At 45.4% G+C, this 525,987-nt stretch overlaps 6 protein-coding genes and 1 long non-coding RNA gene across 63 annotated transcripts; 4 read left to right on the top strand and 3 right to left on the bottom strand.

Annotated features, from left to right (window-relative positions):
* The first annotated feature begins 33,731 nt into the window (after nucleotides 1-33,731).
* Nucleotides 33,732-77,747, top strand: Oprd1 (opioid receptor delta 1). The gene is made up of 3 exons (XM_046468367.2): nucleotides 33,732-34,143; nucleotides 67,002-67,351; nucleotides 70,151-77,747. The coding sequence occupies exons 1-3, from the start codon at nucleotides 33,917-33,919 to the stop codon at nucleotides 70,690-70,692; spliced, it is 1,119 nt and encodes a 372-aa protein (XP_046324323.2). The 5' UTR covers nucleotides 33,732-33,916; the 3' UTR covers nucleotides 70,693-77,747.
* Nucleotides 77,748-92,958: 15,211 nt separating this feature from the next.
* On the top strand, nucleotides 92,959-264,760 carry Epb41 (erythrocyte membrane protein band 4.1). 39 transcript variants are annotated; one of them, XM_058570976.1, is made up of 24 exons: nucleotides 92,959-93,133; nucleotides 165,993-166,470; nucleotides 169,931-170,140; nucleotides 173,250-173,354; nucleotides 181,571-181,613; nucleotides 191,870-191,945; nucleotides 194,269-194,487; nucleotides 199,577-199,664; nucleotides 202,395-202,547; nucleotides 204,665-204,691; nucleotides 204,846-204,943; nucleotides 205,615-205,787; nucleotides 214,116-214,309; nucleotides 218,436-218,492; nucleotides 218,659-218,700; nucleotides 220,012-220,074; nucleotides 225,006-225,182; nucleotides 227,311-227,361; nucleotides 246,947-247,396; nucleotides 248,625-248,753; nucleotides 256,959-257,060; nucleotides 258,274-258,354; nucleotides 261,385-261,489; nucleotides 262,493-264,760. In XM_058570976.1, exons 2-23 carry the CDS (start codon nucleotides 166,000-166,002, stop codon nucleotides 261,481-261,483), a joined length of 3,108 nt encoding a protein of 1,035 aa, XP_058426959.1. In that variant the 5' UTR covers nucleotides 92,959-93,133; nucleotides 165,993-165,999; the 3' UTR covers nucleotides 261,484-261,489; nucleotides 262,493-264,760. The 39 variants fall into 39 exon arrangements, with proteins under 39 accessions (XP_058426959.1, XP_058426975.1, XP_058426976.1 ...); XM_058570977.1 differs by lacking the exon at nucleotides 92,959-93,133 and adding an exon at nucleotides 108,553-108,719 and having other exon boundaries at nucleotides 214,119-214,309; XM_058570979.1 differs by lacking the exon at nucleotides 92,959-93,133 and adding an exon at nucleotides 108,554-108,719 and having other exon boundaries at nucleotides 246,947-247,357.
* A 114-nt stretch (nucleotides 264,761-264,874) lies between these two features.
* On the bottom strand, nucleotides 264,875-269,979 carry Tmem200b (transmembrane protein 200B). Of its 2 annotated transcripts, none has more exons than XM_046418752.2 (2): nucleotides 269,652-269,979; nucleotides 264,875-267,267 (listed from the first exon to the last, which is right to left on the bottom strand). In XM_046418752.2, exon 2 carries the CDS (start codon nucleotides 267,245-267,247, stop codon nucleotides 266,327-266,329), a length of 921 nt encoding a protein of 306 aa, XP_046274708.1. In that variant the 5' UTR covers nucleotides 267,248-267,267; nucleotides 269,652-269,979; the 3' UTR covers nucleotides 264,875-266,326. The 2 variants fall into 2 exon arrangements, with proteins under 2 accessions (XP_046274708.1, XP_058426988.1); XM_058571005.1 differs by lacking the exon at nucleotides 269,652-269,979 and adding an exon at nucleotides 267,778-269,290.
* A 5,113-nt stretch (nucleotides 269,980-275,092) lies between these two features.
* Nucleotides 275,093-287,959, top strand: LOC124109694 (uncharacterized). Its single transcript, XR_009224338.1, has 3 exons — nucleotides 275,093-275,172; nucleotides 281,773-281,836; nucleotides 287,437-287,959. It is a non-coding gene; the product is annotated as an uncharacterized LOC124109694 (long non-coding RNA).
* Nucleotides 287,846-315,307, bottom strand: Srsf4 (serine and arginine rich splicing factor 4). The gene is made up of 6 exons (XM_046418749.2): nucleotides 315,059-315,307; nucleotides 297,341-297,483; nucleotides 296,341-296,453; nucleotides 293,499-293,713; nucleotides 289,596-289,685; nucleotides 287,846-289,351 (listed from the first exon to the last, which is right to left on the bottom strand). The coding sequence occupies exons 1-6, from the start codon at nucleotides 315,163-315,165 to the stop codon at nucleotides 288,517-288,519; spliced, it is 1,503 nt and encodes a 500-aa protein (XP_046274705.1). The 5' UTR covers nucleotides 315,166-315,307; the 3' UTR covers nucleotides 287,846-288,516.
* A 6,663-nt stretch (nucleotides 315,308-321,970) lies between these two features.
* On the bottom strand, nucleotides 321,971-355,395 carry Mecr (mitochondrial trans-2-enoyl-CoA reductase). Of its 7 annotated transcripts, none has more exons than XM_046469497.1 (11): nucleotides 355,186-355,395; nucleotides 342,707-342,804; nucleotides 342,160-342,291; nucleotides 332,542-332,685; nucleotides 329,218-329,320; nucleotides 328,188-328,290; nucleotides 327,220-327,369; nucleotides 327,009-327,082; nucleotides 324,686-324,746; nucleotides 324,450-324,522; nucleotides 321,971-322,856 (listed from the first exon to the last, which is right to left on the bottom strand). In XM_046469497.1, the coding sequence occupies exons 1-11, from the start codon at nucleotides 355,356-355,358 to the stop codon at nucleotides 322,699-322,701; spliced, it is 1,269 nt and encodes a 422-aa protein (XP_046325453.1). In that variant the 5' UTR covers nucleotides 355,359-355,395; the 3' UTR covers nucleotides 321,971-322,698. The 7 variants fall into 7 exon arrangements, with proteins under 7 accessions (XP_046325453.1, XP_046325458.1, XP_046325456.1 ...); XM_046469500.2 differs by lacking the exon at nucleotides 321,971-322,856 and adding an exon at nucleotides 322,857-322,976; XM_046469496.1 differs by lacking the exon at nucleotides 321,971-322,856 and adding an exon at nucleotides 322,983-323,706.
* A 4,927-nt stretch (nucleotides 355,396-360,322) lies between these two features.
* On the top strand, nucleotides 360,323-431,840 carry Ptpru (protein tyrosine phosphatase receptor type U). Of its 12 annotated transcripts, none has more exons than XM_058570969.1 (32): nucleotides 360,326-360,491; nucleotides 374,277-374,408; nucleotides 377,101-377,372; nucleotides 377,866-377,947; nucleotides 378,041-378,156; nucleotides 378,450-378,624; nucleotides 379,205-379,498; nucleotides 389,490-389,798; nucleotides 393,593-393,702; nucleotides 393,916-394,117; nucleotides 394,477-394,579; nucleotides 396,914-397,187; nucleotides 397,872-397,908; nucleotides 398,650-398,788; nucleotides 401,733-401,762; nucleotides 403,550-403,707; nucleotides 411,201-411,391; nucleotides 412,050-412,125; nucleotides 412,575-412,651; nucleotides 414,364-414,381; nucleotides 418,624-418,660; nucleotides 419,280-419,368; nucleotides 419,462-419,578; nucleotides 420,286-420,440; nucleotides 422,291-422,426; nucleotides 422,887-423,036; nucleotides 424,490-424,663; nucleotides 425,989-426,129; nucleotides 428,597-428,722; nucleotides 428,863-429,020; nucleotides 430,313-430,448; nucleotides 430,685-431,840. In XM_058570969.1, the coding sequence occupies exons 1-32, from the start codon at nucleotides 360,419-360,421 to the stop codon at nucleotides 430,745-430,747; spliced, it is 4,350 nt and encodes a 1,449-aa protein (XP_058426952.1). In that variant the 5' UTR covers nucleotides 360,326-360,418; the 3' UTR covers nucleotides 430,748-431,840. The 12 variants fall into 12 exon arrangements, 10 of the variants coding, with proteins under 10 accessions (XP_058426952.1, XP_058426950.1, XP_058426951.1 ...); XM_058570968.1 differs by having other exon boundaries at nucleotides 360,327-360,491; nucleotides 419,280-419,377; XM_058570971.1 differs by lacking the exon at nucleotides 414,364-414,381 and having other exon boundaries at nucleotides 360,327-360,491.
* Nucleotides 431,841-525,987: the final 94,147 nt, after the last annotated feature.

Below are 525,987 nucleotides of genomic sequence, written 5' to 3'. Positions count from 1 at the left end.
TTTGCCCTTAAGTGACTCACTTACCCTCTTCTACATAGCCCAGGCTGCTAAGTCAAGGGTGCAAATGAAGTAAGTCAATGCTGATTTTTAATTAACATTGTAGTTAACACTTAGCAGGCAACAACTTTTTATATCAGGGATACAGTGTAATATTCTGGATATTCCTGTCAAGCTTTTTGAAGAAACATTTCTGCCCGCCCCAAAATTACGGAAATCCTTGTGGTTTTTCATTAGTTTGAATTTGCCAGATTTCCCAGTAAGAAATGGGCTGGGTGTGTGCTGCATGCTTATAATCCCAGTGACTGGGGAGGAGACTGAGGCAGGGGGATCACAGATTTGATATCAGTGTCAGCAACTCAGCAAGGCACTATCTTGAAATAAAGGGCTGAGGGTGTAGCTTAGTGGTAAGCCCCTGACCAAGTCCCTGGGTGTGTTGAATCCTCAGAATGGGGCGGCAGAGGGGAGAGCAACACTCACTATTTCCACTTTTAGCCTTAACTTGTGGAACTTCTACAGGGTTCCCTTGGGCTTGTTTAGTATTTTGCTTTCAAGCAGGAAAATAATCCAGAGAAAAGCAAATTTAAAAGCAATTTTACTTATATTTTCCTATGTTGAATTCAAGTTGGATATATATATATTCAAGACTTTTTTCTTTTTTTGTAATTTGATATGTTAAAAAGTTCAGTAGTTGCTTCCCAGTCTTTATTTTCATATTACATATAGAAAATACTCATATGGCTTTGGGAATAGACGAAAAGGAACTATACCTCCTAACAAAATCACTCATTTCACCCTCCTGAGTGTGAGGGGTTCAGGATCGTGGACTTCTGTATTAAAAAGAACCCAAAAGCCACATTGGCTTTTTCTTTTCTATTTTTGTAGTGTAAGAAAATTAGACTGTTGACTCTTGGGAGGTTGATTTCAAAGTTGGTTTAGTGAAGGCTCCGAAATGCAGTTGAACCTAGTTGTTTACTGAAGACTTGCCACTGGGAATTTTTAACTTTCTCAAGGCTTTGTTCAGAATTTGCTGCTGTTTGTGAATTTTGTAACGTTGAAGATAGCTGTTAAAGATGAGGGGAAATTGAATCTTATACCATCAGTGTCAAAAATTCAAAGATTTTAAGACTTCTAATATGAACAAAATACATAAATTTTATATGTACTCAATTTTAACTATATTTGATTGGCTCTGTCTTCTTGCAATATGTTCCATTTAAAAAAAAAAAAAAACAAACTTACTTGGAAATAGATTTTTTGGGAAAAACATGGGAAGTTCTCATGGGAAAAATAATATGGGAAGTTCTTCACTAAGCTTCCCAAGTGTCAACATCCTTATAACCATAGTAAAATCATCAAAACCAGTACTACTAAATGATCTACAGATCTTACTTGAATTGTGCCAGTTGTCACACTAACCTCCACCCCCCTTTCCTGGTTCTGCATCCAGTCCAATCTAGGATTCCACATTGCATTTAGTTGTCTTTAGTATCCTATAATCCATGACAATTCTTTAGTCTTCATCTTTCATGACTAGATACTTGGAGAATACTAGCCAGTTAGTTATCTTATAAAATGCCCTCCAAACTATATTTACCTTATGATTTCTTGTTATTAGATTGAGGTGGTTATTTTACAAAAGTACTGTGCCCTTTTCAGTGAATTATATCAGATTACATGTTGATATGAACTATTACTGATAACTGCAATCACTTCATTAAAGTGATGTCTGCCAGATTTCTCTGCTGTAAAGTTATTAATTTTCCCTTTGTAATTAATAAGTTACTTGGGATATACTTTGAAACTCAATTCTTTGACCAACTAATTCTGGCATCTATGAATTGCTACTGCCTGCAACAAATATTACTGTAGTGTTTGCCTAATTCAATAGTTCTATTCCTTTTGCATTTATCAATTAGAATTCTGTAAGGAGGATGTCACTCATCAATTTTTTCCGTGATATCACTATGGATTTATGTCAGTGCTATCATTTGTTGCTCAGATTATCCCAGCTTTAACCATGAGAGCATTTTCAGTTGACCCATGGCTTCGCTTCTTCCTTGCTAGGGATCCAAACACAGGGCTTTGGGCATTACATTTTTTGGAACTCTTTCTTTGTAGTACTACAGGATGTTTCAGGCTAGTTTTGCATTTCCCCTGCCTAACCCCATTTTCCCAAGCAACTCTGGTTCCTTTTATTGGAGAATATTTAAAATCCATCCATTGCTTTTTTTTTTTTTTTTTTTTTTTTAATCTTCAAATTGCAGTGTCTTGTTAAGGTGGAGTTTTGGGTGGTGGTTTGCAGTGCTGGGAGCTGAACCCAGGGCCCGTGCATGTTAAGCAAGTACTCTTCCACCGAATGTGATCATCCCCTGCCCTGATTTCTTTTGAGACAGGGTCTCACCAAGTACCCCAGAATGCCTTAAAATTTTATGATCCTTTTGCCTCATTTTCCCCAGTAGCTGGGATTACTAGAATTATAGGCTTGTGCCACTGTGACCTATAAGTTTTTAAAGTGTGTAAATGGAGGATTGGCTTAATAAAAATACTTAATCACTTCATTTTATCCCTTAAATAGCACTATATATGAAAATATCTGGAGTTAAGTCTTTTACTTGGCCTAATACTTAACCTACAACCGGGCTCAGTGCACATGGGTTGCATCCTGCTCTGACTTCCACCTTTATCCTGAGGTCCCAAACGTTGGAAGTCCTCTCATTAGAGGTGCAGGGCTTTTCCTGTCAGAAAGCAGTCTTTCTGCATTGGGAAGCAATGCCACTATTGCTTGTCACTAGTGGTTTCTGAGCAGCTAGTAAAACTTACCCTTTTATTTGGAAATGTAATCTGCATTACAAAACTGCTGGGTTTGCAGGTGGGAAGCCTGTGGCTGCAGAATTAAGCATCCTCAGCGAGGCTAAGTGACTTGGAGAAGGTCCCACGCTCTTGAGGCCAGTGGGTCCTGGTGTCCGGGATCCTCTCTGGAGCTCCGCCTGAGGCCTTGCTTGGCAGCTGGATGGCGTGTGCACGACACCGCTGTTAGAAGAGGACAAACCTCTCCCTGCTTTCTCCTGGTTCGGTCCATATTCCCCTGACGTCGCTGCATTTTCTCTCTCTCTGCTTTCTCTCTGGCTCTTTTGCCATTGCTTTTGTGCCTGCGCAAAAGCCTCCTCCCTGCCCCCTCACCTCTCACCACCTCAGGTGAGCTGTGAGTTGCGCAAAAAAAACTGGCTGTTGGGATTTTGCACCACTCTGCCAGCAGGTTACTCGGGTTCATGGCTTTCTTCAGCCCTTTCAATAATGCTCACATATGAGACTTGGCTAAAAATTGGAAAGCTGTTAGCACCACCTGCTGGCCATAGAGGTTGTTTATGTCCAGCACGAGGAAAGAATAATTGAGTTCCCCTTTAAGGGGCAGCATCCTGAGGAAGCTATTTTATTGCACTGTCCAGTTTAACATGTCTCTTTTTCCATCTCTTTGGCCATTCAGTCTGAATTTTCTAAGCTCCTGTGCTAATGATGGCCACTGGGGGAAAGAAAGAAAAAGATTGTAGAGTCCAGTTTGAACACACAGTTTGAAGTTGTGGGAGTTATGTATAGTACTGTAAGACCAAGAGGGGCATCCACCCAGACTATCCTTTTTTTAATTGGCTTTTTCTTCATGGCTCCTCTCCACCCCTACCCTCCTTCACAGCTTCAGTTTCCACTCACAGGCACTGTTTCATCCTTAAGGAACTGTGTACGGTGCTGTGCAAATCTATGCATATATATCTTCATTGGAAAAAGGAAATGACTTCTTAAACCACTTGTGTTTTTTACAGGGGTTTAAATTAACTAGCAATGCTTTTTAAATAGAAGTTCAGGTTTTTGTAAAAAGCACATACTTTGGTGTAAGTTTCATTATCCTTTTAAACGTTAAAAACCTTTTGCTTTATTACACATAAGATCAGTGTGCACAGCACGTGTATACGTTTTTAATTTATACATACAATTTTATTTTACAAAAATGGAATAACGCCAAGCTATATGCAGGACAACCCTTATCCCCTGCAACACTTTTTAGTTATGATTCCATGAGTTTTCAGTTCTGGCCCACCATTGAAGGACCTAGAGCTTTCCTGACAATGTAATATAGGTAGCCTTTTGGGATCCTGGGATAAATGGAGCCCCTAGGGCCTGGGGCTCCCTCAGTCATCAAAAGCAATTTGGCAGATGCATATCTTTTAAAATCTTGCTTCCAAACTTGCTCTGGAGCATTAGAATCCAAACTTTTCAGGATTTTTGCTTCCCTGAAGCCTCTCAGTCTAAAGAGTTAGGCACTTAGGTATTAGAGGAGTGTTATTTGAGATTTGAGACATTTTGATGCAGAAGTATGGGGCATGTCAGGGGGTGTGTGGTTGAGGAGTAAGCTGACCAGGATTGGATAGGGTTGGGGGCTAGTCCATGCCAGGCACAGTTCTATGCATAGACTATGGCAATGGGACTTGCCTTCAGTGGGACTTCAATTCTGGTGAACAGATAAAATATTTATCATGAGAATGAATACTATATTGAAAAGTAACACAAAGTATGAGGAAGGGAAAGCCATGTTACCAGAAGCCCAGAGAGGTGAAGACAAGTTGGGTAAGGTCTTGAAAGCACCCATTTTTGGAAAAAGCATATTTCATTTTCCTTCACTGGTATCTATATCCTTACCTAGCTGAAGTTTCACGTTCCATCATAATTCCACTTTAGCCTCAACTCCTTGACCCTTTTAAAATTTTCCTATATTTATTTATATATTTTTAATATGCTGAGCATTGAACCCAGTGCCTCACTCATGCAAAGCAAGTGCTCAATCACTTGGCTTGACCATTTTATCTCCCCTCAGTGCTGAGGATCGAACCCAGGACCTTGCACATGCTAGGCAAGCACCCTGCTACTGAGCCATAATCCTAATTACATTTCATTCTCCACCCACCTACACATATGCAGTTCAGAGTGGCTGAAGAAAATCATTTAACCAGTGTCTAATTATTTTTGGGTGGCACTAGGGATTGAACCCAGGGCCTTGAGCATGCTTAGCACTCAGAGCTACACTCCTAGCTTCCAGTGTCTCATTGTTAACTGATAATCATCAACCTCAGGAGGAAAGTCATTTCTCCTGTCAACTGAATCCTAATGTCAAGAAAAGCATTTCATACCCTTTCCCTTTCCTTAAGTTTCCAATACCTCCTCTCCCACCCCTGCATTCAGTTAATGACTTCCCACACACCCAGCTTACCTCTCTATTCCTCTTTGCAACAAAATCCCAAATAGAAGCTATTATTCATTGATGCCATTTCTCTCCTTCCCATTCTTTTGGACCCATTCCTATCAGGTTTTCATCTCCTTTCAGTGGGATCACTTTTTTCAAGGTCACTAGTTACTCCACATTGCCAATTCTCTGTCCTCATCTTGTTTGACCTATAAGCAGCATATGATGTTTATGCTTCTGTCCTTCACTTTGATTCTAGCACAGCATTCCTCTTGATTTTCCTATTTCACTGATTGTTCCTACTCAAGTTTCCTTGATTGGCAGTTCTGCTCTTTGCCCTATTGGTGGCATAGATTTCATCTAATCCTGGGACTTTACAAACAGCATCTTAGTACCAACAGCTCACATGTAGACAGATCAGAGCTCCTGAACTTATGTATTCAACTGTAAGCCTCTCCACTGGATGTCTCACCTCCAATCCAGTGTTTCCAAACTCAAAACCCTTCCATGTGTGCTCTCATCAGTAATAAACTCAGCCATTTTCTCAGATCATCTTATTAGTTGGCCATGTGTCACCCTGGCCAAGTCACACACTCACCTAGATGATTGCAGTAGCCCCTTGGCTGGTCTCTACTTCCACATATGCCTCCTGGACTCTCCTCCCTCCATATTGCAACAGAGTGAACCTATGCAGATGTACATCAGATCAAGCATTTCTCAGTTCACACCTCCTGGCTCATATCTCAGAAGAGGCCAAAGCCTTTAATGATCCACAGACCTTAAGCCATCTGACCCCATTCCTGCTCTTGTCACACTTTCACTGTTCCCTTCTCTGCTCATCGTGTTCTCCCTATTACTCTTCAGATACACCAGATCACCTGGAGGATCTGTCTTACAGCTGCATCTTCTCCCTAGAATGCTCTTATAGATCTGCAGTGCCCACTCATTCCTTAGCCTCCTTTAGGTTTTTCAGCAGAGATTGTCACCTTGTCAGGGAGGTCTTCCCTGTCTATATTCTCCACCCCTATCTCCCACACTGCCTGTCCCCCTTGCTGCAGACTGACAATAAGTAGTGATGGACCTAATTCTGTTCACTCTAGCCAAGTCTGTTTCTTTTACTCAGAGATCTGGTGTCAAGAAAGCCAACAAAAAGCTGTCATTAAAAAAAAAAATGTATATATCAGTAATTACTAGTTCACAGAATTTCAAAAATAGTTTCTATTCTCAAATCTCAGCTCCTTCTACTTTACTAGGGTGAAAGAACCCTGACATGGGAATCAGGAACTAGGCTTGGATCTACCACTGTGGAGCTCTGTAACCTGTGACAAACAAGTCATTGAGTTTGGTCTGCTTGGTAAGTGAGGGGCCTGGACAAAATAATCATTCAGGTGAACCTACCTCCAGTCCATCAGCATGTCCTGTCAGCTCCACTTCCAGGATAAATCCCAACGCTGTCAATGTTTCTCCATCCCTGCTACCACCAACCACCCTTCCCATGTTGTTGTCATCTCCTGCCTGGGGGACTGCATCATCTTCCTTACTGATATTTTTCCTTTCATTTGCCTTCCACATAACTGCCTGAATTTTTATTTATTTTTTTTTACAATATAAATCAGCACCTATCCCTTTCCTTCTTGAACCCTCCAGGGGCTTCCTGTTTTATTTAGAATACCCCTTGTGTTCCTTAGCCTGATCTAGGGCACCCCTTGCCACCTGGGTTTGAGTTTTGGTCTGCTTGGGAAGTGAGGGGCTCTCAGCCCTTCCAGGACACTCATTCTTGCATTGGCCATCCACTGTTTCCTTTTAGGACTCAACTTCAGCCCATTTCTTAATTGACCTTCTTTTCCTGACCACCTTACCTAAAATCGAATCTTAAAAAAAAAAAAGTGGTCCACTTGTTATTTTAAAATTCAGCTCCCTGGCTGGGAATGTGATTCATTTGTAGAGCACTTGCCTAGTATGTGTGAGGCCCTGGGTTTGATCCTAACCACAAAATTAATAATACATTTTTAGAAGTAAAAATCAGCTTCTTATTTTCTGTTTGCATCATAACATTCATCACAATGTATTTTTGGGAGGGGGTTGGTTACTGAGGATTGAGCCCAGGAGTACTCTACCACTGACCTACATTCCCAGTCCTTTAAAAAAAAATGTTTAATTTTGAGATAGATTTTCACTAAATTGCTAAGGCTGGCCTCAAATTTGAGATTCTCTTGCTTTGTCCTCCTGAGTTGCTAGGATTATAGGCATGCACCACCTTGCCCAGCAATGTAACATTATTTTATACTGTGCAATACTCATGTAATGGAATACTCTGCATCTGTAAAAGATAGGAATCTATGTACTGATATAGAACAATTTCTACAATATGTTGTGAAATAAACCCAAGGTACAATACAGAGTGTATAGAATACCACCATTTGAATAATGGGGGGTATATTTGCTTGTATATGAATGTTATCTCTGGATGGGTACAGAGAAAACTGGTAACATTGTTTGCCTCTATAGGGGGAACTAGGTGGCTAGGAGAAGGAATGGGGAGCTTTTCACTGTACATCCTTTTGCGTTTTGAATCATAATGTATCACCTATTAAAAATAAATATTTAAAAGTTGCATACTTGCTTTGTTTCCTATTTCCTTAAAGACAATGATTAAGTTCGTAAGAGCATACACCATGTCCTTTCTTGTTCACTATTATTCCTTAGCATTTAACACAATATCTGGCACCTAACTAGTGCTCAATAAGTACTTAAAGAATGAATGAAGATCTCTTCCAGCTCTAACATTGTGGTTCCAATTTTAGGGCTTTGAGAATATAAGAAATAAAGAGCTGGGCACAGTGGAACATGCCTGTAATCCCAAGGACTTGGGAGGCGAGACAGAGGGATTGCAAATTTGAAGCCAGCCTCAGCAGTTTACTGAGACCCTGTCTCAAAAAATAAAAAGGGAGGCTGGGGTTGTGGCTCAGTGGTAGAGCACTCGCCTGGCATGTGTGAGGCACTGGGTTTGATCCTCAACACCATATAAAATAAATAAAATAAAGGTATTGTGTCAATGTGCAACTAAAAAACAAACAAAAAAAGGACTGGGAATGTAGCTCAGTTGTAAAGCATCCCTGGGTTCAATCCCCAGTGTGAAAAAGGAAGAAAGAAAGCCAGGCATAGTGGCACATGTCTGTAATCCAGCCTATTTCGGAGGCTGAGGAAAGAGTATCATTTGAGCCCAGGAGTTCAAGGCCAGCCTGGGTAACATAGTGAGATTCTGATGGGTAGATGTAGAGGACAGGCCTGATCACAGATGTCCTGTTGCTAGAACATAGTCTCCTACCCCGAGTGAGAGCATGTGTAGCCAAAAGAGGACAATAATCGTTTTAGACCATACCTTTTAGGGCTTTGGGGTAAGATAGTTCAGAAGCAGGCAAAGAAGCTCTCTTCCCTGTGGCTTCAAGACTTTCAGAATTATAACAGTGTGTTTTCAAGACTGACTGCGCCAGATTCTAAACTCCCTGAGGTCAGGAACAGGGTTTGTGAATAGGAACTAGTATACTCAGAGCTTGGCATGGAATGAACAAAAGAATGGATGGGTGAAGGAATGAACAAACACAGGAGTTGAGAGGACTTCAGAACAGAGAAACTCTAGAACCAAGAGATGTCATACTCCATATGGCCAGGAGGTGACACTAGAGCATTTCTGATACAGTATTTCAGCCCAAGCCTTTGAGTCTGAGGTGGAGAATCTTATCTTGACTAGGCAACAGACAGGGTGGAGTTGGAGTGATTTTTAACAAATGTATTAAGGAATTTTCAGAAGAGACACAGCTGGGCCAGGAAGGCTACAGCCCCACACAGAATTAAAAGCTATGGAGGTAGACAAGTGCTATTGTTCCCTTAGGAACCCTGGGAACGGAGGACTAAGTTTGAGGCATTTAGGGAAAATTTACAGAAGAAATGACATTCGAACTGAGCCTAAAAATGAGGAGCATTTATGTGGTTTAAGGTAGAGAGAACGGACTCATGGGAGATTAGAGGAATATAATAAATTTCCAAGGATGGCTGGATTATCCTGGGATTAATGGGAGATATAAGGGTAGAGAAAAAGTTCTGCTCCCTGAGAGTTTACTTTCTTTCTTTCTTTTTTTTTACTTTTTTAAGGTGTTGGGAAATTGAAGTCAGGGCCTCGTGCATGCCAAGCATGTGCTGTATCACTGAGATACACCACCACTCTGAGAGTTACTTTTTTATTTATTTATTTATTTATTTGCAGTGTTAAGGATTTAATTCAGAGCCTGGAACACACCAGACAAATATTCTTCCACTGAGCTACATTCTCAGTCTGAGAATTTACGTTTTTGATAAAATAATAAAAATCTTATGGTTCAATTAATGCAGTGCATACAGAAGGGACCCCAAAAATAGTCAGTAGATTGAGATGTATGTGTCAGGCAGACAGTAGAGGCGAATAAACTTGTTGAATGAATGAATCATGAAACTGGATAGTTTATTTGCTAAATCCTATATCCTGGCCCTGGCTGATGTTTTAAGAGTTTGTTTTCCAGGATTATTACCCCTATGTGAGACCTTTTTTCAGACAACATTTCTTTTTACAAAAGTTGAGAAATCTTGATCCCAAAGGGAAAAGAATTGCAATGACCTGTAAGGTCCCTGGCATCCAGAGCCTTATTACAAGTCCTGTTGCTAGAACACAGTCTCCTACCTCAAGGCTGCTGAGACAATAGTAATCATATATACATGTGTATCCATATATATATATACACATAAACCATATGTATGTATATACATATATAAACATATATGTATATACATATATATGTATATTTGTTGTTTTTAATTTAATTTTTTAAGCAGAGATGGAACCCCGGGGTATTTTACCAATGAGCTAATGTCCCTAGAATTTTTTTTTTTTTTTTTTTTTTTGCCAAGTTGATTAAGGCCTTGCTAAATTTCTGAGGCTGATCTTGAATTTATGATCCTCCTGCTTCAGTGTCCTGAGTCACTGGGCATGTGCCACCACATCCAGTGTCATATATATGTGTGTGTCATATATATTTTTATTTATATATTTATTTTATTTTACTGAGGATTGAACCCAGTGCTTCATGCATACTAGGCAAGCTCTCTGCCACAGAGTTACAACCCCAGTCTCCACTTGTATTTTTATAAGAACTGATGTCACTCATCATTTCTATGTTGACAAATTCACTGTAAACTTTGACATTCTCATTCTTACTTAATTCAGAGGGCTGCTTCTGTCCTGAAATATTCCCCTTTCTCCGTATGTGACCTCGTATTCTCCAATCTGCCCCACATCTCTTCTTTTCTTGTTTTCCTTTGTTAGCTTCTCTTCCTCCTCTCTGTAACCCTTCAAGTTGAGTTCCAGCCTCTGGCGTCCGCTCACTCTTTCCTTGTCTCTGGGTCATCTCATTCTGCCCCATGGTTTCAGTTACTATTTGGATGTCAACAGTCCTTGGAGTTCAGAGCTCTCCCCATAACCCTCTTTCTGAGCTCCAACCCACATACATACCCAACAGCCTACCAGACTTTTTCATTTGGATGTTTTTCAAGGCATGTTAATTTCAATACATGCAAATACTCTTCATCTTCCCTACAGAACCTGTTCACCCCCAGGGTTCCAATTGTGGAGAATGGCGGCATCATCCAGTTGGTTGCTTAAGCCAGAAGCCTGTATGAGTCATTCTTGATTCAAGTCCTGATCAGCCCACCCCCTCAAATTCTCCTGAAACTGTACTGCTCCCATCTCCACTTCTGTGATCTCTAGCTACTTCCTCTGCAGGCCATTCTCGCCTCAGTAGCCAAAGTGACTTAAAATGCAAATAGGAACATGTAATGTTTCAATACCCTCTCATTGCACTTATGTAAAACCCAAGCTGTTAGCCATGACCTTCAAGACTGCATGATCTAGGTGATGCCCACCTCTCAAGGTTCCATCTCAAGCTCTTTTATTCCCCCTCTGCTTCAGCCAACTTGAAGTTTATTAAAGCATTCATTCACTCATTCATTCGCTCATGCAGGCATCAAGGTATTTAGTAGTGCCTCACATGAGCCAGGTGCGGTAAGAGGTGCTAGGGTGTGAATAAAGCGAATGTCTCTGTCCTCCAGGAGCCCCCAGTGGTCTCTCTTCCTGGCTCAGGGTCTTCTTGCTGCTCCCTCTGCCTGAACTCCCTTCTCTAACACATACACACTATGCCCCTCATCTACTAACTCCTCCTGCTCCTCATGCAAGTCAAAATTGAATGTCTCTGAAATGTCCCCCAGACCTCTCAAGCTCAGTTAGGATGTTCTGTCATGAATTCCCATGCTCCTCAACCTCCCTTCATGAATCAGGTCTAAATCCCTTTCTGAACCAGAGTTTTCCATAAGACCAAAAACCAGGTCTACTCTGGTCATTGGTGCCTGGAACGTTGCTCAGCTCATATCGTGAACTTAATACATACTGTGGAATGAGGAATGAAAGCATGTACCTTTTCACTTGGATCTGCTTTTCTAGAACATTTGAAGATTTCATTCATATATATATATATATATATATATATATATATATATATATATATATATAATTTTTTTCCCTTCTCCTTCTTCTTCTTGGTACTGGGGATTGAGCCCAGGGGTGCTTAACCACTGAATCACACCCCCAACCCTTTTTATATTTTATTTTGAGACAGAGTCTTGGTAAGTTGCTTATGGCCTTGCTGAGTTGCTGAGATTGGCCTCAAACTTGTAAACCTCCTGCCTTAACCTCCCCAGTCACTGAGATTACAGGTGTGTACCACTGCACCCCTCTGGGGATGACATCTTAAATGCTAGCACACATATAGCCACCCTAGTCAAAATCTTGCACAATCTACTGCCATGCTTTAAAGGAGACCGATGACCCATGACATCTTCCTGATTTAAGACAGCCTGCATGAAGATCTGCTGATAAAGCCCTTTCAGAACTCTGTTCTTCCTACAGAAAGGAAGCCCAAGTATGTCACTCTAAGACTATGGGCTTGAAGCTGAAAGAGAGTCTTGTTTCCAGTCTTCTACTTCCTAATTGTGGGCCCAGGTCATTCAATGTTTCTGACCCTCACCCTTTCTACCTGTGAAGTCAGGCATGATAATACATGCATTGCTGGGCCACTGAGGAGTTCGTAAGCTGTCTCTGTTACAAAGAACCCTTGGGCCATTCATATTAGTTTCTTTTCTAACTGCAAGGCAGTATGGGTCAGTGGTTAGGAGTTTGGGTTCTGAGAGAAATGGTCTGATTCTGTCACTTCTTAGTAAACTGACTGGGGAAATAATATCTCTCAGTCTCTGATTCTTCAGGTAGAAAACAGGACAAAACTGGGTTCATGTGGTGCTTGCTTATAGTCCCAGCAATATGGGAGCCTGAGGCAGGAGAATCTCAAGTTTGAGGACAGCCTCAGGAACTTAGCAAGATGCTGTCTCAAAAAGTTAAAAATATTTTTAAAAGGGCTGGGTATGTAGTTCAAGTGGTAGAATGCTTGCTTAGCATGCATGAGTCTTGGGTTTGATTCCCAGTAGTACAAAAAGAAAACAGAGCGGGGGAGGGAGGGAGGGAGGGAGAGGGGGAAGGAAGAGAGAGAGAGAGAGAGAGAATAAGGACAGAACCATATGTGCATCATGGGACTGTTGTAAGCAGTATGTGGAATTTATGTGTATAAAAAAAAAAAGCTCAGGGCTGGGATTGTGGCTCAGTGGTAGAGTGCTCGCCTAGCATGCATGAGGCACTGGGTTCGATCCTCAGCACCACATAAATGTAAAATAAAGATATTGTGTCCACCTAAAACTTAAGAATAAATATTAAAAAAAAAAGAAAGAAAAAGCTCATCCCTGAGTGCCTGGTTCTTTAATAAGTGCTCAATAGATGTGTTCAGTATGTGACAAGGATGATGAGGGGGATAGAGAGAGAAGTTCAATCAGTAGTTTAAACCCTCATTGGTAAATTTTTTTTTGGTGCTGGGGATTGAACCCGGGGCCTTGTGCATTCGAGGCAAGCACTCTACCAACTGAGCTATATCTCTAGCCCCAAGATGAATTCATTTTTTTTTAAGAGAGAGAGAGAGAGAATTTTTTTGAAATATCTATTTTATAGTTTCCAGAGGACACAACATCTTTATTTATATGTGGTGCTGAGGATCGAACCCAGCGCCGCGCATGCCAGGCAAGCGCACTACTGCTTGAGCCACATCCCCAGCCCCAAGGTGCATTCATTTTTATGGAACTATTTATTGAGCTTCTAATTTATGAAGGGTCCAACGTGAACCAGGTTGCCAAGTCCAGTAGAGAAGACTTGTATACAAGTAAAGAAGATTTCACATGCAAAGTGATAAAGGGCTTAAGAAAACTTTCATAAAAAAAAAAAAAAAAAAAAAAAAAGCACTGGATGCAGCTGTGCAGGTCTGTAATCCCAGTGCCTCCGGAGGCTGAGACAGGAAGATCTCGAGTTCAAAGCCAGCCTCAGCAAAAACTGAGGCGCTAAGCAACTCAGTGAGACCCTGTCTCTAAATAAAATACAAAATAGGGTTGGGGAATGTGGGTCGAGTGCCCCTGAGTTCAATTCCTGATACCTTCCGCCCCCGACTGCCCCCGCAAAAAAAAAAAAAAAAAATGCCAAAGGACTCAAAAACTTGTTGAATTAAAGAAGCCCAAAGCAAAAAAGAGTAAACACTGCATGATGCCTTTTATCGAATTCTAGAACTGGCAAAACAAGAATGATTCCTGCTGGGTTTGTTGGAAACCTTCTCTGCCTTGATCTGATAGTGGACACCTGGGTATGTGCAAAATATTTCAAAAATTCATCCAACACACTGGGCATGGTGCTGCACAGTGGTGCACACGTGTAATCCCAGCAATTGGGGAGGCTGAGGCTGGAGGATCACAAGTTTGAGACCAGCCTCAGCAATTTATTAAGGCACTAAGCAACTTAATGAGATCTTGTTTCAAAATAAAAAATAAAAAAATAAAAAGGGTGGGGATGTGGCTCAGCACCCTTGGGTTCAATCCCCAGGACCCCCCACCCCAATATTCATCTAATAGTATACTTAAACTTTTTATACCTTATGTAAATTGTGTTAGGAAAAAACAAACGCCAGAGGAGTTTCCAGAAGGGAGCAGTTTCTCCCTTCAGAGAACTGAGCAGGCCTCTTCTTCAGAGAACTGAGCAGGCCTCGTGGTGGGAGAAGGAACTGCAGGGGGGAAATGGGCTCTCACTTGGTGGCTCAGTGACAGAGGATCTAAACAAAGCATTTAAAGTTCCCTTAATGGAGTCAGGAATCATTAGTAAGTGGTTTTGGAGATTATTTGCTGTTTACAATGCAAAACAGGAAAAAAAAAGAAAAAGGAAAAAGATGTTTGGGATTATATAATTGCAAAAGTCATGGTCAGGGAGGTAATTATCAAGTGTAACATGAGTGTTCTATTTTGGGCCTTATTGCTAGCTCTTCTGGCCCTTCATTCTCTTTGGCTAATGTGATTGGGAGTTGTTTTGCTAGCTCTCTTCTGTTGGAGGCAGCTGGATGATGGGAGGCAGTGGGTGAGGGGGATGCAGTGGGGAATGATAAATCACATTTCTGCTGGTCTTTCCTGTTCACAAGACACTTGTGTACCCCCAGGAGGGAGGCAGGGGTATTAGGCACGGTGCTGATTGCAAGCAACAGAAACTGATTCTGGGTAACTTAAAAAGAGAAGGAATATGCCAGGAGGTTGTCAGATAGCTCACAGATTCAGAAGGAGAACTGGAGACCTAGGGCAGGAAAAAGGCAGGAATCAAGGAAGACTTATATAAAGCCCTATATTGTAGGGTCTGTGTTTCTTTTCTTTTCTTTCTTTTTTTTTTTTTTCATATCTGGGATTGAACCCAGGAGTGCTAAGCCACTGAGCCACATCCCCAGACCTTTTTATATTTTGAGACAGGGTCTCACTGAGTTGCTAAGTGTGCATTTGCTGAGGCTGGCTTTGAACTCAGGATCCTCCTGCCTCAGCTTCCCTTGCTGCTGGGATTACAGGTGTGCATCACTGCACCTGGCTGGGTCTTTGTTTCTGGAGCATAACTATTTTACAGCTTGGGAATGACCAAGACCTATTTGTTTGTTGTTTGCTTTTTGTTTTTGATACCAGGTATTGAACCCAGGGGCGATTAACCACTGAGCTACATCTCCAGCCTTCTCTCTCTCTCTCTCTATATATATATATCCATAGTTGTAGATGGACACAATACCTTTATTTTGTTTATTTAGTGTTTTTTTTTTTTTATGTGGTGCTGGGGATCGAACCTAGGGCCTCACACGTGCTATACAAGCACTCTGCCACTGAGCCACAACCCCAGCCCCCTTCCCAGCCCTTTTTATTTTTTATTTTGAGACAGGCTCTTGATGAGTTGCTTAAGGCCTTGCTAAGTGGCTGAGACTGGCCTTAAACTCACGATCCTCCTGTACAGCCTCCAAGATGCTGGGATTACAGGTGTGTACCACTGCGCCCATTTTAGGACCAATTAGCAAGGAAGAGCGAACCTGGACCTGGAAGACAGAAGTAGATTGACCAGCAGAGGAAAGAGGTTTCCGGAGGGAATGGCTGCATGAGCAAAGTCAGGGAAGTAGCCAGGGGAGGCGAGGGTGTGGAGGGGTATGCCGCCTGTGTCAGGGAGCCGCAGGGAAGCGCTGGGAAGGAGGGTGGAGGCTCCACTGTGGGGCTCTGCCTGCTTCTGTGACAGCTTTGCTTTCGAGCCCGGAGGCAGCAAGGATCTGCGGAGGCTTCTACAAGGGAATGAGGGTTTCTATTTGCACTTTTAGACAAATAATCTGGTACCCATGAGACGTTGGGTGATGCAACAAGAATTTGGACCTGGGCCATCTGACAACGTGAGCAGCAGTGTCAGCTGCTCCTGAAAGACAGACTGAGGGAGAGGAGGACCAAGGTGGGGCTTTAGTGCCTGAGTCATTGGAGGCCAGAGAGGGAGCAGTTTTGGGGTGCTCTAGGGCTGAGGCCAGTTTGCAAAGTGCTAGAGACTGAGTGGGCAACGAGGGTGGAGCTCCAGGCAGATGAGACGAGGGTGACAAGTGCCAGCTCTCTGCCACCTTTTCCTGCCTGTACTGCCCTCAGCTCCTTCTGGGCTTCCCAGCCCCAGTCACAGCCCCCTCCTCACAGCTGAGTTTTGCTTCTGGAACCCTCTCCTCCAGCCTGTCCTATAGCCTGACAAAGAATCTTAACTGGAGAGACCTTAGATGTGAAAGCAGAGGCTTGGTGCAGGGAAGGGACTTGCCAAAGTCACACAGCCAGGAGGAGACAGTGCTGATCTCAAAGCCTCATCTCCTCTGTCTTATCCAGGGCTCTTCCTGGGGTCGATAGATCTCTCCTGAAAAACTGGCCCTGACTGAGCCCTTCATGGGATCATTTCACAACCTTGTATTGTGTGTATACTCGGTTGCATTACGTATTCAATGGCTGGTTCTACTTATTTGTTCAATTTTTTGCAGTGCTGAGGATTAAACCTAGGGCTCCGCCCACATGCTAGGCAAGCCCTCTATGCTTATAATCCCTATGCCTTTAATCTCAGTTACTCGGGAGGCTCAGGAAGGAGGATCACAAGTTTGTGGCCAACCTCAGCAACTTAGTGAGACCCTGCCTCAAAATAAAATATAAAAAAAGGGTTGGGGATGTGGTTCAGTGGTTAAGTGCCCCTGGGTTCAATCCCCAGTAACAAAAAAAACAAAAAACAAAACAAAACAAAAAACACCAAACAACAACAACAAAAGTCCCTCCTGAAATGGTAACTTGTATGTTAAGCAAATTTTATTTTATTTATTTATTTTTATTATTTTTTTTTTAGAGAACTTCTTTTAATATTTATTTTTTTAGTTTTCGGTGGACACAACATCTTTGTTTGTATGTGGTGCTGAGGATCGAACCCTGGCTGCACGCATGCCAGGCGAGGATGCTACCGCTTGAGCCACATCCCCAGCCCAGCAAATTTAATTTTAAATATTAAATATTGTCAGCGTTTTCCATGCTAAGCTGACTCGTGGTAGGGACATGGCTTCTTTTGGACCACATACCTGTGTGACCTTCTGCTTTTGCACAGCAAGCCCAGAGCGAATATGGTGGGTGACAGGGAGTCAAAGACTAATTTTCTGGGGAGAGAATCTGTGAGGTTAATGGCTTTTGTTGGCTTTTGGTTGTAGACATTGTTCTTGTTTTCTTTCTCTGGAAGGTCCAGGAAATGGGTGTGGGTCAGTTTGTTCACAGGAAAGATGGGCCAGCACAGGAGAGGCGGTCCGAGCAGACCTGGAGGGGAGGCCCCTGCACGTCCACATTTGAGTTTTCCTGTAGGGCGTCGCATTGGAGTTTTTCTTGCCTGGGCTGCATTGTCCCTGTGATTTACCCAAGTTGTGAGCAAGGCTGGTTAGTGGGCAGACCTGGAATTAGCCTGTGGTTAGTGCTGACTGAGGAGTGAAAGGAAGAACAGAGGGATTGTATCTGAGCAAAGGTGATTTGGAACCTCGTGGTGCCCGAAAGATGGGATGACAAGGGAGAAAGCAGAGCAGCTGTTCAGCGCATGGAGACTGGGTGCTCAGCTATCTTATTGGTTAAGCTGGGAGGTTTTCTTCTTTCTTTTCTCTGTTGGTGCTGGGGATCTAATCCAGGGCCTTGCACATGCTGGGCAAGTGCTCTACCATTGAGCCCCCCACCCCTCACCCCGCCACCAAGTCTCAACGTGTGAGTTTTGGAATCAGATAGTTTTTTGGTTTTGGTACCAGGGATTGAACCCAGGGGTGCTTAACCACTGAGCCACATTCCTAGACACCCCCTCCCTCATTTTTATGTTTTATTTTGAGATAGGGTCTAAGTCTTTAGGCCTCGCTAAGTTGCTGAGGCTGACTTTGAACTTGTGGTCCTCCTGTGCCTCAGCTTCCCAAGTCATCGGGATCATTGGTGTGTGCCACCATGCATGTCTCAGATGGTTTTGTTTTGATCCCTAGGTCTACCTTATAAGCTGTGTAATCTTTGGCAAGTTAATTGACCTCTTGGAGCCAATTTCACTATTAAATGAGCCTATCTCCTAAAGCTTCCACGAGTGTTAAATGAGATACTATAAATGTATTGGTATATAGTGTCTGTCACATAGAATTCAGTTCACTCCCATGATGGGAAATTGAACTCTTTGAAAGGGAAGAGGAAGCCAAAGAGTACACAGCAGGAGATATGTTGTTATCCTGTTGATAATCATTTCTCTCACTTGGGATGTAGACCTTCATTTAACTCTTCAGGTTTTTGTTACCTTCATTTCCCTTGTGACCCAATGCCCTTCATAACCAGATTTTACCTAGGAGAGAGGCCTCAGGAAACCTGAGCTTTGGGAGGAAGCTTGGCAAGGCAGAGGGCGGCCCAGCTTTCTCCTGAGCCCTCCAGTCCTCTCTGACCTCCAGACCCACAGGTGGCAAAGGCTGGGGGACTTCAGGAGGGCGCTGGAGGCTGCAAAGAGAGGAGGCCTTCTCTAGAACCCAGGCCTGGGACACAACTAGGAGGGAAAGACATGGAAATGGACCCTGCCTTGTTAACTTGCCTGCCCCTGAGGGTAAGAGGAAGGCAGCCCTGGCTCTGGCAGGCAAGTGGCCAGGACTAAGCTCTCCTGAGGGAAAGGCAGGGCGATTCCGGCTTCTCACACTTGCTGTGGAAAGAGAAGGGAGACATGGGCCATGTGAGAGTCTCCTCAGGAGATTTCTTTTCATTTTTGTAGAAGCTTTAAGAACAAAACAAATCACATTTCCACATGCAATGAAGGAGGCCCAGCCTCTCTCCTCAACCCTCTTTCCCATCCTTTCCTAGTGAGGAGGGGGACCTGCCATCCTGGCCCCTTCTGTAGGATTAATGGCAGATGGAGATTTATTTATTAATTTTTATTTTACGGTACTGTGGATTGAACTTAGGGATGCTTAACTACTGAGCCACATCCCTATCCCTTCTTTTATTTTATTTTGTTTATTTTTTGTAAAGAGGAGAGAGAGAGAGAGAGAGAGAGAGAGAGAGAGAGAGAGAGAGAGAGAGAGAATTTTTTAATATTTATTTTTCAGTTTTCGGTGGACACAACATCTTTATTTTTATGTGGTATTGAGGATCGAACCCAGCGCCCTCAGCATGCCAGGCAAGCACGTTACCTCTTGAGCCACATCCCCAGCCCTTATTATTCTATTTTGAGACAGGTTCTTGCTAAGTTACTTTAGGGCCTCACTAAGTGCTGAGGCTAGCCTTGAACTTAGGATCCTCCTGTCTCAGCCTCCCATGTCAGTGGGATTATAGGCTTGTACCTCCTTGCCAGGCTCTGTTTATTTATTTTAAAAATGAAAATAGTTTTGTTGGATTTGTTTCTTGCTTACTGTAAAATATTTAGAGATTTGCACAAAGCTATATATATGTTTCTTTTGTATGAAGATATGAAATAAAATCACATAATTCCATTATCCAGAAATAGCCCCTGCTAGCAGTTTTGTGTCAAGTTTTCTACACCTTGGTTTCTTCTGCATTCATATCCAGGCACCCAGAAGTCAGTTGGAGTTTCAAGATTGTGACAAGAAGAGCTTGAATCCTTCATTCTGTGCCAAATGAAAATTCCCTCTTTAGAACTTACATATGTTTCCAGGGGGCTCAGTGGGCCCAGTTGCCTCTGGCTCCTACCAGAGTCTCTTTTCTATAGTTCTGGTGTGTAACCCTTGGGCCACACAGCCTGGGGTTAACTGAGACCTGGGATTTTGTTACTTTCCTACATTTCCAGAAAAGTCTCCATGCAGGAGAAAGCGTGTGTGTATTATAAACACACATGGAGGGTTGAAGGGTGAGGCTATATTTCGGGAATACTAACGATTTGAAATTGGTCCTTGCCGAGGGGGAAGGTTCTCGGGCCCCTGTTCAGGTGGGTGCTCCATCGCCCTCCTCCTTTCCTTACTTTCTGGTGGCCCCCAACACATTCATGTCATTGCCATCGCGCCATCTCCTTGGCTTGCTGTCTGAGAGCTGATGCCCTTGGGTTCACACTTTCCTCCCTGAAGAGTCTGCTGCCATCTGTTAAGATTACAGTCCTTTCTTCCTGCTAGACACATCCATTTTTTCAAAAAAAGCAAAACTGGGCTCAGTCAATACATTCTCTATGACAACGGCAATGATACTTTCTTCTCCACTTTAGGAAAGAAGAAACTAAAACGAAAGTCTTGGCTTTTGCCTAAAGGCTGCTTTGTCCAGCTCTTTGCGGTCAGGCCTTCCTATCAGTTGGAGCAATGCCCTTTAACATACTCATGAACGTATCTAACTAATGAGTTTAATGTGGTATTTCTATTAACTGTTTCTTCCCCTGACTAGAGCGTGAACTCAGGGAGGCCACAGACCGTGTCTGCTGTGCTCATTGCTCTGTTTTCAGTATTAAATGCATAGTAGGTTCTACCAGGCAGAAAAACCAAACCAGGGCTGGGCTCGTGGCTCAGTGGTAGAGCACTCATCTAGAACGTTCAAGGCCCTGGGTCGCATCCTCAGCACCCCATAAAAATAAATAAATAAAATAAAGGTATTGTGTCCAACTCCAACCAAAAATAAATATTAAAAAAAAGAAAAAAGAAAGAAAGAAAAACCAAACCAATGGTGTGTTTGTATAGAGACATTCATTTTAAGGAATCGGATCATGTGATTATGGAGAGGCAAGTCCAAAATCTCTAGGGTAGAGCTGGAGACCCAGGAAGAGCTGATGTGGCAGCTCAAGTCCAAAGGCTGTTGGCTACATAATTCACTGCTCAGGGAAAGTCAGGCTTTTGCTCTAGTCAGGCCTTCACTCATTGGACAAGGTCCACCAACATTGTGGAGGGCCATCTGCTTTATCCACAGTCCACTGATTCCAATGCTAATCTCATTCAAAAACACACTCACAGAAACACCCAGAATAAAGCCTGACCAGATATCTGGGTATTGTGGCCCAGGCAAGTTGATACATAAAATCAGCTAATGTAGCAACATGATAATTTTTGTCGGCTAAGTAGATGAATGAATGGACTTCAGAAAGGGAATCTTGCACCTGGATCCTGCACTTGGCAAAGAAACCCCAGTTGGAATGTAGCTCAGTGGTAGAGCACTTGCCTAGCATGCACGAGGCCCTGAGTTGGATCTTTAGCACCACAAAAAACAAAAATGAAAAAAACAGGCTTTCTGCCACTATAAGCTTTCTCAGAGAGGTGACCAGAGCCGGCCTGGGGCTATTGGCAGAGCAGGGAAGACATTCTCCTACAAGTACTTTACATTTTACCTACACTCACATCTGGCATCATCACAAAATGCTCATGTCTGGCATTGTTACAAAGTAGCTCTTTTGATAGAAACACTTATTACCAGTGTGATCTGAAGCAACTGAGAATCTATTCTCTTAAGGACAGCCACATCTAAAACCTTCTCCTGTAGGTTCAAAGAACCTGAGAGCAAGGCTTGGACTCTGCTAGGGCTCTCTGATGCCTAACTAAGCCCCTCCTCAAATCATCGCCCTCTTTATTTTTTTCTTTGTACCGGGGCACTCTACCACTGAGCCACATCCACAGCCCTTTTTATTTTTTTATTCTGAGACAGGGTCTCAATAAATTGCTTAGAACCTTACTAAGTGATTGAGACCAGCCTCAAACTTGCCATCTTCCTGCCTCAGCCTCCCGAACAGCTGGGATTACAGGTGTGCACCACCACACCCAGCTCATTGCCCACTTCTTTGTGCTTTCTACCCTCCAGCCACACCATGCTACTTCCTATTCCCAGTACAGATCCCGCAGGGAATTTCCTCCTCTGCATTTCACCTTGTTCTTGGAATGCACCTATCCCTCTTCTACATTTCATTTGTTTATTCTTCACTCAATGTTTTTTCCCCCCAGTGCTTGGAGTGGAACTCAGGGCCTCAGGTGTGCCAGACAAGCACTCTACTACTGAGCTACACCTCCGGTCCTACAAATATTTCTTAGGTACCTGTAAGAGGGCAAGTATTCTCTTTGCATTGGGGACACAATGATGAACAAGAGAGACGAGGTCCCTGTCCCCTGGAGCTCACATTCTGGTATTGGGTAAACAGACAGAACTCAAGCCAGTAATTGAACAAGATAATTTCAGGTGGTAACAAGCGCTGGGAAGAAAGTAATGACAGGTTACAAGCAGGTTGATGAGAAAAATAATATAGGCTGGGGGCGGAATGTAATTTAGATGAGAGCTCAGGGCCCTGAGTGGGGGCTCAAACACTACCCTGGCTTGTGGCTGGCACTGAAGTACTTACTTATTCAATCAACACATCTCGAGCACCTTCTGTTGAGTGGCCAAGTATTCCAGATTTCCAGGGTCTGAGAGGTTTCCATGTCAAAACCAGGAGGGTCCCAGGCAAACCAAGATTATTGGTCATCCTGTCTCCTGTGTGAATGTGAGAAGGCAGGGCCCATGGGGGTCAGAGCCATCACAGTGGCTGCAGCAGCAGAGAAGGCTGCTCCGTGGACAGAGCAGAATGGAGGGAGAGGAGAGGCAGAGAGCAAGTCCCCCGGATGCTATTCTTGGTCCCAGAGCCTTCCTACAGCAGGGGTTTCCATTACTTGCAACCAGAGTCCTAATTGACAGAGATAATACTCAGATAATAACCGGAACCAAGGGAGTATGTGTCTTCCCAGAGGGGTCTGCAGTCTGGGGTACAGCTGTGGTACAGTGCGGAAGGGCCCCGCCTATCTGGCTACCTCCCCAGGAAAATCTTCCCCATCCATTTGACTCAATTGATGGTTTCTGTCTCTCAAACTCTCAACAGTTTTAATGACGTCTCTCATGACACTGCCGCCTCCTTTATGTCTTAGACATCTTGCAGACTGTACAGGTTCATGTATGATTCACTGTTCATAGTGTCTAGCATATTCTTTTTATAGAAAGTGCTCAGTCCAATTATTACATGTACATAAGGAGCTCTACACATCTGAGAGGAGTGAATATTCTTATCAAGTAAAAAGAATCTTTCACAGGCAGGGCTGGGGTGTAGCCCAGTGGTAGAGTACCTGCCTAGCATGGAGGAGGCCCCGGGTTCAAGCCTTAGTTACCCTCAAAAATAAAAGATAAAAATAAAAACCCCAAACCATGCAAAAGAATGAGGCACAGTAGTATAGGCCTATAGTCTCAGCTACTCAGGAAGCTGAGGCAGGAGGGTTCCAAGTTTAAGGCCAGCCTGGGCAATTTAGCAATACTTCATCTCAAAATAAAGAGGACTGCGGATGAAGCTTGGCGATAGAGATTTTGCCTAATATGTGTGAGGCAAAGAGGTTTTGTACCTTGGATAGGAGGGTGTCTGGATTCCGTCCCTAGTGCTGCAAAATCAATCAATATAAATAAAAGTACTTGTAGTACATAATGCCCGTTAGATGGGCCTCCAACTCTTCAGAATTTGAATATTAGTAATCACACTAACAGGGGTTGGGGTTGTGGCTCAGTGGCAGCGCACTTGCCTGGCATGCATGAGGCACTGGGTTCGATTCTCGACACCACATGCTAATAAATAAAATAAAGGTCTATCAACAACTTTAAAAGAAAAAGTAATCATACTAACAGCTCTTTATTTGGTGCACATTTTATGTGCTAGGTGAGGAGAGAAAACCCTGTGGCTCAGAGAAAGTGATTTGCCCAAGATTTTTATATGTCACGGAGCTGACCATAGAGCCTCATGTTCAAGCTGCAAACCAATGTTCTCTTGGCCCCTTCAGAATTGTGGGGCAGAGTTTTGGTTGCTCAACCCCTCTCCCAGGTCTCCTGTGGTCTGATTGGTGTCTTCTGGGCCAGCCCTGGGTCTGTCCTCACCCTCTTAAAGAGGACAGGCCTCTGGTCACTGGGTTTGCCGGTCTGGCCAAGTTGGGAGAATTCGGCTCCCTGGAGCTGCTGCGGTTGCCATGGTACCTTCCTGGGCTCCTCTAGTGTAAACCTGGGGGCGAGCTGTTTTGAAGCAAATGGGGAAAACAGAAGAATTTTTCTACTAATGTGGGCAACTAGCAAACAGCCAGCCTCTCCTTGAAATTTCCTCCACTGTCTTGTAGGTGGGTCTCAGGGCCATGGAAATCAATGCCTTCACTTCACAAGTGAGGAAATTGAGGTCCAGAATGCTTAGTGTTTTCCAAAGAGGTTTTGTGCCTTGGATAGGAGGGTGTCTGGAACCAGAGAGACCTTGGTTCCAATCCAGCCCGTGCATGTATTAAGTGACTTGAGATGTGCCCTGAACCCAGGATTCCTCACTGTAAATGAGGACCATAACTCCCTTCCCTGAAAGAGTCCTCTGAAGGATTAAAGGAAATACCTATACACCCAGCACTTCACAAAATGTCTGACATGTGAGGAGATGCCCATGTCTGAGGTCACCCTGCCCAGCATGGGCAAAAGTGTTATGGGACCCGGGGAATGTATGTTCTGGTCTTGACTCTGCTACTAACTTGCTGTGTGAATCATCCCTTCATCTCTCTGGACTTCAGCATCTTTTTTCAGTAAACTGAAGGAGGCTGCTGAAGCAATCTTTGCAATTCTACAATTTTGTGCTTCTTGTGACAGGATGCTGATCCTACCGGACTGGCCCTGGGGTCCAACCAGGAGGTCAGCACCCTGAGGCTGAGGGCCCCTTTGCAGGGAGAGGAAGAGATGCCTCTGAACACAGGACTCCCCCTGTGACTGGGTGTCAGCACCCAATCTGGCTCCTGGGAGCCTACTTCTGGCACAGGGCCCTGCCCATGTTCTCTGGGGAAGAGAGAGAGAAGAAAGGGGACAAAAGACAACTTGGGAAGAGACTCAGACTTGTCATTGGGAAGACCCATTAGACAGAGTCAACTGAAAGCAATTTTTGATGCCCTTAGCGTTAGCGTGGTACATAGGATGGGCAAATTTGATGTTGTGGACAGTCATTGCTACAGATGAGGGAGGACGGGGGGAGTGGGTTATAAGGTTATTATTATTATTAATGTAAGATGTGATTATGCCAGTGGAGGGGCTGGGAGGAGGGCTTGTTGTGGGGTAGGAGGCTGAAGGGATTAGCAGAGAAGAATACGCAGAGAAAGAGAAAAGGACCAGTTTTTGCCTAGGGAAATGACAGCTTGAAAGAAAAATCTGGAGCCAGGTGGAGGCTATCAAAGCATGTCCACTTCTACCATCAGGCTGTTCGCTCATTGCCCCAGGAGGCTGGCAGGGGAACATTGTGCACTGTTCCCAGAGGAGAAGTCTGGAGAAGGCCCTGCTCCCTACTGGGCCACACCTGATGGCCTGGGCAGCTGGGCCCATGGCGCAGGGTTCCCTCACTTTCTGCCAGTAATACTTCGGCCTGGGTTCATGGAGCTCCTGTTGGATCTCCACTACGGAACTCTGAGGTGGTCTCCCAGGCTCTGTCCCTTCCCTGCTGCTGTTCCCTCATCCTCCAAGTTCCTTCTGATCCCCCCTCATCACCCTCCACTTCAAAGGAGTAAACAAATCCTATAATTTGATGTGTGAGAATTAATTCAGGCAGTACTCAGACTGCCATGCAGAACCTGTACCCAACCCTGGCTAAATCCCAGGGACAGACTGATCTAAAACTGAGTTTGCCTGGACCCACAAGATGAAGAAAGGACGGATAATAAGCATGGTTATTATTGTTATTATTTTAATAGCTTTATTTTATTCATTTCTTTTATGTGGTGCTTAGGTTTAAACCCAGGGCCTCACACGTGCTAGGCAAGTGCTCTACCACTGAGCCCCAACCCAGCCCTGGTTATTATTATTATTAATGTTAGATGTGATTATTTATAATAATGGTAGTAACAGAGAATGCTGCAAAATGTTTGTTTCAGGCTCTGGAACAAGCTCTGTATTTGCACTGCCTCATTTATCACCTTCATAATTCTATTAAGTAAGTATTGTAACCAGGTATGGTGTCTCATTCCTGTAATCACAGTTTCTCAGGTGACTGAGGCAGGAGGATCACAAGTTCAAGGCCAACCTGGGCAACTCAGAGAGATGCTGTCTTAAAAATAAAAATAAAAAAAAATAAAGCCGGGCATGGTGGCACACACCTGTAATCCCAGTAGCTTGGCAGACTGAGGCAGGAGGATCATGAATTCAAAGCCAGCCTCAGCAAAAGTGAGGCACGGAGCAACTCAGTGAGACCCTGTCTCTAATAAATACAAAATAGGGCTGGGGACGTGGCTCAGTGGCTGAGCGTCCCTGAGTTCAATCCCTGGTACCAAAAAAAATAAAATGAAATAAAAATTAAAATAAAAAGGCCTAGGGATATAGCTCAGTGGTAGAGCGCCTCTGGGCTTAATCCCCAGTACCCCCCTCCAAAAAAATAGTATTGTCATCATTGCCTCTTAACAGATGAGGAAATTGAGGCTTGGAAAAGTTCGGATGCTTATCCAGGGTCACATAACTTGAATGCAGCCAACCTAGCATTGGAACGAGTCTATGCTCTTAATCACAGAATTCTACCTCCCAGTCGCCAAGCAGATGTATTCTTGCCAGTAAGCCTGCCTTGGGTATTTTGTTGTAGTAATTCAAAATGGATAAATATATGGGAGGAACTACTATTGAGCAGTCAGCTAAGACTGCTCACAGTCCCAGGCACAAGGAGGTAAAAGGAGATTTTGCAGTTTCAATTCCTCTAAGCTAGCATGCTTCTGAGAAGGCTGATCTTACCTGTCTTTTGTTGATACCTATTCTAGACCTCATGGTAGTTTCTCTAGGTATATATGTGTTTACTCCATGACACTCAAACGAAAACCAAATTAAATCAAATGAACTCTGCCTCTGCCCCATCCATCAGAGTTGTGGGAAAATCCAGCCTCAGGCCTCAGCCCTGTGGGAGTAGGGTGAAGGGTGTGGTCCAGTCCTTCTGTTCATTTGAGGTTTACATGATCCTGGAAACTGGGACAAAGACTTTTGGCAGTTGATCCATCAAAGTCATTTCTGAAATGCCTTTGTTCAAGCCTCAGGGTCCATTCAGAAGCAGGAAACTGTCTCTGCTCTGTTGACCTTGAACTTGTTACGGAACTTTTCCTGGGTCTTACCATCCATCAAAGTCTCAAGGAACTTCCTACCTTCTTGGTCTTCCCTTTCTCAGGGATCCAACGTTCTGACTTGCCTTGGACCACATTTCCTCTTCTGGTCCATTCCCTCCTCCTCTGGACAGACGCAGGCCTCCCCAGCAATGCCTGGGTGGGAGGGTCTTCCAGGAACCCCAATCCTGACTATGCTTTTGGGAGAGATTTGCCCCAAGGCAACATATGATGTATGATGTATGACACATACAATGATGATGTATGTATGATAATCTGGGGGCATCAGAGAAGGAAGTGGCATCTCAGCTGAGACAGGATGGAGGTGTCAGAGTGGGTAGGTGACAAGGGGCCAGAGAGGGGCATTAGAGTGTTCCATGCAGAGGAGCCATTGTCCCAGGGACAGCAGACGCCTATATGCCTGGTACTATAAAGTAGGTACATCTGTCCTTCCCATTTTATGAATGAAAGTTCGTGTGTGAAACTTACAGAACTTAGTAACTTGCTCAAGGTCACGTGGCTAGCAACTGATGAACTGAGATTTCAAATCCAACCAATCTGATGCCAAAGCCCTCCCCTTAACCACTGGGATAAACCTGGAGGAGAGAGGAAGTTATTTGGAGAAACATCAGGAGTTTATTTTGGCTGAAACAGTGTGGGAAAGAGAAGATAGTATATGAGGTAGAAAGAGATTCAAGTGCAGAGTCCCTGCAGCCATGTGACTGCTTGAAGGGAATGTGGGGAGCATGTCAGTACTGTTTCAGGAGTTTCAGCAAGAAATGGCTGTGTGTCAGACTAGAAGGACAAAGAGCCAGTTGTGGTGGAGTATCCCTGCATTCCCAGACCTCGGCAGTCTGAGGCAGGAGGATCAGAAATTTGAGGCCAGCCTGCGTATCTTAGGGAGACCCTGTCTCAAAATAAAAAAAAAAATAAAAAGGGCTGAGGATGTGGTAAAGCACCCCTGGGTTCAATCTCCAGCACCCAAAAAAAAAAGTTAATTAATTCTTTAAAAAGGGGCAGAACACCCCTGGGTTTCATTAGAGTTAGGGGTGGGGCTGGGGATGCACTTCAGTGGTAGAGCACTTTTCTAGTGTGCTAGAGGCCCTGGTTTGATCTGTAGTACTGGGGAAAAAAAGAATAAAGAGTAAAGAACAATGACAGAATTCATGGGTTATAAAGGAAAAATGGACAATGGGCAGGACTTGGTGATTGCTTAGAGGTGGTGAAAGAGAGAGAGAAAAAGAGTGAGACCCACGTGAAAACTGATGTGTAACTCAAACAGCCAGATGGATCGTACCCATCCTGTTTCTTTCACCTTCTGTGTCCATGGGGACCTCACCCAGGCGCTCTCTGTCTTCCCAGCTATCAAATGAGGATAATGAAACCTGACCTCCCCATGTATCCGGATGGTGTCAAGATAAGATGAAGTCATCAATCTGGAAGTGCTTTGGAAAGTCAAAAGTACTTTGCAAATGTAAGTGGTTATTATTTTATGGTTATCTTTATGGTCCTCCTCCCTCCTGGGACTTGCAGATGGATCCAGACTGAAAGGCAGCCCAGGGGGAGCTGCGAGGCGAGGAGAGGCAGCCTCAGTATTTTCCATCAGGCAGATCTGTCTCTTTGGCAGGTGGGAGCCACATTCCCACGTACTAAATTGTTAATAGCTTCCCCAGGGAGTTCCTTTCTGCTCTGACTCCTTCAGTGATTTCTGTTTCTCTGTGGCTGACGCCTTCTGATGCCCTGGGTTGGCTCAGGATTTCCCACCCAGATTTTTTTCTTCTATTTTATTTTGGCTTGGTTTCCCCCTGAAGTCAGGGATGGGACTCATCCCATCAAGCAGAGCCCAGATTCTGATAAACCAGGGATGGAGATTTGGATCTACTCTTTGTTCACCAAGAGTAGGGACAGACTCAAGAATCTCTTGAGTTCCAAAGGACTCATAGCTCTTCCCAGTGGGGGACAGCTGCTGAACAGAGGCAGACAGAGTTCTTGGTGACTGCTACACCACGGGAGTACATGGTATAGCAGTTGGGAGACTGGGCATTGAACCTCCATACTATACGGGCCTGGCATCTCAGCTCTGGCTTCGGCAGGCCTCCCAATCTCTGCCAAATACAATAATAATCGCAGTAGCTCATGCCTGTAGGGCTGCTTGAGGATGAAATGAGATAATTCACGACACACTTGGCACAGGGAAAATGCTTCATAAACGGGAGCCAACAAGAATATATATGGGGTTATGATGACAAATTTGAGAATCCCTTTTAAAGATAGATTAGGGGCTGGGGTTGTAGCTCAATGGCAGAGCCTAGCACATGTAAGGCACTGGGTTCAATTCTCAGCCCTGCATATAAATAAATAAAATAAAGGTCCATTGACAACTAAAAAAATATTTAAAAGAAGTTTTAAAAAAGATAGTCTAAATAATAGCTGATATTCATGGAAGACTGGATTATTTCAAAGTAGAGTCATCTTTGGTTATCCTTAGGGGATTCACTCCAGGATCCCCTTGGATACCCAAACCCAGAGATACTCAAGTCCCTCTTATAAAGTGGTATAATATTTGCATATAATCTCTTGTATACTTTAAATTATCTCTAGAATACTTATAATTCCTAATACACTGTAAGTTGCTACACAAATAGTTGTTATACAGTATTATTTAGGAAATAATGATGAACAAAATTCTGTACATATTCAGTACAGATGTATTTCTCTGTCTCTGTCTTTCTCTGTCTCTTCCTTTCTTTCTTGTTGTGCTGAGGATTGCACCCAGAGGCACTTTACCAGTGAGCTATAACCCCAGCCCTTTTTCTTAATTTTTTATTTTGAGACAGGATCTTGCTAAGTTGCTGAGGCTGGCCTGGAACTTGCCATCCTTCTGCCTCAGCCTCCCAAATTACTGGGATTACAGGTGTGTGCCATTGAGAACAGCACAGATATATATATATATATATCTGTGCCATTGCGAACAGCAATATATATATATATTGTGGGGGGCAGGGACAGTACTGGGGATTGAACTCAAGGGCGCTTAACCACTGATCCACATTCCCAGCCTTATTTTGTATTTTATTTAGAGACAGGGTCTCACTGTGTTGCTAGGCTGGCTTTGAACATGCGGTCCTCCTGTCTCAGCCTCCCATGTTGCTGGGATTAAAGGCATGTGCCACTGCGCCAGGCTCAGATGTATTCTTTTTAAAAATATTTTTGATCTGCAGTTGTTGAATCCCAGGATTCAGAACCCATAGATATGGAGTCTCAACTGACTTCACTTTGGTGTTGTTTTGCTTTTGTTTTTGTTCTGTGCTGGGCATCTAACCCAGGGCCTTACACATTCTAGGCAAGTACTCCCCCTCTGAGCTACACTCCCAGCCCTGACTGTCATCACTTTGGAAGGCCATTGTGGAACCCCCTTTCAAGGCCTTTTGAGTTTCCATATGCTTTTCCAATGGCCAATATAGGAGACATTCACATGCACTTGACATGTATGACAAAGATTATTTCTTCTTCCTCTTCTTTGGGCCTCATTAAGTTGCTGAAGCTGGCTTTGAACTTGAGATCCTCCTGCCTCAGCCTCCCAAGCCACTGGGATTATAGGCGTGACCCACCACACCTGGCTCATAGTTTCTTGATTGCAAGCTCTCAAGGGAGGGACATTTTGGCTCATCTCCTGAGCTATTAATAGCTCATGTCTAATATGGTTTTTCTCAGTTAGCAAAGCATCCATGGTTTTACCAGCTCTCCCTGCTTCCTGCATCTCTCTACCTTATAAATAAAAAAAAATTCAGGCCCAGAAAGGTTAAGTTTTGTGCTTCCACCAGAGGGATTAAAAAAACATGGTGGAAGGCAATTTTTCAAATATATATATATATATATATATATATATATATATATATGGAGAGAGAGAGAGAGAGAGAGAGAGAGAGAGGGAGAACACCTTTGTTTTTTTAGTTTAGTTTTTTTTTTTTTTTTTAATGTGGTGCTAGGGATCAAACCCAGTGCCTCATGCATCCTAGGAAAGCGTTCTACCACCTAGACACCACCTCAGCCCCCAGAATGCAATTTTTAAAAACTCTTTTCAGAAGTGTGGGATTGGGGTGGAGAGAGGGGATGGAGGCAGAAGAAGGTAGCAGCAAACACAGGATTGTAGGTTTACTTCTCCCAGACAGGGGAGGGCCCCGAGGCCATGCTCAGAAAGATGGGCAGACTCACTAGCTGATCGGCAAAAGCCAAGGTGACAGGTGGCAGAACTGGAAATTAGCATTTTAGTTCCAAATAAGATGTGATTAGAGCCCATTCTGTGAAGGGTTTTAGTTGCTTAGAAGAATTCTTAGGTCTGTATTAAGCTATATCTTCCCTGTCTCCCTCTTTAAAAAGGGCCCACCAAGTTGGAACTGAGCTTTTTTATGCAATCACTCATCAAGTGAGCACCTGGGTGTCAGGGACTATACCACGATGAGGTACAGAAATGCACAAGAGCAATGAACAAACAGTGCTGACTCAAAGAAACATGGGAAATTATGCAAAGAAGACAAACACGGTGCTGTGAGAGCAGATAGCAAGGCAGTCTGGTCTCATTGGGATCTGGTCAGTGAAGGTTTCATGAAGGAATTGAGAATGAAGCTGAAACTTGCAGGATGAATATTAATAGCATGTAACTTGGGGAAGTGGCCTGGCCTTCCAAGTGGAAGGAATAGAATGTGCGCATGTCCTGAAGTAGGAAAAAACATGGTTTGTCAAAGGGATGGAGGAGGCCAGAACTCCAGTAAAATAGTCATTCTCTTCACTATTCCAATCTCTCTCTCCTGGTGCTAGAAAAGTCTCTGAGTGTGCCAGATCCTTTGAAACAAAGAAGAGAATTTGGCAGCACATGATCACTGCATGTCTGATGAGTTTTTAGATGGCTGAATGGGAAAGCCTTGGGGTGAGGGGTTTGCTGTAGCTGGTAGAGGGACTTGGACAGCCACTGAGGAGACGGAGAGAAGAGAGCAGAGAGGAGAATGACCTTAGAAATCCTCCCTGGCTTCCTTCAGTCCCCTGACCACAGGGCCTTTGCAGATGTGCTTTCTTTGTTTGGAACCGTCTTCCCACATTTCTTCCCTAAGTTATGCTTCCCCACTCGCCACCCAAACTTTCACATCACACTGGTTTTGTAAAGACCCTTCCCCTTTCCTTAATTTCAACTATCATCTTCAATTATATGGTTTTAGGATTAATGTCTCTTTCTTGCTCACTGTTCTATAAGTGCAGGGAAGCCGGGGCTGCACCTGGTTTTGTGTCCCACTGGATCCCAATAGTACTTGGCTCTTACATTAAATACTCTCAAAATATTTGTGGTGCATAGCTGACCATGTGGCAGATGCCATTAATCTCCGTGACTCAGAAGGCTGAGGCAGGAGATCTGCAAGTCAGAGGCCAACCTCAGCAATTTAGCAAAGACCTCTCTGCAACTTAGCAAGACCCTATATCAAAATTTAAAAAGTGCTGGGGATGCAGGTCATGGTAGGGCGCCCCTGGGCTCAATCTCCACTACCCAAAATCGTGCAGCCGATGAATGGGGTGCAAGAAAAGCATGGCTAATAAAAGTTCTTTATGGAGCACTTTCTATGTGCCCCAATGAGCTGTTTTTCCCCTCTAAGGTTTCACATGTTTATTACAGAACCAATCTACTAGTGCAGAGCATAAAAACAAAAAGAAAATCAGATTCTCAATGAAACATGTCCAGCTGTCCAGACAGTGGTGACCTTTCAGCTCTATACGGTAAGATAGTGACCTTGATAAAGCGCAAATGTGTATGCCATCTCACGTGCAATTCCTTAGACCACTTGGTTCTTTCCCACATCTCCTCTGAATTTATTACCGGTTTTCATCCGAGTCCCTTAGGGGAGTGGGACGATTTTGCTTCTGTTTCTTGTCCAGGAATCGCTTGATCCTGGAAGTCTTATGAGAAGACATGGCAAAGAACGGAGTCCAGCACACACTGCGACAGCGGAGAAAAGGAGACCACTGAGTTCTGTGGTCGCATTATCTTAATCTCCCCGACAACTCTCTGAGGGAGGTAGAGAGGTTTTCCTCATTTTACAGATAAAAAGAATGAACTTGAGATGGTTAAGTGACTTGCTCAAGGTTACTCTGCTGGTGGGAGGTGGGATTCACATCCAGGTTCTTCTGACTCCAAAGTGGCAAGGGGGCGGGAGGTGAGTCCAGGCTGGAGTGGGGGCGCACTCGAGCACTCTGGTTAGCCAGAGAGGGGGCTGGAGACTCCTCGGCCCAGCTCCGAGCCCGAGCCGGTGGTGTAGCGCCCGCCCCCGGTTGCGGGCGCAGGCTGGCGGACGCCTCTGGGCCACGTGGTGCGCGCGGCGGGCGCGTCCGAGGAGCCCGTAGCAGCTCCTGGCTCACAGCGCTCCGGGCTAGGCGAGCGGGAGGACGCCGTGTGCTGGATCGGTGCGGGCGGCAGGGCAGGCGGAGGAGGCGCAGAGAAAGCCGGTCGGCCAGGACGCTGCAGCAGGCGGCGTCGGGGCCGCAGCTTCGGCCCTTGGCGCGCCCCTAGCGCCAGGTTCCTGCGCCCTGGGCGCACGGTGGAGAGGGACCCGGAGTCGATCGCGGGGCCGCCATGGAGCCTGTCCCCTCTGCGGATGCCGAGCTACAGCCCCTGATTCTCACCAACGCCTCGGACGCCTTCCCCAGCGCCTTCCCCAGCGCGGGCGCCAATGCGTCGGGGCAGCCGGGCGCTCGGAGTGCCTCATCTCTCGCCCTGGCTATCGCTATCACCGCGCTCTACTCGGCTGTGTGCGCAGTGGGGCTGCTGGGCAACGTTCTTGTCATGTTTGGCATCGTCCGGTGAGTCCACTGCGGGCTGGCGCCGCGGGACTTGGCCCCGGGGTGAGGATTGTGACCACGGATTTGAGACCTGGGCCTCGACTCCTCCAACCTTCGCACGAGGTCCAGAGGGGAGGGTACTTCTTTTGAGAGTGGGACACAGAAATGAATGTCTTGTGTGAGTGTGTGTGTGTGTGTGTATGTGTGTGCGTGTGTGCGCGCGCGCTTGCTTCTTGAGCTTGCCTAACATTTAATCGTTCGTTTGCATCCCCTTGCTTCTGCACCAGGGTTGTGGGACAGTTTGGCAACAGTTCGTGTCTGACAGTTTGCGAGTGGGTGATTGTGACAGTAAGAGTATATGTTTAGTCCTCTGAAACTTCAGGGGTGGGTGGAGATGCTCTACAGTGCTTTGGGCCTTCCAGGTAGACTGATGAGTATGGACACTATGTAGGTGGTGGGGACAGTGTCATATTTGCACCATGCTGGGGGGGGGTGCACTTACCAAGTCAGATTTGGTAACTATGTTGGGGTCCCCGTGTTGGTGTGTGCTTGTCCCAAACCATCAATTTGTAGTTCTCTCTGAGAATGAGATGTTGACTGTGATGTTTCTTGTCAAACCTCTGAAACCCCAAGGAGAGGGGTCATCCAAAGTGGTTTTGGGCACCGATCTTTGTGCAGCTACATATGCTTGCCAATGGAGAGCCCATGGATACAATGGTCAATGGCTGTGGGCTGTCTAATAGACTCTCTTCTCCCTTCCCCAGTGGCCATCTGGTCAGGAACTCTGGATATGACTCAGAAAAGGCTCTGATCTCCTCATAAATGTCCCTCTCATTTTCTCTCTTTTTTTTTTCCCCAAGACAGCAGTGGTTAGTTTGGGTAGCAGTGGAATTTGTGCTTTTGACCCCCTCAAAGTGAGGTTCTCTTCTTGATATTTGCAGAATGTTCTGAGACCTTGTCAGTCTAAAACATCATCAGTGTTTCCCAGAAGTGGCCCTCCTGATGTCACCCTGCCAGCTCATATCTGGGCAAAAAAGATTGAGAGGAGACTCCCATCCTTAAACAAGATGCCTTGGGATTTGCTGCTGTTTGAAATGGGTCTCCCATGCTGGTTGATCCAGGACCTAATCCTGAACTTTTCTGGGCAATGGTGTTACCAGGTTGGGAAGAGGACAGATCATGGGCTCAGTGGTTAGAGATGTGAACCATGGTCCCAGCCCAGCCTTGAGACCTATGCCTTATTGCTCCTGCCTCAGCCGCCATCTGCCTCAGTTTCCCTATGGAAGAACAGAGACCCAATCTCCTTGGTTGAACAGTATGAATTCCAGAGTGTGGGGGCTCTGCAGGGAAGCATGTTGGAGCATCTAATGGAGTATGTGGGTCTCAGGGGTCTTTGGCATTGATGACCTCTTTGCTCCTCAGGAAGAGTGGAAGGTACAAGGGTTTCCTGAGCCTTTAGTGACTCATCACCAGCTACAGTGGGAAAATTTCCCCAAGCACAGGGAGGGCTGATCTTTGCTTTGTGTTTTTGTCAGTGAATTTCCCCACTCTGTAGGCTTAGAGTTGGGCTGATGTGGGTTTAATCCCTGTTCTGCCACAAACTGGCTTTGTGACATGGGCACATCTCTTACTTCTTTGAGCCTCTGTTTCATCCATAGATGGGGAGATAATAGAACCTCCTTCAGCAGGGTGGTTGTGAGGTGTCAGTGAAGGGGTGTATCTAATGCAGCTGGCTTGGTGCCTGGACCCAATAAATGGAAGCTGTCTGTACAATGAGGAGGAGGAATTTTCCAGATCCTACAGGATCCAGGGTTGATTCAAGAAGGGAACATGAGGGAGGCACTCATCTTAAGGTGGGCCTGAGAGTGGATACAACTCGGAGAGCTACATGCTCTCTAGGGGAGCTCCAGAAACTCAAGTCTGGGAAAAGCTGAGAGTCAGATTGTTCCCATCTCCAGCCTTTTCCCCAGGGCCTCTGGCTGCTGGGCTGATGAGCACAGCTTTCCTAAGACCATTGAGCAAGGGAGGGCCTCCTGCTTCTCAGGGACTGCTCTGGGGAGGCTCTGGGCTCAGCCTGCTGGGTGCATTTCCAGCCAGCCTTTTGGAAATCAATTGTCAAATGTATGCAAATGGCATAGCTGGCTCCATAGGTCCCCATGTTGCTACATTTCCCTGGCCGTCTGTCTATAACAGTCTCTGGGTCTGAATGAGTTAATGCTCACCTATAACCGTGAGCAGTAGGCATTAGGATCACCATCATCCTTGCCCTCATTTTACAGATCAGATGAGGAATCTGCTGCTCATGGAGCAGCCAGGTGACTTGTTCTTTGTTACTGCATCTGGCACCAGACTCAGAGCTAGAGCCCTAATGTTATGACTCCAGATTCAGAACTTTTTCTGAACTACCTGGGGTAGGGGAGAGTCAAAGCATTGCATAGAAGAAGGGTGGGAGAGTCCTGTCCCTCCTCAGAACATGGATCCTCAGAACATGCTGGAGACCCTGAGAACTGGGACCCTATATGTTATTGAGCCCATACATTACAGTCTGCTGTCCTTAGAGGTGGGAGGATGATGGGGGCTAAGAGGCAGGCTCAGCACAGGGCAGTTATCTAAGGGTCGACTTCTTCCAGAAAACTCCCAAGAGCAGTGGAGAGAGGGCAGCTGAGGATGGAGGGAAAAAATCCCCTGGTTCCCTGAAGGACTCCTGGAGCTCTGAGCCACCTTTGATTCCCTGGCCACCCATGCCGGGCCTGGCACAGCCAATAAACAGCCCATGGATTGGTTACATAAAGAAGTGATTGAATGAATTGTGCCAATCAGGCCTGAGCTTTGGCAGCTGAAGGCCGGGGAAGGATCTCAAGGGAAGATCCAGAGGACCCCTGGGGCAGGAAAGCAGGGTAGTGCAGTGGGCAGAGCTGGGGTTCTGGAGTCAGACACGTGAATTCAAATCGGCTGACTGCTTGCTGCGTATGTGGGCTAGCCACTTCTCTATGGAAGCTCACCCCCCACCCAGAAAGTGGGAATAGCAACAAGCCCTCCAAGGGCTGGGATGAGGCTTAAAGGAGATGAAGTATGAAATCTGAGCCTTTGAGACCCTGAGCCCTTTGACAGACACAATATCTTTATTTTATTTTATTTGTTTTTATGTGGTGCTGAGGTTCGAACCCAGTGCCTCACACATACAAGGCAAACACTCTACCAACTGAGCTACAACCCCAGCCCCCCCTGAGCCCTTTGAGAACAGGGAGGGGCTCTGTGTGAAGGAGTGAAAAGAATTAACTCGTTCAAGGAAGTTCCAAGGATGCTGTGCTGGATGCTGAGATCCAACCGTGAGGAAAAAGGAAAAAACCCCAAATTTGCAGCTGTGCCAAGGGCTTGTGGGGTGAGAGAGGGTCTCGCCTAGTCAGAGATCAGAGGTGCACTCTTCAGAGCTGCAGGATGAGGAGACAGAGGTGGAAATGGGAAGAATGACAGGGAGGAGGGCCTGAGAAAAAGAACCAGGAATCTCAGAATGCCAGAGCCCACCGCACGGCTGCACTAACCCCCTCCTCACTCCACGACCCGCCCGAGGAGCCCACTCATCCTTCTGGGTGCATGAGAATCACCCTCTTAGCAGACAGCCTGTGTGGTTCCCAGGAATAAGGTTTCTATGAGGTGCAAGCAGGATTTCTCAGGACAGCGGGTCCCCAGAGTGGAGCATCACCACCTGCTCTGCAGTGAGTCCAGCCTACCAGGGGACTCCAGCGTGGGGGTGCCCCCCGTCCTCAGTGCGGACCTGGACAACCGCTCCTTCTGGGCAGAGCCAGTGCCCTCAGCCGTGCTGACATCTCAGAGAGTTTCCATCAGTGGTCCTTTGGGTATGGTGGAATTAGAGGGTTCAGAAGACCCTTATCTTTGGCAGGTGACCCCCTGTCCCCTCCACTTCCTGCCCCAAACTTTCTGGTTCGCCCATCCTGGACTCTAGGCAGAAGAATGGAGTCAGTCTTTTCCCACCTGGTCTGTTCTAAAGGCTTCCTGCCTCGCTGCCTCTACCTCTCCCGATCCTGGGTTGGGCAGGTTTGCACCTACCGTCTCTACCCTCTCCCAGTGTCCTCTGTCCCTTTCCAGCCCCAGTTTTCCTCTGTGTGACTGTTTCACGTTGAATACTTCTCTGCCCCTTGATCTCTCCTCATCCTGGGTCTCTTCTGGCTTTTCTCCTTGTATCAAATGCCAATTGAGGTCTTTGGCAAGCTGGCTGGACTCCCTGAACCTCAGTGTCTTCATCTGTCAGATGCACCACCTCTTAGGTGCTTGGGTCCTAAAGATTGGATAAGTGATGTTGGTGAAGCAACTTGTTTTCCCTGCCATCCCAGGTGACTGCCACACACAGCAGGGAGGATGGGCCTGGCCAGATGGCCTGGGCTGTGGCAGGGTCACAGTGAATAAGGGGTTCTGGTTGTCCCTTCTGTCTTTTGAAGTGTAAGGAGCTGCCGGGAAAGGGTCTCAAGTATTAACTGCAGAATTGGGAACACTAAGTCCCTGTCTCATTTTGGAGGCCCAGCCTGTGCTGTTTGTCTATTTCTCTCTCCCCTCTTTCTCAGGTTAGGGAAGGGGCTGTTATGGCTTGGATGTGAGGTGTTCCCCAAAAGCTCACATGTGAGACAGTGCAAGAAAGTTCAGAGGAGACAGGATTGGGTTGTAAGAGTCTTAACCCAGTCAGTGAATGACTCCCCTGATAGGGATTAACTGGGTGGAAACCGAAGCGGTGGGGTGTGTCTGGAGGAGGTGGAAATTGGGGTGTGGCTTTGGGTATATGTTTGTATCTGGCCAGTGGGCTCTCTCTCTGCTTCCTGATCACTGTGTGAGCTGCTTCCAGAGGGACTTTGCCGCCATGATGTTCAGTCTCATCTTGATCCCTGAGGAATGGAGCCAGCCTTCTGTGGACTAAGACCTCTGAAACTGTGAGCCCGCAGATAAACTTTCCTCCTCTATAATTATTCTGGTCAGATCTTTTAGTTACAGCAGCAAAAAAGCTGAATAAAACAGGGGCCAAGGGTCTCCAGGCCAGGAGAGATTCTGGTGAGAAAACAGTGTCATGATGAAGGTCACAGTCAGGGGTGAGCTAGTACTGGGTGGGTCTCAATCCCAGCTCTCCCACGTCCTGTTGGTGTGGCTTTGGACAAACAAAATTAACTTCCCTAAGCCTCATTTGCTCATTTGAAAAATTGGGAGGTCATGATTGGTGATTGGGGAGATTAAGTGGGGTTATGCATATAAAGGTCTCAACACAGCACCTGGCACACAGTAGGCCCTTAATGCCACATCCAGTGTGGCCAAACTTGCGGTTCCAGGGAGGGGTGAAGGGGGATAAGAAAAAGCCTCATGCACGCAGATGATTTTGAAGATAAAGCTGGAGTCCTTTGGAGGGCTGCTCTCTGATGGAGAAGCAGATCTAAACAGTGACGCCAGCAATCTTTCTTTATATATGTCTCATTATCAGGTTAATGACTATATGAGCATTATTCTTTGTATTCAGGAAAATTACAGAACTAGAAACACCAATGCAGCTTTTCCACATTTGCAATCCACAGTTGCAATGTGCACTGTTGGGAGCTTTGTGTAGCTCTCGGGGAGGCCCATTGCTTAAAGTTTCTGTTAAGCAGGCGCAGGAACTGCAGAGCTGGTGAAGCATTGTGGTTGTCTAGCAGGAGAATTCCTCTATCCCTGGGAGCTATGTGCTTGAGTTCAAGGTTGAAGCTAACAGGAGTCTTGCACAGAGCCTCCTCATGCAGAGCATTACCAAAGGAGCTAGGCATTCAATGCCTTTGCACAGAACATTCCCAGGCACTAAGCATGCCACAGCCATGAGGTCATCAGAGACCCCCAATCTCAGTCACTGTTCTCCTATTCTCTGTCTCTGCTCTCCACACTTCTATATGTGTCAGTCCCAATTAACCAGTACACCTGCAGCTGCCGCAGGTGGGCAGAGTGGGTGGCTGTTGAGGTCTGATTGTCTTCATTTCCTACCTTGTGCCCTGTCCTTTGTCTTACATGGGCTGCACATTTAGACAGTCAACAAACATTTGCTGATATTGACCCCTGTGCAGGCTCCTAACACAGCCCTGCCTGAGAGCCCCTGGTTAGGTACAGCTTCAGGGACAGGTGCAGGGCTGTGCGGTCCAGTGCAGGCACCTGAACTAGACAGTGGTGGCAATGCCTGGGACCCAGTCATGGAAGGGGAGCTGAAGTTGGTTATATGGAAAGGTAGAGGCTGAACATTCTAGAAAGAAGAAACAGCTTGGACAATGAAAGGACCAGTGGATGATGAGTGATAGAAAGGGCAGGGAGGTTCACTGTGGCCAAGTGGACAGCACTGGACAGGGTGGCTGTGCGGATGGAGAGGCTTCAGGGACAAAAACAGGAAAGGCCTCATGAGCAGATGTCCTCCTCACTGTGGTTGTCAAAAGCAACTGCTGTGCCGAGTGGGATCTGGGTGCCAGTGATGAGCCCGCCACCTTAATTCCTGCCTTCTGAAATTCCTGAGGAGGTACAAATGTTGGAGGAACTTCATGAGCCAGCTCCAGGTAATCGGAAGGGGTCATCTGGGGGTAGGGGACAGAGAAGGACTGGAGACAGGCCTGGTGTGGCTGTGCTGAGGCTCCAGCTGCCAGCCCGGATGTGGGTGCTGAGACTGGGCAGGCCCTTTGGTCCCTCGGTAAGGTCGATCATGCTGGGAAATGAGAGCACTTTGGGTCACAGGCCAGCAGATGAGAATTCGGGAACAATCTGTGCAGAATGATGTTCGAGAGGATGAATTTGCTGTGGGGGTGGACTGGATGGGGAGAGACTCCATGTGGGGGAACCAAAGAGGCTGGTGCAGGGCCGTGGAGAGAGCTCATGACCTTGGACAGGTCATGGAGACTCTGGCTCAGCATCCTCTTTCCGGAATGCAGTGCTGCTTCCTAGCAGGAAGGCGGAGGCTTGGCCCCGGTGACCTCAGGTGAGGCTGAGCAGGGAGAGCAAGCAGCAGCCTGGTCCTGTTCCCTCTGCATCTCTTGGCCTTGCCTGAAGCCTGCCACTTCCTGGGTCTCGGGTTCATTCCCTGGGGAGTGTGTGTGACTCATAGACTCACCAGGAGGAGTCACTGAGTGGCCTCTTCCTGAGCCTCTGCAGCATGCCAGAGGCTTCTCCAAGCTGCACCACAGATCTTCAGCGGGAGCCTTCTGTTCCCGTTCACAGATGAGGACACGGGGCTCCGAGGGAGCAAGTGCTCCTCTCAGCAAGAAGGGCAGAGTCAAGACTTGAGCCCAGGCTGTTCTGACTCCCAAACCACTCATCATCCACTCTGCCTCTGCCAGCCACGAGACCCCTGGGGAATGGAGGCCAGAGCTGGGGATGTCTGGTCAGAGAAGCAGGAAACAAGGGTGGGGAACAGGTCAGAGTTGTCTGCTGACCTCTGAGGCCTGTATGTGGGGCGTGGAGGGCTTCATCACAGAGCCAGGCATTTAGTATTCCATCCATGTTTTCTGAAATTCTGCCTTTCTAGGAGAGGAGTGAGGCTTGCTTCTCATTCATTTGGTGGAGAACTAGAATTATTGGATGGATGCTACAGGGAAACTTTGTCAGCTCCACATTAGAAATTTTCTTTTAGAATAAAGATAACAAGGTAGTTATTTCAGAAAACATGGAGAAGTCTAAGTTGAGACAAATGTTACCCATCACCCTGCCATAGAGAAAGGCTTGGTCATTTTGATTTCCTCTCTTTTTCTGCCCCCGCCCCAATTTTAATGAAATCAGAATCACATAGTGAAATTGGGATCACAGCATATGTGCTTTGTATAGGTCTTTTCACTTATATCACGAGCATGTTCTCATTCTTTGAAAATGTGATTTCTGCAGGGTGCACATTTGTGATTCTAGCTACTTGGGAGGCTGGGGTGGGAGGATCACAAGTTAGAGGCCAGCCTGAGCCAAATAGCAATATCCTGCCTCAAAATAAAATAAAGAGATCTGGGGATGAAGCTCATTGGTCGAGTGCCCTGGGTTTAATTCCCAGTACTGGAAAAACAAACAAATAACAACATGATGTTTTGATTTTTGATGGTTACGTTGTATGAATGTGCTCTATGGCAGTGGGGTGGGTCGTGTTATTTCCAATGTTATGCCAATCTGGTGCTGTTGTGAATATTTTCGAACACATTTTGTGCATATCTTGTATTATTTCCAGAAGAAATGATCCCACAGGCAAAGCTTTCCAACCAGGTATGGGCTGCCGTGTAATGTAGGGAGCTTCCAGTTGTTGAAGATATGTAAGCAGATGTTGGAAAAACCATGAGAAGGAGAGTTGGCGCTGGAGATTCAGTGGAGAAAAGACAAGCGTAACCTAAGGCCCTTCTCACCACAGCTGAGATTCAAAGAAAAATGATTTTCAGATGCTGTGACCTCAGGATGCCCCCACCCCCAGCAGATGTCTGGACTTGAGAGGCAGGGGGCTGGGCAAGGGTAAGGAATGATTTCATTAACCACAGAATCCTGGGACCTGGAAATCAAATTGGCCACCCAGAATATCACAACAGGCACACACAGGAAGAGGGATAATCGCAGGGTAGAACACAAAGCTGGGCTTAAATTAGCAATTTGCCATCAGGCAGTCTGTAGCGGTCCTGTTACCAGTTAGGGGTGTGGGGTGGGCTGGGGTTTCTGGGTTGTGTGCTACTGATTTATAGCTGCTAGTGCAGCTGCAGAAATCAGCGGCTTTGTCTCTGGCCAAGAAGGATGTGTGTGGAAAGAATCTTGTCCTGTACAGCTTTTCCTACTGTTTCTTGAAAAGTGGAAAGAACTTGAACTTCAGAGTCCCATGAGATTAAAAAAAAAAAAAAAAGCCTTATTAAACACACACACACACACACACACACATGGAACTCCTTTTCCCACATAGGTAAACTTGTCACCAAGGCCTAGAATGGTGGAAGACAATTTATCTAAAAACACTTTATTGAGTACTTATTTTGGGCCAAGCACTCTGCTTAGAGATGTATCTATATTATATCTTATCCTGTTTGATCCTCACAGAACCCATAGAAGGGGAGTGTCATCCCCACTTTATAGATGAGAAAACCTGAGGCTCAGAGAAATGATGCAACATGCCCAAAGTCTCAGGGTCAGATGGAAATCAGAAGAGTGTCGTTCTGAGCCCAGAGCCCACACTCGAGACTGTTGCCCTGTCCTCTGCCACCCTTTATGTCAATTCCAGCCCCTCTAACTTACAAATAAGGAAACCAAGCCCTGAAATGGTTTTGTCTTTTGAGTTAGTGGCCACAGGAGGACTGGAACTCACTTTTTCTAATGTCACCCCCTCTCTCCTGGCATCACTTGGCACACTGGGCATCATCTGAGCTCAGGGTGGCCGGGCATGGTAGTGTTTGGGAGCATGAGAAGTGGGTTCTTGCACGAGGAAGCTGGGTCTGGGGGCCGCTGACAACACCTGTCAGACCTGCAGAACCCCAAGTTTCCTGGAGTGGGGCCAGCAGCTGGAGACACAGCCCCCTCCCTCAGAGGCAGACATGCTGGGCTTCAAGTCCAGGTCTCTTGGGCTCAGTGAGCAAGCCTCTTTTCTCCTCTGTGAAATGGAGATGACAGAAAAACACCTCATCTCAAGGTTGTGGCAACGTCTACCTGACAGCTCCTCCTAAGTTCCAGGGACAGTTCCAGGTGCTGGGGACGCAGCCACGATGGAGATTGTCACTGCCCCGGGGGAGCTGACATTCTAGTGGGAAAAGATAGATAATAAGCAAGTAGACATAAGGCCAGGGCCACAAGCAGTGAGGGAAACTCAAGTGGGCCTAGGAGAGACCGTGGTGGGGGTGCAGTTGTGTACGGGAGGGTGGGAGGAGAAAAGTGCTCAGAGGAAGTGTTTATAGGCAGAGGCAGCAGCAAACCCCAAGGTGAAGGGGGATGATGCCTGGTGTTGGCACAGGCCTGGCCCCAGCAGGAAGCCGTAGGTGCTAATGATGTCTTTGGGCTGGTTGCCCAGCACTTGGGGACCAGAGTCAGGGATTAGCCAAGGGAGAATCTGCTTTTCCTGGTCAGACCAGATGCCCCTGCAGGACAGATGGAAGTCATCTGTTTCCCTTGATTATAAAAGCTCATGTGCCCAGAGTCCTGGGAAGTGCCCCACATCTGGTGATTTTCCATTCCTCCCTTGGGGAGCAATGGAGCCATTCTGCTAAACAGGGCAGGTAGCTCTGAGACACTTCCTTCCCCTGCCCAGGCCTGGTCATGCCAGGGAGGAGAGTGCTCCCCAGCAAAACTGGCATATCGACTTGGCATAGGTTACCACCAGAAACAGAATGGCTGCGCTTTCCCTGGCACTGACCAGGTGGCAGCACCTCACATGTATGAGCTCATCTAATTCTCTTAGCTCTTTGAGGTTTTTCTTCATTTAACAGATGAGGAAACTGAGGCTCAGAGATAATTCACTTGCCCAGAGCTACAGATGGGAAGTGGTGGAGTCAGACCACCACTTGAGGCCCCTTGATTCCCAGAGCCCAGGCACGCAAAATGCCCATGAAGCAATGTCCATAAAGAAGGCTGAATTCATACCTCCCAATTCCTGCTGTGAAGAAAAGAACTCTTCGGTACAGCTAGGGATCTGGAGAGGCTATGGAGCAGAGCAGACTTATGTGTTAAAATAATAAACTGTTAATGAATAAAGCAAAAATGACACTGTTGAGTGCCAGGCAGAGAGATGGGACATAAGAAGTACCATACAGCCGGGCACCGTGTGCACGCCTGTAATCCCAGCAGCTCAGGAGGCTGAGGCAGGAGGATTGCAAATTCGAAGCCAGCCTCAGCAACTTAGCAAGGCTCTAAGCAAGTTGGCGAGACCCTGTCTCTAAATAAAACATAAAAAGGGCTGGGGATGTGGCTCAGTGGTTAAATGCCCCTGGGTTCAATCCCTGGTACCAAAAAAAAAAAAAGAAAGAAAAAGAAAAAAAGAACTACAACACAACATGGCCAAAGGCCTGAGTCTACTTGAGCTTTGGGGAACTGATTTTGATCTAATTCTGTCCACTCTGCACACCTGGATGAACCCCTCACTTCTGTGGGCCACAATTTCCTTCTGTGATCAAAACGGGAATATGCTGAGGCCCACCTCCCGGGCAGGGAGGGTACAATTTGAACAACAGTATGTGTATGAAGTGCTCTGCTCGGGACTTTCCTGGCCATTTGTCCTCAAAAAGAGTCCCTTGTGGGGGACGGGTTGGGCAAACTGTGTCACATCCACATATTGATCACAAAGACTAATAAACTTATGGGCATTCTTTTTATATGGAATTGTGGGATCGGATCATCAACTTGGCAAAGAGGAAACCCTCAAAGTCATTAAAAACTTGGAAATGAGCCAAGTGCAGTGGCACTTGCCTGAAATCCCACCAACACAGGAGGGTGAGGTAGGAGGATCCTGAGTTCGAGGCCAGCCTCAGCAACTTAGCAAGACCCTGTCTCAAAATGAAAAATAAAAAAAGGGCTGGGTCTGTGGCTCAACGGTAGAGTACTTGTCTAGCAGGTGAGAGGCCCTGGGTTCGATCCTCGACATCACATAAAAATAAATAAATAATAAAAGTATTGTGTCCAACTAAAAAATAAATATTTTTAAAAAATAAATAAATAATAAAAAGGACTGGGGCTGTAGCTCAGTGGTAAAGTGCCCCTGGGTTCAATCCCCTGTACTAGAGAGGGGATAAAAGGCATCTGTCTGTACAGGAAGCGTTAAGTGCAAATCTCAAATCTTCAGGACACTTCTATGAGGTATTAACAATTTAGTGTGCCCAATTTATAGGTGAAAAAACTGAGACTCACAGAGGAAAGATGTTTGACTGCAGCCAGCCCTCTTGTCATCCTGTCACCTTGCCTCTCATCACATTGACCCCTCCATCAACCCAGCCTGGTGGTGATTGTCATTGCTTTTTTACTGGATGAGGGGACTGTGTGGCTCCCTGGCACCAGCCTTAGCCTGGAGCAAGGGCTTTGGGTCTATATCAGTCACGGTCCTATCAGAGTAAAAGGACCACTGGGACATATTTCTTTTTCTTTTTTTTTTTTTAAGTATATATTTATTTTAGTTGTAAATGGACCTTTATTTTATTTATATGTGATGCTGAGAATCGAACCCAGGGCCTCACACATGCTAGGCAAGTGCTCTACTACTGAGCCACAACCCCAGCCTCAAAATGGGACATATTTTTAGGCGTTAGCTTCTGCAGTTGTAGGGTCTGAAAGGCAAGCTGGTATCTGCAGGGCAGGCAGTGGGGCTGGACAGCCTCAGGCCAGAGAGAGTGCTGTGGACCTGTCCCTGGGTGGGATGTCTGCTCCCTCTGGAGACCTCAGTGTTGTTCTTAACACCTTCAGCTGATTGGAGGAGGCACCCCAGATGGCCAAAGAGAATCTCCTTTACTTAAAGTCAACTGGTCGGCAGTGTGAGCCCCATCTACTAAGAGCTATCACAGCCACGCTGGGGGAATGTTTGATTGACTAGCTGGGGACTGGAACCTCGCCACCCTGACACGAGTCAGACAGACTTGGGCTTGGTCCTGGTACTACAGCCTGTGGGTGGTGTGACATTGGGAACATTTCTTGGCCTTCTGACAAATGTCTTGGTTGTGCTCTCTGTGGTCAGTTGTTAAATTCATGGATGTGAATCAAGTGTCTCTCCAGTGCTTGTCACTTAGGAAAAGGGGGAACTATATTAGCATATTTTCTGTTAATAATAACACAATTACCACAGACTGGGTAAGTTATAAAGAAAAAAGGTTCATTTTGGCTCATGGTCCAAGACTGTGAGACCACATCTGGTTGATGGCCTTTTTGCTGGCGGAGTCTTCGAGTGGTGCAGGGCATCACCAGATCACATGGCAAGAGAAAGGGAACATGGGTGTGTATTTGTGTCTGTTCTTATCTTTCTCCCTCCTCTATTTTTAAAAAATATTTTGTTTAGTTGTAGTTGGACACAATACCTTTATTTTATTTTTATGTGGTGCTGAGGATCGAACCCAGCGCCCAGCATGTGCTAGGCGAGCACGCTACTGCTGAGCCACAACCCCAGCTCCTCCCTCTTCTTTTTTTTTCTTTTACTTTTTTTTTTTGTGGGGGGAGAGGGGGTCCTGCTTTGTTGCCCAGGCTGGCCTCAAACTTCTGGACTCAGTTGAGCCTCTTGCCTTAGCCTCCTGAAAAACTGCAACCCCAGGCGAGTGCTATCTGCTTTTTCTCCCTCTTATAAAACCACCAGGATTCAATCATGGGGGCTCCCTTGATTACCTTTTCTTAATTAGCCCCCAGAGGGCCCCCCCAACACCATATTTGGCCTATTTCCATCCTCCTAATGCCTCACAATGGGCATCAATTTTCAACCCATGAAGCCTTGGGGGACACACTTAGTCCATATCCAAACCACAACAGAGACACATACAGAAACAGATGGTCATGAAGCAATGTTCTATAATTGTGGTGCCGGGACTTATTTCTGAGTTGCTTTTCCCTTTACCGGTTGCTGCCTGAGGGCAGGAGCCGTGTTCATTTATCTATCTTGTTTCCTGGTTCAGGTCCTGACCCTAAGGGAGGCATCTACTAAATATTTCTTTTTTGATAATGAGGATTGAACCCAGGGTTACTTAACCACCGAGCCGTGTCCCCAGCCCCTTTGTAAATTTTATTTTCTTTTTCTTTAATTATATGTTTTGTTTTGTTTTTTAATATTTATTTTATTTTTTTTTAGGTGTAGATGGACACAACACGAGGCCTTTATTTTTATGTGGTGCTGAGGATTGAACCCTGGTTCCACCCGTGCTAGGCGAGCGTTCTACCGCTGAGCCACAATCCCAGCCCTTATTTTTCTTTATTAGATTATTTATTTATTCTAATTTGTTACATGATGGCAGAATGCAATTCATTTCATATTACATATACAGAGCACAATTTTTCAAGTCATTGGTTGAACACAAAGTAGTTTCACACTATTCATGTCTTCATACATTGAACTTAGGGTAATAATGTCTAACTCATTCCACTGTCATTTCTACCTAGTGGCCTCCTCCCTTCCCCTCTCTCCCCTTTGTCCTATCTAAAGTTCCTCCATTCCTCCCATGCTCCCGCCCACACACCTCATTGCCATTATGAGTCAGCATCTTCATATCAAAGGAAACTTTGGCCTTTGGTTTTTTGGGATTGGCTAACTTCACTTAGCATTATATTCTCCAACTCCATCTATTTACCTGCAAATGCCATGATGTTATTCTTTTTTAATACTGAGTAATATTCCATCGTGTATATATACCAAAGTTTCCCTATCCATTCATCTACTGAAGGGCATCTGGGTTGGTTCCACAATTTAGCTATTGTGAATTGCGCTGCTATAAACATTGATATGGCTGTGTCCCTGTAGTATGATGTTTTTAAGTCCTTTGGGTATAAACCGAGGAGTAGGATAGCTGTGTCAAATGGTAGTTCCATTCCAACTTTTCCAAGGAATCTCCATACTGCTTTCCAGATTGGCTGCACCAATTTTCAGTCCCACCAGCAGTGTATGAATGTGCGTTTTCCCCCCACATCCTCGCCAACACTTATTGTTGTTTGTATTCTTTTTTTTTTTTTTTAACTCAATGCCTTTATTTTTATGTGGTGCTGAGGATGGAACCCGGGTCCCGCCCATGCTAGGCGAGTACTGTACCGATAAGCCACAACCCCAGCCCCTGTTGTTTGTATTCTTGATAGCTGCCATTCTGACTGCAGTGAGATGAAATCTTAGAGTAGTTTTGATTTGCATTTCTCTAATTGCTAGAGACGTTGAACATTTTCTCACCATGCACAAAACTCAACTCAAAGTGGATCAAGGACCTAGGAATTAAACCAGAGACCTTGCACCTAATGGAAGAAAAAGTAGGCCCATCATATTGGATTAGGCCCCAACTTCCTTAATAAGACTCCTATAGTGCAAGAATTAAAACCAAGAATCAATAAATGGGATGGATTCAAACTGAAAAGCCTCTCAGCAAAAGAAACAGTGAGGTGAATAGAGAGCTTACAGAATGGGAGCAAATCTTTACCACAAACACATCAGATAGAACACTAATCTCTAAGATATATAAAGCACTCAAAAACCTTAACACCGTAAAACCAAATAACCCAATCAATAAATGGGTCAAGGAACTGAACAGATACTTCTCAGAAGAAGATATACAATCAATCAACAAATATATGGAAAAAATGTAAATTTTATTTTGAGACAGGTCTGGCTAAATCCTTAGGGCCTCACTAAGTTGCTGAGGTTGGTCTCAAACTTGCAATCTTCCTGCCTCAGCCTCCCGAATTGCAAATATTTTTTTTCTTTCCTTCCTCCCTCCCTCCCTTCCTTCCCCAAGGATTAAACCCAGGGGTACTTAACCACAGAGCTACATCCCCAGCCCCCAACCACCTTTTAAATTTTTATTTAGAGACAGGCTTTTGCTAAGTCAATAGGGGCTTACTAAGTTGCTGAGGCTGACTGTGAACTTGCAATCCTCCTGCTTCAGCCTCCTGGGCCACTGGCAGAGTCTCAGTATTTCTTAAATATCAAATTGGCACTTTGTTATTGAGATCCCCTCTGTGCAGTTGCTGGGGTATGCAATAAAAATCTTCCAGTTAGAGACGAGGGGGAAATATGTGTAGGAATCTCAGAGGTGCCCCTGGTTTTTCAGCTTAGTAATTCTTTCCTCCAGGAAGCCACTGATGGCTGTAGCCAACTCAACCCTCCTCTGGGTTTCCATGGTGTCCCCCAACGAACAGGGACCATGCACTATTTCAAACACTTGATTATTCATCTGTCTCTCTCTCTCTCTCTCTCTCTCTGCCCCCATGAGTGGGTGTGGAGTCAGGAAACTATCTTTTATTTAGAGTTGGAGCCCCAGCAGAGGCTGTGACACTCAGGTGGCATGCCAGTAGGTGTTTATAGGAAGGTCACATCCTGTTGCCAGAATCGCAGGCAGTGATATGTCACACTTGTGGATCCTGCTCCCTGGGGGCCTCCGTGTGTCTGGCTGCCCACTTTGTGGTCCAGCCATCCATAAACCAGAGCAGGGCCAGGGCGGTGGAGACCTGCTTGAGCCTGCCGTGGTTCTTGAACTGAACGAAGAGAGACATCTGTGCTGTTTATTGCTGAGTGGGACCCGCCTGGCCTCCCCACTCATGCTTAACTCAGGGACTCTTTATCTCCAGGTCCCAGCCCTTTATCTTCCACTGTGACATGCTCACTGAGCTTTGTTATAATTAACCACTTTCCTTCCTGAGGCTTTGCCAAAACTGAGACAGCTAATTAATTTCTGGCCTCTTGCCACCCCTGTTAAATGGTGGGCAGGGACACAGCTTGCAGCCCTGGCTGCCCAGCCGGGCTTGTTTTGCCCATCAGGAGAGCAATCACCCTTTGTCTGCAAATAGAGGGAGCCCCAGCTGGACCCCAACTGCTGGCAGTTGCTTTGTTTAAGCTATTTGTTCCCTGAAGTGGCAGAGACTTCCCGATCGCTGCTGTAAGTGTGTCTTTATAAAACAAAAGAATTGAATTTTTTTTTCTTTTTAATATAGGAAGAAGAGAGGGTAGTGGTCAGGCATGTGGGCTCTGGAGTTTGAGAGACCTGAGGCACAACCGAGAGCCTGGGCTAGCTGTGTGCCTTTTGGCAAATCACTTCACCTCTCTGAGCTTCAACATTCCACACCTGTAAGGTGGGACTGATAATACCTCCGTGGTGTTTGTGCAGATTCATTGGAATAGTGAATTCAAGCAGGGAAGGTGACACAGTACACACTTGAGATATTTTCACCCACCACTTTTACTTTTAGTGCCAATATACCATATTCTTTTTTTTTGTTGTTGTTATTTCTTTTTTTTTTATTGGTTGTTCAAAGCATTACAAAGCTCTTGACATATCATATTTCATACATTAGATTCAAGTGGGTTATGAACTCCCATTTTTACCCCAAATACAGATTGCAGAATCACATCGGTTACACATCCACATTTTTACATAATTCCATATTAGTGACTGTTGTATTCTGCTACCTTTCCTATCCTCAACTATCCCCCCTCCCCTCCCCTCCCATCTTCTCTCTCTACCATATTCTTTTTTCCATATTTTAATTGGTATCTTATAATTGTTCGTAATGGTGAGATTTGTTGCTATATGGTTATACAGCACACAGTGTAACAATGTAATTTAACTGATATAATTCCCCAGTTTTTCCCCTTTTTCTCTCCTCCTCCCCCCTGCTCCCTTTCCTCTACTCTGCTGATCTTCCTTTGATTTGATTTTCATGCGACCCCCCGCCCCGCCTCCCCGTGACCTTTCTTTTCTTTTAGCTTCCAAATATGAGAGAAAACATGTGACCCTGGACTTTCTGAGTTTGGCTTATTTTACTTAACATAATGCTCTCAAGTTCCATCTGTTTTCCCGCAAATGACATAATTTCATTCTGGGTTTTTTTTTTTTTTTTTTTTAGGTAGCAGGGATTGAACTCAGGGGCATTCAACCACTGAGCCACATCCCCAGCCCTATTTTTTGTATTTTATTTAGAGACAGGATCTCACTGAGTTGCTTAGCGCCTCTCTTTTGCTGAGGCTGGCTTTGAACTTGCAATCCTCTCGAAACTCTGGGATTATAGGCGTGTGCCACCGCACCTGGCTCATTCTTCATTATGGCTGGATGAAGTTGTGTATATATACTGCATTTTCTGTTTCCATTCATCTATTGACAGATACCGAGGCTAGTTCATACTTCGGCTCTTGTGACTAAACATGGGCATGCGAGTATTGCTACAGTATGCTGACTTTAATTCTTTAGGATAAAGGCAACATGCTGTATTTTTGATGAGGAGAGACCTTTTTTTTGGGAAGATAGGAAGGGAAACAACTTTTTTTTTTTTTTTGCACTGAGGATTGAATGCAGGGCCTCACACATGCTAGGCAAGGCTCTTCTACTGAGCTACCTCCCCAGCCTGGCGGGCCATTTTAATAGTCATTACTTCTGTATTTTAGGCCATACCAGTAAAATGGACAACCCCTCTCTAATAGTCTCCTAGGGCTGCTGTAACATATTGCTGTAAACTTGGTGACTTGAAACAACAGAAATTGTTAGAAGGCTAGAAGTCTGAAATCAAGGGGTCAGCAGGGCCTCATTCCCTAGAGAAAGACTTCTTTGCCTGGTTTCTGGTTGCTGGTGATCCTTAGTGTCCATTGTGTGTAGCTGCTACTATTTTTTTTTTTTTTGTACTGAGGATGGAACTCAGAGGCACTCGACCACTGAGCCACATCCCCAGCCCTATTTTGTATTTTGCTTAGAGACAGGGTCTCACTGAGTTGCTTAGCGCCTCATCTTTGCTGAGGCTGGCTTTGAACTTATGATCCTCCTGCCTCAGCCTCCTGAACTGCTGGGGATTATAGGTGTGCAACGTCCAGCTGTCCTCTCCTTTTCTTCTTCTTCTTTCTTTTTTTTTTTTTTTTTGGTCCTGGGGATTGAACCCAGGGTGCTTTTCCACTGAGCCACATCCCCAGCCTTTTTTTTATTTTGTGTTTTGAGACAGGGTCTCACTAAATTGCTAAGGCTGACTTTGAACTTGCAATCCTCCTGCCTGGGCCTTCTGAGTCACTGGGATTACAGGTTACAGATGTGCACCACTGCCCCCAACTCTCTCCTCTTCTTATAAGGATACTGGTCTTATTATCCCACCCTGATCTAGTATGACTTCATTGTGACTAATTGCGCCTGCGATTAGTTACAATTTTCTTTTTCTGCCCTCACCATGAAGCTTCCTTCCAGTTCTGAGGTTCTGGGAATTTTTTCCCAAGGAGACTATCTATGTACCCAGAGAAGTTTATCATAGCATTATTTATAATAGCAACAAAAAAGTGGAAACAGCCTACATATCCTTCAGTAGGGGATTTTCTTTTATTTATTTATTTATTTTGCAGTGCTGGGGATGGAACCCAAGGCCTCCTGCATGCTAGGTGGGTGCTCTACCACTGACCTACATCCCAAGTCCCAAAAGGGGATTTATGAGGGAACTTTACTCAGGAGCCATCTAGGAGACTAGATCTAGACCATAGTTTTTTTTTGTTTGTTTGTTTGTTTTACGGTCCTTGAGTTAATTTTTTTTTAACACTTTTGCAGGCTTTTTTTTTTTTTTTTAAAGGAGAAGAATATGTAACAGAGACCTTATGTGGTCTACAAATTCTAATTGTTTCTTGGCCCTTTGCAGAATAAGTTTATTGACCCCTGGGTCAGAATAACAACCAGTCATCAAGATTAATTTGTATCAATAGATATGGAAAGATGGTCATAGTATATTTCTTTCTTTCTTTCTTTTTAAATTTTCTTCATTGTAGATGGACACAGTATATTTATTTACTTTTATGCAGTGCTGAGGATTGAACCCAGTGCCTTATTCGTGTGAGGCAGGCGCTCTACCACTGAGCCCCAGCCCCAGCCTGGTCACAGTGTGTGTGTGTGTGTGTGTGGGTGTATTTATTTATTTTAATCTTTATTTATGTCTCAGTATATTTCTTAAAATTTTTTTTTTAGGGCTGGGATTGTGGCTCAGTGGTACACATGTGAGGCACCAGGTTCAAGTCTCAGTATCACATACAAATATATAAAACTAAAAAAAAGATCATCAACAACTAACAGAAATATTAAAAAAAATTAGTTATAGATGGACACATGCCTGTATTTTATTTTTTTATTTTTATGGGATGCTGAGGATTGAATCCAGTACCTCACATGTGCTAAGCAAGTGCTCTACCGCTGAGCCACAACCCCAGCCTAAGGTCACAGTGTATTTTTGAGAGGAACAGCTGTCTAACAGTGTTACAGCAAGCTCTTCTTTCTATAAAATGGTCTTCATGGTATCTGTAATGATGGCTTATAATGTTAACAGTGGTTTTAAAGCTTTCTTTATGAAATGTTTTTTTTTGTTGTTGTTGTTTGAACATTTTATATTGAGCAGCTGCTATTTTTGAGAGCTGAAGAAGCATTTAGGAATAAAATTAATTCTGAATACTCCAGCGACCTGCCCTGGATTTGGTCAGGGACCCTCTGGGTTTCAATCTGGGCTGAAGCTGTTCTGTGTTTGGATCCTGAGGGGCCACAAGTTGGATTTGACTAAGTGTTGAAGCTATTGTTTTGTTTGTTTATTTGTTTTGGTTTAGGTCTCTTGCCTTCACTTTGACCCCATGGGCTGTTGTGCATAAGTGGGGGGAAAAAAACCCTCAGTTTTGTTAGAAACATATTAGCTCGCTTGGATAAATGATCTGAGTGAATGCTTCTACAGAGCTGAGTCACTTCAGACTCAGGGCAAACAGGGTCAGGCCCAGGCGTCCTGCAGGGCAGTGGGGTTGGTCCAGGTTGAGGTGGAGGAGGGAGGAAGGACAGAGAGAGGGGGTGGGGGAGAAGCAATGTCCTGATTGATGTCTTTGGTCTGTGACTCTTCCAAGGATCAGGGCACCTTGACACCCGGCACCCAGGGCTCCTCCCGTGAACACTATGTGTACCACGCCTGAGCTGACTGCTGGGACACAGTGTGAGTGGGACATAGCTCTTGCCTGGAGGCTGTCCTGTCCAGTGGGGGGGTAGAGTGTGTTCATCCCACAGGTATGATGGGAGCTCCTGCTCTGGGCCAGGCACTGCTGTAGCGTCTAGACTCAGGCGTGAGTAAAACGAGTACCAAGGAGACTACTGTCCCCGAACCCCCAAAAGAGAAGCTGAAACAGAAGCCCCAGAATTTCGGGGACGAACACTGGTCTGTCTCCCCTCCCCCACTTTCTGACTGCAGCCTCGCACAATGGCAATCTGCTGTCTGTAAACTGGGGATAATAAATACTGCCTACCTCATGGGGTGCCGAGAGGATTAAGTGCTATAAAACGCCCTTCCCAGTGCCAGGCGCACAGTAAGTACCCAGCAGATGTTTATTATCTATTAAGAAGCAAAATAAAGCACAGGTGTACATAAATCTTGCCAGAGAAAGCCCTGGCACAGAGTTATTGTCCATAAATACTGGACAGAGGTGTACATTTGGTTCTGAGCTGATTTCTCCTGGCCCCAGGCAACCCCCCCCCCCCCCCCCCCCCGCCCATTGTACCTGTGGCATTGTTCTGAGATTTCTTTCAAATCCTGGGGCCACAGGAGCATCAGGGAATGTGTGAAGAATAGCTGGACTTTGTGGAGCAAACCCACCCTGGATCAGCTTTCTTTACTCAGTCCTGGCCTCCGGACTGAGCCCCTTGCGGGGGCCACTGTTTAAAAAGCTGAAACAGGTGGCAAGGAAGCCGGGGAACGTGAACTTCAAAGCACTGATGTGCGTGTTTAAGAGCCTGTGCTCTGGAAACCAGATAGATCTGAGTTGGGATCTTGTTGTTGTCCCTTCCTACCTGCGTCCCTTTCAGTAAGCCATCTCTTCAGCTCACCTGTGGCAGGTGTTTGTTTGCACTAACCCTCAAGGGTTAATAGGATGAAATGAGATCAGGCACTTGCTGTGCTTGGCATTGCGCACCTGGCACCTGAAGGAAAAGACACTCTGAGAATATTGTTCAAGAAGCTGTCAGACCAGCACATCTGTGCCTGGTACCCAGGAGGGAGCATATCGACCTTCTGGGCTTCAGAAATTAAGATGTCAGCCTCTCTGACCAACAGCTCTGGGTTCCCTGGGGAGAAAGTTCTTACAAGGACCTTATTTGTCATTCTGCATGAGGCTATTCAGCTGGCTCTCCAGAGGCCCGAGACCTGGGGACGAGTGTAGATTGAATGTAGCCCTGATGGTGCAGGCCTGTGGGCAGAGGGACTCACTCACCCAGCACACCCGAGCTGTGTCAAGTTGAAAGAAAATTAATAGAAGTGGTGATGATCTTCTGCCATGGGGCTGGTTTGATGGAACGTGGAGTGGATTTAGGGCTCGGAAATGAACCTGTTCCACCACTTGGTGTTTTAAGTGAAGGAAGAGGGCTGAGAGAGATGGTTGGGAGCAAATGCCCCAGCAGCTGCATAATTCAACAGGAGCTAATGGGGATTTGGACTTTGCAAAGGGTTTCTAAAAGCATCTCAGAGTCACGAGAAGTTCAGCCACAGCTTTCTCATCCTCACCCCCTGCGTCGGGTCCAATGGGTAAGTTTTAATTTTTTTCCTGCAGTGTCAGGGATCAGACCCAAGACCATGTGCATGCTGGGCAAGTGCTCTGCCCCCGAGCCATACTCCCAGCCCCCAGAGGAAAGTGATGGAACCCTAAGAGAAAAAAGCAGAACAAATATCAAGGGGAGAACCAAAGGGCTGCTGATTTCCATCTTCAGGATGGCCCGTAAGTGCGACATTTTCCCATGTATTGGCCTCTAAACAGCATCTGACACCAAAATTTCTAATGAAGAAATACTCAGAAAGGTGAAGTGAAGTTCAAGATCACTTAGCTTTGTATATTAAGGAACTAGTACCTGTTTTGCTCTGTTTGTTTTGAGAAGGGGCTTTTGCTACGTTGCTCAGGCTGATCTTACACTTCTGGACTCAAGTGATCCACCTGCTTTGGCCTCCCAAGTAGATGGGACTACAGGCACATGCCACCATGCCTGGCTCAGGGGCCAAGATCGGAATGGCTCTAAGGACTTCCTTACTCCATTTTCAAGCTTATGAAAGAAATACTGTGAGAGCTCTTGATTATCTTTTGTGTTCCTCCACCTCAAATTTGTATGTTGAAGCCCTAACTCACCTCCGCTATGATGACATTGGGACTCCTCTGGTTGCTTTTTTGTACTGGGGATTGAACCCAGGGATCCTTTACCACCGAGCAACATTTCCAGCCTTTTTGTTTTGTAATTTGAAGACAGGGTCTTGCTAAGCTGCCTAGGGCCTCACTAAGTTGCCAAAGCTAGCCTCAAACTCACAATCCTCCCTGCCTCAGCTCCAGAATTGCTGGATTACAGCCATGCACCACTATGCCTGGTGCCAGTCCCCCCCCCCCACCATAACTGTTTCTTGCTTTGATCTGTAATTTATATATGATAGCCCCAGACCCAAACATTTGGTTTTTCTCTTCTGACTTTGTTATTCCTTCAGTATTTATGTCAAGAGAGATTTGTTCTCCCAATAAAATATGTAGTTTGACTTTCGTCCAGTACACCTAGGCAAATATGCACAATGTAAACAACAACCACCAGACATGGTAGTGCATGCATGTAGTCCCAGCTACTTGGGAGGAAGAGGCTGGTGGATTACTGGAGCCTAGGAGTTCAAGGCCACTCAGGGCAACATAGCAAGACCCTATCTAAAACCAAAACCATGTTAAGTATTTTTAAATGTGTGGTATATTATGTTATGTTGTGCAACTCTTACCACCATCCACCTCCAGAACTTGTTTATCTTCTCAAACTGAAACTCCATACTCATTAGACAATGAATCCCTAAACTCTTCTTCCCCAGCCCCCGGAAACTGCCATTCTTTCTGACTCTAATGAATCTGAATCCTTTAAGTACCTCATGTAAATGAAATCATACCCTATTCACTAGTACTGGAAATTAAACTCAGGGACATTCAACCACTGAGCCACATCCACAGCCCTATTTTGTATTTTGCTTAGAGACAGGGTCTCACTGAGTTGCTTAGTGCCTCGTTAAGTTGCTGAGGCTGGCTTTGAACTCGAGATCTTCCTGCCTCAGCCTCCTGAGCTGCTGGGATTACAGGTGTGCGCCATCACACCCAGTTTAGTCACTGTTTTTGACTGGCTTATGGCCTCAAGGTTCATCCATGAGGCTTGTGTCAGAATTTCCTTCTGGGGCCTTGGGTGTAGCAGTGGATAGAGCACTTACAAAGCATGTATGAGGTCCTGGATTCAATCCCCAGAATCCCCAGGAAAATAGCCTCTTTCCTCTCTAAGAAATAATAATGTCCCATTATATATAGTTGTGCATCCCTAATCTAAAACCTCGAAATCTGATATGCTCCAAGATCCTAAACTTTTTGAGTATCAATGATACCACCCAAATGGAAGATTCCATACCTGATCTGTGATGGGTCACAGTCAAGAAGCAGATGCACTAAAAATACTGTTTAAAATCATCTTCAGGGTGCTGGGGTTCTGGCTCAGTGGTAGAGTGCTCGCCTCGAATGTGCAAGACCCTGGGTTCGATCCTCAACACCACATAAAAATAAATAAGTGAAATAAAGGTGTTGTGTCCAACTACAACTAACAAATAAATATTAAATAAATAAATAACACAAAATAATCTTCAGGCTATGTGTATATGAAACATAAATTAATTTTGTGTTTAGACTTAGATCCCATCCCCAAGGCATCTCCTTATAAATAGGCAAATATTCCCAAATCTGAAATCTTTTTGTGTTTGGTACCATGGCTTGACTATTTTACTTAGAGGCAAAGTCTCACACAATTGCTTAGAGCCTTGCTAAGTTTCTAAGCCTGGCTTTGAACTCACGATCCTCTGCCTTAGCCTCCCAAGCTGCTGGGATTACAGGAATGCACTACTGCGCCCAGTTTCAAATCTGAAATCTGAAACACTTCTGGTCCCAAGCATTTTCAATAAGGGTTATTCAACCTATACCACATTTTATTTATCCAGTCATCTCTCAAAGGGACACTTCCCTTTTTGCCCCTCTGAACAATGCTGCTATGAATATGCATGTACTGACATCTCTTCTAGACTGTTTTTGACAGGCGTGGTGGCTCATGCCTATAATCCCAGAAACTCGGGAGGCTGAGGCAGAAGAATTGCAAGTTCAAGGTCAGCCTTAGCAATTTAGCAAGATGCTGAGTAACTTAGTGAGACTCTGTCTCAAAATTAAAAAAAAAAAAAAAAGGACTGGGGATGTGGCTCAGTGGTTAAGTGCCCCTGGGTTCAATCCCTGGCACTTCATCCCTCCCACCAGAGTCTGCTTTCCATTATTTTGTGTGTCTCCCCAGAAGATTAATTACTAAATCATATGACATTTCTATTTTCAATTTTTTGAGGAATTGCTAGGCTGTTTTTCATAGCAACTGCACCATTTTCCATTCCCACCATAGCACTCAAGGGTTCCACATCTTTGCCAATACTTGTTTTCTATTGTTTTTTTTTTTTTATATCTAATAGTCATTCTAGTAGGTGTGAAGTGGCATCTCATTGTGCTTTTGATTTGTATTTCCCTAATGATTCGTGGTATTGAGCATCTTTTCATGTGCTTGTTCGTCTTTTGCTGATTTTTTAACCAAGTTGTGTTTTTACTGTTGAGTTGTAGGAGTTCTTATGCATTGTGGCAGAGTGGCAATAGCAAACAGCTATATATTAGTTGGTGCCACAGTTTGTTCAATATCTGCCCCTCTCCCAGGCCATACATTCCAAGAGGCCAGACTGTCATCGTTATGTGTAGGTTAAGCATCCCTAATCCAAACAGGACTGACAGTGCCTGGTACAGATCAGGTGATCAGATAAGTAGGCAGACCTCAGCTTATCATAAATCCACATTCCTTGACTTTTCATGTTGAGAGGCGGGTGAAGAAGGAACGATAACCTAGTCCTGAGGAACAGTAGAGCAAAGTGGTTACTAGGTTCTGACCCTAAACTGCTTGGATTAGATACCAGCTCTGCGTCTTACTAGTCAAATGATCTTGGGACGGTCACTTCACCTCTCCTGCCTCAGTCTACCTTCCCCAAGAGATGTCAGCACTTATCTTGGAAGATAAGTGATTGGAAGAAGGTAACAAGCTGAGCGGGGTGAAGCAAGGGATTTAAAACAGGCAAGAGATTGATGCCAACAGAGGGGACAATGGGACCGTTAGGCCTCCTTTACCACCCCTGAACCTTACACAGCCAGATGACCACCCCTCCACTCAGCAAGACAGCAAAATTCTGTCCCCAGAGAAGTTTACTGGGAGGAACTCTGGACTCGGGGCCAGCAGACACAGAGAGTCAGAGTGAAATGCCAAATGGAAAGTGGGGGTGGGGGGACCCCAAGCCCGTTCCTTAACTCTGCAGCCTGAATCCTGACCGCCAGAAGTGGGCAGCATAGAAAGGAGAGGAGAGGCCTTCGAGTGACTGATGTGCACATGTCCTTGGTGTGAAGCCAAATTGTCAGTCACCTCCCAGCAAAGCCCACCAGTCCCCCCCCACCCCACAGCTGCCAATCAGTTATTCAATGCATCACTCAAAGCTTAACCTGCAGTCATGTCTCACCAGATATTTCAAGGGATTCTCCAGAATCAAAGAGGGAGGGCAAAGCAGACAAAGAAGCCAAGATATTTGAAGTAAGTCGTTAATGCAGAGAGCAGAAGAAAGTACAGAAGTTATTAGTGTCCTCAGTGAGTTAAGAGATTGTGTCCCTGAAATAAGATGCTCTACATGCTATATAAAAAGAGAATAACAAGAGGAGAAGAAAGGGCACAGGGAGAATGAACTAATTTTTAGAAAGTCAATATAAGGGTTGATAGATAATGAAAAGGAAATCTCCCAAAGGCTTCAACCAAAAGACAGTGTGAGGAAACGAGAGTATTAGTCCAGGAAGGCTCACATCTGATTGATGGATTTTCCATGGATTCCAGGAAAAGCATCGAAGAGGAAACTATCAAAGAAATGATATAAGGACTGGAGGTATAGCTCAGTTGGTAGAGTGCTTGTCTAGCATGCATAAGGCCCTGGGTTCAATCCCCAGCACCACACACACACACACAAACACACACACAAAAAAAAAAGAAAGAAAAGGAAAAAAATGATATAAGAAGTTCATCTTCAAGAGCATGAGTCTTGGGCTGGGGATGTGGCTCAAGCAGTAGCGTGCTTGCCTGGCATGCGTGCGGCCTGGGTTCAATCCTCAGCACCACATACAAACAAAGATTGGGTCCACCAGAAAAACTAAAAAATAAATATTAAAATTCTCTCTCTCTCTCAAAAAAAAAAAAAAAAAAAAAGAGCATGAGTCTTCAGGCTGACAGGGTTCAATACAAATAAAAAAGAGTCATCCTAAAGCAGCACATCATTACCAAATGTCAGACTGCCAAGGATAAAGAGAAGATCTCTAAAGGTTTGGCAGGATAGATTACATATGAATTATCAGGAACCACAATGGTTTCAGATGCTTCAGTGGCCACGCTGGGAGCTAGAAGATGAGGAAGTCATGCCTTCCAAGTTCTGATGGGAGGCCAGGTGGTGCGTGCCTGTAATCCTAGCTACCCTGGAGCCTGGGGAAGGAGGATGGAGAGTTCAAGTCCAGCCTCTGCAACTTGGTGAGATCTTGTCTCAAGATGAAAAAAAAAAAAATTAAAGGGCTGGGATTGTGGCTCAGCAGTAGAGCACTCGCCTAGCACAGGCGGGACCCAGGATCGATCCTCAGCACCACATAAAAATAAAGGCATTGTGTTGTGTCCATCTACACCTGAAAAAAAAATTTTTTTTAATTTAAAAAGAGGGCTGGGGATATAAGTTCAGTGGTAGAGCACCTGCCTAGCATGTGTGAGGCCCTGGGATCCATCTCACAATCTAGTGAGATCCTATATCAAAATAAAGAATAAAAAAGGGTTGGAGATGTGGTTCAGTGGGAAAGCACTCCTGGGTTCAATTCCCTAATACCCCAAAAACATCCTGATGGAAAATTATTTCCAACTACTATTCTAGATACAGTTAAAAAAAATAAAAACATAAATGAGGATAAAAAAAAGACATTTTCAGACAAGCAAGAGGATAAAAAACCTGCCCCGATATGCCCTTTCTTAGGAAATGACTGGAGGGTGTTCTCCACCAAAATGAGGGTATAAACCAAGAGAGATGGACACTTTCAAACTAGGAAACAGGTGCTCGAACAGAGGGAAAGAGGTGTACAGCTGTGTAGATAGCAACCAGACCCGGGAGGAAAGGGGAGGAATAAAGAAAGGCCCAGCAGACAGATCACTAGGAAAACAAAAGGTATGGATCGTGTCCCTGCACAGAGAAGGCATTTTATGGATCTGTTGGTGTGTTGGAAGAGAGTTGGAAATATGTGCCCAGAACTAAGCAAATGAAAAATGAGATAATTATTAACTCCAGGAAAATAAAAGTCTACATTATAAAACAAATGTAATTATAGTATACTCTTTGGCTCAGAAAAGGAAGGATAATATCTATGGAATCTTAAGAATGTAAAACCTAAAAATATGGAGAAAAAAGTCGGACATGATGGTGCACGCTTCCAGACACTCAGGAGGCTGAGGCGGGAGTATTGTTAGAATATTGTTAGAGTCCATGAATTCAAGACCATCCTGGGCAATATAGTGAAACTCTGTCTCAGTAAGAAGTAAGTAAGTAAATAAATAAATAAATAACAAAGAAGAGATAATAAAGAAAAAAGAGGAGGGCTGAGATTGTAGCTCTGTGGTAGAGTGCTTATCTAGCATGTGTGAGGCACTGGCTTCAATTCTCAGCACCACATATAAATAAATAAAGGTCCATCAACAACTAAAAAAAAAGAAGAAGAAGAGGAAAAGAATGTAAACCCTGAATTATTATTTTTTTGAGATAGGGTACTTTGTTGCCTAGGCTGGCCTCAACTCCTGGACCTCCTGTCTCAGCCTCCTGAGTAGCTGAGATTATAATCATGTGCCACCTTACCAGGCTAACTAATCCTGAATATTGATTTAGCTAAAATTTGTGATAAAACTATATTGGAGAATGGAAAGAGGAAGAGTTGGGTCTACCATAATATGGAACTGTGCTGGACATTCCTGTGTTCACAGATACTTGGTTCTCCTTGCACATAGAAAACTTTATGTCTCCGCCTCGAGCAGGTGGGCACGGCTATAGGACTACTTCTGTCTGGTGGGCCCAAGGTGGAAGTACCTTGCTGCTGTTAGAGGAATACTTAGATGCCTCTCTGCTCCCTCTGGGATGATCAAGGAGACTGTGGGTCAAGATGGCAGAGTCACAAAAGTGAAGCAACCTGGAATTGCCTCTTGGAATATGAGGTCCTGACAATGTTGAGTGGATTCTGCAATGTAGGAAATAAACCTTCAATCTGTGAAGCCACTGAGATTTGGGGACTGTTTGTTACTGCTGCATAACCTTACTTAACCAAATACAAACTTCAGTAAATACTCTAAATACTCTCTAAAATTCATACATCAAGAAATAGCTTATACTTTAGAATTATAGAAATAATCACCCAAATAAATAGTTAAAAACATTAACAGTGGTCACCTCTGGGGAGTAGGACAGAGGAGAGAGGAGGGGTGAACAGAGGGGGGAACCGTTTTCATTAAAGTACTCTGTGCCTTTTTGCAGTCTCTAGTTGTATTACATAGGCAGAAATAGAATTTTAACAAAAAACTACTTTTATATACATAGTTTGGGAAATCTCTAACAAATCATTTCAGTGACTGTCTCTTGGGAGGGAAAGCCTGCTAGACAGGATGTTTGAAAAGCTACAGATGTGGCTGGACACAGGCAGGCATCATGGGTGAGGAGGCTGAGGTGAAAATGGGGAGGTATGGATCCGTGTCCTGAGCAGATCTGCTTTTCAGAGTGAGCACCCTTCCCTGTGTGGGTGATGAACTTGGGGGAGAGAGACTGCTGGTGGTGAGCAGTTGGGAGGCTGCTGCGCTGGTCTTGGTGACAGCTGATGAACCACGGAGGAAGCCATCTCCTGTGAGCCAGGCACAGTGGTGCATGCTTGTAATCCCAGCCACTCGGGAGGCTGAGGCAGGAGGATTGAAATTTGAGGCCAAATTTGGCAGCATTTAGTGAGACACTGTCTCAAAATAAAAAGGGCTGGGGATGTAGCTCAATGGTGAAGCACTCCTGGATTCAACCCCCAGTACCAAAAAAAAAAAAAAAAAAAAAAAAGACATCTTTGTCACAAATGGAGCCTGCCGTTTGCACTGTTGATAGCAAGAAACAAAATGGACCAAATCCCCTTCCTTCAGGGAGCTTATATGGGCAAGAGATCCCCAGGGACAGAAGAGAAGATACGTATGTCAGTGATAACTTGAGGCAGTGGTTCATGGTCTAGAGAAAAGCAGAGAGCTGGGAGGTAGTACTTAAGGGGATACTTAAGATAGGGTGATCAGGAAGGGTGTCTCTAAGGAGGTGACATTTGAAGGGTCCTCAATTATGTGAAAGAGTAAGTCCATCTAAATTCGGGAAAAAGCAAGTCCAGAGGTTCTGGGATGGGAGCCGGGCTTGGCGTGTATGAGGAACAGCAAAGAGGCCGGGGTGTGGCAGAGGACCCCAGGAGAGAGACAGGTGCTCGGAGCCAGGGTCCCAGAGGTTGTGGAACACAGAGGGAAATTTGGGGGTCACGGCGAGGGGGGGTAATGGTTGAGAACAAGGGCATGGAGTAATTTGTCTTGGGGCTGGAAAGAAAATCGGCTAAAGAGGCCATCAGAGCAGGGCTGGGCTATGGGGGCCAGAGAGGGAAGCAGGGAAAGAGGGGTCTGGGGTCCCCCTGGCAGCCGCACTGGGCCACTCAGCCCCCCTGGACCAGTTAGAGCAACTCCAGCTCCTGCTTCCCAGCATCGCAGCCCCCTCAGGGAAGGGAAGGATCCTTCACATCAAAATAGCAGGCAAAGAACAGCCTCGAATTGTTCTGCGTAAAAGCGAGAAATTAGAGGAGTCAGCTGTGGGCCCGCCGCCGCCCACGCAGCTGCCACCCGCACCCTGCTGGAGACCCACTTCCCGACGCTGCGATTCTGCTGTCTCCCAGCAAAACTTTTTACTTCTCCAGCCCTGAGCAAATAGCAGCTATTTTGAGAGGGAATGGGACAGATGCTGGCCCTGGAGGACAAGGAGCACGTCCATTTTTCTTTTTTAAACTCAAAAAATAAATTAAAAAAACCCAACCATCACTTGAAGGAACAGCTTTGGCAGATGGGAGTTTGTGCGGCAGTGAGTGTCCTCATCCTGGGCGGTATGAGGGACTCTCAAGGAGAGAGAGGGCACAGAGACACACACTGTGGCATTACCCTTGCAGTAGAGTGGGGAAAGAGCATGGGGAGGTCAGCCAAATTTTCAGGTTTGCTCTGCTGCTGTGTGACCTTAGGTGAGTTGCGCCACCTCTTTGGCCTTCAGTTTCCCTGTCACTAGTATGGGCTTATGGATGCACAATAATTCTCAAATGTTAGAGTTCTTAAGAATCCCTTGGGGTTGGGGTGTGCTTGTTAAAGATGGAGAATCTCAGGCCGCAGTTCCATAGATTAGGATGTAGCAGCCAGGCATGGTGGCATTCGCCTGTAATCTCAGCAACTCAAGAGGCTGAGGCAGGAGGATTGTAAGTTTGAGGCCGGCCTGGGCAACTTATTAAGACCTAGCAGATCTGAGGTGGGTTTGATAAATCTGCATTTCTCAGGCTTTTCTGGTAATTGTGAAGGGAGCCCTTGGACTCCACCTTAATGAAATTGCTTCCCCTCAATCTCTCGGGCTCTGATATATGAGAGCCTGGTGATCTCCCAGCTCTGGTATACTCATGAGCGTTGCTCTCACAGTGAAACCTTCTTTGGGTTCCTCTGAGTTCCAGGGTCATGAAAGGAGTCCTTTCCCCCTGCCTCAGTGCCTCTGTGTTCCTGTGATGTATGCTGCTTTGGGACAGTCTCCTTCAGGCTACCCAATGTCCAGCCGAGGCCCTGGTGCAGAAGGGACCATGGCTATAAATGTTGGCCAAACAAGGAACCAGCTGCAGACACAGAGCACGGAGGATGTTGGGAGTGCTGGGTGCAGAGTTTGGTTGCACACCTCTGGTTTGACATCTGGGTTTGTGTCCTGGGCAGGGTGTGTGACACTGTCAGCAACTCACCTTCCCCACACCCCTGGGGAAGTAAGGAGGGACACTGAGGTTACTATACAGGGATGAGACCAGATGCATGGCCAAGGCAGGGCCAGGAGCCTTGGTCTACCATGGAGGACAGCCCAGAGGTTTAGGGCCCCAGACTGTCTGCCAGGCAGAGTCCCTTCCTTAGAGTTGGTCAATCATATTCCCCAAAACAGGCCAGCGGTGGGAGCTAGAGAGTCAGGTCATTCTGGTCAAGCCCAGCTTCATTCTACATAGAGAAAGAGTAATAACAATTATCCTCTCTGAGTGATTTCTTTCATTTTTTGGTCAGGGGGAGTCTGGAGATTGAACTCAGGGACATTCGACCACTGAGCCACATCCCCACCCCTATTTTGAATTTTATTTAGAGACAGGGTCTCACTGAGTTGCTTAGCACCTTGCCATTGCTGAGGCTGGCTTTGAACTCACAGTCTTCCTGCCTCAGCCTCCGGAGCCACTGGAATTACAGGCGTGCACCACCGTGTTGGGGCAGAGTTGTTTCTTATTTTTCTTCCTTTTTTATGATGCTGGGGCTTGAACCCAGGGCCTTGTACACCCCCAGCCTTGTCCTACCTGTTTAGCAATCATAGGACTCAGAGCTAAGTTCTGTATTATCCCATTAAATTTTTACAACAACCCTAATACTGCCCAGCAAATAAAACAAACAAAAAAATATAACCATCCCAAGAGGCTGGTATAAGTATTACCCTCTTTTTAAATTAAGGACACTGAGGCTCAGACTGTTCAAGCTGCTGGCCCAGAGTTACTCAGTGGAGGCAGGATTAGAACCCCGATATGTTTTCCTCTGGAGCCAGTGTTTCCTGTAACCATATTGCTTAGTACCTCTCAGAAGATAAGAATTTTCCTAAAATACCTTCTGTCAAAGTCACCCAAAACAAAGAAGTCCTTTTTTGCATTTGTTGTAGTGTGAAGGAGTGATACCAAACCAGATGATTCAGGGTTCCAGTCCCACCCCTGCCCTGACCGTTTGTGTGACCTTGAGCAAGTCACTTACCTCCCTGAGTTTAATAAAAACTGAAATCTGTGACATGGGATGATTATCCATGCGCTTCCTCCTAAGGTACACTAAGTTGAAGACGGCCACCAATATCTACATCTTCAACCTGGCCTTGGCTGATGCGCTGGCCACCAGCACACTGCCCTTCCAGAGTGCCAAGTACCTGATGGAGACGTGGCCCTTCGGGGAGCTGCTCTGCAAGGCTGTGCTCTCTATTGACTACTACAACATGTTCACCAGCATCTTCACTCTCACCATGATGAGCGTCGACCGCTACATCGCCGTCTGCCACCCCGTCAAGGCCCTGGACTTCCGCACACCTGCCAAGGCCAAGCTGATCAACATCTGCATCTGGGTCCTGGCCTCAGGTGTTGGTGTCCCCATCATGGTCATGGCTGTGACCCGACCCCGGGGTGAGTGAGGGAGGGAGCTGTGGCACAGGCCTCTGACTGCAGGAGGCAGCATGTGGGCCCCCATGGGTCCCCAGGGCAGCTACCAGGAAGAGTGGAGGTGGCTCACCAGTGGAGGAGTGGTTGGTGGAGCAAAGGAGGTGTGATGGCTGGCCAGTGGGAGGGTGGAAGGTCCACCAGTGGGAGTGGAATTGTTGACCAAGGAGCAATGTGGATGTTGAATATTATGAAGATGAATGACTGCTCAGGGCTCAAATAGATTGCTGGCCAAATTGGATTTTTTGGGGGGACAGGGATACTGGGCATTGAACCCAAGGGTGCTTAACCACTGAGCCACATCCCCAGCCCTTTTTTTTAAAAAAATATTTTATTTTGAGACAGGGACTCCCTGAATTGCTAGGGCCTCGTTAATTTGCTGAGGCTGGCTTCCAACTCGCAATCCTCTTCCCTCAGCCTCCCAAGCTGCTGGGGTTACAGGCATGACACCATGCCCAGTGCCAAATGGAATTTGGGATTGTGGATGGCTGGTCTACGTTCACGTAGGTGGCTGGCCAGGACTGTGTGGATGATTGACCTCTATGGAAATGGATGATGGCCAGTGGGGTGAGGTGTCATTGACCAATGAGCAGTGGAGGCTACAAGATTTGCAGTCCCATCCCAAACTCTCTTCTATCCCACTTTGAAAACTATTGGCCAGATGACCAAAGTTAGGCCTAGAAAATCGCCCTAAGAGAATGATAGATGCTTTTCCTTAGAATAAAATGGGAATCACTTTAGTTACTAACTGTACTAGTTACTCTAGCTGCTATAACAAACAGTCTGCAAAGCTTGGGGGCTTAACACTTCAGAAATTTATTTCTCATTCACATCACAATATACCATGAGTAAGAGGAGCACAGTTACTCAGAGATCCAGTCTCCCACCGATGGTTCCTGAATCTTCTTCTGCTGGCCTCAGGCTGGCAGATGAACATGGAGAAGGAGCAGGGAGAAAGCACAACCACTTTTCAGTGCTATGGCCTATGTCTTCCTGGTGATAGCTAGATGGTCACATGACCTCACCTTGATATAAGGAAGTGGGAAATGTAGTATTGAAGGGTGCCAAAGACATTAGTAACTAATTAACCTCTCTGAGCCATATTTATCATGGAGTGTGGAAAGGTTAAATGAGGTAATATGAAAAAAAAAAAACCACTTAAGCGAAGGACTGGCTTATTGCCAAGGCCCAGTAAATAGCAGGTGTTAAATGATGAATGAAGCCTTTAGACAAGGCAGGGACTCCTACCTCCATTCAACCGGAAGACAACTTGGAGAGGTCAGATGGTTTACGTAGGGCTCATTGGGTGGAACTTGGGCCACAACCCAAAGTTCCTGCACTCAGATCGGTTGCTCCTCTTGGCACTTTGGGTAGAGGTTTGCAAAGGCTTGGTGCTGTGGGTGAAAGGGGAGCAGGCTTTATGGGAATCTTGACAGACATAAGACAGACACTCTGGTGCACATATAGCCTCTTAGTGATTGGTTTTAGCCGCAGGGCCCCATTCCTCACTGTTAGCCTTTAGTTCATAAGCCATTAACTACTGCCCTGCTGGGGGCTTACTGCACACACGCGCGCGCGCGCACACACACACACACACACACACACACTGTGTGTGCCATTAGCACTTGTGGGTTCTACGTGCTACTTCCTGTTTGGTTTTAAAGAAGTGCTATTCCCTTCTGAGTTTGGTTCTGCTATCTGAACAATGAAGGTTGGACTCAGTCATCTAGGAGTCCAGGCAGCCTGATGTCCTGCAAACCACTTTGTGGGTCCCCAGTCCCTTTCTTATAACTCCCAGTCTTCAAGTCTATTGTGTGGCTCCAAGAGATCTTGGGAGTCTCCTGGACCAGCCTCAAGCCTGCATCAGAATCCAAAATGCTAATGAAGCCCAGGCCCACACTCCAGGAACAGGGAGCTCCTTCCCTTCTTGGTCCATTTCCTATCTTTGGGCAGGTATGGCTGTCAGAAAATCTTTTTGTGGTACTGGGGACGGAACCCAGGGTTCCACATGGTAGGCGAGCACTCTACCGCTGAACTACATCCCCAGCTTAGGAAGTTCTTCTTGACATTAGCTGGGATCTGTCTCCCTCCAGGGAAGCTGGTTCTAGCCTCAGTCTGTGGGCTCCTGTATGTATTTACCCCTGGTCTCTGTGCTCTGTTTAAGCACTTGAACTCCACTGTGCTAAATGTCTTAAATCCCTTAGCCTATTTAATCCTTATGATAATCCTGCAAGTTACACTCTGCAGAAGCATGAAGAGGGTAAGTAATTTGTCCAGGGTCACAGTGTACACAGTCAGGGCCTGATTCCTACGCTTTTTTTTTTTTAGGGGGAGGTACCAGGGATTGAACTTAGGGGCACTCTACCACTGAGCCACATCCCCAGCCCTATTTTGTATTTTGCTTAGACACAGGGTCTCACTGAGTTGATTTGGGCCTCGCTAAATTGCTGAGACTGGTTTTGAACTCACGGATCCTCCTGTCTCAGCCTCCCAAGTTACTGGGATCACAGGCACATCTCACGTGGCAGGGTTTGAGTCCTGCTCCTAACTCATGCTTTGTTAGTCAATCTTAGCATTGCAGAACCACTGGAGCAAGTTTGGGAATGTGTGGGCTTTGTCACAGTGACTGGCAGAAGAGTCACCTTAAGCAACCAGGAGGAGGTGGTGGCGCTTGACCAAGCCCAGAAGGTGTGACCAGCAGGCAGAGCCCCTGAGGTGCACAGACCCCTCACTGCCTCTTTGTCTCCCCTTGTTTTCCCATCGCAGATGGGGCGGTGGTATGCATGCTCCAGTTTCCCAGCCCCAGCTGGTACTGGGACACGGTGACCAAGATCTGCGTGTTCCTCTTCGCCTTCGTGGTGCCCATCCTCATCATCACAGTGTGCTATGGCCTCATGCTGCTGCGCTTGCGCAGCGTGCGCCTCCTGTCAGGCTCCAAGGAGAAGGACCGCAGCCTGCGGCGCATCACGCGTATGGTGCTGGTGGTGGTGGGCGCCTTCGTGGTGTGCTGGGCGCCCATCCATATCTTCGTCATCGTCTGGACGCTGGTGGACATCGACCGGCGCGACCCACTAGTGGTAGCCGCTCTGCACCTGTGCATCGCGCTGGGCTACGCCAACAGCAGCCTCAACCCCGTGCTCTACGCCTTCCTCGACGAGAACTTCAAGCGCTGCTTCCGCCAACTCTGCCGCACGCCCTGCTGCCGCCCGGAGCCAGCCAGCTTCAGCCGCGCCCGGGAAGCCACCGCCCGCGAGCGTGTCACCGCTTGCACCCAATCGGTCGGCCCGGGTGGTGGCGCTGCCGCCTGACCAGTCCTGGCTGGCCCCCGCGCGCTCCTCCGAAATGACCTGGCGGTCACACTGAGCCCCCTGGGAAGCGGGGACCACTATTCGAAATGGGGCAGTAGAAGGTCGGATTCTGTTTTGGAGAAGAGCATGGGACTTGAGGCCACCAGCGGCCGCGAGGTGGAGCCTGTGCAGTCGGGTGGGCCTCGGCGCTGGGTGCAAGGTGGAAGGCTCCAGATTGGGAGTGGAGGGCGGGGCCTGCAGCTCTAGAACCGAGCCCCTTAATAAGGCCTCTCCAGCGGGGTGGAGAGTTGGGGACAACCTCGAATTCTATCTCACCCCGAGTGGAACATCTATTGGGTTCCGCCCTGAGACCTTAGGATTCTGGGCCCAGGATCCAGTGGTGGGGACAGTGGCTTGAGCTGCAAGATTGGGCATGTGCATTGTGTAGAGGATCCTCTCCCAGGAGGAAATGGGGGTACCGCAGAGTGAGGCAGGATGCTGCTGGAGAATCAGTTACGACGAGATAGGAGGGCCTGTATGCACTATCTGGAACCTCAAATTTTGGGTGGAGTCCCACCCCTGTTCTAGCAAGGGACAGGACTCCTTGAGATCTTCCTTCAACTTCTTTATAGATAAAGAAAATACAAGACAAACAGAAGGAAAGAGAGAAATAATGTACTTTCTCTCTTGGACATTAATTTCCATGGAGTGGTTCAGAGATCCAGCTCCACAATTGAAGTAGTGGCCACAATACCAACTTCCAGTGGGGTTTTGGGACAGGATGGTGGAGCCGGGATAGCTGTTCCATCAAAGACGGCTGAAACGGGGCCTTGGTTGGGACAGGGTCCCCAGAGCCCTAAGGCTCAGGAAAAAGCAAGAAGGGCTGGGTGCTGCACCCAGCTTCAGTGGACCTCTGTGCCAAGGGGCAGCGGTGGGTGGGCTGAGACAGAGAGGTAAGGCTTCTGCTGTGAAATTAGGCCCTCAGGGTTGAAGTTGGATGTTTTACAGGGACCCTAGGGTCCTGGCATTTGTGGTCCAGTACTGGAAAACAGAGGGCCATCTAATGATAGCTCCATGCATGGTGAGTGCCACTGGAACTGGGCTGGGGGTTGCCAGAAGAACAAGTGCAGATGCTTGGAATTCTGATAAGCACCCCAATATTCTTTCCCCTCCTCCCAGCATCTGGCTGTGACCCAGGTATCTGGTGCCAGTGACTAGTGAACTGGAACTGCCCACATGGGGCCTGACTTGGAAGGAACTGGGGGAAAGTGACTTTCGTAACTGCAATGCTAGTGTTGGCCATGATCCTCTCTCCTTTTGCCCCAAGGATCCAAGGTCCCTGACCTAATTCAATTCATCCAGCTCCCCCTTCAAGCTACTGAGGGCAGGGTTCACCTAAAGATGGTCATAGAAATCTTTTCAGATATCCCAGATCTTTGCTTCCCTTCTCCCCAGGCAGGGTCTGTCTTTGCTACCCATCCTCTGGGCCTCCTCTTCCCCCGCCCCCCTAGACACTGTCTGACTGCCTCAGCAATGCACCCCTGACTCCCTATTGAAGCAGCCTGGTGACATCCTTGTAAAAACAAATTTAATTTTCTTCCTTTTTTGGGACAGATGGAAAGAAATTGACGTCTTTGTCTCAAACAAAAAAAGAAAAGAGAAAGAAACAATATACCTCTTTCCCCTTTGACAGCCATTTCTTTGGAACAAAGGCTGGAGGCTGTCACTCCAACAGGCACTGAAGTAGCATTCGGGGGAGAGGGTTGGGCACCAAGAAGGGCTTCGTGCACTTTGTGCACAGGGGTAAGAGTCCCTTCGGTAGGCAAAGCGCAGCCCTTCTTAGGGTGAAGAAGCCTTGGACCTGGGGGTATTCTTCCTCTAGGAAATGGATCCCCTGGGACCTAGGATGCAAGGCAGTGGTCACCGCTCAGATCAGCCTGCTAAGCCACCATGACCTGGGGTCTCAAGCCTCCTAGCTCACCTCACCAACTGAATGGACCCTGTGACCATAGAGACTTCCATTTGAATGTGTAGGGGATGTGTGAATGGGGGGTGATCAGCAAGGCAGGGGCACCTGGATACTCCTAATTATTTGGGAATCTCCTACTTTGGGGAAATGGCAGAGAAAGGGGACAATTCAGGAATTAGGGAAGACTCCTGAAATAGATGACAGAGAAGTCAGGGCTGTTTATTCATCTTGCAAGGACTGTGTCTTCTCTGCCCCCACTCAGAAGAGGCCTGTCTCAAAGCTGCTTCAAGCCCACTCACTGCCACCCCCTGTGGGTATAACAGATCTGGTTGCTTTTTATCTCTTTGATATAAAATTGTTCTAGGTCAGCAGGGGCTGACCCAGACTGTGTGCATTTAAGGAAATGTACACTTGTGTTGAAATCTACTTCCTGCTAGGCTGTGCGCTCTGGGCACTGGGACAGGGAAATGTCGGGCTTGACCCTGCCCTCAGAAATCTCAGAGCCAATGCTGGGAGACAAAGCATAAACAGGTAGTTGCATGTCACTGATAAGTACAGCGACAGGGATCACCAGGGATGGCATTGCAGGAAGTGTCTTTTTTAGCTTTTTACTAAAAACACTTGTTTGAAACAATTCTATAAGAGCTGGGAAGGTGTCAAGGGGCCCTAAAGGATGAGTAGGAGCTGGTCACCAAGAAGAGGGAACAGTGAGTGCAAAAGCACGGGGCCAGGCATGGTGGCGCACACCTGTAATCCCAGCAGCTCAGGAGGCTGAGGCAGGAGGATCACGAGTTCAAAGCCAGCCTCAGCAAAAGTGAGGCACTAAGCAACTCAGTGAGACCCTGTCTCTAAATAAAATACAAAATAGGGCTGGGATGTGACTCAATGGTTGAGTGCCCCTGAGTTCAATCCCTGGTACCAAAGGGGGAGGGGGGGAAAGCACAGGGATGTTCAAGTGCTTGGCAAACCCAAGAAGTTTGGTGCAGCAGGAGCACAGGACTTGACTGAGCACGTCCACATTCCAGGCTCACTGCCAAATGCTTTATGCACTTTATCCCAGCTGGTCCTTGTGACTGCCCATTCGGGGAAGTAGTATTATTCCTCTTTTAGATAAGAAAGCCAAGGCTCAGAGAGATCAAGCCACTTGCTCCTGAGTCACGGAGCCTGTTAACAGCTGCAGAACTCAGGTCAGTGGAATTCCAAGAAAAGTTCCGGGGTCCAAGTTTGCAGTTAATTCCAGGCATCATTAAAGTAGAAAGACATCAGGATCTGGAACCCTGGGATGAGGTTTTTGAAGACTTGAAACAAAATGGGAAAGTCTGAAGGAAAAGGGCAAATTTTCATGAACTTTTGTTCCTCCCGAAGCTCTCTAAATCTTCACATTTCAAAATGTACTGTGTGTGATACATTCTAAAGCTCCAAATTGACAGTGTAATTCTAGATCATCACAGGGTTCTGAAAACTGCAGAGTAGGTCTCTACCCCCCTAATTTTTCATTGCTCATTCTCTAAGAGATGGAAGGGAAGCTTTTGCTCCTGGTTTAAAAATGTCCTATAGTTGGCTGGACGTGGAGGCACATGCCTGTAATCCCAGTGACTTGGGAGGCTGAGGGAGGCGGATTTGCAATTTTGATACCAGCCTCTGCAACTCAGCAGGACCTCATCTCAAAATTAAAATAAAAAAGGGGGGCCTGGGGGTATACCTCAGTGTTAAAGCACCCCTGGGTTCAACCCCCAGTACCAATAAATAAAAATGTCCTACAGTTTCACGTATCTTCTTTTTTTTTTCCTAAAAGAGAGAGTGACAGAGGGAGAGAGAGAGACAGAGAATTTTAATATTTATTTTTTAGTTATTGGCGGACACAACATCTTTGTTTTGTATGTGGTGCTGAGGATCGAACCCGGGCCGCACGCATGCCAGGCGACTGCGCTACCGCTTGAGCCACATCCCAGCCCCTCACGTATCTTCTTGATGTAATAAAAGTAGTGGATAAGGCTGGAATCAGGTCTTGGCTTTCCCTTTATGAGCCTTAGTTTCCTCATCTGTAGAGTGGGCTTCCTTCCAGTGGTGGTTGTGAGGATTTAATGAGATAATGCATGTACAGGTGTAACCATAGGGTCCATCACATAAGGATGCTCTTAGCACAATAAGTAACTGGAGCTGAACTGCAAAGTCAGAGCTAAAGACTCCTCAGGGAAAGTGGACGGGATTTCAGGGGTAGCAATGAAAAGAGAGAAGAGACTGGTGTCCTGGCATGGGGATCCCCACTCTTCCTAGGCTCAGGAGCTACCGTGGAGAGTGAAAAGCTGCTGGAGAAGCAGGAGGAGGATGGGGAAATACGCTGCCATGGAAACTGGAGGAGGAAGGCGTTCCCAGGGGGAGGGAGTGATGGATAATGTCAAGTGTCATTCGAGAGGCTGGGGGTGGGGAGGGCAGAGGATAATAGGAGTAAACCAGAGCCCTCGAGTTCACTCTCCTACATGGCCAGGAAGCCTTGGAACCTGGCTTCAAGTCTCAGCCCTGAAGCTAAATGTCTGTGTGAGCTAGGCAGAGGATTTGCCCTCTCTGTGCTTCTGTTTCCTCCTGGATCTAAGACAAGGGATGGGTCAGTGTGTAATAGATGGTCCATCTCTAATAAGATTCCTGGTTTTGCTGAATGGTTGGCCACTCGCTGGCAGTGTGATCTTACGCAAGTCACTACACCTCTCCAAGTCCCCTCTGAAAGCTGAGATATTGCAAGCCAAGTGTGTACCAAAGTACCTGGCGCATGATAGGTCCCCAGTGCAGGGATGTTCTCTAATAATTATGTGGATGCCAGAGGCAATTGTTACAAGGTTTATTTGGTTTGGAATTTGAAATGCCTGAAGGCGGAGAGGGCTTATTAGCCTCTGGAGAGTTCTTGAAGCAGCAAAGCAAGAGTCCAGGCTGGGCACCTGCTGGGTATCTACTCAGTCTCAGTCCAAAGACCAGCCCTTGTTCTCTGTATCAGTGTCAGGTCTCAAGCCTAGAGCCTACCAACTGCTGCAGATTTGGACTAGGAACCAGCCTCAGAGACTCCAAAGCCCCTAGGAAGTGATACACCCTATTCCTGGCTCCATATACCTGCTCAAATATAAGACATATACACACAGCTTTCTTTCATTGTTTATTTGTTTGTTATTCACTTCCAGGCATCAAGCAGGTAGTGCTAGGAGCTGGAAGGGGTGATAGAAGAGAGTGAGGACCTAGTTCCCTACTCTGAACTTGCGGATGGGAGTCAGGAGACCAGGACAGCTGGGTGGAGCTCTGGCTGCAGGCAGCTTGGGGACTCAAAACCAGAGTTTACAGAGGGGCTGGTAAAACCATTCAAAATGCACATACGGATGCTATAGAGTGCAGAGCTGGGAGGTGGCCCAGGGTCTAGCTCCAGTACCATCACCAGGGTTGAGCCCCACCTGATGCATAGTCTTTTCCAGAGTGCAAATCACCTTTACACACGCCACCTCAGTGAAGGGCTGTTGGGATGCTACAGTAGATGACAGACACAATTAACTGTGCCCAGATACATAGAGCAACTCATTAATGATCCCAGCCTGATTCGAGGTAGACGTTATTATTGTTATTACCTCCACTTCACAGATGAGGAAACTGAAGCTCAGGGGAGGAAATGGCTTGCCAAGGCCACATGGCTTGTCAGTGATTGGCCCGGCTAGGGTCCATCTTAGATGTATCAAGTCTACTTCCCCTGCTCTCCTCCTTCAGCCTCCCAAGAGGAATCACTCAGTGATGACACAGAAGCTCCCTGCAAATCTCACATCTGGTCATGGACAGAGCATTCCCCGTGCCGGGTTCTATGGCTCAGTACCTTTGGCAGCACATACTGCCCCATCACCTCCTCTGCCCACGCCAGCTGCCCCCAGAACAGCCCCATCCATCCCTTCCTGCTTTGGAAGCCTGATGTGTTCCGTCATTATATATTTTTTTTTCAACTGCCTGCTATGTCTTTGTTGTGAGATGTCTTGAGCAAGACATTTCACTCTGAGCCCATTTCCTCCATCATGAAAGCTAACACGTACCTGGAAAGAAATTGGCAAGATTTAGATAGAGGCTGAGAGTGAAGGGCCTGTCTGCTTTGGTCATAAAAGTTTCCAGCAAATGCAAACAGGTCCATCATAAGTGACTCTACCGAGTGGATGAATGGTGAGCCTGGTGCGTGGTGAAGGCTCAACGGATGGAACTTTTTAAAAAAGTCTAGTGTTTTAAGTTTTACCTGCTCCAATCCGTATTTCTTAATGCCATAGGTGGGAGCAAAAGACCTCTTGTAACCATCTCCTTGAGTTTCAGAAGGAGGGACAGCCTACACGGAAGAAGGGATTTTCAAGAGTGTGTTTACTTACCGGTTCCTTGTATGTGACGGTCCTATTTAGTCCCTTCCAGGGACCCAACAATGAGAGAAATCCTGGAAGGGAAGAAGAGTTTCTGGCCCTGGCCTGGGATTTTGGGCCTGAATATTTGAGTCATGGAGATGGAGTCCCTTGGTGGGTGTCAGTGAAAGTGACACTGGGAGTCATCTTCTAGAATCTCCTCTTGGAATGAATCACAAGATAAGAGGACAAGTGGTTTTGACTCTTTGTCCTCCATTCTTTGCTCTGTGATGTTGGGTAGGCCTCTGTCTTCTCTGGGCCTCTGCACACTTGAAAGGCAGAGGTGGGAGTGGATAGATTCTGAGGACTCTGCCCTTCTGAAAGAGAACTGAGGTATCTCCCTCATGTTCCTTGATCTCAGAAAGACATCTCTTGGTAAATCCACTGGACATTTGTCCAGAGACAGAACACGCCCGGCACGCTGATGTTTGTGATTGTCTCTTGGGGGCTGAAGGAGGCAGGCATGTTGTCAATGAAGCTTGCTTCCCACCTGACCTTTGGCCCACTCCACATCCCATCTTGGTATCAGGACCCAAACTTTTGATTTCCCAAATAAAGCAAGCACTGTTCTCAGTGTCCACATTTCTGCGTGCTTCTTTCGTTTACCTTCTGTGGCCCCATCGGGAGGGGGCCCCAGGCTGGCGAGGTGACAGACCTGCCTGCTCACAGTGGAGGAAGCCCGAGCTCAGGACCTGCCTCAGGAAGATGCGGCATGGTTCTGAAGACCTGCTCTAGCCTCGCGGTGGTGCACACTGTAATCCCAGTGGCTTGGGAGGCTGAGGCAGGAGGATCACAGGTTCAAAGCCAGAATCAGCAATGGTGAGGCACTAAGCAACTCAGTGAGACCCTGATGGCAACTAAAATATGAAACAGGGCTGGGGGTGTGGCTCTGTGGTCAAGTGCCCCTGAGTTCAATCTCCAGTACAAAAAAAAAAAAAAAAAAAAAAAAAAAGACCTGGTCTAAAGGGACAGACAGCTGCCATGATGCCCGAGAGCCTATGGCAGGCTACCCAGGCCTTGCTACTCCCCAGCCCGCCTCTACCTTCCACATGCCTCCTCCTCTTCCCTGCTCCCCCATCTGGTCCCTTTCCCTCCACCCCCAGCCGACATGTCTCTGAGGCTCCCTCTAGCTCCCTCTTCCCTCTCCAGCCTCCACCTCCCTTCTCTCCCCCCTGCTCCTCAGTGACCCTGCCTTTGGCCATAGAGTCGCCTGTGCATTGAGGGAATTAGAGATCTTCTCCACTCTCTTGGCATCCTTGAATGCTGTTGCTGATGGTTAGGAGGTAACTCTCCGGGGAGGAATCACTGCCTGACCCGGGTATGCCTCCCTAGCAGCCCCCCAGGGCTGGAGCCCCTCCTGCCATCTGGGGCAGCTTCCCCTCAGAGACCCAGCCTTAGGGAAGGCCTGCCAGGGCTGCCCATCCAGGGCCTGCCTGCCTCAAGGTGATGGGCACCACGCTTCAGTGCAGACTGTGGCAGGGGCACTGCAGGGCCACCAGGCTGCCCAGTGTGGGCTGGGTGTTGACTGTTTGGTCTCACCCCAATTAGAAAGGAGCTCAGATCAAGAGGATGTCCTGGAGGCCTGGCAGCTCTTCCCAGAGCAGCTCCCACTAAGGCTGGGAAGGATGGTCCTGAAGATGAGTGTGAGAGTGTGTGTGTGTGTGTGTGTGCATAGCATATGTGAGAATATCCACTGTTCCTGCAAGTGTGTGTGTAGAATGCTTTTTAAAAAATTTATTCACCTTTGTGTGTTTCCTGAGGAAAACACACTCTGGGCCTCACTGTGCCCTTCTGTAAAATGGGATAAATAATTATTATAACCAGGACTCTTCTGAGACAACTGCTGTGCATGGTAACTAGGGTGCAGTATTATTAATAGGGAAAACACATTCTGCCTTTAATTTTCAATAGCTCCCTGGAAAATCCAGATGACCTCTCAGGCCCCTTCCCAGTGGGAGATTCCAGGAATCTAATTTCAGACTTGCCTGCTTGAAACCTCAATCTCCCTGAAGGGATGAGGGGACCCACTATAGGAAGAGCACTGTCAAAGCCCAGCTCAAGAGGGCACTTCTCAGAAAAGTGGAGTGGGAAGGGTAGATTCCTGTCCTGTGCCAACATGATTACCCTTTGAGGTCAGCTGCCTCCAGGAAGACTTCTCTGATTGCTCCAGCTGCACCATTGGATATCTACTTGGATCTTCTACAATTGCTATCAGGAATCCCACCCTCACCCCCTGACCAAGACCTGCTCTTTCTCAGTAGGCTACTGAGAACATCACCATCACCAGGCATGTGGAACCCTGCTGCTGCCGAGGGGGAAGGGAAAGATCAGTGGAAAGGAACATTGGGTTGTTTTTCTTCAATAACATTTTTTGGGGTTTCTTGGTCCCGTATTAAATTAATATGTACTATTATAGAAACTTAGAATTCTGGCAAATATGGATAAAAGAAAAAAATTCATGCACATTTCCTCTTCTATTAACATTTGGGGAATTTCTTTGTCCCAGAGTCCCATAGATGATTCTAGAGCCCTCTGCAATAGGGCATGAACTGTGCATCTTACTGCAGGATCATGAAACTTCATTTGATGCTCCAGAGGTCCAGGACCCAAAAATTCAAGCGACTCTGCACTAGAGGGTTCCACATGAACCATGTAGTCACATGTAAACAGACCCACACACCTGACTGTATTGACTGTATGCACAAACATTCCCACACACTCCACAGCTTGGGTGTATTCTGCTCTTGTGCATAGACTGGCTGTTGACCCCTAAATGCATATATCTCACATACACATACACATGTGCTCTTTATACACTCTACTCCCACAGTGCACACATTCAATTATACTCCTGTTGTTGGTACACGTGAACATGGTCAAAGAGTTTGGCCTAAAGAAATTTAGGATAGGCTTACAGAGGACAGCTAATTTCTCAGACGCTGCTGCCACCTATTGGCCACATTTTGCACTAGCGTCCTTATTCCATTCCTAGTCCTTCTGTCCATCCTTTATACTTCATCTGCCTATCACACTATCATACTCCCTCCTCACTGAAGCAGGGCTCTGGAACTGGCTCCTGAAGGAGGGACATAAATGAGGGAGGCAAGGTGTCAAGGAAGACTCTCACTGATAACCACCCATTATCTGTCAAAATTTCTAGTAAACATTTTAACTGAATGAATTAAAAACACTTCAAAGTGAGTCTTTTGTACTTAAGAGGCTGGATCTCACTATGTTGCTCAGGCTGGCCCAGAATTCCTAGGCTCAAGAGATCCTCCTGCATCTGCCTCTGGAGTAGCTGGGACTACCAGTGTACCTGATATCCAAATTGAGATCTTTTTGACTTTTTGTTGTGTTAATGATTGAACCCATTTTGCCTCGGAGGTACATCCTCTGCCTTTTTAAAAAATTTGAGACAGTGCCAGGCGCTGTGGCCCATGCTTGTAATCCCAGTGGCTCAGAGGCTGAGGCAAGATTGTGAGTTCAAGGCCAGCCTCAGCAATTTAGTGAGGCCCTAAGCAACTCAATGAGACCCTGTCTCTAAATAAAATTTAAAAAGAGCTGGGGATGGAGCTCAGTGTCTGAGTGCCCCCTAGGTTCAATTCCCAGCACCAAAAAAAAAAAAAAAAAAAAAAATTGAGACAGGTTCTCATCAAGTTGCCCAGGCTGGCCTTGAACTTGTGATTCTCCTGCCTCAGCTTCCAGAGTTGTTTGAATTTCAGATGTGCACACCATGCCAGCTTATAGTACATATTTTTTTAACAAATAAGGAAATAGAGCCTCAGAGATGGGATGTGATGTCCAATGTCGCACAACAGCTTCTTCCAATAGGACTGTGCTCTGAACAGAAAGGGAAGAAGAAGCAGCCAAGCTAAGATTTTTTTATTTAATATTTTTTCCCAGTACAGGGTATTGAACCTAAGTGCGCTTTACCACTGAGCTACATCCCCAGTCCTTTGTATTTTTTAATTTTGAGACAGGGTCTAACTAAGTTGCTTGGGACCTCACTAAGTTGCTGGGGCTGGCCTCGAACTTGGCCATCTTTCTGTCTTAGCCTCTTGAGTTGCTGGGATTACAGGCTGGCACCTGCATATTCGGCTTCAAACTAAGAATTATTACAGAGACCAGAAGGAAGGCCAGCCTGATTTCCACTCCAGGGAATCTGGAGGCACACCCAGAGGTAGGTGAGGTCCACCTGGAAGGATGACCTCCTGACAAGGTCCCCCTACCCTGAGTTGCTGCCTCCCCTTCATTAATTTGACCACACTTATTGTTACAGCATGCCAATGTGTGTGCTGAGACTGAAGATAAACAGTGAACAAAAAAAGATAAAAGTCCAACTCCTGTCCTCATTTCAGTGAGGGGGCTCCAGACAAGTCCCTTCGTTTTTGTCCCACTCCCAAAGGCTTTGGGAACCCCTTTGAGCTTCTCTTTGCCACTCAGCTCTGCAAGCAGGGAAGGTGGGAAGGGATGTTTCAGCCCTCATCATCCGGCATGAAGGCTGAGCTTGACCTGGAGTTAAGCAGACCTGCATCTGAATCCTGCCTTAGTTCTGTGACCTTGGCCAAGTCTTTTATCCTTGCCGGGCCTGAGTTTTCTCAGCTATTGAAGCAATGAGCTGGAGAGAGAGCAGTGGTTCCAACTTATAGTTCCTTAGAAGCCTTGGGAGAAATCAAGCAGGGAGCAGGAAGTGGGGAGGCCAAGCACAGATCTGCTCCCTCCACCCCCGTGCCTGCTGCCTCTCTCAGAACAACACTGCTTTCCTGTTTCCCACATGGGGCTTCTGTGGTTGAGTTCGATGGCCACTTGGACCAGATGAAATCTAAGTTCTTTTTAGCCCTAAAACTGTTGAGTTTCAGTTCATGTCTTAACTGACCACCAGATTGTGAGTTAGCAAAGGGCTGGACCTGGGGCTAGGTCTAGCACAGGCCTGGCTGCCAAGGGAGGGCTGAGGATGTGTCCATCTGCCCTCACTGCACTGCGGGGCTCAGCAACAACTCTACACTGACCGAAGGGTGGCATGCACACCCGGCATTGCCTAGGGAGGCAAGGGCAGGCAGCGATGTCTTTGAGGGGCTTAAGAAGTTGGCTCTTCAAACCTGGAAAGCAAAGGAGGCTTTCACAAGTTGGAAGTGAGGATCCCTGAACAGCCTAGTGGAGCAACCTGGCTCGTAGGACGTGGCCACAGGGAAGAACAAGGAGTCTGGATTCAGTTTCAGCTTGGAAACTGGGAGAAAGGCCTTCCTTGGCAGGTGGTTGGACACATGACCTCCGAACCTGCTCTTGCTTCAGAGCCCCCACATCTCCTGTGGAGGTTTCACACTTGGCTCCAATGTGCCCAGCAGGGGCCTCACATAGCACACACCCTAGAAAGGACCCTGGCCTTGTGTTCACAAGATTATGTGTTTCTGCACAGTTTGGAAAAGTGAAATACGTTTGTACCCAATTTCTTTCCCACTCTGGTGTTCCCTCCTTCTCTCCTATTTTGTGTTCTCCAGCTTTGAGTGGCTACAGGCATTTTGTATTCTTAACTTTGAATTCCTTTTTTTTTTTTCTTTTTGTGGAGATTAAACCCAGGGCCTGTGCATTTGAGGGAAGCGCTCTACCAAGTGAGCTATATCCCCAGCCCAAATTACTTTTCTTTCTTTTTTTTTTTTAAAGAGAGAGTGAGAGAGTGAGAGAGAGAGAGAGAGAGAGAGAGAAAGAGAGAGAATTTTTTTTTTAACATTTATTTTTTAGTTTTCGGGGGATACAACATCTTTGTATGTGGTGCTGAGGATCGAACCCAGGCCTTTCACGCATGCCAGGCAAGTGCACTACCGCTTGAGCAACATCCCCAGCCCTCTTTCTTTTTTTTACATGTATTTTTTAGTTACAGTTGGACACAATATCTTTAATTATTTATTTATTTTTATGTGGTGCTGAGGATCGAATCCAGGGCTTTGCTCGTGCTAGGGGAGTGCTCTATGGCTGAGCCACAATCTCAGCTCCCAAATTCCTTTTCTTAAAGAAAGTAAGCTGCTGACCTCACAGTCTTGGGTCTGCCCATTAGGTCCTGAGTTTTCCCAGCTGTGCAGGTTTTCATAGCGAAAGGATGATCTATCTGTCTATATAAAAGATATGTCTAAGGCAGGTGCAGTGGCTCAGTGTAATCCCAGCAGCTCAGGAGGCCGAGGCAGGAGGATGTTGGTTTTAAAACCTGACTTAGTGAGGCCCTAAGCAACTTAATGAGACCCTGTCTCTAAATAAAATACAAAAAGAGCTGGGGATATGGCTCAGTGGTTAAGCACCCCAGGTTCAACATTATATCTATCTATAGATTGAAATATAGTTGTATATCAATCATCATATCTATCTATAGATATATAATCTTTTATTTGTATATAAATATTTATATGTATCTAATTTTATATATATATATATATATATATATATATATATATATATATATATATAGTTGTAGTTGCACATAATACCTTTACTTTATTTATTTACTTTTATGTAGTGCTGAGGTTTGAACCCGTGTGCTAGGCAAGCATTCTACCGCTGAGCCACAACCCCAGCCTCCTCCTATATTTTATATATGTTTCCCACCCTGCAGTGCTGCAGATCAAACCCAGGGTCTCACATGTGCTAGGCAAACACTCGGCCACTGAGCTACAAACCACTTAGGCACTGAGACAATGATACAGGCTTGCTGGAGGCCTCATAACATGTAGTATGGGCTAGGTTTCCGATCTAAGATGGTTCCATTTGAAAGCCCACCTTTCACTACAGCCCCTGGCTGGAAGCCAACACCTGTGTGCTGGAAGTGTCCCTTTTCCCGGGCCGAGAGCTTGCGTGCACCCTTCAGCTGCTCTATAACCACGAGGTGGCAGTAGACACCATTTTTCTCTTTCCCTTGAGTTGGTCCCAAGTACTCACATCCATTCCCTCCTGCCCTCCTAGCAATTGAATAGCTCCTCCTTCAAGTCCTAGCTTTGCTGTTTATAGGCTGTGACAGTGAGCAGGTCACTTTGCCACACATATTTAAATTTCCTCAGTCTCGTTTTACTCATCCATAAAATACATTAAGAGAAGAGTGAGGCACCTATGTAAACTCATGAGCATTCGAAACCATTGCTGTTTCAACAGGGGTATCTGGAGATGGCACCTCCCCTGGGAAGGGGTTTTCCTGGAAGGATTGGCCTCAGCCCTACACTGAGCAGAGCCCTTACATATTCCATGGTGGGTACCCTCTGTGTCTATGCATGGGACCCCCATGGACTGGGGTCTTGGACTCATCTTTTTCTCCCTCTTTGTCAACTCCCACCTCTCCCTTGGAGGGACTCTGCAGCTTCCTGCCCATATTAATGCCATCTTGGGGATCAGGCTTCAAATGGACCCTCCTGGGAAGGAGTCCTAGACCCTGATCCATTGCCTGCCACCAATTCTTCTTCTCCCCTCGACCTTAGCCATGACTGTCATACCCCAGCCAGAGTATGTCTGGCTCCACCTTAAGGATTTCCTGATCATCCCCAAATCTGTCTCTCTGTGTCTTAAATTGGCATTCGAGGCCTTCTAAAATTTGATCTCCTGATTTACTCTGTGCTTTAAATATACCAGGCCATTTTCTGTTCCCAGGGCACATCTTCACTATCCTACCTCCAAGCCTTGTGAGAGCTGTTCTTCCTGGAATGCCCCTCCCATTTCCATGTAGTAAATTCATCCTTCAAAATCTGGCTGGAAGGTCACCTCCTCTAGTCAAGGCATCACATTGCTCTTTTTGGGCTTTGGGTGCCCACCATGCGTCACAGAAGGAATGTCCATTATCTATGGAGAGCAACTCAGTTTACAAATGGCTTCACCTTCTAGTAACCTGGGGTTGGGAAAGGCAGGCAGGACTACAGCCATTACCTCACTTGGCTGATGAGGTGACAGGCTGGGAGGAGGTCATACACCCTGAAAATGGCAGAGGCAAGATTCAAACCCGCAGCTGTTTCTAGCCACATCCCCTGCCTGAGTTTTCCCTGCCTCTCCATCATGCTTTGTGGCCTGGTTGATACCCTCTTCCCACCTTGGATTAAGTAGAGTATTGGCCAATCTTTATGCTTATGAATTATTTGAGGCAGGATCTATCCTCCTGCCTCAGCCTGGGACAACAGGTATTTGTTTTGTCAAAGTTTAATAATGTGTTCAATAACATTCTGTTGAAGAAATAGAGGCTCCCATATGCACACATACTACACTCCCTGCCCATGCTGTCTGTCCCTTGGCCTCCTTATCACCCAACTCAAGCCTACTTGACTGTGATGGCAGTGCCTAGGCTCTGGCAGGATAAGACTCAGCTGGAGGCCCAGATTCTCTCAGGAGTGGGAGAAACAAACAGCTTCCTTCCCCCACCCCCAAGCTTATCACTCCCCTGCAGGCCCCATCAGATGGGGTGCTCAGCCTCTGAAGGCAAGCTGCCCCTGCCTGTCACCTTCACACTCTCTATTACTTAAAACTGTGTGACTTTGTGCTCTCACTTCAGCTCTCTGAGCCTCAGACCCTATTCAGAAGATTTTTTGGCTGGAAGAATTCAATGAGACAAAATGAGAAGATGCACTTAAAATAATAGCAATGACTCAATGTGAGCTGCCTGTTCAGGAGGTCACCTCTCGCAGGGAGCATTTGGGGACCAAATTGCTCTCCCGGGACTGGCAGGGAGGTGGAGGCTAAGAGTTCCCTGGCAGGGGCAGGGGGTGCAGGGGCCTCAAGTTCAGGCTTCTCTCCCTTCACAAAGTGACTGGCAAGTCTCTGTTGGTCCACAGGACTGCACAAGTCACCTCGACAGGAAATACAGATGCCTGGACAGAGAGGCCCCAGGGGCTGGGCAGAGGCAGGTAACCTGCTCACACAGACTCACAAACATGGGCTTACCCTTACACACACAAATACAGAGACAGGAGACACTCACACGATCACATATTCCTTGATGTCCTTAGGATGCACAAACTCAGAAACATCCCAAACATACACACACACACACACACACATACACACAGAGAGAGAAGCACACACACTTATCAGGCTAGGGCAGGCACTGGCACTGCTGAGTCACCCCGCAGGCAGCTCAGCCCAACGGAGCTGGAGCCACGTGCCTGCTCCCAACAGGCAAGGGGTGGGGCCTGCAGCCTTGCTTTAGAATAACCCTGTCTATACTATTGCTCGGTTTTCCCTGCTCCTGGGCCCTTTGATTGAGTCAGGGATGGTGGTTGTAGGGGAGTCCCTGTTTGCAGAGGCCAAGCCAAAGAGTTCCCAGCCTGCTCTCTCCTGGGTGCATGAATGCATGTGAGAGCAATTAAAAAATAACACTGGATCCATTATTGAATATTTGCATATATGTTTTTACATACTTATTTAATCATTACAACAGTTTCATAGAAAGTTGGTACCATTATTAATCCCATTTTATGCTGAAAGGGAAATGGCTTTCCCAAATTTACAAAGCTGGTGCAGAGCCTGAGCTCCACTCCCTCTAAATCCCTAGCTCTTAAGCTCAGGGCAGTGCTGTCCTACTGAGCAGCTGTGTACAAAGGCATGTGAAAGGTGTGTCAGTGTGATTTGGAACACTGATGAGTATGCACTAGGGTTTTTGTGACCAGGGACTGAAAGGATTTCAAGGAGCTCGATTTCTGGTCAAAGGATACAAAGTTTCACTGATACATTAGAGTGGCCCTCCTCTTCCAGAATGCCCCAGATCTAGGGACTCAATCTTGCCTTTCTCTGCTAGTCTGTGGGCTCCTGGAAAAGCAGGGACCAGGGCCCTGAAATATAAAACAGGACCTGACTCGGAGAAGGACTCAGCAAAGGGGAGAATAAATGAATTTATGATTTTAAATTCATTTTAGTAGTGATATAACAATAACACCATCAATCAATGCTAACACTTTACTGGAGACTTACCCTAGCACTGTTCTCAGCACTTTACACGGATTCATTCATTTAATTCTGGCAAAAACCTTGAGGAAAATGCTTTTATTAACACAATTATACAGAGGAGCAACTGGGTTTGAAGAGTTAGTAGCTTGCCCAAAGTAATGCAGCTAGTTAAGTGTCAGTGTCGGGATTGGGAGGCAAGAAACCACTTGTCCTCAGTGGGCTCAGTTTCCCCCATTTACCCAAGAAGGGATTAACTCTCCATGGCTCTCTAGTATGGAGTAGCCTATGATTTTGTGATTCTGTGATTCTTCCACAAGGAACAGGGATTATGTTTGTTCTTTGTGGGCCCAAATCCTCAAGGGCAGATTTGGCCTTAATCTGATGAAGAGCTTTTGAAGTCTCAGAATGGTTTTAAAATGAAAGTCCACCCTGTGAGGTGGTGAGCTTCCTGCGTTATGGGAGCAAACATAGATCTGAAATGAGGTGGAGGACAGGGATCTGGACCGGCAACCATATAAGACCATTATAGCACGGATGGGATGGACCATCAGGAGGGTGAAAGTCACCAAGGATATTGGGTAAAATGGGCACAAGAGAAACCAGAATTCTCATTTATTGAACAACTCCCTGTGTGCCAAATCTGTGCTTGGCATATATCACTAATTCTCAGGAAAACACTTTAATTAAGAGTTATGGCTGAGGAAACTCAGATTCAGAGAAGTAACTTGCTCAAGGTCGAATAGGACAAAGTAGGATAGGTGGGCCAGGTGAGCCTCGTCAAGGTCACTTCCCTAGATCTTCTATGACCAACCCCGGGTTCCAACCTAGTACCCTTAGGGGCAGCACCACGTGGCAAATAGCCTCATACTTTTGCCACATGACGTCAGAGACCACACCAGCCAATCCAGGAACTCCTTATCCTCCCCACCCCTGACCCCAGGTTTCTCAGAAGCTGCCCTAGAAGGGGCGGGGTTAGGCACTCTGGCCTACCCGCACCTGCAGCCCCCGCCCCTTCCCGGTGGCGACGCTCGCCCTCCTCTGCCGGGTCCTACCCGCCGCCCCACAGATTGGCACTTGCCTGCACCAATTAGAGGACCTCCCGGGGCAGGGGCGGGGCCTCACGTCAGAGTTGCCCTGTCAGTGCAGGTGGAGGCCCGCGGCGGGGCAAAGTGGCAGAAACCTCTTAAAGGGCGAGGGCAGCGGAGAGTGAGAACGCGGCCCTGCCCGGCCAGGCCAGGTCCCCGCCCGGTCCAGCCCAGGTGAGCGTGGGCCACCTGGGGGGGCAACCCCGGGACTCTGGGAGGGACAGGGAGAGGGACAGACGAACCCACCCCCAAGGGCCGGAGCTCTCCCGGGAGGGGCCAGACCAGGATCCAAGGGTCCGGGGAGGAGCTAGAGGTCCGGAGTTCCAGGGTCCGAACTCGGGGTCCAAGGGGCGCATAGGGGAGTTCGGGGTGCACAAGGGGCTCGGGCGTCCGAAGAGGGGGTCCAGGAGCTCGGGTCCGGAACTACACTCATGCTGCCGGCGGTCCGGGTCCCAGGTTCGGTCTCCGCAGGCGGGTCCCTGCGGAGCCGCGCAGCCCATGGCCGCCCCGCCCGCCCCGCAAGCTCCTGCCGGGCCGCCGCAGCATTGGCCGGCGGCGGGCGGCGCAGCGGGAGGGGGCGCCGGGCCGGGAGCCCCGCGCCCCGCCGGCCCTTACGTAACTGACTGAGTTTCCGGACCCAGGGACCCGCGAGCTGGGCGCCGGCTCTGCCGCCAGGCTGGCCCTGCGGTCGTCGCCTCGCCCCACGCACTCCCTGCCAGGCTAGCTCTAGAGCACTTCCCTCTGCCTCGCGTCTCCCGGGCTCTCGGTCGGCCCGGGTTCCTGCTCCTCTCCTCCCGCGGTTCCCCGTCTCATCGCTCATCTCTCTGGCCCAGGCTCTCCCTCTGCCCTCGGTCTTTCCCCAAGAGCTGTCTCGCCCTCACCTCCACTTTCCCGAAGGCCCCACCCTCTTGGTGTAGGAAGGGACCCCTTCAGTCCAGCAAGTTGGAGGCGGGGACTTGTCCAGACAGACCCCACGCCGAACTTGTCCGCAAGCGGGAGGGGGACTGTCGCGTAGGGTTGGGTAAGATTATTCCAGGGCCCCTATCTTTCCCTGGGAGGGAGTGGCTGCATGTGACCCCCTTCAAGTTCCTGCACTAGGACGGAAGGCAGTCTCTGGGGTCCTTTTCTTCTGGAGGAGGCTTGGAGAGAGTCTAGCTGGGATTTAGGGCATTTGGGAGTCCCTTCAGCTACTGAAGGTGAGAAGGAAAGACTAGGGAAGAGCCACAGAGCGCTGGCACGGAGCCCCCGCCCCCTGCCTTCAGTGAGCTCCCACCTCCACCCCAGTTACAGACCTGGAGGACTGTGCTGGCAGGAGCCTGGGGTTGGGAGGGGACTGATGGGAGGAGGCCAAAGAGACTTTTGCATGGGGGTGGGGGTGGGGTGAGGGAGTTGGAGATAGAAGTGGTAGACCATCAGGTCTAAGGAACTGGTTGGGAGGGAGGTCACTTCCTGCCATCAAAGACCTCCTGAGAGTCAGAGACAGACACTTCAGAAATAACTTCTGTACCCTGCAGTCTGTGGTACTTGCTGCTGTCAGATGCATGTAAATAAGGTGTTATAGCAGTTGTGAGGTGGGAATTATTAACTCTGACTAGGAATGGGGGAGGGGGAATGCAGAAGGAGGTGGAAGGTCTGGGAAGAAGGGGAACTAGAAACTATAGAGAGCCAAGAGGGAGGGAGGAAGACATCAGTGTCCTGTAGGCTTTGCATGCAGCAGAACTGGGTTTGAATCCTGGCCCTGCTATATCCTTGCTGTGTGACCTTGCATGAGTCACTTCACCTTTCTGAGCCCCAGGATCCTCTTTGTCAATAATCTGGACCTTTTGGGCATTAGCAGAATCAACTGAAGAAACAAATATGCACTTGGTCTGAGAGCAGGCCAGTGAGGCTACTTTAAGAAGATAATGGAGTGGGGAAGCCCTGAGATTTCCCTGAGTATTCAGGAGAATCAGGCCAGGCCTGCCAGGGCCCAGCAACATGGAGTGCCCGGCTGTGTGGGTAGCACTCAGTGAGGCAAGGAGATTCCACACCCTGTTTTCTCCCGATTGACCCATCCCTTCACCACCTAGACCAGGCTGGCCTCCCTCTGTGGGCCCCAGGTGCCAATAGAAGCTCTTAGGGCTCCCAGGCTGCCCCACCCCCTAGGCTAGTGGGGGTGGAGCCCTGGCAGCAGAGGGCTAGCACCCTCTCTGCAGAGTGGATCCTGGCCAGGAGTCAGGCTGGCTGTGCGGGGCAGGAACATCCCAGCCTGGCTGGGAAGACGCTGACACTGTGCAGGCCTGTGGAGGCCCAGAACTTTATCACCTGGAGCCACGCCCAGTAGACTGGACCTGGGCTACAGGGTGAGGCAGAAGCTGGGATGGGGATGAGGAGGGGAGATCCAAGGAGAACATCCTGGAAGGATGTTAGCCTACAGGGTGGGGCAGCCTGGGAGCCCTGAGAGCTTCTGTTGGCACTTGGGGCCCACAGAGGGAGGCCAGCCTGGTCTAGGTGGTGAAGGGATGGGTCAATCGGGAGAAAACAGGGTGTGGAATCTCCTTGCCTCACTGAGTGCTACCCACACAGCTGGGCATCCATGTTGCTGGGCCCTGGCAGGCCCGGCCTGATTCTCCTGTATACACAGGGAAATCTCAGGGCTTCCCCACTCCATTCTTGAACACAGGTATGAAACTAGAGAACTTCATTTTGGTTATTTCTTAAGCCTCTCTAAAGTGCCTAGTGTGTGCCATATTCAGGGTTGCCAGCCACAGAGCTAACGAGGATACTCACAGAAGCTCACCATGGAGGTCATGGTAGCCTGATATGTGTTGGGGATTTGAAGATGAGGTCTGTATGACAGTTCCCTCCCTGGGTTGGGAGGGGAGGTTGTTCAGAATCTTCCCAGGGCCTAAGATTCTGATGTTTATTAAAGGGAGCAGAATTCTATCCCTTTATACTCTACAGGTCAGGCGCTTTTCTTCCTGGGTCTCAGTTTCCCTTCTTGTGAAATGGGGAGAGAGGAGCCTGGAGTTTCTATGAGTCTTCTGGCACAGATTCCTATAGCCTCAGGACCTGGTTTGGATCTTAGTCTACCACATGCCCTTATCCCATGAGGGGGTAGGATGGAGCAAGATCGGGTTGAGTGTGATGAACCACAGAGCTTATTCTTGACTTATGCTCTCTGATCATAATCAGGACTGCTGCCTCTTAAGCAGCCTCTAAGCACTTACTGTACACAGTGTTCTGTTCTAAGACTTTCCTACACAGCATCAACTCATTTAATCCTTACAACTTCATGAGAGGAGAACTATCATCCCTGTTTCATAGGAGTTCATGGAGGCGAGTTGACTTGACCTGTCAAACACTGGGATTTGAACTTAGGTCCAACCCCAAAGCCCAGACTTGACTAGGACGGGAGCCTCTACCTCACAGATACCAAGGTGTTCACATTGCTTAGCCCTTACCTGTGGAACTGCCTGACCCCTGCTGGAGTGAGCTCTGAGCTCTGGGGTGTTCAGGCTGGGGAGCGGGGAACAAGCTGTGCCACTTGTACTGGGTGCCCCCTGGACCCAGCACAGGAGAAGAGGGGTAGAGGGCACAACCTGCAGGTCAGGGTCCACTGGAATTTTCCCCAGAGTGCCAACCCCACCCAACTACTGTTCAGGTACAAGAGCTGAGCTATGAAAGGCATCTTTGGTATGTGGTTGACTTTGGGCCTCAGTTTCCCCATCTGTAAAACTTGGATTTAAGTGAGTACAGATATTCTTTGATCCACAGGTTAGTGGCTGAGGTAAAGAGGTGGAGGAAGGGTCAGGGTGGCGATGACTGAGTCTGTGGAGGAAGAGTTTGGGTCAGGAACAGCATGGATCCTTCTGAGCTGGCTGCTTGACAGCTATTTCAGATGAAGGGACTGAAGTTAGAGGGATTCTAACCTCTGTGGGGCTAGTTATGCAAATACCCAAGGGAAACATCAAGGGAGAATACGAAGAACAATTCCAGGCAGATGTGAGCTGGGATCCTGGCTTGACCACTTATGTGGGCTTGGAAATGATACCCCCAAGGGCCCACAGAGAGAAGTCCCTTGGCCTCACTGTCCTCACCTGTAAAATGGGAATAGCAATAACTGCACCTTTGTCGCACCTTGGGTTACTATGAAGGTCAAAAATGGGGCATTTGTAGAATCAGGGGAAGAGTGTGGTTTCTAGTTATTTTTTAGTACAAAATGGTAATTTTGGGTGTATGTGTGTAGCAGGGGACATCTCCAAAGCCCCTCTGCTGAGATGCTTTCCTGAGGGGGTATGCTAGAGAACGTCCCATCGTCTTCACTGAGCAGTGACCTTGTGCTCAGGTTTCACCTCTCATTGTCTCATTTGGTCCTTGGAGCAACCTTGTGATGCAGGTGGTGGCCTCGCCCATGCCTACAGCCCCCTGCAGTGATGACACTTAGGAACAGCTTCCTGTGTGCCAAGCATTGTTCACAAGGTTTTTTAATATGTGAATTCATGCAATTGTCACACCAGCGCTGTGAGGCAAATAATAATCCATCTCCATTTTACAGATGAGTAAATGAGATGTGGAGAAGTTAACAAATAAGCCCAAGGTCACAAATGGTAGAGCCATAAATGATAAAGCCAGGATTTGATCCCAGGTTCTTAAGTCTCCTTGAGGCGCTCACCATAGTTGTAATTTGGTAACTATTTATGGGATTGCCCGGTCCCTGCATTGTAGGCCTTAAGGGCAGGGATGGTGTCTGTCTTCTCCAAAATGAGTCCTTCTGTTGGCATACAGCAGGTGCTCAGTGAATGTGTGTCCACAGGGATTCTGCAGCCTCTGGTGGGTGGGCTGGGCTCTGGGAGGTCTGGTGAGCTCAGGGTGGATTATCAGATTATTGCTGACTGGAGGTTGTCTAGCCCAGCAGAGCCCCAGCAGCAGAGGGCGGGCAGGGTTCTCTCCCCATTCAGGCCCCAGTTGACGAGGGGCCCCAGAGAGCTCATCTGTTGCTTGTGCTGTGTTTCTCACTGCTGTCTTTTACCTCCATGTGCCGTGGCGGTGATGGCTCCTCGTCCTCTCTCCGACTGGCTGCTCTGACTGGCTGCGTGACTCCAATGGCTGCTTCTGTCTGGGTGAGTACTGGTTCCATTCTAATGCATGTCTGGTGGCTCCGAGACCACCTGAGAGGTGTAAGAAGCTCAGGGCGTTGGGCGGAGTGTTCAGAGAAGGCACTCTGTGAAGTTAGAATCCTACCACAAACAGGGCTGAGATTTTTCCTGTTGTCTGACTTCCTGGATAGTGACTTTGGGATCATATGATACATTTAAAGGTCTTTGGGGTTTGACTGGCCTGCAATAGAATCTTTATACTGCCACTTACCAATGGTAGCTCTTTGCTTCTCAATTTTATGTCTAAAAAATGAGCATATTAATACCTACCAGCTCCATGAGGAATGCTTTTGAATGAACAAAGATATTTGTTGAGCATCTACTATGCATTGGTCAATGTGCTTTGTGTTGCATTAGATGGTTAATTTTATGCCACACATCATAGGGGCTCAGTGAACGTCTGGACTGAGTGTGGGACCAAGTACCATATAGGCATCCGCCAGTAGAGAGAGGGACCTAGGTAACTGGAGCTCCTGGGGAAGGAATGGCAGATTCTTTAGCTCTCATGAGAAGAGTTGGGCAGCTGGGAGAGCCTGGGGGAAGGTGGGAGTGGGGAGGAGGGATTTTTGCCTTCCTGGTACTGACCCTTTCCTAACTGAGTGACCTTGGGGGAGCCTGTGAACTTCTCTGTGCCTTAGAGACCACATCTGTGACATTCATACACAGCACTTTTACCGCATGGGTATAGGAAGGGGCCGATGAGAAGTGCCCAGCACAGGGGCCCACTCCTCCCCAGGCTGGGGATGGAACCCAGGGTCTTGTGTATGCAGGGCAAGTGCCCTACTACTGAGCCACATCCCCAGCCCTCCCACTTGATAACTGATGGTTTCCTCTAGCCTTAGGCTTATTTGGGGAGGGGATTAAACTAAGTGAAGTGTCCATTTTTTTTTCTCCTTTCTCCCATTTTAAGTTCCCACCTGGAATCCAGGTGTCAGATTTTGAACGTCTTGCGGGCTGACCAGGCCCTGTGACATAGGCTGTGCTGTGCCTGGTGTGACTGTGGCTGAGTGGAGGTTCCAGCTCAGCCACTTTTGTGCTGTGTGACTTGGTTCAGTCATCTACCTGATCTGCCTAGGTGGCCTCACCTGTCCAATAGGGTTAGTGAAGGCCACTTCCCCTAGAGATTGTTTACTTAGAACAGAGGCAGTTGGCATTATTACCCATATTAGTATTTGGCTCTGGCTGAGGAGGATGCAGGGATGACCCTGGAGAGTTATGTCTGCCTAGGCCTCGGGGTCCTGAGAGGCTCCTGTCATCACACACAGGCCATCTGTTGATGTTTCCTATATGCTGGGCTAGTTGTCACATGCTACTTTAGATGCACTACCTCACATCTTCTTCCTGGTGGCCTTCTGAGCTAGGCATTTTCATCCTCACTTTATGAGTGAAGAAACTGGCACTAGGTAAGTCATGTGAGTTACTCAGAGTCACGGTTATTGGTGGTGGTGAGGGACTCAAACACAAGCCTGTTGACCTCAAGGCCCAAATTCTTAGTGTGAACCTCTGTTATCTCCCCCAAGGAGACAGGAGTACCTCTAAGTCCTCTCTGTCCATCTCCATTGTCCAGTGCAAGGCCCTGGGAGCTGTTGCAATGTTTGTTGGGTGAAGAAATTCACACATGTGCACTCACACCACACTGATCCCCTCCCCAGCCCTGGTGCTTTAAGAGTTTTGAAGAAGGGAGATAATAGAAAAGCAGGAGAATGCTGGACAGGAGAGTGGCTGAAAGTCATATAAATTGGTCTTACTTTCTTTTTGTTCACAGTTCTAGTGATCAAACCCAAGACCTAGTGCATGCTAGGAAAGTGCTTAGCCACTGAGCTATAGCCCCGGCCCCAAGACCTGGCTTTGAATCCTCATTGTGGGACCTAAGATAGATATGTAGACTCTAAGGGCCTCAGTTTTCTTACCTATAAATCAAGGATAATAAAAGAACCTTCCTCCATCCCAGGGTTCTTGTTAGGATTAAATAATGAGGCCCATGGTGAGTACCTAATCAATGGTACTAATGAGCATTATTCTGGGATTATAAAGATGTTCTTCTTAGTGCCAGGCACAGTGGTGCATGCCTGTAAAACCAGCAGCTTGGGAGTCTGAAATAGGAGGATCTCAAGTTCAAAGCCAGCCTCAGCAATGGCAGGCGCTGAGCAACTCAGTCAGACCCTGTCTCTAAATAAAATTCAAAATAGGGCTGGGGATGTGGCTCAGTGGTTGAGTGCCCTTAGTTCAATCCCTGATACCAAACAACAACAACATGATATTCCTCTTGGAGCTGGGTACTATGGGGCATGCCTATAATCCCAGAGGTTCTGGAGGCTGAGATAGGAGCATTACAAGTTCAAGGCCAGCCTTAGCAATTTAGTAAGGCTGTAAGCAACTTAGTGATATCTTTAATCAAAACAAACAAAACAAAAAGGGCTGGGGTTGTGGCTCAGTGGTAAAGGGTCCCCAAGTTCAATCCCCATAGCAATCTGGTCTGACACCTGACAGGTTCACAGGTTCTGAAAGGTATTTTTTTTTTTTTTTAAATAGGGATTGAACCCGGGAGTGTTCTACTATTGAGTCACATTCCCAGCTCTTTTATACTTTTTATTTTGAGGCAGCGTCTTGCTAAGTTGCTTAGGCTGGCATCTAATTTGTGATCTTTCTGCCTTAGACTCCTGAGGAAATTCATCTGCTTTTACTCATGCCTACTTTGTGCCAAGTCTTGTGTGGGCATAGGGTCTGGAGATGATTCTGTGTATCCTTTTCCTTCCTTCCCCCTGGGGAGCTGAGAGTCTAGTTGGAAAGAAGGACAGGAACCGACTCTACCTTTGATTAATGCACTAAAGTGAGAATAGGTTTTCTTAGGCTGAGACCAGGAGAAAAGACATTCGTAGTGGAAGGAATTGTGTATGCTAAGGTCCAGAGCCGGAGCCTGCACTTGGGGGAACGCAGCTGGAGAGAGCGGCTCAGGAGAGTTAAGGGAACTTGACCCGTGGGCCATGGTGGGTCGGCATTAGATATTAAGCAGGGCAGGGCAGAGACAGGGCTGCTGTCCAGGTGAGGAATCCCTGTGGCTATGCTGTGGAGCAATGGAGTTGTGGGAAGGTGCGAGGCCTGTTTGGGAGCCGAGCCAGGGTGATGTGAGAGTGGACAACAGCCAGCAGGCAGGAGAGCATCAAGGTGAGGATGGGATCCTAGGGGTAAATGACCCCTGGAATCTTGGGTGAGGGAAGCATCTGGAGGAGGAGCCAGAGCTGGGTTGAGGGGAAAGAGCCACTCATTTTCTCCTTGTCACCTTCAATGGCCCCAGGAGCAGCTATGTCTGAGCTGGACACTGGATCCAGGGCTCCCACTCCTATCTTGGGGGCTCCCTGTGGTGACCCTGGTGGGTCTGGCAGGGATGAGAACACTTTGGGTTGGGGGCCCTCAGTGTCTGTGAGAAGCCCTGGGTTCGGGGCCTATCAGCTGTGTCAGTGAATGTCTGCGTCCCCTCAGAAGTCCCTCCCTCCCTCTCCCCCTCCTTTTCCTTGTCTTGTGAGTGAGGATAAGAAAACCTGTTTTGCCTGACTCAAAGATTCAGTGATAATGCACAACAAGACAGTAAACATTGGTGCGCACTGGCTGGGGCTAGGTTCCGGGACACAAAGGTGACTCAGACAGGATTCCTGCTCCTCAGGTGTGCAGTGAGCCCAGGGGAGCCGGTGGTTGACTCTGTAGTCATGGGGGGCTGGGGAAGAGCGCTAAGCTGGCACTTGAAGGATGCACATAGCTCTCTAGGCGAGAATGGTATGGAGCAGCATGCTCAGGTGGAGAAGCCGTGGCTGGTAGATAGGAAGAGGCAGGCAGTGGTGGGGGGCGAGGCTGACCAAGGAAGCGGGCTGCTCCATCTAGGGCTTTGGCCATTGGCTCCCCTCTCCTTCCTGAATCTCCACAGCTGCCTGCTCTGCTGCTGGAGACCCCCAGGGCCCTTCCTGCCCTGCTCCTTCCCCATCTCCCCACTCTTCTCCTTCTCACCCCTACTGCAGTCAGACCCAGTGGCTCCCACTCCCAGGAGTCAGCAACCTGGGTTCCCTGCCAGCCCTGCCACTGGCAAGTCCTGCGATCTTTAGTCACTCGCTCACCCTCTCTTCACCTCAGTTTCCCCCTCAGTAAAATGGGGACAGCAGGCCTTCCTCATGTGGAAGGGCAGAGGCTTCTCTCAGGTAATCCTTGTAAATCTCCTGGCCCAGTGTGTACGTATACTGTGCTCCCATAAATAGGAGTCTAATGAAATCATCAGTGTTGGGATTCCTCCATCTCCTCGGCCCCTCCCACTGCTTCCCCTGCCTCTCCTGGCAGCCTGATTTGGTCAACAAAGGAAGGAAAAGATTAAGAAACAAGCCCAAGTCTCCAGAGGGGTCCTGGCCCACAGCCAAGCTGGCTCCCCTCCTGCCCCTTGGCCTCCTTGGCCTCAATCCTGAGGCCAGGGAAGCCTCCCAATCGCCTAACCTAGAGGACCCTCCCCAACTGGAGGCCAAAGCCAACAACAGCCCCAAAACAGGGACAAATATTTGTAAAATATGTAACTTTATTTTTTTCTTCCCCTGGAAGTTGATAACGAGGCTCTTTTTCCTGGTGCTTGGGAGAAGAGTAAGTGTGGATATCCCAGATGTTTGGAGGTCCCGTGGTCAGGGCAGAACAGGGTCCCTGAACTTCCTGGAGCCTATGACAGATACTGGCTACCAAGTCTCTTTCCCACAGATGCAGGAAACTCAAATCAGAATGGGTGACTGATGGTGGAGGTCATTCGGTTAGAATCTAGTTCTTTGGACCCTTTTTGCTCTGTCCCATGGATGGGGTGGTATGGAGATGTTGGCTGTCACTTAACCTGAGTTGGTTTCCTTGGCTGGGGAACTGGGCTGACTTTGCTGTGAGGGTCAGCAGTCCCATAGGAAGAGCGGCTGGTGAGTCCTCACTGTCATTGCTACTCTAACTGCTGCTGCTTAAGAAACTTCTGCCCTATTCTTTTCCAGTCTAGGACCTCAAAGTGTTTGATATGGTTTTTTATTCAACAAATGACACCTGATGAACCAGTTTGAAAGACAGAGGCTCAGCATTTTTCCCTTTTATCAGTTGGCTGGGACACTGTCCTCACCCAAGACAGCTTCCCTTCTGAAAGGCCTCCTCTGATTGATGCAACCGTAAGCATTTGGAGAGGAGAGGAGGAAGGTTCCTGCACCACCCAGGCCTGGGCTGAGGGGCAGAGGTGGACAGGGAGCTCCTTGGAACTGCCCGCCAGGACTAGGACAACACGAAGATTTCTGCAGAGGCCAGGAAATAGGCCTAAAAGAGAAACCCTGGCTCAGAGCCCAAAATGCAGGAGAGTGGAAGGGCACACTGACCCTGCCAGCGCCTCCTCTGGGAGACCTTAGACAAGTCCCTGCCTCCCAGAGCTCTGTTTTCTGGTTTATAAAAGGAGGGGGAGGATGGATGTCAGAGGTTTCTACTGATACTTTAGGATTAAAAATAGGGACCTGGGCTGGGCACGGTGGTACACACCTGTAATCCTGGTGGCTCAGGAGGCTGAGGCAGAGGATCTTGAGTTCAAAGCCAGCCTCAGCAAAAGTGAGGCACTGAGCAACCCAGTGAGACCCTGTCTCTAAAAAAAATATAAAACAGGGCTGGGGATGTGGCTCAGTGGGTGAGTGCCCCTGAGTTCAATCCCCAGTGCCAAAAAGAAAAGGGACTTGGGAACCGTCAGGTCTCAGATTTCCCAGCTTCTCCAGCTATAGGACCTCCAGCAGGGGTCTACTTTAGCAAGCTTCCATTTCCTCACTTATAAAATGGGAAAAGTATTAGCACCTTCTCATGGGATTATTTAAGGGCTAAATTAGATGTTAAGTGCTCAGCCCATAGCTGACACATTGGAACTGCAGGAGACAGTTCACTGAGGCCACATCCACTTGATTGCATTTGTTCACTCATTCACCCGATTAATATTTAGAATTTCCATAGACAGGGCAGAGACAAAAGGAGCAGGGAGGTGGCCGAAAGCTGGAGTCAGACAGACCTGCCCATTCTAGTTGTGTGATGTGGTCATTTACTTCTCTGTGTCTCACTCGCTCATGTGAAAATGTGAGAACAGTGAGCAAAACAAAACCTTCAGAATTGTCCTATCCTTAAGGGAGTCTCAGTACACAGTGGGCGATTAATCTGTGGCTGATTCTCTACCTCCCCTCCCCCAGCTCTTTTAATAACTAGAGGTATGATCTCAGGCAAGACATTTAAATACATAGCAAACTTACCCCCCGGGGCCTTTGCACTTGCTGGGGCTTTGGCCTAGAACACTCTAATTTCTACAAGAACTTTCTTGGCTTGTCTCATCCCCTTAATTTTGTTGTTCAAATGTTACCTTCTTAGTGAGGCCCTTTTGGACCATCCTATTGAAAATTGTAACACCCTTTCTTCTCCAAACCCTGGCACTCCCTAACTGCTCTTCTGGCTTATTTTCCTCCATAGCACTTATTACTCTTTGATATACTATATTCTATCAACTATTTGTTTACCATCCTCCCTCCCTCCCATTAGAATGTAAGATCAGTGATGGTGGTGGTGGTGATTTTCATCTGTCTTATTCAGGGTTATGCCCATTGTACCTAGAATAGTGTGTATGGCAAATAGTAGGTGTTTAATAAATTTGTAAGTGAATTAGTGAATAAACGAAGGCTCTTTCCCTCTCTGGGTTTAGTGTCGTGCTGAGTGCCTAGTAGATTCTCAGTAAATGATTGTATGAGAGTGTATGAATTGTAAGGAGAAAGTGAGTGGTCATCATCTCTTCCAGTGGCCAGATAATACAGTGCTGGGTCAACTCTGAGGCCCTTTTGCTTCTGCTGTTTTCTGCCAGGGCATCAGTTTCAGTTGGAGTGCCCAAATCTTTTGTTCCTGAGCCTGAGCTATGCAGAATTTCTAGTTGGGGCTGTTTGGCTGTTGGGCCCACAATGGTGATTATGTCATTATTGTTAATTAGCAGTTAGGCCCAGATTATTGAGTTTTTTGTTTTTCAGCAGAAATCACAGCAGAGAGCTGCGCTAGCAGGTGGGGGTGGGCAGGCCTAGAGCGGCTTCCTCTGGCACTCCCCACTTCCCAGCTCTGAGCGCTTAAGACCAAGACTGTGATGCTCAGAGCTCGGGGCCCTGCTGTCCCTACCTGCTGTCTTCCCAGGACAATGTCCTGCCAAATTTCTTCCTATACTTTCTGCCCTCTTTGCCTGGCCTGGTCTAGTGGGGTATAGCCTACTCTCAGGGGAGCTAGGCTTAGGGTTTCTAAATGTCCATCTGACAGGGATGTTTTCTGATGCTTAGGGTTTAGATATTATAAGTGGAGGAAAAAACACTGGGTTTAAGACTGGGAACCTGGTTTAGTCCCTGCTTTGGTGCTTTGATGACTTATGTGCATCAGTCCCTCTTGCTGGGCCTCAGCCCTATCATCTGTCAAATAGAGATAAGGACGCCTGCTTGGCCCATGGGGAGAGACAGGAAAACAGCGTGGGCAAGGGATTGAGTTCTGGAGTTAGACATACCTGGCTTCCCAGCTGTACTCCTTCCTAGCAGTGTGACCTTGGGTAGATGACTTTACTTCTCTGATTCCAGTTCTCAAAGCTAGAAAATGGGCTTAAAATATCAATACCTACTCTGTAGTGTCATTGTGAGATTTCATTAGAGAATGTGGGTGAAGTACCTAGGCACACAGCCAGTGCCTTGCACATCTTTGCTGGTATTATTATAGTGATCATCATGGAAATGAAGGCAATCTGTAAGCTGTAAAAAGACCAGTAGCAATAGGGCTAGGCAGATGTGGATTTGAATCCTAAATTGAACACTTATTAGCTGGGTGATCTTGGGCACATTTCATTCTTCTGAGATTCTACTTCCTCATCTGTAAAATGGGAATGATAGCCAGATCTTCCTCTGGGGGATGGTGGGGAGACTTATGACATATTGCATATACCACACTTGGGACAGGGGCTTTATAATCTGCAGAACCTTTTTAGACATCTGACATACTTTGATCCTTCTGGTCAACCTGTGGGATGGCCTGGGTAGGCACAACCATCTCCGTTTGATGTGAGGAAATGGGAAGTCAGAGTGGGTATTATGGACTGAATATTTGTGCCACCCCCCCACCCCACCCTCCCCCACCAAATTCATATGTTGAAGCCAACCCCTGATGTGATGGCATTTGGAGATGGAGCCTTTGGGTGGTAATCAGGGCTAGAAGAGAATTTGATGGTGGGGCCCTTGTGATGAATTAGTGCCCTTAGAAGAAGAGACACCTGAGAGCTCATTTTCTTTTTGCCATGTGAGGACACAGCAGTAAGAACATGGCTTTCTCCAAGCTCTGAAGTGAGTCCTCACCAGAACCTGAACATGCTGGCATCTTGGACTTCCAGTCCCTGAACCGTGAGAAAATAAATCCTGTTGTTTAAGGCACACAGATTATGATTTTTGCTGTTGTTGTTGTTGTTGCTAGGGATCAAACCCAAGCCCTTAGCATGCTAGGCAAGAGTTCTACCATCAGCTACGCCCTCAGCTGTGTATTATGGCAGCCTGAGTTGAAGGAGGATAAGTGACTTGCCCAGAGTCACCAATAAATTTATGGTCCAGAGTGAAGGTTGCAACTTATTTGTAGTATTTCTTTTCATTTCTTTCTTCCTCACTAAAATGTACTTGGAAATTGAGGTCAGCTGAATATTAGCTGGGAGGCTCAGGAACTGTCTTGCCATAGCTGTTTGGGAGGATCTTGGGGCAAATTAAACCTGGCCATGTCTGTATACCTAACCCACTCCCTACTTCCCTATGTCTCCTCCTCTGACCTGACTCTTATCAGGTGAGGGTTGGGCCAGGCTGCCTTTACCTGTTTTAGAAGGGCCTCACTTAGCAGGTGGCACCAGGCCTCTCTCTTGTTTCTTGGGAAAACTTATAGGACTTGAGTCCTAGGGAGAGAGAGTTAGTGGGTTAAGCTTGAGTGAGCAGGAGGCTTTACTGGGCTTTCTCCAGCTGGTGAGAGAAGGGGTTTGGGATGGGTCCTTGGGTCCCTCCTTGGATACCCCAGGGTTACCATCAGAAGCAGCCACAACAGCCTTTCCCTGGGGTTGTTGGATAGATGTTGGTATTTCCCATTCATATCATTTCTAAACTGTGTTCCTTAGTGTGATATGAAAGCAGTATGGACTAGAGGATGGTGGCATCAGACAGTGATATTGGGGAACTCACCCCACATTTTAAGTTGTATAACTTCTTCAAGAGTAATTGAGGTTAAGCCAGGTATGTGGCACACACCTGTAATCCCAGAGGCTCAGGAGGCTGAGGCTGGAGGATCACAAGTTCAAGGCCAGCCTCAACAACTTGGTGAGCCCTGAGCAACTTAGTGAGACCCTGTCTCAAAATAAAAAATGCTGGAGAGGGCTGGGGACATAGCTCAGTTGGTAGAGTGCTTGCCTTGCATGCACAAGGCCCTGGGTTCAATCCCCAGCACCATCAAAAAAAAAAGTGCTGGAGATATGGTTCAGTGGTTAAGCATCCCTGGGTTCAATCCCTGGTACTAAAAAAAAAAAAAAAAGGAGGTTGCTATGAGGCTAAATGCAAAAATGTAAATAAAAACTTAATATGTGCCTAGTGCATAGGAAATATCTCATAAATGTAGTGTTAACTATTTTTAGATTTTCCTTTTTATTTTGTAGTCCTGGGGGATCAAGCCCAGGACCTTGTGCATGCTAGGAAAGTGCTCTCTACCACTGAGCTACATCCCAGCCACTGAGCTGCTTCTCAGTCCCAGTTGTTACTATTTTTATTAATAAATTATCTCTAAGGTCTCTTCCAGCTCAGATAGTTCTAGGTTTTAAGATTGTAGAATTTAGCTTGGCTTCCAGCTTTAAAAAGTAAATGTAGTTGTACTTGGAAAGAAGTTATGAACACTAGACTGTGCTGTGCGTCCCTGGGCAAGTGTCTTTCAGTTTCTGGATCTAATTTCCAAGCAGCTTGGGCTTGATGATCTCTAAGGGACTCACCAATTTTAACATTAGGTGAATCTCAGGGCCTAAAGAATTATTGGCAACTGTCCACCAGGTCCTCTTTTACAAAGTCAACTTCCTTTCCCCTCTGCCTCTTATTTCTTGGTATGTTTCCTTAGCAACCCCAATGTACAGATTTTAATCCTATTTAGATTTTTTTTTCTTTTATTGTACACAGAAAACTCTTTAAGAGAATATTTGTAAGAAAAGTGCATTCTGGCTTCTTGCTCTTGAGATAGCCTGCATTCTCCCTTGACTATGTATCTACTTTCTTAATAAACCTTTGTCTATCCCTTCAAAAAAAAGGAGAGCATTCTATCAAATAAGTCAAAACATGCTGTGTGTTTTCAAATATGTAAGAAAAGGTATTATACAAAATGTATTGCATTCGATAGTTTCTTCTGCTTTTATCTCAAAACTGACCAAAACAGGCATCATTGTGCACTTTAATTAAAAAAAAAAAATAGCCTTGTATGGTGGTGCATGGTGTAATCCCAGGAGCTCTGGAGGCTGAGGCAGGAGGATCAAGAGTTCAAAGTTGGGCTGGGATTGTGGCTCAGCGGTAGAACGCTTGTCTAGGGCGGGACCCGGAATCTTCAGCACCACATAAAAATAAAGGCATTGTGTTGTGTCCATCTACACCTAAAAAAAAAAAAAAAAGTGTTCAAAGTTGGCTTTGGCAATTTATCAAGGCCCTAAGCAACTCAGCGAGACCTTGTCTCTAAATCTCAAGGCTTAATGGATTGTTAGCAACTAAAAAAATATAAAAATTAATAAAATATAAAATATATATTTTATCTATATTTGTGTCTAAATAAAATATAAAAAAGGACTGGGGATGTAGCTCAGAAGTTGAATGCCTCTGGGTTCAATCTCTGGTACCAAATAAGTAAGTAAGTAAGTAAGTAAATAAATAAAACAAAACATGGCACATTCAATGCATTATAAAAAAAATCATGGGTATGATTCAGGTAAAAGATGTTTGTTGAGTATCATTTATAAGAGATAAAAATGGGAAACAACCTAACTGTCCAACAATAAGGATCAACTAAATTATGGAACACCCACTCGATAGCATTCTTAAAAATGATGATATAAATGTTCACAATATATCAAGAGAAAGAAGTCAGTTCCAAACAATGTGGTCTGAATTAAAAAAAAATAAAACATTAGGTTAGATATGAAATTGCTGATATTGGACTATTATTAACTAGAAAATCAGCAATTTCATTTCATTTGATTTAGAAAAGAAAGTCTGTCATCAAAATACTGATTATAGTTACTTCTAATTGGTGGCTTTATGATGATTTGCATTTTTCTTTAAATATATTCTTTTTTTTGTGGGGGGGGAGGGGGATTACAGGGACACTTCACCACTGAGCTACATAATTATATTCCCGGACCTTTTTATTTTTTTATTTTGAGACAGGTCTCACTAAATTGCTTAAGGCCTCGATAGATTGCTGAGGCTGGCCTTGAACTTGTGATCCTCCTGCTTCAGCCTCCCAAGTTGCTGGGATTACAGGCATGTGCCACTGCACCTAGCTCTCCTTAACTGTATTCTTACTTAACTATATTTTCTAAAATTTCTATAACTCAGGTACTCCTAATAAAACTATCCCCAGAAAGGCATTCCACTCTATGAACAGTAATTTCCATCCTGTTAGAGCTTTTTTGATTTATCATTTGTGTTTACAAGGTCTAAATGACTGCAACTCTATGACCACAGGGAGGATGGAAAGCTACTCTTCATGTACTTTCGATACCAGGACTGCTTTTTATTCAGAAGTGACTGTTCAGAACACTTTGCTGATGGACCCAGTTTTTCAAAGCCCTCTTCATCTCTCACTGCCCTCCACAACAGACAAACATTTTCCATGGGCCCCATCACTGGGGCTTCGGGCCAGCTGTGTCCCTAATCCGCCCATGTCCCAGATTTGGGTATGGTTCAGGCTCCAACTGTTCCCCCACCCTTTGCCCTCTTCCAATCTCATCTTGTCCAGGCCATCAGAGGCCTCATCTACCCTTCCTGTCCCTCCCCACTTAATTTCACCAGCTAATTTCACCCTTTTCCCTGCAGCTGGTGTTTGCTGTTGCTGGAGCTCAGTTTGCAGTGGGGAAGGATTAAGACCCTTTCATGCTGTCTTGGTTTTTTTTTTCTTAGTGCCCTTGACCACTCCAGGGGCTAACAGGCAGCTATCAGGGCCTGTATTCCCTAGGAAGGAACAGGAGGAGTGGTGGGGGAGGGAGTGGTGGGCTCAGCTGGCAGGCGGAATAGAGCTGGCCCCTAGAGATCTCATCCTGGGCCCTGGAGCATGGCACAGTCGTCACCCAGATGTGAGCAGGGAGCCAAGCTGTTTCTTCCTAGAAAATTAGCCTCAGAGATGGTGCTTGGGACCTTTACCTTTGATACCCAATGGCAGTCTCTGCAGGGTGAGTGAGCTGGGACTGAATGTGTGGCTTGGCAGATGGGCACAGGAGTAATTGTGGTTTCTCTGCTTTTAGATTGGGTGGTACTTATATCCCCACTTCCTACTATGGGATGGGTCCAGCTATACCTGGAGACTTTTTTTTTTTTTTTTGGTGCTAGGGATATAACCCAGGGCCTCATGCATGCTAGGTAAGTGCTCTACCATTGAGCTACATGTGCATTTAATAACAAAAGTCCTTCATTTGTGGACAGTACTTTACAGTTAACAAAGCCATTTCACCTCCACGTTAAGAATTAAGAGTCAGCACACAAACGAGGACTTTTGAGATTCTAAAACTTGGGCCAACTTGGTGTTGGGGCACTCTGAATCTAAGAGTGATTTATACCTGCCTTGTTTCTAGTCTTTTTCTGTTAGCCTGAGACCTCGGCTTATTTTCAGAGTGATGATTATTAAATGCTACAAATTCCATGAATCCAAACAAGTATTTTTAAATATGATATGCCATTGGCTAGCACTTCAAAGCACAGAGAATACTTTCATAGCTCTGAATTTGCTTGATAATGTGGTGGTGGAATTGTGAGCTGTCTGGTGACTGATCTTCAATATTCATCCTTCATGGAACCAGATTTCCCTGTCTGATAGGTAAAGGAAGCCTCTGCAACCTGGAAGTGGTAGGACTAGAGTTCCCAAATCCAAAGCATAGTTGAACCTGAAGACTTGAAGCAGGGAATCAGAATGTTTAAGAACAGGTGCTTCACCCAAAGTACACAGAATGATCCTAGCCAAAGTCACCTAAACTTACTAAGCCTCCATTTTCTTACTTATAAGATGAGGACAATTCATTCACTCATTCAACAAATATTTATTATGTGTGCACTGTTCTGGGAGATGAACAAGAAGAACAAAGTCCCTATCCTCGTCTCTTGTATTCTCATGGGTGTAGACTGCAACAATTTATATGAGAGGGACAATAAAGAGTAGAAAATCAGGTAGGGGTAAGTGCTATGATTAAAACAGGGAAAGGGGAAAAGAGTATGTGAATGGAGGCTTTTTTAGGTACAGTGGCCAGGTGATCCTTAGGGAGTTTTTTTTTTTTTTTTTGGTACCAGGTATTGAACTCAGGGGTACTTAACCACTGAGACACATCCACAGACCTTTTTTTGTATTTTATTTAGAGACAGGGTCTCACTAAGTTGCTTAGTGCTTCACCATTGCTGAGGCTGGCTTTGAACTTGTGATCCTTCTGCCTCAACCTCCCTGCTGAGATTACAGGTGTGCAGCATGGCACCTGGCCTCAGGGAATTTTATGATGTTTCAAATAGATATTATCTAATATGCTCAGCTCAGAGCTGACAATTGTGCTTAACAAATATACTGTCCCCCCCCCCCCTCCAGTACTAGAGATTGAAACCTGGGGCTTTCTACCACTTAGCTACATCTCCAGCCCCTTTTATTTTGAGACAAGTTCTTACTAAGTTGCCCAGGCTGCCCTTGAATTTGTGATCCACTTTCTTCAGCCTCCTGAGTTGCTGGGACTACAGGTGTGTGCCTGGCACAAATATACTATTATATCATCCAGTTTCACACAGTCCATATTTTAGATGCCAAATAATAAACAACACTTATTAAGATCTTACTATATGCTATGTTATAAACCATTTACATATTTTTAATGAGTTCTTTCAATAACTATGAGGCAGGAACTATTACTGTCTCCCTTTTATGGGGGTCAGAAACTGAAGCACAGAAAAGGCCAAACAATTAGGGAGGGCTGGAGACCTAGCATTGCACAGAGGCAGTCTGATTCCAGAGAGAGCAGAGATTGTGAAGGGGTTGTGATTAGACACCAAGAGACAGTGTAGCTGGCAGATGTAGCTCTGATGTCAGTTTGCCTGGTTTCTTATCCTGGGAGGTCTAAGCCTCTCTGATTGAATTTCCTCATTTCTAAAATGAAATACCAGAACCTATTTACCTCCTGGGTATCATGCCTAAAACAGAGCCTTCTTTCTGCTGTGGAGCTGCAGCCTGTTCAGAGACCTGCCTGGCAAGGAGTATGAAGGGTCAAGGGGCCTCTAAAACTTCTGGAGGGAAATAAATGCACACCAGGCAATTGTCAGAGAAACCCTAAACTCATTTGGAAACCAGACCTTGGAAGCTAGCTTTTTTGTTGTTGTTGTTTGTTTTTTTCCTTAATGACTCTGAGGGTGCCAGGGTGAAATTAGGTGAATCTTGAATGCACCAGAAGTGGAATCTTGGCGCGGTCTCAACATTTAGCTTCCATTTCAGCTTAGCTGCCAAGAGAGGTAGAGTGTTGTCGAATGTCTGGGTTGGAGAGGCGCCTGGAGAGGTCAAGCTAGTAGATGGGGAAACTGAGGCCCCGAGAAGCTGAGTGTCTCACCTAGGGTTACTAGGTACATTAGGGGGCAGTTCCTTGAGGTGGCCTGGCAGCGTCTCTAAGTGAGTTCTGCTTTAACTGGGACCTCCGAATCTCGACCTTTAACACGGCCCTCCTCTAGGGGGAAAAGGCCTCACCTTGGTACAGGATACTAACTGCCTCATTTCCCACGTGGGTGCTGCTGGAAGCCCGGAACACCAGACCGGGTTCGACTCGCGCGTGCGCACAGCAGCTAGCCCCCTCGCCTTTTCCCCCCTTTTTTCTTTCCCCTCCCCTCTCCTTACCGGCTTAGGGGCGGGGGGAGGCCAGAGGAGGCCGAACTCGGCTTCAGCCAATGGGCTGGCGGGCCGCGGGCCCGGCCCCCTCCTTCCCTCCCTCGTGGTCCAATAGAAGTTTACTACAATGTTGTGGCGAACCGAGGGGGAGGGGCGGGCGGGCGGCGGGACAGGCCGGCCTCGCCTCGCGGAGGAAAGGCGGGAGGGCGCGCGCCGGGGCTGCTAGCTCGCTCGCTCGCTCGCTCGCTCCCTCCCTCCCTCCGCCAGCGGGTTTAGTCAGCCAGCCAGCCAGCTAGCTACCGGCGGGCCCGCGAGCCGCAGAGGACCCGAGCCTCGGACGCCGGCGCCGCCTCCTGCCATTGTTCATCCGGCTGTAGCAGCTGCAGGCGCGGGATCCCGGGCCCGGGAGCTACCGGTGAGGCGAGGCGAGACGGCGGCGGCGGCGCGCGAGTCCGGGGGCGCGGCGCTGTCCCCGAGGGGACGGTCCTGGCGGCCGCGGCGGCACCGCAGCCTCTTTGTCTCCAGCCCCCAGCAGGCCCCGGGCTGGGGGCGCGGGCTCTACCGCCGGGGGGCCTCGTCCGCACGCCCCAGCGCAGAGGGCTGGAGCCAGGACGCGGCCCGAGGAGCGCGGGGCGGGCGGGGAGCTGCTGAGGAAGGGGCAGGGGTGTGCCGGGGCGGCGTTTCAAAGTTAGGCTTGGGCTGCGTTTCTGCCCCGGGGAACTCGGTCCCCTCGGGCCTGTCAGTCATTGCACGGTGGGTAGGAGCCGTGGAAGGAAACCAGGTGCGGAGAATCGCGTGTTTCCGACGGCGAAGGTGTTGGGTGCAGCTGCGGAGCGATGGGCTGTCTCGAGAAGTCAGGCAGAATCTGAGCCTTCCCGCCACAGACACCTGCATCATTAAAAAAAAAAAAAAATCTCCAAACCCTCGGGATCCAATGCTTTCCCCCTCGTCTTCAGGTTCCCAGTGAGCAAAGGGTTAAATCTATTCTCTGAGCATCGTGACCTCCTTTTTCAGTTCGCGCATCTGTCGGCTTGGAAATATTTCCTCATGCTTGCTGGGCCGCTGTACCTGTGGAGAGACTGGATCTAGGCTCCCCCTCTGAGATTCATCACCAGGCCATTATTCCTGGGGAGGTTTTGCCAAAACAGGGTCGTTTTCCCCAGGAACAGGGATTCTCTTGAGAGAGAAAGTGATCTCACGTGAAACAAATTGCTGACGGATTGGTTTCTGACCACATGATAGCGACTGTCATCCTGTTGTTTCTCTAACTGTACCCCACCATAAATGACTAGTCTATGGAGATGTCTTTTGGCATGTGTTGCTGATTAGGAGATTTTTTTCTTCCTTTTTTTTTTTTTTGAGATGCTGAGCTTTTTTTAGTACTCTGGGTGATTTCACAGCTGCTATTTTGTTCCTTCTGTTTTTAGGGAAAATTGCAAGAAATGGTTATGTCTTGTGTCTTAGATATTATTATAGTAGATTTATACTCTCTTGAGGATATACTGTACTCAGTACGGTTGCTCATTACTGTTTGTTGTATTCTCAGTCCTGGAAAATTTTTTTAGTTGGTTTGATCCTGTTAATCAAGCAGGATATGCATAACCTTTATGTAATTCTCATCCAATTTTGTTAATGTAGAATTAACCCTTTTTAAGGGGAAACAAGTATTCTTTGTTTTCTTTTTCTGTAAATTGACAGCTGTAAAATTTTTGGTTTTATAAGCTAGTTTCTTATTAATACCATCCATATATTGGACATGACAGAATATCTGGACACAGTAAGCACTCAATAAATGGCAGATAAAAAAATGGATATAATAGCTGAACATCAGATAGCCTTGGAATCTAAGTGCTAATTCAGAATGCTTTCTACCAGAAACTTACAATTAAAGTAAAGATAGGCATAATTCATATCCCCAGGAAAATAAGTACATTATATCTTTGCCACTATTAAAAATAAATTCATTGTTGGATCTAAGTTCAGCACACTAGTCTTCTGATTCTAATAAAACTTTATTCAAAACTTTATTCCCCCACCTGTATAATTGTATTCGGGTTTATAAATAAATGTTTTTAATCTTCAGAACTCTCCAAAAATTCATTCAACATTATGCTAGTGTTTTGTACCAGGTGTCTTATAGGTTATTTCTTGCACAATATGGCCCAATCTACCTTTCCACCTTTTCTCTTTTTTGTACCATGAATTGAACCCAGGGGTGCTTCATCACTGAGCAACATACCCAATCCATTTTTACTTTTTATTTTGAGACAGTGTCTCACTGAGTTGCTTAGGGCTTTGCTAAGTTGCTGAGGCTGGCCTTGAACTTGGGATCCTCCTATCTCTGGGATTATACGCATCTACCACCATGCCCAGCTCTTTTTCAAAAACCTTTCCACTTGTATTCTTCTTTTATTCTCTAACCAAATTACTTTCTGTATCTTTGGTTATACAGTTCCATCTACACTTGTCATATATATTCCTCTTGAATATTTTCAGTTCCCTTACCTTAAAAATATTCCAAATACCAGTTATTTGAAATGGTAAAGTGCTTTATGTAGGGGCTGGGGCTGTGGCTCATCGGTAGAGCACGCTTCTCGAGTGTGTGAGGCCCTGGGTTCAAACCTCAGCGCCACATACATAAAATAAAGGTATTGTGTCCACCTCCAACTTAAAAAAAAAAGTGCTCTATATAGAAGGAACTCGATGGATTTTTTGTTTTGCTTCATATTTTCTTTTCTTTCTTTTTTATATTTGACAAAGTTTAATTTTTTTTAAAGTTGTAGATGGGCACAATACCTTCATTTTGTTTATTTTTTTAATGCTGTGCTGAGGATCGAACCCAGTGCCTCACACCTGCTAGATGAGTGCTCTACCACTGAACCACAACCCCAGCCCCCCAATTTTATTTTAATTGATTGCTTTGTATTTTCTTTGAGCTTCATTACTATGGCCAACCAGTTGAGTTTTCTTTAACAGATGTTTGTCAAAAGAATTTAAATTCTAAATGCCTCATCAATGTATTAATAGCTGATGATAGAATAAGAAAACCCTTTAGGCTTCTATGCTACACAGAGCTAAAAACTCCAGTGACTGACAAGTTTTTTTTTTTTTTTTTTTTTTTTAATGTTTATTTTTTGGTGTAGATGGACACAACACAATGTGGTGCTGAGGATCGAACCCGGGTCCCGCCCGTGCTAGGCCGGCGCTCTACCGCTGAGCCACAATCCCAGCCTAGATTGACAGGTTTAATACTTGGAAACTCTAGCTGTCTGCAAATAGACCAAGCTAATGAAAAGTTTTATTTTTTAGGTCGATTGTTGCTTGCTTTCTGTATCTGTTCTTTTTCTGCCTGTTTTAAGGGCCAATATCTTTTTAAAGTTTGTTGTGTACCCAAGTTGTATTTATAGTGTTCAAGAAGTAGATATTAGGAACAAACATGTTTTTATTATTATCTTTTTTTTTTTTTTCCCCTGTGGTGCTTGGCATTGAACCCAGGGACTCATGGATGCTGGGCAAGTATTTGACCATTGAGCTGCAACCCCAGTCCTCAAATATAAGTTTTGAGATATGGTTATCCTTGGTGGGACACTGGTGTGTGAGGATGATCCCAGCTACTTGGGAGCCTGAGGAAGGAGGATCACTTAAGTCCAGGAGTTTGAGGGCAGCCTGGGCAATATATCTAGATTCTGTATCAAAGGGAGAAAGAAAGACAAAAAAGAAAGAGAGAGAGAGAGAGAGAAGAAATGTGATACAGTGTTTTATCTAAGAATAACAAAAAATGTTCAGATCTTTTCATATTTATGAAATGAAGAAGGTACTTTCATCTTTTCTCCTTAAGAAATAGTTCTTAGCAGGGGCTGGGGTTGTGGCTCAGAGGAGGAGCACTTGCCTACCATGCGTAAGACCTTGGGTTCGATCCTCAGCACTGCATGAAAATAAAAATAAAGATATTATGTACACCTATAACTAAAAATAAATATTAAAAAAAGAAATAGTTCTAAGCAATATCTAACAAATTATTTGAAATTATTACTATTTCCTCTGAAAGAAGTGGTTTTGGCATTTTGTTGAACTATGACCTATATATTTTTCTTGTTATTTTTGTCAGGTTTGTGCCCCACATTTGAAGTTCACCAGTGTGATATTTTTTTGTAGATAGCTTGAGTTTAACATTTTTGAAAATTACATAGCTAGCCTTCAGAGTTAAGCTCATCACAAGCATTGCCTAAAAGCCACAGGATTCTTGAATTCTCTGCAGGTACTTTGATATGCTTACCATCAGATTGTGATCTAAAATATGTGGTCCGTAATTTTTTGATATGATTGATAGGGTTTGCTCATTATTTTTGAATATTCAAATATAATTTAATATTGGTGATCTGATTTCATAACTAAAATATCAATGGCTATCAGGGTCTGAGTTTGTTTTTGAAATCATGGGTAGCATACGTTTAAATCACAGTCTGTTTCCTTGTTATCTGAGAAGCAGGCCAGCGGTGACAGTGCTGCCAGGGTAATTTTCCAAGAGTCTCATCAAGTTCGTGATTGGTCAAATGCATATTCAGATGTGCATTCATCGATACCCATAAAGGACTTGTTTTTTTCCCTGATTGCTTGAGCAGAGAATCACTTTATTTTGCTTGCGAGCTAAACAACAATAATTCTAATCTTTTTTTCTTTTGAACAACTTTGCTTTTTTCTCTGAATAAAGCCCTCAAAGGTGGAAATTTTAAAGTAAGCCTCTGTATTGATCAGTTATAGGTCTTACTTACACAGGATCCTGAATTTTGGGAAGGTATAGCTTCATTGCACTTAGCTTTTAGCTAGAGGAGAGGCAGATACCAAATATATTTGTTCCTTTCTATTGCTCATTTATATTTCTTGGTTTGTTACTAGTGGCTTACTATGTGTCTTTTTTTTATGTGAGGAGATTCATGGTGTGTTCAGTAAAATGCAGTGTAACAAATACTCTGCTGTACACACTGGGTTAGATTAGTATTTTGGTTTCCTCTGCTGCTATTTAATGAATGCACAGCGAGAAGGATAAAGGGAAAACTATAGCAATGAACAGTATTCAGAAATTGGAGGCATTAGAAAGGAGAACTTGGGTATTTTATATTATGTACTGATCTCATTTAGAACTGTCACACTGTACTTCAAATGTTGGTTTTGGGAAAGTTTAGTAGGAAAATCTGATTGTGATGAAAGTCTGTTATACTTATTTTTGCTATTTTTATTTAAATGAATTGTTCCCACCTTGAAGTATATGATACTCTTTGACCTTTGGAGAAAAGCAGCATGCCATGTGTGGCCAAAATAATTTTAGGAATGGCTTGAAGGGACTTTACTATCTCCTACCCCCAATCTTTATCAGCCTCCCCCAGTTGCCTAAAGTAAACGTGCAATCTGAGTAGGGAAACTGACAGCTTGATGTGCAGATATTTTCTTTCTTTACAATTAGATTATAATCCCTTAAAGTCCATTCTACATAGACTTTCTAGCATTATGTTCATTTATTATTTTATTATTGCATTTATAAAGACAAGTTCTCTTTTTTCAATTATCTCTTGGTTATCTCCAATATAAATCCATATGGATTAAACTGTGATTACTTATTAAATTATTACTCTTCCCCTTCCATGGCTGAGGACTCTTGGGTCACTTCTATCCAATTAATCTAAGCCCTCTCCTATTATTTTTGATTCCTGGCATGAGCTCTATTTGTAGAGATTAAGGTAGTTTCTGAGCTATGTGAAGTGGAGCTCAGGAAGGGTTTAAGTAATCTTGGCAGAGGGGGTAGGAAGGGGCAAGATTGATGGACTGGATAGGAAATATGACTATGAATTTATATTGATAAATAAGGTGGGAAGAAGCAGTAGATGCTTTTAATATTATTATCTAATTCTATATTCAATATGTATCCATAATTCTGTTATCTAATAATATCTATTAATAGGGACAGGAACATTTTTTGGAAAGTAGGTGAAAATAAAATAGGATAAATATGCTTTAATAATTAATTGTGATTTTTATTTTTTATTTTTTGTGGTGCTGGGGATTAAACTCAGGGCCTTATGTATACTAGGCAAGTGCTCTGCCACTGAGCTTCATCCCCAGCCCTAATTATGATTTATAAATGCAACCCTACTTCCTCCTCATATCTTCCATCCTCCACAAAAATCCAAATGCAAATCCTCAATATGCCTGAGTAATTTACAACATAAGACTGAGATTTACTTATATTAATTATATTAAAAGCTTGTATTTATGCATTATATTTTGAAAGTGTCTTAATTATGCCATACAAAATATGATATAAAAGCTTCAAGTGAGAAACTCTTTTAAGTGATATAACTACCTTAAAGCATAGGGTTATTGTTTTATTTATTTATTTATTTATTTTTGGTAGTGCTGGGATCCATAGGGTTATTTTGAATTGGTTAAATTTAAAGTAGAACCCACAAGTGGAATAGAAATGTATATTTAAGAACATTCAGGGGGCTGGGGTTGTGGCTCAGTGGTAGAGTGCTTGCTAAGCCCACATGAGGCACTGGGTTCAAACCTCAGCACCACATTAAAAAAAAAATGAAATAAAGATATTATGTCCACCTACAACTAAAAAATAAATATTAAAAAAAAAGAACATTCAGTACAATGTCAAGGATCAGTTATTGATGTACAGTTACTAGTGCTTACACAACTTCTTGAGTAATCCTCTTAGAATCATTTTAATACAATGAGATCTTAATGATTTATCTTTCAGTGTATCATTTTGTAAAGAAATGGTATTTTAATTTATGTGCCAAATGTGTATTATAATTTGCCGGTTTAAAGTTCCTCATATATTCAAGTGAAGAGTGTTTCACCTTGATAATACTTGGTACAGATTGTTGAAATTCACCCCTCTCCAACCCTCCATTTTTTTGGCCATATGGACACAGGCAGAAACTGTCGAGAGCTCCAATGATTTAAGCCCTCAAATTTTACCTGCCAACCATTTCAGCATGCAAGAGGGACACATGGAAGATCGCTTAAAGTGAAGGCTTTTTTTTTTTTTTTCACTACCACCCACTTGCTGTCTCTTGCCCTTTTCTCTCTTTTTTTAATGTTTCAGAGAATTGACAGAATAACTGGCTTACTCCCTGCAGCGTTCTGCCAATCTTGATAGTATTATGTAATTATATAAACCTTTTGCATGATGTCATATGATATTGTATATATGTCCTCCTACACATGTGTCTTTAGAGTAATTTCTTTCCATCTGCCATTGGACTGAGCGCTTTGTTAGGTTATTTTTAAATCTTCAGGCTTTCTGGCATCCTTAACACTTGAAATAACAATTGCTTTGGGAAGCAAGAAAATCCGCATAGTATATTAGTGGCTTTTCCAGTGGAAATGTAAATAGTGTTTTATTTTAAAAAATTATATCCTGTGTTCCAAGTAGGCAAAACATGCGTTTTATGTTTAGGTTGTCTCCAGATAATTTTGTTAGGTAGAAAATTGTCAGTTGTTGCCAAGTGGAAAAGTAAACCAGAGGTACTTGAGAGAAAGGAGGCCAAGAATAAGAAGCCTGCTTGAGAAGAGATTTCAAAGATGTCTTATTCTCTGAAGGTTTATTGGTGTCTTCTTGTGAACTCTCTCTCTCTTTTTTTTTTTGTTTTTCTTTTCTTTTTTGGTACTAGGGATTAAACCCAGGGCACTTAACCACTGAGCCACAGTTGCTTAGGGCAATTAAATTGTTGAGGCTGACTTTGAATTTATGATCCTTTTGCCTCAGCCTCCTGAGATGCTGGGATTACAGGTATGAGCCACTGTGCCTGGCTTCTTAATAACTCTTGTAATACTCATTTTTAAAAAATTGTTTTGATTAGTTATACAAGACAGTACATTGCATTTATGTAATTTGATATATCATACATAGATGGAATATAATTTCTCATTTTTCTGATTGTGCATGTTGTAGAATCACATTGGTAATGAAGTCAAATATTTACAAAAGGTAATAATGTCTGTCTCATTCTATTATCCTTCCTATCCCATGTCTCATGTCTCCTCTCCTCCCCTCTCTTCACTCTCCTCTACCTAATCTAAGGTAACTCTGTTCTTCCCAGTGCTGCACCCTGCCCTTATTGTGAATTAGCATCTGCATATCAGAGAAAACATCCTGCCTTTGGTTTTTGGGGTTGGCTTATTTCGCTTAGCATGATATTCTCCAACTCCATCCATTTACTGTCAAAAGCCATAATTTCATTCTTCTTTAAAGTTGAGTAATATTCCATTGAATATATATACATATATACCCCATTTTCTTTTTTATTTACTTATTTATTTTTGTACTAGGGATTGAATTTAGGGGCACTCGACCACACAGCCACATCCCCAGCCCTATTTTGTATTTTAGAGAATATCACATTTTCGTTATATCTATTGAAGGACATCTAGGTTGGTTCCATAGTTTAGCTATTGTGAATTGAGCTGCTATAAACATTGACGTATCTGTGACTATCACTGTAGTATTCTGATTTTAATTTCTTTGGGTATAAACCAAGGAGTGGGATAGCTGGGTCAAATGGTGGTTCCATTCCAAGTTTATCTCCATACTGCTTTCCAGAGCAGTTGCACCAATTTGCAGTCCCACCAGCAATGACAATACTCATTTTTTATATAGCAGATTTGTCATATAAAACTGGTACTCCCCAATGAGATTGTATTAACTTCTAGAAGGCAGAGGATAAATATCATGTCTTTAATTACCCTTCATATTTCCCCAAACGCAGACATTGTTTAGTACATTTGCTACATCCATAACTTAAGGCACACTATAGTGTTAGTGAGAATGTGAACTCCAGGATAGTTAAGATTTAACACCTGGGTTCTGATACTGACTCTGCTTCAGATAATCTCTTTCTCTCTCTCTCTCTCTGTTTGTGTGATATTTTCTTAGAAAATAAGTTAAAGGTCTCATACACCTTGGTATGCATCTCCTAAGAATAGAGCTATTATACTGTATAACCACAACACTATTATCATACCTAAGAAAATTAACATATCTATAATATCAACCAATATTCAACTAATATACAACTCATATGTATATTTCCTAGTTAGTTTTGTTTAAATATTTGTACTTTTTTTTTTTTTGCACTGGAGTTGAATGCAGGGGCACTCTACCACTGTGCTAATCCCCAAATCCTTTTCATTTATGGAGACAGGGTCTCATTAAATTGTTCAGGCTGGTCTTGAACTTTTGATTCTCCTGCCTCAGCTGGGATTACAGGAATGCCCACTGAGACAGGCTGATTATATCACTTTCGTTTCCTTTAGTCTAGAACAGTACTTGTGATCTCTAATTGTCATTAGTTTTGATGAGTCCTGGTGCCAGTTGACTTGTAGGGCGGTCTGTTTTGGATTTGTCTGTTTGTTCCCTTAGGTTTTAATCTGTTCCCCTATCTGCTTTGTTTCCTGAAAACTGGAAGTAATCTCTGTGGGTTTGATTAGACTTAAGTTAAGCATTTTTGGTCCGAGTTCTTCATAGATGATGCTATGATTTTCATTCTGCATCACATCAGGAAGTTCATGTCAGGCTTTCCTACAATTAGTGATGCTAATTTTGGTCACCTAATTAAAGTGATAACCACCAAATTTCTTTGTGGTAAAGGTAGATTTTAAATATTTGTGGTGATACTTGGACATAGTAAATATCCTGTTCCCCAATTAGTAAATATCCTGTTCACCATTTCCTATTGGTTTTAGCATTCATTGATCCTTGGGGGTTACAAAAAAAGTCAGCTCTTAAAAATTAACCTGGAAGATTTAAATTAGGGAAGAAAAGGAAGATAATAGGTACCTTTTGCTCATATTTCATAGGCTTTCCTCAGTTCTTGGTAAGTCTGATGTCTTGTATTATTTTTTGTTCCTAAAATTAGATTTACAGAGTTGCAATTTACTTGGCAGTGGAACATAATCACAATAAGGATTATGTTGGGATTTGGTTTGTGCTTGGTTAAAGTAATTTGGTTTTATTTTTTGGTGATATGCTTTTTTATTCTCATCATTAGGTATGTATAAATAGCCTTATTTCTTAACTATAGTGCTTAATATTTCCTCTAACTTACTAAAAAATTTTTGAATTTTTATTAATTTCTTTAACAATAAAAGCTGATGTTTTATTAAGTGCCATCTCATCCCCTAAAGACAATGCCTATATAATTAAATGAAAAGGTTTGTGTCAATCTACTGGGCTCGCTGTGGGTATATGTGATCATAGAAGATTTACCCAATAATGCTTTTTTCTTTAAGGTACTTTTTTGATTTACCCTTGCTAATTGTTGGATCTCTAAAATGACTAATAAACACTGGTTAAAGAGAAATGTTTAATAGTTCACATAATCCTGCTGGTATTTTGTAAGATTGAAAAGACTAGCATGGAGATGAACGATTGTATAACTAAAGAATATGTCAGGTAGACAAAGGGCAGGGTTTAAAAAAATTTTTTTGGGGGGTGTCTACTGTGGTGGGTAGCCTTTAAGATGGCATGAACGATCCCTGCTTCCTGGTATTTATGCCCTTGTATGATCCCCTTCCCTTGAGTTGGGTGAGACCTAGTGACTCCTCGTGAATGGAATACAGAAAAAGTGGTGGGATGTCACTTCCAAGATTAGGTTATCATAGGCTCTTACTGCTGTGGCACTCTCTGGCTCTCTCGCTCATTGTTGGGTCACTAGCTGCCATATCCTGAGAACATTTAGGCAGTGTATGGAGAGGCCCCCACAGTGAGAAAACCAAGGTCTGTCAGTGAGCTTGAAAGTGGATCTCCTGAGGCCTGATATCGGCCATGTGAGCGAGCTTGGAAGCAACCTCTGTGGGCAGAGATGAGTCTTAAAATGAATGTGAACCTGATTGACAACTCAACTGCAGTTTCACAGGAAACCCTGAGCCAGAGCCATTTAGCTAAGTCATTCCTGGGTAAGTAACCCAAGGAAACTGTGAGATAATAAATGCTTGTTGTTTTAACCCATCAAGTTTTGGGGTAATTCATTGTACAGCAATAGATGACTGCTACATCTATCATTTATTCATTTAATAAATATTGGTTGTCTACTATAATCATGTGCTGTTCTAAGTAACTTGGGACATAACACTGTTATCCTAGAGTTTATATTTTAGTGGGAGAGGACAAATAATAAATACACAAGTCAAGGATAAACATAAGGCATCTTATGATTTTAGTGAGGGTCAGGGAAGCAGAATAAGAAAGGTGGAATGGATATAGAAAATAGTGGTCAGAGATGATTTTTATTGACCAGGTGAAATTTGAGCAGAGTCCTGAATGGAATAAGACACTGAGCCATGCAGGTATCTGGGGACAAGATTTAGGCAGAAGGTACCACAAGTGCAAAGGTTACCATGTTTAGTGTGTTTGAGAAGCATTAAATAAGCCAGCATCATGGGTCAAAATGATCTAGAGAAGGGGCTGGGCCTGTGGCTCAGTGTAGAGCGCTCGACTAGCACGTGCAGGGAGCTGATCCTCAGCACCACATAAAAATAAAATAAAGGTATTGTGTCCAACTACAACTCAAACAAAATATTAAAGGAAAAAAAAAAAAGAAGATCTAGAGGCACCAGACACTATGGCATGCGTCTGTAATCTCAGCTACGAGGAGGCCAAGGCAAAAGGATCACAAGTTTGAGGCCAGCCTCAGCAGTTTAGCAAGAGCCTGTATGAAAATTAAAAAAAATATAAAAGGCTGGTAATGTAGCTTAGTGGTAAAGCACTCCTGAGTTCAATGCCAAGTACTGAAGAAAAAAGAAAAAAAAATGATAGAGGGGAAATGGTAGGAGTTGAGTTCAGAAATGCTATACGTAGAAGGAGCATGTCATGTAGTGCCTTGTTGGTTACATTAATGACTGTGCATTTTATTCTGATACAGGAATTCTTGGGAGCAGAGGAATGACATGATCATTCATTTAGTGCATATTGATTATGCACAATGAGGAGGACGCTGTGGGTATATGTGATCACTAATCCCTGTCCTAAGGGAGTTTCATGATCTAGTATTAGAAATGATTTGAGTTGGGGATGGTGTTGTAAGCCTGTAATCTGAGCTATTCAGGAGGCTGAGACAAGTGGATTGCAAATTTGAAGCCAGCCTGGATAAATCAGCAGGAGTTATCTGCCTCAAAATAAAATTTAAAAGAAAAAAAAAAAGAAAAGGGCTCCCAATGGTGGAGCCCTTGCTGTAGCATTCAAAGGCCCTATGTTTGTTTAATCCTCAGTCTTGGAGGAAAAAAAAATTTTTTTAAATGGCTTGGGCTGTATGTAGCTCAGTGTTAGAGCACTTATCCAAGGCCCTGGGTTCTAGCCATAGTACTGGGGAAAAAAAAGATTGGTCATGTACTCAAAAACTTAGGAATAGAGGCTCTGTGTCTTGGAAAAATATGCAGTTATGTAACAAGCACAGAATAAAACCTGGGTTGGGATTCTGGCTCTTCTACTTGGTTCCACACATTTCAGCCATTCTTGGGTGCTTATTATGTGCCAGGTAAACTGATGATGCTAGTGTTTATTGATGATTTATTATGAGCCAGGCTCTATGTTGTGTGCTTTTAGATATGATATAGGTGCTAAAGAGTTTGTGCTCTGAGGCTTGAGTGCCTAGTTTTAAATTCTGGTTCTATCACTCTTTAATAACTTTGGGCTAATCAGTTTACTTATTCTATAGTATAGGGATATTTCTATATCTTTTAACATTTTATGATGATTAAAAAGTTAAATATATGAGCTGGACACGGTGGTGCAGGCTACTACATAGCTACTACAGAGAATGAGGCAGGAGGATTCAGAGTTTGAGGCCAGCCTGGGCAACTTAGACCCTGTGTAAAAATAAAAAGTCTGAGGTTGTAGTTAGAGGTAGAGGAGAGCTTGCCTAAGGCCCCAGATTCAGTCCCCTAGCCTCAGCAACTTAGCAAGGCCTTAAGAAACTCCCTGAGACCCTATCTCTAAATAAAATACAAAAATGGGCTGGGGATGTGGCTCAGTACCTGGCAGCAGATAAATATTAGTCATTTAACCTTACCACAGCTCTTTAATCTAGGTATTCTTAATGCCATTTCCTATTTTAGGTAACAGGTTAAAAATTAAGTAATTTTTTAAGTTATGCAACTAGTTTTCAAAGCTGACATTCATTACCTTTGCTTACTCAATATGTCCATGAGCAAGTGGGGAATGAGTGATTTGGATCTAGGCCTTCTATCAGGACCAGTGATTTCTTAATAATTGTGATCTTGTGAAAATACTTTTTTTCCCTATGTTTCTGTTTCCTTTTCTGTAATGAGGATAATGCCCATATTACAGACATACATAGTAATAACAAAACCAAACCTTGCAATGTGCCTGTCACATAGAGATCCTTATGTTAGTTCTTTTTTTTTCCTCCTTTGATAAAAATCTTTTCTTAGAGATGGGGGAGGGGGTAAATAATCTTTAATTAAGAAGAATGATTTTTTTTTTTTATATCTTAAACCATAACTTTTTCTACTAAAATTAGGTATCTGTGTGTCTATATGATTATTATATGTAAATACATGATATAGTTATATAGAAAGCAAATGGTTTGGATTTGATTCGGACTTAATACTAATGATTTTAAGACTTTTTGTGAGTATTCTAAAGACCCATTTCATAGTCAGCATGCCTTCATAGCTTCATTTCCCGTTTGGTAGGACCGAGTCATGTGGTTGATGTCCCCATTGTTGCTTTTCTCATTTGCAGCAGATGTGAAAGCATACATACACAGTTGAAAACAGGAAGGGGTTTGAGTTGGTAGAGTGTTTTTGCAAGGAACTTCTTGTGCACAAGCCACCTGAGATCTGAAGTGCCTTTAATCTTCATGACTTTTAGCAGTTACAAAAAGATGTTATACCTTGTTGTAAATGAAAAAGCAAATTACTTTGTAGTTTAAAAAATTCATGAGTGTACATGTAGTTTTATTTTTATGCATTTTGGAGAAGTGACTATTTTGTTCCTGTTTTTTATAAAATGCATAACTGATAATAATGTTGTTTTTCCTTGTGGTGCTGGGGTTCAAACCCAGGGCCTTGCACATGCTTAGGCAAGTTCTCTACCATTGAGTTACACCCCCCAGTAGTTATAGCCTCACTCTAATTGTGAGTTATTTTTAGCTAGAGTAATTTTTCAACAAGGAAATGTAGAGTGTTTTTTGTTATAGGATATCTATTCTAATATCATTGTACTTTTTCAAAAGTTAAAATTTAAGACAGCATTTTTTTTGGGGGGGTACTGGGGATTGAACTCAGGGGCACTCAACAAATGAGCCACATCTCCAGCCCATTTTTGTATTTTATTTAGAGATAGGGTCTCAGGGAGTTTCTTAGGGCCTCGCTAAGTTGCTGAGGCTAGCTTTGAACTTGCGTCCTCCTGCCTCAGCCTCTTGAGCCACTGGGATTAGAGAGGTGTACACCACTGTGCCTGGTAAGACTGCAATTTTCTACTTGGCTCTAACATATATCAAATGCTAGCTATGTATCAGGCACTGCTTTTCAAATATGCTAACAAATTTAAATATTTCCATCTTTGACACTCCATCCACAAAGAACATTTATTACTTTGGTGAAATCCCCTCCCTGCCCCCTCTTCTTTTTTCCTCTTTCTCCTCTTTGATGACTCTCTCCCATGCTTTTGCCTATTAGTAGTATTTTGTGGTAAAGCAGCCAGTAAGGATATGGGTTTTAGGAGTCAGACCTGGGTTTATAATAAGGTTATATACGTATATATATTTTTGGGGTACTGGGGATTGAACTCAGGGGCACTCGACCACTGAACCATATCCCCACCCCTATTTTGTATTTTATTTAGGGACAGGGTTTCACTGAGTTGCATAGCACCTCTTTTTTTTTGCTGAGGCTGGCTTTGAACTCGGATTCTATCGTCTCAGCCTCCAGAGCTGCTGGGATTACAGGTGTGTGCCACCTCGCCCAGCAAGGTTATGTTTTTGATAGGGAAAAAATGTTTTCTATCTCAATAAAATAAATGCCAGGGTCCTCCAAAGTTGGCTTTAGAGGAGATTCTGTACATGGGGTGGAGTAATTGGAGCTCACAGCAAAGACACTTGTTCCTAGAACTTCCCCTTCCCCTGGAGAATCCCTTGCTGAACCTCAGGGAGTGCTGTTTTCTCTTTAATTTTCTGTCCCAGAGAAGAGTCTTCTCTTGATACTCCTGTAGTACACAGCTGAGGCCAGCCTGGAGCATTTCTTACTTTACTGAAGAAATAGGTACTGAGTACTAGTACGCTCATATATAACATGGCTCCTCAAATCAAATTCACTCCTCTTCAGTTTTCTATTTGGGTATCTCCTTTCCTTGACTTGCCATACACGTCTCTGACTTCCAGTGGCAGAAGCCACCTTTAACTCTTCTACCTGAGAGTAAATCTGGCATATCTAAACACAAAAAAAAGGGGATTCTCATTCCTGCCAGCTTATGGTTGTATCTGAGAGAGGACCCGTTTCTTGCATGTGATGAATACCAGGTCTCAACAACACTTCAAGGAGAATGCTAGTTGCCCGCAGAGTATCTAACTGTCATTTGTAGAAGAGAAACACAAAACTTAGTGTGGAATGGAATGGACTAAAGGAGGCTTTCCTTTTTGCTATTTATCCCAGATATAATTTTGATGTGTAGCTCAGAGATTTGACAAAAATAGTTCTTAATACTCTACACTGGTCAGTGGTAGAGTATTTGCCTAGCATGTGTGAGGCACTGGGTTTGATCCTCAGCACCACATAAAAATAAGTAAAATAAGTGTATTGTGTCCATCTACAATTGAAAGTGAAAAAAAAAGGTTCTTAATAAATATCCTCTTTGATTCTTTGACTCTTAACATGATTTGATACCTAATGGACTATAGTTAGTTTGTTACAGCTTTCTCTCTGAAGACTTTTGTTTGAAAGAGATCCTGGTACTTAATCAGTACCAAAGTTAAGCAGGGGCTGTTGGTGATAAACACGACCTGTTGTGATCAGATGAAACGTTTGGTTCCCTGAGCCCTATTTTGTATTTTATTTATAGACTAGCGCCTCACTGTTGCTGAGGCTGGCTTTTAACTTGCAATCCTCCTCCCTCAGCCTCCTAAGCTGCTGCACATTACAGGCCTGTGCCACTGTGCCCGGCCTAAGATTTATTTTGATTTCTCAAAACTTAAGGACTATACACCTATATTAAATGATCTCAGATTATCTTTTTTTAATCTATTTTTTTGGTTGAACTGTTTTAATAGGGGTGTTCTACTACTGAGCTATAACTCTAGCCCTTATTTCTTATTTTGAGAAAGGATCTCACCTAGTTGTTGAGGCTGGCCTCAAACTTATGATTCATGTTCCTCAGCTTCCTAAGTCACTGGGATTATAGGCATGTGCCACCATGTCTGGCTCAGATTGTCTTCCAGGATGATAAAAAACATAAATTGAGTGTAAAATATTTGATAGCGGCAGCAAAACCAAAATATTTCCTATAAAACTGGCAGCAAGGGCTGGGATTGTGGCTCAGTGGTGGAGCACTTGCCTGGCATGTGTGAGGCACTGGGTTCGATCCTCAGCACCACATAAAAATAAATAAATAAAGGTATTGTGCCCATCTGCAACTAAAAATATTAAATCAAACAAACATGGGGCTGGGGATGTGGCTCAGTGGTAGCACGCTCGCTTAGCATGCATGAGGTATGGGGTTCGATCCTCAGCACCATGTAAAAACAAAATAATGTGTCCGCCTAAAACTAAAGATACATAAATAAATAAATGTTAAAAACAAACAAACAAAAAACTGGCAGGAAGGGACCAGAATGTCTAGTATGATCAATTTATTTCTGTAGATATGACTTATTTTGAGACTCACAGTTTTATTAATTTCTTTTAAAAATGTAATAGATTAGTATTTTTCCTGTATGAATAAACTTCTGTTGTTAGGAATGTCAATTTGGGATATATTATATATGACATTTTGACCTATTGACATTTGGGCTGTTCGGTTTTCTTAGACTCTGTTGGTTGAGGAAGTTACTTTCTGTCTCTAGCTTCTTGAGTATTTTTATCATGAAAAAACGTTGAATTTTTTCCAAATGCTTTTTTTGATGTCTATTGAAATAATCATGTGGATTTTGTCTTTTTACTCTATTGATGTGGTGTATTGATTGATTTTCATATATTAACAATTTATATGTTGAACCAACTTTGCATTCCTAGGATAAATTCTACTTGATCATGGTGTATAATCCTTATATGCTTATGGATTTGGTTTGCAGCCTTTTATTGAGGATTTCTGCATCTAAATTTATAAGGAATGCCATTTTGTATTCCTTTTTTGGGGAATGGGCTGGTGCTAAAGATTGAACACAGGGCCTTGCATCTGTACCACTGAGTTACATTGCAGCTTTTTCCTTTTCTTTCTTTCTTTCTTTCTTTTTCTTTTTAAGTGTCTGTGGTTTTGGTATCTGACTAATATATAGAATAATAAGGAATTGTTGTCTCCTTTTCCTCTTCCTTTTCTTTTTCTTCTGAGTTTGTAAATGGTATAAATTCTTCCTTATACATTTTGTAGTTTTTTATTTAAAGTGTATTTTGTTTGATATTTAGTTAATTTTTGCATGTCTTTTTTCTGTGTGTGTGTGTGTGTGTGCACGTGCGCGCGTGCTTTTGGTACTGGGGATTGAATTTAGGGGCCCTCAACCACTGAGCCACATCCCCAGCCCTTTTTTGTATTTTTATTTAGAGACAGGGTCTCAGTGAGTTGCTTAGCACCTCACTTTTGCTGAGGCTGGCTTTGAACTCGTGATCTTCCTGCATCAGCCTCCTGAGCCTATGGGATTACAGGCGTGCGCCACTGTGCCAGACTCTGTCTTTTTTATTTTAAATCTATTTTAGTAGATTCTTTGAATCTAAAGTGAATTTCTTATAAACAGCAGATAGTTGGGTTTTATTTTTAATTCATTTTGGCAATATCTGCTCTTTATTTTAGGACTTTAATCTGTTTGCACTTGTTTTTCTTTTGCAGTTGTAGGAATGGAACCCAGGGCCTTATGCATGCTAGGCAGGTGTTCTACCACTGAGCTATATTCCCAGCCCAATGTTATCTACATTTAATTTACATCTGCCATTTTGCTATGTTTTCTTTGTCTTATGTCTTTCTTCTTCCTCAGTTCCTCTATTACTGCCTTCTTTTGTGTGCGAGTGCTTTTTAAAAACCTTGAGATTTCTTGAATAATATGGGGAGGGAGAGATTTCTTGTATAATTTTGAATCAAAAGGTCCCACTCTCAGTTATCTATTGCTACACAATTAACCACCCCAAAACTTAGTGATTTAAAATAATAACTATTTTATTCTTCATGATTCTGTGGGTCAGGATTTAGGAAAGGGCTCTGTGGAAATGGCTCATTTCTACTCCATGTGGTGTGGGCTCTGGCAGTGTGTTTGTTTTGTGTGGTGTCAAGTTACAGTGAGGAACAATCCAAGATGGCCTGGCTTTCCTGTCTAGTGGCTCAGCTGAGATGCTTCAATCATCTGGGGGCTGTCTGGGAGGGCTGGCCTCATCTTGAGATAAATACTGGATAGGAAGAGTAGTTGGTGGTTATCTTTAAGCCAAACTACCACAGCTCTAAAAGAAATCTTACATTGGGTGAACAGTTTAAATCTTGAAATTAAACTATTTTTTCCTGTTTTGAACATTATTTTCAGAATAATTATTGGTAGGGCCGTGATGAAACTAAGGCAACTAACATTAAAGTACAACATGTGAAATCAGATAATAAAGTATTTTTTGAAAATGGGGCTGTGGCTGTGGCTCACTGGTAGTGTACTTGCCTGGCATGTGTGAGACACTGGGTTTGATTCTCAGCACCACATATAAATAAAATAAAGGTCTCTCAACAACTAAAAAAAAAAAAAAAGAAAGAAAATGGTTGAAGTAACTTGTTTTGAGAGCTGGGCATGGTGGCCCTTGCTTGTGATCCCAGCAATTTGGGAGGTTGAGGCAGGAGGATCACAAATTTGAGGCTAGCCTCCGCAACCTAGCAAGACCTTATCTCAAAATAAAAAAATAAAAGAAGGGCTTGGGATGTAGCTCAGTGATAGTGTACCCCTGGGTTCAATCACCAGCACCAAAAACAAACAGAAATTCAAAATTTACTACTTCTTGGAAATCAAGTCTGGAGAAACTATTATAGTCTGGTTTCAATTATGTTCAATTTTGAGGTGAGTTATTCTAAAGTAGAGAAACGAAAATATTCAGAGATTGGCTGTATGTTGTATAACCAAAATAAAATGTTTGCAACTGTATGACATATGATGTACCAGGAAATAAGTGTTAGTATAGTCCATGTGTTGCTTGATAAGAAGATGAAAGCATGACATTTACTTTTCTGACTTGGGACTTTTCATGTCTGGAGGTCTTAATCATCTGTTACCCTGAGGTAATGGAAAGCACACAGAAAAATCACAAGATAATGATTTTGGCTTTCAAAATATACTTCAGAGTGTATGACAGAATAATAAATTAACATTTAGTGTGGAGTCAATAATGAGGAAGAACAAGGTTTAAGTCCAGTGAGGTATAATGGTCATAGGAGGATTTTATTTGATGAGTGTCTGTTGGAAGAACTGTTTATAGTGAATTCGTGCTGAATTATAGGAATTACCTGTCAAAAATTACCTAAGCTGTAGTGCTAATAATTAGCAGAAATAGTTTTCCTGTAAGAAAACCCATAGAAACAAATGACTTAAAATGCCATTTCCTCTGGTTTTACAAGTAATATGAAATTTTAGAAAATTTGTGGAGTTTTAGAAAAATTTCAGGCAATAAAGACAAAACTAAAAACTACCTACAATTCTATCAAAAATGATAATAGTAAAAGCATTTTTGTTATTCCTTTCTGATCTTTTATAAATTTCTCACTTGATGAAGTACAGGAATAGCAAAACAAAACAAAAAAGTGTTTTTCCTATGCTTACATAGTCAGCACAGCTCTTCTGACACCAGATGTGGGGACCATTAAATCTGCTCCCCCCCCGCCCCCCACGCCAACCTAAGTAATTCTCTAGGAGATACCAGCTGGGTGTCCTATGATTTAATTCTGACACTGTCTACCTGGAGGTAGCAGGCAGACCCCACAGGTTCTGGCCCTTATTTCATGATTGCCCCTTACTTCAGGTGCCAGTCCCAGTCTCCAGGTTGTGACTTATCCTTCTGACCAATTGGCCATGACTTGGAATTCCTACAGACTCCCTCTTCAGGTTCCATTAATTTGCTAGTATGGCTCACAGAACTCAGTGAAACACTTTATTAGGATTACCCAGTTATTACAAAGCGTATGACAAAGAATACGGATGAACAGTTGGACGAAGAGATGCGCAGGGCAAGTTGTTGGGCGAAGAACATGAAGCTTCCTTGTGCTCTCTGGGCGTAGCACCCTCCAGTCCAGGAACCTCTGCACTCAGTGGTCTGGAAGCTTTCCGAATGCTCTTCCTTTTGTGTTTTACGGAGACTTCTTTACATGGGCATGATTGATCACATCATTGGCTATTGGTGATCAACTTGGCCTTCAGCCCTTCTCCCCTCCTGGGGTGGGCCTGAAAGTTCCAACCCTCTAATCACACATTTGGTTCCCCTGACAAGGAGAGTTTTCCAGGAGCCCTAGCCATCAGTTATCTCATTAGTACACAAAAATGCATTTATCACTTTGGAGATTCCAAGGGCTTTAGGAGCTGGGGCAGAGACCAAATATATATTTCTTTTTATATCTCAGTATCACACGAGGTGCAGTGGAACTTTATGAATTTTATTCCCCCAACCCCTCTCACTTCAATTCTATTGGGAAATCTTATCTGTTCTTTCAGTTTTAATAGGAATATCAGCTTAGTTTACTAGAAGTATAGGTTTCAACTCCTTTCAGTGGAATAAACAAACATAAAGTATGTTAATATGGTAAGAGCTTTTGATAATAGCAGTTCCTTTTATTCTAAGGAGGAAAATCAGTATTTTAAAACTAATTTTAGAAACCAGGGTGGGGTATGTAGCTTAGTGGTAGAGCACTTGCCTAGCATGTGCAAGGGCCTGGGTTCAGTCCCCAATATTGCCAAAACCAAAACAAACAAAAAGCAAAGTTAAAACACAGAATATAATTTATTTTATAAATCTATCTTTCTGTTTAATACTTTGTCATCTAAAATAGTTCTTACTAGTCATGTTATGAACTGGATTGGCTCTATTTGTGCTTATGACCATGAAATTCTTCTTGGTAAGTGGTCAGTGGTGAAAGTCACATGCAGACACTTCTTCACCAGATATAGATGGACAATTTTTAATATATGTTCCTGAGGAAAATTGCATCTGGCACATAATTATTCGTGTGTGTGTGTGTGGTGAGGGTCGTATTTATAAAAATGGTATATGTATTCCTTTAAGGACGTCTTTGTCACAAGTTAATTTATGATAATCTATTTGGTATTTTCAGTTTAGAATTTTTCAGTTGGTGACTTTTAGGAGCTGTGTCATCAACCAGAATATTGTAAATGGGAGTGGGTGTAAGATGCTATCTTTAACACTGAACATAATGTAGCATCACTCTAAAGAAGAAAAGGAGTTTCTTAACTTGAAAAGAAGAAAGGTATCACAGTCCAATCGAATGAATACATTAGTATAGATATTTAATACTCTGCTTTTCCCTTTTCTTAACTTTTGGTATTGGGGATTGAACCCAGGAGCACTTTACCACTAAGCTACATTCCCAGCTCTTTTTATTTTTTATTTTGAGACGGGGTCTAAGTTGCCCAGGCTGGCCTTGAACTTGAGGTGGTCCTCCTCAGCCTCCCAAGTAGCTAAAATTACAGGTGTGTACCACCATGCCTGCTTTTATTCTAAGTTAGAAAACAGGCTGGTTATTGTATTGATATATATTATGAGGCTAATACCAGGATATATTCTGTGTTAACAGCTGAATTTATTCCAGTTAAATTATTGTCGGTTTGGCTGAGGTTCCTTTAGTAGATTTGGCAACAAAACTAGAAAATAAATTGCTTTTCAATGATACAAAATCCTGTTGGGCTTGCTGAATTACATTGACATTTAAAATTAGTCAAAATCGAGCCTCTCTCTTACTCAGTCCATTCTGCTCTACCTTATGGAGTGCTACTTCCACCTTCACCTTCAGTAAATCTGTACTTTGCCTGTGAAAAGAAAAAAAAGATTTGCCAGCATCAGTGTAGTAGTGCTGATTGATGTAGCCACAGCCTGCTGTTATATTTGTGAATCAGTCAGAATGTCCCAACTGTGACAGAGAATGGACATTGTATGATGTATAGAAAATTCATCTTTGAAGAAGATGAATTTATGCTTTTTGGGTAGATATTGTGAATGAATGTAAGAATAAAAATGGGCCCAACAGATTTGAGTTTTTATTAATTTGTAAAATTTTTTCCTTTATTGTTTGTTGCTTTTTACTAATAGTTATACTTTTATAATGGATTTCTCATTCAAAACAGGAATCTTTTGCTATAATATTTATTCATAGCCAGTTGTATTAGGACTGGCCAAAATGTGAAAATAAACAATTTAGGGTAACTAGGCATGATGTGAAAATTGTGGTTGTTTGATATTTTAGATCCCACTTTTTTTTTTTTTTTAAGTTATAGGTGGACACAATATCTTTATTTTATTTTTAGGTGGTGCTGAGGATCAAACCCAGTGCCTCATGCATGCGAGGCAAGCACTCAACCACTAAGCCACGATCCCAGCCCCTAGACCCCATTTTTTATTTTGGACTATTGATTTCCACTGATGACAGTTTGCAATTTCTGTAATACATAAATAATTGCAACTTGGTTACTTGAAGGAGCAATTCTGCTTTTCCTTTTGGTGGCAACTGCATTTTGTTTCATGCTTATACTTCTCCCACCCCCAATACTGAGCCTGAAATTCTGACCAATCAAAATAAAATTGTGAAAATAGCCAACTGGCTTACATCTCAAAGGATGACTTGGGGTAAACTGTCCTAGTTCATGCAACATGTTTGCTATATTAAAGACACTTATGAGGGCAAATATGATATTAGCAATACTTCAGGTATTTTATATTTTTAATGTGGAATGAATCAGATGAGGTGCAGAAGTCTACAAGAGTGGCTAAAAGAAAAGCCTGTGTATACAGAGGATATGCAGAGTATAGTGGACAACAAAAAGGGACAAGGGAGAGTGCATAATCAGGAATCGGAAGGGCGCAGCTGCAGACATGCAAAAAGGAAGCCAAATTAATTGGTCAGTGTAACTTTAAATACTTTGCTTAATTATTGAATCTTAAATAGGCCTCCTTAATCCCTTAAGGATGAATGGCTTTCTTTTTGTTAGATGCAACTAGGGAATTCTTCCAGTGTTTGAATGCCATTAAAAATACACTTACTGTAGATGTACCATAAAATAGACTGGTCACCTTAAGGTTTAATTTTAGGACATTTCATATTCTTGTTAATGAGATAAATTGTTTCAGTTATATTAACCCACAGAGTAGAATGTATTTTGGTTTGCTACATATTGAAGCATTTTGGTCCGCTCCAAATGGAAATGTGTTTTTCCTGTTCTCTTTAAACATTCCAGATGCCTTACAAATATACTTGTGTGAATTTTCATAAGTACTATTCATACTGTAGAAATTATATTTAATATGTCTCAAATCATGTGGGAATTTTGTTCCTTCAATAAAAAAGTTTAACACATACTCAGAAAACAAATCAATAGTTCTTAGAAAGCTGCTGAGGATTGTACTGTATTTACTTGTACTCAGGGTTGAGAATGAGTTATGGAAGCACTAAAGCCACAACTACATGAAATTCCCAGCAAGATTGGAATTTCTTGCGTGTGTGTGTGTGTGTCTTGGGGATTAAATCCAGAATCCAGGCACTTTACCACTGATCTACAACTCTAGCACCCCCCCCCCCTTTTTTTTTTTCATTTTTAGACAGGGTCTGAGTTGCTGAGGCTGGCCTCAAACTTCTGATCCTCCTGTCTCAATCTCCCTAGTCTCAGGGATTATAAACTTGTGCCACTGCACCAGGCTTGGAATATTCTTTTTTAGGGATGTTAATCACTAGTATCCTATCACTAGGGTACTAGCACTTTGTATCTTTTCCACTACTTTTATATCATTATGTAACATTTGATACATAAAAAATAATATATGGAAAATGAAATGTAATTTAGGAAGCATAATAATAAAAGAGGGCTGGGGTTATAGCTTAGTGGTAGAGTGCTTGCCTAGCATGGGTAAGGCACTGGGTTTGATCCTCAGTACCACATAAAAACAAATAAAATAAAGGTTAAATTCTTAAAAAAAAAAAAAAAAGAAGAGTCCAAAAGAAGAACAATAAAACACTAGAAACATTACCAGTGCTTTTGAAGCTACCAGTGTTCCCTCCTAACTATTCTAGCGACTCCTATTAGAGATCATTGCTGCAAAGCATTTTGTATTTTACATTTATTTAAAGATTTTTTTTTTTTAGAAAGAGAGAGAGACAGAGAGAGAGAGAGAATTTTAATATTTATTTTTTTAGTTTTCGGCGGACACAACATCTTTGTTTGTATGTGGTGCTGAGGATCGAACCCGGGCTGCACACACGCCAGGCAAGCGCGCTACCTCTTGAGCAACATCCCCAGCCCCTATTTTACATTTATTTAAAAAATAATTTTTGAGCTAGAAGGATCACTAGAGCCCAGGAGTTCAAGGCTAGCCAAAGTAAGACCCTATCTTAAAAACAAAACCCAAAAAAAACTGGGCACAGTGGCCTCTGTAGTCCCAGCAATGCTGAGGCAGGAGGATCACAAGTTCAAGGCCAGCCTCAGCAATTTAGACCCTGTCTCAAAAATCAAAAGGACTAAGGATGTAGCTCAGTAGTAAAATACCCTGGGTTCAATCCCCAGTACCCATAACAAATTACTATCTCACTGTCTATGTGCATATGTACATAATGTAACATATGTACATTTAAAAGTATATATACTCTAATAGATTCTATAAATATATTAGCTCATTTGGATTGTTTGTTTAAAATATTTTTTTAGTTGTAGATGGACACAATACCTTTATTTGCTTATTTTTAAGTGGTGCCAGGTGTCGAACCCAGTGCCTCACACATGCTAGGCAAGCACTCTACCACTGAGCCACAACCCTGGCCCCTGGATTGTTTCTGAGCTTTATAGCAAAGGTATACTTAAAATTCTTTGTTCTTTTCATCCTACATTTTTTCCTAAGAAATTCACTTATGTATGTAGCAATAGTGATCCACTTACTGTGGATTGATATTCCATTGTGTGACTGTTGTGTTATTAATCCATTTTCCTGGTGATAGACACTACAATGGTGTAATAAATATTCCTGCACATGTCTTCTTGCATGTGTGTGCCTATTGGATGTGTAGGTGTAGTGTGTAAGCATCTCAAAGTTTCTTTAAGGTTGCTACTTAGAAGTAGTATTGCTGAGTCATAGAGTACATGTTCAGCCTTACAAGTTAATATCAGCTAGGGTACTAAACATTAGTATTTAACTTAATAATCAGAACAACCCATAAATATGAACAGTTTACTAAAGAAAATATAGCTTTAGAGATGTTATGTATCTAAGAAGCCCTATAGGTAGCAAGTGGCTGAACAAGTTCAGACCTATGTTTGCTTAACTTGAGGACCAGACTCTTGATTAGTAAGTTGTTTTGCCTTTCTTTATGGGTCCATAACTAGGCATTAGATATAGTGTAATTGGAATGCTTTTTTAGTGTGAATGTTTAAATCACAGATCTATTTAAGAGAATAAAAGCTATGTGTATATTAATAAACAAAACACTTTCTTGGTTCCATGAAGTTAGGGTTCAGTCTCCTAAATTTATGCTCTGTGAACCTTAACATATGGCTTCTATTGTGAAGGTCACAAGATGGCTGCTCACACCCAGCCAGCCATCTGTGTCCTGGGCAAGAAGACAGCAGGGGGAAGGGCAGAGGCCAAAGGGCAATGAGTTCCATTTACATCCTACTGGCTGCCTCTGTCAGAAAGGAGAACTTTTTAGTTGGGAACATTCCACCCTTAATTTTGTTAAGAGGAAAAAAGGAGGCATCTTGGATAGGCATCTCACAGTTTCTGCACAATTATATCAAGGCCAGGTGAAGAAATATAAACTTCTTCAATTTTCCAAGGATAGAATCATAATTGTTGGTTTTTAATTATTGAGAAACCGTATTTATAAACACCTATTTCTAATGCAGGGTTTTGAGTTCTATCCCCAGCACTTCAAAACAAGACAAAAATACCTACTTCTTCATGTAATTAATAATCAGGTTGAACCTGATATCAGTATATCAGGTTATTAGGTTTGAACCATATGAAATTTTAATTTATTTTTACATTATCCCGATTTCTGGGTGTTTAGAGGCAGGGATTGAGCAAAAAAAGATACCTCCAAATAAAGTGATTTGAGGTGTATTGGAGGGAGTGTGGCAGGAGATGAAATACAGTACAGCAATAGCTTAGACGCTGATCGGAAAAGACTTGAAATGACAGGAAGGCTACCAAAAGAATTTGATCTGGGCAGACTGAGGTTGTCAGGAAAGACACCAAATATTTCTCGAAATCAGGAGATTAGGAGGTCCTTTGCTTAAAACACCAGGAAGCGACTTGAGGTTTAGTGTTGCCTATTCCTTGAAGAAACAAACAGGTGACCATGTGTCCTTACTCCAAGGGGGAGCTGAGAAAAAGATGTCTAGTCCATATTGGAGATGCCACCCAGGATAGGGTGGGAAAAAAATAAAATTGAAGTCTGAGTTAAACTGTGTCAAATTGAATTATGTAACGAGTCCTTAGGCTTATAGCTTACTACTTAATGGGGTAAAATAAATGTTTTTCCCTCACTTTTTTTTTCTTCTGTTATCAAAGTGATTCATGCTCATTGTTGTTAAGTCTGGAAAATATAGAAAAGGAGAAAAAGGAAACCATCATTACACAGGACGATAACTGCTGTTAAATCATGGCATTTTTTTTTTTTAGCAGTATATTTTTTGGGGGGAGGTTGGGTGCTAGGGATTGGACCCAGGGCATTTTATATCCTAAGCATGCACTGTACTACACTGTGCTACACTATCCTAAGTGTGCACTACACTACACAGCACCCACTAAGTTGTATATCTTAAAACATATGATCATAATGATGGTGTTAGGTTATCAATTTGTGTATTGTGTACATTTTGGAAGACATGTATTTCCAGACAAGGTTGCTAATCTAGTTTTTACCTTATTCCCATTTCTTCGTTTTTGTAAATTTCTTATGTAAATTGAGATGGAGATAAAAATATAATATATTTTCCTAGAAACAGTGTGAGAAATTTCACCCAGGACCCCAGCTGTGGTTTCTCCATTACCTCATTTAGGAAGAAGTTGATAGAGTGGCTCAAGGGAAGAGTGAACATATGTATACACTCCAGAACTGTTTAATGGCACCTGGGGCAGCTGAGGTCATTGATATAATTATCTATGTGGGCCTAAACACAATGGCAAAATACTGATTATACATTAGTTTTCTCAGAGAATTAAAAACTGTACAGCACACATAAGAATGTACTTTACGTAGCTCTTAAATTTCAAAGTGCAGCGATTTATTTATTTATTTAGTGGTACTGAGGATTGGACCCAGAGGCACTCTTACTGAACTATACTCCCAGTCTCTTTTTGTTTTTAATTTTGAGTCAGAGTCTCATTAAGTTGCTGAGGCAGGCCTCAAACTTGGGATCCTCTTGCCTCAGTCTCCCAAGTAGCTGGGATGTTACAGGCATGTAACACTGTGCCTGGCATGAAGTACCTTATTTAGATGTGTTTTTAAGCCCAAAGTCTTAAATAGACTAATTTTGAATACTTTCCTGACTCAGTTTTTCAGATAATACATGTTATTGTCATGATTTTGCCAGTCTTTTAACTTCACACAGTTTAAAACCTGTAAATAAATTTGTGATACTTTTAAACATATAAATAGTTGACTGTATGCTATAACGAACCCCATGTATCTGTCATCCAGCTTAGACAATTATCAACTCATGTTGATCTTGTTTTGTTTTTACATCTTCCTGCTTTTCTTCCTCCTGGGTTGTTATTTTTTTTGAAAACCTGACCCTTTTCTTTTTAAACTTTAAATTTTATTTGTTTATCTTTTTACATAGTGCTAAGGATCAAACCCAGTGCCTCACACATGCTAGGAAGCACTCTACCACTGAGCTGCAATCCCAGCTACCTCCTGAGTTATTTTGAAGCAAATCCCAGACATCATATTGTTTTAGCTGTTATTGATTTTGCTATTTCTCTAAAGATAATTACTTTTTAAAAAAAAAATAACCATAATATCAGGCTGGGGATGTAGCTGAGTGGCACAGTGCTTTCCTGGAACACATGAGGCTCTGAATTCAATCCCCAGTAAAACACACACACACACACACACACACACAGAGAGAGAAAGCAAACAATAAAAATGTTACTACATCTAAAAAAAATTAAATAATTATTTAGTAATTTAGTATCAAATATCTATTTGATGTTCAAATTTCCCCTTATCTCAACTGTGATTTGTGTGTGTGTGTTGCAGCTTAAAAACACGTGTTTAAGTAAGGTACTTTGTGCCAGGCACAGTGTCACACACCTATAATCCCAGCTACTTGGGAGGCTGAGGCAAGAGAATCACAAGTTTGAGGCCAGCCTCAGCAATTTAATGAGATCTGTCTCAAAATTAAAATTGCTACATCCCAGGCCTTTTGATATTTTATTTTGAGACAGGTTCTCATTAAGTTGCCCAGAGCAGGCCTTGAACTTGCAATCTTCCTGCCTCAGCTCCCTGAGTAGCTGTTATTTCAGTTCCATGATAGAGTTGAACAGGTTTCTTGGTTCTTTGTATTTCCTTTAAGTTGATAACTGAATTGAGACACTATGGACTCTTAAAACCAAAGAAAATCACATGGTGTTTTTTGCCATCTAAAGGGTTGCAGTTAATCAGCTGACTTCAGAAATCCCTGCTGCCTAGGGATGAAGAATAGACAAAATAGCCTAATTTGGGATCTCTTGCCTAGATAAATTTTGTTTCAAAAGGAAGCCTGATCCAGGAATTTACTGAATTAAATATTTCCCAATGAAGATTACATTAATGTTAATTTGATGATTAAAGGCAAAATTAAAAAATATTTTTCAACATGAAAAACATGACTTAAGTTCATTTGCATAAGTTGAATCTCATTTTCATCTTGTAGAATTCGTGAAGAATGGGTAGACATTATAGTCTAAAGCCAAGGTTCTTAAAACTTATCTTGCATTGAAGTCACTTGGGGGACTTGTGAAAAATAATTGGGGGACTTTGTGATTCAGTGTCTGTAGGTATAGTCTGAAATTTGCATTTCAGTTGATGTTGATGCTACTGCTCAGGGGACTTTGAGAGTGATGAGGCTCAAGTTTAAGATTGGCATTAGAATCATGTTTGGAGCTTTAAAAAAAATTCTTGAAGATGCCAGGCTGGGGCCTTAGCATCTGTATTTTTAACATTTCCACAGTGATTATGATATGTTTCACCAGGTTACCAACTGCTGCTGCTGTTTATAGTTTGTTCCTCCAGTTTCCAAGAAATGCACATTCATTTTTCATTTTAAAAACACAGATTTTTGATAGTTATAAATGAGGCAGAAGATTAGGGAGGATTTGTTGTTTTTTTATACTGTGTGATTTTTCATTGTTGTAGGAGGAAAAGTTAAAAAAAGTGCTAAATAACAATGGGCTATTGGCACCTGTTCTGGACAATCAATATTCATGTTCTTGTTTGCTCCAAAGCATAATTGCTATTTTAAGATTATTATTTTTTCCCAAAGGGAAATTGAAAATAGTTTGGTTCAAGATTGTTCCTCAAAGCAGGAAACCCCTTTGTTTAACATTAAATCCTGAACTTTCCTTTGGCCAAGGGGTGTGTGAGCCAATGTTGAGTGATGACATTTCAATCATATTTAGAGTAGAATTTTACAGATTAGATATGCCAATTAGTATGCTAAGAAATTTTAAGTTCTTGAGTTACAGATTCTAAGGAAAGGCTTGAACTTCATATATTAGTACTTCTATTTACACTTCACGTCTCCCAGTTTTAGAGCTTAAAAAACTTTATCAATGTGAAAAATGTGCACAAGCGTAATTCAGCATCTTCGTGTTTAAGGCTGTGTTCAGTTTAGTTCATAGTCAAAATGCTGGAGCACTAAAAATATTGTATAAAATTACCTTCAGGCTATGTGTATAAAGTATGTATGAAAAATACTGTTTATACTTGGGTTCTAGCCCCAAGATATATCATTATGTGTACTTAAAGATTCTAAAATCTTTAAGATCCTAAAATCTGGGGAAAAAATCTGCAATCTGAAGCACTTCTGTTCCAAGCATTTTAGATAAAGAATACTCAACCTGTGTATATTGGGGCTGTTACTCAGTCAGTAGGTGGTATTGATGAATATGACTTTTTGAGTCATTCGTTATAAATTCTCGAAGGGTTCATAGTCTATTTGCAATGAAGTAGGTTGGTTATTGTTACTAGTGCTTCTCTTGCTAATGCAAACACACAGTTCAGTCATAATGGGTATTTGTACAAGACTGAAGGCATTTTCAAAGAGCCCTAGTGAGAAAGGGCAAGTCTTATCTTCCTATTTGTATTGGACTTGTAATTTTGTAAGTTGTTGATTTTTTGCTTTACAATCTAATGATTTAATTTCTATTTGTCTTCCATTTAACTCAATGGATGTAGGCGGGAACTTAAGGTTAATGACAAGTTGTGGAGAAGATGGACTAAGAAATGATGCTACATGGGAATTAGGAGACTGGACAGCGAAGGGAATGGAGGACCTGATGGGTGTGTGTGTGTGTGTGTGTGTGTTTCCCAGGGTTATTTATTTATTTTTGTGGTGCTGGAGGTGGAACCCAGGGCCTCGCACATGCTAGGCAAGAATTCTACCACTAAACTGTTCCCAGCCTTGTTTGTTTTAATTACCTTCAGAAGCACTATGAATCTGACTAAAAACTATGGCTTTACAGAAAAAGCATAGCAAATTGTTTTGTAGCAAACATCATAATTTTTTGGAATAACTTGAGAAAAAATTTTCTTGACAAATGTGAGTTACTAAAGGTTTGCTTTAGGACCATATTCCTAATTTGACTTAGTCTCAAATGAGTTGTTTCCTGTCTTGCAATTAGATATTTATGCAGAATGAGAAAGGGATGAATCAATCTGCAGTCAGTGTTGTGAGCCAGTTGCAGCTGCCACAGTAAAGTGCTCCCATTTAGCTATTAAAATCTTTGGAAGGCTTGCATGTGTAAAATATTCCTAATTTGTTAGGAACACACATGGCTGTGTGTGTATACATGTCATTGTGCAGTAGACCGTTCTTTATTAGCAAAGTATAGATCCCTGTGGGGTACTAATTACAGCTTTGGCTAGCAAACTGCAGAAAGACAAATAACAAAGGCAAGGGAAAATAGATGGAGGAGAGAGGGAGAGATCTGGGCTTTGCTGTTTTACACCTCTAGCATAAATGAGACATGCTGTGAGTAAACACAGCTGTATGGAAAAATTAGTTTTGAAGAATTGAAAATAAATAACTACCAACTCATTCAGCAGATCTACACTACACATCTCCATGAAAAAGAACTTTTTTTTGAAACTAGATGACTGTCACAAATTGACTTGTCCCTTGGAAATTTGCTTGACATATACTTTCATTTTTGTGTTGTGTATTTCTAATATGCTTGTATTTAACACAAAATCACAAATGGACTTCAGGAATTTCACTATTAGAGAATTATATGTAAAATTTTGGGTTTTTTTTTTTTTTTTTTTGGTGGTAGTGGAATTGAACTCGGGCACTTACCACTTACCTATATCCCCAGCCTTATTTATTTTTTATTTTGAGACAGGGTCTTGTTAAGTTACCCAGACTGACCTCAAACTTGTAATTCTCTTGCCTCAACCTCCCGAGTAGATGGTATTAAAGGTGTGTGCCATTGTGCTCATGTAAAGTTTTAATGTTTACATTAGTGCAAGATAATTCACAGTAGAAATCTTCTAAAATATTATTTATTGAGCACCTACTATGCAATTCCTCTGATTAGATACTATGGAAGATACAAACATTTACATATATATAATCCCTGCCTTCAGGAATCTTGCAGTTTAGTAACACACATGAAATAATAGAGGACAAGGTAGTATTTAGTGAAATGCTAGATAATATTGTATAAAGGTGCTCTTTAAATTACAAGGAAAGAAGTCACTGAGTGTTTAGGGAAGACTGAGTTTAGGGAAGACTTCTTGGGTGAACTGCAATTTGAGTTTAGCTTTCCAATAGCAATAAGAATTCTATAGCAATTAAGACACGATGAAAGTGTTCCCTAAGAAGGACTAGACTCAGGGACTGGGATTATAGCTCAGTGATTGAGCGCTTGCCTTGCACTTGTGAGGTACTGGGTTTGATCCTCAGCACCACATAAAAAATAAGTAAATAAAATAAATAAAGATATTGTGTCCATCTTTAAAAATATATGTATATTTAAAAAAAGGAAAAAAGAAGGACTAGACTCAGAAGTTTTAGCTTTTGATATATTCAACAACTGCTGTTTTGATTTTCATTACAGTTGTAGTGGCACATTCTGGAAAGGCAGTAAGCACTAATATATATCGTGTGAGCTTTATGGGATGAGGGTAGGGGATATAAATATTTTGCTTTTTATTATAACATTCCACATACCATCCTTTATTTTGGTCAGGATGGGAGAACTTGATTGGAATAAATGTCAGATGATTCCTCTTATATTAAAAAAAAAGTGGGGGGGACTAGATTAGTGTGAAGAATGGGTAGTAGGAATGTGGTTGTGTATAGCATAGGTCTTGTTTGGGGATTTTTGCCTTAAAGCTTATACTGGTATGGACAGTGTATCACAGATAAAAGCTAACATCTTTCAAATCTGATTTTGGCAGGATAGTTCCACACTATGTAATAAAAGCCTTTCCCTTTAATAATACTATGCAGGGGAAGTTCGCGAATGTTGGAAATAGTTGGGTTTTTTTGGGGGGTGGGGGTGCTGTGGATTTAACCCAGGGGCGCTTAACCATTGAGCTGCATCCCCAGACCTTTTTATTTTGAGACAGGGTTTTAGTTAAGTTGCCTAAGGCCTCACTTTTTTTGCTGAGGCTGTCCTTGAACTTGGGATCTGCCTGCCTCAGTGTCTGAGTTGGATTATAGGTGTGTGCTGCTATACCCAGCAAGAAATAGTTTTTAAATGTCTTCATGGGGATGCTCATTGATTTTTTTTTTTTCCAATGATAGATTGCTTCTAGAGAATCATTTTCCCTCCCCTATATGTAGAGACTGTCAAAATAGGGGGGAAAAAGACTGCTTAATCTGCCTGAGAAAAACACAGATAGCATATATTTTTTTTTTTTTTTATATTGGGCCATTGTTTTTAAGAACTGGTATTTAAAAGGGGCCCATCTTGCTATTAGGAAAAAAAAAGTAATTTCAATGAATATTTAGTTTTGTGAACTTGGGCTCCCCACCCTCAGTTCTTCATATCCTTTTCATACTCCTCTATTTTGACCCTTTACCATTTTCTTCATTGAAGTTACTTTTCTTTTTAAAATTTTTTTTAGTTGTAGATGAACACCAGACCTTTATTTTATTTATTTATTTTTATGTGGTGCTGAAAATCAAACCCAGTGCCTCAAACATGCTAGGCGAGCGCTCTACTGCTGAGCCACAACCCCAGCCCCTGAAGTTACTTTTCTAATTTTAGCAAATACCTTTCTGCACTGTTTGGATTATGTAATCATGGACATGTATTACTTTTACTTTACACAAACGTCAATGGGTATTATCTGGTCAGTGGGATTGATTATAGGATTATTTTTATATTCTCTATATTGAAAAAAATTGATGCTCTTAAAAAATTGTGTGTGGCCTTCAAGTAAAATCTGTGGCATTTAGATAGTGGAATATGGCACAACCATTGAAAAATGAGCTGGATGTTTATGAAACGAAGTTCAACAAATCTTAAGTAAATAAAGACACTTAGGTGGGAGGATTAATTCTGACTGGAAGGGTTAAGGAAGGTTTCATGGAAGACATGGTATTTTGGCTAGGCCTTGAAGGAGAGTCGATGCCGTCACATAGTGTGCCAAGCACAGGAACAGGAAGGTGCACGCTCTTGTAGGAAGTAGCATGTAGTTCCGGGTAGAGCTGGTGGAGAAGAGACTGGACCGGTAAAGTGAAGACAAATAGCAGCCACACAGGTGCAGTGTGGAAGGAGTTGGGATTTCATGCTGTATCTACTAGAGAGCCTTTAAAATTTGTCTTTTAATAAATTTTTTTGAATAAAAAAGTGACATAATTAAACATTTTTTCAGGTTAGATTTTTTTTTTCCATGTTGGAGATCAAACCCAGGGACTTGTACAGTGAAGCAACCACTACCACTGAACCACGTCCAAACCTAAAACCTTTCTAATTGAGTTAATAATTATATAATAATTGTACACACTTATGGGACACAGTGTGATAATTCAATACCTGCATGCAATGAGTAATGATGAAATCAAAATAATTAACATTTCTGTCTCTTTAAATATTTATCATTCATTTTTGTTGGGAACTTTCAAACTCCTTTCTTCTAATTCTTTTTTTAAATAACTTTATTTAATTTATTTTTTAATATTTTTATTTTTTTAATGTAGTGCTGAGGATCAAACCCAGTGCCTCACATGTGCTCAGCAAATGATTTACCATTAAGCCACAACCCCAGTCCCTCTTCTAGTTCTTTATAAAATATATACATTTTTGTGAGCTGTCCTCAACTATGGTTAAATCTTTGTTTTAGGAAGACAGCTTTTGTAGCGGGAGAGAGTAGAAACATTGGCAGGTTGTTTGTAGTTGACTTCAATGGATTAGAACAGAAAAACTAAAAATGAAAATAAGTAGTTAGATGCAGAGGTAAAATCAATAGGATTTGGCAACAGATTTTAATTGGGACAAAAAGAAAAATAGAAGAATTTAAGGTTTTGAGTTTGGGAAATGGAAGCTATACTCTTCTTGGCCTTCTTGAATGAAGTATATGGAATTGAGTCATACTTTTATTGGGCATAGTGGATTTATTATGAACCATAATAAAGACTTTGAGCTGTGTAGGTTTTATTACTTCTATAATAAATGGTCAAGATTGCTGTAACTTTGGGTTTCTGTGTCTTTTTCTTCCTTATGTGTTATTTCTTTACTGCGTATGTGTGTCTTATAGAATAATAACCTCTTCTACTTTAAATTTATCTTAGACAAAAAAGCTGGCTAGAATAAGACATAAGATAAAGGTAAATGGATTGACTGAGGGCCAAAGAGGGCTTTCCTATATAAAGTGTTTATAGTGCTGTTTATTTGAATTCCTATGACATTTGAGGTTTTAAGATAGATGACCTTAAATGAATTAGGTGTTAAGTGTGCTTGAAGTATTCTCCATATTTAGAGAGTATCCTGGTTTGTAAGCTATACTTACTAAGAATTAATAAAATTATAATTTGTAGATTGGCTGTTTTTCCATAAACAACATATTTATAAAGTGGCTGAGTGACAGACATATTGAATAAAGGAGAAAACGACACACTAAAGCTAGAGAACACTGATTTAATGCAAGTAACCTGGCTGGGAATAAAACCACTTGGTTTATAGTCCCAGTCTTGCCAAGGTAGGACCTGACTAGCTTGTTACTTCTGCAATTGTATCCTTACTGACAGAACAGATAGCAGTTATTCTATCTCCCTCAAGAGTGAGGTAGCACTGTTGAGGAAATCATGTCTTTACATGAGTGTGGTAATATGTAATTCATTTCTCCAGGAATGCAAATTAGCACCTGTAACTCATGCTTTTTCTCTCTCTCTCTCTCTCTCTCTCTCTCACACACACACACACACACACACACACACACACGAGAGAGAGAGAGAGAGAGAGAGAGAGAGAGAAGAAGAAGAAGAAGAAGAAGAAGAAGAAGAAGAAGAAGAAGAAGAGAAGAGAAAAAAAATTCAACTTGTACCAGAGCAAATTACTATCATCACTCAAGTTTGATTCTGCTATTCTAGATCCAGGAATGCAATATATCTTTAGGGTGCATTTTAAAGCTTTGGAGGAAACTTCCATCAATTTTTATTTTTTCTGTGATGAGAGCTGACTGGTTCTTCCTCTGTATTAAAAAAACCCTTCATGGGTTTATAACTTTTTGGTAAGAATGACTTCAGTATACATGCTGTTAATTTTTAAGTTGATTTTTGCTCTTATTTGTAAGTAGATTTCTCTAGTTCATATTTAGTTTTTTAAATTAAGGTATAATTATATATAGTAAATTACATACTGATTGTACACTAAAGTGTCTAATCTGGGATTTTTAATATACTCAAAAGTTGTACAACTATCACTACTATCTAATTCTAGCACATTTTTATCACCTCAAGAAGAAGCCCTGTACCCATTAGCAGTCACTTCCCATTCACCTTTTCCCTAGCCCCTGGAAATCACTTATCTTCTGTTTCTAAGGATTTGCACAATTCCAAATGGAATTGTACAATATGTGGCCTTTTGTGTCTGGCTTCTTTCATATAGCATAATGTTTTCAAGATTCATTGATGTAGCGTATATCAGTACTTTTTTTCTTTATATTACTGAAAAGCATTCCCTTGTATAAGTATGCCACATTTTATTTATCCATTTGTCAGTTGATGGGCATTTGGATTACGTCTGCATTTTGTCTATCATGAATAATGCTGCTATGAACATTTATGTACATTTTTTTTGTATGTGAACATACACATTTGGAATTGCTGGATGATATAGTTAAGTTTTGAGAATGGCCATACACTGTTTTCTGTGGTGGCTGTACCTTTATTTTTCCACCAGCAGTGTATGGGGGTTCTAATCACATCCTCTTCAGCACTTATTTTTTTTGTTCATTTAAATTATAATCAGACTTTTGTGTGTGTGTGTGTGTGGGGGGGGTACCGGGGATTGAACTCAGGGGCACCTGACAACTGAACCACATCCCCAGCCCTATTTTGTATTTTATTTAGAGACAGTGTCTCACTGAGTTGCTTAGCGCCTCACCATTGCTGAGGCTGGTTTTGAACTCTTGATCCTCCTGCCTCAGCCTCCCGAGCTGCTTTGATTACAGGTGTGTGCTACCACACCTAGCTCCATTGTGGTTTTGAGTTGCATTTTTCTAAGAACTAATGATATTAAGCTTTTTTTTTTTTTCTCCCTTTTCGGTGGACCAAATCCAGGACCTTGTACATGCTAGGTCAGTACTCTACGTGTTATTATACTCCCAGCCCTAGCATCTTTTTGTATATTTATTGGCCATTTTGTATCTTCCTTGGAAAACCATCTGCCAAATTCTTTACCCATTTTAAAACAGGGTTATTTGTCTTTTTTATTGTTGAGTTTTAAGAATTCTTTATATATTCTATAGATGAGACCTTTATCAAATTAAGGTTTTGAAATATTTTCTCCCATTTTGTGGATAGTCTTTTCACTGTCTTGAATATTCTTACCATCAAGTAACACAAAAGTAAAATTTCCAGGAAGTCTAATTTGTCTGTTTTACTCAGTTACTTGTGTTTTAGCTGTCAGAGCTAAAATATTATTGACTAGTCCAAAATCATGACGATTTACACCTATATTTCTTCTCAGAGATTGTAGTTTTAGCTTCTGTATTTAGAATTCGTTGTATTTGAATTAATTTTCATGTGTGATGTGAAGTAGGGGCTCAAATTCATTTCTTTTGCATGTAGATGCCCTACTATTGTTTTTGTGGCAGCAGTTCTATCACTGCACATGTAGGACTCACATTGTTTTTAAATTCTAAGATGCTACCAGAAACGTGTTTGAGAGAAATGGCTATACATTTTAGCATGCTATTAACTTCTCTTCATCTTTTCTCTTTATTAATGCCAAGACTTTTAAAAATACAGGTTTTTTTTAACATAAACAATCAAAGGCAGATGATTAATCTTTATTTTATATTCTCATTAAAAGGGAAGACACCACAGATTCTAATTTTTTTAATAAGGCACAATTAAATGAATTAGCACAAATAAAAGTATTTTTTTCCCCTTTGCTTAAAGTTTGAGGCATTTATTTTTAATGGAAGACCTTGGGGTTTTTTAGATGTCTTTGCATTCTTAGTGTTGTGTAGTTGATAGATGCCAGTAGTATCAGTTGAACTAAATTGGAATAACTTTCTTTACACTTAAAACCAATTTCCATTAGAAAGAAAAGCAGCTTGGGAGGCTGAGGCAGGAGGATCGTGAATTCAAAGCCAGCCTCAGCAAAGGCGAGGCCCTAAGCAATTCAGTGAGACCTTACTTTAGAGAAGTAAAATACAAAAAAAGGTCTGGGGGTGTGGCTCAGCGTTCAAGTTCAGAGTTCAATCCCCAGTACCGTACCACCCCCCCCCCCACCCCCCCAAGCCGCAGTCTGGCTGGGCACAATTCAGGAGCCATTTATCAAGCACGAACGAACTTTATTTTTAGAACACACACCACACCACAGGAGCTCAGAGCCCAACTGCCACCACTGGCTTCCCACAAGCCTCTCAATCCCCCCACTCCTCCTGCTCTTGAGGCCGATTGGCTGGATCCTGCGGGCGGAGCCAAAAAAAGTCCCCCAATGAGCAGCTCCGTGGTCTGAAAGGGCGGGGAAACAGCCCAATGAGCATCACCACAGAGGAGCCAATCAGCTGGCAGCTAGAAGTTTGCTGGGGCCACTGTGAGTCAATCATCAGCTGGCAGCTGGAAGTTTGCTGGCAGCTTGGAGTTTGCTGGGGCCCCTTCCGCTGTGGCTCTCAACACCCCCCCAAAAAATGTCCCTAGAGAACTAAGCTCGCATTCTTCCATGAATGTGCTGTTGTTAAAATTCAAATACAAATATTGTACTATGTTTGTAAATAAAATTGAGAATACCTTCTGATATTTTCTTTCTTTTTATCTGGTAATCTGGTATTACACATTTTTATATTACTTTGATTATTTAATCTAGCCATCCTATGTTATAGAGCTCCTAAATTTTGAAGCAGAATATTTTTAAGAGAAAGTATACTTTTGTTGATACTATAAAACTTGCTAAAAATAGAGGATAAATATAGACACAAATTCCACTTTAATGAAGCAGAGTAAATTTACTAGCTAACATGGTGCAATTGTCATTTACAAATGTAATCTGTAAAAGAATCTAATTTTCCTGTCAGAATGATAACTGACACATGCATTTTCAGTTCTAACAACCATCCTCCAAAGTACATTACTGTTTTCAAATGAAAAGAGGTTTAGAAAAGTTAAGTAATTTACCCAAATTCCCAGTTGAGAAGATGTAGTGAGTGCTAAGATTAGAACTCAGAGTTGTCAGAATGCAAAGCCCATTGTCCCTCAGTTGAAGTCCTGATAACTTTGTTTCTGCATCTGCTGGAGCATCTATTGCTCATGGCCTGTGCTGAATTATCAGTGATTTGCTATGCGTTTCTCTTTCACCTCCAGTTGTTGTTGTTCCTCCTCCTCCTCCTCCTCCTCCTCCTCCTCCTCCTCCTCCTCCTCCTCTTCCTCCTCCTCTTCTTCCTCCTCCTCTCCTCCTCCCTCCTCCCTCCTCCCCCTCCTCCTCCTCCTCCTCCTTTTTAAATAAGGCATGATTAAATGAGTTAGCACAAATAAAGGTGTCTTTATTTTTCCTTTGCTTAAAGTTTGAGGCATTTATTTTTAATGGAGGACCTTGGGGTTTTTTAGATGTCTTTGCATTCTTAGTGTTGTGTGGTTGGTAGATGCCAGTAGTATTAGTATCAGTTGAACTAAATTGGAATAGCTTTCTTTACACTTAAAACCAATTGCCATTAGAAAGAAAAGTTTTTAGAGGTAAACCAACTTTTAAAAATTTTTTTTTAATTGTAGATGGACACACTACCTCTATTTTATTTATTTATTTTTAAGGTTTGAACCCAATACCGCATACATGCGAGACAAGCACTCTGCCACTGAGCTACAAACCCAGCCCAACTTTTTATTTAAAAAAGAAAATAACAAAAAAGAAAAAGAACTCATAACCAATACTTCGACTTATTTTTTTAATATATATTTTTTTGTTGAAGTTGAATATAATACCTTTATTTAATTAATTAATTTATTTTTATGTGGTGCTGAGGATCGACCCCAGGGCCTGGCAGGTGCTAGGCAAGCAGCCTATCTCTGAGCCACACCCCACCCCAACTTCTCCGTATTTTGAGTGCCGATTCTGTTGACATCAATGGGGAGCAATTGACTTTTTGAGAAATGCTATGGGGTCTAGAAAACCTGATGATAGCCACAAGATGCAATCAATAAAATCTGAATTGTGTGTGTGTGTGTGTATGATGTTGTAATCTATTTATTTATTTAGTTAGTTAGTTGTACTGAGGTACTCTACCACTGAGCTGCATCTCCAGCCCTTTTTATTTTTTGAGACAGGGTCTTGCTAAGTTGTTCAGGTTGGCTCAGACTTAAAATACTCTTGCCTCAGCCTCCTGAGTAGCTGGGGTGATAGGTGTGTGCTATTGTATCATCTTTGTGAAACTGTAGCCTTGCATGATTAACTAAATAAAACATACAAGAATCCCTTTAAGTTACTGGTAATAATGGAGGAAAGAACAAAGAATTCATAGCTATGAGGCCTGGGTTTTGGCTCTGCCACTAATTAGCAATAACACAACCTAATTGTATCTCAGTGCCTTTGAGAGGAATAGATGAGGGTGTTCTTAATAGATTGTTACAACATTTTATCTATTTTATTTTTTGTGGTGCTAGGGATCAACCCAGGGCCCCCCACATGCAAGGCAAGTACTTTATCACTGAGCTTGTACCCGCTAGCCCTCAAAATTTTATTTTTGAACATTTCTGATGAGAGTCTATAGCTTTAGTCAGATTGTTAGATGGTTCATGACAATAAAAAGAACCACTTGACTAGATAATTTATGAATCTGATTGAACTTTAACATTCTATGGTACTTCATTATAACCTTGGTTAGATCATTTCATATATCCAAGGTTATGTTTTATGTTTAACATTGTTTTTGAAGACAGACTGAGGTTTAGCACATACGAGTGCTTTTGAATATTCTCTAGACTCCTTAACAAAAAATCAGTACAATTATTCTCCACTTTAAACCTGTTTTGGGGCTGAAGGCGTATAGCTCAGTGATAGAGTGCCTGCTTAGCGTGGACAGGGTCCTGGGTTCAATCCCAGCACCATCAAATGCATGCCTATCTTTTATCCACTTACCATTTTAGTAAGAACATGCCAGTCAATCCTGATTTCCTTTCTCTAAGGACTTACATCCAATCACTAAAGCCTGTTACCTTATCTTATGAATAGTGATTGTTAATATAAAGTATTTACCAAGTGTACCAATTAATATACTAAATGATTTACATTTTCTCATTTAATTCTTGCAAAAATACCATGAAGTAGGGATGATTTTACATATAGAGAAACTGAGGTTTAAAAAAAGTTAAAGAATCCACTGGAAATCCTAAATATTTGCTAGTAAGTGTTTTTTCCTAACTCTGAAGCTGGTACTATATAATATACTCTGGTACTATGATCCATATTGTCTTTCTTAAGTAGTTTTAAAAATCCTTTTTTTAAGCAACTTTGGTTCAAGCTGTAATGATATTTCATCAAACCTGTTATGAGGTTTCTATTAATTGTTTCTATTTCTTCTCATCTTCTACACCTACTCATTCAAACAATTCTCACCAAAAAAATGCTCTTAATGCAGGTTTTACTATGATATTACCAGGTTTAAAATCTTTTAATGGCTCCATATTTTACAAAGGTTGAGGTATAAATTCTTGAACATTGCAAAAGGCAGCTTTCTGTAATCCACCCCAACCTGTTTTTTTTTTTTTTTTGTACTGAACCCAGGGCCTGTGCACGCTAGGTACCCCAACCTATTCTTAAACCTGTCATACCCTCCATTATTTTATGTCATACTGTATTTCATCACTGCAGCTATAGCTAACTGCTTTCCTCTCCTTCTCAGGTGCTCATGCTCTTCCTAGGTACTTGTCTGGGTCATCTCTGTTTCCTGCCCTCTACCTTCCTGCCTCATTCCCTCCTATGCATCCTTGAAGTGCAGGTTGTCTCTCACAGGCCTTTACTGACAGCTGGTTCAAATGCCTTTTCTTTTGTGCTATGCTTACTTTCTGAATATATTACTACACAATTGCTTACTCCTGCCTGTCTTTTTTAATAGACTGTGTACTTTTTGAGGGCAGAAGCCACATCTTGTTTTTTTTACAATCTTGACCCTCAGCATGATGCCTAGAATGTTAGAATATGTTCAGTAACTGTTTATTCAATTAGTGAATGCAATTTAAAATATTGTTTACAATTATGGCAAGACTTTAATTTTCTTTTTCCCTCAAGGAGGAAAGAGGAAAATATTTAGTTGCTTAGTTAGGGGAAAAACCTTTATTGATATTGTAATTGTCACTGGGCTCTAGAGAGAATATTTTTACTGTTTTAACATTTTCACAGAACCTGAGTAACCTAGGAAAACATTTTATAATTTTTAGGAAGTTTTCAAAGCTTATTTTCTGCTGGGATTTAGTTCAGGTTGAGAATAAAGTGTTGGTCTGGAGTATATCAAAGAGAAAGAGGGGAATAAATTAGATGTAGAAATTAGATGTAGAATGAGGTAACAAGGTTTCTGGGTATCCAGTTTGTATTTCAATGCTTCCAAGAAGATTGTGAACCAATCTAATTTTTTCAGAGCACATATAAATGAAGAATGACCTAAAGGTTAGGTGGGAATGGCTGGCCCGCCTCTTTCTGGACTGAGATTCGGAACAGGATTGACTGGCATGTTCTTACCCTTAGGGAATTTAGAGTATTGCCATTTGAGGTGAGGCTCATTACTCTGATCCCTTTCCAGTGCTGCCCTTGGCTATCTAGATTACATAAGAAAGTACTTCTTCATGGGACAGCATATTAATTTCCTTTTGCTGATACACAATGATTTTCAAATTTTTTTTCATAATTAAATTGAAAAGCATTCTCCTATGAGCTTACGTTTTTCTTTAAAATAATGAATATAAGAAAAAATCTTTAGATGAGGGATACAAAAATTTTGTTATTGATTATTGGCCACTGTCAGTTTATTCTAAAAGAAGAAATTAGCATATCTTGATATGAAGTTTCTCAATATCTTGCATCTGTAAACAGGCATTTGTATTCTTCTTGTGTATATCTGGATTCTGTCTTTACCCTTTATCATGTGATCCCTATGCACATTTTAATTTTTTCTTTTTAGTCGTAAATGGATACAATACGTTTATTTTATTTGTTTTTATTTTTATGTGGTGCCGGGGATTGAACCCAGTGCCTCACGCATGCTAGGCAAGTGTTCCAACACCCTATGCCATCTTTTATCATGAGGAAAGTAGTTTTGGGCCATTGGGCATATTAAAATCAGTTTCTTTCATTTGTTCATTTATTTGTTCAGTTGATATTTGGGGGACAGCATTGTAGGCACCAGGGATAAGCAAGACAGGCACACTCCTTTGCTCCAATGGAATCTATGTTCTAGTGGGGTAGATGAACAATAAAATTAACTTTTAAAAACTATATACTATGTCATTAAAATGTAATAAATGCTGCAGAGAAAAATATAGCAAGAAAATGAAAAGTGCAATGGAGATTCCAGTCTTATGGGTAACTATGGAAAACCTCATTGAAAAGTGACTTTTGAGGAAAAACCTAAAGGGAGGGAGTCCTGTGGCTGTCAGAGGAAGAGAGAACAGCAAATACGAAGGCCCTGGTGGAGACATGCCTGATGGAACAGAGACAAGGCACACAGTATGGCTGCAGCAGACTTTGGCTTTTGTTCTGAATGACATGAAATGTCTTTGGAGGTGTTTGGAGGCGTTCAGTTTTCAGTTCAGAATTAGGTTATAAGGATGAATTTCTGCCAGGAATTTTCTTTCTTTTTTTTAATATTTATTTTTTAGTTGTAGTTGGACACAGTACCTTTATTTGATTTATATATTGTTTTATGTGATGCTGAGGATCTAACCCAGGGTCTTGAACATGCTTGGGAACACTCTACTACTGAGCCACTACCCCAGCCCCTGCCAGAAATTTTCTGATTTCATGTTTTAGGAAAATAAATGTTTGGCTCTGAGTACCTCATTTGAAAGAAAGATACTGGGATGGTAGGGAACTAAGTGGTAAGCCATTTCATAAAAACAGTTGAAGGATCTGGAGATATTTAACCTTAGAGAAAACCAAGTGTGAGGGCTGAGCTGGTGTGGGTCATTTGTTAGGTAAAAATAGTTAAATATTGTTAGTATTAATTTGAACCACACAAAAGTATTAAAGCTTTGGCAGACTATTTATATGGAAGCAGAAGTAGAGTTATTTTGGAAGTTTTAGTGGCTCAAATTAGGACCAGTGTGTGTAAGTATATAGAGAGGCAGATTTGGCCTCCATGTGATGGGAAGATCTTTTTCCATGAGTTACAAAGGACAGGAATGGGCTATAGTACGTGTCCCTGCCATCAGTAGTGTCTAAACAAGGGCTGTGCAGCCTTGTGGTCAGCAAGGTATCTGAACCAATTCTGGCACGGAGTAGGAAGTTAGACTAGATGGCTTATTAAAGTCTTTTCCATCTTAAGGGTCTAGAATCTTCATTTAGTATAAAAACAAAGCTGATAAGCATGAAAGGATTGAGGTATTTTCAACTCAAAGATTTTGTTTTGTTTCCCTCACAAAAGGAATCATGTTTTTGGAGAGTTGTTTTACTCCTTCCTACCCTGTAAGCTGTCCTGGAATTGCTGTAAATTGAAGATGTAATGGATATTTGGTATTTGGTTAGTCTTACTTAATTCTCTCATATATATATATATATATATATATATATATTTTTTTTTTTTTTTTTTTTTTAATTTATTTAATTTTTAGTTGTAGTTGGACACAATACCTTTATTTATTTTTATGTGGTGCTGAGGATCGAACTCAGGGCCTTGCACGTTCAAGGCAAGCTCTCTACCACTGAGCCATAACCCAGCCCCTCTTATTTAATTCTTTTTTTTTTTTTTTAATATTTATTTTTTAGTTTTAGGTGGACACAATATCTTTATTTTGTTTTTATGTGGTGCTGAGAATCGAACCCAGTGCCTCACCCATGCTAGGCGAGCGCACTACCACTTGAGCCACATTTCCAGCCCCCCCTCTTATTTAATTCTTAAAGAGCCATTCCAGTTATTGTAGGAAAATTGTTTCCGGCTTTTTTTTTTTTTCCCCCAGTGCTGGGGATGGAACCCAGCTCATGGCAGGTGCTAGGCAAGCACTCTACCATTGAGCTACATCCCCAGTCCAAATTGTTGTTTTAAAGACAACTAGTTTAGTTTCTATTTATAAATCATTTAAAATTTTGAACTGAGTTTCATAGTATGTGACCTTCATCTACACAATAACTTTTTTTTTTCCCCCAGGTGGTTGAGTTTTGGTCTGTTGTTTTCAAGTATTTCTCATGCCACATTATTCATTGTTTCCTAGAGCTGTTATTACTATACTTGTAAATTATGTTTTCTAATATTTTTTAAATAATTAGCATTTTAACTTATATCTCTTTCTAATGATAGCTGCTGGGTCATTGTGTTGGGCTGGGATTTCATGATGCTGTGCTAGAAAACAGAATCTGTAGGAAGAATGATATCTAAAGGCGGTAGAGAAAGCATCATCCCAAACTGAAACTATATCCATCAAACAATAACTCCCATTACCCTCTCCCCTCGGTTCCTGGTAGCCACTATTCTACATTCTATCTCCACAAATTTGGCTATTCTTGATAACTCATGTAAGAGGAATCATACAGTGTAAGTAATTTTGTGTCTGGCTTATTTTATTTCTGTCTTCAGGGTTCATCCAATTTGTAGCATGTGTCAGAATTTCATTCTTTAAGGCTAAAGAGCTTTAAGTGAAGATTCTTTTTTGAAATGACAAAATCATAGAATTTGCAGGGAAATGGATGGCATTAGAGCAGATTATGCTAAGTGAAGCTAGCCAATCCCTAAAAAACAAATGCCAAATGTCTTCTTTGATATAAGGAGAGTAACTAAGAACAGAGTAGGGATGAAGAGCATGAGAAGAAGATTAACATTAAACTGGGATGAGAGGTGGGAGGGAAAGGGAGAGAGAAGGGAAATTGCATGGAAATGGAAGGAGACCCTCAGGGTTATACAAAATTTCATACAAGAGGAAGTGAGGGGAAAGGGAAAAATAATACAAGGGGGAGAAATGAATGACAGTAGAGGGGGTAGAGAGAGAAGAGGGGAGGGGAGGGGGGATAGTAGAGGATAGGAAAGGCAGCAGAATACAACAGACACTAGTATGGCAATATGTAAATCAATGGATGTGTAACTGATGTGATTCTGCAATTTGTATACGGGGTAAAAATGGGAGTTCATAACCCACTTGAATCAAAGTGTGAAATATGATATATCAAGAACTATGTAATGTTTTGAACAACCAACAATAAAAAAATTTTTTAAAAAAGTATATTATTATAAAACTTGTCAAAGTGAAAAAAAAAAAAAAAGATTCTTTTTTGAGATGGGTCTCTCTGTGTTGCCCAGACTTGTCCCCAAACTCCTGGGTTCAAGAGATCCTCTTTCTTCAGTCTCTCAAGTGACTAGGATTATGGGTGTGCATCTCTGGACCTAGCTAAAGCTCTTTTATTTTAAAATTATTTTTGGTACCAGAGGTATTTAATCACTGAGCCACATCCCCAGTCCTTTTCTTTCTTTCTTTCCTCCTCCTCCTCCTCCTCCTCCTCCTCCTCCTCCTCCTCCTCCTCCTCCTCCTCCTCCTCCTCTTTCTTCACTGGGGTATTAAACACAGGGGCACTTAACCACTGTGACACATCCCGGCCATTTTTAATTTTATTTAGAGGTAGGGTCTTGCCAAGTTGCTTAGGACTGCACTAAGTTGCTGAGGCTGGCTTTGATTTCACGATCCTCCTGTCTCAGCCTCCCAAGTTGCTGGAGCTTATATGGATGTCACCACATCTGACCTAAAAGCTCTTTTTAAAGGCTGTATGTATATACAGCATTTTGCTTATCTATTCATCTTAAATGTCGTTTCATATAGTTTCTTCCTTCAGTTTCATTATCCTTCTGAAAAAGAAGTCCTTACTTTTTTGATGGATGATCTGAAGTCATGGTCTCTAAATACCTCATCATTCTTGTTATTGGATATATTGTTTTGCTCATGTCCTGCTTAAGATGCAGTGCTCTGCTGGGTATGGTGGCACACACCTGTGATCCCAGTGATTCAGGAGGCTGAGGCAGGAAAGTGACAAGTTGTATGCCAGATTTAATGAGAACATGTCTCAAAAAAAGGGCTGAGGATGCAGCTCAGTGATAAAGTGCCCTGGGTTTGGTCCTTGGTACCCACCCCTAAAAAAAAAAAAAAAAAAAAAAAAAGAAGGCAGTGCTCAGAATGTAACAATGTCTCCGTTATTTCCCACAATGTGGATACCACACTTCTATCAAGAAGATGTTAGGGCTGGGGTTGTAGCTAAGTGGTAGAGCAGTCATCTAGCATGTGTGAGGCCCTGGGTTTGATCCTCAGCACCACATAAAAATGAATAAGTAAAATAAAGATATTGTGTCCAACTACAACTAACAAATAAATATTAAAAGAAATGAAGATGTTAATGATTTTAGAAAGCCTATTGTATTTTTGGCATATATGAACTTTTCTGGAAATAATGTTACCAAGTTAGGTCTTTCCCACATGTAATTTAAAAAGCTGCTAATAGCTTTTTAAATTCTTTTTAATACAAAGTATTTTAAAATACAAAGTATTTAAAAAATAGAAAAAGATAAACATTACCCAATTTATAAAGCATTACTGATATGGTTGAGAGGCCTTGTCATGTCCTCCCCCAATCTCATTTCTTACTATTGCTAGAGAACACAACTGTTTTGAAATTTGTGATTATTCATTTATTCACACTTTTACTACATATGTATCTCTAAGCAATATATATGTACATATATGGAGAATTGAAAGACATACAATATATAATAGATACATTATAATTGATACATAATATAATAGATACATTATATCATCCATTGTATATTGTATATCTTTCAATTCTATGTAAATAGCATTACATGGGCTACATTCTTTGACGTGCTTTTTTCATCAAACATGAGAGTCATCTATGTTGTGTATATGTACCTGTGTACGTGTAGTTCTTACTCATTTTTGCTGCTATGGGTTTTATCCTGTGAATTTATTGTTAATTTATTCATCCATTCTTTGGTGGATATTCACTGCTACTTTTTTCCTTCATAATTGTTTTTCAATCTCAGTGTGAAAACCTACATTTCCTTTAAATTCTAGCTTGTTGATTTTGGTCCATTTTTCCAGCTTCAAATGATTTTGAACTAGGATTCAATCACAATTAGCTGCAAATTTGATAAAAGTCCATGTATAGTAGTGAATCTGAAATCCAGTTTACTAGTTACTTCTGAACTTTGTAATATAATTTTTCTGGGACTGAAAATATATTTTAACTCTCAAGCTTACTTCTACTGGTTTGAACTATCTTTGGTTGTTAGAGTCCTCTTTATATTACTGGTTTGAAAGAACACGGGTTTTTCTCTCAAGGTGTAGTCTGAATTTAACCTTCCTTTCCCCCTCTCTCCTCCCTCCCTCCCTCTTCCTTCCTTTTTCCTCCTTTGCTTTCCTCCTCTACTCTGCCATTTTTATCAGTTTTTTTTTTTTTTAAGCTCCATTGTTTTACTTAGCCTTAATCTTTTGGTCGTTACTTTTGTAGGTATTTCTTTGCAATGCTACTTTTAACACTTCAATTTTATATTTATTTCTTTATAATCTCCCTGTTCTTCATTACTATCTTTAATAATTTTCTCATGCTTTTCTTTTTCTGGAGGACTGTGGATTTAACCCAGGGGTACTGTATCACTGAGTTACATCCCTAGCCATTTTTAATTTTGAGACAGGGTCTTGCTAAGTTGCCCAGGCTGGCCTCAAACTTGTGATCCTCCTGCTTCAGCATTCTGAGTCACTGAGATTACAGATGTGGGCCATTGTGCCCAGCTTCCCTCATGCTTTTCTAAAATTTTCTGATTGTATTGAGAAAATTTCACTGCCAGATTCTCAAGTCTTAGCAAAGAACCGGCCACCTGATATGTATATTGTACAGCGAAGTGAAATGTAGAACTTCTCTTTCTAGAATTGCCTTTACTTAGCCTTAATCTTTTGGTCATTACTTTTGTAATGACCAAACAAGTTCTATATTGTTGTAGAATCCTTGGTCATCCAATTATATCTTACTTTGCTTTAAATGTTTTTAAAATTTATCAATAATAAGCTTATGTGTTTGTCGGTTATCTCTTTTCTCTGCATAAAAACTTTGTGAAATTGTTGTTTTCTGACATGGTTCCTGATATGTTCATATCACCAACGCATTGTTCTTTATCACTCAGAATTAAATCCACAATAAGGAGAATCCTTCCCTTTTGAGAGAAAATTGTCATCAAGGCTAGTCAATAATTTTATTAGATGCTTTTAGCAAATTAAGATTTGAAATACTCCATTACTCAGTTTTGCCTCTGCCAATATTACATTTTCTGATAGTCCACAGTATATTTTTCATATTTAACTATGGCAGGAGACAACCACCACATCTGTTCCACTCACCAGAATATCCACTAAAACAAGCCACAGTCCAAAGGAAGTTTCTGATTCATATATGAACTCTAATTAGATGATATCTGATACATTAATTTCCTGTAGCTTTCTATTTAAAGTAAAATTTTGTCAGTATAATAAATCTTAAGAATTTCTTGAGTTTAAAAATCATTTATTTATTGTGAAGTCTGGGAATTGAGCCCAGGGACTTGAACACATTCAGTGAGTGCTCTACCACTGTGCTACATCCCAACCTGAGTTGAGAAATTTTAAAATATGTTTAGACTGATTGGCTCAAAGGTAATAAAAATAAGAAAGTAAGAAAAATTTCGTAGTCCTAGCTAAAACTTCTTTGGAGCTAGAAATCTTCAGGCTTTGTTGATGCTTACCTTGAGATTTTGAATGCTATTAAACATTATCTATATGGTTCTCTTCCCTTTCTGTTCCTTTTTAAGGCTAAATTATTACTGTGCTTTGTATTATGTTTTACAGAGAGTTTATATTATGAATGCAATACTTTACATAAATAATATTTAAAATTTTTGGTCTCTATTTGGAAAGAAAGAGGATGGTCATTATAGTGATGTGATTTATCTGAGGGTGATTTATCTAATAAGCTTGGCTAGTTAAAATGGGAACCTCAAAAGTAATCTTATGTGGCATTTGAAGAACTAAAACACAGTTCATAAAATCCATGTATTGGAGTTATTCCAGTGTTGTGAAGCAATAGTTTTAGTATTTGGTTTTATTTTTGACACACATGGTCATTTGGTTTCCTACTTATTGATAGATTAGCTAATAGAATATTAGGAGATGTAGAATGCTATTTGTTGGCAAGCCACCCTGACAGGTGGCAGGCAAGAAATGTGAGTTAACTTTGCAACTGGACAAACAGGAAAACTATTAAAGTCAGATTAAAAACAAAAAGAAGAAGAAGAAAGAAAAGCCTAGTACTCAGGTATCCTGGCAGAGCTAACCATCCCAAGGGACTTCAGTGGCCCTTGAGGACATTAGCACTATACAGTAATTGAAGTTCAGAATGATGACTAAATCAATAAAGGTTTAATTAGGTTCTATAGATTTTGAAAATGTAACAAGCATATAATCTATTTCATAAGGTTTTGCCTCCAGAATGGCTAAAATAACACACTTTGACATTTAAAAAGAGTAAAAATAAAGGTATGGAAAGTGAGTTTATCTCACTTCTTCCATAGTTATGCCAGTAATCATCAGGTAGTATGTTCTTCTGGGAGAGACAGAATATATCTATCTAGATGTTTTCTAACTGTAAGCTTGAAATTCTACAGAAAGTTAAAAAAAATTGATCTTTGAAAAAGAAGATGAGTAAGTTTGTTTATTTAAAAATATCTTTGAATGAGTTGATTCAACGATATTAGTCACCATAGAAATGACTTAAATTAAAACCAAGTAGTTGAAAACAGCATGTTCATGCTGGTGACATTCCTGATTTACTAAATATGGCAAACAAGTTTTCATGAAGAGTAGTTTAAAGTCCAAATAATTTCAGAAGAGTAGAGGGAAAATTACCATTTTTATTCTGAAAACCACATTGGTGGTATCCTATTTTTTCTAGAAGTGCAAATTAATGCATGTAAATTATGTCATAAAGGAAAGACACTTTCCTGGAGTTTGGGAGGATTAGTGTTATTGGGAAACAAACTATTTTCTGGCATGATCTTCAATTCTTAAACACCTTTTCTTCTTCTCTGAAAGAATGTCATTCGATTCTGTCTGATTAGAAATGTAAAAGGGCTTTTTATCCTTCATTTTTTCACTTCCTTATTCTTCTAATTCACATAGCAACTCTGAATTTATAACATAAGAAAATAACCCATTTGACCAGATATAGTAGAGTAGTATACGGCTATAATTCCAGGTACTCAGGAGTCAGAGACAGGAGGAATATAAGTTTGAAGCCAGCCTGGGCAACTGAGTGAGATAAAAAAAAAAAAAAAAAAAACTCAAAAAAGTACTGTGGAAGTAAAAAGGGGTATAGATATTGCTCAGTGGTAGAGCATTTGCTTAGCATGTACAAGACCCTGGATTATATCCAACTGTCTTTAATCATAACATTTTAATCATAATGCACACACAAACACACACAAAGTAATAAAAAAGTAATTTAGAAAATAACCTGTTTGCATTTCTATTCTAATGTCCCTTTATTTATTTATTTTTCTTCCTTCTTATTTGTAAATCTTAGCATTGGATAGGATTTTAGAGTTCAGTTAATGTAAAGACCCACTTAATAGAAGATATCTTTCTCTGGCATCCATGATAGATGGGCATTCAGCCTGAGTGAATACTTTTGGTGATATAATAGTATGTATTCTATGTGTTGGTTTCATATATGTGGATTCCACCAACTGCACATAGGAAATACTAGAGAAATATGCATCTGACTGAACAAGCACAAACTTTTTTCTCTTGTCATTATTCCCTAAACAATACAGCATAACAGCTTTTTACGACACTTATATTGAGTTTAGTATTATAAGTAAACTAGAGGAGATTTAAACTATATAGGAGGACACATGTAGGTTTTATGCAAATACCATGCCATTTTGTACAAGGGATCTGAATATCTGTGGATTTTAATATGGGGAGTCCTAGATCTAGTCCCCCATCGCTCCCTAGGGATCAACTCAATTCCCAAGTACACCATTTATTTAATCATTGGTTATCTCTAATTATTAGGATTTTTTTCTTTTTACTTTATTCAGATGAAAACTCTGTAATTTTTTGCCCTTAGGAAACACATGCAGCTCTTGAAATTTGTGAGCGTACCAATCACATTCCTTCTTTGGATTCTTTTTTTACTAGGCTAAGCATCACCATATCTTTACCCTATGATACAGTCTTAAATTCCATCATTATCTTCTATCTCTTCTTTTATGGAGTCTGTTCTCTTTAGGGTAAACTGCCTAGAACTGAATGTAAGATTTACAATACAATATAAATACTGTGAACAGAGGGATTATTACATTCCACTGTATTCTAGATGGAAAGTGAAGTCCAGGACGTCAGAGACTTCTTTTGTCTTTCTTACTAGTATAGCCTCCTGCATACTATAGCACCTAGAACATTGTAACATTCTCAAAATTTATGTTGAAGTGTCAAATGTGGTCATTATAATTCTAGAAATGCAGCTAAAATTGTTAGCTGATTTAGAATTTTATTTCTGTTGGGGCATGTTCAATCAAGACCTTAAAATGTTTTTCTTGTAAACTGTTTTCACATTGTGTAGACTAAAATGATGGAGGTAAGTGAGGCTGGTGAGGTAGGAAGAAGTCGCGTCATTTAATTAAGGACCTGTAAGTCAAGTGAGAAGTGGAGACTGGCACAAACCTGATAGTGGCAGAGAAGGTGGAACATAAATCGGCTCTAAATATGTTGGAGGTAGACTCTATAGGACTAACGGATTTGGTTGGGAAGGGAAATGGAGAAGGCAAAGACAGTGTTGAGGTCTGGATGGTATGATTGAGCCATTTACTAGGATAAGAAAAACAGAAAATTAAGAGTATTTCTGAAAATGTCTTGAGAGAGTTGTGAGATGCCCATCTCTCTTCTATTTTGGTTCCATTGCTGTATGTCTTTCATTAAGCCATTTATTGAAGTGGGCCCAAAGAGGTGTATTATGAAAATGCCTTTAAGGTCAGACCTGAAACTGCTAGGGTTAATGAGAAGCATTCTAATGAGAACAAGCTAGAGAAACCAAGGGCTGCAGTAATTCGGAAGCCTTGGTTGCAAGGCTTTTCAAGCTTCTCTGTCCAGTCAGGATTTGTTTCAGCTTCCCAGGGATTCCCATTGTGAGTGTTTATCGATAACCTGAATTTATCCAACTTGTATCCTACTCTCTGCTTCCACTTTATTTATTCACTTCCCTATTTAAAAACGCCAGTGGTGGGGCCGGGGCTGTAGCTCAGTGTTGGAGCGCTTGCTTCGCATGTGTTAGGCACTGGTTTCGATGCTCAGCAAAATAAAGATATTGTGTGTCCATGTACAACTTTAAAAAAAACCAAAAACCTCCAGTGGCTCTCCACCACCTTCAGGATGAAGACCAAATTATTTAAAATAATATTCACGTCCTTTCCTAAGCTGTCATTTTTGCCTGTGTCTGTTTCCCCATTCCATCTTCACATGTACTCTCTGGAAAGAAAAATCTGCACATGGTTGTGGGCCTTGAAATTGATGAGAACACAGTGATCTTGGCTGAATTGAAGAGGCTGTCCATAATTTCTCAACAATAGGGGTTTATTTAACACAGAAGCATCTCTGGGGCAGAAGCCTCTGAGACAGATACAACCTGAGAATTTACAAAGGAATTGCCACTTTATAATATATTAATAGTTTTATTAAAGTATTGCTTAGCTGTGTGAACTGAGGCAAATGTTTTAACTTCTCAGAGCCTGTTTATTTATTGGGGGAAATGAGAATGTCTACTTACAGAATGGTTGTAAGATAACATAGTAAAACATTTAGAATAATGTGTGGCATTTAGTAGGTTCTCCATAAATGGTAGCTCCCATTTCTCCTCTTCTCTCACCTTCTCCCCCCACCTTTTTTTTTTTTTTTTTTTGGTACTGGGGATTTAACCCAAGGGCACTTAACCACTGAGCCACATCCCCAACCCTATTTTGTATTTTATTTAGAGACAGGGTCTCACTGAGTTGCTTAGTGCCTCACTTTTGCTGAGGCTGGCTTTGAACTTGTGATCCTCCTGCCTCAGCTTCCCAAGCTGCTGGGATTATAGGCATGCTTCTGATTGCAATTAGTTTAGTTAGTGATAACTATTCTAACCTTACTTCCCACTACTTCCTAATTGTAACCTTATTCCAACCATTCTGAAATTCTTGCTAATTCCTGAGGAGCTAGAGTGGTGTCATTAATGCCAGTTGCCCTGCATGGAATTCCTTTTGCCCACTGCCCTTTAAGTCTCTTTCTGTTGACATCTATACTCATCTTTCAAAGCTTAATTTAAAAGCCACCATTTCAGCATGGCTAATCACTCTAGTTTAAAGTTCTTAATTTATAGTTTTGTGTTACTTCATTGATTTCTCTCATAATTTTTTATCTGATTAACGTACTGCCTTGTGTTTCAGTATTTATTTCTCATCTCCTTAAGAATTGTGTATTCTTTTTTGGTCTTTCTCAGACAGCCAAGGTAAATCCTTTTTTACCTGATTAGCACCCAGTAATTGTTAATAGATCCTCTGTGAACTAATTTAAAGAGTATTATTACCAATATCGAGTCATTAAATTTCATCCCTAAATGTTGATGGCAAGGTAAGTTTTCTTAATGTTGCCAAACTAGTGTTTTTATGAAGTTTTCCACTGAAGAAGTTTTAATGGAGCATTGACTGTACTAATGTTAGACATTAAAAAAAAAAAAAAGAAAGAAAGAAAGTAAGTTCTCATTTGACCTTTTCAATCTCCTGGGTGTTGGGGTTCTAACATTTCTGATTTGCTTGAATATGCAGATGCATATTATTAAAACAAGTGTATCGTTGATACCAGATGGGGTTTGGAGGATTAGGATTGAGATGAAATGGGACTCATCACTTGTCTTCAGTGCTGTACTAATCTATCTATCTTTCTTTCTCTTTCTCTCTCTCTCTTTCTTTCTTATCAGGAGGCTTCTTTCTGACATCAAGTAAATAGATATCTTCTTTTGGATTCTGTATCCAGAATGAAAAGAGTATCATTTATACAGGAAGGGCCTGTTTGTAGAACCTTTATCCTGTTTTTGCTGCTTGACTTCTTTGTGTCTTCCTGTGGTTACCTCTCCTATCATTTGCAGTATGAAGAATTTGATAGTATGTGTAACTGATTTGTCAGGAGCTTTTAGCTAATGGTCCATAGAATTTTTTTTTTGCAATATATTTTTATTTATTGTCGTACTGGGAGTTGAACCCGGGGTTGCACTGCCACTGAACAACACCCCTAGCCCTTTTTAAATTTGAGACAGGTTCTCACAGAGGCTGGCTTTGAACTTGAGATCCTCTTGCCTCAGTTTACAAAGTAGCTGGGATTATAGGTGTTGTCACCCCACCCAACTTTTTGTTGAATTTAGAGCTAAACTAAGATAGTTTCATTTATATGATTTATCAGTTGAATTTATATTTTTATGTTTATTCTCTCCCCCTTCTCATTCTTACTAATAGCATTGCTACCCAAGTGTAGAAAGAACACACATACAAACTGTCCTTCAGCATTCATTTTTATTTTTTCTTTTGTAAACTGAGTTGTAGCATTTCTGTTGATTATTGAATTGTTTGAATTCCTGGTCATTGTTTTCTATCATTTCATATATTATATTACCTGAAATTGTTTCAGTATGTTCCAAAAGAATACTTTTGTGAGAATACAATGGGGGCAGTGAGAGTCATCACTTTAGCTACGGTGTGTGGAGACACATCACAAAAAGGGTATCATCTGAGCCGGGGCAGTAAGGATGAGAAGGGGACCAACCTTCAAAGAGCCAGGAGAAGAGCATCATAGTACAGACAACAGCAAATGTGAAGGACTTGAGGAGGGAATGAGTTAAATACAGTTCATTAATTCAGATTATCAATATCTAAGTAAAATTACTTGGTATAAATCATATGGAAATGTTTCATTGGCAGTATAACAACATGCTGTTGATGGGCAGGGAGTACTCTTAGATGTAACAGTGACTCACATAAGATCAATGATAGTCAAGTCCATAGCCTAGTGTTTTAAAAGTCTCCCTGTGTGTTGGTTATTATTATTAAACTAGGTGTGATAGTGCTCTTTGGCTCTTATCATAAAGCTTGATTAATAACATAGGGATTTTGAGTTCAAAAGCCTAGAAATCAAGTTTGAAAGTTCTACAGCCTGCCTCTTCTCTTTCCCTACAAGTGAATCAATATTTGCTTTCTAAAATTTTCTTCTCTATCTTGTTTCTCTGTTTTAATAGTTTCATTTCCTACTCTCAAAAATGCTGAACTTTCAAAATCATATTAGAAATAAAAATGGCTTGCAAGAGCTTAAAATAGGATACTCCTGAAAGAGGAAATCTCTTGTGATTCACTGTGTATCTCTCATCACTATTGTCTGCTCTAATAATAATCAGAATTCTGTTTGCTGGTTTGTTTTTTGTTGGTTGGTTTGTTTGTAATGGGGAGTGAACCCATGCGTGCTTTACCATTGAGCTACATCCCCAGGGGCTCACTAAGTTGCTGAGGCTGGCTTCAAATTTACAATCCTCTTGCCCTCAGCCTCCCAGGTCAATGGGATTATAGGTCTACCACCACATTTGGCACGTTTGCTGTCCTCAATGGAGATGTGTATTCATTCTAAGAATATAAGAAAGAAGAATAAAGACTTGGGGAACTTTTAAACTTAATCATCTCTTGGGGTATGGAGAATTTTTCAGAGGTTAATTTCTGCAAATTCTGTACCTTCATATTGATACCCTCAAGGGACAATATGCAACAAGATCCCTTTTTTAGGAGGGATAAAATGGTATTTGCTATGTGCAGTTCTGAGCATTTAACTTAATGTCTGTTGTTCACTACATGGATGCAATAGGTATTATTTTAAGCTAATTTCTTTATGTGCATATCTTTAGTGACTCAAGGCATTAACAATTTATTCAGGATGTATAGGTAAAATGTTTTTGTACTTCAATGGAAAGTTTCATGTTTAATGGATTGGAGTTCTGTTTGTTGGTGATTAAATACCTAAACATATGAATTCTTTAGGGCTTAAGTATTTGCCTACACTTACATGTTTTGTTTATAAAGAGCTCTTCTTTTCCATCTTCTTTTTCATAGCAACATCATGACAACAGAGAAGAGTTTAGTGGTCGAGGCTGAAAATTCTCAGCACCAACAACAAAAGGAAGAGGGCGAGAGAGCCACAAACTCAGGACAGCAGGAAGCTCAACTGGAAGAGGCTTCTCAAGCAGCAGCTGAAGGGGACAATCAGTGTGAGCAGAAGCTGAAGACATCCAATGGAGACACTCCAACTCACGAAGACCTGAACAAGAACAAGGATCGGACGTCAGAAAGCAGAGGCCTCTCGCGACTGCTCTCCTCATTTCTCAAAAGGCCCAAATCTCAGGTCTCTGAGGAAGAAGTCAAAGAGGGAGAGTCAGATAAAGAAAGAGGTGAAGGAGGTCAGAAAGAGACAGAATTTGGAACCAGTCTCGATGAAGAAATTATTTTAAAGGCCCCAATTGCTGCACCTGAACCTGAGCTCAAAACAGATCCTTCCTTGGACCTTCATTCATTAAGCAGTGCAGAAACACAGGTAAGGAGGTGTCAACCTGGGGAGAGGGCGTGTAGTGGAGACAGGTTATACACTTCATTTCACTGAAAAACATTTGGTTTAATTTCTTATGAGCCAGTTAACTTTGGTGTTGTTAAGGATTAACAAGATAAAACTTTGGAGTTAGCACTCTAAAGAAATTAATGTAGTCACTGGAAACTTGATTTTTAAAAAGATACAGTCTGTAAATCAAAGAAAAGGAAATGAAAGAAAAGTATCAAGTGAGTTTGTTCAGCCCATATATCATCTTGCTGTCATATGGAAAAGTTCAGGATTTTAATGAGAAAGTGAAAAAGAAGTTAGGTTGTTTTGAGTTCATTTTGGTGAAATTCTTAGAAATGGAATAGTTGTCACCCAATGTTGTCCTTTTATGGAACTTTTTAGAAAAACTGTATGATCGATTCAAGCCATCCAAGGGTATGAGATAGATTAGAACCATGTCTGCCTTATTCTTCAACTAGATTCTATTACTGCAGAATGTAAGACGTAGATGAGGAACTCTAGCTCTTTCTATCACTGTGTAGCATTTATTAGTATAGGGCCTGAGTCTAAAGTTTGGACTATATATATATATATATATAGTTTTATTAGAATTTTCTTAAAAGATTATATATATTTCTAGAAATAGTACTTGTATATTCAGAATGCTAAAGGGAAAATTAGGATAAGATGGTAATTGTGCATTTGCTATTAGTGAAACAAAGTTGAAAACAGGATTTACTGTATAGTGTAATCACTTTGAATATACACAATAGAATCAGACCAGGGAGTTCAAATCATAGAGAAGTGACACTTTTCATTTTATCACTTTCCTCCTTCCCACAGTGGGGACAGTGATATCCACCTCATTGGACTTTTGTGAGGTTTAAAAGAAATGAACCTGTAAAACATGAAATATAATAAGCACTCAATAAATGTTAGCTATTATAACTCAGTTTTTAAACATGGACAGTAATGGCAAAGAAACCCTATATGTATTCTCAGGTATTGCCATATAAGCATTATAAAATAAATACCTTAAAATTTAAGACAGAAAACAAAGAAACCCCACATATTATGATGTCACTACTTTAATTTTTGGAATATCAAAAGAGTTAAATTACATTGCTTTTCAGGAAGTCTGGTACTTTCAAAGGAATTTTAATTGCTCCCTCTTCCTTTTATGAACGGAAAAATCTTGTTTTAGTTAGCATTTGAATCAGAACTTGTCTATTTTGTCGAAAGATCATGGATTTGTATTTATTTTTTTTCACATTTCTATTGGTGCATTAAAATTGTATATAATGATGCAATTTGTTATTACATATTCATACATGTGCACACTTTAACAATATAATTTGACCACTATCACTCCCCAGCCCTAGATTTGTATTTAAATCTATGAAACAGGTGATAGACAAAGTTAATTTTAGATTTAACTAAAATCTCATCAAGACTTAATTCAGAAGTAAGATAAATTATATGCAGGTATTTATGTATGTTTGGAGAAAAATTAACAAAATAAGTTAGTAGTGTTAATAAAATCTCAAGTGGTTATTATTTAAAGGAATAAACTATTTTAGGCCTTTGGGAACTAGTATTTGCAATCAAAACCTAGTGGATCAGAACGTGTGAATAAGGGTTTGAGTTTGCATTATAGGATTGTATCAGTTTTCATTCAGGATAGCTTGGATTTGGGGGAAACCAAAATATTTTTTAATGTTTATTTATTTATTCATTCCATAAATACCTATTGAAATCCTACCATGTGTGTCAGCCTTAGGGTGGATGTACCTTGATAAATTAAAAACTGCACTATAGTGAAGAGGTTTAAGATCATGGATTCTGGAGCCAACTGGTGTGTGACTTGTATTATCCTAGTCAAGTTACTTTGACTTCTGTGACCTCAGTTTCTCATCTGTCAAGTGGAGATAATAATAGTACCTGCCCCACAGGGTTATTATGAGGATTAAATGAATTCCTGTAAGTAATGATCTTAGGACAGTAACTGGCTCACTGTAAATATTGGTCATTATTTTCATTATAAAACAGATGGTTCCTACTCTTGTGGGTTTTGTACGCTAATGGAGGAAACAAGTTTTAAGTATAAAATTAGAGTTTATTTATGATAACTGTTATGAAGGCAACAAATGGTGCTGAAGTGACAAGTACTAGAGCAGGGATAGGGCGACATGATGGCTAAAGAAGGCCTCCCTGAGGCTGCATGAGATATTGTGAAGGTTGGGTATGGGCCTCATAGGCCACCTTCAGTATCTAATGCAGGAGCCAAGTCATTAAGTCCTTTTTTCCTAGATGTCAACCATGTATTATTTTGAAAGAAAAGAATTAGTGAGGTTTAGTTAAAATCTTTCAGCAGTTGTATTATGTTGAAATTAAAAATATGGCTGCCAAAATATTATCCGATTCTCCTGTGTTATGACTTAATGATTATCCTAGGTGACCCAGATTTCAATATGTATTTTCCATCTTTGAATTTTGTTTACATTTAGCATGATTGTTCCTGGTAGGAAGGAGTTAACAGGTAGTCTTTAACCTATTATGTATATTTGTTCAATGTGCTAAAATAGGTCCCATTGATAAAATTGAGAATATGTGGCAAGTCATATTTTATATAATTTTTTTTTTGTTTTAATTTTTAAATTTTTTTTAGTTATACATGGGCACAATATCTTTATTTTGTTTATTTATTTTTATGTGGTGCCGAGGATCGAACCCAGGGTCTCTCACGTGCGAGGTGAGCACTCTACCATTGAGCCACAACCCCAGCCCCTGTTTTAATTTTTTAAATTGATTTTTAAAAAATGACAGCAGAATGTATTACAATTCTTATTACACATATACAGCATAATTTTTCATATTTTGTTAAAATTTAGGAGCATGGGACAGAAAGGATAAAGTTTTTTGTCTTTGTACTGAGGACTGAACTCAGGTGTGCTTTGCCACTAAGCCACATCCCTAGCCCTTTGTAGTTTTTTACTTTGAGACAGGGTCTTGATAAGTTGCTGAGGGTCTCACTAAGTTGCTGAGGCTGACCTTGAACTTGTGATTCCCCCTGCCTTAACCTCCTAATTACAGGCATGTGCCTAGCAAGATGATGAAGTTTTGACAGATTTTAACAATATCATATAATGTCATAGTCAGAAAGAATATATAACACTGAGAGCAAGGGATTGATGTCTTACAATTTACCTGAAACCATCATTTATTAATTTGATGGAATTCTATCTGAGAAATTTTGAGAATAGTGAAGTCTGTAGATCTTTTGGGGGATCATAATATATTTTATAAAAATAATCATTTAATGTCCACATATTTGCTTTAATAATTTTTATTTTTCACTTAGTATTTTTATTGGTAGGATTATTGCAGGTAAAAGTATATTCATTCAACACACTTTGTAAAATGTCTTTATTACTTACCTCATGATGCCATGGACATGCAGCCAGCTCAGGAAGAACACACAGAAGATCTAGATTTTGAAACTAAGGAAGGAGAAGGAATTGAAGAGTGCTCCAAAACAAAAGTAAAAGAAGATCCTGAGTCAAAAACAGAAAGAGAATTAAAAGCTTCCCAGAAATCAGTCAGACGACACAGAAACATGCACTGCAAGGTTTCTTTGTTGGATGACACAGTTTATGAATGTGTCTTGGAGGTGAGTGCCTTTTAATTTAAGTCCAGTAGCCAGAACTCTTACAAATTGTTTCATGTCATTGGAATAAATGGTGCCTTTGCCTGAGACAAGGACCACTCTAAGGACTATTTCTTTCCTTGTTTATAAAATTTGTTCTTTTTAGTTATACATGAAGGTAGAATACATTTTGACATATTATTCATACATGGAGTATAATGTCCCATTCATGTGGTTGTGTATGATGTGGAATTACCCTGGTTGTGTATTCACATATGAACACAGGAAAGTTATGTCTGATTCATTCCACTGTCTTTCTTATTCCTATCTCCCCTCCCTTCCCTTCATTCCTCTTTATCTAATCTGATGAACTTCTATTCTTTGCCCCACTCCCCATTGAGTGTTAGCATCCGCATATCAGAGACAACCTTTGGTTTTTTGGGATTGGCTTATTTCACTTAGCATGATAGTCTCCAGTTCCATCCATTTACCAGCAAATACCATAATATTCTTCTTTATGGCTGAGTAATATTCCATTGTGTTTATATACTATGTTTTCTTTATCCATTCATCTGTTGAAGGGTTGGTTCCACAGCTTAGCTACTGTGAATTGACCTGCTTATAAACATCGATGTGGCTGGGTCTGATGACTATTTCTGTGAATTGAAATGTTAATAGTGATTATCTGGAGATGAGGGTGTGAGAAGATTATGAGTGAATCTTATTTCTCCAATTTCTTTCTCTATCTTGTTACTTAAGCATGTGTTACTTTTGCAATAAAATGTGCTCTATTTTTTGGTTTTAAAACAGATGTATTTGTTATTATAGAGTTCTTTTTGATGACTAGATTTCCCAAGATAGCCTCAATTTCTGATATTAGATCCAGGTCTCCCTATGTTTGTCAAAAAAATTCTGTTTGTAACATTTCTGTTCCCAGACCTAAATCTTAATCTTTATCTAATGTATGTCTTTAGTGCCATAAGATAGCATATAAAAATGTAGATCAAATAAACCATTTCTTAAAATTCCTAATATTTTATGAAAGAATAATTAATTGAATCATTATTGAATTAAAATGTCAGAGTTATTCAGTTTCTCTTTTGCTCCTTCAGGACAAGTTAAAATACAGCATCTATTAACTAACTTTTAAAACTAGAGCAGTAATTGCCAATTATGATATGCTTGAACTATGAGCAATTATTGTGATTGTTACTAATAGCTTTTATGAATAAAACATGCTGTTCACATTTTCTTATATCTTATGTATACAACAGATTATTTCTAAATTGAATTTTGTGCAAAAGCAAATATATCCAAATACAAACTCTAATATGTTATATTTAGTAATAGGTATTCTCTCTCCAAGTTTTGAAAAGGAAATCAAGAAAAATGTACTTTTGCCTTTGAAGATAGCTACTGCACCGGGAAACCTAGGAGAGACCCAGAGTTTACTTTTTCTGCTTCTTGCCACTAGCTAGCGTAGAGATAGGAAAACTATTCCACATTAATTCATTCTTATTCAGTCCAAGATCTGGATATAGGTCCTTGTACTTATAACCCTTGGGAACAGATGTGTTTCAGAATTCAGAATAGATTGAAATTTAGAAAGGTGATAAGTATGTATTCTGCATATTTCACAAATTTTGCAATAACCCAATAGGGTCTGTAGCTGTGTCTGCAGGGCTTAAATATATTTCTATAGTGAAATGTATGAAGATTCATCCTAAGATGGATAAATGAAGACCATAAGTAGCTTCTTTATAGCTTCAGTCAGAATTTCCTCCAAATGAACTTTAGTGCCCCCTTCGCTCCCAAAAACACTTTTAATTTTTAGAACTGGATTTTAAAATTAAGAATAAGGGAATTAGGGACCTATATATGAAGAATATTCAACTCATCTTCTGTCATTTGTAGTGAAAGCAGGAGGAAAAAGAAAAGAATGATGAGATAGAAATGGGTTAAGAATGAGGTGAATGAACATTTGTATGAATTACTAATAGTCATTTGAAATAACTCATTAAGTGGAGAATGTGTCATCTATGTGGCCTAAAAAGATTCCTAGGGCTGGCAGTGTAGCTCAGTGATAGAGCAGTTGCCCAACAACATTCACAAAGCCCTGGATTCCATCCCCAACACTGATTTTAATTTTTAGAAATATTTTTATATATTTCTCAGAAGGCATTAGCATGTCCAATTTTTTTCAACAATTTCTGTGAATAGGTAGGACAGGTATGAATATTCTTATAATTTTATAGATAAGAAGGCTAGTATTAGTTGCAATGGCTCAGGTTAGTTGAAGCTGCTTAGTTTTTAAGCTAGTGAATAAAGGAATTAGGACATTTTACCTCTAAATCACAGCCTCTAAGTTAGGGCCTTTCCTTCCTATAAATGGGAGCATAAGTACCAAGTACTTGGGAGTTGTTTGACGTTGTAGGTAAATAAATATTAAAATGATTTGTAGCACTACCGAAAGAGCTGTTCCAACAGGTAGTGTCTGTAGGCTATCTAGAATTTTATGTTATATTTCTCTTGGGACATTTGTTCTGAAAATGATGGTCTAAGGATTTCCACAGCCTGACAGTTGATTCAGCTGGTTGCAGGGACTGGCACTGGCCCACGGTATGTTTCAGGAATTATTGCTCCCCAAATAAAGAATGTATGTTTATGATGGAGATGGGGGGTGGAAGGTAGAGGAAAGGTAGCTTTGCATTGAAACTGTGTCCAAAGTACTATTCTTATGTTGCCTATGTAAGCTGATGAATTGAAAGACAGTAATTTAAATCATACTGTTCTATGAGACTGTGTGGCCACCTGAAATTTAATAACCAAAGGTAAAATAGGAAAGTAAAAAGTAACAGTTTATTTCATTTGGTGTTAAGTACAAGGTTAAGAGGAAACCTCAGCCGGGCAAGCCTCCCAGCTGCTCCGGAGGCTAAGACAGGAGGATTGTGAATCCAAAGCCAGCCTCAGCAAAAGTGAGGCACTAAGCAGTGAGACCCTGTCCCTAAATAAAATACAAAATAGGGCTGGGGATGTGGCTCAGTGGTCGAGTGCCCCTGAGTTCAATTCCTGGTAGCCCCCCTGCAAAAAAAAAGAAAAAGAAACCTCAACTAAAATATGTTGTTTATTGCAGAAACATGCTAAGGGACAAGATTTGCTTAAAAGAGTATGTGAACACCTCAATCTTTTGGAGGAAGACTACTTTGGTCTAGCCATTTGGGATAGCGTAAGCTCTAAGGTAAGGAGACTGCAAGCAGTGTAAGAAGCTGACAAATTATTTGAATTCTTTGTTGTTAAGAATGTAGTTACACCTGTCTCTCTAAGTGCACTTAGTCTGTTCTGGTTTCTCAGATTTTCCTTCTATAATTACCTTCAAAGCAAATACTATTGCTAGTGTGTTCTTTAATCATTGAGAGAAAGTATCTATCATATATTTTTAAATAGTAGGGAAAGTAAAGAGGTATATGCCCTAATTTGCAAGCAAACAGATGCCAGTAACTTCATATATTATGCAATTAGTATTGTATCTGATTCATAGGAAGTTTATAATAAATATGTGTTGAATGGATGTAATTATGATACATAATTTACAAGCAATGTTATTGAAGAGAATAAACTCTTAATATTATTAAAAGAATCATGTAACGAGTCTGACATTTTCCCCAATCTTAAAGGAAACCAGTTGTTAACTTGTGTCGAAAGGAGAAGAATGGGTAACAACACCCATTCACGGAGGAGGGAAGAAAGGTTAAAAGGCAGGCATTTACCTCAGAACGCTTGAATTTCCTGCGCCAATTAATTGAAGTTGCAAATCTTTTGCTTAAAATCTACTGATGAAAACTTAAGTCCAGTTTTTAACAAGTGGTTGCATGTGCTGTACTTGATACTGTAAATAGAGCTGTGAATAAGGAAGACATAGTCCCTGCCCTCTGGAGCTTCCAGTTCAGAGTGAAGATGACATTGATTCCTGGTGTGATGACTGTTATACTAAAGGAAGTACAGGACGTCATGGAGTTATGGCCAGGGAAGTTTTCTCTGGGGAGGGGATACTCAAGCCAAAATCTAAAGGATAAAATGGGCAAGTGAAATGACAGAATGGCTGCGTAAAGACCTACGATCGAGAGTAACGTTTGAGGAACTGAGAGCCAGCTAGGCTGGCTGAACACTGGAGGTGAGGAATAGAGTATAGAAGAATCTAGAGAGCTGCTCAGGGTTTGGAGGAGTCCTGGAGAGCAGCTTTTATAAAATGTTGGTTCTTTTTCCAAGATGATTTCAAATTATTAAGAAAAATTGAAGCTAGGCATGGTGCTGCACTCCTGTAATTCCATTGGCTCAGAAGGCTGAGTCAGGAGGATTACAGGTTCGAAGCCAGCCTCAGCAATTTAGCTGAGACCTTGTCTAAAAACAAAAGGCTGGAGGTGTCGCTCAGTGGTTAAGTGTCCTTGGGTTCAATCCCTGGTACCAAAAAAAAAAAAAAAAAATAGTTGAGGGGCAGCAGCGTTGAACAACTGTAAATCCTATTGATTAGGTTATTTAGGTTAGTGCAAACTAGAAGTAGAATGACAATTTGCCTAAGTAAAAGTATTTAGTCCTAGTAGCTCCCTCTAAATTTGCAAAAGTTTGTTCCTCCTATGAACAACTGTTGATTGTAGCAGAAGAATTGTGTCTACCAGCAAGTACTAGGTTAATATTGTTCCTTAAGAACTTAACCTTTACTTTGTCTCCTTAAAGGATCAAACATGCTTTTATTAAAACTATTTCTCACTAGCAAAGGAACATTGAAATTAATTTTAAAAATAAAACAATATCCCAAAACTACAGTGAAAAACTTTCTACAGCTGTAAGCTAAAAAATTCTACCAAGAATCTGGGGAAATACTCTGAAAAATATTTATCTTACATTCGCTTAATGAGAATTTTGATGTCTAGAAATTGAGTATTGTTATATTGTAGGGGGAAAAAAAGGTTCATTTGAGAATAATTAAGAATTCCATAACTTGCCCAGTAAATAAAGTCACTGCTGGAAATAAATTTTCTGTGAATCACGTTTCTAGAAGCTAGCTCATTTAAGGGTTTCAGCAGAAGAAATTCTGCTATTGAGTTTCTGGGGTCCATATTGGGATAAAATTTTTCAGTTTCATTGAAAACTTTTTACCATTATTGGTGTTGTCCATACTCTGTCCTGTGGAAAGTTTTCTTTATAGCAGTTTCTACTATCCTAGTTTTTAATAAGCAAATATTAAATTATTTTATTTATATGTTTATGTGTAAAGTGTTTTTTAAAATATCGAATATAAAAGCTGAAGAGCAAAGTGCAAACCTGCCTATGTAAGGAAATATCCCTCATAAAGTATTTCTGGAAAAAGAAAGGTGATATCTCTGAATCACAATCTTGTGGGAAGCCATTCTCGCACGTGATTGGGCACCTCCCTGATTGGGTGTGAGGCGTTCTGGCTAAACTGTGTGGGAACTAATCCCCACCCTCTCTAGGTGCCAGAGCTCATCCGTGTGGGGATGTGACTGACCATTGACCCTGAGACCAGTCACTGACCCTGACCTTGGAATGCTGTCCCCCTCGACCTTCATTGGATGGAATTTTTCCCTGAATTTCTTGTTCCCCAATAAAAGGCCACTCCCTGGCATGCTCTCTCTCTCTCCTGCTAGTCCTGAGTAAGCCTCGCTGCCCCACCGGGTGGCTTGAGGCAGGAGCCAGAGGAAGGGCCATCTCAGACCTGGTCAAAGAAAAAGGTAAATTGAGTTTGTGTGTTTATTTTGATCTCACTAGTTAACTAATATGCTTCCAACCTCTAGTATGAAGCTAGCGTGCTGTTCGCGCGGCGGACAATCTACCCTAAATTTCCCTGATAGCTATAAGACCTTTCCAGGGAGATCTGTGGGCAAGTGATCCTAGGAACGAAGGGCTTATTATAGTCAGCACATTGTCAGTCTGTGGTGTAAATCAGGTCCTTAAAGGATATCCAGCAGGACCATGGTCAGAACCTTTCTGTTTCTTGATCCTTCTGCATAACTTTTGGCCCTTTTCCCCCCAAGCCCTTATAGAACCAAGCTACTAGGATCTCCTGCTCCAGAGTTATGAGATTTCACATTTCTGCATTTTAGTGTGGGTCGGTTTTCATCCATTGTTTCGGCTGTTGTTTATATTCTTCACTAGGTTGTGATTATCTCAAGAAAATAGGTGCCCAGCACATTGCCTGCCCTGAATATGGCAGACATTCAATAAATTAATTGAAAAATTGAAACATATTGTTACACTTTATTTTTTTTAATGTTTATTTTTTAGGTGTAGATGGACACAACACAATGCCTTTATTTTTATGTGGTGCTGAGGATTGAACCCGGGTCTGGTTATGCTAGGCGAGTGCTCTACTGCTGAGCCACAGTCCCAGTCCCATATTGTTAACTTTAGACTACAGCTTTGTCCTTACTAGTTGGGAGTCAGGTAAATTATTCATACCTCTCATTGATAAAATAGGAATGATGATGAGATAATCTTTATGAAAGCATGCAGAATGGCCTTGCATGTAGTAAGTGCTCAATAAAAAAAAAAGGAGTTTCTCCACTTCTGCTGACAGGTGGGGTCTGTGTGCTGACAAAGGTATTGCAGCTTTTAATGGTGGGCTATGCCCTCCAGTGTTGCAGCAGACCCTAGTAGCTCACTGCCAATTTATTCTTTCTGGGTTCTTGTCTGGAATTTGAAGAGTGAAATCCATAGACCAAGAAAAGTGAGAATAAGAGTAGGATTTATTGAAGTATGAATAGAAACAAAACCCTTTTGGGTGAGAGGGGACCCAATTAGGGTTGCTGCCTGAGTGTGCTATTCTAGGGGTTTATATAGGGTAAATGCTATTGGTCCAAAATTTATGTTAATTAGGGTTTGGAAAGGTACTAACACTATTGACTAGCACTAGTACTAACACTAGATTACCAGGCTGGCTGTGAGGCTTCCAGGCAATCGGGGAGCCATGTCATTCCCATTGATATTATGATAGTAGTATTATTTTACAATTAAATTACAAACGGGCTGGGGATGTGGCTCAAGCGGTAGCGTGCTCGCCTGGCATACGTGCGGCCCGGGTTTGATTCTCAGCACCACATACAAACAAAGATGTTGTGTCTGCTGAGAACTAAAAAATAAATATTAAAAAAATTCTCTCTCTCTCTCTCTCCCACTCTCTCTTAAAAAAAAAAAATTACAAACAAACCAAGGCCTCCACTTAATAATTTGTTGATCCTAATCTGGAAATGCATTCTGGAGCACCCTTCAGGTTGAATAAACTACCTAATCTTTTCTTAGGAAGGGTGTGTACTGAAGAATATTATGCTTCTTACTTAAAATTGATGGTATCTAGCCAGATTATGGGACTTCGTCTTAGCTATTGGAAAAAGATAAAATTATGACTAATTTAGAGATTTAATTGACTTTAATTGGTTAATTTAAAGATAGAATTGACTTTGATGAATAGTTCATGAATAGGGCAGCCCCATCCTGCAGAATAGAATGAGGGCTCCCACTGGGCAGGGAAGTGGGTTTTGTAGGCTGGGATAAGGAAACAGAACAGTGTGGGGGCGGGGGAGGGGGGAAACAGTGGGCATCAGGTTACTTTTGTAAGGGTGAAAACCAAGGGGACTTTTTTTTAAAAGTGAACTCAGACTAGAATCTTGATTTCAAGAAAAACTGATCTGTTTGAGGATATAACTTCTTCCTTCAGATTTCAGTTTGATTACCTGACATTTAGCAGGAGTGACTCCATTTTGGTCTGATGTTTGGGGGCCTATGGTACCGGAACTCATTCCAAAAAATGCCCTACATGATTTTTGTCTAACACTGTCATTCCCTATATCTATTGTCAATAAGCCAAGTTTCTAGAAAATACCCTCTCTAGAAGAATATACATATTAATGAAGTGACTAAATCTGTAAAGTATGTAGTCTTGTAAGACTATATCTAAATTTTTGGTCATTAGAAATACAGAAGGTATTAGAGCCATAAAGCCTTTTGGTCTCATCCCCCTAGTTTTGTTTTCACTGTAGGGAACTCAGGGGCACTTTACCACTGAGCTATACCCCCAGCACCACCACCACCCCCTTTTTTTTTTTTTAGATGATCTTGCCAAGTTCTCTAGGCTGGACTTAAACTCACAATCCTCTGACTTTGTCTTGGAGTAGCTTGGATTACAGACGTGCACCACCATGCCTAACCATCCCACTAATTTTACAAATGAGAAAAATGAAGCATATAAAATCAGAATGGCTTTCGTCTTGCACAGTTTACTCCTTCAGCTCTTTGCCTGCTCCCCCATCCTAAGTGATTTTCTTTTTATTCTTTGTTCCTTGATTTTAAATTACTTTATTGTTTCTTTGTTCTTTCTTCCTTTCTTGGTTTCTACCTACAGAATTAGTTCAAGTGTTGGAAAAAAATGCGAACTATTATAATGAGAAGAATTACTGGTATCCTCTTTTCATTTCTAATCTCTGGTGTCTTCTTTTTGTATATGAAAAGGTTTATCCTTGGATATGTAGCTTCTCTCCTTTAAAAGCTTCTGAATCTGTGTTTTGTTTTCAATCTAGTACCTTGAGCTGGGCGGAAAGTTTATTGAAGTGGCTTTTTCCTCACAGGGAGTGGTTTGAACTTGCTGCTTTCCTACGTACTGCATGATAATAGGCCAGTTGCCCTACTGAGTCTGAGCAGAGAAAAGGAAAAGCGATCAGGAAGCAAACTCTGCTCTGAGAGATTTTTGTGACTATGAATCAAGTTATATGAGTTAAATAGATACTTCCATTATTTTATTTCTGCCTAAAATTATTTATGAATGAATTGAGGATTTTTCTCTTGGGGGGAAAATCACTCACATTATTTACCCTTCCTCCTAATCCTGTCTGTAAGCAAAAAACAAAAGCTCTTTGAGCCAAAGGATTGAGGTTGTAACTCAGTAGTAAAATGTCCCATAGTTAATCCCCAGTAACAATAACAAACAAAAAACTTAGGTTCTTCTTATAAATAATGAAAATTTTAAATTAAAACTACATTCAATTTAATAGCATTTGTTCTTCTTTTGCCTCCCATTTTCTGTGTGGATGAATATTTAAATAGAAACCAGATTGTCCAGAATTGTTATTTTAAGGGACATCTTAAGATACCTGGTAAAATATAATTCTATAACTGTCTTCTCAATATTTCATCATTTTATAAATTAAGTTCTGTCTCTTTCCTCTAACATTCTCTTCTATTTTTCTTTTCTTTCTTCTTCTTCTTTTTTGATGAACTCAGGGACTCTGTTCTCTGTCCCATAGACTTGATCTCATCGCACCATTTTGCTAAGCTGTATCAGTGCCATTTATAGAGTATTGATTATGTCATATATATGTATATATATATTTGATATGTGTGTATAATAGTTTATTCCACAATAACTCCATGAGGAGGGTAGTTTGTACCAAGTACACATATGAAAAAATTGAGGCTCAGAAAGATTATCTTAGGTAAGTTTATATAGCTAATAAATGGTGGAGAGGTTAAGGCAAGGTTATAATTCAAGACTGATTTCAAAGCATGTTCCCTGAACCATTATACTCTGCTGGACCACAATTATCATCCTGCACAACAGCCTCTTATTTGGTCTCCCTGTCTCTAGGCATGCTTCCTCTAATTCATGCTACTCCTTTATTTTAAATCCTCTAATGGCTCCTGCTTGCCCAGAACTTGATGGAGTCCATATTCCTAGCACGGAGTAAGGTGCCTTCCCTGATCTGGCCTTTACTTTCCTTTTCAGTTTTGCGTCTCTTTACCTCTGAGCTCAAGCTGTGGGGAGCTACATATGGCAGTTCAGAAATAATCATGTTCTTTTTTATACTTCAGTGGCTTTCTCATTACCTTTTTTTCTTTTTTGCCTGGATACCTCCTGTTTGTCAAGACTCAGTTTAGATCCCCTAGACACTCTATTGGAGAAACATTTCCTGACTGCCTTCCAGTCCATGCTGGTGCGCGTTCTCTGTGATCTCAGTGTACTCTCAGCTCTGTCATGGCACTGTCATAGTAATGGCCACACCTGGAACAAATCGATTGCTCATTGTTCATGTCTCACATTAAAATGACAGCTCCTAAAGAACAAGCACTCTTTTTATAATCTTTTTTTTTTTTTTGAAACCACACTGCCAACTACATTGAATCATTCCTCCAATATTTGTTTGCTAAATAAAATACTGGGAGTTAAATAATTTTAGTAAAAAAGTAACTGTTCTTGTTCACGTCAATTCTTGTTATCTCCAGAAGGTTTTATTTTGCTTTTTTCTGGTGCTGGGGGTTGAACTCGGGGTCTTCACTCATGCTAGGCAAGTACCCTATTACTAAACTACTCCCCAAGCCCTGTTTTTGTTTGTTTGTTTGTTTTGTTTTTTAATTGTAGATGGACAGCATGCCTTTATTTTATTTTATGTGATGCTAAAGATCGAACCCAGTGCCTCACACGTAACAGGCAGTCACTCTGACACTGTATAGTCCCAGCCTTCCCCAGCCCTTTTTAATTTTATTTTGATACAGGATCTAAGTTGCTCAGGCTGGCCTCAAACTTGCCATCCTCCTTCCTCAAGTTGCTGAGTAGTTGAGATTACAGGTATACCATGACACCCAGCTGAACTATACCCTCAGCCAACATACTCTTCCATTTGTATCTTCATTCTGTAAAAATGTTTTAAATAATTCTAGAAATTTAGTGATTTTTGACTTTAAACATTTCTCAAAGGTTCCTATGAAAGATGTTAATGGAAAGGCTCTTTTCAAGTGCCATTATTTTACATGGTCTACCATGGGCTATGGAGCCTGTCCTGGTGATGTGTGGACCCTTGACAGGGAGAACAGTGAGGGAAAGATTAGTGTGGGCAAGAGTAGTCAGGCAGAACCTAATGGCCCTATTATCCTGTGAACATTAACTGGGTATGAACCATGTAACAGATGTTGTGCTGATGTAGAAAACTTGAACGAGACAAAGGTCAGGGTTGGAAGGGAAAATAAGATTTGGATAATGTGAATTGATTCTGGTTGTAGAATCTTTTCTAGACTTGACCGAATAATATAAATAGCAAGTGTTTATTTCATACTTAATGTTTACTAAGAGATTTCCATATATTAGCTCACTTAATCTTCCTAACTTTGTGAGGTGGGTGCTACTCTAATATCTCATTTTACAAATGAGGGGATGAGGCCTGGAGATGGTAAAGTTACTCAGTTAGAATGTAGTGGAGCTTGGATTTAAGCCCAGCTTCTGAGTCTTACTTTGCTGAACATCATTATGTTTTGTAAAATCAATGCAAAGCCCGTCAGGGGAGATGCAGGCTGATGTGGAGGCACTCTTCCAAGATGGTCAGTGATCCTGCTTCCGAGGACTCTGTTGTTTATGTGTGTTGTGGCTCTGTGTGAATGCCTTTTCTCTTTTTACAGACATGGCTGGATTCTGCCAAAGAAATCAAAAAGCAAGTTCGAGGTAAGTAGATATAGCCCTTTTTATAGTTTTCCCTTTCTTTTAGTAGGTCAAAGGATTTCCAGCCACTTCTGGCTATGAGTCAGTCACTTTAGAATACTAACCATTGCAGATTGCTTTGAAATGACATAAAGCCTTCCCCTGGAAGGAGGAGATTCCATAATAGAAAAATGAAGCAGAGGAGGACACTGTTGAGATGTAGGTTAGATCTTGACCTTTTTTTTTTTTTTTTTTTTTTTTTAACAACTAGGCAAAGCTAGGGAAGATAGGAACAGGTAAGAGTAACAAGTGGAAAAGAACGAAGATGAGCCAAGAAAAAATATGGGAGTCAGTTCCCAGAATGGTAGTGATTAAAACTGCAGTAGCCCACTAGTGGGAGTTTGCTGCTAGATCCTGCTCCTCTTAAGTTGTTCTGGACTATTGTATTACAACTTTCTTTATTTCTTTCCTTTCCGGTTTTTTTTTTTTTTTTTTTTTTTTTTTTGATGCCAGGGATTGAACTCAAGGCCTCACACACTCTACCTCTGAGCCTCGCCCCTAGCCCTGTGTTCTAACTTTCTCCATGTTTTCTTCCCTATACAGTTGTCCCTCTTTATCTGTGGTATCACTTTCTACAGTTTCAGTTACCCACAACAAACTGTGATCTGTAAATTTTGAACAAAAGATTCCAGAAATAGATAATGTATACATTTTGAATTGCATGCCATTTGCAGTCCTGCTCCAGTCTTGCCTGGGACATGAATCATCCTTTTGTCCAGTGTAACCATGCTGTGTCGCTATCCACCCGTTAGTTGCTTGGTTGCCATTAGGGCTATCAGGTAATCCCAGTATCACAGTGCTTGTGTCCAAGTAAGCTTTATTTTATTTGATAATGGCCATAGAGCGTAAGAGTAGTGATGCTGGCAATTTGAATAGACCAAAGAGAAGCTGTAAATGCTATCCTTTATTTGAAAAGGTGAATTTTCAACTTTACGAGATATATATGTATATATATATGAAAACCATACACATAGAGATTGGTACTACTTAAGATATCAGGCGTCCACTGGGGGTTTTGAGGTGGAACATATTCTCTAGGATAAGGGACCGCTGTAGTTCTTTTCATCCCTTCCAGCAGTCTTTTCCAACTTGAAGTATAAGGGACTATGGAAGATAAACAGAATGCAGGAATAAGAATTGCTTGCCACTGGCTCTTCTGACATTGTGGCTTCACTGTCAGCTTTAAGGCCTCCGACATAGCTCATGCTGTATACCCTGCTCAGACTGGTGTCCCGGGATGAAGAAAAGTATATGTTAGTATTTTGTAGCCTCAGACCCAACAGATTAACTAAGAGGTAGATGCTTTTTGTTTTGTTTTGTTTTGTTCTGATTAAAGGTCAATAGTTATCCTGTGAGTTTAGTTTGTTTTTGAAGAAACTTCCAGGAAATGCAGTTATTAATCTTAATTTTTAACTATCACCTGAATGCAAACTTTACTTCCAGAAAATAGACAGAAATCAAGAGAGGCTTATTTAAGACCCTATACTGTAAAGTTTCTCTGTTTCTGTAGCATAACTATTTTACAGTTCAGGAATTATAAAGACTTTTTTTGTCTATTTGATTAATTTTTTTCTGGGATGGAACCCATGGTGCTGTACTATTGAGCTACATCCCCAACCCTTTTTGTGTTTTATCCGGAGACAGGCTTTTGTTAAGTTGCTTAGGTCTTCACTAAATTGCTGAGGCTGACCTTAAAGTTGCAATCCTCCTACCTTAGCCTCCTGAGTCACTGGGATTTCAGGCCTGTGTCAGCACACCCATCCCATTCATTTATTTTATTTTATTTTTTAAAAATTTTTTAGTTACAGATGGATGCAATGTCTTTATTTTATTTTTATGTGTTGCTGAGGATTGAACCCAGTGCCTCACGTGTGGCAGGCAAGCACTCTACCTCTGAGCCACAACCCCAGCCCCCATTCATTTCTTAAAACACCTTTCTTATGGTGAAATGTTTTCCTTTAGACTCCATTTATAATTTTTTTTTAAAGAGAGAGTGAGAGAGATAGAGGTAGAGAGAGAGAGAGAATTTTTTAATATTTATTTTTTTAGTATTTGGCGGACACAACATCTTTGTTTGTATGTGGTGCTGAGGATCGAACCCGGGCCGCACGCATGCCAGGCGAGCGCGCTACCACTTGAACCACATCTGCAGCCCTATAATTGTTTTAATTTTATAAAAAGAGAGAAGATGCCAGGCACGATGGCACACGCTTGTTATCCCAGTGGCTCAGGAGGCTGAGACATGAGAATTGCGAGTTCAAAGCCAACCTCAGCAACTGTGAGATGCTAAGCAACTCAGTGAGAACTTGTCTCTAGATAAAATACAAGAGCCGGGGATGTGGCTCAGTGGTCGAATACCCCTGAGTTCAATACCCAGTACACAAACCCAAAAAACAGAGAAGATAATCCTTTGGACTGCCAGCTCTCCATATTTGCTTTTTATCTATAAAAGCTTGTTTTTTTTTTTTTAATGCAAGTCAAAGCAAAAAATATTCAGAATATTTGAGGCATGACTAGAAAAAAAATTCTGTCTTCTTTCAGTGAATATACTTTTAATATTCAATATTACTCAGGAATAATATTATTCATATAAGAGGATTCTTTAGGAGGAAAAGTTAACACAGTGTATGCTAAGAAGAATATTTAGTAGATTCCTAAGTATTAAAAAAATCTCTTGCTAAGAAAAAGAACTTAAATGTTTGGCATTTAAAAAAAATTATAAAATATGAGCATGCAGTCTTGTGAAGATATTGTCACTATCTACAATAAAGAAACAGTTGAATTAACTATGATGTTAACTATTATTAATAAATTTTAACATTTTCAAAATTTAAAAAATTATAAAATATCAAATCCTTTCTACAACATGAAAAAAATTATTTTTTCTAATAAAACTTTAATAATAAAAATGTAAACATCTTATTTAGCCTTCACATTTATCTATTGTGAAGATGTTTTCTTTTTTAACTTTTTCATTATACAAATAATATATACTGATGAAAAATTTAAACATTATTGGATATAGTCACAAATTGATATAATCTATAACATTCTCTGTTAAGCATGTACAAATTTTGTGTTTCAAAAATATAAGTATTCCAGGGCTGGGGATGTGGCTCAAGCGGTAGCACGCTCGCCTGGCATGCGCGGGGGGCGCTGGGTTCAATCCTCAGCACCATATAAAAGTAAAATAAAGATGTTGTGTGCACCGAAAAACTAAAAAAAAAAATAAATAAATATTTAAAAAATCTCTTTTTTAAAAAAAATATAAGTATTCCATACATAGTTTTTTAAACTAGTTTTTAAGATAGATGCTATTAGTATGTGTATCAAGTTGAAAGGCACAAATGAGTACAGCACAAGGTGAACCTCCCTTCTTCCCTGTCTTAGTCATGCAGTTTCCTTTCCTGGAGGCAACCATGGTAACTAATTTCTTGTCTTCCTTTTAGAGATGTTCTGAGTCTATACAGAAACACACCCATGGGTTTTTGAAATTCATCTCTGTTAAAAAAGATTTCACAAAATAATTCTTAATCTGCACTGTGAGATTCTGATTTTTTTTCTTTTTTATTCCCCTTCACATTTTTAAGTGCTGATTTTTCCCCCTCACTAAATTTGTTGTACGTGGCTCATAATTCCATGGTTTAAAAAAGTACCTACTTATATATCTGGAAGTGGAATTACTAGTTTATAGGCTATGTTTATTTTCCTCATTACATGATATTGCCAAATTGTTCTCCTTTAAATTGATTCTAATAGTTCACACCCCCACCAGTATTATACAAGAGTTCTTGGTTTCCTATGTTTTCAGAAGGCAGACTTTTCTTTCCCAATTATTAACTTTTTAAAATTTTGGACATAATTTCAGAATTACAGAAATGGAAAGAATGGTATGAAGAATTCCCGGATACCCTTACAACCTTCCCCCAAATTCTTCAAATGTTAATATTTTACTACATTTGCTTTATTTTCTTTTCTATTTACTTATGCGCGTGCATGCAAGGGCATAAGTGCATGTAGGCATGCGTGTGTATACACACACACACACACACATACATACACATACATACATGGCTTTTTTTCTGAACCATTTAAAAATAAGTTTGCATCACAGCAGTGCTGTTCACGAGGTCAAGATGTGGAAACAGCCCAAAAGTGCATTAACAGATAAACAAAATACAGAATATTCAAACAATGGCATATTACGAAACCACAAAAAGGAATGAAGATGAACCAACCTGTGGATGAGCCTTGAAAACATTATACCAGATGAAAGCTAAGCACCACAGGGCACGCCCATGCTGGACTACTTAGGAGCCTGAAGCCAGAGGATTCTTTTTTTTTTTTCATCCTTTATTTTTTTTTATTTTATTTTTTTTTAAATTTTTTATTGTTGGTTGTTCAAAACATTACAAATTTCTTGACATAGCATATTCCACACTTTGATTCAAGTGGGTTATGAACTCCCACCTTCACCCCATACACAGATTGCAGAATCACATCAGTTACACATCCATTGATTTACATATTGCCATACTAGTGTCTGTTGTGCTCTGATGCCTTTCCCATCCTCCACCATCCCCCCTCCCCACCTCTCCCCTCCCCTCCCCTCCTCTCTCTCTACCCCCTCCACTGTATAACCCTGAGGGTCTCCTTCCATTTCCATGCAATTTCCCTTCTCTCTCCCTTTCCCTCCCACCTCTCATCCCTGTTAAATGTTAATCTTCTTCTCCTGCTCTTCATCCCTACTCTGATCTTAGTTACTCTCCTTATATCAAAGAAGACATTTGGCATTTGTTTTTTAGGGATTGGCTAGCTTCACTTAGCATAATCTGCTCTAATGCCATCCATTTCCCTGCAAATTCTATGATTTTGTCATTTTTTAATGCAGAGTAATACTCCATTGTGTATAAATGCCACATTTTTTTTATCCATTCGTCTATTGAAGGGCATCTAGGTTGGTTCCACAGCCTTGCTATTGTGAATTGTGCTGCTATGAACATCGATGTAGCAGTGTCCCTGTAGCATGTTCTTTTTAGGTCTTTAGGGAATAGACCAAGAAGGGGAATAGCTGGGTCAAATGGTGGCTCCATTCCCAGCTTTCCAAGAAATCTCCATACTGCTTTCCAAATTGGCTGCACCAATCTGCAGTCCCACCAGCAATGTACAAGTGTACCCTTTTCCCCACATCCTCGCCAGCACTTGTTGTTGTTTGACTTCATAATGGCTGCCAATCTTACTGGAGTGAGATGGTATCTTAGGGTGGTTTTGATTTGCATTTCTCTGACAGCTAGAGATGGTGAGCATTTTTTCATGTACTTGTTGATTGACTGTATGTCCTCTGCCAGAGAATTCTTGAGTCCAGGAATTTGAAGCCAGCCTTGGCAACATAATGAGACTCTGTCTCAAAGAGGGGGAAAAGTGCCAGACACTAGATACAAAAGGCCACATATTGTATAATTCAGTTTAAATGAGCTACCAAAATAGGTAGATTCCCAGTGACAGAAAGCAGATTAGTTGCTGGCAGGGGTTGAGGAAAGGGTAAACAGGAATTGACTGCTTAATGGACGCAGGGTCTCCTTTGGGAATGATAAAAATGTTTTAGCTAGGTAGAGGTGGTGGTTGCACAACTCTGTGAATGTACTAAGTGCCACCCAATGTACACTTTGAAGTGGTTAACATTATGTGAATTCCACCTCAATTAAAAACAGTTGCAGTCATGATGTCCTGCCCTTCTGCCCCTAATTACTTAATTTTGTGTACCCTAAAAGCTAGGACTTTCCTTCTCCCAAACCCCCATGCTGGATATTGAACCCAGGCTCTCACCCGTGGTAGGCAGGTGCCTAGCCCCACACCAGGAACTTTCTTACATGACCACAGTACAATTATCAAAAGCAGAAAATTAAAATTGAAACAATATTATAACATATAAACATTATTTTTAGTCATCCCAATGATATCCTATAGAGCAAGAGAAAGTAAAACAGCATTGTCACATCTTTTTAGTTTTCTTTAATCTGGAACAATTCCTGAATCTTTAAAGTGTTTCATAACTTTGGTAGTTTTGGAGTATTGACCAACTATTTCATAAGTGGTCAGTTTGAATTTGTCTAATGTTTCCACGTGGTTAGATTCAGGTTATGTACTTTTGTTAAGAATGTCATTAAAATATTGCTGGGTTAGAAGGCAGAAATTTTATTGGTGACAATTTTTAAAGCTTTTTCTAGACACTATTTTTATTCTTCACTAAATATTTTCCATAAAATATTGCTAATTATGTTTATCATGCTCTAGAAATAGTCACTAACTAAAGTTTAACTTTACTGTGTTTTAAATTCCAAGTGATCAATATTTTTAACATCCCTATTGTATTTAATCCTAAACTTGCTTACAGGGAAACTGGACAGTTGTAACAGAAAATAATAGAAAATAGAATAATAGAAAAATAATAGAAGTTTTTATCTATTTAAGGCAGGAATCTGCTGTATTCCCCAGACATCTGGTAAACACAAGTGATCCTCTGGCCTCAGCCTCCCCAATGGCCAGGCTACACGCATGCGCCACCATGCCTGGCTGGAACCAAAAGTTTTGAGTTCCTCGCCTGATAAGTGCCATTAAGAAAAGTAAAAATGTTAATATCTGGGATATTTCCATTTAGTTATGGCTATTTCTTTAAAAAATATTTTGTTTTAGTTGTAGTTAGACACAGTACCTTTATTTTATTTTTATGTGGTACTAAGGATCAAACCCAGTGCCCCGCACGTGCTAGGTGAGCGCTCTACTGCTAAGCCACAACCCAGCCCAGTTATGGCTATTTCTAATGTAGTTAAACTTCCTTATTCTGGAGAGAAAAATCTAAATGGGCCTGACAAGGTGGTTCCCACATGCAATTTCGGCTACTTGGCTGCCTGAAGCAGGAGCATCTCAAGTTCAAGGCCAAATTGGGCAATTTAGGTCTCAAAATAAAAATAAGAAAGGCTCAGGATGTAGCTCAGTGTGCAAGGCCCTGGGTTCAATTCCCAGTACTACCTCATCCCACCCACCCCCCAAATAAATATAAACAGAATTATAGGCTTTTGTCAGTTTTTAAATATTCTTATTTCATTATGTTCAGTAACTTCAGGTCATTTGGATAACTGGGATAATGAATAGGTAAATAATTTCAATAAACTAGTGTGTATTATTTTTCTTGTATAATCCTTTTTTAAAAAATATATTTTCCCCCAAAGCATTATCATTCCTGTATGACTTTCACAACAATGCCGTGAGGTTGATGACTTTATTTCATTCATTCAATATATATTTTTTGAGCATTCATGACATGCCAAGTGCTGTTGTAGGTACTAGGGATGCACACCAAACAAAACAGAAAAAAACATTCTTGCCCTTAGGAATTTGTTTTAGTGGGAGGAGACAAAAGATTATCCCTTAAAAATTTTTATAGGCATCTTGTTAGGTGTGGTGGTGCATGCCTGTAATCCCAGCAGCTTGGGAGGGTGAGGCTGGAGGATTGTGGATTCAAAGCCAGCCTCAGCAATTTAGCTAAGCCCTAAGCAACTCAGCAAGACCCTGTCTCTAAATAAAATACAGAAAAGGGCTGGGGATGTGGCTTAAGTTAAGTGCCCCTGAGTCAATTCCCACCAAAAAAAATCAAATCAAATAAAAAAATACACACACACACACAAATATACATATACACACATACATATATATAGTTATAGGCATAAAAACAAGTAAAGTACATAGAACAAAATTAAAATGGCATAAAAAGAGTATGTAGTGAAAGCAGGTCTCCCTACTGTTATTCTCCCCCCATCCTCTCAGATTTCCTGCCTAACAGATATCCTGCCAAGTTTCCCAACTACTATTACCAGTTTATTTTATATCCTTATAGAGATATTCTAGAAATATATAATCATACTTGTAATTATACTTTTTCTCCCCACCCCCCAAACTTGGATGGCAACTTTCAATATATACTGTTCTTTGAGTTTTTTTCTCACTGAACATTATGTTGAAGATTATTCTGTATAAAGCTACTTCTTTCTTTTTAATGGCTACCTAGTTTTCCAACATAGAGCTGACCCATAATTTGATTTACCTTCTCTTGCTAAATATATACATTTAGGTTGTTTTTAGAATTCTGCTGTTTCACAAATGTCTTATAAAGGTAGCATTTTGACTGCATTCAAGTATTCAGATACATTTATGAAAATGAAATTGCAAAGTGAAAGGGTACATATATGTGTTGTTTTTTGATAGATATACTGAAATTGTTCTCCATAGTATTGTACCAATTTATACTCCTATCAGAAATAGGTAAAAGTGCTTATTTTCCCCTCCAATCATAGGTGTTATTAAGTTTTCTATATCAGTTACTTAACACAAGGCTTAAAGAGATTAAAAAAGAATCACTTTATAAACTATTGTTTACTTGATTTTCTTAATGTTATTCTTATGCATATTATCATTTTTCTGTGTTAAGAAATAACTTATGTTTAAAGTTCTTAAATACTGAATTTGCATATGCAAAACAGTTTTTGAGGACCTTTTTTTCCATATTGATTTGCTCTAGCCAAGGCCTTTCTATAGGTGGTATAGAGGACTTAAAAAAAAAAAGTATATTTGAGAAATTATGAATTAACAATGGCTAGATTGACAGGTTTTTATCATATTAGAAAGTGAAACAACAGATAGTATTAGTCTGTTGTATACTGTAAATGCTGTCCCTCCCTTTTTTGAGAGACAGTTACTAGTTTGTTTTTCTGACCTAAGTGCCATTTAAGGTTTTTGAGATATGAAGCATTAGAAATGGGTTAATGTAAGTATTAGGACCTGAGTAGGCTTTGGTTATACTGGTCAAATGTTGAAGGAAAATATTAACTATTTCTAAGGAAATCTTATATCAAGTGTTTTAGTATGCTTACAAGCACACATTCATTAAGACATTCAAACTATTACAAATATTGTCCTTGTTGCTATTAGCAATAAACATGGTATTTGGAGGTAAAACAGAAGTATGGTTGACACGTAGATGTTTATAGTGGGATAGTAGAACCCAGTGATTAAAAGCATGGGATTTGGAGTAAGAAAACCCTGGATTCACTAGCTGTGTTCTTTGCTAAGCTGCTGTTTCTTCACATATAAACAAATTAATACTAGTCCCTAACATCCTTGGGTTTCCGAGGATTAAAAAAGTTAATGTATGTAAGAGAATGACTTAGTGCCTCGCATGCAGTAAGTACTGAAACAAATGGTGAGTCCTAGGATCGTAACCAAGCATTCTGATTATTGGCTGAGATCAGGCCTTTCTTTATGGGAAGCCAACAGCCACAGTAGGAAAACCCTGAAGGTCGGCATGTAGCTGGAAACATTGAAATGCATCCTCCATTTAACCTTTACTCATCCTCTGGTTTTTATTGTAGATAAAAAATAGAACATTTTTTGTTTGTTTCAGGATTTAATTTTTATAGTTTCCATGCCTATTTTAAACAGAGCTATGATTTTGTTTTGTTCAGTACTGGGATTGAACTCAGGATTGCTATGCCCAGCCCTTTTTTAAAATTTTGAGATAGGTTCTCAATTTAGTGACCCTACCTTAAGATAAAAAATGAAAAATAAGGACCCTTCCTAGGGCCCCTTCTTCCTTCTAAAATAATCTCCCAGTTTCACTCATATTTATGAGACTAATGCTTTTGTTTATTTAAGATGGTATTAACAAATACCACAAATAAATAATGCCGAAAGTGAAAAAGAATATCTGTTGGTAACCTGAATGATCTCTAAGGACACAGAGCAGTATCTAAATCACACTTTGAAAGCCACTGCTACAGAGGTGGGGGGCTATAGCTCACTAGTAGAGCACTTACCTGGCTTGCATGAGGCTCTAGGTTTGAATTCCTAGCCCCACAAACTAAATAAATAAATAAGTAAATTGGTATAAACAAGCTGACGTGTAGGATCTTTAGTATGGTTTCCTTCATATTATTTTGCATATGTACTTCTAATCCCTTGTAAACAAAGCTATTAAGTTAGGTAAAGAAATTAGATCCTATAGTTCTAAATAATGTATAAGCAATTTTCTTCCTGAAAACGTTTATCTTACCACAAAGCATGAAAATGTTAAAAGATTTCAGAAGAAAATTGTTTTCATTATTTTGAGGTACTTAAAACAATCAGAAAATTAGGCATAAACAAAATTCTTTTGTTCATTTTTGCAGGTGTCCCATGGAATTTTACATTCAATGTAAAGTTTTATCCACCTGATCCAGCACAGTTAACAGAGGACATAACAAGGTAAATAATTAATCTGTAGTTAAATTTGTAACAGTAATTGTCATAATCATTAACTCTGGAAATTTTCCTACTCAGAATTGAAGAAAAGTGATAAGATGTTAAATGAGTAGCCTAAGATAAAAAGTTTCTGGCCACTTTAAGGCATATTTGCAAATAAGGGAGCTAAAAAGCCTCAAGTTTCTGATCTGCTTTGGAAGAAACTGACAGAGGAGCTAATAGCCTTGCTTGTTATGATATTATGCCAAGCAGTGGGCAGGGCTCCTCTAAGTCACGTTACATGAATGGACTGTTGAGTGGCTCCGCTGGGTCTTTTTTTTTTTTAATTGCTTTTATTTTTTAAATACATGACAGTGGAATGCATCACAATTCTTATTACGCATATAGAACATAATTTGTCTTATCTCTGTTTGTATATAAAGTATGTTCATACCAATTCATGTCTTCCGCTGGCTCTTTTTTGTTTTCCTTCCCCTTCATACTTATCTCCCACTGTGTTCCTTCCTATAGGGATCAAAAAGAAACTAAAATCTCAGGGTTATTATAGATTCTTTCTATCTCCCATTTAGACTATGTGATTAGGCCCATGATCCTCAGGAACTGAATTCTCCTTTGGGCCTACTTAATTTATAAAATAATCTTCTATTCTTTGAAAACAACCTAATGATTTCTTTTAAGAAAATGACTTTTGTCAAGCACAATGGCATATGCCTGTAATTCCAGCCTCTCAGGAGGCTGAGGTAGGAGTATCACAAGTTTAAGGCTGGTCTCAAACTTGCAATCTTCCTACCTCAGCCTCCTGAGTTGCTAGGATTACAGGCATATGCCACCACACCAGCAAGTTTATATCATTTTTTAAGATGGCTTTGTTGTCCATTCATCTTTAGTACATTCTTTTTATTTTTAAGTTGTAGACAGACACATGCCTTTTATTTTATTTATTTATTTTATGTGGTGCTGAGGATCAACATGCTCATCACACATGCTAGGCACATGCTCTGCCACTGAGCTACAACCTTAGCAACCTCAGCCCCTTTAGTACATTCTTTTTTTTTTTTTTTTTTAATATTTTTTAGTTGTCAGTGGACCTTTATTTTATTTATTTATATGAGGTGCTGAGAATTGAACCCAGTGCCTCACACGTGCTAGGCCACCACCCCAGCCCCTTTTAGTATATTCTTAAAGCTGAGATGCCATCTCTCTCCCCGATAAAACTGTTTCTTTTTCACAGGTAATGTTTGTCTCTTAGAGTTGCTACTTAATCATCTTTCTTCATCCAGTCTTATTCTGTAAAGCAGAATATATCCCTAAAAACCTTTGCTAATTTTCTGCACTTTAAAGGAGTTTAAGATTCTTGTGACTTATTCAGTGTTTCTGTGACTTAAAAAAAAAAAAAAGTCAGGCATGGTCGTGCACCACACCAGTAATTCTAACTATATAACAGGCTAAGGCAGGAAGATTGTAAATTCAAGGGCAGCCTGGATAACATGGTGATACTCCATTTCAGAAAAATAAACAATCCCCCCATAAATGTAGCAACTAATTGTAGATAGCAAAAATTATTGTTGATATATATATTATTCAATATTATGATTTAAAAAAAAGGAATGTTCTAATTAATGTAGGAGTTGTCAATTTCATCATACCTTCTTGTTCTATAGAATGTCTGAATTGGTTAACTCAATTAACATGTGGTAAGGAGGTCAGGATCACAGGTAGGATTATTACACTGATAGAAACAAGTGTCTGTATGTGATAGGGCACTCAGTTGTTTAGTTGGACTGGCTGTTTAGCTGCAGTTTGAATTACCAACAATTTAGCACACAGGGGGAATTGGTCTTATAAGGTGGCTGATAGAATGTTGAAGGCTGCATGCCACATAGCCTATCTGGGAGGGAAAACACACCAGAATGTTCATATCCTAGCAAAAATGTGTCAATATTTCGATCTTAGTTCTTGAAGGACATTAATTATATACACATTTGTCAAAGGAAAGTGATAGAAAAGAAAGGACCTGGTTTGGGACCAAACATTTTATTATTAACATTGAGCTAGCTAAGCCTCTGAGGCTGCCTCTTTATCTATAATCTTGCAGTCATACTCACCTCACAAATTCTTTGAAGATTAAATAGTTTATGTGTATGGTACTTCATATCCTACACTACCTAGATTGCCCACTACTTAGATGGAACAATTATTAATATGATCTCATATTTACTTAATCTCTTCTCTCTTATTTTTCTTCTCTCCCTCTCCCTATTATCCTTTTTGTCCCTCTATATTTTTTTATGACTGACATATTAACATTTTTCTCTTTTGGCTATAGATATTATTTATGTCTTCAGCTTCGACAGGACATTGTTGCAGGACGTCTGCCCTGTTCCTTTGCAACTTTAGCATTATTGGGTTCTTACACCATCCAGTCTGAGCTAGGAGACTACGATCCAGAACTCCATGGTGTGGATTATGTTAGTGATTTTCATCTGGCCCCAAATCAGACCAAGGAACTTGAAGAGAAGGTCATGGAACTGCATAAATCATACAGGTGACTGGGTCTCCAGAGTTTATTCTGTTTGTTTGGTAGTAAGTTTAAACCCTTGACCTGGTATTGAATCAGTGTTTGCCTAAAAGGGAGCATGCTGCCACAGAAAGAGTTGGTGAAGAGCTAATTTCCCTCTACTGTTTGACTTTGAGCAAGTCCCTTTAAGTCTTCTGAACCTCAGTTTTCTTACTATAGTAATGGGCATTGTATTGTAGAATGAAAACTAAATGAGGTAACATAGGTAAAGCACTTAGCACAGAGCTAGATGTGTAGTAGGTACTCAATAAATGGTAGCTATTAGTCTTACAGGTGTTTTTTCTTTTTCCTTCAGATTTTAACTTACCACGCTGTAGTAGCTCCTTAGAGCAAGAGTTTTAAACTTGGAATGTATATATGTGGATAGATTGTGGAGGGCCCATGAAACTCCTGCAGTTATCTTTAAAAGTCTTCGTTGAATTCACCAACTATACTGCTATTTATTTTTTCATGAAAATAATGTGTAACATTGGGAAGTATTGTAGCATAGTACTCAAAAGCAAGGGCATATAGTTCATCTGAGCTAGGTTGAAATTATTTGCCTAGTGAGTATCAGGCCCTCGTTCAATCCCTGGTATCATTAAAAAATAAAATTACAAAAAACTGCTATTGTGAGTTTTGATATATCATAAAAGAAGAATTTTAAATTCTCAATCCTTCATTGTCATTTTTCACAAAGGTTATTTAATGGTAAAAATAATGGACTTATTATTCTTTAGACATTTAATAAAAATTTTGTAATATAGTTAATTTGTAATAGTTAATACTGATAGATATAAGCACATAAAGAATAGTATTTCAGGGAATGGAACCACCATTTGACCCAGCTATTCCCCTTCTCGGTCTATTCCCTAAAGACCTAAAAAGAGCATGCTACAGGGATACTGCTACATCGATGTTCATAGCAGCACAATTCACAATAGCAAGACTGTGGAACCAACCTAGATGCCCTTCAATAGACGAATGGATAAAAAAAATGTGGCATTTATACACAATGGAGTATTACTCTGCATTAAAAAATGACAAAATCATAGAATTTGCAGGGAAATGGATGGCATTAGAGCAGATTATGCTAAGTGAAGCTAGCCAATCCCTAAAAAACAAATGCCAAATGTCTTCTTTGATATAAGGAGAGTAACTAAGATCAGAGTAGGGATGAAGAGCAGGAGAAGAAGATTAACATTAAACAGGGATGAGAGGTGGGAGGGAAAGGGAGAGAGAAGGGAAATTGCATGGAAATGGAAGGAGACCCTCAGGGTTATACAAAATTACATACAAGAGGAAGTGAGGGGAAAGGGAAAAATAATACAAGGGGGAGAAATGAATGACAGTAGAGGGGGTAGAGAGAGAAGAGGGGAGGGGAGGGGAGGGAAGGGGGGATAGTAGAGGATAGGAAAGGCAGCAGAATACAACAGACACTAGTATGGCAACATGTAAATCAATGGATGTGTAACTGATGTGATTCTGCAATCTGTATACGGGGTAAAAATGGGAGTTCATAACCCACTTGAATCAAAGTGTGAAATATGATATATCAAGAACTATGTAATGTTTTGAACAACCAACAATAAAAAAAAGAACAGATGGAGGAAAAAAAAGAATAGTATTTCAGAATACTTAATAATTAAGAGAGTAAAGAGTTATTAATGCCAAAAAAGTTTGAGAACCACTGAGTTGGACTGTAAAGCACATAGTTAAAATCACTAGCTCTGGAGTGAGCCTGTTTTACTTTGGATTCGGATTCCATTCCTTATCAGCTTTTTGACTCTTGGTAAGTTACTTAAGCCTTCTAAGCTTCAGTTTTCTCATCTGAAACCAGGATGATAATAGAAATTTTATAATTGTTTAAATCAGAAAAGTCATGAGAAGTACTCAGCACAGTGATTAGTAGACCTCTCATTATATGAGAGGTCATATATTTGCTAGGATAATAAAAATAATAATCCTTATCCCCATTTTACAAGCAATGTGCATCTGGGTTTGGAGAACCACTCACAGAACTTAATAGAATTTTAAACTCAAATAGATGGAACAATCTCACTGGACAGGTGGATATGATCAGTTGATGTTCAGTTAGGTATATGAAAAAAAGTCAAGGAATTTACTTGCTCCTTTTTGGAAATTTTCATAGCCCTCACAAGCAGAAACACAAATGGGAAATTTAATTATGTCCAGCAACATGGTGCTTTAACCACTCCAAAGAAACTTCTGCTGAGACATAAACACTTTACTGTGTATTGAAGCGATTACCAGCCTGCTCCTCAGACAAGTAGAAGAAGGCCTTGTAAGTGGAACCTGTAGTAGTGGCCCTTTGCCCAGACAGGGATTTTAAAGCTATAATTAACTCTTTAAATTAACACTAGCAAATCAAGCTTTAAAATTATTTGTCCTTGGGGCTGGGGATGTGGCTCAAGCGGTAGCGCGCTCGCCTGACATGTGTGCTGCCCGGGTTCGATCCTCAGCACCACATACAAACAAAGATGTTGTGTCCGCCGAAAATTAAAAAATAAATATTAAAATTAAAAAAAAAAATTATTTGTCCTCCACTTCATTGTCCCCACTTAATTATTTGAAATCACAATACTTAATTAGGAGATGCAACAAACATTATCAAAAGACTGTCACTTAACACCAGAACTCACTGCATGACTCTCCTGACCCCACTTGCTTGAAATAAATAAATACAGGGAGACTGTGCTGAAACTTCTCTTTGTAATGAGCAAGAGCTAATCTTTTTAAAGTGCCAGAGCACCCTGGGTAGGTACTTTAAGCGGAAGAACTCATAAGTAGTAACTTGTTAGGTGGTACTGAATAACTCTGGACAATACTTTTTTTAAAGTGGGGTGGAAGGGGGTAATGGTACTGGGATTGAACGTGGGCACTTGTGCACTCTACCACTGAGCTATACCTGTTGCCATTCTTATTTTTAATTTTCAGAAAGGGTTTTGCTAAGTTGCCCAGGCTGGCCTGGAATTTGTGATCCTCCTGTCTCAGCCTTCTGAGTAGCTGGGATAGGCATGTACCACTGAACTCAGCTGGACAGTACTCAATCTGTTCCCAGCTTGTTATGATTTTCAAAGGTCTTAGGGAATCCATATGTGTGAAGCAGGTCAGAATGGGGAATTCTGTCCAGACAGAATAAGGGGTGCATCTATAAGGGGAAGGGGTTACTGACAGCAATGAGAGTTGATAAAAAGAAATACAAATTATGAAAAGAGAGAAATTAAACTGAACCCTGGGGTACTGTGAATATAGGGAAGTTTTTTGTCATGATTGCTTCATTTAATGTTTTAAAATTGATCTTCAACTTTAACTGATCCAAATTATTTCTCTCAATTTAATTTTATAATCCATGTAGAGATGGGATACTGTACTATTAGAAAATTAAGGTTGCAAAATAATAAATAAATAGTTTACAAAGCAGTTTCACAGCCATTATCTTATTTAATTCTAATAGTCACATTTATTTATCCAGCAAAATTAATGTGATTCTTACCTTATAGAGGAGATTGAGGGAGACAATGGCTCACCACTCATAAGTTCAGGAACCAGGATTCTAGCCCAAGTAGTGTGACTTGAGTAGTGACTTAAGCCTGCTGCTTCAAACCAAGTGTTTCAGCCTATTCATGATCATGCAATCCTTCAGGGTCTGTTTTCTTTATCAGCAAAATGAAAAGGTTGAACTCATTACCTTCAAGTTCCTTTCCAGCTTCAAACTCCTAAATTTCACCCCACTAGTATTAATAACAACAGTAAAATATAAAACAACTGGGAGTAACCTTAACTAGAAAAGTGTATCACTTATATGGAAAAGTAATTTACAATTACAAAACTTTCCTGAGATGTTTTGAATTACTTGAATATATAGACTTTTATATGGGTTAATTTTCCCATTTTTCTTCCTTTTTTTTTTTTTTCTTTTTAATCTTCAACTTCAGGTCTATTAGTAAACAGAATTAGGTGAGATGCTTTAGAGCTGGTAGAAAAAGTTTATTTAGGGAGGCTGAGTTGTAACAAATCTGCATCCTTCTCTCCTGTGTGTTTTCTTTTTTGGTTGTTGTTGTTCCAAGGAATCCTTTGTTCTTTTTAATGAGGGTAAAGACAGATGGATTTGGAAGAGACTTTTCCTTTTAAATGAAGAGACCCCTGCTGCTCTCTATAGCTTGAGGCAATCTTATGGGAAACTGGCATTTTCTTTCTATTTTTTTTTTTTTTTTTTTTTTTGAGATGTGGCTGCATTATTGTTACTAAGAAGTTACTCTTGATTGGTCTGAATTGTGCAGGGTTGGGAATGATATCTTTGTCTTCAAATCTCAGTGAGCACGTTCCAAAAGCAAAGAAACTTCTAGAGAAGGAAAGACCGACATAGTGAATGTTTAGACCATGAGACTGATTGTTTTCAAACAAATCTAATTCATTATTTGCCTGGTAATGAAGACATCTTAATAACAGAAAACAGTCCCATTATCTGTGTGCTTCTATTAACGAATTTATTTTGTTTAGATCAGTGGGCAGAACACCATCTGTTACCAGAAATTTTCTTTTCATCAAACCTGGCCCCATTAAGAATCCCAGTTAAGTAACATCAGCTGCCCTCTTGTTTAATTTCCATAATAACTCAATTCAGGGGTATAGAGGGAAAAAAGGCAGCTAAGAGGATCTTGTAAATTGTCCCATGCCCCTTGAGGATTTAATTTGGTCATCTCCTTGGTAAGAAAATTAGTGGAAGGAATTTATGTATGGGATAGAAAAAGGATGAAGAGAGGGAGGACAGAGCTAATGATGGATGAGGTTATTTGAAGGAAATTGTTAGGGAGTTTAAAATTTTTTTTTCCAGTAGTTTTTTAGTGTCTTTTTGTTTTCTCAAGATATCGTTTTCTTTATGATAACATTTCCATTCTATAATAATCCACTTATGGACTATAAAATTTATTTTATATACATATTGGTCAACACGTGTATGATTGTGTTTATATGAAATGTCATGAAGATACAACTGTGATTACTGTAAATGTGGATACTGTGACACTGAATTTTTATTTTTATTTTATCAAAGGTCCATGACTCCAGCTCAGGCTGACTTGGAATTTCTTGAGAATGCCAAAAAGTTGTCTATGTATGGTGTCGATCTGCATAAAGCAAAGGTAATGTATCTCTGGCCTTTATTAATATGCACTAGATGATGCAGGTTTGCTATGTGTAAATTGCACTTGTGTCACGTGCTACTTTTCACCAGCATTTATCTGGGCTATTTTAAAACATTCAAAATAAATAGTAATTCTTTTTTTTTTAAAGTTGTTGATAGACCTTTATTTTATTTATTTATATGCAGTGCTGAGAATTGAACCCAGTGCCTCACATATGCCTGGCAAGTGCGATACCACTGAGCCCCAGCCCCAAATAGTAATTCTTTTTGAATTTTAAGTATATCAGTTGAATTGCCACTTGGCAATCCACTGTCAGAATAAAGTTTTACAACTAAGCCACTGTAAAAAATAAAAAAAATACAACCTGGAGAAAAAGAAATTATATTTTCCTAAGATGCATTTACATTTGAATATCACAGTGGCAGCAAGGCTTTTCTCACAGCCAACATTACCTAAATCACTTGAGAGGTCTACTAATTGTACAGATTCCGGAGCTCCTCCCAGGTTTACTGACTTATTTCAGAGGACAGGCTCTAGAACCTCCAGATTTAATGAGCATTCCAAATGAATACAAGCTTGAACCTGAGAACCACTGGCTTAGGGTAATGGTTCTCAAAGTGTGGTCCCTGAGTCAGCAGCATTTGGCATCGCAGATGCATTTTTCAGGTTCCATCCCAGACTTATTGAACCAGAAGCTGGGATGGAGATTCTAATGTACACCAAATACACTACAATGGCTCGTTGAGAACCCCTAGGTTAGGGCATTAGAAACTTAAGCTTTAATCCTACTTCTGCCTAATACAGCCTAAGAGAGGGATTACTTAAGGCAATCGCTTGACTTCCCTCATCTTCAAATGGCTGGAGAGGTTGAGGATATCATGAGGAGAGGGCTCAAAGGGATGCTCAGATGCGCCTTGGGAGGAACTTAACTAGTGTGCATGAATTTTCATTCGGAGACCCTAAACCATGTCCAATGAAAAACAAAGGAACAAGGATATTAATCCTACAAAAGAGAAAGTTCTGGGGAGACATAATATCTGCCTTCCTGTTAATTTAAAGGAGTGGTGTGTAAAATAGATTTTACTAGGGCTTTAAGATATAAGCCTAGAGATAGTAAAATGTAAACTATAGGGAAATATGTTGTTCAGCTCAGTTTGACAAATTATCTAGCAGAGCTTTTCAAAGATGAGTTGGGCTACCTCAAAGAGTGATGAGTTCCCTGTCACTGAATATTCCAGGATAGGCCAAATAATCACTTGGTAGGAATTAAGAGACAGACATCTGGTCTGTGATTTGACTAGACTAATCTTTCATGATTTTCTCAACCTGAATATCTGATAGTTTCTTAAGTTCAATTACTTCTAATTTCAAATTCAGATGTTGTCCTGGGTTTTTTGGGGCTAGGTACTATAACTTCTGTGAATTTCTAAAATAGACAATAGAAATATCAGTATTTCAGATAAGGTATATTTCCAGAACTTCTCATTTCCTGCAAAAGGTTTGTGTCAGTCAGCAAGGTGTGAAGAAGTCAGGCAGCAAATTCCTTTTCCAAATGTTGTAAAGCAAACTCTTTCTGTAAAGCGTGTCATTAAAAGAGAGATATAGGGCTGGGGCTGGGGCTCAGCGGTAGCGCACATGCCTGGCATGTGTGAGGCACTGGGTTCGATTCTCAGCACTGCATATACATAAATAAAATAAAAGTCTATCAACAACTAAAAAAATATTTAAAAAAAAGAGAGAGAGAGAGAGAGAAAGACAGTTGTACCTCCAGGCTTTAGAAACTTAAGAAGGCATCTTGAGGTAAATTTTCAGTCACATAGTCATTGAATTAAAACTATATTCAATTTCTGCATCTCTGTTATGCTTGTACATAACACATGTAGGCACTAACATTTTTCTCTATACTCATTGTAGGAAAAAGAGGAGTCAAAAAGCTTTAACTCTGGCCAGGCGCAGTGGCTCACGCCTGTAATCCCAGCGGCTTGAGAGGCTGAGGCAGGAGCATCACGAGTTCGAAAGCCAGCCTCAGCAAAAGTGAGGCGCTAAGCAACTCAGTGAGACCCTGTCTCTAAATAAAATACAAAAATAGGGCTGGGAATGTGGCTCAGTGATTGAGTGCCCCTGAGTTCAATGCCCGGTACCCCTACCAGCCCCCTCCAAAAGAATTTAACCCTGGGTTTTGATTATTTAGCTAAATAAAGCCATCTGTAGAAATTAACTCAGATGAAATTCATTTTCCTTAAATTACATTGATTATTAATATTTAAAATTTTTTCTTTAATAAAGAGGCATGTAAACATGACTTCATTTTGCCTTAATGTTCTTTCTAGCCTTAGGAATAACATTTATATTTTCATATACTTAACATCAGTTATTTTAAGAAGCTGAGATTTTCGTGTGTTGAGTTTATACAGGAATAGAGTCAAATCTTAACTTGATTTTCTGGAGGGATTACCACTATATCATTTCAAAAGAGAATTAGAATTGTGCAAACATGTCGTTAAAAGAAAGAGAGTTATATCCCCAGGTGGTACACGTAGCCCTAAACTCTGGCCTCTGGGAACTCTTATCTGCCAATATGGATTACGATTGTCAGGTTACACTTTGTTTTCCATGATATGTTTCATAACTGTTTCTGGTTGCTGATATCTTCAGATTATCTGATAATAGTTAATGATGTGTTGAACACTTTGCTCAAGACTGAATGCTGACACTTTTCTTTTTCAGGACTTGGAGGGAGTGGATATCATCCTAGGTGTCTGCTCTAGTGGCCTTTTGGTTTACAAAGATAAGTTGAGAATTAACCGTTTTCCTTGGCCCAAAGTACTGAAGATTTCTTATAAACGCAGCAGCTTTTTCATCAAGATCCGGCCTGGAGAGGTACAGAATTCATGTTTTTTTCTTCCTAAACCAAACATCTCCTCATTGCCATTTTCCTTGTTATGCCATCTGAGTAGTCTCTGTCTAACTAACTAGTCGGGGGCCAATATTTCTGTTTTCTTAAATTGTTAAGTTCTGTAATCTTCTCTTCTTATTACTGGTTTTCCAGACATTCCTATTCCTGTAAGTAAATATTCCATTGCCAAAAGTAAAACCTGGATTGGTAAACTTGTTTCTTGTTTACTCCAGGTAAGAACTTCATGGGAAACTATTTATAAATTCTATAGCTTGAGATTCTAAAATTACTTTGTGGAGTTAAATATTTTATATCCTACCTTCTACAATTACAATTTATTTGTGTATATATACATATGTTACTATATGTTCCAGGGTCAAGTTCTAGATTATTTTTATTTACTACTAGGGATTGAACCCAGGGCCTGATGCATAAGTCCTAGATTTTTAATAGAGTTGTATGTTCAGCTTAATACTGGATCAACTTAGTTAATAATAGGTAGCCAAAATTCAGGATGTACTGATTGATGCAGGCCAATTTTAAATTGTAAAAGAGCTATCATGGTGCAATAGCAAATTGTTAGGAATTAAATTTTTTTTAAAAAAGTTCTAGTTCCTTCTCTTTCATTTGCTTAACCAAAGACCCTGGATAAATCTAAAGCTCTTTCCTTATCATCCAAGAAGGATAATACCTCCTCAGTCCCAGTTTATTTGAACATCAAATGAAATAACAACAGTGAAAACTCAACACAGAAAAGGACCAGCCTGACATAAGGTCGCTTTTTGTATGTTTATATATCACCATCTGCTGGCGAAAAATGGCTCACTCTTTGAGCCTGGAAATTGTAGACATGCAGCCTTAAAAATCTTGGGTAGGGATTATCATTGAAACATTTATATTGTATTATAATTATTTATCTGTGCCTAGCACAAAGCAGCCAGTGTCTTCCCTTGAAGTTTCAAATCCAAGAGTCAGTCAACCAACAAATATTTCTTTGCAATTTAATGGTAAATAAGACAACATTCTTGTATCTTAATATGGGAAAACAAAACTAAATACACACACATATTAATAAATATGATAATAGGAAGGCCTCAGTCTCTGTCAACTATGTGCTAAAAATGCAGAATTTCTATTTAAGAAAGCAATCAGGAAAAATGGGATTCTGGAAGTGGAATATAACTATTGTTGACTTAGAAGTGACATTCTGGTTCTGCCATTTAATAACTATGAGACTGAGCAAATTACTTCTCTGAACTCAGTTTCTTCAGTGTAAAAATTGATCCTGTCTAATCATAGTGTTATTGGCAATGATAGGCACTGAAAACAAATTTCACTTTCCTTTTCTATCTAATAAAGTATGCTTAAGGGAGAAACAGAGAAGTAAGAAACCAATAACATGTTTCTTATAGCCCTGGTAGGATATGGTTTGCTTCAGTTAGAGGTATCTAGATAAATTAACGGTCAGAAAAAGGGAAAAAGAATAAACATTTAATAATTAGAGAATCTGGAGAATAAGCTTAAGAGTCCAATTATACAACATAATCATTATAGTTCAGTGTATTATCTTCTTGAAAATTGCTAAGAGATGACTAGCATGCATGAAACCCTGGGTTCAATACCCAGCACAAACAAAAAAATTAAAATATTGTTAATAGATTAGATTTTAAGGGTTCTCATCACAAAAAATTATGTGAGTTAATTCATATGTTGATAGCCTGATTTAGCATGTTCAATATTTGCATACTGAACATAATAAATATATACAATTTTTATTTGCCAATTCTAAAATTTAATTAATTTTTAAAAATTAATCTGATTTGAGCCAAATCTTTAGTTATTATTACTAATTATTATTGTGTAATAATATTGATTGATGGAAGAATTACTTTATATCTCATTCCCTTATCTTTGAATAATCTAATATCCCAAATACAGATAATAACTAAGGAAAAGCAATGTCTAGACAATCAAAATGTGACTTAATTATGTCTCAGAAAAATGCCCTGTGTTTGTGTGTTTATGCATGCATGTGTGTTTTCTGAACAAAAATAAAATGCATGAATAATATGCATTTCTTGGCTTCCTTGCTTTGGAAAAGGACATCCTCAGGAGTGACTTTCTTCTGGTGAGTAGGAAAACATTTCAAATGATATTTTATGTCCTTAAATTGATAACATTATTTGTATTTACAATGATCTCGTTGGTGGCACCATTATTTCTCTGGTGCTGTATTACTATAGTCAAATGATACTTTATGTTCCATGTTTGTGTTTCTATAGCAAGAACAATACGAAAGTACCATTGGATTCAAACTTCCCAGTTACCGAGCAGCTAAGAAATTATGGAAAGTCTGTGTAGAACATCACACATTTTTCAGGTATTGTTCTCACTTAAGTATTTTTCAAGGATAAATTATGTATGTGTGTTTCTATTTTAAGTCTGCTATTGAAATTCTCTCCTTTATATGACTGGCACTTTTGTTTAGCTCTAGTGAGATCATCTTAAGCAAGACAAAATGAATCCACTTTCCCTGCTCTGGGTTGAAAAGCGTGCCTCAATATTTCCAAAGCACCTTTCTTTGTGTGGTAGGAGGAGGAGGGAAGTGGAGAATAGGATCCTGTGTTCACTGGGTGCTCTATGATTGCCCTAACTGTAGCTAACAGTCCTGGGCTTGGCCTTTGTTACTGCCCAGTCCCTTAACAGATATGTGACCTTATACATATAACTTCCTTTGGGTGGTTCGGTTTCCTGTATCTATAAAATGATGACAATATTACAAAGATATAGTGAAAGTATTGCATTGAAAACCATAAGGCCCTATCTATAGAGATATAAGATGATATTAATGAAGGCAACAACTAAATATACTGATTGCTTTGAGACATGACATGGAACTGAAATAATGATTGCATGATTTGAAATCTCCTAATAACTATAATTATATCTTAAAATTGAGAAACATTTTTTATTCTTCATCTTATTTTTAATTGTACAGCTTCAGAATGAGCTAATTTATATAATATGTGATTGTTATGATTTTTCTCTCAGACTGACATCTACAGACACCATTCCCAAAAGCAAATTTCTTGCCCTGGGATCCAAATTTCGATATAGCGGCCGGACTCAAGCTCAGACCAGGCAAGCTAGTGCTCTGATTGACAGGCCTGCCCCACACTTCGAGCGCACAGCAAGCAAACGGGCATCCCGGAGTCTCGATGGAGGTCTGTATTGAATACTAATGATTTCTTGTGATCCTAGTTCCTTAGAGAGAGATAAAGGAAGCACAGTTATCTATAAGAGAACCAAATTATCTCAGATGCGCACAAATTCTTAGTGGTGGAATGGAAGGTATCCTACTAATCGTCTAATTCAGTGGACGAATCTTAAGAAAAGGGGACTGCGATTCAGAGAGAATAGTGACTAGATCAGGATTTCACTGCTAGGTAGTGATGGATGCGGTACCACTAGAGTGGGTGAGGCAGGGAGGATTAAGGACCTATTTCAGATTGGGCAGTCCAATCTAAATTTAGAAGGTTCCCCTGAAGAGTATCATTTGAGACCTGAATTATGAGAAGTAGCCAGCCCGCCCAAAATCTAGGGGAAGAGCATTCCACAAAAAGGAGAGGTAAGTACAAAGTGCTGCAAGTAGGAATGAGCCTGGTGTGTCTAGATCAGTGATGCCCCACAGAACTTTTTTTGCTAATGAAAATTCTATTAGTCACCTTTCTGTCCCTGTGACAAAATACCTGACAGAGAAGCTAAGGAGTATTTTGGCTCACGTTTCAGTCCAGGGGTGGGCTGGCTCCATTACTTTGGGCCTGAGGTGAGGCAAACTGTCATGGTGGTGAGAATGTGTGGCCTTGCTTACCTCATGGCAGCCTGGAGCAGAGAGAAGGGAGCCTGGGACAAAATATAGCTTTCAACCTAGGTCCTACCTTCTAAAGTTTCTCTCACCTTCCATTAGTACCAACCAGCAGGAGACCAGAGCTTCAACACCTGGGCCTTTGGGGGACATTCCCGATATAAAGCATAACAGAAATCTTCTATTTTGTGATGTCCAACGTGACCATTAAGAACTTGAAATGTGGGGCTAAGGTTGTGGCCCAGTGGTAGAGTGCTCACCTGGCACATGTGAGGCGCTGGGTTCGATTCTCAGCACCACATTAAAAATAAATAAATAAATAAATAAATAAATAAAATAAAGGTATTATGTCCAACCACAACTCAAAAAAAAATGTGTGTATGTATATGTATATGTATGTGTGTGTGTGTGTGTGTATATAATATATGAACTTGAAATGTGACTATGCAACTGAGGAATCAAATTTTAATTAGATATAAATTTAAATAGCCACATGTGGTTAGTAGCTCTCGTATTGGAAGCACAGGTCTAGATTCTAGTAAACAAAGGAAAAAGGAATAGAAGATAAGAATAGTCAGAGAAGTAGGCATGGGCCACACACAGTAGGAGTTTCGATTTTATTTTACTTGCAGAAGGAAGCTTCCAGAGGGAGTGTTATAATTTGAAATCCTTTTTGAACAAGATTACTCAGAACTTGGGGTGAAGACTCCATGGAAGTGAGGGTAGATCCAGAAGCAGGGTGAATGCTGATGCAGGATCTAGGTGAGAAGTTGAGAGCTTGGCTCTGGTACTGGGAGCAAAGACAGAGAAAAGTGGTCAGGGATACATCTTGGAGGCAGGGCTGACAGAATTGCTGATTAAATACTTGACGTGGTAAGGAAAAGAAAATTGAGTTTTATTCCTGGGCTTGAACATTTAATGGAATGGGACACACTGGTAGAGGAGCAGAGTCGGGAATGTAGAAATCCAAGAATTCTGGTTTGGAGTCACTCAGTCTTGGTGTCTTTGCCATACTCATCTAACACCATCAGGCATCTCCTTCCTTGTCAAGTAAGTCACCTTGTCCAATATTTTCTTCTAATACTTATGCTGTTTGCATTTCGTATTTAGATAAACAATCTATCTGGAATCTGCTTTTAATTTCTTTAATTGCTTTGTTGCTAGATAGGACAGCCAATGTAATGCTGAATAAAACTGTTAGTGATTCGCATTCTTGTCTCATTCCTAACCTCAGGGAGAGAGCTGCAGTATTTCATCACTGAGTATGATGTTTGCTCTAGGTTTTGAGTAGCTATACTCTATCACATAAGGAAGTTTTGTTTTTTTTTTCATTCCTAGTTTTCTAAAAGTTTTTACCATGAATTAGTATTGACTTTTACCAGATACTTTTTACTTAATTGATATAATAAAGTGATTTTTTTTCTCTTTATGTTATATGTGGATTGCCTTGATTGACTTTCAGTTTTTAAACCCACCAAGCATTCTTGGATTAAACTCAATTTGGGGGGCTGCGGATACGGCTCAAGTAGTAACGCGCTCGCCTAGCATGCGTGAGGCACTGGGTTCGATCCTCAGCACCACATAAAAATAAAATAAAGATATTGTGTCCACCTAAGCTAAAAAATAAATATTTTTTAAAAAAATAAGCTCAATTTGGTCATGATATGGTTTTTATATCATTTTAGAATTTTTACAATTGTAATCAGCTCTCCATACCTTCAGGTTCTGCATCTGTGAAATTATTTGGGAAAAAAACAACAACAACTTTTTGTCTAAGCTGAATGCATTACAGATTTTTCCTTATTATTCCCTAAACAGTACAGTATATATTACATAATACTTACATTGTATTATGTATTTTAAATAATGTAGGGATGGGGCTGGGGATGTGGCTCAAGCGGTAGCGTGCTTGCCTGGCATGCGTGCGGCCCGGGTTTGATCCTCAGCACCACATACAAACAAAGATGTTGTGTCCGCCGAAAACTAAAATAAATAAATAAATATTTAAAAAAAAATAAAAAATAAATAATGTAGGGATGATTTAAAGAATATGGGGGAAATATGTATAGGTTACATGCAAATAGTAGGCCATTTTAAGGGACTTGAGCTCCTTAAATTTTTGTATCCTAGGAGAGTCCTGGAATCAATTTCATATGGATGTTAAGAGATAATAATATTTTCAAAAGAGAAATGGGCATATAATTTCCCTTTCTTATAATGTTATGATCAGGTTTTTTTATTTTTACTTTTTAGAGTGCCTTTATTTTATTTGTTTTTTATTTTTTATGTGGTGCTGAGGATAGAACCCATTGCCTCATGCATGCTAGGCAAGTGCTCTGCCACTGAGCTACAGCCCTAGCCCATGATCAGGTTTTAATATCACTTTTATGCTGGCCTCATAAAATAAACTGAGGATGGATTCCCACTTTTCCTATTCTCTGGAAGAGTTTGTGTAAGATTGGTGTTATTCTTCTTTAATATTTGGAAGAATTCACCAATGAAGCTATATAGTCCTAGTCCTTTACGTATCTTTTTAAGTATCTGAATTGCATATAAACAGAGTAGAGAAAAATTTTATAGTTCTGTTTTCTTTTTCTCTGTCTGGGAGTGTTTTTTACTGACAGATTTAGTGTCTTTATTAGATAAGGGACTATTACAATGTTCTGGTTCTTATTTCAGTTTTGGTAAATTGTGTTTTTCTAGGGATTATCTATTCCATCTAATTTTCAAATTTATTGACACAAAGTTGAATATCTTTAATATCTATATGACCTGTAGCAGTGTTTTTGCATTCTAGATATTAGAAAGTTATGCTCCTTTTTTCTCTCCACTTCCCCCACAGTCTTGCTAGAGATTCGTTAATTTTGTTAATCTTTTCAAAGAATTAATATTAGGTTTTATTTCAGTGTGTATTTTAAGTTTAATTTATGCCAGCTCATACCTTTATTATTTGCATTACGTTTTCATTGAGCTGTTCTTTCTCTAATCTCTTGAAATACTTATCTGTTGATGTTTGTTGTTCTTACAACTTAACCTGAGAATTTAAGTGACTTGTCTAAGGTCACAAAGATAGTCAGAACTAGAAGTAGGAGCTAGGACTATTCTCCCAAACATGTGCTTTTTACTCTTTCACTATGGTGACACTTTTTCTTTTAAGAAAGGAGAAAGTGGGCTGGGGTTGCAGCTAAGTGGAAGAGCACTTGCCTAGCATGTGCGAGTCCCTGGGTTGGACTCTCAGGACCACATATAAAATAAACAAAATAAAGCCCATCAATGACTAAAAAATATTAAAAAGAAAGGAGAAAGTAAGTAGTTGTTAATAGTATTCATTGAGCATTCAGTATGTTATGGGCACTATTTTAAGCACTTTACATATCTTGTAAGTATCTGAACTGCATATAAACAGTAGAGAAAAAAAAATTTAATTTTTTTTAGTTGTAGATTGACACAATACCTTTATTTTATTTATTTTTTATGTGGTACTGAGGATCGAACCCAGTGCCTCATGCATGCTAGGCAAGTGCTCTACCACTGAGCCACAACCCCAACCTTACAGAAAAATTTTATAGTTCTATTTTCATAGATATTCTTTTTCTCTGTGCTATCTTCTTGGAAACTGTTTTGAAACCATTTTTCACACCTTTTCCTAGATCTTTCTCCATCTTCCTTAAATTTTTTTTCCTATTGGGTCCACCCTCCTTTAAAAAAAATAATATAACCCTTGACAGTAGAAACAATATATTAGGGAAACATTCGAAGAATTACTTTATAAGGGGCCTCAATTTATAATACAAATGAGCACTCTTTCTCTTCTGTTTTGTCTAGTACTCAGAGCATCTGCTTCACCAGCTGGAGAACAAAACTGGTTCAGATCCCAGTTTTAAGATAGAGTATTAAGTCATAAAGATAGCTAATAATACGACAAGGATTTTTCAGCTTGTTGCACTTTTTGCTTTTCCAACCATTTCCATGTATTCCTATTTAATATTAGCAACCCAGTGAACAAGAGGTATTTAGGAACTCTTGTTTTATTCATGAGAAAACTAGAGCACCAAAAAGTTATGTAACTTACTAGGGTCACACCACCAGATAGTTCATTCTTGCCAAGTGGTACTTGCCAGGGAAGTACATTCTTTTCATCTTTGGTACTTTAGTACAAAATATATGTCCAAGCCTCTCTGTTGGATGACCAGTCTGTTTGCAGTGGACCTGAGTATCAGCTGGTTTTTTGTTTGTTGTTCAAGATCTGTAGATGATTCATGTGGGCCCTCTGATAATGGAACCATTGATCCCCTGTACACCTGCTGAACCTGTATCATACTGGCAGAAATTGTGCCAGTAAGTAGCAGCTAGAAGCTTCCATTTACTCCATGTGATGGTTTTGAGTTTTACTCTTTATTGCTCTGGTATATAACCAAGTTTCTATTGTTCTCAGCCAAGAGCAATATAATAACTGAAGTTAGCGGGTCTGTAAGAGTATCACCATTGTACTTTTTCTTTGTCTAGACCTTCAGAAATGGGAGCTATTGAATATTTTAATTTAAGGGTTTTCTCGGGGTGAATGTTTTCTCTGGTAAGTGAATGCTAATTACAATGGGGAGGGGAGCTTGGAATGAGTGGATAACTTTGGATGGGACAAAGGAGGAGGGGAGAGGGCAATGGGGGTAGGAAAGATGGTGGAATGAGATGGATATCATTATCCTAGGTACATGTATAATTGCATGAATGGTGTTACTCCACTTCATGTACAACCAGAGAGGTTAAAAATTCTGCTCCATTTGTGTACAGTGAATCAAAGAGCTTTCTACACTCATATATAAACTGATTAGAACTAATAAAAAAATAGAAAAAAAATAAAGTTAAGGGTTTTCTGTATATGTACCAAAATCTTGTAATAGCTAACAAATTAATTAATAAAACTGAAGAGCCAAAACGTCTTCTTTTTTTTTTTTTTCCTCTCCAGTGCTGGGGATTGAACCTAGGGGCCTTACACATGCTGGGCAAGAACTTTACTGAGCTGTATCCTTAGTCTCACACCAAAACATCTCAATAAAGCTGTTTTAAAAATCACCACTATGATATTTTATCATGATCCATAGTTTGCAATCTTCTTATTGAGAAAATGAAAGAAATTTGCCTCTCTTCAGGACTCCCAGGTGATATCTTTCCTTTGAATTTCATATCAGTATTTGCATAGTTTTTGCCCAACTTACTCTTAAAACATTAACCCATGACAAGAGAAATATAAGGACAAATATGATATTAGAAGTTATTAATATTTAGAGTTCATAAAATGTGTTTGTAGCCCTTGAGTACCCCTTCCCCAACTATCCTATAGAGTTAATATCTTCCACATTTTACAAATGTTAATACCGAGGTTTGAAAAATTAGGCTCTTTGCACTAGGTCACATTACTGTGTATGACTAACATAAGTTTGGGCTGAAGATTCATGATTTGATCTTTGCCTTATTCCATACCGCCTTTTCACAATCAGTGCTGTTCATTGTAATGCTTCTATTTTTCCTATCTCTTAACTGTTTCCACCTTTGTTTCTAACCCTCAGTCTTTACATTTATACCTACACTTCCACATACAGTGCAGATTTCCAAAGCTAGGAATGCTAAAGACATAAATCATTTGGCTCTGCAATATTAGTATTGGATTAAAACCAAATTCAAGTGGCAAAATAACACATGGTGAGAGCATGGGCTATGTTTCTGTGATGCCAAGCAGAGTTGAATTAATTCTTTGAGAGGAGGTGTGAATACACATGTATAATGATACTTTAACACAACTGCGAGCAAAATATTTTGTCACATTCCCCTGTTTTGTTAGGCTTGGTCTGCCATCTGCCATTCTTGCGTTGACTGGCTTAGAGCACCCATGTGTATCAGAGACTTGCAAGAGGCCACAGTTTGTTCATTGAGTAATAAGCATTTCTTTCTTGGTGTTGTATATAGGAAGTAATTGTGAATTTAAATTTATTAATTCAATCTGGTTTAAGAAAGTCCTTTGTTTTACTTAAATTTTGCATCTTATAAATCTAAATGTGTTAAAATAGGTTATACAGTATAGTCAGTTTAAAAAGGAAAGAAAATGTGTAATAAACATCTTAAGATTTCCATGAAAAATAAAATTAAAAAGTTTCAGTATAAGAAAGAATAATGAGGGCTGGGATTGTGGCTCGGTGGCAAAGTGCTTGCCTCACACGTATGAGGTTTGATCCTCAGCACCACATAAAAATAAGTAAATAAATAAAGGTATTGTGTCCATCTACAATTAAAAAAAATTTTTTAAAGAATAATGATATTATTCTATTATAGATATAGACTATTAAATCATAGCTGGGCTCAATGGTGCATGTCTGTAATCCCAGCTACTTAGGCTGAAACAAGAGAATCTCAAAATAAAATTAAATAAAGGGCTGGGGATATAGCTCATCGGAGGTGGAACACTCGCCTAACATGTGAGAGGCCCTGGGTTCAATCCCCAGTACTACAAAAGAACAAATATTAAATCATGTGAACAAATAACTTCATTCCTAGACAATGTCAGATTAGTAAGGTTTACTGTAACATGCAGAGATATTTTGTTTTAATCCTTAAAAGAATGAAAATAAAAACCACAAATAGTGTATGAGTGACTATTTCTTTATTTCTTTTCTTTCTTCTTCTCCCTGGGGATCGAACCCAGGGGCAAATGCTCTACCACTGAGCTCCATCCCCAACCCCAAGTGATTGCTCTGAAGTAAGTTATCTAAAACTTAGCCAAAGTCCAAACCAAAACAACAGAAGATCAAGCGTTTGTCATTAACGTATATAGTTTTTTCTCTCTAAAACAATCTATACGACTTTTCCCTAAATCAAGGTTTCTCAACCTTGGCCTCTATACACTGCATGTCAGTACCTACTTTCTCTGCTCTCCCCAGTTGTAAAAACCTAGAATGTCTGCAAACATTGCCAGATGTTCTCTGGGGATAAAATAACCCCTGGTTGAGAGCCACTGCTCTAAATATTTTAGAGAATAGAAGCTGTAGCACACATTGATAGGACTCTGGGATGGGGTGGGACAGAATGCAAAAGGTGTTTGTTTTGTTTTTATGACTGAAGACCATACATTTTGAATCAATATTATTTTAGTCAAATGATTTATTATTAAAAGGGAAAGCATCTAGTTCAAAGAGTTGCCCTTACAAGTATCAAAAGGTAGTAATGTCTTATCAGAAGAGCCATTTATCATTACAGGGAGACTTCACAGAAAAAATCAGACACAGTATTTCTTCCTAGACACAATATTTTTTTAGGTTCCTGAAACTACCTAAAAATAAACAGTATTTTTAAAAGGCTTCATAGAGGAAACTAGACTTAATCCTTTTTTTCTCCTCCGTAGACAACATTGAAGATTAACAGGTTTTCCATTTCTTTTCTTATTTTATCTTTTTCCTTTTTGAATTTAGCTTTTGTGAAACATGATTGTGAAGACATTTTCACATTTCTGGTGAGGGTATCTTCAGCTATCTTGTTGCCCTCAGAACAAGATATGATTGTTTGCCTTCTGTGTGGTAGGTCACTAGACTGTAACATTCACACACTGTGTCCTGGATGCGGAGTTATTTGGCCTGGTGTCCTTAAAGTAGTATAGTGGCTCTGGCCTCGCTTATTCTTCCCTTTTCCCCTTCTCACACAGCAGCAGCTGCTGATTCAGCAGAACGAAGTCCTCGGCCCACCTCTGCACCAGCCATTGCTCAGAGTCAGGTCACTGAGGGCAACGGCCCAGAGGCATCTGCCAAAAAAACACTGAAGGAAACAGTGAAGGTTGAAGTGAAAAGAGAAGAGGAGCCACCGGAGCAAGCTGAGCCAGAGCCCACAGAAGCATGGAAGGTACGTTAATCCACATATCAAGCCAATTCACTTTTTTATTTAGAGGTCCCAACTCCTAACCAGGAAAGTTTTCAAAGAAACCAAGTCTTGTACAGTCGCAACAAAGTTATTACTTCCTCATTCTTTCTGAAAGATGTCTCTCATGAACCTATAACATATTTTCCTAAATTATGTTATAAAGACTATAAGTTATCCCAGAAGTTTTCAGGTGATCCACCCCTTGACCCAATTTAATATTAGAAAATTGGGATTATAAAACGCACCAGCATGGTTGATTGCTTTTTAAAATATTTTTCACTCACTCACAAGGAATCTCTACCTTGCTTAGGAGTGAGCTCTGCTATTGTAATTAAAATACAATTTGATTGCCTAAGATGGATGTATGTGCAACATTTCAAAAGACTGGGTATTACAGAAAGCAAATTTATGTGGTTGTTTAAATTGTAAGCAGCTAATAAGAAGGGGAACATCCATTATGTGGGAGAGGTTAGGCTGCTAGTTGCTTCAATTCTGAGTTGATTTTACCCATAGTCAGTGCACCAAGTTGAAAAATCACCAGTTTAATTAGCAATTTTCCCAGAAGTAATAGTTACTGGGCTTTAAAAATATATACATGTTTATAAGTTTTTAAACATATTTAAGCAGTGATGGAGTTGAGGTGCTAGTTCAGGTTTCTAAAATTAAATGTGACCAACAAAAATTATGAGAAGCAGTCTCGTAAGAAAAATGTCATTCATGAGAAGAATTACATTTTAGATATTGTTTAAAAATTTAAAACTAAGATTTCAGTGATTGCATATGGATTAATCCTGTTCTTTTGGAGCCAGATCAATATCTAATTTATCTATATAACAGTGGGCAATCTGGTTCTGTTTCAACTATATTAAAAAATATATATATGACATACAGCTTTACTGTCCTTTTGAGACTATCCTGAGTTCAGAGAGAATAAAAACTCTAGTGAAGGGTGAGTGTTGTCATTTTTGTAGCTAGCCAAATGTCCATGACATTATTGGTCATTAGGTTCTATGTAAACAATGCTTTTATAATATTAGCCTACCTGCTCAGTTTTTAATGTTAGGGTATATCACCTGGCACTGTTCACTATGCCTCTGTTCTTATATTAACTAGAACCTGTTGGGTTGTGGGAGTGGTCAGGGGACTCTTCTATCTGGCTAACAGTTCTCTGGCTCTCTGCTGACCTGCTGTTCTCCTTTTGTCTGTAAGAGAGACAAGTTATCTTTAAAAATAGGTTCTCTTTTTGGAGGATCAGATATCATAAAGACATAGGGAAGATCAGTGGAGCAGAAGAAGGAACAGGAATGGGGAGGAAATGTGGAAGGAATTTAACAAAATCACGTTATATACATATATACACACACACAGGGAATTTCACCCTTATGTATATGTAGAAAGCACCAATCAAAAATAAACCAATGGGGCTGGGGATGTGGCTCAAGCGGTAGCGCGCTCGCCTGGCATGCGTGCGGCCCGGGTTCGATCCTCAGCACCACATACAAAGAAAGATGTTGTGTCCGCCAAATACTAAAAATAAATAAATAAATATTAAAATTCAAAAAAAAAAATAAATAAATAAAAAAAAAAAAAAATAAACCAATGAAGACTGGGGTTGTGGCTCAGTGGCAGAGCACTTGCCTGGCATGTGTGAGGCACTGGGTTTGAGCCTCAGCACCACATAAAAATAAATAAATAAAATAAAGGTATTTACAACTAAAAAATAAAAAGATAAATGAGTGAAAGGAAGATAGTAGAGTAGAGGAAAGAGAAGAGGGAAAGGGAAGAGAAGTGGAGGGAATGGAGACTGAAATGTAGTAAATCAAATTCTATGCATGTATAAAGTGGATATATATAACTCCTATGATGATATAACTCCTATGCATAACTATAATGCTTTAATTAAAAAAAAAAAAAAACAGGTTCCTGTTGCTCTTGGGACCTCCAGTAAAATGACAAAAACACTCCATGGTATATTACTTTAAGTGCTAAAGGCCGGGGCGAGGGGGGTCTTATTTCCACTTAATTCTATATAAATATGTGTTTTGAAATGCTCGTGTGGAATGTTGAAATGAAACTGAAAACCACTTCTGATAGCCTATTACTGCAGTACTAGTGGCAGAATCAAGGGTGAATCTGAGCTGATTTCATTTATAGCAGTTAGAAAGTAATTATGGCAGTTACTTGAAGACATGTATTATATAAAGCAGCAGTAATAATAATTTTATAATTGTGAAAATTTCATTATCCAGCACTAGTTTGTTGCCAGACACCGCTAGCTTTTTATCATTTCCAGTCTTTCCACAAAGTCTGTTCTGCAGTTATGGAAGCAGTTCCTCTCCCCCATGTATATCTCTATCTCATTTAATGTTCCCCATAGGGTTATGAGTAGAATTACTGTTGCTACTTGGTCTCAATTCTTTTTCTGGTGTTGCCCAGGCTAGCCTGAAACTCCTGGGCTCAGGTTGATCCTTCTGCCAGCCTCCTGAGTAGCTGGGACTACAGGTTGTCCCACTGCTCGTAGTTTTTTTACTTCAATTCTTAAGCTGAAGTAGAAGCTTTCAATTTCCTGCTGTTGGATTGCTGATAACACAAAAAGATATTTAAACGAGGAATTTATGCTTTATAAAACAATTAATACTGCTGTTTTGCTAAGTGTATACAATTCTATGATGACATTATCTTCATTTTGTCAATAAGATAACTTTAAGTTCAGACAAGTAAAATAACTTGTTGACAGCCACATAGCAAGTGTGCTGAAATTCAGAGTAGAAAGAATCCAATTGTTAATTACCCCTGGTAATTTAAAAGTGCTGTAGCTGGATGTGCTTATGATTTGACAATGTTTCAAAGTATGGTATTCTTATGATTTTTACATTTAGTCCTAGAGGAAGTAGCACAGTGACATTGTATTCCAAGGTAATGCTGCTTAGCATGATTAAAAAGAATATATAAAACCACAGGTTGATGAGGTTCTGTAAAGAATTTAATGACACGGCTGGGCTCTGTGGTACACACCCTCGATCCCAGCCATCCAGGAGGCAGGAGGATAGAAACGTTGAGGCCAACCTGGACACCTTGCAAGACCCTTTCTCAAAAATAATAAAGGATTGGCAGTGTAGCTCAGGTAGAGCATCCCTGGGTACAACCCCCAGAATTGGGGGTGGTAGGTGAAGAAGAAGATGAAAGAAAATAATTTAATGATACAAAATGATTAACTTAACCTTTAATTAAAAATCCATTTTCTAATTTTGAAATATCCAATGTTTTAGGCAGTTCTCACTCTATTACGTTTCTTTTAAATAATGTATCTGTGTTTTTTTTAATAAGTACTTCATTTTCTGTGTATAAAATGACTGTTACTAAAGGTATTTCAAAGCTACACAGGAGACCTTCACTATTCTTTTCACTATTGAGGATGAATCTTGCCCTTCCCCCAAACACATGAGCTATAACCCCCTAGAGAGGAGCTGGTGGAGAGCTGAGTGTTGCTGCTGAGTCCTGTGTGTGTTATTTATAAAACAACCCTGGAAGTAATTGCATGTGTCAGTTACAATTTGGATGTTTATTTTGATGTTTTGTGGTGTAATAAACTGAAGAGTGAAATTGCCTCCTTAAATATTTTGATCAACTAACAAAATCCGTCATATTACCTGTTAAGTATCATGTTATTACATGTGTTTTAACTATAAAATTTTTCTTTCTATCATGTATAAAATGATATTTTTATTTGTAAATTTATTTTTTAATCATAAAAAAAGAAAAGGCAAAACAAAAACATGACTATAGTATCAAATGAGCCTAAGTTATTTTTAGTGAGTAGTTTTTTTTTAATAAATAGTACAAAAATGTTTTCTTCATTGATAGGGTGAGTACCTGCATTTTCTCTTTTGGTGATGTGGTTGATTGTCCATGTGGCCTGGTCAGCTTTACAGCTGTGGTGGTGAACTAACACGTTGCCACCACTAGGAAGACGTGCCCCTAACACCCGCCCTGAGACTGCATCATCCTGTTTCTAACCAGCTTAAAGATGCAGCTTGTTTGGAAGCAATGCTATTCATGGAAACCTACTAACCTATACTGTTTTTACCACTTTATTTCTTAAATGTAGGTGGAAAAAACCCACATCGAGGTCACAGTACCCACCTCAAATGGTGACCAAACACAGGTTTGTGCCAACAGGCCACTTGTTCCTTTTCCCCTCCACTCCCTCAGTTTTTTCTTTTCCCTCACTCCCTTTTCCTTAAAAATAAAATAGATTGACGGTTCAAACAAACTTCAATGAGCCAATATTTTCTTTCTTTTTTTTTCTTTTTTGAATTATGGCAAAACAGAAGCTTGCAGAAAAACCTGAAGATCTGATAAGAATGAGGAAGGTTAGCCATGTTCACCTTCACAAAGCTACATTGCCATTTCACCCGTGCTGACTTACAATGCATTAAAAAGACAGTGATCCATTCTTTTCATTGATTTCTCTTAATCAGAACTTAATTTAAAAGGACAGTTATAGCCCAGTGTAGTGACACACCCTGTAGTTCCCATGGCTTGGGAGGTTGAGGCAGGAGGACCGCAAGTATGAGGGTAGCCTCAGCAACTTAGTGAATCTCTAAACAACTTAGTGAAGCCCTAAACAACTTAGCGATGATACCTTATCTCAAAGTACAAAATAAAAAGAACACACACACCTACCAAAGAAATTATAATCTTATACTATTTTCTTTAAAGATTTTGTTGGTCCATTGTGGTGGTGCACACCACAGCTATTTACAAGGCTGAGGCAGGATTATGGCAAATTCAACCCAGCCTAGGCAATTTAGCAAGATCCTGTCTCAAAATAAAAAATAAAAAGGGGTAGGGATGTGGCTCAGTGGTAGAGTATCCCTGGGTTCAATCCCAGTATCAGGAAAAAAAAATTTTTTGTTCAACTTAAAATATCTTTTTTCTTTTAACAAAATGAAATAACCAGTGAGGTTATTTCATAAAACCTATCTTTTACATTCAAACTTTATAATAACTATGCCACAATGGCATCACATTTTTGGAATCATTTGTGATATTTTATACATATTTATCATGAAAAGCATCATAGCAGCAGCTCCCAGTGTTGTTAATAGCTACGTGTTTGACTGTTGTGTGCCTCATTCCTCCCTGCTGCAGAAGAGATGAATCAGTTCTTACTGAATATATTTATTGGCTGATTATAAAATGCCCTTAGATCTTTTTTTATAAAAGATATTAGAGATCTAGATGCTATAGTATTACTAAGTATGAAATACCTCCAAAAAGCTAAATAACATTTTAGATCATTTCTCCACTCTCTAGTACCTGGAATTTCAAAGCTTTTCAAAGTCATATATTGTTTTAGAGTAATGTTCAAACAGTTCAGTTTCAAAAATGAACATGTAACAGCTTATTACGTAAGAAGCCAATGAAGCCAGGAACACTGTCTATTTAAATAACGTCATCACAGTCTCTCATCATTCATCAATAAGGTCATCCATCTTCCAGCGGTAATCATATTCTCCGTGTGTCCTTGTGGTTCTGTGACCATTTCATGTTGGCATATGCTGTGCTGCGGACATTTAATTTACGTATTTTTTTGGTTTGCCAATTTGCAGTTTTTTCCTGCAAGAACAACTTTTTAATTTTTTATGCTTTTCTGTTTTTCCCCCCTTTCATTTTCACAGAAAAAGAGAGAGAGACTAGATGGTGAAAACATTTATATCAGACATAGCAATTTAATGTTGGAGGTTTGTATGAACTTGAAGCTTATTTCAGTTGGTTGCCTGGAACCTTCTACATTCTCTTTACTGACCCCCTTTTCTTCATTCTATGCTGCATTTGGTTTTGCATGCATGCTATTGCATGAAGTGATTTTAGGTTTAAAATGCTTTTGCATGTTGGTAAACATGAAGATATGCAACCATCTCTCCTGGTTATTTTTAGTTTCCATCTCTCATGCTATCTAAAAAAAAAAAAATATATGATTGGGACTACCTCTGGTAGTCATGGTTCCATTATTTTACCCATTTCAGAAAGTTCTACATCACTGCTTAAAGTTCCTTGAATTTTCCAAGAGTATAAATTTCTGTATATTCCAAGAAGCAAATTGAAGTTTTCATTTTCTGAACCAAGGCAGTGTGGAAAAGTAAGAAAAATTATCACAATTCAGAATGAACTTGAAATATTGGGAATGTAGCTCAGTGGCAGAGCACTTACCTAGCATGAGTGAGGCTCTAGGTTCAATCTCCAGCACTGGAAAGAAAAAAAATATATATATGAAGATAGGTTGGGCCAGGGATGTAGGTGGAGGAGTAGAATATAAGAACAACAGAAGGGAGCCTAACATTTAATGTAGTTACTATAAGATGATTTCATCTTGAAAACAAGACTGGAAGTGTGAGATTTTTATTTTAAGATATGAAAACAAGGGACTAGGGTTGTGACTCAGTGGTAGAGTGCTCGCCTAGCATGCATGAAGCACTAGGTTCTATCCTCAGCACCACATGAAGATAAAATATATTGTGTCCACCTAGAAAACTAAAAAAATATAAATATTTTTTAAATAAATAAATAAAGATGTGAAAACAAGCGTAGATGATAAATTGGAAAAGGTAGGATCTGAATTAGGGATTACACAACTATTAAATTGCACTGTTTAATTCCTATCTGCTACAGATCATTTTCCCACTATGTTCAACATTGGCCAGATTTTTACCAGACCTGTATTATTATACTTTATCTAGTTTTGGGCTCCATGTTGGATAGGAAAATGTAAAACTAATTAGGTAAAGGAAAGTTTATGAGAAAAAAGTTAGAAAACTAGACTGTTCCATGTGGAAAAACCTGAAATCAAGTTAGTTTATACTTCAGAAAAATTCTTATATGGATGACCAGATTATTCTACAGCTCCACTCAGTGCAGAACCATAAGAGATGATGAGTGTGAACTCTTACATCAGGGGTATTTAACTTAACTATAAAGGAACTGTAAATTACAGGAAGATGAATAAACATGATTCCTGTCTTCAGGAAGCTTATAATGTATAAACTGGTGAGGAAAGAAACAAAAAGTTAGTAAATAGCAGTAAATGATTATAAGTTATTGTAGACTCTGCATAGGAAATAAACAGTATGCTGTGCTAACAAAGGAACGATGGACAGGGGAGGTCTCTCTAAAGATAATATTTTAATTGGGACCCAAAAGATGAACAAAAATGTAAATATTATTAAACTGGAAGTTTTAAGTAACTTTAAAAGACAGATCTCTGTTTAATATATGGGGGTTCTAATAATTATTTAATCTCACTTTTTGCCAATACCTATATTTTGATATAGCACCTGCTATTTATAAGGTACTCTGATTAAAGTAATGAAAATTATGGTCACCTTCATTCAACATATACTGTGTGGTAGGCATAGTACTGAGTGCTTTACATACATTTGTCTCTTACAACATGAATTTTTCCAAGGACTCTTGGATATTTCAGACTTGGAAACTAGATCACTTTGTTTTAGCCCATATCTGAGACTAGACCTGAAACATTCTGTCTTCTGAGATTAGGAAGGAAAATAAATGGCGGTTGCTGTCCTTTGCTCAGCAATGTGACATCTCCAGACCCTAAATATATTTCCTGACTAGTCCATCTTCGGTGCTTCCTCTTAACTGGAACCTACAGTACCAATCATATATTTGTCAACTATTCCATCAGGTGTGTTATGGCTTCTGAGACTCATGAAGTCCCTGTGTGTGGTGTGCTTTTTCCCCTGGCATTTCACTGACATCCATGAGAGGGGATTTATAAATAAGTGTGTGTTTGAAAATTAAAACTACTAACTGACTTCGGAGAACATTTTATATTTAATGAAATGTTTGGTTTGATTGCTACTAAAATGATAAGATGATAGGCATCAAAAATCGTCTAACCTAAACACAGCCAAAATAATTTGACTGACCATCATTCTTTAATTATTGTAAAAAGTGCCTCCCCACAAGGAAGGTCTCTCAAGTTATCTGTCACCTTAGCATTTTTTTTTTTAAGCATCCCTCTTCCCCCCTTCTCCTACCCCACCCCCACTAATGCTTTGTTCTGGCACAAATAAGGTCGAGTTCATTTTTAGATCTACCGCCTCCTCCTCCATCTCCCAGAGAGAACCTGTAGCAAATATCTATGACAGGTTCTATTTGGAACAGGTCCCTTTGAGATCTTAATTTTATACTTCTGTGCCCCCACAGGTTTTCAGCAAAGCCAGCTAAGAAGGATGGAGAAAGCTTCCTCAGAAGCTCCTGGTTTTATAAAAAAATTATTTTCTCAGGTTCCAAGCCAATCAAAAGCTAGGCAAGAAGAATAACAAATCACCAGTCACTCATATTAAGAGCTAGCTCAGAGAGTTGTGATTTTACCATCGCATCTCTTGCTCATTTTTATTTTGCTCCATTCACATGTTTAACCCCTCGAATGTGTTGAGTTTTTCTTGGCCCAAACAGATTTAATTTCCACTCAGGAGCCGGGACACAGGGCCCAACCCTGATCTTTGAGTGAGCTTGTTTAAGCTTTTCTTTAGCTAGTGAACACTCTTTCCTTCCTTTCAACTAGAGCAAAAGTGCAAACTGCTGTTTCCCCTTAGTGCAACCCATATTCACACAATAGACTCTCATTTCATCCCAGTAAGCAAGAGATCACTCTACAGGGAAACTACGGGGTTGCCTTTTTTGTGTAGTTTTTTCTTTGGCTCATCTCAAAGCAAATATACATAGGTCATTCTTGCAAAAATAAGGAACTAGAAAATGAATTTTTTGAATGAATACATCCAGATTCAAAATTGTCATGTGGGCTGGGAGTGTAGCACAGTGGTGGAGTGCTTGCCTGGCATATCCAAGGCCATTTGTTCAATCCCCAGCACCACCAAAAAAGTTTTCTTAGGACTGGAGATGTACCACAGTGGTACAGAGCACCCCTGCATTCCAACCTCAATACTATAAACAAACAAAAATTGTTTTCATGTGTCTCACTGGTTCTTTTTCCTATGCTATTTTTTTCCTCTTATATTGCTTTTGAAAAAAGTTTTATTTAGTTGAAGCACAGATTGCCCTTAGAAAGAACTTTTTAAAACTAATTTTTATTTTAATTAGTTTTCTTTTTTCTTACTTTTAGAATGAAGCTGTCTCCAACAGAGCCAAAAAAGAAAGACTAATCCCAAAATTCATACAGCATATTAGGAGATATATTTAGCATTATATTTTCCTTGGATACAGAACTGCCCTGATAAACACCGGATTTTTTACAGTCATAAAGTGATGGGCTCCAAATATTGTGATCTCAAGCTCAAACTATTGAGGTTTTTTGGACAAAGAACATTTGAGTCTTTATCTTCAATTTATATTTACCAACCTATTTTTGGTGAAGTGTCCTTTTTGAAAGTTATCATATACTTACTTTAAATAAATCTGAATATTTCTAGCCCATGCTTTATTAACATTAGTTTTGATCATTTCTTCCTGGAATATTCCTTTAAAGAGCTTGCCTCTACCTCTAGTTGCCCAGTATCCAAATCTGCTGGAACACTTGAATTATTTTAAATTGTCAAGGAGATATATAAGGTATTTGACAAACTCTTATGGTCCTTTCCAATCCAGTGAAAGTTTTTGGAAGAAAGTTTTTTTTTGTGTGTATGTATGGTATTAAGGATCAAACCCAGGACCTTGCACATGCCTGGCAAGTGCCCACTGAGCTTATGTCCTCAGCCCTAGAATGTCTCTATTTCAAATCATACTAAGGATTGATGTGAAATTGTTAGAAACTGGAAACATAAGGGCTGGAGCTGTAGCCTAGTGGCAGAGCACTTGCCTGGCATGTGTGAGGCACTGCGTTAGATCCTTAGCACCACATAAAAAAATAAACAAAATTTTTTTTAAAAGGCATGCTATCCATCTACAACTACAAAAAATAAATAATAAAAAAGAAACTGGAAACATGATATTCTTTTTTATAAAGAAGAAAAACCATTATGCTCATACTCCTGAGCAATTTTTCAGAGGAAGTAACAATCGATTTTGGAAGCTTTAACTAGGAATTTTAGTAATAAATTCTTATATTTAAAAAGGGCTATTCCTCTTTATCAAAAAGAAAGAACAGCTTCTTAGTAGTACAGTAGTAAAACTATCTCCATTACAAATAGGATACTATACGATGGTAACTCACCAGGGCACAGTCGTTAGTGGGAAGTGGAATCTTTCACCCTGTCCTTCATTTAACAGTTTATCTGTTGCTATCTCCATCCTGCCTGAGCTGAGCCTAAATCATTTCTTATCAAGCTGAGGCTAGCTGAATTGTGGGATTACCTTCTTGGGATGAGGAGCTGGAGATCTGGTTTTACATCATGTTAGGAAGAAGAGTCATAAAATGAAGGAGTGAACTCTTGGGGTTATGTAATAGCTAAAGCTGTAGGGTTGTGATGCTTCACTGCTTCTAAGAAAAGCACCTTGCTTTTAAATTTAAAAAAAAAATCAAGCAAATATACCATGTTGTATATTTATAATTTGAATGTCATTTGTGGGTTAGTAACATCTATCCTGGATGTGGTGTGTTTTCTACCAGCGCCCAATCTCTGTTGGGTTGCCTTTGGTGTGTTTTTTTGTCCCAGTTATTTATTGTTTTGCATCTTTGTCCTTCCTGCTATAGGATTTAGACAAAAGTCAAGAAGAGATCAAAAAACATCATGCCAGCATTAGTGAGCTGAAAAAGAACTTCATGGAGTCTGTGCCAGAACCACGGCCCAGCGAATGGGATAAACGCTTGTCTACTCATTCCCCGTTCCGGACGCTTAACATCAACGGGCAAATCCCCACAGGAGAAGGAGTGAGTACTGTGTCTACATGACTGACTGTGAGAACGAATGGAGTAAGGTTTTCATGTGTTAGTGGTCTGCATCTGAAAGTCTAGAGCTGAAATTTAGCTTTGGTTCCTCAACAGTTCATTTTAGTTTTAAAGCATTCGCAATCAGACATTTATTTTTTAAGTCATGAAGCCAACCCAGTTCAATTGTGGAAGTCATTTAGATTTACTAGTAGATGATTAGGCTCTGAGAATGATCTCTGCAGCTGCATGCTTCTGACTAGTGTGTGTTTATAAATTGACCATAAGCCAATAAAGCCTTGTGTATATTCAGAATGTGCCTCCCAAGACCAGAAAGTTTACTAAATTTAGTAAAGTCAGAATTGGAAAGGGATTAGCATTTTTTTAAAATTTTATTTGACCATTTGTACAACTTAAAAATGTCTGGAATGATTGCCCACAATTATATAATAAGCCAAGGAGGCCTTTAAGCCAGAGAATGCAAAACACCAAGTATCAATGATTGTATTTCAATTTTAGAAGAATAACTGACGATTTATTTTATCTTTACGAGTAACATCAAACTTTTAATATGCTTTATAAGATAGTGTTAATTAGAAGAAGTCAGAGATACCATTCAGGGGATTTTCTTTCTCTGTTATTATTGTTGTTACTTTTGAACTCCCACACCTGAAAAAAAAAATGTATTTGTTTAATGAAAAGATCTTGCAAATTACCTTGAGCATATCTCCAAAAAATCTTTATCTCCAGCCAGTACACATTAGGTATTTATATAATGAGTGTTGAACTATTCTTAAATTATGTGCTTTCTTCCCCACGAACAGTAGCAATTCTAGTAAGAACTGTAAATTTGTCCTAATTAAAAACCTGCAGTTCAGCAAGCTGCAGTGGTGTGAACTATAGTCTCAGCTACTTGGGCTGAGGCAAGAGAGTGCTTGAGTCCAGAAGTTTGAGGCAGGTCTTTGCAACATAGTAAGGCCCTGTCTCAAAAACCAAATAAACAAACCAAAAAAAACCCAAGAGAGAGAGAGAGAGAGAGAAAAGAAAAAAAAAAAACTGGGTTTTTCTAATTTTCAGAATTCTTGGTTTTATTGTTTAGTTTCTGGAACTGGAGAAGGAGAGAAAAGTTGACCCACAAAGGGGATACTTTTTGTATTTTTCAAAATGTGATTAAAATTGACTAACAATTCTCCAAACAGTTTTACAAGTAAGACTGGAGAATACTTGAATAATGAACAGTCAAAGTAGAGTTTCCAAGGATGATAGCACAGTGGTATTCCTACTCATTGTCCCCTCAGCTCCACTCCCTAATCTAAAGGGACATTAGTCATATTCTGAATCTAGGGCATATATCCTGAACTGGGACAATAACCCTGCTTTCTGGGTGAGACTACCCCCTCTCAGTGTTAGATATTTCATTTAGATATATTCCTAATAATAAGAATCATAAATGTCCAGCAGGAATTGTGGCTTGATTTGATTGAGAGGTTCTGGCCAACTGAAGCCTAACTGATTTTGAACAATTCATTTCTTGCTGGGCCCCCATTTATGGAGTAGGTGATCTGGAATGTCCTTGTAACTCTAAAATCTTACGAATGAGAAAATGGCTTGTTGCTATCTTACCTACTAACCCTAGCTGAAAACCAAAACTGCATATTTTCCAGAAGTTTTATTTTTGACTTTGTACAGTTCAACTACTTTGAAAAAATAACTTGGTGCTGTCTTCCATAATATTGGGTAAATTTGTATCAGTCTCCATTTCCAGAAAATATCTTAAGTCTTTTAATAGAAACCCTTCAGAAATTATCTTAGGACTGGTTTTGGGAATGGCAATGTCATTCTGTGGACTTTAAAGAAGTGACTTTTTATAAAATAAATGAGGCCCATGAGGAATACTTGAATAATTTTGGCTCTATGCTTACGTATATTTACCTCTCTAAATGAGTAATGGAATGAATAAGAATGGTATCATAACTTTTTATATTAGGATAATTCCATTTTCTGGAATATCTTACTTTTTCTTTCATAATTAGGATAGTATTTCTGTCTCTGGGCTTACCTCTTCCACCTTTGATAGCATGGTTGTTGCATTGCAAGGCAACTGAATTCTATATAATTTGTGTATGACCAGGTGAAGAAAACCTCTATCCTCCCCTCGGAAAGAAAGGTTGGTGGGCCAGAGGTAAAGCTGCTGTTACAACTTATGCTTCTCAATCAGAATTTGCTCTTGTCATGGCACTAAGCAGAAAATCCCCCCAGAACTGAACAACAGCTGCTGGATAATTTTTTTCTTTTGGCTATTCTAGTAAATTCACACCCACAGCCTTCAGCCTAACACATTACACTTTCACTGCTGCCGCATTCGCAGCTTTCAATTTGCTTATTTCGGCGCATGGCTGGTTGAAAAGCTGCATGAAGATGTAAATATGTATTCAGAGAGAAAATTAATTTAATTATACCCTATTCTTTTTATGTTGTCTTTCTTCTCCCACTTTATTTTCTTTTAAAAATCATTATAATTTTGCATCCTTTCTTTTCCGTTTTTTCTTTTTGCTGACCAGTCCCCTAGCTACTTTCTCCCTGAAACATGTCACTTAGGGGTGTGCAAAGAACCAGTGCTGAACTTCCAAACTGATCAGAGAAGGCTAGCCCAATTGAAAGAACTTAGAGCCAAGTTTTTCCTTTCATAGATAAGAACCATCTTGACTATGGATAGCAGAGAATAAAAATTGCTGGGGAGGAAAATTCTCAATTGGACAATTGGGGCAAAGAACTTTCCTTAAAATTGTCAAAAGTGTTTGCTTACACCTTCATCATGGTCACTATTTTTTTTCGTCGTGATTCTAACTGTGCAATTGTTGAGATTTTGTGGGTTTAAAATTTTTTTTTTTCTTTGATTTTTTTTTAGAAGACCCTGGAGGTACATTATAAACTTTTATACTTTGTTTTTATTTTGAAATCTTTAAAATGTATAAGACTTTTATTCCCTTGAGCAAAAACTAATTATCATATTGAGCAATTGCAGTTTTTAAAGACTATATAAAGAGATACGAGGATCACTTTTATATTCTGCCATTTTACTTGTAATAAGAATAACTTTTCTGGTAAGAAGAATACTTTATTATTGGCATTGCTCAGTTTATTGGTGATGGACAGTACTGAAGCAATGAAAAATGGCCGAAGTTCACATGTGAAAAAAAATTATATGTGAATATCCTCAAAGGAGGACTAAATAATATAAGTAAGGAAAAGTACTGATTCCTTGCATTACTAGAATTAGGCATTCTAATATTCATTTATTCAAACAATTAGAGCACTCTACTGTGTTCTAGAAACTTTGCTAGGATAAATTGCCAAAGTAAATCTCAAAGAGTGTCCAAAAGGTCTTTTCAAATCCTTTGCACATCCCCAAGTATCATTTTTGAGCACTTTCCATCTGTCATTTTGTTCATCTTTCTCTGTCTTTCTTGATCTTCTACCGTGAAAGCAGACACAGGAACGTGCTCTGTTAGTACAGGATGAAGAGAAAATTAAAAGGCAAGAGACATCTGCTGAAAGAGCCTTACCCCAGCAAGAAAATGAAGAAATTCTTCCCAAGGTTTCTATTCCAATCCCTGAGGATCACAAGTCTCTCAAAAAGTGCCACCTCTACTCTAGTACTTTTACATCTCCTCGTATTCCCTTCATGATGTCTTTTCTTGTGGTCCTTGCATTAGCTGTTTGGTGGTTGGTCTTTCTGTGATTGGAAAACAGGGTGCTCATCTGAAATGTCAAGACTAATACCAGTGAACTTTTGTCCTTGACTTCAAATGTTTTATCACCTATATGATGCCTCTGATAGTTCACTGTCCTAGGGAAGCTCTTATGATCATTTTTCTGTCAATAAAATGTTACTTTGTAGAATATGTATTGTGGGATAAAAGGAGTAGCAATGGATTGATTACCCAAGCCAGTTTTTCTGTACTGAAGTTAACAAATTTAGACAAATCAGATTTAAGCACATGGCAAGTTGGTACTTTTCTCAAAAGCTTTAACTCTTTTATCCTGCATGTTCTCACTGTTGACTGTTGCTGTGTCCTCACCAGTGTCTCACACAAACCAGGATACTCTCTAGAAACATTTGATGGGAACTTTCCCAGGCTCCTGTAGTCATTTGTGTGGCATGGGCTCTGTAGTTTAAGAAAAAAAAATTGACTTGCTAACCTTTCAAAAGCCTTAAAATGATAAAGTTTTAATCTATAAATCCATAACCACTCCTTTTCTTAGAGTATCAAGCCGGTATATACAAAGGCCTTTTTCTGGAAAAGGGCTTTTGACATCTGTGGCCTTTTTATGAGTATTTCTGAGCTGTACAGGGACAGATGACTTTATCCTGCTGGTGTATAGAAGAGATCTGCAAAGGCTACATGCTGTCTTTTCATAAGCAGAGTGTTGATTTAGTTTAAAGAAAATGGTGCTGGTGTCCCCTGGCCTCTGGCCAGGGCTGAATATCTCAGATTACTCTACCTATCTTTAAATGTCCTGGAATACAGATTTATTTCAGATCTGTACATAAACAGCCCCTTCTCTGAATTAAAATACTGTGTTACTTTGTTATAGCTTAAATAATTACATTGCTATAGAAGCAATATTTAGCCATTATGATAAGCTTAACATATATAGAGAGATATATAGATATAGATATACTTTGTTCTCCTAATATACTTCGGACCTGTTTGTTCCTATACCTGTGTTGAAAATCAATTGTTTTTAATCACTGGGCTTGTGAGCTAAAGTTCTGTTGTGATAAGTTATACGTCTCCTGTTTGCATGTTGATTTATAAGGCTTCCCTGAAGTAAATACGAGCACTCTCTCCTCAGAACACAACTTGGATGCCTAACTTGTTGTTTTTTTTTACCTCAATATTAATGAAACTTTGCATGTAGCTTGCTTTTTTTTGGCACTGGAATGTACCAATATGGGTGATTTGGTTAATGTCTCAAATATTGTTTTGAACTTTGTGTTTATAGCGTTATCAAACTGGGATTATTGCACTTGGTGTAACTTCTCAGTGCTTTTCAGTTGATGAACTTCTAAACAAGACTTTGATTTTGAAAAGCTGGCCTCTTAGACCAAAAAAAAAAAAAAAAGAGAGCAGTAAAGCCAAGAATCTGTTCCTTCAACATCCACAAGTATTATCTTACTGTCTCTAGAGACATGTGTACATAATTCTCTGCTATTTCTTGAAAACTGCTACTGTCATAATAGTGGGAAAAGAAGCAAGGACCAGGCAAGGTTAAAAAAAAAATTGATGTGCTTGTATATCTTTCATGTCACAAGCTATTTCTATTTATAACAAATATTTTATAAACAAGCATATTTATTGATTCATAATAAGAAAAGAGAGCTCTCAAATCCACCTGAAATACTGCAAAGCTATTTTATAACACACAAAGTGATAATCCTGAGTACCCACCTTTATTTATGAAATAAGATATAAGGTGTTTGCTTAGTGAAATAACAAATGAAACTATCGCATTGGTTATATTATTAAGTCTTTTTAAAAAAAAGGAAATAATCTTAGAATTTTATTGATACTTTTATAACTATTTCAGATTATATTTCCTGAAGTTCTAGTTTTCATCCTTGTACACAGCTTTTTATTAATTACTATTATAAACGTAACCCTGAATTTTGTTTCTTTTTGTATTGGAGTTATTTCAAGTCCATTAGAAGTCTAGTGTGAGCCAACAGTAATTTTCAGTTTTCTGAAGTACAAGAGTCCTCAGAGACTCTTATTGACAAAGGAAAAGCCATTTCTTCCGTAAATAGGTTAAGAATGGTTGAGAGGAGACTGGCCAAGCCCTTGTATTGGACAAAGCTGGCTAATGCAATCTCAAAAGATAGACCCATCGTAGTTATCACAGGAAAAATATTGGACATTCCAGCATTATATTGCCTAAAGTTAATGCTGCCAATATTTGTAACATGAAGCTATAAATAGTGTTGGCTTCTTTCCCCCAACATCATTCCATTCTCAGTACCAGAAGCATTTCCATATAACTGTGTTGGCTTTACCCTGGTTCAGCTTCTTAATGGTGGGTAGAGATGTAAAGAACAATGTGGGGGCTGAGGCCCTGGGTTGAATCCCTGGCACTGCAAACAAACAAAATAAATTTGGATTAAATTAATCAATACAGACCAATGTAAAGTTGTGGGATTTTACCTTAGTTTTGTCATTGATCATTTCCAGGGTAATTCCAAGAAGTTCATTTAACTACTTGGTGCCCAGATTTCCACCTAGTAATGTGGAGACAAACCTACCTCATAAGAATGAATCTAGTGTTTACTTCAGCAGCACATATACTAAAATTGCAATGATACAGAGAAGATGAGCAAAAAAAAAGAAAAAAAAGAAAAAGAAAAAAGAAAAGAATGAATCTATAGCTCTTTCCTGGAACTAGAAGCTCGAGTTTTTTAATTCTTGGTCTTTGAAGGACTGGGAAGATGGAAATTAAGAAACAAACAGGCATGCATTAACTTCTTGGAATTTTCTAATTTGGCAGAATTAGAAAATAGCTATCTTTATTTCCTTCTATTCCTTTTGACATTTTACCAAGCATCAAAAACTACTAAAGTTAAAAATCTCTTTCCAAAGCCTGTAGTCCCAGCTGCTCAGGTGGCTGAGGCAGGAGAGGACCCTATAAGTTAACAAATTCAAGACCAACCTAAGCAACATGGTGTAATTTTAAATGTCTTTCCAAATTTATCCTATTCTTAATAAACTCATCTTTATCCAAGTGATATTCTTAGAGTAACACGTGCTTAAAAATAAAACCAACATCTATATTTTGACCTGTCTTTTAGCCATTTTCTTATATGCAGGAGATTCTATTTGCATGGGTCAATTCTATTACTTATTTACAACTTCAGTAAAAAAAATTTTAAAGAGAGGAGATACTGACTTTGTTGACTAAAACTAGACTTGAGATTATCTGCGGAGATTTTCAGTTGTCATCCTAGAACCTAGTAAACTTCTTTCTATTAAATACTATTATAAGTATTACCCTGAAATTTCTTTGAATATAGACCAATTCACTTTCTTCTATTTTCCAAAGTCATTTCTGAAATAATTCCTATGAATCAACCTATAGAACATGCTAGGCACTAGATGTTTAATGACTTTTTTCAAAGGTATTATCAATTAAAATTTATACTTGTGCTTCAACACAGTGGTCAGATATTCACAAAAGGAAAATAGAAAAAGTAAAAACAAAATGAAACACTTTCTCATTGTTCCCTTTCCAAGGGTTTTGAGCATAGTAAAGACACATGGAACTTCTCTACAGAGTTGCTTTCCCTCATGCTCCTCTTCATAGAAATTATAAAATCCAAGACTTCTTTACAGCATTTTCTACAGCTTTGAAAAAGACTGTTTTATTACACATATAAATTTCACTTTTTTTCAGTATATTCGAACTACCCCGTTACTTGTAATTTTGGTACCAGAAACTGAGACAACTCCTTATTCTCTATCGTGCATGGCATGTGGAATTACCACGTTGGCCTCCTCTGCACCATAGTCTGTAGTATCAGAAAACCTGCTTTTCTTTCTGATGCTGTTACCCCTCATGCCTTAGGATCTTCTTTTTACTGCAGCAGAATATAATACAAAAACTTTAATAATATCCTAACTAAATGTATAGAGGACAGACTGTTGAGGAAAGATACTTTAGGAGTGCTTTTCCCATCCTCTGTGGTTGATATCCTAGAAGATCACAGTGCCCTGACCTTTACCTTAGTCAGAATCCTCTTTCAGGTGAATAATAGAATTAGGCATTCCAAAGATTAAAGGAAGGGAAAGGCACAGAGTCTGAACTCTCTCTTCAGGTCCCCAAATCAATGAAGGCATTTCAGCATCTCATTTTCTTCTCTACTGTCTCCTGTCATTTTTTAAAACAGAGTCTTCAGGCTGGGGATGTAGCTGAGTGGCAGAGTGTATGCTTAGCATTCTCAGTGCCCTGGGCTCCATCCCAAGCACTGCCATTTAAAAAGACAGAAAGAAAATAAAAATAAAAAATCTTCCTGTGTATAGGATTCTATCTCAACAGAAAAGGAATTACAGACATGGCGCCAGGCGTGGTGGCCCATGCCTGTAATCCCAGCTGCTCGGAAGGCTGAGGCAGGAGGATTGCAAATTCAAAGCCAGCCTCAGCAAAAAAGTGAGGAGCTAAGGAACTCAGTGAGACCTTTCTCTAAATAAAATATAAAAATAGAGCTGGGAATGTGGCTCAGTGGTCAAGTGCCCCTGAGTTCAATCCCCAGTATATACATTAAAAAAAAAAAAAAAAAGGACATGGCTACTGCCATCCATTCATTTATTCTTTGCCTACTAGCAGGGATGCAGAGGCATAGATCCCTCTCTCCCTCTCTCCCCTCCTATGCTTGGCTCTTCTCTACAATATCATTTAAAGATTTAGAGACCATTTAGAGGCTAGTCTTGCAGCCTATGCTTACATCATCCCCCAAGAAAACACATTACATCTGAGTCTGTGTATAAATCACCTTTATATTACGTCAAATCAGTTTTCCTCCAGCTTTTACTTATTGATCTGAGTGCAGGGATTTTAAGGAGTTTTCTGTCTTCCACATGATAGTTCTTCACATAGATAAAGATAATTCTCATACTGGAATTAATCCCAGTTCTTGCCCTTAGGTAACTTAGTTTTCCAGATCTATCCCAGCCTTCCTCCTAGCATGTTGTCCTTTCGCTCTCTTTCTTTCTTTTTCTAGTCTTTCTTGTTTTATTAGCCCTTTCCTCTTGGCTATGTTGCCCACAGATTGCTTCCCTGCAATTTATTAAGCTTGGTTGCCCCTCTTTCCCTACCTCCCTCTCCTTCCCTCTCTTCCTTTCTCCCTCTCTTCCTTCAGAGATTTTGAAATTCCTAGTGTTCCTAGTTTTTCATAGATAAGAGTAGAGGTGGAATAGTTTAATATTCTTGGAAGCTTCTTATGGCCCAGAATCTGTTGACAGTATCACTGTTAGATTTTGAGGAAGCACACTACCAGAGCCTGCGTGCTAAGGTCTGCTTTCCCTCTTTGTCAGTCTGACTACCTTGAGTGCCCCCAGGTGCTTGGGTTTATACTACAGTATTATGATAAGATTATGGAAACATACTTTCTGTTTAATATTCTGATTAGGATTTAGATCCCCACCAGAAAATGTGCTATTAAATATTTGAAAAGTTAACTCATCTCCTAGTTGTGTTTCCTCAAACCTATAAGATTCTTGGGTCTGGGTATATTAGAGGTCTGGGTATGTTCCCTTTCTTTGCCCATCTATCACTTATGTATCCTGGCTACAATGTTGTCTCATATATGGCATACATTTGTAGAAACTAAATTAAATGATTAATAACAGATAGCAATGGATAGAATCTCTTGTATTGAGACATAAATTTGTGCCAAATTAATTACCACATACCATATGGCTTGTCTCCAAGAATCCTATGTGATCCCTGGTTTACTTAAGGATTTTTCAATCTCTGTGTGACTCTATGGTAAATGTCAGTCTCTCTTGTAATTTGGTTCAATAAAAGCCCTTATCCTTCACCACAGCTACTAATCAACTATTTTCACTCTAGAATACAAGACAGCAGGCCAGGAAGGATGGTGCAGACCTGAAATCCCAGCAACTTGGGAAGCTGAGGCAGAAGTTTGAGGCCAACCTGGTAACTTAGGGAGAACTTCTCTCAAAGATTAAAAAAAAAAAAAATTAAAGTGCTGAGGATATGGCTGAGTGGTAGAGAACTCCTGGGTTCAATCCCAGTACTACACACACATATCCACATACACAAAAAGATGGATACATGTCTGTTTAAACTCATCTTGGAATGTTTTACATGATATAAAAACACCAAATGTATCAAACTATCCTGGGTTTTGTACATCATATGGATCAGAGGTTGCAAACTTTTTCTACAAAGGGCCAGATAGTAAATACTTTCAAGTTTGCAGGCTGTTTTACAACTACTCAGCTTTGCATTGTAGAGTGAAAGCAGCAAAAGCTACCTAATATGAATGACCATGACTATGTTCCAAAGTTTATTTATGAACACTGAAATTTGAATTGCATACAATTTTTATGTATCACTAAATATTACTCTTCCCTATCATTTAACCTTGTAAAACCATTCTTAGCTCAGAGCCATCAAAAACAAAGAGAAGGTAGAATTTGGCTTGTTGGGCATAGTTTCTGACCTCTGATTCAGATCAGGAAACTAATTAATTACATTTTTTGCCTTTGTACCTTTGAAGAGCTGAAATTGTTATCATCTTTATTTACTATCAAAGTATTCTTATTTATGATTAGAAATGGAAACCAAAAGACAAGCCTTTCATTTCTGATTATCTGATATTAGGGTACACCTTGAGTGGAATCTAAAATTCTGTAACCACCCTAAATTTACCTTCTCTTTAGCCATGTTTTATATATATATAATATTCACTGTCTTTACCATATTTATTATATATATATATATATATATATATATTTTTTTTTTTTTACCCTTAGAATGTGATTTTTTTTTTTACTCTTAGTGTTCTAGGCAGATATACAAATTTAAGTTTGGGTATCTGTTAGAAACATTTTTGGAAAGGTTCCTCTTTCCCAATTATCTTCAATAACTTTTTAAAAGGTTCCTCTATATCTTACTATTTAAAAAATAAAAAGATACTTCTGTGAGGGGAATTCCCCATTTCCGAGAGCCTGTTTGGGCAATAGAGATCAGTAAATCAGGAGAAAATAAAATAAGATTCTTTTGGAAGTGGCATTGTTCCCTATTTGACATGGTTGTAAAATCTGAAGGGTTACCAGGATCCTTTAGCCCTGATACTCAGTTGAACAAAGTATTTATCCACTAACAGTTCAACAAGGCTTTTAAACCTACAGAAATCTGCTAAAGAACTTCTCTTTTCCAACATTTTTTTAAATATTTTTCTCACATTAATTGTTCTGTTAATATGTAAATTTATCACGAATAAATCTTATTACAAATCAGATTCTGTTTGCTACTAATCATTAGGGAAGTAGGAGGAGCCAGTAATGCCATGCATAGCCCCACTATGGAGAAAGGAGTTGGGAGGGAAACAAACAGCTGCTTCCACTGATAAGCAGGAGATGCCTGTCGGCCAAGTTTTCTAGGAAAGTTCTCATGCTTTTTGTGTATTTTCACTCTTCTCTGTGGTCCAGTAATTGTCTTTGCTTAGTCCTAGACAGAGACAACCTCTTTGTGTGTATTCGGTTCTCTAAATATTGTTTTAAATCAGCTTGGAACTCATTTGACTTATTTATGTCAGATTTTAAAAACAATTTTTCCTAACCAATTTAACCAGTCACTACAACACGTGTAATTGTCACATCTGTTAAAAACATTTTAATGTGCTGAATTTGCCTTTTGTGGCTTTTTAAGGCGTTGTACAAATTAGTAGTTATTAACCATCCAATATTGCCACTCTGATCAGACTGAAGATTGAGAGTGGAGTGGGTGTGGGTATGTGGGTGCAAGGAGAGCTTGTTCCTGTGATGTGGAATTCACGGAAGGTGTACCGCTTTCCATCTCACTTCACCTCAGGTAAACCTTCTCTTGCTTTCACAGCTCCAGATGTTATTATATCATTCAGGCCATTATTTAAAATCAACACTCCACATTTTGAAGTGGTCTGTTTTCTAGCTTCAAGTATGTACCTTGTGGCCATGTCTGAGTAATATGAAAATGTTGTAGTGTTTCTTCAAAGCCACATTCCTTCAAGGAATTTGTTGATAACGTTAGCACAGAAAGCCATTTTCATTATTGTAGGTTTTTTCAGGAAGAGAAGACACCGTTGATATCTAAGAATAGTTTTCTGTTGCTTTTATTTCTGTGGAATAGAGATACTGTTTTCTAGATATAGTTTTCTGTTGCTTTTATTTCTGTGGAATAGAGATACTGTTTTCTAGATATTAAATTGGGGTATAATTTTTTAAATGCTTATTAAGACTTTAATCATTTTTTAGAACTGGAACTTCTGTGAAAGCTTACTGACAACTTTAATTTTGTTTCACCTGAAATAACTAGAATTTTTGTGCTGGTAATAGCTCCTTTCTCTCCATCTCCATCACTGCACCCCAGCCCTTCATAGTATTATGAAATGCAACTGACCGCCAAAGATTTCTGGTCTCCTAGACATGTTCAGTATAACCTTTAATATTTGCTCAAGCACTTTGACTTCTACAGATCTGTTCAGGTGTGAGAATGTTCATTTGATCTGTGGAGTCCTTGCTGGTGAGTGCAGTGTAAAGGCAAAATTTTCTATTACCTAATAGTTAAAATTTTGCACACAGGCATGATTTTTTTAAGCTGTTTGCTTTTACATTCACCTACTCTGGGGATAATCTAATAACAGCACTTTTTAGGAAATTGTAAAATCTATAGGAGCTGGGGGTATGGCTCAGTGGTGCATCAACTTGCCTAGCATGCTCAAGGCCAGATTCCATCCCCAGCACCACAAAAACAAACAAAAAACTATGTTTGAAGGATAATCATAATTAGCAAATGACATTGGCTGGCATTCATTAAAGAAAGGCTGCATTATGGAGTTATTTTCATGTAATAAACAATTTCACCAATTCTAATAAAAGCCAGTGTCTTCCTGATTAAGCTTATATCCAGATTCTATCCAGATGTAAGCTTTATGTACTGGAGAATAGCAGTGCAACATGAAAGTGACTCTGAGCTTCATGGAGAAACTAGTGAGCACCTGTAAGGACGTATTTCTAGCTAGGGACCTGCACATACAGATATTAAAAAAAAAATGGGTGAGGGTGTCTCAGAGAGAGGAAATTGGAAGAGTAAAAACATATTGTGTGATTCAGAATTGCACAGTAGAAGGGAAAGACAGAATTTTGAAATCATCTTTTGCTAGCCACATGGTAACTCTGTTGTTAGTTTATCCCCATCTTGATCGTTTGTGATTCTAATGTTCTTTTTGAAACTGCTAGCGGCCTGAGTTTTCCACTGAAAAGTGTACCAAAACTAGATTTATCAAGCTTTGGGGGTGGGGGGACCGGGAATGTTTTTCTTTTCAGTAATTTTTGTTCTTTCCTCATTTGTTTCCTTTTTTGGCTGAAGAATGGGCTACTGCTGTTTGACTTGTCATCTTTATGTGCTGTTTACATATGGCTTTTACAAAAGAAGCCATTACCACATCTGATTTATCTTTTATTGCAAGTGCCCATTGAAAAGCATTTGTTTTAAATGAAATGTTTCTTTTTTAACCTCCAAGTTGATGTTCCTACTGATTATTATACAACCAATGGAAATACTGATAATATTTTTTTCAAAATAGGAAAGAGATGATAAACATTTATAAATTTATAATGTCTAGAGACATATGTTTTGTTTTTCTAGACCCTTTCCATAGGCATTTAAAGCCATTCTTTCCAAACTTGCCCTGTTTTGTTAAAAGAGAATAATTTATTGTAGGAACAGAGCACTCGCAATTAACTGATCTTATCAGGATTGGATTCTACATTTTTTAGCTTGCATGTTGCAGATCATCTGGGGATATTATTTAAATACATTGTTGACAATTTAAGTGACTGTAATATTTATTGTTTACTTTAGTTAAGAACCAGGAGCTGGACTCTTCTGCTGGGTTTCTTCCTTCTGTGCTTAGCAAGATAACCTCGGTTCCTGCTGGTTCTGTGGGCATTTGCAGTGCAAAGCATTTCTTACTGGGTTTGCAAAGCAAGGGTAATGTGCTCTGTGGGTGTATGTTGTCTGTGCATTCCCCCAACCCCAATTCTACTGCCACCCCAGTTCACCCCTTTTCTCTTATTAATACTTATTTTTAGCTGGGCAGTTTGGATCATATCTGTAATTACAGCTATTCAGGAGGCTGAAGCAGGAGGATCTCAAGTTTGAGGTCAGCCTAGGCAACTTAATGAGACCCTGTCTGAAAATTTAAAAAACATAAAGGGCTGGGGAGATAGCCTAGTGGTGGAGTTTCCTTGGGTTCAATCCCCAGGACTGCAAAAACAAAAACAAAACTTGTAAAAAATCTTATTTAAAAGTCTAACAGATCCCTTCTTCCTAAAGCATAGAAACACTCATCAAACTTTCATGTGCTGACTTCCCCCGAGATATTTGTGTTTCAGCAAACCGCAAAGTCATGGCCAAGATGATGGTAACACTTCAGAGTTGATCATACCATTATACAAGGCCTTGTTATACAAGTTTCTTTTTATTTGACAAAATGTAAAATAGAATGAAGCGATTGTGAAAATCAGTGGTAGTTTTAATAGATGTGGTAGACTTGTTTACATTGTGTAAAGTGACTATAGAGTTAAAATTCCAAATCTCAGGCTTTCTTCTTGGGGAAAATGTATTGATTTTAGGAAGCGAATATGTGGGTAATAACAAAATAGAAAGATACACTTCTAGGCTTAGAGCAGTGAGACTATTATGCTTTAAAGGGGTTGTAGATTTTGTGACTAACTCGGAAGTATTCTCCCCATTTTCTTTCTTAACAAACAGTATATTTCTCACAACTAGTCATGAAAAATAGCCTATCCAGGGCTGGGCTGTGGCTCAGTGGTAGAGCACTTGCCTAGCATGTGCGAGACCCTGGGTTCAATCCTTAGCATCACATAAAAATAAATAAAAGAAAGGTATTGTGTCCAACTATAACTAAAAAATAAATATTTTTTTAAAAAATAGCCTATCCAGTATCTTTCCTGAGAATCTTGACCTAGGAATACATATTAAATATCCTCATAACTATTTTAGTTCTTCTATCACAATTTCTTTCTTCAAGGCTCTAGCTCCCAGTGTTCTCTAAAATATACCGAGGACAAGGGCTGGGGGTGTCACTCTATGGTAAAGTATTTCCTAGCATGCACAAGGCCTTCAGTTCCATCCCCAGCACTACCATCAAAGAAATAAAACATACACACACTGAGGACCTGGTTAAGAACCTGCTAACAAAAGCTAAAAGGAAGACCAACCTTAGTTAAATCTGTAGTCTTGGCCCACTGCAGGTATTCCAGAAACACTTATTTCCATGTAGGGACTAGATGTCTTTAATGCTCTAGTTCATGCATCTTTGCCAAAAGTAATACTTTAAGAAATATAAATAGGGGCTGGGGATGTGGCTCAAGCGGTAGCGCGCTCGCCTGGCATGCGTGCGGCCCGGGTTTGATCCTCAGCACCACATACAAACAAAGATGTTGTGTCCGCCGAAAACAAACAAAAAAAATAAATATTAAAAATTCTCTCTCTCTCTCTCTCTCTCTCTCTCTCTTTCTCTCTCTCAAAAAAAAAAATATATATATATATAAATAGGGGCTGGGAAAGCCACTCAGAGGCTCTGGGTTCAATTCTAAGTGCACGCGCGCACACACACACACACACACACACCTCTACTTGTGTGTGTGTATATGTACATATATGTGATGGATGTGAAGTAAGATAGTGTTGATCCACAGTATATATCACTAATCTAACAAAATTATTTAGATCAGTGTTGGGATATTTGATCATTAATATTCATACTCCCAGTTGCTGTCACGACTTTGGCAGGAGAGTGACCATTCCCAGTACTTGTCCTCACTGTTCCAGAGGCAGACATCTAATGGGAACTATACCGAGGAATTAAATCAGAGACAACCACATTTTAAATTCACATTCTTAAGCATACCCTGACATCTCTAAATCAGAAAACATTAGGTAAAATATAATGACTTTGCAACTTCAATTTGAGCTATTTCTTTTCCACATAGATGTATTCAGACCATCATCATTGACTTTGACTTTCAAAAACCAACTTGTGGACTGGGGTTGTAGCTCAGTGGTAGAGCACTTGGCTAGCATGTGTGAGGCTCCGGGTTCCATCATGGCTCCAAAAAGAAAAAGAGAAAGAAAAATTTTTAAAAAACCAACTTTGGCAAATTACTAAGGTTTGATATTGTATTTATAAGATTATTTTTATACTATTTAGCAGCTGACGTTTCTTTTCATTCTTTCTTTTAAATTCTCTTCCTTTAGGAACCTATTAAGATGTACTTTAGGGCTGGGGATGTGGCTCAAGCCATAGTGCTTGCCTGTCATGCATGCGGTCCGGGTTCGATCCTCAGCACCACATACAAATAAAGATGTGTCCACCGAAAACTAAAAAATTCTCTCTCTCTCTCTCTTAAAAAAAAAAAAAAAGATTTACTTTAAACTTTACTTAAAGTACAGGACATTAAGGAATTTTCTGCACTTACTTCATAAATTGTTGACCAGTGTCTTCAGGTTTTAAAGATCAATTCACTACTGAAACCAAAATACAGGAAGTTGTATAAGAAGATAATAAGAAAACACTTATTATTTTAGTATACCTTAAGGTCTTTTACATATGTACAGTGGCACACATAGTAAAATATAATCTTTCAATTAAACAGTTTTTAATATCTTTATTTTATTTATTTTTTTATGTGGTGCTGAGGATCAAACCCAGGCTAGGCAAATGCTCTACTACTGAACTACAACCCTAGCCCAGGAAAATATTTTTTAAATGCGTGAGAAATGAAACATGGCACATTATAAGAGGAGGCTTGGTCTTTAAAGTTAGCGGGTTTTGCCTCCTTCCTCCTTCGCGACATCTAATCCTGGCCCTGAGGCGAAAGTGCTTCCCTGAGTTTTCTTGCAAGCTTGGCAGTGCTGCTGCTGCTGTTCTTCATTTGGTCCTTATCTGTCTGCCCAAGATTTTGTTATATATAGAAAGAGAAAAGCAGATGGACCTTTTTTCTTCCTTTTAACAGAGAATGGAGTTGTTTTTTTTTGTTTTTTTGTTTTTTTTTGTCACCACCCAAAGGTGAAGTTGATCTTCACTAAGTAAGGAACAAGTGACCAAATGGATGTGGGAAAATTACTATACAGATTCCCCTGGAACAACCCAGATGGCTCTTGCTTAAGTAACAAAATTTTGGAAAGGTTTTCAGGATGTATTTTCACTGGGATTCTTGTAGAAGAAGGTAGTCATACAAACATAACTGTGGTTCCTTTGATAATCTCTTCAAATGAATAAATCTCTTGATCAAAAATAACCTCAAAAGCAGGTTTAATGGAAGGACAGCAAAATACCTGTTGTTAACAGTATCTGGGATCCATACATCAAGGAAGGGGTAATTTATAACTCGTCATGGCACGTATATACACAGGGTTTGAGGAGTCTGAGACATAAATCCCTTTGAGTAAATAGAAAGCCTTTGACAAAACAGAAAATACTGAGTTATCATGCTTAGTAGAAACCATCAGCTTTTTAAATGAAATTGAGAATCTTTAGTGCCCATGTTTAATTAAACATTTGTCTAACCTGGTGTGGTGTACCCCTGTAATTCCATTAGACCTTCTTTTCATATTCTTGGAACCAACTGGGTATCACTACAGTACTTCATGCAGGTAGCAGGTCTATTATTGAAGCATCTCTCTTCCTATAGATTCCCCCCCATCAGTTAGGATAAGCAATGCCTAGATTAATACCTTTGAATCACATTAAGTCTCAATTTTGCCTTTCTGTCACTGTGGATGGTTCATACACAGCCATATATCAATTGGTATTCCTGGCAAGATCCCTTTAAAGTTTCCAGGCTAATTTAGTTTATGCATTTGTGAGTCTTATGCAACCAGTGGCCCTTGCTGATGGTCATAGCCAGCAGCAAAAACTCTGCCAGTTAAAATTCTTCACTGATAATCATATACCAAATTCTGGATGTCTTATGTCAGGAGGACTTTATATCTTCTTTTGGCCAGAGTTATTTTCTGTCTTTTCAGCTTTCTCCTTATATTTAAAAATATAATATCAGTCACTAAGAACAGACTTTGTTACGTGGACTTTGGACAGTCATTATACTTCTTGAAATTAGAGTCAGATTTGATGTGTATTCTTTTGAACATAATAGGACATTTCCTTTGGTCCTACGTGAAATGTCTTCTGCTGCCTTGGTTAGAAGATGGGCTTTAGAACTAGAAACAGACCAGAATCCAAGCCCTAGTGCCGTCACTTCCTAGCTCTAAGTTGCTTAACTTGTGCATTTCTTTGTTTTTATAAAATTGGGAAAATTACTCCTTCACAGTGAGATTGTAGAGAATTTAAATGAGAAAACATGTTAAAGTGATTAGTGCCTGGTAAACATGCGTTATATTAGTTTTTCTCTTATTTTACTGACAGAAAAGATAATACACTAGACTAGACAATGGGGTCTGGTCAAATGAGCCACTGTTTATGTTCTTTCTAAACATGCCTTTCTAAATGTTTCAGTTATTAAAATAGCATGAGACAAAGCAGAACCTGGATTTAATATACCTTTAACAAGTTTTTACTGAATATCTGTTTTGTGCCAAAAACTATATAAGAAAGATATGAAGCCAAGTTAGACATAGTAAGGATAAGGATGTTCTTATTCCCCAAAGTCCAACGGAAAAGACAGGTGATACCAGTAATGAGGGTATAATGAGAACCGAACAGGAATGGTATCTAACTACACTGTGGACACTCAGGAAAACTCCCAGAAGAATTGATACTTGAGCTAGGCATAGACTTCCAACCAGAAGGAACAATATTCACAAAATAATGGAGGCAGAAGAAAGCTCGCTGTGTACTAGAAACTGCAAATAGTTTTGAGTTAATGGAGTGAAGGCTATATGTGGATGTGCAGCAGTATGAAGCTAGAGGGAGAGGTAGGGGTCAGATTTTGAAGGATTTTCCATCTTATTATTAAAGTGTTTGGACTACAACCAAAAGGCAGTGAAGATCTGCTGAAAGGTTTTAAGCTGGAAAAATGGAGGTTTCAGTGCTTCATGTTGGAAATAAACACTTTAGCAACAGAATGGAGGATATATTCAAAGAAGGTTTGAGGTGAAAAAAAAAAAAAGAAGAAGAAAAACTGTTGAGAGTTTCCGTAATAATCTGGGTGAGGCATTGTAAAAGCTTGAATGGAGGTAGCAAATGTGGTAATAGAGACAGGCAGACAGATAAGGGGAATATTAGAATAGAATAAAGATGACTTGGTTATATAATCTCCGGTGGATTGAGTAAGGAAGGCGTTGAAGATGACTCTCAGGCATGGAGCACTGGATAGATGACAGTACCATTTACCAATGTAATAGAGATAATGAAGGAAGCTGGGGTGAAAGGTGCAGGCCGTGGTTGGGTGAGTTTAGTATAGGGCATGCCTTCAAGGATGGTTGGTAAATCATGGTCTCTGTTGTCCAAAAGATCCAGTCAGCAGAGCCAACTGAAGAGGTGAATTTGACCATAGGTGAGAGTGCTATAAATGGTAATCCAAACCAGCTGTTAACAGTTTTCTTTTTATTTCTAATCTAGCACATATTTGGTGCTCAGTAAATATTTGTTGAGTTGAAAGTATAATGGCTACAACCTTAACCCTGATCTCTTATATATATGCTTTGGGGGAATAAAGAGATTGATCTAGTTGTAGACAACTTTGTGGCACTTGACAACTGTGGGTCAAGTGGTGCTAGCCTAAGCAATGTAATTAATTCACAAATAGCTCCTCCTCCTCCTCCTTCTCCTCCCCCTCCTCCTCTTCCTCTTCCTCCTCCTCCTGGCACTGGGTATTGAACTCAGGGGCACTTGACCATGGAACCACATCCCCATCCCTATTTTGTATTTTATTTAGAGACAGGGTTTCACTGAGTTGCTTAGTGCCTCACAGTTGCTGAGGCTGGCTTTGAACTCATAATCCTCCTGCTTCGGCATCCCAAGCTGGTGGATTTACAAGTGTACGCCACCATGCCCGCTCACAAATAGCTTCTTGATGACAGACTGTTGCTTATCATTTGAGCAGATTGGCACCAAATTGGCTCTTATTTGATTTTCCTAGGTATTTTTCTTATTATTAGTCAGCCTTCCCAGTTGTGACAGGTTTGGAGAAGCCTTGAAGTTCCTTTCCATGTGAGTGGGGTTGGATACCCTGTTCCACAGAGCTAGGGCTAGCCTACAGCAATCCGAGAAAGCCTATTTATTTATTATTAGCTAATCTGTTTTTGAACAACCTCAAAAGAAATGGTGAGATAAGTGCCCTAAAAGTAGTATGGCATGCTGTGTGTCACAACAAATTAAATCTTTTGTGCTCCAGGTCCTCTTATATTAGAGGTGCCCTGCTAATCATTTGGTTAAAAATGAATCAGTCTGATGCATTAGAATTTACAAAAAAAAAAAAATGTTTTCATGTTATTGTATTTGATCTTCAGACCTCTACAAGTCCAAGTTTCATTCTCATTTTAAGTATGAGGAAATTAATATTCTATTGGTAATATACTATTGGCAAGAATGTTTTTTGTGTCTCTGATCTGCAGACAGAAACAGCCCTGTTGTCAGTTTCTCAATTCTGTTCTTCGTGTTCCAAGTCGTATGCATCCTCAGTGATTATGAAAGCACCACTTACTCTGGACTCAGCTCGTGCCTGTTGAGATGCTCTTGTGTCACATGTTTCAAGAGGGTGGAGGAGTGAAGTTGGCCTGGAGTTCCTGGTGCAGGGCGTCTTTTCTTGCCTTAATAGAGCACTGGTTTATATTTACCACAAGTAGGCTGGCTCACAGAGTTAGGAGTAGCAGTAATTTTAAAAAATATAATAAACACATGTAACATGGTTTGAGCACTAAAATATGTACACTGGTTCAAGCTTAGTCATTGATTCCAGGAATACTTTCTTAAAAGAGTCCCTTTCTATTATTAGGTTCCTCTGTGGCATGTAATATGGTAAAGTGACCTTACCAGAAATTAAGGCCTTAAGTGGCTTCTTTACATATGCACATTTCAAGCAAGCACATGTAGACTATTGCTTGCCACTGCCTTTGGCTTCACTTAGATTGTTCATTTTTCCAAAGGTTCATGTTCCTGCAGATGGGAATTCCTCCTCCTCCTCCTCCACTTAGAGCACTTGATGTTTCTTTAAACCTATAGGAATAGGTGCATCTTCTGTAGTGCTATCATCTTCTCCCCGTACTTTTTAAAAACTATTTTTTTCTGTGATGAGAAGCATTTAGCCCAGGAGGAAACTGTGTTTCCAGAATTTATCTCTCTCATAAATTGAAGTGTTTTGTCATTCATCTGTGAAGAAACACATCTCAGCTGCTGGTCATTTGTATTGTTTTCAGAGAAACATTTCACTATTTTGGATAGCACGTCTGATGTTGTGACCATGATTAGAATGTCTGCTACCTGTGTCTCTCTCTTCCTGCCAATCAAATCTAGATTTTAGCTTCTCTGTTTGGAATTAGCATGATGATGCCTGAAACTCGGAGATATTTTTCAACCTGATCAGCTTCTCAAGAACATGTTATGATTGACTCATAATTGTACTATGTCCTGTGTATAGTAATGAGTTAGGTATTTAGAAATGACAAAGTGACTTCTATAAGTATTCTCCTGAAGAGAATATGTTATACAGCCAAGATCATAAGACTACAAAGTGCTAAGTACTGTATGAGGCACATGGGAATTAATTCTCAGATTAACAATGTTACAGAAATATGACCAAAATGAATTGGAGTTGCTTAAGCTGCAGATAAATGTAGCAAATGGCAGCAGTTCTTGCTTTTGACTACCTCAGAGCCGAGATTCTTGCTTTATATTAACATTGGTGAGGCATCTTAAAAATCATTGTTGATTCTCAAAGTTCATTATGTTCCACCGCTTATTCCTAATCTTCTTGTTTTTATATGTGTTCGTTCATTTGTAGAGTATAAATGGCATTCGCACCGAGGAGGTGGCTGTCGTGACAAAAGGGTCATCTACTAACCCTGACTCTGAATGGGAGGGTCCCAAGCAGTTGGTAGTTCCTAGTGAGAGCCAGATGACCACCCCATTGGCGTCTCCACAGAGCTTTAAACTTGGCTCCCTCTCCACAAGCAGCAAGGAGACAGAGGAGAAGGAACAGGGGGCAGCTGGCTCTCCTGATACTAAGGAGATGCCAAGAGGCCCAGGTGGGGAATGTCCAGGAGTGGAGGGACAGGCCAGTGTCTTAACACCCTCAGTAACACCAGCTTCCTGTCAGCTGCAACTTGGTGAAAAAAAGGCAGACAGTAGTGAAGAACATGTCACACCAGGAGAGCCACTTGGAAAACAAAACGGATCATTTCTTGACTTACGTGTGGGTACCCAGTTCCCCACCCTCATTCGAAGTTTCCAGGTAGTGACTGATTGGATGACTCAGGTGTAATGACTCTCTGGGAGAGGGCCAGAATCTGTCCTATGGAGGAGGTGGTGGTGGTGGTGGTGGTGGTGAGGGTAGCAGCTTCTCTTCTTTTTTTCTGCAAAATCACAAAGTAAAATTAAAGCCTTTGATTATAATAAAGAAATTAATTCAGAGGAATCAACTCTATGACTAGGTACCTTCTCCCCTGATAACTTAACAAAACTCTTGGGAATAAATTCCAGCTATTTACTTTATGAAGCTGGTGTAAGTATGTTCATCCATTAGTTGTTCAAGTAAGTATAGGTGAAGGAAAGAGGTGAATTTTGGAGACTTCCGTGGTGAGGAACCTTCAGTGTTCTGAGACCATGTTCAAAAATTTCCATGACTCCTCACAGGGGCAGCTGATCTTTTGATGAGATTTCAGGCCCCAAATAATAATCGATATACTATAGCCCCACTGTGTAGCCCACCACACCCACTGACCCTACTCCTAGGGGATTCCATGATTGTAGGCACTAATTCCCTGTGCCAAGGTGGATGGTCACTTAACCCAATCACAGTCCAGTGGTAGTTTTAAGGTGATTGGGGAAGGTGAGCAGATGGACAAGAAGGCCTTTGATATTCCACTAATGTTCATTCTTCTGAAATTCTGAGATTAATCACCAGGTGGTGGTAGAACTGATTTTTTTTCTTTCCAGTTTTTCAAATTCTGCTTCTTTTCAGTGAGCCCAGTGTGAATGTCTGACATTGATTTGAGAGAAGTTAATGAATCCCAGGGTAATGCATTCCAGTGCCTCTGCTGTTTCTTGTTCCGTTTTGTATTTAGTGGAGGAAATGTGGCCGATTTTCTTAATTATAATGGTACAGCCACAAGGACAAATGAAAGTGATGGCTATTTGGCAAATAGTTTTATATTCAAATTCTGAAGGTCAATCTGAAGTGTTTTATAATATAAGTCATAACTGTATGATCTTAAAGTTTTCCATTAAGCTTATGAAAGTGATTACAGTAATGCTGCTTTTTAATATCCCTCATGATGTGACACCCTGTCGGGAGGACTTCGGAATAGAGTCCAAGACTTGGGCAGAGGAAACACCTTTGGAGATTCAGCTCACCCTTTGCTTGATTCTAGCTAAAGCTTTGATCAGATCAATGTCAGAAGGTTTAGTTCTTCAAGCCTTCGGCAAGACTCTGATAACTCTGTTACTTTACTACTTCACAGCCCCCACTGGTGAAGACTCAGACTGTCACCATCTCAGATACTGCAAATGCTGTGAAAAGTGAAATCCCGACCAAAGACGTCCCCATTGTCCACACCGAGACCAAGACCATCACTTATGAGGCTGCCCAGGTAGGACACCACAGGATGCTTCATAACAAAGACTGGAGTAGATACAACAAATGTTCACAGGATTTCTAATCATTTTCGGCAAATAATAACAGCTTTTTTCCTGGGAAGTTCTTTTTAGAAGGGATTACTGATCTGAGAATACCTTATTAAAAGCAAGATTGTTGTGGCTAGAGGTGTGGCTCAGTGGTAGATTGTGTGCTTAGGATGAGTGAGGCCCTAGGTTCAATCCTTAGCACCAACCAACCAACTAACAAACAAAATTATCTTGGGTCTGACTGCTTATTTCCACCTAATTCACTTGGAAAGTCAATCTAGAGTGATGGTTAAGAATATGGGTCAGATAAACCAAGTTCATGTCTCAGCCCCTCCATTTTTTATTATTATTAATAATATTTATTTTTTAGTTGTAGTTGGACACAATACCTTTATTTTATTTATTTTAAATAATGGATGGAACCCAGGGCGTTGCATGTGCTAAGTGAGCGCTCTGCCGCTGAGCCACAACCCCAGCCCTCAGCATAAAATTTTTAAAAAGAGCTGAGGATGGTAGTAGCTCAGTGGTAGAACACTTGCCCAGTATGTGTGAGGCACTGGGTTTGATCCTCAGCACCACATAAAAATAAGTAAAATAAAGGTTTAAAAAATATAATAACAAAAAAGAGGGGCTGGGGATGCAGGATGGTGCTTGCCTAGCATGTGCCAGGCCCCAGTTCAATCCCCAGTACCTAAAAAAAAAAAAAAAAAAATAGCCAGTCTTCCCAAACTTCTGTTTCTTTGGCTATAAATGGGGGATAATGTATCTACCCACTGTAAGATTTGGAGGAAGATTAGGTGAAATAAAGTCCAGAGTGTAGGATTTTAGTTTGATAAATGAGAAGTTGCTTAAAGTTCTCTGGTGGGGGTAATAAAGAAGCATAATTAAAGCAATGATCTTATAAGAGGGTTCCTAAAGCTGTGTGCTACATATATTAAAGTTGGGGGGCTAGAGACAAAATTATAACTAGGGTGGATCTGGGAAGATGCTTATAAAGAGCTCAAGTATAACCTTAGGAGAGGAGAGATAAATCAACCAAGATAGAGAGCCTGGCATGGCGTGCATGACGGTAATCTCAGCTGCTTGGGGGAGGCTGAGGCAGGAGGATCACAAGTTTGAGAAGCCAGCCTGGACAGTTTTCTTTCTTCTTCCTTCTTGTATTCATTCATTCATATATGTGTACAAATTGGGGATCCAACCTAGGACCTCACGCATGGTATGGCTGGGCAATTTAGTGAGACCCTATTTAAACAAAATTTTTTTTTAAAGGGCTCTGGGTAGAACTCAATGGTAGAGAACTTGCCTAGCATGCAGGAGACTCTGGGCTCAATCCCCAATACCTCCCCCTCAAAAAAAAATAAGAGTGAGAGAAAGAAAAATAAATGAGTAGGACTTGGCAATGAAGAGGACTGAGAAAAGGAAGGAATCAAAAATTAATTTAAGATTGTGTATGCTATTATGCCAGAGGATGTAGAAAATGAATTACTTACATATGGGAAAGAATCCCTTTAAACTCTCACAACCATGGAAACAACCTAAATGTCCATCAGTAGAGAGCTGGTTAAGTACATTATGGAACATCTAATTAAGGTAATTCTACGTGGCTTCTGCATGAGAACGAGCTTCGTGATAAATCTGTGAATGCTGTGGTATGGTGTGAATAACATGCTACTGTTTGTGGAAGGGAAAAGGAAAGTATATATAGCTGTGTATGGAAGAGCTATGTGTGTGGGCTTGGATAGCAGTATACTCTCTCTGAATGGATACTACAAAAAACTAAAATAAAATAACAAGAAGTGTGCTGGCCTCTGATGAATGAAAATGAAACTGTGGGACTTCTGGTCAGAAGTAGGAGGGAGACTGCCTTTTTACTTTATACCATTTTGAAGTTTTTGAAGTTTGTAGCCTATACACACCCTCCCCCGCAAAAAAGTAATGGTTCAAAAGAAATTTTTCTAAAAATTAGGGCCACACGCTGCCCACAGAAGTCTATGCGGAAGAAAGCAGTCACTTCAAAATAAACTGAGAGAGATGGGGTTGGGGGAGGGCCCCATGGCTGCCCATCCGCTGAGCCCTGCTCCAGGGAGTCAGCTTGCTGAAGCTCCCAGGGAGTGGGGCCATATAAGCCCCAAGCCCAGAGCTGCATGCTGGAACTGTAGTGGCCATCTCCATGGACACAGTGTATGGCTCAAGCAAGCAGCTCAACAGCACTGGATGTGTACACCGCCTCAAGGGCTGCAGCAAGGCCAAACTGCTTGCAGTATGCTTGGGCAGCATGACCGAGGTCTACAGCTTGTAAGGGTCTGGATTCCTAGCTGTGTCTTCATGCAGGACTTGGCCCAGATGTTTGGGGGACCTCTTGCTCTTACCAGTATCCCCTCAGCTCTAACGTGGTTGACTTATCTATGCCTAGAAAGCTTAGGCTTGTTCATCCAGGCTGTGCCCTGGAAAGCACACAGCCATCCTCGAACAGAAGTACAGGCTGCTCCCCTCACAGGGGTCCTGCCTATGAAATTTGGAAGGACCCAAGGACAGTGCTGATACTGTGACCATCTACTGGTTGTTTGCAAGGCCTCATTTGTAGAGGCCACTGGAGTCACATCACAAGCCCCACCTTTTAGTCAGTGCATCTTTTCTGAACACTAGACCAGAAGCTGCTGGTTTAGTCTCATACTGTGGGGGAAGGTTATATTTGTTCTGTAGTTGCATATATCAGTCAAAAGCTGGAAAAAAAGAGATTAAGAACATTCCTAGGGTGGTCTTAATTCTGATCAGTTTCTTCTTTCCCTCCCTCTCTCTCTCTCTTTGAAATTGAAAAGTCAGCTGGGCACAGTGGGGCAAGCCTGTAATTCCAAGAATTTGGCAGACTGAGGCAGGAGGATCACAAATTCAAGGCCAGCCTTAGCAACCTAGGGAGGCCCTAAGCAACTTTGTAAGACTGTCTCTCTCTCAAAATTTTTAAAAAGGCTGGGAATGTAGTTCAATGGTAAAGCATCCCTGGGTACAACCCTCAGTACCTCAAAAAAAAATTTTAATTGAAAAATAATTTAAAGGATTTAGAATCTAATGAGAGCAATGTCTCTGGGTGATAGCATTTTAAGTTCAAGCCAGCTGGAAATGCTGGTGCAGTTTAAAAGTCAGCTGACCAAAGGCAGTTCCTCAAGCTGGAACCAGATTATAGAACCACATGCCAAAAACATTCATAGGAGAAAAGAGAGCCTTTTTAACAAATGGTACTAGGAAAACTGGTTATCCATATAGAGAGAATGAAACTAGACCCTTATATTTCAACTTGCATAAAAATCGACTGAAAATGAATCAAAGACCTAAGAATTAGGCTGTGTGCTGTGGTGCATGCCTTAATCCCAGTGGCACTAGGCAGAGGCAGGAGGATCGCAAATTCAAAGCCAAACCCAGCAAAATCAAGGCACCAAGCAGCTCAGTGAGACCCTGTCTCTAAATAAAATACAAAATAGGGCTGGAGATGTGGCTCAGTGGTCGAGTGCCCCTGAGTTCAATCCCCGGTACCAAAAAGAAAAGAAAAGAAAAGGGAAAAAAAACATCTAGGAATTAGACCAGAAACTAACACTCCAGTGTGTAAGCACAGGCAATAACTTTTTCAATAGAACCCATAAAGCTTGGGAAATAAAGCCAAGAGTTAATAAGTGGGTTGGCATCAAATTAAAAAGTTTTTGCACAGCAGAGGAAACAATTAAGAATGTGAAGAGAGAACCTATAGAATGGGAGAAAAATCTTTGCTAGCTATTCTTCTGACAGAGGATTAATATCTAGAATATATAAAGAACTCAAAAATTTAATGCCAAAAAATCAAGTAACCCAATTAATAATGGACAAATGAGTTAAAAAGATACTTCTCAAAAAAAGAAAGAAAGAAAGAAAGAAATACAAAAGGCCAACAAATAAAATATGTTCAATATTATTAGCAATTAGGGAAATGCAAATCAAAACTACACTACGATTTTCTCTCATACCTGTCAGAATGGCAGGCATAAAAAGTTCAAGTAAACAACTGCTGGAGAGGATGTGGAGAAAAGGAACACCACTTGACACTATTGTTGGGATTGTAAATTAGTACAACCACTATGAGAATTTGGAGGTTCCTCAAAAAACTAGGCATGGCCACCATATGACCCAGCTATACCACTCCTCAGTATTTATTCTGAAGAATTGAAGTCATCGTACTACCGTGATATAAGCATAGCCACGTTTATAGCAGCTCAGTTCACTATGGAACCAGCCTAGGTATCCGCAAACAGATGAATAGATAAAGAAAATGTGGTCTGTATACCCAATCGAGTTTTATTCAGTCATAAAGAAAAATGAAATTTTGTCATTTGCAGGAAAATGGATGGAACTAGAGACCATATGCTAAGTGAAATAAGTCAAACTTAGAAGGTTAAGGGATGTATGTTTTCTCTCATATGCTACAGAAGCTAGAGAGGAAAAAGGAAGAGAAAGGTGGGAACAGGTCTCATGAAAATCAAAGGGAATCAAAGGGAGATCAGTAGAGGAAAGGGACCAAGGGGTAGCGGGAGGGAAGAAAGAGGGAAATGTTTGGGAGTGACGGTGTCTAAATTATATTGTTATATTGTGTGCATGTGTAAATATGCAACAACAAATCCCGTCCTGTGTACAGTTATAATGCATCAATTTAAAAAATGGGGGGGGGGGCAGGGGATTGTAGAACCACACACCAAACATTTCCCTCCAAACCCGTGGGGCCAGTGATGTGGTTGGTTGTGATTGCCTGGTGGGGATAATTATCATTTTGGTCTAATGGTGGAGATTTGCTGGGGGCGTCCAAATTAAACAATATTGGAAACAAAAATCCTTTCTGCCAGGGACTTTTTCTTATTTATTCATGAAATAAGTTATAGCTAATTGTATGTATGATGTATTTATTTAATTGTAGTGTTTACTCAGCACCTTTTATCTTTATTCATATGTATGCCAAATGTTAAACATAATTAATGTTGGACATTTGAACTTTTTTTTTTTAAACCATAAAAAATGCTATTAGCCAGACGCAAGTGGCACATGCCTGTAATCCCAGCAGCTCACGAGGCTGAGGCAGGAGGATCTCGAGTTCAAAGCCAGCCTCAGCAAAGGTGAGGCCCTAGGCAACTCAGTGAGACCCTGTCTCTAAATAAAATACAAAACAGGGCTGGGGATGTGGCTCAGTGGTCGAGTTCCCCTGAGTTCAATCCCTAGTACCCGCCCCCCCCCCAAAAGAAAAATGCAGTTAAACATATTTTTAAATGGTTTTAAAAAATAATGTAAGAGAAATATAAAGTGAGCAAGATGCCTGGACAAATTACACCAGCTTTGGAGTTAGGGATACTTAATTTCAACACTTGCTAATTTTTGTTTGTTTGTTTAATATTTATTTTTTAGTTTTTTTGGTGAACACAACATCTTTATTTTATTTTATGTGGTGCTGAGGATCGAACACAGTGCCCCGCGCATGCCAGGCGAGTGCATTACCGCTTGAGCCACATCCCCAGCCCACTTACTAGTTTTTTGACCTTGGGCAAATCATTTAACCTTTTTGAACCTTAGTTTTCTCTTCTGGAAATTACTTTTTATAGAATTATTGAAATAAATATCATATTTGCCTGAGACATATATAGTAACTATTCAAAAATGGTAGTTCTTAGCAAATTGCATTTTATACATTGATCCTATTTTGTTTTAGCCATGCATAACCGTCAGCCAAGATACAAATTGCTTTTTAGGATTCATGTTAGACAGTGATGTGCAGTGGGAAAGAGTGTTGCCCATAGAATCAGATTTCCTAGGTTTGAACCTGCTTCATCACTTCCTACCTAGTGTGTAGTCAGGTTACTAAATTGTTCTGTGCCTCAGTTTCCTTGTTTGTAAAATGTGACTAATAGTTCTAGCTCACAGCACTGTTATGAAGAATAAATTAATATATGTAACATGCTTCCAAAGTGTCTGGCACATAATAAGCACCAGGTATCTATTTGCTGCTGTTGTCATTTACTGTAACCATTTCTGCTGCTTTTTTTTATTGTCTTGCTTGACAAGTAAGCACAAGTATCATTTTTTTTATTCACAATCTCCACACTTTGGAACAGGTGGTGAAATGAGATAGGGATCTGGGTTAGGTTTTTTATTTATGCCCACAAGTGTGCATTTGTGGTAAAATTTACATACTTTATGTCTGGCTTCTTTGAGTGTTGTGTTTCTTAGATTCATCTGTATTACGTGAATCCATAGTTCATGCTTATCTATGGCTGAATAGTACTCCATTGTATTAATATATCTCAATTTTTTTATCCTTTCATTTGTTAATGAACAAGTGGGTTAGTCCCAGCTTGGAGTAAATGTGAATCAAACTGCTGTGAATATTCATGTACAAGTCTTTGTGTGGACATATCTTGGGTGAACACCTAAGAGTAGAATTCCTGGGTTATAGGGTAAGTGGGCGTCTATAAGCTGTTGTGAAAGCCACAGTATCATTTTTTTTTCTTGGTTGTAGATGGACACAATACCTTTATTTTGTTTATTTAATTTGTTTATGTAGTGCTGGGGATCAACCCAGTGCCTCATGCATGCTAGGCAAGTGCTGTACGACTGAGCCATAACCCCAGCCTCAAAGCCACAGTATCATTTTGAGAAACATTGGTTAGAGGATCAAGAAAGGAAGGGGCCCTGAGTAGGAAGAATGAAAATAGTCAGCTGTAACAGTGTCGCCTCCATTTCCACCTTCTTCAGAGAGAGAGTAGAAGAGTGGGTGGGAGGTGGGGACAGTGACAGATTTATAGAGGAGAAGCTCTGCACAAAGCTTCAGCAGTCCTTGCATGAAAATTTATATTCTTACACTAGTTTATAAAGAACTTCTATTTCTATAATTTCTTTTGATTTTCACAACAGTGATATGGTATCTGCAGAGCACATATTACAGCATAATATGTGAAAACTATAAATGAGAAAACTAAGGCTCAGGAAAGGCAAACGACTTTCCCCGTCCCACAGCTAGTTACTGTCTGAGCTGGGACTCAAACTCCAGTCTTCACACAAGAAGTCTCTTGCCTGGTCTGCATCCTAGTTCAAACACCTACTAGGTTCTACTGTAGAACCTTGGACAAACTATTTGACCTCTCTGGGTCATACATTTCTTAACTGCATAGTGAATATAATAATAGTATCTTCTCATGATGTTGAGAAGCATCATTGAGACAACAGTTGCATGATGTGCTTGACACATGGTAGAAATGCAGTAAATGTTAGTTGAATCTGAATCTGGGCTAAAGAAAATGTTATTGAACTAATTCTATACCTGGTATGACTTAGGGGTCACAGTGTCTCTCTCTTTAATTTTTATCCAGATGCCCACCTGTAGAGGAACCCAACCAAGGACTCTGTTCCTTCCTTATTCTCTTCTCCTCCATCTGCCCCCCTCAATATCTCAGGGCTTTTGGGTAAATTAAATGTGGTCCTGTTCTTAAATATAATGCCAAGTAGTGGCACACACCTGTAGTCCCAGCTATTCTGAAGGCTGAGGCAGGAGGATCATCCAAGATCAAAATTCAGAACTAGCCAGGGCAACATAGCAACACCACATCTCAAAAGAAAAATAAAGCTGACAGCCTTTAAACAAATATACTTTTTTAAAAAACTACTTACAGGGCTGGGAGTGTAGCCCAGTTAGAGGGCTTGCCTGCATATGTGAGGTCCTGGGTTCAATTCCCAGCAAAAAAAAAAAAGAAAGAAAAAAAATTGTGGAAGTCATTTGTGAACTATAAAATGTACCTGTGACCTATGTATAGTATGTCACTCTTGTTGAACCTGTGACTGCACTCCTGCCTCCTCTTTCTGATCCACTCCTATCCTTGACGTGCTAAGAAAACCATATACATTTGACATTGTTAGAGGCGCCTTCTTCCCTGGGATTTATTCTATTAAGAGTTCTCTGTAGAACTAGGATGTAGCTTAGTGGTAGAACACTTGCCTTGTCTTGAGGCCCTGGGTTCAATCCCCAGTAAAACACATACACACCACAAAAGGTCACTATAAGGGAATTTGATTATTGTATTAGAATGTACCATTGAAGAGCACAGTTGCAGCCTGCAATATTTGCCAAGCTTCCTGAGAGGCATGATGATGAGTTGTAATTTCTTCTGCAGACTGAGGACAGCAATGGGGACTTGGACCCGGGAGTCTTGCTGACAGCCCAGACCATCACATCTGAGACCACAAGCAGCACCACCACAACTCAGATTACCAAGGTAACAGGCCAGCTAGAGCTTCCCTAGGGAATCCAGTGGCCTGTCGAGCTTGCTGTTGGCCCTGGGGAAGGAGGACCCTATTCCTATGGAACCAAATTATTCCAAGTGTCCCAGATAGAAAGACCCTGTTGCTTTCCCTGGCAGTAAATCAAGGAAGGCCCTGAGCGTATCCCAGCCCACTTGGTACTTTCACAAAGTCACATGTCGTCACTCTTTACAAATCTGTCTGTCTTTCCAGCTGTGCAGGTGCAGGTAAATTTAAAAATCAGCTTGGGCTGAGGGTATAGCTCTGTGGCAGAGTGTTTACCTACCATACTCAAGGCCCTGGGTTCCGTCCTTAGCACGCACGCGCGCGCGCACACACACACACACACACACACACGAAAGTCAGTTTAAAGGCAGGAATTGTTGATTTAATAGTGATCATATTTTATTTCTAAGCCAAAAATCAGAACTCTGGGTCTAACAAAGAATTTTTATGTCATGTCCAGGGTTAGGGTCAGGGGAGCTATAGTTTGAGAGCTGAAATATTAAACTTACTAGGATATGGTCTATAGGAAACAATAGAGACAAAACATCTAAAATTGGAACTACCCTCAGAAAATCAAATTTACCTGCACCTGCTATAGTACTAGAGGAAAATGCATTTTCTCATGGGTAATAAATTCAGGTTCTTGACCAAGCTCTGTCATTAATACAGATGACTGATCTCAGTTTTCCTCATCTGTCATGGAAACCTACCAGCCTTCAGGAGATTATCTGAAATATCTTTTGACATCAATAACATGAAAGTAATTTTAAAATAAAAGATCCCAATTTCAAACTGTGTGGCATTTTTATTCATAGTGTATTCTGATTTTTTTTCCTCCTAAAAGTAATCAAATGGAAATATATAGAAGAACAAAGAGAGACACTTGTTTTGTTTACTTGCTGAATTTCTCTGGTGTTTGGGAGGAAGAAAAAAGGAGACAGTAAATGGAGAACCGTGGTTTTCTGTTCAGCTTATTAAAAATCTCAGTGAGCTCCAGGGTGGAGATGTGCTCATCTTAATAGGTTCTGCCAAGATTTTGGACATGTGGGTAAGAGGCTGTCCTATGCAGGGCCAGCTGCAGGTTAAAATTTGGAGCGCAGCTTTCAGAATAATCGTTGCTATTTTGTTTTTTCTTTCTTGTTACATTGCTGATCTCCTATGACCATTTTCCTTTGGTTACAGACTGTAAAAGGTGGAATATCAGAGACCCGGATTGAGAAGAGAATTGTGATCACAGGAGATGCTGATATTGACCATGACCAGGTAGGAATGCAGGGAAATTTTGAACTTGGGAGGGCAGGAAGATCAATGGACATGAGAGTGCTGTGTACAAAGGGTATCTCTGCCAACTTCATTTCCAAAAAGCTTCACAGCCATAGCTTTTGAGAAGAAGAACAGGACTGAGAAGGTAGAGGCCTGTGGGTGGGGCAGCAGAAGGGGAGCTAGGAGGTGTAGCGGAGGAGCTTGGGCTGTGCGTGGACCTAAGAATTGGGCTCAGATGCTGGCTCTCATTGTATTTCAGCACTCAACTCCCCAGGCCTCTGATTCCTCACCTGTCAGCCAGGGATGATGGTGCCCTCTCTTAAGGTTGCCTGCAGATCTAGTGAGATGCTGGATGTGCAGCCTGAGACCCATGGTGGGCTCCATGTTATGAAGGAGGAATAATGTCCTAAATCTGTGCTAGATTATATTGCAACAATAGAAAGGCTCAGTCCCTGCCCCAGGGCACTGTAATAGCTGAGGAGAGAACTGGGAGAGTGCAGCGTGGTGGGCAAGACACCAGAAGGCTGGGACTTGGTTTCTGTCCTAGATCTAACACTAACTTGCTGTGTAACACTGGGCAATTCACTGCACCCCTGTTTTACCTCTCCTAAAAGAGAAGAGGTTGATCTAAATAATTTCTGGGCCCCTTCCTGGTGCTAAAATTCTATGTTTTTATGTTAATTAGGTGCTAATTGTGTGCTGCAAGCAATTAGCAAATAATAAGGTCAGGATTAATGTTCCCAATTCTCTTCTGGATGAGGTTAGAACAGTAAAGCTGCAGAGGAGAGGGGGTGGAAGAGACTGCATACAAATGCTTCTGGAATCATTGACAGGATTGCTAGAGCAGTAATTCTGTGGCCTTTATGCTGATATGCTGACTGCCTGAAGAAGAAGAAGAAAAAAAGAACTAAGCTGCAGTGCTGGCAGTTCCCTCGGTAGCAGGGTTGAGACTTACAGCAGGGAAACTGGGCTCAAGGTCCCAGAAACAAGACTGCAAATCCCAGTGGAATTTGCACTTGTATGTAGATGGCATGAAGACCCCCACTACTATGTATCATTATAATGCACCAATTTAAAAAAAAACCCTTCGAGAGACCTTGCAGGCCACATGCCCAACTCGGTGGGCCCTGCCTTCCCCAGCCTGCAGCTAGGTGATTCGAGCCTCGCTGTGCTGGACAGTAAGCATGAGAAAGAAGGCGATCATGGTGTCAGGAAGACAAACCGTGCTGCATCCTGGCTCTCAACTTACCAGTGCCCTGGAGCAACTTACAGTAACTACTTCTGTGAGCTGTAGTTTGACCATCCCTGAAATAAGGATCATCACGGGTTTCTTTAGGGTCATTGTAAAAAAGGGGAGCAAGCACACCTGAGAGCTCAGAGAGATGCTCCGATGAACCAACATCAGAGCAGTGTTGCTTCTAGGAACTGAGGACCCTGTGGAAGGAGACGACGTGGTCTCTGACTGGGGAGGGAGGGCTTTAGGCAGGGAAAGCAGTGTGGCACAGCTTTTCAGGGAGAGGGGGAGGCAGAGTCACAAGGAGAGGGCCTGCACTGGGTCTGAAGTATGAGCAGATGGGTTAGAAAAGCAGGAATGGTGAGCAGGGGCCCGTGGAGGTGGCAGGTCTAAGAATGGCTTTGATGGAGCCAAGAGACCAGGAGAGAATTTTGCTCTTTTTCTGTCCTGAGATGGTCCTTAGGATCTAGGGTGAGTATGAGCAGTTGGCTGGTCAGTTCTAGCCAGAGTCCCTTTTTTGTTGCTGTTGTTGTAGATGAACAGCATGCCTTTACTTTATTTTAATGTGGTACCGAGAATTGAACCCAGTGCCTCACACATGCGAGGCAAGGGCTCTGTCACTGAGCTACAGCCCCAGCCCCCAGAGTCCTTTCTGATATGGGATCTGCTCAGAGGCTGGCAGCCAGGAGGGGTGCCACTGCCCTCCTTTGACTTTTCTGTGGTAATGCAAACTCTTCCAGGTGCTGAAACAGGGTCCCCTCAGAAACTAAAAGACAAGGTGGTAAACTTAAACTTCCTGTTGCATTACTTATTACCTGTGAAACAATAAGCACTTTATTTAACCTTCAGCTTCCCATTCTATAAAACACAAATAATGATACTATCCTAATTTTCTCACTTTGAGAAGATCAAGTAAACAATAGCAGGGCGTGATAGCACACACCTGTAATCTTAGTGACTCAGGAGTCTGAGGCAAGAGGACCAAAAGTTGAGGCCAGTCTCAACAACTTGGTGATACCCTAAACAACTTAGTAAAACCTGTCTCAAAATAAAAAGGGCTGGGAAAGCTTGGCATGGTGGTGCACGACTGTAATCCCAGCTGGTTTGGAGGCTACAGCAGGAGGATTGTGAGTTCAAAGCCAGCCTCAGCAACTTAGTGAGGCCCTAAGCAACTTAGTGAGACCCCGTGTCAAGATCAGACATAAAAAGGGCTGGGAATGTGACTCAGAGGTAAAGCACCCCTGGGTTCAGTTCCCAGTACAAACAAAAAGATTAAATAATAAGTAATGGGCTCAGGCCAGTGTTCGGTGCATCACGGGCCATCCACTGGTCCTTCCTGTCTTCTACTTCAGCCCTGACATTTCTTCCTTTTTTTATCACACACTTCTTTCCTTTCCTGTCCTGAACTTCCTGGTTACCTCTTGGGTGGGAGAAGGTCAGGGATTTGGGGATAGGACATTTCCTAGATGGAAGAAGGAAGCACATTGTTAAATCCTGCAAAGGAGAAAACTGTGTTGAACAGATTTTGTCCTATAGATTCCCTGCTTGCTCCTCTGAGACCCGCCCGGGTAGGTGTGGTCACCCCTGAGGTCCCTCTCTGATGCTCTGAAGACAACTCTTGCCTTCCCTTTCTTGTCCTGTTGGTCCAGGAGCCTCCCTGGGCAGGAGAGGGTGGGAAGATGGTCATCAGCTTAGCTTATGCCGCCATGGTGCAGCCTGAGCTGGGTCAGCTCTGGCCCTTGCCGGCCTTCACAAGCCAGCCTGTTTTTTCCTGATGGGCATTGTTTCTTTTATAGGTCCTTGTACAAGCCATCAAGGAGGCAAAGGAACAGCACCCAGACATGTCTGTGACCAAGGTGGTTGTCCATCAGGAGACTGAGATCGCTGAGGACTGAGCTCAGGTAATAGGTGTTCCTGTTGGGGTTGAAGATGCCACTGTCCCAGCCTGAGAGCTCTGGCAGGAACTCTGGAACCCACTCTGGGAACCCATCACTCCAGAGGGTGTCCACACTAGGACTTGATAAAGGAAAGGCAGAGGAGATGGTGAATTATTTTACTTTAACCAAAGCAGGCTGCTGGGGCTGAGGTTGTAGCTCAGTGGTGGAGTGCTTGCCTACCATGTGTGAAGCACTGGGGTTGAGCCTCAGCACCACATATAACTACATACATACATACATACATACATACATACATACATTCACACATTCACACATAAATATATTGTGTCTGTCTCCAACTAAAAAAAGTAAAAATTAAAAAAAAAAATTCATGGGCTGGGGATGTGGCTCAAGCGGTAGCTCACTCGCCTGGCATGCGTACCGCCCAGGTTCGATCCTCAGCACCACATACAAACAAAGATGTTGTGTCCGCCAAATACTAAAAACTAAATAAAGATTCAGAATCATAAGAAAAAAAAAAAATTCACAGTGCCAAAGCAAGCTGCTGTTGTGTCCTGTCCTGAACAGTACCAGCAGTTTGGGGTAGGAAGAGGGACACCAAATTTGGATATAACATCCCACCTCCTGACTCCTCCTGCCCCCCTGCTTCTCCACTTCAACTCACCCCCTTTTGCTCTGCTCTCTGTGGCACCGGCATCTCTGGAATTTCCAAGCCCGAGCCTGGAAGGATCAGAGAACTGTCACAAAGAGCCAGATCAGGGTATCTGTAAGTGTGCAGATTTGGGACAGGTGGGAGAAGGCAGTGACACTCTGGGGCCAAAAACTAGAAGCAGGAAGCTACTTTGGGGAGCCAAATAACACAGTTTACAAAGGATTTGAGAAAACTATCAATCACAAGGTAGGATATGCCCAGTGCTCAGGTTCTGATTGTCAGTTAAAAGGCCACAAGAACTTGGCAGTGGGAGTGGGAACAGAATTTAACAATGTGCTTCTTTCCTTCCTCTAGGAACTGTCCTGCCCCCAACTCCCTGCCCTTCTCCCATCCAAGAAAAACCAGCGATGATACAGAGCCAACCTGCAATAGTCAGACTTCAGATTTTCAAGATTACTTTAAACCACCAGGAAGTTTTCTTCATTTTCTATTTGGAGTTTATACCAAGAGATTCTTCTAGCTATCACTGATCCTTTTGAAGACCTTTTTCTATATTGTGATACCAGAAATTGCTCAGCTTTTCACTCTATGGACTATTTCTAAAGAGTTTTTTACGGGGTGGTTTGTAACCCCTCCAACCTAGCCTCTCCCCATTTATTTCCAGCCCAGATTCTAACAGGGTCCACAGAATTCTTCAGGAAATCCTCCAGAGACCCTGTCAGCTGTGTTGGAGGCCAAAGTCAGCTCAGTGGGACTCCCGCTCCAGCCCTAGTTTTACGCCCTCTGGATGACAGCAGAAACTTCATGAACCAGCTCTTTCTCAGAGCTAAGATGCCACTTTACCAGAATGTCAGGCAGCATGACTGCTGTGATCCACAGACCCCCAGAAAAATGTCCTGTCCCTCTGTTAGAGTGTTTTTGGTGAGGCAGAGACCTCCCCTGAGAATGTAGTGCTGTTCTCCCTCCCTCCCTCCCTCCCGCGCGCTCTGTTTTGGAGCTTCTTTTGGTCAGAGACATAAGAAATTGCTTCAGGTAGATCTGATACTGTGAATGTTTGAACATACCCGTGGCCTTCACCTCCCCAGTTGCCCTTGTACCTCAGCAGCAGCGGTGGCTCTGCCAAGCACTCCCCTAGGCTCCCGTCTCAGGAGACCAAAACTCACGGAAAAGTAGGCACCTTTGGCCAAAAGCTCTAATGGAATGTTTTCAGTGGCGGTTTGGGGAAGGAAAGCTAATGAGGTTTTTAGAATAAGGTGTTCTAGTTCTGGGAGTGCGCACTTCATCCTGAGGAGTGGCGCTTACCTCAGTCTACTAAGGAGTGTTTCAGGTAACCAGGTCTGGGCCTTTCTTTTATTGTCACAAGGGATGTAGCTCAGACAGGAGGCTGTGTTCTCTGACCTTCCTCCTGAGAGGCACCTGCCTGAGGACATCCTTCTGGAGCAAGGGGATTATCGGCTTCTAGGGACCATCCCTCCCATAAGACACCACATGACGGGTATAAGCCCTAGGGCTGCTCATCCCCCCTCGCCACCTGAGGTCTGTCAGGTTTTGTGGACTTGATTTGTGGTGAGTTTTGGATTTAGGTTTTTTATTTGCCTTGGTTTTGAAAGTGAGGACTGATGTCCCCAATTCCTGGTAAGGATTTGGGGCATTTTTATTCAATAGGGCTTCTCTAATCCTCCAGCTTGCTTCCCACAACAGATCTGCCTGGAAGCTTCTTAGAATCCTAATTCTAGGCTAGAAGCGAACTTCATGAGATTAGTCAGTGAGTCACTGACAGCGATCACCGGGGCTCAAGGACACTGAGCATGAGCACAGTCTGAAGCCAGCAGCATGTGTCCAAAGTCTCTACTAGCCGAGTGTTACTTAGACAAACTCAGCTGATTTGAACTGATTGCGAGTGTGTGCGTTTTTTTCTTTTAGTTCTCACGTGAGACCACTATTGCCAACAGGCAGCTCAGGAGGGAGGGGAGAGTCGGGGGAGTTATGACAGGCTGGGGAGCAGTGGGTTGTTCTGTCTTAGGAGCAGATGTACAGGCTGTGGCATAGGGTCTGACGTGACGAGGCTTTCTGGGGGCCCAAGCCAGGACTGTGTTGTCAGGTTTGAACCCCTGTCCCATCAAACAGACGGATAATGAGCTTACTTTCAAGTGGCCAGGTGTCCTGCTGAAGGAGCTACCAGTGCTCACGATGCTGAAACCTAGAGCTGGGCGCAGTGGTACGCATCCAGGATCCCGGCTGCTTGGGAGGCTGAGGCAGGAGTTTTGTAAGTTTGTATCCAGCCTTAGCAACAGAGCAAGACCCTATCTCCAAAACAAAAACTGGAGACCTGTGGGAGGAAGAGGATGGGCGAAGGGAGGGGCGCATGCATGTCTCTTCAGCATCCCCAATGTTCTGTGCTATCCAGATCAGTGTGGCAGCCTTCATAGCACAGGACCTTGCATCTGGGGGCCTAAGCTTTCCTCAGCTCTGCCGCCAGCTCCCTCCTCCTCTGTCAGTTGAACCAGAATTACACTAACTTCCTCCCAGGCCGCTTCCCCTTCCTCCCATTCTGGCAACAGATCTTGGAGTTTGGCAATTGTTTGGATTTTTTTTCTCTTTCATTCTGCAATTGTGTGTATGTGTATGAGAAGAAAAAAACAGACTGTCCAGGTAGAAATGGTAAAGCGTGGGGAGGAGAGTCACATTTCCAGGATCCCAGACAGCGATTCCTAAAGTGACTCAGACACACCACAGTAACAACTCTCACTGCCATTTTATTTTTACTTCAGAACTAAAGATTTCCTTCAAACCACAGGAGAGCTCTGCCACCTACCCACAAAGCAAGGTCTGCACTCACAACCAAGGGCCCAGGAAGCCTAACTGCAGGGGACATCATTCCCCGCCCCCACTGGGGCCATCACTATATTCTGGGGGATCCTTGAGCAGCCAGGGGTGAGGAGACCACCATCTACCTTGGGAAATGGAGCCAGAGCTATGGCTTGACCAACACCCCTTGATGCTCATGGGAAACCTCTGCCCAGAGCTCAGCCCCAGGCTGGTTGTTTTTACAAATCTCTCTCAAATGTATTATTTTGGTGACAAAAATGAAGGAGCTTTGTAAATTTTTTTAAAAAATTATGAATCATATCAAGTAGTTGTTTACATTTCTTGACAAAATAGGAACCATGGCAGCAGAATCAAATTGGCAAAATCTCTAGATTAAATAGGCAATAATTAGGTCTGCTGTTTTGGCCTTTTGTAGTAAGAGAAGTGGTTGTAGTGTTTAGATATGTATTTGGTCTTGCTTCTTGTATTGCATTTTTCAATAAACTTCAAAAAAAAAAAAAAAGCCTACTGACTCTAAGGATTGATCTACTTTTGTATTTCTCTTCTATCAGTAACTTGGGGAAAATTAAAGCTGGATGGGGAGACCTAACCTGAAAACATTTTCTAAAGTAAGCTCCCCACATTGGCCCAAATGCAGCTTCAGTGTTGTACAAAGGGGTTTCTGACAACTGGCAAATGCTTTTTGCCGGCTGAAGGGAGATTGCGGCACAGGCCACAATAAAAAAAAAAAAAAAAAAAAAAAAGAAATAAAAAGAGGAGGGCTTCTCAGACCTCTCTGGGGAGTGGTCAGACCTCAGTATGAAGACATTGGCAGTAGTTAGCCCTAGTGGGATATACCCTGCATGGCTGAAGAAAGGGTTTGAGCTAAAGGTTCAGTCCCCATCCCAGATGGCAGTGGAGGGTCTCAGCACCCTCCCATTGCCCATCTTCCCAGAAGCCCAAGCTCTAGCCCTACTCTGGAGAGGGCCTGTCTGTCCCAGCCTGCAACATCCCAACCTACCTTCCAAGTCTTAGAGGTCCTTGCCCACCACTTTGGGTTTGTTAAGACACCAGGTGCATCTCCCAATCACCTTTGGCCTGGACCTCCAGTCCCCTCAGGTACCTGTCCAGGGCTAAGGCCACATATGGAGGCTGAAGAAATTCCTGAGGCCGAGGCATGCTGGTCTCCACACTCTACTTTAAACCACTCCTGCTGGCTCATCAAGCCTTAGTGCAGCTACCACACACAGGTAGGATGCCTTAACCGCTGCTGTGGTGGGAGGTCCATCCCAACCTGAGATGTGCCTGAAGCAGCTATGGTCTCTGGTCCTGTTATCATGGTCCATGCTGCAGCCTCATAGCGGGTTGTCCCCCTACTCCTCAGACCCGGGCCCCCAAATTCTCTCCTCCCAATTTGGCATACCCCCCCAGACTGAGACGGTCCAGCCGTGGCCAGCTTCTGTGAGCACAGTCACGAGCAGCTGGGGTCCCAAGGAGGAGCTCCCCAAGGCCCAGATCCAGAGACTTGGAATGTTCAATGCAGGAGCCAGAGGGCTGCACTGTGATGATCACGTGGCCAGTCTGGGTTCGTGGAGCCCAGGGAGGGGCCAGCCCTGGACCCTTCAGCGGGTAACTGTTGAGGAGGGCAGGTAACCCGAGGCGAGGATTAGCAGGCTCTGAACGCAGACTCCGCACTGAGGGGACGGGTGAGGTACCCCGACGCGGGGACAGGTCCCAACTTTCTGGCTCCGCGCAGCCTATGGCTAGGGGAGTCCTTGGGCCAGGGCTGGGAAGGAGAGCGCAGTCCCAGCTGGGGCCGTCGGGGGGCCGGAGGGCCTGGTCCCGTAGCACCCCCTGGCGGAGTCGTCGCGTCTCCAAGTCTCGGTTCTCATAGAGAAGAGTGTTGGCACAGATGAATACAAACAAGCCGACGCCCATGATCACTGGTCCAAGCAGCCGTAGCCGCTCGTGCGGGCCATGACCCCGGCCCGCGCCGCGACCCTCGCGTCGCAGCTCACTAACAGGGGGTGAGCTGGCATTGGCGGCCCGGGGCCCCGGGGCCCCGGCACGGTGCGGCCAGTAGCCGGCCACTGCGATGCCCATGCCCACCAGCACCACGAGCGCCCCCAGGGCGGCGAACGCCCCCGACGGTGAGCGCAGCCGCAGCCGCGCCCGCACCCGCAGAGGCTCGGGCGGAGAGCGCGGGCGCCGGCGGCGGCCCAGGCGGCGGCCCAGGCGCGAGACGCGGCCCTCGGGGCTCCTCCGCATCTCCCCGCAGTCTCCCGGGCTCCCGGCTGTCATCTCGCTGTCGTCCGGGCGCTCTGCGGAGAGAAGACAGGAGGCGGGGCTGAACCGACGGGCCTAGGTTCGGGGCTCCGGGCTCGGGGTCCAAATCCGGGATGGGAGCTCGGGCCGCCTCGCTCTGGCCGCTTGGAGATCCCTGGCGGCCACCCCCGGATTTTCCCGGGCTACGAGGCAGGGAGCCGCCCCCGCTCGGGTTTTCCGCAGCGGAGCTCGGAGCCAGGGACGCGCGGCAGAAGCCCGAGTTGGCCCGGCCCGCGGGCGGAGAGGAGGGCGGGGGCTGCGGGCTGCTCCCTGGCGCAGGCCGGGTCGCGGGGCTCCGGCAGTCTGCGCCCTCTCTGCCTGCCCGCGGGTCCCGGGCCTCGGAAGGCATGAGGCCCCCAGCAGCCGCGTCTGGGGGGTAAGTACGGCCGGGGTCGACCCCACCCCCGCACGTGGCTGCGCCGTAGTAACAGAGGGAGGGGGCGCTCAGACCGCTGGGTCCGCAGGGGTCGCTCGCGCGCTCCCCCCCCCCACTGCGCTTTACATACCGCAGCGTGGGAAGGAGGGGGTGTCACCGACTCCAGCCTCTCCTTGCCCGCCCCCTCCTTCCAGACTTCCTCAGTCAGCACCGGAGCTGTAGCAGGAGAGACTTGAGATAGACTCCGGGAAGACCGCTCTGATCAAGACCAGCCAGTCAGAGGAGGCGGCGGCGGACTTTGCCCAGGATCTCTTTCAACTCCTCCAGAAGAGGCCTCCCCCTCCCCCAGCAGCCAGGCTGGGACCTTGGCAGGAGGCAGGGGGCTGCCAGTGCTGGGCGCAGGGCCTCACCGGACAGACTCTGCTCTCGGCTCTCCGGTCGGCCCAGGCAAGGCTATTCCTAGGTTGCGGCGTTTCCGATTCGGGCTGCTTGGGATGAATCATCCCCATTTCCCGCCGCCTGGCCTCCTTTTCAGCCTCCTCCGCCCGAGGCCTCAGTGGACCGCGTCCCAGCCAGAGCAGCAACGCCCAGAGCCCCAGGGTTCGGGCTGCACAGCTTAAACCCCTCCCAGCTACAGGATGTGCTGGGTCTGCGACCTGAGGACCAGATCCCGGCCGGGACAGGAGCAGCAGGGCTATAGGTGATGTGGGCCCCACCGAAGGGAGGGCGCGGAACGACACGCAGCCCCCATCCAGGCCCCAAAAGAGGAGAGTTAGGACTCGCTGTCCTGGAGTGCGTCCTTACTCCCCCACTCTGATTTCTAAGCAGCTGCAGCCCTGAAGGCATAGCCAAGCCTCAGGGAGGAGGATTTGCCACCCTGCCCACGCCCCAGCCGCACCCCGAAGCCCAAAACAGGACACCATTCCTGCCTCGGACAGCACTGCCCCAGGTCCGAGGCCTAGATAGAGTCGTAGCGTCTACCGCGTCCAAAGACTGGTTTTCATAGGTGGAAACTGCGGCCTGACGGGGGTCACACCGCCACAAGAGGCGGGGGCTCCATCTCGGCCGACGCCGGGCTCCTGACCCTACCCCTGGGCATGGCACACCTCTGGGCATAGCCACAGGCGCGTCCAGGGAGCAGGCGAAGCCCATTACCCCCTTATCCCTGGGTATGGAACCTTTTCCCAGTCCAAGACAGCAGTGACCACCTCTTCTCAAGCTAGAGCTGGCGCCCCAACCCCAACTCCTGAAAGGTCACTCCTGAGCCCGGGCCAGTCCCTGCCAGGAGGCGAAAGCATGCAAATCAGAGACTCGTGGACATGTTCAGAGACCCCAAGACTGGTGGGCTTGGGACGACGCTGAGGACCCCATGGAGGCGGAAACTAGAGTCACAGCCGGATGATCCCAAGGCGCGGGAAGTTGTTCACAGCCCCATACTCCGGGGTCCCGCCACCGCCCGCGTACCTACTCCGGCCTGGGGAAAAGGAAGGACCAGGATCCCGCCCCTGTACCTCTCCCGAGGGAGGAGCCAAAGAAAGTTAGGGAAAGTGGGTGGCGGGCCCGTGGCTCCTGTCCTGCTCACCTGGAGCTGCCGCGCCGGAGTAGGTCCGGGTCCGAGTCCGCGCGCCGCGGTTCCCCGCACCTCCTAGATCTCCACGGAGCCCCGCCCCGGCCCCGCCCCGCGCCGCTCGGCCCCGCCCCCGCCGGCTCCGGAGCCCCCCGAACCATCCGACCCGCGCGGCGCTGCAGGAAGGCGCAGTTTGGGTCTGAGGGCGGCAGGTAACCGCTGTGTGCGCGCCTGGCGACTCCGAGGGCCCGCGCCCGACTCCCCACCCTGGCTCCAGCTCATGCAGCACGCAGGGACCTGGAGGGTGCCCCTTCCCCACCGGAGCCTCTGCCCAGACCCTCAGCCCGGGGAGTCCACGCCCGCCCCTCCTGTCCCCAGAGCCCTCCTTTCTTCGCCGGGAGGCGGCCGAGCCCGACCCGCCCTTCCGCCGTGCGAACCTCACTCCTTCGTCTGCCAAACAGGCACCACGTCGTCTGCCTTTCAAGGCATCGAGAGGCGACAATCAGACGTTGGGGGCAGGGCCCACCACCCAGGGCGCAGCCTGGGCCACCCGAGCCCTCGATGGACATCAGCCACGGTGGCCGCAGCGGGGACAACCGGGCTGGGAAGGAGAAAATCAAGCAGGGTGTCGAGGGTCCGGCCTCAGACGCGCCCACTTCTGGCGGGGAGCTGCGCTGGCCCCACTGAGGAGGCAGTGCTGAGGGCCGCGGCCACCCGCCGACGACGCGCCGGGGCCCGGCTCCTTGCCCACCCGCCCGGAGGAAGAACGCGGAGCGGAGCGGCGGGGGCCGGGCGGGCGGCCAGTTTCCATGATGCGCGGGGCGGGCTCGAGGAGGGGCGCTGCGGGCCGGCTTCCAGGCCCAGCGGCCCGGCCGGGCCCCTCGGGAAGAATTTCCGGCCTGGGATTGATTATAACCCGCCCCTCTCCTGGCCGCGGGACCCCCGGGCTCGCGGGGCAGAGGCGAGGGGGATGGGCAATAATGAGACCCGGCTGTGCGCCCCAGCCGGGGACAAGACTCGAGGAAGTGATGGGGAGGGGCCGGGTCCCCGAGCCGCTCAGCCCAGCCAGCCTCGAACCCGGCCTCCGGCTTTGTGCAGCCGACCGAAAGCATCAGCGCCCCCGAAGGCCTTTCCGAGCCCCCGGGAACCAGGCATCCTCGGGAGGGACCCAGGCCAACCCCGGACGGAGGTTCCTCCCGAGGACCGAGGGAGCACCAGCAGCCCCCAGGTGGCCACAGTGCGTGAGGCCGAATCCCGCTTCCCCGGCTTCGCCCTGCGGCTCTAAGAGCCAGGTTAGGGCCCGGTTCCTGCCTCCTGAGGACTGAGTTGCGAAGAGCTCTCTGGCTTGCTCGCAGAGGCGCGGCCTCCCTCCTGCCTCCTGCCTCCTCCCTACTCTCATCTCCTTCGCTTTCCTTTGCTCTGGACCACCCCCAGCGACCCACTCCCCACACACTGCCTCAACCACGCCCCCACTCCTGCCTCCGAACACGCGGCCCTGTCAGGGCTCACTGCTCTTCCTAGGGACACGAGTTCTGGGGGGAAAGCCTGGACCGTCTCCCGCCCTTGCCGACCTCTCCTCTGGTGATGGCTGTACCACTTTCTCCTCCACCGGCTCCTGGGGCTCGTACCTTGGCTGGTTTCCTCTCTCCCTGGTGGTGGGAATCTTCCACCTGGGCCACAAGCCCAGCTTCACTCTCAGCAGCTAGACACCTCTCTGGCCCCGTGGTGACCATCCCCTGTCCCACTCCTTCCCTGTCTCCCCTTCACAAAGTCCCACTGTCACCAGAGTACACTGGTACACTAGGTCACCTTAGGCTGCTGCTGTTTTGTTTAGTTTGCAATTATTATTGCTGTTTTTCCATGTACATGACAGTAGAGTGTATTCTGACATATTAGTATCACTTACTCCTATTAGAATCAGGCTGCTTCTCCCCCACCCCTTCATCCAGCAGTCCATCAAGTCTTGGAGACTGCCATTTTCATCTGGAATCAACCTCTTATCCCTTCCCCATGGCCATGCTCCTGGTCCAGGCCACCCATCTGGTCCGGGCCATCAACCTCCTCTGCCTGGAGAAGGCATAGTCTTGCCACCTCCTAATCCCTTCTACCCTTCTGCAGACAGGCACCCAGCATCTTTCTACCCTGAATCTGACCCTGTAATTACCTACTTAAAACCCTCAGTGGCTCCCTGTGTTGTCCAGATGCAGTTTAAAATTCCTTCTTGTCTCACAAACTGGCCCGTGGACCTCTCACACTGCTCTCTCCTGGGTGGCTGAGCTTCTTTCTGTCTGTCCCCAGACCCTCTGTGCTCTGGCTTCCAGGCTTGGCAGGATTCTGGCTGTCAGGAGCATCTATTTCCCTTGCCACCACCTCCTCCTCCTTCAGAGCTATGGGCCTTCTCCTAGCCCCTAGGCCAGGCTAGCCCCTCCTTCACCCTTCATGACATGTCCTCATGTACCAGAAACTTCCCTGTGCACAGCACAGATGAACTGAAACCATCATTTTCAATTGAGTCCATTTGTTGTCTGTGGCCATGACGGGTTGGTCTTGCTTATCTCTGAAGCCCTGTGCCCAGCATGATGTCTGCTCACCGCTGGCCCTCTCCCCCTTGTTAGAGGAATGTGTGCAAGGCCTGTCTCTCTTACTCTGGGACCCTTTCCTACTCTCCACCCCTAGGGCCCTGACCCAGGAGCAGAAGGAAAGGGGTTCTGCAGAGGCTCAATTTCTTCATCTGTAAAAGGACAAGGAACTATTTCCCTCCTGGTATTGTTTTGAAGGCTGAATAAGAGTACACATGCTCTGTGCCTGGTGCAGACGGGCGCCAGCCAACAGCCCCTCCTTCCTATAACCATGGGGTTTCAGACACAGAGGCCAGTGCGTGGGGTTGTTCAGGGTGGCAGGGGGCAGAAGGGGTTCTTTTCCCCAGATATAACCTTGTTTAATTCTGTTGAGAACTCTGGGAGGTCAACGTTATGCCCAGTTTTGGGATGAGAAACTGTGGCAGACGCACTTGCCCACAGACCCAGCCAAACTAAGTCTCTCCCACTGTGGAGGGGCCTCCCAGGGCCTGCCTGGCTTAACCCTGTGGACATGTAGCAGCCTCAGTACTGGGACCATGTCCCCAGGAGGCCTGGTTCACTCTCAACTCTTCCCTGGCCTCTGTGTGACCTGGACTCCCAGGAGGGCCCTGGATGAGATGTCCCCTGGAGACCAGGATGATGAACATTTCCTCTTCCAAGCTTCTCTGTGGGATCAAGGAACCTGACAGAGTGACTCAAGGCTCCATGTCCTCTTCAGAATCCACCCTGGGGAGAAAGCCCAACAGCTGTCGCCTCCTGCATGCACAACCTAACCCCGAGCCACAGAAATTCAGCAGGGCCTCAAAATTTATCTTTTCTAAGAACAATGTGCTGGCCTCATCTGGACAGCCTCTGATTTCCTCCTGCAGCCCCCATTGATGCCGGTGTGTCCTAGGCACAATGTCCCCTTACGGCTCTTGCCCAGAGAGACCTCAACCTCTCTGGCACAGAGGGAGCACATGGCCTGGGTCAAAGCTGGGGACTGCTCAGTAATTCCCAGAGTGGCCTTGGAAGTGTCATGCACTTCCCTCTGCTCCTGCCTCTGTAACGTGTCCTCTGCAGGCAGGACTGGTGTCTGGATGTGATGAGGAATGTTTGGCAAATAGAATACAGGATCCCAATCCCAGTGCTCCAACACCCAGGTGGGGTCAGTGACTGGTCCAGAGTGACCCAGCTTATGCATGGCAGAGCTGGGCATCAGGACCTACAATCCCAAGTCCTAGTCAGCGCTCAGGTTATGAACCCCAAATCCATCTCTTCCCATCCTGTGGGACTTCTGTGCTGGGCAGCTCTGGGCTTCTTCCCAGGTGTCTCTGTGCTGCGGGCAAGACCACAGGGAGAGTGAGCTCCCCCACTCCATTACTCTCTGAGCCCAGAAAAGAGAAGGAAACAGAGCCTGGGTGAAGCTGGGACAGTCAAGGGAATGAGACCCTCGTGGGGAACAAGGCAAGGCCAGGTCCCTGCAAGTCCTTAGAGGGACAGCAGCCGGCATGTTACCCATCTTACAGAGCTGTGCCCAACTACCAGCCCCTGTATATACCCTGACTTAACGCCCGTGAGGTAAGCCCCCTCCTGGGCCACTCTTGTGGAGTCCAGCTTCTGTGAGTTCCAAGCCTGCAGCTGACCAATGGCAGAGCCAGAGTCAGAACCAGGCTCTAAGCAGCTCTGTGACTGTGGGCAAGTCAGGTCACCTCTTCAGGCCTGTTCCCTGCTCTGCAAAACAGAGACAATGGTAATAACAATGTCACAAAAATGCTACAGTGAGGATGCAGCCCCTCAGCCTGGAGCACAGTGAACGCGGTGCTGTGGTTTCCTGGCCTTCAGCTGGCGCTTGCCCATCCGTTCCCTCACCTATAAAATGTGAAATGGAGGCTGATAATTACAGCCTTTTAGCCATCTTCTCTGAGCTAGCTGTTGGGGACCAGGGAGGGGCCAGCTCAGGCCTCATCCAGAGGCTTTAGGGGTTGGCAGGAACAGACATGTCCACCAAAAGTTATGGCAGTTGGCAGCAGCAGACATGGGGAGTCATGCCCAGACAGCCCCAGGGCAGTCGGTTCACCCCAGAATCTGTTTCTTTATTAGACAGCGTGCCAGTCACCTACCTTGGAGGGTCATCAAAAGCCTCGCCTGGAAGGACCCAGTAAAACTTAGCTGCTGTTATTGTTCTACTGCTGTTGACCCCACTCCTATGTTCTAGCTCATTTCTGCATCCTGTTTCTTATTTTTGAACATTCCAATCCGCCCATCTTGGATCAGGCTTTTTCCCTTGGTTCAATCAACTGGGGAACAGAGGGAAGGGACAGGGTTAGGAAGTCCAAAGGCATAAGGGCTGGCAATGTAGATTCTCTCAGAGCCTGGGAGGGATGACAGGTCTCAACAAGGAACTACCAGCCTTGGGGGGAGGGCAGGTTGGACCTTGGGAACTGAGTGATCTAACAAGGGCTTGGAGTAGGACTACTGGCTGGAAGAGTGACCATGGGCACATGCCTGCCACTTATGGTCTCAGCTACAACATGTGTGTCCCTTGAGGGGCTGAGACTGGAGGGTCACTGTGAAGATTTGCCTCCCCCTCATCTATGGGTGCTCATGGATGACAGGTCACAGGAAGAAAAACCTCAACAGAGAAATGATATATTTTTGATCTGGGCGCACAAGTGCTACCAGCTACTCTGGACACTGAAGCAGGAGGATTGTGAATTCAAAGCTAGCCTCAGCAATTTAGCCAGGCCCTAAGCAACTTAATCGAGACTCTGTTTCAAAATAAGACAGGGGGCTGGGGATATAGCTCCGTTGGTAGAGTTCTTTCCTGGCCTGCACAAGGCCCTGGGTTCAATCCCCAGCACCCCCCCCACACACACACACACATACACACACAAGATATATCAGTGGTTAAGTGGCACCAATAAATAAATAGGGCTGGGGGTGTGACTCAATGGTAAAGTGACACCAATAAATAAATACATAGGGCTGGGGATGTGACTCAATGGTAAAGTGTCCCAGGTTCAGTCCCCAATACCAAAAAATGAAAAATAAAATACAAAGAGAGGAGAGAAAATTTTTGAGAATATCTACAAGTTTCTCATTCCTCTGCACTTCTGTGCAGAGAGGCCTGCCTTAGGAAGGCGAAGGACTACAATCAACCCACAGTGACAGCCCTTAACACCTAGAAGTCTGGGTTTGCTGTAGACCAGGAGATGGGAGTAATTTGTTACAGCAGCACAACCCACAGAAACCTGATTAATACACCTGTGGTGATAAGCGCTGGTTAAAAAATAGTTAATCATGTGATTGCTTTATTTCAGGTTCAGAACAATGGGCCTGGTTGATGTTGCCACCACAGAGTTTAAAAACAGTGATCTGCAGAAGAGCAGCATGAAAGGTATTTCTCTTTCATTTACAGCTGGGCGGGGTGGACAGGGAGCCCCCTCCCCTGCTTTACTGTGGTTTCTCCACCATCCCTGGGGCGTGGCACCCCCTCTTGTCTTTATGGTTAAAGATTCCTCTTTGTTCCCTCCCCAGCACCAGCAGGAAGACCATCCCTGAGAATGGGCTGGCAGTGCACACATCTAGAATGTTCATTCCCCAGTTTGTCAGACTGAGTCACGTGTCTTTTAACTGGCTCCAAGGGAGGCCGAGGTGGGGGGTGGCTCCTGGGAGACAGCTTAGGAGTCCACATTGATACCACTTGGATGTGGCACCTCCATTTGGTGACAGATCACATTGCCGATGAAGTGATGAGCTCTGTGTCACTCGGGAGGAAAAGGAGAGGCTCCCCCCCCCCCCGCCCTCCACAAGGGATTCAAGGTGGGGAGGCTCCAGGGCAGGCCTCAGTTCCAGCGGGCTGCCCTCTGCCTCCTGAGGATTACAGGGCTCTGCACCCAGCCGTGGGCGGGAGGGGCTGGGCCGGCCCGGGGATGGAGGTGCGGGGGCGCCCCCTAGTATCTGGGCCGCGCCCTTGTCCCTCGGCACCGCTATCGCTGGGCCAGCCGCCGTCCTCAAAGGCTCCCCACGAAGTGACCCTGGCGCCCACCCGGAACCCAGGCCGCAGGCCTTTGGCCTCCTGTACGAGCCCCCTTGCAAACCGCCGGGTGCCTACGACTGAAGGATTCCCCTTGGGGAGGTGGGAGTAGAGGAGGAGGAAGACGCAAAACTTTGTGTTTGAACCAAATGGGACCCAGCTCTTCAGGGCCTGGGACGGGGCTCCAGCCTGTTTTTTCTGGCCAGAGTCCCTGCTACGTGCAGTTTAACAGGATCCCCTGCGATTCCCCTAACGACCAGCGAGGGCAGTGCTACCCTCCCCCTGCGCCACAGATGGGAAAACTGAGACCCAGATACAAAATCCCTCGGCAGGTAAGCGATAGAGCTAGGTCCTAACCTAGGACTGTCTGTGTCTAAGCCCACCTTCTGGCCTTGGATTAGTTGCCCCTACCCTCCACACCCCGGGGCTCCTGGCCTGGAGTCTAGCTTGGGCATCACCCAAGGCCGGTAGAGGTTTGCTTCTTTATCAGACAGAACACGCAGACTTTAAATTTAGTGGTGACTGTTTCACTGCTGAAAGGGGACAGGAGGCTCAGAGAGCTCCCTCATTCCTTCACCCCTTTGGGGAGGTGCAGAGGGCATCTGCATGGGTGCCTTTTTCCTAGTCGTTTTAGAGGGGGAGACCCAGGACATGGCAGGCTGCGGAGGGGTTCCTCACAGGGTGCCTTCTCCCCAGTGGGAAACACCGGGAGGAGGGAGATGGAAGAGGAGAAGGCAGCCCAGGGGGAGGACTGGCATGGAATGGCTTTGAGGACTGGCATGGAATGGCAGGAGCAGGCAGAGCTGTCCCTCAGGAACTCCAGGCCAGCCCTGCAGGAGACTGACTTTATCTCCTGTAAGTGAGGCAGGCACAGAGCTTATTCCCTGCTTCCAGGCTCAGGGGTGAAGTGACCCCACCCCAAGTAACAGAGTATGGGAAAGTGTCAGGACTTCCAGCCAAGTCTGCCTGACTACAAAGCCTTCTCCACACAGGGTTGGGGGATGAATAATTATCCCCACTTTACCGGGGCCCAGCGAGTTGAAGTAACTTGTTCCTCATCTGTAAAATGTCCTTACGGGGGAACTTCCAGGAAGGAGCAGCTCCACTTACAGAACTTCCTCCCTGGCTCCTGGACCTGGTGAGGCACAGGCGGGATTAGATCATTTACTTGGTCTCTTTCAGATACTTTCCAGGAACTTCACGTCCCTAATCGTATTACAGCAAGGAAAGCTAGCCAAGCAGAAGAGGAGAGAGTGTTCTCCGAGGGCTGGGGGTCCTTGGAGGTTTCCTTCAGAGGGACATCAGCACCTCTGATCATTAAGCAAACACACTCCTGCCTGGAGGAGCAGCCCATGCTGCCGGGCCGCTGTTGGGTCGGGCCCAAATCTCTGGTTTGGAGGAATCACCAATAATGCCCAAGAGGTTTTTCGAGCTACTTGGCTAACTCTTCTTGCCAAGAGATACTTGAGGAGGGAAAATGATGAATGAAAGAGCATCGAAAGAATTACAGTTGGTTTTAATGGTAGCTAACAGACAGTTGTGGATCCTTCTCCTTCTCCTTCTCTTCACATTGTAGTCATTGAAGCATGTGGTCAGGAATATATTCTGGAATGGGAACGGAATCCATCAACTCTGGTGGCTGCAAAAGGGTGCCCAGAGGGGACTGAGAAGCGGCCTTTTGGGGGCTCCACCAGTTGCTGTTGTGAAGAGCCCTAGCGTAAGCGCCTTTGTACTGCAGCACTTTTCTTTGAGTTGTCACCTCAGGATAAAGAGCCAGGAGTGGAGTACTAGGGCTCCTGCAGATCTCCCTCTGGATCCTGAGGTGACTTCCAGCCGCACCAGCAGTCTAGCAGCTCAAGTTCACAGTCAGGCCAGCTGCATTGGGTTCCTAATAGAGACCAGGTGTTAGGCAAGGCTGCAGGCTTGTTCCAATTTGATTTCTTTAGGAATATCCCAGGGTTCTATAATCACTCTCTAAAAAACACCAACGTTGCCTGGGAAGTGTGAATTAGGATAAATATTTTATACAAAAAAAGGAATTTTGATTCTTTGGAATCAGATTAAATCTCCACTTGCTTTTTGGAAGGCTGTTTTACTGTGAATTCCACACCTCCGGGAAACTGCATAAACTTGAACGTCCAGCTCCTTAAACTCATCAAACAAATGCCAGGTAGGGTCTCAACCAGGCGAGGACCAGAAAGCTGCCCAGGAAGCCCCACCCACCCCCACCCCTCTTCCCTGCACCCAAGTGTGCACTCTTCTGAGCCTAAAGCTGCAGTGTATAAAAACAGCAACCGTTTAGTTTGGCCTGTTTTGAAGATTTCTGTGTGTGGGGATGGAGTGTGGGCTCATTTGTTTGGCTGCTTCATATTGTGAGAAATAGAGTCTGAAGATGGTTCACTTTCAAAAAACAGTATTCAGCCGTAATTGGATCCAATTGTAGTCGTTTAAATTGTAGCCCTTCCCTTTTGCCCACCCTGATTCTGAAATCAGCCAATCGCGTAGGCCGTACGCCCGAGTCCTCCAATCAGGGCGGAGGGCAGCACCGCCCGCGGTGGAGAACCGGGGCCGCCCGCCCACGTGCGCTGGCGATCCGGGCTCGGGAAGCGCGCTTCTGGCAGGAGCCGGGGTTTGCCTTGCCCACCCATTTTTTTTTCTCCACCCACTTTCGAGCGCGTATTTGCTTTCTTGCGGCACCCAGTGTTTCGAACAATATTGGTGAAACTCGCCCACGTTGCTTCGCGTAGCCGTGGTAGCCGGCCCCTCGCCTCCGCAGAACTTGGCACAGAAACGCCGCGCGGCGGGGCCGCCCTGTGTTGGGAAGGCTTCGGTTTGTTTCCGGTTTGGGCACTAGAAATGTGCTGTCCTGACTGTACATGTTGTTTGACCCCCACCGGAGGCCACCCCCTCCTGGAAGGGCTCTACCAAGAGGTGCAAGTGCCAGGGTGGCTCTTCTTTCTTCCCCTCCCCTTCCCCCTCCTTTCTCCCCTCCACTCCCCCCCACCCCCCAGTGCTGGGCATTGAATCCAGAGCCTTTCACATGCTAGACAAAGCCACTGAGTACACCCCAGCCCTCATTTTAAAAGTTGTCCTCTGTCCATCCTCCCTCCCTCCCTCCTCAGTGCTGGGGATCAAATGCAAGTCCTCACATAGGCCAGGCAAACACTCTACCACCGAGCCACATCCTCAGCCCTTTTGATTTGATTTTGAGACACCATCTTGCTAAGGTGCTGAGGCTGGCCTCAAACCTACTATCCGTCCTCCTGCTTCAGCCTCCAGAATCACTTGTTTTTAGAGGTATGTACCACTGGGCCGGATTTGGGATGGCTCTTTTCTCTGACTTACCTTGCATCTTGGTGATGAAATAAGACATACTGTGTATACCATCCTGGGATTTGATTTTGTGTAGCTGGTGTCCCTGCCCCAAGCATGAGTTAATTTATTTGGATTTTAGCATTTAAAATGAGAGACTGCAGCTTGTGAAGAAAATTGCTTCCATGTTCATCTTGGGGTCATTCTTAGAATGTGACCCCAACTTTTGCAGGTGTGTAGCAGACCTTTTGATAATTATTCTCCCAACCTCTACTTTAGGGAGTCTGCCTTGGTGTGCTTGGGGGAGACGGTGACCCTTTTACTAAGGCTGAGGGAATTGGAGCCTCCCTCTCCAGTAGGTTGGACCCTCTTGCCCAAGGCCTGACCCCTTGCCTGCTTCCCGGCCCTCTTGAACTGCTTCCATCTGCCCATCTTCCAAGGACCTCTTTCAGCTTCCAGGGAGAACAAAAGGAGCCCCTTCCCCAAGAACACAGTGATTATTCTGCAGGTCACTGAGGTATTACCTGCATGTCATTAAAATTCACTCCTGGGGGGCTGGGGGTGTGGCTCGGTGTAGAGTGCTTGCCTCATACACAGGAGGCCCTGAGTTCAATCCTCAGCACAACATAAAAATAAATATATAAAATAAAGGGATTGTGTCCACCTACAACTAAAAAAAGTATTAAAAAAATAGGACCATAGCCTCTGCTGCACTCGTGTTTTGATGTTTTACGTTTATTTTACTCTTGGGGGCACTGGGGATGGAATCTAGGGGTGTCTACCACTGAGCTATATCCCCAACCCTTTTTATTTTTATTTTGGGGTCTCACTAAGTTGCTGAGGCCAGCCTCTAACTTGTGGTCTTCCTGCCTCAGCCTCCCAAATCACTGAGATTATAGGCATGCCCCATTGTACCAGATTAATTAATGTTTTAAAGTAATTCTCTTTCCTTTCCTTTGCCCTCATTATTGTGTGTAATCTGTGCCCAACTTTATTGTTTGATTCAGGGGTTGGCAACCTTTTTGTGTAAAGATTTTATGCTTTCAATCCCTGTTGTGGGGACTCCACTCTGCTGCCATAGAGTCCCTAACAAATGAGCCTGGCCGGGGCTGTGGCACACACTGAACTGGGAACTTGATGTAATCTTTACATATGAAACATTCTGTTGATTTTTTTTTCACTCATTTAAAAAAGTTAAAACTATTCTTAGCTCAAGGGCCATATGAAAACAGGTAGCAGGCTGGATTCAGCCCACCTGCCGTGGCTCACAGGCCCTAATTTAGTACACAGGTTGCAGAATATCAAAGTGGGACAGGCAGGGCAGGGGACTTTGTGAGGAGTCGTTAGATGGACTCCTTGCACCTTTTAAAATAAAACAATAGACTTGACTTTTTTGCAGAAAAATTGAATGGGAAGGCAGAGTCCCCGCCTGTCCACATTCTGTGCCCTGCCAGGTCCTCTTCCCGCCTCCATCTTGGTTACGGTGGTGCATTTGTTGTCTTGGTAACTCATGTTGATGACGACATCTGGGGCTGTGACAGGTGTGTCATGATGTACCACCAAAGACAGTTTCACTGCTCTCCGGCTTCCGTGTTCTCTGGTCATCCCTCCCTCTCTCCCCTGGGCTCTGGTCACTGCCCATCTTTCTACAGTCTCTGTGGGTCCACAGCGGCATAGACGGAATCCTGCGGTCACTTGCCCTCAGCCAGAGCTGCTCCAAAGCAGGGCTGCCACGCTTCCTGCTGAGGGGACCTGGGAGGCACAGCCAGTGTTGTTTGTGATGCTGGGGATGAACCCTGGACCTTGCATATGCTGGGCAGGTGCTATGCCACCAAGCTACATTCCCAGTCCTACAGTCAGTTGTGTTGTGTTTTTTTTTTTTTTTTTGGGGGGGGTAGTGCCTCACCATTGCTGAGCTGGTTTTGAACTCTCGATCCTCCTGCCTCAGCCTCCCGAGCTGCTGCTGGGATAACAGGTGTGCACCACCCAGCCATGGCCGACAGGTGCTAAAGCAAGAGAGGGACATGGCCAGGTTTGCACTTTAGAATGATGGGACTGGATGAGCAGAGGTTACCGGAGCTACAACTCCCCCGCAGGCTCGGCCCACCTGAAACAGACCCGTGCCCGCTAGCTGGAACTGTGCAGAGAAACCCCCGCAAGAGGACCTGTCCACCCTCTTGTGAGCCTGTTTTCTCGCTCCCTCCCAAGGGGTTTCTCAGAGCCCCTCTTTGGTTTTTCTGGGGTCCCATCACAGACACAGCTGGTAACGGAACAACAGGCGAGGGACTTTGCTTTGGCTGTGGACAGGGGGGACTGTGTGGGCCTCGGTGGTGGGGACTGACCGTCTCTCTGGTGCCCTCATCTGGTCTTTTTTCAGAGCAGCATATTCTCAAAGATCCAGGTGCCTACCTGGTGTGAAGTGAGAAACTGGCCTTCCACCCTGAGGTGGTGGCCGGCAGCTGAGTAGTGTTGGAGCAGGTTGGGGAACAGCCCTGATATTGGCAGAATCTTCAGCACCCCTCATTCTGCTCAAGAATATTCCACGGCTCCCATTTCCCATGACACAAATAAAAAACAGTGCTGGAGAGGTGCTTCCCACAGCAGAGCCGGACCCAGGGTTCACTTGTTTCTCTGGCCTCTCCCTTGCAGGTGAAGAGAGCCATGTCACTTGACATGCTGAGCACGACCCATCCGAGAGCTGCTGGGACTCCAGGTAAGGAGGTGAGAGACACACCTGGGTCATGGATGGATGGGACCACGCTGGTGGCCCCGGGAGAAAGGTGGTGCTTGCATTGGCGCTGCGAGTGATTCATTCATTCATCTGTTCATCTAAGGATGTCTTGGTTGCTTCCAACTTTCGACAATTGTGAATAAAGCTGCTGTTAGTATTTGAATGCATTATTGTGTAGATATGTTTTCAGTTCACTCAGGTGGAGGAGATGCTGTGCAATGCTAAGAGTGTGTTTAACTTAATAAGAAACTGCCAGACTGTCTTCCAAAGCAGCTGTACCATTTGTGTTCCCATCCTGTTTTTCCACATCTTCGCCAGCATTTGGGGTGGTCAGTGTTTTGGATTTTAGCCAAAATCTAAATCCATGTATGGTGTCATCTCATTATTATTTTAATTTGCAGTTAACTAACAACACACATAATGTCGAGCTTTCTTCATATGCTTATTTGCCGTCAGTTGTCTCTTCTTTAGTGTTCATTCATATTTTTGCCCATTTTTAAATTAGGTTGGTCAGTTTCTTGTTGAGTTTTAGAGTTCTGTCAGGCATGGTGGTGCATGCTTGTAATCCCAGTGGCTCAGGAGGCTGAGGCAGGAGGATAGAGGATCATGAGTCAAAGCCAGCCTCAGCAGCTTATCAAGGTGCAAAGCAACTTGGTGAGACCCCGTCTCTAAATAAAATACAAAAAGGGCTGAGGATGTGGCTCAGTGGTCAAGTGCCCCTGTGTTCAATCCCTGGTTCAAAAAAAAAAAGTTTTTTTAATATATTTTGGATATAAATTATTTTTTTTAAAAGAGAGAGAGGGAGAGAGAGAGAGAGAGAGAATTTTTTAATATTTATTTATTTATTTTTAGTTATTGGTGGACACAACATCTTTGTTTGTATGTGGTGCTGAGGACCGAACCTGGGCCGCATGCATGCCAGGCGAGCGTGCTACCACTTGAGCCACATCCCCAGCCCTGATATAAATTCTTTTCAGACATGTGACTTACAAATATTTTTCCCAGTCTGTGGTTTGCCTTTTTGCTCTTATCAATGTCTTTTACAAAGTAGAAATTTGTTTTAATGAAGTCTGACATTAACTTTTCTTTCATGGATTGTGTTATTGGTATTGTATCTGAGAGATTATTGCCAAACCCGTTGCTGAGACTGGTCTCTAGAATCTGTCTCAAGTTCTCTAGAACTTGCCATCTCCTGCCTCAGCCTCCAAAGTAGCTGGGTGATTCCAGGCATGTACCATTGCACCTGGGTCTTGTTTTCTTCTAATAGTTTTACAGTTCTGTGTTTTATATTTAGGTCCATGAATTTTGAGTTAAGTTTGTGAAAGGTGTAAGTTGTGCCTAGATTTGTTTTTCTACATGTCAATGTCCTGTTGTTCCCACGTTGTTGAAGACTTATCTTTGTCCATTGAATTGCTTTTGCTCCTTTGCCAAAGATTAGTTGGTTATTCCTGTGTAGGTTCATTTCTGAGCTTTCTGTTCTGTTCCATTGATCTATTCTTTTTTTAAAAAATATTTTATTAGTTGTTGGTGGGCCTTTATTTATTTATACATGGTGCTGAGAATCGAACCCAGTGCCTCACACGTTAGGCAAGCACTCTACCACTGAGCCACAACCCCAGCCCTCATTGATCTATTCTTTAGAAATAGGACTCTTTTTTTTTTTTTGGCGGTAGTGGGGGTACTGGCAATTGAACTCAGGGGCACTCTACCACTGAGCCACATCCCCAGCCTATTTTGTATTTTATTTAGAGACAGGGCCTCACTGAGTTGCTTAGCACCTCGATGTTGCTGAGGCTGGCTTTGAACTTGTGATTCTCCTGTCTCAGCCCCCTGCGCCCCCCGCCACCCGCCGAGCCACTGGGATTAAAGGTGTGCACCACCATACCTGGCTAACAGAGCTCTGATTGTTATAGATTTTAGGTAAGTTTTGAGGTTGGATAGTATCAGTCCTGACTTCATTCTTTTCCTTCAATATTGGGTTGGCAACTCTATAGATTTTTTTTCTTTCCCTCATTTTTTTTTGGGGGGGTTACTGGGGATTGAACTCAGGGGCACTCAACCTCTGGGCCACATCCCCAGCCCTTTTTTGTATTTTATTTAGAGACAGGGTCTCACTGAGTTTCTTAGCACCTCGCCTTGCTGAGGCTGCCTCAGCCTCCGGAGTTGCTGGGATTACAGGCGTGTGTGCCACTGTGCCTGGCCTGTCTTTCCATAAATTTTAAGATCTGTTTGCTGATGGCCACAAAATAACTTGCCAGGATTTGGATGGAGAACACATCCATTCTATAGTTCAAGTTGGAAAGAATCTTTTAACAGTAAGGAGTTTTCCTATTCATGAACATGAAAAGTCACCCTGTTTATTTAGATATTTGCTTTTTTTTTTTAATCAAAGTTTTTTTTTATATGGATCTTGTACATATTTCACTGGGTTTATAGCTAAATTTGGGGGGGTGCTAATGTGTTTTTGAGTTTAGGAATTTTAATTTCTAATTGTTAATTGCTGGCATATTAGGAAAGCAATTGACTTCTGTATGTTAACCTTATGTCCTGAAAACTTGCTGTAATATTTTATTAATTCTAGGGGGGGGGGTTTCTTTGGCATTTTCTATAAAGATGATTGATTCTGTCATCTTGTTATTTCTTCCTTTCCAATCTATATACTCTCCCCTCCTTTGTTTTTTTTCTTTTTTTTATTGTAGTTTGATGTTGAGTAGGAGTGGAAAGAGAGGATATCCTTACCTGATAACCTTGTTCCTAACCTTGAGTGAAAAGCATCTAGTTTCCCAATATCAAGTATATGTTAGCTGTAGTGAGAGGTTTGTTTTTTATTTTTTATTTGTTTGTGGTGCTGGGGATCGAACTCAGGCCTTTGGGCATGCAAGGGAAGCACTCTACCAATTGAGTCATATCCCCAGCCCTGTTTTTTATTTTTAATCATGAGTGGCTGTTGGATTTCGTTGTTTTTTTGTTTGTTTTCCCCCTTTGGACAGTGTTGGGGAGAGAACCCAGGGATTTGTGCATGCTACGCCAGTGCTTTATCACAGAGCTACAGCCCCAGCCCACACTGACTTGAATGTTTAGCCAGCTTTAATGCCTGGAATAAATCTCACTTGTTCATGATGTATACCTCTTTTATATCATTGGATTGTATCTGCTGACATTTTATTCAAGATTTGTGTATGCATGTTCATCAGAGATATTCATCTGTAGTTTTCCTTTCTTGTGGTGCCTTTGCTAGTTTTGGTACCAGATAATGCCAATCTCATAGTTCCTTAGGAAGAGTCCTCTGCTTCTGTTTACTGGAAGAGATTGTAAAATTGGTGTATTTCTTCCTTATCAAGGGTTTGGAAGAACCCAGTGGACACATCTAGGTCTGGTACTGTTTCAGTTTATTAATTATTGCTTCATCTTATTTAACACTGACACGGGCCTGTTCAGATCATCTATTTCTTCATGTTAGTTTTGGTAAATTGTATCTATCAAAAGAATTTGTCCAGTTCATCTAGTATATCAAGCTTGTGGGGATACAGTTTCTCATACTCTTCCTTTATTACCCTTTCAATGTCCCTGGGATCCATAGTGACGGCCTAACTCATTTCTGATACTAGTAATGTGTCTCCTTCCTCTCCTCTCCTTTTCCTTACCCTAGCTAGAAGATCAATTTTATGGATCATTTTGAAGAATCAGCTTTTGGTTTTCTCTATTGATTTCCTTTTTTCAATTTCATTTATTTCTGCTCTTAATTTTCTTTTCTGCTTCTTACTTTGAATTTGTCCTTTTTGTAGTTTCTCAAAGGAAGCTTAAACTGTTCATTTTTTTGAGTATGTGCATCCAATACTATATATTTTCCTCTATGCTCTGCTTTTGCTGCATTCCACAATTTTGTTAAGTTTTATTTTAGTTCAAAATGTTTAATCTCTTGAGAACCCCCCTTTGAAAGCATGTTGTTTAATTTCCAAGTGTTCTGGAACTTTCCAGTTATCTTTGTTATTTTTGATTTGTGGTTTAATTCCATTGCAATCTGAGGTCATCCTTTGTGTGATTTCTATTCCTTTACATTTGTTAAGGTGCATGGGGTAGAATGGTCTTGATGAATGTTCCATATAAATTGGAGAATGTATTCTGCTGTTCTATGAACTGTTTTATAAACATCAGTGAGACCCAGTTGGTTGATGGCATTATCCAGTTCAAATACATCCTTACTGATTTTCTGCCTGCTGGATCTACTGGTTTCGAATATTGGGTGATTGAAATTACCAATTAATGATGGATCTGTCTTTTTTTTCCCCTTTTCCTTTGAGGCTTTTGCTTTGCTGTAGGTGCATAAACACTAAGGACTTTTTTTTTTTTTTTTTTGGTATTGGGGGTGGAACTGGGGGGGAGAGTGTTTAACCACTGAACCACATCTCCAGCCCTTTTCATTTTCAGACAGGGTTGCTTAAGGGCTTGCTAAATTGCTGGGCTGACCTTGAACTTCCATCCTCCTGTTTCAGCCTCTGGAGAGAGCAGCTGGGATTACAGGCATGTGCCACTGCCCTGACTGCCCTTCTGTCCTTGTACTTAAATGGGTTTTGTAAACAGGATAAAGCTGGGTCTTGCTTTTCAGAACCCACTCTGACAGTCTTATTTATTTATGCCATTGGCATTTAAAGTGATTTTAGTCAACCATGCTGGTGACTGTTTTCTATCTGTGGCGCTTGTTCTTTTTTCCGCCACATGGTGAAAGGTTATGTGTGGAAAAGGCCTGTGTGGAGCTAAGCATCCAGAAAGGGTCATCTCAGGTGGACCTTTGGATTGCTTTTGGCTGCTTCCTGTTTGGGAAATTTCCTACTATGTGTATTTTTGTGGGTATTAATGCTTATTGTTTTCCACTGAAGAAACTAAATGAGCCACTCTCTTTCTTTTTATTCTTTAGCATCCAGTACTGGGATGACCTGGGCTTGAAATGGGTGTTCTTGGGTTAATGGTATTGTCCTGCAGCAATTTAGAACTTTTTATTAAAGAAAAGCAGATAGTAGAGAAATTCTGCTTGACTTTGATCTGGGTTCATTCTTTGTAAATTCAAATGTCACGTCTTCTTGTAAGTATCACAAATAATGTTTTACAAGGGAGAACCAGAGAATCATAGTTTTGTCACTAGCTGTGCTACATCCCCTCTCTGAGCTTTCCTTTATAATTTAAAATGGGCTTATGTAATAAGGTACATTAAAAACACCTAGCTCATAATAGATGTTGGTGGCAAATGAACCAACCTTATGCTTTCTCCTTTTAGTTTCTCAAGGTCTTTGTTTGACTGGACTATGGGGGATCAGGAGGTGCCAAGAATTACTTAACTTTGGCCTCAAATGTTATTATTATCCTTGACTTGATTTTTTTTGTCTAGAGGACCCAGTGCACTGCATTTAACCCTCTAAGGAGCCTGGGAACTACTTCAGTGGTAGAGCACTTGCCTATCATATGTGCAAGGCCCTGGGTTCAATCCCCAGCACTGCAAAACAATACCCCTAGGGGTTTTGTTCAGAAGTCTCTTGGCTTAGACATGAACACCTACTGGTGGTCACCAGTCAGTATCTGGCCCACAGGTTCTCAGTATTTATACGGTCCAAGCTGAAACCCACCTGTCCAGTGCCTGGAATGGTACCCAGCCTACAGAAAGCATTCCGAATGCTGACCTTACATTGGGGTGGCTGGATGGCATGCTGATCACGAAAGTGAAGATTCATAGCAAGTTCAACCCAAAGCACCGAAGAAACAACTCTATGCGAAGAACTCACTGGCGATGCTGATTTTCCAAATGGCTTCTTTGGAATCTGAATCCCAGAACCATAAATTCTGGGAAACTTGTTTTTATTCTGCAGAGCAAGATAAATCCTTGGGAAGTGCTGACCATGGGTTAGCCCAAGGAACAAAACAGCCATGACAAACTTTTTGTTAAGGAAGGAGAAATTAAGTTACCTCAGGAAATGCAATTGTGATTCAAGCACCATGAAATTTTGTCAAGCAAAAATAGTCTTTATTCAAATTTAATGGAAACAGGGGTCACTATACTTTGCAAGACGGGGAAAAATAAAATTAAAAAAAATTCTTTTCTTGTCTTTTTTTTTTTAATATAAAACAATATAATCACAATACCAGAATATGGAACTCTACAGTTTATTTCCTATGGGTTACTGCAGGTATCAATTTTCCTCGACTGTGCTATTCACAACTTTGTTAGGTCCAAAAATATGAAACCAAAATGGTAGGAAACTGAAGACTTAGCACTTTCACTAAATGGCATACATCAAAGGGAGTCAATTCAAGGGCAAAAATGGTTGAACTCACCATACCTACCTATGCCATCATTCCAGCCTTAAAGCCGTCCAGGTGCCGAGCTCCCTGTGGGAAAGGCCAGGCCTGAGAGCCGAGGCATTTTGGATATTCTACTGTGGGCCATGAGGAAAGGGGTTTCAAAGATTTTTTTTTTTTTCAGTCGAGCAGGAAGGCCTGGCGCCAGGAGGCTTTACTGAGAGGAAGCACTTAGATTTAACAATTATAGACACACCATTAGGGGAGTTAAAAATGTACAGCAGTGACGGAGGTTCTACTTCAATCACTTGTGCTACGGCTACCAAACATGTACAAAAGACTTCTTGGGTAGTTCCAGCCGTGGTTGTAGCCAGTTAGGACCTTGAGTGGGACCGCGATCGAGACCGGGAGGGCGACCTGGAAGCAGACCTGGATCGAGACTTGGACTGAGATCGGGTTTTTGAAGCTGACTTTGATCTGGAGCGTGATTCTGATGGCGGGTTTGGTTTCGATTTGGAATTGGATCTTGACCTGGACCGGGTCTCGGGGTTGGGGGCAGCAGCTTCACCCTCTCCTCTGCCTTCCCTCTGGGCAGACTCGGCCTTGGCATGTTCCCGCTCCTTTGACACGGAGCGAGACGGCGACCTGGACTGCGAACGGTCCTCTTCCTTTTTCTTTTTCTTGCTGCTGCTGCCGCCTGACTTGCTGTCGCGCTTGCTGCTGCGCTTCCTGCTCCGCTCGCTCTTGCTGCGGCTGCGGCTGCGGCTGCGGCTCTCCTCTCTGCTTCTCTTCCTGCCCTTCCTCTTGTCTTTGCTTTTGCTGCGGCTCCGGCTGCGGCTGCCCCCTTTGCTCCTGCTCCTGCTGTGGCTCCGGCTCTTGAGGAGGTTCTTCTCCTGGCTCCGGCCCTTCTCCTGGCTGCGGCTCCGGCTCCCGCGCTTTTCCTCCTCTACCCTCCGCTCCTGGCTGCGGCTCCTGCTTTTGCTCTTACTTTTATGGCGGCTGGGACTCCGGCTCTTGGGTTTCCCGGTGCTGTCGCTGTTCTGGACTTTGTCTTCGGCGTGGTCTTTGCTCTTGCTGCGGCTCTTGTCCGCGCTGCGGCTGCGGCTGCGGCTCTTGTCATCCTTGCTGGGGCTCCTGCTTTTCTCCTTCTTGCTGCGGCTGCGGCTCTGGCTGCGGCTCCGGCTCTTGCTCCGGGAGTGGGAGCCTGACCTGAGGAGACACGGGGTGATGTCACTCCTCATGGAATCAGGAGAGGAACAGATCCGGGGCTCTGCAGAGCTCACCCCCAATATAAGAGCTAGCTGCCCCGGCCGAGGACGGTCTTCGGGACCCCCACAATTCTAACGTGGACCTGGAAAAGCCAGGCTGAGGGGGAAGGGCCACTCAGCTAAAACCCAAGGGAGACACTGTGCAGTGCTCCCTGCTGACACCCGTGTGCCCCAGGCAGACCCACCTGGACCGGGATCGGCTCTTAGAATGACTGCTTTTGCTACTGCCACTTCGGCTTCTGCTCTTCCGGGAATGTCTGCTCCGAGAGCGAGACCTGTGGGGAGAAAATAAAATTGCTGATGAAGGGCTGATTTAGATTCAACCAAGACATTCTTTCAGTCGTCTGGGCACACTCACCCTGTGGTCTAGGCCCACAGGCCCAGTCCCCTGCAAACACTGAAGCTTGTCCCACCTCTGACCCGGAGCCCACAGCTCCCCCACCTTTGCTGGGTTCTTTATCTCCACCAACACTACTGTGATTTACCCAGTTCCTCACACCAGAGGCCTCAGTGAGCCCTGACCCCAACCCTCACACCCTGATGTCTTGCCTCCTCCACCTTCTGCCATCTACCTGTGGCCTGTGTGCATCACCCTTCCCTGTCACCATGAGGGCCTCCCATGTGCCTTTCTGCAAATGCTTCTGCCCTTCACCTGCCCCTCTCTTCCTCACTGTGACTTATTTATTTGTTTATTTATTTATATGGTTCTGGAGATTGAACCCAGTGGTGCTTAACTACCGGGCCACATCTCATCCTTAGCCCTTTTTATTTTTAAACAGGGACTTGCTAAGTTGCTGAGGCTGTCTTTGGACTTACAATCCTCCTGCCTTAGCCTCCTAACCTGCTGGGATTACAGGCACGTGCCACTGTGCTCGGCCACAGAGCACTTGTAAAAAGACAGACTCTCCAAAAGCTTTAGAAAACCTTTAGCAAGTCCAGACTGTGGACTTTCACTATCCCTACTGACGGTGACCAGTGTTCCTTAGGGAAATGACTGATCCCAGGTGCAGGGCAGGAAGTGCACAAGATGGGCCTAAAACGTCTCACTGTGACAGGCAGGAAAGTGTTCAGAGCCTCCTGGGCACCATTACCTATGAAGGACTTTTGCTAAAAATGTCTTAAGTTGTATCTTCCTCCAGCCTCTATAGAGCTCCTTCTCAGCTTATAGGAAGTCCAGGGAAGAAGCTCTTAGTACCACGACACCAAGAAGAAACAGATCAATCCAGAATGTGGGATAGTATTAAAAAGCTTAAAAATAAAAGGAAAGGGGCCAGGGTTGTGGCTCAGTGGCAGAGCACTTGCCTACCATCTGTGAGGCACTGGGTTCAATCAAATAAATAGACAACTTTACTTTATTTGTAAAATAAATACATATCCCCTGCAACACAAAACAAAGTCTGTTCCAGGGTTAGGGGAAAAAAAAAAAAAACAAAAACAAACAAAAAAAACGGTGGGGAGGATTATTGGGGGAAAAGTGGTAGGTCTGTTCCAGGGTAAAAAGATTTAACCCTTTGTAATATGTGACTGCATTGAATCCTGGTCAGGATAACAAAACATCCATGGAGCAACTAGGGAGGCATGAATATGATTTTGATATTAGGTGACTGATGAAATTACACACTGTTCATGTTTTTAGCCAAGAAACTAGAACTGTGGTTCATCATCTTTAGAGACAAATGTATGGGGTAAAGTGCTATAATTTCTGCACTTTTTCAAATGTAAAATGTATACTGTGTATAAAAATACATATACAAGCTGAGTGTGGTGGCATATACCTGCAATCCTAGCAGCTCAGGAAGCTGAGACAAGAGGATTGCCAAGTTCAATGCCAGCCTCAGCATTGGTGAGGTGCTAAGTAACTCAGTGAGATCCTGTCTCTATATAAATTATAAAACAGGGCTAGGGACATGGCTCAATGGTTGAATGCCCCTGAGTTCAATCCCTGGTACCAAAAAACCCCCAAAAACATATATAAGCATGTATATGGGGGGAGGAGAGAGAAAGGAAACAAGGCAAAAATACTGTTAAAGCCAGAAGGAGGGGCATACAGGTATTTGTAAACTAGTCTTTTATGTCAGAATAAAGTTTTGCAGGAGCCCGGCACAGTGGCACATGCCTATAATCCCAGAGGAGGAGGATCATGAGTTCAAAACCAGCCTTAGCAATAGCGAGGCACTAAGCAACCTGGTGAGACCCTGTTTCCAAATAAAACACAAAATAGAGCTGGGGATATGGCTCAGAGCCCCTGAGTTCAATCTCTGGCACCCCTGCCCTGCAAAAAAGGTATGGGGAAATAATAAAGTGCATAAAAATCAAACAAGACATGGATGACTGAAGACACAGGAATCAACCTGAAGGATTCCACTGGCTATAGACAGAACAATCTGAGGATTAAAATATTATGATGCAAAGATGAAACATCAAACACACGTGTAAGAACTCATTCCTAATGATTCTAAGTGATTACCCTCATCAATTTTGGAAGCTGCTAGGTGACACTAACGTTCCACAAGTTGGTGAAGTTAGGATGGCTCAGGATGACAATTCCTGAGCACTCTGAGCCATCACTCAAAGTAGGATGTAAAAATAGATCCCATAAACTGTATGACAGGGAGTATACACAAAGTGTTACCAAGAAAGTGGTCCTGCTAAAATATGTCCTTTCTCTAAAGCCTCGATATAATTTTAGCTGGGCATGGTGGTATACAACTAAGATTCTAGCCTGCTCAGGAGGCTGAGGTTGGAGAACCTCAAGTTTGAGGTCAGCCCCACAGCCCCAGCAACTTAACAAGGTTAAAAAGGACCATAGATATAGCCCAGTGGTACAACACCACTGGGTTCAATCCCCGGCACCACAAAACAAAACAAAAGGATTCATTTATCCAACTATGAGTTCACAGGAAATGGCGGGCCAGTGGGGTGGGGGGGCACGTGGGCGGAGAGAACTTGATGGGATTAAGGGCTGTCTAGACTTGCCTTAAAACAACAGATTAGGAGTAGGTGAGGTGAGATTGGTAAAATAACAATTATTGAAGCTGGGAATGGTAGTGGGAGTCAAAGTTCATTAAATAATTTTTCTCTAATGTTTTATATATTTGAAAAATTTTCCATAACAAAGTTTAAAAATAACAAAATCCAAATATCATGCAAGTCTCCAGTGATACTGGACTCTTACATCCTAAACCTGGCTGTTCAGCGTGATCTGATCCCTCTCCCCCCTTGTCCCAAGGCACACCCACCTGTTCACTACTCATATTAGTCTTTCTGCCCTGGGAGAAATGCTGTCCCACCCCAGGACTTCAAGAACACCCTTACTTCTGCTAGAACAACCCTCTTCTCCCCCACCACATCTACCCACTGTCTCTAATCCATCTTTTCGGATCAGCTTCTGTAACATGTCCTTAGGGAAGCCTCAGCCAACTCTCCAGATTGGCGTGCTATATTTCCTTCAAAAAACCCGTCTCAATGGCAATTATTTGCTTAATTTCTGTCTTCTCTCCAGGGCAGAGATCAGATTTGTTTTTCTCACCACTGTCTCCCAGATCCTTAGTTCCATGCCTGGCCTGTTGGCAGAGCAACTGCCAAATACAATAGTCTCTACTCTTGAGTAGCTGTTGTAACCAAGGAACCAAGGGCCATGTATGTCCCCCAGTCACCATATGATGGGGGCCCCCCAGAAGAAAGGTAAAAGGCCACTGATTTCCTGCCTTAGAAAAGGGACTTTACGGGCTGGGGATGTGGCTCAAGCGGTAGCACGCTCGCCTGGCATGCGTGCGGCCCGGGTTCGATCCTCAGCACCACATACAAACAAAGATGTTGTGTCCGCCGAAAAAAAAAACTGAAAATAAATAAATAAATAAATATTAAAAAAAAAAAAAAAAGAAAAGGGACTTTACTTCTGTTTGTACTCATGATGTAAGAAGAGTTCAGGAGTTTTACAAATAAATGTTCAGTTCAAAGTACTTAGTTAATGAACCACATGTAATCATGCTGCTCAGAACCCAAAGGGGGAACATCAGTGGATCACCTGTGTGCTCATTAATGAACAGATGTGATAGCCAACACACAAAACACATTCTCAACAGTACCTTGAATGACTACGGCTCCTGGAGTAAGACCGGCGCCGTCTAGAACCTGGCTTGTCTTCAACTAATCTGATTTTTCTGCCATTGACTTCAGTTCCATCCAACTTTTCCAAAGCTCTTTTCATATCAGAATAAGATACAAATTCAATCACCCCTTCATTTTTGCGTCCCTTGTGAGCATCTGCATAGGTCACTTCTCCTGCCTGACGCATATAATCCTAAAGAAAAAATAAAATTCTTGAATATTAGGACACATTTTGCCAAAATAGTTAATGTAATCATTGTAGTGAGATTTTCTTTTAAGAAATACGAGCTTCCCACAGAATAAAGTTTATGCTTAAATATTTCCATCTAACCTCCAACTACCCATTGAGATTTAAGCACCAGGCATTAAGTAGTTGGTACAGACAATTAAGTATGAAAATTTTCAACTGGGCATGGTGGCACATGTCTATAATTCTAGCGTCTCAGAAGGCTGACCCAGGAGGATCACAAGTTTGAGGCCAGCCCCAGCAACTTAAGCTTAATCAAGATCCTGTTTCACTATAAAAATAAAAAATAAAAAGGGTTGGGGATGTAGCCCAGTAGTAAAGCATCCCTAAGTTTAATCCCCAACACCAAAAACAAATAAATTAAGAGAAATTTTCTTTAATTAAAAGTTTATATATTCATAGATAAATTTTACTTAACTATAATTTTCTAATGGCAAGTTCTTTGTTTACAGAAGCTCATGTCACTATATTTAAGTTAGGTCTTTTACATTTCACCATATATCTATGTTTGAAAACATACAGATATTGGCAAATATAAGCAAATTAGGAATTATAAAAACTGTTACATTGTCTTTTTTTTTTTTTTTAATTTTTTTAAATTTATTTTTTAGTTTTCGGCGGACACAACATCTTTGTATGTGGTGCTGAGGACTGAACCCGGCCGCATGTATGCCAGGCGAGCGCACTACCGCTTGAGCCACATCCTCAGCCCCTACATTGTCTTTTTAATGAAAGTCTAAAAGGCAACAGAACTCTATTTCTTCTCTGGTTGAAAGTGGCATGACCATCCATGTCCCATCATGACCACAAGTCTCTTTCCTCATTCTCTTTCAGGACTCAATATGGTTCAGTGAGAGAATATAACTAAGCAATAAATACAGGCCAATGGCTAGATAAAGGAAGATACAATTAGTGTTTAAAAAAGAATATAAAATTTGGGTGAAATTGTAAACTTGAGCTTACTGCTAGCTTTCCCTCATTTCTTTTTTTTTTTTGGTACTAGGGATTGGACCCAAGGGTGCTTTACTATTGAGCTACTTCCCCAGTACTTTTAAAATTTTGAGACAGGGCCTTGCTAAATTGCTAAGGCTGATGTCAATAATCTTGTGATCCTCCTGCCTCCTGAGTCTCTGGGATTACAGGCTTGCACCACCATGCCTTTTCCCCACATTTCTTTATATGTAATACACACTTGACAGGTATTTGTGGGATAAATACATTCAATGCTTTCATTTTTGTATGTTTCTTTCCTGATTACAGTTACAAACACTGAATATACTTTAATATATTCTTTGCTCACTACATCATAAACATGCTTACATGTTTCAATATAAACAGTTTCATAACTGCCTAATACATTTTCTAGGATTTCCAAACATGCTTACATGTTTCAATATAAACAATTTCATAACTGCCTAATACATTTTCTAGGATTTCCCAACTTTTGATACTTTTAGGTTATACCCAGTTCTTTGCTATTATTCATAATCCAATCAAGAACGTCTCTGTACAAGAATGTCTTTATTCAGCAGAATCATCTGCAGGAGAAGGGGTTCTGGGCAAAAGGGAGGGAGCCATCCAGACTGGGATACACCTGATGGTAAATGAGGATGCTGGTCACAGGCCAAGACTGGGGCTGCTCTGGCAAAGGGAGATATGGGGTCACTCTGGTGAAAGACCTGAAGAAAATCACTTACTTTTGAGTTATCCTGCTATATTTCCAAAGTAGTAATAGCTAACATATCAAATGCTTACCATACTGTACAGCAAGTATGTTTTAGGTAACTTAGTCCTAATTAAACCACATGAGGTATATAATCATCACCTCCATTTTACAGATGTAGAAAATAAAATACAGAGAAGTAAACTGCTCAAGGTCATTCAGGTAGTAATGATCTGGGGCCTGAACACAACCAGTAAAACTGAAACAGGAGTAACTGGGATATAGGTGTGTGCACAGTTCTTGGTTAGACCTTAATTTTTAAAAATATTTTGTTGTAGATGGATAACAACTTCATTTTGTTTGTTTGTTTATTTATTTATTTGGTGCTGAGGATCACACCCAGTGCCTCACACATGTGAGGCAGGCGCTCTGCACTGAGCCACAACCCCAGCCCTAGACCTTAATTTTTTATACCAGAATTATTTCAAGATAAATATTCCCTAAAAATTGAATAAGCCTTATGAAAGAACATAGGTTAGATAGTCAATTTCACCTACGCAGATCCATACTGGAAACTGACATAAATTTCCATGCTATTTGTCTCCAGAAGCATTGGGGGTTCTACCCTTTCTTTTTATAAGAAATCACACTACAATCTCTCTATAATGCTGTCTACAGAGGAACATTTCACATAACATATCTGTCTTTAGAGCAATGGTCTAGGAATAGTTTGAGTGAAATTCTGATATATTCCTATGGAAGCTTTAATTGGAGAATTTCCAAATATCTACTGAAGCTTTCAAACCTGTAACACCCTTACATCTGTGTATGCCTAGGCCCTCAAAAATTTACCTGTTTCCTAATTTAATGTCTGCTTAACTTTACCCCAGAAAGTTAGTGAGGCCCAAACCTTTAGGTCTTGCCAGCTGCATCGACTTGACAAATTCTCCACAATAAGTCTGTACTCTGTGCGGGTAGGAGGGCCATATTTATCTCGGCCACTTCTTCTATACCCATATCCACCTTTGGAAGGTTCAAATAAATAGGATTACTTCAATGGAGGAAAAGGAAAAGATGACATAGCACATACTTCTCTTAGAATATATTATTTACCCCCCAACCTCAAACAATAGCACATATACTTTAACCCTAGCCCCACCCTTAATTCTGAACTAGATTTTTAAAAAGTTATCAGTTAAATCTGAAAACTTAATTTACAAAGTTGTAAGCATATATTCATTAATATTTATATTTAAAATTAACATGCATAAATTAAAAACTATTAACAATTTAGAAATAAGTAACCAAACTACTAAAACAGTTACTATTGTTACTCACAGTGATTAAAGTTTTTGAAAATATTTTATATATATATAAAAAAAGATTTTCAGGCACCTATTTCAGTTTAATCTCATCTGTGTCTAACCCTTGGGATCCTCACCACCCAGGTCTAATGGGGAAAGGTTGCGGTCGTCACATGGCTTCCTGTTTTTGGTCAGCCAAGGGCCACAAAGGTTCAAAGAGCCACGCATGGAAAGGTAACCCAAGGTCAGCAAATGGAACAGGCAGTCATCTTAGCCTCAAAGGATTCTTTTAATTAAAACATTGAGGTCTTAGTTAAATCTATGTTAAACAATTGCATTACAGAGAAAAAAAAAAAAAAAAACACAAATATACATCATTAAACATATTTATAAAGTATTAAAACAAGAAATGTCATTAATTTAATTAAAATTAAACATTATCAAAGGTTTATTTGCAGTCTATATTTAAAGATATACAACTTATGAAACAAATGCTTTAAACATTGATACAACTAAATATAAGATTAATTAATTAATTACTTTAACAAATTAACATTTAATAACAAAGGCATGTGATTGATACAAATGTGCCCTTTAAATGCTTACTGCGTCCAGAACCGTAACTGCCGTCTCGCCGGGGGCCGCGGGCATGCTCAACAATTACTCGCTCACCACAAAGGTCTTTGCCATTCAGTTCATAAACAGCATCATCTGCATCACGCAGATCATCAAACTCCACAAAACCGTATCTATAAGAGAGCAAACAAAATTCCGGTTGGCATCAGTTTGACACCCAGCTTCACATTCAAGAGAAAGCAATGAGGTTCATGCTTAGCAAAGGTTAGGTGGGTTTTGCAAACTAAGGGTCAAATTTCTCTCCTCATTAGATGAACCCACTTTGCTTTGTGCCAACAGGCACTGCAACAGGTAGGGACACTTCTCAAAGTAGACCCCTATTTTTCTAGCAGGAGGCTGGCTAAATGTACTGAGAACACTTCTTTTGTTCCCCCAAGTAGTTGGAGACAAGAGTAAAGACTTTGAAGGGATGTTTGGTAAAAGGCAACAAAATATTGAACTCCACAAGATTGAATGTTTGCTCTTCAAAACATCACATAAAAGCTCATCTTTTCTTATTTTTAAAAGCAATATCTAAGAGAACAATTAGACCTACACGCAGGCACTGTTGTAAATCACATCTGAAGTAACATAGCAGGTAAAAAAAAAATAAATAAATCACAGTACCTTAATCTCAGTGAAAGAAAAAAAAAAAAAAAATCCTGTTCCTCTATCCAAACAAGTAAGTCACAATCAAGAGTCCTACGAATTAACTGTTTTACAAATTATTTGTGGGGGGAAAAAAAAATCTGGAGCTATTTACTTCCTGTGAGACTCCAAATTCATTTTAGAAATTTTAGACAGACTGAAGTTCTCTGAAATCTATATACAACCATGAAAACTTCTTTACATTGTATAGCTAGGAATTTCCCAGCAAAGAGATATGGTGGTTTAGCACATATCCAAAAGAAAACAAGCCCCCCCCAAAACCTATTAATGCCTACTACAGAGTACAATTTGTAAATTAAAGCACAAAATTTGCAAGATACTTAAAGCAAAGTTAAACACACACTAAACATTTAGTTTGGCCTAACACAGCTCCAAAGTCTTGCTTTGTGACTGCTGCCTATTATTTAAAAACCAAAAAACAATCTTACTGATCCTACCTAATCGCAAAGGAAAGTTACAAGACTAGGTTCGCAGGCAGACACTGACTAGTGTTCCTCTGCATATAAACATGCTGATACTAGAAACAGGCTACAAGACTTGCCAGAGAGTTACCCAGCCTGCTACCGAGAAAAAATAATTCCAGTTTCCAGTTTCTCCCACATGTAATGTTGTATTGGTAACATATTAACCGAGAGAACTCAGATTGCTGAAATCTTTTACTAAAGAGTTATTTTCTATTTCATATAAGAGTCTCTCATGGTGATACTGCTAGGTTACAAGGCATAGGTCACAGCTTTGGGGGGTTCTTTATGTTGAAATATCTGAGTAGAAACTTTAGGAGTCAATCTCAACTCCATTAAAAATCAAATCAGACACACCCATTTATCTAATAAGTGTTCTAGTGTTCTGCATAAAGACAATCCAGAAGACACCTGGCCCAATTTACAGGATGTAAAATCTTTAAACATCGTTGCACGCTTCCATAGGCTGGAATTGCTGAGCAGCTTAGTAAGAATAATTTGAACATGCTGTTGTGTTTGACAAGACAAGTAAACCCTCTCCAAATCACTGACTTCCTGTGCTCAAAAGTGCTTTAGTCACTAAAAATCCATAATAGATAATATGTTACGGTTGCTTTCTCCTTTCCTAGGTAAAATGAATCAACAGGAAAGCTACCCTATTATTTTCAAAGATAAAAAATTTTAAAAGCAATTAAAAACCAAATTTAACTATGCTGGTTTATCAAAAGATATTTATAATCTAATTAGATCATAAAATGCCCCCCTCCCTAAAAAGCCCTCCCAAGACCAGTCTTGGGGTCTGGCGTCTGCTCTGCCTCCAGTATCCACTGTTCAATGCCACGTGGGAGCCTGACTCTATGTAAGCAAGGGATGAGAGAACATTCCTCACAGGCACGATGAAATGGTCTTCCTTCCCTTAAGACACTGGGTACCACTCAATGACCAGAACAGATCTGGCCCGAGATCAGAAGAGCGCTGACTCCTGAGGATTAAACAAATACATCACAGAAAAATCTAAATTGTTTTATTCCAAGGAGTTAAGTTTATAACTATTCAGGGGTCCTGGAATGCAAGACCCTAATCTCTGCAGGGCAACCCAAGCTGCAAACCCAGCTATTGCGGAGTCAAGTGATCCTTCCGTCAGACCCACACAAGAATGTACATTCCCAGACTTGAAGACCATCCTGCTCCAAGGCTTCAGGCAGAACTCACTCCAACCTTTCAGGGAAAGTAAGGATAATCTATTCAGTGGAGGCACAGTTATTTAAAACTTTCCTGAGTTGTAGGAACAATTTGTGATGTTAGAGGAAAATAGCCCCTACAACCTTTCTGTGATATATTTTTCTAAAAAGTCCCAATAAGTGGGTCACTTAGTAGCCATATTTTGGTGAGTATCCCAGTCACTTATTAAAATAGCTAACTTAAGATCCAACTTATTTCACAGAAAAATCTGTGAAAAGCCACAAAATGTATGAAAAATTTTAATGTCAAAGTCCAGTCCAAGGATCAAATCAGGTACTTGACTGCCACCTCTCTCTGCCCACTGGCCATGTTGGACGGCTTTAGAAGAGTAAAACAAAAATCCTCCCACACAACAAATGAGACCCAAGAGGGACTCCTGAGAATAAAGCAAACACCAGATCAGTGTGTGGTTGTGTCTACTACATTACTGTTTATTTAGATCTGCTTTTCTTGAATGTACAATGAGCGGGTCCCCCAAATAAAGCAGGAAGACTACATAGTAACAATAAAATGTTACCTATCACTTATTAAATAATCTCTTACACTAGAAAATGTTACCTTATTTATTATCAATAGCACCCAAGAGCCAGGTACTATTATCCCTGTTTCACAGATGAGGAAACTAAAGCACAAAGTTAAATAACTTGCATAAAAATCCCAGCAGAGCTGGCCTTCAAATTCAGAGTCTGTGGTCTGATACCAGAGCTTACACTCATCACCATTAAGACTAGAAAAGCAAGCACTGGTCTATGCTTTACTCCTGGTTCTTTTAGAAATCAACTCTGAACATATATTTAATCATTTCACTTCTTTGGGTCTTAGTTTATTTGTGAAATGAAAGTGCTGTACTATATATTTCTAAGGACTGTCCTAACAATATGATAGATGGAATGTTAAAATGCACACTCCTTTGGACTAAGAATAGACAATTTAAGCTATAAAATTTGACTGGACTGGACCAAGATGGTAGCACCAGAGGTACACAAAAGCAACAGATAGTCAGGATAAATCTAGTCATCATCTAAAAAATATTTTAAAATTATGGGTCAAGTTTAAACATTTTAACTGTCTTTGATTTAAATTTTAGTGCCTTCAAAAAACAATGCTTATCCTAATAACTAACCTCAGAGAATCTTAAACAAAAAACCTAAATACTACTCCCTTTGTGCTTTGTAGCAAATAACATGAAACTAACCTCTTCTCTCAAAAAGTACTCTTTTTGAATCTTTTGTCTAAGCAGGGAGGGATATAAAATGCGTATGTGGATTACACATACTTTATTATATGTATGCATGTGTCTGTATTGCACATATGCCAATCTCTGGTGGGACTTATGGACATGCCTTACAAAATAACCTGACAGGTAAGTTTAACTGCAGACATCCTTCCTCTTCTGCTCTATTAAAAATGAACAGCTTTCAATAATTCTAGCAGGAGAATGAAGAGGATATGAAGAAATGGTGAATGAATCTTAGACAAAAATAAAAAACTCTTACACAGAAGGAACTGACATAAGCACAAACAGCCCCGTAATATGCCTCACCTTACTCAGATGCCACGCCTTCCGATCATTCTCCCTCGTATGTGAAAGAACAGAAAGCAGGGCCTTACCACTAAATGCACAATACTCTTCAATTAAATGAAACAAAAACCAAACAACAACAAAACCTCCTTTCTTCAACATTTTCCATTGACCACCCAAACTTTCCCTCTGGATATGTTCTATCCTGCCAAATTTAGTCAAAAGAATGAAGGGAAGAGTTACTTTCTCTTGTGACTCTCACCAAGTCTAGACAGGTACCTGATACCACAAAGCAAAGCCACAATGCCTTATGTGGGCTGTTCTAAACTCAAGTCCATTCTTATCCCTGCCCAACGCTCTACTCCCCTTCATGCCACAGCTGATGTCAGGTCATCAGTCAGATCTCTGAAGGCACAACTGGAACGACATTTTCAAACTAAGGAACTCCAAGCCTTCCATTTTAGAAATGTGAATGTCACTCTACCCTGAATCATTGCCCAACAGGCCTTCTCTTATCCTAATACCTGATCCCAGTGGTCTCGAACACCACCAGGCCTGTCCTTTTCTCTATATGTTCTACTTAAGAGGATGTGGAGTTTACCTCACCCTCTCCAGAACGGCTTAGCTTCTAACCATCTTCACTAAACAGGGAGCCTAGAGAACAGTCTCATCTGAGAAATGATGAATGGGGTTTGCTCTGGAGATGGGTCATCAATGGCTGATTGGGCAGGGTGTGACTGAGGGGGTGCTTGATACCAAAACCTGCAGGGCAGTGGACATGAGGAGCGGGGAAAGCAAGCCTCCATGCGTGACCATGGTCACCCACCAACACTGCTTACCGAGGGGCATGCCTTGGATGTTCTTTCTATAAGGAAAATGTGCCCCTTTCCACGGTGGATCTCCGCTCACCTTTGTCCTAAAACTGTGCCACATGCTTTTCTTTGTATGTGGACATGACAGTCCTCAGCCAACCATCAGCAGGATGTGAGTTTTGTTTTCCCAATGTGGTGAGCCATTCCCACATTCACTCATTTCCTTGTAAGAACCGAACCTCTCCATGGCTGGTCAGGATTAGGGATGTTGCTGTAGCCAAGGAAAAATTTTCATCTGTTGAAGTTAACCCACGGGGTGGCTTGAACCCTCAATCTAGAGCCAGTAGCACTGTATTGTAAGGGCAGAGCCCTTAATCTACCCTGAAAGAAATGGCATTCAGTGAACAGGAATTGAACAGCTTTCTTTCAAAGCACTCAGTGTTGGTCCTATGATTCAGCCAACTTGGTCTCATGAGGTGAAAAAAGTTAGGACATATTGGCAGGACAGTAATAAAAACAGTAATTCTCACTGCATAAAGTGCTTGGAAACCTGTAGAACAAAGGCAGTTCTGCAACCAACTAGTGCTCAGGTGAGGCCAACTCAGAGAAAAGCTTGTAAGAATAGTGTGACTGTCCCCCAATTCCAGAGGTCTGCAACATTCCAGGGAACCAGCGGTGAAGCCCTCAAAGTACAATTAACCAGTGTCACATATACATCTTGGGAGCAATGATCATGGTTGCAATCTGACTTGCCTGGTAACAGAGGGGTGTTAACCCACAACTGGAAGCTGCTACCACATGAATAGGTTCCTGAGATCCTTTCCTATCCTGAGACAGGAAGGAGGCTGCTCTGGACTTTCTGGCCTCCCTTTCTTTAGTCTCAGAGGAGGGAGGGCCATCAAGGCCACCCGGAGAAGGTGGATGACTTACCCGTGCTCACTGAGTGGCAGAGCTGGGGTGCGACTTCAGGGCTCACCATTACCCAGTCTGGGGCTCTTTTCACGTCGGCAAACTGGCAGTTCCCGCACACCAAGAGCTCTCTGATTAGAGCTAGTGTGGATTCCTGGTCTGCAAACGGTTGGCCACAGCTCAGTCTGCACTTGATCTTTCCCCACCTTCAAAGAAGAAAACCTACCTCATGATTCCTCTCTTCCAGATCCCCTGATCATCTAGTTCACTCCCAACAATATTGCAATAACTTTTGACTACTCCTCCCTGGTCCCCACTGGATTTATTGCCAAGTTCTATAGTTTTCTCATCTTACTGGGCCTTCAGAACTGTCTCCACCTGTTTGAACAATTTACATAAATCCAGGCTATAGCTACTTTTACTTATCAATTTGTCTCTTTATTGTAGTAGGAAAAACTAATTGCTAAAGCATTCTTTTGCTTAGAGGTCTATAACGACTCCTAAGTATCTCTGTTTATGTCATTTTCTAAACTTGAAACACCTTCACTACACAAAGTGAATCATTTCAAATCTTCCTTATGCTTGAGAATTGTCTTTCACCAAGCCTCAGAAACTTGCATAATTACTCTAGCACTTCACCTTCATATTTTACATGGCAATATTTTGTGGCTTTTCAAGCCTTGTTCTTTTTTCCTCTGTGCTTATCTTCTCATTTGATTATGAGCTCTTCAATAAAAAAGAATAGTATCTTTCGAGTATTTAACAGAGTGGCACACAGTAAGTAATTTATTTCATTCCTATTTCATAACTTATGTGAAGAATGTATTATTATTTTTTCCATTTTACAATGAGAAAACTGAGGCTTAGAAAGGCTGAGCAACTTGCTTATTGTCAAGAAGCTCATAGGTGGCAGGACTGAATTTGAACCCAGACTGATGACTAATACCCCAGCTCTAAAACCACAAGGTCTCAGGACCCTTTAAAGGCAATCAGCCTCTCCTTTTCTCCCAGTCCTAAGTACAACCTTTTTCGTTTAACAAATGCTGCTATTTGATTAATGATGACCTAACTTCAGATAAGCCAGGTTGAAGTACAGTCTTCTAAGTGGGGTGAAGTCTCCAGAGGAAAAACAAAAAACAAAAACAAAACAAAACAAAAACTGGGGGCAGGATAAAGCACCTCTAAGCTGGGGATATGTGACAACCAGGTTACTTTCACTCTTGTCTTTTGGTTCCCATTAGCCAGTGTCAGCCATCTGGTCCTTCCGAAAACATGTGTGGGTTCAGAACATAATAGACTAGAAGAATAGAGGAAAAATAAGATTATTCTGTGCAATCCCCATCCTGGAGGTCCCACATCAACCCCTGGAGTCTGGCTTCGGTTCTAAGGCTCAGCAAAAATTAGACCAGTGTAGAGGGGATAAGGGTTGGACTTAGTTGTGGTGAATATGAGTGGAGATCAACAATATTATATATTTTAAGATGCATTTAGTTTTGCAATAAATGGTGACTGGGACCAAAATAGTTAAATATGAATGATGGGAGAAAAAAATGGGTCAGAAATCAAAGAATACTAGAAGGCTTACAAACTTCCAACTATGAAGATTACAGCAGCAACCAGATGATACACATCTAAGATCTGATTTAATTTTGACTAATCCCAACTACTACTAACATGACTACTCCAGCCCAGTTGGACTCTTTCCTTCTTGGAACTCCTTTGTAATAACAACTCCTATTTTTTAACATTTTACAATGTATCACCACTAAATGCTTTACACACATTATATCATTCAATTTTCACAACGCTGATATTTACTGTAATCTCACAGAAGAAACTGACTTGAAGCAGTTTCGTAACTTGCCAAGGCTACTTCAGACACCCCAGGAGTCTTCAAATCCAGATCCTAACCTAAAACCTATACTCTCATCATGCTCTGCTATCCCCCTATATACCAGTAGAAAGATGTGGCCCAGAAGACCAGAGTTTGAGAAACATGAGCTCTGGCAGCCAGCACAGAAAATCCATTTCATCAAGTTATATGCAGTGGCCTGTAAGACAAATACCTACATGTCTAACCACAGCTTATGAGAACTTTTAAATGCCAAGGAAACACCATTTCCATATCTGATATATGTGATTATTAATGAGTTGTGAATGTTTATTCTCTAATAAACTACTAGTGGAACCAAACCTATAATTTAACTACCACAATTTTAACACCAATCCAGGGAAATAGAGAAATGTACCATCATTAAGAAACCTGTATCCTAGCAATGAGAACACAAATATATTAGCTGGAAAATTAAACTTACTTTCCTTCCTTTCTCATGGAGTAAATTATTTGTTGAAAAACCCCCTAATGATGAAAAAACAATCAAACTCAAGTCCATGCTGCTGAGTTCACATTGCAGATACCGGCCTATCTCTAAAGGAATAATCACATTTTGGGATACGGAAACAGAAACATTCAGTGTCCTAAAAAGTAAATAATAAAAATTGCTCCAGAATAGGAGGTGGAGGGGAATGTATATAAATTTGGATTGAGTATTATTTTGCAACCATTCTAAGAGCCTATCTGCCAAATTATTTAAATTACCCAAAACTGTTTAAAAAATGAGTTAGGAGAGTTGGGGGATGGCTCAGTGTGAAAGCACTTGCCTAACCCTGGTTTCATCCCCACTACCATAAAAAAAAAGCAAAATAAAACTAAGTTTGCTGGCTATTTCACTTTTACTAGGCAGTCACCGTATTTCTATCCTACAAAATGGAACTACCCAGAAAGCAACACACTTGTGAATAGTTTGTAGATCATAATCATAACCCCACCCCCTCCAGGTCACAACTGAATATATTGTTTTGATGTTTTCAAAGTCAACATGGCTGCTTTCTTTAAAGAGGGGCACACAATCACATCTGTGTCCATTTTAATTTTCTGACACTTACCAACATGAAGGATAAGTGAAATTAAAAGTTCTCACAAAAAAAGGGGCTCAACTATTCTCTAATACCACACCAAAGTTCATGAAGACAAATTAAAAATAAGTTTAAAGAACTCAAAGAGCTGGGTGTGTTGTTGTAGGCCTATAATCCCAGCTTCTTGGGAGGCTGAGGCTAGAGGACAGTCAAAAGTTTTAGGCCAGCCTCAGCTATTTAATAACAAGACCCTGTCTCCCCCCCCCAAAAAAAAAGTTGGGGCTCAATGATAAAAGCACCCCTGGGTTCAGTTTCTAGCACCAAACAAAGAACTGAAGAAATGAAAATCCCATTACCAATCTACAATATAACCCTTGGGATATAAAATAGAATCAACAAAATTGTTACTACTAACTGAAATAAAGGCTTGTGCTCAGCCATACCACTACCCAATTCCAAACCACAGCTACAAATGAAGGCAGTTCACACTTACCTCTAAAACAACACAAAGAGCAGGTTGCCAGGTGTTAAAGTCTCATAAGGTTATGCCTCTGGGACCATCTTGGATGTTCACACGTCCCTCTTAACTGTCCCTGGACTGCAGTCTGTTTCTTCTTTTTCATTCTTAGTTTTGGTTAGAGATGCCAGTCCCATGCTATTTCTTGGGGATGTCATTTCCTTGAAATTGGCCATTTCACCATTTTAATGAACTTCTCAAATTCTTTTATTAACATTAATGGGTTGAGTCTCATTTCACCCACATGAAACCTATTCTCAAGTCCTGACTATCTGACCCGGGCCTCCTGTTGCCCCTCTTTATTCCTCAAAGCTGACTTCAAAGTTCCCACCTTCTGTCTTCCTCCTCTCTCTAGTCTTGGAGTTGCTTGTGACAGTCCGTCTCCTTTCTAGCATACAGGCCTAAAGACATTGTCTGTGTGTGGGGGGGTCCTCTGGTGAAGGAATAAAAAGTCTTTAAGGTGCTTCCTCAGGTATTATCACCTGCAGTTTGGAGACTTCTGACCTGGGAGACTTTCATCTAAGCACAGAGGAAAGTCATGCAGGGCATTTCCTCAAAATATGAAAATTCAGAACACTGACTGCTCACTTTCGAGATACTCTAAGGCCAGAAGCCCTAGGATGAGGACACAGGGAACATTTGCTGGTATATATCCTACCCCAGTCAGCACTGACAAAGCTGATGCCACCTTATGGTTCTTCAAAAAGAAGCCAAGAGAAGGATCACTAGCAGTCTCCATCCAGGGCCAATATTATAAAAAGTGCCACCAATCTCACTTGTGGCAATAACTTATCAGCTAGCTGGAAGCCTCTACAGAAAGACTATAGGCTGAACAGGCTAGGAAACCTGAACTATACTCTCATTCTTGGAGGCAAGTCCCAAAAGGACAGGACTGAACCATTTAGAGGGAAACAGCATTAGCAAGGCTCTGACTGCAGCTGCCCATGCTATACTCAGGGATGTGAATAAAAATGATCTTCAGTTCTCAGAACTGTCAACAGTTCATTATGTAACCCTGGGCCAATCACTTAATAACTCTATGCCTGTTTCCCTATTAGCGCCAACTAGGGACAACACTTGTTTGTAAAGTGCTTTGATAAAGTCAGTTGAAAAATAGTATAATTGCACTGTAAATATTTTCTACAATTTTGTTAAAATTTCAGTGTTAGTTTACAAATTTATAGATACCACCCCCAATAGTATTCTCTCAGATTTGGGAACATCTTTCTTCTGAAGAGCTCAAAGTACAACTGGGTTACCTGGAAGCATCCAAAATACCGGGAGCCTAAACCATACATTATCATCCAGTTTTGTTCCTATCTTTTAAGAAGGAATAAATACTTCACATGGCCCCTTTATTCATACAGTATCTTGATGAGGAAGGGAGGAACAAGCTATTAAACTGAGAAATGGGGGGTTTAAAATGATTTGACCAAATAATTACAAATGATGTTTATTCATACCCCAAGTTGACCAGGTTTCCAGGTCCAAGGAGAAGGGGTCTGGAGACTGGGAAATTTATGCTGAGAATATTTGGTCACAGTATATGGTCATGTTTTTTAGTACCGACTTTTCAGTATGACAAGAAATTCTAAATCACTCATGTCTTAGGGCAAAAAAGTAACATCTAATAAACTTGTTTATTAACTTGATCACATTTTGTAATAGTCATACTACTAATAAAGCAATGATAGAATGCTTCTTAATCTAGAATCCTATTTCTCATTATTTATTACTCAAGAAAAAGTTCCTAATTAAAACACATAAGATCATTTTCACCTGTTAAAGTAGCAAAGCTTTTCCCCCCCCCTTCCTTTTTTTTTTTTTTTGAGACAGAGTCTCTATATGTTGGGCAGAATGGCCCCCAACTCCTAGGCTCAAGCAGTCCTCCAAAGCAGCTGGGACTAGAGGCCCACAATACCACACCTGGCTAGAGTAGCAAAAATGTTAAATAATACTTATGCTCAATGCTGGTGAGGCAGCCATAATGTGTGCATGCTTAGACACTGCTGGCATAAATGTAACTGAAGCAGCTTTTCTGAAATTTATTTGGTTATATAACTGAGAGCCTTGAATATGCTCATTTCTGCTGTAACACATGAATTTTACTCCATGCAGTGTATCCTAATACATAATAAGAATGCAAAGACATATACATGTGATATCCATCATCATTATTTGTAACAGCAAGAATTAAGAGACAACCTAGGAGGAATGGTTAAGTAAATCATGATTCAGTCATACAATGGATTTTGGGCAGCTGACAAGGAATGTTAATGTAATAGAAAAAATACATAAGATAAACTAATTAAAAAAAAGGAGGGGGATATAAAATTGCACACATGGTGAAAGAATTCTTAATGATACCTCTTTTCCAATTCATGCTTTTCACACTAAAGTATCTACAAAACTACATTCATTTTTAAATCAAAGTAATTTTTAAAAAAAATTTCTTGAACCTTGTTATATTTGGTAGGCTAAATGGCTAAGTCTTAAAAGCTGCAAGATGACATCCTCATATATAATTTAAAATATTCTAATTGAAAAAAGTGTTTAAAAATTTTAATACAGGGTAATGGAGAATTCAGAAAAATAGAGTTCTTAAATATGGCAGAAGAAAATAGAAATACCATTTGTCTAGAGGGTGATGGAAAGCAATGGCTAGCAAAAGACATAATAAAAACATAGATATGCTGACTCCAAAAGTCTCCTTTCAGGAATATGCCCTGAGTAATCACAAATGTTACAAAGAGTTACATAAAAAACACTTATCAGTGTTATATATGCACAGAATAATGAAAAACCAAAGATACTCTAAAAGTCTTCCAATATGCACCTGCCTCCTCTTTTAATACTGGGGATTGAATGAACCCAGGGGCCCTCTACCAATGAGCTATATTATTAACCCTTTAAATTTTTTTTAATTTTATTTTGAGACATGGGCTCACTAAACTGCTGAGGCTAGTCTCTAACTTGCAATCCTCCTGCCTTAGCCACCAGAGTTTCTGGGCTTGAGATAACAGGCATGCACCACTGCTTTTAATTATATATGTTAAGTAGCATTCATATGGGAATTCTACATAACCATTAAACAGGCTGTAGGCCTGGGGCTATAGCTCAGTGGTAGAGTGCCTGCCTCGCACCTGTAAGGCTCAGGGTTCAATTCTAAGCACCACATAAAAATAAATAAAGATACTATGTCCAACTACAACTTAAAAAAAAAAAAAGAAAGAAAGAAACAGGTTTTAGGGCCTGGGTGTGAAGCTCAAACATAGAGCATTTGCTTAACATGTATGAGGTCCTGGGACCAATCCCCAGCACCTCAAAAATAAAAGGGTTGTTGGAGAACATATTATTAACAACAACAACAAAAAGAGTGGAGAGTGGCACATGTCTGTAATCCCACCAATTTGGGAGGCTGAGGCAGGAGGACTGTGAGTTCAAAGCCAGCCTCAGCAACTTAGTGAAGTACTCAGTGAGACCCTATCTCTAAAAGGGGTGGGGATATGGCCCAGTAGTTAAGTGCTCCTGGTTTCAATCCCTGGTACCAAAAAAAAAAGAAAGGAAAAAAAAAAAAAAAAAAGAGCAGAGGCTGAGGGTGACAGGCATAAGAAGTGTGTATGTGTGAGATGTGTTGAAAACAAACCAAATACCCAAAATACAGAGAGGGTCAACTTTTGGTGATTTTTTTTTGTCGTTCTCTATATTAAAAAAAAAAATGTTAGGGGCTGGGGCTGTAGCTCAGTGGTAGAGCACTTGCCTAGCATGCACAAAGCACTGGATTCGATCCTCAGCACCACATAAAAAATGAATAAAATAAAGGCATTCTGTCCATCTACAACTACTTTTTTTTTAAGTTACAATAGGGCTGGGGATGTGGCTTAAGCGGTAACGCGCTCGCCTGGCATGCACGGGGTGCTGGGTTCGATCCTCAGCACCACATAAAAATGAAATAAAGATGTTGTGTCCACCGAAAACTGAAAAAATAAATATTAAAAAATTCTCTCTCTTAAAAAAAAATTAGTTACAATAAACATGTAAATTTTTAATAATCAAAAGTAAATATGTGCTGTTTTGAAATGTTAAAATACAAATGAATGGGTTTAATTTTAACTATGTATAAACAGAGTTGTTCAAACATTCCTTTAAACAAAACTATGTTTAAAGTTTTCTAGATATTCATAAAATTTATGCATAGTCAAATGCTTTACTTTTCTTAACACAGACTCAAAATGCTTGTTGTACTTGAACATTATTCCTGAGATTTGCAGCACGGCCTATGAATGAAAAGGTGATGGGCTCCCTAAAAGATTAGCGTTTGATTTGCTTCATTACCATAAAAATGATAAAGCATTTATTTGCCATTGGCTCAACTAACCAGAAACTCATATCATGGAACATTATTTCTTTACTCTCTCTATAAAGGAAAAAACAAAAAAAAGAACAAGTTCAGGAGAATGAAGTATAGGCTCTATGTCAGTTCTGTGATCAAGGACACACAGAACAGAACAATGACCGACTCTCTGAAAGATTCTACATATTAAAAAAATAAAAAGTCAAGGTTTATTTTATTTGAAGGAATTTTAAAGGTGAAAATAAAATTTCCCAACAATACTCAGATATCAAAAACCCAATCAAACAGATCACCACAAGAACTGAGAATTCTAGCTATGCACCACTTCACTGTAGTATGAAACACAGGCTGAAATTTACAGCTGAGTTTCTCTTGAGTTTTAATTAGTTAAAAAAGCTAGGCATGGTGGTGCACACCTGTAATCCCAGAGGCTCAGCAAGCTGAGGCAGCAGGATTGAGAGTCCAAAGTTAGCCTCAGCAATGGCCAGATACTAAGGAACTCAATGGGACTCTATCTCTAAATAAAATACAAAAAAGGGATGGGGATGTGTCTCAGTGCCCCTGAGTTCAATCCCCGGTATGCACCCCCCCCCCAAAAAAAAAAAAAACTAAAAAAAGAGAAAAAGAAAACCTCACCAATTTGTGAGTTCACTTTTTCAGCTGCTAAGCAGGTAAATATTTTTAAATGTAATAAAGCTATACTAATTAATTAAAATATGGAAAAATTAAGTTATAAAGATCTGAAACCACAAAATTCTGTGGCAAGAGAAACTACTAAAAAGTCTTCCACATTTTACAAGAAAGTGATTTATTAATAAAAAAGAAAGTCCACCAAATCTACACATAATCATAATCAGTAAAAGCATAAAGCATAAAGGTATCAACAGGTGCTAACAGTGTTGCTTCCATGACCCACTCCTAGGATTCCCCTGGGCCTTTCCTATGGCTGTCCCTCCGGACAGGGGCTCTTGCTCGTATAAACGCAGCAGGTAGGAATGTAGGAGATCTCAGCGGGATTTGGAATGGTCTATGCAACCCTGGAAGATCCTGTTTGTAGTCCTCAAGTGAACCATCTGTCTAGAAGTTCTCTAAAACAGAGGCAAGTTGCACCAGAGTTGCCTGGTTTCAATATAATGACAAACAACAACTACTGCATGCATACCCTCTCTCCATATCAGAAGTATACAGAATCCTTTCCTGGGCACCAAATCTCCTTTGGAGCTCATATGCTTCCTAGTTTGGTCAACTTTCTATCATACATGTATTTCACATCTTATTTAATTCTAAAAATTTTGTACAACCCTTTAGCCTAACCCTTTTGACATATCTAACACAAATTTAAACCCATTTGCAATTCTTCAAAGCCCTATCCATCCAAATTCTGTTTTGAATTTTATTTACTAATAATCACAATCCAGACATGTTCCAAGATCCTTCTCAGGTTCAGGATTATAAGCTTATAACATATAGTTAAATTGTGCCATCTTTTCATTTTGTACCTACTGTTTCTCTTTAGACTCCCCTGCATTTCTACCATCAAGTTCAGGCTATTCTTGCTTCAACTACATTTTAATCATTGGTTCTCTTCCCAGAAATCATTTTCCTCTGCAATGATTCCTGAATGATGCTAGTGGTTGCCATTTAGGGATCGTCACACCTGTCTTTGAATCCTTGACATGACTTCCCATTCTTTTTTAAAAATGTTTATTTTTTAGTTATGGGTGGACACAATATCTTTTTATTTTTTATATTTATGTGGTGCTAAGGATCGAACCAAGTGCCTCATGCATGCTAGTCAAGCGCTCTACATCTGAGCCACAACAGCATCCCTCACTTCCCATTCTTTATTTCAACATGGACTTATTATTATTCTCTTTTCAATTTTTTTCAGTTGGACACAATAGTTTTATTTTATTTTTATGTGGTGGTGAGGATCGAACCCAGCACCTCGAATGGAACCTCAACCTCATCCCTCAACATTAACTTATAATGGATTTCATGGTCATCATGGTTTAGCAGTGTAATTGTAAGCAGGAATAGTTACCTCAAAAAAAAAAAAAAAAAAAAGACTCAGATAATTAGGGCCCTGGAAGCTTTCTGGGTTGTGCAATCCCTCCTTCTTTGAATTCCTACACATGATTTTGAACTTTTTGTGTTAAAAATCTTAATAATTGTTTCTGGTTTATTGTTAAATTTCTAGATCCTTCACGAGGTTCAATTCAAGGTAGATTATTACCAAATGCTCTTTTTTTAAAATATTTATTTGTTAGTTCTCCGCGGACACAACATCATTGTTTGTATGTGGTGCTGAGGATTGAACCCGGGCCGCACATATGCCAGGCGAGCGCGCTACCGCTTGAGCCACATCCCCAGCCCCTACCAAATGCTCTTTATTGGAGTACTTCCTTATCGTCAATTACAATACATACTTTTTCTAGACACTTATTTTTCTTCATTTTAAGCCCTAAGTCAATTCATTCTTCAAAGCCCATTTCAAAAAAATCTTTTCAAGCAAACTATTCCAAGTTTTACTTAAATTTAATTTAAAGGGAGAGCAAGCATCCTTAATTCAAAGTGCACATGTCAATACCTGATTTACTCCAGAACTCTTCTGACTGTCCTCATTTCATTTAGCAGAGTACTGGGTATCTTGGTGGGTTATCAATACACTTGGTAGACGAATCAGTTTCCCTATTAACATCATTTCCAGCTCACTATCACCTTAGTCCAAATATGCTTTGTTATTAAAACACTAACAAGCTATGATGTCTCCTAATAATTATGGACAAATCTCTTTCATTATAGAAAGAATTACTACTATAAGTCAAAGGCTTCACATTTATTATATCTGATCTTCCTTCTCCATATGAATGAGAAAACAAGTTCAGTGAAACCATTAACTTGCCCATATATATGTAAGTGGTAGAATCAATATTTGACTCAGGCCTATCTGGCTTCAAAAACCATGATTTCCCCACAAAAGTTATTCTCTCCACTTAGCTGGGCTCTGAAAAAAACTGGGAGTTTTTTTTTTCACATATATGTATCTCAGTAACAAATCCCCCCACTTGAGCATATTTTTTCAGAACTGAAAATTCTATTGTACCAAATGAATAATAATCTAAGCCTTGTATATTAAAGCAATAACCCGCAGCAAGGTGATTCTTCCTAGCAATCATTTTGAAGGGGCTTTTTAAAGCTACACAATTTGAGATTATGTTAGCTACCAATTTTTCCTTCCACATGTGTCAGTTATTATCGGGGAGTAAAGTGTAGTCATAGTAGACCTGTTGCAAAGTACTAGTGGCTTTTTAGTTTTGTTTTAAAGCCAAGGTTGAGTGGTCCAATACAGTCCCCCAGTCCTTTATGAATTTTTACATCCATGTCTTCCAAATCTACCATTTTCTAGTCCCCAGTTTTTCCTTTCTGAACAGGACTAACAAACCCATGTTTCCCCCTGACACTTGTACTCCTGCTGGCCCTGTTTTGCCAAAGCTCGTTAATAATACAAGTACAGACCATCCTGGGAGGTAGTAAATTGGCAATTTTGAGATGTGTGTCTCCACTTGTATTACTAGTAGACGTATACACTAGCCAGGGTGGCCACTAGTCTTAACAAATTCTACAACAGCAAGACAAATTTTTGGCAAGTTGGACAAGGGAAACCACAGTATGGAAACTTTGCACGAGTCTTCAAGTTAAAGCTTTAATTTGCCCTCATACAGGGAACGGTCAGGGCTTTCAGCGCGGCAAGACGATACTTTGGAAACTGTCACTAGACTACTCAAACTGCAATCTCCCGCCCAAAAAAAGTGTGGCACATGGCAAGTCTAAAAAGAGCCTCTCTCCAGAGATCCTGTCCTCGGGAAAGACGCGTTGTGACCGCCTGGTCCATTCGGCTGGAAAGAGGTTAAAAAGGGGCAGGAAATCCTGTTTGTTTATTTCCAGCAGTCCTCAGAGCGGGAAAGGCCGGTATCTACCCGGAGACGAACCAGGTCCCAATCCCAGGGCCTGGGCAGGGAAAAGCTGGGCCTCCTGGGCGCCCGGAGCCCCAGCCCCACCTGGCTTCCTTCTCCCGGTCCCTCTCCGGTCCTCGCCAGCGCTCCCATTATCCCTCCACCACCCCCGCCCGCGCAGGCGCAGTGGGAGCGGGCCTACCCGCGCCCCCGAGGCGCCGCGACCATGGCGGAGCCGGAGCAGGCCGGCAGCGGCTCCAGCGAGGCAAGCGCCCCTCTCCGGTCCCGCGGCCTCCCCGCCACCACCGGGGCCCCGGCCCCCGCAGTCGGCCCCTCTTCCGCCCTCCTCACCCGTTCTTCAGATCCACCTCCAGGATCTTCCCGTAGCCCTTAAAGAAGCGCTCCACATCGCGCTCCCGGGCCTGGTAGCTCAGGCGGCCGATGTATACCCGCGGCATCCCGGCAACGGCGGTGGCGGCTGGCCCCGGCCCCGGCCCCCCTTAGGCGGCGGCCGGCGAAGCGAGAGCGCGGCGACGGTGGCAACGGGCGGGCGGCGGGACGGACGCAGCCGAACCCCGGCGACGTACGCGAGCACGCAGCTCCAGAGCGCGCGTCTCCGCTTCCCCCACCCTCCCCCCAGGCGGAGGGTAACGGGAGGGAGCGCGCGTTCGCTTCCCGCCCGGCCAGCGCTGGGGGCGTGGCCTCCCCGGGGGCGCGCCGACGGGGGGCGGAGCGAGATGATCGACAGCTGGCGCCGGCCGCCCGGGCTCCGGCACGTTCTCTCGCGAGCTTGCTGTGGCGCCTGCGCCACTTTCTGCAGCTCGCCGGATCGCGCCGCCCCCCGGAAATGTGTGCATCTCTGCGCGGAGCGAAATCGCTTTTGTCCTTTGAACCGGGAGTGGTTTCGGCGTCGGCTCAGTATATCGGAATTAAACCGGCTTCCAAACTTGCGTATCTATGATCTTGTGCTCTTAATGCACGATGTCTCTGATCCTTTTATCGTCTCTTTCAGAGGGGATAATACTTCCTTTCAAAGTTGTCTTGAGAATTTTGTGAGACTAGACACGAAAAATGCTCAATAAACTATACCAACGTTATTTTAAAATTATTATTTCTGCAGTGCTGGGATCAAACCCAGGGCCTCTGTCATGCTAGTCAAGAGCTCTACCTTTGATTTACAACCTTAGCTTCTATAGTATTTTAAGAACAGGAAGCTGTTTAAATAGAAGCAATATGAGAAGTGGGAGTCAGGGTTGGCGTTTGACTAGGCGTGGCGCGGAGCAAATCACCCCGCCAATCGAACCTGTGTTTTAACCTGTGAAGTCTTGTCGGTGGACAAGATGGGGAGCTCAAAAAATATTGGTTCCCTTCGCACCAACTCAATTTTCTTAGAACCACGAAGGGGTTTTGTTTCTCTGCTTTTTATTATTAATTTATTTACTCACTTAGTTCTTGTTACCGGGAATTGAACCCAGACCAGGGGTGCTTAGCCACTGAGCCACATCCCCAGGCCTTACTAATTTTGAGGCAGGGATTCACTACATTGCTGAGGTTGGTCTTGAATTTGCAATCCTGTCTCAGCCTCCCAGAGTTACTGGGATTACAGGCACGCGCCTCCAGGTCTGGCTTGTATTTATTTCTTTAAATTGTATTTTGAAAAGATAATTCAAAATCCAAATGCTATGTAACAGAAAGTTTTCCCTTTTCTGTCCCCCAGATGCTATTTCCCTCCTCAAAGGCAATTTCTTAAAATGTCCTTCCAGGGGGTGGGGTTGTGGCTCAAGTGGTAGCACGCTTGCCTGGCATGCGTGCGGCCCGGGTTCGATCCTCAGCACCACATACAAAGATGTTGTGTCTGCCGAAAACTAAAAAGTTAAAAAATAATAAAATAAAATAACCTTCCAGAGGTTAATTTACCCACAGAAAGCAGAGCTGGGTAGTACATACACAGTTCTTGGCTTAATGTAATTTGAAAATCATTCCATAAGAGTTCAAAAGGAACTTTCTCGGGCATATTACTATGGCTTATAACGTTTTGTACATGGTAATTTAACCAGTCCTCTAGTGAAGGACATTGAGATGGTTTCCCATCTTTCCTCATAAGAATTGCTACAGGAGGAGCCTTGTATAGTCATATATGTAAGATCTATTCCTGGAAGTAGGAATATTTGGGTCAAAGAGTGTGAGCACAAGTAGTTTTGGTAGATGTTGCTCAACACTCCATTAAATGCTTGATTCCCATATTCTCCCTAATACCGAGTCATCAAATGTTTTACCTTTTGTCAGTCCTGATTAATGGTATCTCTGGGGGGTTCAAATGGCAACTGTTTTTAATGGAGCAAGTCTCTCTTCATGGTTAAGATGGATTTATGTTTCCCTTTGCATGTCTGTTTATATCTTTTGCTCATTTTTCTTGATTTATAGGTCACTATATACTAGGGAAATCAGCTCTTTGTCAAATGAATTGCAAATATTTTTTCCCAGTTTGTTGTTTGACTTGTGACTTTGCCTAGAGGTTTGTTTGTTTTTGCCAGTCAAAAACATTAGGTATTTTGGGGATTAAATTTATCCATCCTTTGTTTTTCTTCGGTACCGGTTTTGTATTGTATTTCAAAAGGTCTTCCTCACTCTGAAGTTTAAAAACATTATCAACAACAACAAAAAACCCTCAGTTTAATTTGTTACTTAGCTTATTTTCATATTGCAATCTTTTTTCTTTCTCAGTTCTGGGGATTGAATCTGAGGGCACTGTACCACTGAGCTATGCTCCTCTCAGCCCTTTTAATTTTTAAAAATTTTGAGAGAGGGTCTTGCTGAGTTGTTGAGGCAGACCTCAAACTTGAGGTTCTCCTGTCTCAGCCTCCTGAAGGCTGGGATCATGGGTCATGTGCCACTGTGCCCAGCCTCATGTTGCAATCTTTAAGCCATTTGGAATTTAGAAAATGTGAGGGTAATGCCTGACCTCACACTGCAATCTTTAAACCATCTGGAATTTAGAAAATGTTAGGATCGTGATTTTTTTTTTTTTTGGTACTGGGGATTGAACCTCTGAGTTACACCCCCAGCCCTTTTTATTTTGAGACAGGTTCTCACTAAATTGCTGAGGCTGGCCTCAAATTTGTAAAAGGATCATAAGGTTTTAAAGAATAAGCACTGGGCTGGGGATGTGGCTCAAGCAGTAGCGCGCTCGCCTGGCATGCGTGCGGCCCAGGTTCGATCCTCAGCACCACATACAAAGATGTTGTGTCTGCCAAATACTAAAAAATAAATATTAAAATTCTCTCTCTCTTCTAAAAAAAAAAAATAAAGAATAAGCACTAAACCTTGGTTGTCATATAGTCTGATCAATCTGTTGTACAGGAGGGAAAGAATCCACAGAGAGAAAATGCATGTCTCCCAAACCTGCTTTCTCTGGAGTTCCCTTACTCTGGAAGTGGCATATTTATCTAGCAAGGAACTAAAGTTCAATCCCCACACTTGGTCTGTCTTTGGTTCTTCCTTCTAAATGTTCACAAGTCTGTCTTCTCAGCATTCTCTCTTCCCAAGCTACTTTAGGCCTCGACACATATCAGGGCTTCTACGCATGCTACTCTCTGCCTGGACTATGGCTGGCTCCCTATCCAGGCCTCATATTTCCTTGTCTGCTTTAAATCAAATACCTACTGCGTTAAGGCAGCCCTGTGTGTTTTCTTTCACAGTACTACAGTCTGGAATTAGCTTATTTATTCCCTTGTTCTTAGTCTTTCTCCGTCACTAGAATGTAAGCTTGCTGGTACTAGGGGCCGTGTTTTTGTTTGTTTGTTTTTTCTCTTTCTGTGTCCCTAGCATACTTAACAGTGCCTTTCATGTAGTATGTTCAGGGCAGTTATAGTTTGGTGTGGTGTCACATGCCTACAGTCCCAGCCTTTGGATGGTTGAGGCAGGAGGATCCCTTCAGTCCAGGAGTTTGAGACCAGCCTGGATAACACAGTGAAACCCCTTCTCTCAACAAATAATCCCTGCTTTTGAATGTGATGCTGAAGATTGAACCCAGAGCCTTAGGCAAGCTAAATGCAGGGTTATGGACATATGGAAAGATTTCTCTTCCCTTTCAGAAGATGCCGTTGTCTCCTTCCCATCTACCTTCAGGCCAGACCTGCTGTCTTCCCAGGAATTTTCCTGCCTGCACATGTGGGCAGATGCAGTGCGGGGCTGAGCATTTCTTCCCCACCATTTCCAACAGTCATGGCTGGGCCCAGTGCCCTATCCTGGGCATGGCGCCTGCCAATAAGCACTGTGGGCATTGCCAAGCGCTTCTAGGCACAAGGACAGTGATGCTCTCACAGGAAACTTTCTTCTGGGCCTCAGTCTCCTCCTGAGGAAAGTGGGCTTATTTATCTCATCTCCAAGACAAGACATGTATCAGCACTGTGGTGCTGGCTGCGGGAGCCGCTGGGTGGATGCTCCCTGGGGAGGACTGGGAGAGGCAGGCAGGCAGCTCCAGGGCTTCAGGTGTGCCTGAGCATTGCCTTAGGAGTCAGCGCCTTCAGGCTCTGGAGCCAGTTTCCACTTGGTCTTCCAGATTATTGTCTGAAGATTAGAAATGTCGTCTCGCACTAGTATAGAAAAGATGATCCATTTTAAGTCAGATTCCCTTCTGACATTATTTTGTGTGTTTTTTCCCCTCTGCTAGCCTCATGCTGGCAGCCATTAGTTGGTGTTTGAATTTTAGCTGTGGAGGGCTGGGGCGGGTTTACTTGTCTGAAATTCCAATCTTCTGACTTTCTGTAGTGCCTGCCTCTCCAAATTGTCCCTGGACCTGCTACCAGAGAGATTTCTCCAAAGCACAGCTCCACTGGGAGGTCTTTTGTCGCCTACTGCCAATAAGGTCAACCTCCAGTCCCAGCTGGGAATCACCATCTTTCAGGACTCCCTTTTTCAGCTTTACATTGGTTGGCTTGATTTAGTTTAAGTTAAGTCACTGAATGATACCATTCAGGATTAGGGACAGTGAAATCTCGAAAAACAGGTCCTGAGGTAGGCAGTTGAGACTTCTGGAAGTCAAAGCCTCAGACTCCTTTGACTTTCTCTCTGTCCCATTCTTAATGTGGTCAAAGATGGCTGTGCACCCTTCAGGAATCACGTTTGTATCCCAGCTGGGAGGAAGGTAAAAGGGGGAAGAAAAGGGTACAGGATGCACCTGGTAACTACATCCTAAAAGGTTCCTAAGAAACTGGCATCTAACATCTCTCACAAGGGCAGACCTTGTTGGCTGCAAGGGAAGCAGGAAAACCAGTGTTTACTCCAGCCTACCACATGCCCACCTCAAAGTTCTAGGTTTTAATTCTCCTGTTTTTTTTTTTTTTTGGTACCAGGGATTGAACTCAGGGGCACTCGACCACTGAGCCACACCCCCAGCCCTGTTCTGTAGTTTATTTAGAGACGGGGTCTCACTGAGTTGCTTTGTGCCTCACTGTTGCTGAGGCTGGCTTTGAACTTGCAATCCTCCTGTCAGCCTCCCAGAGCCGCTGGGATTACAGGTGTGCACTACCAGGCCTAGGCTCTAGGTTTTAATTCTAATGAAGGGAACGGATAGGGAAAATGAAAAAAGGTCCTGAGATCAATATTCTGCCTCTGAACTTTGCTTGACAGGTTTCTTAGTAATTTTTGTTACCCTTTCTTGAGCTCATTATAACCATTCTTCGAAGACCAGCCCGAGTGTTACACCTCCAGACCCCAAAAAGTACAACGCATAACTCCCTTCAGTGTTCTCATTTCAAATGATCCTCCAGATCTCCAAGCCTGCTGTTACCAAACCCCTTCTCCCTGTCGGCCTTTTCCTGGAGTAGTCCCAGAGCCTCCCTCACCACGCCCACGGTCTCACTGCGCTCTCTACGCCCCAACTCTGTGGGTTTTCCTGCAAAACCTCATCTTAACTTTCACTCCTACAGCCTATGGACCGCTGCCTCTCACTTTCAAGCTTCCTCACTTGCCCACGTTGGCCCTCTGTACGTATCTCCCATCCCACTAATCTAGCAACTGGGAATGGGGAGCTGGGGCTGATCCTGAGCCAGGTGTACAACATGGCAATACCCAGGGGCACCTGCAGGTCATTCCCAGGCTCAAGCTGAAGCTGGGTCCTTTTCTCTGGAGGACATAGGAGCTGCTCCCAGGGGTAACCTGTTTCTGCTGGGGGATATAGGAGCTGCTCCCAGGGGTAACCTGTTTCTGCTGGGGGATATAGGAGCTGCTCCCAGGGGTAACCTGTTTCTGCTGGGGGATGTGTGTGTGCACTCACATGCAACTGAACCCTGTTGGCCAGTTTCCCCAGTGCTCTCTCAGAGCTTCAGGGTATTCTGGCTTCAAGACCCTTTATGATCTGACCCCACCCACCTTTCCCACCCCCTTTCTCATTCCCCTCCTCCTTAGGCAGTAGCTACACTGGATTGTTAGCAACCCCCAAGTCAGGACCCCTCTGGCCTCCAAACTCTCATATTTCTGGCTTTGCTTGGTATACATTTTCCCATTTGGCCTTAAAGATTTCTGTGCTGTGGCTCAGTGGTAGAGTGCTTGCCTGGCATGTGTAAGGCACTGGGTTTGATTCTTCGCACCACATACAAATAAAGGCCCACTGACAACGAAAAACGAATAAAAGATTTCTGTACACAGGATTTCCACTGGGAATTCTTCCTTGACACCCTCAAGCAGAGCTGGGCCCCTTCTGGTCCCACCCCAAAACCTCACCCTTATATGTAATGGTCTGTCCCTTGCACTAGGCTAAGCAACTTGAGGGCTGGCATGACATCTTTTACTGGTGCGCCTCTCTTTGGGCACACACAAGCCTCTCAATAAATGCTCCCTGAATAAGGCTCTTGAGTTAAGGGTACAGAAGGACAGGTGACAAGGGAGACATCCCAAAGTTTGTTCTTTGCTTTGGGCAAGAGGATCATGAAACAAACACCAAAGAATCACATAAAGTCCCACTTGTCTTGCCTGAATGAACCTTACCCATGTTTCAGGGTCCTCTTGCCAATGTCTCCTCAAAGAAGCCTTGCCCTGGTTCACAGTCCCGCACATGTGCCTTCTCTAAAGCACCAGTCACTGTGATGGTGACTGTGAGGTTGTTTCATGCAGGTTTTGAGCTGGATGGCTATTGTGGGAACTGTTCTGTGCACTGTAGAGGTGTGTGTGTGTGTGTGTGTGTGTGTGTGTGTTGCTGAGGACTGAACCCAGGGCCTTAAGCATACCAGGCGAGTGCTCTACCAGCAAGCTACACCCCTGCCCTCCTTGTAGACTGTTTAATGTATCATGACCTCTGCCCACTAGGGGTCAATGACAATCTCCTCTCCAAGTCATGGCAGCCCACATGTTCCCAGACATAATCAAATGTCTTTGGGGGTCAAGTTGCCTCTGGCTGTGAATCACTGGTATAAACTCTACTTCCCTGGTTAGAGTGGAAGCTTCCTAAGGGTTATCCAGCCACCCAAGACCCCATGTCTGCAGTTTCTTCCAGGCTGGGATGATCTAGTTTGGCATTCACTCTTCCAGGCAACAGATCCTCCTGCTCTGGGCTGGGCTACACACTGGCCAGGAAGGGAGTCCAGTCCTCCTTTATGGAAGATTCTCCCCTGTGGGTGTGCAGGCTTAAGGGCAGACACCGTGGCTTACTGGCTGTGGCTCTTGCACTCGCTCACACAAGTTTTGCTTTCAGGTGGTCAGGAAATGATCGCAGGGACAGGTGAAGGAGAATCAGGGAGGGGCGCTTCCTCGTGCTGCAGGTGGAGGTGCACAGTGTGGCCGCTCTGTAGAGATGACTTCTATTCTTTTTGCCTTTTTTTTTTTAAGGATGTTCAGACTTTATTAGATGCCCAAGGCTGACCTCCCCATCCTCCTGGGGGAAGAGGCAGCAAGTGGAGAGCAGTCTGGGGAAGGCTGGGCCCTAACTGAAGGGCCTGAAGCCAGCCTGGTGGGTCCACTTCCCCCCACCCACTCACTGCCCCTCCAGCTGCAGCTCACATGGTGAGAATCTGCTTGGAAGACACAAAGGGCTCCATGGAGGCTTCCAAGGCCCGCTGGTAGTCCTGGAGTGGGACCTCTGAGCACGCAGGGGCTGTGAGCTGGCCTCGGTGGATGAGGTCACACAGAGTGAGAATCAGCCCCTGGAACTCGTCTGTGGGAAGAAGTCAGATGGGGGACAACAGCTGGGGCTTGGCGAGATGGCAGGTGGACTTCCTGTGGACGCCCTGCCTTTGTTAAGGATGGGGTGGCGGTGGAAGCAGCCTGGTCCCACCTGGATTCAGGACAGTGAGGGCCAAGATGGGGTCAGAGGACGATGGGGTGGGAGCCAAGGAGCTCCTGGGCAGGCAGAGACCCTTCTGAGTGGTGGCTAACATGGCTCACACCCACACAGTGCTGCTGGGACCGGGCTGGCTACTGATAGGCAGGAGGGTGGGGACCATTATTTGGAGGCAGGGAAGGCAGAGGGCCCCAGGAGGGAGGCGGGAGAGCCTGCCACACCAGCTCACGTGGAACAGATGAGCTCTGCTCTCCCTACGGCCCAGGACTCCCTCAGAACCCCTCGAGCTGAGGCCACTGCCCTCCCCTCCCTGAACCTGCCTCCTGCTAAGGACCCAGTATGGTGCTGGAAGAGGTCAAGTAAGCCTTGGCCGAGGTGCTTTTCATAGACATAGCCTCATTCAACCTTCGAATCTAATCCTTTGTCCTGCTTAAAAACACTTAGTGACTCCCCAGTTGCCTTCAGGACAGAGCCTGAACTCCTTAAAAAGGCTTAAGGCCTTTTGTAATTGGTCTGAACCTGCCTGTCCAGCTTCCCAGCCCCAGCCCAGACTGAAAGCTCCACTCCCTCAGGACCACGGTGGTGCCCCATGAGTCACACTCTCTTTTATGGGCTTTTGCTGTTTCTGCCTGAACACCCTCGGCCCAGCAGGGCGCCCTCCCTTCACTTGATAATTCCATGTCAGTCTTCCTTCTCAGCTGAGGTCTCTCTGGGGTGCAGGTCCCTGGGACAGGAAGAACAGCATGCTGTGGCTCAGGTTCTGGAGTCAGAGAGCCTATCTGCTGGCTGCCCCGCTCTCTAGGTGGGGTGACTCTGGGCAAGCTCAGCCACTCCGTTTTTTTTTTTTTTTGGTACCCCAGGAATTAAACCCAGGGGTGCCTACCTACTGAGCTACATCCTCAACCTTTTTTTTTTCTTTTTTCTTTTTTTAGACAGAGTCTCACTAAGTTGCTAAGCCTGGCTTTGAACTTGTAATTCTCCTGCCTCAGCCTCCTGAATCTCTGGATTATAGGGGTGCGTTTTTCTAGCCACTCTGAACCTTAGTTTCCTCTTTTGTCAAACATGGCTCACAAGAGTTTAAATGATCACGATGTTGGAGCCGAGGTAGAGATCCAGCAACCTGCCCCAGGTCCCACAGGTGGGCTAGGCAGGACCTAGATCCCGTGAGGGTGGACACAGGACTTAAACACAGGCGGGCTGGCTCCAGTCTGCCCTCCTTACTTGGTCGTCTTCCCCACTGTCGCTGTCAAGAGCACTGTCTTATTCTACACTGTGACCCTACAACTAACAGTTTAGTCCAAGAACATTGCTGGCTGCAGCTGTGGCTAGAATGATTTTCCTTTATCTTGCCATGGTGTTGAGGACCCAGTCACCTCTGTAGGGCTCAGTGTAGCTGGTCCCTTCTGCAGCCATGCTAGGAACTCCTGTCTCCTGTGACCTTTGGTAACAGGGCCATCACCCACTCACCTGGACCGTGATCTTTCTTCCATTGCGACAACCAAAAGCCCCGAAGTTTGAGGTCCTTAAAAATGAGCAGGCTCTGTGGACACAGGAGGGACATGCTGGGCTGGAAGGGTAAAACTTCCAGGTACCCGTTAAGGGTATAGAATCCCCCCAGGGACAGGAAAATGGTCAGAGTGTGGTGCCAAGGGAACAGGCCGAGGCATCTGGGCCCATCTGCTGGCATCCTCCCCGCAGCTCACCACAGGCGCTGTGACGGGCTGCTTGGCCATCCCCCCGTAGGTCACCATGGTTCCTCCAGGCCTGAAGAGTCCAAAGAGAACAAAGAGTGGATGCAGGCTGAGGAGAGGCCTTCTTGAACCTGCCACAGCACTTCTACTCCTCACTTTTAAACCTTGTCCTGGGAAGGGCAAAAAAAAAATAGATCCCTACGCTCAACCCTGACAGAGGGAGTCAGGAGGCAAGAATCTATACCAACAGCACACACCACCGTCCAGATGAATGGGGTGCTCAGCGGCGCTGGGAACCCACGGATCCCACTCACCCAGTCTGGGTTTGCATCCCGCCATCTAGCTCCAGCTCTGCTCCCGCTTACAAGAGGGTGACTTTGGGACCTTGGGAGACCTAAGGGAAACGGCCCAGACCTTGGCATTTCATGTGTAAATGCTCATTCTAAAAATCAGTGCCCCAATACTTCTACAGATAGGAGTGAGTGTGGGTGGTGAAGGGGACAATGATGAATGTCCTGACCCTGTAGGAGGTGCTGCCTCAGTAGCTGCTGAGTGATACACACACTTGGTTGTACATAGGAGTGAGGTGAGTATAATTTTTAAAAGCTAATAAGCTAGGACTTGTCATGCTTGACTTGACCTTTGTTCCCCTCCTGACTCCCTGGCTCTTTTAGGAGTCTGAGGTCAAGGATGACCTGAAGTGTGTTTTAGGACAATACAAGGCAGACTTACAATCTACAAAATGGAAGAGCTGAGTGACTATGGCCCTGAGGCTGCTAGGGAGTTTAATCATTTTCTTGTATGTTAGCACTGGGGGTTGAACCCAGGGCCTCCTGCACGTCACCCACTTGTTCTACCCGAGCTGCAGCCCCAGGCCCTAATTTGATCTAAAGTTCCCTTCAACGGGTGCTTGCTATAGAACGCAGTTCCTGAGGGGACTGAGCCCTCTCTCCTCTGTGTCCCTGCTGCACTTGGCTGATCAGACTTTTACTGTCTACAATGCCAGGCACAGTTCTGAGCATGTTGCGTGTACCATCTCAGGGCATCCTCATAGTGACCCCAAGGGAACACTTGGATACGCTCATTTTGCAAATGAGAAAACTTAAATCCATTCCTCAATTGAATAATGAGTTATTTGTATATCGTGCAGTGTCCTTTAGATTATTCTTGGAAGCAGAATGGGTTTCTATCACTCCCACTGTAGAGATGAAGGGGCTGAAGCTTGGATCATTTTTCAGGTATTGCCTAACTTTCCACAGGTCCACAGCTGGCAAGAGCAGAGTTAGGGCTGGAACCTAGCCACTCTGACTCCAATGCCTACACTTGTGACCAGCACACAATGCTTTCTCTGGCAAAGACATGGGGGTCACAGTTTGCCTAAGAGGTTGCTAAGTTTAGGGCTCAAGAGATGTTCTCCAGAGTCATGCAAACTTGGGTGACCTGGCTCTCTGCTGACTACACCTTTGGCAAAGTAATTACCTCCTCTGGGACTCATTTGCTTTAAGTGTAAAATGGAGGTGAGGGGCCTGGGGGTGTAACTTGGTGTCAGAACATGTGTCAGTACACACATGGCCTTGGGTTCAACTTCCAGCACCAAAGAAGGGGGGAAAAACAGAATTAAAACACTTCAAACAGCACACACAGAGGCAGGTGCATGTGCTCAGTGATCCTCCGCCCAGCTCTCTAGTCACGTGGCTCATCTGCCCACCTAGTCCGTGAGTTCTCCGCAGTGTCTCAGCCAATTCTGTCCCTGGTAGCTAGTGAATGCTCAGCAGATTATTAACTAAATCAGTGTGGAGGGGACTCCTGCTCTAGTTGGCAAGTCTTTTCAGGGGCTCTCCAGCTGACGTTTATGTCAGAGGAAAGGACAGAATGTGCACAGATAATGCTGCCATGGTGCTTGGCTGAGGGATGAGAGAACCTTTAGGTTTTTCTTTGTACTTTTACATGTTTCAAAATGTTTTGAAATAGGTATAATGTTACTTGTAAATTAGAATCTAGTTTTAAAAGCTAATGAAAATTTTAAAAGCTACCAAGTTCAGACTAAGTGACTTTTAAGAGGCCCAAAATTTATGAATCCTTGACCATCCTGTGATGGAGAGCTTAGCAGTTGATTGCTGGAGTCCCTGGGAAACAGGTCTCTTGGTCCCATATAGGAGGAGACTGAGAAAGAAGTGCCCAGGGAGCTGGATGTTTTTGGTCCTTGTTTCCTACTCAACGTTGTGCTAATCTGGTTTTGGCTCACATTGACCATTGGGACTTGGTCACTTGATGTCCTCCCAGCCAGTGACCTAGAAGCTTGAGCAAACTAGCCCTGTAGGGTAGAGGGACTTACGCTAAATGCCGCAGCAACTCTGTGGAGCTTTTCCCGCCAACACAGTTGAGAGCAAGCCGTGGCTGGGGTGTGTTCTGGAAAACAAGAAGTCTGCCGTGAGGGAGCTACCCCTTTACGCGTGGGTTTGAAGCTTCTACAAATACTTCCCTGACCCGTGCAGTGTCAAAAGGAGGGAGTGAAGGGAATGGGGTGGTCATGGCTTTGAACTTGCTTTTTCTGCCTGGGAGGAGCCTTCAGCAACTTCGGAACAGGCTTTACAGAGGCAGGTGCTCTGTGATCCTCCTCCCAGCTCTCGGGTCACATGGCACATCTGCCCACCCAGCCTGTGAGTTCTCCCATAGTATCTCAGCCATCTCTGTACCTGGTAGATAGTGAGTGCTCAGCATGTGTTAACTGAATCAGTGTTCGATTCAGGACTTGGTTCAAAACATGCCTCCTCCGGGAAAGAAGAGACATGGAGCATCTGTGGTCAGTTTTGAGCGGCTTTAGGTCCCTGAGTGCTCCTTAGCTGGGTACTTTAGACTCTGTTTACATGTGATGTGTTGGTCTAGAGCTCCAGAAACGTTCTCAAGGGGCATACATTCCTGAGTGGGTGCATGTGTTTGGTGTCTCCAGCTGGTTCACTTAACAGGGGTGGTGACAGGGTTTGCTCACTTACTGGGAGTTGTGGGACGAGGGCAGACGTTGTGGAAGGGCCAGGGCTCTACGTTCAGAGACCCCTGGGGCCAGCCCTGATGCACTACTTATATCTACATGATTCTGGTCAAGTCATTTATCTTTTCTGAGTGTGGGTTTCCTCATTGAAAGAGACTCAGGACTTGGGACTTACCTGGGAATTATCAGGTAAAACGGAGGCAGAAGCTTAGGAATGGTTGACTCTTTTCTCTTCCCTCTCTGTGCCTCAAGTTTCCTCAGGTCCTCTCCCAACTCTAAGATTTATATCTGCAGTACGGGCTGATGTAACTCAGCATAAATGTTTTAAACTGCAAATCATACAGGATTTTCTAAACTTTCTTAGTTTCCCCTGCTTCCCTCAAGCATCTGAACACTTCATGCAAGCTGCCCCTTGGCTAAGGGAACAGGCTTTACAAGAGGCAAAAGGAGGGGTGCAGACAGGAGCAAAAGCTTTCCTTAGGAGATGGGCGTGGGATGGAGAAGCAATGCCCTTTCCCTGGGTACCTTGAACAAGTTTTTTGCTTCTTGCTTTCTTAGTTCCTCCTCTGTGATGACATGCTCGGCCCCCAGATCCTTTAGTCTGTCCATCAGTTTCTGGATGTCAGGCCTGAAAATCAAACCCAATCCAAAGTCCCTCATCATACCTGCTGGCTTTCTCTCCCCAAAGCTGCCAGGACTCCTCTGCTACAGCTGTAAGAATCCATATTTCTTTTCTGGGAGGCTGGGATTGGGTTAAGCCAGGCCTCGAGCAGGGGCCAGCCACACAATTCAATCCTGTGCCAGCAGCTCCTAGCCTTGTTTCCTTGCCGGCCATTCCTCCCTGGACAGAGCCAGGGCTGGGAGGTTTCTGCAGCCTCTGCCAGCTCAGGGGTGCTAGAAACCATCTGTGCCCAGAAAGAAGTGATCCCACTTCCTAAAATTTTCTACTGAAATAATAACCTCCCCCGACTTTTCCAGGGGCAATCAGGGTGTTGTGCAAACGCAAACACACTGTGGCCGAGGAGTGGCCCTGGTCTCTTGGGCAAGAATCAGAGAACGAGCCTGTTGCCGACTCTTCCTGAACAAGCTGCCTTGTCTCTCTGAAACTCAGTTTCCTCATCTGTAAAAGAGAGGAGAAACCTGCTCCATTTCCTTCACAGTAGAATTTAGTGCACAAATGCAAGGGGAAGAGTGGCCCAGGGCTTGACAATTCGCAGGAAGAACAGTACAGCTCAAAACATTCCCACATGTTCACTGTGGTTGTAAACACATGGGGGTATCAGAAGTCGTTTCCAAAACTCCTAGCTGTTCAGTAACAACAATCTCCACCTCCTTCCCGTGTCTCCACATTTCAGATTCACTCATCCTATAACCAAGTGCCACCTGGACTTCATTTCTTGGGGCTGACTCATCAGCTTCAGCTGCCAACTGTTCCTCAGTAAAGGAGGCCAGTTAGGCTTATGCAATGGCACCCTCTGGTGGAGATATGAGCACTGGCAGGGATGCCAGAGGAAAAGGTCCAAGTCATGATCTGGAATTAGGCCTCCCCACCCACCTGTCTCGGACTACATTGATGGTCCTTAGGCCCAGGGCTGCGGCGATCTGAATGACTGCTTGCCCCACTCCACTGTTGGATGCATTCTGGATGACAGAGTCCCCTGTGGATCCAGGAAGAGACCCAAGTCAAGCCTTGCACACCTGAAAAAGGTCAAGGACTCCCAGCCTGGGATCCTAGGATAGTGGAAGAGGTGAAGTGTTCAGGCCCCAAAAGGACCCAGGATCTGGCATTGAAGCCTTTGGAACTCAGATTTTGGACCTTAACGCACTGTTTCCTCGATCCTTCCCAAACTTCTGTAACATCCATTATGCCTTCCAGAACTGGTCACTTAATGTCCACAGAGGACATAATTTAAGGCCCAACTGGTTTTATATCCTTCATCATCCTCCCAACTTCTGTGTCCTCTGTGTCTGCTTAGATTATTTCCTTGGGTTGAAACTGATCCCCTCCTTTTAACATCCTATGTGATCCTCAAAGATCAGCTCAAGTGTGGTTCTTCATGGAGCCCTCCTGGGTTCTCCCTGTTGTGCTTCCACACAGGCTGTGAGTGTCTCTACTGATCACATGCTGTGGCCCCAGCCCACAATCAGTTGTAGAGGCGGCATCTATCAACTTGCAGCTTCTCAAGGGAAGGGCCATGTAGTAGTGAATAAAGGTGTACTGCTTTGAAATAGGATTAAGAGTTTTGATGGAAAAACTCGGGCTGGGGATGTGGCTCAAGCGGTAGCATGCCTGCCTGGCATGCGTGCGGCCCGGGTTTGATCCTTAGCACCACATACAAACAAAGATGTTGTGTCCACCGAAAACTAAAAAATAAATATTAAAAAATTCTCTCTCTCTCTCTCTCCTCAAAAAAACAAAACAACAACAACAACAAAAACCAAACTGGCAACCCCTGAAACAGGGTCCTGCAGGCAGTTTGTGGTCAAAGCACAGGACTGGCTTTGGAACTTGCAGTGGGGGAGGCAGTGGGGCACACTAGGGAGAACATGGCTCTGGAACAGATGGAACTGGGTGAGTCCCAGTTTTACCAGTGACGAACTAGACAAGACAAGGCAAGTCGTGTCCTTTTTGAACTTCAGTTTTCTCCTCAGAAAACAGGAATCCTAAGAGCACCAATCAAGGTGCCCCTGACTGGAATCAAATGCTCTTGTGTCCAGGCAGGTGCTCTGTTAGCTATGAAATGCTCCCTGGTGTTTGAGAGGTATCTGGGATCTGTGCACAGTGGGTGGAGCTAGAGACAGAGGGCTCCTGAGAGAAGACTGTTCACACTCTGCCAGGGTCAGCATATAGGTTCTCACTCCCTAGTGCACTGTGACTCAATCTAGAGGGTCACAGGCAGCACTGTTTTGTTTTAGTTAGATTTGAGAAGAATAAAAAATAACAGTGCATCTCACAGGTAAAGGACAAATACTGTGCTGTGAAGCTTTGGTTTCATATATATTTATAATTTTCATACATGTGTATGTACTAGATAACAATATGAAATGTGATTCTTACTATGGGTCAAGATTCTAGGTTTGTTCAATGCTGATCTAGCCCGGGCTACAATAGCCTTGAAGCAGACAAGTGGAGAAGGGTCCAGTGGGCACGGTGGGTATCATCAAAATGTGCAGATTTGTCCACCACAGCTGCAGCCCAAATCAGGAGTGGTTTGAGGGGATGTAATGCAGGTGCCACAGTGTCTGCTATACTAGGACTCCAGCAGAGGTCCCTGGTCCCACCTCCTGACTTTTTCCATGGAAAGCTCCCAAGACCCCTCTGCATAGCCCTGAAAAGCCACACTGCTCTCCATGAGCTGGGATCAGTGTCCCCCCAGGCCTCAGGCAGCAGCTGCCTACCCAGCTCCATCACATTCCATCAGCACGTGGCTTCAGTGTCCTTGCTGGCATGAGAGAGGCAGCCTGGGGCATTTCTATAGTTCCTGCCAGCTCATGGATATGCAGGGTGCAGGGGCAACTTGCAAAAGGTGGGGGTGTGGGGGCTGGGGGTGCAGCTCAGTGGTAGAGTGTTTGTCTAGCAAGCATGAGGCCCAGAGTTGGATCCCCACTACTGTAAACCAAACCAAACCAAACCAAACCACGGGGGATGGGAGTTGGTGGAAAATTGGCCCAGCCTCCTGTCACTTGGGGCTAATTCTAGAGTGAGCTCCATGAGGGTCTCTGTGGAGTCCTAGTGGGACTGAGTCGGGTTGCCCACAGCACTAACTGGCCTTAATGTCTTTGCCTTCCTGTGACCACTACCCAAAAGAACTGCCTGGTCCCACTCCTGGTCTAGGGCTCTGCTTTCAGGGGAACCCAGATAAAACACATGGCTTTGTTGTTTACTTGCTGAGGGACTTCTTGCAAGTAGTTCACCTCTCTAAGGAAGACTAATAAAAGCAGCTGGTACTTCATGCCCAGCAGGCCGGCTGCTGTGCTAAGTGTCATGCTGCTGTGGTTCATCAACCCTCCTTATTCTCCATCCTAAGGATGAAAACTCTGCTGACTTGAGCCATGAGTTCAGCTAGTGAAGGTGAAGCTGGGTTCAGACCTAGGTTGTGTGCCTGGGCCTTGAGCTCTTAACCAGTGACATTAAGCTCCCTGCACAGCTTTGAAGGCGAAACACTCCATGGGGATAATGCCTGCACACGCACCTACGGATGGAAAGTGCTGTATTAATGCTGAGCAGAATTAGTAACACTAAGTTCAGCATTTTACTGAAAACACAGAGACTGTGTCTATCTTGTCTGGCTTTGTGTCCCCAGAGCTTAGCACAGCTCAACACATTTTTGCTGAGTGACAGAATTCCATCCCAAGCTCTAGGGAATGTGACCCTGTAGCAGTTTCCAAGGTTGTACTCCTTGTGAGCTCGCAGGGTGTTTTCTAGGAACCAAGTTAACATCTTTTATATATATATTTTCAGTTGTGGATGGAAAAATACCTTTTTTAAAAAAATTTATTTATAGGGCTGGGGATGTGGCTCAAGCGGTAGCGTGCTCGCCTGGCATGCGTGCGGCCCGGGTTCGATACTCAGCACCACATACAAACAAAGATGTTGTGTCCGCCGAAAACTAAAATAAATAAATAAATATTAAAAAAAAAAATTTATTTATGTGGTGCTAAGGATTGAACCCAGTGCCTCACACGTGCTAGACAAGTGCTTTATCGCTGAGCCCCAGCCCCAGCCCCCAAGTTAACATCTTCCTAAGTAAAAACGATAGCAGCACACTTGTTGAGGCAGGGGCCCCTCATCTTCCCAGGCCTTCCACCCCCCAGTCAGGATCTGGGTGCACCCTGGTGAGGAGGCCCTGGCCTGCTTTCCCTACTTGTAAGTTCCTACCTGGCTTCAGCTGCTCAAAGTCCACCAACATCCTGTAGGCTGTGCAGGGGTTGACACCCAGGGTGGCAGCACTCTGAAGAGGGATGTCATTGGGAACTTGGATCAATGCTTTCTCACTGAACACGGCCTCGGTCTGCCAGGTTCCTGAGTCAGGGGATGAGGCCAGGTTAGTGAGGAGGATCCCTCTGCCCACCAAATCCCAGATCAGTCTTTGGTCCATGGGCATCTAGGACAGTAGATTTTAAGTAATGCTTAAAGGAAAAGGAAAATCTTGAAGTCCCCTTTGAAGTCTTTGAGTCCTCATGATGATTACACAAGTACGTTTTGTTATTCCTATTTTAAAAATGTGGTAGGGGAGGTTCGAAGAGGTTGCCTCACTGAGTTATTGGATTTAGCTGATGTCACAGCACTAGTGCCTGAGGACCCCAAGCTACTAGACTCTGAAGGCAAGACAGTAATGCAACAGTAGGGCAAGGGAAGCCAAGAAAGCCCCCTTTCCCGCCATATCCTCATTCTCCTCCAGGGCAGGCTGCCTGGGCTGGTGTTAGGAAACAGTGTCAAGGCAGAAGTCAAGGGCTCAGATTTGGCACCTGGGTTTTCTCTTTTCTTTCTTTTTTGCTTTTCTGGTTCTGGGGATTGAGCTGGGGGTGCTTTACTGTTGAGACACATTCTAGCCTTTTTTATTTTTTGAGACAAGGACTCACTAACTTGCTGAGTAGCCTGGGCTGGCCTTCAACTTGTGATCCTTTGTCTTAGCCTCCTGGGACACTGGGATTCCAGACATGCATCACAGTACCTGGTGGTACTTGTTTTTTCTAGTCTGTTAGTTTGATCAAATTCCCAAGCCACTGAGTTTTGTGATTCTAAAGTATAAATGACACTGGTAAGAACAGCCTTATTGGCTTTCCTAGGAGCTGTTGTGAAAATCAAATGAAATACAGGAGACTAAGAAATCCTGTAAACTGGAAGAAATGATCATTAACCACCAGCCCACATTCTACGTCCAGACAAAGAATCATAGACTATTGGTACCGAGAAGGCCTTTATCAAGTATCAAACCCTTCCCGCAATGAGAGGCACTGAGGGAGGGACCTGCCCAAAGACATGGGGGTAATCTGGGTAGAGCGTGAGCTAGACCCTGGGTGTGTGGGCTATCTCCATGGCCAAGTACATAAAACACACACGTACACACACTCACATTCACACATACTCACAAACCTATGTTCATTCAACTGATCCTTTCTTCGTTTCTTTTTATTTTTTAATAGATGGGGTCTTGCTGTGTTTCCCAGGCTGGCCCTGAACTTCTGGGCTCAAGTGACCCTCCTTCCTTAGCTCTTTGAGTAAATCTGACTATACGCACTCACCACATGCTCAGCTACATTCCTTACATTCATTCTAGAGGAGCAGAGCAGGTGAAAAACAAACAGGCAAATACAAGAATTAAAACTTATTATTTTTTTGGTACTGGGGATTGAACCCAGCAGCACTTAACTACTGAGCTATATCCCCAGCCCTCTTTTATGTTTTATTTTGAGATAGGGTCTCACTGAATTGGGGCCTCACTAAGTTGCTGAGACTGGCTTTGAACTTGCAATCCTCCTGCCTCAGCCTCCCGAGTCACTGGGATTACAGGTATGTGCCACAACCGGCAAAAATTATAATTTATAAAGAGACAGTAGCAGGAGAGGGATTTAGGTGGATGGCTAGGACAGAGATATTAACCACTTCAAGTACACAAAAAACATTCTATGCAGAGGAAAAAGCATATGCAAAGACTCTGAGGCAAGACATATAAAAGGATGGGACTGGGCAGGCTGGGGTTGTGGCTCAGTGGTAGAGCACTTGCCTAGCATGTGTGAGGCCCTGGGTTTGAGTCTCAGCACGGCATATAGATAAATGAATAAAATAAAGGTCTATCCACATGTAAAAAAGAATTTTTTTTAAAAAGGATGAAATGGAAGAATACACACTGGAGGGCAAAGAGTGCTGGGAGGAGTGGCTTGAGATGCTGAGAGTCATACAGACTTTCAGGACCTTGACTCATGGTAACCACGAGTTCCACTGTGAACTAGTACACACATATACATAACTGAGTATATATACAGAAGCCAGAGTTTCATGGAACAATATACATCCTTACTGTGTGCTACAGTTTGGATCTGAAAGGTCCTCCAAAGGCCCAAGTATGGAAGACTTGATCTATAGCCTGTAGCACTGTTGGGAGATGGGCCCCAGTGGAAGGAAGTTAGGTCAATGGGAGTGTGACCTTGAAGGGTCTATTGGGACTGTGACCCCTTCTCTTACTCTTTAAAAAAATTTTTTTTAGTTGTAGATGAACACAATACCTTTATTTTATTTCTTTATTTTTATGTGGTGCTGAGGATGACCCCAGGGCCTCACATGTGCCAGGCAAGTGCCCTACCACTGAGCCCCAGCCCCAGCCCTCCTCTTATTTTTTATTTGCTTCCTGGCCACCACAAAGTAGACAGGCTTCCTCTGCCATGTGTTCTTGCCATGATGTTCTGTTGCCACAGGCCCAAGGCAATAAGAACAACTAACTGATCATGGACTAGAAGCCGTGAAACCAAAATACACCTTTCCTTTTTTATCTCAGATATTTTGTCATAGATATGGAAAGCAAACATACTATGTGTGATATACTCTGCTATTATTTTTCTATTCTGCTTAATTTTAGTAATAAGAAAAAAATTCCATTTGTAACCCACTAGATTGATGTCACTAATCTGCAGTTTACAAGCATGGGGCTCAGGACCATAGCACAGAGAGTGGGTTTTATTTAGAGACTGGCAAGACTCTAATGAGCTTTGAGGGCCAAGGTGGTCTCATGTCTGCTCTAAAATCATTCTACTGCTGGGGGAAGAGCCCGGTGGGGAGAGGCAGTGTGGAAGCGGGTGGGTGCAGCCAGGAGGCTTTTGTGGGGGACGAGGTCTCTGATGATGGCCGCCTCAACTAAGACTGGCAGTGGGGATGAAGAAGAAAGGCTGGGCTTGAGTTCTCCTTTGGAAACATAATCAACAGGATTTGGTGAGGACTGGACAAGGGGACAGGCAGGATGGGGTATGAAGAAGACGTGAAGAGAACAGGTCTTGGGGTCACACTCAAGCTTTGCCTCCACACATCCTCACTGTAGCATCTTGGAGAAACCGTGTGGAGACTTGCTGGCTTAGTGCCTGGTGGCCCTGATGTGGCAGGGGCCCTTGGCCTGACTTCCCAAGCCCTCAGCTAGGCCTGCTATCTAGTTCCTGGGAGTCTCTCAATGTCCTGGTACCGTGTGGCCCAGTTGTGGGAAGCAGGGGATAGCCCAGGTTTTAGTCATCTTTTGTGTCATTGTGACCAAAAGACCCAACCAGAGCAACATAGAGGAGGAATTTTGTTTTGTCTCACAGTTTCAGAGGTTCAGTCCATGGTCAGCCAACTCCATAACTCTGCGCAGAGCATCATGGTGGCAGGGCGTGGCAGGGGAAACCAGTTCAAGAAATGGCAATCAGGAAGCATAGAGTGAGCTCTGTTAATCAGGGACAAACGGTAAACCCTAAAGGCACGCCCTCAGTGACCTGCTTCCTCCAGTCATACCCTACTAACCAGTAGTTATCTCCCAGTTAATCCATTTCAGTGGACTAATCCACTGATTAGGTCACACCTCCCATGATCTAATCAGGTCACCTCTGAACATTCCTGCATTGTCTCACACAAGAGCTTTTGAGAATACCCCATATCTAAACCATAACAACCAGGCAATTACCAATTGTGCCACAAGAGCGACAAACAACATGGACTTTAGGGGCCAGGACTGGGGAGGAGAGGAGGAACATGCTATTAAAGGTCATGCAGGTTTTAGAGTAGGTCTGAGAACATATGAGATGAAATTAAAGGATCCCTTTGGCATCCAAAAGATGCCTGGGCATTTTCTAGGGTTCACCCAGTCTGGTTCATAATCATCAAGCCCATTCCCCTCGGCCGTCATTGACTATACTCAGAGCCTGGTGTGAGGCCTTCCAGATGTAAAATCAAGGGTGTTTTCTTTTTCTTTTTTTGGTACCAGGGATTGAACTCAGGGGCACTCGACCACTGAGCCACATTCCCAGTCCTATTTTGTATTTTATTTAGAGACAGGGTTTCACTGAGTTGCTAAGCATCTCATGTTGCTGAGGCTGGCTATGAACTCGCGATTCTCCTGCCTCAGCCTCCCAAGCCGTGGGATTACAGAAGGAATATGCTACCGCGCCTGGCTTCAAGGGTGTTTTCTAATTCCTTTTACCGCAGGACAATGGAAATTCAGCCTTTGACAGGGATTTCTAGGATTCAGCAGTCCCTAACTCTCTTCTCAAGAGGTCCTGGGTGAGATGGTCAGCAAGAAGGGCTTTCAGGGTTTATAGTAGAAATCCTCAGATTCTAGAGTTGGAGATATCTACTTAAAAATGGGCTCTGCCACTTCAAATTATCACTCCACCTTTTTTGTTTTTTTGGTACTGGGAGTTGAACTGGGGCGCTTTACATTGATCTAAGCCCTAGCCCTTTTTATTTTCTATTTTGAGATAGGGTCTTACTAAATTGCTTAAGACCTTGCTAAGTTGCTGAAGTTGGCTTTGAACTTTCAATTCTTTTGCCTCAGCCTCTATGCTGCTGGGATTACAGGTGTGTGCCACCATGGCTCACTCAACCTTTCTTGAGTTTCAGTTTTCTGATGCATAAAATGCAGAGAAGAACACTTACAGTGCCAAGGTTACATGAGAGGACATCTATACAGATTATCACTGTGCCCAGTACACAGTAGGTGTACAGTAGGTGTATAACCCATGTTGGTTTCTTTAACTGATCCTGATTCCCAGGCATCAGCTCTAAGGCATACCATTCTTCAGTCCTGGGCGACTGACCCTTAAAGATCTCTAGCACCTAATATGGGGCTGAAAACTATGGCCTATGGCCCAAATATGACTTATAAATATTGTTTGTTTTTGTGGTGCTGGGGACTGAACCCAGGGCCTTGGGCATCTGAGGCAGGCACTCTACCAACTGAGCTATACCGCCAACCCCATAAATTGTTTTTATAAATAAAAGCTTTACTGGAACACTGCCATACTCACTTGTTTATGTAATATCTATGCCTGTTAAAATGGCAGGGTTGGGTAGTCACAGTAGAGATGGGATGGTCTGCAAAGACTAAAATTATTATTATTTGGCTCTTCTAAGAAAAAAATTTGCCAGCTCCTAATCAGATGTATAGAGAAGTTCAGCATTTGCAAAGATTACTGTTTATATTCCCTCAGTTGAGTTAAGAGTCTGTTGAGGTATCTGAGGCAGCAACTATTAGCTCCATTGAATTGAATTGATTTTTTGGTACAGGGACTGAACCCAGAGGTGCCTAACCATAGAGCCACATCCCCAGACCTTTTTATGTTTTATTTTAAGACAGGGTCTTGCCAAATTCTTAGGACCTTGCTAAGTTGCTGAGGCTGGTTTTGAACTCTTGATCCTCCTGCCTCAGCCTCCCAAGCTGCTGGGATTACAGGTATGTGCCATGGCACCTGGCTATTAGCTCCATTTTAGAGATGAGGAAATTATGGCTCAATGTAGTTGTGACCTAAACAAGGTCATAAAACAGAGCTGGAACAAGAATATGCATCTGAATGCCAGGCCAGTACTCCTTCTGTGCCACCTCACGAAGGTTTTGAGTGTTTCCCAGTGAGAATGCCAGTTGGCGAACATCCATCTGTGCTCTACAGCCCATTCTCTGCTGCATTTGGGAAAAAGCTGGCTTTGGGCATAGCCACAGCTGGGCAGCTCAGCACTATGAAAAATGACCGTGATCTGGTTAGACATTAGTTTTAATGAATGCTATTTTAAAAAATATTTATTTATTTATTTTTAGTTGTAGTTGGACACAATACCATTATTTTATTTATTTATCCCTATGTAGAGCTAAAGATTGAACCAGGGCTTCACGTGCGCTAGGCATGTGCTCTATCGCTGAGCCACAACCTCAGCCCATGAATGCTGTGTATGTGTGTGTATGGTACTGGGGATTGAACCCAGGGTTGCTCTACCACTGAGCTATATCCTCAGCCCTTTCATTTTTTATTTTGAGAAAGAATCTCACTAAGTTGCTCAGGCAAGCCTCCCGCTCAGCTTCCCAAGTGGTTGGGGTCACAGGCGTGCACCACCATGACCAGCTGATAGCTACTCTTACCACTGTGTCCTAGAGTCTAGCACTCTGTAAAAGCTCACAAAGTATTTACTAAAAAACTGAGTTAACTATATTCTTCATGATTCTAAAATCCTCATCTTCTCCAACTGGCTCCTTGTCCAAAAGACTGACCTGTTCTGCAGGAAGGAATCCCTGTTGTGGCTAATCCTACCATCGTGCTTGGGAGTGGAGTTACCCACACACCTGGCAGATCATCTTTATCCTTCTCCTCTCCAAATCTGGAGTCCTCCTGAGTCCTGTTACTTTGGCTCGAGTCCTCTCCAGTCCTGTGACACTGTCTTGCTCAGACCCTCCTCACCTGAGCCCTGAACTCCCTGTCTCCACCCTCTGCCTTTCCAGACCTTTCTCTGCTCTGAACACATCATCCTGTATCCCTCTACTTGACTCTCTGTTGGGTCCTGGACTGGATGCGAGCCCTCCATGATACAGCCTCCTCAACCTCCCCGTTCCATCTGGCTCTCTCCCGCTCCCAAGGGACCTGGGCTTGTTGCATTACCAGTGGCTCTGTCACCACCTTGCCTCTTCTCTTCCCCTCTGTGCAGATGCACTCCCTCTCTGGGAAGCCCCTCCTCACCTGGCCACGGCTGCACTTCTAGTTGCACTTCTAGAAGGGCTTCTAGATGAAGTTGGCGGGCCGCTTCTCTGGGAGTCCTTTCCAATGCTTCTCACTAGGAAACCCCATCCTCTGTGCACCCTGTGATCGCAGCACTCATACTGCCTGAATTACAGGCTGCTTCTCCCTTTGCTGGCCTTCTGTCAGCCAAGAGAACTCTGAGGGCAGGGACTGTTTGACCCATCTTGCGTGCCCTTCACTCAGCCCTGGGGGCCAGCCCAAGGTGCTGGCATCAGTACCTACCGTGTCCTTGCAGCTGGGGGCGGGGCTCTGTCACAGCTAGGTGGGTGAAGGAGCAGGTGGAGCCATTCTTGGCAGCTTCTCAGAGCTCAGAAGAGCAAAGAGCTCAGTAGGAGATGTCTGTTCCTGCTGGTTTCCTGCCTGCCACCTTTCTCTCTCTAGAAGGGTTCCTTTCTAACCTCTGGGCCATCTACCACCAGGTCTCACCTTCTGTACCACAGAGGTGGGCAAGACTCAAGGGACAATTGCAGTGGCTCCACCAGTGCCCCAAGTGACTGGCTTATGGACAGGCAAGGACCCAAGAAGGGCCATCCAGGGCTGCTCAGGGATGGAGACGGTAGTGCTGGTTGTGACAGCGCTGAATGTGCTCATCTGTTCCAGGATGAGGCACATTCCAGGCTGCTGGTGGCTGTCTATGAATAGTATGTATCAGAGTGGATCTGAGTCTTAGCTCTGCCTCTTACTGACTGGGTGACCTCACGCAAGTTGGTTAATTCTTTACATCTACTTTTGTCTCATCTGCAAAATGAGGTAGGAATAATTGATTTAATAAACAAAAAGTGCTTAAAATAATGTCTGGCTCAAAGAGAGTAGTCAATAAATATCTCTTGCTATAATTATGTCACTGTGTAAGGATGGCTCACCTGGGAACCAGTGACGAGAGAGAGCCCTGACCGTGTTAGGCTTCCTGGGTCCCCTGTGCCTGGGACTTTCAATCTCTTACACTTTTCAGCTCTACAGATCAATTAAATTCTTCTTTTTTTTTAAGGTAAGTATGAGTTGGTCTCTGTAAGTTATAACCTAAAGGGTCTTTTGGGGGATGGTTCTGGGATTGACCTAGGGCCATATGCATGCTAGGCAAGCCCTCTATCAGGGAGCTACACCTCCAGCCCCTGATGTATCTTCTTTTTTCATTTTTTTGTGGTGCTGGGGATTGAACCCAGAGCCTTGTGCATGCGAGGAAAGCACTCTACCAACTGAGCTACATCCCCAGCCTTGATGTGTCTTCTAAATATTCCTTTTAATTGCCCTTTCCTTTGTCCCAACCCAGAGATCTTTCGAAGAGTGGGAAAAACACGGGAGACAAGAGTCCACTGGGCTCTCCCTTATTCTGCTGTTTGAGTTTGGACAAGTTTTACTTCTTAAGCTTCATCCTCATGTCCAGTAGGGACATATGCATTGCTATACTCTTGTGCCTGCTGTGAGAACCTATTTTATAATGGGTGGGCCTCAAACCCATGGAGTGCTAAAACCAAAATAATGATTCATTTTTTCACATAAAGAAAATCCTACTCTTAGGGCTGGAGACATAGCTCAGTTGGTAGAGTGCTTGCCTTGCATGCACAGGCCCTGGGTTCAATCCCCAGCACCACAGGAAAAAAAAAAGAAAGAAAATCCTACTCTTTAGGTAGCTTGTGTAGGGCCTTATCCCATGTGGTCATGCCCTATTTTTTTTTTTTTTTGAGGGGGTACTAGGGACTAAACTCAGGGGCACTCAACCACTGAGCCACATCTCCAGCCCAATTTTATATTTTCTTTAGAGACAGGGTCTCACTGAGTTGCTTAGTGACTCGCTTTTGCTGAGGCTGGCTTTGAACCATCAATCCTCCTGCCTCAGCCTCCTGAGCCGCTGGGATTATAGGTGTGCGCCAGGATGCCCGGCTCATGCCCTACCTTTTATTTATTTATTTTTTTGGTATTGAGGATTGAACCAGGATGCTCTATCATGAGTCACATCCCTGTTCTTTTGTTCTTTATTTTGAGACAGGGGCCTTGTTAAGTTGCTTACAGACTTGCTAAGTTGCCCAGGCTGGCCTGGAACTTGCAATCCTCCTGTCTCAGCCTCCAGAGTTACTGGGATTGCAGGCATGCGCCACTATGCCCAACCCCTTTTAACCTTCTTTCTTACTCCTGCATCCCTCTCCCATACAAATCCCCTGCTGAGGCTACACTGGATTTCCCCCCATTTCTCAAACTCACCTTTGTATCTTTGCTCATTTTGCTTTCTTCAAATGAAATGCTAGGCTCATCTCCACCTAACAAAACTCATTCATCAAAGGCCCATTCTAAGGAAGCCTCCTCCACAAAGCCTTTTCTTTCTTTAGTATCCTCTCTCTCATATATACATACACATGCACACAGAAGGGCCAGAAGAACCCTCTGCTTCCTGTGAATTCTCAGCACTCCCTTCATTGAGGTTATTGGTTTACAGATTTCTTCAATTAGATTTCAGCCTCCTGGAGGGCAGGGATCACTTTATCCATATGCTCCACTGCACCTTACAGCAGGGATTTAGGGATGTAGGATTTAGAGAATTATAGCCTCCATCAACCTGAGTCCAAGGAGGTGAAAATGCAGGAACACTCCCTCTGGGGCAAAAGAAATGGGTCCTGCTCTCCCTGCTCAGCCCCCACCCCTCCTGAGGCAGCCACATGAACTTAGTAAGTTCCACTGAGCCAATGAGATGAGTTTCTCAGTGGTGGGTGAAATAGGATCTGGAAGAACAGAATGCTTGCTGACTCCTGGGAAAACTCACCCAACCCAGCGTTTGCAGGAATCACCCAGTCTCCTGGCTTCAGTCTAGTCACACGGCAGCCCACGGCCTCCACTTGTCCCACACCTTCGTTCCCTCCAACAGCAGGCAGCTTGGGAAGGAGGCCATAGTTCCCTGAGGGAGAAGAGGGCAAAGGGTCAGCCATGTCTAGGCAGGGAGACAGCATAGACTCTGGGGCCAGTCAGACCCAAGCCTGAGCAGCCCTGCCTCTGACTAGCCTCAGCCTCCACCTGAGTGAGCCTCAGTTTCCTCATCTGTCCAGGGCCTAAGACTCTTTAGCATTCATGGTATCCTAGGGGCAAGGAAACTAGGAAAGGAGTCCAGCATGTCGCAGGGTCATCCCTCCCCACTGCAATCTTCCTGCCACAGAGGAGGGAGATCAGAAGGCTGACACAGTCTGCAGATGGAACCTCTGAAGAACAGCTGCTGCAATCACGGGCACTTCACATCCGCACCTGAGGAGGACCGACAATGAGGTAGCAGCTGAGCAAAAAAGCCAATTAACATAAGCCCCAGAAACCAAGGTTACCTTGGATCATATTTATGTCAGATGGATTGATAGGGGCCGCCAGCATCTTCACGTGGACGTCTGATCCTCCCACGGCCGCTAGCTCCAGGTTCTTCAGTCTAAGCACAATGCCAAGAGAGACGTTAATGTCAGCCAGGCTAGACTGGGCGTCTTCCACTCAAATCATCTCCCCAAAGTAGGTCAGGCAGCGCGTCTGAGCTGCCACGGTGCCCAGGAATTAGGTTCTGCTGGAAAAGAGCCAAGTTCCAAGGAACAGCACAGGGTGCGGGTGGACCTCCAGCCCCACTGTCCACACCGGATGAAAACAGTGAAAGCCCCTGCTGACCTGAATTGGCTCTGTATGTCCCCAGACTTGCTCTGTCCTAGGAATTCTGTGGTGGGCTCACTAATAATATAGATTCTCAGGCCTGAGCTCTGACTCACCAAACCAGCCTCTCCAGATGAAGGAACCCCAAACAAGCAAGTCTGGGAGACCCAGGGAGGGCTTGCCCACTTGTCCTGTTTGTGGTTTTGTTGGCCCTAACACAATAGGGCAGAGGAGACATTCTCCTTAGCGGAAGAGGGTGGAAAATGGAGATGGACTTTCTATTTGGAAAGAACTCCCTGGTGAGTTACTGAGCCCCTGGCATCATGTCCCTTCTAGGTGAGGATCCTGGTCTGTCAGAAAGGATCCTGGATGGATCTGGAGGTCTTTGGTATATATCCCCACCACAGGCAATATCTTCTCTGCTCTGTGCGATGGGGTAGGGTGGTTTGGGCTGGATTGCTTCCAAGAGCCTGTCCCTTTTAAGTCTGTGATAAGTCCTTTCACTCATGTGGACCTGTGACACCACAGTACCAGTACCTCAAAACTTGGCTTAATGGTAAAACCTGCCTGAGGGCTTTAGGGGAGGCCAAGTGACAATGTTCATGTGTTACTTACTAACAAAGTTCTTTAAAAACAAGAGCCAGTCAACGAGCTAGTACTGATAGTGTACGAAACTTCTGAGTCCCCATGCTGTTTTAATGACCGGATACCCTCTTTCTCCACAATGTAAGATTTCAGGTTGCCATGCTTCTCTGCCTAAATGTATTTATTTTACTTTTAATTTCTATTTTTTTTTAGTTGTAGAGGGACACGATATTTTTATTTATTTTTATGTGGTATTGAAGATTGAACCCAGTGCCTCACACGTGCTACGCAAGTGCTCTACCACTGAGCCACAACCCCAGCCCCTTAATGTATTTATTAAGTAGAAATCTTATTTATTTTCACCTATGAAAACCATATGGTACTGCCAACCAGAGGTTTGCATGAGGCCACAGCATCACCATACTAAACTGTGGTAATACCATCTACTTCTGACAGACACCAACCTTTTCATTAACCTAGGCCTTGACCTGGGAGTAAAAGTGTGATTTTCAAGAAATGTTTTATACTAACAGTAATAACGGAGTCAGGCCATCACAAGGTATTTCTTATACACCAAGTCCTATGCTAAGGGCTTTAAACCCATGGCTCATTTTGCTTTTGTGAGAAAAGTACTATAGTCCCATGCTATCTAGTAAGGAATGAGTCATGTAGGCTACAAAGGCAATAGAAGTTAACATTTCATTTGCACTATACAGGCCGAAAAAACTACACAGAACATAGAGGCTACACTGGTTGCGTAGGTCACAAAGGCTAGAACAAATCATAATGTAATAAGATATGGAACTGATTATGGAACTTTCACAGGCTTGGGTGACTGGTTAGGGGCTCCAAAGCAGGTGTTTTTATTTATACCGCTGGACATCAGCATCCTGGTATGAGTTTAGGAATGTCCCTGACTGCCTACAAGGACCCCTGAGGATCTGGGAGCCCAAGCTGGGAATCCCTACATTGTCCAAGTAAGGAAGGTCTTGTCCCACCATGATTGAGACACAGTGGCAAGAAACCAAAATGGTCACATTCTACAGAAAATGGCTAACAATGAGGGAGTGGATGGCCAGGGGAAGAAAAGAAAGAATAAAGTTTTTTTTTTCTTTTTTTTTAAGGTAAGTATTAAGGACTGCAAGTACTTATATGTCAGCGGGAGAGAGGGAGTCCTTGTCACAGTAATCACTAGTGCTTACCCAATGCTTACCACTCAGGTACCCTGCTAAGTGCTACAGGCCAGCTTCCAGGCTTTGGTGCCATTGTTCTGCTTTTACAGTGGAGGAACAAAGGCACCAGAAGAGGTAAATAACTTGCTCAAGGCCACTAACAGCAGTAAGTAGCTGAACTGCTTTGAACTTGGCAGTCTGATGTTAGAGTTGCCACCTGGAAGGGGGCTGACCCCAGTCCAAGCAGAAGGCAGTGAAATAAGCCCCTCCCTGGGCTGGTGTGGGGACCGGCCCCTGCTGCACCTGCCTGATGGGGAGGATGGGCACTGTGAGCCACCGCCATGGCCTCCCCACTGGACCACAGCTGGGTGGGGTGGCAGCAGTGATGTTTCTCTGGGGACTTGTAAGTCTGCATCCCCCCAAGAAAAATCCTGCCCAAAGCAAATGGATTTTGGACTAGCTGCCCCTTTGTATTATTCCTACTGCTTCTCTCCTGAATTTTGACAGATAATCAGACTTTTTTCCTGTAAGCTGACAAAGTCCATGTGCTCAAGCCGCTTAAAGGCATTTTTTTCCCCCTGCGCATTTTCTACACCCTCCTCCCTCTGTCCAGAACTTCGTTTCCACAGCTTCTCCATGAAGTGAGAAACTCAACTCACGCTTCAAGACCCAGCTCAAATTTTACTTCCTTTTGACTTTCTTCCTGGTTCTGAAAAAAGTCACCAGCTCAGTTACACAAAAGGGGGGACTATACCATTTAAAACCTTGGTTTACTAATTTATTTTATTTTTGTTACTGGGGATTGAACCCAGGGGTGCTTTTCCGCTGAGTTACATCCCCAGCCCTTTAAGAAAATTTGTTTTGTTTTGTTTTGAGAGGGGACTTGCTAAATTGCTGAGCTTGGCCTGGAACTTGCAATCCTCCTGCCTCCGCCTCCCAAATTGCTGGAATTACAGGCGTGTGCTACCACGCCAGCCACTATTTTTTAATTTATAAAGTCTTTCCACACAATTTTTCCCAATTGATCAGGACACGGGTTTTTCCAAAGCTCAGGGCTTGATGTACCACAGACTTGAAAGCCATGTTATCTACACTCCCTAGGGGGCTGGGGCAGCACCCTGTGACCAACACTTCTTCAGCAAAATGTATAAATATTCACACTAAGTGAGATGAATAAAAACCACGTAAAAACTATGTTAAATCAGGTTTTGCCTCCAAATGATTTATTAAAAAAAAAAAAACCTGTCAGTTTTCAGAGCTTTCTGGATTTTGGAACTGCAGACAGGAGAATTCAGTGTTTTTCTACTCACTACTCTGTCTTGTGGTCAGAACCTGTGTTTCCCTGCTAGGACTGTGAGCTCACAAGAGCTGAGAACCATAGTCTTACCTCAGTGTTTAGCAAGTATCTGGGATCGAACTTTTCTCTCCCATGAGAAAATATGGCACAAGAGTGTCAGTCACTTAGGGAGTCAGGGGAGGGCTGCAATAAAAGGGCCTTGGCTAATTGCACTTGCTCTCCCTGATTCTAAGCCATTTAGAAACACCTCCAAGGACCAGCTCAAATAAAAATGGAGATTAGTGTTAGAAGAGTTTATCAAGACACATAAATCAAATGTGCACTAACACACACCTATTAAAAATCTAGATGACCAGGCTGGGCACAGTGGCACATGCCTGAAATCTCAGCTATTTGGGAGGCTGAGGCAGGGGGATCGCAAGTTCAAGACCAGCCTTGGAAACTTACTGAGATCCTGTCTCAAAATAAAACATGAAAAGGACTGGGAATGTAGCTTGGTGGTAGAACGCCCCTGGTTCAATCCCCAGTAGCATCACCACATGACAAGGATGACCATGGTCAAGATGAGAATGTAGGTGGACCTCAGTCCATGGAGGTGCAAAGCATGGGTTTGGAGGGAAGCGGGCAGCCCTAGGTGGGCACCCTACCTGTCCAGTTGGAAAAACCTCAGCATTCCTCTGTAAGATGGGTAACACTAGAACCCAGCTCCCTGGGCTAAGTGATTTAATGTATATACAGCATTTACTGCAGCGCTGACACAGAGTACTGAGGAGATGGCAGCAGTTACCAGCAGGAGGAAGAGCCGAGCCAGCCTGTGGAACAGTGAGATGGCTCTTCCTCTGAACACAATCACTGAGTCACCTTTCAGACCACAACCTTTTGGGAGATTCAGGCAAATTTAATTCAACAAATATTTATTGACAGTCCCTATGCCAGATACTGGCCCAAGAGGTCTGAGGAGGAATACTTTAAAATCTCCTGCCTGGGAACCTACAGGCGTGAGAACCCCCGTGGGAATGCTGGGGCTCCGACAGCATAGGCTCCTAGAGGGAAGTCCACCCAGCGTGTAACCTGTGGGAGGAGGAAACAGCTAGAGAGGGTCTTTGGAAGAAGTGACACCTTAGTTGGGACTGAAGGACATAGAGTCGACTGGGTAGACTGAGGACGAGGAACAAAATCCTGACTCGACAGTCGGCCAGCAGTGGGTGCGGTCTGGATTCAAGTCATGGGAATGAGAAAAGAACTCAATAACTGAAAACTCTTTAAATATGTGAGGTTAATGCACCTGACCCCAGGTTGGGGGTGGGAGTGGAAAGTCTCTGATGGCTCCCAGGCTTCTGGTGAACTCTGGGATGTGAAGCTAGGGAGGAAGAAGAGTGGGTCTGGAGTGAAGTTATATTTAAATCTGAGGCAGGCAACCTGCAGTGGGGATAGCAGAGGACAGAGACAGCAGGAAAATTTAGGATGACCACTAGGCTGGACGATGGAGTGATCACTCATGCTGACAGCTTGAGCTCCAGGCAACAGGCTTCCCATTTGACCTATGGGATGCTGTTTAGTCCTTCAAACCAATGATAGAAGAGGAAATTGAGGCTCGGAGAAACTACATACATTGCTCAAGAGTAAATGGCAAGTCTCGCTTATCTTAAGCTAGACTGCAAAGCTCAGACTGCTGAACGCTGTCAGCACCACTGCAGTGCTGAGGAGCTCTCTTGGGAGATATTAGTGGGTATTCCTGGGATCTGGTATATTTGGGAAATGCTACCTGCCAAGCCCCATTCTGAGTCAGACTGCATGTTAGCACCATAAAAGCTCGGAGAAGTCCTCAAATAAAGAAACCCACGTGGCTTGGTGTAATCCAGAGCTTCCCAGACTAAAGTCGGCTGTGAACACTGTTTTCACAGCCCAGCCTGCCTTCCAACAGCAGTTAGAGAAACGATGCATTGGGCTACAAATTGTTCCTGCTTTTCTTATTTGCCTTCTGGGGAGCCTAGCTGCTCTGTGCCAGCTGAGATTCACTGGGAGGGAAGATGGGCAGGAGGGGCCCTGGATGGAATGAGGGTCTAGTAGATGGCAAGTTGAAGCCGCAAACACAGGTGGGTGGTGGCGGGGCAGGACTGCCACATGCTGCATGCCTGGAGGGAGGTGTGTTGGTCCAGCTGCATCTCACCAGGGAGACCAGCCCCAGCCCGCCCCGTGGAATGCCATCAATACCAAGACACTGCTGTTCCTGCCGACAGTCCTAACAGCGTAGTCAAGGATACCATTCTGCTGAGACAGGAAGGGAAACAGGCTTCGTCTGAATTCCAGGAGCTGGACCTCTGTGACAATGAGAGTAATTTCTCTTTCCTGTTCTTTTTTTGAACTTACCAAAGGAAAGTGTGGCTGAGCTGTGGAGTGCAAATGAGGCACCCAAACAGCCTGGCTAGAAGGAGAGCCACCTTCCTGGTACTGCTCACGTTCCTTCCCTGAGTGCAATGGCGCCATGCAGCTCGTAGGGATGCCACTGTCTTCAATCGACAGATCCCAGACGGGATAAAGTCACAATGGCTCCTTTGAGGCCGAGACTGTACACCTGTGATGTCATATGAAGTATCAGGCAGACAAAAGCAGGCAGAAGAAAGAGCCCTTTGAGAGAGGGGAAAAAAAGAGGCCGTCCCCTGGGGCCTGGCTCAGCTGTATTTGCTGGTTAAGGTGGGCACCGGCCAGTTCTGCTGAGCTCTCTTTCCCGCCTTCCACATTAATTAGCAACCATTTGTATTTGTCTTTCTTTTTTTGTTTGTTGGTAGACCTTTATTTTTATTATGTGGGGTGCTGAGAATTGAACCCAGTACCTCTCACATGCCAGGCAAGTGCGCTACCACTGAGCCCCGGCCCCAGGCCCTGTATGCATCTTTCCTCTCCCACTCAGTCACCTCAATCTGGTCAATATCATTTTGAGCAAGAACAGGCAGGGAGAGCGTCACTCATCAGAGACTTTCTCATCTGCTCAGTTCCGAGTCAAGAACACGCGGCTCATCACAGGGCACTGGGTGAAGGAAACGGACACCTCATGTGGCTCTCCCCAGTCTGTCTGCAGTCCCCATGGTCAACAAGCTGCCACTGTGATTAAATGAAATGCCTGGTGTGTTGGGTCCCTTGTTCTGGGATTTCACTAATAATGAATAAACAGGGCGCCACTGGGCAGGTGTGAGGGACTACAGTGCCTCATGACAGCTTGAAATTTCTTGATCCTCGGAGGGAATGATGGTGGTTGTCTTGGCCGGCGGGGAGCTCAGGGAGCGTGCCTTTCCCTGGGAAGAGCTCTTTTCATTTCACAGTGGTGCCAAGCACACCTGCCTACCTCTCTGGCCCTCTTTTGGATTCCCAGCCTCCTTCCATTCAGGACTCATCTTTTGGCCGATTTTTCTTGCAGGCACCGGGGATTGAACACTGGCCTCACATATAGGAGGCAAGCACTCTGCTACTGAGCTACTTCCCCAGCACCCCCCTTTTATTTTCTTTTTTCGTATTGGGGATTGAACATAGGGGGCTTACCCACTGAGCCACATTCCCAGCTCTTTTTATTTTTTGAGACAGTTTAAGTTGCTGAGGCTGGCTTTGAACTTGGGATCACATGCCTCAGCCTCCTGAGTCACTGGGATTACAGGCATGCACCACTGTGCCCAGTCCCCTTTTCTTCTTTACTTTTTCTTTAAATATTTTTAAGAAATATTTTTTTAGCTTTAGGTGGACACAATATCTTTATTTTACATTTATGTGGTGCTGAGGATCGAACCCAGTGCCTCATGCATTCTAGGTGAGCGCTCTACCACTGAGCCACAATCCAGCCCCTTTTTCTTCTTGACACAGCATCTTCCTATGTTGCCCTTGTTGGCCTTGAATTCATGGGCTCAAGCAATCCTCCTGCCTCAGCGTTCCAAGAGACTGGAGCAACCCTGGCAGGCAGTCCAGTGCCTGATTCACTCTCACTGGGACGGTGGTGGAACTTTTAAGAGGTAAGGCCTAGTGGGAGGTCTTCAAGCCACTGAGGGTGTGCCCCACAAATGCACTGTGGGGTCCTCGTTTTTCCCTTTCTCTTTTGCTCCCTGGACTTAATTATCTCGGGTCTTTTATTATGGAGAGCTAACACAAGGCCTCACCTTTTCTTGGCAGGAAAGAGTGCTGTTTGGGGAGCATGTGCTAAAGGAGGGGTGTAGGTTTTGAGGTATACAGAAAAGGGCGGGGGGCAGCATGCATCCTGGGTTTACCAGGATGTTTACCTGCTGACTTTGGCCAAACCCTTTACTTTATAGAAGAGTAACTGAAGAGAATGGAGACTAGAATGATTTCCTTGCTCTAATAATTCACGGCAGAGGTGGAAGTGGAACCCAGACCAGTGTTCTTACAGGTGGTCCCCAATGGAATAGCCTGAATCACACTGACCTTGGGTCATCTTTGTTTGTCTGCCTCTAAAATGTGGACCCCTCCCTCCTGATCCAGGGTGGGAAAGGCCAGGACGCACACAAAAGTGCAGCAAGAGCTGCTAGCAAAGGGCAGGCAGCAGTAATAACTTGCAGCTGTGCTGAGTGACAGCACTTCTCCCAGATGCTGCAGATGGAGAGGGAAGACTTGTGCAATTTCCTGGAGGCGTGTCAACTTTCACCTCCAGAGGCAAGAATGAGGAACTTGGGGTAGGAGGAACTGGCCTGGAACATCACATCTGAAGTGCAGATGGAAGGTAATGCATGCATGGTACAGGATGTGGAATCCACTGGCATGTGAATCCCGTGACCGATGGCTAGTCCTCTGAGCTGGTCCAGCAGGTAGATCCCTCAAAGGAGTCCCCGCTGAGTGCACAGTAGGCTCTCCATCAGTATTAGCTGATCAGACACATCATGTTTCCTCTTCTCTCTGGGATTTTGCACATGTGGATTTTTCTGCTTAGAATACTTCTGCATTTTCTCTCCTCATTAACAGCTCCCCTGCCCTCCTGTATTCAGAGAACGCATTCTCTGACCTCCCTGAGGGTGTCAGGGACCCTCTTGGGGGTGTCCACCACACTCTACACATGACCCATCAGCACTTACTGCTCTGGGCTCTGGTGGCCTTTCTTCTGGACTAGACTAGGGTTTCCTAAGAACAAAGCCCATAAATTATTTGTCTCTACATCCTCAATGTTCGCCTTCAAAGAATAAATTCTGGCTAACTTACTAAATGAAGTTCCCACTCCCTCCATTCACGACTATGAAAAAGAGCCCTCCAAAGAGCACCAAAGCAAATGCTATTTTTTTTTTTTTCAAAGTACTATAATACTGGATTAAGAATAAAATTACCAGGGCTGGGGTTGTGGCTCAGTGGTAGAGCGCTTGTCTAGCACGCGTGAGGCACTGGGTTTGATCCTCAACACCACATAAAAATAAAATAAAGGTATTTGTTCACCTAAAACTAAAAAAAAAAATATTAAAAAAAACCAAGTTACCCACACAAAGTTTTGGTATTAAACACTGATATCAAGTGTAAGAAGAACCCCCCCTTAGAATACACAGTGCCCTAGAGTGAGAATGTACTTCCTGTGCTGCCTGAGCCCTACCACCTGTTCCCTAAACTCCATGGCTATGTGGCCAAAGCTTTTCTAGCTCAGTTTTGTCTTGTACCAGCAACAGGCAGGCGTGGGCACCATGACCAGATAGTTTAACCACAGCTTCAGGATATGAAAAGGGGAGGGGACAGAGGGCTTCTACCTTTTCTAGGGTGGGGCTGCCCTTCCTATAAAGAACAGAAACTCAGGCCACCTGAATGACCTGTAATTTCACTTTTTTTCTGACCGATTTTATTCCCAATTTATCTCATTCTAAAAAAAAAAAAATCCTTTGAGATAATTGTCATTTCTTCAGGATTTTTTGGAGTTGGGGGGTAACCAGGGATTGAATCAGGGAGCCCTTAACCACTGAGCCACATCCCCAGCCCCTTTTGTATATTTTATTTAGAAACAGGGTCTCGCTGAGTTGTTTAGGGCCTCACTAAGTTGCTGAGGCTGGCTTTGAAATCGTGATCCTCCTGCCTCAGCCTCTAGAGCTGCTGGGTTTACAGGTAAATGCCACTGCACCCAGCCCCTGAAGGATTGCAGTCTAGTTCTATGATCTTGGACAAGTGCCTTTCAATCTTCTTGAGTCTCAGTCTCCTTGTGTGTAAAATGGGGATAACAGTGACCAAACTAGATCACTGTGATTTTCCCCCAGTGCCAGAGACTGAGTCTGAGGAAGGTAGGGCTCCACGACTGGGCTGCCCCCCAACCCCGTCCTATTGTGATCTTAAAATTCCTTACTATGTGAGGAGAACCTAGCCCACGGTACACAGTAGGCATACAAAAAATGAGGACTCTCCACCATAATGCCCAGAGAATAGAAAAGTTCTAAGAGGTCTTTTGGGGGGGAAAAAAAGGAGGAAAGAGGAAGACATCAGGGTTCTGGAAACTATTTTACAGGGAATTCAGATGGCAAAACAGACAAGAGCCATGGGGACCTCTGAGATTTCCACCATGCTTGTATCTCCCATGCAGGCTGACTTCATTTAAGTCAGCGGTTCAATCTTTTAAATGAAAACGGCCCAAGCACTTATTTAGGGTCCGATTTGGGGAGAAAGGGAAAGAAACTAAGAGACAAGAGAGAAATGGCTTAGTAGAGAGAAGAGCTGGAATGTCTGAGGGTCAGCAGAATTGAAAGTAGGAACGTTGTAAGCTTGACAAGAGAACAGAAAGCCTCATTTTGAGGAGTTCTGTAACCCCTCAGATCGGAGCAGACCATTCCTCATTCCCCACCCCCTGCTCCAGAGCCCTGGCCCACGGTGCCAGCATCACAAAACACACCAGTTTGGGGAATGCTGTTAGTACTCTGGACAGTTCCATGACCTTATTGGTGTAACCTGATCTAGACATCCAGTTACTGGGATGTGTAAAAGACACCCGATTCTTTCTGTGACAGTGTGGTTATCCTAAACCTCCTAAGACATGAGTACAAAGAGAATCCCAGCCTCTGGCCTCAGTCCATACACGAAAAGAGTAAAGTTGCCTGAATCTGGGTCAGAAGGGAAAGATGCCTTTTGGGGACAGAGGAACAATTACTGCTTGCCTGACCATTTATCCACAGGGTGGTGGTTCTCAACCTTGGCTGGGTAGCAGTCACCTGGACACCTGCAGAGCTTTAAAAAACACAGATGCTCCAGGCCATCCAACCCAGACCTACTACATACTTCACCTGAAGAACCACAGGTGACTGAACTCTGAAGCCAAAGTTGACTACAATGCTTTGTGGAAATGTTTTGAACTTCAGGGAAATCACTAGGGTTTTACACAAGGAGACAAGAGAACTTGTCTTTTTCTTTCCAAGCAGGAGCTGCAGAAGACCGTTCAGCTTTGGCCCCCTAAGAGGAGTGACTCAGGAGGCAAGGGCACTTAGCCATTTAAAAATTCCCAGGCCTTCCTCATTGTCAGAGTAGAACTCAATAAAAGGTATATTTCTTAGTGAAATTAGACTCAGATTTTAACTAACGTTATGGGAGCACTGTTTTGTGGCTAGTCCTGCCCCAGACATATAAATCCCATGAGACATCACATCCTTCTTGCCTGAGGTGCACTCCTGGAAATGGAGGAGTGCTCATGAGAGCTTCCACCCCTCTGCAGCACAGACCTCAGGAAGACGTCCTCTCTGGTGCTATGATTTATTACCTACAATCAAAATACAACTTGGGGTTTATTGTCTTCTTTTTTCCCCTGCGGTGCTAGGGAATCAAACTCAGGCCCTCCTGCATGCTAGGCAAGTGCTCTCCCACTGAGATCCACCTCCAGCCCTGATGTGTCTTCTTGCTATTCCTTTTAATTGCTCTAAAGGTAGATGCAGTGACGTTGAGTGTATGACATGAATTTATCTGCAGCTTTTTCTCTCTGCCTGTCAAAATATCTAGCCTGTATTTTAACTTTATTACAACAATTCCATGTTTGCCCATCCTTTGTTAAACAATCAAACTGTTGGGAATCTTAAGATTTGTGCACATTGCACTGCAGGGGAATATGCAGGTGGTTTTTGGTGGAGAACATTGAATTACACTGAGCTGAGTAGTCCTATGAGCCATTTTTAAATACAATGAAACTGAGGCTCAGAGAAGTTCAACAACTTGTTGTTGGACACACAGAGCTAGGACAAGTCAAAGCAAAGATTTAACTCCAAGTATTCTGATTCCTAGGTTTGTACTTTTGCTTTAACACCACTTCAGCAGCCTGAACAGCCCTTTTGAATGGCTAGTTATTTATGTGCAGATTTATTAATAGTTGACAACTCACATACTGTTTTTTATCAGCCACACATGCAAAACCCACTAAGATCCAACAGCATTTTACGAGGAGGACATGATCATAAAAGTAGAAGGCTCAGAGAGGTTGAATGATTTGTCCAAAATCAAACAGCTACTAAAGGGTTGAACTTGTATTTGACTTTAGGTCTGCAGGGCTTGGAAACAGCTTTTTTTTTTTTTAATGAGGCCCAGATGGTGCAGTGGAGACAGAGTCAAAGCCATGGATTCTAGTCCCTTTCCAATAATTTATTAGCTGTATCACTTTGGACAAGTTCCTTGCCCTCTGTAAAATGGAAATAATTTTAAGTAATAATTTAACTGAGACATGAAGATCCAATGGATGTAAAAGTATTCTGAAAAACCCCTCTAAAAATTGAGATAGGAAGAACTAAGGTGCGCTAGTCAGCGAGTCTGTCACGTATTGGATGTATGACATTGGTCAAGCAATTTGACCCAATGCCTCAGTTTTCTCATCTGCAAAATGGGAGTAAATCCAGTAACTAACGTGGTTGTGGCAATTAAACTAGAACATTCATTTAAACACAGGACTGCCCGACACAATACTCATGAATGGACGTTAGCCTTGACCATTCTGACTGTGCCTCTCTGGTCTTCAACTATCTCGAAGCATGGACTTCTTTAAAGCTATTAAAGGCGCCCTGGGCTTCAGTTTCGGTCTTACTACTCTCTGCCCGCTTCCTCGGACCCCATCTCTCCCCTCCCAATTCAAAGCCCACCTCAAACCCCTTCGGATAACCCCGTCCCCTCCGGGATTCGCGCCGTCTCTTACTCGACGACCTTGGCTGGATCTCCGTGGCTCCCATAGATCAGCGCCCGGACCCGGGAGGCTTGGGCGGATGCGGAGTAAGAGGCAGCACCACCGTGGCGGCGGCAAGGTGCTAGTACTCCCGACTGCAGCTGCGACCCGGCTCGCGCCCCCCACAGAGCGCAGCGGACCCACATGCTCCTTCCAGCCTGCACAGCACTCGGCGCACGCGGACACGTCATCTTCCCGCGACCGCGGGCCTGCGCCCCGCCCCTCTCCCCGCCCCGCCGAGCGACCACGCCCCCAAAAGCCTCTTTAAAGGACCTTCTCCTCCTTCTGCCCGCCGCGCGGGGGCGCCGGTGAGACCTCGTGGGAACCATTGGGCAGTGCAGGAACCTGCTGGAGTTGCAGTTTTTTTCTGAGCCCTCTAGGGCTGCTTTTCCAACTTGGAGAGTCTGGGACTGGCCTACTGCTGTGCCTTCAGCCTGCGCTTTGTTCTTGGGTTTGGGAAAGTCATTTTCTCTCCCTCGGCCTCAGTTTCCTTTTTCCACGATTTATTGAGAGCACACTGTGCCAGGCTTGTGTGTGGCCAGGCTTTTTAAAGTATTATTTTTGTGTAATCCGGAAAGGAACAGAAAGGTAAAACTTACTATATTGAATGGCGATGATAAGGAAGCAGTAGTAGAAGTAGTTAGAAGACTTAGGTTCAAATCCTAGCAGTGCCACTTTCTAGTTTGCTAAAATGGAGATAATAAGCTTCATGTCAAATTGTTGTGAGCATTGGATGCAACAATAGGAGAATGTTATCGTGGACACAGGAGACATCATAAAATGTTAAGTGTATTCTGACAGATAAGGGAGGAATCACCAGGAGTGTGCCTTTTCAAAATGCTCATAGTGTAGAGATTAAGTGGGAAACTGGAAATTCTTTGTAAAAAGGTATAGCCCTTTAAAGATGCTAAGTTCTTATTTTTGGTGGAGAGAAGACATGAACGTAACTAAAACCCGAGTTGAATGTTAGCACATGCCAGAGTGCACTGCTTTAGTCTGAAGAAGAGATGTGCTGGGGGGAGGAGGCTGAGGGTCCTTGGAGGAGGTGCTATTGAAGCTGCCCTGTGTCTCAGAATCCTCTGTGCATAAAATCATGAGAGGTCCCATTCAGACCCACTGAATTAGAATCTCAGGGAGAGGACTGGGAGCATACACCCCTACAAGCTCTCAAGAGTATTATGATGCAGGTGGACTAAGGAATAGGCTTTGAGACAGTCAGGGCTTTAAAGGAGAAGGAAGAGGTCCTTTATATGGATTTTGGTGACCTGAAATTCTAGACCCTTTCTGTTGAGGCTGGCACAGCAGAGTACAGTGATGTGGAAACTGGATTGTGGCAAATCTGGCTTTAAGTCCTGGCTCTGTCATTTTGAGCTATTTGATTTTGGGCAAGTCACCTGGTTTCTCTGGCCTTCATTTTCTTATAGTTAAAAATCAAGGGAATAGAGCTAGGGATGTGGCTCAGTTGTAGAACACTTGCCTAGCATATGAGAGGCCCTGGGTTCAATCCCCAGCACTGAAAAACAAATAAAACAAAACAAAAAACCCCCAAACACCTAAAAATTGTGGGATTAATAGTTATCTGTTTCATTGTAGATAAAATGAAATATTATTCACTTGAAGCATTTAGCACAATGCTTGGCACATGGAAGCATTTGAAAACTATTATTAGGGAGTTATTGTAAAGATTAAATGAAAATATCATATGTAAAACATGGAGTAGGGTCTGGCTCATAGTATGCTCAATAGATAGATGTCTGCACTTGTTTTTATTCTTAGAGAAGGAAAATTCATGTCCAACAGGGGGGAAAGACTTGATCCTATAGTTGTATGAAAGCCCCCCCCCCCCACACACACTGTGCACACAAAATCTTGTCCCACTGATCTATTTTTACGGTGACACACAGGCCTACCAAGACTGTTGTAAGACTCTTTAGGTGACATTGAGCTGTTGACATTATCTTTTCCACCACATTGGCTCCCCTGAATCTCTGGGCAGCCCAACTAGGCAGCCTGGAGAATCATCCAATAAGTCTTCTTCCTTGTGGCTCAATTTTCTCTCTTTGCACCTTCCTATAGCCCTTGCTTCTAGTCTAGGCCCTCTGGGTTCCCCCAGGGGCGCAGTTTGAGAACCACTAATTGAAGGGCTCAAGTCCCGTTGTCCAGACCTTGCATTCAAGACTCTTTGCACCTTGACTCCCACCCTGTCTTTGCAGCTTTCTCTGCTGTTGGAGTGTGCACTGCCTAGGATCCAACTGTACCTCAGACTCACCTGTGCCAGTACTTTCTTGTCTTATGCTTCTTGAAGGCTGTTCCTTCTGCCTGAGTTTCCTGCCTTACCTGCCTGGAAAACTCCAGGTTCAGATATCATTTTATTGAGTCCACCTCTGCTGCCTTTGTGTTTTCTCTGGACCAGTGTTATGACCTTTAGGGCACTGTCTCATTTATTGATGCGCCCACGTCCTGCTCCAGGCACATGTAGGGCCATGTTTGGTTCATCTCCATGACACCAGTGCTCAATATGGGGCCTGGCACAGGGTAGGCATCATAAATATTCCATGAGTTGCAGGTAATTGAATTTCCTCATGGCCTGGCACAGACGGTAGTGCCGTCTCCCTTTCCCTAGATTTGGGCTGGTTACTGAGGGCTTGGGCATTCTTTCTTCCTTTCTTGTTCTTCTCTTAAGGATTATAGAAATCTGTGGTCTTTTTAAAGTAAAGCAGAATTTCTCTTTTCATCTGGCCACCTGTTGCTCGTACTGCCTTTTCTTCTCCCATCATAGTCTTTGCTGCCTTTCCTGGCACAAGGAGCAAAGGGATGTGGAATCAGTCAGATCTGGATTGAAGTCCTGGGCTCACCATTTACTAGCTATGTGACCTTGGCCAGTGCCTCATGCTCTCTGAAGCCTCAGTTTCCATACTTATAAAATGAGATCACCAATAAGCTCCTGTAACTGGTTCCTTTCAGAATTCTTTGCAAACACCATCCTTGGCTCTTTCTTCTGTTCATCAGTTTTCTCTCTTTTTCTGGGTGGCTCTGTCTCTTCTCTACTCCAGCATCTATCTCTGTTTCTTATTCCAATCCTTCTTTCTTTCTTTTTTCTTATACATAATTTTTAGTTGTAGTTGGACATTTATTTATTTTTATGTGGTGCTGAAGGATGGAACCCAGTGTCTTGCACGTGCTAGATGAGCTCTCTACCACTGAGCCACAACCCCATCTCCTCCAATCCTTCTTTCTTTGCTCTGCTTCTGTTCCCCTGTGACTGACTCTCTCATTCTCTTTGTAGTTGCTAAGAGAGTTGAAGCCAGGGGTTCTTTACCTCCCCATCCCTTTTTAATTATTTATTTTGAGACAGGTCTTAATATGTTGTTTAGGACCTTGCTAAGTTGCTGAGGATGACCTCAAACTTCCAATCCTCCTGTCTCAGCCTCCTGAGTTGCTGGGGTTACAAGGCTGTGCCACCATGCCCAGTTCCCATTGTTTCTTGTATGACCTGGGGGACATGTGGACCTCTCCAGCTGAACCTGACTTCGCTGTCCTTCCCATTTACTCAATTCCAGCTGCCCTGGTCTCCTTGTCACTCCTCAAACCCACCAGCTTCTGTCTTTGCATGGGTTGTCTCCTCTGGCTGCAGTATTCCTCTCTACTGATTTGCATGAGGCCGGCTCTTCTTATACATTAGATCTCAGCTCCAGTATCACTTGGCATAATGTTACTTTCTCCATGAAGCCCTTCTGGACCACCTTGTCTACAGTAGACCCTCCCTACTCTGTGTTCTTTACCACAGCACTCTACCCATTTCTTTTAGTGTGCATATCACAGGTTGTGATTACATATTTATTTATGATTGCTGTTGGTCTCCCCCACTAGAATGTAAGCTTCACGAAGACAAGTACCATGTCATTTAGCATTTATTAATCCATTCAGGATTTATTGAGCACCAACTATATGCCAGATACTAGGCATTGGGATACAGAACAAAATCTTTCCCTAAGGACTTTGGGAGCTCAGGTTTTAGAGGTGAAGAAAAATGATGAAACCATGAAATCATAGGTACTCTATTTAGAACTACAAAAATTCTTTTCCCCTTAGTGTTCATTCTTCCAAATTTTCTGGTCTGTGAGATAGTGATAAGGGATATATGTCAGAAAATTTGCTTTTTTTCACCTTTTTTTTTGTTATTGTCTTCCCACTGAAAGGTAAACCCCATGAAGATAAGGATATATATTTTTTGTCAGTTTTATTTTTCTATGATTATTTTCTATAGTAATTGTTGAATAAATGACTTAGTACCCCATAGGTATTTGTGAAGTGAAGGGGTTTCCAGATGGTAGGCAGTTCTCAGCTCCTTTTTAGTTCAAGCCAGACAACCTTGATTCAAATCTTGATGGTGCCTAAAACTAATTTGTAACCTTGGAAAAGGTCTCTGTCTCTGTGCAATTTGCTCCACCGTGTAATGGGAATACAGTGGTATAAGCCTAATAGGGTTAGGGTGAAGGTTAAATGATGGGGGAAAGCACATACAGGTGCTTGGTTTTACATAGTAATGGGCAATTAGTTTGCTGATTATTGAGCAAGAGCTTTATTGGAGGAGGCTTAATACTTAACCTGTGTAGCCAGAGGGTAGAGCAGGACCAGTGAGGGTTCGCAAGGGAGGTGGACTTCATGTCATGGAAAGGAAGAGTGTTCTAAAAGCCCGCGTTTCCAAAGGCCCAAAGATGGCTCTTGGCAGGTGATGAGCACCCTCTAAGTATGAATGTGCATTTAGAGGGGCCAAGGTAGAGAGAACTCAAGCTTCGGATAGGACAGAGAAGCAGGTGTCCCTGAATCAGTCCCTGAGAACTCTGCGAGAGCAATGAGGGTGCTCGCTTGAGAACGTTGGTGCCCGGTAAGTGCAGAACAAGTGGGCGTCCAGTCCAGGCCACCCGACCTCTGGCAGGGGTGCCCGAGTGGGGGAGGGGTGTGCCGGGGCTAGCCGGGCAGCAGCGCGCGCCTCCGCCAGCAGGGGGCGCGCCGAGACCGCGGAACGCTGGGCCGGGCCTGACGTCAGCGCCCCGTTCGCTCCGGCTCCCGCTCTGGACTCCGCGCCAGTCCCGCTCTGCGCCGCGCTGCTCCGCTCCGGCTCCGGCTCGCCTCGGGCTCGGCTCGGGCTCAGGCGGCGGCGCCCCCCGCGCCGGGCCCCGGGGCAGGCGGCGGCGTAGTAGCCATGGCCCGCGCCCAGGCGCTCTTCCTGGCGCTTACCTTCCAGCTCTGCGCGCCCGAAACCGAGACTCCGGCAGGTAAGCGCGCGGCGGTCGGACCCAGCTTGCCCCGTGAGCCCCCGGGGCCCGTGGCGCAGCTCGGAAGAAAGTGTGAGTGTTGGGTGCCCGCGCGTTACAGGCGTGCTCCCTGTGTGTGCCTGAGTGTAAGATGTAAGGTCGTGTGTTCTGGGGTATTGTGTGACTGCGAATGTTGTGTGTCCGTAGTTCTGTGCAAGAAGAGGTGCTGTGTGTGTTGTTTGCGAGGATGTTGGGGTAGATGTTGTATACATCTAGGTGTCGATTGTGCGCTGTTTTCTGTGCCTGCCAGGGTATAGCGTTCGTGCGGCCAAGTAGGTTGTGTGTCTGTGTGTGCATTTGAGTTTAATTTTGTGGCCGGAGTTGTATCTGCTAGTGTGTTGCATTTGTTTGCATTTGGTATGCTCTGGCCGGGAGTGCTGTTTGTTGTGTGTCTGAGAATGGGTTGTGTATGTTTTTTGCGTGTGTTGCGAGTGCAATGGATCCCGCCCGAGTGTAGACCCGGGGACGCATGTGTGATGTGTGTGCTTGTGAGATCCGTGTACGTGTGGAGGCGTGGGAACGGGTCCGGAACGTGTGTGCGGGTGCGCCGTGTGCGCGGTGTGTACGTGTGGGAGTGTCTGGGTGTGTGGTGCGCCCCGCCGGGGGCTGTGTGGGTCCGAGCGAATGCCAAGTGTGCGGGGAATGCGTGTGTGGGAGCGTGTCTGGAGCGGATGTGAGTGTGCGAGTGTGTGTGTCGGTGCGCGCTGGCAGCGTGTCCAGGAATGCTGCGAGTGTGGTGTGCGGCTGGGCCGCGGTCGAGTGTGCCCAGGGCTCGAGGGGGCAGGGGTGGTGTGTGCGTGCGCGCGCGGCGCGACGGGCCGGAACAAGTTGTCGCGGCGGTGGCCCTCGGCGGCGCGGGTCGGTGGGCGGGAGGCCCGAGAGGGCGGGCGGGAGGAGGAGGGCTGGGGCCCGCGGCCGGCAACTCCGACATGTCGGGCTGTTTGTTGTTTCGCAAGTTCGGCGCGGCGCTGGCTGGCTGCTGATCCGAGGCGGCGCCGGGGCCGCGGGGCGCCGGGCTGGGAGGGGCCGGCTGCGGGGGGCGCAGGCGGCGGTGGCGGGGCGGGGCTGCGGCGTCGGGGCGCGGGCAGGGCCTGGCCGGCGGCGGCGGGACGGCGCCCCCTCCTGGGGCGCACAGGGGTCCGCCGCGGTCTCCCGGGACGCTCCCTCGGTCGGCTCCGCAACTTTGTGCTGCCTCGGGGCCGGCCGGGCCTGAGTGTGTGTACGTGTGTGAGTGAGTGTGAACGTGTGTCTCTAAGCTCTTTCTGCTGTGTGGCCGCGTTCTTTGGGTGGGCTTTCGGAGTGTGGTGTCTTTTTTGGAGTGGCGGTGTGATTGCGGGTCTGAATGTGTATGCAGAGCTTGGGTCTGTGTCCAGTGCGCGTCAGAGTGTCTTTTGTGGACCGTGTGTCGGGCGTGCCTGCGTATGCCTATGGTTTTGTGTCCCTTTGCTCACCCCGAGCACGGATCGCAGGCCGTCGTCCCTCTCCCGAGGCCTTCCGCGCTCGCGCTCGTGGCCCTGCCGCTGGGTGCGGAGTAACCGGGAGATGCCCGTGGGATCCGGCCGAGACCCGCGCCAGGGCTGACTTGGCCCCTTGGAAGATTCCTCCTGACCGCCTTCCTCGGACATTTATGACACAACCGCCTGCTTGGGCGTCTCGGGACGGAGCTCCCCGGGTCACCGGGCTGGCTGGCCCTGAGCTTGGGCCTTGCCCTGCAGCTCTGGGGTCATCACCCGCAGATTTAGCTTTGACTTCCTGATACCCAAGAGGGTGGCTTAAGCGACAAGCCTCCCAATCCTTTCCCAACTCCTCCCCCATGCCCTGCGGCGATTTGCCCCTCCCCCACCCCAGATCAAACCTGCGGGGGTATTCTACATTCTCCCACCCCCACCACCGTCACCTTGATTTCAAGAACATATCCTAGTGGGTCCCAACTCCTGGCACTGGGGATTGTCAGGATAGGGGTTTGGGAGAGAAACCTAGAGCGACTTACTTCCATCCCTGAAGCCTCAGTTTCTAATCTGCCTGGTGGCCTTAAGGATGCTGCAGATTGTAAAGTAAGGCTCTGTCTATGAGGGCCAGGTAACATAATATGGGTTTGAAGGTTGTCTGTGATTTGAAAGCCAGAAACTGTGATTTGAAGCCAGAAGGACCTGTGTTTAAATTATGTCGCTGTACCCCAGGGTCCCTGGCAGTGTGAGCTTGGGCAAGTCCCTTCACTTCTCAAGTTCCCAGCTCCTGCCTGCCTCTTGCATTTCCTGTGTTGTTTCTCAGCGAATTACTGCAAACCTGGCAGTAATTTATTCCATTGTGCTCCAGCTCATTTGTCCTTCTGGTCACTGGAATTGTGGACAGCAGGAATGAGGGCGAGGCGGCCCAGTGGTTTCAGGTTGGGCAATAAAGGCTTGTCTGAGCAGCCCACCCGTCTCCCCAGGGCTGCAGAAGGGATCTCCAGAGGAAGCCACAAGAGTGGCCGGGGAGGGGACTGTGAGCTCCTGGCAGCCTCCTACCTATTTCTGGTAGCTGGGACATCTAGGTTGGGTACCTGCTTGTTGGAGGCTCCCATCCTTCCACACTATCGCCTCCCGAGCTGGGCTGGTGGGGTGGCCTTTCCTCAGGGGCGGGTCAGCTAGAGTTGCAGGGTGCCTGTATCGCCCTCCTCCTTTTGCTCCCTCCTCCTGGCCACCCTGTTTGCATCCTGTGCCTATCCTTGTGCCCTCTCTGGTCTCCCATCTGTTCCCTTTCCTCCATCCGTAGCCATCTTTCCCCAGCTGGAAGTCTCCATCCTTTTCCCTTCACGGGGCCTGGGTTCTTCCTCAAAGGCATGTTTGAAACCCTGGCCAAGAACCCTCAGAAGGCTCCCCTTGCCTTCAGGGTTAAGTCCTTCTTCTGTGGCTCTATGGCTTGCGCTAGCTCCTGGCCTGCCTGTCCAGCCCCATCTTGTTTTTGATCCTGTGTCTTGGCCAACCCGACTCCCTCACCCACAGCGTGCTGAATGCTTGCTGCCGGCCCACTCCTCTCCACTCCTTGACCATATCGTGTTCCTCCCCAGACTGACTCTCCCACTTTGCAGGTCACCCCTGCAACTTCAGCTCAGATATCACTTCTTCCCTGACTCCTTCCTTGGTTATTCTGTCCTAGACCAGGGGAGGTGGGAGTTGGTTGGATTTTACCCAGCATTGTAATTAGCATTTATTAGTTCTGTCTCCCTTAACTAGACTGTGAGCTCCGTGAGGACAGGGACTGGACACTTCAGAATCCTTAGTGCAGGTGGGAGGCCTGGACCACCTAGTCTAAATAAATATACGTGGCCTGAAAGGATGAGTGAAATCAAGTGGGTCAGGATCCAAGCTGGAGATGCCAGGTGGGGGCGCACTGATTCCACTGAAGGTGGAGATTAAAGAAATAGGTTTTCCCTCTAAGAATCTGGAAAATTCTGCGGGGGGGCTGGTGTTATGTCATGAAAAGGCCAGTGTCACCTGGGAACTGAGTTGAGGAGGTTAAGACCCTGGCAGAGACTAAAGGGAGCAGATCTCTTGCCTGCCCCTCCCCCAGGCTCCCTGCTGGGCACCCCCTCCCCCACCCTCGGCAGCTGGCAGGGCCTGTCCAGTTCCCAGACTCAGCCCTTTGTAATGAGGCCTGGGCGGTTGTTGAGGCTTCGGGAGTCCTAACAGTCCTAACGGTCAAACTGAGCGTCTGAGGAGGAGGGCAGAGGGGGAGGACCCTACATTGGCAGACCCTCCTGCAGTCCCCAGTCCCAGATTTTGGGATGGGCTGGTGAGGTTATAGCCCCTGTCCTGGTGTGGGTGGGTGTGGCCCTGGCATCCAGGCAGCCAGAGTGGGGTGTGTGTGTTTGGGGGAGTGGTGATTGAGGCTGGGACACAGGACATATGTGTGGCTGGTCAGGGTGGCTTGCCCTCTGGTCACCTGGCTTGGTGGGACAGGGGTTTGGAGTCAGGGTAGTGGTGACCAGCTGCAGTGATACCCGGAGCCTGATGCAAGGGTTTCTGGAGATCAAGCCTCACGTTCCCTGAGTTGGTGCGGCGCTGTCTGGGTGGGTGGTGTCTCACTGTGTGGATGTGGGTGTGGGAGCTTCGGGGGTGCACAGGATAGGTTCTGTTTCAGCTCTGTTTAGAGCTGGCTTGCCCAGTGGACTTTCTACAGTGACAGGAGTGTCTGCCTGCGCTGCAGTACAGTGGCGCTAAGTCACATGTGGCTATTACATTTAAGTTAGTTAAAATTAATTAGAATCAGAATTTCGCCCCTCAGTTGCACTAGCCAGATTTCAAGTTCTCAAGAGTAACTTGTTGCTAGCAACTACGGTCGTACTAATTAGCGCAGGTGGAGGACATTGCCACCCTCGCAGGGGGTTCTGTGGACAGCACTGGGCTAGAGGGGGAGGCCCCCAGCAGCTTAGTGAGGCCTGGGCTCCTCAGCGAGTGGAATTCGTCTGCAGGGACCGTCACTCAGTGGTTCTTGGGTGGTTACCTTTCCCTGGCCTCATTATTTCTCACCTGGACGATGGCATTAGATTCTTCTTGGTCTCCTTTCTGCCATTGGCCTCTCTCTGCAATGCCCCCACCACTCTGTGACCAGAAGCCCTTTCTAAGGCAGACATGTAGGGTGCTGCCACTCCCTTGCCCCACACTGATGGCTTCCTGGCACCTGGGGCCACACATGGCAGGCAGGGACCTGTGTGAACAGCCTGTCCTCCTAGACCCCTCTCCCACCCAGCTGCCTTTTGATCCAGATAGATCCTTGTGATCCCGGAGGCTGCTGTGCCCTTCCACACCTCTCTGCCTTTGCCCAGTGTGACTGCTGTTGCTGCTGTTGAGGAACTACCCCCCCCCCCCCCAGTCCAGCTCTACTGTCATTTGCACAGTGAAGCCTTCCCAGTCTGCTCCTGGGGCTGTAAGTCAGGTTCCTTCCTAATGCACGTATGACCACGTGCGGCCCTTGTTTTCTCTCTCCTTTCCCCACTAGACCAGGAGCCCCTTGAGTGCTGGGCTGGCTCTTTGTCACCTCTGGTCTCCAGGGCCTTGAGCCTGGTGGGTGCCTGGTAGGTGTTTGCATGGGTGTGCCCCCTGGGAGAACAGGGAAGGCTTGGAGGAGGTGAGGGAGGTCCTGGGACCCAGAGGGCTGCTCTGCTTCCTCTTGTGGCTCTGGGCGGGGGCTGCCATTGCCTGAAGAAGGCTGGGGACAGGACCCCAAAGTGGCCAACTTAGCAGATCCTGCTGCTGATGACTCAGGAAGTCTTGGAAGGTGTCCATTGTGCAGACTCCAGGGACTAGGGGTGGATGTGAAAGGATGAGGAGCAAGGTGGTTTGCGGGGAGTCACTGACCTTTGGGAGTGTGAAGGCCGCAGCTGGGAGAAAGATTGGGACAAGGTGTTATTGAGGGTTTCTGATCACACCTGGGGTTGGGGTGGTAGGTGGGGGCTAGGAGACAACTGGGAACAGGAGCTGGCTGGTGATGGATATGCATCTCGGCAGTGGGACAGCTGGCAACGAGAGCACAAGTGATGTGGGGGCAACCACTGAGGACTAGGGGAGAGTGGGGAGGGAACAAACGGGGATGAGGGACAGTTGTGGGTTAAGAGGTGACAGCTGGGAGATATGAGAATCCTATCCGGATAGAATAGGGATCTTCACCAAGAGTGGGAAGTATGTTGCTCTGAATGTAGTGTGTGTGTGTGTGTGTGTGTGTGTGTGTCTTTGTGTGTGTGCCTAGAGTGAGGTGGTTGTGAGCATGTGCTTAGGGCCACACCATCTGGGTTCTAATACTGGTTTCACCACTCCTAGCCGTGTGATACTTTGGCTAGTACTAACCTCTCTGGGCCTTATAGTGTTCCCATTTGGGAAATGGGGTTGATAATAGAAAACACTGCAGAGCTTTTGTGAAGAGAGAGAGATTTTTTTCTGGTACTGGGGATTGAACCTAAGGCTACTTAATCACTGAGCTACCTCCCCAGACTTTTTTATTTTTTATTTTGAGACAGGGTCTCACTAAGTCGCTTAGAGTCTCACTAAGTTGCTGAGGCTGGCCTTGAACTTGTGATCCTCCTGCTGCAGCCTGCTGAGCCACTGGGATCCTGGGTGTGTGCCACCATGCCCGACTGTGAGGATGTGTTCTGTGTTTCCATGTTTTCTCTAGGACACGTCCTGTTACATCGGAGGCACCATGAAGTGTCAGCTGATAAGTGTGTTCGTGTCTGCAGGCCTCCTGTGTGCCCAGAAGTTTCTTCTTGGGCTTCTGGCAAAGTTGAGGCTGGCAGCAGTGCCCAGTATGAGGGAGGGGAGGGAGTGGCTGGCCAGGTTGGCTGCGCCTGGCCCTCCTCTCCCACCTCCCTCTTGTCGATCTCACTTCCTGTGCTCAGGGGCTAACCCATAGGTCTCCCTCTCTGTCTCCCTGTCCTGCCCCACACTGCCCTGCCCTGGGCTGGGAGCCAAGGGATGAGCTTTAATTGTCCAAAAGATTTTCAGCAGAATTTAAATTCATTGTTTGTCTGCCAGCACATGGGGCCCTGCTCAGATATAAATACCTGGACAATGTGCTCGGTTCTGGATGGCCTGCCCTGTGGATGACAGTGGCTTCATCCTGTGCCCTTGGAGAGTCATTGGGGTGGAAGATGGTGGAGGGTGGGGGTCAAAGTGGGAGAAACCCACAGGGCAGACGAGGCTTGGTCTCCTGCCGTGGGGTAGCCTGCCCAACCTGGGAGAGCCATAGGCACAGGGTTTTTGGAGGTCCAGGCTCCCTCCCTGCCAGGGCTCCCCAGGGAGACATCTGCAACTGTCCCCACAGCACTTTTGCAGTGTGTCACATTGTTGCCTTACACTACAGAAATGCGCCGCATTGTGGTGGGGCTTCTGGGACCCAGCGTGCTGGCACTGCGCCGCATCTCGCATGGCTGCAGTGGGATCCCTTGCTGGCCTGCGGGAGCTTCTCTCTGTCCCCACTCTGCATGGTTCCATTGTTTTGTGCCTCCACCCTGTAGTCATCCTGCACTGGTCTCTTTGCAGCCCCCTTCTGTGCTGTGGTACTCTACTGGGTGATCACCTGGGAGGCCAGGCCCCCTGGGTTTCTGGACAAAGCCCCTCATGCTGCGCCATATCCAAGACCAACACGTGGCTTTCTATGGGCACAGCGCAGTCATGTCTGCACCACAGAGTATTCCTGCCCCACCCTCCAGTGCCTTGCTGGGCAGTCAGCATTGCATGGGGCATCTGGACTCTCCTGGGCCTTGGGCACAGCTCCTTGGGTTGAAGTACTGTTCTTCCTCCAGCTGAGCTCCCACCACTGCATCTCTGCAGCATGTGGCATCTCTGTCCTGCACTGCATTTTTGCCATAGCACCTGCCCTGCACCTGGCACGTGGGCTGTCCTGTTCCCAGGCCCAGTTCATCTGCATTCCACTGAAGCGGCACCTTTGCTTCACGTAGCACTCCTGACCCACTGCCTCGGTACATGCACTGTGCTGGCTGGTGCCTCCTGGCCCGGCCCTCACACTACCACGACTGCCAGACGCTGCCGCCTATGGTACCTTGGCCTTTGGCTGTTTGTGTTACCACCGTGGAGTTGGCTGGTGTCCTTTCCCAGGTTTCTGTCGGCAGCCTCAGGTGGGCAACTTCTTTGCACAGTGTCCTCACTGCAGTGCACATCTGCCCTTACTGCACGGGGTCAAGGTCAGGGACTGTAGCTTGGGACCACTTTGTTGGCTTTGGGACTGGCCCGGCTTCTTGTGGGCAGCGCTGCTGTTCAGTACCAGCACTGCATCTGTGCACTGCACGGGATGGCAGCTGAGGGCCTCTGCCTGGCACTGTGTCTGCTGGTTATAGGGTTGTGTGCATTCTGCTGGCCCTCTAGACCCAGAGCCCTGGACCTGCGTCTGCCGATCCACGTGGCGTCTTCACTGCATCTCATTTTTGTGCCACTTACTTCCCCTCCCTGGAGTCTGTGTCTGCTCTGCTCCTCTGCTCTGTGTTGCGCTGCTGTTTGGGACTCGGGTGCTACACACAGCAGTGTCCTCTGCATCCTTCCCTTCCCTTCCCTGTGCGTCTCTGATCTGTTCTGCATGCCTGTGCTGGACACGTTCTTTCAGTGAGAACACCTGCTCTGTGCTGGGCCCTGTGTTGGTGTTTGGAGAGGGAGAGGACCCCAGGAGGTCTGGTCTTACCATCCTGCTTTCCTGTACCCATCATGCAGCCCTGAGTGCCAGCCCAGTGCTTTGCAGTGGTGTGCCACACCTTGTGCAGCACTGGGTCATGCCAGTACCTCCAGGCTACGGTGGGGCTCTGACCAGTTCTGCCCTACCAGATGTTGGTGCTGGGGGCTGTGCACTCTGTGCCCCGCCCCCCACACGTAAGATAACCCCATCCTGCGTGTATACAGTGTGACCCTGATGCATGGCACACTCAACACACCATGCTGTGGTCTCACAGTTTCCTCTTCTCGGAACCTCTATAAGGTACAGATTTTCTCAGTGTACGAGTCTGTACAGGCCCTATGCCGCCTACTGTGTACTGTGTCTTTATGTGACAGGGCATTTGCCCTGCAGGGGATTGTGAACTCTGTGCCCACTCTGCACTGCAAAGCCCTCCACTCAGCCCTTCCCCTCTGCTCGTTGTCCAGCCCTGGCCTGTGCCTTCCTCTTATGCTACCGACATGGCTGCCTACCGCTAACTCTGGGATTTGTGCTGCCTGTGGGTCTAGGAGATGGGAGTGGGTCTGGTGAGAGTTCCTCTGCTGTAGTTGGCTTCCTTCCATCCTGGATGGAGATGGCCAGATGTTGGCATTGTTGGACTCTTATGGGAGGTGCCAGGTCAGCTTTTTCTGCCTGTGGCCTGGCTCTGGGGGCTCTCTCTGGCAGCAGTCATGCTGGGCTCTGGGTGGTTAGGGCATCTGGTTGCCAACCGTGTCTGTAATATATTGTTTATCAGTTAGTCAAGGCTCTGGCAACTTTGGTAGCGGTGAGGTGGGCTTCAGGCCCCAGGGCTGGAATCATGGTCCTTGGACTGGGTGCAGCTGGTTAAGCTCAGTGTAGCTGGGACCATAGGATCAATAGGTCTGGTCACTTTTAGCTACCTACATATACAGACAGGGCTTGGAGATGGGAGTACAAGGCCTGCGAGACAGTTCAGGCAGGCAGGAAATGGGGCTCGGGTAGGCCGGCCATGCCCTGCAGTTGGGGTGGAACGACCTGGGTAGGCTGGGTTGGGGGAGAAGGTCCAGGGTAGGATAGGGCTCCCTGGAGGAGGGATGGTGAAATAGGCCAGCGCTGTCACTGGATGATACCTGGGTTCCCCAGACCAGGGTTGGGGCTGAGCCTATGGTTGGGTGAGATCCTAGCCCCCGAATTCACAGTCTGTTGGGAGAAGTTCTATTTCTCCTGGGGCCACCCCTGGGAACTGGATGTTCTATTGACAAACCAAAGGGAATGAAAATCCCATTGCAAACAGGCTCCATTTACTCAGGGTGTTCAGAAAACACTGCGGGTGGCTGCAGGTGCAGTGGGCCCAGGGTGCCATTCCCTGTCTGGAGTGAGAACTTCTAGTCTGGTGTGTGATGCTTGTGGTACTCCCATGCACACGCACATGCACACACATGCACCCATGTGCATAATCCCCCAGCATACTGTGGACACACACCTCCTCTTAGACACATGTCTGCTGCTGAATGTACTGCTTAGCTCCGCCCATAGGCACCATCCATCCACACTGGACCTCGCAGCACCTGCCTGGGAGACCCTTGCTTTTGGACACCCAGGCAGGGCACACCTCTCCCCCAGAAGACCTCTCCCAGTCCTGGGGTCATTCTTCCTCACAAGCATATTCACAAGTGCAGAGGAATGGCAGTGGACCATGGTCTCATTGCACAGGTGAGGAAGCTGGGATTCAGAGAGGGCAAGTCATGTGCCCCAAGTCACAAAGGGATTTAGGGGCATAGTAGGGATAGTATCCTGGTCTCCTGCCTCCGAGGTGATTACTCTGTACCAGCTGTCCTGTCAATCCCACAAGCCAGGCACACGCACCTGTGTGGAAGCATGAACATGGAGGTGTGGAGATCCTCGCGCTTGGAGGCCCCCCTCCCATACTCCTCCCTGACAGCACCCAGTCCAGAGCTGAGCCGGATGCGGGTAAGCCATCCCCTTGCCTTCCCAAATTGTGGTTGACGGTTGCTCAGGCAACCGCCCGCCAGATTGAGGAGATTAGCTGAGGAATGTGGCTGGGCCAGTTTGCACCGAGGCTGGGGGAGCTGAGGGGTCCTGGGTTGCTCCAGCCCACCCTCTCAGGGAGGCCTCCTTAGAGATGGGTGTCCTAGGAGAGGCCTTGGTGTGCCTAACTTATACTGTGTCCCCAAGTCACAGACCAGGCTGGGGAAAGGGAGTGTGTATGAACGTTCTAGTGTGCGGCTGTGTGGGCGTGCGTGTGTTCGTGCAGGGGTGTTGCGCATCTCTCTGAGTGTGATTGGAGTGTGTGCTGATTGCATCCAGAGGGGCCCTTGAGGTCCCTTTCCTTGCCACTTCCTGACATCTGACACCTGGATGGCTTGGTCCTAAGCCCCCTCCTCATCTGTGCCCTGGAGAAGTCATCTTCTTGTGGCTTATGGGATGTATCATTCATTTCACTGGACTCCAGGTGCTTCCCTGCTCAAACACCTACTGTGGCTCCCTAGGTCAAAATGAGGCCAAATGCTCACCGCCTTGGTCTGGCCTCAGTATCCCTCTGGTCTCATCTCCCGTGACTTTAGCCAGCCTGGGCTCCTCTCTGTGGCGGACAGACCATTTTCTCACTGCTTCCTTTGCTTCTGCTGGCCCCTTGCCCCCAGGGTCCTCCCACCTACCTCTCCAGGCTCAGCTCCGTGGCGCCTCCTGCAGGAAGCCTTGCCTCGCACATAGTCGTGACCCTTCTCTGCTTTGTCTCATTCTGTCACCTTTGCTTAGACTGGGAGATCCCTAAAGCAGGTGGAGTCTCATCCTGTGCCTCTAATGGTGTCTGTCACCTGGCAACTGTATTGTACTGTCAGGAAGCAAATGTCTTATGCATGATACTGAGTTAATAATGCACGTGGCCAACAGCATTTCAGGGCCTTATTTTGTTTGTGCCTGGTCTTCTTGAAAAAAAGAGGTGGTTTAAATCTGGTTTTCTATACACTGTAACTGTGTGACCTGGGGCTACATGTCGCTAGTGGTCATGGTGGCGATTGGTGCCCTCTCGTGGTGGTGTTGGTGGGTGTCAGTTCAGGGGGGCTCCTGGTTACCATTCTGGCTCTGAATCCAGAGTCAGATTAGTTTCCCCCACACTAGCAGCCTGCTGCAGGAGTGGGTTCTTTGGCAAGAACTGAGAGTCAGCTGTGGGATTCCTGAGCTTCCCAGGGGATGGGACTTTTCCCAGAGCTCAGAAAGCAATTGTTCCCATCCCTTGTAGGCTAGGGCCTTCCTTGGGGAACTGGCCTCAGAGATGCTACCCACTAAAGACAGGAACTGGAGCTGGGCCTGGCCCAGAGACCCAGGACTGGAGATGGCCAAAGATCAGGGAGAAAGTGTTATTCTGGCTAAGGGGTCACTCTGTGTGGAGTTAGTCAGTCTGAGAGGTCACCCTGGCTGTGGTCAGTTATACAGGTCTCTAGGAAGAGGTCAGGGGTCTCTCCAGCTGAAGTCAGCTGGTCTGCAGTTAGTCTGGTTGTCATTTTGGCTGAAGTCAGATAGTCTGGGGGGTCCTCTGGATGAATTTGGGGTGACCAGAGAATCATCTGGGAGCCACTCTAAGGTTGGTATATCTGGGGCTCACCAACTTGTCTGGTCAGATTGTCTGGAGGATCGTATGACTAGAGTATGACCCTGGCTGGGTCAGACAGTCTGGGGTTGCTTTGAGCAGAGACCTCATTCTGTGCCTTAGTCTGAGACGGTCATTCAACCTGGGAGTCCTGGCAGGCCATGTCACCTGACTCGGAATGGACAAGAGGAACCCAAGGAACTGGCTTTCCCAGGCCTGCCTCAGGGTCCCGGTGAAATGTCCTGGAGAAGCTGCCTGGTCACTCCTGAGGGAACAGGAAGGGCCTGGGCCTCAGTCAGGGCTCCCCATCCTGGCTTTGCTTCCTGGCAATCCTTCTGCCTCAGCGATTGACTGGGACCCCCCTGGGTAGGCCCAGGTCAGGCGGAAGCCAGCTGCCCCCTTCATACAGGAAGCAGTCCCTCTTGCTGGGCTGTGCCATGGGCCTTTTTAGAGGGAGAGCTGAGGCCCTCCCAGTGGGGATGGGGTTAAAGCCTCCCGTAGACCCCGGGGTCTGCTGACCCGGGCTTTTCTAACAAAGGGGCAAAGAGCCCAACCAGGGTCCAGCCCCGTCACTGTTACTCCATCCCGTCCGCTTGGTGCCAGCCTCACGCCCACATCTCGTCCTTTCACACTCAGATGAGGTACAGTAGGAAATGAGACCAGCAAGTGGCGAGCCCCTTTGTTCCTGGCTCTGCTGGTGTGTTCCACGTGTCATTTCACATGACCTGCATAGCCACATGGAGCAGCCACTGCTACAGACGAAACACGGAGCCTCCCGAAAGTGAAGTCACTTGCTGCCTGCTGGGCACGTGCCACTCACTCCCCAGTGACTGACTGCCACCCCCCACCATCCCATCTTATTGAGCTGGGAAGTAGCTCAGGTTTGCCTCGGCTCATATTTCTGGTGGGAAGTGTCATTCTGGGCCCCTGACATGCATTCAAATCCTGCCTCTGTTGCTTGTGTGGGTACAAGTGCCACATAGTCAGAGCTGCTGTTCCCTGAGTGCTTACATGTGCTAACTGCATCCCCCTGATGAATTCTCAGCCACCCCACGTGTGGATGGGGAAACTGAGGCTCAGAAAGAGAACAGCTTGCCCAGGGTCACCAGGGTTGGCAGGTGGCAGAGTCAAGATTCAATCCCAATTATGTCTGATGCCACACCCACCCCTGCCCTGCCTGTTGTACTGTGGACAGATGGTTTCACCCCTGGGGGTCTCAGTCTGCTCATCTGTCAGATGGGGGAAATCCCAGTGTCTGCCAGGCATCCAGGAGCCCCGCAAGTGGAGGCCTAAGTCAAGTGACCTTGGGTGAGGACTAGATCCCCTGGAGCTCTGTTAGTAGGAATGTTCATGGTCCTGACTAAGGTGAGGCCTGAGGGACACTCTGCTTGGTGCTTGGCGTCACACTGTGCTTGTTGAAAGCATGAAATGATTGGTGGTGATGGTTGTCACTGTTAAGGAGATACTGTCAGGCTGCTTAGGGTTCCATGGTCCTCCCCGGCCTGGGCCCCCTGTGCCTGGCACAATGAAGATGGAGGAGTGCTGAGGAGTAGTCAGGGGATCTTGGTTCAAACCCCATCTCTGCCACTAGCTAGCTGTGTGACCTGAGAAAGTCCCTCAGGTTTTTTGGGCTCAGTTTCCTCATCAGTAAAATGGGGATACTTCTAATCCTGATCTGATCAGATGGGCTGTTGTGAGGTTCCAGTGACATAACAACAATGACTGCTGGTCCTTGTTAAGGAGGGTCTTTGGTGGGTGGTTGAGCAGTGGGGAGGTCCTGGGAGGTCCTGGGGGGAAGGTCAGTGGGTGGGGACTTGCTATTCGAAGGGAGCATGAGGGGAGGGCCTGGTGAAAGGGAGGGGGTGGGGGAAGGAGTACAGAAGAGGGAGGGGACAGTGGGGGAACCTGGCAAGTGGCCCAGGAGCCCTCCTGGCCAGCAGCCCTGCCTTAGCCTGGGCTAATGGGCTCTGTCCTCACAGCTGGCTGCACCTTCGAGGAGGCGAGTGACCCAGCAGTGCCCTGCGAGTACAGCCAGGCCCAGTACGATGACTTCCAGTGGGAGCAAGTGAGGATCCACCCGGGCACGCGGGCCCCTGCAGACTTGCCCCGCGGTGAGCCTACGCTCTCTCCATTCCCCTTTGGTCTTTTTCCAGGGGCAGTTCCGCCCACCTGCTGTGGGACCTGGGGCATGTTACTAACCTCTCTGGCCTCATCGGCTTCAGCATCTGTAATGACATATGTGATGCTGAGTGTGGCGCCCTCTGGACACCGTCCACCTGTGCACCTCAGGTTGTTTCATTGGTAGAATGGGTGCAGGTTTAAGTGATCAAAGGCCCTTATTGCTGCAAGTTAAAACCTACTTCCTGTCACTCCCTTGTAGGTTAGTTCAGGGTCTACCCCACTCCCACCGTGTCTTTGTCACTTTTCCCTGAGGGCCTCTGGGTCCTGGTCTCCTGAGGACCCAGATGCTGCTGGAGCAGTGACGTTGGTGGATATTCCTGTGCCCTTCTCTTCCTGGAACTCACAGGAATATCCACCAACCCAACTTCCGCTTTGCTCTGGCTGCTTCAGGATGGGGCACTCTGGGTCTCCTGAGCACTGGACAGGGAGTCAGAGACTAATTACATGGATTCTGATGCTGGCCTTCCACTCAGATGGTGGGCCCGCAGCACTCATTCCAGAGTCATGAAGATAGGGGTCAAATCCTAGCTCCATCATTTGACTAGCTCTGTGACCGTGGGCAAGTCACTTAACTTCTCAGAGCCCCTCTTCTCCTAACTGTAAAGTGGGGGAGAGCAGTAACTCATTTCAAGGGCCATTAGGTAATGCCTACAAAGTGCAGAGCACTTTTTTTTTTAATTTTTGAGGGTATTTGGGGGGGCCCAATCACTGTAGTTGTTTTCACTGGGCACAGAATCAACTGGGAAGTAAGGGAAATATAAGGCAGATGGAGGTTAATTAATTGATTTTATTTATTACTGATAAGGCCTGGGTCACGGGACACAGATAATGTGACCAAATGGGCTTTCTGAGTAGACCCCAGGATTGGACTGCCAAAAGACCCCTTCCCTTTGCCCTATCACAGTAGAGGCCTGGGGTCTTTCCGGCTTAGTTCACAGCAGGGCTGGGACGGCATCTGCTGTCCAGGGTTGTGGGGAGGGCAGCAAACCTTCTCTGTGGGACCAGGATTTGAAGCCAAGCAGTGGGGGGCCCCTCATGGCCTGGCAGCCACACACTTGTCCCCCACTGCTCACCCTGCCTCCCACTTCTGTGCATTTGCTCAGCTGTCCCCATGTTGGGGCATTCATCTGCTTCTGCAGGGCTCTCAGCTCCCTCTCAGACCTCTGAGCTTGTGGGTCTCACAGTCTCATTTGTCTGAGAATCATCTGTGAAGGTACCTGCCATGGAAGGTCCCTGTGTGGGCCTCTCCAGATCCCCAGGGCCCAGCCTCAGCCTGACGCATGGTTGGTGATCAGGAACAGCTGATTTGAATTCAGCTCTTGCAGTCTTGTGGCCTCTGCTTCTCTTTCTCTCACTGAAGCAGAGACCCACTCTGAGAAAGGGGAGACACAGGCTTAGTATTTGGCATGGCCTTTTGCTAGCTCTGGAGGTGGTGGTGATCAAGGTGTTCAGCCTCCACCCTCCTGGTCTCACAGTGCAGGGAAGGTTGGGGCGGGGGGGGGGGGGAGAAGGAAGGAAGGAGACCCATACCCCCAGGAGACAGCAGGAGAAGGAAGAGTGACAGGAACAAAGGGAATAAATGAAAGAGCAGGGGAGGGATGCAGAGGAAGCAGGAGAAGAGGCAAGAGCAGTGTCAGACTAGGAGGCACGGCTGCTCACAGGGCCAGGATGTACCTGTTCCCAGGCGGGGACGGGGACCTGGAGTTTTGTTTAATATCCTGCCAGGACTGATCTGGGAGCTGCCTCCACAGGGCTCCTGGCTCACAGAGATGAATGAGATCTCCTCCAGCCGAGTCCCTGGGGAACCTCCTGGAGCGGGAATCTGAATGTGCTTGTGTTGGCCTGCAGCCAAGCCTGGGAGGAGGCGGCTCTGGGTTGCTGTCGGCCTCCCCTTGGCATCTGCTGGGGCCTCTCCCCTCAGAAGGAAAGCCACGTCCCTGGGAGTGTCCCTGTAGCACACAATCTTGATCTTCAGGGAAGGGTCAGGGCTACCTTTTTCCCCCCGGTTAGAAATCAAGAGAGTGTATGTCCCAGGAATCTAGATTCAGGTGGGGGTTGGAAGGAAGTTAATCCTTTCATTCAATCTCTGTCCCACATATTCATTCAGCTTGGGTTCAGAGCCTGTGCAGGGACATAGCGGAGCTCACAGGCTGGCGGGAAGAGAGACACACTTTATGAATGATCCAGGGCCAGGAGGGAAATGTGGAGGCAGGGCTTTGCAAGCTGTGGCCTCAGAAGATCTGCCATGTGCTGGGCTCTTGACTTGTGGGATGGATGACCCAGTCCCTACTTCCAAGGATGGCATGGAACACGGGCAAGCTGTGTCTCAGGCAGGACATGGGTTTGGACTGTGACCTGCAGATGGTGAGGAGCTGTAATAGGTTGTGACAAGGCCAGATCTGTGTGCTTTCTGCTGCTTCAACCGTCTCCTTTGGGAAGCAGATGCTATGAACAGAAGAGACCTACCCCGTGAATCAGAGCTGGGCCCAGAACTCGGCACCTGGACTCCCAGTGAGTTCAAATGCCTGGAGTCCTTGGTTTCTGCCCCTTCTCAATGCCCACCCAATCCTGGCCCTCCCTTAAGGGCTCCTCAGTTCCTACCTTTTCCTTCTCTCCCTCCAGGTGCCTACTTGATGGTCAATGCTTCCCAGCACGCCCCAGGCCAGCGGGCCCATGTCATCTTCCAGAGCTTAAGTGAGAACGACACCCACTGTGTGCAGTTCAGCTACTTCCTGTACAGTCGAGATGGCCACAGCCCTGGTACCCTGGGCGTCTATGTGCGTGTTAACGGGGGCCCCCTGGGCAGCGCTGTCTGGAATATGACTGGATCCCATGGCCGTCAGTGGCACCAGGCTGAGCTGGCTGTCAGCACCTTCTGGCCCAATGAATATCAGGTGGGCTGGGGTCAGATTGTGGTCAGCCTGTGCCTGGGGCTGAGGGCAGAGGGATGCCACCTTGTATTGGAATAGGATGGGATTAGTCTGTTCAACATCAGGGGTCAGTCTGTGGTCAAGGGTAGAGTTGGTCTGGGGTGAATCTAGGTTCAGCATCAGAGGTCATTGTTACTAGGAGTAGCCTATGGCAGGGGCCAGAGGTGACTTGGAACAGTGCCAGCCTAGGCACCCTGTTTGGCTGGGGAGAATTTTGCTGCTTTTAGGTAATTGTCCAGAATTGGGAGAGAACCTCTGGCCTTGACCTTGTTCTCTCTGTGGTGGCACCACACTCCCGAACCAGCTGGCATGGTGGGGAGGGTCAGAGTGAGTTGGGCTAACCTCTGCTGATTGAGGAGGGTGGGGCTGGGGCCCAGCGATAGGGGGCTCTTGTGGACACCTCCTTAGACAGGGATGGAGGGATGTCAATATGACAAGGGCCTTTCCGCTCCCCCAGGTGCTGTTTGAGGCCCTCATCTCCCCAGACCGCAGGGGCTACATGGGCCTAGATGACATCCTGCTTCTCAGCTACCCCTGCGGTGAGTCCCAGCCACTGGGGGTGCAGGGATGAGGGGTGCGATGGTTGTGGATCTGGTCTGTGTGGGGTGCATGCCTTGGCTCTGTTCCCACAGCAAAAGCCCCGCACTTCTCTCGCCTTGGCGATGTGGAGGTCAATGCCGGCCAGAACGCGTCTTTCCAGTGTATGGCGGCAGGACGGGCTGCTGAGGCGGAGCGCTTCCTTCTCCAGGTGAGGGAGGTCTCAGACCTTGGCCAGGGGTACGGTGGGGTGTGAGTAGCTTATTCTAGTCCCGGGCTGTATCCTGGGGGGCCGAGTACTTCACACTTCAGCACCCATGCCCAGGTGTCTCCCCCAACAGGGTCCCCTTTGCCCTCTTGGGTGCCCGTCACTCTGGGCACACACAGTGAGACTACTGTGTAGGAGGGGTGGGTGAATGACCCCTACCCTCACCGAGGTCTGAGCGAGGTCCAGATCCCTCTCTCCTGGGCTCCCTTGACCCTGCCGCTCCTGTTCCCCTGCAGCGGCAGAGTGGGGCGCTGGTGCCCGCGGCCGGTGTGCGGCACATCAGCCACCGGCGCTTTCTGGCCACCTTCCCGCTGGCCGCGGTCAGCCGCGCAGAGCAGGACCTGTACCGCTGCGTGTCCCAGGCCCCGCGCGGCGCCGGTGTCTCTAACTTCGCGGAGCTCATCGTCAAGGGTCAGCGAGAGCTACTAGGAGGACCTCAGGGGCGGCTGGAGGAGGGGGTGGGGCCCTGGTGGGCGGAGTTGGACAGGGCGTGGCCTGAGGAAGGGTAGGGCCAGCGCCTGGGCGGGGTGTGAGCTGAACCCCTAGGCCTGCTGATGGGACAGAGCTGGTAGGGTCTGGGTGGCCGAGGTCCAATCAAGGCAGCAGGGTTGGCCCTGAGGCATGGCCTGGTCCAGAGGTGGGTCTGAGGGTGGGGCAGACAGGGTCCGGGTCCAGGTGAGAGCTGGTGAGGTGTGTGACAGTGCCTTCTAAGTGTTGACCAGCTCGAGTGTCATCAGCCATAGGAGCAAGGCTTGGGGATTTATAGGAGAATGAGGGGGTGCATGTGGGCTGGAGGGTGAGGGCAGGGTCAGCCTTTGGAGCGTGGCCCCTTAAGGCTTGGGAATTTAGTAGGGGTCAGAGAACTGGCCTGGACAAGGCATGACGGGTCTGGGAGGGCAGGCTGGCATCTTGGGGATGTGGGTGTGGTGGAATGCAAAGTTGGGAGCATGGGTCTCACAGCAGCATTGACTGTCTCCCCACCCTTTTGCAGAGCCCCCCACTCCCATCGCACCCCCGCAGCTGCTGCGTGCGGGCCCCACCTATCTTATCATCCAGCTCAACACCAACTCCATCATCGGCGATGGGCCGATTGTGCGCAAGGAGATTGAGTACCGCATGGCGCGTGGCCCATGGGCCGAGGTGCATGCAGTCAGCCTGCAGACCTACAAGCTGTGGCACCTTGACCCTGACACCGAGTATGAGATCAGTGTGCTGCTCACGCGTCCTGGAGATGGCGGCACTGGCCGCCCAGGTCCTCCACTCCTCAGCCGGACCAAGTGTGCAGGTAGGTACACCTGCCACCTCCTGCTCCGGTCCCTCTTCTGGACACGGGGCAGGGCAGTGTGGGGGCAGAAGGGCACATTCCCAGAGGTAGTATGGCCTGGATCTGTGTTTTAAAACTTAGTAAGACGTCATGACTTTTCCTTAACTCTTATTTTGGTTAAGATGATATTACTTTACTCGGTTTCAGCCTTTTAAGCATATGTGTATATACACACACATGCCCGATTTAAAACTTACCACAACACCATACCCATTTTACAGATGAGTGACTGAAGTACAGAGATGTGAAGTGACTAGTTAAAGAACACACCTAGTAAGAGGCAGAGATGGGACTGGAACTCTTGACTGGCTGGCTTCCAAATCCACGTTCTTTGTTCTACTTTATATCATCTAGATAGAAGAATAACTAATAGAAGTGTGTGATAAATTCTCGCTGGATTCTCTCTACTGGGTATTGAGCCTGAAGTCTCCTCCTTGTTAAAAACCCTGAAGTAGTAGTTGTTAAGATCTATGGTATGCCTGGGCCAGAGGAAACTGTTTAACCAGAAAAGAAATTGAGAGCAGTGTTTTGTGATTTCAGTATGTTGTATTTATTGGAATTTCATTGAGATATGTGTAGAGTCACATGAGATTGTAAGAAAAACACAGGGCAATTCCCCGTACACTTTACCTTGTTTTCTGCAATAGTAACATTTTGCAAAACTATGGTGTATTACAAGCAAGATATTGACGTTGGTACAATGTACAGATCTTATTCAGACTTGCCAGTTTCGCTTTATTTGTATAAATGTGTGTGTATTTAGTTCTATACAGTTTGCAGTTTGTCACTGGGTGTCTTCATCACGGAGGTCAAATACTGAACAGTTCAGTCACCTGAAGGACCTTTTGTGTTGATCTCTTTTTTTTTTTTTGGTGGTGGTGCTGGGGATTGAACCCACAGTCTTGTGCATGCTAGGCAAGCACTCTACCAACTGAGCTATATCCCCAGCCCCATGTGTTGATCTTTTATAACCATATTCCCCCTCTTTCCCTAAACCCTCCAACCCTTGATAATAACTGATCTGTACTTCATTTCTAGAATTTTGTCATTTCAAAAATGTTATGTAAATGAAATCATGTGGCATATAATCTTTTGGAATTGTTGGGTATTTTTAGTAAGTATTTATTGTAATATAATTAATATCTCATAAAATTCTCTCATTTAATTGTACATCTCAGTGTTTCTAAACATTCTGAGTTATGCAACCATCAGCACAATTGATTTTGGAACATTTTGTCAACCCAAAAAGATACCTTGTATTCTTTAACCGTCACCACATTTCACCCTAGTTCCTTGAACCCTAGGTAAGCACTAATCTACTTTATCTTTCTATTGATTTGCCTCTTTGTAGATGTTTCATAGATAGAATCACACAATATATAGTGTTTTGTGACTGACTTCATCATTTAACATGACGTTTTCAAAGTTTATCTAATGTTGTAACATAGATTGGTACTCCCATTCCTTTTTATTGCTAAATAATTTTCCATTGTATAAATACGTCACATTTTATTTGTCCATTCATCAGTTGATGGACACTTGGATTGTTTACACTTTTTTGGTTATTATGAACCATATTTCTATGAATATTCATGTACAAGTTTTTATGTAGACATTTTTATTTATTTTGAGTATCTATCATATATGTTGTGTGGTCACTCTACATGTAACTTTTGAGGTGCTACTGGACTGTTTTTCAAAGCAGCGGTACCGTTTTATTTTACATCCCCTACCTCCCGCAGTGGATGGGGTTCAGCTTCTCTACATCCTTGCCAACACTTATTCTGTCTTTGGATTATAATACCCTAGTTGGTATAAAATGGTATCTTATTGTAGTTTTGATTTGCATTTCCCTGATGACAAATGGTACAGACCATTTTTTTTCATGTGTTTATTGATGATTTGTATTTCTTCTTTGTAGAAATGTCTATTCAGATTTTTTTACCCATTTTAAGGTGGTTTGTCTTTTTATTATTGTTTTTTAAGAGTTTTTTATTCTGGATACTAGATTTTCATTGGATATATTTTCACATGTTTTCCTCCCATATGTGGGTTGTCTTTTCCCTTTCTTTCTTTTTTGGAATTGAACTCAGGGATACTCAACCACTGAGCCACATCCCTAGCCCTATTTTTTTTATTTTATTTAGAGATGGGGTCTCACTGAATTGTTTAGCACCTCAGTTTTGCTGAGGCTGGCTTTGAACTTGCAATCCTCCTGCCCCAGCCTCCCGAGCCGCTGGGAGTACAGGTGTGCGTCACCTTGCCCAGCCATCTTTTCCCTTTCTTGGTGGTGTCCTTTGAATCACAAAGGGTTTTCCTTTTGACAAAGCCCAACTTAACTAATTTTTCTTTGTTGTTTGTGCTTTTGATATCATATCAAAGAAATCATTGTCTAATTGAAATCATGAGGGTTCACTTCTACATTTTTTTGCCCAAGAATTTTATAGTTTTGACTCTTTACATTTAGGTTCTTGATCCATTTTGAGTTAACTTTTATAAATGGTGTGAGGTAGGGATCCATCTTCCTTTTTTGGTGTATGGATATCCAGTTACCCCATTGTTGTTTATTGAGAAGACTGTCCTTTCTCAATTGAATTATCTTGGCATTGTAACTGGCTTTTTTTTTTTTTTTTTAAACTCAGCATAATTCCCTGGAGATTCATCCAATTTGTGCGAATCAATATTTCATTCCTTTTTATTGATGAGTAGTGTTACTTGGTTTGGTTGTGCCTGTTTGTTTACCATTCACCTGTTGAAGGACATCTGGATGGGATCTGTTTTGGGCTGTTTGCAAATAAAGGCCAATGAATATTCATATACAGGTTTTCTCATGAACATAAGTTTTCATTTTTCTGGGATAAATGACCAGGAGTACCATTGATGAGTCATATGGTTATTGCATGTTTGGTTTTATCAGACACCGCCAGAGTGGCCGTATTGTATTACAGTCTCACCATACAGTGATCTAGTTTTCTGCATCCTTGACAGGATTTGGTGTTGTCACTATTTTTTATTTTAGATATTCTGAGAGGTGTGTAGGTGATTTTTCCATTGTGGTCTTCATTTGTATTTCTTTAATTCCTAGTGATGCTGAACATCTATCTATTCACATGCTGTTTGCCATCTGTGTGTCCTTTTTAGTGAATTGTCAGTTTAAGTCTTTGCCTATTTTCTAATGGGGTTCTCCTTCTCCTTCTTGTCTTCTTCTTCCCCCTTCTGCTCCTCTTCCTCCTCCTCCTCTTTCTTCTTCCTGTTGAGCCTTGAGAGTTCTTATGCATTCTAGATACCAGTCCTTTAATAGATGTATAGTTTGCATATATTTTCTCAGTGTGTTTCTTAGTCTTTTCATCTTTTCTGTATGGTCTTTCATAGAGAGGCCATTTTTAATTTTAGGCCTCCCACCGTTTTTTTTCCCCCCCATTACCAGGGATTGAACCCAGGGACACTTAACCATGGAACTATATCTCCAGCTCTTTTTATTTTTTATTTTGAAACAGGGTCTCACTCAATTGCTTAGGGTCTTGCTAAGTTGCTGAGGCTGGCCTTGAACTTGTGATCCTCCTGCCTCGGCCTCTGAGTTGCTAGGATTATAGGTATATGCCATTGTGCCTAGCTGAGGCCCCCCTACCTTTTTTAAAATCAAATTTCCCTTGTTTAAATTGTGCTTTTAGTGTCAAGTCTAAGAATGCCTTGCCTAGCCCTAATTCACAAAGATTGTCTCTAGTTTTGTTTTTTTTCCCCTCAAAGTTATGGTTTACATCTAAATCCATGATCTGTTTTGGATAAAGTGTGAGGTTAAGGTCAAGGCTTATTTACTTTTTTCAATTGATGTTTTAAGTGTTTTAAAAAGACTGTGAATCATTTAAAGTCCAGTTTAGTGCTAGGCTTAGGGAGGCCCTAGGGTGGTGGCGGATCAATGTCCAAGGGGAACTGCCTTGTAGCTGAGGGGCTAGACCAGGTTATTTAAACCTCTCAGAGGATCAGAAATAATGGCACTGATGCTCTGAGAACAGAAACAATAATCTTTACACTACAGGGTTAAAGATTCATTAACACATGTTGATTGAGCACCTATTATGCACTAGGTACTATTGTAGTTGCTAGGAATATTTGACTGTGAGACAGACAAAGGCCACCAGCACATGAGTTCTTCATGAAACTGCTAGGATCTTACATTTTAGGCAGGAAGAGACAGATGATAAATAAGTAAACAAGTGGAATATATAGTTTGTCAGATGGTGATAAGTGCTGTGAAGAAGAATAAATCAAGGAGGGGAATGGGGTGTGTGGGTTGGATAGTTTTATTTTAAAAAGGCTCAACGGACTGTCTTTCTGAGAAGGTGACATTTGAGCAGAGATATGAAGGAGGTGAGGGACTGGGGGGCGGATCATTGGGGGAAGGGACATTCTGGGCTGATCCACCAGTGAGTTCAAAGGCCCGGAGGCTGGAGCATCAAGGAGACCCATGTGAATGGTTAGTGACCCAGGGGAGACAGCAGGAGAGGACCTCAAAGTGGAGCTGGGGAGGGGGGACTCAGGCGAGCGAGGTGCGTAGCTACCGCAGGGCCTGGAGAGCAGGAGCACACACCCTCTGCTTGTATTTAGAAGTGTCATTGTGGCCCTTTTGTGGCCAGTAGACCGTAAGAGGACAGGGGGAGCACACAGGAGACTAGGGAGGAGGTTACTGCAGCAACCCAGCTGGGACATGGTGGGGGTGGTGATGGTGGTTAAAAAGTGGTCAAATTCTGGTTTGCCTTGAAAGTACAGCGTAGGGCATTTGCTGGTGGATTGGATGTGGGATGAAGGAGAGGGAAATGCAGAGAAGTCCAGGATGTTTCTAAGGCGTTTTGCTTGAACAGTGGGAAGGATGGAGTTGTCATTTACTGCGAAGGAGCGGACTGCGGCAGGAGCTGGTTTGACGGGGTGTCATAGATCAGGAGTCTGTGTTGGAGATGTTGACTTTGAGAAGCTATTAGATGTTCCAGTGAAGATATCCATCAGGCAGGTAGATATATGAGTGCGGAGTTCAGGGGAGAGTTCAGGCTGCAGCTATAAATCTGAAAGTTGTCAGGGTAGAGATGGTGTAGATGGGATTTAAAGCCACGAGGCTCGATGAGCTCTTTCGCACTAGTGGTTCTCAACAGGGGTGACTGTCGCCTAGGAGACACTTGGCAGTGTTTGGAGACACATTGTTGTCACGACTGGGTGGTAGCAGTAGGTACTACTGGCATCTAAGGGGTAGAGGGCAGGGAATTGCTAAACATCCCACGATGCATGGATAACTCCTGGCAACAAAGAACTATCTAGACCAAAATGTCTACAGTGCCCAGTTGAAAACCTCTGATTTAGTTCTTAGATTTTTTTTTTAAAGGAAATTAGCGTACATGGAAGTGAAAATAGCTGTGAAGCTTGAGCCTTGGGGTCCTCCAGTGTTTTGGGTTAAACGTGGGCGATTGCAACTAAATGCACTAAATACACATGAAATACAGAGCCCAAGACACAGCAAGCCCTCAGCAAATGGCAACTGTCACCATCATGATGTTCTTAACTTTACAAAAGCAGTTCTGATCTGTCTACCACTTTAGAATAAAATAAATCAGAGCTTGGGGGCTCTTTAGAGGATCTCTGTAACACCCCTCTGTGTGTACACATGGGGAACCAGACCCAGGGAGGGGAAGGGACTTGACTGAGATCCTATGGTGGGTCAAGAACCCAGGGTTCATGCCGATGACTTTTGATTATTCCCATTTTACAGATGAATACGCTGAGATTTAGAGATTGAGTCACTTGCCTCAGTCTACGTGGTGGTTCCACAGCAGGGCCAGAGTCAGAGTTTGAATAGCTTCATTTCCAATCTGGTGTTTTTTTAAACAATGACAGTAGCAGCAACAGCCATTGCCACTGCCGTTGTGGGCCGGGTGCCCTCTTGGTGCCAGGCACTGCTGCACACTTCACTGAGGCAGCCGGGTCAGGAGCTGGGGCAGGGGCAGGGGCCGGCCAAGTAGACATGATGCAGACACCTCACCCCGCCCCTCTTCATTACACGCTCCTCTTTGTTGACGATGTTGCCACCGGCACCTTGCTCAGGCGCCTTGGCCAGTGGCTGTTGTGCTCTCCGCCAGCTGTGTTGTCATCTCCTCTGTCCCCACAACTCCCCTCCCACTACATTATTTGCCATAAAAACAATAATACAATATCAGTAAAAGGCTTTTTTTTTTTTTTTTAAATCACCACTCTGAATCTCACCATCTTAGCCCAACAGCTGTTTAATTTTTCTGTCTTGTTCAAATCTCTGCCCATATGTCTGTAGTGCACATTTTTACACGCTTGTCATTGGGGATGTGGAAAGCGTTCGGGATTCTGCTTCATTTCCTTGTGCTGTTCCGTGTGCTGTGCTGGTTATAATTATGTTTATTGCTTGCAGAAGTCTGTTGAGTGGCCCCGGATTGCTGGGCTGTTTGTTTCCAGATCACAGTTATTATAAATAATACTACATTGGAAAACGCAATGTTTATAGTTATGTTTTTTTTTTTTTCCCTCTTGAGTCATATTCTTTAGAGTAAATACTCAGAAGTGGTTAAAGAAAGGGGATTGACATAACCTTGTTTGGAAAGATGATTTTACTGCTGCTGGTGTCCCGTGTCAGTGCAAGTGTTTATTTATGAATTACTATAGGCCAGACTACTTGGCCCGTATCATCTCATGTAACTCTCATATTTGCCCTTCAAGTAAGTGTTATTATCTCCATATTTTTTAAAATCCAGGAACCTGCTGTCAGTGTTCAAAGGGGTTAGTAACTTGCCTGAAGTCACAGAACTAATGAAGGGTAGAGATACTTGTGAACTTTGATGGACTATGACCCCAGTTTCCTTTTCATGAGATAAAGTTGAAAGTTTTTTGAGGTTTTTTTTTTTTGGTACTGGCGATGGAACTCAGGTCACTCAACCACTGAGCCACATCCCCAGCCCTGTTTTGTATTTTATTTAGAGACAGGGTCTCATTGAGTTGCTTAGCGCCTCACTTTTGCTGAGGCTGGCTTTGAACTTGAGATCTTTCTATTTCAGCCTCCCGAGCTACTGGGATTGTAGGCATGTGCCACCGTGCCTGGCTGTTTCCGAGTTTTTGCTTCCTTCTGAGCATTACTAAAATCAACACATTTGGGGCTAATTTAACAGATGTTTAACATTACCCGTCTCATTTTAATGTGCATTCTGACCTCTGATCTTCCAGTGGCCTGCAGCCCTGTGGAATTCAGAGGAATGGGGCTTCGAAGTCCCCAGCTCTGTTTTGACAGTGTGTTGGCAGCTGAAGAGAGTGTCTGGGTGCCAGATGGTTTTCAGAAACAGAGAGGCTCATAGATCCGCACCCTTCAATCAACATATCAGTCTGTAGTTGACTCATGCATGATTCCAGCCCCCTGGATCTGCCCAGGTTTGATCAGGGGAGAGAGGGAGGGAAGAGAGGAGTGGGCCCTTTTGGAGACCCCTCCGTCCAGTGAGGGAAGTGACAGCTTTCCCAGCTGTTAGAGAATGGGGTGGTCGAGCATGAAGGTGGGAGTGTCTTTCTCCGAGTCACAGGTCGCTATCTTGGACCCTGCTCGGTGGGTTTAAGAAGCTTGAACAGGTTGCCGGTTTTTGGAAATTTGGACATTTCACAGAAAAATCTTGGAATTTCTGGTTTCTCTTGAAAACTGGGAGGACGTGGCCCCCCTGAGCCTGCAGTCCCGCTTGGCAGCAGTCACTGAGCCATGAGGAGGAGCTGCCTCTCTTGGGTGGGACACCTGGAGTCCTGCTTGCTGTCTTCTCCTCCCAGCTGTGTCTCCAGTTTGCCTTGAACTTTCCCTGCCTTTCTGTAAATGCTGCTGGGGGGCGGGGAGGCGGTGTGCTCCCACCAAGCCTGAATGGACTGGGAGAGGGGATGCGGCTGGCACCCCAGGGGCTGGAGGTGGTGTCGGCCCAGCTGCAGGGGCCCGAGGCCCACTCTCACTCGTGCAAACCAAGCAAGCAGCAGTTACTTGGCCTCCATGGACACCCTGGGGCCGAGCACCTGGGCCAGCCTGGACCATTGCCAGAGAGTCAGAGTCAAGCAGGACTTAGGAGCAAGATGATAAGTGTTCACAAAGTCTGCCCCCCACTACCACATGAAAACAGAGCTCATAAAGCCCCAAACAGGGAAGTCTCCTGGGACAGGGATGGGAGATAAAACGGGGCCGGGGCTCAGCGATAGTGCACTTGCCTGGCACGTGTGAGGCACTGGGTTCAATTCTCAGGTCTGTCTGTCTGTCTGTCTATCTATCTATGGCAAGTGTGTGCAGCCAGCGGCCCTCAGATCGCGGTGAGCAGCAGGGACTAGCCGCTTCATGTCCAGGGCGACAGAATTTACCTTGCTGTGGGAGGAGGGTACTAGGTAAGAGGTCAGGGGCTGACATCTCTCTCTGATGGCCAGATATGTGACTTTCCTGGAGCCCAGGGAAGACAGGGAAGGCTCCTGGGTAGAAAGGGAAACAGTGTTGTGCTGGTTATGCGCTTCCCAAACTGTCACCTGTGTGCTCCCCTGTTGCTCCCCTGTGTCGTCTTTATGAGGGGGCATTCTGAGCAAACTAATGGTAGGAAAAATGACCCTAGGGTCTTAGTTAATCTCCTTAAGGGCTAAGTAGCAGGACTTAGCCATCTATTCATGAAGGGATCCTGAATACCCTAACTGGGGACACACTGCAGGTGCTCAGAGGACTCATGGGTGAGGAAGCTGCATGTCACAGAAACAGGGTGCAAGAGAGAAAGGGTCATTAGAAGGCCACTGTGGCTTCTTCCCTCCTCTCACAGATGTGGGAACAGAGGCCGGAGGTTTGCTTAAGATCATGTATCTGGGCAGCACAGATGCAGGCCTGGGCAGAGTCTCGGGCTCCTCCTGCTTCACTTTGGAAGCCTGAGGTTTCCTTCTTTATAAAATGGAGAGTCACCTGGAGACTGTGTAGTACCGCCTCCTCCTCTTTCTGTCTGTGTTCTGAGACATGGCTGTGACTGGTTCCTTGACAGTGAATTCCACCTGGAGGGTGGGGACAGCTGTAGGTGAGAGCATGATTCTAGAGCCATCCTGTCCAGCATGGGATCCCAGCTTCATCACTTACTGCCTGTGTGAATGGGCAGCTCATTTACTCTCTGTGTCTGTGTTCCCACAGCTGTGTGACAGGGCTAAAAGCTCACTGGACTACAGCACGGATTAGAGATAAAGCATTTTAAAGCCTCTAGAGAAATGTCTGCCACATTCAAAGCCCCCCAAATGTTTACTGCCATTATTATTACAGAGCCGATTGTGTTTCCCTTTGAACTCACCATTGAACTTGAACCTTATCTTTAGAGTCTACCTAGCATGTAACAGCATGCATTTCTGTCTGTTTCCCAATCTTGTTCTGGCTCATTTAACTCTTTGGCTCTCATTTTCACCACCCTCCTGGTTCTACATGCTACTGTATCATACACATGACTGTAAACTGTTTCACAATAACTTTGGAGAGATCAAGTTAAGGAAAACATTGCCCTACACATTGATTTAGACTGGCCCAGGGTGTAGTCTAGAATGATACGGAATTAGAAGGTGAACTGTACTATTAAAAAATCACAGCTAATATTTTTGAAGGAGTATTGTGCTAGCCATTGTCATGCATGCCTTACCTTAAACGTAACAATGATCCTGTGCAGCAAGGTCTATTATTTTCTTATTTTGCAGTTCAGGAACTGAGGCTCAGAGAGGTAAAGTGACCAAGGCAGAGGTTGCCAGCTGCACACAGCATATTCGGGATTCCTGATTCCAGAGCACACCCTGTTACACCATGTTCAGTTCTAGGGGGTCCCTTGAGCTCTTGGGGACAAAGGAGGGATAGATTCTGTCAGTGATTGGTGCTCTTTGTCCTTGTCCCTCATCCTCCCTTCCAATTTCCTCTCCTTTCTCGCAGAGCCCATGCGGGCACCCAAAGGCCTGGCTTTCGCTGAGATCTTGGCTCGCCAGCTGACCCTGCAGTGGGAACCGCTGGGCTACAACGTGACACGCTGCCACACCTACACCGTGTCCCTGTGCTATTACTACACCCTGGGCAGCAGCCACAACCAGACCGTCAGCGAGTGTGTCAAGATGGAGCGGGGCGTCAACCGCTACACCATCAAGAACCTGCTGCCCTACCGGGACGTCCACGTGCGCCTGGTCCTCACTAACCCCGAGGGGCGCAAGGAGGGCAAGGAGGTCACCTTTCAGACTGACGAGGATGGTAAGGGCGCCAGCCGCGATTCCTAGGGCCCCCGAGTTCCTCCCCCACATCCTGTGTCTGAGACTCAAGTTTATTATACAGAATTTTTTGCTTAGGATGAAACCGCTGTATACCACAAAGCAATGAGAGCTAATAGTTATTCTCTGGAGGACTGTGGGTTCATTCTTAAGCATTTGGAAGAGTTTAGTAGGGAAGGGATTTGGGACTAGAGTTTTCTTTGTGGCAAGGCTTTAAATAATAGTTTTAATTTGAAAATAGATACTGGAATATTCAAATTTTCTTTGTATACTGTGATTTTTCAAGAACTTTGCTCCTTTCACCTAAATTGTGAAATGTCTTGACCTAAAACATTTGCTTATAAATTCTCCTTTATTTAATACCTATATAATCTGTAATCTGTACTGATAGCCCCTTTTTCTTTTCTGATACAGATAATTTGTATTTTCTGTCTTTTTTTTCTTGTTTACTCTTGCTTGGGATATATAAATTTTGTTAATTTTTCCAAAGAGCCAACTTTGGCTTAGTTGATTTTTTTCCCCCCATGGAATTGAACCCAGGGATGCTCTACCTCTGAGCTAATACCCTGCCCTTTGAAAATGTTTTATTTTGAGGCAGAGTCTTGCTAAGTTGCTGAGGCTGGCCTTGAGCTTGTGATCCTCCTGCCTCATCCTTTGGAGTAGCTGGGATTGTGCTCATGCACCTCTGGGCTTGGCAATATTTCATTTTGTATTCTTTCTTTTTTAAAAAATATTTTCTTTGGATTTGATTTGCTGTTTTTTTTTTTAGCTTTTGGGAATGGAAGATGTCTTAGATCAATAGTTCTGAGCCTCCATTTCTAATATGCACTTAAAGCCATACATTTCCTTTTAATCCCTTCTTTATGTGCATCCCATGAGGATTTTTTTGTTTGTTTTTAGTTGTAAATGGACACAATACCTTTATTTATTTTTATGGGGTGCTGAGGATTGAACCCTGTGCCTCACACATGCTAGGCAAGCACTCTAAGCCACAACTCCAACCCCAGGTCTTTTTTTTTTTTTTTGGTAATGCTGGGAACCAAGGCCTCTCAGATGCTAAGCAAATCACAGAGTTATATCCCCAGCTTTCATTAGTTTTGATATGTCTCATCTTCATTATCATTCAGTTCAAAATATTTTCTAATTTTTTATAATTTCTTCTCTGACTCAAGAGTTATTTAGAATTATGTTGCTTAATTTTTAAGCAATTAGGACTTCTAATTATCTTTTTGTTATTGATTTCCAGCTTAATCCCACTGTGATCAGAGTACATACTCTAAATTTAGCCTTTTGAAATTCAATTCTTTCTTTATGGTCCCAGCATGTGGTTGAATTTTGGTAAATGACCCATGTGTGCCTGAAAAAAAAAAATTGCTTTCCATCATTTTGGGGTCAGTGTGCTAAATCTGCCAGACTCATCTTTACTGAGCACTTACTGTACATCAGACACTATGCTGAATGTTTTTCATCTATTAATGGCTATATAATCGCCATGACAACCTATGTGATAGGCTACGGTCCTCACTTTACAGATGAGGTCACAAAGCTAGTTTGTAGGCAGCAGAGCTGGTTTCAAACCTGGCCTTCTGGTTTCCAAGTTGTCATTATTTATTTATTTTAAATGCTGGGGATCAAACCCAGGGCCTTGCTCATGCTAAGTGTGCACTGAGCCCCACCCCCACCCCTGAGAGTTGTCCTTCTCAACCCCTGCAACTCTCATACCAGGACAGGTTCAAAGCCTTCCCTTTAGATTCCTGCAAACCCCAGGTGCCCCTAAGCTCCCTGGTGGTGGATTTTCTTGCTGCCCTACACGTGCAGTTTTCTCTTCTGCACAGCACTGGCCCAGACACAAAGGCAACCCCTGGTTTGCTTTCCACAAAACTCCATCACCCAAGGCAGTGTGTGTGCCCTGTGCTGAGCATCTTCCAGTGGTAATGAGGACCGGCTGTGATGATTCTGAGACGTTGCAAGCAACCTCAGGCTGAATGTCAGACCACCCCCTTTCCAAAGTCTGTTGACCTCTGCATCCCCCATTCCCGGGTTTGTTATGGCTGCCTCACCCTCGCTGGCCTCATTTGGGCCACTTGATCTTTTTTTTTAGTCCTCTCCCCACTCCTATAATGGTTGTTGTTGTTGTTGTTATTATTATTATTATTATTTTTACTTTTCCTCAAAGTATTAATAAAATATTTACAGAAATTGTATTTTGGGGATGCCCTGAGGATTGAACCCAGGGAGTTTCATGGGGCCTCACTAAGTTGCTAAGACTGACCTTGAACTTGTGATCTTCCTACCTCAGTCTCCTGAGCCGCTGAGATTATGGGTGTGCACCACAGTGCCCAGTTTACAGAAAGTATCTTAAATGGTCAGCCAATGAATTGTCACTTGAAGAAACCCATGCCCAGACCAGGAAATGACATTGCCAGTGCCCCAGGAAGCTCCATTTTTGCTTTCTCCTGGTCACTACCTCCCAAGGGTAATCATTATGCCTACCTGTAACAGCAGATTGATTTTCTTGGTTGGGACTTTATCGAATGGAAGCAGAGAGCATTCTTTATCTACTCAACTTCTTTCTCTCAACTTCATGCTTGAGAGACTCAGCCACATCGTACGTGCCGTCCTGGGGAGTTCAGTTCTCACTGCTGAATAGCTCATTATGGGGATAAATATACCGAATGAAAAAAAAATCCTGTTTACTGTTGTTGAGTGTTTGGGTTGCTTCCGATTTTTGTCTATTTTGAAGAATGCTTATAGTTTGAAAACATTTTCTCTTGGTGGATATACACATTTCTGATGGGTTTACTCCTCGGAGTGGAACAGCTAGGTAACAGGACATATGTTTCTCTTTAGTAGATCTTGCCAGACGGTTTCCCAAAGTGGTGGGACCAGCGCACACTCTGCTGCCAGGTGTGAACATTTTGGTTGCTCTGTGTCCTCATCAATACTAGAAATCGTCTTTTTTTTTTTCATTTTGCCATCTTGATGGACAGACAGTGGTCTCCTGAGCTATTTGTTTTCCCACAGAGCAGCTTAGATTATGTTGACTGTCATCTCCGCTTCCGCTTTCTCTGCCTGAGGACTTCAGCTTCCCCACAATGCTTTGTCAAGGTGTTTTTCCAGTCTGAAGCTGTCTTCTTCCTGAGTGAAATCCCTCTGCTTGCTGTTAGGAGTACACATTAAAACAAAAACCCAAACAGAATCAGACCATGCCCGGAAGTGTTTATGTTCAACTCTTAACAGTATTTATGCTTGGGTGATGCAATTGTAGGTGTTGTTAATTTTCTTTATGTTCAGTTAGACTTTTTTTTTTTTTTTTTTGCATTGAACATATTGTGAATGTAATTAGACAGTTTTAGATGAGAAAACACTTCCAACCCATACTCCTGATACCCGAGTGCAATTGTTGTTTTCATTTTTCTGGCAAATATCTATATTTTCTGACAACTTCCCAGCTGGAGCCAAATAGGAGCTGTCACACATTCCTCTGGGGGCACCGTGACCTGCACAGCAGTGAAAATACCAGCTGCCCCTTTGGAGAGCTCAGGAATGAGTCAAGTCACAGGAGGTTGATATTCCCCTTCAGGCTTTATGTACATCATGTTATTTAGGCCTGGTTAGGGAGGGGGTTTCGTCATCCCCATTTCATGGATGAGGAAAACAAGGCTTCACGAGGGGAAGAGGAGTTCAAGTGGACGAGCAGGGGAGTGGTGAGGTTGGAATGTGCATCCATGTATTTGGAGCCCAGACCCACTTTCCTCTGCCTTTTCCCCCTCACAGTGCCTGGTGGGATTGCGGCCGAGTCCCTGACCTTCACGCCACTGGAGGACATGATCTTCCTCAAGTGGGAGGAGCCCCAGGAACCCAACGGCCTCATCACTCAGTATGAGGTGAATGGAGGCCCCGTGGTCAGAGGCTATGCCCTGTGGGTTCCTTGTTAGGGGGGTCTGGGGACATGAATGAGAGGCAAGGTACCCAGAAACCTGGCCTGAGGGGAACCCCCAGTCCCCCTAGCCCAGCCGGCTCCTCGGGAGCTTGGTAGGTGGGAATTAGCAACATGGGTCCCTGTCCCATGCTGGCCTGCCTGCCTGCCCTGCCCCCAGATCAGCTACCAGAGCATCGAGTCCTCAGACCCTGCAGTGAACGTGCCGGGCCCCCGGCGTACCATCTCCAAGCTCCGCAATGAGACCTACCACGTCTTCTCGAACCTGCACCCAGGCACCACCTACCTGTTCTCCGTGAGGGCTCGCACGAGCAAAGGCTTTGGCCAGGCAGCGCTCACTGAGATCACCACCAACATCTCGGGTGAGCCTCGCAGCCCAGCCTGGCCCGAGGAGGTGGCCCAGAATGCCAGCCTTCTGTGAGCAGAGGTGGGATGGGGTGGCCTGAGGGTGCTTCCAGAGGACCCCTGCTGAGATAAATGTGCCTTCCAGGGTTGATGTCAGGGTCAGGGAGGACTAAACCTGAAGAGGCAGGAGACCATTGGTGGATTCAGAGGGTTGAGGTTGGGTTAGTGCTCAGGGTCAGGGGCCAGTGAAGCCAAGGAAGTCAAGACATCAGGGGAAGAGCTCTGAGGGCAGGGGTCAGGGGGCTGAGGGGTGGCCTTCCTGATCCAGTGGCCAGGCTCTATGCTTGTGTCCCTGTGTCCCTGTCCCCCTCCCCAGCTCCCAGCTTTGACTATGCTGACATGCCGGCACCTCTGGGCGAGTCGGAGAACACCATCACCGTGCTCCTGAGGCCTGCACAGGGCCGTGGTGCGCCTATCAGGTGGGACAGCCCTCGTGGAGAGGCGGGAGATCAGGGCCACAGGGAAGAGCCCCTTGCTCCGACCCACAGCCCCCACCCAGGCCAGCTCCCTCGTTCTCCCTCAGTCTTCCAACTTGGGCCTCAAAGTGGAGGAGGATGTTTTGTGTTCCAGGCAGGTGGAACGCCTGTGCTCTCTCCCCTGAGTCATGGGTCTCTGAGGGTAACTGTCAGGAGTTCTCTGGACACTGTCCAGCTTGCAGAGGGACCTGCCCAGGCCTCTGCAGGGGGCTTCTTCAGATACCCTGGAGAGGGGAAACTGCAGGCCTCGTGTAGTCTAGCTCTGTTCCTGGAGACACAGGAGTGGGCTCTCTGGAAGACAAGTGCAGCTGGCCACAGAGGGTTGCCTCTCTGGGGTGGCTGCGTGCTCAGCTTCTTTGCATCTTTCTCCGCAGAAGAAGCTGGGCTGCTGAGGCCGTGGTGGGGGAAGGTTCTGGAGTGGAGATGGGGTGTGTGAGAGTGGGGCGAGCCTGGGTGTGTGCGCGTGTGATGTGTGGTGTGGCGGTGAGTGTGCATGAGGGTTTTCAGGCACACGTGTGCACGTACTCCTATCAGCCAGACACTGTGAGAGGGACTTTACATGCACAAAGTCACTTTGTCCTCTTGCAACTCTGGAGTGTGTTTTACCTGCCCCCAAGGCTGCATGGCCATACGGGCTAGGATTTGGACTGTGGGTCTGTCTGCAAATCTTGTCTCTTATGGACATCACCCTCCTCCTCATCTTCCCCTCTGGTGGACCCTTTTCCTCCTCAAAGGCGCATGCACTGGGAGAGGGTGACAACCTTCAGTGGTGGGGGTGTGAGTGTCCTCGTCGCCTCCAGCGAGGGAGTCAGCTGCCCAGGTGCCCCAGGAAGTCCCTTGCCTCTTTCCTGCTTCTTCCTCCTGTCCTCCTCACCTGCTCTGCTGCAAATCCTGTCCTGGGAAGATTCTGAGACCCTCAGGAGAGGCTCAGAAAGAACTCAGGGTATCTGCAGGGCATTTTGCTTTTAGCTGGGGCCTTGGGACCCTTGTGCAGCCGAATGAAGAAGGAGCTGGAACACGCTTCTCCTTTTCTTGTCCCCTTGTGGGATTCTGTGAGCTGAACTGGTTGGAGTCCTGCAGGGACTGTGACAAGGCTGCATGGGGCCTTTGGAGGTGGGACTTTGTAGGAGGAGGGAGACAGGATGCTGAACGACCCTGGGCCTGTCCTCTTACCTCCCTGAGCCTCTCTTATTGCACCATGGGGGCCACTGCCAGTTAGGTTGTTCTTTGTATGACTAGTGTTAATTGTTGTCATTCCTGGTGGGACTTGGGACTGGGAGAGGCCTGACCTCAGTTTGGGGAAGCAGAGGCTGAGAGGGGCTTAGACTGGTGTTTGTAATGGGTTAGTGACAGGCAGTGGGCTGGTGACCAATACTCTGGGATGATTCCTGCAACTTAAAAGCTCAAAAGTAACAACTGGAGATCCAGGAAAAGGCTTTTCTGCTTTCCAGAGCAGAGGCTGTGAGTAGGGGATGTCACACGGTGAGACGTGACTGAGGCTGTCATGGGAAGTATTTAAATTTGTCAGCATTCATGTATTTACTCTCCACAGAGGATTTGGAGGCGCTCACAGCAAAAGCCTATTCAGTAAAGAGATAAAACAGAAGCTCAGACGTCGGAGCAGGGAGCACTAGTCAGGGCCAGTGTGCAGGAACTGGGAACAGTGGGGCTCTGATTTGCAGAGGGGCTGCCTTAGGGTTGAGAGGGTATGTGAGAGGGCATACAGGGGTGTCCTCGTTTGCCTAGTGACCATCACTTCCTAGTAGAGGTCAGCTCCAGGGAGCTCAGATCCCCTGTACCCAGCATAGGGCCCCTTGTTTAAATGCAATAAAAACTTTCTGAATGAATGAATGAAATTTTTCTAACCCTGTTCATAATTGACTGAGGCCCAGAAGGGAGCCATTGGTAGCTTTGGTTTCCCAGGTCCCATGTCCCACATAGGAGGACTCACTGTGGCAGGGTAGGCCCTAGGCTTGGTTCAGTTGAGCAGGACCACGATTCTCTCAGTCCTGCTTACCAGTAGGAATGACAGCTGGCATGCACGGGCTGCTTCTGACATGTGTCTGCTCTTTGTATCCATATCCTGGACTACTCCCATTTTACAGAGGAGGACACTGAGGCCCAGGGAGGTTAAGTGACTGGCCCAGCTAGGAAGGAGCAGAGTTAAGATTAGTCCTCAAGTAGGGCTGACCCCAAAGCTCACACACTCAGCCACCAGACAGCTCTCCTGGTCCTCTGGCCTGCTGCGATCACTTGTGCTGTCCCCTCCCTGTCCAGCGTGTACCAGGTAATTGTGGAGGAGGATCGGCCGCGGCGGCTGCGGCGGGAGCCAGGTGGCCAGGACTGCTTCCCAGTGCCTCTGACCTTCGAGGCAGCGCTGGCTCGTGGCCTAATGCACTACTTTGGGGCCGAACTGGCGGCTAGCAGTCTGCCTGAGGCCATGCCTTTCACCGTGGGTGACAACCAGACCTACCGTGGTTTTTGGAATCCACCACTTGAGCCCAGGAAGGCCTACCTCATCTACTTCCAGGCAGCAAGCCACCTGAAAGGGGTGAGGAACTCATCATGGCAGAGGTGAAGGAGGGTGGGGTGCTGGGTGGAAGGCTGGGGACACCCTGGAGTGGCCCTTCCACAGAGGTCTGAGACCCAGACCCAGACCCTGCCCCTTCCTATAGCCCGGCCTTCTTCCCTTGATTCCTTACCTTCTGGCCTAGTCCTTGTCCCTTCCTGAGGCCTTTCCTTCTGCCTCAGGTGCCTCTGTTACCCAGAGATCATCATCTTAGGTTCCTGCTTTCACATATTGAGGTCTAGGTCTGGCCTCCTCACCAGGCCCCGCCTTCTCTCTGAGACCCCGCCCTATTCTCTAGGTTCCTCCCTCCTCAGATTATTCCTTCCTTGGTGGCTCCTTTCCTGCCAGGCCTGTGGACATGGGCCCACCCCCATTCTGGAGGCCCCACCCCCCATTCCTCAGGCCCCACCCCATTCCTCAGGCCCCACCCCCACTCCTCAGGCCCCCACCCCTTCCCATGCTGTCTCATCTGATTTTCTTAAGGCACTGCCCTATTTGCAGGCCCCTCCCCCTGGGCCACGCCTCCCATCCTGCTGGGCAAGAGTAGCCTTAGTTTTCATACTAGAGGGCACCCTGATTAGGCCTAAGACACTGTGAGGTTCCTGTCCTGGGAGGGTGAGACCTGTTTTCTGTGGTGTTGAGGTCCTTCCCCATCTGTGCTTCCAGGAAACCCGGCTGAACTGCATCCGAATCGCCAGGAAAGGTGAGTCCCTCTGGGTTGTTGAGGCCTGCAGTGGAGGGTTTCTTACCTGTGGCTTTGGGGAGGGGGTCCTGGCCACCCAAGGGCTTTGGGACCACAGCAGGGCAGCAACAGTGGTTCTGAGGTTAGGAAGGACTTCCTTTCTCAAGGAATCCTTCAAGGGTGGGCAGCAGGCAGGGTCCAACTTCCTACCCCTCCCTAAGGTTGCAGAAGGGGCCCTGAAAGGGGCCTGGGACAGACCTGGGGAGAGGGAGCCATTTTGCTCGGCACTGATTCTGGGTTCTGTATAAGCCTCTTATCCAGTGGGGAGAGGTAGGACCGTGGGGGACCTGCAGGGTAGAGGCTGAACCTCTTCTAGACATGGAATGTGGTTGGTTACCATCCTGAGATACCCTAACCGCACCATAGGTACATGGCTTTTTCCCCTTCATCACCTTGCAGGAGGGCTGTTTGCCCTGGGTCTGAAGGCCCAGGTGTTCTCCATCGTCTGCTGAAAGTTGGGCAGGATTTGAGGAAGCGGAGAGGGGCAGCTATTGCTGACAGGGGGCAGGATAGGTGAAGACTTGATGAATGTAGAAGGCCCCAGAAACGTCCAGGAGACAGATCTGACCTTGAGGCGGGAGGGGCTGTGGGCTGTGGGTGTGTGTTTGTGCAGCCTGGTCTGTTCCCTGGGGCTCAGATCCCTGCAGGCAGGGCCTGGTGGTCCCAGCTCCCCTCTGACCCTTTGTCCTGCTTTGTTCTCAGCTGCCTGCAAGGAAAGTAAGCGGCCCCTGGAGGTGTCGCAGAGGTCGGAGGAGATGGGCCTCATCCTGGGCATCTGTGCAGGGGGACTTGCTGTCCTCATCCTCCTCCTGGGGGCCATCATTGTCATCATCCGCAAGGGGTGAGTGAGGCCAGCACCCTGGCCCACCAGTGGCTTGTGTCTCTCGAAGGCCTGGTTGGTGCAGAGGAGCTGTGTCTGGGTGTCTGTGGAGGTCAGCCTGGACATCGGGCCTGTAGATGGACTCAAGCGGGATAGTAGGAAGCCTGACACTTGGTAAATGGAGCTGCCCCGGTACAGCATGGCTGGAGTGCAGGTCTGGCTGGTGCCAGGTGCCACTATCTAGGGAAGGCCACTCAGTGCTTAGTGCCAAGGAGCTGTGTTGGAAGACAGCACTGCCTTCTTGTGCCTCTGGGAGCTGTGCCAATAGGAAGGGTGTGGAGGTGACCTGACTTCGAATCCTCAGCCCCCGGCAGACCGTTAGCCGACTCATCTGCCTTGACCATTTTGTTGTGAAGTTGACCCTGAGCGTGGGTGTCATGTCCCCTCCCTTTCAAACCAGGGCTTTGAGCCATGGCTTTCCTCAGTACCCCACCTGCCCTGGTCCCTGCTGCTATGGATCCCTGAGTTTTTCTGGGCCCATGGCTCAGAGTGAACCCCACGATCTCCCATCCTACCCGTTTGGGTAGGATGTGTTTCTTAGGGCATTTTGCAGAGGGCCACCTGAGTCCTGGTACATCTTAAAATCTAGAACTTAGAATCTCAGAAATCTAGGATTGGGGATTCTAAGAATCTCAGAAGTTAGAATTCTAGTGGCTCAGAACTCCAGAACAAGAGCTGCTGGGTAATTTAAGGCCGTCTAATCAATCGAGTGGTTTTGAATTTTTTATAGCATGCATGCACAACAACAAACAAACAACCCCCCCAAACAAACAAAACTCCCCAACCCTTTGTGTGCTGGGAGCCCAGTACAGAGAGCAGATGAAGGCTGAGTAGCAGCTCTGGCTGGAGGCAGGTGGGGACTCCTGAGACCCCTCTGCTTGCTAGCTCCACCCTGCCTCATTCCCCACGAGTGACCCTAGAACACTGGGGTCCAAGCACCTCAGTAGAAACAGGGATGTGGGGCCCCAGTGGGTAGACCAGCCCAAGGTCACCCAGGGAGCCAAAGGCAGAGCCTGCGTTCTCTCTCCCCACCTGGGCTCTGGCTTCCGAAGTCCCTATTGCTGCCAGGCTGGGCACACATGGGCGAGTTGGCGCTGGATCTCTGGGCTGCCAGGAGCAGATAAGTAGGATCCTGGGAGATGGTGGAGAGCTGGCTAGGGCCACCTTGCCTGAGGCCAGGCACCAGCAGGAGGGAGCAGGGTATGCCAGCAGAGTTGGGTGGGGTGGGGGGTGGCCTATCCAGGGCCGTAAGCTCTGATTTTTATCTTCCTAGTCTCTGCACAGCTTGATGAGACAATATATTTTAAATTTATTATTTAATGAGTAATTACTGTGTGCCAGGAGCTTTACACACACCATCCATTAGCTTGTCAATTATTGAGCACCTATTACGTGCCAGACACTGTTCTGGCATTCAGGGTACATCAGAGAACATTTCCTTCTTGGATCCTGATAAAGGAAGCAGGTCTCACTCCCTTTTTACTGATGAAGAAACCCTAATTAGAGCAATTTGCCCACGTCACTCTGCTCAGTGGCAAGGTTTGATTTGAGCTCAGGCCTGACCAGGTATGTGAAGGGCGTCATACTGGGGACCCCACAAGCAGCAAGTCCCTGCAGTTCGCCCCAGCAGGGGGCCTGAGACCCAACTCTAAGTGGGGGCAGGGCTGGGGGTGGAAGAGGCCTGTTCAGTTACAGGTGTTATTTGAGATCCAAGAAACTACCCTCAAAGGAAAGAGGGTCGGGTATGTGGTGGGGTATCCAATGCTCCGTGCCCCCCACAAATAGAGCATTTGGCTAGGAGGGGGCTGCTCAGAGGTGCTGTCAGGCCTCACTAGGAGATGCACAATTCTGTAATTGGTACCTGACACATAGCCCCCCACCCCGCCCCATTGTGGGGCGTTATGTAGCAGAGCAGCTCTGGAGGTTTGGGGTGTCCAGATCAGCTTGTGCTGTGAATGTGATTGACAGCAGAGGAGGTCACCCACCCCACTCCAAGGCCTGATGTGGCCTTGGGAGAGAGCATAGATTAGGTTCCCAGGTCAGAGTCCTGGGCCAGTGGGGTCTGCTCTGACTCTGCCATGACTCCCGTGACTCAGCACCCGCTCTGTGCAGCGGGAAGCCGCCCTGCTCTGGCTTCTCACCAGGGTGAGCTGCAGGACCTGGGGCTCCTGATCCAAGCTGGGCTTGGGGGCCAGGAGAGGGCGGCCTGGCTCCTTTAAGGGACCCCACCCCAGGGCAGTTGGGGTGGGAGAGGATGGGCCCTGGGTGTGCCCTGTGCTCCTGAGGGATCCTCTCCCCCCTGCCCTCCTGTCTCCAGCTGTCCCTCCTGGCTGAGCTGTGTGCAGAGGGCTCTCCCTCAGGGCCCTGGGCCTGCAGGGGTGAGCCGGGGGCCGCCCTGGGTGAGTGAAGGTGCCGCTGAGTGTGAGTGTGTGAGCATGCGACTGTGAGTGTGTCAGTGTGAGTGCCTGTGTGTGTGTGTACGTGTGTGTCTGACGGGAGTGCCTGTGAGTGTGTGCAGTGTGTGTGTCTCTTTGAGTGTATACACGTGTGATCTGAGTGTACTTAAGTGTGCATGTGCGTGTGCTTAAGTGTGCGTGTGCTTAAGTGTGCGTGTGTTCTCCCTGTGTTTGCACGTTTGTACGTATGGCCGTGAAGCTGTGCATCCCCCCCTTTGCCCACCTCCCCACTCCAGCAGCAGCTTGGGGAAGGTTCTGGAAAGGCCTCTGGTCCTGGTCCACAGCTGGGCCAGCCCTTGGGACAAAGAGGCCCTGGGACCTGTCCAGTCCCTGGCTGGCCCCTGCCCTGCACGGGAAGCCCCTGGGCCTCCCTGCCTCTGGGCATCGCCCCAGCCCGCCTGGTTGCCAGGGCTCAGACCTGGTGCCCTGTTCTCTTTGCACGCTGCCAGGAGAGACCGCTATGCCTACTCCTACTACCCGTAAGTAGCGCACCTGGCCTGAGTCCCTCCAGGGCCTCCCCTCCTCACGCCCACCCCCTCTGCTGCCGTCTCCTATTGCATCTCCCTCCTCCAGTCACAGTCCCCACACATGGGTTGTGTAGTCAGTTGGTCACCCTGGGCAAGTCACCTCACCTCTCTGAGCTTTGGTGTCATCTCCACTCTGAGCTGGGCTCTGACCTCTTCCTGGACCGGCTGCTCACCTTGTCTCCCAGCATCTCACTGAGCCTCCAGCTCGGGGGTCACAGGGCTGCTGGCAGGCGGTTCCCCCTCCCTGTGATGTGCACAGATAATCTTTGAACCTAAATGCAGAACTTCTGAAAGTGTTAAATTCCATCTGCCTAATCTGAGACCAGCCAGAGGCCAACAGAGGGTTCGGGTCCCTCCTGGCTCTGTCTCCTGTGGGTCTGGGGGTTCGTTTCTGTGGCTCTTCTTCCCCATAGGCCAAGAGCCTTGGGCTGGAAACAGAGCCCTGTGGTGCTCCCCTGGAGACGCCTCCAGGCCTGTGTCCACGTGTTGGGGCCACTGTTCAGCAGCTTGGCCAGCTGCCTGCTGTCTGTCTGTGTCTGTCTTCCTGTGTTGGCTACTGTCCGGCCTGTCCCTCCCTCTGCGGTCCCCTCTCCCCCTCCTGGCTATTTTCCTTCACACCCACCCTCCCCCTCATCCTCAGACTCTTCCTCGTCAGGGTGATCAAGATCACAACCACAGAGCCTTCTCACCTGTCCCCAAAGGGCTCTTTGGCACCAACCCTGGGTCACAGTAAGGGTGATGCCCAGAGCCTGGTGTGTGGGGAGGTGGGTCATCTTGTCCGCCTCTGCGCCAGGCAGCTCTTGAGTCCAGGACACGCTGGCTGGAGGTTGCTTTCCCGGAAGGGATTCATGGTCCTCCTTGTCCCCATTGATGGTCAGTGTCTCTGAGCACTTATGACTTGAAAGTCCTTACTCAGGTCTGCGTCACATCCTGCATGCTGTAGCCAAGCTGGCGGGCAGAACTCTCCCCTCCAGCCTTCCCTGTGGCTGGGCCCCGTGGGCTCTTCTCAGCTTCCAGAGGTCCTAAGTTGTTTCCTCATTGCCAGTTTCTTTGTCCTCCTCCATGGAGCTGTGTCCCCTGTCCCCCTGTCCCCCCCGCCCCCGTCCCCCACTTTGCTCCAAGTCCCTCTAGTCACAGACTGCGGTCCCTACCCATGAACCGGGGCTGAGGGAGGGGCTGCTCCCACTTCTTCCCTCTGCTGCCGTCAGTAGTGGGATGGACTGGTGGATGGGGGTCTGGACCCCGCTGGGGGGGCCATGGTGGGGCTGTCCCAGGGGCTTCTGGGAGTACGAAGAGCCAAGTTGGAGTTTGCACATGCAGGGAGACTCCTGAGCTCCTGCTCAGCCACGCCTTGTCCTGCTGGGAGGCACTCCCAGCGCAGGTCCCTCAGGAGAGCATGGCCTCTGGGGCTGGACCTGGCCAGCCTTCCTCCTCATTTGGGCGCCATGTCTTTTGCTGCTACACCATAATAGATCCAGAGGAAGCTTCATATCCATTTCTTGAGAGAGTGAACAGAGTTAGGAACAGGTCCCAGCCACCACTAGTCGCCTTTATCTTAGGGGACAGCAGCTCTTTGGGTCTGGAAAGTGAAAGATGGAGGCAGAGCCCCCTGTGCATCCAGAGATGTGCCTAGGATGGTGCCCCATTCCTGACCTTGTCTCCCTGACTGTTGGGCCTCCGCTCCCCGCTCTGGGGCTGTCCAGCCCCATAGAGTGCCTGTCGTCAACCCCCATCTGCAGGAAGCCAGTGAACATGACCAAGGCCACCGTCAACTACCGCCAGGAGAAGACGCACATGATGAGCGCTGTGGACCGGAGCTTCACAGACCAGAGCACCCTGCAGGAGGATGAGCGGCTGGGCCTGTCCTTCATGGACGCCCCTGGCTACAGCCCCCGGGGTGAGTGTCCGGCCCTTGAGCCCCTCCCCAGGCTGTGGGACTCCCCACCTGAGCCAACAGAATGGTGTCCACCCCACTTCAGATGAGTTGTGAAACTCTCCTCACCAGGCCTAGCTTTGATTCCTGCTGGCCACCAGCACTGGCCAGGGGACTCCCAGAAGTCCCTGGGGGTGTGTTTGCACGGTGGACTGGAGGCACTTGCAAGGAGCTCTGCTGGCACAGTAAGGTCCACTGTGACGGACCTTGTCAAGAGGAGATGCTGTTCTGATCAGAGGGGACCAGAGGAGCCTCACCCACTGTTGAGTCCTGTTGTGTGACAGGAGGGGATCCAGTGGCTGAGAGGGATCCACCCAGACCTGGGCTGGTCTCTTAGATCCCTTTTTTGGTTGTATGCCCTGGGGCAAGTTGCTTACCTCGCTGGTGCACCCGTGTTTTCTCCTGTGTGAAATGCAAATAGGGATGTCTCTGCTGGTGAACAGTTCCCTTCAGGGCAGATATGAAAACTAAATGAGTCAATGTGTGTAAATCATTTAGTGCTGGGTCTGGCTTCAGAGTACAGTGAATTAACTGTTCTGTGCTTCATTTTTTTGTTCTCTGTTTAGCATTGATTCGTATAAAAGAAAATATATAATGCTATGAAAGTCACAAAATCATCATCATACAACAAATACCAGTGAACCCTGCTGGTGAATTAGAATAGGAGTCGGGGATTCCTCCCCAGCTGCCTCACTCTTAGACATACATGATGGCCCTGAAATTTGCATGTATAATTTTCTTGCCTTTTGTGAGTGGTTTTACCTAGGTGTGTGCATGCGTCACCCCGAAATGCATTGTGGATTGTCAGTCATTTTCAAGCTCATAAAAGTGAAGTCTCTCTTTCAGCCTAGCATCATGTTTCTCAGATGTGTACATTTTATTTTTCTCCGATGGATACTTTTTCCATTATACGGCTGTGTCACAGTTGGGTTCTCCATTCTTCCATCCTTGGCTCTAGTTTTCTTGTTATCACAAACGAGGCTGCAGAGGATGTTCTTAGGTGAACCTTGAGGAGCTCTGCATATGTGGTTCTAGAAGCAGAACTGCTGGATTATGGAGTCCGTGCTTGTCCAACTTAATGATGGTACCGAGCTGTATCCCAAAGTGTTTTTGCCTGTTTCCACTCCTGGGAGCAGCATCGAAGACTTTGTGGCTCCAGGGCGGGACCAAAATTGCCAGCCTCCTTCGCTTTCCTAGAAACTGGTTTGTATAAAATGGTAATTCTCTGTCATCCTAATTAGCATTTCTCTGATTACTAATGAGGTTGAACATATTTTGAAGTCATTATCGGCCATTCAGGTCTCTTTCGTGAAATGCCTGTTCATATCTTTTACTGAATTTTCTGTTGGTTTTTTTGTTTGTTGCTTTCTTAGTGGTTTTTAGCAGTTCTTTACATATTTAGGATAATAATCATTTGTCACATATGAATTGCAAATATCTTCTCCCAATTTGTTTCTTATCTTTCTGGGTTATTTATAGTGTCTTTGGATGAACAGAGAGTTTTTATTTTAATGTAGTCAAATTCGTCAGCCTTTCTCTTTGTGATTTTTACTTTTTGTTGTTTTCTTAAATAATTTCTTCCCTAGCCAATGTCATGAAGTTGTTTTTTTTTTTTTTTAACTTTTTTTCCTCAAAGTTTTAATGTTTTGCATTTCACATTTAAATCTTTATCCATCTGGAATTGATTTGTGTGTGTGGGATGAATTAAGGATTTTCTTTCCTCCAAAGGGAATAATTGGCTGTCCTGACATCATTGCTTTCTTTCTTTTTCCTTTGAGATTCTTTGGGTCTTGCTCCATTGCCCAGGCCAGTCTTGAACTTGGGCACTCAAGCAATCTTCCCACCTCCATTTCCTGAGTAGCTGGGTCTACAGGAGCATGCCACTATGCCTGGCCCTGCATCAGTTCCTACAGTTCCTACTTTCATTGCTGATTGACAGTGCCACCCTCCTTGTAGATCACATTTCTGTGTGTTCGGGGAGTGGTTTGAGCTTTTTCTCCTCTTTGGGCAATTTGGTGATCCCTGTGCCGAAATCACATGGACTAGAAGTTGTAGCTAAGTCTTTATTTTATTTATCTATCTATCTATCTATCTATCTATCTATCTATTTATTTATTTATTTAGTGAGAGGGAGAGAGAGGGAGGATTTTTAAATATTTGTTTATTTTTTAGTTTTCGGTGGACACAACATCTTTATTTTATTTTTATATGGTGCCGAGGATCGAACCCAGCGCCCTGCACATGCCAGGCGAGCGCGCTAACCACTTGAGCCACATCCCCAGCCCTATTGTAACTTAAAAAAAAAATTGTAGTTGCAGATGGACAGAATGCCTTTATTTTATTCATTTTTTATGTGGTGCTGAGGATCGAATCCAGGCGTGCGCGCCCCCACCCTCCATCCCGGCTTCTTTGTCTTATTTTAAAGGCAGACTTCTGACATTTGAACCACTGAGAATGAAGTTTTTGCTCTAGGCTTTTACTAGAAATGTTTTATCAGGTTAAAGCTCCCTTTGGTTTTTTGTTTGCTAAGAGGTTTTATTTTAAGTGGACATTAAACTTACCAAAAGTTTTCTCCTGCAGGTATTGGGATATTTTTTTCCTTTCATCTGTTAATGAAGTGACAGTTTTAGATTTTCCTAATGTTAAAATTACCTTAATTTCCTCAGATGAATTCAACTCGATCTGGATGTAGTATAATTTTTTCAGATTGTTGGATTGCATGTACTTATCTTTCAACATTTTAAAGCTGTCTTCCTTGGTAGGGTTGGCCTATAATTTTTCTATTTTTACTTTCCCTGTCTGATTTCTGGCATCAGGATTCTGACCTCCAGCACTGTGCTGAATAGAAGTGATGATAGCAGGAGTCTTTGTCTTATTTTAAGGATTTAAAATTTAAAGATTTTGATACCAGAAATGTATTGGGGTCTCTTCTCTTTTTCCTTTATCATGGAATAATTTTCTCCTTGAAAATTTGGTAGAATTCACTTTTTAAAAAAAAAAATCTTAAAAAAAAAAATCTTCAGGCTGGGGTTGTGGCTCAGAGGTAGAGTGCTCGCCTAGCATGTGCAAGGCCCTGGGTTCGATCCTCAGCACCACATAAAAATAAATAAATGAAGTAAAAGTATTGTATCCAACTATAACTAAAAAATAAATATTTAAAAAAATCTATTTTTTTTGTTATTTTATGTATGGAAAGATTTTAAAATTCTAATCAAATTTATTTTAAAGGAGTAAATAGCTATTTAGATTTTTTATTTTTTTAAAGTCACTTGATATGTTGTCTTTGACAGGGAATTTGTCCATTTCATTTAAGTTTTCAAATTCATGGACGCACATTCATTAACCATGTCCTCTTTGTAGTCAGCATCTAGAAATTCTCCCAGCGTTACCCTGATCTCTAGCTATTACCAACCCTGCATCTTACAAATGAGGGAACAGGCTCTGAGAGGGGAAGTCACTTGATTTGGTCACACAGCGGGGAAAGTGGCAGAGCCAGGAGGATTTCAATGCAAATCTTCCTGAATTGCAAACTCTTATTTCTGCCGCATCTTGCTGAGCCTTGGGGAATGGGTAGGATTTGGACCGACAGAGGGGGAGGACAGGGCAGGAGTGCTGCATGATGAGGGGCTTGGTGGGGGCTGGGAAGTGTGGGTGTTGTGGACACAGGTCTTGCTGCTTAGTCCTGCTGAGAGATCACAGGGGTGGGAAACTCTGTTCCCCAGGGAAATGACTAGTTGGAAGTCAAGAGTGACCCCAGGAGGCCAGGACCGGGTTGGTTGTCTTGAGGAGGGTGGGGACCATTGAAGCTGTCAGGAGTTTTTAGAAGACACAGGTGGGCTGGTGAGCATTTTGGCTGAGATGGATTTGATGGATGAGGGCTGGGGAGGCACTCAGGTCAGGATGCTGCGGAGTGCAGGCCCAGGGGTGACGGCTGGGAACTGTTGTGGCCAGGAGAGTTCCTTTTCTCTCTTTATCTACATTCTGCCGGCTGGCCCAGCTTCCCCTTTCTTCTTTTCTTTCCCAAGTAGTGGAAGCCAGATATTTATGGCTCAGATTAGAAAACCATGTGGATTTCGACACCCTCCTATGCAGATGTTTAAACGGAAGACTTGGCAACCCTGGGTAAGAGGTAGCAGGCTGGCATGAAGAAGCCAGGTGGGCAGGGGCCCCCATTGTGTCTGAAATCTGTCCTGTGAAAACCCACAAACCCTTCTGGGCCGTGCCCATCTGGAGCTGTGGACCCCAGTGGGTGCCAGGGGTTCTTGCCAACTGCTTTGCTACACAAGTGCCAGTTTCTTTCATCTGCACAAACGGCCCTTATCAGGGAGAGGGAAACAGCAAAGGCAGGACAGAGTGGGTGACAGGGCCACCGAGGCAGATGGGCCTGGTTCCAAATCCAAGCGCTGCCACTAGGTGAGCAGGTAGCATAACCCTGTTGGGCCTCAGTTTCCTCATTTGCACAAGGGCGATGAAGACAGTGCCTCCGTCCTGGGTGGATCCTAGGTGTGTTAGAAATGATTAGCTGTGATTACAGGCTGTTTCCTCAGTTATTTACTAATTGCGAACAGTGGGGGAAAATTTCTGGATGCTGTCAGATTGTGTAACGGAGGACCTCCTCCATCTGAGGGGGGTGGGAATTAGGGAAAGGGCCCATCTCCAAGGAAGGTCTGAGGATCCTCTTTTCTGGATCAAGAAAAGAGAGGTCAAGGGATTTGAGTCAGAATTAGAATATAGGTCTCTGGCCTCCCAACCCAGCCAGCGCTCTTTTCTCTGGGCCCCAGCCCTCCCCATTGCATGTACAGAGGTTATGGTGGTTCATAGGGCAGGTTCTCATCCTCCTCCCTCGCTTCCTCCCTCTCAGGGGCTGCCAGGTGTGGACCAGCCCATCCTTGAGGGATGGGGCAAAGGGTGGGGTCAGGAGTGTGCCTTAAATCCCACAGGAGAATTCCTGGGCTGGGAGAATAGAGAGAGGCCTGCTTCTCTGGGCCCAGGAAATGGAGGATCCTTCTGGAAACCTCGTGGTCCACGCTCCCTCCTTTTCTGGTGGTCTTATTTACAGAATGTTGAGTGTTGTTCTTGGGCTCAGCTGTAAACTGTGCGTATTCGGCACTGGCTTCCCATCAGGATGTCAACCAGGTGGCATCTTTTGCTGGTCCTCATCTGTTGTTGTGAGCTGATGGTGGCCTGCTTGTGGGGCTTCGTTGGGGGATGCCAGCCCCTCAGGATCTCTGGCATGAGCTCCTTGATCCCTGCCACCCATGTTTGCTCCTTCTCACCTGAAGAGCTCTGTGGAGCCTCTGGCTGGGTTTCCCCGGGGAGCACTGAGGCTGCTCTGTCTCATGAATTCCCTGAGTCCTCGGAGCCAGCAGTAGTCTTTCTGGAAATCAGCAGCACACTGTCCTCTGTGTTTGTTGTGGCTGCTCCTTAGAATCCACTTTTCAGGCTGCTGTTCAGGCCCTGGACCAAGTGACCTCATGTAGAGAAGGACCAAGTCAGCCAGCTGCCTTTCCTGGAAATGACCAGTAGTGCCAACTGCTGCCATGTGCAGTGCCCATCGCGAGCCAGGTGCCGGGCTGGGTGCCTGATGCGCGTCATCGTATTTAATATTTACATCATCATATATTGGGTAGTAGCATTTTTTTATCTTCATCTGAAACATGAAAATGGAAGTTTAGAGAGATTAAGTAAGGGTCCCCAAGGTCACAGGCAGAGCTGGGATTTGATCTGAGATCTGTCTGAATCCAGAGCCCGTCTCTCCATCTCCACATTACACTGTTTCCCTGAGGGTGTTATTACACTGTTTCCCTGAGGGTGTTTCATGAAACAAACAAAAAGCGGCCTGCGTGGTGAGAGATGGTTGTGAAACGCTGCTATTTCCATTCATCTCTCGGAGACTTAAAATGTGCACAAACGTGGAAGCCCTGAGAGGTCTTACAGGGAAACAAACCTATTTATTTTTGCTTACACCAGAATTGCACAGACTGATTTAAAATACAGAACCCTTCCTCGCCATCTCCTTCTCATCTTCTTTTTAATGGAATACCACTTAAACATCTTGCCTCTTTAGTATTTTCTGGAATACATTTTGGCAACTATGACATGAGGCCGGTCTCTTCTCTTTAAACCTCAGTTTCCCAATCTATAAAATCAAGGGTCGGGGCATCTGGCCCATGATGGTATAATGGGTACTTGACATGCCCTCTAGCTGTAAGCAACCAGAAATTCAGATAAAGATATGAAGCAATTGTTTCCAGACACTGGAACTTGAGGTAGCTCAGGACTGATTCTTGAGAGGAGAGACAAATAAGGGGAGTCCCCCCCCCCATTGACTTTCTGTCTGGAGGCCATTTTTAAACCATGGCACAGGAAGGGGGATCAAGCAGAGGGGGCTGCCTCCCTGACTTGAATGGGGCTTGGGGAAGTTAAGGTCATCAGGGGGTCAGACCTCGGGATCCTGCGTTTACCCTGCCAGTTAGTGGTGGAGAGGCTCCCCCACGGAGGATCATTTTGGCTGAGACCTGAGGATGAGTAAGTCACCAGCACAAAGAGTAGGGGAGGAGGGGAAGGGCGGAGGGGGGTGGAGGGACCGGGGGCTTTGGGGGCCGAAGGGGCCCCAGGTGCAAGGGCACAGGGAAGGGAGGCTCCGTCATCTAGATCCCTCCAGGGTCCCTCACAGCTCCTGCCAGCTCAGACCTGCAAAAGAGCTGTGAGAAGTGGAGGGCAGGATTGAGTGAGCCCTGGAGCCTTACCTGGGACAGGAGGGACAGGAGGGACAGGAGGGAGGTGAGCGCCCAGGGAGTGTGCCGAGGAGGGAGGCGCAGTGGTTGCAGAGCCTGACCTCCTGAACCAGGGTGGGATGTCCTTGGAGATGCTGACCCAAAGAGCCAGGAGGAGGTGGCCGGGGGAGGGGCGCTGGGGGTGTGGGGCCCCGGGAGCCTCTCACCCCTGCCCCCCTGACTGGATGCCACACCGGCTGACAATGGAAACGCTTGCGCAGGAGAAACGCGTTTATTCAGGTGTCTCCGTTCATCTGTGCAGGAGGCAGCCGCAGCTCATTCTGATTTGCTTATCTTTGAATGGGGATAATTGCTGGGAGTTGCCAGTGTTCCAGATTGTTCCCTGGTGGAGAGGGAGAAAGAGGGCAGCTGTCAGGGGCTCTGCCGAGCACTCCCCCTGCAGGCCTCATGGTGAAGCCATGTGGGGTGATGTGAGAATGTGGGAAGAGTGGCAGGGGTCACTTGATGTGACCTGCTTATTTCATAACTGGGAGACCTGAGATGCAGATGGGAAGGGACTTGCCCAGTATCACACAGGGTGGGCCTAGCGAGGCCTTTTAGTTCCAGGGAACAATCCAGGCATCTTCCATATTGGCCATGTTCCCTGCCCCTGAGTCCACCTGGGGCTCTGAGGCTGGGGCCTGTGCATAGCAGAAACCCCTCTCCTTCCTCTGACCGCAGGAGACCAGCGCAGCATTGGAGTCACCGAGGCCAGCAGCCTCCTGGGGGGCTCACCACGGCGTCCGTGTGGCCGGAAGGGCTCCCCGTACCACACGGGGCAGCTGCACCCTGCAGTGCGGGTGGCCGACCTTCTGCAACACATCAACCAGATGAAGACAGCTGAGGGCTATGGCTTCAAGCAGGAGTACGAGGTGCATGCACGGCCCCTGTCCAGCCAGGACCCCTGCCCTGGCCTCCCTGGTCCTCCTCACTGTGGATCCTGACTCTCGCAATCCTCAGCCCAGCCCTGGCTAGACCCCTACTCTGACTGTCTCCAAATCAGCCTAACTCTTTTGACCTTGACCTTGACCCTCAACCTGATTTGAAATCTGACCTTAAATCTCATCTCCCTCTTGGTCCTCTGATCCTTATCCTTCCTCTGATCTGAACCCGGCTGTCCTCACTGAGGTTGGCCTAGCTCCAGCCTGAGGGACTGTCATCCCGAGCTCCATGTGAACCCTGCCTTGGATCCCAACCTCCTTCCATCTGGACGACGACACCATCCGTACCCTACCCTTCACCTTTGCCTTCTTCCCAGCTCAAATCTGGATCTGGCCCTTGTTCTGAGCCTGACTTGCGTTCTACACTGTCTGAACTCCGGCCCTTCCCCCTCCTGCCTCATTTCCCTTCCTCCCACACTCCTTGGTTTTGAACCTCATCCTCGCTGATGAAAGAACCTCATGCTCCAAGTGCAGCCCCGAGCTTGGCCCTCATCATGACCCCACTCCATCCTCCCTGTTGAGGAGCAGGGGTCCTGCGAGGCTTGGGGGGTCCTCCACTCCCACTGACAGCCATCTCCCCTTTTGGCAGAGCTTCTTTGAGGGCTGGGACGCCACCAAGAAGAAGGACAAGCTGAAGGGAGGCCGGCAGGAGCCTGTGCCTGCCTGTGAGTCCTGGGGGGAGCTGTGGGGGAGGGAGCTGGAAGGGGAGCATGGCCAGGGGGAGCCCTGGGGCACTGGTGGAGGTGGTAGTGGTCTCGGCCTCCACTTACAAGGGCCTGATACAGCGCTGAGCACTACGCCTGTCACCTCACTCATCCCTCCCAGTTACCCTGTGAAGTGGGGGACAATATAATTCTCCTTTTACAGGAAACTGAGGCTTGGGGGGTTAAGACCTGCTCAGGCTTGGGCTGGCCGTATACCCCTTGGGCCTCCTGGACTCCACACCACAGCCTAGACTCTAACCTCTGGCCTGTCCTGCGCACCCTTCCATTCAGTGTCCCGAACCTGCTGGTCGGATCTGAGCCCCTAGATGACCTGGCTGCCCAGGGGTGTTTCCCCCTGCCCTGGCTCTGGGCTCCAGGCACAGCCCTGTCCATCTGCTCTGTGTTTACAGATGACCGGCACCGCGTGAAGCTCCACCCGATGCTGGGAGACCCCAGTGCCGACTACATTAATGCCAACTACATCGACGTGAGTGCCTTGCCCCTGGCCTTGCCCCTGGCCTGGCCCTGCGCACTTCTGGCTGACTGTCCAGGCAGGACAGAAACCTGTCAGGGGGGTTCAGACAGCTGAGTTATGAGCACCCCTGTCTCCAGCGCTCCGAGCTCGGGAGCTCAGAGGAGGGGGAGGACAGAGGGAGGCAGCCTTCAGGATGGCTCCCTGCAGGCTGGAGTTGGCCTGAGAGATGGCAGACAGTGAGACTGAGGGCTGAGGAGGAAGGGTCCCTTCTTGCTGAGGGCCCAAGAGCTTGGGGGTGGGATTCTCACGAGGCACAGTGAGGCTGAAGAGGTAAGCGGGGGCTGGATGGTGGAGGCCTCGAGGGGCAGGCTAAGCAGTTGAACTTTTTCCTAGGGACGCCAGGGAGTTGTGAAAAGTGTTTTGCTTATAATCAAAGTGATATTTAAAGGACTGTAGGGCAGGCTAGGAGCTACAGCTCAGTGGTAGAGTGCTTGCCTAGCATGTAAAAGGCTCTGGGTTCCATCCCAGCCCCACAAAATAAAGAAATAAAAGAACAGTAATGCATGTTTATTGAGCATGTACTATGTGCCAAGCACTTTACATTCAACATTGCATTTTTTATGATACCTACAATCACACTACAAAGTAGTTAGTTTTGTGACCTCCCTTTATAGGTGACCAAAGTAGGATTCAAAGAGGTGAAACTGCTGGTCCTAGGTCGTATAGCTAGTGAGTGCTAAAGAAAAAACTGAACTCAGTGTCTCTGTGTCTCTAGAGGCTTTGCTCCCAGCCATTAGGCTATCGCAACCTCTACTGCAGTAGTTGGAACTTGCTGGATTAGAGGGAAGAGCCAGAGACAGGGCGGGCAGCCAGGAGTCCTGACCATGGGTGTCAAGAAGAGGCCTTGAGTCTGCTCAGTGGGTATGGCTGAGGGAGGTAATGGGGGAGGCCCAGGGACTCTAATCAGGCTCCCCCGCCCCCTGCAGCAAACCAAGCTTGTGAGAGCATTATTTATTCATTTATGGAAATATACAAAATATATTTTGAGTGCCTGAGCACCAGGGGTACAGATGTGAACCAGACAGGCGCAGTCCCTGTTGTCCTTGAACACGCATGTTCTAGTGGGGGAGGCCAGTGAACAGACAAGTCCAATAACTTCAGATTGGATGGAGAGGACGGGCCAGAAGAGAGGAGGGCCTTTCCCAGGGGCAGGCTGCGTGGAGGAAGCTGGGCTGGAGCTCCTCTGGGCGGCTAGAGCGGAATCCCAGGCAGGGAGCATGAGGACGAGGCCCAAGGAGCAGAGTGTCATGGGAGCCGAGGTAGTTGGGACTCCAGACACCGTCTCTCCTCTCCCTCTTCTGTCTTCCTCCTGGGGTCAGACGGGCCACCCTTTGCTTCCCAGAATCCCTTGCCTTCTCCCCGTCTCCTAGCCTGTCCCTTGGCTGGGATAAGTGCTGGGCCTGACCTGGCAGATGTGGGCAGCTTCGATAACAGAGAGCCTGTCCTCAGCCATGTCAGGGTCCCAGCTGACTTCTCTTGGGCCCTAGCAGGGACATGCCACTCCCACCTCTCTGGCCCAGCCTGGCCCACCCATCTCTGCTCTGCCTCTCCTGCTCACGTAGACCTTTCTGGCCACTCCTGTGCCGGCCGGGCCCACCTTCTCTGCCTCTGGCCTAACATCTGTCTCTTTTGCTTTGTCCTGTTCCCTCACTGGAATCATTAAGATTCGGATAAACCGAGAAGTAAGTATCTCCCCCTCCTCCTGCTTCTCCTCCTGTCTGTCTGACTGGCTGTATCTCAGACTTTGTCTCTGGCTCTCTCTCCCGCCTCCTTCCCCTCTCCTTGTGTGCCCAGCACCAGTGTCCACTTCAGCCGCCTCGCCAGGGGTGGCCCAGGGCTAAAGACAGCCACAGGGTCCCTGTTGTAAGCAGCTCCTCCCCCACTTTGAGATAGGCAGCAGTATTGGGGTGCTTCACCTGGCCCTCTGCTCTGGCCACCCCTGTCTGTCACCTTTGTCCTCAACCCTGTCCCCTATTCCCCATGAACCTTGCTGGCTGTACCTTCTGCAGGGCCCTTGAGAGAGGGGGATGGGGGAAGCTACCCTGGGTGGTCTTGTCTCTGCTACTTAGGGGTCAGGGTCTTTAGACCGTTCTTGTTCAGTCCCCCTAAAACTAGATTCCTGAGCGTTCAAACCCTGCCATGATCAGTTTGTGTAAAACTCAACTCCAACCAGTTTACCCTCAATGTTTTTTTAGGGGAGTAGTTGGGTATTCATTAAAAAAAAATTGTACCATCTTCTTTTGGAGAATTAAAACCCTGATTCATCAAGGGAGCCTCTGATTTTATTTTTAATTCATATATTCTATTTTCATTATATTTAATGATTGGAGTCTTTGCTATTTTGAGGATACCTCTTCTATTTTCCTTTAAAAAACACATTTCTTGCTTTTTTTTAATCATTGCTAACATTCTGCTTGTTATCAGACTTTCAGACGATGTGGAGAGACTGACATAGAAAGTGAAAGGTCCTCACAGTCACATTTGGCAGAGATGATCGATCATCCCAGATGTACCCCTTATTTTAAGTGCAGTCACAGAGTGGGTTTGTAAAATTCTCCAATTTGGAAGAAGGATTAGGCTCACAAAAGGTGGCGGCTTTGAGGACTGTGGGCGCGCCCTGCGGTGGAGTGCCTGCCCCATTCTGTCCCTTGTTGTCAGACCCTTAGGAGGACTTAGCTTAGTTCATCTCGCAATGCCGGATTGCAACCGTGTCACTGACCGGGAACCTGCTGTGTGCCAGGCACTTTAAATACATGTTTTACCTTTACCGCACTCTGTGAGGTGGGAACCCGACTGACGAGCATTTGACAGATGAAAAAAAAGTGACTTGCTCAAAGCCAAAATCCAACCTTAGCCCTCAACCCTCACACCACACTGTTTGTTGTTGTTTTTAATCCAGGGTTGCTTAACCACTGAGCCACATCCCCAGCCCTTTTTATTTTATTTTTTTCATACTGGGGATTGAACCCAGGGCCACTTGACCACTGAGCCACCTCCCCAGCCCTATTTTGTATTTTATTTAGAGACAGGGTCTCACTGAGTTGCTTAGTGCCTCCCCATTGCTGAGGCTGGCTTTGAACTTGCAATCCTCCTGCCTCAGCCTCCCGAGCCTTTGGGATTCCAGGCACGTGCCCTGCACCTGGCCAGCCGTTTTTATTTTGAGACAGGGTCTCACTAAGTTGCTTAGGGCCTCATGTTTAGTTGCTGAGGCTGGCTTTGAACTTGTAATCTTCCTGCCTCAGCCTCCTAAGTCTCTGGGATTACAGGTGTGTACCACCATACCTGGCCACACTGCAGTTCTTGTTCTTTGGGGAGCATTGGGATGCCAGGGGTTCTTGCCTATAATGCAGATAAGTGTCCCTCAGACTCCAGCAAGGGTTCAGGTGTGTGACTAGGAGAGGTTCCCAGGCCCTGCGCATCTTCCTGGAGCATGGGGCGGGTGCTCTCTAATGCTGGTCTCTAAGGAGGGTTGGTGCGAGGTATTCTACTCAGGCTCCTTTAAAATTTGATAAGTTTAAACTTCCACGTGTGTCCTCTCTGTCACATAATGGTGCAATAGTATACATGTATTTAAAAAGATAATGTGCAGGGCTGGGGATGTGGCTCAGTGGCAGAGCACTTGCCTTGCATGTATGAGGCCCTGGGTTCGATCCTCAGCACCACATAAAAATAAATAAATAAAATAAAGGCATTGTGTCCAACCACAACTAAATTTTTTTTTTTTTTAAAGATAATGTGCAGATATGGAGGTTGTTTGCTTAAACACTTGCTTCAAAGTGTGACAAAATGGACCCCTGGACCATGCTTTCTTCAGAATGATGCCTCCAAACATCAAGAGAGAAGGTCCTGGGGGTTCAGCAGAACAGAGCTGAATTTTAGACCAGCTGCTTATTTGTCAAATTGATCTTTTTTTTTTTGGAAGCAGTGCCAGGGATAGAACTCAAGGTCTCGTGCTCTACCCCTGAGCCACATCCCCAGTCCGGTTGGTCAGTTTTAGTTGAGTTCTGTTCCTCTGTTATCTACTGACTGGTGCTTGAGCACTGGCCTGTCCTGGGCCCTGGGGTGCAGTATTCAGAGGTGGCTGAATCTGATGAGGTGTCTGGCCTTGGGGGGGACCCTGATTTGAGGTGGGATAGGCTGTTTCCACTTGGCTGGTGCCGAGAGTGGGAGGGCAGCCCCTGGACAGCCCTCGTCCTCCTCCACCTGCCTCTTCTGGCCTCTTATAGAAACAGTGGCTTAGAGCGGCAGCAGGAGGGATTTAGGGTAGACCTGGAGAGGCTGCCATTGTGAGGACTGAGTGACCCTTTTCAGTACTAGTTACTTTGGGTTTTGTTCCTTTTCATAGGAGGTAACAACTGCATCTGAGCACATGTCTTGCTGTTGGCCTCCTATTGCAGAGGAGAACGGTGGCTTAGCAATGTGTGAGGCACTGGGTTTGATCTTAGCACCACATAAACATAAACAAAATAAAGGCCTGCTGTCCATTTCCAACTACAAAAAAAAAAAAAAAAAAGTTGAGAGCCTGGCTGCTCCTCAGGGTGCTCGAGGCCCTGCAGTATCAGGACCCTCAGGAGCTGGTTGGCAATGCTCAGTCCCAGGCCCCTGCTCAGACCTTCTGAATCCCAGTCTGCCTTTTCCCAAGATCTCCAGGACAGAAGTCCCCTCCTGGGGTTCAGAGTCTCACAGCTACTGCTTGGCAGAGCTACAGCTGGGAACTGGGCCCATTAGACTCCCAGACTTGGATCCTTAGCCCTACAGTAAAGAACCTCCCACTCAAGCAGTTCTTGACATTGACACTGTTGGATCTTCAGGGACACTGCTGGATCTTTACATCAGTAGTAGTAGCATAAGAGCAACTATTAAGTGTGGACTTGGTGCTTGACACAGTGCCAAACACTCAACATTGATTGCTTTATTTTCTCCTCAGGACTGCCTGTGGCCATTCCACCCTACGGGTGTGGACTTGGAGGCACAGCGGGGTGAAGGGCTGTTGGCTTCAGTGCATGCAGTTAGAAAGAGGTGGAGCTGGGATTTGAACCTGGGCAGTCTGGCCCAGGGCTTCTTGGGCCTGGGAAGTCCAGGGGGCCAAAAGAGTTAGTTGCAGCGAGCTGGGGACAAGGGGGGAGCAGGGGCTGAACTTGATTGTTTTCTCTCTCCTGCCCTGCAGTACTTCTTCTCTTTTCTGCTCTGCCTGCACTGGTGCCCTGGGTATTGGGTGGGCTCTCTGTCCCAGAAAGATGAGGGCCTGTCGGGGACCCTCAGGCTACTGGGGCCTCTCCTTAGCCCAGGGCTCTGGGGATGCAGGATGAAGTAGCCCTTGACCTCTCTTTGTTCAGGTGAAGTGCTTAGTATGTAGCCATAAGAGAGTCTCAGAAAAGTTCATTGCTATCATTGTAATTGCTTTTAAAGATTTGAGCATTTTATCTAAGAGCCATTTGCTTCCAAACCTGAAGCCTTCATCAGGTCCCCCTGAGCTGGGTGACTGAGGTGGGGGTGGGGCCTCATGGCTGAGGACCGTCTATCCTGAATGCCCTGAGGGGGGTTGGAAGAGCTGACACCTTTGGGGTCTAGGATTGATTAGGGCTTCTGGGACTCTGGGAACAGGGCAGAGTCACCTTGAACTTTTTCTCCAAATATCAGCCTCATTTTAAACAGATACCCCCCCCCCCCACTTTGTGAATTGGGAGACCCTCCAGGCCCACAAGGGAGTCATGTCCTCTCTGGGGGTCACACAGCAAGCTGCTGATGTCCCACTTGTATTCCCTTCCTTGGGGACAGGAGGACGAGCTTACCCTGTTCAGGAGGCCCTGGCCATGAGTGTGGGCAGTTCCTCAGTGGGGTAGGGGTGCTGCTGGGGGAGAGGAGGAGGGGCTGAGCATTAGGAGCTGCTCCCTGGGGTCTTACCACACCCTCTTCTGTTGCAGGGTTACCACAGGTCAAACCACTTCATAGCCACACAAGGTACCCGGCCGCTCTGCCCGTGGGCGCCTCCCTGTGTTGGAAGGCCTGCCTGTCTGCCTTCCCTGGTGACCTGCTTGGCTCCCTGTCTGCTTCCCCATGTGTCTCTGTGTCTTATCCCCACTCTCTTTGCCTTGGCCTGTTAGCATCTGTCTCTCAGCCTCTGTCCTCTCTGTGTTCATATTTCCTGATGTGATCAGTTTATCTGTAATTCTGGTCCATCTGTCTGTCTCCATGGTGGTATGCGTGAAAGGGCTGGGCAGGCCCAGTCCTGGTGGGTGTGGGTTGTGCATCTGGTGTAGTGGCCTCCTGGGTCCCGTTTGGCTGAGTCTTATCCCCCTGTCGATTCGTCCATCCTTCTTGGAGACTTGCCCCATGGACCAAAGATCTGCCCTCCAGCTCTGCTTCCTGGGTCCCAGTCAGCATGATGGGGCTCTCCAGCCAGGCCCTCCCCTGATGCTGCCCACCCCCGGGCCCTCCAGGCATGAGTTGGCAGCTGCTGGGTGTATGTGGGTGAGCATGAAGCCCTCAGTGGAGCCCAGAGAGCCTCCTGGCCTGGGGCAGCAGTGCTGGGAAACAGGCAGACACTTGGCTCAGGGACAGGCACCTTCTGCACCCCCAGGGCCAAAGCCCGAGATGATCTATGACTTCTGGCGCATGGTGTGGCAGGAGCACTGCTCAAGCATCGTCATGATCACCAAGCTGGTGGAGGTGGGCAGGGTAAGCAGGGCTGGAGGTGAACTGGGGTGGGTGGTCCCTGGGGCAGTGAGGGGTCCACTGAGTCCTGTCCTGTGGGGGCTGCAGGTAAAGTGCTCACGGTATTGGCCAGAGGACTCAGACATGTACGGGGACATCAAGATCACACTGGTGAAGACGGAGACGCTGGCTGAGTACGTGGTGCGCACCTTTGCCCTGGAGAGGGTGAGTCTCCCCACACCTGTTCCTGTAGCCCAGGGAGCGGGAGGGGTGCCCAGGGCAGCACCTGGCAGGAGGCCACCTGCTTTCTGGGAGAATTGTGGGAGATGGAAGGCAACTGACTTTGCGGGTGGCTCCAAGAGGAGTTTGAGATGATGGAGACAATGATGACGGCTGCCTGGTGTTGGTCCTACCCTCTGGGGCACTGTGGCCAGCCTGTCACATGTTAGTGCAGCCCTGGAAAGCTCTGTGGCCTAGGTGCTGACCATTAGCTCCATTTTACAGGTAAGGAAAGTGAGGCTTAGGTGACTGGCCAGTAAGCCCTGTCCACAGTCCAGTAAGCCCTGTCCACAGTCCAGTTGTCTGCCCAGTAAAATCCTTAGGGGAGGGACAGTTTCCCCCTTGGAAGGAAGGCCTGAGATTCAAAATGATCTGGGTTTACACGACAGGCCCGTGTTTTAACAGTGTGGGTGTAAATATCAGGCAGAGCTCTGTCCAAGTGCTGTGTGACATCTGCCTGTCCATCGTTGGGAAGGAGGCTTCTCCTCCATGGGCCTCAGTTCCCTCTCTGGTACAATGGACGTTTATCCCTTCCTCTCCAGTACCGAACCTCACCTGTGAACACGAGGAGGCGCTCCCCACAGTGCCTGGCACATGCAGTATCTTTCAGAGGCTGCCAGCGACTGTGACTGTCCTTCCCATTGTCTCCACAGAGGGGCTACTCTGCCCGGCATGAGGTCCGCCAGTTCCACTTCACAGCATGGCCAGAGCACGGTGTCCCCTACCATGCCACCGGGCTGCTGGCCTTTATCCGGCGCGTGAAGGCCTCCACCCCACCCGATGCCGGGCCCATCGTCATCCACTGCAGGTGGGAGGGCCAGGGGGTCCCGGGAAGGGGTTTGGTGCTGTGCTGGGGTGGGGTGGAGTAGGCAGGCTCAGGGCCCCCAAGAGGGACTGGGCCTGGCTCAGCCTGCTTGGAGATGGGGCAGAAGAGAATAACCCCCTTTATCTTTGAGTTTTGGCTTGAGGTTGGCATCCACATGTGCCACAAGACCTGTGTGATGCTGAGGAGGTCCTGAGCCCTGAGGGGCCGCAGGGGTGGTGGCACAGCACCAGGCTCAGTCAGTCCAGCCCGCTCCTGCCCATCAGGTGTTCTGGGTTTGCAGGGGCTGAGAGGACTTCAGCCCTTCTCCCCTACCCACAGTGGGCTTTGCATGTCCCTGGCTTCCCTCCATAGCTCTTGCCTGGTTGTCTTCCTGTGACCCCGACTGTCCTTCCTCTCTCTGCTGTGTCCTCCGTCCCTCCACTAGCCCTTGGGCTTCAGCTAGTCTCTTGAAGCTGCAAATCCATGGCCTCTAGAGCTAGTCCTGGCTCCTCAGCTTCCCCAGTGTCATGACAGACTCTTTTCTGTCCCTGCCCTGCCTCCTCCAAGCCAGCGTCTTAGTTTTCTTTGTATGTCTTTAAGATGTCATCTTTAAAATCTAAGACTTTATGGATAGATACTTAAAGCAAAGTATACTTAGATCTCAAATCATTAAATGTACCTGGAACGTTGTGAATTTTCACAGACTGAACACACTGGTCGCTCCACTCAGATCAAGAAGCAGAATATCCATAGAACCCAGAGGCCCCTTAACCCAGTTCTAGAATGTACTCGCCTTCCAGAGCCATCACTGGCCTGACTTCTCAGCCCTGGTCTTGTGTTTGAACTTGACATAAATAGAGTCCTGCACAGGTGCTCTTTGCTGATGTCTTCGGTCCATCTCATGTTTGTAGGTTGTATCCTTTTCTTCTGGGCGAGTCGGCTACGACATATTCGTCCATCCTGCTGTTGCCAGGCCTTTGGGATGGTTGCAGTTTTGAGCTGTTAGGAATAGCGGTGCTAAAATAAAACAGCAGTGCTAAGGACAACCGAGTGCATGTCTTTTGGTCAAGAAATACAAGCATTTCTGTGGGATCCTATGTAGGAGTAGAAACGCCGTCTGTGTGAACGTTCAGCTTTAGCAGAATCTGCCAAGTAGTTTTCCCAAGGGGTTGTGCTGACTTAAGGCCCTTCCAGCAGGGGACAGGATAGGGAGTCATTGTATGTCCTCCCTGACACTTCAATGCCACCATTTTCAGATGTGAAATCTTAGTGTCATCTTTGTACCTGCTCCCCCTTAGCTCTGGTGCTGGGCACACGGGTCACAGTGATGAACCCAACACAGCCCAGCTCTCAGTGAGCTCCCAGGGGTTAGGGAGGCAGCCACAACCACCACGACTATGTGGCTGGAAGTGTTTTCGTGAAGCCAGGAGGCAGATGGCTCCAGAGGCTCAGAAGAATGACACCTGCCTGGAAGCGATGGAGGTCCCTAGCTCTTGCCTGGTTGTCTTCCTGTGATGAGTATGAGCTGTGGGGTTTTGAGGGATGTGCAGGAGAGCTGGGGACACCAGGAGGAAAGAACATTCTTGGAGTGAGCTCTGACATCATCTTTGTCTAATTGCAAAGTTGGACTGGCTTCACCTCTGCCTCTCCCTCTCCTTTCCCCTCCGCTCCTTCTCCTGAGGCCCCTCTCCAACTCTGTCCCCTGTCACAAGGCACCAGAGCTCTTCCAGCAGCCTGCTCCCTGGTGCCTCCTTGCTGGGTCATTTCTCTCTGGGCTCCAGCCCTGCTCTCCCGTCTTTTCCTTGGTCCTGGGTTCCCTTCCCTGATGTGCCCTGGGGCCTCTCTCTCCCCAGCGCTGGCACTGGCCGCACAGGTTGTTACATCGTCCTGGATGTGATGCTGGACATGGCGGAGTGTGAGGGTGTCGTGGACATTTACAACTGCGTGAAGACCCTCTGCTCCCGGCGCGTCAACATGATCCAGACCGAGGTGCGGGGACCCCACCCTGTCCCCACCACTGCCTCTGGGACCTGGATCTCTTACAAGGAGCTCAGGGAGGGGGGCATGTGTCTGAAGGTGTCCTTGGGCTCTTCCCTTCCCCAGGTGGTCTGGCGAGGTGAGCTGCGCACCTCTTAGCATCCCTCAAACTCAGCCCCTAGAGCTGGGTGTGGGGGTCAAACAGCAAAGGGTGCTGAAGTCAGGACATACCCGGGTTTGTGTCCTCACTAGATCTGTGACCTTGGGCTGTCCCCTCACCTCTCAGAGGATCTCCCAGGGTGTTATGGGGATGCAGTGTGAGATGAGCTAGCAGGTCCGTGAAGGCTGCTTAGGTAGGACTGGACTCCGCCTTAGAGTCCTGCCTCAGCCTCGCGCTCACTGAGGCCCTCTCTCCTGCACATCCCCAGCTTCTGGTCCTCTGCTCGTCTCATGTTCTCATCTGCTGTTCCAGGAGCAGTACATCTTCATCCATGATGCAATCCTGGAGGCCTGCCTGTGTGGGGAGACCACCATCCCTGTCAACGAGTTCAAGGCCACGTACAAGGAGATGATCCGCATTGACCCTCAGAGCAATTCCTCCCAGCTGCGGGAAGAGTTCCAGGTGGGGGGACGGAGGCGTGTGTGTGTGTGCTGGGAGGTTCTGAGTACCATAGGCCTTGAGGACCAAGCAGGAGGGCCCAGCTAGACAGGTGGAGGGGAAGAGTTGGGTTACTAGGAAGGACTCTGAGACAGTGGAGGAGTGGTGCCTCAGCATAGTTAAGCGCTCATGCTTCAAAGTCAGATAAACCTGGGGTCATATCCTGGCTTGACTAGTTGGGTGCTGTGAGTGGTCTTGAACAAGTCACTTCACTTCTTTAAACCTCCAGTTTTTTGCCCAGAGAAGAAAGATAGTTGACATTGCCCTTGTAGCATTTGTAGTCATCAGGATTCTTTTGGTTGTGATAAAAATCCAGCTCACTGACTCCTGTAACTGGAGACCCTGAGGGTGGTGTAGATTCAGTTATGGCTGGATCCAGGGGCTCAGACGATGATGTCCTTTGGTCTCGGTCCACTCTTGGTTCTACTCTCCTGTTCTTGGCTTCATTCTCAGACCCACAGCCGGCACTCGGCAGTGCCAGGATCATGTCAGTCTTGTCAGGGACTCTGAAAAAAGACCCTTGCTGCTTCCAACAGCCCCAACGAAAACCCTAGACCCAACTCTTGTGTTTCCATCCCTGAACTGGGATCAGGAGGTGGAGCACACTGATGGGCCCGGCTTTGGTTGCCTGATTCTGCATCATCATGCTGTATGGCTGAGAGCAGGGAAGGCCTATTGCCTATCTCTAGAGCAGTCTCCTGGTCCCCAGGCAGGCAGTGAGTCCAGTGTCCTCCCTCTCCAGGGATCTTAGCAGGTATAGCTGGACCTCACATGCCAGGTGCCAGGGCTCTAGAGCCACCTGGGTGACCTCACAGGAAATGCTGCTGGCGATGCCTGGAGAAGGGTGTCAAGCTCGAGGATCAAGATAGGGTTGGGTTCCCTGTGAGGGGTCCCCAAACAAGAGAAAGAGGCGGGAGACCTGTAGATCTAGATGCACAAGGCCTGCAGGCAGAGGGGTGGCTTTATTCAGTACCAGGTGCTCAGGACTTGTGTCCTGTGACCAAGGACAGTGGCCACCTCGGCCTGGCACCTTGATCTGCTTTATGGGAGCAAGGGTTTTAGGGCCTGTCGCATTGCAGCCCTGCCAGGCCAGTGCCGGTCCTCACCGCTCCTACACATTGGTCTGCTGAGCTGCGCTCTGCCCCGTGCTCGGCCTGCTCTCACTTTTTCCTCCCAGCAGCCCCTGGAAGGAGGCATATTATTTTCCTATTTTACAGTTGAGGAAAACTGAGGCCGAGAGCTACAGTAGTTGTCGGGGGTTACGTGAACGGCAGGGGGACGGACTCCGCTCTCCAGAGCTCAGCCCGGGCCCTGCCCAGCCAGGCCTCCATTCCTGTCCCTTCTCTCTAGACCTCAGTGTCTCTGTCCACCAAATGGGGTTAACCGCCCTGCCCAGTGTCCACCCTGCTCTTTGTAGACGCTGAACTCGGTCACGCCGCCGCTGGACGTGGAGGAGTGCAGCATCGCGCTGTTGCCCCGGAACCGTGACAAGAACCGCAGCATGGACGTCCTGCCGCCGGACCGCTGCCTGCCCTTCCTCATCTCCACCGACGGGGACCCCAATAACTACATCAACGCAGCCCTGACTGATGTGAGAGCTCGGGGGTGCGGCGGGCTCCGGAACTCCCCCTCTCAGCAGCATCTGGAAAGGTCCAGGGAGCAGAGGGAGGGCTCTGCCTATTGAGGGCTCGGGTTGAGGGCACCCTCTGCCTATTGAGGGCTCAGGGGGCAGCCCTCCTACCCCTGCTGACCTTCCTCGGGACGTTGTCCAAGCCAGTGACCCCCTCAGGTGTTGCTCTCAGCAGGCGTGGGCTCTGGGTTGTGAAGCCCAGGTGGGGCTGTCTTCAGGATCCAGCCTGCAGGGGCCTTGGCTGGGGATGCCTTGAAGGGTTTGGGGCTGGACTGGGAGACGGGAGAGCGTGTCCTGGAAGGTGCAGCTGGACCCTGCTCCCAGTACCTGGTCTGCAGTGGGGACGGGTTCCCTGGTCTTACCTGGCAGTGTTGTCTGAGGGCTCGGGAACCATTTAGAAGTCCCTTTTCTTGCCCCGCCATCCCCACTCAGGGGGCTGCACCTCCTTTCCTCTCCTTTCCTCTCCTCGCTGGAGCCAGCCGAGAGGCAGATGGGTAGAGAGTCAGGTGTTGCAGATGAGACTAGAGAACATGACTTCACGTTTGTGGTCACGTGCGCTGGGTGTGCCCTTGCCTGTCAGCCTGTCTTCGGCTGTACACACACAGGCCACCCCTCCCATTAGGGACAGGCCATCATGTTTGGCAGGGGTCAGTGGCTGTGTCATGTCTTCCAAGAGGAGGGGGCTGAGCTGAGCAAACCTGCCCGGGGAGGAGTGAGCAAAGGGGGGCCACCCGGACATGGAGACCAGAGTCGGGGAGCAGAGGGTCCCCTGCAGGCCCAGGGAGGTGTGCTCTTGATTGTGGTGTGAAATCTCTGTTCTCTTGACCCTTGCATTTGCGGGGCAGGACAATCAGTAAGTGAATATACAGTGGAACGTCATGCACTGGAACTTTCTACAGAGAACACCAGGCAGGAGCATTGAATGTTGGTTTGTGTGTGTGAGCATTTTTGATGAGGTGGCAAGGGAGGGCTTCTTTGAAGAGGTGAGTTCAGCAAAGACCAGAAAGAAATGAGGGAGAGAGCCATGCAGACATTTGGGAAATCGGGCGAGGTAGCAGGTGCAGACGCTGAGGCCGGGCCAGCTGGCTCCACCCTGGGGATCGTTTGCTGTTTTAGTCTGTGGGGGATCTGGGCACTAGAGGCCTGGGGCCCACCTGTCAGCTCAGGCCTCAGTGTGCCGGGCAGCCTCTGACGTGGCCACTGCAGGTGCAGGAAGACGGCCTATGGCAGAGCTCAGCCCACTCCAGGGGCAGTGAACTGCCTTCTGAGTGCTGGTGTCCCTGCAGAGCTACACGCGGAGTGCGGCCTTCATCGTGACCCTGCACCCCCTGCAGAGCACCACCCCTGACTTCTGGCGCCTGGTCTACGACTACGGGTGCACCTCCATCGTCATGCTCAACCAGCTGAACCAGTCCAACTCCGCCTGGGTGAGGGCCCCCGCTGGCCAAGGCCTTCATGGGTTCAAGGTCACGGTCCCCCAAATCAAGAGTTGGGGCCCAGCTGCACCACATGTTGTTGTGTGACCTCAGTTCAGTCATACTCTGTCCTAGAGCCTCCGTTTCCTTGTCTGTAAAACAGGGGTGTCAGACTGGAGCAAAACAGCTGCTTTTTATGGAGTACCCGCAGTAAGTGCAGACTCTGCTTTGCACTTATGGTCTCATTTATGACCGACAATGACCTTGGGGTGGGGATATCTCCAAGGTCACATAACTGGGAGCTGTGCCTCCCATCCTGCCTCATTCAGAGGTTTTTCCAGGAAGTTTATCAGTATCTCAACTAAACTGCCAGACAGGGGGCCTTTGCCTAGAGTAAAATTCAAGCTTCCGATTTCTTGATGGTTTGACCTACAGTCACTTAATTTACTTCTTTGAGCCTTAGTTTCCTTCTCTGTAAAATGGAGACCATCACAGGAACTTTTATTATAGGGCACTGTGCTGTGTCTGCCTGTGTGGGCACGCTGAATGTGGCAGGGATGAATATGAACAGGTGACAGTTGATTCTGAGGTTGGCCGGACACTGGCTTGGTGATCTCAGCCTGGTGATGGCCCCTTTCACTCTCCCCATTTCCTGTTGGGACTCCCAGGGCTGGAGCCTCTGTAAGTACAGATGCCCAGCCTTCTTACCTGGTTTGATCACATGCCCTAGGACTTTGGACCTCCTTACAGTCCCCACTTTCTGCCCCAGGATGTCAGGAAGATTTTTTGTAAAATAAGCACGATGGCCTCCTACTGATGATGTGGAGGAAGACTGTAGCTGGCTGTCCCCTGCTGCCCCGCCCTCAGCAAGGTACTGGGGATTAAACCCAGGCACATGCTAGGCAAGTGTTTTATTACTGAGCTACACCCGCTACCATTTTATTTTTTATTTTGAGACAGGGTTTTATTAAGTTGCCCAGCCTGGCCTCCAAATTACGATCCTCCTGCCTCAGCCCCCTGAGTAGCTGGGATTACAGGTGTGTGCCACTGTGCCTGGCTAGCTGGGCTCTTTGTGAGTCAGGCTCTTGGCTACATGACAGGACCCTGCAGGGAAGGGACCTAGGCCCAGGGTGGGGATCTGGAGAGTCCCAGGTGTGGCAGGGCAGACATCTATCTTTGCCAAGATGGGGGACAGGGACTGAGAGGGACCTCGTAGACTTTGCTCATTGCTCATCAGATTGCTCAGGTGTTCAGCCAACTTTTCCCAGGGACAGCTCCCTGCCAGTGGGCAGACAGAGGACTCAGCATCTCCTAGATCTCGTGGCCCAGGAGGAAGCAGGTCGAGAAACAGATAGTGATGGCCCAGAGGAGAAAGGCTATTGTGGAGCTGGCACGAGACTCAGGCCTGGGGACAGCGTGTGAGGAGGGCTTCCCAGAGCAGGGAGTGTCCTGGTCAAGATGTGGGGGAGGGTAGTGTTCTTCGGGTGAAGCAGTGGGAAGAGCCATCCCTGGGGAGGGAGTAGTAGTTTGAGGAGTTGCTGGGGCCCCAGGTAGAGGGAGGAAGGCAGGGTCTTGTCTTGGTGGTCAGAGGGAAGCCAGTGGAACTTGGCGTGTCATTTGGGATGCATTTAGGGGCCAGCCTCAGTAGTGACGGTATCCTCAGCATCTCTGTCCCTGACACATGCTGAGTATCTGCCTTATGCCAGACATAGCACAGTGCAGAGTGTTCTTATGCTCCTTTCCCATGGTCCTCATGGTAACCTCATGAGAATAGGTCCTGTGATGGTCCCTCTTTTACAGAGAAGGAAACTGAGGCTCAGGGAGGTAAGTGATCTTAGCCTGGTTTCACAGATGGAAGGGAAGATCCTCTCCTGGGTTCCAGGCAGAGAGGAGCTAGACCCCGGGGCTCCTGGCCGATCCGCCTATATTCTGTGTGTATGGAGGCGGGGGACAGGTGCCTCCCCTGCCTCCGGTCTGTGGTCTGGCGGGGGCAGCTGTGTAGCACCCTGACTCTGTGGGGCCCTGGGGCAGGGGTGCGGTGCTGAGCCCTGTTGTAGCATGAGGGATACCCCACCTCTGAGCTGAGGGCAGAGGCAGTGAGAGAGAACCTGAGGGGCTGGTTCTGGGGTGAGCAGGGAGACCTGGGCCTATTCCTGGAAGGTGGCTTCATGTATTGGTGCATGTTTTGCACACATGTGTGTGAGTGTGTGAAGGTGTAGGGTTCTAGCCACACGGCCATGGGCTCCACTGCCCTGTCTGTGAATGGTTGGTCTTGGCTGATCTGATGTGTCAGTGCTGGACACCTGGGGGCAGGTGTGTGCTACAGCTGGTGGGTGGGTTGTGGAGAGAGGGGGGACTGGTGAGTCTGGAGTGAGTGGGTGGGCCAGGGTACAGGAGCAAGCAAGGAGCCCGGGTGGGGTGGCTATGGCAGAGTCCTGGCTTGGCTCTACCAGCTCCCCTCTCTCCACACTTGCCCCAGCCCTGCCTGCAGTACTGGCCGGAGCCTGGCCGGCAGCAGTATGGCCTCATGGAGGTAGAGTTTGTATCAGGCACCGCGGATGAGGACTTGGTGGCCCGAGTGTTCCGGGTGCAGAACATCTCTCGGGTATGTGATCTGAGGAGCCCAAGGGTGAGAATGGGGTAAGGGCAGCTGGGGCAGCCTTGAATGGCCCTCTTGAGGTCACTCATTAGGGGCCCCTGTGACTCCAATGGTCAAATCCCTTTGGTTGGCTGCCCACGCCCCAGCTGCAGGAAGGGCACCTGCTGGTGCGGCACTTCCAGTTCCTGCGCTGGTCTGCCTACCGGGACACGCCTGACTCCAAGAAGGCCTTCCTGCACCTGCTGGCTGAGGTGGACAAGTGGCAGGCAGAGAGTGGGGACGGACGCACCATCGTCCACTGCCTGTGAGTGCCTGTGTGCAGGGACAGGTGGGGAGGGGTCAAGGAGCAAGGGCAGAGGTCCAATCTAACAGGGCCTCAAGGCTGGCACTGGAACCTCTGGGCTCCCAGATGGTCATGGGCTGTCCCCAGCCAGCCAGGTCTGGCACTTTCTTCCCTGGAGGAACCCAGTTTCCAGGGTGTAGACTTGACCCTGAACAATTGCCCGGTACCCTCTGTAAACATTGGATTTCACCAATTAAGTTTTTTGTCAGAATTTTTCACCTCATGAGATCACAGCATAGTTTTTTATGCCAGTGGAATTCTAGCCTTTGCTTTTGCAGGGCACACAGGCAGTGTCCCCTGCCTCCCCTCCTCTCCCTCCCTCTCTTGATCCCTCCCTCCTAGTGGTGAGGGGCCATGTATCCCATCCATCCCTTCCTTCCTTCCTTCCTTCCTTCCTTCCCATCATGCCCCATTCATAAATCCGTGCAGTGGCTCCATTCAGTCATTTCTTTGCTTCCTGCTTTTTCAAGTTTCTGGTACTTACCCAGCCCTCCCAGTTCCAGGCCAGGCACACTAGGGGACTGAGTCAGCCTGAGCTGGACCCTCAGGACTTTCAGATCTAGCGGGAGAGAACCCTGGAGAGGGGGCTGAGGCCAATTTGGTCTCCCATCCCCAAGGGACGCCCCACAGGGTGCAGTCTGAGGACAGAGTGTGGCTGGGGGAAGCCGAGGGTCTGGGGAAGCTGCCTCGTGTGTCTGCGCTGCCCAGCGGTGAACAGGCTTCCCATGTCCATTTTCCATTTTGCTCTCCGTGTCTGCTTGCTGCTCCACTGCCCTTCTCTGTCATTGCCCTTGTGTCTCACTGTCATTCCTTTCCAGTGTGTATGGCCTCCTTTCTCAAGGAATCTGCAGTCCGTTCCTCCTCCAGGATGTATTTTCTGAGATGACATAAAGCTTTAGAGGTCATTCCAGACTCTGAGCCGCCTCTTTAACCTGGTCCTGGGGCCACCCTGTGGGCCGTGCCTCTCCCTTCTGTTCCCGCCAGGCCCCGCCCCACCCTTTGCCCCGCCTCACCCTTTGCCCCGCCTCTTTGGATCCTTAGCCACGCCCCTCACCTGGCGTCTATGGCCCCTCCCCTCTTATTTCCTTAGATCCCACCTTAACCCCTCCGCCCTTTGGCCCCTCCCGGCCCCTGCCCTTGGCCTTCAGCCTCTCTGACGCTGCCCCATCTTTTGATTGCTTGGCCTTCCCCTTCCCCCTCAGGTGCCCAGGCTCCCAAAGCCCTGCCCCAAACCTTTTGTGTGTCTCCTTTAGAAACGGAGGAGGCCGCAGCGGCACCTTCTGCGCCTGCGCCACGGTCCTGGAGATGATCCGCTGCCACAGCCTGGTGGATGTTTTCTTTGCTGCCAAAACGCTTCGGAACTATAAACCCAATATGGTGGAGACAATGGTGAGGAGCCGCGTATCCCATGCCCAGCCTCCTCTTTCCTGGTCCGTGCTTGGCCAGTTTCCGCAGCACCCATCCTTCCCTACCTGGTCCCCACCTTTGGGCCTTGGTCTAGTCCTGCGGTGCCAGAACGTTGTCCCGGTTTTCCCCTTCCCCGGTGGTGGGCCAGGGCTCATGCTTGCCCTCTCCCCAGCACAAGGGAGGGTCAGGCTCGTGATCCCTTCTCTCCCTCTCCTCAGGATCAGTACCACTTTTGCTACGATGTGGCCCTGGAGTACCTGGAGGCTCTGGAGTCAAGATAGCGGGGCCTCTGGCCTGGGGCACCCACTGTGCACTCAGGGCCAGGCCCACCGGCAAGGAGGACTTGTCCCCCAACTCTGCTCAGCCATAGTCCCACAGGGAAAGTGCTGGAGTGGACGCTGGGCCACCTCGATGGCCTCTTCCACGGTGTACAGCGCCTCTCACTGTATCTGTGGGCAGGCTATGGGCCAAGGAGGAGCCGAGCAAGACTTCAGCCCAGCCCCACCTCCAGAGGGTCCTGCAGGCCTGGGCTGAAAGGCCTGGCACTGCCGGGCACAGTGACGGGGGCTCAGAACGGCCAGCTCTGGGAGACCCAGGCCAAGTCCCTTGACTGCATCCGAGCCCTTGCTAGAGATGAGCGAGGCCTTGCAGAGCGAGTGTCCCAAGCCAGTTTCCACCTGGCGCAGCCCTTCTGCACACAGGAAGACAGGAGGAGGGTGCGCTGGGCTTGCCCCCTAGAATCCCGTCTGGACCAGCCCCTGAGGGCTCGGCCCTGATTTGCCAGTGGGACACACTGACCATCCTCTTCAGGGGAACTGCCGTGCCCTCCTTCACCCCACTGCCTCCTGCAGCCCTGGGGTATCTTGCTCACCACCCCTCTGCGCTGCTGCTTCCCGACGTGTGCTCTGAGCTTCCCAGAACCAGGATCTGCCCGTGCCTCCCAGCCCCCCTCCCTGACCCGACATCTGCAGAGTGAGGTCACCTCAGCCCTCTCTTCCCTTAGCCTTCAGGCCTTCATGGCTTGGTCATGCTCAGCTTGGCCAGTGACCGTCTGACCCTGGGGTTGAGGCCCCTTTGGCTCCTGGTCAGGCTGCTCCCCGGGGCAGGGTGTGCTGGAGCCGAGCTGGTCACATCCCCTAGTTCGGAAGAAGAACTGAATGGAGGATCAATGCTTTTTGTTTCTTTCGTTATTTTTTGATGGGTGGGTGGGAAGGTCTCCTAAAAATGGGGCAGGCCACACCCCCATTCCGTGCCTCAGTCTCCCCATCTGTAAACTGTAGATATGACGACTGACCTACCTCGCAGGGGGCTGTGGGGAGGCATAAGGTAATGTTTGTAAAGCGCTTTGTAAATAAACATGCTCTCTGAATGCCACCCGGCAGCCCTGTGTGTATCTGACCAAACTGGCGCCTGCTCGCCTGCCCCCAGCCTCCCAGTGCAGTGGGGCTCAGAGGCCTGGGGTCTAGTCTGTTCTTAGTTTTTCTCTCCACAATGTGGTGTGGTGTGGTGTGGTGTGGACCAGGGCGTTGCTCAGGGTTCTTCTACGTGCAGAGGTGGCTCCAGGGCACCCTGGCCACGGTGGCCTCCACCCAGGCCTCGAAACAGTTCCTCAGACAGTGAGCTTCTTCTGGAGACCCCCAAGGCCACAGAGCTGCCTGTCACGCCACTGGAGACCTGTTTCTGGGGTTCAGTTCTTTCTGGGTTAGCATGAGAGGCTTAAGCTTTGGCATCAGAGACACAGACCCCACCAGCTGTGAGACCGTAGGTGTAACATGGGGACAGTCCTGTTAGGTTGATAGTGATCGAGGGTCTCATATGGTACTAGACATGCTGGGAGGGCTGTTTACAAACACGTGGCAGAGACAGGGACAGAAGAGGAACATCCCTGCTAGGGTTAGGATCACCCAGCTGCCCCAGCCCAGACTCTGTCTCCCTTACGCGCAGAGTGGAAGGAGGAGGGGGCTGGCCAGAAGGGACCTGAGTCACTCCTGATGCCATCGCATACTTGGGTGACTTGGGGCAAGACAGTTCTTGTTTCTGGGCCTCTTTTTTCATATGAAAACTATGATAAATCTGTTCACCCAGACTTTCTGTGGGTCAAAGGATATGACCCCTTCTAAGGACCTCACAATTAAGTTTCCTTTAATCTGAGTTAAAAGTTTATCTGGCAGTTGTGACCCCACTTGGCTAGGGCACAGACCGACTCCCTTGCCCACATTTTGAACCATCTTTAAGCCTTACCTCATGAGCCTTCAATGTATGTCACCAATGCTGGCCGAGCTTTGACCAATAGAATGTGTCAGAAGTGACAGGGTGTGCATCCTGGATCCCAGGCCTCAAGAGGTGTTGCAGTTTTTGTCTTTGTCCTGGAACATTGCCATGTAAGGAATCCTGTCTAGCCTACTGGATGGTTTGAGGGCACCTAGAAGAGAAGCAGCCCATCCCATGAATAGTCATTATCAACTGCCAGACCGTGAATGAGGCTGTCACAGACCTTCCGGCCCAGCTGATCCCAGCTGATCTGTCAGGTGAGTGTAACCACTTGATTAAGCTCAAAGAAACTGCCTGAACAACCTCTAGATTTGGGAGAGATAATAAACAATTCCTTTCTTAAGCCATTAAGTTTTGGGATCATTTGTTACGTACCAAATACTAACTGATACATACAGTTAATTAGTGTATACAGCTGGATACAGCTTTACTCTTTGCCCCATTAGTGTGAGCTGCTAAAGGGGAGGGAGTATTCTGTGTTCATCTTGCATATCTATTATTCTGTGTTCATCTTGCTATATCTATTGCCTAGCAAAGAGGTTGTCTTGGAGCTGGTGCTGGGGAAATGTTAGCATTTGGAGTGAAGGAAGAGGGGGTGTGGGCCTGTCTGCCTGCCTGCCTGCCTGACCTCATGTGGCCTTTCAGAGGAGCTGGGGAGTGGGCTGTGTTGCAAGAGGGCCAGCTCCGGAATCAACAAGCCAGAGTCCACCCCCAGTCCCCCACCCCACCAACGGAGCAACCTTGCATAGTCCCCTGAATGTTGCTCACTAAACGTACCTACTCACAGGATTGGTTGTGAGGTCTAGAGATGAAATACTTAAAAAGAGCAAGCATCGTCTCTGGTGACATAATCGGCCCTCAGTGCAGGATAGCTCATGTCATAATACAGATGGTCCCTGATTCAGGATGGTTTGACGTAGGAGTTCTTGACTTTATGATGGTGCAGAAGTGATTTGCATTCAGTGGAAACCATGCTTTGATTTTTTGGCTGTTGATCTTTTCCTGGGCTATTGATAGGCAGCGTGATGCTCATTCCCAAGGCTGGGCAGCAGCAGGAAGCACAGCTCCTACCAGCACATGGTCAGAGGGGGAAGAACTATTAGTGCGCTCCAGGGTGCCGTTGCCCGGCTGTGATGTTTGGTGGGTTAGGTAGACTGAATATATTTTTGACTTGGGATATTTTCAGTTTACCTTGGGTTTTTTGGTACAACACCATCGCTAAGCTGAGGAGCATTTGTGCCAATGTCCATGGATATTAAGAATGATGACCATTACCTTTTGGTGAGTTTTACTGTGTTTCAAAACTTAATTCACATGACAACTTTCTTGTTGTTGTTGTTGAACTCAGGGTGTTTGACCACTGAGCCACATCCCCAGCCCTATTTTGTATTTCATTTAGACACAGGGTCTCTGCTTAGTGCCTTTCTTTTGCTGAGGCTGGCTTTGAACTTGTGATCCTCCTGTCTCAGCCACCCAAGCCGCTGGGATTATAAGCATGTGCCACTGTGCCCGGCACACATGACAACTCTTTAAAGTAGGATTTTTGCCTGTTATTTTTAGAGATGAGGAGATGGAGGTTCAGGGAGTGAGTTTACTCGCCCAGGGTCACTTGGCCATTATGTGGCAGAGCTGGGACCTGAACCCATGTTCAGGCTGACTCCAAGCCTGGGTCCTGCCTGGGTGGTGTCCATAGCCGGAGGATCTCCTCCATGGCTAACCTGAGGCCAGGCGTTGGCTTCCAGATGCTGTGAGATGGTGGCCTTTTGGAGCACAGGGAGAGGAATGGCTCAGCAGGCTCTGTCCAGTCCCCTGGGGCCGAGCAGGTGAGGGATAGACGCCCCTACCTCCCACCTTAGCCCAGATAACAGGGTTTCCCTGGGCACAGCGGGCTGCTGCCGTCCTGCAGGAGCTGAGTTTTCTCTTTATGCCATAATAAATACAGCTGCAGGAGCTGCCAAGGCTATTGTCACTTTGTATGACCTGTGCTGGTCACTGATTGGGACCCGTTATACTTCCAGCTGCCCAGGAGACAGAGCCATGACTTTGAGGGATGCAAAGGCCACTGAAAGCCCTGGTTGAGAGGGGCCTGGCCACTTTTTGTCACTGGGTACTTCGCCACTGACCTTGATGGACAGGAGCTTAATGAGCTTTGGCCCCGACACCCCATGCCTGAGGGCAGTGCAGAAATCATAGTGTTTCCTGGGCAGACTCAACAGGCCCAGGCCAGGCGGCGTCTCGTGGGTGAGGTGGAAGGAGGGCTTTGGATTTGGTGAACTGCAGAAGCAGCGCTTTATTTGGCACTTACAGTATACTGCCAATCGCTTTGTGAGGTTGTCACCTGTCAGCCCCCAGTGAATTCTGGGAAGAAGATACTGTTATGACCCGTGTTGCAGTAGAGCAGGCTGAGGGAGTGTAAGCAGCTGCCCAAGGTCAGAGAGCCACAGGGCATCCCAGGAACAGTGGTGGCCAGAGCGAGCTGTGAAAACAGGAGGCCAGAGCCTGCCAGAGGACCCTCCCATGGACTCCAGCTGCTTGGGCCTAGGACTAAGTTCCAGGACCCCTGGGTCTGACCTGGCCTCTGCCCCTCTTGTGGGCTTCTTTGCTCTTGAGGTCTCATCTCTGGTGCTTGTGACTCTGATCACCGCCTGGACACCCTTTGCCAGTATCCACATGGCTGGCTCCTTCCAGGGGTCCAGGTCACAGTGTCCATGTTCCCTCCTGAGATTTCCACCCTGAATGCCCTGGATGGCCCTTCAGCCTCCTCATTCCTGTCACTCAGGGCCTTCCTCGTGTCTGTGCCTCGCTGCTTTCTCACAGGGGAATTAGCTTTTAGTTTATTGCCTCCCCCATGAGACTGGGAGCAGCCAGTGTGCTGGGGCCATATGGATCTTGTCCCAGTGTCTCCTGCACGGGACACAGGATCAGGCACATGCCAGGCACCCAGTGAGTGTTTGATGAATGAATACAAATTGTAGGGTGGGGACTCCAACTCAGGTCCATGGTGCCCCCAAGCACATCATGATCATGCTTCTGGATGATCCAAGGACTCATGCCACGAGGCCAGGTTCCAATGCCCGCTGGGCTGCCACCATGCTGTGTGGCCTTGAGCAAACCTCTACCCTCTCTGGGGCTCCGTCTCCTGATTAAGTGGGAGTAGGTGTTTCAAGGGGGCAGCATTGGGTTCAGCATCCCTCAGTGACATTGGGTGGATGTTGCTATCTGGTGCCCAGGCCACTGGCCTAAGCATCTGCCTTCTGAGCCTCATGAAGTCTTGGGCTTCAAGATATGGGAGCTTTGTGGTCTGGGTTTCAGTTGATGGGCCTGTGCACCTCCTCTGGCAGGTCCTTGAATTACACCCACTGTAGACCTTGTTCCTCATCTTCCCAAAATCCTGAGCAGGAGACCTCCCGCAGACCATTTGACAGGAGGAGACAGGTTTGAGAGAGGCAAGGCAAACCACCTAAAGCCACGTGGCCAGAAAAGAACCAAGACAGGATTCAAACTCATGTCTCTGGACTCCAAGGCCATTGCTCTCAAAATCATTGTGGAAATCCCGGCAGAGCGAAGCCTGAACCACATTAACTGCTGGAAGTCTGCCTTGTCCATCAGTCCATCTGCTCTCCTAACACTCGCTAAAGCCGGGCTCAGCCACAAATACCATAAACAGGCTCAGCGGAGGCCCATAATCACAGAGCCTCCTGGGCTTGGGGCCTGGCACCTTGTCGGCCTTCAGAAAGTGCTGCTTAATGAACGGTTGGATGTCTTGACTGTGCAGATGGTGGGGCGGCCTGACTCAGCGAGCGCCAGGGAGCTGAGAAAGCCTTTTCAAGAAAAATGAAATGTGTCTCAACTCACTTCCCACTTATTCCCAGGGGTGGGAAGAGGGAATCTGTCCAGGAATTTTATTTTCTGTTCATTTGAAAGTGGAACAATGTGGCTTTCTTGAGCTGTGTTTGGTATGTGGCTATATTTTCTTTTTCAAGAGAGCTGGGGACCATGTTTGCTCCCCAGGGTTCCAGCCCATGACTGCTTCTCCCCCTCCAAAAGGTACAGAAACCCCTGCCCCTCTGGCCTCTTCCCTGATCAACTCTTGGCTCCCTTCCACGTCCATCTCTGTCTTCTCATGCCACTTATCAGAGTATTGTTTCTGAGCTCCAGACATGCCCTTCTTGGCCCTGCTTTGTGATCCTAGAGCTGGACCTGGAAGCGGCTCTTGTCCGATGGAGCAGTGTTAGGTATGGTCAGTAGAGGGCGCTAGAGGGACATTGTGAGGTGACAGCATCAGGAATGCACCTCTCTTCCAGGTCTGGTCTTCTTTCCCTCTTTTTTTTTCCCCTCAGGAGCCAAGGCCCAGTGCCCATCATCTCAATGGACCAGTTCCAGATGTACCCTTGGGCCTCCGTCTCCAAACTGGGAAGCTCTTCTGCAGACCTGCCCCACTCACCCTCTTGGATCATGCTCCCACCCAGGGGCCACTGGTATAGACTGGGGTAGGCTACACTGCCTGGCAAGTTTCTTAGCCACCAGGGACTGCATGTTCCTGTGGCCGTCACACCCTCCTAGAAGAGGTCTGAATTGAGGGAGGACCGTTTCCTGAGGCCTTGCTTCCTCCGTTATTCACTTGGCCTCAGCATGGACATGGTAGCTACGTTTTTGCACTTGTGCCTCTGAGTCCCCTTTCAGTGATTATTTGCTAGATCAAAATTCTTTATGTTACATTTTCCATGTACATATTAATAGACACGGGCCCTGACTTCTCACTGGATGCTCGTGGATACAGAATTAGGGGCAGGTGGTCCCAGGAGACAGACCCTCAAGTGTGGGATTTTGATTGGTTTCATGGTGCTTTGGGCTTGAGCACCGTGCTGAGCTCCTTGCCAATGGGACACAGGATGCTCCTAACCTACAGCACAGTGGCATCATAATTATGCCATCACCCATGATGGATTTGAGTGCAGTGCCAACTGAAGCAACAGTCTTGGGAGCCCAAGTGATGATGACTGCCCTTGACCTTTACATCAGTAACAACGACTGCAGGGACTGGTGTGGGATGGATCCTTGAAATCACTGGAGCACTTACTAGAAAGAAAACAAGTTCAGGTTCTTGAATTCTCTGCTCAAACCATAGTTTGAGAACCACAGAGTTTCCCTGTAATTTGTAAAAAGAATCTCTTGTTTCCTGTAGCCGAAGGGCTGATATTGCTGAAAAATGAAACCCAAAAGTTAATTGTGTGGGTTGAACAGTTTAAACGTCAGTGAAATTTATAGCATCACCAAGTTTCTTATGTGAAAGTTCCTGCATAAATTAGGGGAGAATGGTATCCTGAAACTTGGACTAGGGACATCTGGTTGGACTTGGATAAAGTGGAGAATCTTGAATCCCTGAGTCACCCTGAGCCTCCCTTGCCAATGGAAATAAATTTCTCTCTGGGTCTCAGAGATTGGTTTTCCTTTGTTTGGAAATTCTTTGATGACCTTATATGGGACAGATGCCTTGAAAGGGGGTGATCAGTTTCCTTAAGATATACCACAAAGACCCTTGGAGGCCCCTAGATCCTTCACTACCATCTAATCTAAATGTACTTCATGGGGTAAAGGTACACACTGGGACCCAGGAGGAGATAGCTCACTCAACAGAAGAAAGGAAGGAGTTTGCTGATGGCAAGATTTGACATAATCCTGGGGAATGTACGTGGGAGTTGGTTCTAAGGGTAGAAGAGAATACACGCTCATTCTGAATTCATGGAGGTGGATTTGGTATTTAATGTGTTAACTTGTGCAGCTGAAGTTGGCTCTAACAGCTTACTTGGTTGTCTGGCTGAAACTTGGACTTGAAAGGTGGCTTATATTTAATCAACTTGAGATGCCAGAGCTTCTGTGGCATAATATAGAAGAGGGGATCCAAAGTTTTAAGGAGATAGATATGAGGGTGGGTTTATCATGTGATCTGCACCGCTATCCTCAGATGGTGTTTCATGGAAATTTCCAGAAGACAGTCTTAACTAAGGTGTGGAGGAATGCATTGTTGAAGGGAGAACCTGTCCAGGCTTTTGAGTTTGTTGTCCTTCATATGAGACTTCCTGATTTCATGTGGATGATAATGTTCTGGAGCCACAGAGGCTAAACCATGTTGCTTAGTAGCCAAAGGCCAGGATGCCTTTACTGTAAATGGCAGCACAGATGACCAGTAACTAGAATGCCTTGGTCCATAGGTGTCTTTCTTGGTGGCTCACTGGTTGCTGTGACTGTGCCAAGTTGGACAGCCTACTAGGCTATGGCTTGATCTGTATTATAGAGAAACCAAGCAACCAACCTGTAATACTGGTGAAAAAACCTGACTTGAATTATGTGTTGTAGAATTGTAGCTTCTTATCCAGTTTCCAGACCTCAGCCAAGCTCACAGATCAGAGCCTCTTGATTGATGAGGATGTAGAGAAAGTTCCTGCAGCAGTGCTATAATTATGTTCCATATGTCTTCCTCTAAGCTTTTCTACAGGGTCCTGTGGCCCTTTGCTAGAATGACTGCACTTGGAAAAAGAAGGCACTTAGATCTCTGGGGATTACTGGACATGGACTCTGAATTTATGATGATTCCTGGGGCTGCAAAGTACCACTGTGACCTACCAACGTGTTGACTTAGGTAATCAGGTGATAGATGCTCAGCCTGTGTGTCCAGTTTCTGATTATATAATTGAAGGAGACCTTCTTGGTAACTGGAGGAGTCCCCACTTTGAGTCTCCACCTCATGGAGTGAGGTCCATTATGGAAGGAAGGAGCAGAAGTTCTGGAGCTGCATCTCTCTACCATGATAGTGACCTGGAAGCACTTCTCTATCCTTGAGAGAATTGCTGAGATTAATGAAATCTTGAAATATGCAGAAGTCGTGATCCCTATCCCACTCCCACTTAACTTGCCTATTTGACTTATGTGGAGGTCATATCAATTTTAGAGAATGACTGGATTATTGTACACTTCATCAGGTGGTGACTCCAATTGCAACTGCTGTCCCAGGTAGAGTGTCTTGACTGGAGCAACCCAGTATACCACTTTGTTTGTAGCCATGGACTTATCTATCCATATTCTCTAGTAATTTGTGTTGACTGCCAAAACCAGTTTGCTTTTACCTGGAAGGGCCAACAATACACGTCCACAGTCTTGCTTCAGAGCTAAATCCATTCTTTTGCTTTCTTCCCTTATATAATCATCTATATGATCACCTTGACATTCTGCAAAGCATCACCCCAGTGCACTATACTGAAGGCAAGCTGGTTGCACCTGATGAACAGGAAGTAGCAGGTACAACATACGTGGAGGAGAGGGTGGGAAATAAATCCCACAAAAGTTAAAAGGCCTGTAATCTCAGCAAAGCGTCTGAGAGTCTGGTGGCCTGGAACATGTTGAGATGTCTCCTCTGGGGTGAAGGTCAAGTTGCTGCACGTTACACCTGTACCATGAAGAGAGAACAGCACTAGGCTTTTTGGATTTTAAAGGCAACGTGGTAACATTTGTGTGTGTTACTTTGACTCATTGACAAAAATCCCTTTATAAGACTTCCAGTTTTGAGTGGAGACCAAGAAGAATCTGCAGCAAGTGAAAGTTTCAGTACAGGTCCTTCTGTCACTCAGTCCTTATGATCTAGTAGATCTAATGACTCTCAGTGTCCATGGCAAGTAGGACTGCTGTGTGGAGTCTCAGGCAAGTCCCCAGGGGGAATCGCAGTGCAGACCGCTAGGATTTTAATGTGAATTTATTCCCTTTTATGCAGATAACACCCTTTTTCTTCAGAGATACAGCTTCTGTTTTGCTACTGAATGTGGTACAAACTAGATGCCAAACTGGGACGTCCAGTGACCATGCAGCACAGATTCCTATTTAGGAATCTTTTGATGCTACTAACTGTAAGGTTAGCTCTGCACAGCAGCCACCTATCATCAAGTGAGATTGACATTTAGACTTCACTTGGAAGCCGTGAGTTGTAAGAAGAGCTGTTGGTTCCAACTCAATTTACCATTGACTCCTGCCTCTTCCTCCGGTCCTGCCTGTGCCTTCATCAGTGTTTCTTATGACCTGTTGGCTGAAGAGCGAAAACTCGAGCCTGGTTTACAGATGCTGCTGTACAGTATACCACCCCAAATAGAAGAGGGAAGTAGTCCAGTCCCATGAGGGGTGACCCCAAAAGACAGTGGTGAAGAAAGCTTCTTTTCAGTGAGTAGAACTTGAAGCAGTGTATTTGGTTGTCCATTTAGGAATGAGAGATGGCCAGAAGTGTGGATACCCACTGACTTAAGAGCAGTTGTTAAAGATGTGGCTGGATGGTCCAGGACTTGGAAGGGACAGGGACTGGAAGACGGGCTACAAGGAGTTCTGGAGAAGAGATACAGAGATGGACTCCTCAGAATGGGTGTAGACTGTGAAGATCCGCGTCTCACATGAACACTCACTGAAGAGCGTCCACTGCGGCAGGGATTTTCAATGATCAGGTGAACAATATGATGTGCTTATGGTTGTCCACTGACCTCTTTACCCGGCTATCCCTGTGCTTACCCAATGGGCTCATGAATAAAGTGGCTCTAGCGGTGGGGACATAGGATATGCGTGGACTCAAGAACATGAATTTTCCTTTCTAAGGGCTGCCTTGGATATTGCTTCTGCTGGATGCTTAGTCTCCCAAAGAGAAGGGCCACACGAGTCCCTCTGCATGGCTCCATTCCCTGGATGGACCAGTCATCTTCTAGCAGCAGGTTGATCTCAGTGTACTTATTCCCCATATAGGGAGCAGAGAGCCTTCCTTACTAGCATAAAGTCATTTTCTGGGTGTGGATTCGCTGGCCCTGCTCGTAATGCCTCTGTCAGCACCGCTATCGGTCCACGTGCTCATGGAATTGCCTCCTGCACCACCGCATTCGGCAGAGCTTTCTCTTCCCTGGGAGCTTACTGCACAACAAAGGGAATGCGGCGATGAGCTCATCCATGGAATCAACTCTTTTTACCACATAACTCATCACCTGCAAACGGATGGTCTAATTAAAAGTTGGAATGGCTTACTGAAGGCTCAGGTGTGGCGCCAGTTGGGAGACAGGCCTTGGAAGGAGGCAGTATGTGCTTTGACTCAAACACCACTGTACAGTGCTGCCTTTCTCTTTGTTAGAATACGTGGGCCATTAATCAAGGGATGGAAGTGGGTGGTGTTCTCTGTCAGTGAAGCTTCAACCAGGAGACAGAAGCCACATTGCATTAACTGAAGGAAAATAAAGGAGAACTCTAAAGAATAGTATTAAGGTTGAAGGAGAGTATGCAAGAACTAAAACCTGGAAGGGAGGGAGCAGCCTCCCTCTGGCTGGGACTCAGATCACTGGAGGGAATGTATTTACAGCCCTTTGGATGGTGGGAAAACTCACGGGGTTGGGTTGTGCAGGCCAGAGATGGTCTCGTGGTGGGTCAAGGCTAGTGGGCAGAGATCTGCCCGCTGAGGTGCTGATGAAGTTTGGAAGCTGCCTGTGGGGTTTGCTGTTGAACTTGCTGGGAAGCCAGTTGGGGCACTGGTTGTCAAGAAGTTTTCCAGCATGTTGGGATTGGGGGGATAGGAATCCATCATTGGGAAGACGAGTGGAGGTAAGCTGGGGCTTCCATAGATCTTGCCTTGGGGAAGCCAGATATAGAGATGTTGCTACTACCATTAGGGGTGGGGTGCTCCGCTGAGTGTCCTGCACGTCATCTAGTGCTGTAGGAGCAGGACCAAGTAAAGTGCGTTGGGGTCAGATAGAGTATTCAGTGTCCTACTGGTGTTGTTGACAAAGATTAACATCATGCCAGCTTGCGAGAGAAAAAAATTGCATCCTAAGTGGCCTTGAAGGGTGGATTTGGAGCTAAGAAGCAATAAACAATAACTGGCAAAGCTCTTCTATTATTCTTATCACCTGCTTGTAGAATTTTTGCATCTCTATTAGCAAATATAAGTTCTCTGACTGGGAGACCTTTGTTCCCAAGGTGGGTGACAAACCCAGTGACACAGCATTGGTTCCAGTGAATGGGAGGACGGGACTGTCATCTGGCCATTTGAGATCCTAATGTTATTCAACAAACAGAAAAACACCTTGCTCTGCTGGATTGGACGAGTGGTCCTGATTAACCAGGGGAAATTGGGTTGCTTTTCCACAATGGGGCCAAGGAGGGCTGCGCCTGGAACTTGGAGGATTCTCTGTGGCTGCCTCTCAGTAGTTCATGGCCAATTGTAAAGGTTAATGGGAAACTTCAGCAATCCAAAAAAGGCAGAATAATTGAAGACTCGTACCAGTCAGGAATGGGATTGTGGTTCCCTCTTCTCAGTGAAAAAACCCATTTAGCCGAGCTTCTGGTTGAGGTGGGGGAAATGTGGAAGGGGTAATGGAAGGAGGAAACCATAGGTCTAAATTATGGTCTTGTGGCCAATTACGGAAATGAGGACTGTAGGAGCTTTGCATATTTTCTCTTTGCTTGCTATGTGTATACATTTATATCTAAATGTCAATCATTTTCTTCTCCTTCCATCTTCCCGTTATTATTTATATACATGTCGTTGGAGGTTAACTTTACCATTTACCTTTAGGAAACAATATTCAGTGTACCTGAATTTAGAAGTAACTCATATAGCCAGCGACGGACGCAATGATGTTAAAACTATGTATCTCTTCACTTTAAGGCAAGCACAAGAACTTCCTTATTTTGACAAAGGAAAACTGCATCTGTGAGTTAGAAAACTAGAGTTGGTTTGTTGTAAGGGGAATCTCAAGGATGTGTTGAAGGTATGTGTAGAAGACAATTAATCAAAGGCCAGGACTGTGACAGTTATCACCTTAATGTCTCTTAGCTCCAGATCACCCTTCTTTGCCCTGCTGGCCACACTGCAGCAGGACCTGTAAACATTTTTTTTTTTTTGGTGGGGGGCTGGCTGGTGCAATGCTTATCTCTGCCAATAGAGGGCACTGTAGGGCTACTGCTGGGTGACAGCAGCAGATGGCATTCCTTTTCTGGGTTTGAACCTTCTTCTGTTTTTCTCTTATTCAGTATGGGAGCTGCCTACTTTGAGCGGATATCAGGGACCAGCTCCACTGCACCATCAGGTGAGGCAGTCCTCACCTGGCAGCCAGTTTCATAGACCAGCTTCAGCCCCACCCTTAGTCATTGCTAGAGGTAGTAAAATTTCCCATTTCTGTGTTATTTAGCATCTGCTTTCACCCCTGTCTGTAGTTCATCCCCTTTGGTTACTGGACAGTTCTTCACATTATTTTTTTTAGGTAACTGGTGTGCTCTCTGTTTCCTGAATGGACCTACTCATATCCCCTGCCCTCTGGCTCCTTTGTGACCTCCATTTCAGTCTACTGATTTGGGCTTCCTCTTGATCTTCTCATCTTGGCCTTTCTCCTCACCTCAGCCTCTCACTGCTCTGCTTGGGAGTGGCCCCATTACTGCGCAAAGACAAGGATGTGGCATCCTCCCAGCATGCTTTGCAAAAAGGTGGAGTTTCTCAAAGAAAGAGCCTCCAGCTCTTGGATTCTAGGCCCAGATTAGGCCCCCTAAGCTATGTATTTTACAGGTGGGAAAACGGAGGAGAGGTTGCGATAGATGACTGTTCACCTCCAAGACACTCTGATGAGTTTTAAAGTTTTGCCCCCCATCTTAATTTCCATTATTTTACGCGACTCTCATGAGAACCCTTCTTCTCATGGGTTGGCTGAAGAGATCTCCTTATTTCAACTGTATAATTATTCCAGTTAACAAAATGGTTCTTAACTGGGGGCAGTTTTGCCTCCAAGGGGACATCTGGTTATCACCGTAGGGGGTGGCAACTAGCATCTAACCGACAGAAGTTAGGGAGCTGCTCTCATCCTGCAAGTCACAGGACAGGTCCCACAACAGTGAGTTATGTGCTGCATGATGTCAGTGGTGCTGAGGACACATCCTGAGCTATAGGCACAAAAGCAGAGGTCCCAAGAGAGGAAGTGACTTGCTGAGGGTCCACAGAAGGTAAGCCACAGAGAGAAGGGAGCCCAGGACCCCAGACTCCCAGCTGTGGTCTCTTCAACTATTTCTCTTTCTTCTCCGTGGACTAAAGGTAGCAAAGGAAATGGGAAGTTGGCAAGGCCTGTCCCCAGGAATAGCCTGCAGGTCTCTTGCCCCCTGCCTTTTTTAATTAGTCTTTTCTGTTGCTAATAAGGTGATGCCACTTATAAAGAAAAGAGGTTTCTTCTGGAGAGGGGGACCCTGTGCGCACTTGTGTCTTCCGGTCTCTCTCCCTCTTATACAGCTACCCGGATCCAACCTCAGGAGCTCTACTCTGATGACCTCATCTGACCCCCATCATCTCCTGAAGGCCCCCCTCCGCCCACCACAGGGAGATTAAGTTCCCACCCTCTCAGTGGGGATTAAATTTCAACACAGGACAACGCCTTCCTTCGGGGACCCAGTCAACCAATAAAGGAACCATAGAACTTAGCGAACCCCAGCCTTTTCCCAATGCAACCATCTGCTTTCCCAACTTCTGCTCCAAGTTGCTGAGAAGCTGCTGAGAAGCTGCACTCAGTGCTGGCAGCGATGTCAGAGGGCAAGTGCCAGAGTCAGCTGGCTCCAGCGCCATCCTGCCTCCCTCCAGCCTTCCTGCAGACTCCTTCACCTTCAGGGACAGTCACATCCTCCTCTCTTCTCAGGTCCCACCCCACCCCAACCTTTCGCTCTGCTCCGCTCCTCGCGAAGGCTCCCTCCTTCCCTACCCCTGTTCCCAGCCAGCTCAGGAGCGGAACTCAACCATTTCAGGACACAAGTTCTGCCCTGGCGAAGGCCAGTCTGTTCATCTCCTGCATCCATTGCTTTCCTCCTATGCTGTCCCTGCATAAAGGTGGCCTGGATCTTGAACCCCATTGGCCCTTTAATTTCTTCCCCAGGATCTGTGGCAGCTTCTTGGATTGGCTGTTGCGAGCCCGCACCAGCTGCAAGACTCCAACTTGTGCTTCACGCCCAGCTCAAATGTCAGACTTTGTAGCTGCCATCGCAGATGCTGTCAGTGCCCCACTCTGGGTCCCCTCCGCTGAGTCCTTCAGCTGCAGACGGTTGGGGGGCACACTCTCGGCTTCCCACCCCAGTGCCTGCCCTCATTTCCTCTTTCTCTGGCACCTGGAGATCTTGCTTTTCTGTGTGGCAGGTGCCAGCTAGAAGCACAGGAGGCAGGATAGATGCCCACACTTCCTCTATGGGGTGACTAGAGAGGGTCCCCAGCAGGACCGAGCCTGGGTGCCCTTGCTGTGGCCACTCAACTGTCAGGTGGCATTGACTTTCTGCCTTCCCCACCCAGAGGCTCCATCCTCACTCATGCTCCTGGGGTTACCTCTCAGCTAAACTGCTGGCTCCAGAGCCCTGGTCTCAGGGCCTGCTTTGGGGGCATCCATCCTAAGACACCTGTCCCCTGACCCCGAGGGAGGTAGATGCTCCCTTGTGTGTGCTGTTCCACTTCCTGAGACAGTTTCTGCCCTTCATGAGCCCCTCGAGGGTAGAGCAGGCTCCTTGCTACCTGTGTACCCCCTTAACCTGTCATGGTACCCGGCACATCAAGGGCCAGCAAAAGCTTGTCCAGTAGTGAGAAAGTGACTGGGTGAATGGTAAGAGTCTTCAGGGACACCTATGCTGGGTGGTGGACCTGCAAAGCAAACTGTCCACGTGTGTGGTCCTCCAACCCTGCCTTCCCTCTCCTTCGGAGGTCTGCCTCTGCTGCCCACACCTGGACTGAAGATTGTCACTCTGCCATTGATCCCTGTCCACTCTCTGTAATGTGGTCTGCCTGGTACACCCAAGATGCCTCCTGCCAGGAAAAGACCCCAGATAGGGGAGTGGCCGCCTGGTGGGAGATTTCAACTCTGGCTAAATAAAGGTAACAGAGTGGAGTAAAAGGTGCTATAATATAACATAATTCAATGCTGCCTTCCAGCAGATGTCACTTTGGAGGGAGGGATTTGTCCCAGATTGACTCCAGAGCTTACTGGGAAGCACTGGGAACCACCACCCTTGCTTCTGACGTGAGCGGCCCCAGGAAACAGCAATTTCTACAAATGTGCTTATGTCGCCTGAGTGCTTGGGCCTAGTGTCCAGCAAGAGGAAATGCAATTTGGCTGGGGAAGGGGCCAGCTGCTGCAAGCCAAGGATCCCTGTAGATCAGGCCCCCCTTGAAACCCCAGGGGGACAGATGCTTTACCACACCCAGTTTTCAGGGGAGTCAGACTCGGCACCCTGGTTCTGGGAGGGGTCATTTGCAGATGAGAAGCACATCTGTAAAGGAGAGGATGTTCCAGATGGTACCCTGAGCCACCTCAGCTCTGAGCCTGAATCCAGCCAGCGCCGCCCCCTCTCCGGGGGCTCTGGGGAGCAGGCAGGGTGAGACTGGAGACTCCTATGGAAATAAAAAATATCAAAAAACAGCTGATATCCTAGACTGACCCCAGGGTATGCCTGACACTTTGTTACAGACTCTGGCTTTAGATTAGGGACCCTGGCATCTGAGGCTGGTTCTGTCCCTCACTTGCTCCATGACCTCAGTTTTCCCATTCAAGGTGCACAATAAACTCTACTTTTCAGGATCGTGTAGGGTTCAGAAGAAGCTCCGCAGCACAGGTGTGAAAGTAAACTGGAGAACAGAGTGCCTGTCCCTCACAGGCCCCGTGAAGTGACGCTGGGACGGGATGGAGCCACATCTGAGCTGCTCTAAGGACTGAAGGGGAAACCGATGTGTTGTCTCCCAACCAAGTAGCTCTGGAGCCCGGGAGGTCCCCAGGGGGAGTTGCAAACCTGGAGGCCTTGGACTTCATTATGTGGGTGTGTCCCTGAAGCCAGATTCCTTTCACTGTCCCAGCAAGTGACACGGAATCCCAGATCCCAGGTTGCCTGTCCTCAGGACCTTAGCAGTGCTGGGCTGAGGGTGAAGAACTGGGGAAGGAAAAGAGACAGAAAAGATTTACAAAGGAATAGGGAGGAAGGAGAGGAGCGTGAGGAGAAGTGGGGGAGGAGGAAAAGGAGAAGAAGCAGGAGGAGGACTTTTACCATTCTTTGGTGCAAAACGCAAGCAAAAATCGTGGGCTCTGTAACCAGAAAGAACTGAGATCAAAGGCTGCCTCCACCACTCAGTATTTGGGGACCTTTGGGCTAATCACTTTACCTTTCCAAGTCTCAGTTTTCACATCCATGAAGTGGGGATAAGAATGCTGCCTATCGGGCTGGGGATGTGGCTCAAGTGGTAGCACGCTCACCTGGCATGTGTGCGGCCCGGGTTCGATCCTCAGCACCACATACAAACAAAGATGTTGTGTCCGCCGAAAACTAAAAAAATAAATAAATAAAAATTCTCTCTCTCTTAAAAAAAAAAAAAGAATGCTGCCTATTTCTTAGGGATAGTCTTGGCAAAGTTCTCGGCCCAATAAGCAGTAGCTAGAATGGCAGCAGCAGGGGGCCAAGAAGATATAGGTCTACAAATCAGTGTGTTGTCAGGGTGGGGCTGCAAGATCCACGGCGCTGACTTTGACAGAGGAAGACTAGAGAGAGAGCTCGTTCATGCAGAGGAGCAGACAGGCTTGTGCAAGGTGAGAGAAGCCTGCAGGGGCACAGAAACCAGATCATGCACACAAAGGAAGGCAGCTAATGCATTTTATTATGTTGATGGCATTATGAATTATCTAACGGCATCTGTACTGGTGGGGATGAAGGTTCATGTGCTAATGATGGTTAAGTTGATTAATACATGAGAAACCAAAGGCAAATTTCACATTGATAGATCAATCAGGAATGCATAGAAATGGAGAACCCGGAGCAAATGACCATTGTGTCTCTAGGAGACTATGGGGGGATGCACAGCGGTGGGGGCACTGGCTCCGTGGGGGTCACCATGGAGCTCTTACTGGGTGGGCATTCAATATCAAATGAGATGTAGCAGGTGAAGCACTGTCCCCTAAATCCACAGGTGGTAAGCCATGGAGCCTGGACTCCAGCCCAGCTCTGCCCAGGGCCAAGGCTCTGCCCACTGCTCAGAGCTGCCCACTCTAAACACACCTGGGAGGAGGGGTCTTCCCTTAGTCCTGATGGGCTAGACCGGAAATATGACGAAGGACTATGCCTGCAAGTGCAGAAGGCCCGGGGAGAGGCCCCCACTCCCTGGAATGGTGACATCCTCATAGGCTTCCTCCCCAGCCTCCAGCACGACTGGCACCCTCCTCCCTCCACATGGAAACCAGGGTTTTCTATTCTTAGCAGATGTTACCTGGGTGCTGTGGCCCAGGGCTGTGGGTGGGGATGAAACAACTCAGGATGTACACATTTTTGAATTGGGATTAAAAAAAAAGCAGCTAAATATATGTCTTAGATTTTTTCCCTCCTGGGGAGTTGAATTATGAGATGCCAGTTGTTTTAGTATGAAATATGTGTCATCACAGAGTCTATCCACATGCAAATAGAAGCAGTTACACACACGCACGCACGCATGATTGCTTGCGGGCCTCTAGACTTATTTTCCTTTTCTAAAAACTCGGAATAGGAAGTGGAAAAAAAGTCTGAGGAAGTGGAATAAAAGTCTCTGAACTCAAGAAAATATTTTTCCTGGGACCATTCCCAGGAATGCCATACGTAGTACTTACTGTGTTATGCAGCTCTTCTCTAACCTCCAGCCCTACCTGGCCCTGAGGATTATGTCCTTGAATTAAAGGACAAGCAATATTCACCCTGCATCCCACTGGGTGCTCAGCTTCATGGGGCCTCTCTGAACCTCCACCCTCATCCAGCTTCAAAGAGGTAGAAGCAGAATAGAAGCTTTCAGATCAGAACTCACCTGATGAAATGGGTTAATCCAGTTTCAGCACCGCGGACAGACACCCTCTCCCTGCCCCCATTGGAGGAGGCTGTGGCTTGATTTTGATAAGTTTAGGATGGAGCAATTGGGGCTAATGGTGGCAGCACAAGGGGACAGCCAGGTCACCTAGGGGTCTGCATCCAGATGTTGCTGCACCTAGATTCCCAGCCACAAGCTCACAGGTTCCTCAACTTCTCCAACGGATATTTCAAAACCTTGTGTGTTTTGCCCTCTATGGCATAGTCATGATTGTTTCAATGTAAAACACAAAACAATGGGCATTTCCCATGATCTCAGATTAAGCTGACATGGGGAAGATGCCCTCTGTGTACCTGCTGGCTCCCTGAGTGTCTGGGCATGCTGCCATAATTCCTCTGTTGTGGGTGTGGGCGGTGGGCAGGGGGTGGGTATGAGGTACGCTGCCCACAGGCTGAAGGTCAAGAGCCTTACGTTGGCATTCAAGGCTTTCTGTTCAGGCTCCAAACTTCTCCATGCCATCCCCTCCCACTCCCTCCTTCCCTCCTCTGACTCCCCCGCCCCGCCCACCTTCCCATCTCACACCAGAAATGCACCCCCCAGGGTGAGCTCCTGGCCCACCTTCTGTGTTCTTTGGACTGTACCCTCTTCCCAGGGGATCAAGTGGGTCCTCTCTGCTCCTGTCTGAACACAGACGCGTGTCCTCGCCCTCTGAGCACGGAGGCCCACGCCACCGAGCAGGGAGGAGTGGAGCCTGCGGTTGCCAAGAAAGAATCCTGTGCTGACCCCACGGATTGACGGAGCCCCACTCTTTGATTCTTGTTTTGGAAGCGTGGGCCTCATGCTCTCCTCCTCATCCCCTGCCACATATCTCAGGGAGCTGCCTGGGCAGGGGGCCCAGAGCCGGGCCAGCTGGGTCAGCTGCAGTGGAAGAGCACGGGGTTGGGCTTCCAGGGGGATTTTCCTCACCCTACAGGGTGACCCTTCAATGGAGAGAAGGGTGGTGTGGGAGCTGGGGCTGCTTGCATGTGACTCTAGCATGGAGCTGGTCTGCTCCAGGTGGACAGAGGGAACTGCAGATGTCCCTGTCAACATCACATGTGACCCTGGTCCTAGGAAGTTAGGGCAGGAAGGTGCAATTTCCATTGGTCACCAAAGCCCTTGGGGACACCTGCTCTGGGCCAGGCCCATCCTGGGTGTCAGGTCCACAGAGATAGGTTGGACATCATCTTTGCCCGTGGGGAGCTCAGAGCCTCTGAACTGGTGGAGAATCATAAATCCAAACCCAAGGAGTAGGTGTGGCTCAGCCCAGGCCCCATAGACAGGCAGTGGCAGGGATGGGACAGAACCCAGGGCTCCTGACACCCGGGCTGCCTGAGTAGGACTTGCTGTCCAGGTGCCAGCCTGTGTTACAGGGGCCAGAGGATGTTTTCTGGGGAAAGAGCCCTGTTATAAGAAGCACTCACAGGAAAGGAATCAAAAGGACGGGGACGTAGCCAACCACACTCTGCCTAAGACCCCAGCCACCAGCTGGCTGTTCCCAGCTCCAAATTCTGTCCTTGAAAAATAGACAAAAAATAGTGTCTGCGCCAGGTAGGAACTTTGTACTTGAAAGTGAGGCCCAATTAATTGCCTTCAGCAAATGTGGGGATTTAGTGGTTCAACGAACCAAGAACCAAGTGGGCATAGGTGAAGTGGAACCCCGGAAAGGGCAGATGGAGGGGCTGTCAGCTGAGGTCATGACCTTGATCTGGGGATCGAACCCAGGGCGCTCTACCTCTGAGCTACATCCCCAGCCCTTTTAATTTTATTTTGAGACAGGGTCTTGCTAAGTTGCCCAGGCTGGCTTCCAACCTGTTCTCCTCCTGCCCTGGACTACTAAGGTTTTGGGGTTCCAGGTGGGGCCACCAAGCCCGGCAACCTGTTACTGGGATCCCAGTCCACGAGAACTCCCCGCTGCTCCAGCCCCGTCTCCCTGTCTTGCCTTATGACCTAACCCACTAGTTGGCATGGGGACCCTGCCCTCCACACTGGCCTGCGACCCCTCATTGGCCTTGCGGTGCCCTCCATCTGGGTCCCCCCACCCCGCCCTCTTCCTCCTTCTGTGACAGGTTAAGCTTTGCCTTTTGCAACTAGGAAGAGGATGACAGCGCGTGCCTCCATGGCAGTCACTCGCAACACCCCTTTGGCCAGGGTCCCTTATTGTCCCCCATGCTCCCCACCCACAGGACACACACAGCTTGCCGGTCCTTGAAAGTCTGGCTCGGGGAAAGTCTTAACTAATCTCTCTCCTCCCAGACTCTGGGTACTGCCTGGTTTAGAAGAAGAACTCTGTAAATATTTGTAAAATTAATAAAAATAAGCCGGGGTTGAAGACAAGACTTCTCTGAAGTTGTTTGTATTTTAAGAAATGACAAGACCATAAGCCATGGGAAAGGAGCTCCGGTGGCAGAATTTCAGGCACCAGTGGGCTGGGGACAGACGCTTCCTCCATCCTGTTGTGCCTGGAGGAGGAAGGCTGTCTCGGCAGGTGGAACGTTCTATTCTTGCTTATTCGGTACAAAAAAACAATCACACTGTCTCCTGAGAACACAGAGTGTCATGGAAACAAATGTGTTTCCCTTTGTTTTTCTCGAGCCCTGTCAGGTTTCCTGCCCCAGTTCTGATTCACACACGTCTTTGTGGGTTATGATGGTGATGCTTGGGTCCACCCTCCCAACTCCCTGACCCCTCAGCCACCCAGCCTTCCTGCCAGCCCAGCTCTGCCCAGCAAGGACGCCCCAGAGTCAGCTGGGAGTTTGAAGAGGCCTCATTTCCACATCAGGCCCACTGGCCCGGCTGCTTTTCCCAGCTGACCCGTGCCCTTCCTGGCCCTCTGGCCAAGTGCCCCTCATGGCCTAGCTCACCTTGAGCAGCCCCTCTGCCCTCCAGCTTGCCCCCTCCAGCTCACCCCCCTCTGCCCAGAGCCATCCTCAGCAACACACAACAGTCTGCCCACCCCCAAAGAAACAATTCCCAGGTACCCGCTGCCCTTGGATCACGGACCACCCAGAGGGGCTGACATTGGCCGGGTATACCCCAGCCATATAGAGACCTTGGCCAGGTACATACCAGGCCACCCAGAGCACTGCCGTCAGCCAGGAACACACCCAGCAAGCACCTGCCTCTGCTCTGTACCCGCCCTGCCCTCTGCCTGGGTGCCCTTCCTCCCCGTGGGTCCAGGGAGCCTCATTCACCTCTCAAGGCCTCCCTGCCCCGCCCTCTGTCTGTGCACATGGCCTCCCTCCACCCATCTCTGGGTCTGTTTCCTCCACTGAACTGTGAGCAGGTGGGATTCTAGGTCAGAAGCCAGGGTGATTTTTCTGTGTCCCCAGCGTCTGGCAGCAGAGGCGGGGTCAGCATGTACTCGTGAAGGGAGCAAATGAGCAAAGGGACCCGCGACCGTCAAAACACGACAGCATGGCCAGAGATCGGATTTCTGGAGCACGTGCTTTGTGGCGGGTCCTGTGCTAGGCAGTTTGCCTGTGTTTGTCCCCATGGCTTCCTGAACCCCTTCTGAGTTGGCATAATTGTAATGACCATTTTACACATGGGACACATTGGGTTCAGAGGATTAAGGACAATCCAAGATCACGCTGTGTGGGGGTGTGTGAAAGGGCTGGCACTTGAAATCCGAGCTGTCTGCCTTGCATTTTTGCATTTACTGAGGGCCTATTAAGTGCCAGGTGCTGTCCTGTAGTCTGGGGGACATGGCAGAAAATAGAACAGACAAAGCTGATGTCCTCGTGGAGTTCAAATTCTAGAGGATGATGCACGGAGAGGACAAAGAGCAAATAAATATATAGCATTAGAGGCTGATGAGTGCTATGAAGAGTAAGAAGGGCAGGGAGGTGTTTTGGTTGCTAGAGAGGCTGTAACCACACTACAGGCCGAGGGGCTGAAGCAGCAGAAATATCTTTTCTGGGAGTTCGAGATCAAGGTGCCAGCTGGGAATGGTGGTGCACACCAGCAATCCTGGCAACTCAGGAGGCTGAGGCAGGAGGATCTCGAGTTCAAAGCCAGCCTCAGCAACAGCGAGGTGCTAAGCAACTCAGTGAGACCCTGTCTCTAAATAAAATACAAAATAGGGCTGGGGATACGTGTAGCTCAGTGGTTCAGTGCTTCTGAGTTCAATCTCCGGTACTCTTCCCCCCAAAAAATAGATCAAGGTGCTGGCGGGGTGGGTTTCTTTGCCATCTCTCCCCTTGGCTAGCAGCTGGTCGGTCGCCTTTTGCTTCATCCCCACGTGGTTTTCCCCTGAGTGCAGGCCACCCTGACATGTCTCTCCAGTCCCCTCTTTAGAGGCTCTATTTCCAAATACAGGCTGCTCTGAGGAGCTGGAGGTCAGGAATTCAGCATAAGAAAGCAATTTAGGGGGCCGGTCGGGTGAGGTGGTGGTCTCTGCAGAGAGGAGGGAGCTGGGAGCGGGGAGCCTCCATTGCAGGTGTTGTTATCTCTAGGCAGAAATGACAGCAGATCCCGCCAGAGCCCAGGCAGAAGCCTACCTGTGGGGCTCAGGGCAGCCGCTGCCCAGGGGGCGAGTCCCACCCAGGTGGCGTCCTCACCGCCCGACCCTGGGCTCTTCCTTTCCACCAGTTCATCAAGCAGTCTCACCCTCCCCAGCCCCAGACGTGGGGTGGCGTTGGTCACGCTGAGCCCTCAGCCAGGCTGGGAGAGTCCCAGACTTCACCTTGGTCCCAGCATGGAAGTGAAGGGGACAGAAGGGGCAGCCCCTCCCTGCACTGTCTCCTTCAGCCCCTGAGGCAGAAGGTTATGGTGCCCACTTTATAGATGAGGCAACTGAATTCCAGAGAGGTCAGGCCACCCAACGAAGGCACCACCTGGGGAGAGGTGGGACGAGATTTGGACCCCTGTCCATAGGGCTTCAGAGAGTGCCAACTCTAACTACCCTCCCCAAGCCTCTGGGTCTCCTGGACACTGCTGACCACCAGTGAGTTCTCCCTGGACCTCAGTTTTCTCATCTAGAAAATGGACATGACAACCCCTCGCTCCTCTGTTTCCTGGGATGTTGTGAAGCCTCCTTCCCTATGAGGAAAATGGACTCATAATGACATGGATGACGCACTGAGTCTTGAGCCACACAAGTGAGCTCATCAGGCCTTCACGAAAGCCCTGTGGAGAGAGGAGTCTCAGCACCAGTTCCTGAGGAGGAAGCAGAGGCTCAGAGAGGTTCAGGAGCTCAGCCAAAGCCACACAGCAGAAAAGGATAGAGCCAAGTAGGGCCCTAACCTCTCTCACATATAGGAGATGAAGCTCCTGACACTTTGGCTGGGTTTGGGTGTAGGAAAAAGAGTGGGACTTAGGAAAACCCCGGATCATGTCATGTCTCCCCACTTAAAAGCCATACTCTGAGCTAGCACCTGTGAAGCCTGCTGTGGCCTCGCCCTGGCCAAACCCCATCCTCATCTTGTTCCTTCTCCCCTCCCCTTGCTGTTCCTGTCCACTTCCTGGAACACTCTTTTCCCTTCTGCTCCTCCCCACAGGCCACTCTCCACACTGTTGACAAAGAGCTTTAAAAACACAGCCTGGTGGTGTCACAACCAGCTTAAACTCCACCCATAACCCCCACTGCTCTCGATAAGCTGCCAGGCCTTGGCTCAGCCTCTGTGGTGCTGCCAGACCTGGTCCTGGTGGCTTTTGTAGCCTCACTCCAACCACACCAGAGCCTCTGTCCCCAGGATGCCCAAGCTCCTTCTTGCCTCTGGGCCTTTGCACAAGCTATTCCTGCCACCAGCCTCTGGTCTCAGTTTAAATGCTTCCTATGAATCCTTCCCTGGATTCCCCCGGAACAAGCCCTCCTTTTCTTCTCCCTCTTGTTGTTCCACTCTCCCACTTCACAATAAGCACCCCGGTTTTAAATTATATTTGATTATGCCTCCCCTCTCCCCTTGACGTGTTCTCTGAGGAGAGGGAACACCTAGTGACATTCATGTTGCTTAACACAAAATAGGTGCTTTGTCAATAATGGGATGAGTGAGTGAGTAATGAACAAACTTGAGGCAGAGGTACTGGTGCAGTTCTCCAGGAGGCCCTGACAGGGGCTTCTCTGACTGCCTGGGTCCCCTTTGATGAGCGGAGCAGTCAGGTAGGATGCTGTTGCCACCGCTGGCTGCCCAGGAATCCACATCCCTTTGACGACTAGCTGTAATCCCACTCATCACCTCTCAGGAAGATCAGAACATTCCACAGCACCAGGGGCCTGGAGAACCACGGAGACGTCAGCCTCCCACACCCCCAGCCTCCACTCCTGCATGCCTCCAGACCTCCCACTCCTAGAAAGGCATCTCGTCCTCTGCGTGTTGGGTAGGACAGGCCCCTCGATGGGGCAGACAGGTGGAGGCCTAAGGTCATTAGGAACCTGAAGGAAACTCCCCTTCCAGCCCTAGCGGGGCGCCAAGCCGCTCTCAGCATGCGATTGGCTGAACGAACGGATTCATTTGATTGGCTCACCTGGCTGGCGGTCCCTGCTGATTGGTTCCTCCTGTGATTTGCTGGTGTGATCAGTAACTTCACCCTTCAGTCCCAGGTTGTGCTAAGGTACGCCCCTTCCCGGTGTGCATTCATTCTGCCCCGCGTGTTCCTTGTTCCAGGGGCCATGGGACTGCGGTGAGGGGGCGAGGCCCAGGCTCCAGTCCCTCCAGCCTTCCAGGATTGTCCTACTCCTGCTCAGAGAGCCCAGAGAGGTCGAGCTCCCACATCCCGGACCCCATGGCTCCTGGGTCTAGGGCACAGGGTCTGGGGCTCCTCCCACCGCTGTAGCCGGCCCTTAGCTGGATCTTCTTTTCTTGACCTCCCAAGACGGGAGAAGCCAGGGCTCAGTCCTTCACCATCTCTTTCCTTCCATCTACGTTCTCCAGCTAGGTGAGACCACCCAGCCCCATAGAAACACCGCCTGCGCACGCACGACCGCCAAACTGACCCCTCTCACCTGGGCTGTCCGCTGCTCTGCTCCACCTGGCGCATCTGCCCAGAGATCCCCCCAATCCAGCCCAGGCCACTCCCCCTCCTCTACCTCCTCTGTTTTAAGTTCTTTCCAGCCCGGCTCTCACTGCTATTATTATTGTATTTTATAAAGTGCCAGTCTTTTAAAATTAGTGGGAAAAAAGGAGAGAGAGAGAGAGAGAGAGAGAGAGAGAGAGAGAGAGAGAGAGAGAGAGAGAATCTTTTTATTTGTCTTGTTTGAAAAATTGGACCGGACACCAGCCTAGCTGATGGGGAGGGTGCTCCCAGCGCTCCAGCCTGCCCCATGCACAGCGTGGCACCTGAGCTCCCAGGTGACTCATTTTACTCATGCGCATTCCCCACTTGGCCCCTGTGGGCACTGCATTCCAGATTGGAATTCTTAGTTAAAAGTAATAGTAGTTAAAGGTTCTTAAATCAAGGAGTCATGGAATGTTTGAATCAGAGTCCTACATACCTTGAATGATAGAATCTTAAAATTCATTAATCCATTCAATACATATTTTCTGAATGTTCCCTCTGTGCCAGGCTCTGTGCTGGATGCAGAGATGGTTTTGCAGCCTTCAGATCCAGAACAGATTGTCTGAAAGTCAGATTGGAGGCTGGTGACCCAAGAGGAGGTGGTGGTAGCTGGCCAGGTCCCTTGGACTAAGTGACCTCCTCTACCTGTTAAGGCTTCATCTACCCTCTGCGTGCCAGCAAATGGGTCCTGTGTCCAGACACACCAGGAGTCTGCATCTGAAACCACCGAGAACTATAGAGTGCTCAGAGCTGCTATTTGGAAGGAACTCCCAGCTTCTAGCTTGTGTGTGTGTGTGTGTGCACGTGTGTGTTACCAGGGAAGTCTTGACTCTCTGTAACCATTTGAAACTCATGAGAGATCTCTGGGCTCTTTTTCTGGTGGGCTTTAACTCAGCATAAGCATAAGTAGCTGGGATAGCACAGGGGAAGGAGGTACCGTAGGAATCATGCTTAAACGACAATAATAACATGAATTACAGAAGCCATTGTTTGCTGAATAATTACTACATGCCAGATGTGCACCTTTTAGCTCATGGATTCCTCCAAAGAGCCCAGTGAGATTTCTACTCTGCTTTTTTTAGATGAGGAAACTGAAGAGAGGCGAAGTAATTTGCTCAAGGTCTCAGAATGGTCAAGTGCTTCAGCTGGAGCTCAAACCTCTGCCTTCTGTATGCCACTGTTTGACCCTTTCAGAGTTCTGTGAAATGAGGCTATTTATAGGCCTTATCTCATTGTCTTCTTTGGAGATAGGAATAAGATAATGCATGTAAAATACTTATCATAGTGCCTGGCACATACTTGGTGCCCAATAAACAGAAGCTGTTAATATTAAGATGTGGCTGATCCTGGGAAGGAGGTAGGCCTGGGTGTCCTATTGTGGCCCTGCCGCCTGGGTGGGTGATGTCTGCACTGAGGCTAGTCTGTGTGTGTGTTGGGGGATGGGTGGGAGGAGAGATTTTGCTTCCAATTCTTTATTCCATCCTTAGCTAGAGGGAGGGAGCTAGTTAGAAAGATCAGTTCAGGGAAGGCAGATGAGCTTCAGAATCTCTGAATGACTTGTGATTTATTCATCAGTTCTCTGGAAAACCATCCCCTGCTCCTCTCAGCCTCATTCTTGAAGTTGCTGAATTCAGCCAGGCAATGTCCCTTGATGGGGATTTATTCCGAGTAAGCCTCTGCTTCCAGCACCTCTGAGAGAAAGAAAAACTGTGCCTCTTTGATGGATGGGGAAATTAGACTTGTGTGTTCCTCCTGCTCCACCTGCCTCCCACCAAGGGGCAAGGCTGGGCCCCGTGGCTGCACCGTGGACCTGCATTCTCTTGATCTAAGCTCGGTTGCGCATGGAGATGTCACGTGGGTGGGTCTCAGAAGAGGGCTGTCAAAAAGGAGGCTGCCCAGAGAGGCAGAAACAGCCCTGGCTTTGACCTGGGGCTTCCCAGCTCTACTCTCAACTTTGAATCCTTGAGTGACCTCCTGGGACCTTATTTCTCACTTGACAAAGGAAGATTTGGATCAAATGATCTCTAAAATAAATTCTGCTCCAGACCCAAGAACAAATAGAAAAGAATGAACCTCAGGCTGGAAGAGGTGCATTCAACCTTGGTGACTGGGACTCGGGGCTCAGAGGGGGAGCATCGTGAGAGCAGGGATTGGCCCCCTGAGGACTGGAGAGAACCAGCAGCAGAGGCACTGTGGAAAAAGTAACAGGGACAGCAGCAATCAGGAAGGGGGTGTGCAGTGTAGGGGCCTGAGGGTTCAGGCACCCGCTATGTGCCTGAGTCTCCCCGCCAAGCCTGAGGGGCAGGGACAATGAGCCCATTGTACAGATGGGGAAGATGAATCTGAACCGGAAGCAGCTGGGGAAGGAAGCAGTACAGGACTTGAACTTGAGTCTGCACCCTATGCCCCATCCTCTCCACTGTCAGGGAAGGGGCTCAAGGATGGTGCTTATTAAATGGATGACATTTGTTTATTCAACAAGGATGTATTGAGCACCAACTGCATGCCAGGCCCTGTTCTATGGGATCCTGGGGAGAAGACGGAGTAGGGTCCCATAGAAATTCCCTTCCTGGGGTAGAGGATAAGGACAGGAAATGGAGGAGACATCAATGGGAAGACCCCTGATAGAGACTGTGGAGATAACCCTGGGTGACGGTGACAGAGGGACCTGGAGGGAGACATGCTTGTTTGGGGGTGGGTCAGAGCCAGCTTCTCTCAAGAGGTGACTTGTGACAAACTTGGGGGATGCCAATATGAAGGCTAGGGTGACCGGCTGTCCCTGTTGGCCTGGGGCTGAGTCTTCCTGAGATGCGGGGCTTTCAGAGCTAAAACGGGAGGGTCCCAGGTAAAACTGGGCTGGGCGTTTACCCTAATGGACACACAGACCCGGCCTTGAGAGCTTCGGGGTAGGGCGAGGTGGACAGTCTCCAAGATGGCACTCTGAGCAGCCAGGGAGTGCTGAGATGGAGGTGCTGCCTGCCTAGAGCTGCGCCCACATTTTATACCTGTGAACTAGCTTCATTCCCGTGGCCACCCTGCGAGGAGAAGGCACAGTCACTCTCCTCACTTTAGAGGCACATGCTGAGTCTCAGCAGGGTGAAGTAGCTTGCACTGGGAAGTGGTGGAGCCCAGCTTTCAACCCTGTCTGACTGGAGGCCAAGCCCTGCACCAGCCTGCACTGCTACAGCCGTCAGCGACAGTGGCCAGCTAGCGTTGAGCTCCCTCTGTGAGCCAGGCATGGCTAGGTGCTTACGGGCCCCATCCCACTGAGTCCTCTCATCCTCTTCTGAAGCTGTTTTTACTCTATCTTTTTGCCCCAAGGAGAAATGTGAGGCTGAGGTCCAGAGTAGTCAAAGAAGGTGCCCCTGGTCACATGATGTCCAGGTCACCGGATCCCCAGTGATAGCGGCTTGGGACTCCAAGGCTCAGCATTCCCAGACCATTGGGAGGAAGAGAGGAGAACTGGAAAAGTAGAATGTGTTTCTCTTCATGGGGAACCTGCATGTCAGAAGAGGCTGTCTTGTGAGGAGAACCTCACTCCTGGTGGAAACCTAGGCCTCTGGCATGTGGTGGATGCCCAAAGGCCGCAAATGCTCCTCTTCTTCCTAGAGATGCTGAGTGTGGCCTCTGAGACCCTCTCCTTGACTTGGCCACAGAGACAGAGAGCCCCATGCTGGGTCCCCACAGAGTGAGTGGTGGCTATGCCCATCAGGAGGAAGCACAAGCCACAAACAAATGACAGACCCATCAGGGCCATGATGAAATGTCCAGCAAGTGCTCAGCCTTGTCCTGTGCTCAGCAGTGGGGCTGGCAGATGGCGTGGGAGTGGCAGGTGAATTCTTGCACAGCCTGAGAATTAATTTCCTCTCACAGTGAGAATTACAGGACTGTGGTGGTGGCACTGGCCAATGGGAGAGCATGGGTGGCTTTAGTGGCCACACACAGGGGAGATGGTGAGCCACTGGTGGGCCGTGAGCAGAGCAGAGGCTGGTCTCAATAGATGCTTCAGGCAGACGCAGCCCTGATCTAGACAAAGGGAAGAGGGTCGAGCATCTTCACTTGGCCATTCTTGTCACTGACCCCAGCTGCGACTTGGCTCAGAGGTGCAGAGCCTGGGGAAGAGTGGTGAGTGGTGGGCTCAGGGCTGGGCAGGTGGCGTCTGAGGGGCCCAGAGAACCTGCACGTACGTGTAGCTCCGGGGCTTAGAGGAGAGGTTTGGATCCAGAGGCAAGTCAGCTTCTGACAGAGCAGCGGGGTGCCTGGAGTTCGCAGGACTCAACCAACAGGCCCAAGAGTCCACACCCACACGGAGTCCATGCACTGGACTCTGGTTGGCCAGGGGAGATGTGCAAAGCTGTGACTTAGCTTCCTGGTCAAGCCACCTTCTGCCCCTCCAGTGGCATCCCCCCTTGCCCATCCTAACAAAGGCCACTTTTCTCCATTTTCCAAGGATGCTCTGTGCTTTCCCCACTTCTTTCTCCTCCAACTGTGCCGTGGTTTGGGTCTGGAATGTCCCCCAAAGGCCTTTGTGTTAATGCCTTGTTCCTCTGCTTGGCACCATCGGAAGCCTTCAGGAGGTGGGACCTTCCTCATACAACCAGAGTGGGTGACTTCAATGCACCTCTTTCACAAATAGGTCATCCAGGTGTAAAACCAATGCAGAAACCGCAGAGTTAACACCCCGCCCCCCCAACAAGTGAACTTCACAGACATCTGTAGACTACTCCACCCCACAAAAGCTGGGTGAAACCAATGCTTTCTTTTGAGCTGCTTTTGGAAGTTTCTCCCAAATAGATCACACATTAGGTCACAAAGCAAGTCTTAGCAAATACAAAAAATGTTGAGATAATTCCTTGTTTTTTTTTTTTTTTTTGTCAAATCCTAATGGAATATAGTTAGAAATCAACAGAAAAAAAAAAAAAAAAACTATAGGAACTATACTACAAACATGGAGATTGAACAATACACTTTAAAAAAATTTTTTTTTAGTTGTAGATGGACACAATATTTTATTTATCTATTTTTATGTGGTGCTGAGGATGGAACCCAGTGCCTCACACATTCAAGGCAAACACTCTACCACTGAGCTACAACCCCAGCCCTGAAAAATGATGAGTGGGTCATCAAAGAAATTGGGGAGGAGGCATTAAAAATTCTTATAATCAAATGAGAATAGAAATACAACATATCAGAATTTCTGGGACAGAGTGAAGGCAGTTCTAAGAAGAAAATTTATACCTGTAAGTGCCTATTTGAAAAAAAAAATCAGAAGAATCCACAATAAATAATCTAATGTTGCATCTCAAGGTCTTAGAAAAACAAGAGCAAATCAGTCCCAAAACCTGGAGAAGGACATAAATAATAAAGATCAGAGCTAAAATTAATGAAATAGAGAATAAAAGAATACAAAGCATCAATGAAATGAGGAATTGGTTCTGTGAAAAGATAAACGAGCTTAACGAATCTTTAGCCAAACTCACCAAAGGAAAGAAAGAGAAACCAAAATTAATAAAATTAGAGATAAAAAGAAAATATAATAACAAACACTACTGAAATCCAGAGAATGTTTAGGGACTATTTGAAAAACTTATACTTTAGTAAATTGGAAAATCTAGTAGAAATGGACAGATTTCTAGACACCTATGACCTACTAAAATTGAACCAAAAGAATATGGAAAACTTAAAAAGACCAATACCATATCGAAGCAGTAATAAAAAAAAAAACCTTCCAAAAACAAGAACATCAGTCCAAGACTAGAGACTAGATGAGTTCATAGCTGAATCCAACCAGATCTTTAAAGAACTAACACAGTAGTGCTCCTCAAATTAGTCCATGAAATAGAAATGGGCGAAGCACTTCCAAACTCATTCTACAAAGCTAGTATACCCTGACACTAAAACCAGATAAAAACACTTCAAGGAAAGAAAACTACAGATCAACAGTGTTGATGAACACAGATGCAAAAATCCTTAATAAAATATTAACAAATTGAACTTAGCAGCACATTAAAAAGATCATACACCAGAACCAAGCAGCTTTCATTCCAGGGATGCCAGGATGGTTCAACAAGTTATGCAAATCAATAGACACGATATGCCACACACATAGAATCATGAACAAGAGTCACATGATCATATCAATTGATGCAGAAAGATGTGACGCGATTCAACACTGCTTCATGATAAAAACTTGAAAGAAACGAGGGGTGGAGGAGACTTACCTCAATATCATAAAGACTATGTATGAACCATCTCAAAGCTAACATCATACTGCATGGGGAAAAACTGAAAGCATTTCTTCCAAAATCAGGAACAAGACAAGGATGTCCATTCTCACCACTCCCATCCAATATAGCATTTGAACTTTTAGCCAGAGCAATTAGGCAAGAGAAGGAAGTAAAAGGCATACAAATAGGAAAGAAAGAAGTCAAATTTCCCTTGTTTGCAGATGCTATGATCCCAGGCTTAGAAGATCCTAAATGTTCCACCAGAAGAATTCTAGAGCAGATAAATAAATTCAGCAAAGTAGCAGGATGCAAAATCAACAGGTTTTGTACTTTTTGGCAATAGCTTTTCTATACACCGATGACAATTCCACTGAGAAAGAAATCAGGGAAACAATTTTATTCACAATAGCTTACAAAATACTTAGGAATAAATCTCACCAAAGAGGTGAGAGACTTAAAAAAAATTACAGAATGCTGAAAGAAAAGAGAGAGAGAGAGAAAAAAAAAAGAAAATTGAAGCAGACACCAGAAGATGGAAAGATCTCTCATGATGGGTTGACAGAATTAATAAGGTTAAAATGACCATATTACTAAAAGTGATCTCGAGATTCAATGCAATCTCCATCAAAATACCAAGGATATTCTCAGAACTAGAAAAAACAGTCTTCAAATTCAGATGAAAGAAGAAAAGACCCAGAAGAGCCAACTCAATACTGAGGAAAAGAGCATCGCTGGAGGCATCACGATACCTGACTTCAGATTTCACCACAGAGCCTTAGTAACCAAAACGGCACAGGACTGGCATAAAAACACAAACCGAGACCAATGGAATTGAACACAAGATGCGGCTAAGCCCACACAGCTGCAGTCATCTGATTCTTGACAAAAATGTACAATGGAGAAAAGACAGCCTCTTTAACAAGTGATGCTGGAAAACTGGATATCCACATAGAGAAAAATGAAACTAGATCCTTATCTCTCTTCCTGTACAAAGGTCAACTAAACATGGATAACAGCCCAAAGTACAAGATCAGAAACTTAGTAACTCTTCGAAGAAAAAAAAAAAACAGAGGATATACTTTGACATATAGGTACACACAGGTACAGATTCCTGACTTGGACCCTACAGCTCAGGACATTAGAGAAAGGATTAATAAATGGGGTGGCATCAGATTTACAGAAACTTCTGCATCACCAAGGAAACAATTAACAGAGTGAAGATACCATCTACAGAGTGGGAGAAAATCTTTGCCAGCTACTTTTCTGAAAGAAGATTACTATCCCAAATATAAAAAGAACTAAGAAAATCTCAAGATTAAAAAAAAAAAACAACAAATAAATGAGCAAATGAACTGCAGACATACACTTCTTAGAAGAAGAAGTAGAAATGGTCAACAACTCTATGGAAAATGGTTCATTGTCTTTAGCCAACAGGGAATTGCAAATGGAAACTATCCTGAGATTCCATCTCATGTCAGTCACAATGGCAGTCGACAAGAATACAAATAACAATAAATGCTGGCGAGGATGTGGGGAAAAAGAACTCTTATACTCTGTTGGTGGGAATGTAAATGAGCACAGCGGTTATGGAAATAAGTCCTGAGGTTCCTCCAAAAGCTAAAATAGAATTACCGTATGATCCAGAGATACCACTCCTTGGTATTTATCCAAAAGAATTTAAGAATTAAAGTATACTTTAAAAATACATGCAAACCCCATGTTTATCACAGCACAATTCACAACAGCTGAGTTGATGGAATCAGCGTAGGTGTCCATCAGCAGATGAATGGATTAAGAAAATGTGGTATTTATGCACAAGGGAGTTTTATTTAGCCATAAAGAAGAATGGATTTCTGCCATTTTGCAAGAAGATGGATAAAACTGGAGACCATAATTTTGAGCGAAAGAAGTCAGACTCAAAGAAAAGTACCATGTTTTCTCTCACATGTGGAAGCCAGAGGGGGAAAACAGAAAAAAAAAAAAAAAGGGAAGGGGGGAAATGAGACACCATGAAAGTAGAAGGCAGGTCACTAGGTGGAGGAAGGAGCGCCAGGTGGGGGGGTGGGAGGGTGAAGGAGGCATTGGGCAGTGACATCACTGATCAAATTATGTTTCCATATGTGAGTGTGTGAACGCGCCACAAAGACCCTCACCATTCTGCATGATTAATATGCACCAATAAAAATGTTTTAATCACCTCCTTGGAGAGGCCTCCCACTCCACACTGCGGAAGGATGTCACTCCCCACCTCCATGGCTTCCCTTTGCTGGATTCTTTTAAACCCCAGAGCTCCTGAGTTGACCCTGTACACTTAACTGGCAACCCTGTTGATTGATGTCCCCCATGTGGTAGGGTGCATGATGGCCCCCAATGGGGTCCATGTCCTCATGCTCAGGACCTGTGAATGTGTGATCTCTTATATTAAAAGGAACTTTGCAGATGTGATTTAGCTAAGGTCAAAGAAAAAAAAGAAAGAAAGAAAAAAAAGAAAAAGAAAAAGAGTTGGGCCTAGGGTCCTGGTTTTAGGTCCCTGGGGGGAGGGGCATGTCTTTAAAGGGCATTGTGGGAAGCAAGTCTGTTCCTCTCCCTTTTCTGGTTCCTGGCCACCAAGAAAGCAGCCCTGTTCGACATCCACTTCCTGAAGCCAACTATAAGGGAGGAGATTTGTACCCCCAAACCCTGGCTGAAGGTCCGTTCCTCACCCTCAGGGATACGCAGAGCTCCAAGCTCCAAAGTCTCCCCAGCGACAAGGCTGCTGAGCTGTTCTCCTGGTCTTCTCTGTCCCCCTCCCCCATCCCCGCCTGCTTTATTTTATGGAAAGATCAACTTATTCTTTGCTTGTTTTTCCGTTCAGTGCTGATTCTCCTGGTTTGGCATCATGCGTGTGCACGCACACACGTCAGAAACTATCTTACAAAGATAATATTCTCATTTAGAGGACAGGGGAAGGGGAGAGGCTGAGTGGGGGAAAGATAAAGTCCTGTGTGTGTGTGTGTGTGTGTAAATGGCTGCAAATTTGCACATGATAATAAATCCATTCCTGCTGTGGCAGGTTATCAGGAAGTGCTAGGAAAATCCTGGCAGCCCTGAGATTCTATGATTGTATGAATTTTAAGATGTCAGACCTCAAGGGGAAGGAGATGAGATAGAAATTATTGCTCCATCAATTCCTCTCAGATTCTACCAACTCCACAGTCCTCTGACCACTGGACAATGGTCTTGAGTATGTCAGTGTGGTCTCTTATTAGAGGAGAAATGATGGGTGGGAGCTGGTGCATTCTGGGAGACTGAGAGCAGGCCCTAAATGCTGGAAGGCAGAGAGAACAGGGTGGGGAATCCAGCTGGCCAAGTGGAGGGGCTCCTGGGGAGCCTCCTCACCCTCATTCTACAGCTGTATTACCCCTCACCAACCATAGCCTCATGGAATGTTCTATTTGTGCCACACTCTGGGCTGGGCATTAAAGCTCCAAGGGATGGACATATGAGTAACAAAGATTGACCCTCAGCCCTTCCAGGTCCCTGCCTCTGAGCCTGTTCTTGGTGCACCTTATTGATCTGCTGACCCCTGAGGGGTGCTGAGAGGGTGGAGGGCACAGCTGACTGTGACCCGGGGCAGGTGCTCTCACCTGGAAGTGGGGAAGATACCGGTGCTACTCCTGCAGGGTGGTTGTGAGCAAGAGATGAGGCCGTACAGGAAGAGGATGAGTCCCCAGAAACTGAGTGACAAGGCCCCTGCCATGTTCCCCAGCCACCCTGCTTTGGAGAGCGCCAGTTTTCTCATCCCTGAGCACACACTTAGAGCATGCCCCTGCTCACAGCATGGGAGAATGATCCCCTTCCTACAGGGTGCTGACTGCAGTGTGGTCCATCCTCAGGAAGACAGATCCAGGGATGAGACCCGCTTGGGCTTGGGAAGTGAGATTCAAGCGGAGCAAGGAATTCCAGGTCTTAGATGCTCAAACCATTGTGTAAACTGGGGGTTCGTCTCCAATGGGCACATCCACATAGGTTTCTCATTTTAGGGAAGAGGGCAAGGCTAGAGGAGGGGCAGAGTCTTCTAAGTCTGGGCCCAGGACAGGGCTTCATCTTACCCAGGTGTGAGGATGATGCTCTACTTGCCCCGCTGTCTGCCCAGTTTTGCAGTGGGAAGGAAGCCAGAGCTAGACCAAGCCTTTAAGGAGGCTAAGACTCACAGATCAATACCAAGGCCGTTGACAAAGGTCTAGAAACAGGAACAGAGTCAGGGCATGGAGGCCCAAGGTTGGAGCTGGCCAGAGAAGGGATCTAGGCTCCAGGGAACCATCCAGGTGGGAGGGTGAAGATGGGGCCCTAGCTGGCTGCCTTATAGGACGACGCAGGGCTGACAGACCCAACCAGACCTCTACTGCTTCCCTGGAGGTGGTGACTGGAAAGCACAGTCAGGGGCACCAGTGAGGGACAGGTAATCACAGACTGACCTGCAGCGAAGCCGTTCAACCCTCGCTGTGGTGGCCCCACGAGCCTGCCTGGATTTACCCACTCCTACTCTGCCATATTTGACTCCACAAATGAATACCTTTTAAAAGAGCCACATCTTTATAGGAATTCATGAATTCCTCTTCCTTCACAGATTCATCTCCTTTAACAGATCTTTCACAAGAACAAATGTCACAGTCAGCTCAGGCTGCCATAACAAAATACCAGCAAGCGGGAGGCTTGAACAACAGACATGTATCTTCTCACAGTTGTGAGGCTGGAAGTCTGGGATCAGAGCGCCAGCCTGGCTGAACTCTGCTTCTGGCTTGTAGACAGCCCCCTGCTCAAGGTGTCCTGATGAGGGAGGGAGGGAGGGAAAAGGGGAGGGGAGAGAACAAGTGTCCCGGTGTCTCTTCTTCAAAGGACATTAAACCTGTCATAAGTAGTCAACTCTTAGGACTTAACTTAAACCTAGTTACCTTTTCTTTAAATACTGTCACCTAGGGTGTTAGGGCAGCAATATATGCATTTTGAGGGACTGCAGCGCATTCCATAGAATGAACAAAGGCTCCTCTCATTTGAAAGAGAAGAAAGGAATCCAGGTAACTGGTACCGGGGGCGGAAACTGCTTTGAACATAATGTGGCTTAAAAGGGGACCACATTTCCCACATAGCTCTTAATGACCCGCAAAGCTCTGAATGAGCTTGTTGGTTCTAAGGGCGTAACAGAAGGATGCTGGGACATTTCTGCTCACATCCTAGAAGGTGAGATCATTTTTCATGAGATTTCCACGTGAAGGGAAATCCATTTCCACACAGAGCCAGACCTGCCCTGTCAAGGCTGGATGGGGAGGGAGAGAAGCCCCTGGGGTTGGGAGAAGGACAACGTGGGATTCTGGAAGAACACCCCAGCTAATGTCTGCGGCGGAATGACAACCCATCCCGTGGGTCCCGGGCTTTCATCTGAAATGCTCCCCCACACTCCTTGCTTTAGTGACGCGTGTGCCTCGGGTGGAGGAGCCGTCCATACTGGGCCTTGTGTTGGACCCTGTGCGAGGAGGGTCTCAGAGTCCTCACGGTGACTTGGAGGTAGGCGCCGTTATTACCCTCATTTTGCAGATGAGGAAACTGAGACTCAGAAAAGGGAATGGGCTTTCCCAGAGTGGCACAGCTGGAGAGCTGTGAAGCAGGACACAAGTTCCAGGTGTGTGACTGTGGGGTCCACACCACTGCCCCCGGGCTGTCCTGGCCAAGGATAGCGAGGAGGGAGCCCTGCCTGTCAGGTGCTGGGCATGATCCCTATCTCAGTCACGCTCCTCCCTACTGCAGCACGGGGAGTGGGTGTTCTGATCCCCATTCCCTGGTTCAGAGCAATGAGGTGAGCAGGAGGCCACAGAGACGCGTGTTCAATTCCACCTGTGCCCTCCACCCCACAAGAGCTCTTTGCTGCAAGAGAATAGCCCTTGGGGTGCAGGGCCCATCAGACTCCCGTCCCTCACTGTGGTGCTACTGCCCAGGCCCTTCTTGGACTCTGCTTCCCAGTCACCCCATAAGCTCAACTTCTACCACCTCCCCCGCGGTGTCACTCTTAGCTTGGGATGGAGTCGGGGGTCGGCGCATCCCTTCCAGGCAGCGTGAGCTTCCACAGGTGCTTTCCACGGACAGTGCGCCCAGCTCGAGGGTGCAAACACAGCCTCTTCAGAGTTGGATGTCTCCCATGATATCATCCAGGATTGTGGGGGGACACATTTGGTGGTGGGGAAAGAATCCTTTATTCTCTGTGGGCTTCCTGGGATTGAGTTCAACTTAATCTCTGTAATAGTCCAATTTCTGTTACTATAACAACATATCTAAAGCTGGATACTTTATAAAGAGAAGAGGTTTATTTAGCTCACGGTTCTAGAGGTTTGAGAGCATGGCACCAGCGTCAGCTTATGAGGAATTCATGGTGGGTGGTATTGTGAAGGTGGGGGTGCGTGTGGGAGGACCAGATCACATGGTAAGACAGGAAGTCAGAATGAGGTTCTGGGGCCAGGCTCACTCTTTTATTTTTATTTATTTATTTATTTATTGTAACAACTCTCTTTGAAGAACTCACTCAGGTTCCTACTGAAGTCCTCAATTCCTTGAAAAGGGCAATGCAGCCAATGACCTAAATACCTCCCACTAGATTCCACCTCCTAAAGACCCCACCATCCCTTTGCAGCACCACACTGGGGTCCAAGCTTCTAACAGATGAACTCCACCCAGACCTCAGCAGGCCCTGACCTACCAAATGGCTGTTTCCGTCAGCTATTGCCATCACAATGCTGGATGAAATGCCACCGAAGTCACATGAACTTCCAGGAGTATGCACTTAATTTCTTGTTCATGGGTCTGTGGCTTGGCTGGGGCAGCTCTGTTCAGGTTACCAGTTGGATGGGTTTGGCTCCAGCTTGGGCCAGGTTTTGGTCTGCTCCATGGACTGGCAGCTCCAGGAGACACGTTCTTTTCAGTGAAAATGGCAAATTTAAGAGCAGAAATGCAGGCTGCTCCTAAGGATGCAGCCCAGAATTGGGAGTCTCCTGTCATGCACATTCTTTTTGGCTCAGGCAAGTCACCTGGCCAATGTCTATGTCAAGGGGTGAAGAAATGCACTCTGCCTCAGGGGCCCCAGCTGTGAGCATTTGCTGAATGGAATCCATGCTATTCCAGACACTTCGGCAAGCCCCTCCCTTCTCCAGCTTTGGAACACCTCATGTGTGGTTAGGACTGTGCCAGAAGCTATCCGCGAGGCTTCAGTGAATTGTGCGTGAACTAAAACAACGTGGAAGCCATTACGCAGGAAAGTCTGATGTCAGGAATTGCCAGCCGGGACCCGCTGGTTTGAGAATGCCCCATTCACGTGACTTCCTACCTAGCTCGTCACAAGATCAGCACAGCATTGGAGATGGGTGACCTGCTGGAGGAGAGCCACACAACCTCTCAGAGATGGGTGTGGCTTGCCAAAATGCCAATCACCCTGTTTACTGCAAGACCCCTGCCACACCGAGAGGCAAGCACTGAACCAAAACTCCTCCGAGTGAAACCCTATCCCTGCCTTTGATGTACTCCCCCTTAAATAAAGAATCGGGGCCACTTTTCGGTTGTTCAGTTCCAACTCCTATCAGGACTGGAAGATCTATCAGGCGCTCCACGTTTTATCTAATTTCTGGCTCTTTCTATTTCTTACTGGTTATTTCAGACTTTTTATTTTCCGGGCAGTTCACACCTCCTGAGCAGGAACGTACCCTGGTGGGGTGCTGACACCCTGCATAGGACTGGGTTATTTCCCACCCCCAGTTCTCTATGATTCTCTAGCTCTGTGACAGGGGCGTCCACCCAGAGCTACCAACTCTGGAGGGCCCTAGGGCCTCACCGTGAGCTGGGCTCGGGTGGGACGATCCCGGGCCAGGCTCCTCCTGATCCTTGAAGTTGTTGGGGGGTCCCTCACCAAAACCCTCCTTCCCCTCTTCAGAATCTTGGTCCTGAGCCTTTCACTCCAAACCACCATGCTCTCCTCCGTCCCACCTGCTTTCCAAACCCTCCCTCTCACAGCCAGAGGTCACTCCTGAACGATGCCTGGCACCAATTCCGAGCCGCCTTCCTCTTTGGTTGGCCTCTGCCCTCTCTCTCGCCCCATGAGAAATTCCGTCTCCACCCAGCCCTGATCCCAGGATCCCCGCCCAGCCCCCAGCACCAGGTGTCCACTTCAGACTCCACAAAAAGGAACTCAGACCCTGCCCACCGAGTGTGCAACATGTGCAACGGAGGGGCTCGCTTCCCTCCCTCATCAGCTGGACGGGGCAGCTGCAGGGGCCCTTCACGCTGCTGCGCAGTGGAAACCCAGCCTCTGGTCCCTGTGCTGAGCTTGGGTTGACTTTAAGTGGCTCCAGTTCCTTCCTCTTCTTTCCCAGCCTCCCCTTGCTGGGCCTGCTTCTCTCTCTCCCGCTTCTCAGTTCAGCCAAGTAGGCCTCTGGCTTTGCATGAAGCCAAGTCCTCTGGTGCTGGAGGAACGGCTGTCCCCTCCTTCCTCCCTCCCAGCCGGTCATCGCGTCCCATTGTCTGAGCCGCAAACGAAGGTGACCACAAATGCACTTTCCACCAAGTGAACAGCCCGGGAGCCACTTGCCACGCGCACCAATAAACGCTGTGGCGTTCACCTGGGAAGGAGGAGCCCCGTGATGTCGTTATAATAACGGAGCATAATTCATGACCACTGGGCCCCTCCTGTGGGCGGAAACTGGGCTGAGCTCTTTCCCAACACCATCTGTTAGTCCTCACTGGGGTTACAGGTGGGGACCACCACAGCCCCCATTCTTCTTTTTTTTTTTTAGTTGTAGTTGGAAACAATATCTTTATTTTATTTTTATGTGGTGCTGAGGATCAAACCCAGGGCCTTGCACATGCTAGGTGAGCGCTCTACCACTGAGCCACAGTTCTAGCCCCCACAGTCCCCATTCTGCACACAAAGTCACTGAGGCTCAGCGAAGCATCTTGCAAATAGTTGGCAGTGGGGCAAGGAGTTCACCCAGGGGTGTGGGATTCAGACTGACACTTCATGACCGTGGGTGTGGTGCTGGCCCAGTGCCAGGGTACCCACATGTCCTCACAGCCCTTGGGACCCAGGACACACCATGAGGCTGCTTTACCGATGAGCAGCCTCCCTGTTGCACTGATGAAAAGCCTACTGTGCACGGGGGTGGCCCATGGGTGCCGATGATGCTGTCCCTCTGATCACTGCGGATGCTGCTTCTCTGTGCTCTGGATTCACCCTGGCCACACCCACAAACATCTTCCAGGACTATGGGACCCTGAAGGCTTAGGGGTTGATGGCCGAAGTCTGCCATGGTTTGGGATCTGGGACTTCCATCAGGGGCCATGTGTTAAGGTTTGGTCCTCAAGGGGAGGATGGGGAACCTTTAAGAGGTGGGGCCTAGTGGGAGGGCTTCCGGTCATTGAAGGTGGGTCCTTGAAGGGAACTGTGCAATCCCAGCCCCTTATTCTCTCTCTCTTTAATTTCTGGGCCACAAGACGGCTGTTTGGCTGTACTCTGTGCTCCTGCCACGATGTGCCACTGCTGTCCCAAAGCAGTGGGGCCAAATGACCAACCATGGACTGAAACCTCCAAAGCTGTAAAACAAACTTTTTCTCTTTATAACTTGATTTAGCTCAAGTATTTGTTTTAGTGATGGAAAACTGACTAACACATCCTCTAACTAATGATATGTTCTCTAAGTGTCCCTCTGTCTGCCCTAGTGGGGACCAGTGAGCCCCAGAGGGATTAACAAGCCCCTGTTTGTTCCTCCTTTTAATCTGATTTGCCCATTTACTACCCCCCATCATGCCCATTGCCTGGCAGAGGAAGCCAGCTTCCTCAGTGACAGAGGAGGGTAATTAACTGCCATCATTCTGGCATAACCAGCTCCTACAGGGGAGAGGCAGTCGTGATGGAAAGAGTCTGGGTTTCAGGGTGAAGGACAGGCTCCCAGCACTTCATCACCCTCTGTTACTGTCTTTATTCATTCTGGCAAATTAAATTAGCAATGTCTTTCCAATTTTGTGCTCCGGGAGGAATTCAACAACAGTGGTAAAAGGGAGCTGGCTGTAAGGAGAAGGGACTCTGAGGCACTTTTGAGAACCCTGTGTCTTAAAAGCCCACTCTCCTGGAACATGCCACTCAACCAGCTCTCCTGGGGTCTAGTTTTGGGTGTTTGGGCCAGGCATTTGCCTCTTCCTTATGTAAGACATTGGTTGGAGAGTTAGTAATTCCTGATCCAGTAGAGCATTCTGTGCCTCAATTGTCCCACCAGGGAAATGGCCCTATTGTGTTGGCATGAATAGCCCAGGCCCAAATTCTAGAGTTCTGAGTGAGGGCTGCTAGCAACTTGACAGATAGCTTTGTAGTTCCACCTTGGCAGCTTGAAGAATGTGGACAGAGGAGCCCTGGGATTAGAGGACCTTCCACTCCACTCCTGTTCTGCACATTCATCTGTGAGATGTATCAATGAATCTGACATCTAACTTTCCTATATATGAATATGCCACTGTGAGTCTCACCATTGTGAAATTAATTAAGAAACTATGGGTAAATGGCAGAAAGATCATTAGAGGGAAGGGAGTAGGGGGTGTGGAGAGGGAAGGGAAAGAAGAGGTTCCGGGGTCTGAGTTTGAACAAGATATATTCTGTGTTTGTATAATTATGTCAAAATGGATTCTACTGTCATGCCTAACTAAAAAGAACCAATAAAACATATATCAACTTTATAGATTCCTGGGCCATAGAATATAACTTTCCAAGTGGGTGACTTGGGAATCTATATTTGTACTGATAAAGTTCATCTATAAAGCAGGATTGGGACTCACTACTCTAATCCTAATGTTTCTTTCCTTTTTTTTTTTGGTGATGTGGGGAGATAGAGCCATTGTACTTGGAAAATCCAGTTTTCCTCTCCTTCCTGAGTGCACAGGAAGTGTGCACTTACTTCCCAGCTTCCCCTGCAGTGAGGTGGACCATGTGACTAGTTCTGGCCAATGGGTAGTGAGTAGAAGTGATGTGAGTGGTTGCTTGGCAGAAGCAGTGAAAAGCCCCTGCCTGATTGTCCAGCTTTCTCTTCTCTGTTGGAGATCATGAAGGCAGTCACTTTTGTCTGGATCACTATTGTCTCACAGAAGACAGCAGCCTTGAGGAGTCCCTTGACCCACAGTGCAGTTTGTGAGACATACAGATAAATTCCTAGCCAGAGAGATTTGGGGTTGTTTGTTATGGCAGCAGGATTGAGCCCATTCTGACTAATTTTACTAATCTTTACTACTCTGAGAATGTAGTAAAAACTATGGAAATTCTCCATAGGAAAATGTGCACTTGCACCTAGTCATAAAATTTGGGCTACCCTCCTTGGGTCCCTTTTTATCCCTCAGATTGAGGAATTGGCTCAAGTCACTGCCAATTTCACATTCTAACCTGATTTAAAACATTCATTTCTATCCTTCCTCCCTTTCCTGGTTCTCCTTCACTGGTGGCCATTGGGAGCTCCAGCTCAATGGTCCTACATTGGATAGTCCAAACCCATCCAGGAGGCCAGCAGAGTGAAGGGCCAACATCTGCCTTCTTAGCCTATGGGGATATACTTAGAGTTTTGTGCTTAGACATTGCATTTGCAATATTAAATTTGTCTGAGTTTCAGGATTTGGTCTTCCTCAGTCCAATTCTCTCATTCATGAATGACAAAACAGTAACCCCAGCTCTAACCTGAGGCCAGATAACTCCCAGAGGCTCATGGTAAGTTCTGGGACTTGTAGATGTTGGGTTTCATGGTCTGAGGTGGAACCCTCCTTTGAAGCCTAAGTCCTTCATGGGGTCTCCTAACCTCACCCAGGTGGCATCTCCAGCTAAAGCACAAGCTTGGCAGGGTGCCCCTGCACATGCTTCTGTGGCTGATATTGACACAGACACCTATAGTCACCATTCACTCCTGGACTCTCCTGCCTGAGGCTTTACTTCTGGAACCTTATCTCTTGGAAAAATATAGGATTCTTTGAAGATATAGGATTCTCTCCTCCTGAGTCTGCTTTACCTGTCAGGGGTTGACCTGCAGCTTGGCAAAGGGATTCAAATGCTAGGTCAGACATTAGTCAGCTGTATGGGTTTGGACAAGTCACTCTTGTTTATAGGACTCAGTTTCCCCATCTGTGAAATGTGAGTATCATTCAGGATAGTTCCTCCCATGGGCACCTGTGTCCTGCATTACAGCCACTCCAAATGGCTCTCTGCCTTTGCTCATGCCAGTCTCACCTGTAAATACCCCTATGCTCCAAGGCCTTGTTGGTATGTCTTCAAATTCTCCTCTGACCCAACTGGAACGACCTATCTCTACCCAGGATGCCCAATTCTTGGTCAATAATATTGCTGTCTACTTTTCACTTCCCACTTGTATCTCTGTATTTTCCTGACCTTCCGAGTTAGAGAAATCCAGTGTTTACTGAACACCTACTCTACACCAGATTTTGGGGCTGCTAACATTTACTAACATCTGCTTTTGATTTCCTCACCAACCTGTAGAGGTAGACATTTCACAGAGGTGAACATCAAGGAGTAGAGAGGCCAGGGGTCTCATCCCAGGCATGCAGGTGGTAAGGGATGTGTGGACCCAAACTGTCTTCCGTGTGGAGGCTCCCTGGGGGCAGAGTGGTGTCCCATCCCTAATGGGCACTGGTAGATGCTTGCCCAGAGGATGTGGACTGTGCCCTCCTCCAGCCCTTGAGCATGTGTTTATGTTTCAGGTTATTGTGAGCAGAGCTGGGGGAGAGGGCAGGGAGGGAGAAAGTGTGAACTCCAGGCTGTACACGGAGCGGCCCCGCCCCTGCCCCTGCCCCCGCCCCGCCTCAGCCCCGCCCCAGCCCCGCCCCCACCCCGCCTCAGCCCTGCCCCCAGCCCCGCCTCCCTCCAGTTCTGTCCCCAGCTTCCTGCAGGATCTCTCCCTGTTGTTCTTTCTGTCTGTTTAGTATTCTCTCCTCCATCTCTCTTCCTATGGCCTTCCTGTGTCCTCTGCCCTGTCCCTCTCGTCCCTGCCTGCATCTCTCATAGCTTGTCTCCCTCTGAATGGCCGTGTGCGTCCCTGTCCATCTCTGCCTGGGGTGGTCCTGTTAGTCTCACTGAGGGTTTCTCTTCTCATTTTGCATCATCTCCTAATGGCGCTCGCTCGTGTTGAGAGAGAGAGAGAGAGAGAGAGAGAGAGAGAGAGAGAGAGAGACTCTGCCTCAGTCTTTATATATACCTTTGCTTCTGTGTCTTTCACTCTGTCTCTGGTGTTCCTAACTTCATCTCCTTCCAGGCCTTTTCCTGGGCGGATCTGTTTTTCCTTCTTCTTCTTCTCTCTCCTTTCTTTGCATTTGTACCATCCTGTGTCCATCCACTCCTTATCTCTCGCCTTTCTCACCTTGCCTGTGTGCTGCTTTCCTTCTGTTTGTGTGTGTGTGTATGTGTGTGTGAGTGTGTGTGTGTGTGCACGTGCACACGTGAGCCTCCTTGCAGGGCACGCACAAGCCCACCTCGGTGCCTCGCTCTTTTCTCGGTGAATCCATTCATCTCTCTCCTGCTCCTTCCTCCCGCCCACATTTGCTGCTGCACAGTGTGGAGGTCCGGGAGACTCCGGCCAGAGGGCCTGAGTTCCAAGGAAGGAGAAGGCCATCTGGGGCAGGTGGGAGCTCTCAGCAGCTCCTCAGGGAGGAACATGCTGCCAATCCCAGGGTCCCAAGTCACCTGGTCCAGAAAGAGTGGGGAAATCACTAGACTCAAAGGCAGAGGATCAAAGCTCAAGTCCTGTCTCTTCACTTCCTGGGTGACCTTGGAATAGTCACGTAACCTCTCTGGGTCTCAGTTTCCTCACTTGGAAAAAAATGAAACGAGCTCATTACTGTACAGCTGGAAGCCCAGCGCCCAGTGTAGGGCCCAATAAACAGACGAATGAGCCGGGCTCAGGGCTTAAGGCGGCCGGGATGGTGCTGGAAGAGAAGCTGTTTGTCATGGGAGGTGTCTAAGCTGAGGCCTGGCAGAGAGGCCAGGTGGTAATGCCTTAGAAGTATTTCAGCACTGGACTTGGCAAATGGAGTTCTGGTGTCAGGAGGGGCTGAGGCCACTTTGGGGATGACAGGGAACACCTGGGGCGGGGTGTCCCTGGTCCCCTGGCCTTGGTGGAGACGAGTAGAGGAAGAGAAGTCTTCCTTTGCAGCTCCATTTTCCAGGCAAGCTCCAGACTTGCCTGAGGCTGAACGGCTTCTGGGGTGGGAGGAGGGGAGGGCAGAGGGTAGAGTGGCCTAAGTGAAGGAGTCAGCCAATGTTGGGTCTCAGAGTCCTGACAACCCTGGCACCACCCTGGCTCATGCCTTTGGGCTCGTCACATCCTTTCCCTGAGTCTGAGTGCCCCTGTGTGTCAGAGGAGAGACGGACTCAGTGCTCCCCAGGAGTCAGGAGTACCAGCTGCTGCTGTGTGTCCGTGGGCAGGTCAGTTAACATCTCTGAGCCATCACTTGCTCTTCTGGAAAGTAGCATGAGGGCAGTTCCTCTTCCCAAGCCACAGGAGCATTCTGGGAACTGAGTTATCTGTGGATGTGATGTCCCTCATTCCTTCTCTCATTCTATCAGTAAATCTTCGTGTGCACCGACTCTGTGCTTTGAAAAATCTGGGCTGTACCCCATCCAGCTGCTGTGAGTGTTTGTGCATATGGAGGTGACCCCATTTCACCTTGTGCGGTGGGTCCCTCTAGGGGAGGACTGTCCCTGCCCCTTGTACCTGTGCTGGGAGGGACTCCTGCTCTGAGGGCAGGCATGGCCTTTGGGAGGGCATCTTTGGAGCTGTTCGGCCCCCAGGCTGAGCTCCCGGGAAGTCGTTGCTGGGTGCAGACCCTGCAGGAGGCTCAGGAGCCGAGTCCCATCAGGGAACCACCTGACCCTTTGCCAGGGCGTGAGCAACTTGAAGCAGCCCTGGTTTTCTGGATGAGGTGACAGAGTGTCAGAGGTTCCTCTAGCCCCTCTGGGCACAGTCTCAGGGCACCTGGTCCCTCCAGACCTTCCCCTGAGTGTGGGGAGGAAGAAGCCTCTGTCCACAGAGCACCGGCTGGTGCTGTGACCACCGTGTGACAGCGATGCCCATGGCCTCAGCAAGGGGGACCAGGTGGGGCAGCTGCCCGGAGCCTACGTGGAGCATCCCAGTTGATGGGGCAGTACAGCCCAGCTGCCCTTCTAGGGAGGGTCCTGGGCAGGCCCTTCCCAGCCCTCGGCTCTGACCCTTCTGTCTTCCTGGTGAGGATGATGGCAGCCTGTTCCCAGATGAGGAACCTGGAGTTCCCAGGGCTGCCCAAGGCCACTGGGTAGGGGAGAGGACAGGGAGCGGCCAGAGGGCAGACAGTGTCCGTGTCTGTGTCTCTGTCTCTCTCTCTCTTTCTTTCTCTCACACAAACATGTCCTCCCTGCTGGCCTCTGGCCTCTCTCCTGGCTCATTCTTGCTGCCCCGGCGTCTGGCCCTTTCTGGGCAGCAGCTTGGCGCTGGCCGGCCTCCAGATGTCCATTTTGCTCTGGGCCCAGCACGGAAGCAGAGCTGGAGCCCCAGGTGTGGGACCAGGGACAGAGAGCAGGACCCAGTAGGAGGCTCGACGCTGAGACTTGTTGAGTGTTTTGGTGTTTTCTTGTTCCTTCTTGCTGGCTGTCCCTCCCTCCCTCCCAGGTCACTGACAGACATTCCATCAAGAGCAAAGAGGTGACTGGACAGGATGAAGTGTCAAAGCCCCAGCGATGTAATCACATCTAGTTCTTGTCACGCCTGTGAGGTGGGGACATTTTCCCATTGACAGCCACAAGCCAGAGGTGGGGAGTGGGGAGTGTGAGGCCATAAGTTCATTCTACTGCCGAAGAACCCAAACTGGGGACCCCAGCCCCTCCTTACTGTCCTCATCCGGTGACAGCTCTGAAATCAGCTGATTTGTTTGTAAGACAATAATAGTCTGCAAATCAAGTGGAAGGTCCCTGGAGGACCCCTCGGGCACAAGGAAGGAAGCCGGTCCCCACCACTGGCTGCTTCCTGAATGAAGATGACTCTTCTGGGTTGCAAGATAAGGAGTTGTGACATCTGACTTCCCTGGGCTCAGCCCGAGTGGCCTCCGGCCTCCTGGAGGTTGACCAAACTCCAGAACTTTCTTTGACCCCCAAAGTCCTGGCTGTTCCCTTCATGAAGAGCAGTTAACCTTGTGACTTTCCTTCCTCAGGACACGGAATCTTCAAGCTGCACTGGGTCCATGGGACGCAGGACCTGTCACCTGAGGCTGAGCCCCACCAGCCAGATCCCCCAATGACCATGGCTCACTGCGCCCCCTTGAGGCTACTGAGTGTGACTCACTCTCTGTGGGGATTCCTCTGGGATTCCCTGGAAACCTTAGGGAAGGGCTCATGGGAGGATGATCCTTTTCCTCCTATGGAATCAACATCTGGTCACCCCAGCTCCCCCCAAGTCTGCCTCATGAGACAAATCCATAAAAAGTTCAGGAAATTGGAGCTAATAAGGCCAGTCTCATGGGTCATTATGAGGATTCAAGTGTCAAGAGTGTCTGACTAGTCATCTGACCTCTGTGCCTCAGTTTCTTCATTTGTAAAATGGGGCTGAACCATGGCCCCTAATTCATGATGGTTTGACTTATGGTATTTTCAACTTATGATGGATTTATCAGAAAGTGCCTCCATTGTAAGTAGAGGAGCCCCTGTAGATTTCCTTCTCAGACTTGTGACCAGTCAATGAGTGAACGTGTGCGAGTTACTTAAAGCAGTGCCCGGGATTTAGGTGACAGGTGTTGAGAAATGAATGGCAGAGTTGTTGATCTCACGGGTCTTTGGCGTGGCTTTCAACATTTAAGTTGCAGGGTGATAGCTATGGGAAAGAGTGGTTAGAACTTCAGGGAATGGGGTTCTTATCTTTTTAAAAAATGTATTATTTAGTTGTAGCTGGACACAATACCTTTATTTTTATGTGTTTTTATGTGGTGCTGAGGATCGAACCCAGTGCCTCACACGTGCTAGGAGAGTGCTCTGCCACTGAGCCACAACCCCAGCCCCAAAGGGGATTCTCATCTTTAATGTGGCTTGGAGCTGCAGAGGACATTGCCATCTTCAGGCAGAGACTCAGGTCTCTGCTCTTGGCTGGGATGCTCTGGGATATTTCCACTGGCATCTGGAATTGGTAGGAATGAGGATGTGCCAGCAGAGACCCCTGGGGACCAGGGAAGGAAGGAGAGGGGCCTGGAGGACCAGCAGCAGGATGAGGGTGGGTGGCTGGGAAGAGACATCCCTCCAGGCCCCTCTCACTTTCCTCCCATGCCAGCCTGGAGCAGATCCCAGGACCTGAAACATTGCAAAGGACATTAGCATCCAGCCATGTCCAGGGTCATGCAGCAAGTCCATCCGGGCTGAGCTGAGGCCCCAGGTTCCTGACTCCTTGTGCAAGACTCTTTCCCCTTAGAAAGTCAGGGGAGGAGGAAGGCCTGCCCTGCCCTGGGCTCTTCAGGGCCATCAGCCAGGAGTTGCTGTCTTGGGATTCCTTGTGATCTGGACCTCATCCGCTGGGTGGGCAGATCACCCTAATGGACAGTGAGGTTGCTGAAACCCGGAGAGGGCTTGGCTGCTCTTAGGTGGCTCAGCTCACAAACGGCAGTGCGGGGACTTATGAGCTCTTTTCTCCAAGCCCTGCCAGAGACCCTGAGCTGATCCCTTTCATTTAAAATCTCACCTAGAGCTTTGGAGGAAAAGCTGATTTTATTAGGACTTTTGAGCTTCGTACCAACTGTGGCCACACATCTGTCTCCTTGTAATTATTCTTTACTTTTCTGTCTCTGGGGCTTTGAGGCCTCTCCAGGCTGGTCCAGCCTCTCCTCCCACTGCCAAGTCCCCAGTGCTGGCTGTAATGTGGCACGCGGTGCCTGTATTCTTTATTTCCTAATAAAAAGACAACCTAGGTGACCCAACAGGAGAATAAAATAGGGATTTGCTGTGAGATGATTAACCGTAAAAACACAGGTTAAATCAACAACAGGCAAGGAGGGGGAGGAAGATTAGGAGCTGCCGGTGATGTCACCATGTGGGTTCACATTTGCCCACGTGACTAGGATTACCATGGCCTCCTGGCAGGTAACAGTTAGGTTATCTCCCTGGGGACTGAGCTGACCAAGTGGAGGAGCTGGTCCGTGGCTCTAGACCAGATGGATCCAGAATCTTCGATCTTTAACACTGAACTATAAAATGCCCAGGTAGTACCTAGGGACCGCCCTGAGCCCGGAATGGACTGTGTAGGCAGATTTGCCAGAATCACCAGGTGCAGGAGGTTTTCCGGTTTAAAATGCTCATTCTGTGGCTTTGCTCCCAGGTCTACAGAGTCAGAACCTTGGGGGGCCTGGGAATCTGCATTTCCAGCAGATGCCCCCCCACTTCAGGTGATTCTTCAGGAACCTAAGTCTGAGCACCAGAACTAGCACAATGAAGTTGATTATGAGCTCATTGCATGCACTTCTGACAATGACCCTGCAGCCTTGGGCTCTGGAAGAAGCCCTGCTGCAGACACACTGCAGCACGTGAGGCAGTCCCCAGGCAGCCTGGGTTCAGTTTTCCTGTCTGCATAGCAGGGATTCTGGTGCTCACAGGACCCACCTTGCAGGATTGGCAAAAGCATGCAGGTGGTGGTGGCTGCTGATGTCCTCTGGTCACAGGACACTCACCAGAGTCACTGTGACCTGAGGCTGAATGCCAGCTCTGTTATAGCTGGCATGAGTTGACCATGTCACATCCCCTCTGAGCTGCGGCTTCTCTGTCCTTAAGAGGGAGATGGTGCCCCTTCCCCAGCGTCTGACCTGAAGGTTAGTGAGGCAGGTAGGAGCCCAGAGTATCACAGTTCCGTCCGTGTGTGCATAGCACTACTGTGAATTTTATCTGTTTTAGTTTCTGAAACTTCCTGGGGCCTCTGACGCCCATCTCTGACTCTCTGGCATTTTTGCTGATGTAGCAGAGGAAATCTATGTCTCTCCCTCTTCCCACTCATGACAGCAGCACAGGAGCTAAAATATCTTTTTGTCCGGGTGCAGCCAGGTTGGCAGCGTTGGACGTTATAAGGTCAGCATGTCCCAGTGGGCTACAGTTAGCATTCCTTTAAACCCATGTCCCACAGTGACACAATGGTTCATATTCTGTCCCTCCTCCCCATCTCCCCCACCCCACTCTACTTTTCCTAAGCCTGACCTGGTCCCTGGATTCTGAGGACCAGCAAGTCCAGTGATGCCTGTCCTCCCATGTTCCCTGCTCCCTGGTGTGTGCAGAAGGGACAGCTCAGAGTTCACTAGGAGTCCCAGGGTCAGCTCGGCTCTCTGGGTTGGTTGCGGGAGAGGTGACTGAGGTGGGCTGCCTTGGATTCTCCAGATGGTCTTCAGAAGGACAGAGAAGAGACAGCTCAGACGGGCCATGACTGGAAACACACCCTGCACTTACTGCCAACCAATGGTGCTCAGAGACATCCCCATCCCAACCCTGCCTCCATCAGCCTTAATGTCATCAACACACCTGGAGTGACAGCGTCCTCACTCTGCCCAAGCCCCATCCCCATGTAACCCAAGATGATCTTGGTCACCTGGGTTCTGTGGTCTCTGCCTGCAGAGGCCAAACCTGAGTGGTGACCTGGAGAAGAGAGAGGAGCCAGGCTTTGGGGCAGGGAACCCTGGGATCTAAGCAAGAGTTGCTCCGGGCTCCAACACTGGGGGGTTTGTGGGATGTCACCTGAGGGAAGCCAGAGCTCTTGTCTGAAAGCTGCATTTACTTCAGGCAATACTGTTGTTCAGGAAGGCCTGGGGGGGAGAGGGGTGGAGATCACTGGGGTGTTCTGAGACTGAAATCAGGCCTCGGCCGCGGGCTGGCATCTCAGCTTCACCACATCCTTGTCCGACCTCGTCCCGTGAGCCCACCTGTGCCATCCTGCCCTTCCTCGTTTGTCACCTGGGACCAGTACAGCCCACTCTGCAATGTTGGGCTAGGATCCAGTGAGATCAAGTCCCAGAAGAGGGCCAGACCCATGGTGGTCACCTGCAGTCACCTCCACGATCCACTCCGAGGCCTCTGGACAGGAACAGTGGAGTTTATGTGCAAAGGGTCTGCAGCCAGTCCTCAAAGATTCAGGTAACACCTGCCTTTCCAAGAAATTTCAGACCTGGGTACCAGGCTTGAAACTGACCTAGTTCTGACATCGCCATGCAGTGGAAACTAGGGACCCTGGACCCGGGTGGGGCTGCTCTCGGGAGGACCCGCTGCACCTATCCTGATGCAGTGAACTGCGCGAGCAGATGGAAAGATGGGAGACTCCTCCCCTGCTAGGGTGAGTGAGAGGGAGGCCAGGGGTCCCATGGCCAAGGGTGGAGGGCAAGTCTCTCTCCACAGATCTGGCCTGTGTCCCTAGAGTTCATGGTCCTGCCTTTTAGCACCAAGACTGTGTCATCTCCCCCAGTGTCAACAGTGGTGAAAACATCGCCCTGAAGTTCCTAGAGCCAGGTGCATTGACTCCTCTGTGCCCTGGAGGCCACTCAGGGCCACCATAGCACACGGAGGCTTTCTCCTCTGGCCCAAGGCTGCGGTTGTCCGTTCCAACCGTGCTGATGGTTGGGAGGATAATGGGAGCTGCCCTTGGAAGGGCGATTACGGCAGGGTAGTGAGAGAATGGATGGTGGCAGGGACGCTCCTGTATGAGGAACCTGGATTCCCTAGGTGTGTCCCCTGACAAAACAGACGTGCCTGTATCTGAGAAGCCAGCAGGTTGCTCCTCAGGTAGATTTCCCAGAAAAATGCACGTCCCGGGAGGGCTGTGGGATGTGGGGCCTGCCGTTATCATTACCATTGCTGTGCTGGGCACAGGCTCTAATTCTTCCAGAGCCTTCTGAGGTGAGAACCATCAGTCCCATTTACAGGTGAGAAGACTGAGGCTCAAAGAGGGGAGGGGACTCTGCCAAGATGGTACTGGAAGTAGGGACGGAGCCGGGCCTGCTGGATCAGGGGCTCTTGCCCACCCACAGCTGGGCTGTACCCAGGCAGGGGGCGCGATTCGGCTGGGCAGGACAAGTGACGGTGGTGAGGGCAGAGAAGGAAACTCACATGGTTTGTGTGCCCGCCATGTCTTCGCTCAGCTGTCTCCTCCTCAGGAAAACTGGCCACCCCATCCAGAGCGCCATGTCCCATTACCACTCTTTGGTTCAACCCAGTGTCATGAGACTTCATGACATACATGTCACCACATGGCAGCTCCTGGCATGGTATGCTCCCCTGGCCCCCCAACCCCGACTCTGAGCTCCCCCGCGCCTTTTGTTCAGGACCATGTATCCAGTGCCGGTTCAGAGCAGATGCTCGGTGGATATTTGAATGAATAAGCAGATGCGTCAGGAGTGTCCCTGCCACCATGCATTCTCTCACTACCCTGCCAGGTAATTACCACTGTCACCCCCCACTGTCCAGGAAAGTGAGGACCACAGAAGTAACCTGACTTGCCAAGGACACCCCTTGTATTGTCCTGGAGGCAGACCTCAAATTGCGAAGCCAGGGCTCCCTTCGTCCATCTCCATATCAGGATCACACTAGGAGAGACCCTGGGGTGGGCAGAGTGGAGGCCCGGGGATCCTAGACCAGAGCAGAAGCCGCTGTGGGCTGCTGAGGGGGTCTTCCTGCCTGGAGTCTCCTGGATAGGAGGCTCCTCCGCAGTGTGGCTCAGACAAAGGGGGTCTCGGGCCCTTGAGGACAAGCTGACCCCTACTGAATCTTCCTGTTCACGTAATGCTGCGAGGTTTGGGGACTGTCCTGGAGGAGGGGGTGCCCAGCCCAGTGAGGGCTGAGTCAGCAGGTTAAGCAGGGCTGGGCCTTCTTGCTGGAGGCCTGGAGAAGGCCAGCAATGCCTTGGGCCACAGGGCGAAGGAGGACCCCACGGTGGGGCGGGTGTTTCCTGCTGTCTCCTGACCCTGCTTGTCTCTCCTCATGGCGTGGACCTTGCGTAGACTTGACACCTCCCCAAACCCACCAGCACCAGTACAGTATACCTGTCCTCAGTGTGGCCCCACTCTCCTTCCCCCTCCTCGGAGACCTCCCTTTGAAAATTCTTCTTCTTCCCTAAAACCACCTCCCCCTCCTTCCCTCCCTTGGGTGCTGCCAGCCCCTTTTACCACAGATCCGCCGTGGCAGCTGAGAAAAGTGACTCCACACTCCTCTGCTGAGTTCAGACACAAGGCCCAGAGGGACTGTCACTGTCCTGCTGGGCAATGATGATGATGGTAACCAGGTCCATGCGCATCCATGCAATCAATATTTTAGCACCTACTATATGCCAGGCACTGTTCTAAGTGCTGTTAATGCATTAAAGGTCAAATAATGAAAGGACACATAAATGTAAACTCCAGGGCAGTTCTTGCTGCCCTGGGTTTACATTCCCGTATGGGTGTGCACATGTGTGAGTGTGTTGACATATAACAACACAATAAATATGCCAATTATACTGTATGTTCAAAGACTCGAGGAGGAGCCTTCCCAGGAAGACTTGCAGGAGGATGAGAGTGTTTGGGCTGGGTCCTGACTGTGCACCACCACCTGCTGATCACCCAGCATGCCCCCATCTTTGTGCTAGGGGATCTTCCAAGCCTGATTTCAGGCCTCCATGGCCTCTTGTGAAAGACACAGGTGCTCCTGTCTGTCTGCCCTGCTCCTGGGCTGCTCGGCTCTGGACCTTCCTCTGCAGCAGCCTGAGCAAAGATTTGAATTGGATCATGTCACCTATTGATTAAAACCCTCCCATGATCCTCCACTGCCCTCAGAACCAACTCCAAAGTCTTGCTAACCTGCTCCTCAGAGTCTCCGTCAGTTGGCCCAGCCCTGGCCCTGCTCACTGGGGTTCAGTCTCTTCCAGGACGCCCTCCCTCTTCCCCCTGCCCTTTGGACTGTGCCCTTGGAAACCCGGGCTCCCCTCAGCACAGGCTCAGTCCTGGGCTGACTGCTTCCTGAAGGTTCTGCCCACTCCTGCCAGTCAGTAGGCCCAGGAGGAAGGGATGCTTTTGTCTTTTTCATCCCAAGCTCTTGGCTCCAGGAACAGTCTGGGCACACAGTAGGAGCACAATAAATCTCTGCTGACTGCGGAGACGCACAGTTGGGCAGAGGGGCCAGTGGGTGAGCAGGCGCGTGGCGAGCTCGTTCATCATCCCCTCCCTGGGGCGAGCGGCAGGAGGCCAGGCGGGAGGGAATCTATGCAGCATCCCGAAGCTCATTTGATTTAATTTGATGATTGTTTAGGTCTTTTTTCTTGCCTGACAACTATGGATTGCGAGATAATCTGGAAATCAATCTTTCTCCCCAGGTTCACCCAGGCCTCCTGCTCGGCTCCACTGACAGTGTCCATGGATGCTGATAGTCCACTCCCTCCATCCCATGGGTGGTGACGAATGCCTTACAGCACAGTGGGGGAGGGGGGTCCTTTTCCTCTCCTGCCCTGGCGAGGGCTCAGAAAAGGCCTGGGCACTACACAGAAATTGCAGAGCAGGGAGCTTGGATGGAGCCCCAGCTGCAGGACAAAGGTGGTGCTGTGCCTGTCCTCATGGTCACATTGATGTCACTACAGGATATTAGTGGGTCCTCCCAGGACCTCTGTCCTTTCAGACCTTTCTGTTTATCCTGGGGGAACCTAATTGTGAATAACACCTGGATTGGACAGAGCAGTACCCAGATACAGGGGGGCAGTTTTTGACTCACAGACTGAAGCAGAATCTCAAGCTTGGAGCTCATGCTGAGAACATTCTGGTCTGGGTACTTCTGACCCATGTCTGAATCCTGCCCTCTTTTAGCCCAAATCTTTCTGATGTTGGGCAGGCAAATGGCCCTGGAAATGCAGGGATTGTAAACTCTAGTGGGTGGGTGGGGTGGGCACATCACATAGATGGAGGGGCGAAGGCAGTAGGCTAATAGAGGAGGGAATGAGTCAGCAGGGGAGGGCAGGTCCCATTAAAGGACAAGAGTGAGCACTATGATTGCCCTTACTGTGAGCCGGCCCTATTCACAGTACTTTACCAGCATTAACTCACTACTGCTCAGGATAACCCTGTGGGTAAGGGCTGCTGATGTACCCATCATACAGATGATGTCATGGGGCCTGGATGACGTCATTTGCCCAGGAATCTGGTTCCAAAGTCTGTGTTGCTCTTGAAGATGATCTTGGCTCTGATAATTGCTGCTATGTAAGACTTTTTTGAATACAAGGTCCAATTTCCTGATTTTTCAAGAGAAATCAGAGATCTTGATTTTTGTGAAATTTCCAGATTGTTTCAAGTGCTTAGGATTGAACCCAGGGCCTTGCACATGCTAGGCAAGTGCTCTACCACCGAGTCACACCCCCAGCCTATTTCCGGGTTTTTATTACGTTGCAGGTATCAAGCAGTTGACTTTGGGAGCAGGATCTGCTCCAGGTGGTCCACCTGCAATCTCTGAGAGTCACAACCTAGAGGCCAACAGACTCAAACTTATGCCTGCACTTCCCTGCTCTGGGCTGAGTTTTTCTGTGTGTGACACTTGCCTCCTGGGACTCCTGTAAGCCGCAGAGGAGATCATAGACTGCATATGACAAGTAATGGAGCAACATTGGACCAGGTTGGCATCTTCATTGACTTCCTGGCAGTGCCCAGCTCCTCCCTCCCACACTCTTCAGCAAGGATCTTTCCCATCTGCTGGGTCCTCTGCCCTTGGCACCAAGAAGTTTCTTGCCCAGTGTGCTTCAGAGTCCAACTCAGTCGCAGCCTCCTCCATCAAGCCCAACTGGCCAGACAAGCCCTCTCTGGGCTTGGAAGCTCCCTCCAGGCCTTCATCAGCCCAAATCTCCCTCTGGGAAGGACTGTGAAGACCAAGGTCACACAGCAGGGACGTGGCCAAGCAGGTCTGGGGAGCTGAACTTCCTCCCCTTCCTTCCTTTCCTGACTTGTGATTTCCTATAGAACAGAGCCCCAAATTGTCCACCTCTGTCCATCTCTGGTGAGGTCTCTCGTTATCTCTCTCTTCTTTCTCTCTCTCATGGGATTACATGAATTTTAAAGATAATCATCAGAGTTTAAATAACTTTTCACTTCCCTCAGACTCATTGATCTCTCTCCCTTCACCTTCAGGTCTTCCAGATGGAAGAGTTTAAGAATCAGTGGTAAGAGAATGGTATTTGGAAGCATAGGAATGGGGGGGCTCATCTCTACCTCCCAGCAATTGCAAAACATTGAATATATTTTCCTTGTCTTGTGGTTGGATTAAATCTATAGACCAATTTAACATGACGGTGTCTTCCAATCCATGGACATGGTATACCTCTTCATTTATTTAGCTGCTCCTCCTCCTCCTCCTCCTCCTCCTCCTCTTCTTCTTCTTCTTCTTCTTCTCTTCTTCTTCTTTTTGTAGTTGTAGATGGACAGAATGCCACTATTTTATTTATTTTTATGTGCTTAGGATGGAGCCCAGTGCCTCACACATACTAGGCAAATGCTCCACCACTGAGCTACAGCCCCAGCCAGCCCTTATTTAGGCTTTCTTTGATTTCTTTTATCATTTTTTTGTCATTTCAGCGTGTAGATCCTGTACATTTTTAAAGTTATATATAAGGATTTCTAATTTTTAGTGCTATTATAAATGGTACTGTTTAAATAATTCTGATTTCCATGTTTTCATTGTGATCTGTAGAGATATTTATATTTTTACCTTGTGTTCTAGGAATCTTTGTAGTTTTAGTAGCTATTTTTGTAGATTCCTTGGGATTTTCTACATAGGAAATTATGTCACCTGGTGATAGGAGTGGTTTTTTTTATTCAGCCCTTTCTCATCTATATGTCTTAATTTTTTTTGGCTTATTACTCACTGAGGCTTTTAGTACAATGATGAATAGTGAAATAGTAACATCCTTGCTTATTTCCTGGCTTAGCAGAAATGCCTTCAGTGTTTCACTGTAAAGTATGATGTTAGTTGTAAATTTACTTTACCTAGTTAAATTCCTTCCTATTCCTAGTTGGTTAAGTTTTAAAAATATTTTTATGTTATGAGCAGCTATTTAATAAATTATTATTTGTCAAATGTCTTTTCTATAACTATTGAGGTATGATCATGTTTTTTCTTCTTTAATTTGTTGGTATGGTGGATCACACTGGATCTTTCTCAAATTTCAGGCATCTTGCATTACTGAAATAAACACACTTGGCTATGATAAATTATTCTTATTATGTATTCTTGGATGTGATTTGTTAATATATTGTTGAGGATATTTTCATTTATCTTCACAATGAATTTCAAACAATTTTTTTTTGTAGTTGTGTATGGACAGCATGTGTTTATTTTATATGTATGCAGTGCTGATGATCCAACCCAGTGTTTCACACATGCTAGACAAGCACTCTGCCACTGAGCTATAGCCACAGCCCCATAATGAATATTGATATTTGGGGTTTTTTTCCTTATAAAATCTTTATCTGGTTTTAAAAAATCATGGTAATACTGACCTCACAAAACATGTTAGGAAATGTTCCCTCGTCTTTTACATTCTGGAAGATTGGGTAGAATTCATATCATCACGTCTCTTAGATGTTAGTACAATTTGTTGGCAAAACCATCTGTTCCTGAAATTTTCTTTTTTGGAAGGCTTTTTAACTAGAAATTTAAATTTTTAACAGATATAGGGCTACCCAGGTCATCAATTTCTTCTTGAAGGAAACTTGGTAGTTTGTTTCTTCCAAGGAAGTGGTATATTTCATCTAAGTTGTCAAATTTACAGGCATGAAAGTGTTCATAGTATTCTTTTATTTTCATTTTAGTGTCTGTGGGACCAGTGGTGAAATCCCTGACTTCATGTTTGATGTTGGCAATTTATAACTTCTCTCTTTTCTCTTAGTCAGTCTGAGCAGAATTCGTCAATTTTATCAATCATTTCAATGTATTAAGTTTTGGTTCTGTTATTTTTCTGTTTTCAATTTCATTGATTTCTGCTCTTACCTTTCCTAGTTCCTTCCTTCTGCTTTGCTTGGGTTTACTTTGCTTTTTGTTTTCTACTTTAAAAAAAATATTTTCTACTTTCTTAACATGAAAGTTTAGATTACTGGTTTGGGACTTTTCTTTTTCTCCCTAATATAAACATTTAACATAAATTTTCCTAGAAGCACAATTTTGGCTACACATCATAAATATTAATTTTATTCTTAATTAAGTTTAAAATATTTTTTCTGACTTACCTTTAGATTTCTTTTTTAATCTCTAAATTATTAAAAAATATGTTGTTTAATTTCCCAGTATTTGGGATTCTCCATATATTTTCTGTTACGGATTATTGTTTAGAGTTATTATGGTCAGACAATATGCTTTATATTATTTCATCTCTTTTAATTTGTTACTTTGTTTATGGTCAAGGATATAGTCCCTTGGGTATTTAAAATGAACGTGTTTTCTGCTGTCATTGGTTAGAGTGTAATTCTAAGTGATAATTGGGTCGGTCGGTAGCATTGTTGAGATGTCTTTCTTGATTTTCTTGTTCTATCAATTATAGGGAGAGTAGAGTTGAAATCTCCAACTATAACTGTATTTTATTTATGTCCCTTTATAGTCCCAGATGTTTTTGTTCCACGTGTTTTGAAGTTCTGTTGTTAACTCCATTCATACTTACAACTGCTTTGTCTTCTTGTTAAATCCACCCTTTTGTTATTTTGTAATTTATTTCTTTACCTTTGGTAAGTTTACTTTTTCTGAAACTTACTTTTTTCTAATGTCAACAGCCACTCGGGTTTTCTTTTAATTAGTATTTGCATGGGATATCTTATACCAATTTAAAAATTTTAACCTATCTTTATGTAAAAAATTCATTTCTTGTCAACAACATGTAGTTGACTCTTGTGAAAAATCCAGTTTGGTAATCTCTGTCTTCTAAATTGCGTTCAGACCATTTGCATTTCTTTCTTTCTTTTTCTTTTCATCTTTCCACATTTTTTTTATTGGAGCACTACAGTTGTCTGCAATGATGAGGTTTGTTGTTACATATTCATACACTGTAACAATAGGATTTGGCCAATAGCACTCCCCAGCACTTCCCCCCTCCCTCCCCACCTTTCACCCCTGGTTCCTTTCCTCTGTTGATCCCCTTTGATTTCCATGAGACCTCCCCCTTTCATTTCCTTTTTCTTCTCCAGCTTCCACATATGAGAGAAAACATATGACCCTTGACCTTCTGAGTTTAACTTAGCATAATAGTCTCTAGTTCCATCCATTTTCCTACAAATGCCATGAGTTCATTTTTCTTCATGGCTGCGTAAAACTCCATTGAGTGTATAGACCACATTTTCTTTATCCATGCACCTGTGATGGACACCTAGGCTGGTTCCATAGTTTGGATATTGTGAACTGTGCTGCTATAAACATGGATATGCCCATATCACTGTAGCAGGAAGCCTTTTATTCTTCAGGATAAACACTGAGGAGTGGTATAGCTGGGTCATGTGGTGGTCCATGCTCCATCTTTTGAGGAGTTTCCAAATTTCCATAGCAGCTGTACTAATTGACAATTCCACCAACAGAGTCAGTGTTCCTTTTCTCCACATCCTCTCCAGCATTTATTATTATTTGTGTTCTTGATGACTGCCATTCTGATTGGTGTGAGATGAAGTCTCAGTGTAGCTTTGAGTTCCATTTCCCTAATCGCTAATAATGTTAAACTTTTTTTCATGGGTCATTTGTATTTCTTCCTTTGGGAAGTGTCCGTTTAATTTACTTGTCCATTTATTAATTGGGATAGTCAATTTTTTTTGGTGTTATGTTTTTGGAATTATAGTTATTAATCCTCTGTCAGAAGAGTAGCTGGCAAAGATTTTCTCCCATTCTGTGGATTCTTTCTTTACATTCCTAATTGTTTCCTTTGCTGTGCAGAAGCTTTTAAATTTGATTCCATCCCATTTATTAACTCTTGGCATTATTTCCTGAGCTGCAGGGATCCTATTGAGAAAACCATTTCCTGCACCTCAATGCTGGGGCTCTACGATTTCTTCTAGGAGTTGTGTAGTTTCTGTGGACCATTTGCATCTAACCTAATTATTGAGATGGTTGGATTGAAGACTTTCACTTGTTCCCTCTGTTTTTGTTCCTTGATTTCCCCTTTCTTCACTCTTTTGGATTATTTAAGCATTTTTATCATTCTACTTAATTTACATATTGGTCTTTTCACTCACTGTGTCTTAGAATAGTTTTTTTTTTTTAAATGGTTTTCTGGGGATTAGACCATACATGATTAACATACAGCAAACATACTTAATGATGTACATACTAATGGTCTACTTAAAATTAATATTTTGCTGCATCAAGTGAAAAATAATTTTTTTGGGAGGTACTGGGGATTGAACTCAGAGGCACCCCCAGCCCTATTTTTTGTATTTTATTTAGAGACAGGGTCTCACTGAGCTGCTTAGGGCCTTGCTAAGTTTCTGAGGCTGGCTTTGAACTTGGGATCCTCCTGCCTGCCCAGCCTCCTGAGCTGCTGGGATTACAGGCGTGAGCCCCTCTCCCAGTGCTCAAGTGAAGTTTTAAAACTTATTAGTTCCTTTACCCTCCCTCTTTTGTGTTGTGGATTTTATGTTTTTCATGTATATATGTGGAAATCTTACCAGAAATTATAATTTTTTACTTTCAATTGTCATAAATGTTTTAAATAACTAAAAGGAGAAAAACAGCTTATTATATTCACAAACATGTTTATCAGTTCTGTTCGTTCTTTATTCCTGTACAGGTTTGATGTGCTTGAGTGTACCCTCCATCCCCTCCAAAAGATTCATGTGTTGAAGGCGTGGTCGGCAGTGGTGATGTGGGGGGTAATGGAGTCTTTGGAAGCAGGGTTGACTAGGATGTCTTTAGGCCACTGGGGGGCATGACCCTCAGAGGGGATAGTGGTCTTCTGAAGTAAGTTCTCATGAAAATGAGTTACTATAAAAGCTTGAATCTGACCTCTGAATCTCTCTGGCTTTCTATTTGGTCATGTGATTTCTTCCTCTCACATATGTTCCTGCCCCATTTGCCATGAGGTGTAGCGGCCAAGGTGGGGAGCCCTTACCAGAGCCTGCACTGTGCTGTTTGGACTTCCAGCCTCCAAAACTGTGAGCCAAACATGCCTTTTTTTTTTTTTATAAAGTTTCCTGCCTCAGTTACTTCATTATAGTAATGAATTAAATTATGAATTGCACATTACAATACAATTTCTGAGGTTCCAATTTGCCACTAATACCATTTCCCTTCTGTCTGAAGAATTACTTGAAGCATTTCTTTTAGAGAAGATCTGCTGGTGACAAATTCCCTTAGTTTTCCTTCATCTGAGATGGCTTTTATTTTTCTTTTACTCCTAAAGGATAGCTTTCACCCTTCAGGAATATATTATTCTAGATATAGAATTCTGGGGAGACAATTATGTTCTTTCAATACCTTGAATATTTTCCATTGTCTTCTAATTCTATGGGTTTTGGTTAGAAATCTGTCATCATTTGTATGCTTTTTCCCCCTTATATATGTAACACATTGTTTATCTATGGTTGCTTTTAAGACATGCTTTCCTTATATCTGGTTTTCTGTAGTTTGATTATGATGTGTCTAGACATGGTTTTCTTTGAGTCTATCCTGTTTGGGGTTTGCCAGTCCCCCTTCTCGATTCCACAAAACTCTGTCTTTCTTCAAATTTGGGAAGTTTTTATCCATTATTTCTTCAACTACTTTTCTCCACCAATCCTTCTGTGACTTTGAGAACATTACATCTTTTGATATTGTCCCAGAGTTTCCTGAGGTTTGTACATTATTTTGTCATTTTCTCCATTTGTTATTCAAGGATAATTTCTGTCCACCCATTTCCAGGTTATTCATTGAGCCCATCCAGAGAAATTAAAAATTTCATGGTTTTCTTTTGAGCTCTAAAATTTCCATTTGCTTCTGTGTTAATAATTTTTACTTCTTCTCTGAGAATTTCTGTTTCTATTTGTTTCAGGGATGTTTGCTGTTCTTTCAGTGGACATTAAAAAACTTTGATAATTTCAACATTTCTTTCATTTCAGGTTGCCATATATGGTGGTCTTTTCCCTCAGTGGTTGTTGAGATTTTCCGAGTTCTTTGTATATTGAATAATTTTGAATTATGCCCTGGATGTTTTAAAATTTTGGATTCTGTTAAATTTGTGAAGAATACCAATTTATTTTCCTAACCAAGCATCCACGCTTGTAAGGTCCTGACCCACTTTCTGTTGGCTGTGGTTTTAATTTCTGTTCGGTTTTCAAAAACTTTGCAGTATTATTAGGGCATTTCCCCTGTGTGTGTCTCCCAGGGCATGCTACATTGCAATTTAGATCTTGAAGCCTGAGCCTTTAGTACTGAGTCAGTTCTGCACATGCTCAGCTGGGGGCTGGGGCAGGGGGTGTCTTCATGCACAGCCTTGTTGCATTGATTTCTCAGGCTCTTTTCTCTAACACTCTCCGATTCCCGAGATCCTCTTTAGTTCTTTTTTTTTTTGTATCAGGTTTGAATTCAGGGGTGCTTAACCACAGAGCCACATCCCCAGCCCTTTTTTTGTATTTTATTTGGAGAGAGGGTCTCACTGAATTGCTTAGGGCCTTGCTGAATTGCTGAGGCTGATCTCCTGCCTCAGCCTCCTGAGCCGCTAGGATTACAGGCGTGCACCACTGTGCCCGGCTCTTTAGTTCTTAAGACCTCAGTTTGGAACTGCAGCTCATTTCTATTCACATTCCATTGGTAAAAGCAAGTCCTACGAGGCAGGTGACCTTACCCTGCCTGTTCCAGGGCTCCACAAGGTCACATGGCAGAGGAAGGAAGGGAGTGAAGAGCTGGAGACAGAAATCCAGTCAACCATGGTAACACTGCAGACTCCAGATGCAATCACAGAGCACCCAGGCCTCAGATGTCTGCAGCTGGGGTGCCTCGAGTCTTCCAGTGCCTTGCAGTCCCCCTTTCTAATGTCCTATAAATGGGTTTGGGCCCTGTCTTATGCACTGTGCAATGTCGGGGGGTTGGGGGACTCTAAGAGGTCTGCAGGTGGATTCATTGCATTCTGTAACTTAGTTTCCTGCTAAGTTTTGTCCTTCTCCTTCTTGTGTCTGTTCTTCTCTCCCCACCTCCATCCACCCCACACTGAGCCTAAGGCCTGTATTTGCATAATCCAAACCCCTGCCTTGCTTGGTGGAGCAAAAAGCCATCTATTTTGAGCTTCTATTCTTTCACGTTATAAAATGTTTGTGTGTGGGCTTTTTTCCCCACCTCCTGTTCAACTCAGTAACATTCTAAGGCAGGGGAAACTACCTGTTTGGTAAAGGAATAAACTATAGGGAACTAGCTTGAAGATTGTTCCACACCAACCCCTTCTTTCTGGAGTTGTGTTGGGGGAGGGCATCATCTTTCTTCTTGCTGCTCCTGTTAACATGTAAAGGACATCAGAAAATCGGTGGCAGGAAAATTAGTTTGTTGTTTAAACTAATTTTTCCAAAATGATTTGTCCTTGGCACATCTATGACATCTGACAGCCAGGGAGCAGGGAGAGCCACGTGGGATGGGGTGGTGGTGTGGATGAAGGCGGTGAGCCCTGGGATTTGCTGGTTCCTGCCCTTTCCAGAGACCACCCTCCTTGGCCACCCTAGAATTACTGTCCAGATGAGAATCCTTTTGAGAATGAAAAGAACCACTGCTAGTGATTATGCCCTGTTGAAGTAGGCATGAACTGCTATGTCCTGGGCAAAGTGGGGCATGTGGTCACCTCACCCATTCACCACTGAGTCGGTTGCCTTTTCACAATCCAGACTGCAAATGAGCCACGTGTCCCCTGTCGGCCTCTGTTTCCCTACCTGAGTTGAGTGTCTCTGAGGTCGGTTGTATGTTTTCATTTGTTCAACTTCCAAGTTTGCCACGAGCCTCTCCTGGCTGCTGGCCCTGTGTGGACCTCGAGGAGCCCCTGCGCAGACACAAGGCCCCCACCTTCAAGGGGCTTCCTGGATAAAAGGGAAGATAGATAACCCTGGTTTCTCCTTCATCTTGACCTTTAACCCTCAACCCAGGAGCAGAAAGGGGCTGGGAGGGTGGAGGATCTGGGCTGTCACTGAAAGTGCAACCCCCCCCCCCCCCGCCCCCCGCGGCATTGCCACACCTGCACAGACAACTTGCAGAATCCAGGGAGCTGCTGAGACAGGGCTGCTTCTTCAGGCGAGAGCGCGGATCACAACTCACCTGCGGCTCTGGGAATGATCACCCGTCAGGGTTCATTTGAGCTATTGGCCTCCCAGAGACCCCACTCCCCACCGGACGGCCCAGTGGCGGCCGAGGAGCTGCCCCCCGGGAAGTGAGAGGGAGGAAAATTACCTTCTTTACACCTTGCCATGTACTGGGACTGGCAGCCGCAGAGCAGCTTGCGACCTGCCAAGCCCGATAACAGAACTGTCATGGTCTGTGGACACGCTGGCCCTGGGAGGTGGACGGGGAGGATTCCAGGAAATTGTGGAAATTGCTTGCAACAAGGGCCACCTCAAATTAGATCACCTCAGTGAGGGATTTCAGACTCTGCAAATTGCATCTTGAGCAGGGCCCGTTACTTTGTCTCTCTTGGCCCCGACTCCTGGAGCTCTCCTGAAAGACCATCACCACTAAAACAATTGGATTTGGGCTGATGTTCCTGTGTGTGACAGAGACACATGACTTCACGGGTCAATAATTCATGGGTGTAATGATTGTACCAGTTGGGACCATTTTTGTTATAAGGGAAAGAAATGTGAAAGGGGAACTCGAGGCTTATTAAGTGAAAAGTCCAGGGAAATTTCAGGCATGGCTGGATCTGGGTGCTGGAAGAGGGTCTCCAGGATCCATCTCTGTCTCTGACTTGGCTCGGCTTTTCTCCTTCTTGTTCCTCTCTGAGGTAGGCTGCTCCTACTGGAAGCCCCTACAAATTCTAGCGGAAGCTAGAGTTTCACTGGCTGAGTAATCCCAGGAAAGTCTCAGATAGGAATCCACTGGGTAGTGCCGGGCCACGGGCCCATATCCCAGGCCTTGTTTTCTTGGTTCCAGACTGAACTCACCATCAGCAGCATCTTCAGGCTTGTCACACTTTTCCTTTAATCTTTTTGTCACAAGGGGGACTTCAAAACAGCCGGGTTACCACAAGTCACCAACCTTCGAGGTAGCCACCAGAAGACAGCCTAGTGCCAATCGGCAGTGACAAGTGGTCTTGGCCTCAGCACATTTCCTGACACTGTTTGGGCTGTTGTGTTCGATGACTTTGGGCCTCAGGTTTCCTGGTCAGTACCCACCTGGACACAGGAAGGTGTGTCTGGCACACACTGGTGCCAGCTCCTGGGGACAGCATCGGAGGGAGTCGTTCTGCAGGCAGAAGACGTGGCCAGGGACACCCAAAGCCTGCTGGGGTGTGATTGTGAGACCCTGCAGTGGGGTCCTGGCAGGTGGCTCCTGTAGCTGTCCCTTCTGAGCGTCCACTTCCTGCCATTCCCTGTGCTGAGCACCTTATCTTCTCTTTCTCGCTTGAACATTAAGCAAGATAGGTGCACCTGGCCTCCCTGAGGTGGAAGTCACTTGTCCACCAGCTGGCTGAGTGGCAGAGCTGCCTGGAGCCAACGACACACTGCTGAGGCCCCCCCATGTCTCAGCCCAACCCTCCAGGTCACCCCACACCCTCAGATGAAGTCCAAGGCCCCACGGAGGCAGCAAGGCCCCACCTACTTCTCTCCCCACCTCTCTGACCTCCTCTCCAGCCGTGTCTACTTCCTCTGCTCCAGCCCCACTGACCTCTTGGTGCTCCAGTGACCAGGCTCAGCCCAGGGCCTGACTCTTCCCACTGCCCACCTCACACCCACAGGGCCACCCACTCAGGTCAGCTCGGAAGTCTCCCCTCCCCCGCCGCCTGCCCACGGCTCCTTCTACTTTATTCTCCATGGTGTGTGGTCTGCTCGGACTCTGTTATCTGGTTATTATTTGTACCTGCATGGAATAAGATCAAAATTTTGGCTAGTTTTAGTCCCTGTTCTTTCCCTGGATCTAGAACATAGCTTTGGTACATGGTGGATGCTTCCTCATGATTCCTGTGCAGATCACCTTGTCCGTGGGGCGACAATGCCTACCTCATGCATTTGCTGTGCTGATGAACTTAGATGACATATATATACATGTTACATAAGGATGTGTGATGTGTCACGTGAACAGTGGGTGCTATGTCACGTGCACGTATGGAGTAGATACAGAGGCACTAGAGTACCTGTGCAATACAGAGCCTGCCCTGACAGTCCTCTCATGGGCCACAAGAGGCCATTTCTCCATATGTCATTATCTGTATCTTCCCTCAGTTGTGCCTCTCCCCAGGGCTCTGTCACTTGCTAAAAGGTGCCATCATCCACCCTGTCACCCATGCTGGAAAGCTCAGTGAGGCAGCCGTGAGCATAGTGGCCCATTGCTGGCTCCTGTCCTTCCTGGAACAATGGGGGATCATTTCCTGGCCCCCTGTGGTTCTGGGGAGAGAAACTGAGTGGCCAGTTCCAGTCAATCTGCAGTGAGCAAGAGTGGTGCGTGCCAGCTGGGCGTGGTAGTGCACACCTGTCATCCCAGAGACATGAGGCAGGGGAATTGCAAGATCAAGCCAGCCTCAGCAAGTTAGCAAGGCCATAAGCAATTTAGTGAGATCCTGTCTAAATGAAAAATAAAAAGGCTTATGGCTCAGTGGTTAAGTGCTCCTGGTTTAATCTCTGGGACCACCCCCTGCTAAAAAAAAAAAAAAAAAAAAAGAAGAGTGGCAGGTGGCAGCCCTGTGCTGGAGCCTTGACTGTCCACGAGAGGCCCTCCAAAGTTCTCTGTCCATTTGCTACAGTGACAAAAAGGTACCAGTCCAAGGCCACACCACTGACCCGGGTCCCCGAGTGAAGACCATGTGAGGCAGGGTCCCAGCTGAGCTCAATGGGCGTGAAGTCTGAATGACAAACCTCTGCTGACTGGGGCATATTGGTCCTTGTCACCAGCCTTGCTTGCTTGATACAGTGACAGGGAGCTGGCGAGGAGACCCTTGCTCTCACTGCAGGACACTATCTTTTTGGGGGTAGAGCAGGGCTTGCTGAGTGACAGAAACTGACTGAGTTCAGTGGCTGTCACTTCTCTGTGCCTGGAGAGGGACAGCAAGGCGGAAGCTCCTAGAGACCATACCCCACGCCTCCAGGCCCCGCTGTGGCCTTAGGACAGGTGCTGTCCCTGCTGTGGCCCTGTTTCCTCTTCTGACATGTGGGGTTCCCAAGAGCTTCTTCCTCGACCTCCCCAGCTCACACAGGTTCTTGAGGTCATGAAGTGAGACAATGAGTGTGACAGTCTGGTCACTGTCACAACGAGGAGACGGGCTTCCCGCTGTGTTGGGGCCCTTTCCAGGCTCATGACTCTGTGTCTTTGGTTTCCTGGTTCCTGAAGCCTCCTGGGAATCTGGCCCTGGTCCCCCAGAGACTTCGATACTCTCAGGTGAGAGATTCTGAGGGTTGCCTGCTGTCACATTTAGTGCAGGCTCCAAGCCTGGCCACTCGGTCACTGTCAGGGAACTCCTCCCTCTGCGCTAACACCTGGCTCCTTCCCACTAATGAGAGCCTTAGAGACTCCAGCCCTCATGGCCTTGCTCCCCTTGGCCCTTCCTGTCACACTGAGGAAAAGTGGAAGGCAAGTTATCCGTCAGCCAGAGGAGGTCAGCTTCACTGAGGTGACCTTCGTTAAGGGGCTGTTTTTCTGGTGTGGTCTTTTCTTGCTTGTGGTCCTGGGGCACTAGCTTCCTGCCCCACATTTAGCTGTGGGGAGCTCAACCTGCAGGAGCCCCTCAACTCAGGGCTTTAGGACAGTGTTTGGATGATTCTTTGTGAAATTCCTTGGATTTCTTAGAGCAGAGAGCTGCTGATAATCCCCCCTACAGGAAATTTGAGACCACTTAATGCAGATTTGCATACAGCCTGTGGCCATCGGGTTTACTGCTCATACCCCTCCAAGCAGTCAGTGGGCTGCCCTGCATTTCCCAGCCTCCCTTGCAGTTGACGTTATACCATGTGACTAGTTCTGGCCAATGAACCGTGAGCACTTCCAGGTGGAGGTGGTTGGGGCTAATGTGACTCCTCCATTCGGTGGTGACCCTGGGGGCTGCCCATTCCAGATGGTAAAGAAAGAAGAAGAAATAAATTTTTGTTGTGTTAAGTCATTGGGATTTGGGGGCTTGTCTAGATGGTGGCCTGTGTTAATTTGACTGATTCATTCAGGAACCCTCAAGAATGCAAGCTGTGGGTGGACAGGGACCTTGTGTGTCCTGCCTGGTTCAGGTCCATGGGTCCTTGCTTTCTGGAGCCTCTGTTGCTCCTGCTGGAGACACTGACGTCTCCTGATGTCACTTCCTTAGGACACAGTCTCGTCTAGCCTTTGCTCTAAGCCTGAGTCTTTCTCAGCAGCCCTCCCCAGGGGCACATTTGTCTCCTATGAAATATCTCCTCTTATCAATTGTGTGGGGGTTTCCCACAGACTTTCCCCAGTATTTTGGGTCTAATGAGACCATAGGACTCTGACACATTGATGTTTGGTTCAGGAGAGGTTTCCCATCCCCCAGTCAGTAGATCAGCCAATGCCACTGGGTCTTCCTTCACTGGGCAGTGGTCACTTGCTTCTAAACTCATCATCAGGCTTCAGCTCTGTGTCCCCAAATCAACCTATTAGACTGGCCATCAGAGGACTCTTTCTAGAATCAAACCTGACTTTGTCCCTCTGCTACTGATGAACATTGGCTGAGTCCAGTTCCAATCCTTCTCCCACCACTTCACCTCTCTGTGCCTCCGTTTCCACAACTGTTCATGGAGGTATGGTGACACCTCTCAGGCTTCTTGTAGGATTATATGAGTTAATACGCGTAACGTGATTATGTTGGGGAGAGCATAGTTTAAGGATCTCAGGCTAAAGTCTCTGAGGCTCATGCCTCTCTGGCCTGGCATTTGAGGCCATTTGCCAGGGGATCCTGGCTGAGCTTCTTCATCCTCTCTCTGGCTCTCTAACTTCACCTTCCTTCTGCCCAGCTGGTTCTGGAACCTGGTTTTGCTGTCACCACTGCCTGGACTTGCTTCTTCCTATATCACTGTGGAGATTCAGCTCAGGGACACCCAGAAAGCCCTCTGCACAGACTGCCATAGCCAAACACTACATATTGGGCGCTTTAGCAACAGACACTTATATTTGCACAGTTCTGAGGGCTCCAAGACCAAGATCAAGGTGTCAGTGGGGTTGATTTCTTCCTCTGACTGCAGAAGGCCAGCTCCTTCCTGCGTCCTCACATGGCCTTTTCTCTATGTCATGGTTAAATGTCTATTTTAAAATTTTCTCTTCTTATAAAGAAAGAATTTCTTGCCCACTCTAAGGACCATATTTAATTTTATCACCTCTTTAAAGAAAGTATCTCCAAATTTGGTTACATTCCAAGTGAAGAGGGTTAAGACTTCAACATATGGATATTGTTTTTGGTGTGGGGGGGACATAATTCAGCCCATAACACCCTTTATGACTCTCCCATTTGCAATCTGCCCTCCCCCATAACCCTCACTGGGATTCCATAGCCCCAGGGGCATGTTCTTACCATGACCCCTAATACAGTGCCAAAATTCCCTCATTCAGCAGTATTTATTGAGCACATGCTATGTTCTAGGCATTGTGGAATGGGGAAGAGAGCAGAGAGGGGCATCCTGACCCTGACTTCTCTGAGCAGAGGTCCTGGTGGGGGAGGCAATATGGAGCAGGGTGGTGAGCACTGGAGAAGAGGCAGAGGTGGTAGCCAGGGACACACAGGATGGGACCCAAACTAGGCCAAGAGGTCAGAGGAGGCTGGTGATCACCACAGTAGCTGACACAGATGTCCACTCAGTCAGGAATAAAGGCAGCAGCCCACATTTATGGGGCCATTGCTGAGTGTTGGGCTCTGGGCTCTGTGTGTGCTATCTTGTTTATTGATCACTAAGACCTGTGGTCCCCATTTGTTTTTAGACAAAGAAACTGGGGTTTGGAACTCAGGGAGCTGCTGAGGGTACATGGCTACCGGGCCTCACTCAGGCCCAAGTGATGTTGAAGTTGTGCTCTTATTATATCCAGGCCTCCCAGCCACACCTCCTCCCTTCACATTTGCTCCTTAACTCTTCCCTCTGGTCCCAGACTCCCACCCCAGTTCTGTAGTTGCATAGTCCCTGGACTCTGGGCCCCTGGTACATGCCTAACCTGGGGCACATCAGCAGGAATCTGGGCAGCTGTCCATTCATGGGCTGGGATTCCCTCCTCCCATCAGAGACCTTTCCTATCCTGGCCAAGATGTTGGCCAAACTCTCAGTTTGATGGTGACATTGAGGCTTGGGGGCCCCATAAAGCAATGATTCCCTTTCCAAATCCAATCAAGAGGATCCAGAGAGTGAGAGATAGAGAACGAGGCTCCTTCATCATTGATGGCACTGACACCAGAGGACAGGCTCACCCCTGTGTGACACGGGAGCCTGCCCCAAGAGGGGTGCTGAACCCCAAGCTCCCCCATGGTAGGGAGAGGGGGCTGCCACGGTGAAGCTCCTGTGGGGAGGAGCAGGGCAAGGGCAGCTCCTCTGGCAGCAGACTCCAGGGTGGATGGAAAGACAATGGCCCAGGGGTCCTGCTTCTCCTGTACTCACACCTCTGAGGGACGGATGACTGTGTGCCTGGGTTACCCCTCCTGGGGAGCTAGGAGTCGGGGAACCCTCAGCTCTGAATAAAGAAATGGCAGTAGGACCACTCACTGGGCCTCTCTCTGTGCTATGGAGGTCACCATCCTACCAGGGGGACCGAGGGACAGGAAAGTTAACTCACTTGCCTGAACTCCTGGTGCCGCAGTCTGGCTGGGCACAATTCAGGAGCCACTTGTCAAAAGAAACGAACTTTATTTTTAGAACCACACACACCAAACAAAACAGCTCCTCAGGAAAACCTTCAGAGCCCAACTGCCACCACGGGATTCCCACAAGCCTCTCAACCTCCCCCACTTCTCCTGCTCTTGAGGCCGATTGGCTGGGTCGCATGGGCGGAGCCAAAAAAGTCCCCCAATGAGCAGCTCCATGGTCTGAAAGGGCGGGGAAACAGCCCAATGAGCATCACTGCTGGCAGCTGGAAGCTGCCAGCACATCACCGCAGAGGAGCCAATCAGTTGGCAGCTAGAAGTTGCTGGGGCTGCTGTGAGCCAATCATCAGCTGGCAGCTGGAAGTTTGCTGGGGCCCCTTGGGCTGTGGCTCTCAACATCCTGGGAACTCAGGTGTGACCCAAACCCCTTGCTCTTCATGGCTCCTGCAGTGACCCCATTGGGTCTGGGCCTGGCCAGCCTTGCCCTGGCCTCCTGATGCCCAGCCCTGACCTTCTGGAACTCTCTTCCCTTTGAGTCCAGGCTGCCTCCTGGTGGCTTCTGCCAACTTGTCCTTATTCTGCTCCCTGGGCCCTCAGAGTGAGCCCTCCTCCTCAGTACCTGCAAAATACACTTAATAAGCTCCACTAAAGTGTGTAATTCATGGACAGGACACAGAGCATCTGTGCTTTGGATTTTTAAAGAAAAATATTTTATTTTTTAGTTGTAGTTGGACACAATACCTTTATTTTATTTATTTTTCTGTGGTGCTGGAGGATTGAACACAGGGCCTCACATGTGCTACGTGAGTGCTCTGCCACTGAGCCACAACTCCAGCCCTGTGCTTTGGATTTTAAAAAAATAATTACTGTGGAAATTGTAGGATAAGAAGCTGAACTAGCTGATTGTGTCATCCAGAAACTTCCAACCTGCTGAAACTCCTGCACGAGAAGGTGTTGGGATTTGCATAAGCTAGGAGGCAGACCCAGGCCCATTAACTTGGTGGGGAGAATGACCTTCTAGAATTTGGTTTGGAAACTGGGGAGGAAGGGAGATGTCAAGTGTGGTGATTTTGTAGCAGACTGTCTTTGAAAAAAAATCATTCGTTTGTGTCTCTCAGAGGTCATGTGGGCTCACCCCATTTTCAAGGTCAGACAATATTCCTCCTCCATCACCCCTTCCCCACCATCTTTCATCCCTAGGAAGCAAGACACTTGCCTGAGGTCACACAGCTGGTCCATGAAAACCTGGGACTAGAACATAGATTCTCTGATACTATGTCCTGTGACCTTTAGAGGCGTCAATTAATTCTCATCCCTAACAGATTTGGTAACAAAGTGTAGGCTGTCACACTGTCAGCAGGTTGACTGAAAATGCCATATTGGCCAAACAGGAGCCTTCTTCCATACACCGGGTCTGATATTGGCAATGCTGTCCTACAGCCTGGGCCTCACACTCTGCTTTTAGCTCTCAGGATGAAACCCACTTGCTCTCCCAATCTTTATAAGCACTACTAAGAGAAAAAATAAAAAATCTGGGATTTTAAAATTTTTACAAAATCTACTCTTGGGTACCAACTGTGGCTTTTAGTGTGCGATGGCAGACTCATAGCACAAGTGACACCCTCCTGCCCTCCTCCCTGGAGTCAAGCCTTGTGCAGTGCGTGGTGGCATGTCTTTCCCCACCCTTGTTCCTGGCCAGCCTGTGACAGGGTGCCAGTTCAGAGCCGGGGTCCCAAGGCCTTGCCTTCTTTCAGCCGGCCTCTGGGAACTCTATTGCTGTCATGGGAAGAGGCCTGAGTGAACAGGCTGGGGGACGAGAGGCCCCGATGCCCAGGTGACCACCAGCTAGCCACTCATCTGTTTGGGTAAGGCCACCTAAGACCAGGCAGCTCCAGCTGACCTGTGGTCTGACCACAGACAGAGGGCAAGTCCAGCGGAGACCATCTGAGCCTGTCTAGACCAAAGGAACTCCCAACTGCGCCATTCCAAGAGCTAAATATGTGCTTATTGTTTGAAACTGGTAGGTTTTGGAGTGTGTGGGGTGTTTTGAATGAGGCCATGATTAACATGCACCATCTCATGTATTTCTCTCAACAATGCAATGTGGTCACAATGACTCCTGTTTCATAGATGGCAAAAGTGAGGTTCAGAGCAGTAACAGTGTGGCTGGGGTCACCCTGCTGGCACTCACGGAACTAAAATGCAACTCAGGTCTTTCCAGCTCCTTGGTCCACGTTTGATGTTGCTGAAGACGCTCTGTGCCAGTGGCAAGTAGGTCACCTGTCACTGGCCAGTGTCAGTAAGTTGGCGAAGGCTTCCTGTGATGTAACCTTGAAAAGATGCAGGAGGAGAGGAAAGACGACTGGGATTGATTAGTGGTGGCGGCAGCAGCGTGAGTGCCCGGCATTTGCCATGAAGTCTCCAATATACGAAAACCCAAAGCCTGGCAGGGTTTTGGCTGACGTATCTGGGTTTGTCTCCGAGGCCGAGCAGGGTACCTCCTCTTACCTGAGACCACCACGCAGCCCTGCTTTATGCTCAGATCTGGGTCCTCTAGTTGTCAGCTTTGCTGCCATGACTCTCCAGCCTGAGGTGACAGTCGTGCCAAGGTGATGTTAGGATGGGAAGAGATACTAAATCAGAAAGCATGGAATTTCCAACTAAAAATGGTGACATTGAACATTCGAATCCCCGTCCTCTCTTTAAATCGATCAAAGGCAGTAAGTGAAAAACTGAATTTAGGGCAAGAATATTTTTTTTCTTAATTTTTATTGAAAACAGAAATGACCACAGCTTCAAACCACAAAGCCTGAAGCCTTTTTCCCAAACACTGAGAAATCTAGGGCAGAGCACAGAGGCCACAGAGGACCCGGGCAAACATCCCTTCTAAGTTTTACCCAGAGGAATGTGGAGGTTTTATGGGATACGCCCCAGAGTGTCATGAGCCTCAGGACTTTGTCCCAAACTCCTTGGTTTACAGCACCGAAAGCCAGTCCCAGCTCTCCTAGGGGCTTTGCTGGGGCCACCCTGGCTGCTGGGACAGCAACCCCTGAGCTGTGCTGGGTGACTGAGGCAGTGAAGATGACAAACCCAAATGCAGGTGGCACGCAGCCTGTGGCCACCCCTCTGCAATGACCCTCCCACCCAGAGTCCCCCCCAGAAAGGGGTCAGTAAGAAACATGCACAGGGCCACCCATGGGCGCTGAGGGAAGGGGACGGGAGCCTTAGCAAAAACAGATGAAGCGAGGTCACTGGAGGAGCTGCCCAAGGTGGCAGGGAAAAATGACTGGTCTTCAGGAGTCTCCACCAGTTTCCGATGACACAACGTCTCTTGAAAAAGACCCAAGAAATATGAGGATGGAAAGAAGTGATTACGAAATAACAGCATGAGATGAAAATCCAGCTGGCTGTTTTTAGCAATGAAATTAAGGATAGATAAATAGAAAGACAGGAGGGAGGGAGCGGGGAGGGAGGGAGGCAGGGAGGGAGGGAGAGAAAGGAAACAATTCCCAACGGGGCTGGGGATGTGGCCCAGTGGTAGAGCGTCTGCCCAGCCTGCTCAGCCCTGGGTTCCGTTCCCAGTTCTGCGAAAAAAGCAAAATCAATTGAACAACAGCTAAACAAAACAAGACCCGAAGGCCAACCCCACAAGACTCACACCAATAAACGAAAGGAGTGTGTTTAGAGTAAGGAACAGTGTGGGGAAGCCAGAGAAAATTGCACAACGTTAAATAGAAAAGAACTTTATTTAAAAAAAAAATTAGGTCATAGATGAGAGGCAAAAAGGCCAGGCAAAGGCTACCAATGAATGAGCAGTCTGTGGGACAAGAGGAATAAAAATACCCCAAGACGCACTAAAATAGCACTCTTGAAATAAAGACGAGAATCGTCAGGTCAAAGTGCACAGTCTTCCTGGAAATACTGCTGGAAGAATACTGAAAAAAAAAAATTGCTGCAAAAAGACAAATCTGATGGTTTAGGTTAAAAAAACCCAAAAAAGCTGAATCCCAAGGTAGGGGACAGGGAGATTGATCCAAACGTCTTCTCGGTCACACCAAAGGACCATGGAGCTCTGAGGGAAAGATAAGACAACTCCCTATTCTTACAGCCCTCCAGGTCGTCTTCGGAGTAAAAAAGGCCAGCGACACGTTTTCAAGCGTGCAGAACTCAGGGAGTGGACATCCGCGAATATTTCCAGGAAAAAAAAAAGTCTATCCACAAAAATTTGAAATTCAAAAAGAATAAAGGAAAGATGAAGATGTGGTTAAAAATTGAAATAAATAAAAAGAGAAGGAAGAATGAATGAAGAAGGGAAGGAAGAAAGGAAAGAAGGAAGGAGAGAAGAAGAAAGGAAGGAAAGAAAGGAGGCAGACAGGGCTGGGGCTGAGAACCAATTCTGTTTAAATGCAGACTTCAACCCAAATTGCCATTAGAACTGGGCTTGCACAACACCATGCAGTTAGAGGCCTGGTGAGGTAATAATGTTGCAAGGAAGATTATAGGTGTGCAAACCACTGACCTTTATTACCGGGGCGTCCACACTTCCATTTAAAACCCAAACCTGTACTCATTTTTTCTTTAAAAGAATGAGACCACAACATCTTAATATTTTGCAAATTTTCACTTCTTTATTGTAAAAGTATTTTTTAGGGAAAACATCTGCAGAGCAACATTTATCTCAAGTTAATATTTATTTCAGTTTTACCCCAATTTTCGATTCTTCTGTATTAAATTAAGTAAAATGATATCTGGTCCTCTTCCGTTTAAAATAGCATACATAATATAATTTTATTTTTTCTCATCTACCTTTACTGTTCTATGGGTGTATGCAGGGGTGCCTAGGATGAGATTCACTGAGTTAACAACAACAACAACAACAGAACTTCAGAGGGTGTGTGGGTCAACTGTTTATTCCTGTGACCAAAATGGCCAACTAGAGCAACTTGGAGGAGAAAACGTTTATCTGGGGCTCACAGTTTCAGAGGTTCAGTCCATGGTTGTCTGACTCCATTGCTCTGGGCATGAGATGAGGCAGAGCATCATGGTGGCGTGGCGTGGTGCGGTAGAGGGAAGCTCTTCAGCTTAAGGCATCCAGGAGGCAGAGGGGAAAGAGAGAAGGGCAGGGGGAGGAGAGTCTGAGACTCCAGCAATAAAATATAAACCCCCAAGGCACACCCCAGTGACTTACTTCCTCCAGCCACACCTAACTGCCTACAGTTACCACCAAGTTAGTCCATTCAAATTATTAACCCATCAAGTGGATTAATCCATTGATCCATCAATTAGGTTATAGCTCTCATAATCTAATCACTCTAGAAAAAAAGAATTAGCAAGGGAAAATTTTTTAAAATTTGTTTTTTTAAAATTTTACATGACAGTAGAATGTATTTTGACATATTATACATACATGGAGTATAACTTCCCATTCTATGGTGGTACGTGAGGTGGAGTTACACTGGTCATGTGTGAACATAGCATTCACAGCTCTCATAATCCAACCATTCTACCTTCTGCATTAGTGAGGAAGACTTTGGGGGGACACTTGATTTCCAGACCATAGTGGGGTAATACATATTCCCTGTTGCTTGAATATTTCACACTGTACTTTTGCCGTTTTTACAAAGTAAAAATTTGTTCTTTTCCCTTATTTTGATCAAGTTGTGTCTTGCTCAATGAAATCAAGGCTGCAGTTTGACAGAAGTGTGGAATTGGGAGATAGCTTTGTACAAAATACAGGAGGACATCCGGTGGGGGCGCTGTGGAAGGAGCCAAGACAGGAGCTCCTGGGAGAGCAATGTCTAGTCTTGAGGGGAGCCTGGGGTGGGCTTTGTAGTGCAGCCTGAGCAGCAGGGCTCGCCTGGCGTCCACCTTCAGTTTTGCTATCTTGGTGTAGGATGAGGGATGGGACCACCATACTGCAGCCGGTTGACAAGGCAGACCTCCTCAGCTGGGCACATGCTGATTGAAGCCTGGTGACACTGTGGAAGGGATAGTGATTTCCTGTTGGGGTCAGCTGAATTAAAAATTGCAAGAGGCCCTGGATATCTTCCCCGGTGCAGGGGCTGGGGACTCACAGCTCAGCCTCCAGGCCCTCCAGGGGAGCCCAGCCCGTGAGCGATCCAGCAGGCTCCAGCAGGCTCCACCAGGCCCCACAGCCCCCTCCAGAGGCTGCATCTGTGTGTTCTCTGTGGGAGGGGGGGCGCCAGGGTGGGGCCAGCAGGAGGGATAGGAGCCACGATGTGTCTTTCCATTGGAGCCTCGCCCACTTCCCCAGAGCCAGGTGGTGGTTCAGCATCCTGTGTTCGCATGGGCAGCCTGGGTGGGGGTCAGCCCCAGCCTAGCAGACAGGGCCTTGGGGAGGTGGGAAAGGTGAGGAGGGAACTGATGTGACAGTGGTGCCCAGACATTGGACTGGGTCAGAATGGCCCAGGGAGGTGGTGAAAAAAACAGGTTCCCTGCTTTGTGGGAGGGAAGGACCCTGGGAAATTGCATGTTCACCAGCCTCTCCTCATTCTGGGGCAGGCAACTGCTGACTGTACATTGGGGACACTTCGATGTCCTTTCAGGATCTCAGCAGGTGGGTGCAGAGCTGGGGGTCAGTGGAAGCTGGAATTGGAGGACATGGAGTGACTCCCGGCTACAGGTGACAGTGATGGTCTGGGGGGTGAAGCTTGTCAAGTGGCCCAGGCGGGGCTCTGTTGAGGAGGCCCAGCGGGATCGACTGGTGTCTAAGTCTCCAGGGAGGGGGCCCGCTTCTGTCCTCCAGAATGCATGCAGATTTCACTGTATGAAATCTCTGTGTGATTCGCGCCCTTACATCTGGACGGGGAGTGGTCTGTGGCTGCTTTGACCAATAGAATACGGCAGAAGGAAGATCAGATGCTCCACCAGTTTCTGGACCTTTCTCTTTCCTGTCCCTCCCTGGCCAGCCATGAGGAAGCATGAGCAGCCACAGGAGAGATGATGCAACAAGTGAGGTGTCCATCCTCCCAGGCATGCCAGGCCAGGTGCCACCTCGTGAGTAATGAGGTGTCTTGTACGCCGCAGCCCTGGGAGGGTGACGTGAGCAGAGCTGAGTTGTGCGTCTCACCTGTCACCCACAGCCCTGCCAGGGCCATCGCATGGAGCAGACGCCAGCTGTGAGCGCCAAGTCAGACTCCAGTGTGTCTAGAGGTCACTGCCACTGTGCAACACTGTGACCTTGGTCAAGGGACTGAAGGTGGAAATGGAGAATGGTATCCACCTCCTGGGGCTTTGTGGGGAGAGGCAGGCAGGTCCATTTGGAGTGCTCGGGCTGTTCTGAGGGACACATTAGGGTGCTACCGCCTCATCACTCCGGGTGTGAGGATGCAGCCAGAGCCTGTGAAGGGAGAGGCCCGTGCCGGCACTGCTGGTGTGTGCTACTGCCGAGGACATGCTAGTCTTTAGGCACCTACTGTGCACCAGACACTGTTCTTGGAGCTTGGGTCACATTGAGAACAAAACACATCAGGATGGGTGTGATGGGCAAGGGGACAGAAGGATGGGGGCTAGGAGGACTGTAAAGTGGTGAAATCCCCCACTGAGCATGTGACTCCACAGACCCCTGGAAATGAGGGTGAGATGAATATTATAAGGTGAACTGCCTGAAGCCATGGCTCAGCTAGCCTGGCAGAACCAGCTGTCAGCCCATGTGCCCAGAGCCCTGTGTGAGGCAGAACCTGCCCCAAGCCCTGTCCTCGGCTCCAGCATCATCTGAGACCCTCCAGGAAGCCGCGCAGGTGGGGCCCAGTGCCCAGTCAGCCCACTCCAGGCAGTGTCCTCAAAACCAACCACTTTTCTATGGCCCAGATGACAAACATATTGCTTAAAAGTGCTGTCCAAACAGAATTACGGGAAACTTTTATCACCAGAGTGAGTGTCACATGGTAGCCATCTGTGAAGGTGCCAATTGTCATAATTAATTAGACCTTCCCCGGGCTCCTGACACCTGGTCTGTCGGCAGGAGCCACCAGGTCCAATAGGAGCTGCCTGAGGAGTCTGCAAAGATGGGGGATGGTGGGGCTCCACCCCACACCTGGGCACCCCCATGGGAACACGGGGTCCTATGTGGCTTTCTGACAACCTCAGGTGGGGCGGCTCCATCTGGGGAGGCAGCCCCCACCCCAAGTACCCCTGGGCGGAGTTTCTGAGACGATGAAACAGGAGCTGATTGGGAAGCACTTGTGTGTTCAGGGTAATAACAATCAAATGTGGTGGCGATGATGGTGGCAATGATGGTGATGGTGTGATGGTGATGATGGTGATGATGGTGATGATGGTGGTGATAGTGGTAATGATAGTGGTGATGGTGATGGTGATGGTGATTGTGATGATAGTGATGGTGATGGTGATAGTGGTGATGGTGATGGTGATGAAGGTGATGGTGATGGTGATAGTGATGGTGGTGATGATGGTGATGGTGGTGATCACAATGACAGCTCTCATGTTCTGAGCTCCTGCCGAGTTTAGACTCATGATCCTGTGTAACCCCATTAACAAAGGTGACCACATGACTGATCATCCCAGCTGTGACAGTTCAGAGCATGATGAGGACACTGTAATAAGGACACACTGCCCACCCCCACCAGGACCCAGGACAGCTTGTCTCCTTCACTTGCTGAGCGAACCTCCTGACCGTGTCTTGTCTTGCTGCCCCTTCCCTTTGTTGCCTGTCCCTGTTCTCATTCATCCCGCATGTCTTGTCATTGGTTAGTCACTTCTGTGTTTGGACTCTCTCCCTATTAGTGTATGGGCTTCATGAGGGGAGGGCCTAGGTCTTTTCCGCCCACTACTGTGTCCTGAGGCTAGACCAGTGCCTGGGCCATAATAGTTACTCATCAAACCATGGTGGGTGGGTGGGTGGGTGTGGCTGAGTGGCTGGGTGGGTAGATGGATGGGTGGCTGGGTAGGTGGGTGGATGGATGGTAGACAGGTAAATAAATGGATGAAACATTGGTGAAATGGGGGAACTGGGTATGCGTCCACATGTCCTCACTACGGGCTGGGCCAACAGCTCCTCTGGGGAAACTTTAGTGACCCTTAGTCACACTCTGCACGCTGGGAGGAGGTGCAGCTGGGGCCTGTTCTACACTGCTAAGTTGGAGGTGCCCTGGTATTAGGCAGTGCTCCCTGGGGGGTAGGTCTGCCATCAAGCAGCTGCATGACCTTGAGCCTGTCACCTTCCTCATCTGGGCCTCTTCTTCATGTGCAGGACCTCAGCCTGTCCCAGGGTCACTTTGAAGAGGAAGGGAGGTGAGGGATATGATGGTGCCTTGAACCAACACCTGGGGCTCTGGGGGGAAAGGGGCCCCTCTGTCTCTCCCTAGCATGCACAGGCTTCCCGAGATGGTCCCCAAGAAGGTCCCTCGCTGCCCACCCATCCTCCTGCAGCCTGCTCATCCCCTCTACAGGGTTTAGTTACGGAGCCCAGTCAACCAGGCAGGCCCTGCAGAAGTGGCAACTGGGACTGTTAACCTCTTCTGAGGCAGTGAGTCACCTGGCAGTAGAAGACTGGGCACATGGGGACAGGGGGACAGTGCCCCAGGAACCAGAGTCCATCGTCTCTGCTGCTGTGCCTGCAGAAGGCTCACACTCTCTGAAGAACTTGGTTATCTATTTGCCTGAGCTTTTGCCCTGTTATTACAACCAGCACTTCCTGAGCACCTTCCGAGATCAGGCACTGTGCTGGGTGCCGGGTGCTGGGTGACGCTGGGCTGGGAAGCAGGTATGACCACCTAGAGGTCAGAGTGTAGGCTGGGGACAGAGGTTACTGAAATAATCGTGCCGATGGATAAGAAGTTCCTGGTGCAGGGGCTACAGAGAAGACTAGAGGAGGTGGGGGAAGGGAAAGATCTTCCAGGGCTGTGACATCCCCTCTGGGACCTGACAACCTGGAGCTCTTAGCAAGGCAAAGAGGAGGGGCGCCATTCCAGACAGAGGGAGCTGCAGGGGAAGAGACCCTGACGTGGAGAGTGTGTTCGAGGGCCTGTGCATGGCCAGGTGCTCTCTTCCCTGTCACTAGGGGATGGTCATAAGGATGCTGTCATTTCTCGGTTCCCTGCTGCGCCAGGCACTGTATTGGGCATCTGCACACATGACCTTGAATATCCTAATCATTTATTTGCATTGATGACACTGAGGTTTACAGCTGTGAAGCCACTTCCCCAGGCCACCTAGCTGGTGAAGGACCCAGGAGAAAGCGGAAGCTGGGTCTGGCCGGGTTTCCCCCACCTGTGACGCATCGGCACTACTTGCAGAGTTGTCTAATGCAGTTCTTTGGCTTCCAGCTCAGAGATTTATCACGGGGTGTCTTCACCTCTCTGGGCTTCAGTCTCCCCATCTGTAGACTAGAGGTGAGGTTCGGACCTGCCCCAACCCCCACTCGCATTCCAGGTTCCCATAGACAATGTGAGGATTAGTAATTAATAGAATCAAATAAATAAAGCAAGCTCTTAGAACAGGGCCAGGCGCACGGCAGGTGGTCACTGAGCGCTTCCGCTTGTGATGGTTGTTATTGTTAGTGTGGACCCTGAGAAGGGCTGGCTCTCCCCTGTAGAGTGGAGGGGCTCTGAAGTATTGCTTGCTCCTGAATTTAAGCCCCCTTCCAGCAGGAGGTGCATTATTGTCATCGTTACTGCTCTTATCATTACTCTTCTCAGTGACCCCTGTAGCCACTGGTGGGGGCAGAATGGTGCGGTGGCTAGGGAGGGCCCTACTTGCACAACACCAGCTCTGTGTCTCTGAGGGGGACCCTGGATGAGCACCTTCTCTCTCTGTACCTTGGTCCCCTTGTCTGTAAACAGGGCCAGTCATAGCATCCAGAGGCTCTGAGGGTGAAATGTCACCTATAACATGCTCAGCACATACCTGGCACACAGTAGGTTCTGAAGCACTGCTATTACAGTTTACTAAGCACAACACACAGTAGGTGTTCAACAAGTCATTTTTAAATTGGGTTGGTGTGTCAATGACTAAAAGGAACTTGATGAATCCAGATGCCCAGCAAAGAAAGGGACCAGCCCCACCTCCAGCAGCAATAACACCCTGATGTGGGCATGCACCTGATGGTTTGCAAAGCCTTCTCCCATCTTTCAGGTCACTTCCTCCTCTGCCTTTTTCTGAGCAAGTACCACAAAGCCTTGTAGACGAGACCAGGGAAGGGGCTGAGGCTGGCGGGCTGGGCGGGCACTTCTGAGGAACTCCTCGTGGTTCACAGTAGCGAAGCCAGGCCTCGAGAAGGACAGCCATGTGACCAAGGTGACACAACCACCCCTGTGTCCTGCAGGCGTAAGGTGAGGTCACTGCCTCCAGGTCCTACTGGGGGCCTCTCTGATCTCCAGCTCCAGTATGGCTGTCCTGGGGGCAGAGGGGTGCAGGGGCACAGGAAGACGAGGAGGTCCTGGAGGGCGCTAGAGACTCCTTTGGAGGGGCCCAAGCCTGTCCCTCTCCTTCAGTCCTCTCATCAGGGCACAGATAGATGGAGGCACAGAAATGGGTCCAGGGAAGGGCAGGGGCAGCTGCGGACAGACCAAGAGAGCCACAGTGGCAGAGGGCAGGAAGTGTCATGCTCTGCCTCCTTGAGAAGCCTCCCTGATTGACGTGCTCCAAGAGTCTTATCTGTCCCCGCTTAGAGCACTTCTGCGTCTGGTGTCCTGCTGCCCATGCCTGGCACGTGGGAGTCAGGGGGACGGTGGCATTTTCACCTTGATTATCACAGGCGAGGCCCTGGGGGAGAGAGCCAGCATGAAGGGCTCTGGCTCTGAGACCCGGGCTCCTCGAGTGTCTCTGGAAACACAGCCTGTCAAATGGCTAAATTGGTCCCTTCTGGGTACAGTGAAGCCTCCTCCTCATGGATGGGGAGGGTTCACCCAGTGGGGGGCTCTCCTCTCACACTTGTAGCATCTGGATTCTGCCCCACATGTCCCTTCCCCTGCCCCTGCTCAGGCCATTGTCACCTCTGTCCAGAACACTGCAGTGGCCTCTTGTCTAATGTCCCAATCTTCAGTGTCCTTCAGCCATCTGACCATTTCCTGGCCTAAAATTCTCCCCCAGCCCTCCTCTCTTCTATCCCCTGTTGTACAGTCCACATATCTTAGCCTGGTGGTCCAGGTCCCTCTAGGCCTGGTGATACCAATTTTTCAGCATCATGCCGGCCTCCCCCGCCCACCCAGCTTCGGCTTCACTCAACTGGTCACTCCCTAAGTCATCCTGGCCTTCGCACATTCTATTCCCCCTACAGGAATGCTCCCCCGTGATCTCAGTGCTGAGCAAACTCCTACTCACTCCTCGGAGCCCAGCTGGGTTTAAATTTCTCCCTCAAGCCATCACCAACAGCCCCAGGGCTGATGACCCCTCCTTGTGCCCTGGCCTGTTGAACTGTCACTATATTATGTATTTGCCATCTTATCAGACTGTGAGGACCATAAAGGACAAGGCTATGTCTAGTTCTTCTTGCCAGCCCCGGAGCCCAACCTGGTACCAGGAAGGATGTGTCATTTATTAAGTCTGCACTGAGCCCCTGCCACCTTCCAGGCCCCTGTCTAGGAGCTTCATCTGCAGCACTGAATGAATCAGACAGAAATCCCTGCACAGAAGGTCCATGAAACCAATAAACCCACAAATTAATACATAATTATAACTCACATTAAGTGCTCTGAAGGAGAGGAAATGGATTTGAAAGAGAATCTCAGGGAATAGAAGCTAATTTAGATTGAGTGATGGTGGCCAGAGGAGTTTCTCTGAGGAGGTGACATCTAATTTGATGTTAGGAGGTCTAGGGCCCTTCAGGTGGGGAGCCGCCTGAGGGGGAGGGAGCCCAGCATCCTGGAGGGGCGGAGCCTGGGAGGCAGAACCTCAGGGGAGGGGCCAGGGGAAGGGCCAGGGGAAGGGTTGAGGGCGGGGACAGGGGTGGTGCCATGAGGGGGGGGCGGCGGGGGGCGTGAATCCAGAGGGGCTTTTGAGCCAGGTCACCCTGGTAGTTCCTTGCGGCTTGTGCCTTGCAAAGGGCTGGGGTCTGATCCGAGAAAACAGAGGGAGGCCTGAAGGGTTCTGAGCCGGGAAATGATGGAGCCATATTTGCACTGGGGACATTACTGGTGGTGGACCGGGACCAGATGGGAGGGGCACTTGGGTTCATGGGGAGAGTAGCCAGAGGCTGTGGGGTCCCAGGGGCAGGGAGGGCTGGGTCAGGCTGGGGGCGGGGGATGGAGGAGTGAGGCTTGGGGGTGGACTGGGCCATTGCTGGATGGGGAAGGCGCGGCCCCGGCAGACAGAGGCAATGGCCTGTGTGTGGGGGAGCTGTCCCCTGGGTCCCTCCAGGACCCTTGTTGACCAGGCTCTGTGATCATGTGATGCCCCCAGCCTCATGTCTGCAGGAACCCTTGTTCCATACGTGGCCTGGAAAATGCCAGACCCTGGGTGGCCCATGCCATGTCTGGGGACAGGGAATACCCACCCTGATGGGCCTGGACTGGTCAGGTGGAGCCAGGCTGGTGTCCCTGGCTCAGCCCTGATGGGGCGGGTGCCCTTGGCAAGACCCCTTCCCCAGCTGGACCCCAGGACTCGGTGACCTCCATGAGGCTCCAAGGCTCTCTAGGGCAGACCTGTGGGTCCCCTCGCTTCGAGGACAGAGGGGTTAAGCCGCCGCGCTGTTCGGGCTGCAGAGCTGCCCCCCCTCCTGTGATTAATTCAGTTTGGTAAAGCGGCCTTTACGCTGGGAATTTAATCGTCATTTCTGATAGTGAAGGAATTGAAAAATAAATTGAAAGTGTCAGACGATGCATTAGGGTGGGTGATGGAGTGGAAGCGGCCGCCCCCCCTGCCGCCCCCCCCCCCCCCCCCCCCCCCCGTGGTTCTTGGGCCCAAGAAATTAGCCAGGTTCTGTCGGATCAAGATGATTGCAGGCCGAGAACCAGGTGATGGGGGCGGGGAGGGGGCAGAGGCAGTCCCGGGTGGGGGCGGGGGCAGTACTAGGCATCACCAACCCACCCTGGTCACTGAGGAGGAGATGGCCCAGCAGGACAGAGACTGACCAGGACGCCACAGGACACCAGGCCAAGCCAGGCTGGGACCCAGGCCTCCCTCCTTCCAGCACCAGGCCAGGGGGGGACTTGGTGGGCGCTGGCTCCGAGGAGAGGGATGCTCTGCCCCACCCAGGGTCCCATGGGGAGGGGACCTCACTCCCCCAACTTCCCCTCTGCTTGGAGAGGGGTTGCCCATCCTTGACAGCCAGGGAGACCATCACTGACAGACTCAGGTCTCGAGTTGCAGGGAAAGGCCCTCAGCAATCCCTGGCTCTTCCAAATGACTCTTGGCCCTGGGGCCTGGGCTGCTATAGTTAGGGTCTGAAAAAATTCCCAGGGGTCTACTGAAGCTATTTGGGAGGTGGCGGAACCATCTGAGGTGGGGTCTGTGGGTGGAAGTTAAGTCTCTGGGGTTGTGCACTTGAAGGGGCTGTTGGACCCCAGCCCCTTCCCATCTCTCTGTTTCCTGGCCACCATGAGGTGAGCAGCTTGCTCTCCCACGCACTCCCTGCTATAATGACCCGCCTCACCACAGGCCCTGAGGATGCAGCCAACTGACCATGGACTGAAACCCTGAGTGCAAATAAACCATTCCTCTTTTTAAGCAGATTTTCTTGGGTATTTTGTCACAGCAGAAAAAAGGTAACTCCCCCGCTAGGCTGGATATTTCTGAAGGCAGAGCAGTGTCCCTCAGCAATCTGGGGATGCTCCCCCCTGGGTTAGCAGCTCCTGTGGGCAGGTGTGTCTCCTTCCTCAGGTTTGGGGTCTCCTGTGGTCAGGACAGCCCTGACCCCAGCCTGAGTTCCCCCTGAAGGCAGTGGACAAGATTCACCATTGGCCACATTGGACATCTTTAGTCCTTTTAACAGCCAGGTGGACGGGTCTGTTGGTGTCCCAGTGGCCAAGCTGGCTCTGTCCTGACACGGCAGATGTGGGCAGAAAGCTGGGAAGGGGGTGGGAGTGGCCTGCTGATTCTTAAGCTCCTTGAGTACAAGCCAAGCTCCTCCCAGGAGAACCAGCAATCATGGGGTCAGGCCCCTACTCCGTCCACCAGCCTGGGAGGGCCCAGGCACAGCCAGGACCTCTGCTTGGCCATGCTGAAAACCCTCCTTCCCAACAGCATGGGACACTGAGGCAGGAGGCCTGGGCTCTGCCTGTCCAATCATTCATTCACTCATTCGCCCTTTCATTGAGCATCTCTTGAGCACCTACTTGGTGCCTGACAGTGGGCAGGGCTCTGAGGACACAGCAGGCACAATCTCCTGCCCTCAAGGACCCTTGGGGAGGATGTCCCAGATGCTGATCATCTGGGGGTGATCTGGAGGCCCGATGGTGGTGCGTGCACGGTTGGGAGGAGATGAGGCCTTGGAGGGCTGGAGATGGCGGTTGGCTCATGCACAGCCTTGGGGCCCTGAGGAGGGCTCTGGAATTTATCCTGAGAGCAGCGGAAGTCCCTGGGGGGTTGTGGCAGGAGGGCCATATCATGGCAGCATTCCATTCAGACTACAGCCTGGGTGTTGGAGGAGGGATAACATGGATCACAGACCCCAGCCAACCAACAAGCAAGGTGGCATGAGTGAGGAAGACTTTGTGCTCTAAAGCCATTGAGATCTGGGAGGTGTTTGTTACTACAGCATAGCTTCGCCTCTCCTCACTGATGCAAATCTCAGCATCTGGAACTCAGAGGCGCTTATAAAATTTGGGGAGTCGTTAGTGATTGATTTAAAACCACTTCTTTTTTCTTTTTCAGAATAGAAAATCCTGGGAGCGAGAGCAGGGAGAGAAATGCCCCTTGCTTTCTCTGTCTATTATACATCCGTCCGATTCTGTCTTCTCCCCAAATCCAGGCTTCATCCCAATACTCCCTCAAGAGCTCACACTCGCAGGCGGATTCTCCAGGTCTCCTCCAACTCTGCCACTCCCTACCTTGTCAGTTTGTCTTCTCAGATCTTTGGGGGACTGTCCCTCTTCCCAACCTTGCAGCCACAGCCTTCCACAGCCGGGCCCATGGAGACGGCAGTGTTGGGTTCAAGCCCGAAGTCTGTCACTTTATAGATGTGTGTGACTTTCAGTGAGTAACACTGAGCCTCAGACCTGATCATGCCACTATTCTACTCAAGGACCATCCATGGCTCTCTATTGCCTACATGATAAATTCCAACCTCCTTACCCCAGCAGCAAGGGTCTTTCTCACAAGCCTCTCTCCTACAGAGCAGAAAATTAATTAGTTTTTTTTTCTCCCTTAAATAACTCTTTGAATCTTTCTCTGAGTGAATTAAAGACCTCTGGTTTGCAAGACAGATGACTTGAGGTCTAGACCCTGCTTTGGTTCGGATTTATAGTATAAACTTGGGGAAGTTTCTGGGCCTCACTTTCCTCATCTGAAAAATGGGGAGTGGTTGCTGAATTCAGTCATCTTGATGCTTTACTCTGAAGCAAACATCCTGGGCCTCCAGGGGCCAGGCTGCTGCCTCAGTCCCCGCCCGGCCTGGACTGCCCACCTTCGTCCCGTCCACCCTGCGCCTCTGAGGAGTTAAACCTCAGGGCTGATCCAAGCCAGGGCTGGACTGCAGATTAGACTGCTCCACGCTCCTGTGATGTGGAGTGCGGCTCCTCAGACATGGGGACAGTCTGAGCACCTGGGGACAGGTGCTGGGACGGGGTCCGTGAGGGGAGCTGGCCCTGGAGAGCACGGAGGGACGCTGAGCTTGCCCTGGATGGAAGCTCTCCAACACCCTCTTTCTCATGGCGCTGTGTCATCTCTAATGATGATGCTCAGTGTTCGTAATGACTCATCATCACCGTAAATCAGCTCCTGTTCACTGAGCACCGCCCGCACCCGGCCCTGCTCTGACTTCTCCAAGTCTCTGAATGAATTTCTCTTGGTTCAAACAGGGTCTGTTCTCTCTGAAGCTCATGTTGAAATGTGGTCCCGTGGGGCTCAGTCTTCAGCGGTCATGGACCTTTAAGAGGTGATTAGGTCATTAAGAGGGATGAATGCAGATCTTGGGGACTAGTCACCATGAGGGTTATGAAGTAAGGCTGCTGCACATGCTCAGTGTCCCTTCTGCTTCTTTGCCATGTTATGACATAGCCTGAGGCCCTCTCTAAAGGCAGTCACCCAATCTTGGACTTCCAGCCTCCAGAACCATGAGCTGAATAAACTTCTTTTTTCTTTATAAATGACCTAGCCTCAGGCTTTCTGTTATAACAGAAAACAGACTCAGACAATATCTAATTTTTATGACACTTCTGCAAGTCCCTGCTACATTATGATCCTCCACTTTATGGATAGGAAATTGTGTGGTTAAGCAGTCTGTTCAACATCGTGTAGCCAAAGGTGCTGATGACAGGATTTGTACCTGGAGGCTGGGCTCCGTGCCCTGTGCTTGACTATGTCTCTGCACTGTCTCTGTGTGGACCCAGCTGACCCCCAGGGCAGGGATCATTATCTTTATTTGACAGGTGAGGACACTGAGACTAAGAGGACAGTGACTTCCAAGGTCACACTAGAACATTGCAGGATGAAGTCTGCTCCCCATATGGAGGGGGCACTGCCTGTCCTATTTGAGCTCTCTCCACTGACCCATACCTTTGGAAGGAGATAGGGGCTTGAGGGCTTGTCCCAGGCTCCTGAGTGGTCATTGAAAGGACCCGGGAAAGGAGGAGACTCAGTTCTTCAACAGACTTCACTCATGTCCCAGCCCTGACACTCAGTGGCTTGTGTTCATGAGACAGTCACCTATTGCTCTGAGCCTGGTTGACTCTCTTGTAAAGCAAGGTGGCCACAGCTTGACAGGGGCAGAGGCACACCCTGTGCTGTCAAAATATCAAAAATGCTGTAACTAACCTTTCCTGGGTGCTCTGAATGTGCACCCTCCACCCCCTGAGGGACAGTCACTTTGCGGGGCAAGAGATGAGGACAAGAGGCTTGGGGAGGTGAAATCCGCGACCAGGAAGTAGACACCCGGCCCATCTAACCCCAGGTATCCTTATGCCATCATCTGCCACTTTTGTGCCCTGCCCCCTCACAAAGTGCTCCTGAACTGTCCCCTGCCCCCAGTTGCTGAACAAGCACAAACACACACTAGCACAGGTACACACCCCTGTGCGCCTCGCCCCACATGTGCCCCTGTTCTCATTGACACCATCGACCCCAGGCTCTTCCTGCATGAAGTCCCCCTTAGCGGCCTCGTCTTACAGAATCTTCCTTCTGCTTCTTTTCTTTTTGAGGTGCTGAGGATGAACCCAGGGCCCCAGGCACCCTCGGCCAACGCTCTACTGCTGAGCCGCTGCCCAGCTCCAGTCTTCCTGGATGTGCCATAGAACTTGCCAGCGGATGTGGAGTGGAAGGCAAAGAGGTGCCAATCTGATTTGTTGAACGGTGGCAGAGAAGCAAAGGTTCAGTTGACAATTACAATAATTACGGATTCTGTTATCATCTGTGGGGGAGGCAGAAGGACGGTGTGCAGGGTTCCAGAGACCAGCTCTGACCCGCTCCCAGGTGCCATGGGAAGTCTGCTGGGCACTATGGAGCTAATGGAGTGACAGCGTGACAGAGAGGGAGCAGAGGGTCAGTCTTCCAGGGGAGGCACAGAAACACGTGACCCTCACCTGTTGAGCCTCAGAGCCCTTGAACAGGTCCAGGGAAAGAGGAGGAGCACAGGAGGGTCCGACCTCCTTCCCTGGGCTGGTACCTGGGGTGGGGGCATGATGTTCTTGCAGGGGTGACCTTGCTCAGCTGTGGGTCCTGTCACAGAGTATGTCATAGAGTATGGGTCTGGGGCCAGCCTGGCCTGATCCACAGAGTGACCTGGGTTCTGTCACCCAGCCACTCTGCTGGTGTGGCTCTTGGCCACTTCTAAATCCCTCCCCAGTCACATGACACACCACAGCAGGTGCGCTGAGAGGGCAGGGCCTCTCTCCACTGCACCCCACACCTGTCTTCAGAGCCCAGACCAGGGCCTGGCACACAGGAGGCTCCCAAGAAGCATTTGTTCAAAGTCTGCAAGAGAACGAAAAAACAGGGCTCACCCACGAGGTGGGCGTTCCTGTCGCCATTTAATAGAGGAGGACACCAGGCTCAGAGAGGTGAAGTGACCCACTAGAAGTCACCAGCTGGTCAGGGGGCAGGGACCAGGCAGAAGAGAGTCAGGGCTGGGGCTGGGGAGCAGCTCAGAGCTGGGAGGGATAGCCAGAGCCCCCTGCACTCAGGTGATGGATCAGATGCTTCACCAGGCCCCAGCCCCCTCTGGGAAACTCAGCCCCCCAGCCCCGTCCTGGGAAGCCAGGCAGCCTGTGTGAGGCCCAGGGCCGAGGCCTGGGAAGAAGGGGTCAGCGAGGGGGCAGCTTCCTTTGCATTGAGGTGACTCTACCTCCATTTCTCAGGGGTGGAGACATCAGGGCCTGGCCAGTCACCAGGAGGCTGGGAGCAGAGGTGGGTAGAGCCCTGCCAGGCCCCACCCCAAGGCCAGAACCAGGCCCCTCCCCCTACACCCACCAGGCCTTCCCAGCCCCCTTTCCCACCTTGACTGCTTCAGTCCTCCCAGCAGCCCCCTGAGTGCAGGAGTAACCGTCTCCATTCTGTAGCTGAGACACAGAGAGACCAGCCCCAGACCCAGAGCTGACCCAGGCCTCCACCCCTGTCAGGGTCTGCCTTCCTCCAGGCTGTCTGGCCCAGAGCCCCTGCTGGGTGCCCCACCCCCAGAGCCCCTGGTCCTGTTACCACCAGCCCCCTGGGCCTCAGCAAAACCCTGCCTGGGGACTTGGCTCAGAGCTGCTGCTGCCTCCCCAGGCCCCTCCACAGCCTCCATCTCTGAGCCCCAGCACTTTGCCCCCAGACACTTGAACAGGGGGTCCCAGGATTGCTGGGGACCCTCATGTGTGCTCCAATCCCTGGGGAACAGCAATGGTCCCTCAGTGGCCACACTGTGCCCTCACCTCTACCCCAGAGGCCCCCAGGGCCTTGTTGGGGTGGAATTTTCCTTCCAGCTCACTGAGGTCTGCCCTTCCCTCCAAGTCCCCTCCTGTACCGGCTCCCTGCTCTGGAGGAGAGCAGGCCCCATCAATCTCCTCACAGGCTCCGCCTTCACTCTGGGAGCAGCAGGGACCATCTGCAGGCCTTGCCTGGTCACCAGAACATGGCACAGGTGGCTGCTGGTCCAGAGATGTTAGAGGTGCAGCTGCCTCTTGATGAGTCTAGAAAGGACCCTTGGCAGAGTAGATGCTGGGCAAGTCCCAGCAGCCCTGTGTCCCCTGTGTCCCCTGAGCCTCGGTCTCACCTGCCCAGTGAGTCCTCCTGCCCTGGTTGTTGTGCGGATTGTGCAGGTTGAGCCAGGTGATGTGGGTGAAGCCCAGCACATGCCCGGCACACAGTAGGCCTTCCACACAGTAGGGCTTCCATAAGGATGGCTGCGAGGATGTGGAGCCCGATCTCTGCCCCACATGGGCAGAGCTGGGCAAGGTGTGGACCTGGGGCCCAGCTGCTGGGTTCAATCCCTGCCTGGCCTGCACCAGCAGAGACTGGAGGTAGTGACCTGAGCCCTGTCTGCCTCAGTCTCCTCATCTGTAAGATGGGATAACAGTAGTGTTTCCTTTATGGGGCCACTGTGAGGGCTGAACAGGATCATACTTGCAGCAAAGTACTTAGAACAGAGCTGGGCACACAATTCGCTCAAAGTTAGTTTTTTTTTTTGGTACCAGGTATTGAATCCAGGGGGGCTTAACTGCTGAGTCACATCCCCAGCCATATATATATATATATATATATATATATATATATATATATATATATACACATACACACACACACATATAGCCATATATATATACACACACACATACATACATATATATATATATAATTTATATATATACATAAAAATATATACACATAAAATTTATATATATATAATTTTTATATATTTTATGTATATGCATTTATATATATACATTTTATGTGTGTTAATGCACTTCTGTTTCCATGTCCCCTCTACCACTGAGCCATAACCCCAGCCCCTCAATTTATTCTTTTATGAATCTTTCCTTTGATACTGCATCCAAGAAATACCTGTCTAACCCAATGGCACAAAAGTATTCTATGTTTTCTTATAGAAGTTTAATAATTTTATACTTTACATTTAGGTCTTTGATCTATTTTGACTTAATTTTTGTAGGTGGCATGAGATAGATTTTTTTTTTAATGTAGACACTGAGTTACTAGCATCACTTCATGAAATGGAATTGCCTTCATCAAACATCAATTGTCAGATATGTGTGGGTCAGTTTCTGGACTTTTCTGTTTGATGACAATGCCACACTGACTTCATTATTGTAGTTTAATAATAAGTCTCGAAAAAGTGTAAGACTTCTAACTTTTTCAAGGTTTTTTCAGCCATTGTAGGTTCTTTGTGTTTCCATAGGACTTTTAGAATCAGTTTCTGCAAAAATCCTGGGTTTCTTCATGATTCTTGCACTTGGGTTTTATTGAGCTCCTCTCGTGTGTGGGATAATAGTTTTCAGCAAATGTGGAAATGTTTTGTCACTATTTTTTCAACCATCCTTTCTGCGGCTCCTCCTTTTGGATGCTCCAATTATACATGCTCGTTAGACAGTTTGAATTTGCCCCACAGTTCACTGCTTCTCTGTTCCTTGAATTCTCTTTTCTCTCTGCTCAGTTTGACTGGTTTCTATTGCTATGGTGTCAAGTTCACTAATTTCCTCCCTGAAGTTTCTAAGCTGCTGTCAGTTCCACTGACCTATGTTTCATCTCGTAGGTTGTCTTGACCTCTCTGTGTTTTATCTGATCTTGTTTACGGCTCCCACTTAACATTTTGAATGTATGGAACATAGTTATAATAACTTGTAGAGTCCTGATCTGCTAAATCTATTATCTGCATTGGTTCCGAGTTGGTTTTGTTGGGTGCATGTATCTCCTCATTATGGATTACATTTTCCTGTGCTTTGTGTGTCTGCAGATTTTTGATTGAAGGCTAGGCATTGTGGATTCTACTTTGTTGGGTTTGGGATATTTTTTAATTTCTCTTAAATTGCTTGAGCTATATTTCAGGGTGGAATCTGGTCTCATTTTTAAGACTTGTTAGGTGGAACTGAAGTGGTGCTTAATCTGGGGCTATTTGCTGTTTACTCTCTCTTCTGCATACTGCCTAGGTCAATTCTCTGTGAATGATAAGATTTTCCAGCCTGGATGGGGAACAGGTGTCCCCTCTAGCTCTGTGTGGGTGCTGGGTTCTGTTACCTTCATCCTTTCCCCTCTTTCCTCCAATGCACATGCTCTTCAGTGCTCCACTGGAGTACAAACTTGTGACCATCCATACAATTATGTTTAACAGAAGGAAGGTGGCTTAGGAGCAGGCTCTGAAGAGGAACCTTCTGCAGACTGCACTTCTGTTTTCATGTCCCCTCTTGGTTCTCTGTCCCACAAACTGTCTTGTTCTTCCTGTTTTCTCAGCTCTGTCTCTTTAACTCCGCTCTTCCTGGTTCCTCCTTCTTGCACCACAGCCTGGAAATTCTCTCAAGACAGTAATCTGGGGAATCATTAGTCTCATGTTTTTGTGTCCCATCTTTCGGGAATCACTGACCTGCATTGTCTGATGTGCAGTGTCCCCGTCTTGGCACTTTACTCCTAAGCTTCAGTTTCCTTATCCATAAAAGGGGACTAATAACAGTAACTCTCCCCGTCCCCTGGATCCCCAGAATTGTCATGAAGATCAAGTGAGATTATCCATTAAATCACTCTGCCCAGTGCCCAGCATACCAGGGGTAGCTGCTGTGATTAAACATCACTACTACGGTGGCTGCTATTCAGTCGCAACAACTGAGGAAACACAGGGTGGACAGAAGCTACCAGGAATTCAGAAAGGCTTTCCACGAGTTTCTCTGTCATTGTGATCACAGGAGCTCACACTCATAACGATGGTGGTCTGCTGTGTGAAGAGCCAGTGATTCCATCTCCAAGAAGGTGCTTGGTGCTCTTAGGTCTGAATATACAACAGCTGGATTCCAAGACCCTTTGCATTATGCACCCCCTGAGTTTAATAACCTCCCCTCTGCCTGGGCTCCAGTCCAGGCCGGTGGGGACTTCTGATCTGCGTAGATGCGGCAGTGTGGCAGTGACAAGAATTGGGGTTCATTAGGGTCGGATTC

Source organism: Marmota monax, unplaced genomic scaffold, assembly GCF_021218885.2.
Source record: "Marmota monax isolate L192 unplaced genomic scaffold, Marmota_monax_Labrador192_F-V1.1 WCK01_AAM20220418_F8-fsc00008, whole genome shotgun sequence".
Taxonomy (NCBI): Eukaryota; Metazoa; Chordata; class Mammalia; order Rodentia; family Sciuridae; genus Marmota; species Marmota monax.
The sequence above is the reverse complement of the archived record's forward strand: the minus strand, read 5'-3'. Positions and strand labels throughout refer to the sequence as shown.

Bases quoted from the DNA above. Each gene is read 5' to 3' on its own strand.
- Oprd1 (XM_046468367.2), top strand. From the start codon at position 33,917: ATGGAGCCTGTCCCCTCTGCGGATGCCGAGCTACAGCCCCTGATTCTC. The intron at 34,144-67,001 runs GTGAGTCCACTG...CTTCCTCCTAAG, and splicing joins GTCATGTTTGGCATCGTCCG to GTACACTAAGTTGAAGACGG. The intron at 67,352-70,150 runs GTGAGTGAGGGA...TTCCCATCGCAG, and splicing joins GGCTGTGACCCGACCCCGGG to ATGGGGCGGTGGTATGCATG.
- Epb41 (XM_058570976.1), top strand. From the start codon at position 166,000: ATGACAACAGAGAAGAGTTTAGTGGTCGAGGCTGAAAATTCTCAGCAC. The intron at 166,471-169,930 runs GTAAGGAGGTGT...ATGGACATGCAG, and splicing joins TAAGCAGTGCAGAAACACAG to CCAGCTCAGGAAGAACACAC. The intron at 220,075-225,005 runs GTTTGTATGAAC...TTCCTGCTATAG, and splicing joins ATAGCAATTTAATGTTGGAG to GATTTAGACAAAAGTCAAGA.
- Tmem200b (XM_046418752.2), bottom strand. From the start codon at position 267,247: ATGACAGCCGGGAGCCCGGGAGACTGCGGGGAGATGCGGAGGAGCCCC.
- Srsf4 (XM_046418749.2), bottom strand. From the start codon at position 315,165: ATGCCGCGGGTATACATCGGCCGCCTGAGCTACCAGGCCCGGGAGCGC. The intron at 297,484-315,058 runs GTGAGGAGGGCG...GCTCTCTTATAG, and splicing joins GAGGTGGATCTGAAGAACGG to ATACGGTTTTGTGGAGTTTG. The intron at 293,714-296,340 runs GTTTGGGCCTCA...TTTTTTCTTTAG, and splicing joins GCAGCTGGCAAGACCTAAAG to GATTATATGCGTCAGGCAGG.
- Mecr (XM_046469496.1), bottom strand. From the start codon at position 355,358: ATGTGGGTCCGCTGCGCTCTGTGGGGGGCGCGAGCCGGGTCGCAGCTG. The intron at 329,321-332,541 runs GTAGGAACTTAC...CTGGATCCACAG, and splicing joins CTTTGAGCAGCTGAAGCCAG to GGGACTCTGTCATCCAGAAT. The intron at 327,083-327,219 runs GCAAGTTCAAAG...CTTGTTTTCCAG, and splicing joins GCTCCTCCCAGGCAGAAAAA to AACACACCCCAGCCACGGCT.
- Ptpru (XM_058570967.1), top strand. From the start codon at position 360,419: ATGGCCCGCGCCCAGGCGCTCTTCCTGGCGCTTACCTTCCAGCTCTGC. The intron at 398,789-401,732 runs GTGAGTGAGGCC...GCACGCTGCCAG, and splicing joins ATTGTCATCATCCGCAAGGG to GAGAGACCGCTATGCCTACT. The intron at 412,126-412,574 runs GTGAGTCCTGGG...CTGTGTTTACAG, and splicing joins GCAGGAGCCTGTGCCTGCCT to ATGACCGGCACCGCGTGAAG.